Below are 526,429 nucleotides of genomic sequence, written 5' to 3' on the forward strand. Positions count from 1 at the left end.
TGCATGCAGCAGCTGAATTTACTGTATATATTTATGAAAGGCCCAGACGTTGCACTCTCTAATGGTTAGTCAAACCAATGAGGTGCCAGGCCACACCCCCTCTGCAGACTGGCCACAGCCCGAAACATGGGCCCCTACCACTGCATTCTCCCGGTGGGCCCTACATGCCCAAGTCCAACCCTGCTGCTTGGCTAAAGGGCCCTACACACTGGCAGATAAAACAGAACAATATGATCGTTCTCGTTCATAAATGAACGAGAAGTCGTTCATATCGTTCTGTGTGTAGGCACCAATGATTAACTATGCGCGGCCCCGCGCTCGTTAATCGTTGGTGCCCCGTCGCTTATGCATGCAGGCCAATATGGACGAAATTGTTCATATTAGCAGAGGTTCTCAAACTCGGTCCTCGGGAGCCCACACAGTGCATGTTTTGCAGGTAACCCAGCAGGTGCACAGGTGTATTAATTACTCACTGACACATTTTAAAAGGTCCACAGATGGAGCTAATTATTTCACTTGCGATTCTGTGAGGAGACCTGTAAAACATGCACTGTGTGGGCCCCCGAGGACCGAGTTTGAGAACCTCTGATATTAGCCTGCAGTGCTATGGAGCCGGGTGACGAGTGGAGTAAAGAAACTTCACTCCCCCCGTCACCTCCCCCCCCGCCGCCGGGTCGCCCGTATCCGCCGTTGGGCAGCTCGGCGGCGGATCGGTATGTGTATAGGGCCCTTAAGTCTCCTCTGTAAATCCACCTGCCTCATCAGCGCTGTGATTTTACAGTCACTTAAGTATTCTACATGTCATTTTAGACAGTGTTAGTTAAGAACAAGTGTGCTTCTGCCTGAACATTTAGTACAAGTGTTTTGAGATATACATCCAGTATCTACTGTGCATTGTTATATCTGTGTAAACATATATTTATATGTGATTTTACTTGTCCAGTGCAGTTTTAATGTTTGTCTGAATTAATTTCTGTATTGTAACTGTGACTGAGTGTGCCTTTAGCTGCTGTGTGGTTTTCATTAGTGTATCGAACCTATTGCTCTCACTGTATTCTGTACCCTGGGGGGCTAGGTGCGTCAGGGTGTCATACATAGTGTTACACAGTGTATACTATTATTTAGTGTGTTTTACTGTGATTTTCAGTCACATACTGCTTTAATCCTCTATTTGTGTCACATAACATAAGGTGGTTATTTGCAGGTATTGTTTTTGTCTGGCTATTTTGTACTGTTTAGCTCTGCGGCTACATCTACTATCATGTCTGCCACGCAGGGCGGGAAATCCGCAGACGCTTCAGCATCATGCAGGGCATGCACCACGGATTTACCTGAGGTAGAAGTTATAACTGATGGTTTGTGTACTGGGAGCCATACATCTCCCAGTCAGCCTGCAGCTCCTGTAGTCACTCAGGAGCCACCTTGGCAAGCGTTCTCCAGTATGTTGCATACACTGGTGTCACGTCTTACACTCCCTGTGGGACCTCCTGTGCCATTGCAATCACAGATTGTCCCTGTAGTTAATCCACCCTGGGCAGACGCTCTGTATACCCAGATAGAACAATTAAATCAATCTTTGGTGGTACAAAAGCCTACCTCACGCCCCGCTGGGGTCAAGAGGTCGTCTAAGCGGGCCACTTCCTCCTCACAATCCACAAACATTTCAGATAATTCTTCTGATGAGGATGGGGAATATACTGATCCATCAGACACCGAATCAGTTGCTTCTAATGAGGAACCTACAACTAAGGTTAATGTCCCTGACCTAGTGGAGGCTATTAAGCTGATTCTACAAACTGATGATGAGGTAGATCCGACTACTGTGTCTAAGAAACCGGATAAGTTTAAACGTCAGAAGGTTGCTAAAGTAGTCTTACCGCATTCTGAACATTTAATTTACATACGTCAGGAATCCTGGTCTTCTCTGGGAAATAAATTCTCCCCGTCTAAAAAGATTCTAGCTCATTATCCTATCCCTGCTGAGTTGAGTAACAAATGGGAAAATCCACCGCCGGTAGACTCTCATGTCACCCGTCTTGTATTGTCATCTACTCTGCCTGTCACCACTGTCACCTCACTGAAGGAGCCGACGGATAAGCGTGTGGAGGGATGGATAAGCGTGTGGAGGGATGCCTGAAGTCTATTTACTCCCTTACCGGGGCTGTCCATAGACCCACTATAGCAGCCTCCTGGGCCGCTAAAGGAATTGAAGCATGGGTTCAGGCATTGGAGGAAGAGCTACCTCAGGATATGTCTGACACTGCTAGACAATATCTGACTCATATTACCACCGCCTCCCACTATATTCAGGAGGCGTCCTCGGAGGCAGGTGTTATGACGGCCAAGGCATCTACCATGTCTATACTGGCTCACTGTATTCTGTGGGGTGGACTTGGACTCCAAAAAGACCCTGGAGGTGCTCCCTTTTAAGGTAGACATCCTCTATGGGGAGGATCTAAACAAAATTGGGAATGACTTGGCGTCTGCCAAGACTACGTTTCTCCCAAGTACTAATCCTTCTGCTCCGAAGGCTAAGAGTACCTCTTTTCGTTCCATTCGTCCTCCAGGAAAAGCGAAGGGTCAGACGTACCTGAGATAGGCTCCTACTTCCAAAGCCACTATGCCCAAATCTAAACAATCCTGGGTTGCCCGTCAGCCTGCTTCCAAACAGGGCAAGCCCGCTGCATGATGGGGATCCCCACGGTGGGAGGCCGACTTCTACAATTCACCTAGGTCTGGTTAAAGACCACTTCAGACGCATGGGTGCAAGAAGTTGTCTCTCACGGGTGCGTAGTCTCTTTCAAGAGACGTCCCCCTCGCCAGTACTTCATGATGGTTCTTCCTTCGGATCCATTAAAAACGCAGGCTCTACACCTGGTTGTAGGATTCCTCCTGGACACAGGAGTGGTAGTACCGGTACCTCTGTCCCAGATAAGCAGAGGATACTAATCGACTCTGTTTCTAGTCCCAAAACCCAACGGGTTCTTCTGGCCTATACTCAATCTCAAATCTTTGAACAATTTTGTGAGAGTGTCCAAATTCCATATGGAAACCCTGCGCTCTATTGTGCTGGCCATGGAACCCGAGGACTATATGGTATCCCTGGATATACAGGATGCTTACCTGCATATATCTATTGCCATTTCGCATCAGCAATATCTGCGGTTTGCTATTGGCAACCTACATTATCAATTCCAGCCTCTGCAATTTGGATTAGCCGCAGCCCCTCGGATTTTCGCCAAGGTCATGGCTGTGATGACGACTCTTCTCTGCCGTCAAGATATTGGGATCCTGCCATATCTGTACGACTTGCTGATCCTGGCGAACTCCTAAGAGGTTCTCCTCTGTCATCTGGAACTGACGGTACAATTCCTGCAAGCCCACGGGTGGCTCATTAACTGGAAGAAGTCCTCGCTGGTCGCTGCTCGGAGCAAGGTGCACCTGGGGACACTGCTGGACACACACAGCCAAAGACTGTTTCTGTCTCCCTAGAAAGTCCTGAAACTTCAGGACAGGATCAGATGCTTCCTTTCTCGCCCACGAGTGTCGATTCACTCGGCAATGCAAGTACTAGGCCTCGTGGTGTCGGCTTTCAACATGGTAGAGTACGCACAATTTCATTCCCGCCCTCTGCAGAGGTTGATCCTTTCGAAGAGGGACGGCCTGCCTCATCGGATCAGGTCTCAAATGATCTCCTTGACTCCGGAGGTCTGTCTGTCACTGAGCTGGTGGCTACAGGACCGACAGCTGAGCAGGGGCCATCCCTTCTGGATCCCCAACTGGGTCCTCCTGACTACGGGCGCCAGTTTGCGGGGTTGGGGTGCGGTGCTGGAGCAGCACTCTCTCCAGGGCCGGTGGACCAGGGACAAACTCTCTCCTCCCGATAAACATTCTGTAATTGCCTACAGTGTTCAATGCCTTGACTCTTGCCCTGCCTCTGATACAGAACAAGCCTGTTCAAGTACAATCAGACAACACCACCACGGTGACATACATAAATCATCAAGGCAGCACTCAAAGCCGCATGGCAATGTTGGAAGTGTCAAAAATCCTTCATTGGGTGGAACGCCATCTGCCAGCAATATCGGCAGTGTTCATTCCCGGAGTCCTCAACTGGGAAGCGGACTTCCTCAGTCGTCAGGACGTTCACGTCGGAGAATGGGGTCTTCATCCGAACGTCTTTCAACTCCTAGTGGACAAGTGTGGCCTACCAGATGTGGACCTGATGGCGTCTCGTCACAATCACAAGGTTCCGGTCTTCGGAGCAAGGACAAGGGATCCTCAAGCAGCGCTCGTGGATGCACTGGCAATTCCATGGAACTTTCAGCTGCCATACGAGTTCCCTCCAGTGTCACTTCTGCCCAGAGTAATAAGGAAGTTCAAGCAAGAAGGTGGAATCCTACTTCTGATTGCTCCCTCGTGGCCCAAACGGTATTGATTCTCAGACCTTCAGGGTCTCTCGATAGAGCATCCCCTTCAACTTACACAGCACCCAGATCTCCTCATTCAGGGCCCTTGTGTATATCAGGATTTAGCCCGGTTGGCTTTGATGACGTGGCTCTTGAAGCTTCTGTCTTGAGGGCCAAAGGATTTTCTTTGACGGTCATTCAAACCATGTTGTAGGCCCAGAAACCGGCTTCTGCTCGGATATACCATAGGGTCTGGAATTCTTACTGTGCTTGGTGCGCATCTAACAGTTATGATGCTTACAAGTTTAGTACGACCAAACTTTTGGCCTTTCCACAACAGGGCCTGGACTTGGGCCTTCGTCTGGCCTCCCTCAAGGGTCATATTTCTGCCTTGTCGGTTTGGTTCCAGAGAAAAATTGCGACCTTACCTGATATGCATACGTTCACTCAGGGTGTGTTGCGGATTCAACCTCCTTATGTCCCGCCTGTGGCTCCTTGGGACTTGTCGTGGTTCTGGAGGCGTTGCAAGGGTCTCCGTTTGAGCCTCTTGAATCTGCAGACCTTAAGTGGCTTTCTCTTAGTGTTTCTGCTGGCTATTGCCTCTGCTAGACGGTTGTCGGATTTGGGTGCCTTGACTTGTAGGTCACCATATCTGATTTTTCACCGTAATCGGGCGGTTCTTAGAACATGTCCCGGGTATTTACCTAAGGTGGTGTCTTCTTTCCACCTTAATCAGGAGATTGTGGTTCCGGCCTTTGCCTCTCCTGAATTGTCTTCCAAAGAGCGGTCTTTGGATGTGGTATGGCCTCTCCGTATCTATGTGAAGAGAACTGCTTCCCTTCGGAAGTCTGATTCTCTCTTTGTACTGTTTGGTTTTCACAAACGTGGCTGGCCTGCTCACAAGCAGACCCTGGCCAGATGAATTAGAATGGTGATTGAACATGCTTATGTATAGGCTGGCCTTCCAGCTCCTGCTACCATTAAGGGCCATTCTACTCGGTCTGTTGGACCTTCTTGCGCGGCCCGCCGTGGTGCGACCCTTGAACAATTGTGCAAGACGGCTATGTGGTCTTCAGTGAACACGTTCATAAGGTTCTATGCCTTCGATATTTTCACCTCCCAGGATGCTTCCTTTGGACGCCGGGTTCTTGTGCCCGCTACAGTGCGTCCCCTCCCATAAGGAACTGCTTTAGGACATCCCCAATGTCATTCCCTGTGGAGCCCAGTTTACCCCGCAGCAGAAAATAAGATTTATAGTAAGAACTTACCGTAGTTAAATCTCTTTCTGCGAGGTACACTGGGCTCCACAGGGCGCCCACCCTGACGCACTTAGCTTCTTTGGGTTGGTAAGGCATTAGCCGCTGACACTTCTCCTGTCGTGAGAATGTGGTGTATGTGGCTACTAACTGTTGTCGTCTCTTTTCCTGCTACTGCATTGGACTGGTTAACAAAAACTGAGCTTCTGTGCACAAGGCGGGGTTATAGAGGAGGCGGCGCTATGCATTCTGGTAACAGTCAAAGCTTTAAGCCTGTTGGTGCTTCGGGTCAAGATCCTACTCTACACCCCAATGTCATTCCCTGTGGGGCCCAGTGTACCTCGCAGAAAGAGATTTAACAACGGTAAGTTCTTGCCATAAATCTAATTTTAATACTGTGCATTGCTCTTTGCTTACTTCAATAAATTGTAACTTACAAACAAACATGGACAAACTACCACACAAATCATCATTATTGTAAAATGACGTATTTTCCCAAAGTTGTCCAGATAGAATGACGGTGATGTATGAAGCTATTTGTTCATCTTTACTAGAGGTGTGCTGGTTTGGGTTTACTCGGTTCTTTTCACCAAAGAAAATCTCATTGGCTATCCAAAACACATGAGAGCTGATAGCCAATAAGATGAAATTTTTATAAGCTCAGAGTAAATCCAAACCAGCATTTCAATTTATGTCTTCATCGCTATGTGGTCCAACTGACCCCCCCCCCCACCCCCCTCCACCCCAGGTGGGACAGTAGGGCAGTCCGATAAAAATGTGACTGTCCTGCGAAAATTGGGACAGGTGGGAGGTATAAGCATTGAGCTACTGCGCACTTAGATGTTGCTCTCACAATCTCACTGTAATACAAGGTAAGTATTTAAGTGAAAATGATTTGTGCACATGTTAGGGACAAGCTGCACTATTGATTAATTGGCTTTAGCAAATCACAACAGACAAGTCAGACTGTTCTACAAAGGACAGGTCTTATGGACATAGGGGGTCATTGCGAGTTGATCGCACTTAGCAACTTTTTGCTGCCCGTGCGATCATCTAGACACCGCCTATGGGGGAGTGTATTTCTGCATAGCAGGGCTGCGATCACTTGTGCAGCCCTGCTGTGCTAAAAAAGATTCCTGCAAAAGAAGACCAGGGTAAGAGTTACCCTGTGCGATCGATCCAGCGATACAGGTCCCAGGATTGACGTCAGACATCCGCCCTCCAAACGCGTGGACACGCCTGCGTTGGATTCACCACTCCCAGAAAATGGTGAGTATCCGCCCCGGAACGCCTCCCAATTGTCAATCTTCTTGCGATCGCGCTACCGATCACTTTCTTCTTTCTTCTGGTTATTGCCCGGCAATGATGCGCATTGCGAGCACCGCAAAGCTGCAGTTCCGACCCGTTCGCACCAGACCAGCAGCGTGCGAATGGGTCGGAATGACCCCCATAGGGCCTGATTCAGCATGGATTGCAGCAGCAAAATCTTTCTCTAATGGGCAAAACCATGTGTACTACAGGTGGGGCAGATGTAACATGTGCAGAGAGAGTTAGATTTGGGTGGGGTGTGTTCAAACTAAAATCTAAATTGCAGTGTACAAAAAAAGCAGCCAGTATTTACCCTGCACAGAAACAATATAACCCACCCAAATCTAACTCTCTCTGCACATGTTATATCTGCCCCACCTGAAGTGCACATTAGAGAAAGATTTTGCTGCTGTGATCGATGCTGAATCAGACTCAGTCCCATACTGTGGTATCACTGCGGACTGATTAACACTTTGCGGCAGTCTCAGGGGTCAATTTATAAAGTTGTGAAAAGCCCAATATCATTTGTGACCTATTCATGAAGCAAGTTACCGCAGAGCATACTTGCCAACTTTCTGGCTTTCCCCTAAGGGCCCTACAGGTTAGTTGCGCAGGGGCCCCCACAGACCTTTATTCTGTTACACCCCGGAGTTGGCAGGTGTCTAAGTGGTTGGAAGAGGTATCACAGATGTTCGTGGGCTAGGTGATGCACCCTTTTCCAAGTACCTTGTTCATTGTATCTGGTGCAGAGAGGTAGGATAGATTGATACGCAACAGTGATTCAACGACAGCAATCTCCAACAGGATGTTTCTTTATGAGGCCGCAAAGACCTCTGGATGAAAGCTGGCATACTTAGATGGTTATATGGCAAGAATTAGATAATCACAATAATGAAAATGGAAGAAAACGATTACAAAATTACGAAGATTAAAAGGAAATCAAATTTAGCTACAGCTCACAATACACTGGAACATTCAATAATTCAGTGGTTTCAATCGAAATAATCACAAATATATGTGGAGCAACACTTGAATTGCTCCGTCAAGGTCCATCTAGTGGCTGCCAGCACGCAAAAAAAACCCACTTGAATTGCCCCCAAAGAGGTGAGGAGCAGCGTTACCCTTTTATTATATTGGATGTATGTGAGAAACTGATGGACAGAGTCAGAACATTAGCTTTTCTGAAGATGAATGGAGGCCACTACGCAGGTTTCAGCCTAAGCATATAGGAAATTACTGTACCAAGGGCCTGAACTTTTTTGCTGTCACTCCTGAGCCCCTTAGCAGCTGCACTTACTGGAGTGTTTGATGCACATTTATAAGGGTGCTAATACATACAGAATTAATCTGCAAGTCTGTGATAATGGATCTATTACACACAAGGTAGAATTCAAATATTATCGCACCCTCTATCTCCCATCTAAAGTGTCGGGAGATAGAGGGGTGATATTCAAATGCCCCCCGTTATCGTGCTGATCACGCAAATTAGAGTCAGGTTTAGGCACGCAAAGCACCTAAACCCGACTAAAGTAATAGGCGCAATTGTGATAAGACTAGTTTGGGTGCCCAAACTGATCTTTTTATGTGCATTTCAGATCATTACCACCGGGGGTAAGTGAGTTGAAATAAAATTGTCGTGCCCGTAGGCGGTAACATTAGAATGCTGCCAGCGGATGCCGATCGCTGACAAGGTTACCGGCTGCATTAAACACTCTTTCGGAGTACACACTGTAGGGGGGGTAACTTAGGTAAAATAAAGCCAGTTTGTGCAAGGGCATCCAAATTGCCTCTTTTTCCTGCCAGTATACATATGTACTGTCTGACATGCCTACTTGGATGCTGTCACTCATATAATCCTCCACCATTCTTTCAATGGTGACAGAATCATATGCAGTGACAGTAGACATGTCAGTCATCGTTGGCAGGTCCTTCAGTCTGGACCAGATGTCAGCTTTCACTTCCTTGCAGCCCCAGTGGCGGGAGAAATTGAAGGAGGAGCTGTTGACTGGTCACGTTCCGCTTGAGTTGACAATTTACTCACCAGCAGGTGTTTGCACCTCTGCAGACTTGTGTCTGCCGGAAAGAGAGATACAACGTAGGCTTTAAACCTAGGATCGAGCATGGTGGCCAAAATGTAGTGCTCTGATTTTAACAGATTGACCACCCTTGAATCCTGGCAAAGCGAATCAAGGGCTCCATCCACAAGTCCCACATGCCTAGCGGAATCGCTCCGTCTTAGCTCCTCCTTCAATTTATCCAGCTGCTTCTGCAAAAGCCTGATGAGGGGAATGACCTGACTCAAGCTGGCAGTGTCTGAACTGACTTCACAAGTGGCAAGTTCAAAGGGTTGGAGAACCTTGCACAAGACAGAAATCATTCTCCACTGCGCTTGAGTCAGGTGCATTCCCCCTCCTTTGCCTATATCGTAGGTGGATGTATAGGCTTTAATGGCCTTTTGCTGCTCCTCCATCCTCTGAAGAAAAGCATATAGAGTGTTGAATTCTACCTCGTTATCACCTCTTGCTTCAGTTGATGGCGGGGCAGGTTCAGGAGTGTTTGCTGTCGCTCCAGTCTTCGGCACGCGGTGGCAGAATGTCGAAAGTGGCCCGCAAATGTTTGAGCCACCGACAGCATCTCCTGTACGCCCCTGTAATTTTAATAAAAATTCTGCACCACCAAATTAATTGTATGTGCAAAACATGGGACGTGCTGGAATTTGCCCAGATGTAATGCATGCACAATGGGGGTAATTCCAAGTTGATTGCAGTAGGAATTTTGTTAGCAATTGGGCAAAACCATGTGCACTGCAGGGGAGGCAGATTTAACATGTGCAGAGAGAGTTAGATTTCGGTGTGGTGAGTTCAATCTGAAATCTAAATTGCAGTGTAAAAATAAAGCAGACAGTATTTACCCTGCACAGAAACAAAATAACCCACCCAAATCTTACTCTCTCTGCACATGATATATCTGCCCCCCCCTGCACTGCACATGGTTTTGCCCAACTGCTAAAAAATTTCCTGCTGCGATCAACTTGGAATTACACCCAATATTGGTGGCGTTGTCCGATATCACAAATCCCCAGGAGAGTCCAATGTGGGTAAGCCATTCTGCGATGATGTTCCTCAGTTTTCGTAAGAGGTTGTCAGCTGTGTGCCTCTTACGGAAAGCTGTGATACATAGCGCTGCCTGCCTAGGAACGAGTTGGCGTTTGCGAGATGCTGCTACTGTTGCCGCTGCTGCTGTTGTTGCTGCGGGAGGCCACACATCTACCCAGTGGGCTGTTACAGTCATATAGTCCTTAGTCTGCCCTGTTCCACTTGTCCACATGTCCGTGGTTAAGTGGACACTGGATACAACCGCATTTTGTAGGACACTGGTGACTCTTTTTCTGACGTCTTTGTACATTCTCGGTATCGCCTGCCTAGAGAAGTGGAACCTAGATGGGATTTGATACCGGGGACACACTATCTCCATCAATTCTCTAAGTCCCACTGAACTAATGGCGAATACCGGACGCACGTCTAACACCAACATAAGTGTCAAGGCCTCAGTTATCCGCTTTGCAACAGGATGACTGCTGTCATATTTCATCTTCCTCACAAATGACTGTTGGACAGTAAATTGCTTACTGGAAGTAGCACAAGTGGTCTTCCGACTTCCCCTCTGGGATGACTATCTACTCCCAGCAGCGGCAGCAACAGCAGGCGTACTACTCAAGGATCCTCCAGAGGAATCCCGGTTAGGAGAGGACTCCTCAGTCTTGACAGTGACATGGCCCGCAGTACTACTGACGTTACTGACTGAGGAGGAAGTTGACGTTGAAGGAGTTGGTGGTGTGGCTTGCAGGAGCTTGGGTACCAGATGAAGAAGGGATTTAGGTGTCAGTGGACTGCTTACGCTCTTACCCAAAGTTTCACAACTTGATGCTGACTTATAATGAATGCGCTGCAGGTGACATATAAGGGAGGATGTTCCTAGATGGTTAACATCCTTACCCCTACTTATTACAGATTGACAGAGGCAACACTCGGCTTGACACCTGTTGTCCGGATTTGTGGAGAAATAATTCCACACCGAAGAGGTGGCTTTTTTGGTAGTTTGCCAAGGCATCACAATGGGCTTCTTCATCCCACGGAACAGGTGTCTCCCCCGGTGCCTGACTTAAACAAACCACATCAACATCAGAATCCTCATCGTCAACTTCCTCCTCAGCGCCAGCAACACCCATATCCTCATCCTGGTGTACTTTAACAGTGACATCTTCAATTTCAATATCAGGAACTGGACTGTGGGTGCTCCTTCCAGCACTTGCAGGGGGCGTGCAAATGGTGGAAGGAGCCATCTCTTCCCATCCAGTGTTGGGAAGGTCAGGCATCGCAACCGCCGACACACTTGGACTCTCCTTGGGGATTTGTGATACCATCTCAGAACGCACAGTTCTTTTCTGTGCTTTTTCCAGCTTAACTCTTTTAATTTTTCTAGTGGGAGGATGAGGGCTTCCATCGTCATGTGAAGCTGAACCACTAGTCATGAACATAGGCCAGGGCCTCAGTCGTTCCTTGTCACTCCGTGTCATAAATGGCATATTGGCAAGCTTACGTTTCTCCTCGGACCATTTAAATTTATTTTTTTGGGTCTTTTTACTGAACTTTGGCTTTTTGGATTTTACATGCCCTCTACTATCACATTGGGCATCTACGTTGATGGCATTTCATCGTCTATGTCATGGCTAGTGGCAGCAGCTTCAGCACTAGGAGGAAGTGGTTCTTGATCTTTCCCTATTTTATCCTCCAAATTTTGGCTGAGGGCCAGGACACTAATGATGGCTGATGGCCAGGACACTACCACTGGTCTAATGTAGCACAACACAGCAACACTGTAAGGGACGTTGTTGTTGTTATTATTATACGGCAGCAGTGGACATATAGCAGCAGCGTACACCACTGTGACTGCCTGGTCACTGGAATGACTGATGGCCAGGACACTACCACTGGTCTGATGCAGGACAACACAGCACCACTGGACTGCACTGGACATATGGCACCTAATTGGATACCCACCGTAGCGTTTGATTTTGAGGGGTGTACTACGATTGTCCGGCTGTCGGGATGCATAACTGATACGCGGGTACTGCGCGTGTGCACTACTGCAGCCCCAAGGAGAATGTGGACTGATGTGGCCCAAACGGACTTAACTCTGATGCATCCCAAGCTGAATCAGGCTCCTAGTTCCTAGAACATAAGACCTGTCCCCTACCTTATTATTTATCATCTCGGCATAGTGTCTACACAACACAAAGTGGGCCATTAAAGTTTCATACTGTACTTCCACATCGCTGAATCCTTATGCCAGTGAGCGGGGTCAGGGGAGTGCTCGGAGTATAGAAGGGTGCAAGCAGGGCCAGTGCTAGGGTGTTCGGCGCCCTCCTGCAAACTATACATTTGCGCCCTCCCATACTTTACAAAGGTGCCCAGAGCAGTAGCGCCACTTATACGTAATGCCCATAGCAGTAGCACACCTTATATGTAATGCCCATAGTAGTAGTGCCCCATATACGTAATACACATAGTAGTAGTGCCCCTTATATATAATTGCCCATAGTAGTAGCGCTCCTTATTACTAATGCCCATAGTAGTAGCGCTCAATGCTGCAAGTAGAAAAAATAACTCAGTGGTACTGTGTACGAACGCGCCAAAAATGGGTGTGGCCACATGCCACATGGGGCGAGGCTAATGAAAAAGGGGGCGTGATACACATATGGGGGGGCCAGATACACATATGCCCCCAATAGTGCCAGATACACATGCCCCCACAGCGCCAGATACACATATGCCCCACAGTGCCAGATACACAAATGCTCCCACCCACAGTGCCATATATGCCCCCACCCACAGTACCAGATATGCAAATGCCCCCGCAGTACCAGATACTGTATGACCCAACAGTGCCAGATATGTTCCTACAGTGCCAGATACACAAATGCCCCCACAGTGCCAGAAACACATATGTCCCACAGTGCCAGATACACAAATGCCCCCACCCACAGTGCCAGATATGCCCCCATCCACAGTACCAGATACGCAAATGCCCCCACAGTGCCAGATATGCTCCCACAATGCATATCGCCCTGCTCCTCATTTGAGATTCATGTTGCCGCCGGACTCCAGAGACCGGACTGAGCAGTGAGGGGTAGAAGAAGCGCTCGCTGCGCTCTCTTCCCCTCACACATCTACGGTATATACAAAATAGATGGTATACAAGATGGGGAGGGAGATATCTCTGTAGCCTATGACGTAATTGCAGATATTTATAAAAGTCTTGCATAGGTAAAGCGTACTGTGACTGGAGATGAGAGAAGGAGGCTAGGCCCTCTGGCAGCAGTATATCCACCAGCAAGGAAAGACCACCCCTAGTCCATGGCTCTATACCAAGTTTAGGGATCAAATTAACAACACCCAGCAGGGATAAGTTAGGAGAGGGCAATGGGGGTCATTCCGAGTTGATCGTAGCTGTGTAAACTCAGACATGCGGGGGGACGCCCAACACAGGGCTAGCCCGCCCCGCATGTCTGTGCCCCCCCCCCCCCTGCACAAATACAAAAGCATCGCACAGCGGCGATGCCTTTGTATTTGAGAAGTAACTCCCGGACAGCGCAGCTCCTGCGGCTGGCTGGGAGTCACTCGTCGCTCCCGCTGGCCGCAGCAACTGCGTGACCGTTCACGCAGCTGCCGCGGCCCGCCCCAACGGTCTGGACACGCCTGCGTTGGCCGGACCGCTCCCCCTAAATGGCGGCTAAACGCCGCCGTTCAGCCCCCTCCCGCCTAGCGACGGCCTCTGTCTTAGAGGCGATCGCTAGGCAATGGTGACTGCCATGCGCCGGCGCACACTGCGGCGCATGCGCAGTTCCAACCCGATCGCACGGCTACGAAGAAGTGCAGCGTGCGATCGGGTCGGAATGACCCCAATGTCAGCTCATCATTAGTAGTTCCTAACGCATGCCAGGCCGAAACTGTAGCTTGGACTGCCTTAGGAGAGAACCTAGAGGTTTAAAAAGAACTGGGGAACCACAGTAGATCAGGTAGGATGTATGGGAATACAAACGTTTTCTCAGCAAGAACCCAAGGTTTCGGGACTCATCAACAAACAGGTCTCTAGCTTGGCTCAATAAACAGGCAAATTGATACTTCTCCAAATCACTGAAGGCTACTCCACCTTTCAACTTAGGAATGGATAGAGTACTCCTCGCAATGTAAGGGTCCCCCCCCCCACCCCCCCTCCAAATGTAATTCGCCACAATCTTATAAAATTTATGCATAACAATTTAGGGATTAATCTAGGTGTAGTGCGGAATAATTAAAGCCACTTATGTAGCAAGACCATTTTAGCTGCTGCAACCCTACCCATCCAAGAAATTCCAAAGTACATCCAGTCCTTAGAGGTTGGGGCTGAAATGCCGGCAGGTGGGATGCCAGCAGTCAGAATACTGACCATGGCATCCTGCTGTTTAGAATCCTGAGGGTCGGGAAGCATTTACTCCTCACCACCTTACACCCTAACCCTCCCTTACTGCAGCCTAAACCCAACCTCCCCCTGCCCTCCCCCCCAGAACCTAACCCTAACCCTCCCTTACTGCAGCCTAAACCCAACCTCCCCCTGCCCTCCCCCCCAGAACCTAACCCTAACCCTCCCTTACTGCAGCCTAAACCCAACCTCCCCCTGCCCTCCCCCCCAGAACCTAACCCTCCCTTACTGCAGCCTAAACCCAACCTCCCCCTGCCCTCCCCCCCAGAACCTAACCCTAACCCTCCCTTACTGCAGCCTAAACCCAACCTCCCCCTGCCCCCCCCCCAGAACCTAACCCTAACCCTCCCTTACTGCAGCCTAAACCCAACCTCCCCCTGCCCTCCCCCCCAGAACCTAACCCTGACCCTCCCTTACTGCAGCCTAAACCCAACCTCCCCCTGCCCCCCCCCCAGAACCTAACCCTAACTCTCCCCAGTGATGCCTAAACCTAAACTCCCCTGCCTGCAGCCTAAACCTAACTACCCGCAGCCTAACCACTGGCGTATCTATAATGGGCGCAGTGTGTGGTGCACACGGGTCCCTGGATCCAGAGGGGGCCTACACCGCACACACTGCACCCATTTCTTTTATGCTTACCTCTCTGGTGTCCGTGTGTGGGCCCCCTCCTCTTCCGAATCCTGTAGCCAGTGCTAGAGACTCTGGCACAGTGCCAGAGTGTATAACACATCGCAAGTCTCTGGAAAAATGGCCACCGTGCCATTTTTTCGGAGACTTGCGCATGCGCTCTACACTCTGGCACTGTGCCAAAGTCTCTCTAGTGCTCAGATCGCTAACAGCGCTGCCGGCTACAGGAGAGGAGGGGGCCCACACACGGAGACTGCACACAGTCCCCTCCTCTCTTGATACGCCGCTGAGCCTAACCCTCCCTTGGGGTGCCTAAACCTAACCCCCTCATTCTGCAGCCTAACCTTCCACCCTTAGTGCTGAAACCTAAAACTTCCTGATGGTGCCTAACCCTAACCCCCCCTTCCCGCAGCCTGATCCTCAAACACATGCCACTGGGTAGGAGACAGGGGTGGTCAGGAGATGCTGGGCTTCAAAAAGGAGGGAAGCTGCAAGTGAAAGTAATTAAAGCAGATTATTAACAAGTGCCGCCAACAGCGCCCCCTACCCTGCAGCGCCATGAGCGGTTGCACTCTTCACACACACCTACGGACGTGCTTCAACAAACTCGACAGCTCCTGTGTGACTAGCTAATCCATCTCTGGTGTCCGTCATTTTGACGGGCTTTTAACAGTTAACACTGTGCATACAAACACATGACCTATCACATGACCAAACCAATAGAGAACAGCATTATGATCTGTCAAGAATATAAAAAGTGTGTACTGTGTATAAGCAACCAATATCAATTATTAATAACAATAACAGTTTACTCTTCACTTTGGATTTGTGGGGTGGGGGGGTGCACACTTGGCGATAAAGTAAATTACGTCGTTCATTTTGCCTTCCTGAGTGATGTTGTTTACCATATCGACCAGTGTGTATGCTGCCCAACGATGAGCAATGGCCAGCCCAGCGGGTTGTTAACGACCCCCGCTGTCAGCCGTGCATGCAGCTCAATTTGGACTGTCATCCAATAACGGCATGCAAGACCCGGCCACAACGTGATGTCACTGAGCGACAGTATCTGACTGGGGCCAGAAGGGCCCACCGGGGAAATACAGTGGTAGGGGCCTATGCTTAAGGATGTGGCTAGGCAATAGTGGAGGTGTGGCCAACCACCACAGAGGCCCACCTAACCGTAAGAGAGTGCATGGCCTGGGCCCATAGTCCTGTATAAGGTAACATGTATAAAGTATAATTAAAGTGCACTAGCATACAGCCTGGAACCTAATCCCTAAAGGAGGAGGTGGACCCACAAGCAGTGGGGCCCACCGGTGGTTTTCCCTGTTCCCCTGTGGGCCAGTCCGACCTTGCTGAGCGATATTGTTTGCCTATCGCTCAGTGTGTATGCACTGCCGACAACCGCCCCATCAGGAAAGGGAACACACTAGGCGACGTCGCTCATAGAGCACATCGCCTAGTGTGTACCCACCCCTACACTGATTTTTAGGTGTTCATTTGGATTACTCGCACAGACTGTTGAAATGTTGATTGAAAAGGTGTAACACACTGCTGAGCGTACATACATTCTTTATATAATCGCATAGACTGGCCTCCACTGGTTTGTGTCCCCATCATGACTGGCCTCCACTGGTTTGTGTTCCCAGCATGACTGGCCTCCACTGGTTTGTGTTCCCATCATGACTGGCCTCCACTGGTTTGTGTTCCCATCATGACTGGCCTCCACTGGTTTGTGTTCCCATCATGACTGGCCTCCACTGGTTTGTGTTCCCATCATGACTGGCCCTCACTGGTTTGTGTCCCCATCATGACTGGCCTCCACTGGTTTGTGTGCCCATCATGACTGGCCTCCACTGGTTTGTGTCCCCATCATGACTGGTCCTCACTGGTTTGTGTCCCCATCATGACTGGCCTCCACTGGTTTGTATCCCCATCATGACTGGCCTCCACTGGTTTGTGTCCCCATCATTTATTTTCTATTGTTTAATTTCTACTGGTATTTTCATCAGCGATGGAGAAATAAAAATAAAAAACACACTGCCATATAACTATTCAATGTAACTACTACAGCTCGGTGCCTCTGTGGGCAGTTTTTTGCTAAAAGTGATACAAATGTATGATACATGTCACAATGTCGCAGGATTAGTCCATAGAAGAGGAACTTAGGGCCTAATTCTGAGTTGATCGCAGCAGCAAATTTGTTAGCAGTTGGGCAAAGCCATGGTGGCCATTCCGAGTTGATCGCTAGCTGCATTCGTTCACTGTGCAGTGATGAGGCAAAAAAACCCAGCACTTCTGCGCATGCGTATGCGGCGCAATGTGCACGCGCGACGTACTATTACAACGATCTATGTAGTTTCACACAGGGTCTAGGGAAGCTTTTCAGGAAGTGGGCGTTTCTGGGTGTCAACTGACCGTTTTCAGGGAGTGTTCGGAAAAACGCAGGCGTGCCAGGAAAAACGCAGGCATGGCTGGGCGAACGCAGGGCGTGTTTGTGATGTCAAAACAGGAACTGAACAGTCTGAAGTGATCGCAAGCGCTGAGTAGGTTTTGAGCTACTCAGAAACTGCACAAAATAACTTTGTAGCCGCTCTGCGATCCTTTCGTTCGCACTTCTGCTAAGCTAAAATACACTCCCAGTGGGCGGCGGCATAGCGTTTGCACGGCTGCTAAAAACTGCTAGCGAGCCATCAACTCGGAATGACCCCCAATGTGCACTGCAGGGGGGGGGGGCAGATATAACATGTGCAGAGGGAGTTAGATTTGGGTGGGGTGTATTCAAACTGAAATCTAAATTGCAGTGTATAAATAAAGCAGCCAGTATTTACTCTGCACAGAAACAATATAACCCACCCAAATCTAACTCTCTCTGCACATGTTATATCTGCCACACCTGCAGTGCACATGGGCCCTCATTCCGAGTTGATCGCTCGTTAGCTGCTTTTAGCAGCAGTGCAAACGCTAGGCCGCCGCCCTCTGGGAGTGTATCTTAGCTTAGCAGAAGTGCAACCGAAAGGATCGCAGAGCGACTACCAAAAATAATTGTGCAGTTTCAGAGTAGCTGCAGACCTACTCCTTCCTTGCGATCACTTCAGACTGTTTAGTTCCTGTTTTGACGTCACCAGTTACCACCCAGAAACACCCACTTCCTGTCAATCACTCAACGATCAGCAGTGCGACTGAAAAGCGTTGCCAGACCTTGTGTAAAACTACATCGGCTTTTGTAAAAGTACGTCGCGCGTGCACAGTGCGCACTATACGCATGCGCATAAGTGCCGATTTTTAGCCTGATCGCTGCGCTGCGAACGACGGCAGCTAGCGATCAACTCGGAATGACCCCCATGGTTTTGCCCAATTGCTAACAAACTTGCTGCTGTGATCAACTCAGAATTATCCCCTTGACTCCATGAGGGCTTTATGTGTATACTTGCAGCCATATGTGAGCGCACACTAGTATCTTAGAATGAAGTAGCATGAAGTATATCATAACTGACACTTATTGAACAATGGCCCTCATTCAGATCTCATCGCTGTGCTGCAAATTACACTGTCCTGCGATCACATAGTCGCCGACCAGGGGAAGGGAAAATTTGTCCCGTGCAAGTGTGCGATTGCATGTGTACGCTGTGCGAAAATTCCCCTCAGTCAGTGGACAGCTGCAAATCCGTTCTCATCACACTCACCATTGAATGATTTTTCTCTGACGTCCTAAGTGGATGCTGGGGACTCCGTCAGGACCATGGGGAATAGCGGCTCCGCAGGAGACAGGGCACAAAAGTAAAAGCTTTAGGATCAGGTGGTGTGCACTGGCTCCTCCCCCTATGACCCTCCTCCAAGCCTCAGTTAGATTTTTGTGCCCGGCCGAGAAGGGTGCAATCTAGGTGGCTCTCCTAAAGAGCTGCTTAGAGTAAAAGTTTTGTTAGGTTTCTTATTTTCAGTGAGTCCTGCTGGCAACAGGCTCACTGCTACGAGGGACTTAGGGGAGAAGAAGTGAACTCACCTGCGTGCAGGATGGATTGGCTTCTTAGGCTACTGGACACCATTCACTGGCGTGCGCAGCACATTTTATTAGGGGGTGCACCGTCGGAGGGGTGTGTCTAGCACCGCCTTTTGACCGTGTCTAGCACCATCTATTGATGGTCAACGCATATAAAATATCCACCTTTGTACCAAGCCTAATAAAGCAGATACATTGTCAGATATTGTGGTGTGCACCAAACAAACACCCCTGATGGCACTCACTGCAATTGCACTGCTCCCCCTCAGCCTATTCTGCCACCCCTCTCTTTCCTCTGCAAGCTGCAGCAGCTTACTTACAAGTCAGCCACTCACTGTCACTGACAGTCGCAGACTAGTACTGCTGCTGCTGGAAAAAACGAGTGACGTGTCAATGCTGCTGCCGACCGCCTGCCAGTATTGAATTTGTCTTCCTAAGAGGAATGCTGGCTGCATGCTGCTCCTCATCAGTGGCTGGCGTTGGCATAACATAGAAGGAGAGAGGTGGGCATGTGGCGGGTGGGCATGCGAGCAGCATGACATAATCACGTCACATAACGCTGTTTTTGTACATGGAGGTGGAGATGGGAATTTGAAAGCCGGTGTCAGTGGCACCCTTGATTAACCCAGGCGTCCAGTCAGTAATGCAGTCCTGACAGGGTGCAGCACAGAGGGGACAGTAATCAGCCTGCTCTGCGATCGCTGCATCAGGCATGTGAGATAGGGGTGCCAGACATTAGGGGGTGCCTGTGCGCACCAGGCACCCCCCCTGCGCACACCTATGACACCATTAGCTCCAGAGGGAGTCGGAACACAGGTCTCACCCTGGGGTTCGTCCCGGAGCCGCGCCGCCGACCCCTTTGCAGATGCCGAAAAGTGAAGAGGTCCAGAAACCGGCGGCAGAAGACTTTTCAGTCTTCATAAGGTAGCGCACAGCACTGCAGCTGTGCGCCATTGTTGTCAGCACACTTCATAGCAGCGGTCACTGAGGGTGCAGGGCGCTGGGGGGGCGCCCTGGGCAGCAATGATAGTACCTTATTCTGGCTAAAAATACATCACATATAGCCTCTGGGGGCTATATGGATGTATTTAACCCCTGCCAGGTCTCAGAAAAACGGGAGAAGAAGCCCGCCGAAAAGGGGGCGGGGCCTATTCTCCTCCGCACACAGCGCCATTTTCCCTCACAGAAATGCTGGTGGGAAGGCTCCCATGCTCTCCCCTGCACTGCACTACAGAAACAGGGTTAAAACAGAGAGGGGGGGCACTGATTTGGCGATATGACTATATATATATTAAAATGCTATAAGGGAAAAACACTTATATAAAGGTTGTCCCTGTATAATTATAGCGTTTTTGGTGTGTGCTGGCAAACTCTCCCTCTGTCTCCCCAAAGGGCTAGTGGGGTCCTGTCCTCTATCAGAGCATTCCCTGTGTGTGTGCTGTGTGTCGGTACGTGTGTGTCGACATGTATGAGGACGATGTTGGTGAGGAGGCGGAGCAATTGCCTGTAATGGTGATGTCACTCTCTAGGGAGTCGACACCGGAATGGATGGCTTATTCAAGGAATTACGTGATAATGTCAACAGAGACGGCCGGCAAACAAAAAGTACCTGTCCAGACGTCTCAAACACTGTCAGGGGCTTTAAAAAGCCCATTTACCTCAGTCGGTCGACAGACACAGACACGGACACTGATTTCAGTGTCGACGGTGAAGAAACAAACGTATTTTCCTTTAGGGCCACACGTTACTTGTTAAGGGCAATGAAGGAGGTGTTACATATTTCTGATACTACAAGTACCACAAAAAAGGGTATTATGTGGGGTGTGAAAAAACTACCTGTAGTTTTTCCTGAATCAGATAAATTAAATGAAGTGTGTGATGATGCGTGGGTTTCCCCCGATAGAAAATTATTGGCGGTATACCCTTTCCCGCCAGAAATTAGGGCGCGTTGGGAAACACCCCTTAGGGTGGATAAGGCGCTCACACGCTTATCAAAACAAGTGGCGGTACCGTCTCCAGATAGGGCCGTCCTCAAGGAGCCAGCTGATAGGAGGCTGGAAAATATCCTAAGAAGTATATACACACATACTGGTGTTATACTGCGACCAGCGATCGCCTCAGCCTGGATGTGCAGAGCTGGGATGGCTTGGTCGGATTCCCTGACTAAAAATATTGATACCCTTGACAGGGACAGTATTTTATTGACTATAGAGCATTTAAAGGATGCATTTCTATATATGCGAGATGCACAGAGGGATATTTGCACTCTGGCATCAAGAGTAAGTGCGATGTCCATATCTGCCAAAAGATGTTTATGGACACGACAGTGGTCAGGTGATGCAGATTCCAAACGGCACAAAGATGTATTGCCGTATAAAGGGGAGGAGTTATTTGGGGTCGGTCCATCGGACCTGGTGGCCACGGCAACTGCTGGAAAATCCACCGTTTTTACCCTAAGTCACATCTATGCAGAAAAAGACACCGTCTTTTCAGCCTCAGTCCTTTCGTCCCCATAAGAGTCATATCTGCCCAGGGATAGAGGAAAGGGAAGAAGACTGCAGCAGGCAGCCCATTCCCAGGAACAGAAGCCTTCCACCGCTTCTGCCAAGTTCTCAGCATGACGCTGGGGCCGTACAGGACCCCTGGATCCTACAAGTAGTATCCCAGGGGTACAGATTGGAAAGTCGAGACGTTTCCCCCTCGCAGGTTCCTGAAGTCTGCTTTACCAACGTCTCCCTCCGACAGGGAGGCAGTATTGGAAATAATTCACAAGCTGTATTCCCAGCAGGTGATAATCAAAGTATCCCTCCTACAACAAGGAAAGGGGTATTATTCCACACTATATTGTGGTACTGAAACCAGAAGGCTCGGTGAGACCTATTCTAAATCTGAAATATTTGAACACTTACAAAGGTTCAAATCAAGATGGAGTCACTCAGAGCAGTGATAGCGAACCAGGAAGAAGGGGACTATATGGTGTCCCGGGACATCAGGGATGCTTACCTCCATGTCCCAATTTGCCCTTCTCACCAAGGGTATCTCAGGTTCGTGGTACAGAACTGTCACTATCAGTTTCAGACGCTGCCGTTTGGATTGTCCACGGCACCCCGGGTCTTTACCAAGGTAATGGCCGAAATGATGATTCTTCTTCAAAGAAAATGGACGACCTCCTGATAAGAGCAAGGTCCAGAGAACAGTTGGAGGTCGGAGTAGCACTATCTCATGTAGTTCTACGACAGCACGGGTGGATTCTAAATATTCCAAAACCGCAGTTGTTTCCGACGACACGTCTGCTGTTCCTAGGGATGATTCTGGACACAGTCCAGAAAAAGGTGTTTCTCCCGGAGGAGAAAGCCTGGGAGTTATCCGAGCTAGTCAGGAACCTCCTAAAACCAGGAAAAGTGTCAGTGCATCATTGCACAAGAGTCCTGGGAAAAATGGTGGCTTATTACGAAGCGATTCCATTCGGCAGATTCCACGCAAGAACTTTTCAGTGGGATCTGCTGGACAAATGGTCCGGATCGCATCTTCAGATGCATCAGCGGATAACCCTATCTCCAAGGACAAGGGTGTCTCTCCTGTGGTGGTTACAGAGTGCTCATCTTCTAGAGGGCCGCTGATTCGGCATTCAGGATTGGATGCTGGTGACCACGGAGGCCAGCCTGAGAGGCTGGGGAGCAGTCACACAGGGAAAAAATTTCCAGGGAGTGTGATCAAGTCTGGAGACTTTACTCCACATAAATATACTGGAGCTAAGGGCAATTTATAATGCTCTAAGCTTAGCAAGACCTCTGCTTCAAGGTCAGCCGGTATTGATCCAGTGGGACAACATCACGGCAGTCGCCCACGTAAACAGGGCGGCACAAGAAGCAGGAGGGCAATGGCAAAAACTGCAAGGATTTTTCGCTGGGCGGAAAATCATGTGATAGCACTGTCAGCAGTGTTCATTCCGGGAGTGGACAACTGGGAAGCAGACTTCCTCAGCAGGCACGACCTCCACCCGGGAGAGTGGGGACTTCATCGGGAAGTCTTCCACATGATTGTGAACCGTTGGGAAAGACCAAAGGTGGACATGATGGCGTCCCGCCTGAACAAAAAACTGGACAGGTATTGCGCCAGGTCAAGAGACCCTCAGGCAATAGCTGTGGACGTTCTGGTAACACCGTGGGTGTACCAGTCGGTGTATGTGTTCCCTCCTCTGCTTCTCATACCTAAGGTACTGAGAATTATAAGACGTAGAGGAGTAAGAACTATACTCGTGGCTCCGGATTGGCCAAGAAGGACTTGGTACCCGGAACTTCAAGAGATGCTCACAGAGGACTCATGGCCTCTGCCGCTAAGAAGGGACTTGCTTCAGCAAGTACCATGTCTGTTCCAAGACTTACCGCGGCTGCGTTTGACGGCATGGCGGTTGAACGCCGGATCCTAAGGGAAAAAGGCATTCCGGAAGAGGTCATTCCTACCCTGGTCAAAGCCAGGAAGGAGGTGACCGCACAACGTTATCACCACATGTGGCGAAAATATGTTGCGTGGTGTGAGGCCAGGAAGGCCCCATGAAGAAATTTCAACTCGGTCGATTCCTGCATTTCCTGCAAACAGGAGTGTCTATGGGCCTCAAATTGGGGTCCATTAAGGTTCAAATTTCGGCCCTGTCGATTTTCTTCCAGAAAGAATTGGCTTCAGTTCCTGAAGTACAGAAGTTTGTCAAGGGAGTACTGCATATACAACCCCCTTTTGTGCCTCCAGTGGCACTGTGGGATCTCAACGTAGTTCTGGGATTCCTCAAATCACATTGGTTTAAACCGTTCAAATCTGTGGATTTGAAATATCTCACATGGAAAGTGACCATGATATTGGCCCTGGCCTCGGCCAGGCGAGTGTCAGAATTGGCGGCTTTGTCTCACAAAAGCCCATATCTGATTGTCCATTCGGACAGGGCAGAGCTGCGGACTCGTCCCCAGTTTCTCCCTAAGGTGGTGTCAGCGTTTCACCTGAACCAGCTTATTGTGGTACCTGCGGCTACTAGGGACTTGGAGGACTCCAAGTTGCTAGATGTTGTCAGGGCCCTGAAAATATAGGTTTCCAGGACGGCTGGAGTCAGGAAAACTGACTTGCTGTTATCCTGTAGGCACCCAACAAACTGGGTGCTCTTGCTTCTAAGCAGACGATTGCTAGTTGGATGTGTAGTACAATTCAGCTTGCACATTCTGTGGCAGGCCTGCCACAGCCAAAATATGTAAATGCCCATTCCACAAGGAAGGTGGGCTCATCTTGGGCGGCTGCCCGAGGGGTCTCGGCTTTACAACTTTGCCGAGCTGCTACTTGGTCAGGGGCACACCCTGGCTGAGGAGGACCTGGAGTTCTCTCACTCGGTGCTGCAGAGTCATCCGCACTCTCCCGCCCGTTTGGGAGCTTTGGTATAATCCCCATGGTCCTGACGGAGTCCCCAGCATCCACTTAGGACGTCAGAGAAAATAAGAATTTACTTACCGATAATTCTATTTCTCGTAGTCCGTAGTGGATGCTGGGCGCCCATCCCAAGTGCGGATTGTCTGCAATACTTGTACATAGTTATTGTTACAAAAATCGGGTTATTATTGTTGTGAGCCATCTTTTCAGAGGCTCCGCTGTTATCATGCTGTTAACTGGGTTCAGATCACAGGTTGTACAGTGTGATTGGTGTGGCTGGTATGAGTCTTACCCGGGATTCAAAATCCTTCCTTATTGTGTACGCTCGTCCGGGCACAGTATCCTAACTGAGGCTTGGAGGAGGGTCATAGGGGGAGGAGCCAGTGCACACCACCTGATCCTAAAGCTTTTACTTTTGTGCCCTGTCTCCTGCGGAGCCGCTATTCCCCATGGTCCTGACGGAGTCCCCAGCATCCACTACGGACTACGAGAAATAGAATTATCGGTAAGTAAATTCTTATTTTCTATACTGTGTAGTGTGTGCAGTGTTTGCGTAGCTCAGGACTTACTCCTACAGTGCGATCCAAACAGGCTGATCGGGGGCCGGAGCTGACATCACACACCTGCCTAGAAAATGCTTGGGCACGCCTGCGTTTTTCCGAACACGCCCTGAAAACGGCCAGTTACCACCCACAAACGTCCTCTGTCTGTCAATTACCTTGCAAACAGCCCTGTGATCTAAATTTTCTCACCATCCTGTCGCTGTTTAGTGACGCACAAGCGCATTGTGGTGCATACACACGCGCAGTAGTTCAAAAATTGCCCTCTGTGCAAAAACACACTGCAGCGATCAGATCTGAATTGGGCCCAATATCTCTCATAGAAATACATTTTTGTGTTCTAGTGCCATTTCCAATAGAAGTAGGCCAATGGTTCCCAAACTTTTTGAAATCACGGCGCCCTAGAGTATCAGCTTTTGTTTCTTGGCACCGCTAGGCCAAAAGTGTCTTATTGCAATATTTAGAAAGAAATATTAAATTCAATATTAGTTGTGCTTATATGTCATCCTTAGGTTCAATTATGTGGTGAGGGAAAGATCTGCTTCTATTTCTCCTCATAGTTTATGACTTGCAGCCACCAGCACTGGTTTTGTTTATTACATTGACCATAAGTTATTTGAATTGGTCCTGGACCACCAATCCAAGGCTCCCCTGCAAGTGTCCTGAGACACCCCAGGGTGCCACGGCACACAGTTTGAGAGCCACTGGAGTAGGCAATTCAATTAAATATATTGTGGTAATGTAACTCACAATCTGCCTGTGGTAATAATCTAAGGAAGTTATAATTACATTATCAATACATTTACAAAGTTTAATGTTATATAAGACCTACCCTGTCTTATCTATATAGAAATTACTCCTAATAGTACATACATCTATTTAGTCTAAAACCCCATACGCGCACGCAGGGGGGGTTTCTGAGTACCTGGAAACCCCCCCTTTGCGCCGATGTATTGGCTCAGATGACCAATGTAACTGGCCTATGCTGCATGCTTAGAACCCTCCACCCTCGCCAGGCCGATCGATGCTGCTGCCGCGCTGATGTTTTTAGATGCAGCCACAGCGCTGCCATCGGGTCTACAGACAGGGATCGTGGCAGGGGTTGTCACAGAGGTACCGCGTTCAGGGAAGCTGCTGTACCGCATACAGTAGCTCCTTGGCTACAGCGCAGCGACGGACAAAAGGTGAGGAGGGAGGTGCGGTGGCGTACACGGTGGGTTGAACCTGGTCTCTGTCTCTCACTGGGCGCAGGTCAACCGCTGCCGTTATTGAAGTTGTCGGCAGCCTGGTGTGGCATCAACCTTTTTGTTAAGGTGCCACAGATGGCTGTGGCAGAGAGCGGGGGAAGGGCGCACCAGCATTGGGGAAGGGTGGTTTAAGCTGAGAGAGGAGGCAGGGGGGCTGCACCCGTGAGTGGGGAAGGAAGGTCTGTCTATGAAGTGGAGGGAGGCATCTACGAGCAGAGTCCGACATCGGGGGTGGAGGGAGGCATCCACGAGTGGGGTAGGGGGGTTCGCCACGAGTGGGAGAGGGGTGCAGCAGTGAGTTGGGGAGGAGCAGCAGCCCACCACTGCCGATCGGATCATTGTTTGACAAAGTAGCAGCACAGTGATTACACCTCTGAGCTCCTCAGCTGTACCTGTCCTGTGGCCAGCCAATTAGGTAGCACCATGTGTCTGAGCAAGCTAGTGTAATGAATTTATCACAACAGGAAGTCTACACTCTGTACATGAAACAGTAAGTAACCACTAATAAGACATGGTGTAGAATATTAGAAAATAAGGTGGGTACACAGTGCAAAATAGGGGGCACAAGTTGGTTGTACATAGTGTAGAATAGGTGGAGATAACCCAAACCTCACCCTGGCCATAGCCTCTAGTCCCTGGTACCCTATACATGGTGCCCTACCCGAAACCACTAGACTAACCCCAATGCCCTAGTCCTTGAACCAAACCGCTAAACCAACCCAATGAAGCAACCCTGATGCCCTGTCCCCAATGCCTTAGCCCCTAAACCAAACACTTAATCTGGCCCAGGCCACTGTACCAAGCCTAATACCCTACCCCTAATGCCCTCACCCAAACCCCTACTAGCTCTAATACCCAAAACACTAGCCTAGACCCCTAAACTGTCCCTAATACCCTAACCTAAACCACTAAACCAACCCTAATAGCCTAACCCAGAAGAAAATCAATGTGTAAGTTCGATACGGCAGTGGCACTCACGGGACTTGAAAATCTACGTTTCGGTAATTTAACACCGTCTTCAGGGTCCTGAAGACGGTATTAAATTACTGAAACTTAGATTATTTCACCTGTGACCGCTGTATCCTGAGTCTTTATTTCTGATTTTCAAGTCCCGTGAGTGCCACTGCCTTATCAAACTGTCTATCAGGTTCACTGACCTGTTTGGAGGCACCTGGGCACTGTCTGCTTTAGGAGGGAGTGCCGGCACCTTATTTATATATATATATATATATATACATACACACGGGGGAAACCCCCCATGAAATTCTGCGTTTCCCCCTGAACCCCTAACCGGTATATATGATTATTGGGGAGATTACTGTATATTTATGGCTACTCAGTACTAACTGAGCCTTGGTGAATGAAATAAATGAAAGTCCTTATAACCTGTACCCACAGCCCATAAATACAAAAATATTCTTTTTGGGTAATAGTCATTATGAGGTAAGTGACACCAATACAGCTATATCTGGCTTAACTTTATTGCATATACAATCAATGAGGAATATTATCCCCTCCATGAGGCAATTGTGGGTTTGGACTTCGCACGTCTCAACAATTTTTGGATAGGAGCATGACAAGACAGCTAACATACTATAACATATGTGAATTAGGCACTAAAAAACAAGTCGATTTATAATTATTCCATATTCAATAGGCATACTAGGCAACGCATAATAAGACACCATTTGGATGATAACATGTGGGCACCAATTTTAAACTTTATTACACAATCTTTATTTTTAATTTTCACTTTCATGTATGTTAAGTCTTTTGCACTGTAATATTCACAAAGACATAAATAAATATCACAATATTTTATTGAGCAATAAAGTAAAAGCGAAGTCTTAATTATTCCGGGAAAATGAAAGGCGCAGGGAGCAATAGACTCTACATGTATGACCATAATTATAGGGGCGACCTTTATTACATGAATGCTACATTTATTCTATATTTCTCTAACGTCCTAAGTGGATGCTGGGGACTCCGTAAGGACCATGGGGAAAGCGGCTCCGCAGGAGACTGGGCACATCTAAAGAAAGCTTTAGGACTATGTGGTGTGCACTGGCTCCTCCCCCTATGACCCTCCTCCAAGCCTCTGTTAGATCTCTGTGCCCGAACGAGAAGGGTGCACACTAGGGGCTCTCCTGAGCTTCTTAGTGAAAGTTTTAGTTTAGGTTTTTTATTTTCAGTGAGACCTGCTGGCAACAGGCTCACTGCATCGAGGGACTAAGGGGAGAAGAAGCGAACTCACCTGCGTGCAGAGTGGATTGGGCTTCTTAGGCTACTGGACATTAGCTCCAGAGGGACGATCACAGGCCCAGCCTGGATGGGTCCCAGAGCCGCGCCGCCGGCCCCCTTACAGAGCCAGAAGGCAGAAGAGGTCCGGAAAATCGGCGGCAGAAGACGTCCTGTCTTCAACAAGGTAGCGCACAGCACTGCAGCTGTGCACCATTGCTCTCAGCACACTTCACACTCCGGTCACTGAGGGTGCAGGGCGCTGGGGGGGAGCGCCCTGAGACGCAATAATAAACACCTTGGATGGCAAAAGAATGCATCACATATAGCTCCTGGGCTATATGGATGCATTTAACCCCTGCCAAAATACATAGAAAAACGGGAGATAAGGCCGCCGATAAGGGGGCGGAGCCTATCTCCTCAGCACACTGGCGCCATTTTCCCTCACAGCTCCGTTGGAGGGAAGCTCCCTGTCTCTCCCCTGCAGTCACTACACTACAGAAAGGGTTAAAAAAGAGAGGGGGGGCACTAATTACGCGCAGTATTAAATAAAACAGCAGCTATAAGGGGAAAAACACTTATATAAGGTTATCCCTGTATATATATAGCGCTCTGGTGTGTGCTGGCAAACTCTCCCTCTGTCTCCCCAAAGGGCTAGTGGGGTCCTGTCCTCTATCAGAGCATTCCCTGTGTGTGTGCTGTATGTCGGTACATTTGTGTCGACATGTATGAGGAGAAAAATGATGTGGAGACGGAGCAGATTGCCTGTAATAGTGATGTCACCCCCTAGGGGGTCGACACCTGAGTGGATGAACTGTTGGAAGGAATTACATGACAGTGTCAGCTCTGTATAAAAGACAGTGGTTGACATGAGACAGCCGGCTACTCAGCTTGGGCCTGTCCAGACGTCTCATAGGCCGTCAGGGGCTCTAAAGCGCCCGTTACCTCAGATGGCAGTTATAGACGCCGACACGGATACTGACTCCAGTGTCGACGGTGAAGAGACAAATGTGACTTCCAGTAGGGCCACACGTTACATGATTGAGGCAATGAAAAATGTTTTACACATTTCTGATAATACGAGTACCACCAAAAAGGGGTATTATGTTCGGTGAGGAAAAACTACCTGTAGTTTTCCTGAATCTGAGAAATTAAATGAGGTGTGTGATGATGCGTGGTTTTCCCCCGATAACAACTGATAATTTCTAAAATGTTATTGGCATTATATCCTTTCCCGCCAGAGGTTAGGGTGCGTTGGGAAACACCCCCTAGGGGGGATAAAGCGCTCACACGCTTGTAAGGGCTCTACCCTCTCCTGAGATGGCCGCCCTTAAGGATCCTGCTGATAGAAAGCAGGAGGGTATCCTAAAATGTATTTACACACATACTGGTGTTATACTGCGACCAGCAATCGCCTCAGCCTGGATGTGCAGTGCTGGGTTGGCGTGGTCAGATTCCCTGACTGAAAATATTGATACCCTAGATAGGGACAGTATATTATTGCCTATAGAGCATTTAAAAGATGCATTTCTATATATGCGTGATGCACAGCGGAATATTTGCCGACTGGCATCAAGTCTAAGTGCGTTGTTCATTTCTACCAGTAGAGGGTTATGGACACGTCAGTGGTCAGGTGATGCGTATTCCAAACGGCATTTGGAAGTATTGCCTTATTAAAGGGAGGAGTTATTTGGGGTCGGTCTTTCAGACCTGGTGGCCACGGCAACAGCTGGGAAATCCACGTTTGTACCTCAGGTCGCCTCTCAACATGAGAAGACGCCGTATTATCAGGCGCAGTCTTTTCGTGGACAAGCGGGCAAAAGATTCCTCATTTCTGCCCCGTGACAGAGGGAGAGGAAAAAGGCTGCAGAAATTCCCAGGAACAGAAACCCTCTCCCGCCTCTGCCAAGCCCTCAGTATGACGCTGGGGCCTTACAAGCAGAATCAGGCACGGTGGGGGGCCCGTCTCAATGAATTTCAGCGCGCAGTGGGCTCACTCGCAAGTAGACCCCTGGATCCTTCAGGTGATATCTCAGGGGTACAAATTAGAATTCGAGACGTCTCCCCCTCGCCGTTTCCTAAAGTCGGCTTTACCAATGTCTCCTTCTGACATGGAGACTGTTTTGGAAGCCATTCACAAGCTGTATTCCCAGCAGGTGATAACAAGGTACCCCTCCTGCAACAGGGAACGGGGTATTATTCCACACTGTTGTGGTACCGAAGCCGGACGGCTCGGTGAGACCGATTCTAAATCTAAAATCTTTGAACACTTACATACAGAGGTTCAAATTCAAGATTGAGTCACTCAGAGCAGTGATTGCGAACCTGGAAGAAGGGGACTACATGATGTCTCGGGACATCAAGGATGCTTACCTTCATGTCAAAATTTACCCTTCTCATCAAGGGTACCTCAGGTTTATGGTACAGAACTGTCACTATCAGTTCAGACGCTGCCGTATGGATGGTCCACGGCACCCCGGGTCTTTACCAAGGTAATGGCCGAAATGATGATATTCCTTCGAAGGAAGGCAATTTTAGTTATCCTTTACTTGGACGATTCCCTGATAAGGGTAAGATCCAGGGAACAGTTGGAGGTCGGTGTAGCACTATTTCAGGTAGTGTTGCGGCAGCACGATTGGATTCTCAATATTCCAAAATCGCAGCTGGTTCCGACGACTTGTCTTCTGTTCCTAGGGATGATCCTGGACACAGTCCAGAAAAAGGCTTTTCTCCCGGAGGAGAAAGCCAGGGAGTTATCCGAGCTAGTCAGGAACCTCCTAAAACCGAGCCAAGTCTCAGTGCATCAATGCACAAGGGTTCTGGGTAAAATGGTGGCTTCCTACGAAGCAATCCCATTCGGCAGATTCCACGCAAGAACTTTCCAGTGGGACCTGCTGGACAAATGGTCCGGGTCGCATCTTCAGATGCATCAGCGGATAACCCTGTCACCAAGGACAAGGGTGTCCCTCCTGTGGTGGTTGCAGAGTGCTCATCTTCTAGAGGGCCGCAGATTCGGCATTCAGGACTGGGTCCTGGTGACCACGGATGCCAGCCTGCGAGGCTGGGGAGCAGTCACACAGGGAAGGAATATCCAAGGCTTATGGTCAAGTCTGGAGACATCACTTCACATAAATATCCTGAAGCTAAGGGCCATTTACAATGCTCTAAGCTTAGCAAGACCTCTGCTTCAAGGTCAGCCGGTGTTGATCCAGTCGGACAACATCACGGCAGTCACCCACGTAAACAGACAGGGTGGCACAAGAAGCAGGAGGGCAATGGCAGAAGCTGCAAGGATTCTTCGCTGGGCGGAAAATCATGTGATAGCACTGTCAGCAGTATTCATTCCGGGAGTGGACAACTGGGAAGCAGACTGCCTCAGCACGACCTCCACCCGGGAGAGTGGGGACTTCACCCAGAAGTCTTCCACATGATTATAAACCGTTGGGAAAAACTCGACAGGTATTGCGCCAGGTCAAGGGACCCTCAGGCAATAGCTGTAGACGTTCTGGTAACACCGTGGGTGTACCAGTCAGTGTATGTGTTCCCTCCTCTGCCTCTCATACCCAAGGTACTGAGATTGATAAGATGGAGAGGAGTAAGCACTATATTCGTGGCTCCGGATTGGCCAAGAAGGACTTGGTAACCGGAACTTCAAGAGATGCTCACGGAGGATCCGTGGCCTCTACCTCTAAGAAGGGACCTGCTCCAGCAAGGACCCTGTCTGTTCCAAGACTTACCGCGGCTGCGTTTGACGGCATGGCGGTTGAACGCCGGATCCGGAAAAGGCATTCCGGATGAAGTCATCCCTATCCTGATCAAAGCCAGGAAGGATGTAACCGCAAAACATTATCACCGCATTTGGCGAAAATATGTTGCGTGGTGCGAGGCCAGTAAGGCCCGACGGAGGAAATTCAACTGAGTCGTTTCCTACATTTCCTGCAAACAGGAGTGTCTATGGGCCTGAAATTGGGGTCCATTAAGGTTCAAATTTCGGCCCTGTCAATTTTCTTCCAAAAAGAACTAGCTTCAGTTCCTGAAGTTCAGACGTTTGTAAAAGGGGTACTGCATATACAGCCTCCTTTTGTGCCTTCAGTGGCACTTTGGGATCTCAATGTAGTTTTTGGGTTCCAAAAGTCACATGGGTTTGAACCACTTAAATCTGTGGAGTTAAAATATCTCACATGGAATGTGGTCATGCTGTTGGCCCTGGCCTGGGCCAGGCGCGTGTCAGAATTGGCGGCTTTATCCTGTAAAAGCCCTTATCTGATTTTCCATTCGGACAGGGCGGAATTGAGGACTCGTCCTCAGTTTCTCCCTAAGGTGGTTTCAGCGTTTCACCTGAACCAACCTATTGTGGTGCCTGCGGCTACTAGGGACTTGGAGGACTCCAAGTTGCTAGACGCTGTCAGGGCCCTGAAAATATATGTTTCCAGGACGGCTGGAGTCAGGAAAACTGACTCGCTGTTTATCCTGTATGCACCCAACAAGCTGGGTGCTCCTGCTTCTAAGCAGACTATTGCTCGTTGGATTTGTAGTACAATTCAGCTTGCACTTTCGGTGGCAGGCCTGCCACAGCTAAAAATCTGTAAATGCCCACTCCACAAGGAAGGTGGGCTCATCTTGGGCGGCTGCCCGAGGGGTCTCGGCTCTACAACTTTGCCGAGCAGCTACTTGGTCAGGAGCAAATACGTTTGTAAAATTCTACAAAATTGATACCCTGGCTGAGGAGGACCTGGAGTTCTCTCATTTGGTGCTGCAGAGTCATCCGCACTCTCCCGCCCGTTTGGGAGCTTTGGTATAATCCCCATGGTCCTTACGGAGTCCCCAGCATCCACTTAGGACGTTAGAGAAAATAAGAATTTACTTACCGATAATTCTATTTCTCGTAGTCCGTAGTGGATGCTGGGCGCCCATCCCAAGTGCGGATTGTCTGCAATACTGGTACATAGTTATTGTTACCAAAAAATCGGGTTATTGCTGTAGTGAGCCATCTTTTCTAGAGGCTCCTCTGTTATCATGCTGTTAACTGGGTTCAGATCACAAGTTATACGGTGTGATTGGTGTGGCTGGTATGAGTCTTACCCGGGATTCAAAATCCTTCCTTATTGTGTACGCTCGTCCGGGCACAGTATCCTAACTGAGGCTTGGAGGAGGGTCATAGGGGGAGGAGCCAGTGCACACCACATAGTCCTAAAGCTTTCTTTAGATGTGCCCAGTCTCCTGCGGAGCCGCTTTCCCCATGGTCCTTACGGAGTCCCCAGCATCCACTACGGACTACGAGAAATAGAATTATCGGTAAGTAAATTCTTATTATAAACATTATATACAACAGTTATAGAGATGCCCAATACACATATAAGCTAACAATACCACTATGACAATGATAGTTGTGTGCAGGCTGCAGCCCTGGTCACGGACAAGTAGTGTCTGTGATGTCACAATGCAGCCCTGGTCAGGGAAAAGTAGTGTCCGTGATGTCACAATGCAGCCCTGGTCAGGGACTAGAGTCTATGATGTCACAATTGTGTCATAACCTCATATCCACTTGGATGTTACTCAGACAGAGCAGTTGCTTTGCTGACATCAGTGGAGGAGGTTCATCACTGCTGTTAAGCTAATAGTTTAGTTAAGTTTATAGTTTAGTTGTTTTCATTATTTTAGTAATAAGTTTTAATATTAGTAATAAGTATTATATAAGTGTTAAGACAGGGGCCTAGCCCCTGTACAGTGACCGGAGATGTCCGGATTTTCATTGAAGAAGCTGATCTCCACCATTTGCTTCAAACCGTTGGCGAACTGGATCACCTCCAAAGTGGCCTTTCACCCTCCAGAGCCAACGTACACGCTGCAGGAGACGGAGGCCTCACAGGCCCATGACCTACCTCCTGTATGCAAACTACACCTGTCAGAGAGTGCTAACTGGCCATACTCCCAGCAGATACTGGATGAGATGGAGACTTTCTACTGTACCACCAAGCATGGTAACAGACTGAGCTGCATGTACATCCGCTGCGCCCCTGGGAGCCGGTACACCATACTTTACTCCCATGCCAATGCTTGTGACCTAGGCGAGATGTGCAGCAGCTACTATGACCTCGGCTCAAAGATCGGATGCAATATTTTCTCATATGATTACTCAGGCTACGGGGCGAGCAGCGGCAAGCCGAGCGAGGAGAACTTATACGCTGACATCGAGGCAGCCTGGCACGCCCTGAGGACCCGGTATGTTTGGTTGTCCTGGGTCACATATATGTTTATTTACTACATAGGGGAGTGTATATGCTGTGTATTGTGCTCCTGTTAGTCTGTATACTCCACTCATCACATGAACTGATTAGATAAAGGTAACTGATATATTGGGGTTTGCCTATATAGAGACAGTGGGTTTTGTCCAGCCCTAAAATAAAAGGTAAATACAGTCACACCAGGAGCACAATTTGCAGTAACACAATGTGTACAAGCACTGGAAATATACCACAATATGTGCTTTGCTAGACTATTGTAATAAGATGTGTAGGTTACTTAGGGTCTGACACCGGTTTAGGGTCTCAGACAAATATACAATATTGTTTTCCTCATTGTAAAGTAAACACATTTGTCATTAAGCAGAAACTATGTCCAAAGTAGCTGTAGGTCAGTTGTGGCTTCTGCCAAGACCTGTATTTCTGCCATATTTTCCTCTCCTCACTTGCCATGTTATATTACTAGTCATTCAGTCTCACAGGAAACACTATAGCTTCCTACCACCTGATCACACATAGAGCCTGCCCCATTTTGTTTCTGTGTTCCATTTTGTTGGTTATTAAGCTGGGCTGGACAAATCCCAGGGACCAGGTAACCACCTGTATGAAACACATTGCTGATGGCACCCAAAGCTTAGGATATTTCCTTCCAATGTGACTGGGTGCACCCCTACCCTAGCTCCTTAGTGGTCCTAGCTGGCTGTAACTAGGTAAATGTGCATAACCTATGTAGTCCTGTTCCACGCGTACACTGTCTATCACTCATATAAGTGATCCGTGTGTTTAGTTCAGATATAACGCCGTTATATAGAAGTTATTCATAAGGAACTACAATAGTAGTGATGTCATTAGATTTTTCTAAATCTTCTGCTTTATCTCTACAGATATGGAGTCCCGGCTGAGAAGATCGTTCTGTATGGGCAGAGCATTGGGACGGCAGCTGCAGTGGACCTTGCCACCCGCTATAAATGCGCTGCAGTAATCCTACACTCACCGCTCATGTCAGGGTTACGGGTCTTTTCTCCTAACATACAGAGGACCTGCTGCTGTGACCCCTTTCCCAGGTAAGACAATGCTGTGCTTTTATAATAAGTTGTTTGTTACCTGTGGAATTTAGTACTGCATAATAGAAACAAGTTTAAGGGGTCTATTTACTAACCCTTGGATGGAGATAAAGTCATTGGAGATAAAGTACCAGCCAATTGGCTGGGAATAGTGGTCTGCGGTCAGGATTCCAACCACTGTCATTTTACCGGCTGTCAAGATTCCGGCATCGGTCCTCTGAACACCGGGATCCCGACAGTCGTTATATTACCTGCATCCCCCTTTTACATGTGTAATAGCTCCATGCTGTTTCTGTTGTATAATTCCATTGTACTTTGTCCTTTGCAGCATCAACAAAATCTCTAAGGTGACCTGTCCGGTGCTCATCATTCATGGCACAGAAGATGAGATTGTGGACTTTAGCCACGGGCTGGGATTGTATGAGCGTTGCCCAAACACAGTGATGCCACTCTGGGTGAAAGGAGGTGGGCACAATGATTTAGAGACTTTCAAGCAATATATAAAGAGACTCCAGTATTTCTTCTACAAGGAGCTGCCCACATTCTGAAGCTCCGACCATCGAGCATACCACTCTCTGCAGGATTTAAAGGGCCAGCACGCCAAAAATGAGACGTCACATTGACACCATAAGTTAAACACCTATAAAAGGACGTCCATGGGAGCACTCCTGTGCCAGAGAGCTCCCAATTGTCATCATGGAGTTTGTATATTCTCCGCGTGCTGGCGTGGGTTTCCTCCGGGTACTCCGGTTTCCTCCCACAATTCAAAAATATACCGTTGGGTTATTGTTCCCAACTAAAAATTAAACAACAATTAACCCTAATGTGTGTGTTCATGTACATTTGTTTAGGGCAGCCTAGAAGGGCCAAGTGGTTCTTTTAAAAAAAAAAAAAAAAAATTATTATGTATTTTTTGGGATTTTCAAGAAAAAACAAATATCAAGAGATCCATAAGTATTTGCCATCAATATCAGCACCATTTTGCAGTGCCGTAACTAGGCATTTTAGCGCTGTGTGCAAGAAAAGACATTGGCGCCCCCCACCCATGTAAGACAGGGGCAGTGCGCGCCGTAGGCGCGCAAAAATATATTGGGGCATGGCTTCATGGGGAAGGGGCGTGGCCACAAAATAATAGCAATTCATACTATGGTGCACAGTAGTCTCCATTATTCAATTATGCTGCACAGTAGCGCCACTACACCAGGTAGAGCGACTTTTACACATTACAGCAGACAGTGTCCCCCTTTTTACACATTACAGCAGAAAGTCCCCCTTTTTACACATTACAGCAGACAGTCCTCCTTTTTACACATTACAGCAGACAGTCCCCCTTTTTACACATTACGGCAGACAGCGTCCCCTTTTTTACACATTACGGCAGACAGCGTCCCCTTTTTTACACATTACGGCAGACAGCGTCCCCTTTTTACACATTACGGCAGACAGCGTCCCCTTTTTTACACATGACGACAGACAGCATCCCCCTTTTTACACATTACAGCAGACAGCATCCCCTTTTTTAACATTACGGCAGACAGCGTCCCCTTTTTACACATCACAGCAGACAGCGTCCCCGTTTTTACACATTACGGCAGACGGTGTCCCCCTTTATACACATTGTGGTAGCCAGTCCCCCTTTTACACATTACGGCAGCCATTCCCCCTTTTTACACATTGCGGCAGCCAGTCCCCCTTTTTACACATTACGGCAGCCAGTCCCCCTTTTTACACATTGCGGCAGCCAGTCCCCCTTTTTACACATTACGGCAGCCAGTCCCCCTTTTTACACATTGCGTCAGCCAGTCCCCCTTTTTACACATTGCGGCAGCTAGGCCCCCTTTTTACACATTATGGCAGACGGTGTCCCTCTGAGAGAGAGAGAGAGAGAGAGAGAGAGAGACATACTTGCCAGGCTCCTCGTGCAGCTCCCTCGGTGCAGGCATCGGAGAAGGAGGAGGAGGGAGGGGGACTGGAGCCGCAGCAGCGCTATTTCATTGGTAGTAAGCGCCGCTGCGGCTCCAGTCCCCCTCACTCCTTCTCCGCTGCCCGGCGCTGTAGCTCTCCTCCCCAGTGCGGCGGCGGCGCACGGCGCAGACTTCAGAGGCGGCATGTAATGAGTCAATTTTACTCATTACATGCCGCTGGCCATGCGCCCTCAGGGCAACTACGCTGTGTGCCAAGCCCACTTGGCACACACGTAGTTACGGCCCTGCCATTTCGTAAACAACAGAAACATAAATACAAAGACAACTAGGGTAAGAGGATCAGCCAGGGTCACACGTCTTATTTATATGGGTGGAAGTGATAAAACAATGAGCATTGGGGGTTATTCAGAGATGGATGCAGATCTTCATACCGCAGCAAGATCTGCATCCATCTACTCACATGCTGGGGGCCACCAAGCACAGGGCAAGGCCGCCCAGCATGTGTGTGGTGCCACCCCACTATGCAGTCTTAATTAAATAGCAAAGGCATCGATTTGAGGTTGACCCATGCCTGCAAAGACTGGCTGCACTGGCAGGCGTGGCTACATTTGTATGTATTTAAGTGGCTGTGTGTATTTATATGTGGCTGTGTGTGTATTTATATGTGGCTTTGTATATGTATATATACATATATATAGTGTGTGTGTATGCTATAGGTGATTGTGTGTGTGTGTGTGTGTGTGTGTGTGTGTGTGTGCTTTATATGAATATATGTGTCTGTGTGTATATGTATATATGCCAATCCGACTTTTAAAAAAAGTCGTATTGGCATGTCAAAAAACGGGACAAAAGTAGGAGAAAACACCTGCACATTGAATAAGGAACTGTCGGATCCTCTCCATCGGACAGTAATGGAATATACCCCATAGGTGACTAAGCCAAATAGGTGCTGGCACATAGTATAGTTGCATATTATGCATAGTAATTTATCTATATATATATATATATATATATATATAAATGCGAAAACCCTTACTTACTCACTCACTGACTCATCACTAATTCTCTTAGGTACCGCAGGGCTCAGTACTCGGGCCATTGCTGTTTAATATATTCATTAATGACCTAGGTGAGGGACTGGAAAGCACAGTGTCAATTTTTGCAGATGACACTAAATTATGTAGAATAATTAATTCAGACAAGGATGTTGAGTCTCTACAGAATGACTTAACTAGACTGGAGGCCTGGGCAGACAAATGGGGAATGAGGTTCAATATAGACAAATGGAAAGTGATGCACCTTGGGACTAAGAACAATTAGGCAGCTTATAAACTAAATGGGGAAAATGTAGGGATAACGGTAGTTGAAAAGGATCTCGGTGTGCTCATTGATAATAAACTTGGTAGCAGTTTGCAATGTCAAAATGCAGCAGCAAAGGCTAATAAGGTGTTATCATGTATAAAACGGGGTATGCAGACAAGGGATGAGAGTGTAATCCTGCCGCAGTATAAATCATTGGTGAGACCACACCTGGAATATTGTGTACAGTTTTAGGCACCATATTATAAAAAAGATATCTTGGAACTCGAAAGGGTTCAGAGGAGAGCCACCAAACTGGTTAAGGGGTTAGAGGCATTGGACTATGAGGAAAGACTTAAAAGGCTTGATATGTTCACACTGGAAAAGAGGCGACTGAGAGGGGACATCATTACTATTTATAAATACATTAAGGAACAATACAAGGATCTATCAAACGATTTGTTTACCAAAAAAACACTACATAGGACACGCGGACACCCACTGAGGTTAGAGGAGAAAAAATTCCATACCCAATGGAGAAAAGGATTCTTCACAGTAAGAGCAGTAAGGATTTTGAATTCTCTTCCAGAGAAAGTAGTAATGGTGGACACAATCAATAAGTTTAAATATGGATTAGATAAATTCCTAGCTGAAAAAAATATCCAGGGATACAGCATTTAATTAATATTTTAAAAAAAATAAAATGAAAAAAAAAATTATGTAATGTACAATAGGTTGAACTCGATGGACATTTGTCTTTTTTCAACCTCAACAACTATGTAACTATGATATGTTACGAAGCTGAAATGTAACATAGGTAGTCTTCAGGTGGGAAATAGGAAAACTATGTAATTAGAATTTAAATAAACCTCTCCTAAGGGGGTGAAAATAAGATTTTACTTACCGGTAAATCTATTTCTCGTAGTCCGTAGTGGATGCTGGGGACTCCGTAAGGAGCATGGGGAATAGACGGGCTCCGCAGGAGACAAGGGCACTTCAAGAAAGAATTTAGATTCTGGTGTGCTCTGGCTCCTCCCTCTATGTCCCTGCCCCAGACCCCAGCTAGAGAAACTGTGCCCGGAAGAGCTGACAGTACAAGGAAAGGATTTTGGTAATCCAGGGCAAGATACATACCAGCCACACCAATCACACCGTATAACTTGTGATAAACTTACCCAGTCAACAGTATGAACAACAACAGAGCATCAGTTCAACTCTGATGCAACAATAACATAGCCCTTATTTCAGCAATAACTATATACAAGTATTGCAGAAGAAGTCCGCACTTGGGACGGGCGCCCCGCATCCACTACGGACTACGAGAAATAGATTTACCGGTAAGTAAAATCTTATTTTTTATAACGTCCTAGTGGATGCTGGGGACTCCGTAAGGACCATGGGGATTATACCAAAGCTCCCAAAATGGGCGGGAGAGTGCGGATGACTCTGCAGCACCGATTGAGAAAACAACAGGTCCTCATCAGCCATGGTATCAAACTTGTAGAACTTTGCAAAAGTGTTTGAACCTGACCAAATAGCAGCTCGGCATAGTTGTAATGCCGAGACCCCTCGGGCAGCCGCCCAAGAAGAGCCCACCTTCCTAGTGGAATGGGCTTTAACTGATTTTGGCAGCGGCAATCCAGCCGCAGAATGAGCCTGCTGAATCGTGTTACCGATCCAGCGAGCAATAGTTTGCTTTGAAGCAGAAGCACCCAGCTTGTTGGATGCATACAGGATAAACAGCGACTCCGTTTTCCTAACTCTAGCCATTCTGGCTACATAAACCTTCAAAGCCCTGACCCCATCCAGTAACTCGGAATCCTCCAAGTCACGAGTAGCCACAGGCACCACAATAGGTTGGTTCATATGAAAAGATGACACCACTTTTGGCAGAAATTGTGGACAGGTCCGCAATTCTGCTCTATCCATATGGAAAACTAGATAGGGGCTTTTATGTGACAAAGCCGCTAATTCTGACACACGCCTAGCCGAAGTCCAGGCTAATAGCATGACCACCTTCCACGTGAGATATTTTAACTCCTCCGTTTTAAGTGGTTCAAACCAGTGTGATTTCAGGAAACTTAACACCATGTTAAGATCCCAAGGTGCCACTGGAGGCACAAAAGGAGGCTGAATATGCAGCACTCCCATTACAAACGTCTGAACTTCTGGTAGAGAAGCCAACTCTTTTTGCAAGAAAATGGATAGGGCCGAAATCTGGACCTTAATGGAGCCCAATTTTAGGCCCAAATTCACTCCTGACTGTAGGAAGTGAAGGAAACGGTCCAGCTGGAATACCTCTGTAGGATCATTCCTGGCCTCACCCAAGAAACATATTTTCGCCATATACGGTTATAAAGTTTAGCTGTCACGTCCTTTCTAGCCTTTATCCGCGTAGGAATGACCTCGTCCGGAATGCCCTTTTCTGCTAGGATCCGGGGTTCAACCGCCATGCCGTCAAACGCAGCCGCAATAAGATTTGGAACAGACAGGGCCCCTGTTGCAACAGGTCCTGTCTTAGAGGAAGAGGCCACGGGTCCTCTGTGAGCATTTCTCGCAGATTTGGATACCAGGTCCTTCGTGGCCAATCTGGAACAATGAGGATTGTTCTCACTCCTCCTTTTCTTATTATCCTCTATGAGAGGAAGAGGAGGAAATACATAGACCGACTGGAACACCCACGGTGTCACCAGGGCGTCTACCGCTATTGCTTGAGAGTCTCTTGACCTGGCGCAATACTAGTTTTTTGTTGAGGCGGGATGCCATCATGTTCACCTGTGGCAGTTCCCACCGATATGTGATCTGTGTGAAGACTTTCTGATGAAGTCCCCACTCTCCCGGGTGGAGGTCGTGTCTGTTGAGGAAGTCTGCTTCCCAGTTGTCCACTCCCGGGATGAACACTGGTGACAGAGCTTACGTGATTCTCCACCCAGCGAAGAATTCTGGTGGCTTCTGCCCCCGCCACTCTGCTCCTTGTGCCGCCTTGGCGGTTCACCTGAGCCACTGCGGTGATGTTGTCTGACTGAATCAGAACCGGTTGGTCGCGAAGCAAGTGCTCCGCTTGACGTAGGGCATTGTATACGGCCCTTAGTTCCAGGATGTTGATGTGAAGGCAAGTCTCTTGACTTGACCACAGACCTTGGAAATTTCTTCCCTGTGTGACTGCTCCCCACCCTCGGAGGCTAGCGTCCGTGGTCACCAGGACCCAGTCCTGAATTCCGAATCTGCGTCCCTCTAGAAGGTGAGAACTCTGCAGCCACCACTGGAGTGACATCCTGGCCCTGGGGGACAGGGTGATTAACCGATGCATCTGAAGATGTGATCCGGACCACTTGTCCAGTAAGTCCCATTGGAAGGTCCTCTCATGGAACCTGCCGAAGGGAATGGCCTCGTATGATGCCACCATCCTTCCCAGGACTCGAGTGCAGTGATGCACTGACACCTGTTTTGTTTTTGTTTTTTGAAATTCTTTATTTGTACGTGGTCAGGCACATAGAGAAGACATTACAGGAGTACATGGGACAGACGGACAACATAGCCAGCGTCCAGAATAGACCACAAATTTTCAAATAAACAACAGGGTTAATCGGTGTAGAAAGAACAATAGAGTTTGAACATGGGGTTCGAGGGGGCGGAGGGAGGGAGGAGGAGAGGAACAGGGGAGGGGGGGAACCACAGTAGCGTCTGTACATAATATATATCGTGAGAACAACAAGATCAGAATAAGGGGAGGTAGGGGAATCAGGAAGGAGGCGAGAACAGACAAGACAAAGGAAGAAGAGAAGATAGAGAAAGAGAGGAGGTAGGAGAAAGAGGTATGCCGGAAAGAGGGATGGTAGGAGGTGCCCATGGGTCTACGGAGAGGGCCAGAAGCAGGAGGAGGGGTATGGCTAACTACGTTCGGCGGCGAACCAGGGGGCCCAGACCTGCTCGAAGATGTGGCCCCGGTCATGGAGGTAGTATGGGATCTTTTCCATTGAGGCGATGTGCCAAATTTTAGTTTTAGGGGACAGTAGGGAAGGTGGGGAGGGGCTCTTCCAGTTAAGGGCGATCAGTGATTTTGCTGCCGTCAGAATGTGTGAGGTCAGCTTTTGGGAGAATTTATTGAGGAGCGGGGGGGGGGGGGGGGATAACACAGTAAGGAGATCCAAGGATCTGTCAGCACAGGGGATTCTAGGAGCGAGTTGAGGAGGGAGTGGACTAGGTCCCAGAAGGGCACGATGACCGGGCAGGTCCACCATATGTGGAGCATAGTGCCTCTAGCCCCACAGTTCCTCCAGCAAGCCGGAGAGGAAGACGGGAAAAATTTGTTAAGGCGGTCGGGAGTGTAGTACCAGCGGTAGTAAACTTTGTAGGCCGTTTCCTTAAAAGCGGTGGCAATGGAACATTTAGCAATCCCTAGTCTCATGTCCTCCCAGTCTTCAGTTTCTGGTGGGGGCCCGAGGTGCCGTTCCCATGCGAGTTCATGGGGCCGGGAAAGGGGAAGGGAGGATTCTAATAGGAGAGAGTAAAGTTGGGAGATTATGCCTTTGGAGGAATGGGAGTTGATACATAGGCTTTCAAAGGGAGTGAGGGCACGAAGTAAGGCGGTGGGGGGAGAGAGCTTAGAAAATGGCGTATTTGTAGGAATTGAAAGGGATTAAGTGGTTGTGAGGGGGTTTTCTGTTGGAGATCAGGTAGGGACAACCATTGGCCCCGATCGGCAAAGTTGATTGGGAATTTGAGGCCCAGTGTTATCCACGTCCGGGACCTCGTAATCGAGAGTCCTGAGGGAAACATGGGATTTTGCCAGATGGGGGTCAAGGGTGAGGGTGTAGTAGTGAGACCCCTCTTCAGAGAGAGGGTGTCCCAGGTTTTAAGGTTGAATTTAATGGTGGGGAGAAGTTTAGAGGTTGGGGTCGGGAGGCGGAGGAGAGGCCCCATAAGGGGGTCAGGTCTGGGATGCCAATGAAGGCTGCCTCGATGTCTAACCAGGATACCGATCCTGGAGGAGCATATGAAGTGACAATGTGGGATAGATGGGAGGCTAGGTAGTAAAGTTTGACATCGGGAAGACCTCTGCCTCCCGCGGAGGTTGGTCTTTTCAGAGTGTTGGCAGCAATGCGGGGAGGTCTGTGGTTCCAAATAAAGCGTACAAGGGCTCGTTGGATAGTGCGGAGAAAGGAGGCCGGGACCGCCACTGGGAGGGTCTGAAAAAGATAGAGCCATTTGGGGATTATGGTCATTTTAACTGCTATGATCCTGCCCAGCCACAAGATGAAGAGACTGTTCCAAGAGGTCAGGTCGGCAAGTGTGTTGGCAAGGAGGGGTGGGAAGTTTTCCCGAAAGAGGGAGTCGTAACGAGGGGTTAGGTATATCCCTAAGTATTTAATCTTCGTGGGCTTGCCATTTAAAATTAAAGTTGGCGCGAAGGGACTCAGCCTCATGTTGGGGGATATGGAGTATCATGGCCTCAGATTTGGAGTAGTTGATCTTGTATCCTGATATAAGGCTATAGGCTTGTAGAACTGAGAATAGGTTTGGGAGTGAGATGAGAGGCTGGGTAATGGAAAGTAGAATGTCATCTGCGAAGAGGGAGATTTTAGGATCTGTGGGGCCTACCTGTATTCCGTGTATATCCGGATGTGCTCTAATTTGAGAGGCAAGGGGTTCTATGATGAGGGCAAATATTAAGGGGGAGAGGGGGCAGCCCTGACGTGTGCCATTGGAAATACTAAGTGGGGCAGATGGGATACCATTGATTAGGACGGTGGCAGTGGGGGTGGAGTATAATGCTAGGATGCTAGTGAGAAAGCCACCGGACAGGCCATAGGCCTCCAAGGCGGGTCTCAGAAATCCCCAGGAGATCCGGTCAAATGCTTTTTTGGCATCTAAGGAGAGCATGATAGTGGGGGATCTCCTGGAGTTCGAGATATGTATAAGGTCAATAGTACGTCTGGTGTTGTCTCTCGCCTGGCGGCCCGGGATAAATCCCACTTGGTCGTAGTGAACAAGGGAAGGGAGGTATGGGTTAAGGCGGTTGGCCAGGATCTTAGCAAAGATTTTCAGGTCTAAGTTCAGGAGAGATATGGGGCGATAGCTAGCGCAGTTAAGGGGATCCTTACCTTCTTTGGGGATCACCACAATTCTAGCCTCTAGCATCTCAGGGGGAAAAGGGTCGCCATGGACAATCCTATTGAACAGGGAGTGAAGGTGGGGGAGAGGAGGGCAGAAATTTTTTTGTAGTAGAGAGCCGTGAACCCGTCCGGGCCCGGAGATTTGCCAATTTTTTGCATGAGTATTAAATTACTGAAACTTAGATTATTTCACCTGTGACCGCTGTATCCTGAGTCTTTATTTCTGATTTTCAAGTCCCATGAGTGCCACTGCCTTATCAAACTGTCTATCAGGTTCACTGACCTGTTTGGAGGCACCTGGGCACTGTCTGCTTTAGGAGGGAGTGCCGGCACCTTATTTATATATATATATATATATATATATATATATATATATATACATACACACGGGGGAAACCCCCCATGAAAATCCTGCGTTTCCCCCTGAACCCCTAACCGGTATATATGATTATTGGGGAGATTACTGTATATTTATGGCTACTCAGTACTAACTGAGCCTTGGTGAATTAAATAAATGAAAGTCTTTATAACCTGTACCCACAGCCCATAAATACAAAAATATTATTTTTGGGTAATAGTCATTATGAGGTAAGTGACACCAATACAGCTATATCTGGCTTAACTTTATTGCATATACAATCAATGAGGAATATTATCCCCTCCATGAGGCAATTGTGGGTTTGGACTTCGCACGTCTCAACAATTTTTGGATAGGAGCATGACAAGACAGCTAACATACTATAACATATGTGAATTAGGCACTAAAAAACAAGTCGATTTATAATTATTCCATATTCAATAGGCATACTAGGCAACGCATAATAAGACACCATTTGGATGATAACATGTGGGCACCAATTTTAAACTTTATTACACAATCTTTATTTTTAATTTTCACTTTCATGTATGTTAAGTCTTTTGCACTGTAATATTCACAAAGACATAAATAAATATCACAATATTTTATTGAGCAATAAAGTAAAAGCGAAGTCTTAATTATTCCGGGAAAATGAAAGGCGCAGGGAGCAATAGACTCTACATGTATGACCATAATTATAGGGGCGACCTTTATTACATGAATGCTACATTTATTCTATATATAAACATTATATACAACAGTTATAGAGATGCCCAATACACATATAAGCTAATAATACCACTATGACAATGATAGTTGTGTGCAGGCTGCAGCCCTGGTCAGGGACAAGTAGTGTCTGTGATGTCACAATGCAGCCCTGGTCAGGGAAAAGTAGTGTCCGTGATGTCACAATGCAGCCCTGGTCAGGGACTAGAGTCTATGATGTCACAATTGTGTCATAACCTCATATCCACTTGGATGTTACTCAGACAGAGCAGTTGCTTTGCTGACATCAGTGGAGGAGGTTCATCACTGCTGTTAAGCTAATAGTTTAGTTAAGTTTATAGTTTAGTTGTTTTCATTATTTTAGTAATAAGTTTTAATATTAGTAATAAGTATTATATAAGTGTTAAGACAGGGGCCTAGCCCCTGTACAGTGACCGGAGATGTCCGGATTTTCATTAAAGAAGCTGATCTCCACCATTTCCTGCAAACCGTTGGCGAACTGGATCACCTCCAAAGTGGCCTTTCACCCTCCAGAGCCAACGTACACGCTGCAGGAGACGGAGGCCTCACAGGCCCATGACCTTCCTCCTGTATGCAAACTACACCTGTCAGAGAGTGCTAACTGGCCATACTCCCAGCAGATACTGGATGAGATGGAGACTTTCTACTGTACCACCAAGCATGGTAACAGACTGAGCTGCATGTACATCCGCTGCGCCCCTGGGAGCCGGTACACCATACTTTACTCCCATGCCAATGCTTGTGACCTAGGCGAGATGTGCAGCAGCTACTACGACCTCGGCTCAAAGATCGGATGCAATATTTTCTCATATGATTACTCAGGCTACGGGGCGAGCAGCGGCAAGCCGAGCGAGGAGAACTTATACGCTGACATCGAGGCAGCCTGGCACGCCCTGAGGACCCGGTATGTATGGTTGGGGTATATGGGTGTCCTGGGTCACATATATGTTTATTTACTACATAGGGGAGTGTATATGCTGTGTATTGTGCTCCTGTTAGTCTGTATACTCCACTCATCACATGAACTGATTAGATAAAGGTAACTGATATATTGGGGTTTGCCTATATAGAGACAGTGGGTTTTGTCCAGCCCTAAAATAAAAGGTAAATACAGTCACACCAGGAGCACAATTTGCAGTAACACAATGTGTAAAGCACTGGAAATATACCACAATATGTGCTTTGCTAGACTATTGTAATAAGATGTGTAGGTTACTTAGGGTCTGACACCGGTTTAGGGTCTCAGACAAATATACAATATTGTTTTCCTCATTGTAAAGTAAACACACTGGTCATTAAGCAGAAACTATGTCCAAAGTAGCTGTAGGTCAGTTGTGGCTTCTGCCAAGACCTGTATTTCTGCCATATTTTCCTCTCCTCACTTGCCATGTTATATTACTAGTCATTCAGTCTCACAGGAAACACTATAGCTTCCTACCACCTGATCACACATAGAGCCTGCCCCATTTTGTTTCTGTGTTCCATTTTGTTGGTTACTAAGCTGGGCTGGACAATTCCCAGGGACCAGGTAAAACCACCTGTATATAACACAGTGCTGCTGGCACCCAAAGTTTAGGGTGTTTCCTCCTGATGTGACTGGACACACCCCTACCCTAGCTCCTTAGTGGTCCTAGTTGGCTGTAACTAGGTAAATGTGCATAACCTATGTAGTCCTGTTCCACGTGTACACTGTCTATCACTCATATAAGTGATCCGTGTGTTTAGTTCAGATATAACACCGTTATATAGAAGTTATTCATAAGGAACTACAATAGTAGTGATGTCATTAGATTTTATTACATTTTCCTGCTTTATCTCTACAGATATGGAGTCCCGGCTGAGAAGATCGTTCTGTATGGGCAGAGCATTGGGACGGCAGCTGCAGTGGACCTTGCCACCCGCTATAAATGCGCTGCAGTAATCCTACACTCACCGCTCATGTCAGGGTTACGGGTCTTTTCTCCTAACATACAGAGGACCTGCTGCTGTGACCCCTTTCCCAGGTAAGACAATGCTGTGCTTTTATAATAAGTTGTTTGTTACCTGTGGAATTTAGTACTGCATAATAGAAACAAGTTTAAGGGGTCTATTTACTAACCCTTGGATGGAGATAAAGTCATTGGAGATAAAGTACCAGCCAATTGACTGGGAATAATGGTCTGCGGTCAGGATTCCAACCACTGTCATTTTACCGGCTGTCAAGATTCCGGCATCGGTCCTCTGAACACCGGGATCCCGACAGTCGTTATATTACCTGCATCCCCCTTTTACATGTGTAATAGCTCCATGCTGTTTCTGTTGTATAATTCCATTGTACTTTGTCCTTTGCAGCATCAACAAAATCTCTAAGGTGACCTGTCCGGTGCTCATCATTCATGGCACAGAAGATGAGATTGTGGACTTTAGCCACGGGCTGGGATTATATGAGCGTTGCCCAAACACAGTGATGCCACTCTGGGTGAAAGGAGGTGGGCACAATGATTTAGAGACTTTCAAGCAATATATAAAGAGACTCCAGTATTTCTTCTACAAGGAGCTGCCCACATTCTGAAGCTCCGACCATCGAGCATACCACTCTCTGCAGGATTTAAAGGGCCAGCACGCCAAAAATGAGACTTCACATTGACACCATAAGTTAAACACCTATAAAAGGACGTCCATGGGAGCACTCCTGTGCCAGAGAGCTCCCAATTGTCATCATGGAGTTTGTATATTCTCCGCGTGCTGGCGTGGGTTTCCTCCGGGTACTCCGGTTTCCTCCCACAATTCAAAAATATACCGTTGGGTTATTGTTCCCAACTAAAAATTAAACAACAATTAACCCTAATGTGTGTGTTCATGTACATTTGTTTAGGGCAGCCTAGAAGGGCCAAGTGGTTCTTTTAAAAAAAAAAAATTATGTATTTTTTGGGATTTTCAAGAAAAAACAAATATCAAGAGATCCATAAGTATTTGCCATCAATATCAGCACCATTTTGCAGTGCCGTAACTAGGCATTTTAGCGCTGTGTGCAAGAAAAGACATTGGCGCCCCCCACCCATGTAAGACAGGGGCAGTGCGCGCCGTAGGCGCGCAAAAATATATTGGGGCATGGCTTCATGGGGAAGGGGCGTGGCCACAAAATAATAGCAATTCATACTACGGTGCACAGTAGTCTCCATTATTCAATTATGCTGCACAGTAGCGCCACTACACCAGGTAAAGCGACTTTTACACATTACAGCAGACAGTGTCCCCCTTTTTACACATTACAGCAGAAAGTCCCCCTTTTTACACATTACAGCAGACAGTCCTCCTTTTTACACATTACAGCAGACAGTCCCCCTTTTTACACATTACGGCAGACAGCGTCCCCTTTTTTACACATTACGGCAGACAGCGTCCCCTTTTTTACACATGACGACAGACAGCATCCCCTTTTTTACACATTACAGCAGACAGCATCCCCTTTTTTAACATTACGGCAGACAGCGTCCCCTTTTTACACATCACTGCAGACAGCGTCCCCTTTTTTACACATGACGACAGACAGCATCCCCTTTTTTACACATTACAGCAGACAGCATCCCCTTTTTTAACATTACGGCAGACAGCGTCCCCTTTTTACACATCACTGCAGACAGCGTCCCCGTTTTTACACATTACGGCAGACGGTGTCCCCCTTTATACACATTGTGGTAGCCAGTCCCCCTTTTACACATTACGGCAACCATTCCCCCTTTTTACACATTGCGGCAGCCAGTCCCCCTTTTTACACATTACGGCAGCCAGTCCCCCTTTTTACACATTGCGGCAGCCAGGCCCCCTTTTTACACATTATGGCAGACGGTGTCCCTCTGAGAGAGAGAGAGAGAGAGAGAGACATACTTGCCATCTCCCCGCTGGCAGTCAGGCTCCTCGTGCAGCTCCCTCGGTGCAGGCATTGGAGAAGGAGGAGGAGGGAGGGGGACTGGAGCCGCAGCAGCGCTATTTCATTGGTAGTAAGCGCCGCTGCGGCTCCAGTCCCCCTCACTCCTTCTCCGCTGCCCGGCGCTGTAGCTCTCCTCCCCAGTGCGGCGGCGGCGCACGGCGCAGACTTCAGAGGCGGCATGTAATGAGTCAATTTTACTCATTACATGCCGCTGGCCATGCGCCCTCAGGGCAACTACGCTGTGTGCCAAGCCCACTTGGCACACACGTAGTTACGGCCCTGCCATTTCGTAAACAACAGAAACATAAATACAAAGACAACTAGGGTAAGAGGATCAGCCAGGGTCACACGTCTTATTTATATGGGTGGAAGTGATAAAACAATGAGCATTGGGGGTTATTCAGAGATGGACGCAGATCTTCATACCGCAGCAAGATCTGCATCCATCTGTCAGGAATCGTCTCACCAGACTGGCATCCGTCCGCCGCTGCGGACTCCGTCCTGGCTCCCTGCGGTCACCTGTCACCTATGCCCCTGCCATGGGACATCATCTGGATCCTGGGGGTACTCCTGAACCAGCAGGCGTGTGCGCGCCGCGTCCTCGCTAGGCCGCGGCGTGGGCGCCGCCATGACAGTCTCCAAACAAGCTAGTATGCTGCGGCCAATCCGGTGCGTGGCCGCACCCACTTTTCCTTCTTCCATCCAATCCCTGCACACCATGGGGTATATAGGAGGCTACAGTTTCACCTCACAGGCATCCTGGACTTTGTGTCATTCTGACAACCTGCATGAAAGGATCAGCTCCTGTCTCTCCTGAGTTCCTGCTAGAACTTATACTCCTGGTGATTCTGCTTACTCCCGTGGAACTTCAAGGCTCAGCAATACCAGCAACCTGCATTGGGCTTCACACTAATCACCACCTTGTGTGCTTCAGCCTGCGGTTGAAGACTAAACTCCAGGTGTGTCCATTCCTCCACCTGTGACACAGCTTGCTGCTGCCAGTGCCTGATCACCTGCACTGTGAGTTGGTCTCCTGCTAATGCTCAGGTTTGCAATACTTCATCTGCCTTAGTTCTCTGTTTTAAACCCTGCTCTGGTTCCCACACCGGAATCATTCCATTGACTTTCATTCCGTTGTTTATATTCTGGATATGATTTCTCAATTCATCCATCACCCATTGCCATAGACTTTTGTTATCATTTCAAGTATTGACTTTTCATCTGTTATTATTTCTGCTGCATTTCTGTTATACTTTCTGCTGAATAAATACCATTGCGCTCATGCGCAAGAACGTGTTACAACCTCCTCGTCTCTTTCCTCCTACCTCCACTGACCCACTAGCGCCCCCTCCGGGGACACAGACCAAACACAATCTGACAGTAAGTCCAGGATCGATGGACTCGGATGGTGGACGGAGTGTGGGGTCAGAGGCCTTGCAAAATCTGGTCTCCCGTCTGGATGGTCAAGAGGTTGCGCAGCAGCAGATGCTTCACTTTCTACAAGGGATGTCCTCCCGATTGGATACACTGCAGCAGTCCCTGCCAAGTGTACTCTCACCTACTGTTACCCCAGCACCTGCCAGTGCTGTAAGTTCTTCTGTGTCGGCTGCATCAGCTCCAGTGTCACGTCTGCACCTGCCCGTGCCGAGCAAATATGATGGCAGTCCTAAATCATGTCGCGGGTTCCTAAACCAGTGCGAAATACAGTTTGAGTTATTGCCACATAACTTTCCTACACCAAGGTCCAAGGTTGCCTACATCATTTCCTTACTCTCTGGATCTGCTCTGAATTGGGTGTCCCCCCTGTGGGAACGTGCTGATCCCCTGATCAGTAACTACTCTGACTTCGTGTCAACCTTTAGACGGATCTTTGACGAGCCCGGTCGTGCAACATCAGCTTCGGCAGACCTGATCCAGATTCGTCAAGGTAACCGAAGCATGGGACAATATGTCATCCAGTTCCAGACGTTGGCTGCAGAGGTCCAATGGAACAACCAAGCTCTGGTAGCAACCTTCTGGCACGGACTTTCGGATCGGATCAAGGATGAACTGGCAACCCGTGACATTCCTGCTCAACTGTCTGACTTGATCTCCCTGTGTATAAAGCTGGACTCTCGCATCCGCGAACGCAATAATGAACGCGCTCGGAGTGAGTCTCGCAGAGTAAGGTTCATACCTCCTGTACAGTTTCAGCCTTCTTCTTCTTCTGACGAGCCTATGCAGGTAAATAGGTCCCGCCTAACTCCTGAGGAACGGGCAAGAAGAATACGAGAGAGGCTCTGCCTATACTGTGCTGCTGCGGGTCATCAAATTAACTCCTGCACAATGCGTTCGGGAAACGCCAGGTCCTGACTTGTATGGAAGGAGTCAAGTTGGGATCATTCTGTCAAGCTCCTTCTCAACAGGATCTCATTCTTCCAGTGACGCTAGAAACTTCTGCTGGGCTCCAGTCTGCGTCAGCATTAGTGGACTGCGGTGCTGCAGGAAATTTTATCACCCAAGCTGCGGTAAACAAATTCTGCCTGTCTACCTGTGAACTGTCTTGTCCTGTTTACATTACTGCTGTGGATGGTAGTAGAATCACCAAAGGGAACATTTCACATCAAACTACCCCAGTGGTTCTGGGAGTTGGATTTCTCCATTCAGAAATTATCAAGTTCCTGGTCATTCCTCAAGCCACCCAGGAGATTGTCTTGGGCATGCCTTGGCTCCAGCTACATAACCCACAGTTCGACTGGACAACGTTGCAGCTTACCTCATGGGGTTCACACTGTCATCATTCCTGCTTAGCCCAAGTGTGTCCTCTTAAGTCCACCGAAGTGAAGTCACAGCCAAGTCTCCCAGCAGTCTATCAAGACTTCGCAGACGTCTTCTGCGAAAAGGCTGCTGATATCCTGCCGCCCCATAGGGAATGGGATTGTCCCATTGATCTCCTTCCTGGCAAGAAGCCACCCAGGGGGCGCACCTATCCTTTGTCTGTTCCTGAAACAGAGGCGATGAGCAACTACATTAAAGAGAATCTTCAGAAAGGATTCATCCGTCCGTCATCGTCACCCGCTGGCGCAGGTTTCTTCTTTGTCAAAAAGAAGGATGGAGGACTGCGTCCATGCATTGACTATCGGGGTCTCAACGACATTACTGTCAAGAATAGTTATCCTTTACCACTCATTACCGAACTGTTTGATAGAGTTAAGGGGGCTCGCATCTTCACCAAATTAGATCTCCGCGGTGCCTATAACCTCATCAGAATCCGGAGTGGTGACGAGTGGAAGACAGCCTTCAACACTCGAGATGGCCATTATGAATACCTGGTAATGCCATTTGGGTTGAGTAATGCTCCAGCGGTATTCCAACACTTCGTGAACGAGATTTTTCGTGATGTCCTGTATAAGTACCTTGTTGTTTACTTAGATGATATTCTTATCTTTTCTCAAGACCTTCCATCTCATCGCCTACAAGTCTGTGAAGTTCTCCGACGTCTTCGTGAGAACCGTCTCTACGGGAAGTTATCCAAATGCACCTTCGAAGTTCCCTCTATACCCTTCCTGGGGTATATAATTTCCGGATCGGATCTTCAGATGGACCCGGCAAAATTGGAAGCCATTGCCAATTGGTCCATTCCAAACTCCCTCAAGTCTATCCAGCGATTCCTGGGTTTTGCCAACTATTATAGAAAATTTATTCGAGGATTCTCCACTCTCATCGCTCCTATTACCAACCTGACTCGGAAAGGGGCAGATCATTCCAACTGGTCAGAAGAAGCCTTGGCAGCCTTCCGGAAGATCAAGCTAGCCTTTATGTCTGCTCCAGTGCTGTCACAGCCAGATGTCAACAGGCCGTTCGAGTTGGAGGTAGATGCCTCTAATGTTGGGGTTGGAGCTGTTCTCTCCCAGAAGGGATCTGATGGGAAAGTCCACCCTTGTGGATTCTACTCTCGCAAGTTTCTACCTGCAGAAGCTAACTACTCCGTGGGAGATCAAGAGTTATTGGCAATCAAATTGGCTCTCGAGGAATGGAGATATCTCCTAGAAGGGGCCAAACATCCGTTTAACATCTTCACGGATCATAAGAACCTGCTATACCTAAAAGCAGCTCAGTGCCTTAACCCCCGCCAGTCTAGGTGGGCTATGTTTTTCTCACGTTTTAATTTCAGGCTTCATTTCCGCCCAGGTTCACAGAATGTGAAAGCCGACGCATTATCCCGGTCCATGGAATCAGAAGAGGGAACATCTGACTCTGTGCCACATTCCATCCTGAGTCCCGTGGTTTTCGCTACCTCTCAAGTCTCTCCAGCTCCACCTCCGGGTAAGACTTTTGTTTCCCCAGAACTCCGTCCCAAGTTGCTAGCTTGGGCCCACCAATCCAAGTTTACTGGTCATCCTGGTGTCCTGAAGACATTCAAGTTCCTTTCTGCCTCATATTGGTGGCCAAAGATGAAAGTGGACATCCAGGATTTCGTGGCATCCTGTCCAAAATGTGTGCAGCACAAGACTCCTCGTCAGTCTCCAGCAGGTCAGTTGCAACCCTTATCAGTCCCTACTCGTCCTTGGTCTCATCTATCAATGGACTTTATTACTGATCTTCCACCTTCTCAGGGACATAACACTATTTGGGTTGTAGTGGATAGATTTTCCAAGATGGCTCATTTCGTTCCTCTCCAAGGTCTCCCTTCTGCCCCGAAACTAGCCCAGATCTTCCTACAGGAGATCTTCCGTTTACACGGGTTACCCTCCGAAATAATATCTGATCGGGGGGTACAGTTTGTTGCTAGGTTTTGGAGGGCCCTCTGTTCTGCCATGCAGATAAAATTGAAATTCTCGTCTTCATACCACCCTCAGACGAATGGGCAGACAGAGAGAGTCAATCAGGAACTAGAGACTTTCCTACGGCTATATGTGACATCCTCCCAGGATGATTGGTTTAATCTGCTCCCATGGGCCGAGTTTGCCCATAACTTTCGTTACCACACTGCTACAGACACGACACCCTTCTTTGCAGTCTATGGGCAACATCCCCGAGTACCTGAGTTTCAAGAACTTCCTCACATAGATGTTCCTGCTGCCACTACCGCTCTGACCCAGTTTTCCTCCATTTGGAAAAGAATCCACATTTCTCTCAAGAAAGCCTCCAGTCGTTACAAGGTCTATGCCGACCGTAAGAGACGTGCGGTTCCCCATTTGAAACCGGGGGACAGGGTTTGGTTATCAACCCGCAACCTTCGTCTCAGGGTTCCATCCATGAAGTTCGCACCACGCTTCATTGGTCCTTACCCTATTGAGAGTGTCATCAACCCAGTGGCTTACAAGTTAAAGTTACCACCTACACTTCGTATTCCTAATGCCTTTCACATCTCTCTCCTCAGACCTCTAGTCCTAAACCGCTTCCAGAATACTCTTCCAGCAGGTCCCAAGGTTCGAACTCAGCGGGGCGTGGAATTTGAGATCAGCAAGATTCTGGACTCTCGTTGCCGGTATGGACGTCTTCAGTACCTGGTCGATTGGTTCGGTTATGGCCCAGAGGAGAGAAGCTGGGTGAATTCATCTGATGTCCATGCTCCTAGGTTGGTCCGTGTTTTCCACAGCACTCATCCCTCCAAACCACGTGGGTGTTCGGTGTCCACCCCTAAAGGAGGGGGTACTGTCAGGAATCGTCTCACCAGACTGGCATCCGTCCGCCGCTGCGGACTCCGTCCTGGCTCCCTGCGGTCACCTGTCACCTATGCCCCTGCCATGGGACATCATCTGGATCCTGGGGGTACTCCTGAACCAGCAGGCGTGTGCGCGCCGCGTCCTCGCTAGGCCGCGGCGTGGGCGCCGCCATGACAGTCTCCAAACAAGCTAGTATGCTGCGGCCAATCCGGTGCGTGGCCGCACCCACTTTTCCTTCTTCCATCCAATCCCTGCACACCATGGGGTATATAGGAGGCTACAGTTTCACCTCACAGGCATCCTGGACTTTGTGTCATTCTGACAACCTGCATGAAAGGATCAGCTCCTGTCTCTCCTGAGTTCCTGCTAGAACTTATACTCCTGGTGATTCTGCTTACTCCCGTGGAACTTCAAGGCTCAGCAATACCAGCAACCTGCATTGGGCTTCACACTAATCACCACCTTGTGTGCTTCAGCCTGCGGTTGAAGACTAAACTCCAGGTGTGTCCATTCCTCCACCTGTGACACAGCTTGCTGCTGCCAGTGCCTGATCACCTGCACTGTGAGTTGGTCTCCTGCTAATGCTCAGGTTTGCAATACTTCATCTGCCTTAGTTCTCTGTTTTAAACCCTGCTCTGGTTCCCACACCGGAATCATTCCATTGACTTTCATTCCGTTGTTTATATTCTGGATATGATTTCTCAATTCATCCATCACCCATTGCCATAGACTTTTGTTATCATTTCAAGTATTGACTTTTCATCTGTTATTATTTCTGCTGCATTTCTGTTATACTTTCTGCTGAATAAATACCATTGCGCTCATGCGCAAGAACGTGTTACAACCTCCTCGTCTCTTTCCTCCTACCTCCACTGACCCACTAGCGCCCCCTCCGGGGACACAGACCAAACACAATCTGACACCATCTACTCACATGCTGGGGGCCACCAAGCACAGGGCAAGGCCGCCCAGCATGTGTGTGGTGCCACCCCACTATGCAGTCTTAATTAAATAGCAAAGGCATCGATTTGAGGTTGACCCATGCCTGCAAAGACTGGCTGCACTGGCAGGCGTGGCTACATTTGTATGTATATAAGTGGCTGTGTGTATTTATATGTGGCTGTGTGTGTATTTATATGTGGCTTTGTATATGTATATATACATATATATATATAGTGTGTGTGTGTATGCTATAGGTGATTGTGTGTGTGTGTGTGTGTGTGTGTGTGTGTGTGTGTGTGTGTGTGTGTGCTTTATATGAATATATGTGTCTGTGTGTATATGTATATATGCCAATCCGACTTTTAAAAAAAGTCGTATTGGCATGTCAAAAAACGGGACAAAAGTAGGAGAAAACACCTGCACATTGAATAAGGAACTGTCGGATCCTCTCCATCGGACAGTAATGGAATATACCCCATAGGTGACTAAGCCAAATAGGTGCTGGCACATAGTATAGTTGCATATTATGCATAGTAATTTATCTATATATATATATATATATATATATAAATGCGAAAACCCTTACTTACTCACTCACTGACTCATCACTAATTCTCTTAGGTACCGCAGGGCTCAGTACTCGGGCCATTGCTGTTTAATATATTCATTAATGACCTAGGTGAGGGACTGGAAAGCACAGTGTCAATTTTTGCAGATGACACTAAATTATGTAGAATAATTAATTCAGACAAGGATGTTGAGTCTCTACAGAATGACTTAACTAGACTGGAGGCCTGGGCAGACAAATGGGGAATGAGGTTCAATATAGACAAATGGAAAGTGATGCACCTTGGGACTAAGAACAATTAGGCAGCTTATAAACTAAATGGGGAAAATGTAGGGATAACGGTAGTTGAAAAGGATCTCGGTGTGCTCATCGATAATAAACTTGGTAGCAGTTTGCAATGTCAAAATGCAGCAGCAAAGGCTAATAAGGTGTTATCATGTATAAAACGGGGTATGCAGACAAGGGATGAGAGTGTAATCCTGCCGCAGTATAAATCATTGGTGAGACCACACCTGGAATATTGTGTACAGTTTTGGGCACCAAACTATAAAAAAGATATCTTGGAACTCGAAAGGGTTCAGAGGAGAGCCACCAAACTGGTTAAGGGGTTAGAGGCATTGGACTATGAGGAAAGACTTAAAAGGCTTGATATGTTCACACTGGAAAAGAGGCGACTGAGAGGGGACATCATTACTATTTATAAATACATTAAGGGACAATACAAGGATCTATCAAACGATTTGTTTACCAAAAAAACACTACATAGGACACGCGGACACCCACTGAGGTTAGAGGAGAAAAAATTCCATACCCAATGGAGAAAAGGATTCTTCACAGTAAGAGCAGTAAGGATTTGGAATTCTCTTCCAGAGAAAGTAGTAATGGTGGACACAATCAATAAGTTTAAATATGGATTAGATACATTCCTAGCTGAAAAAAATATCCAGGGATACAGCATTTAATTAATATAAAAAAAAAAATAAATGAAAAAAAAAATTATGTAATGTACAATAGGTTGAACTCGATGGACATTTGTCTTTTTTCAACCTCAACAACTATGTAACTATGATATGTTAGGAAGCTGAAATGTAACATAGGTAGTCTTCAGGTGGGAAATAGGAAAACTATGTAATTAGAATTTAAATAAACCTCTCCTAAGGGGGTGAAAATAAGATTTTACTTACCGGTAAATCTATTTCTCGTAGTCCGTAGTGGATGCTGGGGACTCCGTAAGGAGCATGGGGAATAGACGGGCTCCGCAGGAGACAAGGGCACTTCAAGAAAGAATTTAGATTCTGGTGTGCTCTGGCTCCTCCCTCTATGTCCCTGCCCCAGACCCCAGCTAGAGAAACTGTGCCCGGAAGAGCTGACAGTACAAGGAAAGGATTTTGGTAATCCAGGGCAAGATACATACCAGCCACACCAATCACACCGTATAACTTGTGATAAACTTACCCAGTCAACAGTATGAACAACAACAGAGCATCAGTTCAACCCTGATGCAACAATAACATAGCCCTTATTGCAGCAATAACTATATACAAGTATTGCAGAAGAAGTCCGCACTTGGGACGGGCGCCCAGCATCCACTACGGACTACGAGAAATAGATTTACCGGTAAGTAAAATCTTATTTTTTATAACGTCCTAGTGGATGCTGGGGACTCCGTAAGGACCATGGGGATTATACCAAAGCTCCCAAAATGGGCGGGACAGTGCGGATGACTCTGCAGCACCGATTGAGAAAACAACAGGTCCTCATCTGCCATGGTATCAAACTTGTAGAACTTTGCAAAAGTGTTTGAACCTGACCAAATAGCAGCTCGGCATAGTTGTAATGCCGAGACCCCTCGGGCAGCCGCCCAAGAAGAGCCCACCTTCCTAGTTGAATGGGCTTTAACTGATTTTGGCAGCGGCAATCCAGCCGCAGAATGAGCCTGCTGAATCGTGTTACCGATCCAGCGAGCAATAGTTTGCTTTGAAGCAGAAGCACCCAGCTTGTTGGATGCATACAGGATAAACAGCGACTCCGTTTTCCTAACTCTAGCCGTTCTGGCTACATAAACCTTCAAAGCCCTGACCCCATCCAGTAACTCGGAATCCTCCAAGTCACGAGTAGCCACAGGCACCACAATAGGTTGGTTCATATGAAAAGATGACACCACTTTTGGCAGAAATTGTGGACAGGTCCGCAATTCTGCTCTATCCATATGGAAAACTAGATAGGGGCTTTTATGTGACAAAGCCGCTAATTCTGACACACGCCTAGCCGAAGTCCAGGCTAATAGCATGACCACCTTCCACGTGAGATATTTTAACTCCTCCGTTTTAAGTGGTTCAAACCAGTGTGATTTCAGGAAACTTAACACCATGTTAAGATCCCAAGGTGCCACTGGAGGCACAAAAGGAGGCTGAATATGCAGCACTCCCTTTACAAATGTCTGAACTTCTGGTAGAGAAGCCAACTCTTTTTGCAAGAAAATGGATAGGGCCGAAATCTGGACCTTAATGGAGCCCAATTTTAGGCCCAAATTCACTCCTGACTGTAGGAAGTGAAGGAAACGGTCCAGCTGGAATACCTCTGTAGGATCATTCCTGGCCTCACCCAAGAAACATATTTTCGCCATATACGGTTATAAAGTTTAGCTGTCACGTCCTTTCTAGCCTTTATCCGCGTAGGAATGACCTCGTCCGGAATGCCCTTTTCTGCTAGGACCCGGGGTTCAACCGCCATGCCGTCAAACGCAGCCGCAATAAGACTTGGAACAGACAGGGCCCCTGTTGCAACAGGTCCTGTCTTAGAGGAAGAGGCCACGGGTCCTCTGTGAGCATTTCTCGCAGATTTGGATACCAGGTCCTTCGTGGCCAATCTGGAACAATGAGGATTGTTCTCACTCCTCCTTTTCTTATTATCCTCTATGAGAGGAAGAGGAGGAAATACATAGACCGACTGGAACACCCACGGTGTCACCAGGGCGTCTACCGCTATTGCTTGAGAGTCTCTTGACCTGGCGCAATACTAGTTTTTTGTTGAGGCGGGATGCCATCATGTTCACCTGTGGCAGTTCCCACCGATATGTGATCTGTGTGAAGACTTTCTGATGAAGTCCCCACTCTCCCGGGTGGAGGTCGTGTCTGTTGAGGAAGTCTGCTTCCCAGTTGTCCACTCCCGGGATGAACACTGGTGACAGAGCTTACGTGATTCTCCGCCCAGCGAAGAATTCTGGTGGCTTCTGCCCCCGCCACTCTGCTCCTTGTGCCGCCTTGGCGGTTCACCTGAGCCACTGCGGTGATGTTGTCTGACTGAATCAGAACCGGTTGGTCGCGAAGCAAGTGCTCCGCTTGACGTATGGCATTGTATACGGCCCTTAGTTCCAGGATGTTGATGTGAAGGCAAGTCTCTTGACTTGACCACAGACCTTGGAAATTTCTTCCCTGTGTGACTGCTCCCCACCCTCGGAGGCTAGCGTCCGTGGTCACCAGGACCCAGTCCTGAATTCCGAATCTGCGTCCCTCTAGAAGGTGAGAACTCTGCAGCCACCACAGGAGTGACACTCTGGCCCTGGGGGACAGGGTGATTAACCGATGCATCTGAAGATGTGATCCGGACCACTTGTCCAGTAAGTCCCATTGGAAGGTCCTCTCATGGAACCTGTCAAAGGGAATGGCCTCGTATGATGCCACCATCCTTCCCAGGACTCGAGTGCAGTGATGCACTGACACCTGTTTTGTTTTTGTTTTTTGAAATTCTTTATTTGTACGTGGTCATGCACATAGAGAAGACATTACAGGAGTACATGGGACAGACGGACAACATAGCCAGCGTCCAGAATAGACCACACATTTTCAAATAAACAACAGGGTTAATCGGTGTAGAAAGAACAATAGAGTTCGAACATGGGGTTCGAGGGGGCGGAGGGAGGGAGGAGGAGAGGAACAGGGGAGGGGGGGAACCACAGTAGCGTCTGTACATAATATATATCGTGAGAACAACAAGATCAGAATAAGGGGAGGGAGGGGAATCAGGAAGGAGGCGAGAACAGACAAGACAAAGGAAGAAGAGAAGATAGAGAAAGAGAGGAGGTAGGAGAAAGAGGTATGCCAGAGAGAGGGATGGTAGGAGGTGCCCATGGGTCTACGGAGAGGGCCAGGAGCAGGAGGAGGGGTATGGCTAACTACGTTCGGCGGCGAACCAGGGGGCCCAGACCTGCTCGAAGATGTGGCCCCGGTCGTGGAGGTAGTATGGGATCTTTTCCATTGAGGCGATATGCCAAATTTTAGTTTTAGGGGACAGTAGGGAAGGTGGGGAGAGGCTCTTCCAGTTAAGGGCGATCAGTGATTTTGCTGCCGTTAGAATGTGTGAGGTCAGCTTTTGGGAGAATTTACTGAGGAGCGGGGGAGGGGGGGGGATAACACAGTAAGGAGATCCAAGGATCTTTTTAGCACAGGGGATTCTAGGAGCGAGTTGAGGAGGGAGTGGACTAGGTCCCAGAAGGGCACGATGACCGGGCAGGTCCACCATATGTGGAGCATAGTGCCTCTAGCCCCACAGTTCCTCCAGCAAGCCGGAGAGGAAGACGGGAAAAATTTGTTAAGGCGGTCGGGAGTGTAGTACCAGTGGTAGTAAACTTTGTAGGCCGTTTCCTTAAAAGCGGTGGCAATGGAACATTTAGTAATCCCTAGTCTCATGTCCTCCCAGTCTTCAGTTTCTGGTGGGTGCCCGAGGTCCCGTTCCCATGCGAGTTCATGGGGCCGGGAAAGGGGAAGGGAGGATTCTAATAGGAGAGAGTAAAGTTGGGAGATTATGCCTTTGGAGGAATGGGAGTTGATACATAGGCTTTCAAAGGGAGTGACGGCACGAAGTAAGGTGGTGGGGGGAGAGAGCTTAGAAAATGGCGTATTTGTAGGAATTGAAAGGGATTAAGTGGTTGTGAGGGGGTTTTCTGTTGGAGATCAGGTAGGGATAACCATTGGCCCCGATCGGCAAAGTTGATTGGGAATTTGAGGCCCAGTGTTATCCACGTCCGGGACCTCGTAATCGAGAGTCCTGAGGGAAACATGGGATTTTGCCAGATGGGGGTCAAGGGTGAGGGTGTAGTAGTGAGACCCCTCTTCAGAGAGAGGGTGTCCCAGGTTTTAAGGTTGAATTTAATGGTGGGGAGAAGTTTAGAGGTTGGGGTCGGGAGGCGGAGGAGAGGCCCCATAAGGGGGTCAGGTCTGGGATGCCAATGAAGGCTGCCTCGATGTCTAACCAGGATACCGATCCTGGAGGAGCATATGAAGTGACAATGTGGGATAGATGGGAGGCTAGGTAGTAAAGTTTGACATCGGGAAGACCTCTGCCTCCCGCGGAGGTTGGTCTTTTCAGAGTGTTGGCAGCAATGCGGGGAGGTCTGTGGTTCCAAATATTGCGTACAAGGGCTCGTTGGATAGTGCGGAGAAAGGAGGCCGGGACCGCCACTGGGAGGGTCTGAAAAAGATAGAGCCATTTGGGGATTATGGTCATTTTAACTGCTATGATCCTGCCCAGCCACGAGATGAAGAGACTGTTCCAAGAGGTCAGGTCGGCAAGTGTGTTGGCAAGGAGGGGTGGGAAGTTTTCCCGAAAGATGGAGTCGTAACGAGGGGTTAGGTATATCCCTAAGTATTTAATCTTCGTGGGCTGCCATTTAAAATTAAAGTTGGCGCGAAGGGACTCAGCCTCATGTTGGGGGATATGGAGTATCATGGCCTCAGATTTGGAGTAGTTAATCTTGTATCCTGATATAAGGCTATAGGCTTGTAGAACTGAGAATAGGTTTGGGAGTGAGATGAGAGGCTGGGTAATGGAAAGTAGAATGTCATCTGCGAAGAGGAAGATTTTAGGATCTGTGGGGCCTACCTGTATTCCGTGTATATCCGGATGTGCTCTAATTTGAGAGGCAAGGGGTTCTATGATGAGGGCAAATATTAAGGGGGAGAGGGGGCAGCCCTGACGTGTGCCATTGGAAATACTAAGTGGGGCAGATGGGATACCATTGATTAGGACGGTGGCAGTGGGGGTGGACTATAATGCTAGGATGCTAGTGAGAAAGCCACCGGACAGGCCATAGGCCTCCAAGGCGGGTCTCAGAAATCCCCAGGAGATCCGGTCAAATGCTTTTTCGGCATCTAAGGAGAGCATGATAGTGGGGGATCTCCTGGAGTTCGAGATATGTATAAGGTCAATAGCACGTCTGGTGTTGTCGCTCGCCTGGCGGCCCGGGATAAATCCCACTTGGTCGTAGTGAACAAGGGAAGGGAGGTATGGGTTAAGGCGGTTGGCCAGGATCTTAGCAAAGATTTTCAGGTCTAAGTTCAGGAGAGATATGGGGCGATAGCTAGCGCAGTTAAGGGGATCCTTACCTTCTTTGGGGATCACCACAATTCTAGCCTCTAGCATCTTAGGGGGAAAAGGGTCGCCATGGCAATCCTATTGAACAGGGAGTGAAGGTGGGGGGAGAGGAGGGCAGAAATTTTTTTGTAGTAGAGAGCCGTGAACCCGTCCGGGCCTGGAGATTTGCCAATTTTTTGCATGAGTATAGTCTGGGTGATTTCTTCCACTGTAATCTTACTGTTAAGAAGGTCCATGGCGTCCTGGGGCAGTCTGGGTAATTTAGAAGCAGAGAGAAAATGGGAGATAAGGTCGGATTGGGGATGGGGGGGAAAGCCCGTGGGGGGGGGGGGGGGGCGGGAGATTGTATAGGTCCGCGTAGTAGGATTGGAAGGCGGCTCTAATGGCAATGGGGTCCTGAACAAGTTGATTGAGAGAATTTCTGATAGTAACAATGTTAGTTTTGGCTCTCATGGAGCGGAGTCGTGCCGCCAGGATCTTGTCCGCCTTGTCACCCATCTCGTAAAAGGATTGGCGAAGCCACTTAAGACGCTTGGCCACCCGTGTAGTGAGAAGGAGATCAAGTTCCGCCTTGATAGTACGAAGTTTGGACAAGACCGTCTGGTCGGAGGACGCCTTATGTTGGGTCTCAAGTGCGTGGAGTTTAATGGAGAGCTTATTGTATTGGGAGAGGGATTGCTTTTTAGCTTTTGAGGCTAGGCTGATGAGGAGTCCTCGAAGGACAGCCTTGTGTGCCAGCCAGAGGGTGGACCTGGAGATATCGGGGGAATCATGTAGGGTGAAGTAATCTGAGATCTTGTCCTGAAGATGGGACCTTATCTCGGGGTTGTGAAGGAGGGAGTCGTTGAGGCGCCATGTCATGGGGCGAGGACGGGAAACCAGACCTGCTAGGTCGCAGGAGATGGGGGCGTGGTCGGACCAAATTAGTGGGTGAATATGGGCATCGCGGAGATTCAAGGCAAGGTCATGACTGAGCAGGACCATATCAATGCGGGAGTAGGAGTTATGAGGGGCAGAGTAAAAGGTATAATCGTGGGCAGAGGAATCTTTTATCCTCCAGGAGTCGTAGAGGAGTTGAGATCGCATGAGACGGAAAAGGGATCTAGAGCGGAGGGAGTCCGATGGGGAGGGAGTAAGGGAGGAGGTAGAGCGATCTATCTGTGGGTTCAGGACGGAATTAAAAACCCCTGCAAGTATGAGGTCGCCCTGACGGACTCGAGTAAGGAGATTATCTAACCTTGTAAAGAACCGTTCCTGTCGTTGGTTAGGGGCGTAAACGTTAACCAGGGTACACAGGTTGTTATTGAGTTTCCCCACCAGGACAAGGAATCGGCCGTCTTTGTCGGTATAAGAGTCTAGGAGTTCAAAGGTGAGGTGGCGGGCAAATAAAATCGCTACTCCCCGCTTTTTGGCTAAGTGGTCGCAGGCATGAAAGGAAACGGGGTATGGCTTACATTGTAGGGTAGGGTGGGAGTAACGCACGAAGTGAGTCTCCTGTAGGAAGATCAGATCGCCCCTATGGTGTTTAAGGGAAGCAAAGAGCTTACCTCTCTTTTGAGGGCTATTCAGGCCCTTCACGTTATGAGAGAGTACCCGGAGACCCATGGGCAAGTAACAGCGAGGTAGGCAGGTTAGAAAGAGCGGAGGTGGTTGAAGGTGGAGAGGGGGGAGAGGGAGACCGAACGGAGTTATATGAGGCAAGAGAGAGTGTGGTCAGAGGGGGGGGGGAGGGGAAGAAGACCGGGAGGGGTGGGAGGGTGGTTGGTCGTCTGGCAGTAGTGGCCAGGACCGGTGGAGCTGACAAGGGGAAGGCGTACTAGGTGTCGGGGGAGCACCTAGGTCAGCGGTAGGGCACGAAGCCCTGTGGGGGCGCGGCATGGGGCCCAGAACGCGGATCACGAGCCGCTCGGGAAAGGGCAGGAGGCAAGCCTCCCCTGGAGGTACCTGAGGGGGAAAGCTGGATAGAAGACAGGAAGAGAAGATAGCAGGAGCGCCATCCCCAAGGGGCAAAGGAGAGGGCGGGGGGGGGGGGGGAGATGGAAAGGAATAGATCAGGTTTCAGTATGGTAACATAGCAGCAGGGTAACATTGGATATTTAGACATTTAAGCATTAAAACTTTTAAACTTTTAAACAGGGGGCAACAACAAAGCAGTTGTAAAGCAACTAAGGGGTCACGAGATCAGGTTACAGGGAACCTAAGGTAACGCAGCTCCCCTGATGGGGGAATGCGACCAGGAATGATCGCCCCAATTCTGTGTAGGAAGCATTAACGTAGAGAGCTAAAAGTTCATCAGGGAACTGGAGGTGGAGCCTGGGGGGCCGCAGAGGACGGCACCGTGAACCACTCAGAGCGAGGAGATTGGAGTGAGTCCCGCTGTGTCCGTGGTGGGTGGCGTTGAGTATGAGCATCTTGGTCGGCGGCGGGGATGCCCAACCTGGAGAGGAGCGTTTGGGCCTCAGGTTGATCTCTGGCCGTGAGGAGCTTCCCTTGATGCCACACCAGGATACGGAAAGGGAAACCCCAGCGGTACTTCACGTTGTGACGGGAGAGCAGGGAAGTGATGGGTTTGAAGTCCCTGCGTTTAGCTAGAGTGAGCGGAGATAAGTCCTGAAAAATCTGAAGCGGGGTGTTTTGGAAAGTCACAGACCCCAGCCGTCGGGCCTCCCTCATGACGGCCTCCTTCGCAGTGAAATAATGTAGTCGGAGAATGACATCTCTGGGCTGGGAGGAGTCCTGAGAGTGAGGCCGCAGGGCTCGATGCGCTCGGTCCAGGAGATGTTCCTCAGGGGTGTCAGGCGACAGGTGTGCGAAGAGGCGTTTGAGGTAGAGATCAAGATGAGTCGGCTCGACCTCCTCGTGGATACTCCGGATCCTCAGGTTATTTCTCCTTGCCCTATTGTCCTGGTCCTCATGCTCCTCCCGGAGGTGGGCAACATCTTGGCGGAGTTGATGAAAATCGGTCTCGACCGTTTGTTGGAATGACACCACCTCCTCCACTCTTCGTTCAAGTTGGTCGGTTCTGGAGCCGATGTCGGCAATATCGGATTTCAGGGAGTGTAGAGCCTGGACTGAGGACTTGATGTCCCGCATCTCCCTGAGGAGGGAGAGAAAGTCCATGCGGGTGAGGGGTGTGAGATTGTCATCCTCGGGAGGGGGGGGGGGGGTGAGATCGTCATCCCTGGGAGGGCCCGGGATTATCAGGCCTGTTCGTGGCTGGGGTGCTTTTTTTGGTTAGGAATGGTGTGAGGTCGGACCCCTGAGATTTTTTGTTGCCCCTGGTCATCTTGAGGGCATGGGGGAGTGGGTGGGAAGCAGGCTGGGCCTCAGAGGAGGGGACCACCACTGGGAGACTAGGCTAAGGGAGCGGCTCACCTCATCGAAGGGGGGATCCCCGGGGCGCACGTCCTCCGCGTCCCCCTCCGGATCCCGAGATCCAAGATGGCCGCCGCCACCGGGACTCCGGGCCGCCCGCACCCGCATCTAGCCGGGCTCTCCTTCCTCCTGCAGTGCCGCCGACCTCAGCAGCCAGGCGAGGGGGTCCGGCCGCGGGGGTCCAGGACAGGGGCCCTCAGCAGTCTCCTCAGGGTCTCCAGGGGCAGACGCCCCTCGCGGTAAGCAGCGCCGGTCCAAAATCGAGGCCCCGGCTTCAGGTGGGTGGGCAGGCCGCAATCCGCAGAAGCCGGTATACCGGCTTCCCGACTCCGCAGCACAAGTCCACCACTGTGAGGGGGCCTCGTTGGTGCAGTGGCTGAGGTTATGGTGCTTTTAGGGAACAGGGGGAGGAAAACAGGGAAAAATTCTCCTCAGGGATTGCGGAGCTCCCTGTTCGTGGGGTTCACTACGGCTGGCCGGCGGTCGGGCTCCCGGCGACCAGCATACCGGCGCCGGGAGGCCGACCGCCGGCTTACCAACAGTGTGGCGAGCGCAAATGAGCCCCTTGCGGGCTCGCTGCGCTCGCCACGCTACGGGCACGGTGGCGTGCTACGCGCGCCACACTATTTTATTCTCCCTCTATGGGGGTCGTGGACCCCCACGAGGGAAAATAAGTGTCGGTATGCCGGCTGTCGGGCTCCCGGCGCCGGTATACTGAGCGCCGGGAGCCCAACCGCCGGCATACAGAAGACCACCCCTGTTCGTGCTGCCACTCTAGTCAGCCTCCAGGCCACGCCCCCACCTGTTTTGGTATTAATAAATTCCTGACCAGTGTCATGAGCTCCTGAGCTCTCTCTATCGGGAGATAAACCCTTTTCTGGTCTGTGTCTAGGATCATGCCTAGGAAAGGCAGATGAGCCGCAGGAACCAACTGCGACTGTGGAATATATAGAATCCAGCCGTGTTGCCGTTACACTTCCAGAGAAAGTGATACGCTGTTCAGCAACTGCTCTCTTGATCTCGCTTTTATGAGGAGATCGTCCAAGTACGGGATAATTGTGACACCTTGCTTCCGCAGGAGCACTATCATTTCCGCCATTACCTTTGTGAATATTCTCAGGGCCGTGGAGAGACCAAACGGCAACGTCTGAAATTGGTAATGACAATCCTGTACCGCAATTCTGAGGTACGCCTGATGAGGTGGATAAATGGGGACATGAAGGTATGCATCCTTTATGTCCAGAGACACCTTAAAATCTCCCCCGTTCAGGCTTGCGATGACCGCTCTTAGCGATTCCATCTTGAACTTGAACCTTTTCAGGTATATGTTCAGGGATTTTAAATTCAATATGGGTCTGACCGAACCGTCCGGTTTCGGGACTACAACATGGTCGAATAATAACCCCCTCCTTGTTGAAGGAGGGGACCTTGACCACCACCTGTTGAAGATACAATTTGTGAATTGCAGTTAACACTATTTTCCTCTTGTGGGGGGAAGCCGGCATGGCCGTCAGTGAGGGGGCATCTCCTCAAAGTCCAGCTTGTATCCCTGAGACACAATATCTATTGCCCAGGGATCCAACAGGGTGTGAACCCACTTGTGGCTGAAATTACGAAGACGTGCCCCCGCCGGGCCTAGCTCCGCCTGTGGAGCCCCAGCGACATGCGGTGGATTTTGTAGAGGCTGGTGAGGACTTCTGTTCCTGGGAACTAGCTGTGTTGTGCAGCTTCTTTCCTCTGCCCCTGCCTCTGGCAAGAAAGGACGCACCTCGGACTTTCTTGTTTCTTTGTTTCCGAAAGGCTGCATTTGATAATGCTGTGCTTTCCTAGGCTGTGCAGGAATATAAGGCAAGAGATCAGAATTACCAGCTATAGCTGTAGAGACCAGGTCCGAGATCCCTTCTCCACACAATCCTCAGCCTTCCATATGCCTCTTAAGTCGGCATCACCTGTCCATTGCATATTCTACAGGACACGTCAAGCAGAAATCGACATAGCGTTGACTCTAGAACCCAGTAGACTAATGTCTCTTTGGGCATGTTTAATATATATATCTCTTTGGGCATGTTTAATATATATTAAACATCCTAGTGACATTTGGTGGACCCGTTCATTCCAAGTAAAGCATTCGTTACCTCTAAACCCAATAAATAAAGACACGGAGACTTGAATTTGGCAGAAAAATTGCTAGCTATTTATTTGACCCTAACCATAGCAAACCTGTAAATGAAAACTTTGTTAAGATGCCGATACAGCCGGCATATGGTGGCAGCAAAAAGAACGGCTCTACTAACCTAAATTAACCGTAAAATACTAAAAATTCGAAACCATCCTAATTTTACTACAACTATCAAAAACCGGTAATAGGTGACAACTCCACCCCCACAGTGACTACCCACCGCTCCTGGGTGCCCTGCCGCTGCCTTCCCGGACGGGTGGTCAAGCGGCCAATAAGTCGATGGAGGTGAGTGCACCTAAACCAAATCAAACTGTAAATCACTACAGCTTACCATACAACCACCAACTGCCGTTCTTTTCCGCCAATAAATAGCCAACGATAAAACCAGCCAACAATTTCATGCCAAGGCACTCCGTGCCAGAAACCTTTACCAACAGGGCGGGAGGGCGGGAAGGCAATTTCACCAACAAGAGAGAGACAAGATGTCTGTCCTTCCCTATATATACTAACCCTCCCCTTTTCCCAAAGGGCTGTACTTTCCTTCCAGCTAGGTCCACCCCTCACAAGATGTTTAACTCATTCCTTTCCTATGCTGTCAATTCTCTCTCCTAAACATCCTAGTGACATTTGGTGGACCCGTTCATTCCAAGTAAAGCATTCGTTACCTCTAAACCCAATAAATAAAGACACGGAGACTTGAATTTGGCAGAAAAATTGCTAGCTATTTATTTGACCCTAACCATAGCAAACCTGTAAATGAAAACTTTGTTAAGATGCCGATACAGCCGGCATATGGTGGCAGCAAAAAGAACGGCTCTACTAACCTAAATTAACCGTAAAATACTAAAAATTCGAAACCATCCTAATTTTACTACAACTATCAAAAACCGGTAATAGGTGACAACTCCACCCCCACAGTGACTACCCACCGCTCCTGGGTGCCCTGCCGCTGCCTTCCCGGACGGGTGGTCAAGCGGCCAATAAGTCGATGGAGGTGAGTGCACCTAAACCAAATCAAACTGTAAATCACTACAGCTTACCATACAACCACCAACTGCCGTTCTTTTCCGCCAACAGCGAAAGACTCCTTCCCAGAGTCTTCGCACCGCCACCATAACCTCACCCTAACTCCAGCAACACTAGGAACAGATCCTCCAGGAAAAAACATCATCCCCTCATCGGATAGATGCACACCATCAGGCCGAAAAAGGTGACTTTGTCTCTGAACCGCATCCTAGGGTGGCGAACCACTTGGCCTCCGTGGGACAACCCACTTCGCCACCGCCCCATTCACCTTTTGCCTGGCCTCCTCAATTTCGCGACCGTCCGTCACACCTTGCCAACTCAACCTTGGCACCATCAAGAAGAACACCAATATATACAAGTGGTCCATTCCCCTTCTGCGTGGCCTCCTCAATTTCGCGACCGTCCGCCACACCTTGCCAACTCAACCTTGGCACCATCAAGGAGAACACCAATATACAACTGGTCCACTGCTGCGGCCAAAATTGCCAGATCCTGTATCATGGCCCACCGCATCTCCAAAGAAGTCCTCTTCCCCAGGTCGTTGCCACCTAAATGTTCAACCAACACCCTAGGGCTAACATGCTTGCTGGCCTGACTCACTAGTCAACTTCTCCACTCCGTCCACATCATCCCTTGCCAACCAAGCCAACTAACTTCTCGAGCCCTAGGAAACATCTGTGCCCCCTGCGAGGCCAAAACTGGGCGGCCCAATACACATAAGAGTGGCCAACCACCAAAATAGGCAAGTCATCTTCCAACCAACCTGAAGAGGAGGAAAAGGGGTAAAAGTGGTTACTAATCATCTATACCATTGTTTAATTTACTGTATTAACCTGAAGGATCTGCCAAAAAGAAAAATTTTGCTGTCGTAAATTGCAGCAGTCTCGGCCTAGCCGATCTGCACGAGCAATCAGCCAATTTGAAGCCTAACATGAACACACAAATGGGAAAGATGAAAATAACAAATAAAAAGGGGGGGGGGGGGGGGAAGGGGTAAAACATGTAATAACTCAGCTGGAGGTGAAAGCATAAAGACCTGCTGAGGGACTCTGATTAAAAAAGATTAGCCGAATTGTGGATTAGAATTCAGTCCGTCAAGTCAGGCAAAAAATTGCAAAATAACTCCAGACCCCCGCTGCCGGCTCATGCCAGCAACGGCGAGTAGCTAATCCCTGAGTAGGATAAAAAGGGGGGAGACAAACTAACGCACAACACCATAACGTACTGAACTGTAATAACATGATTAAACGACTGGAATTGACACACAAGTACGTGCGAGCTAACATCTCATGCAACGGGGCGCATATACTGTCTGTAACTTGACGACTTCCATCGCCCCACCGCCTGGATCTCAGCCATGTAAAATCCCGTCGCCGCAGCCAACGTCGCAGCCCCTATGCGGAAGGAATGCGTCCCGAACGCAGCGGGTGGAAGGCCCAAGCTCGCAAGACAGCGACCCAGCATCCCATGAAATAGATACTTCGTCACCGGCAGCCCGTCATAGTGCAGCGGCTATGACCCCCGACCGTCGGGTCGTACTGCCTACTATTGCACTGCCAACCTCACTGGGCAAATGCTCTCCTCAAGAGCCGGAACCAAGGTGACCCATTGACCTCTCCCCACTTGGTCCGTCTTAGAGCGCCGCAATCCGCAAAGCAAGGACTTCTCACCCACCACCACGTACCGACCAGCATGCGCGAATCTGCTCGCTTAGAAGGCGCTACCAGTTCCGAAACCCTAAAAGCCCCGTGGTAAGCCATTGAGCACGCCAAAATGAAGAACAACCGCAATTCGAAACATGGACGACTCGACACCTGTAACCGCCCCGATGACATCCAGCAACAAGGCCGCCTCACTGGGCATCCTCCTGTCAGGCGGCGTCTGCGCGACTCGCGCCCATCCTTTCATCGCCTTCAACAGAATCCCGCTCTTAGCCACGTAGGGGACGCCCTTTATTCTGCTGAAAACGAAATCCTGGCTAAGTACCGGGATACCACCGCTCTGGACCTACCCGAAACATACAGCTGCCAAATAAAAGAAAGCATCCTCCGATGCCCGCTCTTACCTTGCTGAACTCGTCCTTAAACAAACTCCTCCTACTCACCCCAAGCTTGCGGCTTAAGCGTGGCTGGCGCGACTGACCGCAACGCAAGACCCTCCAATCCGTCCCGATCACCTCCCAACATAACCGGGAAACTGAACACCATGTTCGTCGGCCTCCGGTGCCAACAGACAAACACTTTCCCACTGCCCTCGTGACAGAGCGTTGGAAATTCCGTTATCCAGCCCAGGCACATGCTGCGCGCGGAACCACACGTTCCGACGTAGGCCTGCCAACGGCAAATGCCCCAGCACCCGCAGAAACTACCAGCGACTTCGCCTCTGACTATTTATCGCATGCGCCACTGCCGGATTGTCACATCTAACCAAGATGCTGCGATGAGCCAGCCGATCGCCCCATACCTCCAGCGCCACGATAATGGGGAAAAGCTCCAGCAGCAAAAGGTCCTTCGTTAAACCTTCTCGATGCCATTCCGCCAGCCACGGAGGCCGCGCACCAAAATCCCTCCAGATAGCAATCGAATCCAGAGGCACCCGTTGCCTTGGTGAACAGCTGCAACCTAGCGCTGCCTACTAAAGGGGCCTGCCATATACACGCCCCGTTGAAGTCCTCCAGGAACGAGGCCCATACGGCCAAATCCCTCTTAATCTCTGAGGACAATTGCACGAAACGGGTGGTCTGGCACACCCCGCAGTAGCCTTTTCTAGCTTCCGGCAGAAAACCCTCGGCCATCGGGATTACGCGACAAGCAAAGTTCACCATGCCCAGCAAGGACTGCGCCTGCCGCAGTGTGACCTTACGCGACCCCTCAAACCAGCAACTAGCGTCGCGGAGCTTCACCCCTTGCTCCGAGGCTGCCGACACGATCCTGCCACTGTGTCAATCTCCATCTCCAAAAAAAAAAAAAAGAACAAACAGGAGGCCGGGCCCTCTGTTTTATCCTCGGCCACAGGAAAGCCGAAGTTGAAAAACCGCGCTCGGATGCTGAAGAGCAAGTCACCGCACTGTAAGGAATATGCCGGACCCGCGCACCGTAAGTCATCGAGGTAATGGGCAACCCCCTGACCCCCCGACGACGACTGCACGCACCAATGTAAAACGTACTAAACCGCTCGAAAACTGAGCATGAAACGAAACAACCATCGGCAGACCTTTGTCAATGAAATACTCCGCCCCAATCCGGCAACCCGTAAAACGGAGGTTCAACTGGGCCCGCACCTCACTTCGCTCGCAACAGGCAAGCGAACCAAACGAACACCGGGCTCCCGCCCTAGGCCTGTCTCGGGTAAGTTTGCTTACCCCGGGCCCCTTGACGCCTGCCCTTGAAACAAGAGGAGGCTGGGTGGGATCCGCCACATTGCAAGCACGAGTGGCGAAAACGACGCTGCTTGCCGAAGGCATAGGCCGCGTTGTTAAACGCGAAACATTTCCTTGATGCGACGGCTTGCCCCCCTGCACGGCGGCCGACCTACCTGGCTTGGCCCATCCGCCGTCTGCGCCGGACCCCAGGGCAGGCGACCCTGCGCGGTGCCCGTCCGCCTCCGCGTTCCGTGGCTCCTTAGCCTGTTGCGAAGCCAGAGTGACCTCGAGCCAGACTTCCACGTCCTTACACCCAAAGTCCATGACTTGCAACCCGTCCTGCTTCTCCCTGAATTCCTGGACATATCGACGCCACTCGGAGCCCGAAGATGTGCGCTGCATGCCGTGTATGAGATGCAGGTACCGAACTATGTTCATGCACTCGTCCGGTCTATCCTCCAGGTAACAAGCTGCGAAGACCCCGCTGCCCTTCATTGCTGCCGCCGCCCTATACTCCCTCTTCGCATCCTTTGCCAAAACAAACACAAACAACAAAATCCCCGTAAATCTTCCTACGGCAGCTATCCCTCAGCCCACGCATAACTGCCGTGTAGTCGCAGCGAACAACCCCGGGGAAATCACGGCGTTTCTTAGCCCTGCGAGCTTCCTCGCTCAGCCGTCTGCGCATCCTCCGCCTCTTCTGCCGTCCCCCCGCCCTCTTGGCGAATTTCGTCGCACGCTTCTTTGCCCCAGTCGTACTACTAACGTCAGACGCCGGCGACGACAGAGCAGCCGAAGAGGAGGAAGAAGCAGAACTACGAGGACTAGAGCTCGTGTAGGAGTCCGATACCGACCGTACCACCTCACCTGCTATCGCCGACTGCCCCGACACGGTATCCTTCGGCGTGGCAAAACCGACGTCGTCTTCTTCGGACTCCGCCATCTCCTCTTCACCGCGATCCCCTGCAGCAGAGAAAGGAGCGAAGGACCCAGAAGGCACTCGCGGCGTATGCCGAGCAACTCGTGAGGAGGGCGTCTCTGCCGCGCATCCCTGCCCGACCCGTCCGGGACAATGATCCAGGTCCGCGTCGCCCGCCCAGAGCTCCCCGCAGGCGCGGGCAACCCGCTGCGCCGCCCGCACACCAGACGCACCTGCCACTGCCGGCGTGCTAGAGCTTGCAGCTACCCCCGGGGAGGCAGCCGTGGCCAGCGGCCCCAAGGCCGCCACCACCGTGGCCAATGCCGACGCCAGCGTTCCGGAGGGTCCTGACCGCCCCAAAAACCCGGCGCCGGATACCGAGGGAACCCCAGAGGGGGCCCGCGCGCGCCTACCCGCAGGACGCCCGACAAACGGAACCTGGGACCCCGACGCCTGCCGTCCTGTCTGCCTTGGAGGGGAAAAGGGGTGCGCCCCTGAACGATGGCGAACCCATCCCCCCCCAAACTTCGCCTCTATCGGAGGGCTGGCAGTAGGTGCCCTCGCTTCCTGAAACTACACTCGCCCTCTCCCCCCGCAACCGGAGCCACTCCGCCCGCTGGGAGGGAGCTGCGGCGAGACCGGTTAGCGGCCGCAGCAGCCCTGCGGCCACTAACCCGTTCCCTGTCCCCCCACAAGCCGCTGGATTCCTGCTCTTGGGTAGTGACCTGAGGGGACAGAGAGACGTGCGGCGCTGCTGCGCGCGCACGAGCGCGAACGGCACCACCGTCGTGAGCACGGGCTCGCGCGCACCTCATGCGCGCGCCCCGACTCTTTGCACCGCTAAATCCTCCTTGAAATACTCCGCCCCCCACTTATATCAGCTGCCCGCCCACACAGCCCTCTTGGGTACTGCCTCATGCTTGCTTTTTTTTTTTTTTTTAATTTTATAAACAAACTCCTCAACATGCGGGGGGGGGGGGGGGGCTGCCTCCCCTCCCTCCCCCGCCCCCCGCCGGACTCCGGCTGCAGGGAAGCGAGTTGGGGAGACAGGGAGGCTGGCGGCGCCGCTGCGCGCACTCGTGCGCGAACGGTGCCGCCGGAAGCGAGCATGGGTGCGCGCGCCTCTCGTGCGCGCGACCCGCCGCTTCACCGCCCGCGAGCTCCCGGCTGCATGCACTGTTGAACCGCCGCGCGAGGCCCAGTGACAGACCTCGCGCGGCTCTCAGCCGTCTCCCGCCTGGCCCCTCCACACTGCGAGAGGGACATAAAGGGAGCCGAGAGCGGCGCCACCGACGGGCGCATGCGCGCGCCAGCGAACGCCCCACACCTCATATGCCGCGCTCGGAGGTGAGGGCTGTGCCCTCCCACCTCCGGGCGGCCAGCCCGAACCTCCGGCCTACCACCCGAGCCTGTGGAGGCCCCAGGGGACGGGGCCCCGTCCCTCAGGCCATCCACCCCTTCCCCGGGCCCAGCCCCACCGCCAGGTGCGCGGTGCCGGGCCGGGATCCTGGCGGAACGACGAGGGCGGGCTGTATGGGCAAGAGAAGGCTGAGGTGATCTAAAGGAGAATCACCTTGAAATGCAGGGGAGAGCTCGCAGTCTTATTATATATATATATATTAAATGGGAAACTCCATCACAAATGTGAAGCCTGCTATGCAGCACTCACCCACACCAATAAGGCAATTTCACCAACAAGAGAGAGACAAGATGTCTGTCCTTCCCTATATATACTAACCCTCCCCTTTTCCCAAAGGGCTGTACTTTCCTTCCAGCTAGGTCCACCCCTCACAAGATGTTTAACTCATTCCTTTCCTATGCTGTCAATTCTCTCTCCTTATCTGTGTCCAGGGCGCGTAAAAAAAGAAAAAGGTAATGAAACTTAACACATCCCTTGTCAAATGGGTATACGATGTCTTCTCCAGGTTATGCAGGCCTATGAGTCCTTTCGTTCAGGTGAATCTTCTCGTTATAAATGGCTCCCAGTTCATGTCAAAATGGAGAGAAATAAGAGAGAAAAAAAATGTGTAGCACCGTTTACAACAGCTAGAATCGAGAATTCCACACAATGAAATACGTGTTTACAGTACCCCATGTGGTGTGAGATTCAGGCACGCTTAATTACGTGAACCTAACCTGAGGGGATTGGTGAAAAAAACTAGCAATAAAGATACCTTTACGGGAACCCACTTACTTGTTTCTGTGTGAGTGGGGTACGCCCTTAAAAACTTTCATTGTGTGGAATTCTCGATTCTAGCTGTTGTAAACGGTGCTACACATTTTTTTTCTCTCTTATTTCTCTCCATTTTGACATGAACTGGGAGCCATTTATAACGAGAAGATTCACCTGAACGAAAGGACTCATAGGCCTGCATAACCTGGAGAAGACATCGTATACCCATTTGACAAGGGATGTGTTAAGTTTCATTACCTTTTTCTTTTTTTACGCGCCCTGGACACAGATAAATACCAACACTTGCTTCTTCTATATATTGTTTTGGTAAAATCGGTGATTTTTACATAGGTATTTTGTTAGTGGACGGGCTGCTGTGCGCCAAACTTGTAGACCCTCCCTATTTTCTCTTTTTTTTTCTATGTTTAATATATATATCTATCTTAAGACAGCATCTTTAATATATATATATATGGGCATGTTTAATATATCTATCTATCTTAAGACAGCATCTTTAATATATATATATCAATATATATATATACAATATATATACATACATGTATATATATACATGCTAGGGTCTTAATCTCTGCTGATAAGGTACCTGTCCACGCTGCTACAGCGCTATAAACCTATGCCGACACAATCGCCGGTCTGAGTAGTGTACCAGAATGTGCACGCTATCTGCAGGATCCCTGAGGATAGCTGTTAAATCAGGGCTACCTTTTGGGCAAACGTGACACCCTAGGGGAAGATTCCCATCATATCCTGGCCCTAGTAGGGAAAGGATACTCCCTGAGAATTCTTTGTGGGAAACTGCAGTCTCTTGTCTGGAGATTCCCGCTCTTTTTCATCATGAGAGGAGGGAAATTTACCTCAGCTTTCTTTCCCTTACACATGTGTACCCTTGTGTCAGGGACAGATGAGTCATCAGTGATATGCAAATCATCTTTATTACAATAATCATATATTGAATACTTTCCTGCCCTTTTGGCTGTAACTTTGCATTATCGTAGTCGACACTGGAGTCAGACCCTATGTCGATATCAGTGTCTATTATTTTGGATAGTGAGCATTGAGAGACTCTGAAGGTCTCTGCGACATAGGGACAGACATGGGTAGATTCCCTGTCTGTTCTCTAATCTTTTGTGCAATAAATTCACCTTAGCACTTAATTACACATATCAAAACAGGTGTCGTCGTTGTCGATGGAGACACCCCTCACACATACATTTGCTCCATCTCCTCCTTAGGGGAGCCTTTTACCTCAGACATGTCGACACACACGTACCGACACACCACACACTCAGGGAATTCTCATCTGAAGACAATTCCCCCACAAGGCCCTTTGGAGAGACAGAGAGAGAGTATGCCAGCACACACCCCAGCGCTATTAACACAGGAATAACACAGTAACTTAATGTTAACCCAGTAGCAGCTGTTTATATTGATTTTTGCACCTAATTATGTGCCCCCCTCTCTTTTTACCCTCTTCTACCGTGTATCTGCAGGGGAGAGGCTGGGGAGTTTCCTCTCAGCGGTGCTGTGGAGAAAAAACATGGCGCTGGTGAGTGCTGAGGAAGAAGCCCCGCCCCCTCGACGGCGGGCTTCTGTCCCGCTTAAAAATACATTTACTTGGCAGGGGCTCATACATATATACAGTGCCCAACTGTATATATGCTAAACTTTTACCAAAGAGGTCTGAATTGCTGCCCAGGGCACCCCCCCCCCCCCCTGTGCCCTGCACCCTTACAGTGACCGGAGTATGTGAGGTGTGTGTGGGAGCAATGGTGCACAGCTGCAGTGCTGTGCGCTACCTCAGTGAAGACTGGAGTCTTCTGCCGCTGATTTCGAAGTCTTCTTGCTTCTTATGCTCACTCGGCTTCTGTCTTCCGGCTCTGCGAGGGGGACGGCTGCGCGGCTCTGGGATCGGATGACGAGGGTGAGATCCTGTGTACGATCCCTCTGGAGCTAATGGTGTCCAGTAGCCTAAGAAGCAGGACCTATCTTCAGAGAGTAGGGCTGCTTCTCTCCCCTCAGTCCCACAATGCAGGGAGTATGTTGCCAGCAGAGCTCCCTGAAAATAAAAAACCTAACAAAATACTTTCTTACAGCAAGCTCAGGAGAGCTCACTGAACAGCTCCCAGCTCGTCCGGGCACAGATTCAAACTAGCTGGGGTCTGGGGGAGGGATATAGAGGGAGGAGCCAGAGCACACCAGAATCTAAATTCTTTCTTAAAGTGCCCACGTCTCCTGCAGAGCCCGTCTATTCCCCATGGTCCTTACAGAGTCCTCAGCATCCACTAGGACGTTAGAGAAAAGGTGGTTGACATAATGACGTTCTTACCGATGTGTGGCTTGCGTTGCGTGAACGATAACGCCCAAACGAACAATCGGATCAAAAATTCTACACACTGGAGGTGCAATCCAAATTAATAGACTACAAAAATGGTCCTGTCACTTTTTACCGTATCCTCTACGGGTACTCATCTGGTAACGTCAAGAACCATGTATTAATATTTACTTACATTAAGACGTCTCAAATTTACAACTCTAAAGATTTACCAAATTTTTAAAACTCATTTATATTTACAACCGTGAAAATCAGAAACTCCCCGTGAGAACAACGGGTAGAACAGCTAGTGGTCATGGTGCTAGGTATATGCAGCATGTGTGAACTATTTAAGGTGGCCGCTACTGGAAGTGCACGCCAAACCAAAAGTGGCATTAAAATAAGATTTTACTTACCGATAAATCTATTTCTCGTAGTCCGTAGTGGATGCTGGGGACTCCGTCAGGACCAAGGGGGATATAGCGGCTCCACAGGAGACAGGGCACAATAATAAAAGCTTTAGGATCAGGTGGTGTGCACTGGCTCCTCCCCCTATGACCCTCCTCCAAGCCTCAGTTAGGATACTGTGCCCGGACGAGCGTGCATAATAAGGAAGGATATTGAATCCCGGGTAAGACTCATACCAGCCACACCAATCACACCGTACAACCTGTGATCTGAACCCAGTTAACAGTATGATAACAACGAAGGAGCCTCTGAAAAGATGGCTCACAACAAGAATAACCCGATTTTTGTAACAATAACTATGTACAAGTATTGCAGACAATCCGCACTTGGGATGGGCGCCCAGCATCCACTACGGACTACGAGAAATAGATTTATCGGTAAGTAAAATCTTATTTTCTCTGACGTCCTAGTGGATGCTGGGGACTCCGTCAGGACCATGGGGATTATACCAAAGCTCCCAAACGGGCGGGAGAGTGCGGATGACCCTGCAGCACCGAATGAGAGAACTCCATGTCCTCCTCAGCCAGGGTATCAAATTTGTAGAATTTAGCAAACGTGTTTTCCCCTGACCAAGTAACTGCTCGGCAAAGTTGTAAAGCCGAGACCCCTCGGGCAGTCGCCCAAGATGAGCCCCCTTCCTTTTGGAATGGGCTTTTACCGATTTTGGCTGTGGCAGGCCTGCCACAGAATGTGTAAACTGAATTGTATTACAAATCCAGCGAGCAATCGTCTGCTTAGAAGCAGGAGCACCCATCTTGTTGGGTGCATACAGGCTAAACAACGAGTCAGATTTTCTGACTCCAGCCTTCCTGGAAACATATTTTTCAGGGCCCTGACAACGTCAAGTAACTTGGAGTCCTCCAAGTCCCTAGTACCCGCAGGTACCACAATAGGTTGGTTCATGTGAAAAACAGAAAACACCTTAAGGAGAAATTGAGGACGAGTCCTCAATTCTGCCCTGTCAGAATGAAAAATTAAGTAAGGGCTTTATATATGATAAAGCCGCCAATTCTGACACACGCCTGGCTGAAGCCAGGGCTAATAGCATCGTCACCTTCCATGTGAGATATTTTAAGTCCACAGTGGTGAGTGGTTCAAACCAATGTGACTTTAGGAAACTCAAAACAACATTGAGATCCCAAGGTGCCACTGGGGCACAAAAGGAGGCTGTATATGCAGTACCCCTTTTACAAACATCTGAACGTCAGGCACTAAAGCCAGTTCTTTCTGGAAGAAATTCGACAGGGCCGAAATTTGAACCTTAATGGACCCTAATTTTAGGCCCATAGACAGTCCTGTTTTCAGGAAATGTAGGAAACGACCCAGTTGGAATTCCTCTGTAGGGGCCTTCTTGGCCTCACACCACGCAACATATCTTCGCCAAATGCGGTGAAAATGTTTTGCGGTTACATCCTTCCTGTCTTCGACCAGGGTAGGGATGACTTCATCTGGAATGCCCTTTCAGGATCCGGCGTTCAACCGCCATGCCGTCAAACGCGGCCGCGGTAAGTCTTGGAACAGACAAGGCCCCTGCTGGAGCAGGTCCTTTCTTAAAGGTAGAGGCCACGGGTCTTCCGTGAACATCTCTTGAAGTTTCGGGTACCAAGTCCTTCTTGGCCAATCCGGAACCACGAGTATCATTCTTACTCATCTCCCTCTTATGATTCTCAGTACTTTTTGTATGAGAGGCATAGGAGGGAACACATACTCTGACTGGTACATCCACAGTGTTACCAGAGCGTCCACCGCTATTGCCTGAGGGTCCCTTGACCTGGCGCAATATCTAGTTTTTTGTTCAGGCGGGACGCCATCATGTCCACCTTTGGTTTTTCACAACGGTTTACAATCATGTGGAAGACTTCCCGATGAAGTCCCCACTCTCCCGGGTGGGGGTCATGCCTGCTGAGGAAGTCTGCTTCCCAGTTTTCCACTCCCGGAATGAACACTGCTGAGAGTGTTATCACATGATTTTTCGCCCAGCGAAGAATCCTTGCAGTTTTTGCCATTTCCCTCCTGCTTCTTGTGCCGCCCTGTCTGTTTACGTGGGCGACTGCCGTGATGTTGTCCCACTGGATCAATACCGGCTGACCTTGAAGCAGAGGTCTTGCTAAGCTTAGAGCATTGTAAATTGCCCTTAGCTCCAGTATATTTATGTGGAGAGAAGTCTCCAGACTCGATCACACTCTCTGGAAATTTTTTCCTTGTGTGACTGCTCCCCAGCCACTCAGGCTGGCATCCGTGGTCACCAGGACCCAGTCCTGAATGCCGAATCTGCGGCCCTTTCATAGATGAGCACTCTGCAGCCACCGCAGAAGAAACACCCTTGTCCTTGGAGACAGGGTTATCCGCTGATGCATCTGAAGATGCGATCCGGACCATTTTTCCAGCAGATCCCACGTAAAGGTTCTTGCGTGAAATCTACCGAATGCGATCGCTTTGTAAGAAACCACCATTTTTCACAGGATCCTTGTGCAATGATGCACTGATACTTTTCCTGGTTTTAGGAGGTTCCTGACTAGCTCGGATAACTCCCTGGCTTTCTTCTCCGGGAGAAAACATCCTTTTCTGGACTGTGTCCAGAATCATCCCTAGGAACAGTAGACGTGTCGTCGGAAAAAACTGCGATTTTGGAATATTTAGAATCCACTCGTGCTGTCGTAGAACTACTTAAGATAGTGCTACTCCGACCTCCAACTGTTCTCTGGACCTTGCCCTTATCAGGAAAGCGTCCATATTTCTTTTAAGAAGAATCATCATTTCGGCCATTACCTTGGTAAAGACCCGGGGTGCCGTGGACAATCCAAACGGCAGCGTCTGAACTGATAGTGACAGTTCTGTACCACGAACCTGAGGTACCCTTGGTGAGAAGGGCAAATTTGGACATGTAGGTAAGCGTCCCTGATATCCAGTGACACCATATCGTCACCTTCTTCCTGGTTCGCTATCACTGCTCTGAGTGACTCCATCTTGATTTGAACGCTTGTATGTAAGTGTTCAAATATTTCAGATCTCACCTAGCCGTCTGGCTTCAGTACCACAATATAGTGTGGAATAATACCCCTTCCCTTGTTGTAGAAGGGGTACTTTGATTATCACCTGCTGGGAATACAGCCTGTGAATTGTTCCCAATACTGCCTCCCTGTCGGAGGGAGACGTTGGTAAAGCAGACTTCAGGAACTTGTGAGGGGGAGACGTCTCGAATTTCCAATGTACACCTGGGATACTACGTGTAGGATCCAGGAGTCCACTTGTGAGTGAGCCCACTGCGTGCTGAAACTCTTGAGATGACCCCCTACCGCACCTGAGTCCGCTTGTACGGCCCCAGTGTCATGCTGCGGACTTGGCAGAAGCTGTGGAGGGCTTCTGTTCCTGGGAATGGGCTGCCTGCTGCAGTCTTCTTCCCTTTCCTCTACCCCTGGGCAGATATGACTGGCCCTTTTGCCCGCCTGCCCTTATGGGGACGAAAGGACTGAGACTGAAAAGACTGTGTCCTTTTCTGCTGAGATGTGACTTGGGGTAACAAAAGGTGGATTTTTCAGCTTTTGCCATGGCCACCAGGTCCGATGGACCGCCCCTTTATACGGCAATACTTCCATGTGCCGTCTGGAATCTGCATCACCTGACCACTGTCGTCTGGCAGATATGGACATCACATTTACTCTTGATGCCAGAATGCAAATATCCCTCTGCGCATCTCGCATATATAGAAATGCATCCTTAAAATGCTCTATAGTCAATAAAATCTTGTCCCTGTCAAGGGTATCAATATTTTCAGTCAGGAAATCCGACCAAGCCCCCTCAGCGCTGCACATCCAGGCTGAGGCGATTGCTGGTCGTAGTATAACACCAGTATATGTGTATATACTTTTAGGATATTTTTCAGCTTCCTATCAGCTGGCTCCTTGAGGGCTGCCGTATCTGGAGACGGTAACGCCACTTGTTTTTATAAGCGTGTGAGCGCCTTATTCACCCTAAGGTGTGTTTCCCAACTCGCCCTAACTTCTGGCGGGAAAGGGTATACCGACAATAATTTTCTATCGGAGGAAACCCACGTATCATCACACACTTCATTTAATTTATCTGATTCAGGAAAAACTACAAGTAGTTTATTCACACCCTACATAATACCCTTATTTGTGGTACTTGTAGTATCAGAAATATGTAACACCTCCTTCATTGCCCTTAACATGAAACGTGTGGCCCTAAAGGAAAATACGTTTGTTTCTTCACCGTCGACACTGGAGTCAGTGTCCGTGTCTGTGTCTGTGTCGACCGACTGAGGTAAATGGGCGTTTTTACAAGCCCCTGACGGTGTCTGAGACGCCTGGACAGGTACTAATTTGTTTGCCGGCCGTCTCATGTCGTCAACCGACCTTACAGCGTGTTGACATTATCACGTAATTCCTAAATAAGCCATCCATTCCAGTGTCGACTCCCTAGAGAGTGACATCACCAATACAGGCAATTTGCTCCGCCTCCTCACCAACATCGTCCTCCTACATGTCGACACACACGTACCGACACACAGCACACACACAGGGAATGCTCTGACAGAGGACAGGACCCCACTAGCCCTTTGGGGAGACAGAGGGAGAGTTTGCCAGCACACACCAAAAACGCTATAATTATACAGGGACAACCCCTTATACAAGTGTTTTCCCTTATAGCATTTTTATATATGTAATCATATCGCCAAATAAGTGCCCCCCCCCTCTCTGTTTTAACCCTGTTTCTGTAGTGCAGTGCAGGGGAGAGCCTGGGAGCCTTCCTCACAGCAGAGCTGAGCAGGAAAATGGCGCCGTGTGCTGAGGAGAATAGGCCCCGCCCCCTTTTCGGCGGGCTCTTCTCCCGGAGTTTGTGAGATCTGGCAGGGGTTAAATACATCCATATAGCCTCAAGGGCTATATGTGATGTATTTTAGCCATAAAAAGGTATTATACATTGCTGCCCAGGGCGCCCCCCCAGCGCCCTGCACCCTCAGTGACAGTTGGTGACTGTTGGTGAAGTGTGCTGACAACAATGGCGCACAGCTGCAGTGCTGTGCGCTACCTTATGAAGACTGAAAGTCTTCTGCCGCCTGTTTCTGGACCTCTGGACCTCTTCAACTTTGGCATCTGCAAGGGGGGTCGGCGGCACGGCTCCGGGACGAACCCCAGGGTGAGACCTGTGTTCCGACTCCCTCTGGAGCTAATGGTGTCCAGTAGCCTAAGAAGCAAATCCATCCTGCACGCAGGTGAGTTTTCTTCTCTCCCCTAAGTCCCTCGTAGCAGTGAGCCTGTTGCCAGCAGGACTCACTGAAAATAAAAAACCTAACTTAAACTTTTATTCTAAGCAGCTCAGGAGAGCCACCTAGATTGCACCCTTCTCGTCGGGCACAAAAATCTAACTGAGGCTTGGAGGAGGGTCATAGGGGGAGGAGCCAGTGCACACCACCTGATCCTAAAGCTTTTATTATTGTGTCCTGTCTCCTGCGGAGCCGCTATATCCCCCTTGGTCCTGACGGAGTCCCCAGCATCCACTAGGACGTCAGAGAAACACACTTATTATTACTACTGTTAAAGTAAAAACAATAGAGCTCCATGTGTAGCAGTTAGCCAGTTAGTGAACTTGTTATTAGTGCTGTGTTTGCTGTCTTAAGTTATTTGTTAAAGATTCCAAACTGGAAGTGTGGCATGCACCGCACTCACAAGAAGTGTGGCAATAGGGACATGGGTTGGCACCAGAAGTGGGGCAGTGGTGTGTGTCTGAGACTGGAAGTGTGGCATGCACCGCACTCACAGGAAGTGTGGCAATAGGGACATGGGTTGGCGCCAGAAGTGGGGCAGTGGTGTGTGTCTGAGATTGGAAGTGTAGCACGCGGGATCCGGTCTGAAGATCGACAGTGTCTAGGTCGACAATGTGTAGGTCGACCACTATAGGTCGACAGTCACTAGGTCGACATGGATGGAAGGTCGACAGGGTTTCTAGGTCGACATGTGCTAGGTCGACAGGTCTAAAGGTCGACATGAGTTTTTCATTTTTTATTTTTTTTCATACTTAACGATCCATGTGGACTACGATTGGAACGGTAAAGTGTGCCGAGCGAAGCGAAGGCACCATGCCCGAAGCATGGCGAGCGAAGCGAGCCATGCGAGGGGACGCGGTGCACTAATTTGGGGTCCCGGTCACTTTACGAAGAAAACAACACCAAAAAAAAACAAAAACCTCATGTCGACCTTTAGACCTGTCGACCTAGCACATGTCGACCTAGAAACTAGAGATGAGCGCCTGAAATTTTTCGGGTTTTGTGTTTTGGTTTTGGGTTCGGTTCCGCGGCCGTGTTTTGGGTTCGAACGCGTTTTGGCAAAACCTCACCGAATTTTTTTTGTCGGATTCGGGTGTGTTTTGGATTCGGGTGTTTTTTTCAAAAAACACTAAAAAACAGCTTAAATCATAGAATTTGGGGGTCATTTTGATCCCAAAGTATTATTAACCTCAAAAACCATAATTTACACTCATTTTCAGTCTATTCTGAATACCTCACACCTCACAATATTATTTTTAGTCCTAAAATTTGCACCGAGGTCGCTGTGTGAGTAAGATAAGCGACCCTAGTGGCCGACACAAACACCGGGCCCATCTAGGAGTGGCACTGCAGTGTCACGCAGGATGTCCCTTCCAAAAAACCCTCCCCAAACAGCACATGACGCAAAGAAAAAAAGAGGCGCAATGAGGTAGCTGTGTGAGTAAGATTAGCGACCCTAGTGGCCGACACAAACACCGGGCCCATCTAGGAGTGGCACTGCAGTGTCACGCAGGATGTCCCTTCCAAAAAACCCTCCCCAAACAGCACATGACGCAAAGAAAAAAAGAGGCGCAATGAGGTAGCTGACTGTGTGAGTAAGATTAGCGACCCTAGTGGCCGACACAAACACCGGGCCCATCTAGGAGTGGCACTGCAGTGTCACGCAGGATGTCCCTTCCAAAAAACCCTCCCCAATCAGCACATGATGCAAAGAAAAAGAAAAGAAAAAAGAGGTGCAAGATGGAATTGTCCTTGGGCCCTCCCACCCACCCTTATGTTGTATAAACAAAACAGGACATGCACACTTTAACCAACCCATCATTTCAGTGACAGGGTCTGCCACACGACTGTGACTGATATGACGGGTTGGTTTGGACCCCCCCCAAAAAAGAAGCAATTAATCTCTCCTTGCACAAACTGGCTCTACAGAGGCAAGATGTCCACCTCATCTTCACCCTCCGATATATCACCGTGTACATCCCCCTCCTCACAGATTATCAATTCGTCCCCACTGGAATCCACCATCTCAGCTCCCTGTGTACTTTGTGGAGGCAATTGCTGCTGGTCAATGTCTCCGCGGAGGAATTGATTATAATTCATTTTAATGAACATCATCTTCTCCACATTTTCTGGATGTAACCTCGTACGCCGATTGCTGACAAGGTGAGCGGCGGCACTAAACACTCTTTCGGAGTACACACTTGTGGGAGGGCAACTTAGGTAGAATAAAGCCAGTTTGTGCAAGGGCCTCCAAATTGCCTCTTTTTCCTGCCAGTATAAGTACGGACTGTGTGACGTGCCTACTTGGATGCGGTCACTCATATAATCCTCCACCATTCTATCAATGTTGAGAGAATCATATGCAGTGACAGTAGACGACATGTCCGTAATCGTTGTCAGGTCCTTCAGTCCGGACCAGATGTCAGCATCAGCAGTCGCTCCAGACTGCCCTGCATCACCGCCAGCGGGTGGGCTCGGAATTCTGAGCTTTTTCCTCGCACCCCCAGTTGCGGGAGAATGTGAAGGAGGAGATGTTGACAGGTCGCGTTCCGCTTGACTTGACAATTTTGTCACCAGCAGGTCTTTCAACCCCAGCAGACCTGTGTCTGCCGGAAAGAGAGATCCAAGGTAGGCTTTAAATCTAGGATCGAGCACGGTGGCCAAAATGTAGTGCTCTGATTTCAACAGATTGACCACCCGTGAATCCTTGTTAAGCGAATTAAGGGCTGCATCCACAAGTCCCACATGCCTAGCGGAATCGCTCCCTTTTAGCTCCTTCTTCAATGCCTCCAGCTTCTTCTGCAAAAGCCTGATGAGGGGAATGACCTGACTCAGGCTGGCAGTGTCTGAACTGACTTCACGTGTGGCAAGTTCAAAGGGCATCAGAACCTTGCACAACGTTGAAATCATTCTCCACTGCACTTGAGACAGGTGCATTCCACCTACTATATCGTGCTCAATTGTATAGGCTTGAATGGCCTTTTGCTGCTCCTCCAACCTCTGAAGCATATAGAGGGTTGAATTCCACCTCGTTACCACTTCTTGCTTCAGATGATGGCAGGGCAGGTTCAGTAGTTTTTGGTGGTGCTCCAGTCTTCTGTACGTGGTGCCTGTACGCCGAAAGTGTCCCGCAATTTTTCTGGCCACCGACAGCATCTCTTGCACGCCCCTGTCGTTTTTTAAAAAATTCTGCACCACCAAATTCAAGGTATGTGCAAAACATGGGACGTGCTGGAATTTGCCCATATTTAATGCACACACAATATTGCTGGCGTTGTCCGATGCCACAAATCCACAGGAGAGTCCAATTGGGGTAAGCCATTCCGCGATGATCTTCCTCAGTTGCCGTAAGAGGTTTTCAGCTGTGTGCGTATTCTGGAAAGCGGTGATACAAAGCGTAGCCTGCCTAGGAAAGAGTTGGCGTTTGCGAGATGCTGCTACTGGTGCCGCCGCTGCTGTTCTTGCGGCGGGAGTCCATACATCTACCCAGTGGGCTGTCACAGTCATATAGTCCTGACCCTGCCCTGCTCCACTTGTCCACATGTCCGTGGTTAAGTGGACATTGGGTACAGCTGCATTTTTTAGGACACTGGTGAGTCTTTTTCTGAGGTCTGTGTACATTTTCGGTATCGCCTGCCTAGAGAAATGGAACCTAGATGGTATTTGGTACCGGGGACACAGTACCTCCAACAAGTCTCTAGTTGGCTCTGCAGTAATGATGGATACCGGAACCACGTTTCTCACCACCCAGGATGCCAAGGCCTCAGTTATCCGCTTTGCAGTAGGATGACTGCTGTGATATTTCATCTTCCTCGCAAAGGACTGTTGAACAGTCAATTGCTTACTGGAAGTAGTACAAGTGGGCTTACGACTTCCCCTCTGGGATGACCATCGACTCCCAGCGGCAACAACAGCAGCGCCAGCAGCAGTAGGCGTTACACGCAAGGATGCATCGGAGGAATCCCAGGCAGGAGAGGACTCGTCAGAATTGCCAGTGACATGGCCTGCAGGACTATTGGCATTCCTGGGGAAGGAGGAAATTGACACTGAGGGAGTTGGTGGGGTGGTTTGCGTGAGCTTGGTTACAAGAGGAAGGGATTTACTGGTCAGTGGACTGCTTCCGCTGTCACCCAAAGTTTTTGAACTTGTCACTGACTTATTATGAATGCGCTGCAGGTGACGTATAAGGGAGGATGTTCCGAGGTGGTTAACGTCCTTACCCCTACTTATTACAGCTTGACAAAGGGAACACACGGCTTGACACCTGTTGTCCGCATTTCTGGTGAAATACCTCCACACCGAAGAGCTGATTTTTTTGGTATTTTCACCTGGCATGTCAACGGCCATATTCCTCCCACGGACAACAGGTGTCTCCCCGGGTGCCTGACTTAAACAAACCACCTCACCATCAGAATCCTCCTGGTCAATTTCCTCCCCAGCGCCAGCAACACCCATATCCTCCTCATCCTGGTGTACTTCAACACTGACATCTTCAATCTGACTATCAGGAACTGGACTGCGGGTGCTCCTTCCAGCACTTGCAGGGGGCGTGCAAATGGTGGAAGGCGCATGCTCTTCACGTCCAGTGTTGGGAAGGTCAGGCATCGCAACCGACACAATTGGACTCTCCTTGTGGATTTGGGATTTCGAAGAATGCACAGTTCTTTGCTGTGCTGCTTTTGCCAGCTTGAGTCTTTTCATTTTTCTAGCGAGAGGCTGAGTGCTTCCATCCTCATGTGAAGCTGAACCACTAGCCATGAACATAGGCCAGGGCCTCAGCCGTTCCTTGCCACTCCGTGTGGTAAATGGCATATTGGCAAGTTTACGCTTCTCCTCCGACAATTTTATTTTAGGTTTTGGAGTCCTTTTTTTACTGATATTTGGTGTTTTGGATTTGACATGCTCTGTACTATGACATTGGGCATCGGCCTTGGCAGACGACGTTGCTGGCATTTCATCGTCTCGGCCATGACTAGTGGCAGCAGCTTCAGCACGAGGTGGAAGTGGATCTTGATCTTTCCCTAATTTTGGAACCTCAACATTTTTGTTCTCCATATTTTAATAGGCACAACTAAAAGGCACCTCAGGTAAACAATGGAGATGGATGGATTGGATACTAGTATACAATTATGGACGGGCTGCCGAGTGCCGACACAGAGGTAGCCACAGCCGTGAACTACCGCACTGTACTGTGTCTGCTGCTAATATATAGACTGGTTGATAAAGAGATAGTATACTCGTAACTAGTATGTATGTATAAAGAAAGAAAAAAAAACCACGGTTAGGTGGTATATACAATTATGGACGGGCTGCCGAGTGCCGACACAGAGGTAGCCACAGCCGTGAACTACCGCACTGTACTGTGTCTGCTGCTAATATATAGACTGGTTGATAAAGAGATAGTATACTCGTAACTAGTATGTATGTATAAAGAAAGAAAAAAAAACCACGGTTAGGTGGTATATACAATTATGGACGGGCTGCCGAGTGCCGACACAGAGGTAGCCACAGCCGTGAACTACCGCACTGTACTGTGTCTGCTGCTAATATAGACTGGTTGATAAAGAGATAGTATACTCGTAACTAGTATGTATGTATAAAGAAAGAAAAAAAAACCACGGTTAGGTGGTATATACAATTATGGACGGGCTGCCGAGTGCCGACACAGAGGTAGCCACAGCCGTGAACTACCGCACTGTACTGTGTCTGCTGCTAATATATAGACTGGTTGATAAAGAGATAGTATACTCGTAACTAGTATGTATGTATAAAGAAAGAAAAAAAAACCACGGTTAGGTGGTATATACAATTATGGACGGGCTGCCGAGTGCCGACACAGAGGTAGCCACAGCCGTGAACTACCGCACTGTACTGTGTCTGCTGCTAATATAGACTGGTTGATAAAGAGATAGTATACTCGTAACTAGTATGTATGTATAAAGAAAGAAAAAAAAACCACGGTTAGGTGGTATATACAATTATGGACGGGCTGCCGAGTGCCGACACAGAGGTAGCCACAGCCGTGAACTACCGCACTGTACTGTGTCTGCTGCTAATATATAGACTGGTTGATAAAGAGATAGTATACTCGTAACTAGTATGTATGTATAAAGAAAGAAAAAAAAACCACGGTTAGGTGGTATATACAATTATGGACGGGCTGCCGAGTGCCGACACAGAGGTAGCCACAGCCGTGAACTACCGCACTGTACTGTGTCTGCTGCTAATATAGACTGGTTGATAAAGAGATAGTATACTCGTAACTAGTATGTATGTATAAAGAAAGAAAAAAAAACCACGGTTAGGTGGTATATACAATTATGGACGGGCTGCCGAGTGCCGACACAGAGGTAGCCACAGCCGTGAACTACCGCACTGTACTGTGTCTGCTGCTAATATATAGACTGGTTGATAAAGAGATAGTATACTCGTAACTAGTATGTATGTATAAAGAAAGAAAAAAAAACCACGGTTAGGTGGTATATACAATTATGGACGGGCTGCCGAGTGCCGACACAGAGGTAGCCACAGCCGTGAACTACCGCACTGTACTGTGTCTGCTGCTAATATATAGACTGGTTGATAAAGAGATAGTATACTCGTAACTAGTATGTATGTATAAAGAAAGAAAAAAAAACCACGGTTAGGTGGTATATACAATTATGGACGGGCTGCCGAGTGCCGACACAGAGGTAGCCACAGCTGTGAACTACCGCACTGTACTGTGTCTGCTGCTAATATATAGACTGGTTGATAAAGAGATAGTATACTCGTAACTAGTATGTATGTATAAAGAAAGAAAAAAAAACCACGGTTAGGTGGTATATACAATTATGGACGGGCTGCCGAGTGCCGACACAGAGGTAGCCACAGCCGTGAACTACCGCACTGTACTGTGTCTGCTGCTAATATAGACTGGTTGATAAAGAGATAGTATACTCGTAACTAGTATGTATGTATAAAGAAAGAAAAAAAAACCACGGTTAGGTGGTATATACAATTATGGACGGGCTGCCGAGTGCCGACACAGAGGTAGCCACAGCCGTGAACTACCGCACTGTACTGTGTCTGCTGCTAATATAGACTGGTTGATAAAGAGATAGTATACTACTAATATTATATATACTGGTGGTCAGGTCACTGGTCACTAGTCACACTGGCAGTGGCACTCCTGCAGCAAAAGTGTGCACTGTTTAATTTTAATATAATATTATGTACTCCTGGCTCCTGCTATAACCTATAACTGGCACTGCAGTAGTGCTCCCCAGTCTCCCCCACAATTATAAGCTGTGTGAGCTGAGCAGTCAGACAGATATATAATATATATAGATGATGCAGCACACTGGCCTGAGCCTGAGCAGTGCACACAGATATGGTATGTGACTGACTGAGTCACTGTGTGTATCGCTTTTTTCAGGCAGAGAACGGATATATTAAATAAACTGCACTGTGTGTCTGGTGGTCACTCACTATATAATATATTATGTACTCCTGGCTCCTGCTATAACCTATAACTGGCACTGCAGTAGTGCTCCCCAGTCTCCCCCACAATTATAAGCTGTGTGAGCTGAGCAGTCAGACAGATATATATAATATTATATATAGATAATAGATGATGCAGCACACTGGCCTGAGCCTGAGCAGTGCACACAGATATGGTATGTGACTGAGTCACTGTGTGCTGTGTATCGCTTTTTTCAGGCAGAGAACGGATTATAAATAAAACTGGTGGTCACTATCAGCAAAACTCTGCACTGTACTGAGTACTCCTAATGCTCCCCAAAATTAGTAAATCAAGTGTCTCTCTAATCTATTCTAAACGGAGAGGACGCCAGCCACGTCCTCTCCCTATCAATCTCAATGCACGTGTGAAAATGGCGGCGACGCGCGGCTCCTTATATAGAATCCGAGTCTCGCGATAGAATCCGAGCCTCGCGAGAATCCGACAGCGTCATGATGACGTTCGGGCGCGCTCGGGTTAACCGAGCAAGGCGGGAAGATCCGAGTCGCTCGGACCCGTGAAAAAAAACATGAAGTTCTGGCGGGTTCGGATTCAGAGAAACCGAACCCGCTCATCTCTACTAGAAACCCTGTCGACCTTCCATCCATGTCGACCTAGTGACTGTCAACCTATAGTGGTTGACCTAAACATTGTCGACCTAGACACTGTCGATTTGATGAACCACACCCGTAGCACACACCCCACTCACAGGAAACGTAAATACACTAACAGATTGGAGGCTTCTTCTCAATGCCGGCTGACAGGGCTGGATTAAGTGTTGTGGGGGCCCCAAGGCAACAAACCTGTGAGGACCCCTACCAATAAAATTGTCAAAATGATATACTAGCAATGTTTTTAAAAAGTATAAAATGTGTAAAATACTCTGCAGCTGCGTAAGTAATCCATAAAAGCAAGCATTTGTTCTATAATCAATTCATAGGAGAATATGTATTATAATCATGGATCCACCGCAATTATTAACACTCCATTTTACGATTTATTTATATTGAATGGAAATACCCCTGCTTTGTATGTAGGGAAACCCGCAGAGTCTCTGCAAGTGATAACTGCTCTCCCTGTGCGTCATGCGCAAAGTGACAGGTTCTGGAATCGGGGCTGGTGCCAGATGGAGGCTGCGAGAGGGGAATTGGAAGATCTCTCTCCCGCTACCATGCCTCCATAGGCTTAAAGCACCCTAATCTAAGAACCATATGCTAACGTTCACATATGTGTGTTATACATAATGTGGATGTGGGAAATATTACTCGTAGCATGTAAGAATATGGAAGACCAATTTTGTCCCTTAATGACTTCTCTTATGTGCCCCATACATTACATAGTGATTTGGAGCAATATCCACTGCTAAACTCTCAGCCAGCCTCTGGTCACTGATTGCTAGTCTTGTGTGACTGACTGCAGTCACCTGGTCTGTGCAGCTATGAGCTCATCTCTGCAGTATACAGCTCAGCCTCACAATCTGCTGCCATCATATTATACTTACTGGATGAGCAGACGCTCAGAGAGTGATTTCACTCCTAGCAGAACCGAAAACAGAAGCACTTCCGCACCTGGTATAAACCTGAGGAAAGCCCTATATACCAAAGGGCTACTCCTGGCGGTAAAATGTTTATCACCACGAAAAAAGCCAAGTGTGTAATGCTGAATAATAGTGAATAACATTGTTTATCTCATTCAGTGGCAAAACTCCTGGAGGCAATGAAGCATTGGTCTCAGGGCACAAGCTGTCAAGTGGTGCACAGATAAATCCACTTGTAACCGCTTCCTGGGCTCTGCTGTTCACTGCTTTGCAGGCAACAGTTATAGACGGATCTATCTATCGCTTGCTGGTGGCTGCCTGATAATAAAGTTATTTTGTAGGGACACAGCGCACATAGTGTCATAACGTCACTCCACACTGCCGACTCAGATGGGTTGCGGTGCAGCTACGAAGAGGAGACTGGTCAGTTAGGAGACACAGGAGGGAAGTGTCTGTGGGCTACAGCCGGAGGGATGCGAGGGGTACTATGGGTAAAAGGAGGAGGTAGTGTGATGCTCTGGGAAATATTCTGCTGGGAAACCTTGGGTACTGGCGTTTACAGTATGTGGATGCTACTTTGACATGTACCACCTTCCTAAACATTGTTGCAGACCAAGTACACCTGTTCATGGCAATGGTACTCCGTTATGGCAGTGGGCTCTTCCAGGAGATTAATGCACTCTGCCACACTGCAACATTGCTTAGGAATGTTTGCGGAAGATGTGTTAGGGTCTCCTGCCCTGTGCTGCCACGTCGTCATGGCAACCGGGAGACAAGTGCTAGTGGAGTAACCTGAGCGCAGCTGATACTCCGGTTCGGGTCTTTTGCTGTGCAGTGGTTATAGGCTCTGTGCATGGCAGGGGATCCGGTGCTGGTTTTTGTGCTCACAGTCTGTGAGGTCTGAGTGGGGCGTGGACAGCACCTGCTTTATAAGGCCTCTTTTCAGGGTAAGCAGATGCTGCTGAATCTTTGTTGGTTAGTCAGTTCATGAACGTTAGCCAGTACTGTGTAGCTTTGTATTTGTTTGTTGCTTACTGCAAATAGGCCTGGGAATTTGGTATTACACTCTGCCAATCCAGACCTAGCAGTAAGACTGGAGTCAGTCGTTTAGCTTGCTGGGGTTCTGTTACTACTCTGTGAACTTAGCAAGTTTGCGGCTGTATTCTAAGACTTGCCTGTCTAATCCTGTCTCACTGTGCTAGGTGTCAGGGGTCAGTTTAGTGGCAGTAAGCTAAAACCTGTGCACTGCAAGTGAGAATTAGGATTGTGGAGATTCTCCTTGTGTCTATCATTCCATCTCTGACCAAGGAGTTTACTGCCACACCCGTTGGTAACCCTTTAGGGTTTTGCTGTTGCCCTTAGCAACAGCATTTCGGGTACTCTACGTATTAAAACACAACATCTTGCTTTTTCCATCTTAGCAGTTCTAATACAAGGGAGATACCCAGTTCCTTAGCCTCTGGGCTTCTCTGTTCACTTTGTGTGTATTTTGTTACCCTATCACCTTCTGTGTACGTTATGTCATATCCCCCAGTTTGTCTGTGAGTCCATCTGTTTTGCATAACAGTTCAAACACCAGTACATTCCTGCAGACACTGGAGTGCATAACAGTTCTGACACCAGTACTTTCCTGCTGGCACTGGTGTGCATAACATATTCAGCAGCCTAATACTCCTGTTGAAATTTTGTGGGAATATGGAGCATACCCCTCAAAATACGTTGCAACAGGTGGTCGATCAGGTGCAGGTCCTGACTCGACAATTTAATGATTTGTCCATTAAAATGCACACCTCCCAGGCTGCTGGCGGAGCTCCCGCAACAGCAGCACCTGCAGGGGTTAAGGAGCCGAAAGTAAATCTCCCGGATCGTTTTTCTGGAGATCGCTCGCAGTTCTTTTGTTTCAAGGAGAGCTGCAAGCTATACTTCCGGCTTAGGCCTCAGTCTTCTGGGTCGGAGATTCAGCGGGTGGGCATAGTGATTTCCTTGCTACAAGGAGACCCACAGGTCTGGGCATATGGGTTGCAGCCTGACTGTCCGTCGCTTAAAAGTGTTGATGCTTTTTTTACGGCACTGGGCATGTTGTATGATGACCCTGACAAGACGGCCTCAGCCGAGGCTCAGATTTCGATCCTTAAGCAAGGGCGAAGGCCAGTTGAGGTTTACTGTACGGAGTTTCGGAGGTTGGCCCATGATACCCAGTGGAATGACCCAGCCCTGAGACACCAGTACCGAAGAGGTCTTTCTAACCAGATAAAGGACCAACTGGTACAATATCCCTTGCCTGATAGCTTGGATCAGCTCATGCAGTTATCCATCCGGGTGGATAGACGGCTGAGAGAGCGTAGGCTTGAAAGGGAGACTGAGATTTCCTTCCTTCCCAAGGGAACCTCAGACTCTGAGGAATTTTCTGAGGAGCCTATGCAGATTGGGGCTACCCGCCTCTCCTCGCGTGAGAAGACGCGGAGGAGACAGCAGGGGTTGTGTTTGTACTGTGGGAATAAAGGTCATGTGGTAGTATCATGCCCAGAAAAGCCGGAAAACTTCAGGGCCTGAGGGTGATGGGAAATATCCTGTCAGGCCAGAAGTCAGAATTTCCCAAGAAGACTTTTATCATTCCGGTGACCTTGAAGATCCTCGGTCAAACTGTCAAGACTGAGGCCTTTGTGGACAGTGGGGCCGACGGGGTTTTTATGGACCGCCAATTCGCCCTGAAACACTCTGTTCCCTTAGTACCCTTGGCATCGGAAATTGAGATTTGTGGGTTAAACGGGGAACCATTATCCCAAGGTAAAATTACCTCTTGCACTAGCCAGATTTCTTTGTTTATTGGAGCCACACACTCTGAAAAATTGTCCTTTTATGTGACTGTCTGTACTTTTGCCCCATTGGTGTTGGGGTTACCCTGGTTAAGGGCCCACAATCCTCAATTTGACTGGGTCTCTGGGGAGATTCTTAGTTGGGGTACTGATTGTTTCAGGAGTTGCTTGAGCCTTCCAGTCAGGCTCTCGCAGCTAAGTTTGCCAGGATTGCCAGGGTGTTATGCAGATTTTGCGGACGTGTTCTCCAAAAAAGTTGCAGAGGTACTACCTCCCCATCGCCCCTATGACTGTGCCATTGATTTGTTGCCAAATGCTAAGCTTCCCAAGAGCAGGTTGTACTCCCTGTCACGTCCTGAGACTCAGGCTATGGCAGAGTACATTCAGGAGAACTTGGCTAAGGGATTTATCAGACCTTCACAGTCTCCAGTTGGGTCGGGGTTCTTCTTCGTGGGTAAAAAGGACGGTTCGTTGCGACCCTGCATCGACTTCAGGGAATTGAACCGTATCACGATTAAAAACTCATACCCACTGCCTCTCATTTCGGTCTTGTTTGACCAGCTTCGTACTGCCACCATTTTTTCTAAGATTGACCTACGCGGTGCGTACAATCTAATCCGAATAAGAGAGGGGGATGAATGGAAGACTGCCTTTAATACCCACTCAGGGCATTATGAATATTTGGTGATGCCTTTTGGGCTCTGTAATGCCCCGGCAGTCTTCCAGGATTTCATGAATGATGTGCTCAGGGAATATTTGGATAGATTCTTAGTTGTATACTTAGATGACATCCTAATCTTCTCCCATTCCCTGGAGGAACATCGGAAGCATGTACGCTTAGTCCTCCAGAAACTCAGAGACCACCGGCTTGGGGCGAAGCTGGAGAAGTGCGAATTTGAAGTTCAGCAAATCGCATTTCTAGGATATATTATCTCCCCAGAAGGTTTCCAAATGGAGGGTTCCAAGGTACAGGCAGTCCTGGATTGGGTGCAGCCCACTAGTTTGAAGGCGCTTCAGCGTTTCCTGGGCTTTGCGAATTTTTATAGACGATTTATCGCTGGATTTTCGTCTATAGTGGCGCCCTTGGTGGCACTCACTAAGAAAGGGGCGGATGTTGCTCACTGGTCTTGTGAGGCTAAAGCGGCTTTTGCCCGTCTCAAAAGGGCATTTGTTTCGGCCAAGGTGCTGCGACACCCAGATCCAGAGCGTCCTTTTGTGGTGGAGGTGGATGCCTCTGAGATGGGTATTGGGGCAGTGCTTTCTCAGATGGGAGTGTCTGATAATCGCCTTCATCCCTGTGCTTACTTTTCCCATAAATTTTCGCCTGCCGAGATGAATTATGACGTGGGTAACCGGGAATTGTTGGCTATTAAGGATGCACTCGAGGAGTGGAGACACTGGCTTGAGGGGGCTAAGTTTGTGGTCTCAATTCTCACTGACCATAAGAATCTGGCATATTTAGAGTCAGCGAAGCGTCTCAATGCCAGGCAGGCACGATGGGCTTTGTTTTTTGCTCGCTTTAATTTTTTGATAACATATCGCCCTGGGTCAAAAAACATCAAGGCTGATGCGCTCTCGCGGAGTTTTGCTCCAATCCAGGAGACCACCGAGGAGCCGTTGCCCATTGTTTCCCCATCATGTATTAAAGTGGGCATTACCCAGGACCTCTTATCATTAGTCCTTAGAGCACAGGAGCAGGCTCCTCCAGACCTTCCGGTAGGTCTTTTGTTTGTGCCTCCTAGGTTAAGACAGCGAGTGTTCCTGGAATTCCATGCCAAGAAGTCGGCAGGTCACCCGGGTATTGCCAGAACTCGGGAGTTGCTATCTAGGGCGGTGTGGTGGCCCTCGGTGGCTAAGGATGTGGATCAGTGGGTTCGGGCATGTGACATCTGTGCCCGAAATAAGACTCCTAGAGGGGTTCCTGTTGGCCCATTACATCCACTCTCTATCCCATCTAAGCCATGGACCCACATTTCAATGGATTTTGTGGTGGACTTGCCCAAATCCTCGGGGATGACAGCCATCTGGGTTGTCGTTGACAGGTTTTCGAAGATGGCGCACTTCATTCCACTGGTTGGGCTGCCATCAGCCAGACGCCTGTCTGAATTATTTATGCTGCATGTTGTGCGTCTCCACGGGTTGCCACTTGATGTGGTCTCTGACCGCGGATCCCAGTTTGTGGCCAAATTCTGGAGGGCATTTTGTTCCGATCTCCAGATTTCTGTCAGCTTGTCGTCAGGCTACCATCCGCAGTCTAATGGGCAGACTGAAAGGGTGAACCAGTCCTTGGAGCAGTTCCTCAGGTGTTATGTCTCCAAGTGTCAGACTGACTGGGTTGCTCATCTGTCCATGGCGGAGTTTGCCTATAACAACGCGGCTCACTCTGCTACAGGGATCTCTCCCTTCCTTTGTGTGTATGGGCATCATCCTAAGGCCAATTCTTTTGACCCCGTGGACTCCACGCCTGGTGGTTCCTCTGTGGTTTCGGTCCTTAGAGGTATTTGGCGGAAAGTGAAGAAAGCCCTTGTGTCTGTGTCATTAGTGACCAAAAGGGTTTTTATAAGCGGAAAAGACCCTGCAGCTTCAAATTAGGAGACTTCGTCTGGTTGTCTACCAAGAATTTGAAGTTGAGACAGCCATCTCATAAGTTAGGGCCCCGGTTCATCGGCCCTTATAAGATCACCAGGGTTATCAATCCGGTGGCATTTCAGTTAGATCTGCCCCGTTCTTTGGGTATCAATAAAACATTTCATTGTTCCCTTTTAAAACGGGCGATTAGTAATCCTTCTACCAGTGGAAGACCTTCCCCTCTTCTGATACGTGGCCAGAGGGAGTTTGTTGTTGAAAGGATTCTTGACTCCAAGGTGGTTCGGGGTCGGCTGTCATTTTTGGTGCACTGGAAGGGGTATGGCCCGGAGGAGCGGTCGTGGGTGCGCAGTTGTGATCTTCATGCCCCCAGACTGATACGCTCTTTCTTCTCGCAGTTCCCCGATAAACCCGGTGGTAGGGGTTCTTTGACCCCTCGTCAGAGGGGGGGTACTGTTAGGGTCTCCTGCCCTGTGCTGCCACGTCGTCATGGCAACCGGGAGACAAGTGCTAGTGGAGTAACCTGAGCGCAGCTGATACTCCGGTTCGGGTCTTTTGCTGTGCAGTGGTTATAGGCTCTGTGCACGGCAGGGGATCCGGTGCTGGTTTTTGTGCTCACAGTCTGTGAGGTCTGAGTGGGGCGTGGACAGCACCTGCTTTATAAGGCCTCTTTTCAGGGTAAGCAGATGCTGCTGAATCTTTGTTGGTTAGTCAGTTCATGAACGTTAGCCAGTACTGTGTAGCTTTGTATTTGTTTGTTGCTTACTGCAAATAGGCCTGGGAATTTGGTATTACACTCTGCCAATCCAGACCTAGCAGTAAGACTGGAGTCAGTCGTTTAGCTTGCTGGGGTTCTGTTACTACTCTGTGAACTTAGCAAGTTTGCGGCTGTATTCTAAGACTTGCCTGTCTAATCCTGTCTCACTGTGCTAGGTGTCAGGGGTCAGTTTAGTGGCAGTAAGCTAAAACCTGTGCACTGCAAGTGAGAATTAGGATTGTGGAGATTCTCCTTGTGTCTATCATTCCATCTCTGACCAAGGAGTTTACTGCCACACCCGTTGGTAACCCTTTAGGGTTTTGCTGTTGCCCTTAGCAACAGCATTTCGGGTACTCTACGTATTAAAACACAACATCTTGCTTTTTCCATCTTAGCAGTTCTAATACAAGGGAGATACCCAGTTCCTTAGCCTCTGGGCTTCTCTGTTCACTTTGTGTGTATTTTGTTACCCTATCACCTTCTGTGTACGTTATGTCATATCCCCCAGTTTGTCTGTGAGTCCATCTGTTTTGCATAACAGTTCAAACACCAGTACATTCCTGCAGACACTGGAGTGCATAACAGTTCTGACACCAGTACTTTCCTGCTGGCACTGGTGTGCATAACAAGATGAAACAGAGATCAAGGTGTTGACTTGGACTCCAGATTCTGTAGATCTCAATCCAATTACATATGTAGGCTGTGATAGAAACAGAAATCCAAGCCATGGAGGCCCCACTTCACAACTTACAGGATGCAAAGGACCTGTTTCGGTCTGGAAGAGTATTCCCGGGTTGCGTAAAAAGGAGCTCATCGAGTGCCTTATAAAATAACTCGGGAACACCCTTTCAGACCACAGCGTGTCCAGCTCAGACCTTGGAAAAACCATGGTAATGACCAGGACTTTAGGCCCAGTTTACATAAAACGAGTTGGCCCCTCACACCAACACGCGACCTGGGAACGTCCTGGGTCCTTGCCTCTGTGTGAAAGGGGTATAATAGGTGGAGATTTCCTGGAATTGACAATGTGGATAAGAACTATAGCCTGTATAGAATTGTCCTTTGATTAGTGGTGTCCTGGGACAAAAGCAATCTGGTCATAGTGGATCAAGGAGAGACGTACTACTTAGTAAGTGGAAAGTGCTTGGCTCATATATTTGCTAATATCTTGATATTGCTATGAAGAAGACAGATTGGCACAGCTATGTGGGTTTCTGCTTTGCTTGTTCATTGATTTTATTCTGGCCTACAAAATTTCTCTGGAGAGGGGCTCACTCTGAAGGACTTTATTAAAGAGAGAGTGCAGATGGGGTAGTATGATAAATCATAAATGTTTTATAGTAGTGGAGAAGACATACTGTATGGACCTGGAGATTTGTCTGATTTCTGTTCTGTCAAAGGCAGATTCATCTAAAGATTGTCCAGATAGGTTAGGTAAATAGGCCTAATCTAGAAATTAATCTCATAAAAAAGCAGTTATATTGGATGGGCTGATGTAGTTAAAGTCTTAAGCTGCCCATACACCAAAAGATTTATCTTCCAATCTGTCTGGTTGGACCGAAAATCTGGTAATGAATGGGAGCAAATGACATGGATGGGCGCAAATTACAGTTGTCCATTTCAAATGGTCAACTGTTATTTGCTACCATCCATTACCAGATTTTCGTTCCAACCAGCCAGATTGCAAGATAAATCTTTAGGTACATGGGCACCTTAAGAGTGTGAATGTCCATTTAAATTATTGGAACTGTATGTGTCCGTAACTTTGAACAGCTACTTTGTAGCCAGAGCTGGATTAACGGCAGGGTGGAAAGAGTGGTTGTCCCCGGGCCCCCACACACTGTCCTCACAACTGCAAAAACCATAGGAGTAGGAGTACAGCTTTTTCCTGTCTCCTCTCCGTCCTCCTCGACAGCTGAGACGTTCCATTACAGCTGCGGCCGCCGAGGAGCTTCACTCACTGCAGTGTGAAGTCTCGCGAGATTTGACATTATCTGACGAGACTTCACACTGCTGTGAGTGAAGCTCCTCGGCGGCCGCAGCAGTAAAGGAACAGCTCAGCTGCCGAGGAGGATGGAGAAGAGACAGGAAAATGCTGTACTCCTATTCCAATGTTTTTTTTGCAGTTTTGAGGACACTGTGTGTGGGCCCCACAAATTTGTTGCCAGGGGACCCTCACAGACCTTAATCCGGGCCTGTTTGTATCTGTTCAAATTTACGGACACATACCAGTTACAATAATTTTTGGAAAAATAAGACATGCTTTGAAGGTGCGTAAAAAAAGACGAGGCGATCCCTACAGAAACCATGCGCCGTGGCATATTTTTAATTTCCCGCTTGCAGTTGGCTTCCCCCCATAGTGTGGCCCATTGCAACCAATCAGATTATGTCTATAATGTTTGAGTATTTAACAGAGAAAGTGTTACTAGAATATGATTGATTGCCGTGGGCAATACCACTTTTTATTTTTAGAAGTTGTAGTAAATCTACCCCTTGATGATGCAGCTATTTCTTCAGTAAATATGTCAGGATTCAGCGGAAGCTCTATAAAACCTTCTAAAAAGGCGAAGGGGAGGTGTGGCTCACAGCAACCAATAAGGCTCTAGGGGGGTCATTCCGAGTTGATCGTAGTTGTGCTACTCAGACATGCGGGGGGACGTCCAGCACAGGGCTAGTCCGCCCCGCATGTCAGTGCCGCCCCCCCCCCCCCCCCCCCCGCACAAATACAATAGCATCGCATAGAGGCGAAGCCTTTGTATTTGAGGAGTAACTCACGGCCAGCACAGCTCCTGCGGCTGGCCGGGAGTTGCTCGTCGCAGGCGTGGCCCCCCAACGCAGGTGTGGCCCCCCAAAGGTCCGGCCACGCCTGCATTGGCCAGACCGCTCCCCCTAAATGGCGGCTTAACGTCGCCGTTCAGCCCTCTCCCGCCTAGTGAACGCCTCTGTCATGCGCAGTTCTGACCCGATCGCTGCGCTGTGACAAACTGCAGCGAGCGATCAGGTCGGAATGATCCCCAAGGTAGCATTTATCTAGTATAATCTAGAAAATTATAGAATCTGATTGGCTGGAGGATAAGCAAGACAGATTATATGATGGCGGGTATAATGGAAGTGGAGGTCTTTATAAGTATTACATCATAATAGCAATGACAATAATGCCCACCACTCATCAAATTAGCTCAGCGCTACAATATGTACTAAACAAATCACTCTGATGCTTACGTATGTCTATGAATTACTGCTACATGTGATAAATGAACTGACTGAAATCAACTCACACTTTATTATAAGTAAAGACAGATAAACCCGATATACTTGGGTCCGCTATGTCATCAAGCAATACTATAGGACCTACTCCTCCAGTCATTGCTGTAATAATACTTGGTACTGGCAACAGTCCACCGCCAAAGTAAGGGACGATGAGTAAGAGAGGGGCAACTATTAGAGATGTGCGGTGGCCACTTTTTGGATGCTCCTCGCAGCACTTGCAGGGGACGTGCAAATGGTGGTAGGAGCCTCCTCTTCCCATACAGTGTTGTGAAAGTCAGGCCTAGACATTGCAACCGTGGACAGTGCCAGCACCCCTGTATTTTCACAACACCCTTGTAATTTTACAGCATACAAGACAAGGCCAGTGTAGATTTATTTTCACTGCACCCCTGTATTTTTACAGCATGCAGGACCAGTGTACTTTTATTTTAACAACAGTACCCCTGAATTTTTACAGCATACAGGGCCAGTGTACATTTATTTTCACTGCACCCCTGAATTTTTACAGCATACAAGACAGGGCCAGTGTACAATTATTTTCACTGCACCCCTGAATTTTTACAGCATACAAGACAGGGCCAGTGTACATTGATTTTCACTGCACCCTAGAATTATTACAGCATACAAGACAGAGCCAGTGTACATTTATTCTCACTGCACCCCTGAATTTTTACAGCATACATGGCCAGTGTACAGTTATTTTCATTGCACCCCAGAATTTTTACAGCATACAAGACAGGGCGAGTGTACATTGATTTTTCTGCACCCCTGAATTTTTACAGCCATTATAATGTTATTTTAACAGCAGCACCCCCTATATTTGTACAGCATACAGGAGCAGTGTGCTTTTCATTATTAACAATTGCACCCCTGAATTTTTACAGCATACAGGGCCAGTGTAATGTTATTTTAACACCAGCACCCCTATATTTTTACAGCATACAGGACCAGTGTGTTTTTAATTTTTAACAACTGCACCCCTGAATTTTTACAGCATACAGGCCAGTATAATGTTATTTTAACAGCAGCACCCCTATATTTTTACAGCATACAGGAGCAGTGTGCTTTTAATTTTTTACAACTGCACCCCTGAATTTTTACAGCATACAGGGCCAGTGTAATGTTATTTTAACAGCCGCACCCCTATATTTTATAGCATACAGGAGCAGTGGGCTTTTAATTTTTAATAACTGCACCCCTGCATTTTTAGAGCATACAGGGCCAGTGTAATGTTATTTTAACAGCAGCACCCCTATATTTTACAGCATACAGGAGCAGTGTGCTTTTAATTTTTAACAACTGCACCCTTGAATTTGTACAGCATACATGGCCAGTGTAATGTTATTTTAACAGCAGCACAGCTATATTTTACTGCATACAGGAGGACAGCTACACCCATGTACAGCTGCAGCAGCATGAAACACCAGTGACAGCCAGGACAGCACCCCTAACACAGCACAGGTACACCACAGTGACTACAGCAACACCCCTACAGAGCACACACTAACCCCACCCAACGCCACCACCCACAAAGAGTCTGTCTCTCTCACCCTTCAATTCCGGAGTGAAAATGGCAGTGACGTGCGGCTGTTTATATGGAATTCAAAGCCTGCGAGAATCCGACAGTGGGATGATGACGTTTTGCCTCGTTCTGGTTCCGAGTCTGGCGGGAAGTCCCGAGCTGGACTCAGATCTGGACTCAGAACGGGATGTTTGGGGAGGTTCGGCTCTCTGTGAACCGAACCCGCTCATCTCTAGTAACAATGAGCAGCTGTTTTAACGACTGAAGTGGGGTTATGTAAATTGGAGGGTGTATAACTATGCATATTATGTAAATGATATATCATAGTCAGGCTACAAAGCAGAGTCCCTAATCAAAGCTTAGTCATATCTGATGAGAAGTAGAGAAAATTAGTCTTAGCTGGAGACAGTATGAAAAGCTAAGATGTAGTGATGAGCGGGTTCGGTTCCTCGGAATCAGAACCCCCCCGAACTTCAACCATTTTACATGGTTCCGAGGCAGACTCGGATCCTCCCGCCTTGCTCGGTTAACCCGAGCGCGCCCGAACGTCATCATCCCGCTGTCGGAGTCTTGCGAGATTCGCATTCTATATAAGGAGCCACGCGTCGCCGCCATTTTCACTCGTGCATTGGAGATGATAGAGAGGACGTGCAGCGTTCTCTCAGTTTCTGTGTTCAGTGTGCTGCAAATATCTGTGCTCAGTGTGCTGCAAATATCTGTGCTCAGTGTGCTTGCAAATATCTATGCTCAGTGTGCTGAAAATATCTATGTTCTCTGCCTGAAAAACGCTCCATATCTGTGCTGCATTGTAGTATATAGTAGGAGGAGGAGGACAGTGCAGAATTTTGCTGACCAGTGACCACCGGTATTATATAGCAGTACGGTACAGTAGTCCACTGCTCTACCTACCTCTGTGTCGTCAAGTATACTGTCCATCAATACCTGTGGTGCATTTTAGTTGTGCGCAGTATATATAGTAGGAGGACAGTGCAGAATTTTGCTGACCACCAGTATATAATATATAGCAGTACGGTACAGTAGTCCACTGCTCTACCTACCTCTGTGTCGTCAAGTATACTATCCATCCATACCTTTGCTGCATTTTAGTTGTGCGCAGTATATATAGTAGGAGGACAGTGCAGAATTTTGCTGACCACCAGTATATAATATATAGCAGTACGATACAGTAGTCCACTGCTCTACCTACCTCTGTGTCGTCAAGTATACTATCCATCCATACCTGTGGTGCATTTTAGTTGTGCGCAGTATATATAGTAGGATGACAGTGCAGAATTTTGCTGACCACCAGTATATAATATACAGCAATACGGTACAGTAGTCCACTGCTGTACCTACCTCTGTGTTGTCAAGTATACTATTCATCCATACCTGTGGTGCATTTTAGTTGTGCGCAGTATATATAGTAGGATGACAGTGCAGAATTTTGCTGACCACCAGTATATAATATACAGCAGTACGGTACAGTAGTCCACTGCTGTACCTACCTCTGTGTCGTCAAGTATACTATCCACCCATACCTGTGCTGCATTTTAGTTGTGCGCAGTATGTATATAGTAGGAGGACAGTGCAGAATTTTGCTGACCACCAGTATATAATATATAGCAGTACGGTACAGTAGTCCACTGCTCTACCTACCTCTGTGTCGTCAAGTATACTATCCATCCATACCTGTGGTGCATTTTAGTTGTGCGCAGTATATATAGTAGGAGCACAGTGAAGAATTTTGCTGACCACCAGTATATAATATACAGCAGTACGGTACAGTAGTCCACTGCTCTACCTACCTCTGTGTCGTCAAGTATACTATCCACCCATACCTGTGCTGCATTTTAGTTGTGCGCAGTATGTATATAGTAGGATGACAGTGCAGAATTTTGCTGACCACCAGTATATAATATACAGCAATACGGTACAGTAGTCCACTGCTCTACCTACCTCTGTGTCGTCAAGTATACTATCCATCCATACCTGTGGTGCATTTTAGTTGTGCGCAGTATATATAGTAGGATGACAGTGCAGAATTTTGCTGACCACCAGTATATAATATACAGCAGTACGGTACAGTAGTCCACTGCTGTACCTACCTCTGTGTCGTCAAGTATACTATCCACCCATACCTGTGCTGCATTTTAGTTGTGCGCAGTATGTATATAGTAGGAGGACAGTGCAGAATTTTGCTGACCACCAGTATATAATATATAGCAGTACGGTACAGTAGTCCACTTCTCTACCTACCTCTGTGTCGTCAAGTATACTATCCATCCATACCTGTGGTGCATTTTAGTTGTGCGCAGTATATATAGTAGGAGCACAGTGAAGAATTTTGCTGACCACCAGTATATAATATACAGCAGTACGGTACAGTAGTCCACTGCTCTACCTACCTCTGTGTCATCAAGTATACTATCCATCCATACCTGTGGTGCATTTTAGTTGTGCGCAGTATATATAGTAGGAAGACAGTGCAGAATTTTGCTGACCACCAGTATATAATATATAGCAGTACAGTACAGTAGGCCACTGCTCTACCTACCTCTGTGTCGTCAAATATACTATGCATCCATACCTGTGCTGCATTTTAGTTGTGCGCAGTATATAGTAGGAGGGGACAGTGCAGAATGTTGCTGTGACCACCAGTATATATATAGCAGTACGGTACAGTAGGCCACTGCTCTACCTCTGTGTCGTCAAGTATACTATGCATCCATACCTGTGCTGCATTTTAGTTGTGCGCAGTATATAGTAGGAGGGGACAGTGCAGAATGTTGCTTTCAACACCAATATATAATATATAGCAGTACGGTACAGTAGTCCACTGCTCTACCTCTGTGTCATCAAGTATACTATTCATCCATACCTGTGCTGCATTTTAGTTGTGCGCAGTATATAGTAGGAGGGGACAGTGCAAAATGTTGCTGTGACCACCAGTATATATATAGCAGTACGGTACAGTAGTCCACTGCTCTACCTCTGTGTCGTCAAGTATACTATGCATCCATACCTGTGCTGCATTTTAGTTGTGCACAGTATATAGTAGGAGGGGACAGTGCAGAATGTTGCTGTGACCACCAGTATATATTAGAGATGTGCACCGGAAATTTTTCGGGTTTTGTGTTTTGGTTTTGGGTTTGGTTCCGCGGCCGTGTTTTGGGTTCGACCGTGTTTTGGCAAAACCTCACCGATTTTTTTTTGTCGGATTCGGGTGTTTTTTTCAAAAAACACTAAAAAACAGCTTAAATCATAGAATTTGGGGGTCATTTTGATCCCAAAGTATTATTAACCTCAAAAACCATAATTTCCACTCATTTTCAGTCTATTCTGAATACCTCACACCTCACAATATTATTTTTAGTCCTAAAATTTGCACAGAGGTCGCTGGATGACTAAGCTAAGTGACCCTAGTGGCCGACACAAACACCTGGCCCATCTAGGAGTGGCACTGCAGTGTCACGCAGGATGTCCCTTCCAAAAAACCCTCCCCAAACAGCACATGACGCAAAAAAAAAAGAGGCGCAATGAGGTAGCTGTGTGAGTAAGCTAAGCGACCCTAGTGGCCGACACAAACACCGGGCCCATCTAGGAGTGGCACTGCAGTGTCACGCAGGATGTCCCTTCCAAAAAACCCTCCCCAAACAGCACATGACGCAAAGAAAAAAAGAGGCGCAATGAGGTAGCTGTGTGAGTAAGATAAGCGACCCTAGTGGCCGACACAAACACCGGGCCCATCTAGGAGTGGCACTGCAGTGTCACGCAGGATGTCCCTTCCAAAAAACCCTCCCCAAACAGCACATGACGCAAAGAAAAAAAGAGGCGCAATGAGGTAGCTGTGTGAGTAAGATAAGCGACCCTAGTGGCCGACACAAACACCGGGCCCATCTAGGAGTGGCACTGCAGTGTCACGCAGGATGGCCCTTCCAAAAAACCCTCCCCAAACAGCACATGACGCAAAGAAAAAAAGAGGCGCAATGAGGTAGCTGTGTGAGTAAGATAAGCGACCCTAGTGGCCGACACAAACACCTGGCCCATCTAGGAGTGGCACTGCAGTGTCACGCAGGATGTCCCTTCCAAAAAACCCTCCCCAAACAGCACATGACGCAAAGAAAAAAAGAGGCGCAATGAGGTAGCTGTGTGAGTAAGATAAGCGACCCTAGTGGCCGACACAAACACCGGGCCCATCTAGGAGTGGCACTGCAGTGGCACGCAGGATGGCCCTTCCAAAAAACCCTCCCCAAACAGCACATGACGCAAAAAATTAAATTAAGAAAAATTAATTAATTAATTAAATTAAGAAAAATTAAAGAAAAAAGAGGTGCAAGATGGAATTGTCCTTGGGCCCTCCCACCCACCCTTATGTTGTATAAACAGGACATGCACACTTTAACCAACCCATCATTTCAGTGACAGGGTCTGCCACACGACTGTGACTGAAATGACGGGTTGGTTTGGACCCCCACCAAAAAAGAAGCAATTAATCGCTCCTTGCACAAACTGGCTCTACAGAGGCACGATCTCCACCTCATCATCATCCTCCGATATATCACCGTGTACATCCCCCTCCTCACAGATTATCAATTCGTCCCCACTGGAATCCACCATCTCAGCTCCCTGTGTACTTTGTGGAGGCAATTGCTGCTGGTGAATGTCTCCACGGAGGAATTGATTATAATTCATTTTAATGAACATCATCTTCTCCACATTTTCTGGATGTAACCTCGTACGCCGATTGCTGACAAGGTGAGCGGCGGCACTAAACACTCTTTCGGAGTACACACTTGTGGGAGGGCAACTTAGGTAGAATAAAGCCAGTTTGTGCAAGGGCCTCCAAATTGCCTCTTTTTCCTGCCAGTATAAGTACGGACTGTGTGACGTGCCTACTTGGATGCGGTCACTCATATAATCCTCCACCATTCTTTCAATGGTGAGAGAATCATATGCAGTGACAGTAGACGACATGTCCGTAATCGTTGTCAGGTCCTTCAGTCCGGACCAGATGTCAGCATCAGCAGTCGCTCCAGACTGCCCTGCATCACCGCCAGCGGGTGGGCTCGGAATTCTGAGCCTTTTCCTCGCACCCCCAGTTGCGGGAGAATGTGAAGGAGGAGATGTTGACAGGTCGCGTTCCGCTTGACTTGACAATTTTGTCACCAGCAGGTCTTTGAACCCCAGCAGACTTGTGTCTGCCGGAAAGAGAGATCCAAGGTAGGCTTTAAATCTAGGATCGAGCACGGTGGCCAAAATGTAGTGCTCTGATTTCAACAGATTGACCACCCGTGAATCCTTGTTAAGCGAATTAAGGGCTCCATCCACAAGTCCCACATACCTAGCGGAATCGCTCCGTGTTAGCTCCTCCTTCAATGTCTTCAGCTTCTTCTGCAAAAGCCTGATGAGGGGAATGACCTGACTCAGGCTGGCAGTGTCTGAACTGACTTCACGTGTGGCAAGTTCAAAGGGCATCAGAACCTTGCACAATGTTGAAATCATTCTCCACTGCGCTTGAGACAGGTGCATTCCACCTCCTATATCGTGCTCAATTGTATAGGCTTGAATGGCCTTTTGCTGCTCCTCCAACCTCTGAAGCATATAGAGGGTTGAATTCCACCTCGTTACCACTTCTTGCTTCAGATGATGGCAGGGCAGGTTCAGTTGTTTTTGGTGGTGCTCCAGTCTTCTGTACGTGGTGCCTGTACGCCGAAAGTGTCCCGCAATTCTTCTGGCCACCGACAGCATCTCTTGCACGCCCCTGTCGTTTTTAAAAAAATTCTGCACCACCAAATTCAAGGTATGTGCAAAACATGGGACGTGCTGGAATTTGCCCATATTTAATGCACACACAATATTGCTGGCGTTGTCCGATGCCACAAATCCACAGGAGAGTCCAATTGGGGTAAGCCATTCCGCGATGATCTTCCTCAGTTGCCGTAAGAGGTTTTCAGCTGTGTGCGTATTCTGGAAAGCGGTGATACAAAGCGTAGCCTGCCTAGGAAAGAGTTGGCGTTTGCGAGATGCTGCTACTGGTGCCGCCGCTGCTGTTCTTGCGGCGGGAGTCCATACATCTACCCAGTGGGCTGTCACAGTCATATAGTCCTGACCCTGCCCTGCTCCACTTGTCCACATGTCCGTGGTTAAGTGGACATTGGGTACAACTGCATTTTTTAGGACACTGGTGAGTCTTTTTCTGACGTTCGTGTACATTATCGGTATCGCCTGCCTAGAGAAGTGGAACCTAGATGGTATTTGGTAACGGGGGCACACTACCTCAAGAAATTGTCTAGTTCCCTGTGAACTAACGGAGGATACCGGACGCACGTCTAACACCAACATAGTTGTCAAGGCCTCAGTTATCCGCTTTGCAGCAGGATGATTGCTGTGATATTTCATCTTCCTCGCAAAGGACTGTTGGACAGTCAATTGCTTACTGGAAGTAGTACAAGTGGGCTTACGACTTCCCCTCTGGGATGACCATCGACTCCCAGCAGCAACAACAGCAGCGCCAGCAGCAGTAGGCGTTACACGCAAGGATGCATCGGAGGAATCCCAGGCAGGAGAGGAATCGTCAGAATTGCCAGTGACATGGCCTGCAGGACTATTGGCATTCCTGGGGAAGGAGGAAATTGACACTGAGGGAGTTGGTGGGGTGGTTTGCGTGAGCTTGGTTACAAGAGGAAGGGATTTACTGGTCAGTGGACTGCTTCCGCTGTCACCCAAAGTTTTTGAACTTGTCACTGACTTATTATGAATGCGCTGCAGGTGACGTATAAGGGAGGATGTTCTGAGGTGGTTAACGTCCTTACCCCTACTTATTACAGCTTGACAAAGGCAACACACGGCTTGACAAATGTTGTCCGCATTTCTGGTGAAATACTTCCACACCGAAGAGCTGATTTTTTTGGTATTTTGACCAGGCATGTCAATGGCCCTATTCCTCCCACGGACAACAGGTGTCTCCCCGGGTGCCTGACTTAAACAAACCACCTCACCGTCAGAATCCTCCTGGTCAATTTCCTCCCCAGCGCCAGCAACACCCATATCCTCCTCATCCTGGTGTACTTCAACACTGACATCTTCAATCTGACTATCAGGAACTGGACTGCGGGTGCTCCTTCCAGCACTTGCAGGGGGCGTGCAAATGGTGGAAGGCGCATGCTCTTCACGTCCAGTGTTGGGAAGGTCAGGCATCGCAACCGACACAATTGGAGTCGGACTCTCCTTGTGGATTTGGGATTTCGAAGAACGCACAGTTCTTTGCGGTGCTTTTGCCAGCTTGAGTCTTTTCATTTTTCTAGCGAGAGGCTGAGTGCTTCCATCCTCATGTGAAGCTGAACCACTAGCCATGAACATAGGCCAGGGCCTCAGCCGTTCCTTGCCACTCCGTGTGGTAAATGGCATATTGGCAAGTTTACGCTTCTCCTCCGACAATTTGATTTTAGATTTTGGAGTCCTTTTTTTACTGATATTTGGTGTTTTGGATTTTACATGCTCTGTACTATGACATTGGGCATCGGCCTTGGCAGACGACGTTGCTGGCATTTCATCGTCTCGGCCATGACTAGTGGCAGCAGCTTCAGCACGAGGTGGAAGTGGATCTTGATCTTTCCCTAATTTTGGAACCTCAACATTTTTGTTCTCCATATTTTAATAGGCACAACTAAAAGGCACCTCAGGTAAACAATGGAGATGGATGGATACTAGTATACTTATGGATGGACTGCCGAGTGCCGACACAGAGGTAGCTACAGCCGTGGACTACCGTACTGTGTCTGCTGCTAATATAGACTGGATGATAATGAGATGAAATCAATATAATATCACTAGTACTGCAGCCGGACAGGTATGTATATTTATTATGTAATGACTGATGACGGACCTGCTGGACACTGTCAGCTCAGCAGCACCGCAGACTGCTACAGTAAGCTACTATACTATAGTAGTATGTACAAAGAAGAAAGAAAAAAAAAAACCACGGGGAGGTGGTATACAATTATGGATGGACTGCCGAGTGCCGACACAGAGGTAGCTACAGCCGTGGACTAACGTACTGTGTCTGCTGCTAATATAGACTGGATGATAATGAGATGAAATCAATATATATGTATATATAATATCACTAGTACTGCAGCCGGACAGGTATATATATTTATTATGTAATGACTGATGACGGACCTGCTGGACACTGTCAGCTCAGCAGCACCGCAGACTGCTACAGTAAGCTACTATACTATAGTAGTATGTACAAAGAAGAAAGAAAAAAAAAAACCACGGGGAGGTGGTATACAATTATGGATGGACTGCCGAGTGCCGACACAGAGGTAGCTACAGCCGTGGACTAACGTACTGTGTCTGCTGCTAATATAGACTGGATGATAATGAGATGAAATCAATATATATGTATATATAATATCACTAGTACTGCAGCCGGACAGGTATATATATTTATTATGTAATGACTGATGACGGACCTGCTGGACACTGTCAGCTCAGCAGCACCGCAGACTGCTACAGTAAGCTACTATACTATAGTAGTATGTACAAAGAAGAAAGAAAAAAAAAAACACGGGGAGGTGGTATACAATTATGGATGGACTGCCGAGTGCCGACACAGAGGTAGCTACAGCCGTGGACTAACGTACTGTGTCTGCTGCTAATATAGACTGGATGATAATGAGATGAAATCAATATATATGTATATATAATATCAATAGTACTGCAGCCGGACAGGTATATATATTTATTATGTAATGACTGATGACGGACCTGCTGGACACTGTCAGCTCAGCAGCACCGCAGACTGCTACAGTAAGCTACTATACTATAGTAGTATGTACAAAGAAGAAAGAAAAAAAAAAAACCACTGGGAGGTGGTATACAATTATGGATGGACTGCCGAGTGCCGACACAGAGGTAGCTACAGCCGTGGACTAACGTACTGTGTCTGCTGCTAATATAGACTGGATGATAATGAGATGAAATCAATATATATGTATATATAGTATCACTAGTACTGCAGCCGGACAGGTATATATATTTATTATGTAATGACTGATGACGGACCTGCTGGACACTGTCAGCTCAGCAGCACCGCAGACTGCTACAGTAAGCTACTATACTATAGTAGTATGTACAAAGAAGAAAGAAAAAAAAAAACCACGGGGAGGTGGTATACAATTATGGATGGACTGCCGAGTGCCGACACAGAGGTAGCTACAGCCGTGGACTAACGTACTGTGTCTGCTGCTAATATAGACTGGATGATAATGAGATGAAATCAATATATATGTATATATAATATCACTAGTACTGCAGCCGGACAGGTATATATATTTATTATGTAATGACTGATGACGGACCTGCTGGACACTGTCAGCTCAGCAGCACCGCAGACTGCTACAGTAAGCTACTATACTATAGTAGTATGTACAAAGAAGAAAAAAAAAAAAAAAACCACGGGGAGGTGGTATACAATTATGGATGGACTGCCGAGTGCCGACACAGAGGTAGCTACAGCCGTGGACTAACGTACTGTGTCTGCTGCTAATATAGACTGGATGATAATGAGATGAAATCAATATATATGTATATATAGTATCACTAGTACTGCAGCCGGACAGGTATATATATTTATTATGTAATGACTGATGACGGACCTGCTGGACACTGTCAGCTCAGCAGCACCGCAGACTGCTACAGTAAGCTACTATACTATAGTAGTATGTACAAAGAAGAAAGAAAAAAAAAAAACCACGGGGAGGTGGTATACAATTATGGATGGACTGCCGAGTGCCGACACAGAGGTAGCTACAGCCGTGGACTAACGTACTGTGTCTGCTGCTAATATAGACTGGATGATAATGAGATGAAATCAATATATATGTATATATAATATCACTAGTACTGCAGCCGGACAGGTATATATATTTATTATGTAATGACTGATGACGGACCTGCTGGACACTGTCAGCTCAGCAGCACCGCAGACTGCTACAGTAAGCTACTATAGTAGTATGTATAAAGAAGAATGAAAAAAAAAAAAAACCACGGGTAGGTGGTATACAATATTATATATATATATATATATATATATATTATATACAATTATATATATATATATATATATATATATTAAACTGGTGGTGGTGATTGATTATTAAACTGGTGGTCAGGTCACTGGTCACACTATCAGCAACTTGCAAGTAGTACTCCTAAGCAGACAATCACAAAATATATTATACTGGTCTGGTGGTCAGTGTGGTCACAATGGCAGTGTGGCACTGACTCTGGCAGCAAAAGTGTGCACTGTACGTTATATGTACTCCTGAGTCCTGCTCTCAGACTCTAACTGCTCCCCACTGTCAGTGTCTCCCCCACAAGTCAGATAATTAATACAGTCACACTATCTAATCTATATCACTTCAGCAAGTAGTAGTAGTATAGTAGTACTCCTCCTAATAATGCTCCCCAAAATTACTACTACTGTGTCTCTCTCTACTGTCTCACTCTCTTCTCTAAACGGAGAGGACGCCAGCCACGTCCTCTCCCTATGAATCTCAATGCACGTGTGAAAATGGCGGCGACGCGCGGCTCCTTATATAGAATCCGAGTCTCGCGATAGAATCCGAGCCTCGCGAGAATCCGACAGCGGGATGATGACGTTCGGGCGCGCTCGGGTTAACCGAGCAAGGCGGGAAGATCCGAGTCGCTCGGACCCGTGTAAAAAAACATGAAGTTCGGGCGGGTTCGGTTTCCGAGGAACCGAACCCGCTCATCTCTAGTATATATATAGCAGTACGGTACAGTAGTCCACTGCTCTACCTCTATGTCGTCAAGTATACTACAAAAGTTCAGTAAAATGACCCAAAAATCAAAATTAAAAGCGTCTGATGAGAAGCGTAAACTTGCCAATATGCCATTTACGACACGGAGTGGCAAGGAACGGCTGAGGCCCTGGCCTATGTTCATGGCTAGTGGTTCAGATTCACATGAGGATGGAAGCACTCATCCTCTCGCTAGAAAACTGCAGTGCCACTCCTAGTTGGGCCAGGTGTTTGTGTCGGCCACTTGGGTCGCTTAGCTTAGCCACACAGCTACCTCATTGCACCTCTTTTTTTCTTTGCATCATGTGCTATTTGGGGACTATTTTTTAAATCTGCCATCCTGTCTGACACTGCAGTGCCACTCCTAGATGGGCCAGGTGTTTGTGTCGGCCACTTGCGTGTCTTAGCTTAGTCACACAGCTACCTCATTGCACCTCTTTTTTTCTTTGCATCATGTGCTGTTTGGGGACTATTTTTTAAATCTGCCATCCTGTCTGACACTGCAGTGCCACTCCTAGATGGGCCAGGTGTTTTTGTCGGCCACTTGGGTCACACAGCTACCTCATTGCACTTCTTTTTTTCTTTGCATCATGTGCTGTTTGGGGACTATTTTTTAAATCTGCCATCCTGTCTGACACTGCAGTGCCACTCCTACATGGGCCAGGTGTTTGTGTCGGCCACTTGCTTAGCTTAGCCATTCAGCGACCTCGGTGCAAATTTTAGGACTAAAAATAATATTGTGAGGTGTTCAGAATAGACTGGAATGAGTGGAAATTATGGTTATTGAGGTTAGTAATACTATAGGAACAAAATTACCCCCAAATTCTATGATTTAAGCTGTTTTTTGGGGGGTTTTGAAAAAAAACACCCGAATCCAAAACACACCCGAATCCGACAAAAAATTTTCAGGGAGGTTTTGCCAAAACGCGTCCGAATCCAAAACACGGCCGTGGAACCGAATCCAAAACCAAAACACAAAACCCGAAAAATTTCCAGTGCACATCACTACTTAGATACATCTAGTGCTAAGTACATAGTGTGAGGGATCAGTACTATATGCCACATATAATACATTATTCTAGAGCTATATCTGGTGCTAAAAATAATATACTAATCCATATTTAGTTCTGAAGCCCTGGATCCCCATCTAGTGCCTATTTTTGAAAATTGTGTCCTCTCAGACACTGGGGGTAATTCCAAGTTGATCGCAGCAGGAAATTTTTTAGCAGTTGGGCAAAACCATGTGCACTGCAGTGGAGGCAAATATAACATGTGCATGGAGAGTTAGATTTGGGTGGGTTATTTTGTTTCTGTGCAGGGTAAATACTGTCTGCTTTATTTTTACACTGCAAGTTAGATTGCAGATTGAACACACCACACCCAAATCTAACTCTCTCTGCACATGTTATATCTGCCCCCCCTGCAGTGCACATGGTTTTGCCCAACTGCTAAAAAATTTCCTGCTGCGATCAACTCAGAATTACCCCCACTGAGTAAATACTTATGGGCAGGATGTATCATAGCCTGAAATACGGTAAAACCCCTGCAGTTTACAGAGGTTTACCGCAATACATATGGATCGCCATATGTATTTGAAAGGTGTGCCGCATATGTCGGAGATATCTACTGCCGGCCCGAGGAACAACAAGCCCCATAGAATTTTATGGGGCTGTAATTTGCCCATATGTATCAAGCTTCGGAAAGCGTAACTTTCCATGGGCTTGTGCCCAATAGGCAATGCTATCTGTAGATGGTGTTGTCTGTAGAAGCCTATGGGCTTATTATTACAAGCAGTGCCAGTGAGGGATCTGGGCTTGCACATACACTGGCTGCGTTCGCCCATTAGGACTCCCGGGTCATAAACTCTGAAGTCTTCTCATCATTGGGATGGCTCTATATCTGAAGAACTTCTCCAGAGTATTCATGCATACTGGTGTTAAAAAATGTCAGTATGCATGCAATACGGGCAGGATGTATTGAAAAAAAATTGCGATACATGCAGGGCCGGATTAAGGGGCTAATTCAGGTTGGATTGCAGTGTGCAATCCAACCTGAATTTTAGCTGAAAAGATGCGGGCGCATGCGCAGCACCCGTTCTGCGCATGCACCTGCATTTCCTGCGGGGGGCCGTAGAAAATGCATTCGCCTCTGCCTGTCAATCAGGCAGAGGCGGTCGCAGGGTGAGGGGAGGGGGCGGGAAACGCTCCGTTTCCAGTGAGGAGACGGAGCGTTGCAAGTGTGGAGCTGGTTGAACAGTGGGCAGTGCGGCACGAACCAGGGCGTGTCTAAGATGTGATCGTGGCGGCTGCGTGACGTCACATGCAGCCGCCGTGATGGGTAAGATGGCACTGTGTCTCCTGCGGGCGCAGCTAAGCTGCGCCGGCAGGAAAACGAGTTTTATGGTAAGAACTTACCGTTGTTAAAACTCTTTCTGCTAGGTACACTGGGCTCCACAAGGATGGACAATGGGGTGTAGAGTAGGATCTTGATCCGAGGCACCAACAGGCTCAAAGCTTTGACTGTTCCCAGAATGCACAGCGCCGCCTCCTCTATAACCCCGCCTCCCTGCACAGGAGCTCAGTTTTTAGTTAACCAGCCCAATGCACTAGCAGGAAAAGAGACGACAACGGTTAGTAGCCACATACACCACACGCTCCCGACAGGAGAAGTGTCAGCGGCTAATGCCATACCAACCCAAAGAAGCTAAGTGCATCAGGGTGGGCGCCTTGTGGAGCCCAGTGTACCTCGCAGAAAGAGTTTTAACAACGGTAAGTTCTTACCATAAAACTCGTTTTCTGCTGCGGGGTACACTGGGCTCCACAAGGATGGACAATGGGGATGTCCTAAAGCAGTTCCTTATGGGAGGGTATGCACTGTAGCGGGCACAAGAACCCGGCGTCCAAAGGAAGCATCCTGGGAAGCGGCAGTATCGAAGGCATAAAACCTTATGAACGTGTTCACGGAGGACCACGTAGCCGCCTTGCACAATTGGTCAAGGGTCGCACCACGTCGGGCCGCCCAAGAAGGTCCAACAGACCGAGTAGAATGGGCCTTAATGTGAGCAGGAGCTGACAGACCAGCCTTCAAATAAGCATGTGCAATCACCATTCTAATCCACCTGGCCAGGGTCTGCTTGTGAGCAGGCCAGCCACGTTTGTGAAATCCAAACAAAACAAAGAGAGAATTAGATTTTCAAATAGAAGCAGTTCTCTTCACATAGATACGGACAGCCCGTTCCACATCCAAAGACCGCTCTTTGGAAGACAAGTCAGGAGAGACAAAGGCCGGAACCACAATCTCCTGATTAAGGTGGAACGAGTAAACCACCTTCGGTAAATAACCGGGACGAGTCCGTAGTACCGCCCGATCACGGGGAAAAATCAGATATGGGGAACTACAGGAAAGGGCACCCAAATCCGACACTCTTCTAGCAGAGGTAATAGCCAGCAAGAACACCACCTTAAGGGAAAGCAACTTAAGATCAGCTGAACCAAGTGGTTCAAACGGAGGCTCCTGCCACGCCTCCCAAACCACTGACAAGTCCCAAGGAGCCACCGGCGGGACATAGGGAGGCTGGATACTCAATACGCTCTGAGTGAAAGTATGAACATCAGGTAAAGTCGCAATTTTTCTCTGAAACCACACCGACAAGGCAGAAATATGAACCTTGAGGGAGGCCAGACGCAGGCCTAAATCCAGGCCCTGCTGCAGAAAAGCCAAAAGTTTGGCTGTACTAAACTTGAAAGCGTCATAATTGTTAGATGCGCACCAAAGTAAGAATGCCAGACCCTATGGTAAATCCGGGCAGACGCCGGTTTCCGGGCCCACAACATAGTTTTAATGACTTCCTCAGAAAAACCCTTAGCCCTCAAGACAGAAGCTTCAAGAGTCACGCCGTCAAAGACAGCTGGGCTAGGTCCTGGTAGACACAGGGGCCCTGAACGAGGAGGTCTGGGCGTTGTGGAAGTAGAATTGGACTCTCTGACGATAGGCCCTGCAGGTCTGAGAACCAGTGCCGTCTGGGCCACGCTGGAGCTATGAGAAGCAGAATTCCTTTTTCTTGCTTGAACGTCTGAATTACCCTGGGCAGGAGTGACACCGGAGGGAACACGTACGGCAGCCGAAAACCTCCACGGCACCGCCAGCGCATTCACGAATGCTGCTTGAGGATCCCTTGTCCTTGATCCGAAGACCGGAACCTTGTGATTGTGTCGAGACGCCATCAGATCTACGTCTGGAAGACCCCACTTTTCCACTAGGAGTTGAAACACTACTGGATGGAGGCCCCACTCGCCGGCATGCACGTCCTGACGACTGAGAAAGTCCGCTTCCCAATTCAGGACTCCCGGAATGAAGATTGCCGATATTGCCGGTAGATGGCGTTCCGCCCAATGTAGAATCCGTGAGACTTCCTTCATTGCCAGACGGCTTCGAGTGCCGCCTTGATGATTTATGTAAGCCACTGTGGTGGCGTTGTCCGACTGCACTTGAACAGGACGGTTGTGAATTAAATGCTGGGCTAGGTTCAATGCATTGAAGACCGCCCGCAATTCCAGAATGTTGATTGAGAGGAGGGACTCCTCCTTGGTCCACTGACCCTGAAGGGAGTGTTGCTCCAGCACCGCGCCCCAACCTCTTAGACTGGCATCTGTCGTCAACAGAACCCAGTTGGATATCCAGAAGGGACGGCCTCTGCACAATTGCTGGTCCTGGAGCCACCAGAGCAGCGTCAGATGGACCTCCGGAGTCAAAGAGATCATTTGAGACCTGATCCGGTGAGGCAGGCCGTCCCACTTGGCTAGAATCAGCCTCTGGAGGGGCCGAGAATGGTATACTCACCATGTCGAATGCTGATACCATGAGGCCCAGCACCTTCATTGCCGAATGTATCGACACTTGCGGACTAGAACGGAAGCAACGAATCCTGTCCTGAAGCTTCAGGACTTTCTCCTGGCACAAGAACAACCTCTGGTTGTGAGTGTTCAATAGCGCTCCCAGATGCACCATGCCCTGAGCAGGGATCAGGGAGGATTTCTTCCAGTTGATGAGCCACCCGTGGGCTTGTAGAAACTGGACCGTCATATCCAGAGGACGTAGGAGAAGTTCTGAGGAATTTGCCAGGATTAACAAGTCATCCAGAGTACCACCGTCATCACCGCTATAACTTTGGTGAAGACTCGCGGAGCCGTTGTTAAACCAAAAGGTAACGCCCGAAACTAGTAATGGAGGTTGCCAATAGCAAACCTCAGGTATTGCTGATGTGACGCTGCTATAGGAATATGCAGGTAAGCATCCTGTATGTCCAGGGAGACCATGTAGTCCCCAGGTTCCAAAGCCAGAACTATAGAGCGAAGGGTTTCCATACGGAACTTGGAAACTTTCACAAACTTGTTCAATGCCTTGAGGTTGAGAATGGGCCGGGAGGACCCATTCGGTTTCGGGACTAGAAACAGCGGAGAATAGTACTCCTGGCCCCTCTGCGCAAGAGGCACCTGTACTACGACTCCTGTATCCAGGAGGGTCTGTACCACCGAATGCAGAGTGTTTGCCTTTGTCTGGTCCGATGGGACGTCTGTCCGGCAAAATCGATGAGGGGGTCGGTTTTTGAAGGCTATGGCATAACCTCGAGTGACGACTTCCCGTACCCAGGCATCTGAAGTGGTTTTCAACCATTCCTGGGTATACCCTAGAAGCCGGCCCCCCACCCTGGGATCCCCCAGGGGGAGGCCCGCCCCATCATGCAGCAGGCTTATCGGCCTTGGAAGCTGGCTGACAGGGCCGCCCAGGCTCTTTTTGGCTTTGGCTTACCAGGTTTGGAAGTGCGGGCCTGCTTGTTGTACGCCTGACCTTTTGCTTTACCTGAAGGACGAAAGGGGCGAAAGGAAGTACCTTTAGCCTTCAAAACAGAAGGTGCGGTACTTGGCAGACAGGCAGTTTTGGCAGTAGCCAAGTCAGCCACTATCTTATTTAAGTCCTCCCCAAACAGAATATCTCCCTTGAAAGGGAGTACCTCCAGGGTTTTTCTAGAGTCCAGATCCACAGACCAGGATCTCAGCCACAATATCCGGCGAGCCAGTGTAAAACCCCACTGGTACTAGGTATGCAACAACCGCAGTCACTGTATATAGTGCATCACACTTGCTCTTCCCCGGCTAGTCATGGGTTCAGGCACAGATACCAGAGGGTCCCCTGAATAATCAGGTGTTTAATTACAGGTGCATTGTGGGAGTGGACTACAGGTGTCGGTGCAGCGCATAAAGAATTGGGCGCCAGGCCATCTCATAAACAGAATAAAGTTTATTTTAACATCAAACAGGGATATTGCAGGGATAACTTGTGAACACTCCTCCAGCACAAAGCATAACAGTTACAGTGGATCACATATCAGGGCACCTCCTCCAGCGCATCACATAGTCGCAGCGGCATATATATATGGCGAACATCAGTACGTACCAGGGCATTCTGTGACCAGTAGTGCTACACACATCAGGTTACCGTCTCTCTCTCTTTTACATAGCGAGGATTCTTGTCCATGGGGGGCTTCTAATCACGCCGCGTGGCTTTCCGACCACTTCACCCAGATACCTCTTGAGACTCACACCTTTAGCACACTTTTCTCCTGGCATCACCCTTTCACTGGAGTACTGAAAACTGCTGCTCTCACACTGCGATGTCTCCCTCTGTCAGCTGCCTTGCTGTGGCTGGCATCTCTCCCCACCAAAACATGTGGGGAGCCCTCACTGGGGCTACATCTTTCTGGCTAATCCACCACACTTCTGATAGCTAATACACGTGCTTCTCCTGCTAACACTTCCTGCTTCTGGGCTGCAAAGACAACACACACTACTCACTGTCTCCTCACTGTCTGCTCACTGGTCACTGCTGCTGCAGGACAACCTTTTTTATAACCTTGCATTCCCAGGGACACATTCCATCTGGGATTTCCCGCTCTGAGTTTTCCCGCTCTGAGTTGCAAATGGGTGAGTCATGCCCTTTGCATTTTTTAGACTGATCTGTATTGCTGTGAGCTGGGCTGTTAACTCCTTCTGTGCTGCAAGCTGTAGGCTGCTGGCTCAGTTCTATATTACACAGCCATGCTGGCACCTGTAGTGCCACAGTTGATTTGTGCTTGCAGTTCCAGGGTATTACATCCAGGGTTTTTCTAGAGTCCAGATCCACAGACATGGATCTCAGCCACAATATCCGGCGAGCCAGGACTGACGTAGTAGAGGCCTTGACTGCTAGGATACCGGCATCAGAAGCCGCCTCTTTAATATAGTGAGAAGCTGTGATAATATATGACAAGCATTGTCTAGCATGGTCAGAGATTTCAGCTTCTAACTCCAAGTCCCATGCTTCAATAGCCTCTGCAGCCCATGTTGCTGCAATAGTGGGCCTTTGTGCAGCACCCGTGAGGGTGTAACTCGCTTTAAGACAACCCTCCACACGTTTATTCTGCTGATTAGCAGAATTTACTATACAACCTGAATTAGCCCCTATGGCTGGATGGGGCCCAGGGCAACAAAGGTGTGGGGGCCCCGAACACACACACTACCTGAAGGTCACAGAGCAGCAGCCTGGCCAAGGACAGCGTGCCAGTGCGGCTTTCACTCGGTGTCTCGCAGGATTTCCCTTCACTATCCGACAAGACTGTACACACAGATCCTCGACGACCGCTGTTCATGAACAGCTCAGCCACCGGAGGAATAGTGCTCTGACTGAAAAAGCAGTTTGTGGTGCTAGGGTGTTTGGCACCCCCTTGCAAAGTATTAATTTGCACCCTCCCTCCCATACTTTATGAAGGGATGCTGCGCGCCGAAAATAAAGGGTGTGGTCGCACAAGGAAGGGGTGTGGCCATACAATAGTACCCCCATTACAAATTATGCCACAGTAGCACAACCTTATTCACATTACACCGTGCGTAGTGCCCCTAATTCATATTACACCACATAGTAGTGCCCCTTATTCATGTTATGCTACACCGTAGTAATCCTTAATGACATTACGCCACACAGTAATACCCCTTATATATGTTACGCCACACAGTAGTAGCACCTCTTATACACAATTCCCACAGTAGTAGTGCCCCATATACACATAATGCCCACAGTAATGCCGCTTATACATTATGTCACCCAGACACAGCATAGGCGGTTCCAGAAGAGATTGATTGGGGGCGGGGTGGGGGGGGGGGGAGTTTAGTGGTAAGGGAGATGCTTTGCCGAAAGAACCTTTCTCATCAGGCTCTGGGCTACGTTATCATCTACTAGAAACAGAAAACCTATGGCGAGTGAAGTGACAGAGGAGCATATGCAAGGTGACATTGGGATATATACATGGGATAACAGTTGTACATATACACGGGTGACAGGGTGACATACACAGGGGTGATAGTGACATACACATGGTGCCAGAGGCAGAGCCGGCCCTAACCAATATGATGCCCTAGGCAAGATTTTGGCTGGTGCCCCCTAGCACCGCCGCTTGTTCCGCTACTGACCCTGCACCCATTTCCCAGCACCATCACCACTCACCCATAGCCGTCCTCATTTTGGTGCTCCTACTCCCTATACTTTAAATAGGAACAGCACACACATTTGGTGCACAGCCCAAAAAAAGGTGTGTTCTTGCTGGGAAGGGGCATGGCCATGCAAGTTTACTCGCATTATATTATGCGATAGTGTCCCTTATTCATGTTACATCCCACAGTAGTACCACTTTACCTTATATAAGTTACTCCTCACAGTAGTGCCCCTTATTCACATTATATCACAAGGAATTGCTCCTTATTCACATTATACCACACCATATTGCTCTCTATTCACATTAGACCACACAGCAGTAACCTTTCTATACGGTATGCCATACAGTAGAGCACCTTATACACATAATGCCACACATTAGTAATGCATTTATACACATACCACACAGTAATACCCCTTACACATTATTAATGTCCTTATAAACATAATGCGCCTTATACATTATGCCAGCCATTATTAATGTCCTTATACACATAATGTCCCTTACACATATGCCACACATTATTAATGCCCTTATACACATCATTACACACATAATGTCCCTTATACATATGCCACTCATTATTAGTGAACTTATACACATAATGACACCAACAGTGCCCCTTACACATATGCTGCACATTGGTAATGCATTATGTATGTCATATTATTATACACATGACATACATAATGCCCCTTACACATATGCCCCTTACACATATGCCAAACACTACTGCACAACCAACCCACCTGGACACTGCACTCTCATGGCCGCTAACACTGTGACCTCTGCCTCAGCTTGGATACAGATGTGTCCTCATACATCTTTCCTCAATATACCATGCAGCAGGAGATGCCTGGCGTGAGTCAGCTGGCAGCTCTGCTAATGACGGGCACCTGTTTTGATGAACATGCATATTATTTGCATTACTATGTGAATAGGACACACAAGCAGCTTCTGCTGATTAAAATGACATGCGGCATGCCTATATTCTGCGTGCGACTGTGTCTGTAACTGGATACGAAATGCTACATTACAGTGATTTCCAGGAATACACTGTAATGTATAATTTCGTATGCAGATACAGCCGCAGTCACACACAGAATATAGGCATGCCATATATAATTTTAATCAGCAGAAGCTGCTTGTGCCCCATGGCATACGAAATGTCCTAAGCATTTTCCTAGTTTGCCTATGCCTAGGGCCAGCTCTGGTCAGAGGGGTAGCATAGGGCAGCAGACGGTCATATACTGTATGTGGGGTGTCAGAGGAAGATACCTACACAGGGTGACAAGTACATCTACCCAGGGTCGCCATCAGAAATTCTGGGGCCCGGGATTCGCAAAATAGGCAGGACCCCCCCCGAAAAATAATACACAAACATACATACAGAGCCGTCCCTAACCAATATGATGCCCTAGGCAAGATTTTAGCTGGTGCCCCCTAGCACCACCGCTGGTTCCGCCTCTGACCTTGCACCTCTTTCCCAGCACCATCACCCCTCACCCATAGCAGTCCTTATTTTGGTGTTTGTACCCCCTATATTTTAAATAGGAACAGTTCGCACATTTGGCGCACAGCCCAAAAAGGGGTGTGTTTTTGCTGGCAAGGGGCATGGCCACACAATAGTAACCTCAATTCCAATTACGCCACACAGTACTGCAACTTTATTCACATTTTATCATGCAATAGTGTCCATAATTCATATTACATCCCACAGTAGTATCACTTTACTATATAAATGTTACTCCTCACCAGGGCCGAAACTAGGAGTTTTGTCACCCGGGGCGAGACATTAACTTGACCCCCCCCCCCCCCTTCCCCAGCATTCAACTGTGAGTATATATATATATATATATATATATATATATATATCATAAATTCCATAAGGGCAAAGGGGATAGCTATACATTTTCACACTTTTTTTATTTTTCAGTTTTTTTTAATTTGGGCTACAGATGAAGAAAAAAAAAGAATAACTCACACATTGATACATAAAATCACACCCCTAAACACATACACGCACACATACATTCACTTACATACATACGTACATATAATCACACACCTGTATAAATACATATGGGTCGGGGCTGTTTCGCCGACAGTCAGCACCCGACACTGGTATCCCAGCCGTGAAATGGTGCCGGCGGGGTGGGGTGGGGGGCGAGTGCAACGACGGTTCTATTCTCACAGGTTCTACTCCCTCGACACACGTTCTATTCCCATCCTATGGGTGTCGTGGACACCCACGAGTGGGAATAGTCCCTGTTAGTCGGCATGCCGACTGTCGGGATGTTCAGGGGGCGGGATGTAGGTGCTGGTATTGTGACCGGTGGTCAGGAGACATAACTACATCCCATACATATATAGTGACACATATACATACAGTGACACACGAGCACCCATATACCTATTCACATACAGTCGCACACATTCATACACACATTGTATATAGTAGTCACACACACATACACTGCCCCTTCCTTAAGTCATACTCACTATTTAGGCTGTGCTGCTGCTCTCTTCTCCTCCTCCTCTCTCCCAAGCTGAGGGCTGGCTGGCATGACACTGTGTACAGTGCAGTTTAGCCCCGCCCCCTTTTCGGACCACCGGGTGCTTCTTTTCCAGTGCAGCACTGCAATGCACTGGCAGGGAGGGAGTGGAGGGGGTAACTTGTCCCCTGTGCCCACTCTTAATCCTGCTCTGCCGATCACATGCTGCAAAGATAAAACTGAAAGTAAACTACAGCTCCTGGCAGCAAGGGCTGCTGGGAGATGTAGTTTATTTTCAGTTTCAGCGATGCGGTGTGCTCGGCTTCATAGACAGCAAGGTAGCGTCTAGTTTTTCCCACCTAGGCGGCACTGGCTCTAAGTCAGAGAATGCTGCCGCATAGGGAGGGGGCGTTAGGGGGGGACTGAAGTGTCAGTCTCGGCGCCCTCTCCAATGCGGCGCCCAGGTCACATGCCCCCCCCCCCCCTAGTTTCGGCCGTGTCCTCACAGTAGAGCCCCTTATTCACATTACATCACACTGAATTGCTCATTATTCCCATTACACCACACCCTATTGCTCTTTATTCACATTAGACGACACAGTACTGCCCTTTCTATACGCAACGCCACATAGTAGAGCACCTTATACACATAATGCCACACATTAGTAATGCATTTATACACATATTTCCACACAGTAATGCCCTTAACACATATGAGAGACATTATTAATGTCCTTATAAACACAATGTGCCTTACACATTATGACAACCTTTATTAATGCCCTTTTACACATAATGTCCGTTACACATATGCCGTACATTATTAATGCCCTTATACACATAATGACACACAGAGTGCCCGTTACACATATGTTGCACATTATTAATGCATTTTTACGTGACACACATAATGTCCTTACACATATGCCGAACACTACTGCACAACCAACCCACTCACATCATGCACACAGCACTCACACTGCCACTAACACTGTGACCTCAGCCTCTGCTTGGATACAGATGTGTCCTCATAAATCTTGCCTCAATGCTAACGTTGGGCACCTTTTTTTTATGAAAATGCATCTTATTTGCATTGCTATGTGGCTAGGATGTACAAGCAGCTTCTGTTGATAAAGCTGATATGCAGCATGCCTATATACTGTGTGAGACTGTGGCTGTATCTGCATATGAAATGCTACACACAGAATACAGGCATGCCGCATATCATTTTAATCAGCAGAAGAAATAGAGTTATACGTGTGAGCGCACATGTGTTGAGAAATGTGGTTAATTAGGCTGCTGGTTTGATAATAAAAAATATTTTTATTAATATAAAAAACAGACTAAATAAACATTTACAGAATAAAAAACCATCACAATGGAAATCGCAGAATGGATTTATGCATATATCCTCGCTATGGCAAATTGGACTTTATATAATTAGTATTATCCAATTTATTGAATAGTTTATGTATATCACTGGTTTCGCTATTCCTAACCTCACTTCCCTCTTTAAAGATGGGATCTTGTATATACCTATTTCTCCTTTCTAACCTTTCGGTTAGACACCTCAAAGTGGTCATTTTATCAAACAAGCAGCCACACAACCAGAAATCCCCCTAGTAAGGAGAAACCTTAATAACAAAAAACAATATACAATGGGCGCTAGTTTGTTATACTGTCAAAGTACAATACTTGATTGCTGCTCACACAAGGAGGATCTGGATGTCTTCCTAAATAAAGAGACACTGCACCTAAGAAATAGAGTTATACGTGTGAGCGCACATGTGTTGAGAAATGTCGTTAATTAGGCTGCTGGTTTGATAATAAAAAATCTTTTTATTAATATAAAAAACAGACTAAATAAACATTTACAGAATAAAAAACCATCACAATGGAAATCGCAGAATGGATTTATGCATATATCCCCGCTATGGCCAATTGGACTTTATATAATTAGTATTATGCATGCATGCCTATAGAATTAATTGGTTAGTTAGAACAAATCAAGGTCCTTAGATACAGTCTTGATCGTTTGTAGCTGTTTGGTCCCTCCAGGGGATTTTTTATGGTGGTGTTTATATTTAGTTGATTAGAAAAAAAGAACCAAAAAAATGTCCCTTAATATATATTGATGGCACAGTCCATTTAAATGTAACAGCTTTCCTCAGGTGATATTGTATAATGCCAGTTTATAGTGGTTAAGTGTGATGCTGATAGATTTTGTAATCAGTCAGTCCCCCGTCGTGACACTCATATGGGCAATGCTTACCCTCCCACTCTGCGGCGGTTCTCGTGTCTGCGGCTGGGCTGAATCACACTATAGGCATAGACTTTGTCCAGCTGAACGGTGGCACGCTCCAAGCGTGTAGTGTGGCAGGGAGCGCTCGGCCGCGTGCCGCGGCTTCCGGGTTAGGCGGGGCTTCCGGCTTCCGATGCGCTCCACCTGCGTTCCACTTGACGTCTTTGAGTCACCTGACGCGTTTCTCCGCCTTTTGTGGGTGGCGGTTTCTTCAGAGGTTTGAAGATCTCAAAGCACAGTCTCTATTTATCCCCCTCAGGGATTTTTTCATTGGTCACAGAATTAATGATCGTTACTGATGACGTCTGTATCATCCTTCTCAGGGATACCCTGATTAGACCAGCTGTTTCTAATCATTTACACCACTTATATGCATAAATCATGTGAATGATATATAAAAAATGCACATATGTTTCTTTTAAAAAAGACAAATATAATTTAAATATAAACATAATCTCTCATGACCACAATGAGGTGTTATAACATGCAAATAATACTTGCTCATACATATATATTTAGTTAAGACTCAAATAGCAAAGAGCTATTGTTTAAAAACTCTAATTGGTAATTAAGAAGAAATGGTATTAATACCCGATTAATTAATGGGATATACGCCTCGAACCAATTTGGTTCCTGGTCTATAACCCCATGTATAAGGAAAAAAAGGAATATATAATATAAACACTTATATGGAGACACATGGGTATATATCAAATACATATATAGATAAAAAAATATATGTGAAAATATTTCTAATATAGAAATCTGCTGAGAGGATAGTTACATATATGGAGATCTATATTATAAATACATATACGGCACTAGATCTATTCGTATAATGTATGGTATAGAGTAACCCATTTGTTTATATAGAGAACTAACCATTTTTTTATATTATTATTTTATTATTATTATTGACCGCCCTTTCTGGTTTTGCCCCAGAGAGTGGCATTATCTATAACAGTTAATATATTATGTGTATGGAATCAGTATGGAACAAACGATACCTGAATTGTAAATTATAAAGACTGCATTATAAACAAACAAACAAACATAGCAAAGGGCTTGTTAGCCCAATATTTATACTCGCAGGGCTCTAGAGAATAAATCTCACAAAAAAGATCTCATCAGAGGAAATCATTTATCCCTTCTTATTATTAGATGTTATTAAGTTCTATATTTTCATTAAGACCCTGGGGTTCCAGGGTCTTTAAACGGAAGATCCAATAGGCTTCTCTTTTACACAGGGCATTGAATCTACCACCTCCCCTTTTTGTTAACCCAATCTGTTCAAGAGCTTTTAAACGGATGTTGGAGATTTTTCCCTGTTCACACTGATTTGTATGTCTAGATACGCTATGTAGATTGCTTTTGACTATAATGTTTCTTCTATGTTCAAGAAACCGTACCTTCAGCTTTCTGATGGTGCGTCCTACATATTGATACCCACAGCCACACTCGACAAGATAGACTACATAGGTGGATTCACAGCTCAAGAAACATTCTATATCAAAGGATTCTCCCGTCACCCTTGATTTAAATGTCTTGTTACACGAATTAACATTCAGGCAAGTAAGACATTTGGTTCTGGCGCACCTGAAGAAACCCTTGGGTTTCTCACGCAATCTATCTAGAGGATTTATATTTGGTGATTCTAGCACCTTACTATTCCTCTGAGTTTTTTTCTTTCTATCAGGGTTAAACATACTTGGTGCTAATTTTACCTGTAATGTCTCCGATTTCTTATATACAGTTCTGATGTTTTTACCTATTACGGGTTCTAACAGAGGATCTATCAATAGGAGTGGGGTATTTTTCTTTATTATTTGATTGATCTTAGTGGCATGTGTGTTATACTGTGTTACAAAAATGCATTTTTCTTTAAAGGTACCTCCCTTTTGTGTTTTTTTGTTGTTGCTTTTTGAGGGATTTTTTGGTCAGAAGACTATTTTGATCTTGTTTCTCTACATCTTTCAATGCTTTTTGGAGAATATGGTCTGGGTAGCCTGTTGTTCAAAGGATGAGTGTACCTTCATTACCTGTTCTTGATATCTATAATCTCTCGAGCAATTTCTTTTCACTCTTAGAAATTGGCTCTTTGGAATGTTATCTCGCCAGGCCTTAAGGTGACTGCTACTATATTTCAGAAAGTTATTAGTGTCGACCGGTTTAAAATAGGTCTCTGTATGGAGGTTCTCGCCATCGGACAGTAGAGCAATATCCAGGAATGTGATAAAGTGAGGGTCGCACGTGTGGGTAAATTTTAATCCATATGTGTTCATGTTCAAATGTGATAAAAATGATGTTATAGAATTACTGTCCCCATCCCAAATAAAAAAGAAATCATCTATGTATCTGCCATAGAGGACCAGGCTCCGCCCGAGGTCCGCCCCCCAAATGAGCTCCTCCTCCAGGGCCCCCATATAGAGGTTGGCGTAACTCGGGGCGAACCTAGTCCCCATGGCAGTCCCCCGTGACTGTAAATAATATTTGTGATTAAACGTAAAATAATTATGCTCCAAAATAAATTTTATGGATGTCACCACCAGAGTCTTTAAATTGTCATCAACCGATTCATCTTTTTTCAAGATATCGGTTATGACTTGTAGTCCTTTCTCATGTGGTATATTAGAGTAGAGGGATTCTACATCACATGTTAGAAAATAGTATGTATTTTTCCACCTGAGTGTTTTCAACATGTTTAAAAATTGCGTGGTGTCCTTGATGTATGATTTTAGTTGTACTACATATCCCTGGAGGTGAGCATCCACAAAGTGCGACAAATTAGAAGTGATTGATCCTATACCAGAAATGATTGGGCGCCCCGGGGGTGAAGTGAGTGACTTGTGCAATTTGGGCAAATGATAATAAACCGGAGTGATGGGATAAGGTGTAAACAGAAATTGCCATGTGTCCCTGGATATTGCTCCCCTGTCCAATGCCTCATCCAACAAAACCTGTAGTTCACCTTGAAATTTTTCGGTGGGGTTAGAGGACAAGACCTTATAGAAGAGAATGTTATTCAACTGTCTATTTGCCTCCTTAATATAGTCTGCTGTATCCTGCAGTACTACCCCACCCCCTTTATCTGCCATTTTAATGGTAAGATTTTCATCAGCCATTAAGATTTTCAGAGCTTTCCGTTCGTCATGGGATAGGTTATCTTTTAAGGGTTCTTTTTCTGCGGTCTCACATAATTTCCTAAAGTCCTCCATGGTTATATTATAAAAACCCTCTATGGAAGGACCCCTAAACTGTAAAGGATAAAAGTCTGATTTCTTTTTGAAGACTCTATCATTTTCTTGAACTTTATCAATATTAAATAGCTGAATGGTTCCATTGTTTGTGCTCTCCAGTCCTAACTCTTCCAGAATATTTAATGCACCCTTATCCTCCTCGTCCAAAACTATAGGCATTAAATCCTCCCCACTAGTCAACTTTTTTAATTCTTTAGTTGCAAAATAGCGTTTACGGCATAAGTTCCTTGTGAACCTATTAAGGTCAACAAACAATCCAAATAGATTTGGTTTTTTTGCAGGGGCATATTTCAGTCCTTTGCTAAGTAGCTGTGTTTCTGCTGTAGTTAATTCTCTGGAGGATAAGTTAAAAATTCCCTTATTGTTTACACTTTTCTTTGACTTTTTTCTTTTTTGTTGTAATCGTCCTCCCCTACATCCTCTGAATCTCTTTCCCTTCCTCTTATCATATAGTTGGTGTTCAGTCTGTTGGTATAATTGTGTTTCATTGGGTTTATCTCTAAAAAATGGTTTTGTTCATCATCTTTACATTTAGATTTGGCCCCTCTTCTTTCAAGGGTTTCAGGTGAATGATCTACCCTACTTTGTTTGTCATACTTACAATTATCCCAATGATGTAATGGTTTTTTGGGTTTGGCCCCTCCCTTTTCAATAGTTTCCGGTGAAAAATCCTCCCTATTTAGACATTCATACCTGTTTTGATGTACAAAACCTCTCGGATCTTTCTGGGGGGTATTGGGCTGAGGGAGTCTTTTACCAGTTGTAATCCATCTATTTTGTTTGCTTATTGATCTATTACGTATATTACTGTTCCATCTCTTATTAGAGCGTTCTCTATACGATTGTCTGTTTTGGGATCTAGAATAATCCCCTTTTTCCTATTATAAGTCCTCACTGAATCTGTCTCGTAATCTCCTCTATCTCTCTCAAGTTTTTGATCTTTTGACTGTATTACTGTCTTCTCATATGCCTCTATCTTGTTATTCACCCGCTGATCTCTTTCCCTATATTCAGCGGTATTTTCAAATGGTTTTAAGAGTTCCTGGATTTTTTCTATTTCCAATTGTATATTCTTAACCTTGGTGGTTCTATATTCGACCAGAAGCTCCATAAGATTAAAGGAGCATTTATCCAGTATATTATTCCAGTTATCCAGGAACTCTTTATCATCCTTAAAGGAGGCCGATTTGAAAATACGTAGACCCCTGGGAATAAATTGATTCTTGATATATTTCTGAAGGGTCTGCTGATCCCACCAGTGTCTAGTCTCAGCCATACAGAGTGTTTACAATTTATTGAATAGTTTATGTATATCACTGGTTTCGCTATTCCTAACCTCACTTCCCTCTTTAAAGATGGGATCTTGTATATACCTATTTCTCCTTTCTAACCTTTCGGTTAGACACCTCAAAGTGGTCATTTTATCAAACAAGCAGCCACACAACCAGAAATCCCCCTAGTAAGGAGAAACCTTAATAAAAAAAACAATATACAATGGGCGCTAGTTTGTTATACTGTCAAAGTACAATATTTGATTGCTGCTCACACAAGGAGGATCTGGATGTCCTCCTAAATAAAGAGACACTGCACCTAAGAAATAGAGTTATACTTGTGAGCGCATATGTGTTGAGAAATGTGGTTAATTAGGCTGCTGGTTTGATAATAAAAAATCTTTTTATTAATATAAAAAACAGACTAAATAAACATTTACAGAATAAAAAACCATCACAATGGAAATCGCAGAATGGATTTATGCATATATCCCCGCTATGGCCAATTGGACTTTATATAATTAGTATTATGCATGCATGCCTATAGAATTAATTGGTTAGTTAGAACAAATCAAGGTCCTTAGATACAGTCTTGATCGTTTGTAGCTGTTTAGTCCCTCCAGGGGATTTTTTTATGGTGGTGTTTATATTTAGTTGATTAGAAAAAAGAACCAAAAAAATGTCCCTTAATATATATTGATGGCACAGTCCATTTAAATGTAACAGCTTTCCTCAGGTGATATTGTATAATGCCAGTTTATACTGGTTAAGTGTGATGCTGATAGATTTTGTAATCAGTCAGTCCCCCGTCGTGACACTCATATGGGCAATGCTTACCCTCCCACTCTGCGGCGGTTCTCTTGTCTGCGGCTGGGCTGAATCACACTATAGGCATAGACTTTGTCCAGCTGTCCAGTGTCCAGCTGTCCAGTGTGGCACACTCCAAGCGTGTAGTGTGGCAGGGAGCGCTCGGCCGCGTGCCGCGGCTTCCGGGTTAGGCGGGGCTTCTGGCTTCCGGCTTCCGATGCGCTCCACCTGCGTTCCACTTGACGTCTTTGAGTCACCTGACGCGTTTCTCTGCCTTTTGTGGGTGGCGGTTTCTTCAGAGGTTTGAAGATCTCAAAGCACAGTCTCTATTTATCCCCCTCAGGGATTTTTTCATTGGTCACAGAATTAATGATCGTTACTGATGACGTCTGTATCATCCTTCTCAGGGATACCCTGATTAGACCAGCTGTTTCGAATAATTTACACCACTTATATGCATAAATCATGTGAATGATATATAAAAAATGCACATATGTTTCTTTTAAAAAAGACAAATATAATATAAACATAATCTCTCATGACCACAATGAGGTGTTATAACATGCAAATAATACTTGCTCATACATATATATTTAGTTAAGACTCAAATAGCAAAGAGCTATTGTTTAAAAACTCTAATTGGTAATTAAGAAGAAATGGTATTAATACCCGATTAATTAATGGGATATACGCCTCGAACCAATTTGGTTCCTGGTGTATAACCCCATGTATAAGGAAAAAAAGGAATATATAATATAAACATTTATATGGAGACACATGGGTATATATCAAATACATATATAGATAAAAAATATATGTGTAAATATTTCTAATATAGAAATCTGCTGAGAGGATAGTTACATATATGGAGATCTATATTATAAATACATATACGGCACTAGATCTATTCGTATAATGTATGGTATAGAGTAACCCATTTGTTTATATAGAGAACTAACCATTTTTTTATATTATTATTTTATTATTATTATTGACCGCCCTTTCTGGTTTTGCCCCAGAGATTGGCATTATCTATAACAGTTAATATATTATGTGTATGGAATCAGTATGGAACAAACGATACCTGAATTGTAAATTATAAAGACTGCATTATAAACAAACAAACATAGCAAAGGGTTTGTTAGCCCAATATTTATACTCGCAGGGCTCTAGAGAATAAATCTCACAAAAAAGATCTCACCAGAGGAAATCATTTATCCCTTCTTATTATTAGATGTTATTAAGTTCTATATTTTCATTAAGACCCTGGGGTTCCAGGGTCTTTAAACTGAAGATCCAATAGGCTTCTCTTCTACACAGGGCATTGAATCTATCACCTCCCCTTTTTGTTAACCCAATCTGTTCAAGAGCTTTTAAACGGATGTTGGAGTTTTTCCCTGTTCACACTGATTTGTATGTCTAGATACGCTATGTAGATTGCTTTTGTTTATAATGTTTCTTCTATGTTCAAGAAACCGTACCTTCAGCTTTCTGATGGTGCGTCCTACATATTGATACCCACAGCCACACACGACAAGATAGACTACATAGGTGGATTCACAGCTCAAGAAACCCTCTATATCAAAGGATTCTCCCGTCACCCTTGATTTAAATGTCTTGTTACACGAATTAACATTCAGGCAAGTAAGACATTTGGTTCTGGCGCACCTGAAGAAACCCTTGGGTTTCTCGCGCAATCTATCTAGAGGATTTATATTTGGTGATTCTAGCACCTTACTATTCCTCTGAGTTTTTTTCTTTCTATCAGGGTTAAACATACTTGGTGCTAATTTTACCTGTAATGTCTCTGATTTATTATATACAGTTCTGATGTTTTTACCTATTACGGGTTCTAACAGAGGATCTATCAATAGGAGTGGGGTATTTTTCTTTATTATTTGATTGATCTTAGTGGCATGTGTGTTATACTGTGTTACAAAAATGCATTTTTCTTTAACGGTACCTCCCTTTTGTGTTTTTTGTTGTTGCTTTTTGAGGGATTTTTTGGTCAGAAGACTATTTCGATCTTGTTTCTCTACATCTTTCAATGCTTTTTGGAGAATATGGTCTGGGTAGCCCTGTTGTTCAAAGGATGAGTGTACCTTCATTACCTGTTCTTGATATCTATAATCTCTCGAGCAATTTCTTTTCACTCTTAGAAATTAGCTCTTTGGAATGTTATCTCGCCAGGCCTTAAGGTGACTGCTACTATATTTCAGAAAGTTATTAGTGTCGACCGGTTTAAAATAGGTCTCTGTATGGATGTTCTCGCCATCGGACAGTAGAGCAATATCCAGGAATGTGATAAAGTGAGGGTCGCACGTGTGGGTAAATTTTAATCCATATGTGTTCGTGTTCAAATGTGATAAAAATGATGTTATAGAATTACTGTCCCCATCCCAAATAAAAAATAAATCATCTATGTATCTGCCATAGAGGACCAGGCTCCCCCCGAGGTCCGCCCCCCAAATGAGCTTCTCCTCCAGGGCCCCCATATAGAGGTTGGGGTAACTCGGGGCGAACCTAGTCCCCATGGCAGTCCCCCGTGACTGTAAATAATATTTGTGATTAAACATAAAATAATTATGTTCCAAAATAAATGTTATGGATGTCACCACCAGGGTCTTTAAATTGTCATCAACCGATTCATCTTTTTTCAAGATATCGGTTATGACTTGTAGTCCTTTCTCATGTGGTATATTAGAGTAGAGGGATTCTACATCACATGTTAGAAAATAGTATGTATTTTTCCACCTGAGTGTTTTCAACATGTTTAAAAATTGCGTGGTGTCCTTGATCTATGATTTTAGTTGTACTACATATCCCTGGAGGTGAGCATCCACAAAGTGCGACAAATTAGAAGTGATTGATCCTATACCAGAAATGTTTGGGCACCCCGGGGGTGAAGTGAGTGACTTGTGCAATTTGGGCAAATGATAATAAACCGGAGTGATGGGATAAGGTGTAAACAGAAATTGCCATGTGTCCCTGGATATTGCTCCCCTGTCCAATGCCTCATCCAACAAAACCTTTAGTTCACCTTGAAATTTTTCGGTGGGGTTAGAGGACAAGACCTTATAGAAGAGAATGTTATTCAACTGTCTATTTGCCTCCTTGATATAGTCTGCTGTATCCTGCAGTACTACCCCACCCCCTTTATCTGCCATTTTAATGGTAAGATTTTCATCAGCCATTAAGATTTTCAGAGCTTTCCGTTCGTCATGGGATAGGTTATCTTTTGAGGGTTCTTTTTCTGCGGTCTCACATAATTTCCTAAAGTCCTCCATGGTTATATTATAAAAACCCTCTATGGAAGGACCCCTAAACTGTAAAGGATAAAAGTCTGATTTCTTTTTGAAGACTCTATCATTTTCTTGAACTTTATCAATATTAAATAGCTGAATGGTTCCATTGTTTGTGCTCTCCAGTCCTAACTCTTCCAGAATATTTAATGCACCCTTATCCTCCTCGTCCAAAACTATAGGCATTAAATCCTCCCCACTAGTCAACTTTTTTAATTTTTTAGTTGCAAAATAGCGTTTACGGCATAAGTTCCTTGTGAACCTATTAAGGTCAACAAACAATCCAAATAGATTTGGTTTTTTTGCAGGGGCATATTTCAGTCCTTTGCTAAGTAGCTGTGTTTCTGCTGCAGTTAATTCTCTGGAGGATAAGTTAAAAATTCCCTTATTGTTTACACTTTTCTTTGACTTTTTTCTTTTTTGTTGTAATCGTCCTCCCCTACATCCTCTGAATCTCTTTCCCTTCCTCTTTTCATATAGTTGGTGTTCAGTCTGTTGGTATAATTGTGTTTCATTGGGCTTATCTCTAAAAAATGGTTTTGTTCATCATCTTTACATTTAGATTTGGCCCCTCTTCTTTCAAGGGTTTCAGGTGAATGATCTACCCTACTTTGTTTGTCATACTTACAATTATCCCAATGATGTAATGGTTTTTTGGGTTTGGCCCCTCCCTTTTCAATAGTTTCCGGTGAAAAATCCTCCCTATTTAGACATTCATACCTGTTTTGATGTACAAAACCTCTCGGATCTTTCTGGGGGGTATTGGGCTGAGGGAGTCTTTTACCAGTTGTAATCCATCTATTTTGTTTGCTTCTTGATCTATTACGTATATTACTGTTCCATCTCTTATTAGAGCGTTCTCTATATGATTGTCTGTTTTGGGATCTAGAATAATCCCCTCTTTTCCTATTATAAGTCCTCACTGAATCTGTCTCGTAATCTCCTCTATCTCTCTCAAGTTTTTGATCTTTTGACTGTATTACTGTCTTCTCATATGCCTCTATCTTGTTATTCACAGCTGATCTCTTTCCCTATATTCAGCGGTATTTTCAAATGGTTTTAAGAGTTCCTGGATTTTTTCTATTTCCAATTGTATATTCTTAACCTTGGTGGTTCTATATTCGACCAGAAGCTCCATAAGATTAAAGGGGCATTTATCCAGTATATTATTCCAGTTATCCAGGAACTCTTTATCATCCTTAAAGGAGGCCGATTTGAAAATACGTAGACCCCTGGGAATAAATTGATTCTTGATATATTTCTGAAGGGTCTGCTGATCCCACCAGTGTCTAGTCTCAGCCATACAGAGTGTTTACAATTTATTGAATAGTTTATGTATATCACTGGTTTCGCTATTCCTAACCTCACTTCCCTCTTTAAAGATGGGATCTTGTATATACCTATTTCTCCTTTCTAACCTTTCGGTTAGACACCTCAAAGTGGTCATTTTATCAAACAAGCAGCCACACAACCAGAAATCCCCCTAGTAAGGAGAAACCTTAATAAAAAAAACAATATACAATGGGCGCTAGTTTGTTATACTGTCAAAGTACAATATTTGATTGCTGCTCACACAAGGAGGATCTGGATGTCCTCCTAAATAAAGAGACACTGCACCTAAGAAATAGAGTTATACGTGTGAGCGCACATGTGTTGAGAAATGTGGTTAATTAGGCTGCTGGTTTGATAATAAAAAATCTTTTTATTAATATAAAAAACAGACTAAATAAACATTTACAGAATAAAAAACCATCACAATGGAAATCGCAGAATGGATTTATGCATATATCCCCGCTATGGCCAATTGGACTTTATATAATTAGTATTATGCATGCATGGCTATAGAATTAATTGGTTAGTTAGAACAAATCAAGGTCCTTAGATACAGTCTTGATCGTTTGTAGCTGTTTGGTCCCTCCAGGGGATTTTTTTATGGTGGTGTTTATATTTAGTTGATTAGAAAAAAGAACCAAAAAAATGTCCCTTAATATATATTGATGGCACAGTCCATTTAAATGTAACAGCTTTCCTCAGGTGATATTGTATAATGCCAGTTTATACTGGTTAAGTGTGATGCTGATAGATTTTGTAATCAGTCAGTCCCCCGTCGTGACACTCATATGGGCAATGCTTACCCTCCCACTCTGCGGCGGTTCTCATGTCTGCGGCTGGGCTGAATCACACTATAGGCATAGACTTTGTCCAGCTGAGCGGTGGCACGCTCCAAGCGTGTAGTGTGGCAGGGAGCGCTCGGCCGCGTGCCGCGGCTTCCGGGTTAGGCGGGGCTTCTGGCTTCCGGCTTCCGATGCGCTCCACCTGCGTTCCACTTGACGTCTTTGAGTCACTGACGCGTTTCTCCGCCTTTTGTGAATGGCGGTTTCTTCAGAGGTTTGAAGATCTCAAAGCACAGTCTCTATTTATCCCCCTCAGGGATTTTTTCATTGGTCACAGAATTAATGATCGTTACTGATGACGTCTGTATCATCCTTCTCAGGGATACCCTGATTAGACCAGCTGTTTCTAATAATTTACACCACTTATATGCATAAATCATGTGAATGATATATAAAAAATGCACATATGTTTCTTTTAAAAAAGACAAATATAATATAAACATAATCTCTCATGACCACAATGAGGTGTTATAACATGCAAATAATACTTGCTCATACATATATATTTAGTTAAGACTCAAATAGCAAAGAGCTATTGTTTAAAAACTCTAATTGGTAATTAAGAAGAAATGGTATTAATACCCAATTAATTAATGGGATATACGCCTCGAACCAATTTGGTTCCTGGTGTATAACCCCATGTATAAGGAAAAAAAGGAATATATAATATAAACATTTATATGGAGACACATGGGTATATATCAAATACATATATAGATAAAAAATATATGTGTAAATATTTCTAATATAGAAATCTGCTGAGAGGATAGTTACATATATGGAGATCTATATTATAAATACATATACGGCACTAGAGCTATTCGTATAATGTATGGTATAGAGTAACCCATTTGTTTATATCGAGAACTAACCATTTTTTTATATTATTATTTTATTATTATTATTATTGACCGCCCTTTCTGGTTTTGCCCCAGAGAGTGGCATTATCTATAACAGTTAATATATTATGTGTATGGAATCAGTATGGAACAAACGATACCTGAATTGTAAATTATAAAGACTGCATGATAAACAAACAAACATAGCAAAGGGTTTGTTAGCCCAATATTTATACTCGCAGGGCTCTAGAGAATAAATCTCACAAAAAAGATCTCATCAGAGGAAATCATTTATCCCTTCTTATTATTAGATGTTATTAAGTTCTATATTTTCATTAAGACCCTGGGGTTCCAGGGTCTTTAAACGGAAGATCCAATAGGCTTCTCTTCTACACAGGGCATTGAATCTATCACCTCCCCTTTTTGTTAACCCAATCTGTTCAAGAGCTTTTAAACGGATGTTGGAGTTTTTCCCTGTTCACACTGATTTGTATGTCTAGATACGCTATGTAGATTGCTTTTGTTTATAATGTTTCTTCTATGTTCAAGAAATCGTACCTTCAGCTTTCTGATGGTGCGTCCTACATATTGATACCCACAGCCACACTCGACAAGATAGACTACATAGGTGGATTCACAGCTCAAGAAACCCTCTATATCAAAGGATTCTCCCATCACCCTTGATTTAAATGTCTTGTTACATGAATTAACATTCAGGCAAGTAAGACATTTGGTTCTGGCGCACCTGAAGAAACCCTTGGGTTTCTCACGCAATCTATCTAGAGGATTTATATTTGGTGATTCTAGCACCTTACTATTCCTCTGAGTTTTTTTCTTTCTATCAGGGTTAAACATACTTGGTGCTAATTTTACCTGTAATGTCTCTGATTTCTTATATACAGTTCTGATGTTTTTACCTATTACGGGTTCTAACAGAGGATCTATCAATAGGAGTGGGGTATTTTTCTTTATTATTTGATTGATCTTAGTGGCATGTGTGTTATACTGTGTTACAAAAATGCATTTTTCTTTAACGGTACCTCCCTTTTGTGTTTTTTGTTGTTGCTTTTTGAGGGATTTTTTGGTCAGAAGACTATTTCGATCTTGTTTCTCTACATCTTTCAATGCTTTTTGGAGAATATGGTCTGGGTAGCCCTGTTGTTCAAAGGATGAGTGTACCTTCATTACCTGTTCTTGATATCTATAATCTCTCGAGCAATTTCTTTTCACTCTTAGAAATTGGCTCTTTGGAATGTTATCTCGCCAGGCCTTAAGGTGACTGCTACTATATTTCAGAAAGTTATTAGTGTCGACCGGTTTAAAATAGGTCTCTGTATGGATGTTCTCACCATCGGACAGTAGAGCAATATCCAGGAATGTGATAAAGTGAGGGTCGCACGTGTGGGTAAATTTTAATCCATATGTGTTCGTGTTCAAATGTGATAAAAATGATGTTATAGAATTACTGTCCCCATCCCAAATAAAAAATAAATCATCTATGTATCTGCCATAGAGGACCAGGCTCCCCCCGAGGTCCGCCCCCCAAATGAGCTCCTCCTCCAGGGCCCCCATATAGAGGTTGGCGTAACTCGGGGCGAACCTAGTCCCCATGGCAGTCCCCCGTGACTGTAAATAATATTTGTGATTAAACATAAAATAATTATGTTCCAAAATAAATGTTATGGATGTCACCACCAGGGTCTTTAAATTGTCATCAACCGATTCATCTTTTTTCAAGATATCGGTTATGACTTGTAGTCCTTTCTCATGTGGTATATTAGAGTAGAGGGATTCTACATCACATGTTAGAAAATAGTATGTATTTTTCCACCTGAGTGTTTTCAACATGTTTAAAAATTGCGTGGTGTCCTTGATGTATGATTTTAGTTGTACTACATATCCCTGGAGGTGAGCAACCACAAAGTGCGACAAATTAGAAGTGATTGATCCTATACCAGAAATGATTGGGCACCCCGGGGGTGAAGTGAGTGACTTGTGCAATTTGGGCAAATGATAATAAACCGGAGTGATGGGATAAGGTGTAAACAGAAATTGCCATGTGTCCCTGGATATTGCTCCCCTGTCCAATGCCTCATCCAACAAAACCTTTAGTTCACCTTGAAATTTTTCGGTGGGGTTAGAGGACAAGACCTTATAGAAGAGAATGTTATTCAACTGTCTATTTGCCTCCTTAATATAGTCTGCTGTATCCTGCAGTACTACCCCACCCCCTTTATCTGCCATTTTAATGGTAAGATTTTCATCAGCCATTAAGATTTTCAGAGCTTTCCGTTCGTCATGGGATAGGTTATCTTTTAAGGGTTCTTTTTCTGCGGTCTCACATAATTTCCTAAAGTCCTCCATGGTTATATTATAAAAACCCTCTATGGAAGGACCCCTAAACTGTAAAGGATAAAAGTCTGATTTATTTTTGAAGACTCTATCATTTTCTTGAACTTTATCAATATTAAATAGCTGAATGGTTCCATTGTTTGTGCTCTCCAGTCCTAACTCTTCCAGAATATTTAATGCACCCTTATCCTCCTCGTCCAAAACTATAGGCATTAAATCCTCCCCACTAGTCAACTTTTTTAATTTTTTAGTTGCAAAATAGCGTTTACGGCATAAGTTCCTTGTGAACCTATTAAGGTCAACAAACAATCCAAATAGATTTGGTTTTTTTGCAGGGGCATATTTCAGTCCTTTGCTAAGTAGCTGTGTTTCTGCTGCAGTTAATTCTCTGGAGGATAAGTTAAAAATTCCCTTATTGTTTACACTTTTCTTTGACTTTTTTCTTTTTTGTTGTAATCGTCCTCCCCTACATCCTCTGAATCTCTTTCCCTTCCTCTTTTCATATAGTTGGTGTTCAGTCTGTTGGTATAATTGTGTTTCATTGGGCTTATCTCTAAAAAATGGTTTTGTTCATCATCTTTACATTTAGATTTGGCCCCTCTTCTTTCAAGGGTTTCAGGTGAATGATCTACCCTACTTTGTTTGTCATACTTACAATTATCCCAATGATGTAATGGTTTTTTGGGTTTGGCCCCTCCCTTTTCAATAGTTTCCGGTGAAAAATCCTCCCTATTTAGACATTCATACCTGTTTTGATGTACAAAACCTCTCGGATCTTTCTGGGGGGTATTGGGCTGAGGGAGTCTTTTACCAGTTGTAATCCATCTATTTTGTTTGCTTCTTGATCTATTACGTATATTACTGTTCCATCTCTTATTAGAGCGTTCTCTATATGATTGTCTGTTTTGGGATCTAGAATAATCCCCTCTTTTCCTATTATAAGTCCTCACTGAATCTGTCTCGTAATCTCCTCTATCTCTCTCAAGTTTTTGATCTTTTGACTGTATTACTGTCTTCTCATATGCCTCTATCTTGTTATTCACAGCTGATCTCTTTCCCTATATTCAGCGGTATTTTCAAATGGTTTTAAGAGTTCCTGGATTTTTTCTATTTCCAATTGTATATTCTTAACCTTGGTGGTTCTATATTCGACCAGAAGCTCCATAAGATTAAAGGGGCATTTATCCAGTATATTATTCCAGTTATCCAGGAACTCTTTATCATCCTTAAAGGAGGCCGATTTGAAAATACGTAGACCCCTGGGAATAAATTGATTCTTGATATATTTCTGAAGGGTCTGCTGATCCCACCAGTGTCTAGTCTCAGCCATACAGAGTGTTTACAATTTATTGAATAGTTTATGTATATCACTGGTTTCGCTATTCCTAACCTCACTTCCCTCTTTAAAGATGGGATCTTGTATATACCTATTTCTCCTTTCTAACCTTTCGGTTAGACACCTCAAAGTGGTCATTTTATCAAACAAGCAGCCACACAACCAGAAATCCCCCTAGTAAGGAGAAACCTTAATAAAAAAAACAATATACAATGGGCGCTAGTTTGTTATACTGTCAAAGTACAATATTTGATTGCTGCTCACACAAGGAGGATCTGGATGTCCTCCTAAATAAAGAGACACTGCACCTAAGAAATAGAGTTATACGTGTGAGCGCACATGTGTTGAGAAATGTGGTTAATTAGGCTGCTGGTTTGATAATAAAAAATCTTTTTATTAATATAAAAAACAGACTAAATAAACATTTACAGAATAAAAAACCATCACAATGGAAATCGCAGAATGGATTTATGCATATATCCCCGCTATGGCCAATTGGACTTTATATAATTAGTATTATGCATGCATGGCTATAGAATTAATTGGTTAGTTAGAACAAATCAAGGTCCTTAGATACAGTCTTGATCGTTTGTAGCTGTTTGGTCCCTCCAGGGGATTTTTTTATGGTGGTGTTTATATTTAGTTGATTAGAAAAAAGAACCAAAAAAATGTCCCTTAATATATATTGATGGCACAGTCCATTTAAATGTAACAGCTTTCCTCAGGTGATATTGTATAATGCCAGTTTATACTGGTTAAGTGTGATGCTGATAGATTTTGTAATCAGTCAGTCCCCCGTCGTGACACTCATATGGGCAATGCTTACCCTCCCACTCTGCGGCGGTTCTCATGTCTGCGGCTGGGCTGAATCACACTATAGGCATAGACTTTGTCCAGCTGAGCGGTGGCACGCTCCAAGCGTGTAGTGTGGCAGGGAGCGCTCGGCCGCGTGCCGCGGCTTCCGGGTTAGGCGGGGCTTCTGGCTTCCGGCTTCCGATGCGCTCCACCTGCGTTCCACTTGACGTCTTTGAGTCACTGACGCGTTTCTCCGCCTTTTGTGAATGGCGGTTTCTTCAGAGGTTTGAAGATCTCAAAGCACAGTCTCTATTTATCCCCCTCAGGGATTTTTTCATTGGTCACAGAATTAATGATCGTTACTGATGACGTCTGTATCATCCTTCTCAGGGATACCCTGATTAGACCAGCTGTTTCTAATAATTTACACCACTTATATGCATAAATCATGTGAATGATATATAAAAAATGCACATATGTTTCTTTTAAAAAAGACAAATATAATATAAACATAATCTCTCATGACCACAATGAGGTGTTATAACATGCAAATAATACTTGCTCATACATATATATTTAGTTAAGACTCAAATAGCAAAGAGCTATTGTTTAAAAACTCTAATTGGTAATTAAGAAGAAATGGTATTAATACCCAATTAATTAATGGGATATACGCCTCGAACCAATTTGGTTCCTGGTGTATAACCCCATGTATAAGGAAAAAAAGGAATATATAATATAAACATTTATATGGAGACACATGGGTATATATCAAATACATATATAGATAAAAAATATATGTGTAAATATTTCTAATATAGAAATCTGCTGAGAGGATAGTTACATATATGGAGATCTATATTATAAATACATATACGGCACTAGAGCTATTCGTATAATGTATGGTATAGAGTAACCCATTTGTTTATATCGAGAACTAACCATTTTTTTATATTATTATTTTATTATTATTATTATTGACCGCCCTTTCTGGTTTTGCCCCAGAGAGTGGCATTATCTATAACAGTTAATATATTATGTGTATGGAATCAGTATGGAACAAACGATACCTGAATTGTAAATTATAAAGACTGCATGATAAACAAACAAACATAGCAAAGGGTTTGTTAGCCCAATATTTATACTCGCAGGGCTCTAGAGAATAAATCTCACAAAAAAGATCTCATCAGAGGAAATCATTTATCCCTTCTTATTATTAGATGTTATTAAGTTCTATATTTTCATTAAGACCCTGGGGTTCCAGGGTCTTTAAACGGAAGATCCAATAGGCTTCTCTTCTACACAGGGCATTGAATCTATCACCTCCCCTTTTTGTTAACCCAATCTGTTCAAGAGCTTTTAAACGGATGTTGGAGTTTTTCCCTGTTCACACTGATTTGTATGTCTAGATACGCTATGTAGATTGCTTTTGTTTATAATGTTTCTTCTATGTTCAAGAAATCGTACCTTCAGCTTTCTGATGGTGCGTCCTACATATTGATACCCACAGCCACACTCGACAAGATAGACTACATAGGTGGATTCACAGCTCAAGAAACCCTCTATATCAAAGGATTCTCCCATCACCCTTGATTTAAATGTCTTGTTACATGAATTAACATTCAGGCAAGTAAGACATTTGGTTCTGGCGCACCTGAAGAAACCCTTGGGTTTCTCACGCAATCTATCTAGAGGATTTATATTTGGTGATTCTAGCACCTTACTATTCCTCTGAGTTTTTTTCTTTCTATCAGGGTTAAACATACTTGGTGCTAATTTTACCTGTAATGTCTCTGATTTCTTATATACAGTTCTGATGTTTTTACCTATTACGGGTTCTAACAGAGGATCTATCAATAGGAGTGGGGTATTTTTCTTTATTATTTGATTGATCTTAGTGGCATGTGTGTTATACTGTGTTACAAAAATGCATTTTTCTTTAACGGTACCTCCCTTTTGTGTTTTTTGTTGTTGCTTTTTGAGGGATTTTTTGGTCAGAAGACTATTTCGATCTTGTTTCTCTACATCTTTCAATGCTTTTTGGAGAATATGGTCTGGGTAGCCCTGTTGTTCAAAGGATGAGTGTACCTTCATTACCTGTTCTTGATATCTATAATCTCTCGAGCAATTTCTTTTCACTCTTAGAAATTGGCTCTTTGGAATGTTATCTCGCCAGGCCTTAAGGTGACTGCTACTATATTTCAGAAAGTTATTAGTGTCGACCGGTTTAAAATAGGTCTCTGTATGGATGTTCTCACCATCGGACAGTAGAGCAATATCCAGGAATGTGATAAAGTGAGGGTCGCACGTGTGGGTAAATTTTAATCCATATGTGTTCGTGTTCAAATGTGATAAAAATGATGTTATAGAATTACTGTCCCCATCCCAAATAAAAAATAAATCATCTATGTATCTGCCATAGAGGACCAGGCTCCCCCCGAGGTCCGCCCCCCAAATGAGCTCCTCCTCCAGGGCCCCCATATAGAGGTTGGCGTAACTCGGGGCGAACCTAGTCCCCATGGCAGTCCCCCGTGACTGTAAATAATATTTGTGATTAAACATAAAATAATTATGTTCCAAAATAAATGTTATGGATGTCACCACCAGGGTCTTTAAATTGTCATCAACCGATTCATCTTTTTTCAAGATATCGGTTATGACTTGTAGTCCTTTCTCATGTGGTATATTAGAGTAGAGGGATTCTACATCACATGTTAGAAAATAGTATGTATTTTTCCACCTGAGTGTTTTCAACATGTTTAAAAATTGCGTGGTGTCCTTGATGTATGATTTTAGTTGTACTACATATCCCTGGAGGTGAGCAACCACAAAGTGCGACAAATTAGAAGTGATTGATCCTATACCAGAAATGATTGGGCACCCCGGGGGTGAAGTGAGTGACTTGTGCAATTTGGGCAAATGATAATAAACCGGAGTGATGGGATAAGGTGTAAACAGAAATTGCCATGTGTCCCTGGATATTGCTCCCCTGTCCAATGCCTCATCCAACAAAACCTTTAGTTCACCTTGAAATTTTTCGGTGGGGTTAGAGGACAAGACCTTATAGAAGAGAATGTTATTCAACTGTCTATTTGCCTCCTTAATATAGTCTGCTGTATCCTGCAGTACTACCCCACCCCCTTTATCTGCCATTTTAATGGTAAGATTTTCATCAGCCATTAAGATTTTCAGAGCTTTCCGTTCGTCATGGGATAGGTTATCTTTTAAGGGTTCTTTTTCTGCGGTCTCACATAATTTCCTAAAGTCCTCCATGGTTATATTATAAAAACCCTCTATGGAAGGACCCCTAAACTGTAAAGGATAAAAGTCTGATTTATTTTTGAAGACTCTATCATTTTCTTGAACTTTATCAATATTAAATAGCTGAATGGTTCCATTGTTTGTGCTCTCCAGTCCTAACTCTTCCAGAATATTTAATGCACCCTTATCCTCCTCGTCCAAAACTATAGGCATTAAATCCTCCCCACTAGTCAACTTTTTTAATTTTTTAGTTGCAAAATAGCGTTTACGGCATAAGTTCCTTGTGAACCTATTAAGGTCAACAAACAATCCAAATAGATTTGGTTTTTTTGCAGGGGCATATTTCAGTCCTTTGCTAAGTAGCTGTGTTTCTGCTGTAGTTAATTCTCTGGAGGATAAGTTAAAAATTCCCTTATTGTTTACACTTTTCTTTGACTTTTTTCTTTTTTGTTGTAATCGTCCTCCCCTACATCCTCTGAATCTCTTTCCCTTCCTCTTTTCATATAGTTGGTGTTCAGTCTGTTGGTATAATTGTGTTTCATTGGGCTTATCTCTAAAAAATGGTTTTGTTCATCATCTTTACATTTAGATTTGGCCCCTCTTCTTTCAAGGGTTTCAGGTGAATGATCTACCCTACTTTGTTTGTCATACTTACAATTATCCCAATGACGTAATGGTTTTTTGGGTTTGGCCCCTCCCTTTTCAATAGTTTCCGGTGAAAAATCCTCCCTATTTAGACATTCATACCTGTTTTGATGTACAAAACCTCTCGGATCTTTCTGGGGGGTATTGGGCTGAGGGAGTCTTTTACCAGTTGTAATCCATCTATTTTGTTTGCTTCTTGATCTATTACGTATATTACTGTTCCATCTCTTATTAGAGCGTTCTCTATACGATTGTCTGTTTTGGGATCTAGAATAATCCCCTCTTTTCCTATTATAAGTCCTCACTGAATCTGTCTCGTAATCTCCTCTATCTCTCTCAAGTTTTTGATCTTTTGACTGTATTACTGTCTTCTCATATGCCTCTATCTTGTTATTCACCCGCTGATCTCTTTCCCTATATTCAGCGGTATTTTCAAATGGTTTTAAGAGTTCCTGGATTTTTTCTATTTCCAATTGTATATTCTTAACCTTGGTGGTTCTATATTCGACCAGAAGCTCCATAAGATTAAAGGAGCATTTATCCAGTATATTATTCCAGTTATCCAGGTACTCTTTATCATCCTTAAAGGAGGCCGATTTGAAAATACGTAGACCCCTGGAAATAAATTGATTCTTGATATATTTCTGAAGGGTCTGCTGATCCCACCAGTGTCTAGTCTCAGCCATACAGAGTGTTTACAATTTATTGAATAGTTTATGTATATCACTGGTTTCGCTATTCCTAACCTCACTTCCCTCTTTAAAGATGGGATCTTGTATATACCTATTTCTCCTTTCTAACCTTTCGGTTAGACACCTCAAAGTGGTCATTTTATCAAACAAGCAGCCACACAACCAGAAATCCCCCTAGTAAGGAGAAACCTTAATAAAAAAAACAATATACAATGGGCGCTAGTTTGTTATACTGTCAAAGTACAATATTTGATTGCTGCTCACACAAGGAGGATCTGGATGTCTTCCTAAATAAAGAGACACTGCACCTAAGAAATAGAGTTATACGTGTGAGCGCACATGTGTTGAGAAATGTGGTTAATTAGGCTGCTGGTTTGATAATAAAAAATCTTTTTATTAATATAAAAAACAGACTAAATAAACATTTACAGAATAAAAAACCATCACAATGGAAATCGCAGAATGGATTTATGCATATATCCCCGCTATGGCCAATTGGACTTTATATAATTAGTATTATGCATGCATGGCTATAGAATTAATTGGTTAGTTAGAACAAATCAAGGTCCTTAGATACAGTCTTGATCGTTTGTAGCTGTTTGGTCCCTCCAGGGGATTTTTTTATGGTGGTGTTTATATTTAGTTGATTAGAAAAAAGAACCAAAAAAATGTCCCTTAATATATATTGATGGCACAGTCCATTTAAATGTAACAGCTTTCCTCAGGTGATATTGTATAATGCCAGTTTATACTGGTTAAGTGTGATGCTGATAGATTTTGTAATCAGTCAGTCCCCCGTCGTGACACTCATATGGGCAATGCTTACCCTCCCACTCTGCGACGGTTCTCGTGTCTGCGGCTGGGCTGAATCACACTATAGGCATAGACTTTGTCCAGCTGAGCGGTGGCACGCTCCAAGCGTGTAGTGTGGCAGGGAGCGCTCGGCCGCGTGCCGCGGCTTCCGGGTTAGGCAGGGCTTCTGGCTTCCGGCTTCCGATGCGCTCCACCTGCGTTCCACTTGACGTCTTTGAGTCACCTGACGCGTTTCTCCGCCTTTTGTGGGTGGCGGTTTCTTCAGAGGTTTGAAGATCTCAAAGCACAGTCTCTATTTATCCCCCTCAGGGATTTTTTCATTGGTCACAGAATTAATGATCGTTACTGATGACGTCTGTATCATCCTTCTCAGGGATACCCTGATTAGACCAGCTGTTTCTAATCATTTACACCACTTATATGCATAAATCATGTGAATGATATATAAAAAATGCACATATGTTTCTTTTAAAAAAGACAAATATAATATAAACATAATCTCTCATGACCACAATGAGGTGTTATAACATGCAAATAATACTTGCTCATACATATATATTTAGTTAAGACTCAAATAGCAAAGAGCTATTGTTTAAAAACTCTAATTGGTAATTAAGAACAAATGGTATTAATACCCGATTAATTAATGGGATATACGCATCGAACCAATTTGGTTCCTGGTGTATAACCCCATGTATAAGGAAAAAAAGGAATATATAATATAAACATTTATATGGAGACACATGGGTATATATCAAATACATATATAGATAAAAAATATATGTGTAAATATTTCTAATATAGAAATCTGCTGAGAGGATAGTTACATATATGGAGATCTATATTATAAATACATATACGTCACTAGATCTATTCGTATAATGTATGGTATAGAGTAACCCATTTGTTTATATAGAGAACTAACCATTTTTTTTATATTATTATTTTATTATTATTATTGACCGCCCTTTCTGGTTTTGCCCCAGAGAGTGGCATTATCTATAACAGTTAATATATTATGTGTATGGAATCAGTATGGAACAAACGATACCTGAATTGTAAATTATAAAGACTGCATTATAAACAAACAAACATAGCAAAGGGGTTTGTTAGCCCAATATTTATACTCGCAGGGCTCTAGAGAATAAATCTCACAAAAAAGATCTCATAAGAGGAAATCATTTATCCCTTCTTATTATTAGATGTTATTAAGTTCTATATTTTCATTAAGACCCTGGGGTTCCAGGGTCTTTAAACGGAAGATCCAATAGGCTTCTCTTCTACACAGGGCATTGAATCTATCACCTCCCCTTTTTGTTAACCAAATCTGTTCAAGAGCTTTTAAACGGATGTTGGAGTTTTTCCCTGTTCACACTGATTTGTATGTCTAGATACGCTATGTAGATTGCTTTTGTTTATAATGTTTCTTCTATGTTCAAGAAATCGTACCTTCAGCTTTTTGATGGTGCGTCCTACATATTGATACCCACAGCCACACACGACAAGATAGACTACATAGGTGGATTCACAGCTCAAGAAACCCTCTATATCAAAGGATTCTCCCGTCACCCTTGATTTAAATGTCTTGTTACACGAATTAACATTCAGGCAAGTAAGACATTTGGTTCTGGCGCACCTGAAGAAACCCTTGGGTTTCTCACGCAATCTATCTAGAGGATTTATATTTGGTGATTCTAGCACCTTACTATTCCTCTGAGTTTTTTTCTTTCTATCAGGGTTAAACATACTTGGTGCTAATTTTACCTGTAATGTCTCTGATTTCTTATATACAGTTCTGATGTTTTTACCTATTACGGGTTCTAACAGAGGATCTATCAATAGGAGTGGGGTATTTTTCTTTATTATTTGATTGATCTTAGTGGCATGTGTGTTATACTGTGTTACAAAAATGCATTTTTCTTTAAAGGTACCTCCCTTTTGTGTTTTTTGTTGTTGCTTTTTGAGGGATTTTTTGGTCAGAAGACTATTTTGATCTTGTTTCTCTACATCTTTCAATGCTTTTTGGAGAATATGGTCTGGGTAGCCCTGTTGTTCAAAGGATGAGTGTACCTTCATTACCTGTTCTTGATATCTATAATCTCTCGAGCAATTTCTTTTCACTCTTATAAATTGGCTCTTTGGAATGTTATCTCGCCAGGCCTTAAGGTGACTGCTACTATATTTCAGAAAGTTATTAGTGTCGACCGGTTTAAAATAGGTCTCTGTATGGATGTTCTCGCCATCGGACAGTAGAGCAATATCCAGGAATGTGATAAAGTGAGGGTCGCACGTGTGGGTAAATTTTAATCCATATGTGTTCGTGTTCAAATGTGATAAAAATGACGTTATAGAATTACTGTCCCCATCCCAAATAAAAAATAAATCATCTATGTATCTGCCATAGAGGACCAGGCTCCCCCCGAGGTCCGCCCCCCAAATGAGCTCCTCCTCCAGGGCCCCCATATAGAGGTTGGCGTAACTCGGGGCGAACCTAGTCCCCATGGCTGTCCCCCGTGACTGTAAATAATATTTGTGATTAAACATAAAATAATTATGTTCCAAAATAAATGTTATGGATGTCACCACCAGGGTCTTTAAATTGTCATCAACCGATTCATATTTTTTCAAGATATCGGTTATGACTTGTAGTCCTTTCTCATGTGGTATATTAGAGTAGAGGGATTCTACATCACATGTTAGAAAATAGTATGCATTTTTCCACCTGAGTGTTTTCAACATGTTTAAAAATTGCGTGGTGTCCTTGATGTATGATTTTAGTTGTACTACATATCCCTGGTGGTGAGCATCCACAAAGTGCGACAAATTAGAAGTGATTGATCCTATACCAGAAATGATTGGGCACCCCGGGGGTGAAGTGAGTGACTTGTGCAATTTGGGCAAATGATAATAAACCGGAGTGATGGGATAAGGTGTAAACAGAAATTGCCATGTGTCCCTGGATATTGCTCCCCTGTCCAATGCCTCATCCAACAAAACCTTTAGTTCACCTTGAAATTTTTCGGTGGGGTTAGAGGACAAGACCTTATAGAAGAGAATGTTATTCAACTGTCTATTTGCCTCCTTAATATAGTCTGCTGTATCCTGCAGTACTACCCCACCCCCTTTATCTGCCATTTTAATGGTAAGATTTTCATCAGCCATTAAGATTTTCAGAGCTTTCCGTTCGTCATGGGATAGGTTATCTTTTAAGGGTTCTTTTTCTGCGGTCTCACATAATTTCCTAAAGTCCTCCATGGTTATATTATAAAAACCCTCTATGGAAGGACCCCTAAACTGTAAAGGATAAAAGTCTGATTTATTTTTGAAGACTCTATCATTTTCTTGAACTTTATCAATATTAAATAGCTGAATGGTTCCATTGTTTGTGCTCTCCAGTCCTAACTCTTCCAGAATATTTAATGCACCCTTATCCTCCTCGTCCAAAACTATAGGCATTAAATCCTCCCCACTAGTCAACTTTTTTAATTTTTTAGTTGCAAAATAGCGTTTACGGCATAAGTTCCTTGTGAACCTATTAAGGTCAACAAACAATCCAAATAGATTTGTTTTTTTTGCAGGGGCATATTTCAGTCCTTTGCTAAGTAGCTGTGTTTCTGCTGTAGTTAATTCTCTGGAGGATAAGTTAAAAATTCCCTTATTGTTTACACTTTTCTTTGACTTTTTTCTTTTTTGTTGTAATCGTCCTCCCCTACATCCTCTGAATCTCTTTCCCTTCCTCTTTTCATATAGTTGGTGTTCAGTCTGTTGGTATAATTGTGTTTCATTGGGCTTATCTCTAAAAAATGGTTTTGTTCATCATCTTTACATTTAGATTTGGCCCCTCTTCTTTCAAGGGTTTCAGGTGAATGATCTACCCTACTTTGTTTGTCATACTTACAATTATCCCAATGATGTAATGGTTTTTTGGGTTTGGCCCCTCCTTTTTCAATAGTTTCCGGTGAAAAATCCTCCCTATTTAGACATTCATACCTGTTTTGATGTACAAAACCTCTCTGATCTTTCTGGGGGTATTGGGCTGAGGGAGTCTTTTACCAGTTGTAATCCATCTATTTTGTTTGCTTCTTGATCTATTACGTATATTATTGTTCCATCTCTTATTAGAGCGTTCTCTATACGATTGTCTGTTTTGGGATCTAGAATAATCCCCTCTTTTCCTATTATAAATCCTCACTGAATCTGTCTCGTAATCTCCTCTATCTCTCTCAAGTTTTTGATCTTTTGACTGTATTACTGTCTTCTCATATGCCTCTATCTTGTTATTCACCCGCTGATCTCTTTCCCTATATTCAGCGGTATTTTCAAATGGTTTTAAGAGTTCCTAGATTTTTTCTATTTCCAATTGTATATTCTTAACCTTGGTGGTTCTATATTCGACCAGAAGCTCCATAAGATTAAAGGAGCATTTATCCAGTATATTATTCCAGTTATCCAGGAACTCTTTATCATCCTTAAAGGAGGCCGATTTGAAAATACGTAGACCCCTGGGAATAAATTGATTCTTGATATATTTCTGAAGGGTCTGCTGATCCCACCAGTGTCTAGTCTCAGCCATACAGAGTGTTTACAATTTATTGAATAGTTTATGTATATCACTGGTTTCGCTATTCCTAACCTCACTTCCCTCTTTAAAGATGGGATCTTGTATATACCTATTTCTCCTTTCTAACCTTTCGGTTAGACACCTCAAAGTGGTCATTTTATCAAACAAGCAGCCACACAACCAGAAATCCCCCTAGTAAGGAGAAACCTTAATAAAAAAAACAATATACAATGGGCGCTAGTTTGTTATACTGTCAAAGTACAATATTTGATTGCTGCTCACACAAGGAGGATCTGGATGTCTTCCTAAATAAAGAGACACTGCACCTAAGAAATAGAGTTATACGTGTGAGCGCACATGTGTTGAGAAATGTGGTTAATTAGGCTGCTGGTTTGATAATAAAAAAATCTTTTTATTAATATAAAAAACAGACTAAATAAACATTTACGGAATAAAAAACCATCACAATGGAAATCGCAGAATGGATTTATGCATATATCCCCGCTATGGCCAATTGGACTTTATATAATTAGTATTATGCATGCATGGCTATAGAATTAATTGGTTAGTTAGAACAAATCAAGGTCCTTAGATACAGTCTTGATCGTTTGTAGCTGTTTGGTCCCTCCAGGGGATTTTTTATGGTGGTGTTTATATTTAGTTGATTAGAAAAAAGAACCAAAAAAATGTCCCTTAATATATATTGATGGCACAGTCCATTTAAATGTAACAGCTTTCCTCAGGTGATATTGTATAATGCCAGTTTATACTGGTTAAGTGTGATGCTGATAGATTTTGTAATCAGTCAGTCCCCCGTCGTGACACTCATATGGGCAATGCTTACCCTCCCACTCTGCGACGGTTCTCGTGTCTGCGGCTGGGCTGAATCACACTATAGGCATAGACTTTGTCCCGCTGAGCGGTGGCACGCTCCAAGCGTGTAGTGTGGCAGGGAGCGCTCGGCCGCGTGCCGCGGCTTCCGGGTTAGGCAGGGCTTCTGGCTTCCGGCTTCCGATGCGCTCCACCTGCGTTCCACTTGACGTCTTTGAGTCAACTGACGCATTTCTCCGCCTTTTGTGGGTGGCGGTTTCTTCAGAGGTTTGAAGATCTCAAAGCACAGTCTCTATTTATCCCCCTCAGGGATTTTTTCATTGGTCACAGAATTAATGATCGTTACTGATGACGTCTGTATCATCCTTCTCAGGGATACCCTGATTAGACCAGCTGTTTCTAATCATTTACACCACTTATATGCATAAATCATGTGAATGATATATAAAAAATGCACATGTTTCCTTTAAAAAAGACAAATATAATATAAATATAATCTCTCATGACCACAATGAGGTGTTATAACATGCAAATAATACTTGCTCATACATATATATTTAGTTAAGACTCAAATAGCAAAGAGCTATTGTTTAAAAACTCTAATTGGTAATTAAGAACAAATGGTATTAATACCCGATTAATTAATGGGATATACGCATCGAACCAATTTGGTTCCTGGTGTATAACCCCATGTATAAGGAAAAAAAGGAATATATAATATAAACATTTATATGGAGACACATGGGTATATATCAAATACATATATAGATAAAAAATATATGTGTAAATATTTCTAATATAGAAATCTGCTGAGAGGATAGTTACATATATGGAGATCTATATTATAAATACATATACGTCACTAGATCTATTCGTATAATGTATGGTATAGAGTAACCCATTTGTTTATATAGAGAACTAACCATTTTTTAATATTATTATTTTATTATTATTATTGACCGCCCTTTCTGGTTTTGCCCCAGAGAGTGGCATTATCTATAACAGTTAATATATTGGAGGTCATTCCGAGTTGTTCGCTCGCAAAGCGATTTTTGCAGAGTTGCTCACGCTAAGCCGCCGCCTACTGGGAGTGAATCTTAGCATCTTAAAAATGCGAACGATGTATTCGCAATATTGCGATTACACACCTCGTAGCAGTTTCTGAGTAGCTTCAGACTTACTCGGCATCTGCGATCAGTTCAGTGCTTGTCGTTTCTGGTTTGACGTCACAAACACACCCAGCGTTCGCCCAGACACTCCTCCGTTTCTCCGGCCACTCCTGCGTTTTTTCTGGAAACTGTAGCGTTTTTTCCCACACGCCCATAAAACGGCCTGTTTCCGCCCAGTAACACCCATTTCCTGTCAATCACATTACGATCGCCAGAACGATGAAAAAGCCATGAGTAAAATTACTAAGTGCATAGCAAATTTACTTGGCGCAGTCGCAGTGCGAACATTGCGCATGCGCATTAAGCGGAAAATCGCTGCGATGCGAAGATTTTTACCGAGCGAACAACTCGGAATGAGGGCCATTATGTGTATGGAATCAGTATGGAACAAACGATACCTGAATTGTAAATTATAAAGACTGCATTATAAACAAACAAACATAGCAAAGGGGTTTGTTAGCCCAATATTTATACTCGCAGGGCTCTAGAGGATAAATCTCACAAAAAAGATCTCATCAGAGGAAATCATTTATCCCTTCTTATTATTAGATGTTATTAAGTTCTATATTTTCATTAAGACCCTGGGGTTCCAGGGTCTTTAAACGGAAGATCCAATAGGCTTCTCTTCTACACAGGGCATTGAATCTATCACCTCCCCTTTTTGTTAACCCAATCTGTTCAAGAGCTTTTAAACGAATGTTGGAGTTTTTCCCTGTTCACACTGATTTGTATGTCTAGATACGCTATGTAGATTGCTTTTGTTTATAATGTTTCTTCTATGTTCAAGAAATCGTACCTTCAGCTTTCTGATGGTGCGTCCTACATATTGATACCCACAGCCACACACGACAAGATAGACTACATAGGTGGATTCACAGCTCAAGAAACCCTCTATATCAAAGGATTCTCCCGTCACCCTTGATTTAAATGTCTTGTTACACGAATTAACATTCAGGCAAGTAAGACATTTTGTTCTGGCGCACCTGAAGAAACCCTTGGGTTTCTCACGCAATCTATCTAGAGGATTTATATTTGGTGATTCTAGCACCTTACTATTCCTCTGAGTTTTTTTCTTTCTATCAGGGTTAAACATACTTGGTGCTAATTTTACCTGTAATGTCTCTGATTTCTTATATACAGTTCTGATGTTTTTACCTATTACGGGTTCTAACAGAGGATCTATCAATAGGAGTGGGGTATTTTTCTTTATTATTTGATTGATCTTAGTGGCATGTGTGTTATACTGTGTTACAAAAATGCATTTTTCTTTAACGGTACCTCCCTTTTGTGTTTTTTGTTGTTGCTTTTTGAGGGATTTTTTGGTCAGAAGACTATTTCGATCTTGTTTCTCTACATCTTTCAATGCTTTTTGGAGAATATGGTCTGGGTAGCCCTGTTGTTCAAAGGATGAGTGTACCTTCATTACCTGTTCTTGATATCTATAATCTCTCGAGCAATTTCTTTTCACTCTTAGAAATTGGCTCTTTGGAATGTTATCTCGCCAGGCCTTAAGGTGACTGCTACTATATTTCAGAAAGTTATTAGTGTCGACCGGTTTAAAATAGGTCTCTGTATGGATGTTCTCGCCATCGGACAGTAGAGCAATATCCAGGAATGTGATAAAGTGAGGGTCGCACGTGTGGGTAAATTTTAATCCATATGTGTTCGTGTTCAAATGTGATAAAAATGATGTTATAGAATTACTGTCCCCATCCCAAATAAAAAATAAATCATCTATGTATCTGCCATAGAGGACCAGGCTCCCCCCGAGGTCCGCCCCCCAAATGAGCTCCTCCTCAAGGACCCCCATATAGAGGTTGGCGTAACTCGGGGCGAACCTAGTCCCCATGGCAGTCCCCCGTGACTGTAAATAATATTTGTGATTAAACATAAAATAATTATTAAATAGCTGAATGGTTCCATTGTTTGTGCTCTCCAGTCCTAACTCTTCCAGAATATTTAATGCACCCTTATCCTCCTCGTCCAAAACTATAGGCATTAAATCCTCCCCACTAGTCAACTTTTTTAATTTTTTAGTTGCAAAATAGCGTTTACGGCATAAGTTCCTTGTGAACCTATTAAGGTCAACAAACAATCCAAATAGATTTGTTTTTTTGGCAGGGGCATATTTCAGTCCTTTGCTAAGTAGCTGTGTTTCTGCTGTAGTTAATTCTCTGGAGGATAAGTTAAAAATTCCCTTATTGTTTACACTTTTCTTTGACTTTTTTCTTTTTTGTTGTAATCGTCCTCCCCTACATCCTCTGAATCTCTTTCCCTTCCTCTTTTCATATAGTTGGTGTTCAGTCTGTTGGTATAATTGTGTTTCATTGGGCTTATCTCTAAAAAATGGTTTTGTTCATCATCTTTACATTTAGATTTGGCCCCTCTTCTTTCAAGGGTTTCAGGTGAATGATCTACCCTACTTTGTTTGTCATACTTACAATTATCCCAATGATGTAATGGTTTTTTGGGTTTGGCCCCTCCTTTTTCAATAGTTTCCGGTGAAAAATCCTCCCTATTTAGACATTCATACCTGTTTTGATGTACAAAACCTCTCGGATCTTTCTGGGGGTATTGGGCTGAGGGAGTCTTTTACCAGTTGTAATCCATCTATTTTGTTTGCTTCTTGATCTATTACGTATATTACTGTTCCATCTCTTATTAGAGCGTTCTCTATACGATTGTCTGTTTTGGGATCTAGAATAATCCCCTCTTTTCCTATTATAAGTCCTCACTGAATCTGTTTCGTAATCTCCTCTATCTCTCTCAAGTTTTTGATCTTTTGACTGTATTACTGTCTTCTCATATGCCTCTATCTTGTTATTCACCCGCTGATCTCTTTCCCTATATTCAGCGGTATTTTCAAATGGTTTTAAGAGTTCCTGGATTTTTTCTATTTCCAATTGTATATTCTTAACCTTGGTGGTTCTATATTCGACCAGAAGCTCCATAAGATTAAAGGAGCATTTATCCAGTATATTATTCCAGTTATCCAGGAACTCTTTATCATCCTTAAAGGAGGCCGATTTGAAAATACGTAGACCCCTGGGAATAAATTGATTCTTGATATATTTCTGAAGGGTCTGCTGATCCCACCAGTGTCTAGTCTCAGCCATACAGAGTGTTTCCAATTTATTGAATAGTTTATGTAAATCACTGGTTTCGCTATTCCTAACCTCACTTCCCTCTTTAAAGATGGGATCTTGTATATACCTATTTCTCCTTTCTAACCTTTCGGTTAGACACCTCAAAGTGGTCATTTTATCAAACAAGCAGCCACACAACCAGAAATCCCCCTAGTAAGGAGAAACGTTAATAAAAAAAACAATATACAATGGGCGCTAGTTTGTTATACTGTCAAAGTACAATATTTGATTGCTCCTAAATAAAGAGACACTGCACCTAAGAAATAGAGTTATACGTGTGAGCGCACATGTGTTGAGAAATGTGGTTAATTAGGCTGCTGGTTTGATAATAAAAAATCTTTTTATTAATATAAAAAACAGACTAAATAAACATTTACAGAATAAAAAACCATCACAATGGAAATCGCAGAATGGATTTATGCATATATCCCCGCTATGGCCAATTGGACTTTATATAATTAGTATTATGCATGCATGGCTATAGAATTAATTGGTTAGTTAGAACAAATCAAGGTCCTTATAGGCCCTACACACTTGGCGATATTCTGAAAGATATGAACGATCTCGTTCATAAATGAACGAGAACTCGTTCATATCTTTCAGTGTGGAGACTTAAGCGATGAACGATGCGCGTCCCCGCGCTCGTTCATCGCTGGTCTCCCGTCGGCTGTACATGCAGGCCAATATGGACGATCTCGTCCATATTTGCCTGCACTTCAATGCAGCCGGGTGACGGGGGGAGTGAAGAAACTTCACTCCCCCCGTCACTGCCCCCCGCCGCCGGGTTGCTCGTCGGCCGTATCGGCCGTCGGGCACCTCGGCGGCGCATCGCCGAGTGTGTAGGGCCCCTTAGATACAGTCTTGATCGTTTGTAGCTGTTTGGTCCCTCCAGGGGATTTTTTATGGTGGTGTTTATATTTAGTTGATTAGAAAAAAGAACCAAAAAAATGTCCCTTAATATATATTGATGGCACAGTCCATTTAAATGTAACAGCTTTCCTCAGGTGATATTGTATAATGCCAGTTTATACTGGTTAAGTGTGATGCTGATAGATTTTGTAATCAGTCAGTCCCCCGTCGTGACACTCATATGGGCAATGCTTACCTTCCCACTCTGCGACGGTTCTCGTGTCTGCGGCTGGGCTGAATCACACTATAGGCATAGACTTTGTCCCGCTGAGCGGTGGCACGCTCCAAGCGTGTAGTGTGGCAGGGAGCGCTCCAGCCATAGATACATGATACATCTTACCCCTATGAGCCATACCTAACATCAGTTGTTAAAAATGTAACCATGCCTCATGCCAAGAGCCATACTGTAGCTGGTGCGACTATAAATATGAGCCATAGCTGGTGCCAACCATAGAAATAGCATCCTATAGTATGTGGTGGAAAGATGAGACATGTGACTTATTTTTGCAGAGTGTTAGGACTGCAAGTTTATTTGATGTATTCATGCCGGCCATATGGATTGCTGCAGCCTTATTCCATGCTGTTTAGCACTGCAGGCGCAGCCGTTAGCTACGCCTCTGTTCCTGGTGATTATTTCCACCTGTGCTGGAGCCTTATTAGGCTATTTCATTGAGCAATCTGTGCAGTTCATTGATACTGCACATCTGTATAACTTATTGGGGGGGAATTAAATTGTTTAGGGTGTCTAATTTTCCAGTCTAATCGGGACTGTTTAGATACCCAAACAATTGTCAGAATTCAATGGCTAAACCCATCTAAAGTGCAGAGTTTACACACATTTTTTCTTGCACCTCAGGAGGCTGTGAGAAAAAAAGTGTCCTCCATGGCTAATGCAGCCCGATCGGCAGAACAAATGAATTGCTGCTGTTGGGCGCCATCTAGTGGCAGCTGCGAAAAGTACAATTGAATCCCCCCCTCTGCACTGATCTGAATGTTTATCCCTGCGTTTGGTTCCCATATTTGTTCTTAATTCTCGACTTCTGTGCTGTCCTTGGCTTTTTTTTGTTTTTGTTCTTCTATGTCTTCTGCACAGGTTCCAATGTACAGATAGACAATATCTAGATCAGAGGTTCTCAGACTCAGTCCTCGGGGGCCCACACAGTGCATGTTTTGCAGGTCTCCTCACAGAATCGCAAGTGAAATAATTAGCTCCACCTGTGGACCTTTTAAAATGTGTCAGTGAGTAATTAATACACCTGTACACTTGCTGGGTTACCTGCAAAACATGCACTGTGTGGTCTCCCGAGGACCGAGTTTGAGAACCTCTGATCTAGATAGACAGTCAATATGGTCGACATGTTCGAAAGGTCAACATGACAATGGTCGATACACAATTTTTTTTTACGGTTTTTACATATTTTTCAGATGGGGTCGACCTAATGACTGTCTATCTAATTATTCTAGATCTTCTATATCACACCTATTCTGCACACCCCTGACTTTGGCCTGTCTTTGCATTATGCATTTTGTTTGCTGCCAGCCCTGACCAAGCCTGCTCCTTGGAATTGTTTTTGATCTGTTATAGCCACAGATATCCTCCATCCTGTTACTTCCTTGTTCCTATTCTAAGGGCATATTTATCACAATCCACATTTTTTTTATGTGATAAATATTTATGAAATGTTGGTTCTATAATGGCACTAAAACAGGAAGCATACAGGTAGGTATATATTTAAGTCTGTGAACACACGTTAAAAACACCCAATCATTTAGAGTGATAACGCCCTAAAGTGAAGCAAGTCTCTTAGGGGTCTATTTATTAACATTATTTTTACTAAAATAATGTGAAAAGGGGTGTTTTCACACCCTTTTCACATTATTTTATTATCACCTGAATGTATTAAAGCGCATTTGGAGCAGTTTTCATGAAAAACTGCTCCAAACCCTTTAATTCACTTTTTTTTTTGTAACCCACATCTCATTCCCCATACTTATAATGGGAAATGCGATGTGGCCCCATTTACTAAAAAAAAAAAAAAAAAAGTGAAAAAATACCGCAATGTGCCCTGTGATAATCTCGCCAGCTCAGACTGGCGAGTTCACAGGGCAGCACTGCGATGTGCACCCTTTTGCCCAGCTTTCTCTGCCCCTGCTAGAGAAGCTGAGCGGGGACCCAGCAGAGTGATCAGCTATGTGTGTCTGATGCTAGCTGAAAATGTTCGCTGCGATTAAGTGAAAAAGCGGCAGTTCTGCGCATGCGTTTGCAGCGCAGCGTGCACGCGCGACGTACATTCACAACGGCCGATGTATTTTTACGCCAGGTATAGTGAAGCTTTTCAGTCGCAATGGCAGCCGCAGAGTGATTGACATGAAGGGGGCGTTTCTGGGTGTCAACTGACCGTTTTCAGGGAGTGGTGGAAAAAATGCAGGCGTGCCAGGAAAAACACAGGCATGGATGGCCGAACGCAGGTTGTGTTTGTGACGTCAAATCCGGAACTGAATGGTCTGAACTGATCGCAAGTGCTGAGTAGGTCTGCAGCTACTCTGAAACTGCAGAATTTTTTTTTGTAGCCGCTCTGCGATCCTTTCGTTTGCACTTCTGCTATGCTAAAATACACTCCCAGTGGGCGGCGGCTTAGCGTTTGCACGGCTGCTAAAAACTGCTAGCAAGCGATCAACTCGGAATGACCCCCAGAGTCCAAAGACTAGCTTACTCTGGGGCTACAGTCAGTGTGTTGTGTAGTGCAGTCACTGTGTATGTAGTAGAGAATAGAGAGGGTCATTGGCCAGTGCTGCACTCCCTGCACCTATGGTAGCTACACCCTGTATATAACATATGTAATTGTGACAGAGAAGGTGGCCCCTCTCAGCACTGGGCCCCATAGCAGCTGCACTCCTCGCACCTATGGTAGCTACACCCTTGTATATAACACGCGATCACATGTGCAGCCGAGCAGTACAAAAAGATTTTGTGCAGTTTCTGAGTAGCCCAGGACTTACTCAGTCGCTACGATCACTTCAACCTGTCTGGGACCGGAATTCACGTCAGACACCCGCCCTGCAAACGCTTGGGAACACCTGCGTTTTTCCAATCACTCCCAGAAAATGGTCAGTTGACACAGTCAATCTCCTTGCGATCGCCCATGCGAATGGATTCTTTGCACAAACCCATCGCAGAGCAACGAACCGCTTTGTACCTGTGCGACGTGCCTGCACATTGCGGTGCATACGCATGCGCAGTTCTGACCTGATGGCAGCGCTGCAAAAAATGCTAGCGAGTGATCAGGTCTGAATTAGGCCCTATAAACACTGTTATGTGCACATTAAGTGGTATAAATGAAAATGTATGGAACATGAGTAATTAACATGAATTAAATACAAATCATCACATTATAATGAAGTCTAGTGCACCAAGGACCTCCTAGACCAGTGGTTTCCAAACTTTTTTGAATCACGGCGCCCTAGAATATCAGAATTTTTTTCACGGCACCCCTAGGCCAAAAATTTCTTATTGAGAAAAGTAGAAAGAAATATTACATTAAGTAGCTCACGTTTATATGTCATCCTTAGGGTCAGTTATCTGGTGAGGGACAAGATTTGCTTCTGTTTGACCACATATTTTATGACTGGCAACCACCAGCACTTGTTTTGCCTATTATATTGACAATGAATAATTTGAATTGGTCCTGGACCACCAACCCAGGGCACCCCTGCAAGTGTCCCGAGGCACCCCAGGGAGCCACGGCACACAGTTTGGGAACCTCTGTCCTAGACAGATCCGCACATGACATTCCACCATGCACTGGGCTCAGCCACCTAGCATCCCTGGAACTTGTTAAAAAAAAATGTTGCCAAGTATGACAGTCACATATCAAAGTAACTCCAAGTGTATCTACTATATAAAAGCGAAAATCCGTCATTCTGTCTTTCTATACAAATCCACAGTTTACAAGCGACGATTGTGAAATTTTACATATGAGCATAATAAAACACGGCGGAGGCAACTAAAACAATTAGAAATCCCTGACACCCCAAGGGGGCAGACAGCAGCACAAAGTATATCAGGAGACAGCATAACTCCGGAATTGCTGGAGCAATGTACTCAAAACTTGGTACACATATGCCTTACAATCTGGGAACAAACACGGTGGGAAGGCAGCAGCACTGAGTATTTCAGCAGACAGCATAACTCTGGAATGCCTGCAGCAATTTACAACAAACTTGGTACACATATGACTTTCACTGTGGAAACAAACACTGTGGGGGTCAGACACCCCTAGCGCCCCTAGGGGTGGGACAGCAGCACAGAGTATGTCAGCAGACAGCATAACTGTGGAAGGCCTAGAGCAATTTACACCAAACTTGGTTCACATATGACTTGCAAGCTGGGAACAAACACTGCGGGGGTAAGACACCCCTATCGCCCCTAGGGGTGAGGCAGCAGTACAGAGTTTTTCAGCAGTCAGCATAACTCTGGAATGCCTGGAGCAATTTACATCAAATTTGCTACACATATGACTTACACTCTGGGAACAAACACTGTGGAGATAACACACCACTAGCACCCCTAGGGGTGGGCCAGCAGCACACTCTATATCAGGACATGCATGATTTCTCAATTCTCAGTGATGACAGGGCTGCATGTGACAGGGCCAGTGACATGATGTGAAGAGGGGAATGGAGGCAGCAGGAAGCCACAGACTGAGAGTTGTATAGTGGGAAGAGCAGGGTCCATTGGGGACCAAAAAGGGGTGCGGCCACTGCACAAAGTACATCAGGGAAACAAGATATGCCTATATACTAGATCTCCAATCAATGTAAATTAACAAACTATCATTCTAATTAGTAATGAGCGGGTTCAGTTCCTCGGAATCCGAACCCCCCAGAACTTCACCCATTTTACACGGTTCCGAGGCAGACTCGGATCCTCCCGCCTTACTTGGTTAACCCGAGCGCTCCCGAACGTCATCATCCCGCTGTCGGATTCTCGCGAGATTCGTATTCTATATAAGGAGCCGCGCGTCGCCGCCATTTTCACTCATGCATTGGAGATGATAGGGAGAGGACGTGCAGCGTTCTCTCAGTTTCTGTGTTCAGTGTGCTGCAAATATCTGTGCTCAGTGTGCTGCAAATATCTGTGCTCAGTGTGCTGCAAATATCTGTGCTTAGTGTGCTGCAAATATCTGTGCTCAGTGTGCTGCAAATATCTGTGCTTAGTGTGCTGCAAATATCTGTGCTCAGTGTGCTGCAAATATCTGTGCTCAGTGTGCTGCAAATATCTGTGCTCAGTGTGCTGCAAATATCTGTGCTCAGTGTGCTTGCAAATATCTGTGCTCAGTGTGCTGAAAATATCTACGTTCTCTGCCTGAAAAACGCTCCATATCTGTGCTGCATTGTAGTATATAGTAGGAGGACAGTGCAGAATTTTGCTGACCAGTGACCACCAGTATATAATATATAGTAGCACGGTACAGTAGTCCACTGCTCTACCTACCTCTGTGTCATCAAGTATACTGTCCATCCATACCTGTGCTGCATTTTAGTTGTGTGCAGTATATAGTAGGAGGGGATAGTGCAGAATGTTGCTGTGACCACCAGTATATATATAGCAGTACGGTACAGTAGTCCACTGCTCTACCTCTGTGTCGTCAAGTATACTACAAAAGTTCAGTAAAATGACCTCATTGCACCTCTTTTTTTCTTTGCATCATGTGCTGTTTGGGGACTATTTTTAAATCTGCCATCCTGTCTGACACTGCAGTGCCACTCCTAGATGGGCCAGGTGTTTGTGTCGGCCACTTGAGTCGCTTAGCTTAGCCATCCAGCGACCTTGGTGCGCCTCTTTTTTTCTTTGCATCATGTGCTGTTTGGGGACTATTTTTTTAAGTACCATCCTGTCTGACACTGCAGTGCCACTCCTAGATGGGCCAGGTGTTTGTATCGGCTACTTGGGTCGCTTAGCTTAGTCACACAGCTACCTCATTGCATCTCTTTTTTTCTTTGCATCATGTGCTGTTTGGGGACTATTTTTTAAATCTGCAATCCTGTCTGACACTGCAGTGCCACTCCTAGATGGGCCAGGTGTTTGTATCGGCCACTTGGGTCGCGTAGCTTAGTCACACAGCTACCTCATTGCACCTCTTTTTTTCTTTGCATCATGTGCTGTTTGGGAACTATTTTTTAAATCTGCCATCCTGTCTGACTCTGCAGTGCCACTCCTAGATGGGCCAGGTGTTTGTGTTGGCCACTTGGGTCCCTTAGCTTAGTCACACAGCTACCTCATTGCACCTCTTTTTTCTTTGCATCATGTGCTGTTTGGGGACTATTTTTTAAATCTGCCATCCTGTCTGACACTGCAGTGCCACTCCTAGATGGGCAAGGTGTTTGTGTCGGCCACTTGGGTCGCTTAGCTTAGCCATCGAGCGACCTCGGTGCAAATTTTAGGACTAAATATAATATTGTGAGGTGTGAGGTGTTCAGAATAGACTGGAAATGAGTGGAAATTATGGTTATTGTGGTTAATAATACTATGGGATCAAAATGACCCCCAAATTCTATGATTTAAGCTGTTTTTGAGGGTTTTTTGTAAAAAAAACACCCGAATCCGACAAAAAAATTTGAGGGAGGTTTTGCCAAAACGCGTCCGAATCCAAAACACAGCCGCGGAACCGAATCCAAAACCAAAACACAAACCCGAAAAATTTCCGGTGCACATCACTAATTCTAATTTACCATCCTCATCCCGTACCAAAGCACGGGTATTCAGCTATCTACAATGTTATTTATACTGTCTGTTTAATATTTACATTTATTTTTGTAAATAGACATTCAGAAAATCCGGGGCAACGCTGAGCACTCCAGCTAGTATAAACTAAATCATTTGTCACAGTTGCAATATTCTGGGCATATTGGAAGTCTCGCAACAGAACATTTATAGATGGAGTTTAAGATCATACATGTTAACATTCAACAATATGCCCTCTTATGGAGTCTATGTAAGTCATTAGCAAAACCAAATGCTCCGTCTACATACAGTACAGCGCAGGCACAAGGTCATCAAGCAATAAGTGATATGCCGGCCAGACTCTTATACCTGAGTTTCCTTTTGATGCTTGATCCAAATAATGTATCACTAACAATGACATTACTGTGAAGTGAAGGAGAAATGATTAGGATGGTCACCTGTAACACACATGCAATGTTTCTGTGACATGGAAAAACAATGGAAGAAATGTTATGGAGTCACCTTCATTGTTGTCCTAGTTGATAGGATCACCAGAAGAGTAGCTTTGGGTGGAGTGTCATGAGATGAAATGAAAAAAAAAGAAGTTATTTACTCTCCAGGTTCCGTTCTCAGCAGTCCGGCTGTCGGTACAATGTTGCCACAGGGCACAGCCACGCTCACTGCCCACTCAACCTCTTTCCAACACGCCCAGCGGGTGTGAATAAGTCGAGTGGATGTCATTACCTAATACCTATTCCCTGCGAATGTCACCTTGCGGGCCCGCCTTACAGTTTTATATAGGTTGGTATTGAATAATACATTTCTAGTGCACCACAAAAAAGACAACTCTTATTTCTTCTCCTCTTTATACGCTCATGGGTTACACAGGTTCTGTGGCTGATTAAACCAGGTGAAATGCAGACTTGAGGTCAGCCAGCCACAGAAACTGTATAATTTGCACATTTTCTGGTTTAATGGGATAGTATAGATAGTATAGCTCTCTCTCTCTCTCTCTCTCTCTCTCTCTCCCTCTCTCTATATATATATATATATATATATATATATACGCACACACACACACACACACACACACACACACACACACACACACACACACACACACACACACACACACACACACACACACACACACACACACACACACACACACACACATATATTACGGAAAATTATTAATTCAGTCTCTTAGATAAAGAGCTTTATTTCCTTATAAAATATAAGCAGTGATTTAGTCTAGAAATTCCTGTCACTTATGTTTTCCCTTTACCTATATATTGAGGCACTCTGTACAACATTGGTGGTCATTCCGAGTTGTTCACCCGTTGCCGTTTTTTGCATCGGAGCGATTTGGTAGAAAATGCGCATGCGCATGGTACGCAGCACGCATGCGTTAAGTAGTTTAACACAAAACTTTGGAGATTTACAGAAGGTCGAGCTACGTTTTTTCAACGCTCGAGTGATCGTAGTGTGATTAACAGGAAAGGGGTGTTTCTGGGTGGAAACTGGCCGTTTTCAGGGAGTGTGCTAAAAAACGCAGGCGTGCCAGGTAAAAACGCAGTGGCTGGAGAAATGGGGGAGTGGTTGGCCGAACGCAGGGCGTGTTTGTGACATTAAACCAGGAACTAAACGGACCGAGGTGATCGCAATCAAGGAGTAGGTCTGGAGCTACTCAGAAACTGCAAGGAATTATTTAGTAGCAGTTCTGCTAATCTTTCGTTCGCTATTCTGCTAAGCTAAGATACACTCCCAGAGGGCGGCGGCCTAGCGTGTGCAATGCTGCTAAAAGCAGCTAGCGAGCGAACAACTCGGAATGAGGGCCATTGCCTTATACTTCATTTTCTACACTAGTCTCATTTTTTTTAAACTAGAAACTCATGTATATCTGTTGTAATTGATGTAGAAAATGCATATGTAAGATAGCTGTAACTCTGAAGCTTTGCTGATGGTTACTGTGATGTCACACCTAGCTTGTGACATCACTAGCCCGTGGCATCACAATGCTTCTTCCTGTAACATTCTATCTACAGCTGCTGACGTTTCCAGTTTCCATGCAGGAAGACAGGTAGGAGGAGGTGAGTCCTACATAGCAGGGTATAATGGAGAGGGGTAAGGAAGACAGAGTGCAGTATAGTCCGCTGAAAGGCAAGACAAGATAGACAGAGCAGGGAATACAGGTACAAGGACACATAAATAGGAGAAGCGCCGGAAGGAACAACATATTTAGGAATTAAAATGTAGCATAACAAGAATAAAGAGGGCAGTATAGAGGATTAGCAGCACACATACAGGGGATGCAGATAACCTGGGTCTCTATGAGGCAGGATTGTGGCTTTGGGATGAAAAAGTTAATAAAATAGATAAATGGGATATTGATAACTTTGAAAGTATCTTGTTTGGGTTAAGGAAAATTGGGAAACTGGTTGACTCATGGACATTTTATTGTACTTAAACTACGGTAGTACTATGCTTAATGATAGTCTTTTGTGTTTTTTAGATCATCTGACAAATAGATTTGCAGAGTGTCGGGTAACCGGCAAAGAGATCTGCAAAGTGTCAGTAGAAGACGACGGGGGGGGTCGCAGAGGTAGCAACGACTGGAGTATAACATGCAGGAGGTAAGTTACCACACTCTCTCTGCACATGTTACATCTGCCCCACCTGCAGTGCACAGTGTATGATACTAACACCCCTTTTCCACCTACTGAGCACGGGTCGCAGCCAGGAGCCTGACATGGGTGCTACCCGGCTGCGGCCCGTGCTCAGCCCCCTTTCCCACTGCGCTCACCAACCCGGCATATAGCCAGGTTGGTGATACTGCTAGTGACGCGGTAGGGTGACGCTGCTCGTGACGTGGCAGGGGCGGCGCTGGGAGATCACATTCCCATGATCATTCCCGTGTCCTACCCAGGTAGTTACCTGGGTAGGATTCACGGGTCACTTGATCTGGGTTTTTGCGGGGGCACTCTTTTCCACTAGCAAAAACACAGGTAAATGCACGCCCCCATGCATTTACCCATGTTTTTTTAGCTAGTGGAAAAGAGGTATAACATGATCCTAGAAGATAAAACCTGGAGCAGATAACTTGGGTCTTGGGTTGGAGAAAGGATCTTGGGTTTTGGATAAAAAGTCAATAAAATAGATAAATTGCAAATTAATAAAATTAAAAGTACGTAACAAAATGTAGTAGTATAATTATACACATAGTATGTCTGACCAAGAAATTCTGGTTATTTAGATCATCATTTGGCAAAGTTCTGGCAAAGAGATTTGCAGAGTGTCGGGTGACCAGCAAAGAGATCTGCAAAGTGTCAGTTGAAGACGACGGGAGGGGTCGCAGAGGAATTAGTGACTGGAGAATAGCATGCAGGAGGTAATTTACCATACTTGTGTAATTGTGTGTGTGGTGGGGGGTATTGAGAGCACAGTACAAAACATAGGGTCTATGGTGGGGGAGAGCGGACAATACAAAACATGCAGAAGGGGGCAACTTGGCGTAGCACATACAGATGGTGTGGGGGCGCAATACAAAAACATAGAAATTGTGGCGTACTCTATAGGACATATAGAGGAAGGACATACACTTTTGGGGGTTGTGAGATGTAGTACATACCGTAATACAGAAAAACAGGAAGGGTGGGGAGAGCATGATACAGAACATACAGTTCGGGGGAAGAACAATACAGATCGGGGGAGATAGTGAAATGGATGACATTTACAGTATATCAATGAACTGGGGGCAGGTGTACAAAGCCTGGGAGAGTGATAAAGTGGAGAGAGATAAACTAACAACCAATCAGCTCCTAGTTGTCATTTTTCTAACACAGCCTGTAACATGGCAGTTATGAGCTGATTGGCTGGTACTTTACCTCTCTCCACTTTATCACTCTGCAGGGCTTAATACATCCCCCATAGAATAACCAAATGATGAAATGGTACAGAATGGTATAAATGATGTGAATTGGAGCTGTAACAAGTGACTGTTTCCCTATATTTACATATTATAAAGGTGACATAGTCCTTTCCCTAGAGTCCTTCTCCTTACCGCTCAGGGGGCCTGACTCAGATGCGGACGCAGAGCTGCTGTTGCACCAAGTGGCTCAATGCTTTTTCACTGTGCATGCATGTAAGCTGCACTGCGCACGAAATGAAATCAAGCTCACATAGAGGATCCCATCGCAAAGTGATTGACAGGAAGTCAGCGTTTGAGGTGTTAACAGGGGTGGCTAACTGTATACAGGCATGTCAGGTCCGTTCAAACGCCGTTCCATGTGCATGCATAAATACCCATTGCGACCTGTGTTGCTGCTGGAGAGCCCCCTGTGTCTAGGAGACTTGTTCAGCCTACGACTGCTCAGACTCACGATGCAATTGTGAACGGCAAGATTGCAGCAGCGATTGCTTCAACGACCACAACTGAATCAGGCTCACAATTACACCATTATATTTTACTATTTTATCACATTTAACAACTTAGGGGTCAGTTTAATTAGGTGCGAGTTTGTCTTACAACAGCCGCACTTTCCGGTAGCCCCATAGGCTGAATCTGGCCACAAAGGGTGTGAGTTTGGACGCTGTTGAAACGTCGCAGCAATGGTTACTCGTACCTAATTGGATTGACCCCTAAATGTTAGCAATTTATAGCTTTTATTATTTACTGGTCAAATTTATTTTCTGAAGGTACCCACTAATTACTATAAGAGAGACTTATCCCCCCAATGTGTGTATTGTATAAAAAAAATGGGCCCTTAGTGAGAATTGTCCTTATTTTAGGCATTTTCCATGTCCTCAGTAGTTATAGTAACATATTTTCATAGAGAGATCTTTCTCTCTACACAACCACACCACTGTTTGCAGTTTGTCTGTCTGCTTGTTCATCCACTAACAATGATTTTTCATCTCTTCCTCTTCGTCTACATGCAGTGGGTGATCCCTGAATAGCTGCCCTGGGAGGAGAGCTGCGGACACATGCATTACCTATTAGGAGATGCCGGCTGTCGGGTTTACGGCAGTCAGAATACTGACACTGGGATACCGACACTCTTCAGAATCCCGACGTTGGAACTCCGAATGGGCAAGGATACCGATGCCCGTATTCCCACGATCATAGGTTTAGGGCTGGGCAAGGGGGGTTAGGTTTAGGCATCAGGCACGGGGAGGAGGGGGGTGGTTAGGCTGCGGGGGTAGGGATGGTTAGGTTTACGCATCAGGTGGGGGGGTTAGGTTTAGGCGTCAGGTGAGGGGTTAGGGTTAGGCTGCAGGTGGGGGGAGGTTAGGGTCAGGCTGTGGATAGGGAGGTTAGGCTGCGTGGTAAGGGAGGGTTAGGTTTAGGCATCAGGCGGGAGGGTTAGGTTTAGGCATCAGGGGTTAAGTTTTAGCTGCAGGTGGGGGGAGCTTATACTTAGGTACCCCTGGGGGTGATTAGGCTGTGGGGGAGGGAGGGTTAAGTTTAGGCGTGGGGATTAGATTTAGGCATCAGGCAGGGGGGTTAAGTTTAGGCTGTGGGTGGCAGGAGGTTAGAGTTAGGCTGTGGGTAGGGTGGGTTAGGGTTAGGAACCCCAGGGAGTGGTTAGGCTGTGAGGGAGGGAGCGTTAGATTTAGGAAGCAGTGATGGAGGTTAGGATTAGGCACCTCCGTGGGAGGGTTAGGCACAAAGGGGGAGGTTAGGGTTAGACTGCGGACAGTCAGGGTTAGGGGGGTTGGGAGAGGGTTAGGCATCAGGCAGAGGGGTTAGGGTTAGGCTGCGGGTGGGGTGGATAGGGTTAGGCTGCAGGTAGGGTGGATTAGGAACCCCCAGGGGTGGTTAGGCTGCCGGGGAGGATAGGGTTAGGTTTAGGCATCAGGTGGGGAGATTAGGTTTAGGCATCAGGCGGGGGGTTAGGTGTAGGCTGTGGGTGGGGGAAGGTTATGCTTAGGCAGCAGGTAGGGTTGGTTAGGGTTAGGCACCTCCAGGGGTAGTTAGGCTGCGGGTAAGGGAGGGTTAGGTTTAGCCAGCAAGGACGGAGGCTAGGATTAGGCACCTCCGCGGGAGGGTTAGGCAAAAAGGGGGAATGTTAGGTTTAGACTGCAGACAGGCAGGGTTAGGGGGGTGGGGAGAGGGGAGAACACCCCTTACTCACCCCTGTCGGTCTTTTCTGTACTGGGATCCTGGCATCGGTATGACAACCACCGGGGATCCCATGCGCTGGGATAGCATACTGACCCCTCTATTAGTACACCTCTTAATGCCCAGAGGGAAGGGTGATCCTGAGGCCATGGTTCTCCAGAGGTTTCCCCCCAAGGGGATTTTCCTCTCCTCAGTGCTGAAGGATGACTCTTTGTGAGTCCAGAGGTGTAGCTTTTATTCCATAATGAGTACCAATCTCATGCCCATCCCTGCAATGTATAAGAAGTAAAATAATTGCTTTACTTCTGGGTTTAGACCCCGACTGCGCTAGCTCACATGTGCAATCGTCAGACTGCGTATGTGAGAGCAGACAGTAATGCAGAGGGATCCCAAGGATCCTTCTTCTGGGAATTATTGCATAATGTAACCCACAGGCTACAAAAGCCATTTAGAAATGGCATTAGCTGCCGGGCCAAGCTCAGAAATGTTTTGCATTCTGGAGCTTGGTGAGTTTCACAGTTTACCATCTGCCATAGAAACTTTTGGTGGCTGCTTTTGTGCTCAAAATAGGAGGAACGCAATAGATATCTTAAATATCCATTGCAGTCCCCAACACATACATTCAGGGGCTGGTTAATATTTGTGGGCAGCCCCCAAAACTGACTGTTTTTGGAATGTCCGCAAATATTATTTATTAAATATTCCGCTTAATAAACTTTTTATATTTTAACATAAACTAAAAAATGTTTTATGTATTCATTGACTGAGTCTCCCGTCTTTAAAGAATGCTAATTTCACAGGGTCCGCAAATTATTACTGATATGACTGTTACTCTACTGCCCTACTGGTGCTCCTGGCCTGCTGTATAGCAGCCAGACAACGAGTTTTATGGTAAGAACTTACCTTTGTTAAAACTCTTTCTGCGAGGTACACTGGGCTCCACAACGATTGGACAATGGGGTGTAGATTGGGCTCTTGATCCGAGGCACCAACAGACTCAATGCTTTGACTGTGCCCAGAATGCGCAGTGCCGCCTCCTATATCACCCCACTTCCCAGCACAAGAGCTCAGTTTTTAGTTAACCAGCCCAATGCAGTAGCAGGAAAAGAGACGACAACGGTTAGTAGCCACATACACCACACTCTCACGACAGGAGAAGTGTCAGCGGCTAATGCCATACCAACCCAAAGAAGCTAAGTGCGTCAGGGTGGGCGCCTTGTGGAGCCCAGTGTACCTCGCAAAAAGAGTTTTAACAAAGGTAAGTTCTTACCATAAAACTCGTTTTCTGCTGCGGGGTACACTGGGCTCCACAAGGATTGGACAATGGGGATGTCCTAAAGCAGTTCCTTATGGGAGGGGATGCACTGTAGCGAGCACAAGAACCTGGCATCCAAAGGAAGCATCCTGGGAAGCGACAGTATCGAAGGCATAGAACCTTATGAACGTGTTCCCTGAGGACCACGTAGCCGCCTTGCACAATTGATCAAGGGTCGCACCACGTTGAGCCGCCCAAGAAGGTCCAACAGACCGAGTAGAATGGGCCTTAATGTGATCAGGAGCAGAGAGACCAGCCTTCACATAAGTATGTGCAATCACCATTCTAATCCATCTGGCCAGAGTTTTATTGTGAGCAGGCCAGCCACGTTTGTGAAATCCAAACAAAACAAAGAGAGAATCAGATTTTCGAATAGAAGCAGTTCTCTTCACATAGATACGGAGAGCCCGTACGACAACCAAAGACCGCTCTTTGGGAGACAAATCAGGAGAGACAAAGCCGGAACTACAATCTCCTGATTAAGGTGGAACGAAGAAACCACCTTAGGTAAATATCCGGAACGAGTCCTAAGAACCGCCCTGTCACGGTGAAAAATCAGATATGGGGAACTACAAGACAAGGCACCCAGATCCGACACTCTTCTAGCAGAGGCAATAGCCAGCAAGAACACCACCTTAAGGGAAAGCCATTTAAGGTCAGCTGAACCCAGAGGTTCAAATGGAGGCTCCTGCAACGCCTCCAAAACCACCGACAAGTCCCAAGGAGCCACAGGTGGGACATAGGGACAACACACCCTGAGTGAAAGTATGAACATCAGGTAAAGTCGCAATTTTTCTCTGAAACCACACCGACAAGGCAGAAATATGAACCTTGAGGGAGGCCAGATGCAGGCCTAAATCTAGGCCTTGCTGCAGAAAAGCCAAAAGTTTGGCTGTACTAAACTTGGAAGCATCATAATTGTTAGATGCGCACCAAACAAAGTAGGAATGCCAGACCCTATGATAAATCCGAGCAGAAGCCGGTTTCCGGGCCTGCAACATAGTTTTAATGACCCCTTCAGAAAACCCTTTAGCCCTCAAGACGGAAGCTTCAAGAGCCACGCCGTCAAAGATAGCCGGGCTAGGTCCTGGTAGACACAGGGGCCCTGAACGAGGAGGTCTGGGCATTCTGGAATTACAATTGGACGCTCTGACGATAGGCCCTGTAGGTCTGAGAACCAGTGCCGTCTGGGCCACGCTGGAGCTATGAGAAGCAGATTTCCTTTTTCTTGCTTGAACTTTCGAATTACCCTGGGCAGGAGTGACACTGGAGGGAACACGTACGGCAGCCGAAACCTCCACGGCACCGCCAGCGCATCCACGAATGCTGCTTGAGGATCCCTTGTCCTTGCTCCGTAGACCGGAACCTTGTGATTGTGTCGAGACGCCATCAGATCTACGTCTGGAAGACCCCACTTTTCCACTAGGAGTTGAAACACTTCTGGTTGGAGGCCCCATTGGCCGGCATGCACGTCCTGACGGCTGAGAAAGTCTGCTTCCCAATTCAGGACTCCCGGAATGAATATTGCCGATATGGCCGGTAGATGGCGTTCCGCCCAACGTAGAATCCGTGAGACTTCCTTCATTGCCAAACGGCTTCGAGTGCTGCCTTGATGATTTATGTAAGCCACTGTGGTGGCGTTGTCCGACTGTACTTGAACAGGACGGTTCTGAATTAAATGCTGGGCCAGGTTCAACGCATTGAAGACCGCCCGCAATTCCAGAATGTTGATCGAGAGGAGAGATTCCTCCTTGGTCCACCACCCCTGAAGGGAGTGTTGCTCCAGCACTGAGCCCCAACCTCTTAGACTGGCATCTGTCGTCAACAGGACCCAGTTGGATATCCAGAAGGGACGACCCCTGCACAATTGTTGGCCCCGGAGCCACCAGTGTAGCGACAGACGGACCTCCGGAGTCAAGAAGATCATTTGAGATCTGATCCGGTGAGGCAGGCCGTCCCACTTGGCTAGAATCAGCCTCTGGAGGGGGCGAGAATGGAATTGAGCATACTCCACCATGTCGAATGCTGATACCATGAGGGCCAGCACCTGCATTGCCGAATGTATCGACACTTGCGGACGAGAAAGGAAGCAACGAATCCTGTCCTGAATCTTCAGGACTTTCTCCTGAGACAAGAACAACCTCTGGTTGTGAGTGTCCAACAATGCTCCCAGGTGCACCATGCTCTGAGCAGGGACCAGGGAGGATTTCTTCCAGTTGATGAGCCACCCGTGGGCTTGTAGAAACTGGACCGTCATATCCAGATGACGCAGGAGAAGATCTGGGTAATTTGCCAGGATTAACAAGTCGTCCAGATACGGTAGTATCCTGACCCCTTGACGGAGGAGTACCACCGTCATCACCGCCATAACTTTGGTGAAGACTCGCGAAGCCGTTGTTAAACCAAAAGGTAACGCCCGAAACTGGTAATGTAGGTTGCCAATAGCGAACCTCAGGTATTGTTGATGTGACACTGCTATAGGAATATGCAAGTAAGCATCCTGTATGTCCAGGAAGACCATGTAGTCCCCAGGTTCCAAGGCCAGAACTATAGAGCGAAGGGTTTCCATACGGAACTTGGAAACCTTCACAAACCTGTTCAATGCCTTGAGGTTGAGAATGGGCCGGGAGGACCCATTCGGTTTCGGGACTAGAAACAGCGGAGAATAGTACCCCCGGCCCCTCTGAGCAAGAGGCACCTGTACTACGACTCCTGTATCCAGGAGGGTCTGTACCACCGAGTGTAGAGTTTTTGCCTTTGTCTGGTCCAAAGGGACGTCTGTCTGGCAAAATTGATGAGGGGGTCGGTATTTGAAGGCTATGGCGTAACCTCGAGTAACGACTTCCCGTACCCAGGCATCTGAAGTGGTCTTCAACCATTCCTGGGTATACCCTAGAAGCCGGCACCCCACCCTGGGATCCGCCAGGGGGAGGCCCGCCCCGTCATGCGGCAGGCTTATTGGTCTTGGCAGCTGGCTGACGGGCAGCCCAGGCTCTTTTGGGCTTCGGCTTACCAGGTTTGGAAGTGCGGGCCTGCTTATGGTACGCCTGACCTTTTGCTTTACCTGAAGGATGAAAGGGGCGAAAGGACGTACCTTTAGCCTTCGACACAGAAGGAGCGGTATTAGGCAGACAGGCAGTTTTGGCAGTAGCCAAGTCAGCCACAATCTTATTTAAGTCCTCCCCAAACAGAATATCTCCCTTGAAAGGGAGTACCTCCAGGGTTTTTCTAGAGTCCAGATCCACACATCAGGATCTCAGCCACAATATTCGGCGAGCCAGGACTGATGTAGTAGAGGCCTTGGCTGCTAGGATACTGGCATCAGAAGCCGCCTCTCTAATATATCGAGAAGCTGTGACAATATATGACAAGCATTGTCTAGCATGCTCAGAAGAGATTTCAGCTTCTAACTCCAAGGCCCATGCATTAATAGCCTCTGCAGCCCATGTAGCTGCAATAATGGGCCTTTGTGCAGCACCCGTGAGGGTGTAAATCGCTTTTAGACAACCCTCCACACGTTTATCCGTAGGCTCTTTTAGAGACGTGACGGTAGTGACAGGTAGAGCTGAGGAAACCACCATCCTAGCCACATGTGAGTCTACAGGAGGAGGCGTTTCCCAATTTTTAGACAGCTCTGGCGCGAGGGGATAGCGAGCCAGCATCTTCTTTTGAGGCACAAACTTCGTACCCGGGTTTTCCCAGGGTTCCTGACGTATATCCACTAGGTGGTCAGAGTGATGTAAAACTTGCTTAACCACCTTCTGACGCTTGAACCTATCTGGTTTCTTAGGAGGGACGGATGGCTCGGGATCATCCGTAATCTGCAGAATTAACTTAATAGCCTCCAAAAGATCAGGAACATCCACATGTGACTACCCTCCCTATCAGCCGTATCATGGTGGTCATTCCGAGTTGTTCGCTCGGTAAATTTCTTCGCATCGCAGCGATCCGCTTAGTGTGCATGCGCATTGTTCGCACTGCGACTGCGCCAAGTAAATTTGCTATGCAGTTAGGAATTTTACTCACGTTTTTTTCATCGTTCTGGTGATCGTAATGTGATTGACAGGAAGTGGGTGTTTCTGGGCGGAAACAGGCCGTTTTATGGGTGTGTGTGAAAAAACGCTACCGTTTCTGGGAAAAACGCGGGAGTGGCTGGAGAAACGGAGGAGTGTCTGGGCGAACGCTGGGTGTGTTTGTGACGTCAAACCAGGAATGACAAGCACTGAACTGATCGCAGATGCCGAGTAAGTTTGAAGCTACTCAGAAACTGCTAAGAGGTGTGTAATCGCAATTTTGAGAATCTTTCGTTCGCAATTTTAAGATGCTAAGACTCACTCCCAGTAGGCGGCGGCTTAGCGTGTGTAAAGCTGCTAAAAACAGCTTGCGAGCGAACAACTCGGAATGACCCCCTTGAGTCAGAACCTGAGGGGTCAGTATATGTGCCGTCTTCATCAGACAAGGTGTCAGTGACAGCAGTGGATTGTGAGGAGATAAGCACTCGCTTAGAGGACCTGTTGGACTTAGGCGAGCGTTGGTCAGACATTTTAGCAGTCAAAGACTGGTTCAACTTCTTTAATTGATCAGATAAATCGTCCGCCCACGGCGGGTTAGCTGCAGGGACCACATATGGTTGTACCGGCATTGGGGGTCCCATAGGGGGAGTTAGTTTGTGAACTAGCGTATGCAGAAGTGTGGAAAAAGCGGCCCACGGTGGGTCAGTATGTGCCTCCGTTGCCACAGTCCCACTGGGGGGCAAGGAGCCCCCAGAACCAGAGCCCACAGCTGCTATATTCTCCTCATATGGCCCCGTGGCGTCAGCAACACCGGCAGTGTATTCAGCCCCAGAACCGTTACCCTCAGAAGCAGACATGATATAACTTGCAGTATGAGGTTAACACAGTACAATTATCAGCAGCACTATACCTCTGAACCCAAACCCCTGCGCAGTGTAGTCAGCACTAGAAGAGATAAAGGAGAGATATGGTGAATAAATCACAGAGAAAAATACGTAATACAGTATATCTTTGTGAAAATCCTATATTAGATAACACCTGACGCACCAAGCCCCCTCAGGTTATGGAATATAGGGATAGCAGGTTGAGTGAAAGACACGAAATGGACACCACTCAGCTATCAAATGCACACACAGAAAGTCACAGTTTGTACAATGCAGAGGTTATTACTGACAATAAAACTGCACTGGACTAGCTTACACAGCTATATAACAATAGATATAACAGTACACAGTAAGAACTGGATGTATATCACAGGGTAATTGTACTATAAAACCCTAAGTGCACTCTTTATTAACTATCACTGTCTAAAAAGGCAGGTAGAATACTTAAGTGTCATGTAAAGGCACAGCGCTGACAACCAGGCGGCTTTACATAGGAGGATTTGCCCAAGCAGTCCCAGGAACAATGAGCTGAGGGATAATGGCGCCGCAGACACTGACAGGGAGTGAGGAAAAGACAGATATGCAGCTCCAGGGCGGGAACACTTGCTAGAAATGGCGCCCTGGGGCTGGGGGAGGGGCTTCAGGTCTAAGCCTTATCCCCTCTGCTGGCAAAACCACCAGGTACTGTGGGCGATATAAGAATTGGTTTAGAGAGAAAACCTGACCTGCGCCCATGCCCTGGTGATCTAGTGGGATCGCCTGTACTGCCACAGTGTCCACCGCCATCGCGCGTGGCCCGCCTCCCACTGACCGCGCCGGATCGCGATAAAGACCGGGTCCCACTTACCACCTCCTGAAGCGCGGCTACGCGATCCTGGAGAGCCCCAGCCGTGTGTGTCTAACGTGAAGAAAACCGGAATCTCCGCTGTAGGTACCCGGCAACCAGGGCTCGGGAGTGTACAGCGCCGCTGGGGAGAGCTGGAGCTGCAGCAGTGAATGTCACAAGACATTTACCACCGCTGCTGCCCTTGAAGTCTTCACTTTTTACCTCATAAAAAGCTTTTCTTAGGGCTGCTTGGAGCAGCCCTTCTGTTAAGTGCCTGCTTACTGCAGCACCAACTTACAAAACTGAGCTCCTGTGCTGGGAGGCGGGGTGATATAGGAGGCGGCGCTGTGCATTCTGGGAACAGTCAAAACTTTGAGCGTGTTGGTGCCTCGGATCAAGATCCTACTCTACACCCCATTGTCCAATCCTTGTGGAGCCCAGTGTACCCTGCAGTAGAAATACATTTTATATACAGCACTCTTGGGGAGATGTATCAAGCCTTGGAGAGAGATACAGTGCAGATGTCCAAACCACCCAATCATCTTCTGTCCCTTATCTAGCACAGTACATGAAATGATATCTGTAGAAGCTTCATTTGATTTGGGCAAATACTCAACTTTATCTCTCTCCATGGCTTGATACATCTCCCGGAAAATATTATGTATTCCTTTCACTTAATTAATAAGTTAAATTAATTAATTAATTGTCTTGGAAACAGGGTAAGAAATTCACAGTATAAGATAATGTTATAAAGGCTTGTCAATACCTCCTGGTACATTTACATAGATTTATCATTCACATTTTCTCCATGCCAGACAGGGATGGATTGGGAACGTAAAGTGGCCCTGGAAATATATGAAAAGTGGCCTCATGTAGGTTGGAGTAAGTCAGCTAAAAGCGGGGCCCACAAAACTGTTAGCATTACCCACAGTGGTAGTAAGCAAGGCTAATGCAGCATGGTAGGCAGTCACAGCACCAGCAGGAGGATCATGTCACAGGAGGTGGAGACCACACCAGTAGCTGAGGCATTACACTGGTAGGCAGTCACAGCACCAGCAGGAGGATCATGTCACAGGAGGTGGAGATCACACCAGTAGATGAGGCATTGCACTGGTAGGCAGTCACAGCACCAACAGGAGGATCCTGTCACAGGAGGTGGAGATCACACCAGTAGGTGGGGCATTGTACTGGTAGGCAGTCACAGCACCAACAGGAGGATCATGTCACAGGAGGTGGAGATCACACCCAGAGCCGGCCTTAGGCATAGGCAAACTAGGCAAATGCCTAGGGCATTTGGTATGCTTAGGGGCACCAGCAGCTTCTGCTGATTAAAATGATATGCGGCATGCCTATATTGTGTGTGTAACTGTGGCTGTATCTGCATACGAAATGCTATATTGCAGTGTATTCCTGGAAATCACTATAATGTAGCATTTCGTATGCAGATACAGCCGCAGTCACACACAGAATATAGGCATGCTGCATATCATTTTAATCAGCAGAAGCTGCATGTGCATCCTAGCCACATAGTAATTAAAATAAGATGCATTTTTATAAACAAAACGCGCCCGGCGTTAGCAGAGCTGCCAGCTGACTCATGCCAGGCATCTCCTGCAGAACTAGCGGCGGTTCTAGGGGGCACCAGCCAAAATCTTGCCTAGGGCATCATATTGGTTAAGGCCGGCTCTGATCACACCAGTAGCTGAAGCATTGCACTGGTAGGCAGTCACAGCACCAACAGGAGGATCCTGTCACAGGAGGTGGAGATCACACCAGTAGGTGGGGCATTGCACTGGTAGGCAGTCACAGCACCAACAGGAGGATCCTGTCACAGGAGGTGGAGATCACACCAGTGGGTGAGGCATTGCACTGGTAGGCAGTCACAGCACCAGCAGGAGGATCATGTCACAGGAGGTGGAGATCACACCAGTAGGTGGGGCATTGTACTGGTAGGCAGTCACAGCACCAGCAGGAGGATCATGTCACAGGAGGTGGAGATCACACCAGTAGGTGGGGCATTGCACTGGTAGGCAGTCACAGCACCAACAGGAGGATCCTGTCACAGGAGGTGGAGATCACACCAGTAGGTGGGGCATTGCACTGGTAGGCAGTCACAGCACCAACAGGAGGATCCTGTCACAGGAGGTGGAGATCACACCAGTGGGTGAGGAATTGCACTGGTAGGCAGTCACAGCACCAGCAGGAGGATCATGTCACAGGAGGTGGAGATCACACCAGTAGGTGGGGCATTGCACTGGTAGGTAGTCACAGCACCAACAGGAGGATCCTGTCACAGGAGGTGGAGATCACACCAGTGGGTGAGGCATTGCACTGGTAGGCAGTCACAGCACCAGCAGTAGGATCATGTCACAGGAGGTGGAGATCACACCAGTAGGTGGGGCATTGTACTGGTAGGCAGTCACAGCACCAGCAGGAGGATCATGTCACAGGAGGTGGAGATCACACCAGTAGGTGGGGCATTGTACTGGTAGGCAGTCACAGCACCAACAGGAGGATCATGTCACAGGAGGTGGAGATCACACCAGTAGCTGAGGCATTGCACTGGTAGGCAGTCACAGCACCAGCAGGAGGATTGTGTCACAGAAGGTGGAGACCACACCAGTAGCTGAGGAATTGTACTGGTAGGCAGTCACAGCACCAACAGGAGGATTGTGTCACAGGAGGTGGAGATCACACCAGTAGCTGAGGCATTGCACTGGTAGGCAGTCACAGCACCAGCAGGAGGATCGTGTCACAGGAGGTGGAGATCACACCAGTAGGTGGGGCATTGCACTGGTAGGCAGTCACAGTACCTATGGTAGCTACACCCCTATATATAACACATGTAACTGTGACAGGGAAGGTGGCCTCTCTCAGCTCTGGGCCCCATAGTAGCTGCCAGGGGCGGAGTGGGATCGAACACCAGGCCGGAAATTTATGGAAACAGCCCTAATGAGGGCAGAGTCTGTTGAGGGGGAAGGGCCTGTCAAGAAGGCGGGGTCACTCCTCAGAGGTCCTGATTTTGAGATAGACACAGTTGGGGCCTCCTTTGCTTTACGTTATGCTATTGCTTACCTGTGACTGTGGCCCTCATTCTGAGTTGATCGCTCACCAACTACTTTTAGCAGCTGTGCAAATGCATTATCGCCACCCACGGGGGAGTGTATTTTCGCTTTGCAAGTGTGCGATCGCATGTGCAGCCGAGCGTCATAAACACATTTTGTGCAAAACAAGACCAGCCTTGTAGTTACTTATCCTGTGCGATGATTCTAGCGACGGAGGTCCCGGAATTGACGTCAGACACCCGCCCTGCAAACGCCTGGACATGCCAGCGTTTTCCCAAACACTCCCAGAAAACGGTCAGTTGCCACCCACAAACGCCCTCTTCCTGTCAATCTCCTTGCGATCGGCTGTGCGAATGGATTTGTCGCTAAAAGCATTGCACAACAACAATGCTCTTTGTACCTATATGATGCACGTGCGCATTGCGGCGCATATGCATGCAGTTTTGCCGTGTTTTTTACCTGATTGCAGCGCTGCGAAAATCAGCTGCGAGCTATCAACTCGGAATGACCCCCTTTATGCATATGCTGCTACAATACCCTTCCCTGATGCACATCTGTACGTCTGAATATTCAAGGACTGATATGCCCACTTTCTGTGTCTACTGACACTGCAGTCATGCCTTAAATTTACTACTGATTTTATTGATTTTTCCTTCTACAAACCCCTTTTTTTAACCTTATATGTTTCAAAGTACAGGGAGGGGGAACACACACTACATACAGCACAGTGCAGGGAGAGAGCACACACTACATACAGTACAGTACAGGGAGGGAGCACACACACTACATACAGCACAGTACATGGAGGAGGAGCACACACTACATACAGCACAGTACAGGGAGGGAGCACACACTACATACAGCACAGTACAGGGAGAGGGAGCACACACTACATACAGCACAGTACAGGGAGGGAGCACACACTACATACAGCACAGTACAGGGAGGGGGAGCACACACTACATACATCACAGTACAGGGAGGGAGCACACACTACATACAGCACAGTACAGGGAGGGAGCACACACCACATACAGCACAGTACAGGGAGGGAGCACACACTACATACAGCACAGTACAGGGAGGGAGCACACACTACATACAGCACAGTACAGGGAGGGAGCACACACTACATACAGCACAGTACAGGGAGGGAGCACACACTACATACAGCACAGTATAGGGAGGGGGAGCACACACTACATACAGCACAGTACAGGGAGGGAGCACACACTACATACAGCACAGTACAGGGAGGGAGCACACACTACATACAGCACAGTACAGGGAGGGAGCACACACACTACATACAGCACAGTACAGGGAGGGGGAGCACACACTACATACAGCACAGTACAGGGAGGGAGCACACAGTACATACAGCACAGTACAGGGAGGGAGCACACACTACATACAGCACAGTACAGGGAGGGAGCACACACACTACATACAGCACAGTACAGGGAGGAAGCACACACTACATACAGCACAGTACAGGGAGGGAGCACACACTACATACAGCACAGTACAGGGAGGGAGCACACACTACATACAGCACAGTACAGGGAGGAGAAGCACACACTACATACAGCACAGTACAGGGAGGGAGCACACACTACATACAGCACAGTACAGGGAGGGAGCACACACTACATACATCACAGTACAGGGAGGGAGCACACACTACATACAGCACAGTACAGGGAGGGAGCACACACTACATACATCACAGTACAGGGAGGGAGCACACACTACATACAGCACAGTACAGGGAGGGAGCACACACTACATACAGCACAGTACAGGGAGGGAGCACACACTACATACAGCACAGTACAGGGAGGGAGCACACACTACATACAGCACAGTACAGGGAGGGAGCACACACTACATACAGCACAGTACAGGGAGGGAGCACATACTACATACAGCACAGTACAGGGAGGAGGAGCACACACTACATACAGCACAGTACAGGGAGGGAGCACACACTACATACAGCACAGTACAGGGAGGGAGCACACACTACATACATCACAGTACAGGGAGGGAGCACACACTACATACAGCACAGTACAGGGAGGGAGCACACACTACATACAGCACAGTACAGGGAGGGAGCACACACTACATACAGCACAGTACAGGGAGGAGGAGCACACACTACATACAGCACAGTACAGGGAGGGAGCACACACTACATACAGCACAGTACAGGGAGGGAGCACACACTACATACAGCACAGTACAGGGAGGGAGCACACACTACATACAGCACAGTACAGGGAGGGAGCACACACAAGTAGTGAAACACAGACACAGGGGACCAGCGCCGCAGAATCTGTCACAGTGGCCAATCCGCCCGATTACATACATAGCCACCATATTACATACATAGCCACCACATTATTACATGAAAAGCACCACATTATACAAATAGCACTGCATTACACGTATAGCACCACATTACACGTATAGCACTACATTACATGTATAGCACTACAAGTATAGCACTGCATTACACATATAGCACCACATTACAGGTATAGCACCGCACTAAACGTATAGCACCGCATTATATGACTAGCACCACATTACACACATAGCCACCGCATTACATACGTAGCCACCTCATTACATTCGTAGACACCACATAAATAGGCCCATCATCATGGACAGACATTGGACAGCTATAGGGCTGAAGAACGTTGCATTAGAGATTGTCCCACGGCTGGCTATGAGTGCTGCCTGGTCAGCTGGCATCCTGAGAACAAGGTACATCCTGCTCCTGTCCAGTCCCCAAACCATACACTGTGACCGGGGACGCCCTAACCCTTACACCATCATGATAATGCAAATAATGTAATTAAAAATAACCTCTCTGCCGGGTCCCCTTCAGTGCTCAGTCGCTGCTCTGGCCAGTTCAGTGAGAGTGTGGGAGCTGGGGTGGCAGCGGGTGTAGTGAACCCGGCTCCGACCGTCACTTTGCTGCTGCTCCTGGGCCAGGCACGTTGAAGAGACCTTTGGCCGGGGGCCAGGGAGAGCATGCTGCTGGGCTGGTTAACTTTCTCAAGGTCCCCCATTGGTAGAACAGCTTCACCACTTTTCATGGCTAGTGGCACCTGGAATTGCCCGCTAGCCTAACTTCTGGATTGCATTTCATTGAACCACAAGTACTGGAAGCAATGTGAGCCAGCCCAGCCTGAGTGTGAATCGGCCTGGCTGAGGGGGATATGGGACCAGCCCATCGGAATCTGGGCCAATCCGCCCCTGTTGGCCACCATCGATGGTGATGTCGGTACTTTACACCAATGTCAGGAAACCATTGATGGTTTGAACAATCTATATAGGAATCAGTACTGTGGGACACGGGAATGCAGCAGACCAATAAGGGAAGTGGCAGGGCTAAGCCATGTGAGTCAGGGGTGGAGCTATGCACTGCACGCCATGCAATGGGGGAATGGAAAAACCATCTGTCATCGATGAAAACCATCCCAAATGGATATAGCATAAACAGTACTATATGCAGCTGATTACTAGGTGTTTATTCGGGTTTGTATAATTTACCAGTGGCCGTGATCCCGGTGGTAAGGAGACCAGTCGGAATACTGGCAATGAGCACAGCGAGTCCCCTCGCGGGCTCACTGCGCTCACCGCGCACCTAGCCTGGTGGCTCGCCACACTATTATATTCGCACTCAAGTTCAATTTCAGTTTATTGTGATCAGCCAAAACAAATTGACAGACGAAATTTCAGTAGTACATAGCACCGAGTAGCAGGCAACACAGTCATAGCATACAAAAAAAAACCTCATAAAAATAATACATTCATACATTTAACATCCTTTCTGCAAATGGAATAAAACTGTTCCTAAAACGACTAGTACGTGCTGGCAGAGTTCAAAACCTCTTTCGGGACGGAAGTTCGACAAAAAACTCATTAAAAGGATGACCACTTCCTGATAAAATGCTTCTGACTTTACTTAAGGCCCTACGCCTATACAGCTCATCAGAGGTAGGCAGCGGCATACCAATGATTTTACTAGCGGTTCTTCTAATCTGCTCTAATGTCTATGTCACTATTCCATAACTAAGGATGCTCTCAATCGAGCACCTATTAAAGTTTACCATGGTCTGCGCATCAACACCTGCAGCTCTTAAATGTCGCAGGAAAAAAGTTGTTGTTGAGCTTTTTTAACTGTCAACTGCAAGTGCGCCAACCATGTCAAGCATGACGAGATCTGAATGCCCAAGAAGCGGAATGAAGCAACCATTTCCACTGCTCAATCACCAATAAACACTGGCAGTTTCTGCTACGGCCCTTTTCTAAAATCCACAATTAGTTCTTTAGTCTTCCCACTATGTAAAAATAAATGATTTTCACTACTCCACAGAGGCGGAACTACAGCCAGTGAAACCAGTGCGTTGCACTGGGGCCCGCCTCTGTCCAGGGGCCCAAAGCATGTAATGAGTCAAAACTGACTAATTACATGTCGCTGTGTGCTGCGGCCAATCGCTGCCCGCAGCACACAGCCGCCCGGAGAGGAGAGGAGCGCAATGCAGCGGCACGGGGGGAGAAGGAGAAGGAGGGATGTGGAGGAGGGAGCCGCAGCAGCGCTTTGTTACTGGTTGAGGCGCTGCTGCTGCTGTCCCTCTGCTTCACTATAGGTTGTCTTCCGAGAACAGTCTATAGTGAAGTAGAGGGGCAGCAGCAGCAGCGCCTCCACCAATAACACAGCGCTGCTGCGGCTCCCTCCTCCACCTTCTCTCCTGCCCGGGAATCGTCAGAAGCTGCACCGAGGAGCCTGAGCCCAGAGCCGGCCCTAGCCAATTTGATGCCCTAGGCAAAATTTTGTCTGGTGCCCCCTAGCTCCGCCGCTAGTTCTGCATCTGTACCTGCAATACTCAGGTAGTGGGGCCCACCGGGTGGTTACCCTGTGGGCCAGTTCAACTCTGCACAATGCCACACAGTAATGACCATAATACATATAATTCCACACAGTAAAGGAACCTTACACATATGCCCCACATTAGTAATGCCCATAATACACATAATGCCACACAGTAATGCACCTTACACATATGCCCCACATTAGTAATGCCCAATACACATATACTGCCACACTTGCTGGTTATACAAAAAGATCAGTATCAAACATGTAGAAACTGTCCATTCTCTTCACTATTCAGTGTGTTTGCTGGTGTCTGTTACTCCCGTTAACTGCATGCCCTTTACTTTATACTGTGGGAGCTAAATGCTCTGCCCTCCAGTCTGATGTGTCCGAAAGTCACGCTGCACTGATGTTTAGAAATAGCACAACGCAACTTACTGACCACGTTACAGTGCTAGATGGCAGGGGAATTTTACTGTATGGACTGACTAGGAAATAAAGTGTGGGGAGAACACTGCCCATGTTATGTCCCTGCAGACACCTGGCATTTGCACAGGGATAAGGGACACTCACAGGATGGCAGGGTCCCCCTCCACCATGTGCACAAGCAGTATAGGTGATGTCAGGTTTCTGTGAAGCAGTCTTCCAAAATACACATGTGTTATCATAAGAAGCCATCCAGTAATAACCTTATATAGTCAGTAAAAATGTCACAGGTCCAGGAATTGCATTTACTGGGCTTCTGCTGTCTGTCTGAGGTCTCACAAGTCAGGGGCATCCAAGCATGTCGGAGGAAGTTTAAGGCACAGTGTGCATTTTTTTTGACAAATGTAAACAGCAGTGTATACAAGTACTGATTGACTACATTTGGAAAGTAACAGTTAGTTTGCGGACTGTCCCTCTCAGCATGAGATACTGCAGGGACATGCTTGGGTGCCCCTAGACATGCTTGAATGCCCTAGGCAAATGCCTAGCCTGCCTATAGCTAAGGCCGGCTCTGCCTGAGCCAGCGGAGAGGGTAAGTATAATTCATTCTTTCTTTCTTTCTTTTTCTTTCTTTCTTTCTTTCTTTCTTTCTTTCTTTCTTTCTTTCTTTCTTTCGACTGTCTGCCGTAATGTGTAAAAATGGGGAATCTGCCTGCCGCAATGTGTAAAAATGGGGTATCTGCCTGCCGCAATGTGTAAAAAGGGGGAATCTGCCTGCCGCAATGTGTAAAAATGGGGTATCTGCCTGCCGCAATGTGTAAAAAGGGGGAATCTGCCTGCCGCAATGTGTAAAAATGGGGTATCTGCTTGCCGCAATGTGTAAAAATGGGGTATCTGCCTGCCGCAATGTGTAAAAAGGGGGAATCTGCCTGCCGCCATGTATAAAAATGGAGAATCTGCCTGCAGCAATGTGTAAAAATGGGGTATCTGCCTGCCGCAATGTGGAAAAAGGGGAATCTGCCTGATGTAATGTGTAAAAAGGGGGAATCTTTGCCGTAATGTGTAAAAAGGGGGAATCTTTGCCGCAATGTGTAACAAGGGGGAATCTGCCTGACGTGATGTGTAAAAAGGGGGAATCTGCCTGCCGTAATGTGTAAAATGGGGGACGCTGTCTGCCGTAATGTGTAACAAGGGCACGCTGTCTGCCGTAATGTGTAAAAAGGGGATGCTGTCTGCCGTTATGTGTAAAAAGGGCACGCTGTCTGCCGTTATGTGTAAAAAGTGTACGCTGTCTGCCGCTATGTTTAACAAGGGCACGCTGTCTGCCGTTATGTGTAAAAAGTGTACGCTGTCTGCCGCTATGTGTAACAAGGGCACGCTGTCTGCCGCTATGTGTAAAAAGGGGACGCTGTCTGCCGTTATGTGTAAAAAGTGCACGCTGTCTGCCGTAATGTGTAAAAAGGGGGACGCTGTCTGTCGTAATGTGTAAAAATGGGACGCTGTCTGCCGTAATGTGTAAAAAGAGGAATCTGTCCGCCGTAAGGTGTAAAAGGGTCTCTACCTGGTGTAGTGGTGCTACTGTGCGGCGTAATTTGAACAATGGAGACTACTGTGCACCGTTTTATGAATTGGTATTATTTTGTGGCCACACCCCTTCCCCACGAAGCCACGCCACTATGTATTTTTGCGCGCGCCCACGGCGCGCACTGCTCCTGTTTTGCATGCAGGGGTGGGGCTCCGATGCCATTTCTTGCACACAGTGCTAAAATGACTAGTTACGGCACTGTTGCTAGGTATCCATCTCTCTGGCCCTGAGCAGGTCCCCCTCACCAGATCCTCTCCAGGGGTGAGGGGGTGGACTTGGATGGGATGGGGTGGGGGGAGGAGGGGAAGCATTTGGTCGCACCTGGGCCCACCGCTCGCTAGTTCCGCCACTACTGCTCCAACCAACTAATTTCACAACTTCCGTCCTATAAGCTGACTCATCATTACCATCAATTAACTAGAGATGTGCACTTGAAATTTTTCGGGTTTTGTATTTTGGTTTTGGGTTCGGTTCCGCGGCCGTGTTTTGGGTTCGACCGCGTTTTGGCAAAACCTCACCGAATTTTTTTTGTCGGATTCGGGTGTGTTTTGGATTCGGGTGTTTTTTTCAAAAAACCCTAAAAAACAGCTTAAATCATAGAATTTGGGGGTCATTTTGATCCCAAAGTATTATTAACCTCAAAAACCATAATTTCCACTCATTTTCAGTCTATTCTGAACACCTCACACCTCACAATATTATTTTTAGTCCTAAAATTTGCACCGAGGTCGCTGGATGACTAAGCTAAGCGACCCAAGTGGCCGACACAAACACCTGGCCCATCTAGGAGTGGCACTGCAGTGTCACGCAGGATGGCCCTTCCAAAAAACACTCCCCAAACAGCAGCACATGACGCAAAGAAAAAATGAGGCGCAATGAGGTAGCTGTGTGAGTAAGCTAAGCGACCCTAGTGGCCGACACAAACACCTGGCCCATCTAGGAGTGGCACTGCAGTGTCACGCAGGATGGCCCTTCCAAAAAACACTCCCCAAACAGCAGCACATGACGCAAAGAAAAAATGAGGCGCAATGAGGTAGCTGTGTGAGTAAGCTAAGCGACCCTAGTGGCCGACACAAACACCTGGCCCATCTAGGAGTGGCACTGCAGTGTCACGCAGGATGGCCCTTCCAAAAAACACTCCCCAAACAGCACATGACGCAAAGAAAAAAAGAGGCGCAATGAGGTAGCTGTGTGAGTAAGCTAAGCGACCCTAGTGGCCGACACAAACACCTGGCCCATCTAGGAGTGGCACTGCAGTGTCACGCAGGATGGCCCTTCCAAAAAACACTCCCCAAACAGCACATGACGCAAAGAAAAAAAGAGGCGCAATGAGGTAGCTGTGTGAGTAAGCTAAGCGACCCTAGTGGCCGACACAAACACCTGGCCCATCTAGGAGTGGCACTGCAGTGTCACGCAGGATGGCCCTTCCAAAAAACACTCCCCAAACAGCACATGACGCAAAGAAAAAAAGAGGAGCAATGAGGTAGCTGTGTGAGTAAGCTAAGCGACCCTAGTGGCCGACACAAACACCTGGCCCATCTAGGAGTGGCACTGCAGTGTCACGCAGGATGGCCCTTCCAAAAAACACTCCCCAAACAGCACATGACGCAAAGAAAAAAAGAGGCGCAATGAGGTAGCTGTGTGAGTAAGCTAAGCGACCCTAGTGGCCGACACAAACACCTGGCCCATCTAGGAGTGGCACTGCAGTGTCACGCAGGATGGCCCTTCCAAAAAACACTCCCCAAACAGCACATGACGCAAAGAAAAAAAGAGGCGCAATGAGGTAGCTGTGTGAGTAAGCTAAGCGACCCTAGTGGCCGACACAAACACCTGGCCCATCTAGGAGTGGCACTGCAGTGTCACGCAGGATGGCCCTTCCAAAAAACACTCCCCAAACAGCACATGACGCAAAGAAAAATGAAAGAAAAAAGAGGTGCAAGATGGAATTGTCCTTGGGCCCTCCCACCCACCCTTATGTTGTATAAACAGGACATGCACACTTTAACCAACCCATCATTTCAGTGACAGGGTCTGCCACACGACTGTGACTGAAATGACGGGTTGGTTTGGACCCCCACCAAAAAAGAAGCAATTACTCTCTCCTTGCACAAACTGGCTCTACAGAGGCAAGATGTCCACCTCATCATCATCCTCCGATATATCACCGTGTACATCCCCCTCCTCACAGATTATCAATTCGTCCCCACTGGAATCCACCATCTCAGCTCCCTGTGTACTTTGTGGAGGCAATTGCTGCTGGTCAATGTCTCCACGGAGGAATTGATTATAATTCATTTTAATGAACATCATCTTCTCCACATTTTCTGGAAGTAACCTCGTACGCCGATTGCTGACAAGGTGAGCGGCGGCACTAAACACTCTTTCGGAGTACACACTTGTGGGAGGGCAACTTAGGTAGAATAAAGCCAGTTTGTGCAAGGGCCTCCAAATTGCCTCTTTTTCCTGCCAGTATAAGTACGGACTGTCTGACGTGCCTACTTGGATGCGGTCACTCATATAATCCTCCACCATTCTTTCAATGGGGAGAGAATCATATGCAGTGCCAGTAGACGACATGTCCGTAATCGTTGGCAGGTCCTTCAGTCCGGACCAGATGTCAGCATCAGCAGTCGCTCCAGACTGCCCTGCATCACCGCCAGCGGGTGGGCTCGGAATTCTGAGCCTTTTCCTCGCACCCCCAGTTGCGGGAGAATGTGAAGGAGGAGATGTTGACAGGTCGCGTTCCGCTTGACTTGACAATTTTCTCACCAGCAGGTCTTTGAACCCCAGCAGACTTGTGTCTGCCGGAAAGAGAGATCCAAGGTAGGTTTTAAATCTAGGATCGAGCACGGTGGCCAAAATGTAGTGCTCTGATTTCAACAGATTGACCACCCGTGAATCCTTGTTAAGCGAATTAAGGGCTCCATCCACAAGTCCCACATGCCTAGCGGAATCGCTCTGTGTTAGCTCCTCCTTCAATGTCTCCAGCTTCTTCTGCAAAAGCCTGATGAGGGGAATGACCTGACTCAGGCTGGCAGTGTCTGAACTGACTTCACGTGTGGCAAGTTCAAAGGTCAGCAGAACCTTGCATAACGTTGAAATCATTCTCCACTGCGCTTGAGACAGGTGCATTCCACCTCCTATATCGTGCTCAATTGTATAGGCTTGAATGGCCTTTTGCTGCTCCTCCAACCTCTGAAGCATATATAGGGTTGAATTCCACCTCGTTACCACTTCTTGCTTCAGATGATGGCAGGGCAGGTTCAGGCGTTTTTGGTGGTGCTCCAGTCTTCTGTACGTGGTGCCTGTACGCCAAAAGTGTCCCGCAATTCTTCTGGCCACCGACAGCATCTCTTGCACGCCCCTCTCGTTTTTTAAATAATTCTGCACCACCAAATTCAAGGTATGTGCAAAACATGGGACGTGCTGGAATTTGCCCATATTTAATGCACACACAATATTGCTGGCGTTGTCCGATGCCACAAATCCACAGGAGAGTCCAATTGGGGTAAGCCATTCCGCGATGATCTTCCTCAGTTGCCGTAAGAGGTTTTCAGCTGTGTGCGTATTCTGGAAACCGGTGATACAAAGCGTAGCCTGCCTAGGAAAGAGTTGGCGTTTGCGAGATGCTGCTACTGGTGCCACCGCTGCTGTTCTTGCGGCGGGAGTCCATACATCTACCCAGTGGGCTGTCACAGTCATATAGTCCTGACCCTGCCCTGCTCCACTTGTCCACATGTCCGTGGTTAAGTGGACATTGGGTACAGCTGCATTTTTTAGGACACTGGTGAGTCTTTTTCTGAGGTCTGTGTACATTTTCGGTATCGCCTGCCTAGAGAAATGGAACCTAGATGGTATTTGGTACCGGGGACACAGTACCTCCAACAAGTCTCTAGTTGGCTCTGCAGTAATGATGGATACCGGAACCACGTTTATCACCACCCAGGATGCCAAGGCCTCAGTTATCCGCTTTGCAGCAGGATGACTGCTGTGATATTTCATCTTCCTCGCAAAGGACTGTTGGACAGTCAATTGCTTGGTGGAAGTAGTAAAAGTGGTCTTACGACTTCCCCTCTGGGATGACCATCGACTCCCAGCAGCAACAACAGCAGCGCCAGCAGCAGTAGGCGTTACACGCAAGGATGCATCGGAGGAATCCCAGGCAGGAGAGGACTCGTCAGAATTGCCAGTGACATGGCCTGCAGGACTATTGGCATTCCTGGGGAAGGAGGAAATTGACACTGAGGGAGTTGGTGGGGTGGTTTGCGTGAGCTTGGTTACAAGAGGAAGGGATTTACTGGTCAGTGGACTGCTTCGGCTGTCGCCCAAAGTTTTTGAACTTGTCACTGACTTATTATGAATGCGCTGCAGGTGACGTATAAGGGAGGATGTTCCGAGGTGGTTAACGTCCTTACCCCTACTTATTACAGCTTGACAAAGGCAACACACGGCTTGACAAATGTTGTCCGCATTTCTGTTGAAATACTTCCACACCGAAGAGCTGATTTTTTTGGTATTTTCACCAGGCATGTTAATGGCCCTATTCCTCCCACGGACAACAGGTGTCTCCCCGGGTGCCTGACTTAAACAAACCACCTCACCATCAGAATCCTCCTTGTCAATTTCCTCCCCAGCGCCAGCAACACCCATATCCTCCTCATCCTGGGGGACTTCAACACTGACATCTTCAATCTGACTATCAGGAACTGGACTGCGGGTGCTCCTTCCAGCACTTGCAGGGGGCGTGCAAATGGTGGAAGGCGCATGCTCTTCACGTCCAGTGTTGGGAAGGTCAGGCATCGCAACCGACACAATTGGACTCTCCTTGTGGATTTGGGATTTCGAAGAACGCACAGTTCTTTGCTGTGCTTTTGCCAGCTTGAGTCTTTTCTTTTTTCTAGCGAGAGGCTGAGTGCTTCCATCCTCATGTGAAGCTGAACCACTAGCCATGAACATAGGCCAGGGCCTCAGCCGTTCCTTGCCACTCCGTGTGGTAAATGGCATATTGGCAAGTTTACGCTTCTCCTCCGACAATTTTATTTTAGATTTTTGAGTCCTTTTTTTACTGATATTTGGTGTTTTGGATTTTACATGCTCTGTACTATGACATTGGGCATCGGCCTTGGCAGACGACGTTGCTGGCATTTCATCGTCTCGGCCATGACTAGTGGCAGCAGCTTCAGCACGAGGTGGAAGCCGATCTTGATCTTTCCCTATTTTTGGAACCTCAACATTTTTGTTCTCCATATTTTAATAGGCACAACTAAAAGGCACCTCAGGTAAACAATGGAGATGGATGGATACTAGTATACTTATGGATGGACGAGCGACTGCCGACACAGAGGTAGCTACAGCCGTGGACTACCGTACTGTGTCTGCTGCTAATATAGACTGGATGATAATGAGATAAAAATAAAATATATATATATATATCACACTAGTACTGCAGCTGGACAGGTATATATATATTATGTAATGACGGACCTGCTGGACATTGTCTGTCAGCACTGCAGACTCCTAAAGTAAGCTACTAGTATCAAGAAGATAGAAAAAAAAACCACGGGTAGGTGGTATACAATTATGGATGGACCAGCGACTGCCGACACAGAGGTAGCTACAGCCGTGGACTACCGTACTGTGTCTGCTGCTAATATAGACTGGATGATAATGAGATAAAAATAAAATATATATATATATCACACTAGTACTGCAGCCGGACAGGTATATATATATTATGTAATGACGGACCTGCTGGACACTGTCTGTCAGCACTGCAGACTCCTAAAGTAAGCTACTAGTATCAAGAAGATAGAAAAAAAAACCACGGGTAGGTGGTATACAATTATGGATGGACCAGCGACTGCCGACACAGAGGTAGCTACAGCCGTGGACTACCGTACTGTGTCTGCTGCTAATATAGACTGGATGATAATGAGATAAAAATAATATATATATATATATATATCACACTAGTACTGCAGCCGGACAGGTATATATATATTATGTAATGACGGACCTGCTGGACACTGTCTGTCAGCACTGCAGACTCCTAAAGTAAGCTACTAGTATCAAGAAGATAGAAAAAAAAACCACGGGTAGGTGGTATACAATTATGGATGGACCAGCGACTGCCGACACAGAGGTAGCTACAGCCGTGGACTACCGTACTGTGTCTGCTGCTAATATAGACTGGATGATAATGAGATAAAAATAAAATATATATATATATCACACTAGTACTGCAGCCGGACAGGTATATATATATTATGTAATGACGAACCTGCTGGACACTGTCTGTCAGCACTGCAGACTCCTAAAGTAAGCTACAAGTATCAAGAAGATAGAAAAAAAAACCACGGGTAGGTGGTATACAATTATGGATGGACGAGCGACTGCCGACACAGAGGTAGCTACAGCTGTGGACTACCGTACTGTGTCTGCTGCTAATATAGACTGGATGATAATGAGATAAAAATAAAATATATATATATATCACACTAGTACTGCAGCCGGACAGGTATATATATATTATGTAATGACGGACCTGCTGGACACTGTCTGTCAGCACTGCAGACTCCTAAAGTAAGCTACTAGTATCAAGAAGATAGAAAAAAAAACCACGGGTAGGTGGTATACAATTATGGATGGACCAGCGACTGCCGACACAGAGGTAGCTACAGCCGTGGACTACCGTACTGTGTCTGCTGCTAATATAGACTGGATGATAATGAGATAAAATTAAAATATATATATATATCACACTAGTACTGCAGCCGGACAGGTATATATATTATGTAATGACGGACCTGCTGGACACTGTCTTCAGAATGCGTTTATAAAAACACCACACGACGAGTGTTTAACTTTTTAAGGCAGACAATCACAATATACTGGTGGTCAGTAGACAATCACAATATACTGGTGGTCAGTGGTCAGTCACACTGGCAGTGGCACTCTGGCAGCAAAAGTGTGCACTGTACTTAAAATATGTACTCCTGCTATAACTGCTCCCCAGTCTCCCCCACAATTAAGCTGTGTGAGCAGTGAGCACTCAGCACAGTCAGATAATGATATACAGTATTACATATGATTCAGCACACTGGGCTGAGCACAGATATGGTATGTGACTGTGTATCGTTTTTTTTTCAGGCAGAGAACGGATTAATTAAACTGGTGGTGGTCACTGGTCACTGGTCACACTATCAGCAAGTAGTACTCCGTCCTAAGCAGACAATCACAATATACTGGTGGTCAGTGTGGTCACTGGTCAGTCACACTGGCAGTGTGGCACTCTGGCAGCAAAAGTGTGCACTGTACTTAAAATATATTATTTATTTATGTACTCCTGCTCTAACTGCTCCCCAGTCTCCCCCACAATTAAGCTGTGTGAGCAGTGAGCACTCAGCACAGTCAGATATACAGTATTACATATGATGATGCAGCACACTGAGGCTGAGCACAGATATGGTATGTGACTGTGTCACACTGTGTATCATTTTTTTTCAGGCAGAGAACGGATTAATTAAACTGGTGGTCAATGGTCACACTATCAGCAAGTAGTAGTACTCCAGTCCTAATATGCTCCCCAAAATTAGTAAATACCAAATAGTGTCTCTAACTCTCTACTCTCTTCTCTATAAACGGAGAGGACGCCAGCCACGTCCTCTCCCTATCAATCTCAATGCACGTGTGAAAATGGCGGCGACGCGCGGCTCCTTATATAGAATCCGAGTCTCGCGATAGAATCCGAGCCTCGCGAGAATCCGACAGCGGGATGATGACGTTCGGGCGCGCTCGGGTTAGCCGAGCAAGGCGGGAAGGTTCGAACCTGCCTCGGACCCGTGTAAAAAGGCTGAAGTTCGGGGGGGTTCGGTTTCCGAGAAACCGAACCCGCTCATCACTACAATTAACCCTACTACAGCAATGTCATCTGCAAATTTGATCACTTTAAATAGATGCATCTGCTGACACACAGTCATGGGTAAACATCGAGTATAGAAAAGGGCTAAGAACACAGCCCTGACGTACACCTGTATTTGTCAACACCTCCCCGGACCTAACACTACCCATTTTAACCATCTGTGGGCGATTTGTCAAAAATGATAAAATCCAATTACAAGTAAAACTATCAAGGCCTAACACAGATCATTTATTTGTCAAAGACACAGGAATCACTGTGTTAAAGGCTGAACTAAAATCGAAAAATAAAATCCTAACATAGGCATTTCTCTTTTCCAAATGGGACAGAGTAAAGTGCAACAATGTAATAATTGCGTCATCAGTGCAACGGTTCCGTCTATAAGCCAATTGAAACGGGTCAAACTCGGCTGAAAAAAAAGATTTAATGTGGCTCAATACTAGTCTCTCAAAATATTTAATTATGAGGGACGTTAATGCTATAGGCCGGTAGTCATTAAAACATTTAGCTGACCCTTTCTTAGGGACTGGGACAATACTTGTTAACTTCAAACTCCTTGGCACTACACAGTGCATGAGTGACAAGTTGAACAAGACCGTTAATATTCCACTCAGTTGCTCCGCACATCCATGAAGGACCCTCCCCTGAATGCCATCAGGTCCCGCTGACTTGCCCGGATTTACCCGGCACAAACAATTTAGCACAGCGCCTTCTTCAAGCAACAAGGGAGATTCCCCCTCTCAAAGGATCTGCGGCAACTGGGGTAAACTGTTATTTTCTTCAAATCTACAATAAAACAAATTTAAATCATCCGCCAGTGAGTTACTAACCTCCACATGGTCGGCCTTTTTAACTTTGCACCCAGTCACTTCATATATCAACTGCCACAAGCCCCTATGATTCTTATTCAAACTACTAAGATCTTCAATCTTTTTTGAATAACTAATTTTTGCTCTTTTAATGCCCAAACGGAGTTGGACCCGGGCCAATCTCAAAGCGGCCTGATCGCCAGCTTTGAAAGCTCTATCCCTGGCTTTAAGCTGGGCACGGACCTCCCTATTTAACCAAGGTTTCTCATTAGAAAAAGTTTTAATTTTTTCCCTCACTGTGACACTCTCCGTGCATGTACTTATGTAGCAGGAGATCAAAGATGCAAGTAAATCTATATCAATTGAATCATTGATCACACACTCTTCAATGAACAGTTCCCTATTTGTAAATTCCAATATATCCTGCAACCTCGTCATTGCTCCCTCTGGCCAGATTGTAAAGGCCCGTACACACTGGCCGCTATATATTGGCCGTTCTCTTGAACGGCCGATATATCGCGGGTCCGTCGGCCAGTGTGTACGGCTGATACGTCTGTGAACTCCGTCATTCACAGACGTATCGCGTCGGCCCCGCAGCACAGCCGACGGCCAATATATCTACCGATATATTGGCGCGTCGCTGTGTGTGTACGGCGGTCTGCCGACCGCCCGTACACATGCTGCGGTGGCCGGCGGTGATTGACAGCTGAACTGGGCGGGCGTGTGTAAACGCCCGCCCAGTTCATGTTGTCAGTCCCCGACAGATCGGGCAGTGTGTATGCTCAACACACTGCCCGATCCGTCCATAGATATATCTGCCGATCAATTGATCGGCAGATATATCTTTCCAGTGTGTACCCACCTTAACTATTTTAATCACAGGCTTCACTCTCTTAACCTGGGGTTTATAAATTGGCCTTAAAAAATAGATACAAGTGATCGGAGTTGCCGACATGAGGACAAGCAAAGGTCCCATAAGCTAAGTTTAAATTAGAAAGCGTGGCCTACCAACCGAGTTGGAATACCGGGCTTGACCTGGGATTCCAACCACCAGCATTTCCCCTGCTGGCGGGATTCCGGCATCCGTATCCTGAACGGTGGGATCCAGGTAGCCGGAAAATTAACTGCATCCTGTTTATTCATTCATAGTCTGACCCTGTAACTGCAAATTTGCAGATGAATCTACAGGGGTACATTTCACTCAAATACAGTAGTCCCGACTTTCTGTGTAAGCCACCAGGTCCCTAGCTTCCAAGCTGGTTGTGTCGAAAGCATCAACAGCATCGCCAATAAGAATGAATAGAAGGGAAAAAAAAAGAACTACAGTTCCCGTGATCCTCCGCGGTGGCCTGCGGCTAAGGCTGCGCTGTCATTACCCACTCGCGCCCTCTGCCGGCACAAGATGCTCATTGCACTTTAAATCCCCCTGGATGCGCTTGAGCTGGCAGTTTGGGGAAGCGCTAGGAGCAGAGCCAGAGCAGGAGGAGAAGCAGGACCGGCGAGATCTCAGGGGTCCTGCACATCCAGCTACGACAGTCACCGGGGAAAAGGTGCCAGAGGCTTGTACCCAGACTGACACAGCCAGGAGGCAGCCTGCAAGATGGGCAACCGAGGGATGGAAGAGCTGATTCCGCTGGTAAACCGCCTCCAGGATGCCTTCTCAGCCATCGGACAGAATGCCAACCTAGATCTGCCCCAGATCGCTGTCGTTGGGGGTCAGAGCGCTGGGAAGAGCTCTGTCCTGGAGAATTTCGTCGGCAGGTAAGCGGAGGCAGCCCTGGCTTGTGTGCACCATTCATTGCAATGCAGACTGGATTAGGGAAGCAGATTTATATGGAGCAGGGCTATTGTGTCCTAGAGGTCCCTGGTGCCATGTCTCTAGCCACACAGTCCATAGCTGCCCTTTAGCAGGACAATGAATAATGCATAGCTGCAGTAAGTGACACCCTTGGTTATTTATTCACCTTGAGCCATATGACAGAGAGCAGGATTATGGCAGTGGTTTCCTATATTCATCTAGAAACACATCTTATTCTTCTGCTCCTCTTTCCTGTCATTGGCTGTTTGCTATTGTGTTTTATACATATAGATTATAATATAAAGCATCATAATATATATTTTATCCAAGGGGTTAATGTGCAGAATGGATGGGGGGGTTAGAGGGAAAAATGGAGGAGGTCCTGAGGAATACAGTACAGTATGTCACTCCTGCAATGGAGGAGAAGGGAGGGGGCGATAACCAAACCAATGTCATCTGTTTACAGTGCATGTATGGAGCATCTCCTGCACCCAGTCCCTTTCCTACCATAGTAAATGCACATACAGAATATACAGGGGGTGGCACATACAGAATATACAGGGGGTGGCACATACAGAATATACAGGGGGTGGCACATACAGAATATACAGGGGGTGGCACATACAGAATATACAGGGGGTGGCACATACAGAATATACAGGGGGTGGCACATACAGAATATACAGGGGGGTGGGGGGGTCACTGTACTATTGCAGGGATGAAGAATTCTGAAATGACTACTTACCTGGTATACCAGAAATTCACCAGTATATGTGTCTGTGAGTAGGCTTATATACAGAAATACACAATACTATTACACACAAATACGATAGATAGATAGATAGATAGATAGATAGATAGATAGATAGATAGATAGATAGATAGATAGATAGATGGATAGAGGGATTGAATGAATGGATGTACTTGCTGCTATCCCTGTCTATAATTGCTGGTTACTCATTATTGCACATATTGTGTGATGGGGATGTGAACACTCTGTGTCATGTGTGCTAACATACATAAGGATGTGTGTCCTGGATGTGCCGTCAAGGTGACACAGGGTTGTGCAGGCTCCATCACTGTCCATTTTGTGACATGCACACAAGTATTCCTGGATGATGAAGGACGGTTACACATTCGCCAGCAAGCATTGTCTCATGGTACGGCAGGATATGTCACAGCGTTTGTAGGCAGACAGTGTAACATACAATCAGTACAGTCAGGCTCGCACAGGGATGGAGGATGCAATTCCTGGGTGTACTGTATCTTGGCTTGCAGAGGGTTTAGCAGAGCATTGACGGGTTAAATGGGATTATACACTGTGAAGGTGCAGGCTCTGGGGATCTGACAGAATAGAGCTGATACCAGCTGGTGCCTGCACAATATTCCTGTGTCACAGATTGTGCGTGGTAGTGTGTGTGAGATGTGTCTATAACCACACCATGTGTGTCCTGTGTAAGGGAACACTTCAGCAATGTATCTATCTATCTATCTATCTATCTATCTATCTATCTATCTATCTATCTATCTATCTCATATGATATCTATCTATATCATATCTGTCTATCTATCTATCTATCTATCTATCTATCTATCTATCTATCTATCTATCTATCTATCTATCTATCTATCTATCTCATTGATATCTATCTATATCATATCTATCTGTCTATCTATCTATCTATCTATCTATCTATCTATCTATCTATCTATCTATCTCATATGATATCTATCTATATCATGTCTGTCTATCTGTCTATCTATCTATCTATCTATCTATCTATCTATCTATCTATCTATCTATCTATCTATCTATCTATCTCATTGATATCTATCTATATCATATCTATCTATCTATCTATCTATCTATCTATCTATCTATCTATCTATCTCATATGATATCTATCTATATCATATCTGTCTGTCTGTCTGTCTATCTATCTATCTATCTATCTATCTATCTATCTATCTATCTATCTATCTATCTATATCATATCTATCTGTCTATCTATCTATCTATCTATCTATCTATCTATCTATCTATCTATCTATCTCATATGATATCTATCTTTCTCTGACGTCCTAAGTGGATGCTGGGACTCCGTAAGGACCATGGGGAATAGCGGCTCCGCAGGAGACTGGGCACAACTAAAGAAAGCTTTAGGACTACCTGGTGTGCACTGGCTCCTCCCACTATGACCCTCCTCCAGACCTCAGTTAGAATCTTGTGCCCGGCTGAGCTGGATGCACATTAGGGGCTCTCCTGAGCTCCTAGAAAAGAAAGTATATTTTAGGTTTTTTATTTTCAGTGAGATCTGCTGGCAACAGACTCACTGCTACGAGGGACTAAGGGGAGAAGAAGCGAACCTACCTGACTGGAGATAGTTTGGGCTTCTTAGGCTACTGGACACCATTAGCTCCAGAGAGATCGAACACAGGACCCGACCTCGATCGTTCGGTCCCGGAGCCGCGCCGCCGTCCCCCTTACAGAGCCAGAAGCATGAAGATGGTCCTGGAAACCGGCGGCAGAAGACTTCGGTCTTCAACAAGGTAGCGCACAGCACTGCAGCTGTGCGCCATTGCTCCTCATGCACACCTCACACTCCGGTCACTGATGGGTGCAGGGCGCTGGGGGGCGGGGCGCCCTGAGCAGCAATATGAATACCTTGGCTAGCAAAAAATCACAATATATAGTCCCAGAGGCTATATATGTGATAAATACCCCTGCCAGAATACATGAAAAAAGCGGGAGAAAAGTCAGCCGAAAAAGGGGCGGGGCTATCTCCCTCAGCACACTGGCGCCATTTTTTCTTCACAGTGCAGCTGGAAGACAGCTCCCCAGGCTCTCCCCTGTAGTTTTCAGGCTCAAAGGGTTAAAAAGAGAGGAGGGGCACTAAATTTAGGCGCAATATGTGTATACAAGCAGCTATTGGGGGAAAAATCACTCAGTTATAGTATTAATCCCTGCATTATATAGCGCTCTGGTGTGTGCTGGCATACTCTCTCTCTGTCTCCCCAAAGGACTTTGTGGGGTCCTGTCCTCAGTCAGAGCATTCCCTGTGTGTGTGCGGTGTGTCGGTACGGCTGTGTCGACATGTTGGATGAAGGTTACGTGGAGGCGGAGCAGAGGCCGATAAATGGGATGTCGCCCCCTGTGGGGCCGACATCAGAGTGGATGGATAGGTGGAAGGTATTAACCGACAATGTCAACTCCTTACATAAAAGGCTAGATGACGTAACAGCTGTGGGACAGCCGGCTTCTCAGCCCGCGCCTGCCCAGGCGTCTCAAAGGCCATCAGGGGCTCCAAAAAAAAAACGCCCGTTACCTCAGATGGCAGACACAGATGTCGACACGGAGTCTGACTCCAGTGTCGACGAGATTGAGACATATACACAATCCACTAGGAACATCCGTTGCATGATCTCGGCAATGAAAAATGTGTTACACATTTCTGACATGAACCCAAGTACCACATAAAAGGGGTTTTATGTTTGGGGAGAAAAAGCAGCCAGTGTTTTGTTCCCCCATCAGATGAGTGAATGAAGTGTGTAAAGAAGCGTGGGTTCCCCGATAAGAAACTGGTAATTTCTAAAAAGTTACTGATGGCGTACCCTTTCCCGCCAGAGGATAGGTCACGTTGGGAGATATCCCCTAGGGTGGATAAGGCGCTCACACGTTTGTCAAAAAAGGTGGCACTGCCGTCTTAGGATACGGCCACTTTGAAGGAGCCTGCTGATAAAAAGCAGGAGGCTATCCTGAAGTCTGTATATACACACTCAGGTACTATACTGAGACCTGCAATTGCCTCAGCATGAATAGTGCTGCTGCAGCGTGGTCTGATACCCTGTCAGATAATATTAATACCCTAGACAGAGATAATATTTTGCTAACATAGAGCATATTAAAGACGTTGTCTTATATATGAGGGATGCACAGAGGGATATTTGCCGTCTGGCATCCAGAATTAAGGCAATGTCCATTCTGCCAGGAGGGTATTAGAGACCCGGCAGTGGACAGGTGATGCTGACTTTAAAAGGCACATGGAGATTCTGCCTTATAAGGGTGAGGAATTGTTTGGGGATGGTCTCTGGGACCTCGTATCCACAGCAACAGCTGGGAAGAAATTTTTTTACCTCAGGTTTCCTCACAGCCTAAGAAAGCACCGTATTTTCAGGTACAGTCCTTTCGGCTTCAGAAAAGCAAGCGGATCAAAGGCGCTTCCTTTCTGCACAGAGACAAGGGAAGAAGGAAAAAGCTGCACCAGACAGCCAGTTCCCAGGATCAAAAATCTTCCCCCGCTTCCTCTGAGTCCACCGCATGACGCTGGGGCTCCACAGGTGGAGACAAGTGCGGTGGGGGGCGCGTCTCGGGAACTTCAGGGACCAGTGGGCTTGCCCACAGGTGGATCCCTAGGTTCTGCAAGTAGTATCACAGGGATACAAGCTGGAGTTCGAGGCGACTCCCCCTCGCCGTTACCTCACATCAGCCTTGCCTGCTGCCCTCGGAGAAAGGGAGATAGTACTGGCGGCAATTCACAAGCTGTACTTCCAGCAGGTGAAATCAAGGGACCCCTCCTTCAACAAGGCCGGGGTTACTATTCCAAAATGTTTGTGGTACCGAAACCAGCCGGATCGGTGAGACCCATTCTAAAATTGAAATCCTTGAACACTTATATACGAAGGTTCAAGTTCAAAATGGAATCGCTCAGGGCGATTATTGCAAGCCTGGAGAATTTCATGGTATCACCGGACATCAAGGATGCTTACCTGCATGTCCCTATTTACCCTCCTCACCAGGAGTACCTCAAAATTGTGGTACAGGATTGTCATTACCAATTCCAGACGTTGCCGTTGGTCTGTCCCCGGCACCGAGGGTATTTACCAAGGTAATGGCCGAAATAATTATCCCGTACTTGGACGATCTCCTTATAAAGACGAGGTCCAGGGAGCAGTTGTTCGTCGGAGTAGCACTATCTCGGGAAGTGCTACAACAGCACGGCTGGATTCTGAATATTCCAAAGTCGCAGCTGGTTCCTACGACGCGTCTACTGTTCCTGGGTATGGTTCTGGACACAGAACAGGAAAAAGGGTTTCTCCCGGAGGAGAAGGCCAAGGAGTTGTCATCTCTAGTCAGAGACCTCCTAATACAAATACAGGTGTCGGTGCATCAATGCACGCGAGCCCTGGGAAAGATGGTAGCTTCTTACGAAGAAATTCCATTCGGCAGGTTCCATGCAAGGATCTTCCAGTGGGATCTGTTGGACAAGTGGTCCGGGTCGCATCTTCAGATGCATCGGCGGATAACCCTGTCTCCAAGGGCCAGGGTGTCGCTGTTGTGGTGGCTGCAGAGTGTTCATCTTCGAGAGGGCCGCAGATTCGGCATACAGGACTGGGTCCTGGTGACCACGGATGCCAGCCTTCGAGGCTGGGGGGCAGTCACACAGGGAAGAAGCTTCCAAGGACTATGGAAAAGTCAGGAGACTTCCCTACACATAAATATTCTGGAACTAAGGCCCATTTACAATGCCCTAAGTCAGGCTAGACCCCTGCTTCAACACCGGCCGGTGCTGATCCAGTCAGACATCACGGCGGTCGCTCATGTAAACCGACAGGGCGGCACAAGAAGCAGGATGGCGATGGCAGAAGCCACAAGGATTCTCCGATGGGCGGAAAATCATGTGTTAGCACTGTCAGCAGTGTTCATTCCCGGAGTGGACAACTGGGAAGCAGACTTTCTCAGCAGACACGACCTCCACCCGGGAGAGTGGGGACTTCATCCAGAAGTCTTCCAAATGATTGTACACCGTTGGGAAAGGCCACAGGTGGACATGATGGCGTCCCGCCTCAACAAAAAGCTAAAAAGATATTGCGCCAGGTCAAGGGACCCTCAGGCGATAGCTGTGGACGCTCTGGTAACACCGTGGGTGTACCAGTCGGTGTATGTGTTCCCTTCTCTGCCTCTCATACCCAGGGTAATGAGAATAATAAGAAGGAGAGGAGTAAGAACTATACTCATTGTTCCGGATTGGCCAAGAAGAGCTTGGTACCCAGAACTCCAAGAAATGATCTCAGTTGACCCATGGCCTCTGCCGCTAAAACAAGACCTGCTGCAGCAGGGGGCCTGTCTGTTCCAAGACGTACCGCGGCTGTGTTTGACAGCATGGCGGTTGAACGCCGGATCCTGAAGGAAAAGGGCATTCCGGAGGAAGTTATCCCTACGCTAATTAAAGCTAGGAAAGAAGTGAACGCAAACCATTATCACCGCATATGGCGGAAATATGTTGCATGCTGTGAGGCCAGGAAGGCCCCAACGGAGGAATTTCAGCTAGGTCGATTTCTGCACTTCCTACAGTCAGGGGTGACTATGGGCCTAAAATTGGGTTCCATTAAGGTCCATATTTCGGCTCTATCGATTTTCTTTTAAAATTGAACTGGCTTCACTGCCTGAAGTTCAGACTTTTGTTAAGGGAGTGCTGCATAGTCAGCCCCCGTTTGTGCCTCCAGTGGCACCTTGGGATCTCAACGTGGTGTTGGATTTCCTGAAGTCGCATTGGGTTGAGCCACTTAAATCCGTGGAGCTAAAATACCTCACGTGGAAAGTGGTCATGCTGTTGGCCTTGGCGTCGACCAGGCGTGTATCAGAATTGGCGGCTTTGTCATGCAAAAGCCCTTATCTGATTTTTTATATGGATAAGGCGGAATTGAGGACTCGTTCCCAATTCCTTCCTAAGGTGGTATCAGTTTTTCATGTGAACCAACCTATTGTGGTGCCTGCGGCTACTTGGGACTTGGAGGATTCCAAGTTACTGGACGTAGTCAGGGCCCTGAAAAATATATGTTACCAGGACGGCTGGAGTCAGGAAAACTGACTCGCTATTTATCCTGTATGCACCCAACAAGCTGGGTGCTCCTGCTTCTAAGCAGACTATTGCTCGCTGGATCTGTAGCACGATTCAACTTGCACATTCTGCGGCTGGACTGCCGCACCCTAAATCTGTAAAAGCCCATTCCACGAGGAAAGTGGGCTCTTCTTGGGCGGCTGCCCGAGGGGTCTCGGCTTTACAAATTTGCCGAGCTGTTACTTGGTCGGGTTCAAACATTTTTGCAAGAGTCTACAAGTTTGATACCCTGGCTGAGGAGGACCTAGAGTTTGCTCATTCGGTGCTGCAGAGTCATCCGCACTCTCCCGCCCGTTTGGGAGCTTTGGTATAATCCCCATGGTCCTTACGGAGTCCCAGCATCCACTTAGGACGTCAGAGAAAATAAGATTTTACTCACCGGTAAATCTATTTATCGTAGTCCGTAGTGGATGCTGGGCGCCCATCCCAAGTGCGGATTGTCTGCAATACTTGTATATAGTTATTGCCTAACTAAAGGGTTATTGTTGAGCCATCTGTTGAGAGGCTCAGTTATATTTCATACTGTTAACTGGGTATAGTATCACGAGTTATACGGTGTGATTGGTGTGGCTGGTATGAGTCTTACCCGGGATTCAAAATCCTTCCTTATTGTGTCAGCTCTTCCGGGCACTGTATCCTAACTGAGGTCTGGAGGAGGGTCATAGTGGGAGGAGCCAGTGCACACCAGGTAGTCCTAAAGCTTTCTTTAGTTGTGCCCAGTCTCCTGCGGAGCCGCTATTCCCCATGGTCCTTACGGAGTCCCAGCATCCACTTAGGACTACGAGAAATAGATTTACCGGTGAGTAAAATCTTATTATATCATATCTATCTATCTATCTATCTATCTATCTATCTATCTATCTATCTATCTATCTATCTCATATGATATCTATCTATATCATATCTATCTGTCTATCTATCTATCTATCTATCTATCTATCTATCTATCTATCTATCTATCTATCTATATCATATCTATCTATCTATCTATCTATCTATCTATCTATCTATCTATCTATCTATCTATCTATCTATCTATCTCATATGATATCTATCTATATCATATCTATCTGTCTATCTATCTATCTATCTATCTATCTATCTATCTATCTATCTATCTATCTATCTCATATGATATCTATCTATATCATATCTATCTGTCTATCTATCTATCTATCTATCTATCTATCTATATCATATCTATCTGTCTATCTATCTATCTATCTATCTATCTATCTATCTATCTATCTATCTATCTATCTATCTATCTCATATGATATCTATCTATATCATATCTGTCTGTCTATCTATCTATCTATCTATCTATCTATCTATCTATCTATCTATCTATCTATCTATCTATCTATCTAATGCGCCCTACACACTGGGCGATAATACTGAAAGATATGAACGATCTCGTTCATTAATGAATGAGATACCGTTCATATCCTTCAGTGTGGAGGCAGCAACGATGAACGATGCGCGGCCCCGAGCTCGATCATCGTTGGTGCCCCGTCGCTTGTGCATGCAGGCCAATATGGACGATCTCGTCCATATTTGCCTGCACTGCTATGGAGCCGGGTGACGGGGGGAGTGAAGAAACGTAATTTCCCACGTCACTGCCCCCCCCCCCCCCCCCGCCGGGTCGCCCGTCGACTGTATCCGCCGCTGGGCAGCTCGGCGGCGGATCGCAAGTGTGTAGGTCCCATACTTCATATCTATTTATCTATCTGTCTATTTATCTATCTATCTGGGGGTAGTATGAGTGGCCGGCGACCGGGACCCTGAGGGCCCACATACCGGTGCCTGGATCCCGACCGCCGGCATACCGACAGCTGGGCGAGCACTTATGAGACCCTTGCAGGCTCGCTGCGCTCTCCACGCTGCTGGCGCGGTGGCGCGCTATGCGCGCAACACTATTTATTCTCCCTCCCGGGGGGTCGTGGCCCCCCAAGAGGTAGAATATGTGTTGGCGGTCGGGATCCCGGCGCATGTGTGATGGTCGCCGGGATCCCGGCTGGCGGCCTACTGAAGACCACCCATCTATCTATCTATCTATCTATCTATCTATCTATCTATCTATCTATCTATCTATCTATCTATCTATCTATCTATCTATCTATCTATCTATCTGTTTTAAGATTTCATTGGCCATTCTAGCCTCTAGGCTACGTATCGCATAATTTACCAGGAGAGGGATCCCCAAAATTCCCCCTTCTGTAATAGCCACTCGCTCCTGTGCAGTAGGATTTGCAGCATTAAGTAAAGTGATCACTGAGGGATCATCTGCAGATCTGTAATACATTTCAAAGCAAAACTCCAGGTTACGACCCTATATTAAAATGATCTGGATAATGTCAACATTATCTATATTTCATCATGTATTAAGCAGCTCATGAACAGGTCTGTGCTGCGTGTTGTGCTCTGAGTCTCATGCGTATCAGGGACACGTGTCAGTGTGTGTATTTGTAGGTGGTGATAGCACTGAATTGTGTCACAGTGTAGTAGGATACACTGCTCACAGATATGTACAATGGTTGGTCCAAAATATCTCTTCCAGGAAGCCACTGTGCCAGGATGTCTGTAGATAGAGCGGGCCCTGGGGACCCTGCCGTGTGCACAAGACTAAAAACGACTAAAAATCGAGGAGCTTAACATTAGTGAATACCATACACATACAAGTGCACATCAGAACACCATATTACTATGTACAGATGTCTACTTAGATGGGTGCTGTGTCCTTGGTATCACAGTATTCTTAATGCATACCCTCCAACTGTACCTTTTTTGGCAGGTACAGTACCTTTTTTTTATGGTCTGTACCGATTTTTGGCTCTCCAAACTTACATTAAAAGTATAGGAAAAGGGGCGTGGCCCTTTAACAGTGGCCACGCCCCCTTTTCTTATTTGTACCGATTTTTATGTGTAAAATGTTGGAGGGTATGTTAATGTTTTGAAGAAAGTGCCGACATGTTACACAGCACTGTACTTTTAGCCTAGGGTATAATACAAGCAAATGATGTACAATGACATGAAGCAGAAGTTACAAATGGCCTTGACTATGTGAGCTTGGGATGTAATAGGTTTGGGAAACCAGGCATACATAAGGTGACAGAATAACAATTCCTTAGAATGATCAGTTGTTTGTTGTATGATGTAATGTTGATTTATCTGCAGCATGAAACATTATGGTGGGTTCCTACAGCCATATGGGTGACTGTTCTCAGCCAGTTAGGAACATCCGACAGATCATGGGGTACATTTACTAAAGGTTCTAAAAATGAAAAGTGGTGATGTTGCCTATAGCAACCAATCAGATTCTGTCTATCATTTCTCTATTGTATCCTAGAAAATGATAGACAGAATCTGTTTGGTTGCTATGGGCAACAGCACCACTTTCCATTTTTAGAATCTTTAGTAAATTCACCCCTAGGTCTGTCTTACCTCCAGCCTTACACATTGCTAGAACCCATTCTGTCTTATGGTATCCCATACAGTGTCGGACTGGGGTATGAAGGGCCCACCGATGTACTAAGCGGAAAATGCGGTAAACCCCCTGTTTACCGCATTTTCCTGATGTACTATCCCCCGGCCGCCAGGTCAGCGCCGCGGCGGGGTACGCCAGCTTTAGCTGGCGATAGTCCATAGAAGCCTATGGGCTTCTCTCCGCGGCGCTGTGTGAGGGATCCGATCTCCCAGCAAGCCCTGCGGCCGCCCCCGTCACCCCGCGCATGCGCAGACTGACTTCTGGGGCCGAATCCCGGAAGTCAGGCTGCCGCTGTGCATCGCGGAGGACAGCTCTTATCGGAAGAGCTGTCCTCCGCAATGCTGATCGCATATGTTAGTACATATGCGATCAGCATCGTACATCCCGCCCACTGACTCGTGTCGACCCGGCAATATGCCGGGTCGATACTGGGTTATTTGTGCGGTGTGAAAGGGGTAAAAGTGACTGTGCAGGCAGTTATGGGACATGGCAGCAGCTCTGCTAGCTGGGATTCCTGAGCCCTGCTCCGGCCTCTTCTGGTGGGGTTATGAGGGCCACATGGTAACTGCTGTGCGGTGTTCGGGTATGGATACTGGGGAATGCAGTGCAGGTGAATCTCTCCCCGGGGTAAGAGTGGCTTAGTGAGGGGATACAAGGCTGTATATATGTTAGTTAAAAAATATTGCAATCACTTGTTAAGATTGTCAGCTTAACAAATTATTGCAATATTTTGGAACTAACATTCCCTGAATTCAGATGAATTACAGTTTGAGGTGTTAATATTAGGTGAGTGCTGAATTTGTATGATTTATATATAGATATATATATATAGGGCCCCCAGAGATATCACTGTACCGGGCCCCAAGATTTCTGTTGCCGTCCCTGATCCTAGAGAACCGTTATCCTATGTAACACTGTGGGGGGAAATCTATAAATCTGGGGCATAACCTGTCCCAAGGTCATGCTGACTACTTACATTTCATAGGCGACTTTGGTTCGTGTAGCTACGCCATCTTGTGGCTGCTGACGCGCACTGCACGTGAATCCCCCCCCCCCCCCCCGCCCCAAGGAGGTGACGAGCAATTTTTATTATATAGGATTATTTTTTATCTTGCAAAGAAGCAACATTAATGCCTACCCTTAAGTTTGTATGTCTGTTTAAATAGTCATACAGCAATAGCGATGACTACTTTTCCTTTAATTACAATGTACTTTTTTGTAAAGCAGTTTCTAGTGAATAAAATGTTGGAGGTATTTAAAAAAAAAAAACTTTATTAGAATGAGTTATGTGGCGTGATGTAATGGCGTCCAAGATGTCCGATTTCGGATGTTTTTTTAAAGGGGTAATCACTTACAAGGCATGGACTGAGTTACAGTTATGTATTTTTCTGAACACAAAGGGACTGATGTTGAGCAAATAAAAAAAAAAATGCCAGTAACTGTGTACCTGGACAAAGCATGCTGGAATGCAAGGGGGGCAAACACATTTATTGTTTTGCATGCAGGGTAAATAGCGACTGCTTTTACATGTAGCCCACACATTTTTTTTATACTGCAATTTAGATCTGAGTTAAGACACGCCCCTCTCACATCTATCTCTCTCTGCACCTGTTACATCTGCCCCCCTGCAGTGCTGCATGATTTTGCTATGATGCACAGTTTTTGCTTTGCTCCTACCTCAGAATCAGCCCCACCATGATGTGGCTTTGCTCTGCTCATCTCTATTATCTCATAGCATTGCATTTCCATTGCCATGCTCCGCAAATAGATGTAGCTGTGTGAGGGAATATTAAGGTACAGAATATATATATTTCCATGTAGCAATACTATTGTAGAAATATAACTATAAAGGTAAAACACACAGGCAGCCAGCTATGCGGCTCTGTCTGTGCAGCACTGAGGGGAGAAGATGAGGACATTCACTAGGAACAGTTGTTGATCACCTAAAGCCATGTGGCTGTGCAATGTAACGCAGCGAGAATGCGCACAGACAATACAAGCACCTCTTACTGTTTGTTCTCAGTCTATACTCCATACTACATGTTCCTTGTGTCTCCCGAACACTCGTTTTACTCAGTGAGCAGTGAGAGTCAGCCCTAGGGCCCGAAGCTCCTTTCCATCCTGCGTACTTGTTATAGCTGGATGCGGTCACAATACCGAACGCCAGGATCTTGAACGCTGAATAGCCCACTGGTTGGCATGCCGACCAACAGGGACTATTCCCACTCGAATAAAACCTGTGGCGAGCGCAGCAAGCCTGCAGGGGGCCTCATTGCACACGCCCCCCCCCCCCTTGTGATTTTACACAGTCTGAACAGGATTTTAACACATATGCATCATAAAAGAATTCTAATGGCTCAATTTGATTGGTTCTTATGTGTGTGTGAGTTTATCCTATGGACATAGGGTCTAATTCAGACCTGATCGCTGTTGTGCATACCTCCTAATTGTTATTTCAGGGAGTGGAACCCACAAAGGGGGTGGGGCATTGAGAAAAGGGGTAGAGCTTCGATGCACACCTGGGACTGTGCCTAGCACTCCCTGAGATGCTGGGCTGCCCATAGGCTCTCCCGACACTGTGAATGGATGCCGTGTTCACTCACTGCTTATGCAGAGCAGCAGTGTATGTGCTCCTTCAAACCCCCACCACTGCGGCCCGCGGCTGAGACAGCGGGACAGTCCTAGAAAAACAGGACTGTCCCTATGAATACGGTACAGGTGGGAGATATGGAAATGTAGCATATGATCAGTGTGTAACATGTGAGGCCCGCTAATGTATGGTTGTGGGGTGGGGTGATGGGGGGGGGGGGGGGGGGAATTGTGTAGGAGTCCCCAGTATTTCCAGAACCAGTACAAAGGCTCTTACTAGCAGGGGGTAATGCCACAGTCAGAGGACACAGAAGCATCCATCCCCCCAACTAGTCACCCCAGCCTTGGGATTCCTCGGAAAGTAATAAAGGGGACCCCCTCCTGTGGGTCTCCTGATGGTGTAGCATTACCCTGGCTGTGGCATTAACCCCCACTAGAAAGAGCCTGAAACTGGTCCTAGAAATACGGGGGACTCCTACGCAATCTCCACCCCCACCCCTCTTTCTCGCCTCTTTCTCGAGGACCAGCTCAATAGTCCGGTGCTGTTTCATTGAAACATGGGGGACCCTCTTGCCGTTTTCCCCCCATATTTCCTGAACCAGGACTGGCTCACAGCCCGGACCTAGTTATGTTTTTTTTTTGGATGCCATTTTTTTCTTAAATTAACCCTTTAATTCACTTAAAACACAAATGTCTGCACAGATCTCACTGTTAGTGCAGAGGTCAGCAAATGCGGTCCTCAAGGCACCCTAATGGTCTAGCTCAGGAGCGGCCAGACTTTTGGAGTCGGTGATCTACTGTGAAAGCTAAAAAGCTTTTGTGATCTACCTAGGAAGAATAATAGCGCGCGCCATAGTCGCACGCGCAAAAAAGTGGGCGTGGCATAACAAAAAGTGGGCGTGGCATAACAAAAAGTGGGCGTGGTATAACTAAAAAAAGGGACGTAGCCTTGCTGCGCAGAGTGTAATGACTGCCTCACACGAAATAACACATTGGCCCCCACAGGTAAAAACCTCAAACACATGCCCCCACAGTGCCAGATACACATGCCCCCACAGTGCCATGGGCCCACAGTGCCAGATATGCCCCCACAGTGCCAGATACAGATATGCCCCCACAGTGCCATGTGCCCACAGTGCCAGATATGCCCCCACAGTGCCAGATACACATGCCCCCACAGTGCCATGTGCCCACAGTGCCAGATATGCCCCCAGTGTCAGATACAGATATGCCCCCACAGTGCCAGATATGCCCCCACAGTGCCAGATATGCCCCCACAGTGCCATGTGCCCGCAGAGCCAGATATGCCCCCAGTGCCACATATGCCCCCACAGTGCCAGATATGCCCCCACAGTGCCAGATTACAGATATACCCCACAGCGCCAGATTACAGATATGCCCCCACAGTGCCATGTGCCCGCAGTGCCACATATGACCCCACAGTGCCAGATATGCCCCCACAGTGCCAGATATGCCCCCACAGTGCCAGATATGCCCCCACAGTGCCAGATACAGATATGCCCCACAGCGCCAGATTACAGATATGCCCCCACAGTGCCAGATACAGATATGCCCCCACAGCGCCAGATTACAGATATGCCCCCACAGTGCCACATATGACCCCACAGTGCCACATATGACCCCACAGTGCCAGATATGCCCCCACAGTGCCAGATTACAGATATGCCCCCACAGCAGCAGATTACAGATATGCCCCCACAGTGCCATGTGCCCGCAGAGCCAGATATGACCCCACAGTGCCATGTGCTCAGTGCCAGATATGCCCTCAGTGCCATGTGCCCACAGTGCCAGATATGCCCCCACAGTGCCAGATATGCCCCACAGTGCCATGTGCCCGCAGAGCCAGATATGCCCCCAGTGCCACATATGCCCCCACAGTGCCAGATATGCCCCCACAGTGCCATGTGCCCAGTGCCAGATATGCCCTCAGTGCCATGTGCCCACAGTGCCAGATATGCCCCCACAGTGCCAGATATGCCCCACAGTGCCATGTGCCCGCAGAGCCAGATATGCCCCCAGTGCCACATATGACCCCACAGTGCCACATATGCCCCCACAGTGCCAGATATGCCCCCACTGAGCTATGTGCCCCCACAGTGCCAGATATGCCCCCATAGAAGAGCTCACCGTGCTGTGTGTGGAGAGCGCAGCGCAGCGCGCGCTTCTCCTGTCTGCCGCTCTGCCTCCTCAGTCTGATCTCCGGCGGTGACGGCAGCGTGTATGGCTCAAATCAGGTGCCGGTCCGCGAGCTCTCATTGGCTAACGAACCGGCATCTGATTTGAGCTATACACTCGGCCGTCACTGCCGCAGACCAGACTGAGGAGGCAGAGCGGCAGGCAGGAGAGGCTTCGGGTGGCTGGGCGGCGGATCGCGATCGACTGGTCGCATGTCCGCGATCGACCAGTCGATCGCGATCGACTGTTTGGCCACCCCTGGTCTAGCTGTTAGGTATATCCATGGCAGCATGGATGGTGTAATGGTTAGCATTAGTGCTTCACAGCACTGAGGTCATGACTTCTGTGGCCTGTGGAGTCTGTATATTCTCCCCGTGCCTGTCTGGGTTTCGTCCGGGAACTCCGGCTTCCTCCCACAATCCAAAAATTTACTGGTAGGTTAATTGGCTACAAACAAAACGTAACCCTAGTGCGAATATGTGTGTGTACGTGTGGTAGGGAATATAGATTGCACTGGGTTAGGGACTGATGTGAAAGGCCAAATAATCTCTGTAAAGCGCTATGGAATATATGTGCGCTATATAAATAACTGATAATCATGTTTAAATCAAATTGACTGAGGTACTAATTAAGTCAGCTGTGGCCAAGCATGGATATACTTAAAAAATGGACAGTTATGGTGTCCTGAGATTGGCGCCGAATCCTGTGTGTTACGGTGACCCCCGGTGCTGTAAAGTGCGCTGCTGCTTTGCAGCGTCACTTTACTGCACCGGGGTCGCATTGCAGCACGTGGGGGACCCGGCGCCTGACAACGCTCACCGTAGCACCAATCCCCGGCTCCCTGGACAGGTAAGTATGGTTTTTTTTTTAATTACTTTTTCTTTTTCTTTTTACACTCTAATCAGCTTGTGTGTCCATCAGACACATATAGCTGATCACTGGAGCCGGGTCCCGCTCAGCTTTCTCTGCCAGGGGAAATGCCTCCCTATCGCAGTCCTGCCCTGTGAACTCGCCAGCCTGAGCTGGCGAGATTATCACAGGGCACACTGCGGTATTTTTTCACATTTTTTTTTTAGTAAATCTGGTCAGATCACATTTCCCATTATAAGTATGGGGAATGCGATGTGGCTTACTAAAAAAAAGTGAATTAAAGGGTTTGGTGCAGTTTTTCATGAAAACTGCTCCAAATGCTCTTTAATATATTCAGGTGATACTAAAGTAATGGGAAAAGGGTGTGAAAACTCCCTTTTTCACATTATTTTAGTAAAAATAATGTTAATAAATAGACCCCTAAATGAGCTTTAATCCAGGGGTGGACGCTACTGCGTCTGTTGGCAGAATCGCGGGAGACGTAATATGCAAATACTAGCCCACTTTCTGTGTCTGCGAGCGCTGTAACACCGCTGGTGATTCTTGACACGCCACCATCACGCTCACCGTCGACACTTGCGCCTGCCCTGCTGCAGGTAACATTTCTCCTCCTGAACATGGCCTCTCTGAATCGGCTATGGGACTGAAAACACAATCGCTTTCTCATGACACACTGTAACACGTGATGGATTTTGTATTGACTTCAGGCCCCATCCAAGCCACCACCCAGAAACGGCCATTACTTTGCCACTCGATGTCTGATTCCATCTGACCCGATTGCAGTAGCACCTCTGTGCGTGCACTCAGGGTAACGCTTGTGCTTTAAGGGTTTTCTGAATATTTTGCACAATCTCAGTGGCAAGTAATTGCTCAGTTACGTGTTAATTGACATTATTTGCGCACAACTCAGACTTGGGACCTTAATGCACTCTGGCAGTCGCACAGTTAATCCTTTTATTCCCCTGTGCGGTCACAAGGGGGTGTAATATGTTGATTATTAAACCCTTGGTCTCCCCCTCCCTGCTTATTTAATTCTCGAGGTGCAAGGCAATATGAGTCACCAGTTTATACGGCAGTGATATGCAAACTATAATTGCTTTGTCGAAATACTTATGATCAATGATAATATAGTACTACATTGGATTTAGGAACTACTGATACACATGGCTGGCATTAAATATATGGTAATGACTAATTCAAATCCATTCCCTTAGCTTCTAGTTATGGCTACTGCTTTAATTTTTCCTGTTTTCATTTTTTCGGCACAGAGAAATAAATCTAGTTATGTACATTGCGGCATCCTCTGCGTCTCCCCACAGGTGTATTTGCCAGCCTTCCTCCAAGCGTCATTGGCCCTCATTCCGACCTGATCGCTAGCAGGCTACTTTTAGCACTGCTGCGATCAGGTAGTCGTCGCCTACAGGGGAGGGGGGATTCGCTGTGCAGGGCTGCGCTCGCTTGTGCAGAAAGTTTTTGCAGTCTCTGCACAGCTCAGGACTTACCCGCTGCGATCATCTGGAGCTGACGTCAGGATCCCTTCCTGGAAACGGCTGGGCACCCCTGCGTTCGGACGGACACTCCCTGAAAACGGTCAGTTGACGCCTCCGGCTGGCCTCTTCCTGTCAATCTTCTTGCGGTTGCTGGTGCGATCGATTTCTTTGTTAGTTCTGTTGATCCCTGGCGATGGCCGTCGCCAGAGAGCGACGCGCCTGCGCATTGTGACCCATGCGCAGGCGCACTACAGACCTGATCGCACCGCTGCGAAAAACGGCAGCGTGCGGTCAGGTCAGAATGACCCCCCCCTTGTTTGCACGTGCCTATGGGCCATTTATCAACTAGGTTTCATCTCACGATATTCTGCTCAGAGTGGAAAAGACATGCACGTTAGCTTACACAAAATACGGTTATGAAACAAAGGGACAGAAGTTCCATGGTAAACCAAAATACTATAGTTTATTTTTTCTTTAACTACCCCCTGTATCTAATGTTAAGTTGAAAGTATTTCTGTCTTTCTTTCTCATCGATGTTTGAATTCAGTCACGCTCAGGGGGAGATGTATCAAACCTTTGAGAGAGAGAACGTGGAGAGGAGAGAGATAAAGGGGTCTATTTACTAAGCATTGGAGAGAGATAAACTTCCAACCAGTCAGCTCCTAGCGGTCATTTTTGCAAACACACCCTGTTACATGGCAGTTCAGAACTCATTGTCTGTGACTTTATCTTTCTTCACTTTATCTCTCTCCAAGGCTTAGTAAATAGGCCCCAAAGTACCATCCTATCAGCTTCTAACTGCCATTTTCCAAACACAGCATGTAAAGGGGTCTATTTACTAAGCTTTGGCGATAGATAAAGTATCAACCAATCAGCTCCTGTCATTTTTCAAACACTGCCTGTAACATGGCAGCTAGGAGTTGATTGGCTGGTACTTTATCTCCGTCCACTTCACCTTTCTGCAATGCTTAGTACATAGACCCCTATGTATTATTATCAGATAAGTGGGAAAAACGCTAAAAGCAGAGGAAATCCCTGTACATACCGCTTCTTATTATGTACTATTGGATATTTCCTGCTGTTCTGCTCGGTGTAGTATGGTATGCCGGCGGCCGGGCTCCCGGCGACCAGCATACCGGCGCCGGGAGCCCGACCGCCGGCATACCGACAGTGTGGCGAGCGCAAAGGAGCCCCTTGCGGGCTCACTGCGCTCGCCACGCTGCAGGCACGGTGCACGCTATTTATTCTCCCTCCAGGGGGGTTGTGGACCCCCATGAGGGAGAATAGCTGTTGGTATGCCGGGTGTCGGTATACTGTGCGCCGGGATCCCGACAATCGGCATACTGTGATTTTTTTGTTCTGCCGCAGTCTTCTATGGCAGCGCTAAGTGTCACAGTTGTTACTTACGAGGTCTGCTTACTTACCGGCTCCTGTTTTCTCCAGTGCTGGAATTGCGTCCCCTTGCTGGCATTATTTGTTTCCTCCTCGTGCGGCGGTGCGGCAGAAGAGTGGTCATGTCATGTGATGGAGGTGAAAGTTCACCAGTCATCATTTAAGGCAATTTTTATCGGTGGACAGGTTTCACGCATGCACAGAAACCGTCCAGATGCGAAAAAAGAATTAAAGCAATATCCACTGTGAGGGTGAGTTTTCAGTCACCCTCTTCAGTGGGTCTACTCCAGGCATGTCCGAACTCCGGCCCTCCAGCTGTTGTGAAACTACATATCCCAGCATGCCCTGACACAGTTTTGCTGTCAGAGTATGCTAAAGCTGTGTCAGGGCATGCTGGGATGTGTAGTTTCTCAAGAGCTGGAGTGCCGCAGTTTGGACATGCCTGGTCTACTCATATTAATAATTGCGGTAGGCCGTTCCTGCATCCTGACTGTAAATGATGAAGCAGGGCCTGCGTTTTCGCAATGTTTAGTATGTAGAGTCGTAGACCCCTTTATCTCTCTCCACCTTTTCTCCAGTGTTTGATACATCTCCCCCTCAGTATTGCTTTGTTTATCTGTCTGATGTTTTTTACTTTTTTCCACATTGGTACCCCTTCTGCTCTACATTCTAGTATGGAAAATAGGTACAGGTATCTACCTAACCTGCTGACGGTTCGGTGGCCATGTTAGTTTCGCCCTGATCAATCAAGTAGTTGAAACTGACTAGTCTGGTGATATAATTTCCACTTGCTGAGTCTGAGTGACTGGATGTGAGGGTGCGCAGGAAGTGCCGACTGATAATTTTCCACCACTTCCAGTCCAAGTAAATGTTGATCAAGATGGCTGGTTGTATTGTGTCCTTACACACAGCAATTCGGGGTCACTTCTATGTGTAGTTGACCATGCAAGTTGTTGGGTTTACATGCACGTTAGGCCTTGCCCATAATATAAATTCCATACTTGAAATGTACAATTTTTTTATTGATAATTATGATTTTAAAGATAACTTTCAGCTTTACTTCTTCCATATTTTCCATTGTATTTTGTAATTAATTATGTATAGTATAAAATATTTATTAGTTTCAACTTTACAGTGTATTTAAAAATGACTTGATGGAGACTGTGCAACGGTTATTCTCCTGGAATGTCTGGGAGACTTCCGAATCTTGGGTGGCTCTGCCAGACGGGCAAAAGATTGGACAAGTCTCCCGGAGGCCGCTGGTGGACCTGCCGTGGCTGCCTACTTCCCAAGTAAAGGGAGAGGTCTGAACGGCCAATGAATCACATCATCATAGTCCAGCCCCCGCTTTACAATGCCGGTAATTGCAATCATGCCTCCTCACCAACCACTTGGCTAAGCCACGCCCCCGACATTGCCAACCTGGCTTCAACCTCCCGGGATGGCAGAAAGTTGACAACTATGCTTTACTGTTGTTATTTACTAAGAGGGCCACTGCAGAGTCAGTTTTGCAAATGCATATTGTGCATCTTTGCAGTTTGCTTGCTCCAGAGCCAAGTGCACTCCATTACGGGCGATGCCGAGCCATTCGCAAATCCACTGTGTCTCAAGGGGCAATTTGAGTTTAAATGGTGCATTAGTACATAGTGTTAAGGGCCCTACACACTTGCCGATTATACTGAGCGATATGAACGATCTCGTTCATTAATGAACGAGATATCGTTCATATCGCTCAGTGTGTAGGCACCAACGATGAATGACGCACGGCCCTCAAGCCAATATGTATAATCTCGTCCATATTAGCATGCAGGGCTATGGGGCCGGGTGATATCAGGGAGTGAAGCAACTTCACTCCCCTCGTCACCCAGGTTCCCCACCCGGGTCGCCCGTTGACCGTCAGGCACCTCGGCCATTGTGTAGGGGGCCCTTAAGTTTAGGGAGGGTGTATTGATGTAATTGCCGTCTATGTAAAGTTGTGCCTACACAAACACACCTGTTTTCAGACAGATTTTTCGCACCATTGATTGGAGCTGTTATAATCTCCTCCCTTATATCTTAGCTTTCAGTTAAATAAAATGGACGTCTTAATTTTACTCCCTGTCCTTTTCATCTTTTTCCATCGTCATCTTTCACATTCAGCTCTTTTTCTCCCACTTTTAGATGCAGCACCCGCAATGTGACATTTATCTGTAATGACAGTCTCGCAGCCCTTTCTCCACTTTGCTGACTTGTTTCCATGGGAACGGATGATTTTTACTCCCCCATCACTTTCTGGGAAGGCAATAAGAGTCCTTAGGACCCAGCCCAGCCATTTTATTGGCTGCAAGGCACTCGTGTCTGATACATGGGATATTTTCTTTACGGGGGTTGGGTGGTGGAAGCAAATCCTGGTCCCTTGGTTGCTTAATATCTTGTATATAGCATTTTGTTCTCACCATAATCCTTGTACAGTACAAAACACACATTCCTACAATTTGGAGTCCTTTTACTGATACAGATAATATTTTTGGTATTAACAACGGGATAATGGCACACAAGAGCTTTATTCAAACTGTTATAATACTACTGTATGATTATTGACCCATTGTTAGCCGGGTTGCTGGACAGTACGGCCACAGTTGCACGGTTCCCCTAATTCCCTCGCTCTGCCCTGTCCGCAAAATTTCCCGTCCTCCCTCCACAGCACTGGGAGCTGTTGGGAGTGGGGCGCTTGCCGGATCTGACTGCGCATTATAGAGACAGGCAGGGGCGGATTGGCCATAGGGCTCACCAGGGAGATTCCTTGTAGGCCGACATGTCTGTAGGGCTTGTTTTGTCATGTCATGTTGTCATGTGGCTCCACCCCCCACATGACAGGCAGCCCATCACACTCTGCCATCCAGTGATGGTGCCATGGCTACACAGTATGTTATACCTCTTGTGCTGCCCATGTTGGGCCACTTCTACAAAAAACAATCCGTCCCTGGTCTCAGACACAATTGCAGCAAAAGACGCAAGGAAGGCCGCAGTTGCGTACAGTCAGGACCTATGAGGAGGGATCCTGCTTCTCTCAACAGACCCCGCCCAGTCATCAGACTGCACCCCTATTAGGGCTGCTTCTATAAATTTCCCGGGCTGGTTTTCCATCCCAATCCGTCCCTGGAGACAGGACAAACTATCCATGTCACCGTAGTTAAGAGGTAATATCCTGTACTTTGACACTGATTAATAATTCATGCTTTTACTTTTGCGTTCGGTCCAGTGTTTGCCATTGCCAAAGGTGGCGATATTTGATGCCCTTTTCGGGCTGAGTAGCCGGATAATTTCTGGCTTACTCTTGAGCCTGGTAGATCAATCGGATGATTGCACACACCGGCCTTTAATCTTACCTCCCAACATTAGGGTGATTCTAAAACATGACGGGGAGCATGGGCTGCAAGCTGGGAGTGTGACTGCCTCATAGTGGTAGAAAAGTGCAATTTATTTTATGCCCCTCCTGCCTCTGCTGTGTGAGTAAGTGCAGTATCTCCTAATGCTGGGTACACACTAGTTGATATATCTGCAGATGTAACTATGGACGGACCGGGCAGTGTGTTGAGCATACACACTGCCCGATCCGTCGGGGCGGGCGTTTACATATGCCTGCCCAGTTCAGGTGTTAATCACCGCCGGCTGGTGCAGCATGTGTACGGGTGGTCAGACACACACAGCGATGCACCAATATATCGGTAGATAGGGATGTAGTTATGATCCCGGCCGTTGGGATTCCGGCGGTCAGAATACCGACGCCGGGATCCCAGCCGACAGAATGATGGCAGCTGCGTCACGGCTTTTCCCACTCGTGGTTGTCCACGACACCCATAGGGTGGGAATAGAACCTGTGGCGAACGCAGTGAGCCACTGAGCCCGCAAGGGGCTTTGCTGCGCTCGCCCCCCTGCCGGCATTCTGGCGGCCGGGATCCCAGCGTCGGTATTCTGACCATTGGGATTCCGACCGCCGGGATCATATACCCAGCGCGGTAGATATATTGGTAATCGGCTGTGCTGCATGGCCGACGCGATATGTCTGTGAACGACAGCATTCACAGACATATCGTTCTTACACACTGGCCGACGGACCCGCGATATATCGGCCGTTCAATAGAATGGCCATATATCGGCCAGTGTGTACCCAGCATTACTCACACAAATTAGTACGTCAGGAGAGTATCCCTAAATTGGGACTCTAGTGCTGAATTGAGAAAGGTTGGAAGGTATTTATGATGTCCTACTTTTCTAATGTCAAATAATTGATTTGCTACAATGGATCAGAAGTCACCGGGAAAATGCAGAAGCAGTCATTTTCCCGTAGATTTGGGCATGTGCAGTAGAGAAGTCGCCGGCAATATGGCGCTGGTGCCAACTTTTTGGAGAAATGCTTATAGAACTACAGATGTGGAGTGGTAACACTAGTCCTAGTGTTTACGTTTAATATTTTAGGCACAGTCAATACAATAAATGTCATGTGACAGAGGCTGAATCATGCATGTGACTATAGCCTAAAACATGTTTATCTCAACGGTTTACATTTTTGCAGGGCAGAATAATTAAAACTAATAAACTAGGGCTTTTGTGGTCTTGTGGGTTCTCTGTGTTCTCACCTTCCATCAAGTGACATTGCAGCTGGAGGTGTTTATATTACTGACGGTATTGAGAGACAAAAAAAGGAAAAAGAAAAGATGCTGCGATTCCCTTTAGAAAACCCACATGATGTTCTGCTGGCTGTGCTAGAGATAAATCATATCAGTTGTGTTCACTTATATTTCATTAGCAATCTCTATATATAGTGCGAAAGCCCTCACTCACTCACTCACTGACTCATCACTAAGGGGTCTATTTACTAAAGGGCCGTACAGACTGGGAGATGTGGAGGGAGATGTGTGCTGAGTGGTCTAGCACGGACCGCTCAGCACACATCTCTCCCCCCGCTCAGCACAGCGCAATGGGGGTAATTCCGAGTTGATCGCAGCATCAAATTTGTTAGCAGTTGGGTAAAACCATGTGCACTGCAGGGGGGGCAGATATAACATTTGCAGAGAGAGTTAGATTTGGGTGGGTTATTTTGTTTCTGTGCAGGGTAAATACTGGCTGCTTTATTTTTACACTGCAATTTAGATTTCAGTTGGAACACACCACACCCAAATCTATCTCTCTCTGCAAATGTTATATCTGCCACACCTGCAGTGCAAATGGTTTTGCCCAACTGCTAACAAATTTGATGCTGCTATCAACTCGGAATTACCCCCAATGTGTGCTGAACGAGGTGGGACGGACGGACGGGGCGCTCATTTCTGCTAGATTGTGCCTGCATGCAGGTCAATCTAGCATCGGCGATAGCGATGCGCGGGAACGCACATCGCTGTCACCAGCACCCCTACACACGGAGCGATGTGTTTCTAATTTCTAAGCAATCTAGTCAGATTGATTAGAAATTAGGTGAACATCGCTCCGTGTGTACCCCCCTTAAGCCTTGGATGGAGATAAAGTGCATGAAGATAAAGTACTAGTCAATCAACTCCTAACTGTCATTTTTTCAAACCGAGCCTGTAACATGACAGTTAGGAGATGATTGGCTGGTACTTTATCTCCATCCAAGGCTTAGTAAATAGACCCCGTTTCTTACTTCCCGATATGTTAGGAAGCTGAAATTTTACATAGGTAGTCTTCAGGTGGGAAAAAGGAAAACTATGTAATTAGAATTTTAATAAACCTCCCCTAAGGGGATGAAAAGGGGGTTGACATAATGACGTCATTACTGATGCGTGGCTTGCGTTGCGTAAACGATAACGCCCAAACGGACAATCGGACCAAAATTTGGATTGCACCTCCAGTGTGTAGAGTTTCATAAACTACAAAAATGGTCCTGTCACTTTTTAATGTATCTGCTACGGGTGCTCATCTGGTAACGCCAAGAACCATGGATTAATATTTACTTACATTAAGACGTCTCAAATTAACAGCTCTATAGGTTTACCAAATTGTTAACACTCATTTATATTTACAACCATGAATATCAGAAACTCCTGTGCGAAGAATGAGTAGAACAGCTAGTCATAAATAAGATGATTGCAGGTTGGTAATGTAAATTCTCAGGTTCTGGAAAAATGACCAAACTAGAGTCACTCCGTCCTGATGGATGCGTACTCACAGGCCCTGGGACTGTTTCGCCATACTCGCCTACATATGCTGTTTCCTCTCTGAAATAAGCTTGGAGAGGTGATGTTGGTAGGTGGAGATTGGGGCGGGGCTGGACTAGATGCATCATTAAGCCCCGAAGTTAGTAAATATTGTGCCATTAGGCCCTGCCCCCTCCTTGGTGACCGCAAATCTCCTGATTCTGCCCACTTTACTTGGAAGTGGGCTGGATGTGGGTGGAGTGCCCTTTCTTCCAGGGGGTACAGGAGTTTTCCAGTAAAATTGGTTGTCTCCCTCAGGCTCCAAGAGAGTAGACAAGTATGTGTTTAGCTCTCCCCCTGCACACCACACCACTAGCCGGGAAGTGGCATACAGTAATAATGGTTGTGGATATGGACTCCTATTATCTATGTTTAAATCCTATGTAATAAAAGGCTAATGCTGCTCCTTACCTCTATGGGGGGAATTCAAGTGTTTTGCTCACCAGCGGTCACTAGATGGTGCCCCACGGAGCAATTCAAGTGTTGCTTTGTAAGGGTGCCTACAGCCCCGGCGCTGACACTACTGTTCTGTTGTCCTGTCATTTTGACAGGCTGGTAACTAGTGTAAATATAAGTGATAAGTCATGTAATTCAGGCCATGCTCAATGCAGTAGCTGCAGCGTTATCCCTGATTGTTTGGTCCAGAAACAACTGTAATTAATGTGCAATGATAACCCAATCAAAATAAAATGGATCACAATCAAATGGATCACTATCAGATTCAAACTGATTGGAATCGATAGTCTCAGACGTGGTTGAAAGATGGCAGCATGGGTAATGTTAATCCTAAATGCTTGGCCCTCCAGGTGCTGTCAGTTTTGCTAAAAAGGCATGCTAAAACTGAGGCAGGGTATGCTAGGATGTGTAGTTCCACAGCAGCTGGAGGGCTGCAGGTTGAAGACACATGAATTAATAGGTTTAGCTTGCAATACCATGGCTAGCCACATGGTTTGCTGATGAGTTGTTTTACAAATCTGACGTCACCATGAGGACCCAGTGCTAGATGGCCATGCCAGGTTCCCATCATAACTTGGAGATCACCAGAGTGGGGCTCTTCTGCTATGGTGAAAATCACCATCACCTGTTGGCTCTGCAAGGATGGGGAGAAGGGGTAATTAATAAGGCTGTGAACCCTAGAGTTACAACTGAAGGCTGGTACTCACTAGAGCAGTGGTTCTCAAACTCGATCCTCAGGACCCCACACGGTTCACGTTTTCCATGTCACCAAGCAGCTGCACTGTGTATCACCAACTGTCACATTTCAAAAATCTACAGGTGACCTGCAAAACATGAACCGTGTGGGGTCCTGAGGACCGAGTTTGAGAACCTGTGCACTAGACGATATGCTCCATGAGCAATATCGTCAGTGTTTGCCCTTGAACTCCTGGGCAAACAACATAGTGCATACACACTGAACGATATCGCTAACGATATCATTCAGTTACGTCATCCCGACACAACCCCGAACATGCAGTTTCTGGTGATATCGTCAGATTGACCTGCATGTTCGGGCGATAGGCGGTATCGTTAACGACCCGTGGGACCGCGCATTACACTAGAGTATTATAGTAATGATGTGGCGTTATCATCCAAATCATTAAAAAAAAATGTCCAGTGTGTACGGGGCTTTACAGTAGCTTTCCTAATAATCTTTTTCTGAGGGGAATGAGCAGCACACAGCTGACATCTTTGAACACAGCCTGTAACATGACAGTTAGGAGCTGATTGGCTGGTACTTTATCTCCGTCCGCTTTATCTCTCTCCAAGGCTTAGTTCATGGGGGAGAGTTATCAACGCTTGGAGAGAGCGTAAACAGAGAGAAAGTACCTTCCAAACAGCTCCTGTCATTTGTCAAAGACAGCTTGTAACATGACAGGAGCTAAATGGCTGGTACCTTATCTCTCTCCATATTATCTCTCTCCAAGCTTTGATAAATCTCTCCCATAGACCTCAAAGGGGAGAGAGATAAAGTATCAACCAATCAGCTCCTAACTAGGCTCATAGTGCTCATAGTTGAAAGGGTCACATTACTGGTGTAAATACTCACTTACATGTTAATTCAGTGGGAGTGGAAGAACCCACATCTCACCAAAAGAAAAGAAATTCCTTTGTTTGGAGCACTCTTTTAAACATTCAATGTGAATTGAAATGAGAAATTGAATAAATTAATACTTAACTTTTATTATTCCTTACTTTTTTTTTAGTAAGGAATAATAAAAGTTAAGTATTAATTTATTCAATTTCTCATTTCAATTCACATTGAATGTTTAAAAGAGTGCTCCAAACAAAGGAATTTCTTTTCTTTTGGTGAGATGTGGGTTCTTCCACTCCCACTGAATTAACATGTATCTGGTACATATTCCTAGGAGCACCTCCAACGTTAAAATAGCCGCTGATGCGGGTTTAATGGTTTTTTTTGTTTAGTTGGTTTCTGTTATTGAATTAATTAATTATATTTAGTCTGGTGCAGGATAAATTTTGTTTTGTCTTGTAAATACTCACTTGACAGGGGTGAGGGCTAAACTTTGTATCATAGGCTGTTCCTCCACACATCAAAATCCCAAGGAAAATTTCAATAAATAATTGGGATCTATTAATTTTTTTGAGACCTTACCCGACCAATTTTGAAAAATCAACTCCGTAAACTAAATGCACTACCGAAGAGTCAGTATATGGAGCAGAACAGAACTTGTATTGTAAAAAAGCTGTGGCTGCTACATTGTAGCACTTAGTGTACGGATTCAGAGACTCAAGGTGGGTACACACTGGTAGATATATCTGCCGATCAATTGATCGGCAGATATATCTATGGACGGATCGGGCAGTGTGTTGAGCATACACACTGCCCGATCCATCGGGGACTGACGTCATGAACTGGGCGGGCGTGTACACACGCCCGCCCAGTTCAGCTGTCAATCACCGACGACTGCCGCAGCATGTGTACGGGATGTGCTGCGGGGCCGACGCGATACGTCTGTGAACGACGGAGTTCACAGACGTATCGGCCGTACACACTGGCCGACGGATCCGCGATATATCGGCAGTTCAAGAGAACGGCCGATATATCGGCCAGTGTGTACCCACCTTTAGTCACACACAGATGTACAAGTGTCATATCAGATTAATCAGCTCCTTGTGCGTCGTAGTCGCATTGCATTGAGAATAAGATGCATTTTTGGCAGGATGGAAGCAATAGAGACGCCCAACGTAAGAAGATTCTCACGTGACCTGACATGGTGAGAGAGTTTGTTTTGCATGACTAGAGGGCTTGTCCAGCATCATTTAGAACTACCAACGCCGGGATCCCGATCGCTGACAATGCCGCCAGCCGGAATCCCGCCTAATGGGCTATTCCCACTCGTGGGCGTTCATGACACCTACAGGGGGAGATTCCAATGTTTGTAAAGTCAGTTGGGAGTCTGTTTTTTCCTATCTAATAGACAGAAAAAACAGACACCCAACCGACTTTTCAAACATTTGAATTCCACCCATTGAATGGGAATAGAATCTGTGGAGAGCGCAGCGAGCTACTGAGACCGCAAGTGGACTCTTTGTGCTCCCCCCGCTGCCGGCGGTAAATTATACTGATCCCCTACACACATGTGACCCCATGCCACCCACACCCCCTCATATACCCCTGATGACACCTGAACCCATTATATTGATATGACACCCCATGACTAATATCCTTACATTGGGACTGGATAAATAAGATACTCTCAGACACAGGGGGTAATTCAGAGTTGATAGCAGCAGCAAATTTGTTAGAAGTTGGGCAAAACCATGTGCACTGCAAGGGGGGGCAGATATAACGTACAGAGAGAGTCAGATTTGGGTGGGTTATTTTGTTTCTGTGCAGGGTAAATACTGGCTGCTTTATTTTTACACTGCAATTTAGATTTCAGTTTGAACACACCCCACCCAAATCTAACTCTCTCTGCACATGTTACATCTGCCCCCCCTGCAGTGCACATGGGGGGTCATTCAGACCTGATCGCTCGCTAGCTAGTTTTTGCAGTCCTGCGATCAGATAGTCGCCGCCCACCGGGGAGTGTATTTTAGTTGTGGAAGTGTGTGATCGCATGTGCAGCCAAGAGGTACAACAAAACTTTGTGCAGTTTCTGCGTTGCCCAGAACTTACTCAGCTGCTGCGATCACTTCAGCCTGTCCAGGACCGGAATTGACGTCAGACACCCGCCCTGCAAAAGCTTGGACACACCTATGCTTTTCCAACCACTCCCAGAAAACGGTCAGTTGCCACCCACAAATGCCTTCTACCTGTCAATCTCCTTGCGATCGGCTGTGCGAATGGATTCTTCGTCAAACCCATTGCACACCAACGATCCGCTTTGCACCCGTGCAACGCGCCTGCGCATTGCGGTGCATACGCATGCGCAGTTGTGACCTGATCGCAGCGCTGCAAAAAACGCTTGCGAGCGATCAGGTCTGAATGACCCCCATGGATTTGCCCAACTGCTAAAACATTTGCTGCAGCGATCAACTCTGAAATAGGCCCACAGTCTCTTGCATGAATTATTAGGTCCCCACTGCCTTCTGTAATCATTTAGATGCTGCAGCGAACACACGGGCACTGATGTGACTACATAAAGGGCAGAGAAGTGGTGATAGGGTCTCTGCTGAATAATAAAGAGGATTGATGCATATTTTAGGCAGAGTAAGATTGAACCAAATAAGGCATGGCATATAGCTTCTTTCTCACAATCAGTATTTGCCCTAAGTGCTCTATTTATAAAGCTGTGAAAACCCCTTTGTCATCTATGACCTGCAATAAAGAGCATTTTCACAGCATTGCGCTGTCCAGGAAGCGGATTTCCGCAGAGCTTTCGTTCATTTCGCTTCCCCACACACAAGTATGGGGAAAGCGTTCCGGCAACAATTTATAAAACCAGGATAAGTTCCGATGATCGCATTATTTGCAAGAATCCGGGCCCTTTTCCTTGTGTGCCTTTACTCCTCTTACCTAACCTGTCTTCTATTCAATACTGCCTCGACGACATCATATCGCCCTGGATTTTTTTGCCACCCTGCTACTTATTTCAGTGTCGCCTGATGATGCAGCTATGTTTATATACCCTGTACTTGTCCTATATTGTCTTGAATTGTGAGTGACTGTATTCTTGTTTTCTTATTTGTGTAAATAATCTGTGACTGGGCGCTGCAGATCCCTTGTGGCGCCATATAAATAAAGGATAATAATAATAACATCTCTGGATGGTGTTGGAGGAGGAAAGCTGAGAAGTTTGTCCTCCTGCTTCCTATGCGACCGGGATAGTCTGCACCAGCAGGTGTGATCATGACGACAAGGTGAACGGGGCATGGTCCTAATTTTTTTTTTTTAATTCAACAATTTTTATTAGATTTTTTATAGAAATACAAGAACAGGGAAGACCTTCATGATACAGACATACCAAAAACCGGAGAGAAACCGGTATAGTTACAATAATCCATCGTAACGTGCTTTTAAGCCACATCAGTGAAATCACAGATACATAGTCGGTAATTGTAGGCTTGAGTAAGAGGTAAAGGATAAACAATCTTAACCTACATGAGGTCTAGGAAATGATGAAGACATTACCGACGTGCGTCTCAGCATAAGAAATCATCATATACCTAAGGCTAAGCATACAATTCTACCTGAGGATTCACAGGACATCAGTATACCCGAGAGGTCAGTAAAGAAGACAGACAGGAGGGGAGGGGGGAACAAATGGGGAAAACAATACAAGTATAATCATATCATGAATGAGTAGCGGCCAGAGAAGTCCTAAGTAAAAATATTAAAGAAGTAATTCAGGCATGGTTAGCCATTCTAACCAAAGAGAAGGTTCAGGACCCATATGGCATCAGACTAAACATACAGCATGGGGTATTAAAATAAATATAATTGCATTTCCTAAGAAAACAGCAGGAGGTCCCAAAGGAACAGTACATGGGCCTAGGTTGTCAAGAGGTCCTATCGATTTGTCTATATAGATACCACGTTGTGGTCTCAAAAAGTTTATAGATGAACGACTGTACATCCGGGTCTAGAGTATCAATATACTTCTCCCTCTTCTTGGCAAACCGGGCATGGTCCTAATTAATTGTTTTTGTTTAAGAGATATTTTTAATTTTGTCAGGTTTCCGATCTATCTCCCACGCATGTCTCCTGAGCTAGGTTCTGGTTCTTTTGATAGTAGGTTAGGCGCAGCACGAAGGTACATCAGGGTTGACATGACATTTGCTACTGCACATGCATGCACCTTCTAAATTAAAAAAACAAAGCCCTTTGATTAAATTAAGCTTACGTCATAAAACAAGCAGCTTTTCGCAGTGTTGCACTGAACAGCAAATTCACAATACAGCTCTGATCAAATTAAGCATTCCACTTTTTCATTTCTAGATCACTGAATCTGGAAAATGCTGTAAGCAACACAATATTGTGTGGTATATAGAATTACTTATGGACACGCGATGCTCAGTGGTGACCAGTTTATATTGAGCTCCATTGCGTCATCTTGCCTGCATCATCAAAATCGTACATGCATGGTCCAGTGGTTCAATGGGGGGGGGGGGTCTACACAACGTTGGGACCTTAGCCAAACCTCCTAGAGTAATGGGAGGTCTCCTCCATTATTCTGGGAGTCCACCAAACATTCCATTTTAATCAGAATGATCCCACGTGCTGATAAAGTGATACCTCTTTCATACTAAAATAGCGGGTCACTGAACATGGGTTTCAAGCCGTGTGACAGTGGCTTGAAACCAATTCACACTGCAGGCTGGTCCCGGTTATTGCCAGGGCTTCTTGTCTGCCAGCACCTGAAAATTACCTTATCTCCAAGTGCTGGTCAGCCGGCTCACCATAGGGTGTTAACGGGACACCATAGGGTGTTAACGGGTTATTGCCAGCGCTTCTCCTCTGCTAGCACCTGAAAATGACCTTATCTCCAAGCGCAGGTCAGCCAGCTCGTCATAGGGTGTTAACGGGTTGGATGGTCCAGGATACACGTTCACACTTCTCTGTAACCCAGGTCCTTCCCGTGTTCAACCCTGCAAGATATCAAGGTAACGGGACCCAAGTTATTTTTTGAAGACCCTTTCACACTGAGCTTCGTCCTGGGTTAACCCCACAATAACGCGGGTCAAAGCGGCGGTGTGAAAGGTGTATAAAGAGTCAAACAAAATCCAAATTGGCGGGGAATTTCCTTTTGGTTAAATTGATTAAAAAAGTCAAAATAGGGGGGCGTGGCCTGACTGGAGAGACGACTGGAAGCAGAGAACTAATCCTCCTGCTTTCCTATCAGAAAATCACCACAAGCAACAATAATAATTACCCCCAAACTAACCTCATTATCTGTACTGAGGCTCAGGGTGTCGGTGTATCTGGTCGCGGAGCCGAGAGACCGTTTCTGCGGTCTCTGCAGGTTGTGGCCTACACTAGACGCCAGAGCCGCGGCCTAAATTTCAACAGCTGCCCGCCGGGAAGCTCCGGGAGACGGACGCGGTCGCCGGGATTACCCGCGGCCGTGAAAACACCTTGGGGAACCCTACGACCTGCTGGGGACCTGGAAGTTACCCCCCCCCCCACCACCTGCACCATATCAGAAGACCGGCGAAGCAGGAGACGAGACCCGGCGCTCAGAGAAGGAGAGAGCCGGAGAGCCGTGGAGACGCACTTCCGGTGCTGCACTAGCACGGGTCTCCCTCGGCGTACACTGAAGTACCACTCAGCAGGGGATAACCTCCCTGCACCTCACTCCCCATTACCCTGGGCACTAATACATACACCAGTGGTGAGACACAGGGAGGACCTGAAGAAAAGGGGATATGCCTATATAATAAATATCTGTACACTCACTTATATATAAACAAGCACAGAGCCACAACAGATCTAGCATATCCTCACTCCCCCCACTCCTTACAAATTGATATACTCTGGATGTCATCTTATTGAAACGGACCACAAGATTCAATACTATTTCTCCAGTCCACAGCCACAAAGTGAATTACATCTTCACCCCCCCCTCCCCATCGCCGAGTGTGTGGGTGGTGAGTGAGATATAATCAATACCTACTAATTTATATCCAATTGGCGTCCTCACACGGTGATGCCGCAGGCCGGATCGCCGCTGTGATTGAAATACTACACTACCAACATTATTACGCCCTCTAAATCTCGCTGCCACCACATATATTGGCGATAATAACCTTCTACCTGGTAGATGCAAATACATCTTCCTGTCAACTGGACGTAATACAAACCCCCTCAGTCATCCGCTGATGGAAACATTTCACAGTATAATGTGAATTTACACCGGCCATAACCGTAATGTAGATCTCTTCTCATTTTTATAACCAACGACAACCCATATCACTCGTCCGACCCTCATGAGCTCATAACTACTGGTATGGACAAATACCTAAGATCTTCTACACCGAAACCCCAAAGAGGCAGGAGTGAAGAGAAACGTGGAGAATCAGACACCACCTCACTGCTTCCGTCCCACCATCCTATCGGCCCAGATAGGACAGTTGATTCATTGCCTGCCATGGCACCAAAGGCTCCCCCCGCTCCTCCCTCCTATTCGGACATAGTCAAGGCAATTAAAGAGACTGTAGAACCCTTGTTACAAACTCAAGCAGATAAATTTATGTCTGCACTATCAGACCTAAAATCAGAGCTCGGCTCTATGTCCCGAAGAATTTCGGTAAACGAGAACAGGATCGGAGTTAACTTCAAAGAAATTGAAGATCTTAAAGAACAAGTAGTATCTCTAACAACTACACGTCAACATATGATGATGAAGATAGACGATCTAGAAAATCGTTCGAGACGTAACAACCTGAGAATTGTGGGTCTCAAGGAATCACTAAAGGGACCGGATCTTCTGAAATTCCTCCTCTCTGACTTACCAGACCTCTTAGGTATCCCCGAGGAACTCTCGTCGCTGGAAATTGAACGAGCCCATAGACTGGGCCCCCCACGGGACTCTAACCAGTCTAGACCCCGTCCAGTAATCTTCAAATGCTTAAATTTCAGACACAAAGAATTGATATGGTCTGCGGCCCGAAGCAAAGGTTCACTCCAGTGGGATGGCCAACGGCTGTTCCTTTTTCAGGACTACTCCGCTGAAGTCTCTAGAGCTAGAAGAGAAATGTCTCCAATATGCTCTCAGCTTGTGAAAAATGGTATCCGATTTGCTCTTCTCTACCCCGCGCGGCTGCGCGTTTTCACCCCACAAGGCCCGAAAGATTTCACATCGGTAGATTCAGCTAAAGATTTTATGACGGAACTGAGCAGATCCACACGGTCACCTCCGGCCTCAACACCATCTTCTCCAAGCAAGACAGTCGATAATACCTGAAACCTGATCCTGGGACTCGATGCAAGTACCTATACTAATTGATATGGTTAATTGTTCTGCTTTATCAAAAAGTAATTTGGGTTCCGCTCCTATTATGACCAACTAGAAAGACATTTACTTTCTATTCGGGTCATAGGGACGATCCCTTGAGATTATTATCTTCAGAAAACCTGTTGGTTATTATGTTATACTATATTTCTACATTGCGGTGGCTCCATGTTGAAAGCTGCCACTGATGTCTACTGATGTAGACGTTTGTATATGTTATTTTTCTCTTTATTTTTATCTTTACTTCTCTTTCTTCTCCCTAGATTCCTTCACTTTCCTCTATGATACCACTTGTTTGCAGATACTTAACTGGTGGGGGTGGAGGATGTGTACCTTTAAGATAATCTGGATTACTTGTATAATGATATTTCCTACCATAAGACCTCTTACTATACTTCTATATTCTCCCAATGAGGTAATAGATGTCACAACTTAATATAATATCATGGAATGTTAGGGGTATTAACTCTCCTATTAAACGGAGACGTATCATTACCTATTTAAATAAGACAAAAGCTGACGTCTCCATGCTCCAGGAGACACATTTGACCCCTCCTGAACATGCTAAACTTACTATGCTTAGACAAGAAGTTGTGGCGTCCTCTTCATTTTCATCTAAAGCAAGGGGGGTCGTTATTCTTATCCGTAAAGGAGTGTCATTTGACATACACCATCAGATTATCGACCCTCAGGGAAGATATATAGTATTAGATATCACCTTGGAGGGTACCAGACTAACATTATGCAATATTTATGCCCCGGCTGTCTACGACAAATCATTTTACCTGGAGATAACGAATATCCTTCGCCCATATTCACATACCTCTCTTATAGTTGGAGGAGATATGAATATGGTATCCTCCTTGATATTGGATAGGAAAGGTGCCTCATCTCAGAGAACCCGATTACCCAAAATCAACCTTGAATACATCTCCACACAGTTGGGACTGATAGATATATGGCGCCTTCATAATCCTGTAGAACTGGAATATACTTACTACTCTTCAACCCATAATTCCTTCTCACGTATAGATTACTTCCTAGTCTCCACTGATCTGTCACCCAGGATCACTGAGACAGCTATTAAACCTATAACCGTCTCAGACCATGCCCCTATCTCACTAGTGCTACAAGGTAGACACACTCTGGGTTCTAACTCACAATGGAGATTCCCTGCTAAGATGGCCGCCTCCCCAGACTTTAAAACTATGTTGGTGAACTCCTGGGACTCTTATGTCCTCAATAACTCTGAACATATATCTGATCCTGCCTTATTTTGGCAGACTGCTAAAGCGGTTCTAAGAGGAGATATAATTGCGTACATGACAAAATATAAACGAGACCAAGATGCCACATATAGAGCGACACAATCTGCACTCACTTCCTCATTCCAGACCTTTAAATCCTCACCTACGACAGCTAACAAACAGAAATATAGAGACGCTAAGACCCAATTTGACCATACTCTGACACATATGGATAATAGATTCCTTATAGCAGGTAAAAACAAGCTCTTTCAATATGGAGATAAACCGAGCAGAATGCTTTCTAACTTACTTAAAACTGACAAAGGACCCCAATATGTGACAGCATTGAGAGATTCGACCTCAGCAATACAGACCGAAGGGAAGGCGGTCACTGACATCTTCTACTCCTTCTTTAGCGATCTATACTCTCATAGTAATATCGACCAACCTACCAAAACATCTTTTTGGGACACACTACAGTTACCCCAGATTTCCCCAGAACAATCAGAATCCCTTACGGCCCCTATTACTGTCAATGAAGTGATGGAGGCTATTAAAGCCCTTAAGACACTGAAAACACCAGGCCCCGACGGTTTGTCCGGGGAATTCTTTAAAATACTCTCACCTAAAATAGTAGATTCTTTAACAACATTTTTCAATTCCATATTTTCCAGTCTTACTATCCCACATTACTTTAACTCAGCTTTGATCCGAGTGATACCCAAACCTGGCAAAGACCCACTCCTCCCTTCTTCCTATCGCCCTATCTCCTTACTTAATGTAGATTACAAATTATTTACTAAGCTATTAGCAGACCGACTAAAATTTATACTGCCTGACATAATCCACAGCGATCAAACCGGTTTTATCTCAGGCAGACACTCGGTGACCAATATTCGTAAAGTTCTAACAGTTTTACAATCCCTGAAGGAAGTTGAAACGAGTGACCCTGCCTTCCTATTATCATTAGATGCGGAAAAGGCATTCGACTTGGTGACGTGGGATCACCTATTTGAGACACTCCGACGCTTTGGATTCTCAGACCAGTTTGTGGCCATTATACAAATCATTTATCACAATGCATCTACACAAGTTTTCACAAACCGATATTTATCTCAGCCCCTTACGATTCATAGGGGGACTAGACAGGGTTGCCCTTTGTCCCCTTTACTATTCGCAGCAGCATTAGAACCCCTGGCGGTAACACTGAGACACTTACCAACCTTCTCAGGAATATCAGTGGGGAAAAAGGAAGTTAAACTTGGATTATTTGCAGATGATATGATTTTATTTGTTTCCAAACCACGCACTTCGATACCCGCCATTTTTGACACCATACAACGCTTTAGTACCTTCGCTGGTTACCGCATAAATACACATAAATCCGAACTACTCCCTTTGACTAACATAAAGGACCCTCTTCTGTATTCTGACTTCTCTTCCCAATTCACGCTGACCCCCACTAAGCTTAAATACTTAGGTATCTATATTCCCTCGGTACTCTCCCAATTATATCTATTCAATTACACACCTATTATCCAACAAATCAAAGCACGGTTAGATTCTTGGAAAGACCTCAAACTTTCTCTGCTGGGGAGAATAGTAGTGATAAAAGCTATTATCTTCCCAAAATTAGCCTACCTACTCCAGATGCTACCCATCACGATCAATAAGCAAGACACCATACTCTGTTCGCAAATTTTTTCAAAATTTATTTGGAAAAACTCAAAACCACGCATGCCCAAAGCCCGAACTTATATTAATAAACGAAAAGGCGGACTGAGTATGCCCAATATAATGATGTTTGCTAGATCAGCACTATTTAAGTTTGCCTCAGATTGGCTCATACAATCAGACACATACACGAATCTGGAGTTAGAAGAGGAATTATTCTCTCCTTACTCACCCGCAGCATTGCTTCACACACCAAAGGCCAAACTACCTCAGGAAGCTAAGACTAATATCTTGTTTTGGGACACTTATAGGGCCTGGACCTCCACCCATAAACTATTTGGTACTGAACCATATGAGTCACCATACATACCCTTATGGGGAAACCCCAACTTCCCCTCCTCATTAGACAACCGTCACTTCTACACATGGAAATGTAAGGGGATACACACTATTAGAGATGTTTTTGACCCTGGTGGACAACTGCTCTCCTTCTCGCAACTGCGAGACAAATTCTCTTTACCCCACTCTAACTTTTTCATGTTTCTCCAAACTCGCCATTATATCAATTCTCTCAATGACCCCTTAGGTAAAATGACCTCTACCCGAACAGTTCTCGACACCCTCCTATTCTGCAGACAAAACCCCTTCAAAATCCGATATCTTTACAATGACATGGTTGAAGTGTCGGCCCCCTCTTGGTCCCCTCTCTCTGATTCCTGGAGACGGGAACTCCCAGGGGCGCCTGACATGGGTGAGACCTCCATGAACATCGACCGAGTTCTCAAGGCCTTAAAGTCCGCTAAACTACAAGAAATACACCTAAGGGTAGTAAACAGGATGTATATATCCCCCTCCCAAAGACAGCACTTCCGCCCGGATGAGTCGGGCAAATGCCCTAAATGTGGAATAAACGGGGCTTCCCTGACACACAATCTTTGGTCATGTGGGAAAATTAAACGTTTCTGGTGTAAGATTCTCCAATACTTATCCCGACTACTCAAAGTAAATCTCCCTGCCCTGGTGGCCCCACTGCTGTATGCTGACTTTACACCCTGGTTATCACAGTTAGATCTTACCCCGATGATCCCTCTACTGACGGTGATGGTCACGGTAGCAAAACAAGTGATACTGAGGCACTGGATATATAAAACTGCCCCATCAGTAGGTGAATGGGAGTCCGCTTTATTGGATGTACTGTTTAGTGAGAGAAAAATAGCTACCTTCCAAATTGAAAATGGAGTTGTACTTTTTCATAAAAAATGGGGAACATATATTGAAAGTCTACCCTTAGACAGACGTGAATGCATTTGGAGGGTATTCCGAGACACAACATGGTATTGGACTAACAGGATAGCGGGAACTATAAGTTGATCTCAAATCCCTTAAAGATAGAACTACTGAGTGGACCCCACTTATACTTATACTATAGATCCTCCAGAAAAGTTATACTGCACACGACAATGTTCACCCCAAAACCAGGATCCCACATCCGAATCCAGACTGCGATTATGACTAACCCCCCCCTCCATCCACCCCCCCCCCCCCCTGACAATCTATACACTATTTGTTTATAGTATCTCTGCAATATTTCTTTCTCTTTATTTTCCATCTCTATCCTTTCCTTTCCTGTCTTCCTTTCTTACTAACAGCTGTGATGTTTAGTGTACATTTTATGTATCTTATCTGACGTTGGAGATGGGGTTACACCCCGGTGAATTATATCTCCTAATATTGAGTTAGACAGCTGAGTAGAAATTACTCTAAGTGAAATGTTTTTGTTTTCCCTTCTCTCTTTCTACAAAAAAAAAACAACAAAAACCCTGTACAGCCTCAATTTTCTCTACGTTTATTCTTATTGTACTTGATTGTTCGGGTCACTGTTGAATATTCTTGTAACTCGACCCTGATAACTTATGTTGTGACTCTATGGCTGTCTAATAAAGAAATTTATAAAAAAAAAAAAAAAAAAAGTCAAAATAAATAACAAAATACTCAAATGATGTTCATCATACATATGTATTCAACTCCTCAACGGTCTGTAAGCACATTCCTACTCCAGTATGTTACGCTGAAGATGAGAACATTGTGACAATGACTGGTATTATTAATTACACACTTTACCATTGTTGTGTAAAAAATATATATCTACTGTATATATACGAATCGTGTCACAGATGCTGGGTGTGCGTCACGTCACTGGTAATAGTATGAACCACTGCATTTGCTAAGCTCAACTTGCTTTGGTGTTATTTACAAAAATCTAGAGCAATGACAGATTGAGGCTCAGGCCATGTACTTACAGTGATAATGACATGGAACAGAAATGCCACCACAATCCTGCACACCGCAACGTACGCAAGGTGTATCCTCCTTCAGGGGCGAACTGTACTGTGTGTTCTGCTCTTTACACAATGAGTTGCCGTTTCCATGTGTAGTTTCTAAAAATAAGGATTAGAAATAATGACTGGTTACTGACAGAGTAGTAATGGGGTGGACGGCAGTGTGATGGTATGAAGAGGAAGTGGGGAAGGACCTGATTGGCCCAGAAACAAACGACAGATAAATGAGAGGATTCATTATCATATTATTAAAGGATAGATTATTAAGAGACTAATAAAATGGAGGCGATTGCTTTGTTATATGATGAGTTGCAAGGGGTCTATTATTATTTTTATTAATTACCAGTTATTTATATAGCGCACACATATTCCACAGCGCTTTGCAGAGAATATTTGCCCATTCACATCAGTCCTTAGCCAAATGGAGCTTAAAATCTATATACATGCATACTCATTCATGCTAGGGTTAATTTTGTTGGGGGCGTCAATTAACCTACCAGTATATTTTTGGATTGTGGGAATAAACCCACGCAAGCATAAGGAAAATATACAAACTCTTCACAGGGCCATAGGGGGATGCGGTCATGTGATCGGCGCTCGGGATCCCAGTGGTCACCATGCGACGCCGGAATCTCGAGCGCTCAAAAATGCCGGCAGTCAGAATGCTTAGCCACAGGGACTATTCCCACTTGTAGGTGTCCAAGACACACATAGAGTGGGAATACAACCTGTGGCGAGCCACTGAGCCTCCTGCGTGGCGAGCACAACAAGCCTGCAAGGGGCTTTGTTGTGCTGCTGAGATCCTGGTGTTGGTATGCTGACCGCCGGGATCCCGGCAGCCGGCAACTTGGCCATAGTGTGAATCAAACCCATGACCTCAGTGATGTGAGGCAGTAATACTAACCATTACACTGTCCGTGCTTGGTCATTCTTAAAAGTTTCATTGCTTCTTCTGGGCTAGTTTATATTCCCGTTGTAGTGTTAGACGAATTTTAAAAAGGGTAAAATGCGTCGCTCCTTCCACTATGCTATGAAATGTTCTGACAGTTGGTTAGTGCTACTACAGATAATAAGGGACGGCGACATGTAGCTGGATAGTAATATGTTGAACTACACTGACATCCGTCAAACTAGGATTGCAAAACCTCAGTGTAAAAATGTAGTTTCAGCAATCTTGTCAGATTTACGTAAATAAATAATTTGTCATAAATATAAATTTGGCTTATAAAACATAGCTCAGGATTGATTCGACAAACGCTGAGATCTGGTTTTAAACAGGGTCTTCCAAGGGTGTCATTATAGAAAAAAATAAAAAGAAGAGATGAGCAAAGTGTAGACAAAATATTGTCATGCAGTGCTCTTTGGGGGTCATTCCGACCCGTTCGCACGCAGCGGTTTTTCGCTGCGGTGCGAATGGGTGCGGAATGCGCTTGCGCGGTGGGCGACGTTGCCCGGCGACAGGGGTCGCCGGGTTACATCGCGCCTACCGACGGAAGCGGTCGCAGCGGCGACCACTAAGAAGATTAACAGTAAGGAGGCGTGGATGGGCGGATCCGGACCGTTGGAGAGCGTTTTCGGGGAGTGGTGAGTAAAACGCAGGCGTATCCAGGACAACGGAGGGGGGAGGTGTGACGTCAAAGCCGGGCCTATCATAACTGGATCCATCGCACAGGGTAAGTATGTCTAGGGCTGCTCTACTTCTGCTTGAATTTTTTTTAGCTTAGCAGGGCTGCACAAGCGATTGCAGCCCTGCTAAGCTAAAATACACTCCCCCATAGGCGTGGACTATTGATCGCAGCAGCAGCTAAAAGTTGCTGGCTGCGATCAGATCGGAATGACCACCTTTGCTCTTCCCGAGAACTCCCATGGAACTCCATTATATTGTAGTGAGAGCTGTCAGTCAGGAATGCTGCAGGCAGCATTGTAATTGATGCAGAGAAGTGAAGACGTGTCGGCAAGTGTGTGTACAGGCCCATTAACTTACATGCAGTTTGGGTCTATCAGCATTTTGGTTTGTTTTCCGCACTATGAAAGTGCTCCAATATTAAACAGAGACTCATTCTATGGCACAAAGGGGGTCATTCAGACCTGATCGCACGCTATGATTTTTTGCTGTGCTGCGATCAGGTCAGAAATGCGCATGCGTATGCACCACAATGCACAGGCGCGTCGCACGGCTACAAAGCGAATCATTGCTGGGCGATGGATTGTACAAAGAATCCATTCGCACAGCCGATCGCACAGTGATTGACAGGAAGAAGTCGTTTCTGGGTGTCAACTGACCGTTTTCAGGGAGTAGTAGGAAAAACGCAGGCGTGTCCAAGCGTGTCTGACGTCAATTCCAGGCCAGAACAGGCTGAAGTGATCACAGCGGCTGAGTAAGTTCTGAACTACTCAAACACTGCACAAAACTTTTTTGTAGTGCTCGTCTGCACATGCGATCGCACACTTGCAAAGCTAAAATACACTCACCTATATGCGGCGACTATCTGATCGCAGCACTGCAAAAAATAGCTAGTCAGCGATCAAGTCTGAATGACCCCCAAAGAGTGTAGTAGACCACGGGAGGCATTTGATATGCCGGCTGTTGGGATCCCGGCGCTCACCATACCGGCGCCAGGATCCCGACAGCCGGCATACCGACAACTATTCTCCCTCTTGGGGTGTCCATGACACCCCTGGACAGAGAATAAATAGCGTGGCGAGCACAGCGAGCCCACAAGGGGCTCTTCTGCACTCACCCTGCTGCCTGCATGCCGGCGGTCGGGATCCCGGCACCGGTATGCTGGGCGCCGGGATCCCAAGCGCCGGCATAATGTACTAGACCCATAGACCACAGTGGGCAAACTGTGTTTTAAATATTTTTCCAAGCCCCAGATGAACCTTTATGGCAATGATTCCGAGCTGCATGCTGCAGCATTTGAGTGTGAGTATTTTGTTGTAGTCGCGTCTGCGGCGTTACACTAATGCCACAACAAAGCTCTTCGGATGCCTGCGCATTACAAATTGTTAGTGGGTTTTCACACAAAAAATCGCCTTATCGATTGGCCTTGTCTGCATCTCTGACTTGTCTGCATCTCTGTTTCACTGCCCCCTCCTCACATACTTATATGGTAGCAGCTAGATCCTCTTCAGTTTCCATGGGAAGTACCATCTGACCATTGACGGCAGGGGAAAGAGCAAGGTCGCTAGCAGTTTCACTATCCATGTCACCATCTATTCCATTTAGTAACCTGGTGGCTAGCGAACCATACTCCTCCCCCCTCTTGTCGCGGGTCAGATGGTATTTCCCATGCTTCACTACAGTTTACAGAAGAGCATATAGACTCAACCATACTTACATGTCTCACTCCCCCCTCCTGATATACTTACATGTCTCACTCCCCCCTCCTGATATACTTACATGTCTCACTCCCCCCTCCTGATATACTTACATGTCTCACTCCCCCCTCCTGATATACTTACATGTCTCACTCCCCCTTCCTGATATACTTACATGTCTCACTCCCCCTTCCTGATATACTTACATGTCTCACTCCCCCCTCCTGATATACTTACATGTCTCACTCCCCCCTCCTGATATACTTACATGTCTCACTCCCCCCTCCTGATATACTTACATGTCTCACTCCCCCCTCCTGATATACTTACATGTCTCACTCCCCCTTCCTGATATACTTACATGTCTCACTCCCCCTTCCTGATATACTTATATGTCTCACTCCCCCTCCTATTATACTTATATGTCTCACTCCCCCCTCCTGATATACTTATATGTCTCACTCCCCCCTCCTGATATACTTATATGTCTCACTCCCCCTCCTGATATACTTATATGTCTCACTCCCCCTTCCTGATATACTTATATGTCTCACTCCCCCTCCTATTATACTTATATGTCTCACTCCCCCCTCCTGATATACTTATATGTCTCACTCCCCCCTCCTGATATACTTATATGTCTCACTCCCCCTCCTGATATACTTACATGTCTCACTCCCCCTTCCTGATATACTTACATGTCTCACTCCCCCTTCCTGATATACTTATATGTCTCACTCCCCCTCCTATTATACTTATATGTCTCACTCCCCCCTCCTGATATACTTATATGTCTCACTCCCCCCTCCTGATATACTTATATGTCTCACTCCCCCTCCTGATATACTTATATGTCTCACTCCCCCTTCCTGATATACTTATATGTCTCACTCCCCCTCCTATTATACTTATATGTCTCACTCCCCCTCCTGATATACTTATATGTCTCACTCCCCCCTCCTGATATACTTACATGTCTCACTCCCCCTCCTATTATACTTATATGTCTCACTCCCCCTTCCTGATATACTTATATGTCTCACTCCCCCCTCCCGATATACTTATATGTCTCACTCCCCCCTCCTGATATACTTATATGTCTCACTCCCCCCTCCTGATATACTTATATGTCTCACTCCCCCTCCTGATATACTTACATGTCTCACTCCCCCTTCCTGATATACTTATATGTCTCACTCCCCCTCCTATTATACTTATATGTCTCACTCCCCCCTCCTGATATACTTATATGTCTCACTCCCCCCTCCTGATATACTTACATGTCTCACTCCCCCCTCCTGATATACTTACATGTCTCACTCCCCCCTCCTGATATACTTATATGTCTCACTCCCCCTCCTGATATACTTATATGTCTCACTCCCCCCTCCTGATATACTTACATGTCTCACTCCCCCCTCCTGATATACTTACATGTGTCACTCCCCCTCCTGATATACTTATATGTCTCACTCCCCCTCCTGATATACTTATATGTCTCACTCCCCCCTCCTGATATACTTATATGTCTCACTCCCCCTTCCTGATATACTTATATGTCTCACTCCCCCTTCCTGATATACTTATATGTCTCACTCCCCCTTCCTGATATACTTATATGTCTCACTCCCCCTCCTGATATACTTATATGTCTCACTCCCCCTCCTATTATACTTATATGTCTCACTCCCCCCTCCTGATATACTTACATGTGTCACTCCCCCTCCTATTATACTTATATGTCTCACTCCCCCCTCCTGATATACTTATATGTCTCACTCCCCCTTCCTGATATACTTATATGTCTCACTCCCCCTCCTATTATACTTATATGTCTCACTCCCCCCTCCTGATATACTTATATGTCTCACTCCCCCCTCCTGATATACTTATATGTCTCACTCCCCCTCCTGATATACTTACATGTCTCACTCCCCCTTCCTGATATACTTACATGTCTCACTCCCCCTTCCTGATATACTTATATGTCTCACTCCCCCTCCTATTATACTTATATGTCTCACTCCCCCCTCCTGATATACTTATATGTCTCACTCCCCCCTCCTGATATACTTATATGTCTCACTCCCCCTCCTGATATACTTATATGTCTCACTCCCCCTTCCTGATATACTTATATGTCTCACTCCCCCTCCTATTATACTTATATGTCTCACTCCCCCTCCTGATATACTTATATGTCTCACTCCCCCCTCCTGATATACTTACATGTCTCACTCCCCCTCCTATTATACTTATATGTCTCACTCCCCCTTCCTGATATACTTATATGTCTCACTCCCCCCTCCCGATATACTTATATGTCTCACTCCCCCCTCCTGATATACTTATATGTCTCACTCCCCCCTCCTGATATACTTATATGTCTCACTCCCCCTCCTGATATACTTACATGTCTCACTCCCCCTTCCTGATATACTTATATGTCTCACTCCCCCTCCTATTATACTTATATGTCTCACTCCCCCCTCCTGATATACTTATATGTCTCACTCCCCCCTCCTGATATACTTACATGTCTCACTCCCCCCTCCTGATATACTTACATGTCTCACTCCCCCCTCCTGATATACTTATATGTCTCACTCCCCCTCCTGATATACTTATATGTCTCACTCCCCCCTCCTGATATACTTACATGTCTCACTCCCCCCTCCTGATATACTTACATGTGTCACTCCCCCTCCTGATATACTTATATGTCTCACTCCCCCTCCTGATATACTTATATGTCTCACTCCCCCCTCCTGATATACTTATATGTCTCACTCCCCCTTCCTGATATACTTATATGTCTCACTCCCCCTTCCTGATATACTTATATGTCTCACTCCCCCTTCCTGATATACTTATATGTCTCACTCCCCCTCCTGATATACTTATGTCTCACTCCCCCTCCTATTATACTTATATGTCTCACTCCCCCCTCCTGATATACTTACATGTGTCACTCCCCCTCCTATTATACTTATATGTCTCACTCCCCCCTCCTGATATACTTATATGTCTCACTCCCCCTTCCTGATATACTTATATGTCTCACTCCCCCTCCTATTATACTTATATGTCTCACTCCCCCCTCCTGATATACTTATATGTCTCACTCCCCCCTCCTGATATACTTACATGTCTCACTCCCCCTTCCTGATATACTTATATGTCTCACTCCCCCTCCTGATATACTTATATGTCTCACTCCCCCTCCTATTATACTTATATGTCTCACTCCCCCCTCCTGATATACTTACATGTGTCACTCCCCCCTCCTGATATACTTACATGTGTCCCTCCCCCTCCTATTATACTTATATGTCTCACTCCCCCCTCCTGATATACTTATATGTCTCACTCCCCCTTCCTGATATACTTATATGTCTCACTCCCCCTCCTATTATACTTATATGTCTCACTCCCCCCTCCTGATATACTTATATGTCTCACTCCCCCCTCCTGATATACTTATATGTCTCACTCCCCCTCCTGATATACTTACATGTCTCACTCCCCCTTCCTGATATACTTACATGTCTCACTCCCCCCTCCTGATATACTTACATGTGTCACTCCCCCTCCTATTATACTTATATGTCTCACTCCCCCCTCCTGATATACTTATATGTCTCACTCCCCCCTCCTGATATACTTATATGTCTCACTCCCCCCTCCTGATATACTTATATGTCTCACTCCCCCTTCCTGATATACTTACATGTCTCACTCCCCCCTCCTGATATACTTATATGTCTCACTCCCCCCTCCTGATATACTTATATGTCTCACTCCCCCTCCTGATATACTTACATGTCTCACTCCCCCTTCCTGATATACTTACATGTCTCACTCCCCCCTCCTGATATACTTACATGTGTCACTCCCCCTCCTATTATACTTATATGTCTCACTCCCCCCTCCTGATATACTTATATGTCTCACTCCCCCCTCCTGATATACTTATATGTCTCACTCCCCCCTCCTGATATACTTATATGTCTCACTCCCCCTTCCTGATATACTTACATGTCTCACTCCCCCCTCCTGATATACTTATATGTCTCACTCCCCCTTCCTGATATACTTACATGTCTCACTCCCCCTTCCTGATATACTTACATGTCTCACTCCCCCCTCCTGATATACTTATATGTCTCACTCCCCCTCCTGATATACTTACATGTCTCACTCCCCCTTCCTGATATACTTACATGTCTCACTCCCCCTCCTGATATACTTATATGTCTCACTCCCCCTTCCTGATATACTTATATGTCTCACTCCCCCTCCTATTATACTTATATGTCTCACTCCCCCCTCCTGATATACTTATATGTCTCACTCCCCCTCCTGATATACTTATATGTCTCACTCCCCCCTCCTGATATACTTATATGTCTCACTCCCCCCTCCTGATATACTTATATGTCTCACTCCCCCCTCCTGATATACTTATATGTCTCACTCCCCCCTCCTGATATACTTACATGTCTCACTCCCCCCTCCTGATATACTTATATGTCTCACTCCCCCCTCCTGATATACTTATATGTCTCACTCCCCCCTCCTGATATACTTACATGTCTCACTCCCCCCTCCTGATATACTTATATGTCTCACTCCCCCTCCTATTATACTTATATGTCTCACTCCCCCCTCCTGATATACTTATATGTCTCACTCCCCCCTCCTGATATACTTACATGTCTCACTCCCCCCTCCTGATATACTTATATGTCTCACTCCCCCTTCCTGATATACTTACATGTCTCACTCCCCCTTCCTGATATACTTATATGTCTCACTCCCCCCTCCTGATATACTTATATGTCTCACTCCCCCCTCCTGATATACTTATATGTCTCACTCCCCCCTCCTGATATACTTATATGTCTCACTCCCCCTCCTGATATACTTATATGTCTCACTCCCCCCTCCTGATATACTTATATGTCTCACTCCCCCTCCTGATATACTTATATGTCTCACTCCCCCCTCCTGATATACTTATATGTCTCACTCCCCCTCCTATTATACTTATATGTCTCACTCCCCCTCCTGATATACTTATATGTCTCACTCCCCCCTCCTGATATACTTACATGTCTCACTCCCCCCTCCTGATATACTTCTATGTATCATTGCCTCCTCACAGTGATGCTAGGGGACACACCACAATGCCAGCTCCTCCTCAGTGACAGGAGCTGGATGTTGCATTATGACATTACGTGCAACACTCGGCTCCTATCACAGTGTACGAGCCAGCACTGCAGACAGACATTCTCCAGGGGCACGCCAGCATCTCCGGGACCCCAGAAGTGATGAAAACAGGGACCAGTCCGTGTAGCCACACCCCTTCCGGCAAGATCATGCTCCTTCCCATGACGTCACAGGGTGGGTGTCACCAAACTTAGTCCTCCCTCAATATATAGTTATGTGTCTCACTGCGTCCTCATTATATACTTATATGTCTCACAGCCCTCTCTTGACAAAATTAGAATTCTCACTGCGCCGTCAAGACATCATTATGGGGTCTATTTACTAAGCCTTGGATGGAAATAAAGTTGACGGAGGTAAAGTACCAGCCAATCAGCTCCTAAATGCCATGTTACAGGCTGTGTTTGAAAAATGACAGGAAATGATTGGCTGGTACTTTATCTCCATCCAAGGCTTAGTAAATAGACCCCTATGTCTCAATACCCCTCACAACATAACTGCATGTCTTACTGTCCCTTCATGATATAAATATATATCACTTCTCCTCATTACATAATATCATGTCTCACTGCCCCATGGCCGTATCAAGGGCCAAATAGGCCTGGAGGTGAAAATGATCAAATCCCTATTGTTAGAAGCGGAGGAGCTGCGACCAGGTGGAGCTGCCTTTAGCTTTTGATAGTTGATAACAATTGATTTGCCACTGAAGGTTCGATGGTTTTGCCATAGATGTTGGAGATCTAATAGTTGTCCACCATTGATGGCTGCCTTTTATGGGGCACAGAATTTAGTCCCGCCTCCCATGTCACATCATTAAGCTCCAACCTGAAACCTGATTGGGCCACAACAGGGGTGGCTAACAGTCAGTGCAAGCTGTTGATGGTTTAATGCCATCAATGTTAATCACTGATGGGGCCATCAATGGCTAACCCACTGATGATCATCCCTATTGACCACTGCTGTGTAGGTGTGTCTCCCCAAATTAGTAAAAGTAGAAGAACTGCATAATTGTGTGAGTAAAATAGAAGTAAAATTTTAAGATTTATGGGCGACCGTGCAACCAGCTGGGTGACTGGTCATCATTGCACTGTCATGATTGTGGGTATATTGTTATGTGGAGGCCTGGGGCTGAGTCCCACCTGCTCCTTATTCTGGCTTGCCCCCTTATGGTATTACTACTTGTCTCACTGCCCCATCATGATATAACTAGGGGGGTCATTCCGACCCATTCGCACGCAGCGCTTCTTCGCTGCGGTGCAAACGGGTTGGGACTGCGTGTTTGGAGGGCGGATGTCTGACGTCAATCCCGGGACCTTCATCGCTGGATCCGTCGCACAGCATAGTAGGTCAGACCCTGGTCTTGTTTTGCAGGAAACTTTTTTAGCATAGCAGGGCTGCACAAGTGATCGCAGCCCTGCTATGCTAAAATACACTCCCCCATAGGCGGCGGCAAGTTGATCGCACGATCAGCAAAAAGTTGCTACGTGCGATCAACTCGGAATGAGGGCCTATATGTCACAATGCCCCCTGATTACATAAATGGAATTCACATTGCCCTCTTATGACATAACTACTGTACATGTCTCTCTTTTTTACGCATAAGTACATGTCTCTCTGCCTCCTCATGATATAATATGTCTATTTTCAAATATACCTGAGAATTAAGCACATTCTGGAAACCAATACAACATTCACATTGCTGCGTGATATTACATGTATACTGGGAAAACGTAGGGGTGTATTTAATAAAGTACGGGTTTTTAGAAGCGGAGATTTTGCCCATAGCAATCACTTAGATTCTACTTTTAATTTATACTGTATATCACCTTCTAGAAGATAATAGCTACATGCTGATTGGTTGAAATGGGCAACATCTCCACCTCTAAAACTTCACACTTCAGTATGTATACACCTTATTTTCAGTGGAATCACTCACACCTTATTTTAAGTGGCATCACTCAAACTTTCATTTGAAGGCCCATTTGTCTTTAATAGTATATGTGGTTAGGAAACTTATATAAATGAAAAAATTCTCCATATTTCTGCAAATTGAAATTTGGTAAATGTATGTCTTTGTTTTGTAATTTGTTTATATTGTGCCACCATACTCTGAACCTTATAGGATTCAAGGAAATTGTGTGAAAGGCTTTACTAGATTTGCCTTTACTAGATTTGGTGATTAGAAAATCATCCTGTAAATTGCAAAAAAAAATCATACATTTTTTAAAATATTTCTCTGCAAAAGGACTTTAAGTAGATTTATTTATTTTATTAACATTTATGTAAAGAATACCAGCATGCTCCAAAGCTTCTGTAATTCAAAGCACTTGTGAAAAGTTTTCATAATTTAAATATCTGAGTTCAGCTGGCAGCAAAATTCGACTCTGGTGGGACTCAAACCCACAACCTTAGAATGTCAACGTTACTCTAGAAGCCCAATGCGCTATCCATTGCACCACAGAGACAACTGTTATCACAGTAGGCTTACCAACAATATGTGGAAAGTGTGAATGTTTGGAAATAAATACAGAAATTTTTCCTAAAATTTAACATAAGCTAAGAGTAAATTTACTAAGAATAGTGTTTGGTTGAGATGCAACGTGCTGGGCATCGTGTGTTATGTGCGAGTTTTTCAAGATCAAATTACAGATTTACTGAGAATTGTATTTCACTGAATCAATGGTCCATGCTTTGGTCATGTGTGAGTTTTAGTTGTACTGGATCTAAACCAATTTACCTGCCTGTGAAGCTGTGTGTTGTGCAGAAGCCTGTGATCTGTGCAGTGCTTCTTCGTATTACATTGTAATTAAATGGTAACAAAAAAAATATATAAAAAATAATGCTTCCCAGGCGAGGGATTCCTCTGGAAGTGAGGACCCCCAAATAAAGGGGTCAACCCTCCCAAGTATACCCCAGGCCTGGGCTGAAGTCCTCTTGGGTGTTGGGTGCGAGGTTGATTGTGTAAAAATAGAATCAAATATTGTCCATTACAGTTGGGACTATGGGTCCCAGCAAGTCTGCCCCGCATACCAGCACTTGGAAAACCACAAGTGCCAGCATCCCTGGGCAGTAAGGGCCCACTGGCACCCGTAGTCCCATTGTAAAGAAATATTTAACCCACAATACACACATACCAAATATGTTAGTCCTTTATCTCATACTCACTACATACTTACCCCTGCTTCATGGCGTAGGTCAATCCTCTTCTCCAGTAGTCATCCAGGAGCCCCCCCAAAAAAACATATCCCAAACCAAGTGGACACACATGTACAGTAAGTACATGCTGTACATACTGTACTTCCCCGGAGAATGATGTTTCCAACATGATTTCCTGCACAAGAGATGATTGGCTAAAGAGTCACTCTTCTCTCAGCCAATCAGCAGGCGCTACCATAGAATTTGCCATATTTTTCATTCTTTTCTACCTGACAAGACCCAGATGATGTTATACCTTCGCCACCTATGTTGAAAGCTCATACACAAATACAGATTTTTTTTTTTTTTTTACAGTGTCACATATGGGAAATTTTTACTCATTTTCATGGAATGGCCTAAAAGTCAATTTTCCAAGGTAGCAAAATTGCTGTAAATGACTGGAAGAAAATAGAAATATTTATCCCAAATCTCTAATTAATGGCCCAGAGATTTTTAATGATTTACATCTTTTTTAAAGAAGACGAATTCACCAGAAATGTCAGAAATCTGAACATTCTGCAGGTGTAAGGTATATTCCAAATTAGCCTATATTTTATTGTATTTTCATGCTCACGGAGTTCCATGCAACATTATTTGCCTTTTCATCTCGTTAATAGTGATTTGCTGCTAGGGTCCTAATAAAATACACCCAAAAAACAAACAATAATTACAACAGTACACACAAAATAAAATTTTCCATAGATTAATGTCAGTGCTAAAGCCCAGATCTCCCACATCATGTGTCAAATAAATTGCATTTACTAGATTTGGCGATTAGGAAATCCTACTATAAATTGAAAGAAAAAAAAACATTTTGTATCTATATTTCTGCAAATATACATTTAGTGGATTGATTTATTAACATTTATGTGGTAAAAGCATACTCCAAAATTATAGGAAGTCATGGTTCTTACGATTATAAATGCTAGATTTTAACTGACAAGCATACTCGGCTATGGTGGGACTTGCACCTACAACCTTTGAATGTCTATGTTAGTCCATTGTACTGTGCATAGCATCACATATGCAACTGCTGTTCTGGTTATGTTATCAACAATGTGTGGAAGGTGTGAAAGCTACTGTCTCTCAAACTTTGATGTCTGCAATTTTTTGGTCCCTGATTGGTCCTTGTGACTGTGAGTGACTGCACTGATTAAGGGTCATTTTGGGGAAAAAGTAAATTTTCCAACCTTTTTATAAATCAAAATTGCTATAAATGACCCAGGAGAATTTTTTTTTAATTTTTTAATCTCTAATCTATGGCACAACAATTTGAATGATTTCCAGCTATTTCAAATAAATTATTTCATCAGTAATGTTCAAACATACTGGAGAAGCTCCATTTCTTTCAATGTTCTCATTCATGTTAGTGAATGCACTACAACAGACCTGGCCAACCTGTGGCTCTCCAGCTTTTGTAAAACTACAAGTCCCATCATGCCGTGCCACAGTTTTGCTATTAGGGAATGCTGAAAACTGTGGCAGGGCATGCTGGGATTTGTAGTTTCACAACATCTGGAGAACCATAGGTTGGCCAGGCCTGCAGTACAGGGAGAAATTTGGCTGAAATGAAAAAGTGCATTGCAATAAATAACCAGACATTTGAATGAGCTGCAGGTGTCAGATCTATTTAGATCCACCTTGCATTGTTTTGTCTTTTGTTATTAGCCCATATGGGGTTGGGTATGCATGACCGGCGGTCAGGAGACCACCGGTCACCATACCGACGCCGGTATCCTGGCCGCAGAATGCTGGGGAGGGGAGGGGGGGACCAGCGAAACAGGCCCCTTGTGAGCTCACTGCGCTTGCCAAGCAGCGGGAACGGTGGCTCACTGCATTCGCCAGAGGTTCTATTCCCACTCTATGGGTGTCGTGGAATAGTCCCTGTTGGTCGGCATGTCGACCGTTGGGATTGTGGGCGGACGGGATCCTGGGGTCGGTATTGTGACCGGCGGTCACATAACTATATCCCCCCATATGGCTAGTAATACGAACTCAGTAGAAGCTTTTCTCTAACGTCCTAAGTGGATGCTGGGGACTCCGTAAGGACCATGGGGAATAGCGGCTCCGCAGGAGACTGGGCACATCTAAAGAAAGCTTTAGGACTATCTGGTGTGCACTGGCTCCTCCCCCTATGACCCTCCTCCAAGCCTCAGTTAGATCTCTGTGCCCGAACGAGAAGGGTGCACACTAGGGGCTCTCCTGAGCTTCTTAGTGAAAGTTTTAGTTTAGGTTTTTTATTTTCAGTGAGACCTGCTGGCAACAGGCTCACTGCATCGAGGGACTAAGGGGAGAAGAAGCGAACTCACCTGCGTGCAGAGTGGATTGGGCTTCTTAGGCTACTGGACATTAGCTCCAGAGGGACGATCACAGGCCCAGCCATGGATGGGTCCCAGAGCCGCGCCGCCGGCCCCCTTACAGAGCCAGAAGACAGAAGAGGTCCGGAAAATCGGCGGCAGAAGACATCCTGTCTTCACCAAGGTAGCGCACAGCACTGCAGCTGTGCGCCATTGCTCCTCAGCACACTTCACACTTCGGTCACTGAGGGTGCAGGGCGCTAGGGGGGGGCGCCCTGAGCAGCAATAAAAACACCTTGGCTGGCGAAAATACATCACATATAGCCCCCAGGGCTATATGGATGAATTTTAACCCCTGCCAGAATCCATAAAAAAGCAGGAGAAAAGTCCGCGAAAAAGGGGCGGAGCCTATCTCCTCAGCACACTGGCGCCATTTTCCCTCACAGCTCCGTTGGAGGGAAACTCCCCTGGCTCTCCCCTGCAGTCACTACACTACAGAAAGGGTTAAAAAAGAGAGGGGGGCACTAATTAGGCGCAGTATTAACAATACAGCAGCTATAAGGGGAAAAACACTTATATAAGGTTATCCCTGTATATATATAGCGCTTTGGTGTGTGCTGGCAAACTCTCCCTCTGTCTCCCCAAAGGGCTAGTGGGGTCCTGTCCTCTATCAGAGCATTCCCTGTGTGTGTGCTGTATGTCGGTACGTTTGTGTCGACATGTATGAGGAGAAAAATGATGTGGAGACGGAGCAGATTGCCTGTAATAGTGATGTCACCCCCTAGGGGGTCGACACCTGAGTGGATGAACTGTTGGAAGGAATTACGTGACAGTGTCAGCTCTGTATAAAAGACAGTGGTTGACATGAGACAGCCGGCTACTCAGCTTGTGCCTTTCCAGACGTCTCATAGGCCGTCAGGGGCTCTAAAGCGCCCGTTACCTCAGATGGCAGATATAGACGCCGACACGGATACTGACTCCAGTGTCGACGGTGAAGAGACAAATGTGACTTCCAGTAGGGCCACACGTTACATGATTGAGGCAATGAAAAATGTTTTACACATTTCTGATAATACGAGTACCACCAAAAAGGGGTATTATGTTTGGTGAGGAAAAACTACCTGTAGTTTTCCTGAATCTGAGAAATTAAATGAGGTGTGTGATGATGCGTGGTTTTCCCCCGATAACAACTGATAATTTCTAAAATGTTATTGGCATTATATCCTTTCCCCCTAGGGTGGATAAAGCGCTCACACGCTTGTAAGGGCTCTACCCTCTCCTGAGATGGATCCTGCTGATAGAAAGCAGGAGGGTATCCTAAAATGTATTTACACACATACTGGTGTTATACTGCGACCAGCAATCGCCTCAGCCTGGATGTGCAGTGCTGGGTTGGCGTGGTCGGATTCCCTGACTGAAAATATTGATACCCTAGATAGGGACAGTATATTTTTGCCTATAGAGCATTTAAAAGATGCATTTCTATATATGCGTGATGCACAGCGGAATATTTGCCGACTGGCATCAAGTCTAAGTGCGTTGTCCATTTCTACCAGTAGAGGGTTATGGACACGTCAGTGGTCAGGTGATGCGTATTCCAAACGGCATTTGGAAGTATTGCCTTAATAAGGGGAGGAGTTATTTGGGGTCGGTCTTTCAGACCTGGTGGCCACGGCAACAGCTGGGAAATCCACGTTTGTACCCCAGGTCGCCTCTCAACATGAGAAGACGCCGTATTATCAGGCGCAGTCTTTTCGTGGACAAGCGGGCAAAATGTTCCTCATTTCTGCCCCGTGACAGAGGGAGAGGAAAAAGGCTGCAGAAATCAGCCAGTTCCCAGGAACAGAAACCCTCTCCCGCCTCTGCCAAGCCCTCAGTATGACGCTGGGGCTTTACAAGCAGAATCAGGCACGGTGGGGGGCCCGTCTCAATGAATTTCAGCGCGCAGTGGGCTCACTCGCAAGTAGACCCCTGGATCCTTCAGGTGATATCTCAGGGGTACAAATTAGAATTCGAGACGTCTCCCCCTCGCCGTTTTCCTAAAGTCGGTTTTACCGATGTCTCCTTCTGACAGGGAGACAGTTTTGGAAGCCATTCACAAGCTGTATTCCCAGCAGGTGATAATCAAGGTACCCCTCCTGCAACAGGGAACGGGGTATTATTCCACACTGTTGTGGTACCGAAGCCGGACGGCTCGGTGAGACCGATTCTAAATCTAAAATCTTTGAACACTTACATACAGAGGTTCAAATTCAAGATTGAGTCACTCAGAGCAGTGATTGCGAACCTGGAAGAAGGGGACTACATGATGTCTCGGGACATCAAGGATGCTTACCTTCATGTCAAAATTTACCCTTCTCACCAAGGGTACCTCAGGTTTATGGTACAGAACTGTCACTATCAGTTCAGACGCTGCCGTATGGATGGTCCACGGCACCCCGGGTCTTTACCAAGGTAATGGCCGAAATGATGATATTCCTTCGAAGGAAGGGAATTTTAGTTATCCCTTACTTGGACGATTCCCTGATAAGGGTAAGATCCAGGGAACAGTTGGAGGTCGGTGTAGCACTATCTCAGGTAGTGTTGCGGCAGCACGATTGGATTCTCAATATTCCAAAATCGCAGCTGGTTCCGACGACTTGTCTTCTATTCCTAGGGATGATCCTGGACACAGTCCAGAAAAAGGTGTTTCTCCCGGAGGGGAAAGACAGGGAGTTATCCGAGCTAGTCAGGAACCTCCTAAAACCGAGCCAAGTCTCAGTGCATCAATGCACAAGGGTTCTGGGTAAAATGGTGGCTTCCTACGAAGCAATCCCATTCGGCAGATTCCACGCAAGAACTTTCCAGTGGGACCTGCTGGACAAATGGTCCGGGTCGCATCTTCAGATGCATCAGCGGATAACCCTGTCACCAAGGACAAGGGTGTCCCTCCTGTGGTGGTTGCAGAGTGCTCATCTTCTAGAGGGCCGCAGATTCGGCATTCAGGACTGGGTCCTGGTGACCACGGATGCCAGCCTGCGAGGCTGGGGAGCAGTCACACAGGGAAGGAATATCCAGGGCTTATGGTCAAGCCTGGAGACATCACTTCACATAAATATCCTGAAGCTAAGGGCCATTTACAATGCTCTAAGCTTAGCAAGACCTCTGCTTCAAGGTCAGCCGGTGTTGATCCAGTCGGACAACATCACGGCAGTCACCCACGTAAACAGACAGGGTGGCACAAGAAGCAGGAGGGCAATGGCAGAAGCTGCAAGGATTCTTCGCTGGGCGGAAAATCATGTGATAGCACTGTCAGCAGTATTCATTCCGGGAGTGGACAACTGGGAAGCAGACTTCCTCAGCACAACCTCCACCCGGGAGAGTGGGGACTTCACCCAGAAGTCTTCCACATGATTATAAACCGTTGTGAAAAACTCGACAGGTATTGCGCCAGGTCAAGGGACCCTCAGGCAATAGCTGTAGACGCTCTGGTAACACCGTGGGTGTACCAGTCAGTGTATGTGTTCCCTCCTCTGCCTCTCATACCCAAGGTACTGAGATTGATAAGATGGAGAGGAGTAAGCACTATATTCGTGGCTCCGGATTGGCCAAGAAGGACTTGGTAACCGGAACTTCAAGAGATGCTCACGGAGGATCCGTGGCCTCTACCTCTAAGAAGGGACCTGCTCCAACAAGGACCCTGTCTGTTCCAAGACTTACCGCGGCTGCGTTTGACGGCATGGCGGTTGAACGCCGGATCCTGAAGGAAAAAAGGCATTCCGGATGAAGTCATCCCTATCCTGATCAAAGCCAGGAAGGATGTAACCGCAAAACATTATCACCGCATTTGGCGAAAATATGTTGCGTGGTGCGAGGCCAGTAAGGCCCGACGGAGGAAATTCAACTGGGTCGATTCCTACATTTCCTGCAAACAGGAGTGTCTATGGGCCTGAAATTGGGGTCCATTAAGGTTCAAATTTCGGCCCTGTCAATTTTCTTCCAAAAAGAACTAGCTTCAGTCCCTGAAGTTCAGACGTTTGTAAAAGGGGTACTGCATATACAGCCTCATTTTGTGCCTCCAGTGGCACTTTGGGATCTCAATGTAGTTTTTTGGGTTCCAAAAGTCACATTGGTTTGAACCACTTAAATCTGTGGAGTTAAAATATCTCACATGGAAAGTGGTCATGCTGTTGGCCCTGGCCTGGGCCAGGCGCGTGTCAGAATTGGCGGCTTTATCCTGTAAAAGCCCTTATCTGATTTTCCATTCGGACAGGGCGAAATTGAGGACTCGTCCTCAGTTTCTCCCTAAGGTGGTTTCAGCGTTTCACCTGAACCAACCTATTGTGGTGCCTGCGGCTACTAGGGACTTGGAGGACTCCAAGTTGCTAGACGTTGTCAGGGCCCTGAAAATATATGTTTCCAGGACGGCTGGAGTCAGAAAATCTGACTCGCTGTTTATCCTGTATGCACCCAACAAGCTGGGTGCTCCTGCTTCTAAGCAGACTATTGCTCGTTGGATTTGTAGTACAATTCAGCTTGCACATTCTGTGGCAGGCCTGCCACAGCCAAAAATCTGTAAATGCCCACTCCACAAGGAAGGTGGGCTCATCTTGGGCGGCTACCCGAGGGGTCTCGGCTTTACAACTTTGCCGAGCAGCTACTTGGTCAGGAGCAAATACGTTTGTAAAATTCTACAAAATTGATACCCTGGCTGAGGAGGACCTGGAGTTCTCTCAATTGGTGCTGCAGAGTCATCCGCACTCTCCCGCCCGTTTGGGAGCTTTGGTATAATCCCCATGGTCCTTACGGAGTCCCCAGCATCCACTTAGGACGTTAGAGAAAATAAGAATTTACTTACCGATAATTCTATTTCTCGTAGTCCGTAGTGGATGCTGGGCGCCCATCCCAAGTGCGGATTGTCTGCAATACTGGTACATAGTTATTGTTACCAAAAAATCGGGTTATTGCTGTAGTGAGCCATCTTTTCTAGAGGCTCCTCTGTTATCATGCTGTTAACTGGGTTCAGATCACAAGTTGTACAGTGTGATTGGTGTGGCTGGTATGAGTCTTACCCGGGATTCAAAATCCTTCCTTATTGTGTACGCTCGTCCGGGCACAGTATCCTAACTGAGGCTTGGAGGAGGGTCATAGGGGGAGGAGCCAGTGCACACCAGATAGTCCTAAAGCTTTCTTTAGATGTGCCCAGTCTCCTGCGGAGCCGCTATTCCCCATGGTCCTTACGGAGTCCCCAGCATCCACTACGGACTACGAGAAATAGAATTATCGGTAAGTAAATTCTTATTTTTACACACATTTCAATTCACTCAATAATTTTAATAGCATTATAATGCTTCCGTGGCTACAAAATGTAAACGAATTTGCGCATTCATTTCCCTGTCTTTATTTTACTAATCTTGAGTTTCTGAAAACTGGTACATACTTATCCTATTTAAATCTGTGAATACAATGATTTTGCAATGTCTGGTGCTTTGTTTTGTAGGTTTGGAAAACTGTAGCCTTATAGGATGATTTTCCCTAAAGATTGTAAACTTTCGAGCAGGAGCTTCCTACCTCTATGTCTGTCTATTGTTACCCAGTTTTGTGTTATCACAGGATGCAGTCAATTTACCTCCAATCAAAATCCCGATGGTCGAAATCCCGACAGCAATTGACCGACGGTCAAAATCCCAACTATGTCAAAATCCCGACATGGACAAAATACCGACATTTAAAATACAGACAAGGTTAAAATACCGACATGTAAAATGCAGACAGCTCAAAATGTCGACATGAGTTTTTCATGATTTTTTCATTGAAACCGACTTGTTCATACTTTACCATCCCAGTGGACCTGGAGGGGGAATATAATAGTGAGCCGAGTGCAGCGAGGCACCGTGCCCAAGGCATGGCGAGCGCAGCAAGCCATGCGAGGGGACGCGGTATACTTATATGGTGCCCATGTCGACCTATGTCGACATACACACAAAAACAATGAAAAAGCATGTCCGTATTTTGACCTGTCGGCATTTTGACCTTGTCTGTATTTTAAATGTCGGCATTTTGTCCATGTCTGGATTTTGACCTTGTCGGGATTTTGACCGTCGGTCAATTGCTGTTGGGATTTCGACCGTCGGTATTTTGATTGGTGGTATTTCATACCGATCCCGTTATCACTGTTGTTCCAATTTTAAAGCATAATGGAATATGCTGCGTTATATAAGAATCTGGTAATAAATATTAAATAAATCAATAAATAGTAATGATTTGCCTTTAATAAATTCACTGATTAGAATATTTACCTGTAAATCAGAAAATAAAAATCTGCAAATTGACCTTTAATAGATATATTTGATTAATATGCATTTGTATAACATCAGCATATACCAAATCCTTTGGGATTCAAGGACATCTCATGAAAACTTTTAGATTGATTTGCCTAATCATTTATTTATTTTTCTGAAAATTAACTTTTAGCAGGTTTATTTATTTTATTATCATTTATTTAGTCCCAGCATATATCTTAACCTTTGGGGTTCAAAGACATCTTATGAAAGGATTTAAGTTGATTTGTTTTGCAAATTAGTTTTTATAGGAAATCAGCCTATAAATTGCAAAAACAAAATTCTGCAAATGTACCTTTTTGTAGATTTTTTTTATTTTTATCATGTGTCTATGAAATGCTAATATACTCCATCCAAAATTTAAAAGGGCAGTGCTTTTGGTAGAAAAACACAGCAAGTAAAAACATTGCCCTTTTAAATTTCAGGAATAAACATGATTGTGAGTGCCAGGTTTTACAACCTGACGTAAAGTAAATAAACGCCAACGTTTTTGCAATGCAGATCTTGCGTGAGAGTCAAACATATTTAAAATGTTTGAGTTTGAGTGACAACAAAATTCGACTCTGGCGGGACTCGAACCCACAACCTTTGAATAGCTACAGTACATTATCTCTAGAAGTCCAATGCGCTATCCATTGCGCCACAGAGCCAACTGCTAAGTTAGGCTTGTTACCAACACTGTGTGCAAAGTCTGAATGTTTGGAAATACTCTTAGAAAACTTTGTTATACTTTGTTAGTAACAAAGTAAGGGTATGCTGTCACTCAAACTGTGACATCTACAATGATTTTGAAAACTGGCTTGTCCCTGCAAATATAAGCAACTGTACAGATTAGGGGGAATTTTGTAAATGTAAGTTTTCCAATATGTTTTTTAGTGATCAAAAGTGCTATAAATGACCAGGGTGAAAAAATTACACACTTGTCCTAAATCTCTAATTTATGACACTGCAATTTTAATTAATTACTGTTGATTTAAAAAACAAAACAAAAAAAAAGAAGCTAAAAAGAAGCTTCAATTCCTTTCAATGCTCCCAATCATTTCAATGTAGAAATTCCATTAAATTGAATAGTTGCATTAAAATGATAAGACAGTTCAGTGTGCAAATTTTTCCATTTTCAACCGAATGGGCTAGTTATAGAATAATCAGACAGAACATGCTGCAATGTCAGATTTATTTTAAGTGACCCTGCTTTTTTTGTGTTTTCTTGTTTCTGGATATCCCTACAGTATTATTTGCCTTTTTGTTCCATAATAGTTATTTTTGTAGGTTCCTGGGGCACTCTGGGAACCTAGAAACACACCCAAACAAATATCCATGATCCTTTGGAATACATCTGACACCTGTGTCATGGTATCCAAATGTCAGTTTTCCTTTGCTAGCCTGTTTGACTGGTAATGGAAAACTACATAAAAGAAGCTTTTAACTTTCGTTTGAGTTTTCCCATTAAAGAATCTCTTGGTTATATACTTATCTCATAGAGGTCTGTGAATAGAATGAAGCCTGCTGCTTTTCTGTGTTGGTTTGTAAAACAGCTGCGTTATAGGAAGTCTTTAATAGACTCTGTGATTAAGAAATTGACCCATAAATTTTGATCAATTTTTCTGCGTAATTTTTTTGTTATTCACAGGACGATTTCTATATTTCTGCAAATAAACCTTTAGTAGATTTTTGCTTAAAACTGAAGTGAAAACAAAACTCGACTCTGGTGGGACTTGAACCCACAGCCTTTGAATGTCTACAATACCTCTAGAAGCCCAATGCGCTATTCATTGCGCCACAGAGCCAACTGCTATGCCTGGCGTGTTACCAACAATATGTGGAATATGTGAAAGTTTGGAAATAAATTCCGAAAGTTTTTCTAAAATTTGTTACCAAAAAATAAGATTCTGCTGTCACTCAAACGTTGATGTTTACAATTATATTAAACTCTGATTGTTTGTAGCAACTATAATGGATTCTCGTAAAAGTAAAATTCTAATTTATCAAAATTACTGAAAATGATTGAGAAAAATATAAATCTTTACCCCACATTTACTAGTTGTGGCCCACCAATTTGTAATGATTTGTATCTTTTTTTAAAGATGAGGAATTCACCGGAAATGTCAGATATTTGAACATGCTGCAGGTGTCAGGCTATCCATTGCGCCACAGAGCCGATTGCTGGTATTGGCGTGCTACCAACGCTGTATGCAAAATTTGATCATTTTGGAATAAAAAATGCTTTTTTCAAATATTTTAGTAACAAAATAAGATTCCGCTGTCACTTAAAATGTAAAAACTTTAATATCTACAGTTTTCTGATTGTTCCTGCTGGTACGTTGTTAGAGCTGCAGAACCCTTGTGGCACCATATAAATAAAGGATAATAGTAATAATAATAATAATAATAATAATAATAATGATAATATTGTACAGATTAGGGGGGGATTCAATCAGCTGCAGTAATTTATCCAACAGGAGTTATTCATTTTGCCGCAAAAGCTGGCACCCATCTGGGACTTTTTTCACCTGCCCGAGTGAGGTGGAATAAAATCCTGATATCAGCACCATTTTCGTGGATCCGATGTATTTTCATCCAAAAACTGAAAAATATTTTGGGGGGCAAAAAATGGAAAATAATAGAATTGTGCAAAACAAAATTTTAGAAAAATCTGAAAAAAAGAAATACTCCAAAAAAACTCCAGTTTTTCAATTGATCAAAACTGCTATGACCAGGGAAAATTGGAAATATTTGTACCAAATCTCCCATTTATGATAAAGCAATTTTTACTATAATGATTTACTATAAGTCACCCATATGTTTTATTATTATGCAAACTAGAACCATAACCTAGAAATAATGACACGTACAACTGTATAGATTGGAAAAAATGGAGGTCACAGCCAAATTTATTACATTTGAATCAGAATTGTTAATCACCGGTGGCGAAAAAAGCAGTACCAACTCGGCCATGGCTTAAAACTTTTGAATCTTTAAATAAATGGGGCGGAGTTTCCGCCCCTTGCGCAATCCGTCCTGGGTAGAACCATCTCCCCTTAATTAGCACAGTGCTGGTCCCTCCTTAAGATGGTGACCTGGTCCTCCCCTGAGGTAGTGACCGACTCGCCTTTCTCAAAGGGGAAATGCTAGCCAAGCTCTGCTGCGCTAAATTGAGCCGCCGAATAGCACTGCTTTCCGCCCGCTGCGCCTCGCACTTGCTGGAATAATTATAGCTTATTATTCCAACGATAAAAAACTTTCAAAGCACAATTAAAAAACACAATTTTACGAATTTAACTTGCTGGGTGGGTGGGTGGGATCACAAAATGGCAAGAGGAATTTGAAATCCTCTGCCAGCACTTAAATAAACTAATCTAACCCGCCTACCTAACTACTCCCTATTGGATAATGTTTGATTGACATACATCAACAACCTATTAGAAAATATCAACACAAAACCAGATCCAACTAGCTTAGCTACATAACAAACAGGGTGCTTATATTCACTCTATCCTATACAGTCTCTCGTTCTTTTTAAGTCACCCATATGTTTTATTATTATGCAAACTAGAACCATAACCTAGAAATAATGACACGTACAACTGTTAAACATCTTAGTGATATTTGGTGGACCCCTTTCTTTGAAAGTAAAGCATTCATAACCTAGAACCAGAAATAACGACACGGAGACTTGAATTTTGGCAGAAAATTGCTAGCTATTTATTTGTCCCTATCCATTAGGAAACCTGTAATAAAGAAATTAATTTAATATGCCGCTCCAGCCGGCATATGGTGGCGGCCCAAAAGAACGGCTCAATTAACCTAAATTAACCTTAAATAACTAACCCTATAAATTTACTAAAACTTATCATAAACCGGTAATAGGTGACAACTCAACCCCCACAGTGACTACCCACCGCTCCTGGGTGCCCTGCCGCTGCCTTCCCGGACGGGTGGTCAAGCGGCCATAAGTCGATGGAGGTGAGTGCACCTAAACCACAACAAACTGTAAAACACTACAGTTTTCCCTACAATACAAAACTGCCGTTCTTTTCCGCCAATAAATAGCCAACGATAACCAGCCAACAACTTAACGCCAAAGCACCACGTGCCAGAATTTCCTACAACCAGGGCGGGAGGGTGGGAAAGCAAATCCACCAAGAGAACTAAGATGGCCTCACCTTCCCTATATATATCAAACCCTCCTCCTAAAGAAGGCTGTACTTTCCGAACAGCTAGGTCCACCCCTCCCCAGATGTTTAACTCTTTCCTTTCCTATGCAGTCAATACTCTCTCCATAGATTGGAAAAAATGGAGGTCACAGCCAAATTTATTAAATTTGAATCAGAATTATTAATCACCGGTGGCGAAAAAAGCAGTGCCAACTCGGCCATGGCTTAAAACTTTTGAATCTTTAAATAAATGGGGCGGAGTTTCCGCCCCTTGCGCAATCCGTCCTGGGTAGAACCATCTCCCCTTAATTAGCACAGTGCTGGTCCCTCCTTAAGATGGTGACCTGGTCCTCCCCTAAGGTAGTGACCGACTCACCTTTCTCAAAGGGGAAATGCTAGCCAAGCTCTGCTGCGCTAAATTGAGCCGCCGAATAGCACTGCTTTCCGCTACATTCGAAGACTCCAGACTACGAAACCGCCACCAACCGCCTACCTTCAAAATTCATTTAAACCTTTCAATAATGCTGTGACAAACAATTCCAAACCAGCCTCAGATAAATGCACTCCATCTAATCTGTACAATTCTACCCTCTCGTAACGCAAATCTGGATGCTTAACCACTTTCCCCTTTAAACTAATAACAAATCTGGAGGTTGCGGCATTGAGCTTCCTTCTTACTTTATCTAACGCCGCTCCCCCTTGGGTGCCCCTCCAAAATCTACGCGGTACTACTTCTGACCACACCACCTTAACCAACGGCCAATGTTCCGCAATTATTTGAAAATCTTTCTTTATGTTGTTAATTAACTCTATACCCTTACAAGTACCTAAATCATTGCCTCCTAAATGTATCAACAAGCAATCAGGGGCACCCCAATTCTTTTCGCAATCCCAGAGCACACTCAATAAATTGCTCCATCTCATTCCCCGTAGACCTATCCACCTCACTTTAAAATGGAACGACTTAGATGCCTTGTGCCTGCTGGCCCAATAGACATATGAATGACCCACAATCCACACCCGGCTTGACAATGTCAAAAAACCTGCAGAAAAAACAGCAAAACAAATAACATTTTATTTAAATTATGATTCAACAACCTTTTAAAACAGGGAGGGATAAAACTTAGTTATTTCGGCGACCCAGATGGAGGTGAACGACACCAAACCTCAAAAATTTTTGTGAGGGAAAAGGTGAAAAGAACTCCAATCCCCCTTTAACGGCGGGTAGCTTATGGCCCTGGGTTTCCTAAATAACAAACTCGCAGGATGCCTCTATTAATGCAACTTATCCCCTCTAACATAGCGCTTGTCAGCATCTGACTTCCACCTTCCCAACCTCTTAATCTCTTCCTTGGAAGAGCCTGCCGCTGCTGCGCAAGTCGCTGCTCCTATCCTGAAAGAATGCGTCCCGTAATGCTCTAATGGAAGGCCCAATGCTATTAAACACTTATTAAAAATACTTGTGAATTGAAATTTAGATAAAGGATTCCGATCTCTATGTACCAACCACTGATCACCCCCTTTCGGACGAATTTGTCCGTAGGCCTCAGCTAATCTTGCTGGGCAGATGCTCGGCTCCAAATGCATAGGAACAGAAATCCATTTACCCCTTCCCAACTGATCCGTTTTGGACCGGTGTATCTTGATAAGAAGCTTATCGCTCCTAACCACTACATTACTCAACAATATACCCGTATCAACTGTACCCTTGTTTTTTGCAACTAGTTCACCTACTCTTAAGGCACCAAAAAAGGCCACTGCAAATGCCAAACTAAAAAGGTTAACCTCGAACTCTCCTATCGCAATACCCGAAACAGCAATAATTAGATCTCTCAAAAGCTCGATGTCAATTGGCCTACGCTCATCTCTTATATTTGCCTGCTCTTTAGACCACCCCTTCATCGCCTTTGATAACATAAAAGATTTAGTTGGGTCGATCAACCCCTCTAAACGTGAAAAATACGAAATTCCTGCTAAAGCTCCCGACATAGCCGCTTTAGAACGACCCTTTTCATGTCCTAACCATACAAACGCTAACCTAGCATCCTGTACACTCTTACCACTACCTTCCGAATTCATGTACGCCTGCCAATCATTCCATGCTGCAGAATACGATCTCAACGTCCCAGGTGCCAATGCCTTCAATGCTAACGCTTTCATGCCGGTTTGAGGATCTGCCATACAAATTCAGGACATGACAAACCCTCCAATCTAGCCGCTGGAGCTAATGCTCTAAATCTATCCCATTGAAAACGGGACAAAGCATCCGCTATCTCGTTCCTCACCCCAGGCACATGCCTAGCACTTAACTCTATATTCTTCTGCATACACCTAAGGGTTAAATGCCTTAACAACTTCAATGCATGAGAACATGAAGACTTTTGATTGTTGATCGCTTGAACTACCCCTAGATTATCGCACCAAAACAAAAGCCTTTGATTACCGAGCTTATAGCCCCAGATCTCAACCGCGACAATGATTGGAAAAAGCTCAAGTAGAAGCATGTTATTAGTAAGCCCTTTCACACGCCATTCTTCAGGCCAAGCTTCCGCACACCATTCACCTTCAAAATATGCACCGAAGCCTAGGGACCCTGATGCATCTGTGAAAAATTGTAAATCTCTGTTGTTTACTTCTTCTTGCAGCCAAATACAAACCCCATTAAAATCTCTCAAAAATTCTAACCAAACCTTACAATCTTCTTTCAACTCCGATAAAATGCGTATAAAATGGTGCGATTTCTTAACCCCTGCAGTGGCTCTTTCTAACCTACGACTAAAAACCCTTCCCATCGGAATGACCCTACAAGAAAAATTTAATAACCCCAGAAGTGATTGGACCTGTTTCAGAGTCATCTTTTTTGCAGAAATAAAATTCTCCAATAAACTCCTTAAACCATTCACTTTTTCCGCTGGCAATCTACAAAGGCCTGCTTCAGTATCAATTTCTATACCCAGATAAGACAAACGGGTCACAGGCCCCTCTGTTTTTTCCTTAGCTACAGGTACACCCATTACTGAAAAAAGAGCTTGAACCGAAAACAGCAATTCATGACATGCCGAGCTACTCGCAGGGCCTGCTAACAAGAAATCATCCAAATAATGAGCGACTCCTGTCTGACCTGTGCCGGCCTTTACACACCACTGTAAAAATTAACTAAAACATTCAAAGTAAGAACACGAAATTGAACAGCCCATCGGCAAACACCTGTCCACATAAAATTGACCTTCAAGCTTGAAACCCGTGTATTTAAATGAATCAGGATGTAGCGGCAACAATCTAAAAGCCGATTCTATATCCACTTTTGCTAACATAGCTCCTACACCAAAACCTTGAACCATAGCAACGGCTTCCTCAAAAGACTGATACTTAACGCTACACAAAGAAGGGTCCAGAGCCTCGTTTATTGAGCCTCCCTCCGGATAGGAAAGGTGCTGAATTATCCGAAATTTACCCGGCTCCTTCTTTGGAACTACCCCCAATGGTGAAACACAAAAATCAGCTAAAGGCGGACTTTTAAAAGGTCCACACATACGCCCCAAACTAACTTCAGCAGCAATTTTGGCTCTTACTATTTCTGGATAATCTCTAGCTGATTTAAGATTCCTTCTGGCTAAAACTAATACTGGCCTAACTATTGGCAATTTAAAACCGAACTTAAAACCTTGCAGCAAAAATGCCGCCTCCTCCCTGAGAGGATAGCGGCCCAACCATCGCTCTAAAACTACTACATCTACTGGGGACTCCGCTTTACCTATTAGCGGCCCTCTGCTCCCCTCTACCCTCTGATTGAGTTGCGGGCCTGCTGCAATCTTTTGCTGCGTGACCTCCGCCACACAGCATGCAGATATGTCTATATCTACATGTTGTTCCCTACTGCATTGCGCGTTATTGAACGCGTAACATTTTCCTCTTCCTGCTGTGTTAAAGCCTGGTCTAAACTGAAAGGGCTGTCTACGACCCATCGACTCCGCGAAAGACCTATTACAATGAGTTACCTCCAACCATACCTCTACATCTTTAAAATCTAAACTTAGCAATTTCTGACCGTCTTGCTTCTTCCTAAATAATTCATCGTACTGACGCCAAACATTATGCCTAGCCGTCAGAAACATATTATGTATAAGATGCAGATATTTAATTACGTTAAGAAACTCTGATGGACGAGATTCTATATAACAAGCCGCAAAATATACATCCCCGTAAGCCAATTGGGATAACTCCTCCTTGCCTCTTCTGCAACCGGCCCCCCGGCCTTTGCTGTATCTAGAGCCTTTTTAGCGTCGTGTGTAATTGCGAACATATCTACGAAGCGTCCTTTCTTTATACGCTCCCTCACCTTAGACCTTACTCCCCTCAATATTGCCGTATTTGCACAATGCACACTATCGCCTGACGCATCTGGAGCCGAACTGCCCGCCAAACTGCGCCCTCCCTTTGAACCCTTACGCCTTCCCCTAAGATGCTGAACGAATGTCCGCATAAATTTACGCGGATTCTCCAGCGAGCTAGACGTATCCGATGATTCGTCAGAATGCGAAGATTTTGCGCTAAGCTGAATTTCTGTAATTATCTTACCAGCTCCTGATGTAGAAGGACCTTCGCCTGCGTCTCCTGCGACCTCCTGTCCCACGTTGTGCGACGCGCCCGCCGCAGCTTGACTTGATGATTGTTGATCCTGCGAAATCCCAACGACTGCTGGCGAATCTAACGAAGCTGTGTGAGATGTTAACACCTGCGGACTCATTAAAACAGCGTTACTTCCTGCTTGACCCACCCCGTCTGACCCATCGGCTGCTACCGACGGTGCCCGCGCTTGAGATTGCATGTTTGGCTGACTCTCTGACTGCCTTGGTGATGGGGTCTAGCTGGTGGAGGAACTTGGGGCAGAGGCGGCAGCCCTATCTGATGAACACCCATAAACTGATTAGGCGCAGGCTGCAACCAATGCCCATATTGAGGGCCTGCCTGCGGGGGGCTCGAAAACTGCATTAACTGCGGAAAAGCAAACGGCTGATATAAATGACTTAACTGCTGGTTATATTGAGGGTTAAAGAAATGCTGTTGCCTTGCTAAAGGCAGATGCGCGACATTTTGCTGGGACCCTTGACTGAAATACGGGGACCATGACCCTTGCTGGGGTTGAAAATTACCACTTGCCTGCAAATTAACTTGATGGGAAAAAGGGGGAGGGGGGGATTGCAATCAATCCCCTTGTCCTATCTAAACCTGCCACTGCAGGTCCTGGGGAACTCCTTATACCCCCTGCTGCCCCCCCCCCCCCCCACATTCATGATATTATTATTTTCACCCCCTATGGGAGAGGCTAATATGCTGCCTCTCCCTTGGGGCTCTAATGGTTGTCCGCCCGTCCCTGCATCTGCGCTCCCCTCCCCAGCTCCTAAAGCTGTGGGAGAGGGGCTAACGGCCGCCGGGTCTGCCGCCATGGAAATGGGGGCGGGGCTTGCAGCAGCGGGTGCCGATGCACCGGACCCGCTGCTTAATACTGGGGATGGCCGGCGGGGTGTGCTCGCAGGGCTGGCTGTCGCTCCCGACAGCCAGGCCCGCAGCACTGAAGGAGACGGAGAGGGAGGCGGGTGACTCGTCACCGCTACCTCCGTCCGGGCCGCGCGAGCGCTGGGAGCCGCGCGAGCGCTGGGAGCCGCGTGACCGGCTCCCCTTACAGTGAAACGCCGCGCTCCCCTCACCGCCGGAGAGGCAGCGGCGGCAGAAAGAGGTCTGGATACCTCAACCAAGCGGCGGGGAGGGGGCGCACTGCGGCGGGGGCGAGGCATATTAATATCCTTGAGAGACTTAGTGGCAGCAGAAATCCTACTCAAGCCTAACTCCCAAAATCACCTCACAAATTTTACTTTTACTAAATACACTTCAAATATATAAGCCACCAGAATAATATATGATTTAACTAAGTTAATTGTAATACCATTATGAAGGAATAAACAATTAAACAGTTTATGAAACACCTGTGGAGTGATACCGAATACTTTACCAGCCCCAGGGATCACAAAATGGCAAGAGGAATTTGAAATCCTCTGCCAGCACTTAAATAAACTAATCTAACCCGCCTACCTAACTACTCCCTATTGGATAATGTTTGATTGACATACATCAACAACCTATTAGAAAATATCAACACAAAACCAGATCCAACTAGCTTAGCTACATAACAAACAGGGTGCTTATATTCACTCTATCCTATACAGTCTCTCGTTCTTTTTAAAGTTAATTTAAAGAAAAATGTGTTTTCTAGAAATGTTTCAGCATTTTGAAGAAGCTCCCATTCCTTTGAATGTTCTCATTCATTTCAATATATACGCTACAGTTAGAAATGTAATTGAAATGAATACGTGCATTAAAATTAATTTAAAATCTCAGATTCTTCCACTATTAACCAAATGGGTTAGTTATATAGAATAATCAAGATCAGTATGAAATGCCTACAATTAAAATCCCGACAGTCAAAATCCCCATAACAATTGATCGACGGTCAAAATCCCGACAAGGTCAAAATACCAGCATTTAAAATGTCGACAGGTCAAAAAGTCGACAAGAGGATATTATTGTTTTTTGGTGTGTATGTTGACATAGGTTGACATGGACACCGTATAAGTGTACCACGTCCCCTTGCATGGCGAGCGCTTCGGGCACGGTGCCTCGCTGCGCTCGGCACACTATTATATTCCCCCTCCAGGTCCGCTGGGATGGTAAAGTATGAACAAGTCGGTTTCAGTAAAAAACTCATGAAAAACTCATATTGACTTTTTTTTACCTGTCGACATTTTAAACGTCTGTATTATGACCTTGTCTATTTTAAATGTCGGTATTTTGACAATGTCGGTCAATGGTTGTCGGTATTTTGACCGTCGGGATGTTGATTGTAGGTAAATTGACCGCATCCCGAATAATCATACATTTGAACATGCGGGAAGTTATCAGGATCCAGACTCTTGGGATGCCGGCACTTATAATACCGACAGCAGCATCCTGGCTCTCAGGATCTCAACACCTAGTAGGTAAGTAATCCCCTAACCCTCCTTTTCTGCAGCCTGACCCTAACCCTCCCACCCCTTCCCAGTGGTGCCTAACCTTAACTCTCCCCTCCCCGCAGACTAAACCTAACCCTCCCTCCTCCACAGCCTAAACCTAACCCTCGAACACCCACAACCTAACCCTCCCTGGGGGTGCCTAACCCTAAGTCCCCCTCCCCGCAATCTAAATCTAACCCCCTCCTCCCCGCAGCATAAACTTAATCTCCTCCCTCTGCTTGTTCCTTTGCTGCCTCGGCAAACCCTCATTCGGGAACCCAGTGGACAGGATCCCGGCTCTGGGATAGTGGTCAATGTCGGGATCCCAGTGCCAGCATTCCTAGTACTGTCTGTATTCCGGCATTCATATTTAAACTATTGGGATCCCGACCACCGGGATCCTGGCCGGATCCCGAACATGCTGCAGGAGTCAGATTTATTTTAATTGATCATGCATTTTTTTGTGTTCTCGTGTTCCTTGGCTTTCCTACAACATTATTTGTCTTTTAATTCCATCAAAAGCAGTTTGTAGGTTACTGCTGGGGCACTTTGGGAACATGAAACACCCAAAGAATATGCTAGACCAGTTAGAATACATATGACACCTCTATCTTGGTGTCCAAGGGGTATATTCAGTTGAAGTCGGATCCATTCCGACATTCATTTGTTGAATGGATCCGACCTGGGCTATTCAATGACATCTCAATTCATCTTTTAAAAAAGTCGAATTGAGATGCGGGAGGGGAGACGGGCGAGAGCCGCGGGCAGACGGGGGAGAGCAGTGCTACAGCAGCAGCTATATAGCCACTGCTGTAGTGCTGCTCTCCCCCGTCTGCCCGCGGCTCCCCCCCCCCCAGTCTCTCTTCCACTCCCCGTCCCTCCTCTCTCAGTCCCTGCATCACAGCCGCCGCTCACGGCAGTGTCCACCCGGCTCCAGCAAGCGAGGTCTCACTTGCTGGAGCCGGGTGGATGCTGCTGTGAGCGGCGGCTGTGACAAACTCCAGCGCTGCTTATCCCGTCCCCGCCACGGCTCTCCACGTCTCTGGCGCTGCTCTCCCCTTCTCACTTCGACTTTTTTTAAAGTCGAATTGAGATGGTCGAAAAGGGGGCCAAAACCTGTCGGTTTTGGCCCTGTTTTCGACACAAGCACGTGGATCGGCAGCTATTCCGCCGATCCACGAGCTTTTCGACAAGTCGAATTCATTGCCTTGTCGAAAAATTTGGGGTTATATTGAATAGGTCGGAACCCCTTCCGACCTAAAAAAGTCAAAAACTGCCGTCTTTTCGACAGATGGCAGCTTTCGACTTCAATTGAATATACCGCCAAATGTCAGAGTTTACATTTGCTTGCCCGTTTGTCTAGTGATGGAAAACTCCATAGAAGTAGCTTTTAACTTTCATTTGAGTTTTCCCATTATTTTCAGTAGGGTTAGTAAAACATGAATGGAAACATCTAAGCTCTAAGGGTTTATTTACTAAGGTTTGGGTTATAAAACCTGGCACTTCTGATCGTGTTTATGGCCAAAATATAAAAGGGAAATGCTTCTACTAGCTGTGTTTTGGTAGCAAATTAATTGCCCTTTTCAAATTCGGACATATGATCGGAAGCGCCGGGTTTTAAAAACTGACGTTTAGTAAATAAAACCCCAAATGTCAGAGTTTCCTTTGCTAGTCCGTTTAGCAAGAAGTGTATCGAGCTTTTCATTTGCATTTCAGTTCTTCCATTCATTTCAGTGGGGATAGTAGAACATCCGCGGAAGCAGCATTGAAATGAATGAGCCAATTTATTATGAATGAGCCAATTTATTTCAATACATATACATTTGAGTTGTTTACTGTCCATATCCCTGGCTTTCAGTTCATCTTGAATATTTGAAACCGATGAAAACATTTTATGGTGTAGTGATAGAACTGACAGCGTGATGACTGGCAGCCCATGAGTAGAGGACATACAGGATTCAGCTTGCCACCATACAGTTGCAATGACTCCAATAGTAAGTGCTGTAGATTTTTCTGCTGACCGCGGTGATTGCTTTGCGCAGGGACTTTTTCTTTGCTGTAGCAGTGTGTTAATGACAATTCCCCTGCCCCAGTCTTGATCTCTCTTTTTCTGTCCTCTAATCCGGATTTACCTTAAAGGTACAGAGTGATATTATGTACAATAAGATTAGTTTACCAGATAGCCAGGGATTATACTGTCATGGTTCCATTCCTCATCTTTGTAAGTTCATAGGTTAAAGGGAACAGTGCCTTCCCCGGGGTACCAAGTTACTAGACAGGGCTGGTTGCTTTTGTGCCCTTTATTTTAATATAGCATTGTGACTTACCATACATCAAGGTATAGAATTCTAACTCACCGCACATCACCGTACACTGTATAACATGTTAGCCAACCGTACTCTGCTGTATAGCTTACCACTCTGTCTCGTCTCCTACTTACCTCTCTGGCAGTGTAGTGTTGTGCCAGAGGTGGTGGCAGTAGGCTGATGTGGGGAGCAGTGCATAGTGACCTGCGGACAAACTCTGCTGCTCTTATCTCACATCTATGCTGGGAATAGTGTCCTGCCAATAGGGATGTCCTTCCCTGACCTTGCAGCGAGGGGCGCCCGCAGACCTTGCCCCCAGGTGCCCTGGCTGATGCCCCGCCCCCTGACTGGAGGTATTTCCATCATGGGAGGTTTGCCTCAGGAAAGAATGTAGAACTGGGACTAGATTCCGTTGGATTTTATTGTGGTAGAAGCTTATTTAATTGCTATGGGCAACTTTGCCACTCTTTTCACTGCTTGATACATCAACTCCAGTTTTTATTACCGTCATCTAGGTATATCTGGGTGGACACTGCACACATGACACTCATCTTTTTGTTTCCTGACTGGCAGCCAAGACACAATGAATAATTAAGGAGAGTGTACTTAGACAAGGCTCCGGTACGAGCGGAGGGACACACATGATCCAGGGGTATTGATTAGGTTGCAGATGGATAAGATCTATATCTATCTACATATATATATATATATCTGTGTGTGTGTGTGTGTGTGTGTGTTTGTGTGATCATAACACTACATGCATTACATTTGGACGCAGAACTATTTAAGTTGTCACTGTCAGCAACCAGGCGTGGTGGATTACCTCTGAACTGTTAAATGGCATTATCAATAAAAAAAATGTTGTTCTCCATTGCAAAAGAACAGCTACATATAACCATTTTAATAGTTAAAATATTTTTTTCTTTAAAAAAAATGGCCTGGGATTGGCCTCCCTAATCACTGATCCCTGTGAAATAAAATATAAAAGATTGAAAACGTCATGTGATCTTCTATCTCCCCTGTGTCCTTCATAGAGTCAGTAGTTCTTTACTATGTTCCTAGGGGGTAATTCTGAGTTGATCGCAGCAGGATTTTTGTATGCAGTTGGGCAAAACCATGTGCACTGCAGGGGAGGCAGATATAACATGTGCAGAGAGAGTTAGATTTGGGTGTGGTGAGTTCAATCTGCAATCTAAATTGCGGTGTAAAAATAAAGCAGCCAGTATTTAACTTGCATAGAAACAAAATAACCCACCCAAATCTAACTCTCTCTGCAAATGTTATATCTGCCCCCCCTGCAGTGCACATGGTTTTGCCCAACTGCTAAAAAATTTCCTGCTGCGATCAACTTGGAATTACCCCCCTAATTCATACCCCTTTCAGACCACGTAAGGCGTGTCGCACCCGGAAGCAGTACATGGGTGCTTCCAGGGTGCGACACGCCTAAGCCCCAATTTGCCGCTGTCCCCAACCCGGGTTGGTGATGTCAGCAGTGACATCGGCAGGGGCTGAGCTTGGAGATCACATGATCTCCAAATGCCGCCTGTCCCTATAGTGTGAAGGGGAAATGGGTTGCATCGACCCAGCTTCCCGTTCACACATCACAGTGAGCCGGGGTTGAACACCCTGCTCGCTACGAGTTCAAATACCACCCGGATTATTTCAGCTGGTCCCTTTAATAACCCGTATTCAAAGCTGGCGGTCTGAAAGGGGTATCAGTAAAGATTGCAATAGCAAAGCTGCAAATGCAATTCTTTGCAATGCAAATGCAGGACGAGGTGCATACCACCTCCTTTCTGCATATGCAGTCGCATCTGTGATGTACATTGCGAGCATCTGCGACGGCAGGCTGAGTAAGCCTGAGCTTACTGAGGCTTGTCTCCGCAGTGCAGTCTGCAAGGCCAAGGAATCTGCGCACGCAACGCTGCCCCCGTTTTCCCAAACGCCAGACCTCCCTCCGAACGCCTCTGCCTGTCAATCAGGCAGAGGTGTTCGCATCCACGCCATGTGATCGCCGGACCTGTTCTGCACATGTGCAGAATGGGTCCTGCGCGTGTGCAGTTTCCTGACCATAGGGAAACTGCAGTAAGGATCGCATAATCAATCCTTACTGAATTAGGCCCTATGAGAGTTATTTTTACTTAAAAAAAAAGTGTCATTTTTTGTATCTGTAAATTGATCTTCTGTAAGTTGTGATACAGACACCACAACCTTGCGATACACTGTGCAGTGACATTACCTTGTGCATGAGAGTACAGCATATACAATTACATTACAGGGATACAGAAGGGTACTGCAGGGGCATAGTGTGAAAAGTGCAGCTACAACAGAATACACGTCAGCTATGGGGTGTCTGATAGCCCTGGATTTAGGACAAGGTGACTGCAAACAGTGCTTAGCAGAGAAGATAAGGGGAGATGTGTCAAAGCTTTGATAGAGATAAAGGTGGTCATTCCGAGTTGTTCGCTCGTTGCCGTTTTTCGTAACGCAGCGATTAGGTGGAAAGGTATGCAGCGCGCATGTGCTAAGTACTTTCACACAAAACTTTGTAAATTTACACAAGCTCGAGCAACGTTTTTTCATCGCTCGAGTGATCATAGTGTGATTGACAGGAAGTGGGTGTTTCTGGGCAGAAACTGTCCGTTTTCAGGGAGTGTGCTAAAAAACGCAGGTGTGCCAGGTAAAAACGCAGGCGTGGCTGCAGAAACGGGGGAGTGGCTGGCCGAACGCAGGGCGTGTTTGTGACGTCAAACCAGGAACTAAACGGACTGAGGTGATCGCAATCTAGGAGTAGGTCTGGAGCTACTCAGAAACTGCAAGGAATTATTTAATAGCAGTTCTGCTAACCTTTCGTTCGCACTTCTGCTATGCTAAGATACACTCCCAGAGGGCGGTGGCCTAGTGTGTGCAATGCTGCTAAAAGCAGCTAGCGAGCGAACAACTTGGAATGAGGGCCAAAGTATGAACCAGTCAGCTTCTCTCTGTCATTCAGTGACATTTAGAAGTTGATTGGTTGGCATTTTATCTCTCCCCACTTTATATCTCTCCAATATTTGATACAGCTCCCCCTATAGATGGTAGAATGTGTGTGATACTGTGAAATATTTCCCTTACCATCTTTTTTTTTGTAATTTCAGGGATTTCCTGCCCCGTGGATCTGGAATTGTCACCCGCAGACCACTTGTCCTGCAGCTGGTGAACAGCCCTACAGGTGAGGCAACTAAGACCTAGAAAAGGATTTAACCAGCGGCGGCTCATTACTTGTCTGGCCGGGGATTCTGAAGCACTCTACTCCCTGTTCTCCCAGTGATTGATGGCTGATGTCACTGGGAGGAGGGGTTTATGTCTGGCAGCAGTGGGTTTAGGTCCGGGGGTGGGGCTTAACTCTGGTGCTGCTAAACATCCTAGCTTCTAGGGACTGCATCAGCAGCAGCCTATTGAAGCCAGATAGGGCTGACATTATAGCATGGGAGGGCTTTCCCATGGGATGCGCTCTCTCTGCTATCGCAGCTCAACCGGCAGTTTCAGGGAAAGAAAAAAGTTGAGAGTCTGCATTCAGCAGAGAACCCAGACTTGAGTGAAGATGTGGCCCCTGTCGTGAAGGTAATAAGTTATCTCAACCATAGTAGCCACGTGCTTTATCTGACGTTTAAGGGCAGAAAGAGACAGAGTGGGAATAGTTTTCCATTTGAGGGCCACCAGGGATTTGGCCACCGACAGGATGTGCTTGAGTAACCAAGTTTCCTTTGTTACCGGAAATTCCAGGGGAGAGTTCAAGAGACTATGAACCGAATCCCAAAGGAGGATAATATTCGGGCATATCCACCAGATGTGTAGCATAGTGCCCCTTATGAGACGAGGAGGGGTACGTTTTGTTAAGTCTCGCAAGAGTGTTGTACCAACAGTAGTACATTTTATATGAGCTTTCTCTAATTTTAGTAGAGATTAAGCATTTAGCAATCCCCTGTCTCACATCTTCCCACATCTCTTCACCCGGGGGTGGGGGTCCAAGATCCTTTCTCATTCTGCCTCATAAAATCTTGGGGAGGGGAGGCCCACGTCAAGGAAGATAGAATAAACTCGGTAGATCAAGCCCTTGGTTAAGGGGTTATATTTACAAAGGTATTCAAAGGGTGAAAGATCCCCGAGTACCGAGGCAGGGGGCAAGGAGCGTAGGAAATTACAGATTTGGAAGAACTCAAAGGTGCTGAGATGGAAACCCCTGTTGAAGTCCCGGCACGGATATCCATTGACCTTGTTTGGAAAAATCTATGGGGAATCTAAGGCCGGCTTTGAACCAAGTATGTGCTTGTGCAATGGACGACCCATCATTCCACCATTCCTTCATCAAATTTACCTCAGACAGACATTACTCTGTTCCCAGAAGACCCTGCCTCAGTATCACTGCACAGTCCTCCCACAAGAGCTGTCACAGACTCATACCTTTCACATCTCTCATAAAATAATAACCAACATAATACAGAAAAATGTAATACTGAGCTATGTCGATGTTAGTCATAAAACTGCTAGTCATGTATAAGAGTGACAGAAGTCACCTCAGGTTCCGAGACCTATATAAAAGCACTTGACCCGCGGCTTTGTACTTTTATACGGTCATGGTACTCCTCAGTGACTCTTAATTGTCTGACGGTTAATGCTAACCATACCTTGGGGGTCATTCCGAGTTGTTCGCTCGTTATTTTTTTTCCGCAACGGAGCGATTAGTCGCGAATGCGCATGCGCAATGTCCGCAGTGTGACTGCGCCAAGTAAATTTGCTATGCAGTTAGGTATTTTACTCACGGCATTACGAGGTTTTTTCTTCGTTCTGGTGATCGTAATGTGATTGACAGGAAGTGGGTGTTTCTGGGCGGAAACTGGCCGTTTTATGGGTGTGTGCGAAAAAACGCTACCGTTTCTGGGAAAAACGCGGGAGTGGCTGGAGAAACGGAGTAGTGTCTGGGCGAACGCTGGGTGTGTTTGTGACGTCAAACCAGGAATGACAAGCACTGAACTGATCGCAGATGCCGAGTAAATTTGAAGCTACTCAGAAACTGCTAAGAAGTGTGTAATCGCAATTTTGAGAATCTTTCGTTCGCAATTTTAAGAAGCTAAGATTCACTCCCAGTAGGCGGCAGCTTAGCGTGTGCAAAGCTGCTAAAAGCAGCTTGCGAGCGAACAACTCGGAATGAGGGCCCTTGTTATGCATTATACCATATTCTTCGTCAATGACGTTGATTAGTGTTTCGTTTCTTATAGCCAAGTATATTAAGTTGTGTTTTATGGCATTAATCATCTGGAAACCTTCCATTATGATCACTTATTCACTAAGCCCAGCTAAGAGTAACTGTTTTCACAGTGCTTACGTGTCGTCCTACCATGATACTATCATATATATATATATATATATATATATATATGATACCATCATACTATCTTATCAAGCTTCCCTCTCCTGCATAGTATACATGGGGTAGATATATTATACTGGCACTTATTGTGTCAGTAGAGCTCTTCCTGCCATACCTGTTTACCGAGGCAAGGCAGGAAGCACTAGCGATGATATATATTAACATCTCACGTGCTGGAGTGGAGCCTTGCTAGACCCCCTTCCCCCCCACAGTGCTTTAGACTAGTGCTGATGTGCTGTGTCTCCCCTTTCCGGCTGGATCCAGTGCTCGTGAGTTCTCACATGCAGCCCAAAACCTTGCAGCTGCAGCAATGGTCAATGGGGGTCATTCAGATCTGATCGCTGCTGTGCGTTTTCGCACAGTGGACTATCAGGTCCTAACTGAGCACGCGTGTACACCGCAATGCACCCGTGCGTCGGACAACATCAACGGGCATCGTCCGATGGTGCGAAAAATCCGACCGCACGGGCGTTCGCAAGGTGATAGGAAGAGGTCATTTGTAGTTGGCAACTGAGTGTTTACAGGGAGTGTCCAGAAATACGCAAGCGCGCCCAAGCATTTTCAGGGAGGGTGTCTGACATCAGCTCCGGCGCCGGAGATTAAAATGCCCCCCCCCTTCCCCCAAACGGCACATTAAAAATCAAATATATGCGCGCCCCAAAAAGTTGTGTGGTCTCACTACCTGGTTTTGCACCCTGCTCCCCTAGCATTAAAAAAAATAAATGAAAAAAAATAATCTCATCACAGGGTCGGGGACGACCAATTATGGAGTGTACATAAATCACAGAGGGGGAGGGCAAACATGGTGTGCACATAAATATCATGGGAGGAGGGGGAAATGATGCAGTGCTCCTAAATCGTGTGGGGGGGGGGGGGGATAGTAGGATTCATTTAAATCAAAGAGGGGGACGTACGGGGGCTGGGCACACATACCGTGCACTGATACCACTTCTCTCTCATACCGATGCTTCATTCATCTACCCCACAGTAAGGTCTTTCCTGATCAAGTTATGTGTCTTGGAAGATAATGTACAGGATATATTATTGTAGTCAACTCTTTCTACTTTGTACTGAATTGTTCATGTAATTACGAATATAAGAAACACAATGTCTGGTGTCTCGTCAGTTGTCTACTACCTTCCTCTTTCTGTTACTTGATAGTTTTTGTTATTCTGCTGTGGAACTTGACCATATTTTTTTAAGTGAAGCTAGATTTTACATTTCAGAAATTAGAAACATACCAAATCCTTGATTCAGTTCGTTGTTCAGGTCAAATAAAGTAATTGTTCATCTGACTTCATGGCCAGCTCCGAACTGAATCCAGGATGTGACGTATATGAAATGTGCCCCATAATCCCTTGGTGCGTCCATATTTGTTTCCTGACAGTGCCCGCCACTACACTCAATAGTCTAAGCCTATAGGCATCAGGGTAACACTGGTTGTTGGACCTCAGCCAAATGTTCTAATGGTGGCAATCAGTATACTGCCCTGTGTTGACTTGTGCCCCTATATCCTGTACTGTGCTCCTTTATACTGATGTTACAGATTATACCGCCCTTTGATGTCCAATGCTACAGCTCCATGATGACTTGTGACCGCATATTCTGTGTTATGTTACTTTATATTATAAAGATATAACATTCTGTCTAGGATATACAGTGCCCATGTCCAAAAGATGGTGGGTAGCCGTCTGCCTTCTCAGCTAGACTGCGCAAGCAGAGGACTACCCTTATCATGCAAGCGCTCCGCTGCTGAGTGAAGCGTTCGCATGTTGGGGTGAGGGCGGCATACGGGGTGGACTCGCCCTGTGTTGGGCGTCCCCATACATGCTAGTGTAAAGGGTTGTAGTTGTGCGATTTTACGCACAACTACAACCCATGCTGAATTAGGCCCAAAATGAGCACAGTGAATTTCAGGCCTAATTCAGCATGGATCGCTATTCAGAGAAATTGCAGTTGTCTGCGAGTAGAAGGCGCCGCCCCGACAGGAACATTTTTTGCGATTTATCTGAATATCTAAATTAGGCCCATAATCCATTTTGGGTAACACATTTTGCTTGTTACATAACTCAGCTGTGTAAGGTACCAAGTGAGGCAGCCATTTTGGGTACACTACATAGGCTACCCTGGGTGGAATAGGCAGTGCCTAGAAGAGATTACACAAAATGGGAAAACTGAAGCGTACTAAAGCTAGAAACAGAGCCCTGACATAACAATCAGCACCAAGTATTTTTCTTCTCATTCATGGGTGTATCAGGTGAGGCAGCCATCTTGGGCACACTACAAAGGATATAATGTGTGATATAAACCATACAAGACTAAGACATATACGGGTGACTAAAACGTGTGTAATATGATACACCCTGAATGGATAGAACCACATGTTGTGCAGTTAGCAGAAGTATAACATTCAGGAGGTGGGGGTAGATAAAAAAAAACAACAACTACAAAAGCATAATACAGCAGTATTAAAACAATGGGGACAGCACTATAAAACTATTGTGTATATGTATATGGCAGTAGGTGTTCTGCACCTCTGCAGGCTGTCCACTCATTTGTATACTATGCTTCTGTTATTTGTGTTAGCTCAGATCAATGTATGTATCTCCACTTGTAGCTTTTCTCTACTGATGTGCCTATGTATTACAGAATATGGGGAGTTCTTGCAATGTAAGGGGAAGAAGTTCACAGACTTTGAGGAGATCCGAATGGAAATCGAAGCTGAAACTGATCGGCTCACCGGAACAAACAAGGGCATTTCTCCTGTGCCAATTAACCTTCGGGTCTATTCTCCAAATGGTGAGTCTACCAATCTGTGGGCCAAACCACCAAGAAATATGGGGCTAGAGTATCAATAGCCAAAAAGCTTAAAGGCTCGCTGACAGCTTTGGCCCCATATCACGGTGCAGCTGAATATTGCTTGTTTGTGATGGTATAGGATTTATTAGCATGAGGATAAAAATCTTATCTGTCTCCAGAGTAAGGGGCCTAGTGATACACTGGGGGGTATTCAAATAGCGGCAAAATCGCTGGAATTTACTGTGATTGCCATTTTCACCATTTTTTTTAGTCTTTTTTGCGGCGAAAATTTACTTTTCGCGGGTTTGTGCGCTCCCGCGATTCACCATATAAGAGTATAAAACTTTATTATTGGTTATAATAAAAGTATTTCTGGTACTTAAACTGGGTCAAATGGCTGTTATTTAAAAATGTAAAAAAATTATAGAAAGTTATTTTTTTTCAGCAAAATAAGTGCTAAAATTGAAAACTTGGGGTACATAAAAATGGGTATAAGTATATATTTGGTCATTTTAGGGGACTTTAACTTAAAAAAAAAGAAGTGAAAACAGAACGATTACTCCCAACTGCAAGTCTACAAACATTTGTCCCACGCATAAAGCACCCCAATATACCTGTCCCATACCTTGTGCCCCAATTTCCATCATTTTGTACTTTTTCACCCCAAGGGCGGGATGTACTAATGTACATCGCCGCCCATCGCCGCCCTGCGCCACGATGCTGATCGCATATGTACTAACATATGCGATCAGTATTGCGGAGGACAGCTCTTCCGATAAGAGCTGTCCTCCGCGATGCGCAGCGGCAGCCTGACTTCCGGGATTCGGCCCCAGGTGACGGGGGCGGCCGCAGGGCATGCTGGGAGGGATCCGATCGGATCCCTCACACAGCGCCGCGAAGAGAAGCCCATAGGCTTCTATGGACGTACGCCAGCTAAAGCTGGCGTACCCCGCCGCGGCGCTGTCCTGCCGGCCGGGGGTTAGTACATCAGGAAAATGCGGTAAACAGGGAGTTTACCGCATTTTCCGCTTAGTACATCCCGCCCCAAATATGACATGTCCTTATTGGCCAATTAAAAATAATGAAAAACTTCTAAGTGCCTAATTAGTCAGCCAGGAGGTTGTCCCAGGGGTTCAGAACCAAATCCCAACATTTTTAACTTAAAATAGGGATTTTCCCCAAGTTTATCACCTGCTCACAGTTGGTGAATTAAAATTTGAGGTAAAATGTTTGCAAAAATGTTTTCAAAGACAATTGAATAGACGTTTAGCAAATGTACCTCGATTTGCGGTAAGTTCACGTTGTTTTCTGGTTGTTATCAGACTTCGGTGTTCCCCAGCAAGTAGTACATGCCCTGTTATATAGTTTGACAATGGCTCAGTGGCCACAGGTGGCATAAGATATACTTGTCAGACACACAAAGTGCGAGCGGCCATTTTGTGGTGCTGTTCCAACCCCAGCCTCCACTGTGTTCAATGTAAGCATAAAATATAACCTTTCTTATTTCATATCTCCTCTCCAGTGCTTAATCTGACTCTGGTTGACCTTCCGGGTATTACCAAAATCGCAGTGGGTGACCAGCCAGCCGATATTGAGTTTCAGATCCGTGACATGCTGATGCAATTTGTTATGAAGGAGCACTGCCTAATTCTCGCCGTATCTCCAGCTAACACTGATCTGGCAAACTCTGATGCCTTGAAAATTGCCAAAGAAGTGGATCCTCAAGGTTTGTCCAAGCAATCGGCATTGCATGAGTTGCGTCCATCTTAATTGCTCATACTGTATGTTACTTTCATTATATATGCTCGTTTTCCATTGTGTCACTTATAACCAATATGAGCATGTATGTATTAATTCTGTGTGTGTGTGTGTATATATATATATATATATATATATATATAAAAATATATATATATATATATAAAGAAATGATCCGGCGGCACTCACGGCAAGAAAGACACAAAGCAGCTCCAATAAGCCAACGTTTCAATGTTATTTCATCAACATTTTCATCAGGGCATAATACAATACACTGATAAAGCCTACTGATATATCCTATATTAAACACGCTAAAAGGTTAAGAGACTCAGTACGCTATTGGAGTATGTGGTACCGTAAGGGTACGCACTTAGCGTAGCGGACGCTTAGCCGTGGACGAGACGCACGAGCGGCACGTTCGCTCACGGCTTAATGCGTAGAGGCAAGCACGCTATAGGCTGCCGACTAACGTAACGATACGCTATCAGCGTAGCGGACGCTCGAGACCACGAGGAGATCACAAGCGGCGCTGACGCTCGCAGAGTTAAACCTTTATAACTATACCATAAATAATGTACTTATACTGTAAACCTTTGTGCAGTGTTAGGGTGTAAATGCAACACAGTGTAACCTTGTTAGTTTAAAAGCTGTATGAGCGTATGTGACGCTCTGAGAACACTTAGCAATATAATAAACACTCAAATACCGGTCTAAGGGTCTAACACCTTTTAAGGGAGAGAATGAACGTTCAATTGCAAAAGAATACACATTACAACTTATACACTACCAAACTAACATAAAATACCTAACCGAATTACTACACGTTAAAATACAATAGCGGCACAATTACATTTAAGGGGAAAGAGAGAGAAAAATGGCTTACAACAAAATAGGAGATAAATATGGTTGCAGAGAACTTACGCACAAGGGGAAACAATCGCATGCGCCTTTCTGGATATCCAGCTCCCGATTATCAGTGATGAGAACCGTTGAGAAGAGTAGAGTGCTGGCCCAGGTCGGCTTGTCTTTATATACACTTACACACAGTACAGTACAATGGTCCCTACATTCTTATTGTTCATTGGACACAGGAATCCGTCTCCGCATTATAACAAAAGGTCATAGGTTGGTTCATACAGGTGGGCTGTGACTATTTTAAACTGCTCAAGTGGGAGGGAAACTCAGGTTTCCCGCCGCATGGGTAATAAACTGCAAATATAGCAAATGTCCATAAACTTCTTATGGCCATAACTATACGCATGAGCGATTAATCCGTTTCTAACCAACACCGGAATATTGCTAATTTAATACTCTTCCGATGGATACTAAACACCACTGTGTCACCCCTGTCTGACCCTTCGTATCAAACAAAGAGGGATCTCCTTGTCTCTGAACATACTACATTAACTAAACTTTCAGATTCTATCAAAGGGACCATAATCTACAAAATACATTATATGACTAAAATATGTAACGATCGAGTCGCCCGCTAGACGCACACAAACTCTACCGTAAATGCGCATATCGTGCGCCTGCGAGTGCACGCGACTGCGAGTATACGCACGCACGGGAGGGCTCATGCACGTGCAGCGGGCATACGCATGAGGTGCATATATGGCAATGTGCAGCGTGATATTTTTCTGACTTTGACAGTCCACCCTTTGGCAGTCACCAATAACTGCCACTTCCTAAACAGTTCAAAAAGAGAAAAATATATGTCATGTAAAAATACATTTCTATGATTGGGTAAGGGAGAAGAGAAGAAGGTGGAAAAAAAAAAGGTATGACCTAGTGAGATAGTAGAAGCATGTATGTATGAGTCCATGTTTGAGGGGTCATGTATCATCGTGCCGTACGTGTTTTAAATCAAACTTCGAGGTATTGCGAAGTATACATTTGAATTCCTTCTTATCCCGTATTACGGGCCTGTGGATGGGCTGTCAAACTTTACCGAGCTCTTTTCGGTTTTTGGTTGCAACAAAATGGGGGAGCACATTTTAGTTGATGATACATGAATGGGGGGAATATGTGGGTGCTGATATCTGTGCCTATATTCCCTATCGACTATGTGTGTCATTACCTGAGGGTTGTAGAGGTGAAGATAAGAAGCAATTATGGTAAATGCAGTCGTAAACTATGTGAGTTTAATATACATTTGTTGATTGAAGTCTTGTCTGGTGTCTTGTCTTGATGTACATGTTGACTGTAGTCTCTTTGGGCTTTTGCCAAAATGCGAGCAAAAGCTTTCTCAATGTCCATAGACTTACAAAAGTGTTGGGCTATCGTAAAATTTTAAAATTGCTAGGGATATTGGGGGTCTATGGCATTGTCCATCAATGGTCTGTGTAAAAGGTTGTCAAATTCTTCTTCCAAGCGGATGTCTTTGTACCTTGGAGGAAAACAAAGGAGAAACGGGTGAAAGAAACGGACCGTGGAATCACATTTTCATCACAACATTGTCTCAATGGTTGGGTCGTAAATCAAATCAGTCGTTGTTATTACAGTATCTTCACTTCTTAAACTCATCACTCGGGCGCTACGTTTACACTTTGTTAAAACCCGAACGCATCTAAATATCAGACCGACCAATATGATGACACCCAGAATACACAAAAGAAATTTCCCTACATCCATGATAATACCTTGGGCCCATTCTCCTAAACCAGAGAACCAATTTCGTAGGTTCAACCATGACACCCAACCGGTCAGCTCATTACCCACAGCGGCAAGGGTGAGATTGTGTTTCCTTCGGAACTCCCATTTTAATTGCAAAATGTCATCCATCTTTTGGTCTATGACCTCAGCTGGGTCCTCTGTGCTGTTTGTTATATACGTGCAGCACTTTATTCCATACTGAGTCGCTAGGGTAACACAATACCCGCCTGTCACAGCCGTGAGATAATTGAGAATCATCCTATGCTGAACCAGTTCTGTTTTGTAGGCTTGTAACTCTCTCCCAGTATACCTGAATGTGTCATCATACATTTCAGTGATATTGTCTAATAAATTTGCAAGCGCAGATATATATTTATAATTTATCACTCCTCTGGCGGTACGAGTGATATCTAACGCGATTAGGAATTGAATCCCGGTGGATTCATGGATCAGGTCAGAGGCCGGATGCTCTGTTCTTTCTATCAGGTGCCGTTTAACGATGTGTTCGTAATGAGTGTGAGTATAAGGAGCTTGGGCACTGCGATGAATATCCTTCATTTTAGTGTGGGATAAAGTCATTACCTCAGGCAGTACTTTTCCAATATAACATAACCCTTCTGAGTTTGGGGCAAGCCACTTATACGCCTTCCTCCCGCATATGAAGTATGCATCATCGGGGAGAACATATGGGACGGAGTAGGACATTACCATATTACAAATTTTCCATATGAAATCTCCTAACCCTAATTCTCCCATCTGTTTAGTACACGTATCTGTTTGTACGACATGTGCACAGTATCCTGGTGATACTTCTCCAACTCGCATGATCCTACTTCCTAAGGTGTACCTATACCGAAAGAATTTCCTATGGTCGGCTATCTGGCGTATAAGTTCTGTGTCTATGGGCAATCTGTCGGCTCTATGTGAGAATGTCATGGTTTGATTACTCCATCACACTTCCCAACTTCCCGGCTTTCGGGGATTGGAAATGTTAAAACACACTAAGGACCTATCCACATGATATTGGTGGAGCTTCAAACTAGGAGGACTAGAGATATTAAACCTCTTGTCCACCGGCCTCCCACCACTTAACTCAAGTACCTCCCCTATCGTTAAAGGAAATGGTACTAGTCCTGACTTGCTGTGACCTTGAGGTACTTGAGAGCATACCCAACAGTCTGTTTGATTTAACACCTTACCCACTAATGAGTGATAGTCACCCAATGGATGCCGGTCCATGTTAATGTTAAAACTGGACTGACATTTCTTGATGCACCCATCCTCAACTAAGTTATCACAATGCCTACAGATGCAATTCTCTTTAGCTAACAATCCTTTACAATGTTTACGAATAACATGGCTGCTAGATCGTTTTCCGGTACTCGCCTTTGCTCGGTGATTGTGTTGTTATTGGAAATTTACACCTCCGTCTCAGTCATCAGAAACCCATTCTGGATCCTTTCTCGACCTCACTGGTACTCTCACCGAAACAGACTGCTCTGGTCAACATCATGGTCAACAGGAAAATCCATATCACAGTCTCTTGGGGCAAGTCCATCTTACAGGAGGAGAAAAGGAGAAATTTGTAATGGGGGTACAGAAAAACAGTTTGAGGGGGAGAGAAACTTGTTACGATAATTAGTTCTCTAGTCTTGTTGTTCTTCTTGTTCTGCTGTCATCTCAAAGATGCTGTCTCTCAGTCTTCTAATCATTCTGGTGATACAATATTTCTTCTAGCTCAGCGCTCTTTCTGTAAGGAGAATAAATCTTGCATTACCATTTGTCCAACTAATGTGTGACATACCATCTGTAACGTTATGAGACCATGAGAAAGAAGAGAGAGAGAGAAAAAAAAACAACAAGAGAGAGAGAACCGTTCATATATATATGCATCACATAAATCAACCCTAAACAACAACAGAAAAAAAAACATTTTTCAAACATTTTTCAGGAGAGAAAAAAAAAATTGTCAGATCTTCCGTTCATCATCAGGCTGTCACATCTACATGTCCTATGATATCCTTGCGCAGTCCCTTCCACCAGCATTTCCATACTCCACCCTTTGTATCTGGCCAGGATACATTGATGCGGGTAGGTCATGCTGGGGTTTTGGTAGACTTCTGCAAAGACCAAGTAGCTATGTAATGTTTGAGTCCTGCCGATGACCGTCAGAGATGGGGAAAAAAAAAACATTTTACAGATACATTACAAATTTTACCCGGTCATTCCTGTGTCTTCAAGGAATGACCTCCCAATTTATTAACAATAACCTCAGGCTTACCATCAGTCCTAATGATCACCTTTCCTGACTACATGTTACAGGTGCGGCCCAAAACTCCTTCCTATGTGATCCCTGATTACAATTTGGTGTGTCATAACTCTGTTCGTGTTTCTGTCTAGGGGGTCTGATTTTATGTGGGTTGTTACAGTTGTTGGCATAATGCCCTTCTCTTTTACAAAGATAACAAACCCTTGGCTTCCTCCATGTGCCAGCGGCCTGGGGTTTTGGTTGATTTGATGCCTCCTCTACTGCTTGGATGCTCATCACCATCAACCGCTCTCCCTGTGCTTCCCTGGTTCTTTGACTATTATGGTCATGTCGTTGTCTAGGGGGTGTATATACCTTGTGTGTGTTTTTAGACCTACAATCTCGTGCAACATGACCTTCCCTTAAGCAATTGTAACACCTTCTTACTTTTGACCTATTCACAGGGGTTTGTGGCTTGCTTTTGATGTTCCGGTCATGATTAATAGCGGACTCTTTCAAATCGGCCACTGAGATATCTCTCCAGTTAGGTAGAGAGGCTTGTATATTCGTTCTTAATACTTTCTTTAAACCACTTATTAACACATAAACTGCTACTTTCCTGTAGTGTACATTTGTCTTAATATCTTCTATACCAGTGTATCTAGCCATTTCCTGCAGTGCCCGATGAAAGTAATTAGAAGTGATTTCCCCCTCTCTTTGTCTTATGGAGAAGATTTCTTCCCATTCCACAATGGATGGGAAATATACTTCCAACTGTCGGTTGATCTGCTTAATACATTCCTGATTGTGTTCCTCCGTACAAGGTACCTCTGTGTCTAATTTACAATCAGCAATAAATTTCGCAGGGTCAACACTGGAGGGCAAACATGCCCTCAGCACTGTCCGCCAATCTTTGTTGGTGGGTTCTGTGGAGTTTCCTAGTTCTTTAATAAATCTCTGACATGAAGCTAGATCTTCCCTAGGATCAGGGGATTCAGACATGATTGATCTCAATTCTGTCCGGGACCAGGGACGGCGCATTGCACTGTCTTTGACGGGAATGACTCCCTGATCGTCAGTCTTCCCATTGGGGACTGTGATCACCCTGGCAGGGCTAAGTTCAATTACATCATCTTGTGTTGGTTCTTCTTTATGAGGTACATTTGTTTGTGCGTGATATATAACACCGTACGTACCTGTGGACACGACCTCACCTGACCCTCCGTTAGGGGGTTTGATTATTGCCTCTACCGATTTGGTCGCGTCCACCTGGATGTCTTGTAGGATGGCTACTGGAAACGGTGCCGACATTGTGCTGGTTTCACTTTCTCGCTGGTAATCCTGAGGGGAGTTTAACATGGGGTGCAACTTGCACAGGTTAACATTTGTAATTTTGACACTTTCATTTTTATAAACATTATTACATTTGTTACTTTCAGTCTTAATACAGTTACTAAGTGCATTTTTATCGTACACCATCGTGCCATTCTCTGCAGCCATAATCCTCTCCATTGCCATGTCTCTCTTCCCAAGATGAGAGTCAGATATGTAAGTTAAATTTCTTTGCATTTCACTTTCCTGTTGCCACAATTTTAAATAGTCATAATGTCTAATACGCCTTTTTGAAGATTTAATCAGGCAAACTCTTCTCCTTAAATTCTGTAATACTTCTGGGTTAAAACTACCTACCCGGGGAAACTTTTCCCCGTCATGCACAGTCATCCTTTCCCATTCATTGCACAACATTTCTGTGTGATGACCATATTTCTCACACATGATATACCTTGCCGACCCGATTGGTCGGTTTACCAAATCAACCTGAACCTCGGTTGATCGCCCCTTACCTGAACAACTGGCCCCCATCTTTGCAGGTGCTGCTTTCACTACCTCTGACTTCAAATCAGGGTCTTCGGCAACCCTTACAAAAACCAAGATGCTTGGGGTAAGGCTGCGGTGGGGGTTTTGCTTCGAAGTCCGCCCACTTAACTCCCGCCCACGCTGGCCAATACGGCGACCAAAGTTCCCAGAGGTTCCGTACCCAACCTAGGGCACCTAAGTACGTCTACTTGCTCGGGCGTGTGGGAGTGTCTTACCCTCCCCAGCAAGTATCAGTCGCTGGAATGTCCCTGAGTGATCAGGCTACTTCCCTTAAAATAAAAAAAAATTACACAAATCACGTTAACAATGTGCAAGTAGCGTTCTTCTGAATTCAAGACACGCTAATGCACACAATCACATGCGGTACAATCGTATCTGCACACAAGCAACTAATCTTATGTGCGGAACGATCAGTGGAATCGAAAATTTCGGCTGCGAATTCCTTCAGCAATGAGCTTCTTTGGCCTATATGGGTCTCGCACCAACCCTCTTTGGTTGTGCTCTCTACTTCTAGTCTGCTGTACCTGAACCTCCTGGTCCTTGACCTCCTGGTCTGTTATGTACAGCAGACTCTACTGCTCATTAATATGTCGAGACTAACAAGGGACGCCTCCCAAGCCACCCCGCGCTATCACTCTCGCTGGTGTACCTCTTTCTACTGGCCTATGGTTCCCACTTCCGTAATAAAAGAGAAATCTTATATATACACACTCTTACATTCGAACACTCTTATTTCTGTACAGAATTCCTTTCATTCAGTAATAGTCTAACCCAGAAGAATTGCAACAGAGAAAGTCTTTTTTTTTTTTTCTTTTAACTTTAAACTTTTGGATTTGAGATAGATTTGTGTTATTTTCGCGTTACTTCCTTATCGCCTATTAAAACAATACTATCGTGTGGTTTGTATTATGTGGGCGTATCCGTACGCTCCGTTGCGTAATATACGCTCCGTGCGTCGACCCTTGCGTTGCGTACGCCCTGCCCTTGTAAGGACACGTGTACGCAGACCAAGTACGTCCACAGTAACACACTACACGTTTATCAATGTGAATGATCTTTAACAGTAATCATTCACTGAACACCACCCAAATCTCCCTTGTATTTCTAGGCGAGACTGTGTGCGTGCCTTTTACAATTATTCCCTTAAATATTACTTTTTATCTTTTAACTATTAATAACAACAAATGTCTCAGCATGTTATCACTAGTGTGTGGCAATCAGGAGAATGAGGTACAGACAAATAATACTAAACAAGAAATACAGGTGTGTGTGCTTATGCGTTCGTTCGCAAAACAGAAACTAAACAGGTTTTAAAAGACAATAACGTACTGTTCCTACCTTCCGGTTCCGGATTCCTTCAGCACTCCTTACTAAGCGAAGCAGACGCTTATCTGGTCAGCACTACGAGGAATATTACCTCCCGCCCTTTGCTGACCGATAATGTCTGCTGAAATTACCTAGTGCAGATATGTGAAGAGCGGGCGAGTCCCCAATTGATAAAGCCTACTGATATATCCTATATTAAACACGCTAAAGGTTAAGAGACTCAGTACGCTATTGGAGTATGTGGTACCGTAAGGGTACGCACTTAGCGTAGCGGACGCTTAGCCGTGGACGAGACGCACGAGACGCACGTTCGCTCACGGCTTAATGCGTAGAGGCAAGCACGCTATAGGCTGCCGACTAACGTAACGATACGCTATCAGCGTAGCGGACGCTCGAGACCACGAGGAGATCACAAGCGGCGCTGACGCTCACAGAGTTAAACCTTTATAACTATACCATAAATATTGTACTTATACTGTAAACCTTTGTGCAGTGTTAGGGTGTAAATGCAACACAGTGTAACCTTGTTAGTTTAAAAGCTGTATGAGCGTATGTGACGCTCTGAGAACACTTAGCAATATAATAAACACTCAAATACCGGTCTAAGGGTCTAACACCTTTTAAGGGAGAGAATGAACGTTCAATTGCAAAAGAATACACATTACAACTTATACACTACCAAACTAACATAAAATACCTAACCGAATTACTACACGTTAAAATACAATAGCGGCACAATTACATTTAAGGGGAAAGAGAGAGAAAAATGGCTTACAACAAAATAGGAGATAAATATGGTTGCAGAGAACTTACGCACAAGGGGAAACAATCGCATGCGCCTTTCTGGATATCCAGCTCCCGATTATCAGTGATGAGAACCGTTGAGAAGAGTAGAGTGCTGGCCCAGGTCGGCTTGTCTTTATATACACTTACACACAGTACAGTACAATGGTCCCTACATTCTTATTGTTCATTGGACACAGGAATCCGTCTCCGCATTATAACAAAAGGTCATAGGTTGGTTCATACAGGTGGGCTGTGACTATTTCAAACTGCTCAAGTGGGAGGGAAACTCAGGTTTCCCGCCGCATGGGTAATAAACTGCAAATATAGCAAATGTCCATAAACTTCTTATGGCCATAACTATACGCACGAGCGATTAATCCGTTTCTAACCAACACCGGAATATTGCTAATTTAATACTCTTCCGATGGATACTAAACACCACTGTGTCACCCCTGTCTGACCCTTCGTATCAAACAAAGAGGGATCTCCTTGTCTCTGAACATACTACATTAACTAAACTTTCAGATTCTATCAAAGGGACCATAATCTACAAAATACATTATATGACTAAAATATGTAACGATCGAGTCGCTCGCTAGACGCACACAAACTCTACCGTAAATGCGCATATCGTGCGCCTGCGAGTGCACGCGACTGCGAGTATACGCACGCACGGGAGGGCTCATGCACGTGCAGCGGGCACACGCATGAGGTGCATATATGGCAATGTGCAGCGTGATATTTTTCTGACTTTGACAACACATAAATCACATACCTTTATACCTCCACTGATCCGTCCATGTCTCCCGCCGTCCGCGCGCCACGCTCAATGAGATTACGTCATCACGCTGCACCCGGACACCAGCAGTACGGAGGGACCAGAGCACCACAATTGTACAAAGTGCAAAGTGCTAAATCACAAAAACGAAAAAAAGAAACATTAAAATTACACATATCCAAAAGGTAACAATGTAGCGTCCTGCCTGCAACAGTGTAATACTATAGTAACAATATGAAAGCACACTGCCAAAGAACTTTCACAGGCAATTACACATTTAAGATAATATCTACAACAATGACCAACAGATACTAATGAAACCAAAGTACATCTCCCTTAACTATATAGGTATAACCCTATTGCCCTATAAAAAGCATGATAATCCTAACTGCTCGTTTAAACCACGGGGGGACAATGTATCCAGTAGAAAAATCCACTTAGATTCTGCTTGCAATAACCGAAGACCACGATCGCCCCCCCCCCCCCCGTTTTAGCGGGGAGATGTGGTCAATTATACGATGGCGTAAGGTCGCTAGAGAGTGTCGGGCTTCAACAAAGTGTCTGGGGACTGGTAAATCACTCTTCCCTGACAATAAGGCGGCCCTTATCGATGAACGGTGATTAGCCATACGTTCTTTAAACGTACTTTCAGTTTTGCCCACGTAGTGAAGACCACATGGGCAACTGAGAAGGTAAATGACAAATTTCGTGCTGCAAGTGACTTCTATGTCGAATATTAAATATTTTTCCGGTGTAAGGGTGATGGAATGTAGCGCCTGCAATCATGTGGCTGCACGTAGTGCAGCCAAGGCATTTGAAGCAGCCCTTGCGCTGCTGATTCAAAAAAGACTTGCTTTGTATATCCACTGGAGGTGAAAATTGTAAATCCGATTTAACCACATAATCGCGGATATTTCTACCTCTCTTGTAGGCAGGCATTATTCGTTGATCACGTAAACTGGAGAGAGCGGGGTCAGATTGAATGACCGGCCAGAATGCTTTAGTAACCTTGTTGATTCTAGTACTAGCAGTATTATATTTATTAACCCAAACAAATTTAGAATGACTTTTCCTAATTGAAGGGATCAGAGATTCAGATCTAGGAATTTTGAGTACCCGATTCTTGGTACGTACCAACTCTCTAGGACAGTATCCCCTATTCTTAAACTTGTTAACCATGTCATCAAGAGCTTTCTCTACCTCTGTCTCATCACTAATGATTCTACGAACTCGAAGCATCTGGGAAAATGGAAGGCCTCTCTTCAGAGGTTCTGGGTGATGGCTGGTAGCTAGCAGAATGTTATTTCTGTCTGTAGGTTTACAAAACAACTGAGTTTGAATCTGATTATCAATGAGACTAATTTCGACATCTAAAAAATTAACACTAGATGTACTGATGGTATAAGTGAATTTTACTGGCGAATCAGTTTCATTATGTACATTAATCAAAGACTCCAGTTGCTCCTTTGAGCCCATCCAAAAGAGCAACAAGTCGTCAATGTATCTAAGATACAGTAATACATTCGACTTAACCTCATCTTTTGAAAAAAATAAATCTTCCTCTACGCCAAACATAAAACAATTGGCGAGGGACGGAGACACATTGCTCCCCATGGCACAGCCCTGACGCTGTACATAATAGGCGTTGTTAAACGTAAAATAGTTGCGTTCCAACGTGAGACGCAATAAGCGAACAAACAGTTCAACACTTGGCCCTTTGTACAAGGGATGATTGTCAATCACCGATTGTACAGCAGTTAGGCCATCGCCATGGGGAAAGCAAGTATAAAGGCTCTTAACGTTACTAACAAACAACCTGGGGGAACCGTTGGAATTTCTGCCAGTCTAATCAAGAGTGAAGTAGTATCCTTTAAATAATGATCATGAGTCTGGACACATGGTTGTAAGAAAAAATCAAGATACATAGAGATTTTTTGAAATAATGATCCCCTTGCAGAAATGATGGGACGTGCTGGAGGGGCATATCTATCTTTATGTATCTTGGGAATTGAATACAACAGTGGTGTAATAGGATAAGTAACCATTAAAGCATCACACACATCGGCCGACATATCACCATCAAGAACAGCTCTATGCAAAATAGCATCTAATTCCTTCTTATATGTCGACGTGGGGTCAGATTTCAGAATGACATAGGTGGAGCGGTCACTAAGTTGACGATTAAGTTCAAATACATAGTCTGCTGTATTTTGCACGACTATGGCTCCACCCTTGTCTGCCGGTCTGAACACCACGTCATCATATTTGCTAAGAGATAACAACGCCTGCCATTCGTCCTTAGATAAATTGCTAAACTGATCTTTAGAGGGAGTAGACATGCTATCAATACTCATGTCTAACGTACGACAAAAGGACTTAATGGCTGCATTAGACGAACATGGATCAAACACCGATTTCTTATGCAGAGAGCTGGGTAATGGATCATTAATCTCAGTCACTTTTGCAGATGAATTAAAATATTCTTTAAGACGTAACTGTCTGCTTAATTTGTAACGTTCAATTTTCCATTCAAACGGTTCAAACCGCTGTGTAGGGACAAAGTTCAAACTTCTAGACAGTACCTTATTTTCACTAGGGGTAAGAACACGATCTGAAATATTAATGATCAGTTCCTCTTCTGTACTGGAGGACGTCCTCCGCCACGACCTTTGGTTTTGGCCCCCCCTCCTCGTGTACCTCCGCTTGGGTCGGATATTTGGGCTCTTGTCCGAACCCCTAAAGGGTGACGACCAGAGATGTTCCCACGCTCATTTTCACTAGCCGAAGCCGTGCCATCAGTTGATGTATCAGTGTCAAATTGGCCTCTATTGTATCGGTTGGGCATACGTTTCCTGGGGGCCCTTGAGTAGGGGGTGGTGCCTGATATCCAGGGATATACCTGTTTCTTGGCGTAGTCTTGATTAACTTTCTCCAATTTAAGGCGTTTGTATTGCACTAGGTCTTTACGATATTTGTCGACCTGTGTCGATAGCTGTTCAAGCCAATTGGAAGTAGTATCAGCCAATAACGTTTGTTTGTGGGTGGTTTCATACTCATCAATTTGGGACCTGATAGTAGTTAACTCCTTGACCTCCTCTATTACCAACAGGATGAGGTCATAGGAACATTTGTTCAGGATGGCTATCCATTTCTTACAGAAAGTGGCATTAAGCCTGCCAATAGTTGGAATGTTCTTTATCCGGAACCCACGTGGTATTTTGCCCTCCCGGTGATAATCAGACAGTGTCACCCCGTGATAATAATAATCTTGTTCACGCTTTTTGAGCTTCAATAGCTCCCTATATAGATTGATGTTTTCAATATTCCCCCCAGTTACTGATAAATTGTCTTTAAAGCGGATATTAACAGCATCGTTGTCCGAATAACTGAAAGTCTCTCCTGGGGTCAAATCAAACCCTGCTAATAGTGCATCTGCATCAGTGTCGGCAACTGTCGACATAACTTGGCAGGAACAGGGCAACCCACAATGCTGGTATGTGTAGCAAATGTCCCACGTGCACACCCAAACTGTGATCCCAGTGTGCAAATAAAAGATGCTGTAGCAAGCACCTAATACAACCTGATGCCAGTAGAATACAACGGAGGGTGCCTTCAAAGAACGGTTTATCCGAGGATCAATCGTTTGTATACAAAAGCAGTCAAGCGGCACTCCTTCCCAAATTAGACACGCCGTAACAGCCGGTACCTTCCATAAAGAACCTTGCACGGTTCCCCACACATGTAAAGAAATGATCCGGCGGCACTCACGGCAAGAAAGACACAAAGCAGCTCCAATAAGCCAACGTTTCAATGTTATTTCATCAACATTTTCATCAGGGCATAATACAATACACATAAATCACATACCTTTATACCTCCACTGATCCGTCCATGTCTCCCGCCGTCCGCGCGCCACGCTCAATGAGATTACGTCATCACGCTGCGCCCGGACACCAGCAGTACGGAGGGACCAGAGCACCACAATTGTACAAAGTGCAAAGTGCTAAATCGAATATTAAATTTTTTTTCGGTGTAAGGGTGATGGAATGTAGCGCCTGCAATCATGTGGCTGCACTGTCGCTACATTGTTACCTTTTGGATATGTGTAATTTTAATGTTTGTTTTTTTCGTTTTTGTGATTTAGCACTTTGCACTTTGTACAATTGTGGTGCTCTGGTCCCTCCGTACTGCTGGTGTCCGGGCGCAGCGTGATGACGTAATCTCATTGAGCGTGGCGCGCGGACGGCGGGAGACATGGACGGATCAGTGGAGGTATAAAGGTATGTGATTTATGTGTATTGTATTATGCTCTGATGAAAATGTTGATGAAATAACATTGAAACGTTGGCTTATTGGAGCTGCTTTGTGTCTTTCTTGCCGTGAGTGCCGCCGGATAATTTCTTTACATGTGTGGGGAACCGTGCAAGGTTCTTTATGGAAGGTACCGGCTGTTACGGCGTGTCTAATTTGGGAAGGAGTGCCGCTTGACTGCTTTTATATATATATATATATATATATATATATATATACATACCTGTAGAGGGACATGGGAGTGCATGTGCGTTTATGCATTTTTATATGTTGTTCTCCATCAGCTTAATGCTTAGCATAGATCCCCTTTCAGTTCTGAGAACACTGTGCATGGAGTGGGCCCCAAAACTAGTATATAATGCCTTTCATTTTTTTACGCAGGACAACGCACAATTGGTGTTATAACTAAGCTAGACCTGATGGATGAAGGGACCGATGCCAGAGATGTCTTGGAAAATAAACTGTTACCCCTGAGAAGAGGTGAGAACCCACTACAAATGCCTTACCAAGGGAACCATGCATCTTTAAGCTCTTGCAGAATTATGGGGGAGATGTACTAAGCAGTGATAAAAGTGGAGAAGTGAGCCAGTGGAGAAGTTGCCCATGGCAACCAATCAGTATTGACGTAACATTTATAATTTGCATACTATAAAAGTATACAGAGCAGCTGATTGGTTGCCATGGGCACTAGCTCACTTCTCCACTTTTATCACTGCTTAGTACATGTCCCCCTATGTCTCCTGTTAGCTAACTTGCAATGGGATCAGAGTGAAAAAAATGTAAATAATTCATATCTGAGGAGACAAGTTACCCATATCTGGGGTGGGTTGTAATGAAGTCCAAGTTTGGAGGACTTAAAGTGGCGCATCGTTCATCGCTGGTGCCTCCACACTGAAAGATATGAACGGTATCTCATTCAATAATGAACGAGATCATTCATTTCTTTCAGTATTATCGCCCAGTGTGTAGGGCGCATTAAGCTATACGCCCATGGACATGCCCACAAGATAGAACAGTTCTTTTTTTTAAAACAATTTTCTTTCATTTGTCCAGAAGCAAAATTAAAATACAATGGTAATCACAGTACCCGCAAAATATAATTGTACAAACATGAAAGAGAAAATAATAGATGAATAAAACAAGGAAGACAGTTATGTGTGATCGCATTGTGTAAGCCAGAGCTCACACCACAAAACACCCATTTCACAGTGTCACAGCAACGCGGCCTAGCGTGCGCTCAGATATCCCAACGCAGGTGGGCAGTCGTGACGTGGGTTTGACTCAGGCTGCCACCACACAGAGTATTGGAATAGCACTCTTGCCATCACCAGACACTTAAATCACACTTTAAAATGAGCCTCTCCAGGTACGTGAATTCATAGAGCACAGGGATAACGCTGAATCATTTTTAGGCTTTATTGAGAAAATATCTCCAGGGTTAAGTTACAAATAAAAACAGGTAAATAATCAAGACATAAGGCTGGATGTAAAAGGGTGCGATTTTTTAGGTGTCTAAAAAATCGCACCAAATCGCACGTTTGTAATTTGCTATTTTTGACCAAAGATCGCAAATATAATAGGGTGCGAATTTTAAGGTTAAAACGAAATTTGCATGTGATTATTTCTGGTTTTCAGTAAAGGAAACATACGATTTTTAGTAATAAAAACATGTGAATTTTAGGTCATGTTTTTATAACTTACTCAGAAGCATGCACAGATCACTAAAATCCGTGCATGCTTCTGTCTGTAAAAGTAAAGAAAGTGGTTAAAAAAAAAAAATGATGTGCAGGTCCCCCCCCAAGAGCATTACCAGCCTCGGGCTCTTTCAGCCGGTCCTGGTTGCAAAATTACAGGTGGAAAATTGATTGGGGGGCTCCCCGTATTTAAACAACCAGCACCAGACTCTTGGACCGGTCCTGGTTCCAAAAATATGGGGGACAAAAGAAGTAGGAGTTCTCCGTATATTTTAAACGAGGGAGGTGAAGCCGCAGCCGGGGGACACTTTTATATAGGTCCCTGCGGCCAAAGCATCACTCTCCCCAACTAGTCACCCCTGGCCGGGGTTCCCTGGGGGAGTGAGGACCCCTAAAATAAAGCCTCCCCCCCTCCAGGCACCCAAGGGCCAGAGATAAAGCCCAAGGCTGTCTCCCCCATCCCTGGGCGGTGGATAGAGGGCTGATAGCCTTTAAAAGTGTAAAAAATAGAATATTGTCTTTTGCTGTGGAACTACAAGTCCCAGCAAGCGCCCCCGCATGCTTGTACTTGGAGAACCAAGTACCTGTAGTTCTACAACAAAAGAAATATAATAATAATAAACACACACACACACCTTGACAGTAAAACTTTAATAAAACATACGTGTACACTCACACTCACATACATACACACACTTACACATACTTACCTAAATCCAACTTAGCCATTCACGTCCACTTGTCTCGTATCATCCACGATCGCTGTAAATAAAAATAAAATACTCACCTACCCCATGTGTCTAGTCCTTTTCTTTCCAGTAGGCATGCAGGGGTTAAAAAAAATAAAACACAAAAATCCCGGACTCTCGAACTAAAGGGGATCAATGTTTACACATGGATCCCCTTTACGCGAATGGCGGGACCACCCATGACTCCTGTCACTTCAGGAAACACCAGCCAATCAGGGAGCGCCATGTCATAGTGCTCTCCTGATTGGCTGGCGGGTCCAGGCCTGTCAGTCATGCGGAGCCCATAGTGTATAATGGAGGAGCGCACTCGAGGGACCGTTTTTTTTGCGTTTTATTTTTTTGTCCTGCAGTACTGGCACCACGCATTTACCTGGGGGGAAGTTTTAGCTGCTGGTGCGGGCGCTGAGTGCCATACACCCAGTCTACCTGCAGTAGCTGTGGCCAATCAGGACCCACCTTGGGCAGCGTTCTCAAGTATGCTGAATACACTTGTGACACGTCTTGCGCCCCCTGTGGGACCTCCTGTGCCATTGCAGCCACATATTGCCCCTGTAGTTAATCCGCCCTGAACGGATACTCTGTCTACCCAATTACAACAATTAAATCAATCTTTGGTTAGACAAAAGTCTACTCCACGCCCCTCTGGGGCCAAGGGGTCATCTAAATGGATCGTTTCTTCCTCACAGTCCACTAATATTTCGGATAATTCTTCTGGTGAGAATGGGGAATATACTGATCCGTCAGACACTGATACAGTTGCTTCTGATGAGGAATCTGCAACCCAGGTTGATGTTCCTGACCTGGTGGCGGCTATTAAGTTAATTTTTCAAATAGATGATGACATTGAGCCTACTACTGCTTCTAAGAAACCTGATAAGTTTAAACGTCAGAAGGTTGCTAAGGTAGTCTTACCACATTCTGACCACTTAATTGACATACGTCAGGATTCCTGGTCGTCGCCAGGAAATACATTTTCCCTGTCTAAAATTATGTTAGCTTGTTATCCTATCCCTGCGGAGTTGAGTGGGAAACTCCACTGGCAGTGGACTCTCATGTCGCCCGTCTTGTGGTGTCATCTACTCTGCCTGTCACCTCACTGAAGGAACCGACGGATAAGCGAGTGGAGGGATGCCTGAAGTCTATTTACTCCCTTAGTGGCGTTGTACATAGACCTACTATGGCAGCTTCATGTGCTGCGAAAGGCATTGAAGCATGGGTTCAGGCAATTGAGGAGGAGCTGCCTCAGGATTTTTCTGACACTGCCAGACAATATCTGTCTTATATTACCACTGTATTCAGGAGGCGGCCTTTGATGTAGGTGTAATGGCATCCAAGGCGTCTACTACGTCCATCCTGGCTAGTCGAACTATGTGGTTGAGGTCCTGGAAGGTGGACCTGGACTCCAAAAAGACCTTGGAGGTTCTCCCTTTTAAGGGATACATCCTATTTGGGGAGGATCTGAACAAGATTGTAACTGACTTGGCTACTGCCAAGACTGCGTGTCTCCAAAATACTTATCCTTCTGTGCAGAAGGCTAAGAGTACCACCTTTCGTTTCTTTGGACCTCCAGAAAAAGCAAAGGGTCAGGTGTATCCTCGACAGGCTTGTGCTTCCAAAACCACTAAACCTAAATCGAAACAATCCTGGGCCGCCCGTCAGCCTGCTTCCAAACAAGACAAGCCTGCTGCATGACGGGGCGGGCCTCCCTCTGGGGGACCCCAGGGTGGAGACTGACTTGTGCAGTTCGCCCAGGCCTGGTTAAAGACCACTTTGGATGCCTGGGTGCGGGAAGTTGTCTCTCACGGGTACGTAATCTCTTTCAAGAGACGTCCCCCTCGCCAGATTTGCACAGCGGTTATCCCTGCGGATCTGTTGAATGCGCAAGCTCTACACTTGGTTGTATAAACCCTCCTGGATACAGGAGTGGTGGTGCCGGTACCCCTGTCTCAGAGAGGCAGGGGATACTATTCGACCCTGTTTCTAGTTCCGAAGCCAAATGTGTCCTTCTGGTCTATACTCAACCTCAAATCATTGAACAGGTTTGTGAGAGTATCCAAATTCCGTATGGAAACTCTTGGCTCTATAAGGCTGGCAATGGAACCCGAAGACTATATGGTATCCCTGGACATACAGGATGCTTACCTGCACATACCTATTGCCATGTCGCATCGGCAATATCTGCGGTTTGCTATTGGCAACCTACATTATCAATTCCAGGCACTGCCTTTTGGATTGGCCACGACCCCTCGGATCTTCACCAAGGTCATGGCTGTGATGATGGCTCTGCTCCGCCGTCGGGGAATCAGGATCCTGCCGTATCTAGACGACTTGCTGATCCGGGCGAACTCCCAAGAGATTCTCCTCAGTCATCTGGAACTGATGGTCCAATTCCTACAAGCCCATGGGTGGCTCATCAACTGGAAAACGTCCTCGCTGGTCCCTGCTCGGAGCATGGTGCACCTGGGGGCACTCCTGGACACACACAACCAACGATTCTTTTTGTCTCCAGAGAAAGTCCTGAAACTTCAGGACAGGATCAGATGTTTCCTCTCTCGCCCAAGAGTGTCGATACACTCAGCGATGCAAGTACTAGGCCTCATAGTGTCGGTTTTTGACATGGTAGAGTACGCTCAATTTCATTCTCGCCCTCTGCAGAGGTTAATCCTTTCCAAGTGGGACGTCCTACCTCATCGGATCAGGTCTCAAATTATCTCCTTGACTCCGGAGGTTCATCTGTCACTGAGCTGGTGGCTACAGGACCAAGAGTAGAGCAGGGGCCGTCCCTTCTGGATCGCCAACTGGGTCCTCCTGACAACGGATGCCATTCTGCAGGTTTGGGGTGCGGTGTTGGAGCAACACTCTCCAGGGGCGGTGGACCAGGGAGGAATCTTTCCTCCCAATAAACATTCTGGAATTGAGGGCATTGTTCAATGCGTTGACACTGGCCCTGCCTCTAGTACATAACAGACCTGTTCAAGTACAATCAGACAACGCCACCATGGTGGCGTACATAAATCAAGGCGGCACTCGAAGCCGCATGGCAATGCTGGAAGTATCAAAGATCCTCCGTTGGGCGGAACGCCATCTGCCAGCAATTTTCCAGTCCTCAACTGGGAAGCGCATTTCCTCAGTCGTCAGGACGTTCACCCCGGAGAGTGGAGTCTTCATCCGGAAGTCTTCAACTCCTAGTGCACAAGTGGGGCCTACCAGATGTAGACCTGATGGTGTCTCGACACAATCACAAGGTTCCGGTCTTCGGATCAAGGACAAAGGATCCTCAAGCAGCGTTCATGGACGCATTGGCAATTCCATGGAACTTTTGGCTGCCATACGTCTTTCTTCCAGTGTCACTCCTGCCCAGGGTACTGCGGAAGTACAAGCAAGAAAGAGGAATATTACTTCTAGTGGCTCCAGCGTGGCCCAGATGGCATTGGTTCTCAGACCGGCATGGTCTCTCGATAGAGCGTCCTCTTCTACTTACTTAACGCCCAGACCTCCTCGTTCAGGGCCCTTGTGTCTACCCGGACCTGGCCAGACTGGCTTTGACAGCGTGGCTCTTGAAGCTTCACTCCTGAGGGCCAAGGCGGGTTATTCAAACTATGTCGAAAGCCCATAAACCGGCTTCTGCATGGATTTATCATAGGGTCTGGAATTCTTACTTCACCTGGTGTGCTGGTAAGAAGTATGATGTATATACTTTCAAAACTTTCAGACTTTTGACTTTTCTGCAAAAGGGCCTGGACTTAGGCCTTCGTCTGGCCTCCCTCAAGGTTCATATTTCTGCCTTGTCGGTGTGGTTTCAGAAAAAAATTGCATCTCTTACTGCCGTTCATACTTTCACTCGGGGTGTTATACGGATTCAGCCTCCCTATGTCCTTCCTGTGGATCCATAGGCTCTGTCTGTTGTTTTGAATGCCCTACAAGAGTCTCCATTTGAACCTCTTGAGTCTGTGGACCTTAAATACCTTACACTTAAGGTCGTGTTTCTGCTGGTTATTTCCTCTGCTAGGAGGGTGTCAGACTTAGGCGCTTTGTCCTGTCGTCCACCCTTTCTGATTTCTCTGACGTCCTAGTGGATGCTGGGACTCCGTAAGGACCATGGGGAATAGCGGCTCCGCAGGAGACAGGGCACAAGAATAAAAGCTTTAGGATCAGGTGGTGTGCACTGGCTCCTCCCCCTATGACCCTCCTCCAAGCCTCAGTTAGATTTTTGTGCCCGAACGAGAAGGGTGCATGCTAGGTGGCTCTCCTGAGCTGCTTAGAATAAAAGTGTATTTTAGGTTTTTTATTTTCAGTGAGTCCTGCTGGCAACAGGCTCACTGCATCGTGGGACTAAGGGGAGAAGAAACGGACTCACCTGCGTGCAGAGTGGATTGGGTTTCTTAGGCTACTGGACATTAGCTCCAGAGGGACGATCACAGGTTCAGCCTGGATGGGTCCCGGAGCCGCGCCGCCGGCCCCCTTACAGAGCCAGAAGAGCGAAGAGGTCCGGTGAAATCGGCGGCAGAAGACGATCCTGTCTTCAGACTAAGGTAGCGCACAGCACCGCAGCTGTGCGCCATTGCTCTCAGCACACTTCACACTCCGGTCACTGAGGGTGCAGGGCGCTGGGGGGGAGCGCTCTGAGACGCAATATAACAGATGATACCTTAGGTTGGCAAAAGAATACATCACATATAGCTCTTGGGCTATATGGATGTATTTTAACCCCTGCCATTTTTACAGAAAAGAGCGGGAGATAAGGACGTCGTGAAGGGGCGGAGCCTATCTCCTCAGCACACAAGCGCCATTTTCCCTCACAGCTCCGCTGGAAGGACGGCTCCCTGACTCTCCCCTGCAGACTTGCTACAGAATCAGGGTAAAAAAGAGAAGGGGGGGCACTATTGGCAGCTAAAAATTATATAAACAGCAGCTATAAGGGAATAACACTTATATAAGGTTATTCCTGTATATATATATAGCGCTTGGTGTGTGCTGGCAGACTCTCCCTCTGTCTCTCCAAAGGGCTTGTGGGGTCCTGTCCTCTATCAGAGCATTCCCGGTGTGTGTGCTGTGTGTCGGTACGTGTGTGTCGACATGTATGAGGAGGAAAATGATGTGGAGGCGGAGCAATTGCCTGGGTTAGTGATGTCACCCCCTAGGGAGTCGACACCTGACTGGATGATCGTATTTAAAGAATTAAGTGATAATGTCAGCACTTTGCAAAGAACGGTTGATGACATGAGACAGCCGGCAAATCAATTAGTGCCTGTCCAGGCGTCTCAGACACCGTCAGGGGCCCTAAAACGCCCGTTACCTCAGTGGGTCGACACAGACCCAGACACAGATACTGAGTCTAGTGTCGACGGTGAGGAGACAAACGTAATGTCCAGTAGGGCCACACGTTACATGATCACGGCAATAAAGGAGGCATTGAACATTTCTGACACTACAAGTACCACAAAGAAGGGTATTATGTGGGGTGTGAAAAAACTACCAATAGTTTTCCCTGAGTCAGATGAGTTAAATGAGGTGTGTGAAAAAGCGTGGGTTTCCCCCGAAAAAAAACCTGCTAATTTCTAAAAAATTATTGGCACTATATCCTTTCCCGTCAGAGGTTAGGACGCGTTGGGAAACACCCCCTAGGGTAGATAAGGCGCTCACACGTTTATCTAAACAAGTAGCGTTACCGTCTCCTGATACGGCCACCCTCAAAGAACCAGCAGATAGAAGGCTGGAAAATATTCTTAAAAGTATATACACACATACTGGTGTTATACTGCGACCAGCAATCGCTTCAGCCTGGATGTGCAGTGCTGGAGTCGCGTGGTCGGATTCCCTGACTGAAAATATTGATACCCTGGATAGGGACAATATACTGTTAACTATAGAGCATTTGAAGGATGCATTACTATATATGCGTGATGCACAGAGGGATATTTGCACCCTGGCATCAAGAGTAAGTGCTATGTCCATTTCTGCCAGAAGAGCGTTATGGACGCGACAGTGGTCAGGCGATGCGGATTCCAAACGACATATGGAAGTATTGCCGTATAAAGGGGAGGAGTTATTTGGGGCTGGTCTATCGGACCTGGTGGCCACGGCAACGGCTGGAAAATCCACCTTTTTACCCCAGGTCACTTCACATCAGCAGAAAAAGACACCGTCTTTTCAAACTCAGTCCTTTCGTTCCCATAAGTACAAGCGAGCTAAAGGCCATTCCTTCCTGCCCCGGGGCAGAGGAAGGGGAAAAAGACTGCACCATGCAGCCGCTTCCCAGGAGCAGAAGCCCTCCCCTGCTTCTGCCAAGTCTTCAGCATGACGCTGGGGCTTTACAAGCAGACTCAGACATGGTGGGGGCCCGTCTCAAGAATTTCAACGCGCAGTGGGCTCACTCGCAAGTGGACCCCTGGATTCTACAGGTAGTATCGCAGGGGTACAAACTGGAATTCGAGGCGTTTCCCCCTCGCCGGTTCCTGAAGTCTGCTCTACCAAAGTCTCCCTCCGACAGGGAGGCAGTTTTGGAAGCCATTCACAAGCTGTATTCCCAGCAGGTGATAATCAAGGTACCCCTCCTACAACAGGGAAAGGGGTATTATTCCACGCTGTTTGTGGTACCGAAGCCGGACGGCTCGGTGAGACCAATTTTAAATCTGAAATCCTTGAACACTTATATAAAGAGGTTCAAATTCAAGATGGAATCACTCAGAGCGGTGATAGCAAACCTGGAAGAAGGGGACTATATGGTGTCTCTGGACATCAAGGATGCTTATCTCCACGTCCCAATCTACCCGTCTCACCAAGGGTACCTCAGGTTTGTAGTACAAGACTGTCATTATCAGTTTCAGACGCTGCCGTTTGGGTTGTCCACGGCACCTCGGGTCTTTACCAAGGTAATGGCCGAAATGATGATTCTTCTTCGAAGAAAAGGCATCTTAATTATCCCTTACTTGGACGATCTCCTGATAAGGGCAAGGTCCAGGGAACAGTTAGAAGTCGGAGTAGCACTATCTCAGGTAGTGTTACGTCAGCACGGGTGGATCCTAAATATTCCAAAATCGCAGCTGATTCCAACGACACGTCTACTGTTCCTAGGAATGATTCTGGACACAGTCCAGAAAAAGGTGTTTCTCCCGGAGGAGAAGGCCAGGGAGTTATCCGAGCTAGTCAGGAACCTCCTAAAACCAGGCCAGGTGTCAGTGCATCAGTGCACGAGGGTCCTGGGAAAAATGGTGGCTTCTTACGAAGCGATTCCATTCGGAAGATTCCATGCAAGAACTTTTCAGTGGGATCTACTGGACACATGGTCCGGATCGCATCTTCAGATGCATCAGCGGATAACCCTGTCGCCAAGGACAAGGGTGTCTCTTCTGTGGTGGCTGCAGAGTGCTCATCTTCTAGAGGGCCGCAGATTTGGCATTCAGGATTGGATCCTGGTGACCACGGATGCAAGCCTGAGAGGCTGGGGAGCAGTCACACAGGGAAGAAATTTCCAGGGCTTGTGGTCAAGCATGGAAGCATCTCTTCATATAAACATTCTGGAACTAAGGGCCATTTACAATGCCCTAAGTCAAGCGAAACCCCTGCTTCAGGGTCAGGCGGTATTGATCCAATCGGACAACATCACGTCAGTCGCCCACGTAAACAGACAGGGCGGCACGAGAAGCAGGAGGGCAATGGCAGAAGCTGCAAGGATTCTTCGCTGGGCGGAAAATCATGTGATAGCACTGTCAGCAGTGTTCATTCCGGGAGTGGACAACTGGGAAGCAGACTTCCTCAGCAGACACGACCTCCACCCGGGAGAGTGGGGACTTCACCCAGAAGTCTTCCACCTGATAGTAAACCGTTGGGAAGAACCAAAGGTGGACATGATGGCGTCCCGTCTAAACAAAAAACTAGACAGATATTGCGCCAGGTCAAGGGACCCTCAGGCAATAGCGGTGGACGCCCTGGTAACGCCGTGGGTGTACCAGTCAGTGTATGTGTTCCCTCCTCTGCCTCTCATACCAAAGGTACTGAGAATCATAAGAAGGAGAGGAGTAAGAACTATACTCGTGGTTCCGGATTGGCCAAGAAGGACTTGGTACCCGGAACTTCAAGAGATGCTCACGGACGATCCGTGGCCTCTACCTCTGAGAAAAGACCTGCTCCAGCAGGGGCCTTGTCTGTTCCAAGACTTACCGCGGCTGCGTTTGACGGCATGGCGGTTGAACGCCGGATCCTGAGGGAAAAAGGCATTCCAGATGAAGTCATCCCTACCCTGGTCAAGGCCAGGAAGGACGTAACCGCAAAACATTATCACCGCATTTGGCGAAAATATGTTGCGTGGTGTGAGGCCAAGAAGGCCCCTACAGAGGAATTTCAACTGGGTCGTTTCCTCCATTTCCTACAAACAGGACTATCTATGGGCCTAAAATTAGGGTCCATTAAGGTTCAAATTTCGGCCCTGTCGATTTTCTTCCAGAAAGAACTGGCTTCAATGCCTGAAGTTCAGACATTTGTAAAAGGGGTACTGCATATACAGCCTCCTTTTGTGCCTCCAGTGGCACCTTGGGATCTCAATGTTGTGTTGAGTTTTCTAAAGTCACATTCGTTTGAACCACTCACCACTGTGGACTTCAAATATCTCACATGGAAGGTGACGATGCTGTTAGCCCTGGCTTCAGCCAGGCGTGTGTCAGAATTGGCGGCTTTATCATATAAAAGTCCTAGGGCAGAATTGAGGACTCGTCCTCAATTTCTACCTAAGGTGGTTTCTGCATTTCACATGAACCAACCTATCGTGGTACCTGCGGCTACTAGGGACTTGGAGGACTCCAAGTTGCTTGACGTTGTCAGGGCCCTGAAAATATATGTTTCCAGGACGGCTGGAGTCAGAAAATCTGACTCGCTGTTTATCCTGTATGCACCCAACAAGCTGGGTGCTCCTGCTTCTAAGCAGACGATTGCTCGTTGGATTTGTAGTACAATTCAGCTTGCACATTCTGTGGCAGGCCTGCCACAGCCAAAATCGGTGAAAGCCCATTCCACAAGGAAAGTGGGCTCATCTTGGGCGGCTGCCCGAGGGGTCTCGGCTTTACAACTTTGCCGAGCAGCTACTTGGTCAGGGGCAAACACGTTTGCGAAATTCTACAAATTTGATACCCTGGCTGAGGAGGACCTGGAGTTCTCTCATTCGGTGCTGCAGAGTCATCCGCACTCTCCCGCCCGTTTGGGAGCTTTGGTATAATCCCCATGGTCCTTATGGAGTCCCAGCATCCACTAGGACGTCAGAGAAAATAAGATTTTACTTACCGATAAATCTATTTCTCGTAGTCCGTAGTGGATGCTGGGCGCCCATCCCAAGTGCGGATTGTCTGCAATACTTGTATATAGTTATTGTTACAAAAATTCGGGTTATTATTGTTGTGAGCCATCTTTTCAGAGGCTCCTTTTCGTTTTATCATACTGTTAACTGGGTTCAAATCACAAGTTGTACGGTGTGATTGGTGTGGCTGGTATGAGTCTTACCCGGGATTCAATATCCTTCCTTATTATGTGCGCTCGTCCGGGCACAGTATCCTAACTGAGGCTTGGAGGAGGGTCATAGGGGGAGGAGCCAGTGCACACCACCTGATCCTAAAGCTTTTATTCTTGTGCCCTGTCTCCTGCGGAGCCGCTATTCCCCATGGTCCTTACGGAGTCCCAGCATCCACTACGGACTACGAGAAATAGATTTATCGGTAAGTAAAATCTTATTTTTTCACCGTGACCGGGCAGTTTTTAGAACTCGCCCTTGTTATCTGCCTAAGGTGGTGTCATCTTTTCATCTTAACCAAAAGATTGTGGTTCCGGCATTTCTCCCTTCTGGTTTGTCCTCCAAAGAGCAGCCTTTGGATGTGGTACGGGCTCTCCGTATTTACGTAGAGAGGACTGCCTCCCTCAGGACCCTTTTTGTACTTTTTGGTTTTCACAAACGAGGCTGGCCTGAGAATAAGCAAGCCTTGGCCAGATGGATTAGAATGGTGATTGCACAAGCCTATACGCAGGCTGGTCTCCCAGCTCCTGCTGCTATCAAAGCCCATTCTACTCGGTCTGTTGGACCTTCTTGGGCGGCCCGCCGAGGCGCGTCCACTGAAATATTGTGCAAGGCGGCTACGTGGTCCTCTGTGAACACATTCATCAGTTCTATGCCTTTGATACTGCCACCTCCCAGGATGCTTCCTTTGGACGCCGGGTTCTTGTGTCCGCTACAGTGTGTCCCCTCCCATAAGGAACTGCTTTAGGACATCCCCGATGTTATTCCCTGTGGAATACCAGTGTACCCCGCTGTAGTAAAGGAGATTTTTAGTAGACTTACCATAGTTAAATCTCTTTCTGCGGGGTACACTGGATTCCACAGGGCGCCCACCCTGACGCACTTAGCTTCTTTGGGTTTGTATGGCATTAGCCGTTGGTACCTTCTCCTGTTGTGAGAATGTGATTCTATATGACTAACATCTACCTGCCTGCTACTGAATTTGACTGGTTAACGCAACTGAGCTCCAGTGCCTGGAGGCGGGGTTATAGAGGAGGCGGTGCAATGCATCCTGGGAACAGTCAAAGCTTTAGCCTGTTGGTGCCTCGGATCAAGATCCAACTCTGCACCCCAATGTTATTCACTGTGGATCCAGTGTACCTTGCAGAAAGAGATTTAACTATGGTAAGTCTTACCATAAATCTCCTTATCTCTCTTGCTTAAGAAATGTATTCTGGCTATCCAGGAAGTGGGGCAGATGGCTTAATAGTTATATATTTTGGTAGGTTATTGGATCCCCCAAGCTGGATAGTGTTTTATGGCAGGAAAAGCTGAATGAAAGACCAACAAGCTGACCTTCTTACAGCCTGCTTGTCTGTGTCCAACGGCTTGAACAAGGGCCCCTTACGGTGAATTATTTCCAAGAAAGTTTAGCCTTCAAAAGATACCTAGTTGACACCTCGCCACTTGGTTCAACAATGCCAGATTATTACTCATAGGACCGTGAGCACAGTTTTCCCTGGACACACAGAATGCATACAGCGAGAACACGTTACTTTGAGGAATCACTGTATCCCATGGTGACGGTGACATACAGAAAGATAGATCCAACAGATATCCGTCTGACTAGGACGGAGATGCGCAGAGTTTGCGTCTAAGCATGCGCTGTATGCTAAAACTCGCCTTTTGCGCCCATGAAAAAAGATCTGTCCGGCGGAATCAGCCCCTCAGCGAGCACTCTGACAGTCGCTACTGATTTGTAATAGATTCATTGATTTCACAACATACATTACAGAACTCATTTGAAAAGAGCTTAAAAAGATTTTATAGCACACAGAGCAATTTTTGTCACACAAAGGCCCCCATTTAACAACTGGAAACTCGTTTTTGGAGTTAAATGGGACCAATCGCTATTTAACAAGGCTAATAGAGCTGCTAATTAGCAGCGCTATTGGCCTTTCATATTCCCCATACTGCGGCCATTTAAACTGTATTTAAGAACGAGCGCTATTTCTGAAATAGCGCTCGCTTACCTGAAATGGCCTTGTCTGCTCTGGGCAGACGTTAAGACACCACTGCAGCGGAGTTCGTCCTGCGCTCCGGCTCCCCACTCCCGCAGCAATCCCGGCATGCATCACGCCTGCCGGGTTGCCATAGAGACAGGAAGCCTGAGGAGTGGTCACCTTGTCGGGAAATTACTACCACGCATGTGCCGGGAATTAGCATAAACCGGTGCATGCACCGGGAATTAGCATAAACCAGTAAGAAGCCAATCCGGGGGAAACAGTTAATTCGTCAGTGCTGATGCAGTGTAGACATCAGCGCTGACAAGGCAAATAACGCTACTGCTTGCCATGGGATAGGCTCTTCTTGACTAGATGAGCATGAAACCACTATACCACGGCGAGTGAAAACGGTATTTAGCACTTCACTTTTAGCTGCTTGTTAAATGGGGGCCATAATCTTATTTTGTTACCACCAAAAAGTTATTTGGTTGCAAAAAATCTGTTCTAAAACCAAAAGATGGATTTTGTTTTGTGAAGTCTTTTTTTTTGTCTGGTAAAATGTTTGTAGCAAAGATAGACATTATTTGTGGCACAACAACCAATTACATCCGGCTTAACTGGTAACTGTGTGGACACAGGTGCTCATGTAGCGTTGGACCTACTTCTGCTTTATTTGCCTATAATACAGATTGTCGTACATGTGCGTGCGAACGATAATAATACAAAAGGTGCTCGGGCGCTGAATTATTATTCTCTTCTTTTACATAATAAATTGTGATACCATATATTAGAAACATTCTCACAAATTGTTGTTTTACTGATCTAATCCAGCGCAGCCTCACCTCTGGTTTTTGGTTTATACTGTCGTACATGTGCTCCAGATAAATGTACGTGTACATCATTATTCAGATTTTTGTTTTTGCATTTTAATCTTATGACATTTCAAACTCATTACAAGTGGAGACAAGAAACAGGGTAGAGGATGGACGGGCAAGTATAGGCCGAGTACAGTAAGAGCAGGCTGTGTAACTGCAGCTAAGGTAGAACTGGACACCAACGTATATTGGGGGTCATTCCGAGTTGTTCGCTCGCAAGCTGCTTTTAGCAGCTTTGCACACGCTAAGCCACCGCCTACTGGGAGTGAATCTTAGCTTATCAAAATTGCGAACGAAAGATTCGCAATATTGCGAAAAGACTTCTCTGTGCAGTTTCTGAGTAGCTCCAGACTTACTCTTCCAGTGCGATCAGTTCAGTGCTTGTCGTTCCTGGTTTGACGTCACAAACACACCCAGCGTTCGCCCAGACACTCCTCCGTTTCTCCAGCCACTCCCGCGTTTTTCCCAGAAACGGTAGCGTTTTTTCACACACTCCCATAAAACGGCCAGTTTTCCGCGCAGAAACACCCACTTCCTGTCAATCACATTACGATCACCAGAACGAAGAAAAAACCTCGTAATGCCGTGAGTAAAATACCTAACTGCATAGCAAATTTACTTGGCGCAATCGCACTGCGGACATTGCGCATGCGCATTAGCGACTAATCGCTCCGTTGCGAGAAAAAAATAACGAGCGAACAACTCGGAATGACCCCCATTATGCGGGTATCTGACGGACTAATGACATTTTGACATCCCTTTCTGATTGACAAACCATGCCTTGTAAATGAATGCCCCTTTAAAAAATCCTGCATCCCACACCTCCAGCAAACTCTGAACCTATTACATATGCCCCGTTTATTGTAAATCACTCCCTTAGAAGTGCAGGTATCTATGGGAGTCATTCCGAGTTGTTCGCTAGCTGCACTCGTTCGCTGTGCAGTGATGAGGCAAAAAAACGGCACTTCTGCGCATGCGTACGCGGCGCAATGCGCACGCACGACGCACTTTTACAACGAACGATGTAGTTTCACACAGGGTCTAGCGATGCATTTCAGTCGCACTGGTGGCCGCAGAGTGATTGACATGAAGTGGGCGTTTCTGGGTGTCAACTGGCCGTTTTCAGGGAGTGTTCGCAAAAACGCAGGCATGCCAGGAAAAACGCAGGCGTGGCTGGGCGAACACAGGGCGTGTTTGTGACGTCAAAACTGGAACTGAACAGTCTGAAGTGATCGCAAGCGCTGAGTAGGTCTGAAGCTACTCTGAAACTGCACAAAATTATTCTGTAGCCGCTCTGCGATCCTTTCATTCGCACTTCTGCTAAGCTAAAATACACTCCCAGTGGGCGGCGGCATAGCGTTTGCACAGCTGCTAAAAACTGCTAGCGAGCCATCAACTCGGAATGACCCCAAATGTGCAGACATGGGTGCCCTGCTGTACGTGTACTACACAAGACTCATTGACCATGTACCCCACAGGATATGTCGGTGTGGTAAACAGGAGCCAGAAGGACATTGATGGTAAGAAGGATATCCAAGCTGCGCTAGCAGCAGAGCGGAAGTTTTTCCTGTCTCACCCATCTTACCGTCATCTTGCTGACCGCATGGGGACTCCATATTTACAGAAGGTCCTCAATCAGGTAATTCATATTTCCCAGTTGACAATTAGATCATTTTCTTTATATATTTTTAAATGTAAACTTTTTTTTTGAATGTGTTTTATATGGTTTCTAACCAACCCTGCTTGTGAACTGTCGGTTTCCCTAAACATGTAAAAATTAGATTCTTTAAATTGTAGTCATCTGTTAAATGGTTAAAAAAAATCTAATAAAAATAATTACTCAAAAATAATGTTATTTGTGATGTTAAAGTTACAAGATCCCCTCTCACATATATAAAACCAGGGTTATAGTTATTGAAAATCGACAAGAAATCGATATAAAAATCGTTCAACATTGACAGGGTTTCACATGATCAAACTTTCATATTTACTTAAAATCGTTTTTGGACAATTTTTGATTGTGGTTTTTTTTTTGATTGATGTCGATGTTGGTCGATTTTTAGGTCTAAAGTCAGTGAGTTCCATTCAAAATCCACTGCAAATAGACATAAAAACCAATTAAAAATCAACCAAAAATCAATATTCATCTATTTATTTTATTATTATTATTATTATTATTATTATTATTTTAAGTCTAAAGTCAGCCAGTTATTGTCAGTTCCATTCAAAATTGAGTGCAAATAGACATAAAAATTGACCAAAAATGGACTACCACTCCTTGCCGATTTTCTATTGGACAAAACATACCACACGCAAGAGCTGTAGTGGTTGCTCTAATTCAGGCTTGCGTACATCTCCGATGGTGGAATGCCTGTGATGGTTTATTTACATCTCCGATGGTGGAATGCCTGTGATGGTTTGTTTACATCTCCGATGGTGGAATGCCTGTGATGGTTTGTTTACATCTCCGATGGTGGAATGCCTGTGATGGTTTGTTTACATCTCCGATGGTGGAATGCCTGTGATGGTTTGTTTACATCTCCGATGGTAGGGTGCCTGCGCAATGCCCCCTGAGTAATTTGATTCATTGATGGACACTATGCGGATTGCAGCTGCAATTGTGCAAGCTGAGGATGTGCAAAATGATACAAAAACCCAGCAGCCCTGAAAAGTACAGAGACGCCCACTGGAGCCATCGCAAAGACGCAGCATCTGCATACACATTCGCAGCACACACGCGGATCCTTTGATAATCGGCAGCTCGAGTAAATAACCGGCCGCACAGCATTGCAACCAGAACAGAGATGCCCAAACTTGGCCGTAACAGGCCCGCATTCAATAACCACAAATGGTGTCTGTCAGTCACTCTGCATGAAGGTAAGCGCTGCAAGCGGCATGGCTATTATGCTTTGGCGCAAACGCAGTGCAAAGCATCTGTATGCACAATTTACCAATAATTGCTCAATTGCAAAAACATCGGCATAGTATCTGTCATTCCGACTTTCATAGGCATAATTTAGGCAATAGAATGTGTTAGAACTGAAAAACGCCTATCATTTATTAGTCTATTATTTGGTTGATTTTTAGTCGATTTTCGGACAGTTTTACAAATCAACTGGTAGTAAATCTCTGATTTGCATTAAATTACCCTTTTAAACACCAGTGTTTTTCCGATGTTCATTTGTGGTTGATCTTACCTTTAGTAAAACTCCAATATGCAAAATCGATAAACAAAACAAAACAAAACAAAAAAAGTCCAAAAATAAGTGGAAACACGAAATCAATCTTTAGTAAATATGCCCCCAAATGCTGGATGGTCTTTTCAGAATTTTCTGTAACCTGCTGTTGGATTGGCAACGGTAAATCACCTTCACACCCCCTTCCGCTGACAAACACTCCAACGTAGAAGAAGATACAGAGGATGGAATAATCCCCACATTTCATTCGGTTACACTCAACTTTATCAAAGACAAATAAATCAAATAAAAAACATTGCCACAGAAGACTCTCAGGGGGGTATCCAATTACCCGTGGTCAATGAAAAAGGCCTCTACTTAGATACCGCAATAATGACCATCTGGCTGTTTTGATTGGCCGAAAACGGATCGGGGCTAATTGGATACCCCCCTCAGTACACATACTATATCATCAGCAAAGTGTATCAACAGTACAGAAAGTACAGAATAAACTGGAAATACAAAGGGTCACCACTGGCTCAGTGGTAACGGGCAGCAACTTGTTATGCACCTACACCACAATATCCCCATGATGTTAGAGGGATAAACCAGCAAGCCAGCATTTAGACAAAGGCAAGGTCATGACTGTGGACCTGATTTAAAGATGGACACAAATGTCGTCGCAGTAGCGATTCCGTGCGCAGCAACTGTAAGAAAGTATACAAATGTCGCAGCCTTCGGGATTTGTATTGAGACGCCCACTGGTGATGTCTGGTATCCGCCACTTGTGTACGTAGACGCAACCAACCATCAGATGCAGTTCAGTTGATAATCAACCTTCTCAGTATCCACGGTCAAGCAGTAAGGCTGTCAGGAGTAAGGTGCCAGAACCATTTTAACTGCCTACGGATTGCATTGCAGACTGAAACGCGCCTCAGAAATGGACGCAGCACACTTGCGTTTGAGTGGCCTTTCCCACATTGCAGCCCACAGACCCTCCCTGACTGTCACTTTGTTAATATATCTTCACTGCGCCTGCCATCGAAGAAGGTGCGCAGTGTAACTGAGACTCATGCGCAGTGGGAAAAAAATTGCTCCACATTGTACAACATCGACATTGCATCTATTTCTAAATGTGTGTTAGTGACTGGTGTGCCCAGATCACTGCGATAAGCTAAAATGACTGATACTTCTTGTCTTTCTCTCATGTCAGACAGCATCTCAGGAACGATGTGGGTGGTAAAGAGGAGAGCGATGGCCCCACGGTCCCACCATTCTGTTATCAGTTAACTACTATGGGCCTAATCCAGACCTGATCGCAACAGCAAACTTTTTCACTAATGGGCAAAACCATGTGCAGTGCAGGTGGGGCAGATGTAACATGTGCAGAGAGAGTTAGCTTTGGGTGGGGTGTGTTCAAACTGAAATCTAAATTGCAGTGTAAAGATAAAGCAGCCAGTATTTACCCTGCACAGAAACAAAATAACCCACGCACATCTAACTCTCTCTGCACATGTTATATCTACCCCACCTGCAGTGCACATGGTTTTGCCTGTTAGAGAAAGAATTTACTTTTGCGATCAGGTCTGAATTAGGCCCTATATACATTCCACGGATTGAGTGGTATTAAACCCGAGTACCTTATGAAGCAGTCAGTGTTTCCTTGTAGAATACCTTTACATATTATCCGGTAGACCAAATTATCGCTAGGGTGTAGGAGACTTCGTCTGCAGCACATGTTAGCAACATCTGTCCCCTTTTATACATCATCCATTCTCTGTGCAGGGGAACTGTTACCGGCCTCTAATATCTTCTAATGAGAATTGTATTAGCTGCATTCAGTAAATATAGAGCTATGGATTTGTTTCATTTTAAGGAAGGGAAAATTGACAAATAGCCTGTGGAATCTCTGATTGTAGCAAGCCTAGGAGGAAAAATGAAAGACAAATTCCAATCACACCAGATATTTAATTGTATCAGGCCCCTCCCATATGCCCAACTAGCAGAGCAAGAGTCCTAGGTAGCAGGGGATATTTACTCCCCAGTGCTTATGGTTCAGTCTTGGCCACTGAAACTATTAAGTAGCTGGTTGGGATATTGCAGCCATCATCCAATCAACTGCTTTCATCATGAGAATATCAGTGCAGGTGAGGTGTTCAGGATCATGAACCACACAGAGGTACTTGGGTGGGAGTATATCCCACACAGAGAGGGTCACTTTCTTCCATTTTCCACCAGTCCTATATTTGACCGAGTTATATTACCGGGAATAGGCCATTTAAGCTCTGCTGTCAGAGGCTATGCCCCTATAGCTGAACAATGGAAACATTCCTGTCACCTACACATAATGGAGGCAGCCATTTTGTGCATAACCAAATGTTCAGCCTATCAATTCACTGGGAGCTAGCTTCATCACTGTGTGCTTATAGGCGACTGGTACACCTTAAAGAGTTTAAAAGGTGCTTTAGATAACACTATATATGTCAGTTTTGCAAAATGGGACGTTGATTTAGAAAACTATAAGACAAAATATCACTAAATGAGATCTGAACATGTTTCTCATAGACACGTCACACAGCAAATGGGAGGTGGATATATACTGCTTAGTATATATAGTAGGAGCAGATTCTGCTATAGTAGTGATGTATGACTTATCTTCCTACAGCAACTGACCAATCACATCCGGGACACCCTGCCGGGGCTGAGGAATAAGCTGCAGAGCCAGCTCCTCTCCATTGAGAAGGAAGTGGAAGAGTACAAACATTTTCGCCCAGATGACCCAGCTCGTAAAACTAAGGCTCTGCTCCAGTGAGTGGTGATCACATGATTATCTCCTCCATTTTGTAGACCATCCAGTTTTCAGGACATTTCACCCCTGTCAGCATACTTGCTTACATCAATACAAGCAGTGCGTGGAACAAAGTAAAGGTCACTTAAAAGGTTTTACATTTTTGGACCCTTTCTTTTGATAATGTACCTTCCATGTTGCTATGCATTCCTCGTACCCAGGAATCCAAAAATGGCAGCCGTAGGTCTCAGAAAGAGAAGCAATGAGCTTCGAGCACAAGCGATGGGCTACCCTACACGGGATGGGAGTGAGTAAGAATTGCGTCACCACCATGGACTCATGGATGTACGGATGGTGTAATGGTTAGCATTACTGCCTCATGAGTTCATGGGCTTGATTCTCACCGTGGCCGTGTTGAGTTTGCATATTCTCCCTGTGCTTGGGTGGGTTTCCTCTGGGTACTCCATTTCCTACCACAATCCAAAAATATACTGGTCTCCCAACAAAAAAATAACCCTAGTGTGTACATGTAGTTATGGCAGGCTAAGTGGGCCAAGTGGTTCTTATTTGACATCAAATGATATGTTTCTATAATAGCAGTACCAGAAAATCCCATCAGTCCTATTCATTAGACGCCTCTCTTTATAATAGTTGAATTGCAAGGATGGGATTGATCCTTTGAGTTTAGTGCTTCAAATAAGGGTCAGTGTAGGTTTTAGGGGTGCAGATACATGGCGGGAGCATAATGAGAAGAGAATGGGTCACTTAAATGTGGGCAACCCCATTACTGAGCTTTACTTTGTTGTTCCTTTTACTGCTTCCATCAATTTTAACCATCAATAACGGTAGTTGTTCCATGTTTGTTTTTCCTTTTTTAAATTTCAAAATGTTTGTTGCCAATGGGCAACTCTGAAAGGCTGATTCACCTTCGAATTACTGTTCTTTACTGGCTAGTATACAATACATAATTTTGCAACTTTTTATTAAATGCATTGTTTTTCCTTCCTAGGTCCCATCAAGGGATGCGGTCAATTTACCTACAATCAAAATCCCGACTGTCAAAATACCAACAACCATTGACCGAAGGTCAAAATCCCGACATGGTCAAAATCCCAACATTTAAAATGTTGACAGGTCAAAATGTCGACATGAGTTTTTCATGATTTTTTTCATTGAAACTGACTTGTTCACACTTTACCATCCCAGTGGAGCTGGAGGGGGAGTATAACAGTGTGCCAGAACCACTGTAAGCGCAGCGAGCCAAGCAAGGGGACGCGGTGCACTTGTACGGTGTCCATGTTGACCTATGTCGACATACACACCAAAAAACAATGAAAAACTAGTGTCGACTTTTTGACCTGTCGATGTTTTAAATGTAGTATTTTGACCTTGTCGGTATTTTAAATGTCGGGATTTTGACTTTGTCGGGATTTTGACCGTCGGTCAAGTGTTGTCGGTATTTTGACCGTCTGGATTTTAATTGTAGGTATTTCATACTAAACCGCCCATCAATGCTCTTGTCAAACAGAACTGGCCATAGCCAGGGGCAAAAACAGTAATCAGATTCACGGCTAAGTAGTAGCTTAGAAAGCTAGAAGACGCCATGTATTTAATAGTGACTGTTGCAGGAAAATGTGTACAAATCAATACATTATATTGTTGTCTGGAGCCAGTGAACCAATTTTACTCAGTGAGATTATTTTTTTCACAATATCAGACTCCAGGTTTAGTCTCATTGCAATAATTAGTGGGATAAAAACCTATAATTGTTTAGGTGCAGTCATTGAAGGTTCATTACTAATAAAGAATTATCAAGAGAGTGTTAGTCCTCCGTTTTCTCCTACAAAACACGATTTTGGTTAGGTCCTATTACAGGCCTGTAGGCCCTTGATACATGCTCAGTAGTGGTTACTTTGAGCAGCTGTGTAGCTTATATTTATTGTAATGTCTCCTGGTGGGGCAGATGTAACATGTGCAGAGAGATTTAGATTTGGGTGGGTTATATCGTTTCTGTGCAGGGTAAATACTGGCTGCTTTATTTTTACACTGCAATTTAGATTTCATTTTGAACACACCCCACCCAAATCTAATCTCTCTGCACATGTTATATCTGCCCCCCCCCTGCAGTGCACATGGTTTTGCCCATTTGTGTGCTTTTTTTGCTTTGCCTACAAACCTGAATCAGTAGAGCCTAATGACACTGGATTTGGAATAAATGTGATCCTATTCAGCTGTTCATTAAGAACAAAAAGTTGACTATAAAGAGGGCAATTCAGTTCATGCAAAATGCTGCTGTAACAGTCACGCAAAGGTATATAGGGGGTTATTCAGACCTGATCACTGTTGTGCGAATTCGCAAGCCGGGCAATTATCGATCGACTGAGCATGCGTACGGATCGCAGTACACATGCGCAAGGCCAAACAGTGAAAAAATCCAGCGACTTTTCTCTGACGTCCTAGTGGATGCTGGGAACTCCGTAAGGACCATGGGGAATAGACGGGCTCCGCAGGAGACTGGGCACTCTAAAGAAAAGATTAGGTACTATCTGGTGTGCACTGGCTCCTCCCTCTATGCCCCTCCTCCAGACCTCAGTTAGAATCTGTGCCCGGCCAGAGCTGGGTGCTCCTAGTGGGCTCTCCTGAGCTTACTAGAAAAGAAAGTATTTGTTAGGTTTTTTATTTTCAGTGAGATCTGCTGGCAACAGACTGACTGCTACGTGGGACTGAGGGGAGAGAAGCAAACCTACCTGCGTGCAGCTAGCTTGTGCTTCTAAGGCTACTGGACACCATTAGCTCCAGAGGGTTCGAACACAGGGCCTGACCTCGATCGTCCGTTCCCGGAGCCGCGCCGCCGTCCCCCTTGCAGAGCCAGAAGACAGAAGAAGCGACGAAATCGGCGGCTGAAGACTCCTGTCTTCATTAAGGTAGCGCACAGCACTGCAGCTGTGCGCCATTGCTCCCACAGCACACCACACACTCCGGTCACTGTTGGGTGCAGGGCGCTGGGGGGGGCGGGCGCCCTGGGCAGCAATTAGATTACCTTTTGGCACAAAATGCACATAATACAGTTTATAAAACTGTATATGTGCAAAAATCCCCGCCATTAATATTATCAAAATGCGGGAGAAGCTGAGGGGGCGGGGCCTTCTTCCTCAGCACACCAGCGCCATTTTCTCTTCACAGTTTCGCTGGAAGGACGCTCCCCAGGCTCTCCCTTGCAGTATCCATTACAACAAGGGTAAAAAGAGAGGGGGGGGGGGGCACATAAATTTAGGCGCAATTGTGATAATAAGCAGCTATTGGGAAAAATCACTCTTTTTAGTGTAAATCCCTGTGTTATATAGCGCTGTGGTGTGTGCTGGCATACTCTCTCTCTGTCTCCCCAAAGGACTTTGTGGGGTCCTGTCCTCAGTCAGAGCATTCCCTGTGTGTGTGCGGTGTGTCGGTACGGCTGTGTCGACATGTTTGATGAGGAGGGTTACGTGGAGGCGGAGCAAGGGCAGATAAGTGTGGTGTCGCCCCCGACGGGGCCGACACCGGATTGGATGGATATGTGGAAGGTTTTAACCGACAGTGTTGACTCCTTACATAAAAGGTTCGATGACGCAGCAGCCTTGGGACAGCCGGGATCTCAGCCCGCGCCTGCCCAGGCGTCTCAGAGGCCATCAGGGGCTCATAAACGCCCGCTAGCTCAGATGGTAGACACAGATGTCGACACGGAGTCTGACTCCAGTGTAGAGAAAGATGAGACAAATGCACAGTCTACAAAAGCCATCCGATGCATGATTACTGCAATGAAAAATGTATTGACCCGGTTACTACCAAGAAGGGTATTATGTTTGGGGAGAAAAAGCAGCCAGTGACTTTTCCCCCATCTGATGAATTAAATGAATTGTGTGAGGAAGCGTGGAGTTCCCCCGATAAGAAACTAGTGATTTCTAAGAGGTTACTGATGGCGTACCCTTTCCCGCCAACGGACAGGTTACGTTGGGAAACATCCCCAAGGCGCTCACACGCTTATCAAAAAAGGTGGCACTGCCGTCTCAGGATACGGCCGCCTTAAAGGAGCCTGCGGATAGAAAGCAGGAAGCTATCCTGAAGTCTGTGTATACACACTCAGGTACTATACTGAGACCTGCTATTGCTTCAGCATGGATGTGTAGTGCTGCAGCCGCATGGTCTGATTCCCTGTCAGACAACATTGATTCCCTCGACAGGGATACTATTTTGCTAACCATAGAACATATAAAAGACGTCGTCTTATATATGCGGGATGCACAGAGGGACATTTGCCTGCTGGCATCTAGAATTAATGCGATGTCCATTTCTGCCAGGAGAGTATTATGGACTCGGCAGTGGACAGGTGATGCTGATTCTAAAAGACACATGGAGGTGTTGCCTTATACGGGTGAGGAATTGTTTGGGGACGGTCTCTCGGACCTCGTATCCACGGCAACAGCCGGGAAGTCAACTTTTTTACCTCAGGTTCCCTCACAGCCTAAGAAAGCACCGTATTATCATGTACAGTCCTTTCGGCCTCAGAAAGGCAAGCGGATCAGAGGCGCATCCTTTCTGCCCAGAGGCAGGGGTAGAGGAAAGAAGCTGCACCAGGTAGCCAGTTCCCAGGAACAAAAATCCTCCCCCGCTTCCTCTAAGTCCACCGCATGACGCTGGGGCTCCACAGGCGGAGCCAGGTGCGGTGGGGGCGCGTCTCCGAAACTTCAGCAACCAGTGGGTTCGCTCACAAGTGGATCTCTGGGCTGTACAAATTGTATCTCAGGGATACAAGCTGGAGTTCGAGGCGACTCCCCCTCGCCGTTACCTCAAATCAGCCTTACCAGCTGCTCCCAGGGAAAGGGAGGTAGTATTGGCGGCAATTCACAAGCTGTACCTCCAGCAGGTGATAATCAAGGTTCCCCTCCTTCAACAGGGACGGGGTTACTATTCCACAATGTTTGTGGTACCGAAACCAGACGGTTCTGTAAGTCCCATTCTGAATTTAAAATCCTTGAACACTTATATAAGGAAGTTCAAGTTCAAAATGGAATCGCTCGGTTATTGCAAGCCTGGAAGAGGGGGATTTTATGGTGTCGCTGGACATCAAGGATGCTTACTTGCATGTCCCCGTTTACCCACCTCACCAGGAGTACCTCAGGTTTGTGGTACAGGATTGTCATTACCAATTCCAGACGTTGCCGTTTGGTCTGTCCACGGCACCAAGAGTATTTACCAAGGTAATGGCCGAAATGATGATACTCCTTCGGAAGAAGGGAGTTATAATTATCCCGTACTTGGACGATCTCCTTATAAAGGCGAGGTCCAGAGAGCAGTTGTTAGTCAGCGTAGCACTTTCTCGGGAAGTGTTGCAACAGCACGGCTGGATTCTGAATATCCCAAAGTCGCAGCTGATTCCTGCAACGCGTCTGCTCTTCCTGGGCATGATTCTGGACACAGAACAGAAGAAGGTGTTTCTCCCGGTGAAGAAGCCCCAGGAATTGTCATCTCTGGTCAGGGACCTCCTGAAACCAAAACAGGTGTCGGCGCATCACTGCACGCGAGTCCTGGGAAAGATGGTGGCTTCTTACGAAGCAATTCCCTTCGGCAGGTTCCATGCAAGGATCTTTCAGTGGGATCTGTTAGACAAATGGTCCGGATCGCATCTTCAGATGCATCGGTTGATCACCCTGTCCCCAAGGGCCAGGGTGTCTCTGCTGTGGTGGCTGCAGAGTGCTCATCTTCTCGAGGGCCGCAGATTCGGCATTCAGGACTGGGTCCTGGTGACCACGGACGCAAGCCTCCGAGGATGGGGGGCAGTCACTCAGGGAAGGAACTTCCAAGGACAGTGCTCAAGTCAGTAAATATACTGGAACTAAGGGCCATTTACAACGCCCTGAGTCAAGCAGAGCCCCTGCTTCAAAACCAACCGGTGCTGATTCAATCAGACAACATCACGGCGGTCGCCCATGTAAACCGACAGGGCGGCACAAGAAGCAGGATGGCGATGGCAGAAGCCACAAGGATTCTCCGATGGGTGGAAAATCACGTGCTAGCACTGTCAGCAGTGTTCATTCCGGGAGTGGACAACTGGGAAGCAGACTTCCTCAGCAGGCACGACCTCCACCCGGGAGAGTGGGGACTTCATCCAGAAGTCTTCAAGCAGATTGTAAACCGTTGGGAACGGCCACAGGTGGACATGATGGCGTCCCGCCTCAACAAAAAGCTAAAAAATGATTGCGCCAGGTCAAGGGACCCTCAGGCGATAGCTGTGGACGCACTAGTAACACCGTGGGTGTACCAGTCGGTTTATGTGTTCCCTCCTCTTCCTCTCATACCCAAGGTACTGAGGATAGTAAGAAAGAGAGGAGTAAGAACTGTACTCATCGTTCCGGATTGGCCAAGAAGAACTTGGTACCCAGAACTACAAGAAATGATCTCAGAGGACCCATGGCCTCTGCCTCTCAGACAGGACCTGTTGCAACAGGGGCCCTGTCTGTTCCAAGACTTACCGCGGCTGCGTTTGACGGCATGGCGGTTGAACGCCGGATCCTAACGGAAAAGGGCATTCCAGATGAAGTGATTCCTACGCTGATAAAGGCTAGGAAAGATGTGACAGCACAACATTATCACCGTATATGGCGAAAATATGTTGCTTGGTGTGAGGCCAGAAAGGCCCCTACAGAGGAATTCCAGCTGGGTCGATTCCTGCACTTCCTACAGTCAGGAGTGACTATGGGCTTAAAATTAGGATCCATAAAGGTCCAGATTTCGGCCCTATCTATTTTCTTTCAAAAAGAACTGGCTTCACTGCCTGAAGTTCAGACGTTTGTTAAGGGAGTGCTGCATATTCAGCCCCCTTTTGTGCCTCCAGTGGCACCTTGGGATCTTAACGTTGTGTTGGATTTCCTGAAATCCCACTGGTTTGAGCCACTTAAGACCGTGGAGCTAAAATATCTCACGTGGAAAGTGGTCATGCTATTGGCCTTAGCTTTGGCTAGGCGTGTGTCAGAATTGGCGGCTTTGTCGTGTAAAAGCCCTTATCTGATCTTCCATATGGACAGGGCAGAATTGAGGACTCGTCCCCAATTTCTCCCTAAGGTGGTATCAGCGTTTCATTTAAACCAACCTATTGTGGTGCCTGCGGCTACTCGGGACTTGGAGGACTCCAAGTTACTAGATGTAGTCAGGGCTTTGAAAATCTATGTAGCCAGGACGGCTGGAGTCAGGAAAACTGACTCGCTGTTTATCCTGCATGCACCCAACAAGCTGGGTACTCCTGCTTCAAAGCAAACTATTGCGCGCTGGATCTGTAACACGATTCAGCAAGCTCATTCTGCGGCAGGATTGCCGCATCCTAAATCGGTAAAAGCCCATTCCACAAGGAAGGTGGGCTCTTCTTGGGCGGCTGCCCGAGGGGTCTCGGCTTTACAGCTTTGCCGAGCTGCTACTTCGTCGGGTTCAAACACATTTGCTAAGTTCTACAAGTTTGATACCCTGGCTGAGGAGGACCTTGCTTTTGCTCATTCGGTGCTGCAGAGTCATCCGCACTCTCCCGCCCGTTTGGGAGCTTTGGTATAATCCCCATGGTCCTTACGGAGTTCCCAGCATCCACTAGGACGTCAGAGAAAATAAGAATTTACTCACCGGTAATTCTATTTCTCGTAGTCCGTAGTGGATGCTGGGCGCCCGTCCCAAGTGCGGACTCTCTGCAATACATGTATATAGTTATTGCTTAACTAAAGGGTTATTGTTATGAGCCATCTGTTACTGAGTCTCAGTTGTTGTTCATACTGTTAACTGGGTATGGTTATCACGAGTTGTACGGTGTGATTGGTGTGGCTGGTATGAGTCTTACCCTGGATTCCAAATCCTTTCCTTGTTGTGTCAGCTCTTCCGGGCACAGTTTCCTTAACTGAGGTCTGGAGGAGGGGCATAGAGGGAGGAGCCAGTGCACACCAGATAGTACCTAATCTTTTCTTTAGAGTGCCCAGTCTCCTGCGGAGCCCGTCTATTCCCCATGGTCCTTACGGAGTTCCCAGCATCCACTACGGACTACGAGAAATAGAATTACCTGTGAGTAAATTCTTATTTTTTGATCGCTAGCCGTTCGCAAGTTCATTGACAGGAAGCCGGCTTTGGGGGTGGTAACTGGCCATATTCTGGGAGTGTCAGGAAAAACGAGGGCGTGGCCAAGTGTTTTCAGGGAGGGTGTGTGATGTCAGCTCCGGGCCCGATCAGCCTGATTCTATCGCACTGTAGGAGTAGGTCCTAGGCTGCGCACAGACTGGAAAAATCATTCGATGGTGAGTGAGTTTGCAGCTGACCGGTGATCGCCGAGATTTTCGCAAGGCGTATGCAGACTTGTGGGTGGCGGCTATCTGATCGCAGTCCTCTGCAAATTCGCAGAGGATCGTTCAGGTCTGAATGACCCCCATAGTGACAATATCTTTGCTTATTTTTGCTTGCACTCCATAGAGGTGTGCAGGAAAATGAGCAAAGATTTCTGACCATATTAAGTGCCTAAGTCAGATCTGATCGCAGCAGCAAATTTGTTAGCTACTGGGCACTGCAGGGTTGAGGGGGGCAGATATAACATGTGCAGAGAGAGTTAGATTTGGGTTGTTTTTATTGTTTCTGTGCAGGGTAAATACTGGCTGCTTTATTTTATACTGCAATTTAGATTTCAGTTTGAACACACCCCACCCAAATCTAACTCTCTCTGCACATGTTACATCTGCCCCCCCTGCAGTGCACATGGGGGGTCATTCCGAGTTGTTCGCTCGGTAAATTTCTTCGCATCGCAGCGATTTTCCGCTTAGTACGCATGCGCAATGTTCGCACTGCGACTGCGCCAAGTAAATTTGCTATACAGTTAGGTATTTTACTCACGGCTTTTTCTTCGTTGAGGCGATCGGAGTGTGATTGACAGGAAGTGGGTGTTTCTGGGCGGAAACAGGCCGTTTTATGGGCGTGAGGGAAAAAACGCTACCGTTTCTGGGAAAAACGCGGGAGTGGCTGGAGAAACGGAGGAGTGTCTGAGCGAACGCTGGGTGTGTTTATGACGTCAAACCAGGAACGACAAGCACTGAACTGATCGCAGATGCCGAGTAAGGTTGAAGCTACTCAGAAACTGCTAAGAGGTGTGTAATCGCAATATTGAGAATTCTTTCGTTCGCAATTTTACTATGCTAAGATTCACTCCCAGTAGGCGGCGGCTTAGCGTGTGTAAAGCTGCTAAAAGCAGCTTGCGAGCAAACAACTCGGAATGAGGGCCATGGTTTTGCCCATTAGCTAACAAATTTGTTGCTGCGATCAGATCTGAATTAGGCCCTAAATGGTGATAAGTGCATCCAACACGGCAGTGATGTCCTGCAGCACATCGCACCAAACAGAATTACCTGACGGAATGTTATCAAAATGAAACCTGCTTAAATGAGCAAGTATATTGAGTAAACATTTATATTTTTTTGTGTTTATTATTTGATGCGTCCTTTATATAAATGAGAATGGTATAGGTCATGGTCATTGTTTTTACCATTGTGATCGCTAAAAATAGGGTAGCCTTCTGCTGGCGCAGCCTGGCTGCGACTGCAGGAGGCCCGCCACCATCTTTGTGATCATATCGGCCCCCATTTTCATTACGCCACCACTGACACGCTCTGTCTCCGCCTAGGAAATGGAGTGTTGCCGCCCCCTCCCGCCCCGCAAACGTCTCTGCCTGATTGACAGACAGAGGCGCTCGCATTTACTGCGTGGTGCCTGCAGTAAATACGGGTGCATGCGCAGAATGGGCCCTGCGTATGCGCCCGCATCCTCTTTGTAATTTTTGCGGTTGGATCGCGTTTTGCAATCTAACCTGAATATGGGCCCCATTGTACACAGAGCTGACCACTTGGCAATCAGGTTAAATCACATGATCTATAGGCGTAAAGGCCCATATAGACGGGCCGACGCAGGAGAGATGTGTGCTGAGCGAACTGCTCAGCACACATCTCTCCCGCCGCTCAGCACAGCGCGATCTGTGCTGAGCGTGCGGGGGGAGACGGGGGGGCCGCTCACTTCACCCAGCAGGTGAAGTGAGCTACCCGCTAGATTGGCCTGCATGCAGGCCAATCTAGCAGCAGTGATAGTGATGCGCGGGGCTGCGCATCGCTATCGCTGTTAGGGCTACACACGGAGCGATCTTGCTGAAAATCTAAGCAATCTAGTCAGATTGCTTAGATTATCGCTCCGTGTGTACCCCCCTTAAAACTAGAATACAATTCAATATCAGTTAGCTGGGCCAGTAAGCGAATTCATCAGGGTCTATATGTAACTGCTGCTATTTCTTCTGCCATCGCTACTTGTCATTTGTTTGCCCGCAATCCTTGTTCCCGATAACCACCATTATTCTCCTCTTCAGAATGGTGCAGCAGTTTGCTTTTGACTTTGAAAAACGTATTGAAGGTTCCGGGGACCAGATTGATACTTATGAGCTGTCTGGGGGTGCACGGATTAATCGAATCTTCCATGAACGCTTTCCCTTTGAACTGGTGAAGGTACAGCTTAATAGTTTCTGTTATTCTCTGTAATTTCATTCACCAACATCCAAAACTGACATCCATGTGTGTATTCAGCATCGATTTACCCAAGTAGCATATTTGTGATTGGTTCCACAATTGCAATCAGCCCATTCCATTGACCCAGACTGTTGTGGTTGTAATAGGTCCAGGACATTCAGGTGCTGTCATATGTGCTGTGCGTATGTTCTTATGGGGAAAAATAAACCTAACATAAATCCTCAGTTATTTTGATTTAAACCTCTGTGCTAAAGCCTGGATATCATGAAAACCTGCACTGTTAGTGTGCCTTGAGGACAGAGGTTGGGAATGCCTGGTATATACCATCTGGCAATGACTACTGAATGCTTTCTTTCTGTCATATCCTAAGGTTATGAAGACAATGGATATTGGGGGTAATTCCAAGTTGATCGCAGCAGGAATTTTGTTAGCAGTGAGGCAAAACCATGTGCACTGCAGGGGAGGCAGATATAACATGTGCAGAGAGAGTTAGATTTGGGTGTGGTGTGTTCAATCTGCAATCTAATTTGCAGTGTAAAAATAAAGCAGCCAGTATTTACCCTGCACAGAAACAATATAACCCACCCAAATCTAAATCTCTCTGCAAATGTTATATCTGCCCCCCCTGCAGTGCACATGGTTTTGCCCAACTGCTAACAAAATTCCTGCTGCGATCAACTTGGAATTACCCCCATTATGTACATAAATATGAGCGCTCTCCAAATATCACGCTTAACACATGCAACACCAAAGTGTAACATAGAAAAGCAAAAATACTGATTCACCATAAAAAACAAGGGTCCTCTCAGACTCCTTTAAGACAGATATGACCAAAAGATTGTGTGGATTCCTCCTTTACAAGGTTATTCTTTCTCTGACGTCCTAGTGGATGCTGGGAACTCCGTAAGGACCATGGGGGAATAGACGGGCTCCGCAGGAGACTGGGCACTCTAAAAGAAAGATTAGGTACTATCTGGTGTGCACTGGCTCCTCCCTCTATGCCCCTCCTCCAGACCTCAGTTAGAATCTGTGCCCGGCCAGAGCTGGATGCACCTAGTGGGCTCTCCTGAGCTTGCTAGAAAGAAAGTATTTGTTAGGTTTTTTATTTTCAGTGAGATCTGCTGGCAACAGACTCACTGCTACGTGGGACTGAGGGGAGAGAAGCAAACCTACCTGCTTGCAGCTAGCTTGTGCTTCTTAGGCTACTGGACACCATTAGCTCCAGAGGGTTCGAACACAGGGCCTGACCTCGATCGTCCGTTCCCGGAGCCGCGCCGCCATCCCCCTTGCAGAGCCAGAAGACAGAAGAAGGAGATAAAATCGGCGGCAGAAGACTCTGGTCTTCATTAAGGTAGCGCACAGCACTGCAGCTGTGCGCCATTGCTCCCACTGCACACCACACACTCCGGTCACTGTATGGTGCAGGGCGCTGAGGGGGCGCCCTGGGCAGCAATAAGTATACCTTTTGGCAATATAAACACATAATACAGTCTGGAAAACTGTATATGTGTAAAACCCCCGCCATTTTTAGTCAGAAACAGGACAGAAGCCCGCCGCTGAGGGGGCCGGGCCTTCTTCCTCAGCACACCAGCGCCATTTTCTCTTCACAGCTCCGCTGGAAGGAAGCTCCCCAGGCTCTCCCCGGCAGTATCCTGGTACACAAAGGGTGAAAAGAGAGGGGGGGGGGCACATAAATTTAGGCGCAAAATTTGTATATACAGCAGCTTCTGGGTAAACACTGAGTTGTAGTGTAATCCCTGAGTTATATAGCGCTGGGGTGTGTGCTGGCATACTCTCTCTCTGTCTCTCCAAAGGGCCTTGTAGGGGAACTGTCCTCAAATAGAGCATACCCTGTGTGTGTGGTGTGTCGGTACGCGTGTGTCGACATGTCTGAGGTAAAAGGCTCCTCTAAGGAGGTGATAGAGCGGATATGTGTGTGAGAGGGTGTCTCCATCGACAACGCCGACACCTGTTTGGATATGTGTAAGTGCTAAGGTGAATTTATTGCACAAAAGGTTAGGGAACAGACAGGAAATCTACCCATGTCTGTCCCTATGTCACAGAGACCTTCAGAGTCTCTCAATGCTCACTATCCATAATAACAAACACTGGTATCGACATGGAGTTTAACTCCACTGTCGACTACGATAATGCAAAGTTACAGCCAAGATGGCTATAAGGTATTCAATATATGATTATTGAAATAATAGATGATTTGCATATCACTGATGACTCATCTGTCCCTGACACGAGAGTACACATGTTTAAGGGGAAGAATGCTGAGGTAAATTTCCCTCCTCTCATGAGGAAAAAGAGCGGGAATCTCCAGACAAGAGACGGCAGCTTCCCACAAGAGAATTCTCAGGCTGTATCCTTTCCCCACTAGGGCCAGGATATGTTGAGAATCTTCCCCTGGGGTGTCCTGTTTGCACAGACGGTAGCACTTGCTATTCTCAGGGATCCTGCAGATAGCGTGCACATTCTAGTATACTACCCAGACCGGCGATTGTGTAGGCATGGGTTTATAGCGCTGTGGCAGCGTGGACAGGTACCTTATCAGCAGAGATGAGACCCTAGTATGCAATATAAATATATTAAAGATGCTGTCTTAAGTGATAGATATATAGTTATAAAGCATGCCCAAAGAGACATGAGTATACTGGGTCCTAGAGTCAAAGCTATGTCGATCTCTGCTTGACGTGTCCTGTAGAATATGCATTGGACAGATGATGCCGACTTAAGAGGCATATGGAAGGCTGAGGATTGTGTGGAGAAGGGTTCTCGGGCCTGGTCTCCACAGCTATAGCTGGTAATTCTTCTAGTTTGCCTTATATTCCTGCACAGCCTAAGAAAGCACGACATTATTAAATGCAGCCTTTCGTATAAAGAAACAAAGTCTGAGGGGTGTCCTTTCTTGTCAGAGCCGGGCAGCTAGTTCCCAGGAACAGAAGTCCTCCCCGGCCCCTACAAAAATCCACCAATGTCGCTGAGGCTCCACAGGCGGAGCTAGGCCCGGTGGGGACACGCCTTCGTAAGTTCAGCCACAAGTGGGTTCACTCCCTGTTCGATCCCTGGGCAATAGATATTGTGTCTCAGGGATACAAGCTGGACTGTTAGAAGATGCCCCCTCACCGACGGCCCTGTGGGCTTCCCCCCAAGAGAGGGAGCCAGTGTTATCTGCAATTCACAAATTGTATCTTTAACAGGTGGTGGTCAAGGGTCCCCTCCTTCAACAAGAGGGTGTTATTATTAGACCATGTTGTAATCCCGAAACCAGACGGTTCGGTCAGACCCATATTGAATTAAAAATCCCTGAACATATACCTGAGAAGGTTCAAGTTCAAGATGGAATCGCTAAGAGCGGTCAGTGCAAGCCTAAAAAGCGGGAGACTTTATTGTGAATCGGGACATAAGGGATGCATACCTTCAGGTCCCCATTTATCCACCTCATTAGGCGTACCTCAGAATTGCGGTACGGGATTGTCATTACCAATTTCAGATGTTGCCGTTTGGTCTCTCCACGGCCCCGAGAATATTCACCATGGTAATGGCGGATATGATTGTGCTCCTGCGGAAGCAAGGTGTCACTATTATCACGTACTTGGACGATCTCCTCATAAAAGCGAGATCAAGAGAGCAGTTGCTGAACAGCGTATCACTTTCTCTGGAAGTGTAACGGCAACACGGCTGGATTCTATATATTCCAAAGTCGCAGTTGGTTCCTACAGCTCATCTGCCTCTCCTAGGCACGATCCTAGACACAGACCAGAAAAGGGTTATCTCCCGATAGAGAGAGCTCAGGAGCTCATGACACTGGTCAGGAATCTATTAAAACCAAAACAGGTGTCAGTGCATCACTGCACTCGAGTCCTGGGAAGGATGGTGGCATCATACGAGGCCATCCCCTTAGGCAGGTTCCATGCGAGGACCTTCCAATGGGACTTACTGGACAAGTGGTCCGGATCACCTCTTCAGATGCATCGGTTAATCACCCTATCCCCCAGGGCCAGGGTGTCTCTCCTGTTGTGGCTGCAGAGTGCTCACCTTCTCGAGGGCCGCAGATTCGGCATTCAGGACTGGATCCTGGTGACCACGGATGCAAGCCTCCGAGGGTGGGGGGCAGTTACACAGGGAAGAAATTTCCAAGGTCTGTGGTCAAGTCAACTGACTTGCCTTCACATCAATATCCTGGAACTAAGGGCCATATACAACGCCCTAAGTCAAGCGGAGATCCTGCTTCGCGACCAACCGGTTCTGATCCAGTCAGACCGCAGGGGTTCATGTAAACCGCCAAGGCGGCACAAGGAGCAGGGTGGCGAGGGTAGAAGCCACCAGAATTCTTCGCTGGGCGGAGAATCAAGTAAGCGCACTGTCAGCAGTGTTCGTTCCGGGAGTGGACATCTGGGAAGCTGACTTCCTCAGCAGGCACGACCTCCACCCGGGAAAGTGGGGACTTCATCAGGAAGTCTTCACGCAGTTTGCAAATTGATGGGAACTGCCTAAGGTGGACTAGATGGCGTCACACCTCAATAAAAAGCTAAAAAAGGTTTTACGCCGGGTCAAGGGACCCTCAGGTGATAGCTGAGAATTGTAATAAAAGGAGGAGTGAAAACAATATTCTTTGCTCCGAATTGGCCAAGAAGGACTCGGTACCCGGAGCTGCAGGAAATGCTCTCAGAGGACTCAGGGCTTCTGCCTCTCAGACAGGACATGTTGCAACAGGGGCCCTGTCTGTTCCAAAATTTACCGCGGCTGCATTTGACGGCATGGCGGTTGAACGCCGGATCCTAGCGGAAAAGGGCATTCCGGATGCAGTTATTCCTACGCTGATAAAGGCTAGGAAAGACGTGACAGCAAGACTTTTTCACTGTATATGGCGAAAATAGGTTGCTTGGTGTGAGGCCGGGAAGGCTCTACAGAGGAATTCCAGCGGGGTCGATTCCTGCACTTCCTACTGTCAGGAGTGACTATGGGCCTAAAATTAGGATCCATAAAGGTCAAGATTTCGGCCCTATACATTTTCTCTAAAAATGAACTGGCTTCACTGCCTGAAGTTCAGACGTTGTTCCGGGGGTGCTGCATATTCAGCCTCCTTTTGTGCCACCGGTGGCACCATGGGATCTTAACGTTGTGTTGGATTTCCTGAAATCCCACTGGTTTGAGCCACTTAAGACCATGGAGCTAAAATATCTCACGTGGAAAGTGGTCATGCTATTGGCCTTAGCTTCGGCTAGGCGTGTGTCAGTATTGGCGGTTTTGTCATGTAAAAACCCTTATCTGATCTTCCATATGGACAGGGCAGAATTGAGGACTCGTCCCCAATTTCTTCCTAGGGTGGTATCATCGTTTCATTTGAACCGGCCTATTGTGGTGCCTGCGGCTACTAGGGACTTGGAGGATTCCAAGCTGCTGGACGTAGTCCGGGCTTTGAAAATGTATGTTTCCAGAAAGGCGGGAGTCAGAAAGTCTGACTCGCTGTTTATTCTGTATGCAGCCAACAAGGTTGGCGCTCCTGCTTCGAAGCAGACTATTGTTCGCTGGATCTATAGCACGATTCAGCTGGTTCACTCTGCGGCTGGATTGCCGCATCCAAAATGGTGAAAGCCCATTCCACAAGGAAGGTGGGCACTTCTTGGGCGGCTGCCCGAGGGGTCTCGGCTTTACAACTTTGCCGAGCTGCTACTTGGTCGGGGTCAAACAAGTTTGCTAAGTTCTACAAGTTTGATACCCTGGCTGAAGAGGACCTTGAGTTTGCTCATGCGGTGCTGCAGAGTCATCCGCACTCTCCCGCCCGTTTGGGAGCTTTGGTATAATCCCCATGGTCCTTACGGAGTTCCCAGCATCCACTAGGACGTCAGAGAAAATAAGAATTTACTCACCGGTAATTCTATTTCTCGTAGTCCGTAGTGGATGCTGGGCGCCCGTCCCAAGTGCGGACTCTCTGCAATACATGTATATAGTTATTGCTTAACTAAAGGGTTATTGTTATGAGCCATCTGTTACTGAGGCTCAGTTGTTGTTCATACTGTTAACTGGGTATGGTTATCACAAGTTGTACGGTGTGATTGGTGTGGCTGGTATGAGTCTTACCTTGGATTCCAAATCCTTTCCTTGTTGTGTCAGCTCTTCCGGGCACAGTTTCCTTAACTGAGGTCTGGAGGAGGGGCATAGAGGGAGGAGCCAGTGCACACCAGATAGTACCTAATCTTTCTTTTAAGAGTGCCCAGTCTCCTGCGGAGCCCGTCTATTCCCCATGGTCCTTACGGAGTTCCCAGCATCCACTACGGACTACGAGAAATAGAATTACCGGTGAGTAAATTCTTATTTTTTCAGCTAGTCAGGTGAGATCTGCAGATGCTTTTAGTCAACCTGAAAGATAACGTGTCTCTTTTCCCTCATGTAATTGGGGATAACTGGAGACACTTAAAAAATGCCAGACATAGGGTGGGATTCAAATGTTTGAAAAGTGGGTTGGGTGTCTGTTTTTTCCTGTCAATTAGATAGGAAAAAACAGACTCCCAACTGACTTTTCAAACATTTGAATCTCCCCCATAGTGTAGCAATCCTTGGAAACATTTAATACTACAGATTGCACTTACAAGAAACATGAATTAAAACAGCATATCACAATATTCTCTATAGGACATACCAGCATTGGTATATCACCCTGGGGCCACAGATGGTCTCTCAGTGGGTAGGTTCCAAGCTCCGGATGCCCAGTTCCACACAGGAAAACAGCTCCCCGCAGTGATAAGCAAGTACTGGAATATACAGATATAAGAACGTGAGCCATGCTTAACGCGTTTCAGACGCGTTTCAGGCTTCTGATGAAGGACTAACCAGTCTGAAGCGCGTTCAGCGTGGCGCACGTGCTGTGTGGAACTGGGTGTCCGGAGCTTGGAACCTACCCACTGAGAGACCATCTGTGGCCCCAGGGTGATATACCAATGCTGTTATGTCCTATGGAGAATATGGTGATATGCTGTTTTAATTCATGTTTCTTGTAAGTGCAATCTGTAGTATTAAATGTTTCCATTTTAAAGGATTGCTACACTATGTCTGGCATTTTTTAAGTGTCTCGAGTTATCCCCAATCACATGAGGGAAAAGAGACACGTTATCTTTCAGGCTGACTAAAAGTATCTGAAGATCTCACCTGACTAGCTGAAAGAGAATAACCTTGTAAAGGAGGAATCCACACAATCTTTTGGTCATATCTGTCTTAAAGGAGTCTGATAGGACCCTTGTTTTTCATGGCGAATCAGTATTTTGCTTTTATGTGTTACACTTTGGTGTTGCATGTGTTAAACGTGGTATTTGGAGAGCGCTCATATTTATGTACATAATGGGGCCAATTCAGTAAGGATAGCAAATTCTGCTAATCAGCAGAATTTGCTATCCTTTTGCACGCATGCTGGGGGCCGCCCAGCACTGGGCAATGCCGCCCAGCATGCTGACCAGTGCCTCCCCCTCTCCTACAAGCAGAAATTGCGATTGCCTCACAATTTCTGTTTGTCAGCAGAAACTAAGGTTGACTCCTGCAGGCGCAGCTTAGCTGCGGCCGCAGGAGTCCCAGCGCCATCTTACCTGTCGTGGCGGCTGCGCGTGATGTCGCGCAGCCGCCACGGCTGCGCCCCCGACACGCCCCCATTCGCGCCGCAAAGCCCACCGTTCGGGTTGCCCCCCCCCCCCCCCCGCAACGCTCCGTTTCCTCCCTGAAAACGGAGTGTTGCCGCCCCCCTCCCACCCCGCAACTGCCTCTGCCTGATTGACAGGCAGAGGCGACCGCATTTTCTGCGGCCCCCTGCATGCGCATGCGCAGTAGGGCCCACATGCGCCCGCGGCACCCCCGCAACAATTCCGGCCGGATCGCGATTTGCGATCCAACCTGAATTAGCTCCATAATATCCATTGTCTTCATTTGTCTTTAAGTGTTCCTAAGATGTACACTTATTTGTACATGTTGTAGCTGCACTCCAAGTTTTATTGCGCATTTTTCTAAAGGTTCTTCTATCGATTTATATCCTATGGTTATGAAAATAATCAAATATGCCCAATGATATAAATGCATGGCTATGAAACACAGGAAGATATAGGTGGATTAGGTCAAAGTAGCAGGATAGCGCATACAAATGAATTAATGAAAGTCATGTAAACAGAAGATTCCTTTAATACACATACTGGGGGTTATGCAGATGTGGTTGAAGTAGCTATCACTTCCTAGGAAGCAGCAGTATACCATACCTCCCAACAAAACCCTCTCCAGGAGGGACACAATGCTTTGCTCCTGGACTTTTCTCTTAAATTATGATTGTTGGCAACTGTGTTGAACAGGTTAATGGATAAGAAAGATGTTTCAGCACAGGTAATCATAAATGAAGAAGGAAGTCCAGGAGCAGAGCATTCCGTCCCTGTTGGGAGGTATGTGATAGCGCTGTGTGGTGCTGCAGCAGGAGGCGTCTATTACAAGCAGACGGCAACTGCTGCAGTAGTGATCCGACCTGCGTCCTAGGACACAGCATTGGATCTCTCACTCACCATCGGGCGGCTTGCGGCACCCATGAGGATGCGCAAGCCGCCCATCACAGAGATCAGGAAATCTCTGTCCAATGACAGGGATCTCTGGCATTATCCCTCTCTCTAAATGGCGGTGACACGCCTCCATTTTGACAAATGGAGGCCATCGCCACCCCCCAAATGGCATCAAACTATCAATCACTGACAGTCTGATGGCGGACTGTGTGCTACGTAGCAGCACGAATGGGTCCTGCGCATGCGCAAAGTACCGATAATCAGTGCTTTGCGCTTCACATCACAACTCCAACCGGACCTGAATGAAGTCCAGTCCCTCTTGCCGTACAGAATAATGGTTGGCTGGACAGCTGGAAATCAGAACTTGTATAAAATATTGGCCATTATAGTTATGTATTGGTTTTTGAGCATATTCTTCTAGTTATCATTGCCATATATTCCGTAACAAACCACTAATAGACTTCCATTGAATGCAGATGGAGTTTGACGAGAAGGATCTGAGAAGAGAGATCAGCTACGCCATCAAGAACATTCATGGCATCAGGCATGTATAGCATGAGAAATGGTGGCATGGAGTGTATTCATACCGTTGCGCTCTGCTTCCCAGTACCACTCTTCCCTATAGGACCTCATTAACCCCACTGATGCCTGTTAAGAACTTCCTCCTCGTGATGCCTCACCCTTCTTAGAACCATAGGCGCAGACACTGGGAGAATAAGGCAGCAATCTGACTTTTGCACAAAGCACTCACGCATTTCACAGTGACTTCTCAACCACGCATTTCACATATTATAATTGCAGTAAAACATACATTTTTTCAGATTTATTAACAATATTTTACATTTGAGACAAGCATGTGAGAACCGAGCCATTGTAAACAATAATACGCCTTCCTATGACAAAATTGGGGGACACTTATAAAATCTACTCCACAGGTTTACTGTGAAGAATAGTGAACTGACAATGGTAGAACATAAGCTACACATTCTATAAAAGAGGGGGTTAGCTGAAAATGTTCTTAAACATGTCTTAAATTTATTTAAAAAAAAGTTAACACCATGTTCCCTGTTCTACTAACAAGTCTTAAAAATGTAAAATGTTTTTCCTTTTTGTCATTTTTGTATACTTTCAAAAAATCTTTTATTTTAGTTCTTTGTCCTGTATTATAAAAGGCTAAAGATGCTCCTCACCTCCATGGGGGGAATTCAAGTGTTTTGTGCGCCGGCGGCCACTAGATTGTATCCTATGGATCAATTCAAGTGTAGCTCTGTTTGGGTGCGCACAGCCGCCGACACTGACATTACTGTTATGTTGTTCTGTCATGTTGACGGGCTGGTAACTAGTTATTATATAATTCCTTACTTTTTACTATGGAGAGGTGATTTGGTCATGAAAAAAACAATTAAACAAAAATGGTCAACACAACCTCCATAAAACGTATATGTTACAGTTGGGTAAATAAAACTATACGCACTCTTTAATCGGCAACATGATAAGACAAGGATTATCCTAAAGATCGGTCTAGTAAAACATTTGCATTGCCAACCCCTTTCATAGAATATTTCCCTAATGCAGGGGTGTTTTTGCAAAGAGGGACAGATTTGGTGAGGTGAAAATGTGTGGGGGCCGACCAGATACACAAATGCCCCCAGCAGTGCTGTCAGATACACAAATGCCCCCAGTGCTGCCAGATACACAAATGCCCCCAGTGCCAGATACACATTATATGCCCCCAGCAGTGCTGCCAGATACACATTATATGCCCCCACAGTGCTGCCAGATACACATTATATGCCCCCAGCAGTGCTGCCTGATACACAAATGCCCCCACAGTGCAGCCAGATACACATTATATGCCCTCAGCAGTGCTACCAGATACACATTATATGCCCCCAGCAGTGCTGCCTGATACACAAATGCCCCCACAGTGCAGCCAGATACACATTATATGCCCTCAGCAGTGCTGCCAGATACACATTATATGCTCCCAGCAGTGTTGCCAGATACACAAATGCCCCCACAGTGCTGCCAGATACACATTATATGCCCTCACAGTACTGCCAGATACACATTATATGCCCCCACAGTGCTGCCAGATACACAAATACCCCCACAGTGCTGCCAGATACACATTATATGCCCTCACAGTGCTGCCAGATACACATTATATGCCCCCAACAGTGCTGCCAGATACACATTATATTTATTTATTATTTATTACCAGTTATTTATGTAGCGCACACATATTGGGCAGCGCTTTACAGAGAATATTTGGCCATTCACACCAGTCCCTGCCCCAGTGGAGCTTACAATCTATATTCCCTACCACATGCACATACACACATTCACACTACGGGAGGCAATTAACCTACCAGTATATTTTTGGATTGTGGGAGGAAACCGGAGTACCCAGAGGAAACCCACACAAGTACGGGAAGAATATACAAACTCCACACAGTTAGGGCCATGGTGGGAATTGAACCCATGACCTCAGTGCTGTAAGGCAGCAATGCTAACCATTACACCATTCGTACTGCCCATATGCCCCCACAGTGCTGTCAGATACACATTATATGCCCCCAGCAGTGCTGCCAGATACACATTATATACCCCCAGCAGTGCTGCAAGATACACATTATATGCCCCCACAGTGCTGCCAGATACACATTATATGCCCCCACAGTGCTGCCAGCTACACATTATATGTCCCCAGCAGTGCTGCCAGATACATATTATATGCCCCCAGCAGGGCTGCCAGATACACAAATGCCCCCAGCAATGCTGCCAGATACACAAATGCCCCCATTGCTGCCAGATACACAAATGCCCCCAGTGCCAGATACACATATGCCCATGCCAGATACACAAATGCCCCCAGCAGTGCTGCCAGATACACATTATATTACCCCAGCAGTGTTGCCAGATACACAAATGCCCCCACAGTGCTGCCAGATACACATTATATGCCCCCACAGTGCTGCCAGATAAATATTATATGCCCCCAGCAGTGCTGCCAGATACATATTATATGCGCCCAGCAGTGATGCCAAATACACATTATATGCCCCCACAGTACTGCCAGATACACATTATATGTCCCCAGCAGTGCTGCCAGGTACATAATATATGCCCCCAGCAGTGCTGCCAGATACACAAATGCCCCCAGCAGTGCTGCCAGATACACAAATGCCCCCAGTGCTGCCAGATACACAAATGCCCCCAGTGCCAGATACACATATGCCCATGCAGATACACAAATGCCCCCACAGTGCTGCCAGATACACATTATATGCCCCCAGCAGTGCTGCCATATACACATTATATTACCCCAGCAGTGTTACCAGATACACAAATGTCCCTACAGTGCTGCCAGATACACATTATATGCCCCCACAGTGCTGCCAGATAAATATTATATGCCCCCAGCAGTGCTGCCAGATACACATTATATGCCCCCAGCAGTGCTGCCAGATACACATTATATTACCCCAGCAGTGTTGCCAGATACACAAATGCCCCCACAGTGCTGCCAGATACACATTATATGCCCCCACAGTGCTGCCAGATAAATATTATATGCCCCCAGTAGTGCTGCCAGATACACATTATATGCCCCCAGCAGTGATGCCAGATACACATTATATGCCCCCACAGTACTGCCAGATACACATTATATGTCCCCAGCAGTGCTGCCAGAAACATAATATATGCCCCCAGCAGTGCTGCCAGATACACAAATGCCCCCAGCAGTGCTGCCAGATACACAAATGCCCCCAGTGCTGCCAGATACACAAATGCCCCCAGTGCCAGATACACATATGCCCATGCAGATACACAAATGCCCCCACAGTGCTGCCAGATACACATTATATGCCCCCAGCAGTGCTGCCATATACACATTATATTACCCCAGGAGTGTTGCCAGATACACAAATGCCACCACAGTGCTGCCAGATACACATTATATGCCCCCACAGTGCTGCCAGATAAATATTATATGCCCCCAGTAGTGCTGCCAGATACACATTATATGCCCCCAGCAGTGATGCCAGATACACATTATATGCCCCCACAGTACTGCCAGATACACATTATATGTCCCCAGCAGTGCTGCCAGATACATAATATATGCCCCCAGCAGTGCTGCCAGATACACAAATGCCCCCAGCAGTGCTGCCAGATACACAAATGCCCCCAGTGCTGCCAGATACACAAATGCCCCCCCAGTGTTGGATACACATATGCCCATGCCAGATACACAAATGCCCCCACAGTGCTGCCAGATACACATTATATACCCCCAGCAGTGCTGCCAGATACACATTATATTACCCCAGCAGTGTTGCCAGATACACAAATGCCCCCACAGTGCTGCCAGATACACATTATATGCCCCCACAGTGCTGCCAGATAAATATTATATGTCCCCAGCAGTGCTGCCAGATACACATTATATGCCCCCAGCAGTGATGCCAGATACACATTATTTGCCCCCACAGTACTGCCAGATACACATTATATGCCCCCAGCAGTGCTGCCAGATACTCAAATGCCCCCACACTGCTGCCAGATATACATTATATTCCCCCAGCAGTGCTGCCAGATACACATTATATGCCCCCAGCAGTGCTGCCAGATACACATTATATGCCCCCAGCAGTGCAGCCAGATACACATTGGAGAACTACTTACAAGTGAAAATGCTTCAGCCCAGAACACCTATGAGGGGGTGAAGCACTGAACTTATTGAGACCACTGGTCACTGCACAAGATGGCCACCGTGATGATCCTCCCTGGTGCCTCCTTTTATAGATTTATACACACTGGAGGTTTGTCTCCGCGGGAGAAGCAACCCCAGCCCTCCTGTCTCACCAGATCATCAGCAGACCAGCCTATAGTCTGCACGCAGAGGAGGGGAAGATAGCTGTCAGTCACCATGTAGCGTGGCTGACATCAACGGGCCGGGAATGTCAGAGCGGCGGGGTGCGGCGTTCTGCAAAGGCAGTGTGCCTGAGAGCTGAGGGCTGCACAGAGGCTGTGGACCGGTGGAAATGTGAGCACGGGCCGCAATTGGCCCCCGGGTTATACTTTGGACATGCCTGCCCTAATGTAACACCTAGGAGGGGATCACTGATTGGTAAATGAGGGAGAACAAAATTCCAAGACAGGAACTAACTGTATAGGGTTGAAAGCAAAATTGGTAGCCAGCCAGGAGTTGATGAAAACATATAATGGACACACAAAGCAGACAAGGCTAAGGCAGGAAAAACACATGGATCCGGAACAGAAAAGATCCGACAGCCAAACCACTACTGGAGATCCGGGGTCCCGGTATCTGTATGTTTTTAGATTTATAGCATCTGTCTTTTGCCTCAGGTCTGTCCTTGGTTACTAAGTTTTCACCTGGTTTGGAACTATAGGAAGGAAAGTTGTTGGTGACTGGGGCAAGAGAGGGCCACAAGAGAAGTGTTCCCACAAATGATAAACCAGGCCTTGTAGCACATGGTGTAGTAATTGTGGAATCATGGTGGTAAATTTACTAAGATGGGAGTTCTATTTAAGGTGGGATGTTGCCCATAGCAACCAATCAGATTCTACTTCTCATTTATCTTGCACCTTCTAGAAGATGATACCTGGAATCTGATTGGTTGCTATGGGCAATATCCCATCTTAAATAGAACTCCCATCTTAGCAAATTTACCCCATGGAGTGCTGGGTAGAGGTATTGTCGATATGAGGAGCACTGGCTGAAGTGATTGTAGGTTTGCAGAGTGCTGGGTGAAGTGACTATAGTTTTGTAGATTGTTGGGGAAGCGATTCATGGAGTGCTGGGTGGAGTGATTGTAGATTTGTGGAGCGCCAGGTGGAGTCTTTGGAAACATTTGATTGGAGCAATTGTGGATTTGTGAAACACTGGGTGAAATTATTGTGGATTTCTGTAGCAATGGGTGAAGTGATTTTGAGAGTTGGGGGAAAAGATTCCTGGAGCGCTGTCTGGGGTGATCACTGCGTACAGTGATTATTATTATTTTAATTTATAAGGTGCCACAAGGGTTCTGCAGCACCGTGCAAGGGGATAAAACTGACAAACGGATAGAGTGCTGGGCAAGGCCCCAGCGTTACAAGACGGGGGCGCGGCATGCGATTATTTACCCAAAATGTCAGTGATGGAGACACTAAGACAAAAGCAGAGTAAGCACAAATACAAAAGATCCAGAATAGGGTTGGGCACAAAAACAAACCACAAACTGTTCCAGCAACCTCCAATGTACTAACAGACTCATGGAGTTTACTGGGAGCGCACTAAAGCTGGGTTTCATTACGACAGAGACCGTAGATACAGAATAGGAAAACACTAAAAACACTAAGAGAACAGCGAGAGAGCTACAGGCAGGCCTTGCTCCATTCGCTGCCCTAGAACCAAGCTCTCTATAACAGATATTCTGCGTTCAGTGTCAGCAAAAATAATATGCTTGTTATTTCATAGTGAAAGCAAACATGTGGTTGGTAAGGGCAACATCCCTTTGTCTACACAATTACCTATGAACATATTTTATAAGTGTCCCCCACTGTTTATAATGTTCCATTTGTGTCTCCCCTTAGCTAGAATTTATCTCCGTAATTTAGTGCTAGAATATTATGGGGCAGATGTATTAAGCCTGGAGAAGTGATAAGGCAGTGATAAGTGGAAGGTGATAACGCACCAGCCAATCAGCTCCTAATTGTAAATGTACACATTGGAGCTGATTGGCTGGTGCGTTATCACCTTGCACTTATCACTGCTTTATCACTTCCCCTGGCTTAATACATCTGCCCATATTTAACTAATATATTTCAGTATTCTTAAAATCCAGGTCAAGAATTGTCTTCCGCACATTATACAGTGTTATCACTGTACTAGTACCTGTAATGTACTCAAACTGCCTTGTGGCTACCAGTGGCATTTCCTCATTTAGCCAGAATGTTAACCTTTCAAGCTCATCACATTGTCACTGGTGGGTAATGCTAATTCTCCTTATTACCTGCCTCACTTTTGTCGGGTGTTTAGAACTGGGCTCTTCACACCTGACATGGCTTTCGAAACCATCGTCAAGACGCAAGTGAAGAAGATCAAAGAGCCGTGCTTGAAATGTGTGGACATGGTGATTTCCGAACTAATTGGTACCGTTAGACAATGCACCAAGAAGGTAACCCTTCTGGATTCAGACCTGGGCTGTGCACCAGCTCCAGAATGTTTGATGTCCCCAGCCTCAGCATGAACTGGGGATGCAGCCAATCAGAAACCCGGTAGCCTAGTGTGTCACAAGCTTCTGCCATCTGATTGGCTGAGTCCCGTCTATCTTAGTATGCTCCCTGCAGCAGAGACTTCATTATTTTACCAGTGCATGGCCTGAGTATCACCAAGACACTATCATAGAGCCACCAGGATTGTGAGAATGCGTGAATTATGTATGTGACTAATCTGTAGAGTTAGGGTGTTCATATCAGATTATTGATTGGGCACATTTTATCAAGCTTTCTAAAAGAGTAGAAAAGTGGACAAGCAGATAAGTTGCCCACTGCAAATAATCACATTTTAGCTAGAATTTTTCAAGTACATTCTGTAAAATGATAGGTAGACGTTTATTGGTTGTTATGGTCAACATATACACTCATTAGAATACTTGATACATCTCCCCCTATGTTACCCTGATTAGTGAATCTCGTCCTTTAATTTTGAATTGTTCCAGGAGGGAGCTCAGTAAGAGCAAGTGATCCAACAACAGTAAACGCACAATATAGCACAACGTCTTCGTAGTCCATTTTTTAGAACATCCTTCTTGACTATTTAAGCTGTGCCCAGAAAAGGGGCCCACGTCTATTTCCCTTCATTACTTGTCATTACATTCAAAGTAATTAACGCATTTCTCTATCTTCCTGTATCTTATCTCCAACACTCTTCTCTTTCCTTTTCCTCCTCTGATGGTGCTCAATGTTTGTCTTTAGCTGGCCACAGCCATGGCCCAGTGTTATCACATGTATGGCCAAACGTGTAGAAGATCGTGTTGCTGGGCACTCAGGCTTAATGTGACCAGCATTAGCTAACAATGTACACAGTAATACACTGGTATCAGCAACAAAATATCTAGTTCACTAAACTCTATCTTTTATTCTCTATGATCGCAATCCCAAGTACCGGTAAAAAAATAAAAGGATGTTTGCGTTTAGAGAGTGAAAATAATAATATATATATATTTTGTCATTTTTAGGGGCGTATGATGTAGTTTTCTCTATCGTCCTAAGTGGATGCTGGGGTTCCTGAAAGGACCATGGGGAATAGCGGCTCCGCAGGAGACAGGGCACAAAAGTAAAGCTTTTACAGGTCAGGTGGTGTGTACTGGCTCCTCCCCCCATGACCCTCCTCCAGACTCCAGTTAGATTTTTGTGCCCGGCCGAGAAGGGTGCAATTCTAGGTGGCTCTCATAAAGAGCTGCTTAGAGAGTTTAGCTTAGGTTTTTTATTTTACAGTGATTCCTGCTGGCAACAGGATCACTGCAACGAGGGACAGAGGGGAGAAGAAGTGAACTCACCTGCGTGCAGGATGGATTGGCTTCTTGGCTACTGGACATGAAGCTCCAGAGGGACGATCACAGGTACAGCCTGGATGGTCACCGGAGCCACGCCGCCGGCCCCCTCACAGATGCTGAAGCAAGAAGAGGTCCAGAATCGGCGGCTGAAGACTCCTGCAGTCTTCTTAAGGTAGCGCACAGCACTGCAGCTGTGCGCCATTTTCCTCTCAGCACACTTCACACGGCAGTCACTGAGGGTGCAGGGCGCTGGGGGGGGGGCGCCCTGGGAGGCAAATGAAAACCTTTAAAAAGGCTAAAAATACCTCACATATAGCCCCAGAGGCTATATGGAGATATTTACCCCTGCCTAAATGTACTAAATAGCGGGAGACGAGCCCGCCGAAAAAGGGGCGGGGCCTATCTCCTCAGCACACGGCGCCATTTTCTGTCACAGCTCCGCTGGTCAGGAAGGCTCCCAGGTCTCTCCCCTGCACTGCACTACAGAAACAGGGTATAACAGAGAGGGGGGGCAAAATAAATGGCAATATATTAATATAAAAGCAGCTATAAGGGAGCACTTAATCATAAGGCTATCCCTGTCATATATAGCGCTTTTTGGTGTGTGCTGGCAGACTCTCCCTCTGTCTCCCCAAAGGGCTAGTGGGTCCTGTCTTCGTATAGAGCATTCCCTGTGTGTCTGCTGTGTGTCGGTACGTGTGTGTCGACATGTATGAGGACGTTATTGGTGTGGAGGCGGAGCAATTGCCAAATATGAGGATGTCACCTCCTAGGGGGTCGACACCAGAATGGATGCCTTTATTTGTGGAATTACGGGATAGCGTCAACTCGCTTAAGCAGTCGTTTGCCGACATGAGGCGGCCGGACACTCAATTAGTGCCTGTCCAGGCGCCTCAAACACCGTCAGGGGCTGTAAAACGCCCCTTGCCTCAGTCGGTCGACACAGACCCAGACACAGGCACTGATTCCGGTGGTGAAGGTGACGAATCAACCGTATTTTCCAGTAGGGCCACACGTTATATGATTTTGGCAATAAAGGAGATGTTACATTTAGCTGATACTACAGGTACCACTAAACAGGGTATTATGTGGGGTGTGAAAAAACTACCAGTAGTTTTTACCGAATCAGAAGAATTAAATGACGTGTGTGATGAAGCGTGGGGTGCCCCGATAAAAAACTGCTAATTTCAAAGAAGTTATTGGCTTTATACCCTTTCCCGCCAGAGGTTAGGGAGCGCTGGGAAACACCTCCTAGGGTGGACAAAGCGCTAACACGCTTATCAAAACAAGTGGCGTTACCCTCTCCTGAGACGGCCGCACTTAAAGATCCATCAGATAGGAGGATGGAAAATATCCAAAAAGGTATATACACACATGCAGGTGTTATACTACGACCAGCTATTGCGACTGCCTGGATGTGCAGTGCTGGGGTAGTTTGGTCAGAGTCCCTGATAGAAAATATTGATACCCTGGACAGGGACAATATTTTACTGTCGTTAGAACAAATAAAGGATGCATTTCTTTATATGCGTGATGCACAGAGAGATATCTGCACACTGGCATCACGGGTAAGTGCTATGTCCATTTCGGCCAGAAGAGCTTTATGGACACGACAGTGGACAGGCGATGCGTAGAGGAGTTATTTGGGGTCGGTCTATCGGATTTGGTGGCCACGGCTACGGCCGGGAAATCCACTTTTCTACCTCAAGTCACTCCCCAACAGAAAAAGGCACCGACCTTTCAACCGCAGCCCTTTCGTTCCTTTAAAAATAAGAGAGCAAAGGGCTATTCATATCTGCCACGAGGCAGAGGACGAGGGAAGAGACAGCAACAGGCAGCTCCTTCCCAGGAACAGAAGCCCTCCCCGGCTTCTACAAAAGCCTCAGCATGACGCTGGGGCTTCGCAAGCGGACTCGGGGGCGGTAGGCGGTCGTCTCAAGAATTACAGCGCGCAGTGGGCTCACTCGCAGGTAAATCCCTGGATCCTGCAGATAATATCTCAGGGGTACAGGTTGAAATTAGAGACAGAGCCACCTCGCCGTTTCCTGAAGTCTGCTTTACCAACGTCCCCCTCAGAAAGGGAGACGGTTTTGGAAGCCATTCACAAGCTGTATTCTCAGCAGGTGATAGTCAAGGTACCTCTTCTACAACAAGGGAAGGGGTATTATTCCACTCTTTTTGTGGTACCGAAGCCGGATGGCTCGGTAAGGCCTATTCTAAATCTGAAGTCCTTGAACCTGTACATAAAGAAGTTCAAGTTCAAGATGGAGTCACTCAGAGCAGTGATAGCGAACCTGGAAGAAGGGGACTTTATGGTATCCTTGGACATCAAGGATGCGTATCTCCACGTTCCAATTACCCCTCACACCAGGGGTACCTCAGGTTCGTTGTACAAAACTGTCACTATCAGTTTCAGACGCTGCCGTTTGGTTTGTCCACGGCACCTCGGGTCTTTACAAAGGTAATGGCCGAGATAATATTTCTTCTTCGAAGAAAAGGCGTATTAATTATCCCATACTTGGACGATCTCCTAATAAGGGCAAGGTCCAGAGAACAGCTAGAGATGGGTTTAGCACTATCTCAAGAGGTGCTAAAGCAGCACGGATGGATTCTGAATATTCCAAAATCCCAATTAATGCCGACAACTCGTCTGCTGTTCCTGGGGATGATTCTGGACACAGTTCAGAAAAAGGTTTTTCTTCCCGAAGAAAAAGCCAAGGAGTTATCTGACCTGGTCAGGAACCTCCTAAAACCAGGAAAGGTGTCTGTACATCAATGCACAAGAGTCCTGGGAAAAAATGGTAGCTTCTTACGAAGCAATCCCTTTCGGCAGATTCCATGCAAAGGGATCTGTTGGACAAATGGTCAGGGTCGCATCTTCAGATGCACCTGCGGATAACCCTGTCGCCGAGGACAAGGGTATCCCTTCTGTGGTGGTTGCAGGAGGCTCATCTATTGGAGGGCCGCAGATTCGGCATGCAGGATTGGATCCTGGTGACCACGGATGCCAGCCTGAGAGGCTGGGGAGCAGTCACACAGGGAAGAAATTTCCAGGGAGTGTGGTCGAGCCTGAAAAAGTCTCTTCACATAAGCATTCTGGTACTAAGAGCAATCTACAATGCTCTAAGCCAGGCGGAACCTCTGCTTCAAGGAAGACCGGTGTTGATCCAGTCGGACAACATCACGGCAGTCGCCCATGTAAACAGACAGGGCGGCACAAGAAGCAGGAGGGCAATGGCAGAAGCTGCCAGGATCCTTCGCTGGGCGGAGAATCACGTGATAGCACTGTCAGCAGTATTCATCCCGGGCGTGGACAACTGGGAAGCAGACTTCCTCAGCAGACACGACCTTCACCCGGGAGAGTGGGGACTTCATCCAGAAGTTTTCCACATGCTATTAAACCGTTGGGTAAAACCAATGGTGGACATGATGGCGTCTCGCCTCAACAAAACACTGGACAGGTATTGCGCCAGGTCAAGAGATCCGCAGGCAATAGCTGTGGACGCGCTGGTAACACCTTGGGTGTACCAGTCGGTATATGTGTTTCCTCCTCTGCCTCTCATACCAAAGGTATTGAGGATTATACGGCAAAGAGGAGTAAGACTAGTGGCTCCGGATTGGCCAAGAAGGACTTGGTACCCGGAACTTCAAGAGATGGTCACGGACGATCCGTGGCCTCTACTTCTGAGAAGGGACCTGCTTCAGCAGGGTCCTTGTCTTTTTCAAGACTTACCGCGGCTGCGTTTGACGGCATGGCGTTTGAATGCCAGATCCTAAAAGGAAAAGGCATTCCAGAAGAAGTCATTCCTACCTTGATAAAGGCAAGGAAGGAAGTCACCGCGAAGCATTATCGCCGTATTTGGCGAAAATATGTTGCGTGGTGCGAGCAGCGGAGTGCTCCGATGGAGGAATTTCAACTGGGTCGTTTTCCTACATTTCCTGCAATCAGGATTGTCTATGGGTCTCAAATTGGGATCTATTAAGGTTCAAATTTCGGCCCTATCAATATTCTTCCAAAAAGAATTGGCCTCAGTCCCTGAGGTCCAGATTTTTATCAAAGGAGTACTGCATATACAGCCTCCTGTGGTGCCTAAGGTGGCACCGTGGGATCTAAATGTAGTTTTAGATTTCCTCAAATCCAATTGGTTTGAACCACTAAAGAATGTGGATTTGAAATATCTCACATGGAAAGTGACTATGTTACTGGCCCTGGCTTCGGCCGGGAGAGTATCTGAACTGGCGGTTTTGTTTTATAAAAGCCCTTATTTAATTTTCCATTCGACATAGGGCAGAGCTGCGGACGCGTCCGCATTTTCTCCCTAAGGTGGTATCAGCGTTTCACCTGAACCAGCCTATTGTAGTGCCTGCGGCTACTGACGACTTGAAGGACTCCAAGTTGTTGGACGTTGTCAGAGCCTTAAAAATATACATTTAAAGGACGACTGGAGTCAGAAAATCTGACTCGCTGTTTATACTGTATGCACCCAACAAGTTGGGTGCACCTGCTTCTAAGCAGTCGATTGCTCGTTGGATTTGTAACAAAATTCAACTTGTACATTCTGTGGCAGGCCTGCCACAGCCTAAATCTGTTAAGGCCCATTCCGCAAGGAAGGTGGGCTCATCTTGGGCGGCTGCCCGAGGGGTCTCGGCATTACAACTCTGCCGAGCAGCTACGTGGTCAGGGGAGAACACGTTTGTAAATTTTTACAAATTTGATACCCTGGCAAAGGAGGACCTGGAGTTCTCTCATTCGGTGCTGCAGAGTCATCCGCACTCTCCCGCCCGTTTGGGAGCTTTGGTATAATCCCCATGGTCCTTTCAGGAACCCCAGCATCCACTTAGGACGATAGAGAAAATAAGAATTTACTTACCGATAATTCTATTTCTCGGAGTCCGTAGTGGATGCTGGGCGCCCATCCCAAGTGCGGATTATCTGCAATACTTGTACATAGTTATTGTTAACTAATTCGGGTTATTGTTTAGGAAGCCATCTTTCAGAGGCTCCTCTGTTATCATACTGTTAACTGGGTTTAGATCACAAGTTGTACGGTGTGATTGGTGTGGCTGGTATGAGTCTTACCCGGGATTCAAAATCCTCCCTTATTGTGTACGCTCGTCCGGGCACAGTACCTAACTGGAGTCTGGAGGAGGGTCATGGGGGGAGGAGCCAGTACACACCACCTGACCTGTAAAAGCTTTACTTTTGTGCCCTGTCTCCTGCGGAGCCGCTATTCCCCATGGTCCTTTCAGGAACCCCAGCATCCACTACGGACTCCGAGAAATAGAATTATCGGTAAGTAAATTCTTATTTTACAGCCTCTGCAGTGCATTTTAGGTTTATCGTTAGATGCAGGATGTAGTTGCTAAGTAACTGGGTTCTCTCCGCCTCCATTGTGTCATAGTCCCTAAATTGTGTACAAAGGATTAAGATATGTCTGCCTTATCCCCCAGTGTTTGGCCCTATGGCTCCTAATGAAGGGTTAGGTTAACAGAGAGCTATTTACTCTCTACCCACAGTCCATTTCCTCATATCATTGTTGCCCACCAGCTATCTGCCCCTTCTTTCCTTACCCTAGTAGTGCCCAGACTTTCATTTTTGCCTCATGTACTTCTCTTTTTTTTTCACTCTCTTTCCTACTGTGTCTATCTTTTACTTTCCATGTTTGCTGTCTCTTCTTTGTATCTAACTCATCCTGATTCTCTGGCATCTCGCCTGTCTTATCTCCCTAACCTTCCTCTTGTCTACTCCTTATCTTATGTCTCTCTCTGTCCCTTTCCTCATCCAATGGCCCTTCCTTCTCTTCTTATATCTCATCTGCTCTGTCTATCCTCCCTCTTGTCTTGATGTATGTCCCAACCCCGCTGGGGTTCACCTTTGATTGTGCAGGACCGGACTCTTTACGCCTGACCTCGCTTTTGAAGCCATTGTGAAAAAGCAGGTGCAGAAGCTGAAGGAGCCGAATCTGAAGTGTGTGGATATGGTAGTTAATGAGCTGACCTCCACCATCCGAAAGTGTAGCGAAAAGGTAAACCAGCTCGGGGAAGGGCACATACCACAGTTCAGTCGGCTACTCTTACAGCATACATACACATACAGTATATGAGGCAGGAGGCTGCACTCTGACCCTTGGCCAGAGTGGTCTGCAACACAGGACTATGCAATTGTATCGAAGGGAATCTGTGAGCAACCACATTAAGTAAAAATCTATGTTATTGACTGCCCTGTTTTACGATGTCCACACATAAAGTGATTAGACAGCTAGTTTTGTCATTGTATACCAAACTGTCGGCAGATGCGACCATAAATGAAGGGCAAGTCCAATCAACATTAGTATGTGTGCTGTCATCAGCCAACGGCACGAATTGGTCATCCCCGGTGCCAAATGTATATCCAAAATGAACACAGATTATATGAATCACAGTGCACACTGGTGTATTGCTGTAAAAGCCACACAGACTGTTACCTGGTGCAGGTGTGAGATATAACCCCTTCCTGGATCTACAGTGAGTGTCAGCGACAAGAGGAAAGAACTCAGTCAGATTATGGCGTCTATTGATGTAAGATAAACAGCATAATGTTTTGGAGATGTGGCCTTTTCCCTCACAATTATTAGTGTAGGCCAGTGGTTCCCAAACTGTTTGAGTTACGGCACCCTAGAGTATCATAATGCTTTTCACAGCACCCCTAGGCCAAAAGTTTATTATTGAGAAATTGTAAATTGTGTTTATATGCAATCCTTAGGTTTAATTGTGTGGTGAGGGACAAGATTTGCTTCCGTTTGTCCACATAGTTTATGAATGGCAGCAACCAGCACTGGTTTTGCCTATTACATTGACCATAAATAATTTGAATTGGTCCTGGGTCACCAACCCGGGGCGAGTATCCCGAGGCACCCCAGGGTGCCACGGCACACCGTTTGAGAACCACTGGTGTAGGCTATAACTATAACAGCAACAATGTCTTATAAAGACAGAAATAGCCAACCTTTTGAATATTAATGTATACCAGACACCCAATTCACTATGGATGCAGCCATTTTGTCTGCAGAAATATTATTTACTATATTAGACACAACCTGGTAGAAACTAATGATATCACTAGTGAGGCAAGAGGCACTCAGTTTTGTCTCTAGCAAATTGATAAATTGCTTCCCATGAATATTAGTTGAGGCCACAAAATGTCTGCCTCCAGCATATGTGGCATTAGATACATATTAAATATACAGTGAAGAGGCATGAAACAATACTTACAGTACAGTATTATTTATTTTACCGCCATTTTACTTTATATTACCTCACACTACTTAGTAATTCTTTGAGAATCCCATGTTAATGGTAATGAACATTTTAACACTTTTTACTTATTAAAATTCCACTTATAGAGTGATAAGACATCAGAAACTGAAATAATCATTACATCATTACAAAACAAATTGTAATTTCTCTTAAAACAAGCACATAATTCATATATGTAGTGGTATGAATTTTAAATAAAAATATTAATAATCCCAAAAACTCTATAAAGTATGTTTACATTTTAATGTAGTCATCCTGTATTGTGCTGTAGCACTAACTGAGATGAATTGTGGGATATGTATAACAACTTTTACACAAGTAACTGTGGAATTGAGATGCTGTAACCCATAACAACCAGTTTAGTGAGGAAAATGTCTATATGGTTGTTATAACAGTTATGCACTAGTTCCCCCATAGGGGAAATCTGAGAGTTAATGGAACGTGTAAAACAGATTATTGATCCTTATGGTAACGTAAGATCGGTACACATAGGCATTAGATACAGAAAACTAAGTTATGTTTTTTATATTACTCTTACAGCATAGCAGTATAATACACAAGTAATATTGGGATGCGGTTAAGATGTCGGCTGTTGGGATCCCGGGAGTCAGAATCCCAACGCCGGCCTTCCGACACATGTCAGAATGTCGACGCTGGAATCCCGACAGGTTCAGGAGACCGATGCCGGAATCTCAACAGCCGGCATCCTGACCGTAGGTATAGCGGGCGAGTCAGGGTTTGGGGTCGGGGTTGGGGGTGGAGAATTTAGGTGTAGGAGCCACCTGGGGGTTTAGGTTTATGCTGCAGGGGTGGTGGTGGTGGAATAGGTTAGGGTTAGGATGCGGGGAGGAGGGTTTACGGTTAGGCACCACCGGGGGGGAGGTTAGGTTTAAGCACTAAGGGGGTGAGAGTTAGACTGCGAGAAGGAAGGGTTAGGTGGTAGGGGAGAGGGGGTAACATACTTACCTCGCCCCTGACGGGATTGATTCCGGCAACGGTATTGTGACCTCCTGCATCCATCCGCCAGGAAAACATACTGAACCCGTAATAATAATAATAATAATAATAATAATAATAATAATAATAATAATAATAATATATGTTTTTATAATGAATTATGATTTCATCACATATAATTGGTAAATTCTGATGTCATCACTTCAGTATTTTATAGGAAAACGTCAATATGCTTATTGTAAGATATTTTGGATATTAGAAGTAATCTTGGATGTCTGTGGCCTGTATGGAAGCATGTCCTTTCATACAGGTTACAGAACTCCTCTGTCACTTTTAATCACCATATAATTTATAGTAGTTAGTACATGATCCCATGTATAATTTATGGTAGCTTGAACCCAAATGTCAGTATTGTTGATTTCATGATCACTGCTATATAAACATACCAGATAAAGACAGAGGGGACGGGCAGGACTAGTCATTGGGGGGAGGAGATAAAGTGGAGGTTGCCCATAGTAACTGTCATTTTATAGACTGTGCAATATAAATGATGCAACTTCTCCACTTTATCTCTGTCTAAGGTTTGATACATCTCCCCTTGGATGTACAATAAAAAAACCAGCGGGCGGGTAATACTAACAAACAGTTCAACAGTGATCTCTTAATGCAAGTCGACAAGATTCATTTGCTGATGGTTTGTGAGAGCCTCAGCCCATATTAATCTCCTTCTCACATTACTGATGTATAAAGTCAGGATGGAACCAACATAAAAATAAGGCAACTTCATTCTTATTAGATATCTACCAAGAGGGTTAAAATTGATCTTTTAAATCTTTGCAATTGATATTTTCTTTGTATTCTCACCTATTTGCTGCCCCCTTAAACATGATGCCAAGCTCCAAACAGGGCGTAGCACTGGATAGGAGGGACATAAATTGGGTCACCCACCCTCATGTTGTGTTAGCAGGTCTAGCAGGGCAGGGAGGCTGTGTGCACCTGATGTGTGAGAGAATACTGATCTGATTCATATTCATGGTGGCTCCGCTCATCCTAAATCACAGGGACAGGCGCAGACAATGCTATCAGTATCCTACGTTACCAGGAACATCACTGTGTGCTGATAACACATCTCAGCCTAAATGTCTCACTTTATGGTGGGGTTATAGGATCAGCTGATTGATTGGGGAGGGGGGATGTTCCCAAGAGGCATCTTGCATTCATGGCATTGCATTTACCTTAAAGACCAAATACACACACACATATGGCAGCTGTGTTCAGGGGCAAACTCACATTGTGTCATTCATTGCGTAGCTGATCCTATTGCAGCCTGGAGATTTTGCATAGGTTCGTATGAGCAACATTAAGTATCAAAACGCCATCTACCATCTATACAAATGGTAAAATGTAGAAAGCATACAGCACACAATGATTTATGTTAATGTATTGTCTATTTGAAAAAAATAAATAAAATAAATAAATAAATATATATATATATATATATATATATATATTTATTTATATATGGTATATGTTTGTCTGCGCCTTTCCCTGAAATAAATAAAAGTGTCTTGGTGCAGGAAGAATCTCATTCTTGATTGTCCTCTATGTATCCATGTTTCTATGTAGTGCTGGTCATTTGTACATGGAGAGTGGTTCTCAGACCCCATTACTTTCCAAGAAAATGCCATTTAATAAATCTGATTTTCGAACCATCATATCAGACATACAGTAGTTTAATGTCAGTCACAAATTGAATGGCAGACACTGAGGCAGTCAGTTATTTCCAGAATCAAATAGGTGTAGTTGACACCCCTGAATACAGCATATATCTTTGTATCCTCCCCGCCCAGCCTTCACAATGGTTTGGTCCACAGCCTCCAATTCCTGGACCACCTCCATTCTGGATTTATAAACCACGACTAGTAGTACAGTTGGGAAACAAGGTACGGTAGGGAAACAGAGGCTTACAACAAGGTACGGCAGGGAAACACAGGCCTACAACAAGATTCGGTAGGGAAACACAGGCCTATAACAAAGTACGGTAGGGAAACGCAGGCCTACAACAAGGTACGGCAGGGAAACACAGGCCTACAACAAGGTACTGTAGGGAAACACAGGCCTACAACAAGGTACGGCAGGGAAACACAGGCCTTCAACAAGGTACTGTAGGGAAACACAGGCCTACAACAAGGTACGGCAGGGAAACACAGGCCTACATCTCTGTCTAACTTGATAAATGTGGTGCAACACAGACTTTTAAACCTTAAAGATAGTGAATTCTGAAGACTCTGAGGAGGCAATTAAATTAGCGGTTCAGCAGTTTTGCTCCGTTCAGGAACGGCACAATGTGACTGGCAACATCACTAGTTTTTCCCCGTACCCACAGAGGCACAAATAGACCTCTAAATGCTGAAAAATTGTGCTTCTGAAATCTGATTGAGTGTTACTGCTTACAGCCTTGCTAGTATAATCATGATGATAATGTCGGCAAAATCAGAATTAAATGGCAATTTCTTATCAATGTGTGATAATTGTGCATGGACCACACACTGTTCTCCAATCTAATTTTGCATGACCCTTCTGATAATCATACTGTTTGGTTTTTGTTGTTGTACAAGTGCATTGATACATGTGAGAATGCATTTACTCACATTTACTAATAATATTCTTTACATAGATCTGAATGACATCACTGCAACACTGAATGTAAATTTAGTTTATTATTTCAGCTTAACCTACAGAGACCCTCTGCTCTCTAAACAAAGCCGTAATGGTGAATTTCACATAAAAGAATAATATGCTCATTTGACTGTTGTAAAAAAAAAAAGATTTTCCTTGTCACTAAACATGACAGGATAACAATATCTACCGCTTAATTAAAAAAAAATCCCACAAAAGTTATTATGTGCTTTATGACAATTTCAGTGTTGCACCGTTGTTGGGTAATTAATGTCTGGTTTACATGGCTGGTTTCTGGTTATGAGGACAAACAGAAATAGAAAACACAAAGGACGTATAGAATTAGTAAAAATGGACAGTTTTAAAACTTCATGACTTTTATAAAAATTTGCCAAGAGGTCATTTAAACAAATAATTAGAAGTACCTTTTGTTATTTATGTTGTATGCCTTAAACACCATGGGGTATATTTACTATAAGTTGATTTGGGTCGATGTTTGGTTAATTTTTTATTTATTTATTTTTTTATCGGTTTTGTGTTTCAGGGTCTAAATCAAACTTTTACTAATGGATAATATTTGACATCCTTTAAAAAAAAAGTCAAAATTCATTTATTAGTAAATATGGCATTTTAGGGGTATATTTACTAAAAGTCAGTCTGGGTGGATTTTTGGTTGATGTTTGGTGGATTTTGTATTTCAGGGTCTAAATTCCACATTTACTAAGATGATTATTTTTTTTAATTTAACGATGTCAAAAATCATCTATTAGTAAATGTGTGATTTAGACCCTTGAACGCAAAATAGATAAAAAATCTACAATACATCGACCAAAATTGACTAATAAAGATACCCCCAAATTTCAAAAATTTCAAAGCTCTAAAAAAAAATAAAAAAATATTGTTTTCAAAAATTTAGATTTAATTATACAGGGTGGCCCAAAAGTAGGTAAAAATATATATTTATATTATGTTTATATTATATTATTTATATATTTATATTACTATATTTATACTGTATTTACACCACATCGTGTATTTCTTTGCTCTTCACTCAGATTCCCTGCCATCATTCCAATTCTGCAACAAAAAAACAAAGAATGCTGTATACCTACTTTTGGTCCACGTGCCAGACTACAATTTCATTGTCATTGACAGTTTGAGCAGGATGATGGGGAACCAGTTTATTTAGTGCCAGCATTGTCTAATTTGGGGATTCCCACTGGAATTGTAAACATCAGTGAAGAATCTTGCAGTATTCCCGTAAGGAAATCTATGCGGGATATCCTTACTGCTGCTCTATATTCCCAATTTTGTGTCCTGGCTTCCCCTTAAGGAAACAGGAAGACGTGTTGCCAAGCCAACGTAGTAATCTATGCACACAGGCCAGACAATTGTGGCAGATGTGTGATAAGACAAATGTCCCAACGCTGTTATAAGAGACCATTTGGGATTAGTAAGCTCTATAGACCCCATACATATATATATAACAGCACTGGTTCCCTCACTGGGGCCATAAAATGTAGTTCCCAGACCCCAGTGTAATTTCCATGTCTTGGGATTCAGTCCTACCTATTTGAATAAAGGGAATACTCGTACCAAAAGATCTAGTTATAGATGGTGAGCCTAGTAGAATAAGGCTGTGACCAGGGGCGGACTGATCCACAGGGGCACAGAGGAAACTGACGGTGGGCCCCACTGCCTGAGGGCCCAGCCCCTTCTCTAGGGGTCAGGTTCCATACTGTGCATTCGAATACAATATGCATTAGTTACCTTATTCTGCACAGGACTATGGTATATTTTCTAGTGCATTGCTGTTATTGATCTGGTACATTATCATGCATGCACTAGCAGTATTTACTATGTATATATTTATCAAGGTGCCCAGACCATACACTCTCTAATGATAAGCCAAGTCTCTGTGGTGACTGGCCACGCCCCTAAGCATGGGCCCCTACCATTGTATCCCCCCTGTGGGCCATTCACGCCCCAGCCCGACACTGGCTGTGACTGCTGCAGAAATTGGTAGCTGCTGAGTTCCTATTCATGGCGGCAACTTAAAAATGGCTTACTATGGTAATTTTACATTTTCCTTAATGGAATCCCATCCCATTTTCCTCTGAAATTCACAGCTAATTGAATCTGCCTCAATTTATATTATTTTATGGGACCACTATGACAGCTATTGACCAATATAGCGTTTTTGTGAATAATTTCAGATTTATTGTAAATCCAAACTCCTAATATATGTAATTAATTTAGTATATGGTCAGTCATTTTAATTCCATGGTGACAACCTGCATTCTGTATGAGAGCCTTTGTCCCACAGAGATCTACACTTTCTTCCACAGCTGAGCCAGTATCCCCATCTACGGGAAGAGATGGAAAGAATTGTCACCACTCACATCCGGGAGAGAGAGGGGCGCACAAAAGACCAGGTCAGAACATGCTAGATGTATTAAAGTTTCTGTATGCTGAAGGTACCTTTATCTTTGTAAGTTTTACTTTGTGAAAGCAGTCAATCACTTATGGTGGGTACACACTGATAGATATATCTGCAGATCAATTGATCTGCAGATATATCTATGGACGGATCGGGCAGTGTCCTGTGCATACACACTGCTCGATCCGTCTGGGACTGCAGTCATGAACTGGGCGGGCGTGTACACACGCCCGCCCAGTTCAGCTGTCAGTCACTGTCGGCTGCCGCAGCATGTGTGCGGGCGGCTGGCTGGTCGCCCGTATACACACAGTGGTGCGCCAATATATCGGTAGATATATTGCCCGTCGGCTGTGCTGCAGGGCCAACGCGATATGTCTGTGAACAATGGAGTTCACAGATATATCGCCCGTACACAATGATCGAGGGACCCGCGATATATCGGTCGTTCAATAGAACGGCCGATGTATCGGCCAGTGTGTATGGGCCTTTAGAGTTCTCTTTATAAAGGAAACACTGTTGCTATTACAGCCCACAGGTTATTTACTTATGTGTGGCTTCTGCCTAAGCTTTAGGCCCAGACTTAACATTAAAGTTGACAAGAATGGAACCCAAACTTAAATTGGCCTCATAACAGGCATACGTGAAAATGAGCTAAACCATTACCTAGATACATCAATGTCAGTGTAATCCATATAATGTGTTTGTTAAAATCATCTTTACATTTTACTGGTTTACCCAGTTAAGCACTTCTGTTCCCAACGTGTCTGCCTCCACCATCGGTAGACTGGGCATGCACTGCACCATATATACGCATCCTGATGGAGAATAGGAGAACGGATGATGCTATCCACGCGTGCCGGATCACTCTGGGGCAAATGTATTAAGCCTGGAGAAGTGATAAAGAAGTGGAAGGTGATAATGCACCAGTCAATCAGCTCCTAACTGTAAAGGGTTTGAAAAATGACAGTTAGGAGCTGACTGGCTGGTGCCATATCACCTTCCACTTATCACTGCTTTATCACTTTTCCAGGCTTAATACATCTGCCCTTCTGTCTGTAAAATGGGCATTTGGGTGGCTATCTTGCGAAGACATGGAAAGGATCAATCTCAGATCAGTGTTGTGGGTGTGTAGCCAGATTCACACTGCAACCATATACATGCAGATGGACGGATATCTGGCTGCTACGGACGTCTGTACTTGCAGTCGCTTTAGTTATTCTCATTTATATAGAGCGCGCATATTTTGCAGTTCTTTACAGAGAGCCATTCACATCAGGCCCTGCCCCAGTGGAGCTTACAATCTTGTCACATACAAACACTAGGGTTATTTTTGTTGTTGCTAGCTAATTAACCCACCAGTGTATTTTTGGATTGTGGGAGGAAACCAGAGTACCCGTAGGAAACCCACCACGCAAGTTCAAGGAGAATATACAAACTGCGCACAGTTAGGGCCATAGTAGGAATCAAACCAAAGACCTTATTGCTGTGAGGCAGTACTGCTAACCATTATACCATCCGTGCTGCCCAATTTATGTCTAACTCAGGATCAGGCTGTATACAGTATGTGTAGCTGGGTTCATACACCCTTCCTTTACAGAAACAAGTAGCAAGGGCCCTTCTTTTTGGTAACACTCCCTTGTACCTCAAGGTACAGTAGCTGCTGCAGGGGCTGTCAAAACACCTGGAAGCTGACGCACCAAATGAAATGACAAGCCGTCGCCTGATTGCAAGATGGTAAGATGTGCCGTGGCCAGTAAATCAGGTGTCACAACATTTCTACCAGTGTATGGGCACACGTGGCTTTCTCCTCCAGTAGTCCCTTCACGAGTTAGATCTCGGGAAACCTGCATTGTGCAGACTAGTCATTAAGGAATCACTTGCATAGTTAATGTTCCATCATAAGCATTATTAGAGATGCAGCTATTTCTGCTATAACCAGACACCGCACAGTCTAAAGACTAACAGGGTTCTTTGGAACAGTCTCATAACAAGTGCTGTTGTGTCCCACAGGTTATGCTGCTGATCGACATAGAACTGGCTTACATGAACACAAACCATGAAGATTTTATTGGCTTCGCCAAGTAAGTGGTTATTGTGCAACATCTACAACACAGGAATAAATATACCTATATCATTTAGAAATTTCAATCACTTTCACATTTGTGACCACAATAACATTTTACCATTGTTTGAAAATATGCTATGTACTATGTTTTACTCTTCAGTGATTGGATTAGGGCAAGCAGACGTTACTACCTAGGGTCACTATACTGAGTGATGACGCTACTTGCTGCTCTCCATGTTATATAGCTGTGTCTTATATTTTCCCAGTGTCCAGTCTACAGATCTCTACTGCCCTGCTCCCCAGAATAAGCATATGTACCAATATAACAGAAAGACAGATATTGACTGATGGATTAAAAATGTCAATATAACATTTATTGCTACTGCCGTTTTAAAATCATCGGTCAAGCCACCAATAATCGGTGGCTTTGAATACCCACGTTTTAGTAAATATATCCCGTAGTCACGTTTATAGTATTTAGCAAATTTTTGTTACTGTATATCTCACATTTGAAATAACTAAGAAGGTTCCATCAAATCAGTAGGCCCTATGGAATTTATTTCGTTTTGAGGATAAAGACTTTGCAAAATTTTGCTTCTAGTTTGAATGATAAATAATTATTTTATATTTGGAACTGAGGACTCTTTACTAGGGGGGAGGGATTACTGGGTCAACCAGAATTAGGTCAACAGTCAATAGGTCAATCCCATGTGGTCGACATGCAACAGGTCAACATGTAAAAGGTAGATAGTACAAAAGGTAAACAGGGTCAACAAGTAGACATGGAAATGGTCGACACAAAAAAAGGTTGACTTTTTGGGGGGGTCATTTGCTATGTTAAACCACATGTGGCCCCAACTAGTGTACCGCTTTGCTCGCCACACTTTTGGCAAAGGTTACTATTCCCAATTGTAATCCACGTTGATTAAAAGTGATGGAAAAGTTTAAATTTTTTTTATTAAACTTGTCAACCATATGTGCGTCGACCATCGTCATGTAGACAGGCCATTTGAACTTGTCAACCTTTTGTAGCTGTCGACCTTAAGCACTGTCGACCTTGTACATGTTGACCTTTTGACTATGTAAACCTTTTGTACCGGTCAACAAAATGCATGTCGACCATATGGGTTTCACCTATTGACTGTCAACCTATTTACTGTTGATGTATCATCTGGATCCCTTAGTTAGGGACGATGGTACTTGGGGATGATGTATCAAGCAGTAAATAGAGGGGAGAAGAGGACCAGTGGAGGAGTTGCCCGTAGCAACCACTCAGCATCTTCCTACGATTTTATAGAATGTACTTGATAAATGTTACTTCAAGATGATTGGTTTCCATGGGCAACTTCTCCACTGGCTCATTTCTCCACTAGTTTCACTGCTTGATGCATCAGCCCCATAATTACTTGGTTTTGTTTAGTTAGTTATCATAAACTATTCAAATATACAAGTGATAGATGTTGGAGGTTATTTGCTGGCATGATCCAGGGAACCAGTCCCCAAGCAGAGCTTATAGACACCATTGGAACTTACTTTCATTAGTCTGCACTGGACTGATCAAGGCTAATTGCTGCCTGTTTGCTACAGGAAATAGCACAATACAACTGGGCACCTATATGAGTTAATAACTTCTAGATTGTCCTAGAAATGATACAAGGGCCATGGCTAGGTTGAAGAATGCACAGGCCACAAAGGGTCTGTAGAGGCAGGTGACTAGTTCATATGCTCTTCATTGTAGTGCGCAGCAGAGGAGCAGCCAAATGAACAAGAAGAAAGCATCTGGAAACCAGGTTAGTACGATGTGTGCATCCATATCTGGATATATCAGAGCTTCTGCAGAGACACTAACTGTTCCTCACTATCAATTGGTACCTTGGTGTAGGCTGAACTCCCAGTGTCAGTGCTACTATGCTAGGTTAGCACGGATGTAAAGGAAAGAACCCAGTCACTATTTGTTCTCCTCTGAACAGTCCCAGAATGAACACAGGGGGGCCGGGTGCAGGTGCCCAGGGGCCCACACACACAGGCACCAGACTAGTCCATGAGGAATCAAGGCGCAGGTTGCGATAAATGTCAGTAACAGTGGGGATGCATAATGTGAACAGGGAGCACTGTGGGGCATAATGTGAACTGATACAGTACAGTGTGTTCCACATATTTCTAGTTCTGGGACTCAGTGGCGTAACTATAAAATAGGCGTCCCCCACCCCCATTCAGAAAGTTTTAGATGCTCTCCATGGTACCTGCTTATTGTCAGGTATCCCTCCCCTTCCGACCGCCGAGGGTCTACGGTTCTGTTGCACCTGCCCCCATTAAAAATGTCCCTTCCAAAATGGCCTCTGCCTCTAGCATCCTTTATAACGGTCACCTCTGAGGTGGTGGCCATTTTGGGAGGGACATGTTCCATGGGGACAGGTGCGATGGGACTGCAGACAAGTATCTGTAGGTCCAGGCAGTGGAGTAGCAACAGCCCCTGCAGGCCCCCAGCTCCCACAAGCCACCCAGCGCCTCCAAGCCACAGCACGAGCTATTGCTACGCCACTTGTGCGACTATTCACTCATTTCAAACTGATCTGAATTGCAATTGAATTTCACCAGTTTGAAATCTCTGAACATAATTGCATTAAATTTTGATATGTATCCTGATAGAAATTTGCTGTTCAAAATTTGTGGCTTGCATACCTAATATTCAGTGTTCATGCTGAGCCATGGGGCCCTAGGCAACAAACTTCCTCTCTCAGTTTAAACCATACTTAGAGGCACCTTCAGTGGCCACCAAACCCTAGGCGGGAGTCTAACTTGCCTAATGGTTCATCCAGGTCTGTGATCGCGTTTACCGTTTCAGGTATGACATTCACGCTAAACTTAATATTAGTAATAGTATTTTTGAATATCATTTGCATAATATTTTAAAATAATACAATTTCTCTGACGTCCTAGTGGATGCTGGGAACTCCGTAAGGACCATGGGGAATAGCGGCTCCGCAGGAGACTGGGCACAAAAGTAAAGCTTTAGGACTACCTGGTGTGCACTGGCTCCTCCCCCCATGACCCTCCTCCAAACCTCAGTTAGATTTTTGTGCCCGGCCGAGAAGGGTGCATTCTAGGAGGCTCTCCTGAGTTTCTTAGTAAAAGTTTAGTTTTAGGTTTTTTATTTTCAGTGAGACCTGCTGGCAACAGGCTCACTGCATCGAGGGACTAAGGGGAGAAGAAGCGAACCTGCCTGCTTGCAGCCAGCTTGGGCTTCTTGGCTACTGGACACCATTAGCTCCAGACGGACCGAACACAGGCCCAGCCTCGGAGTCCGGTCCCATAGCCGCGCCGCCGGCCCCCTTACAGAGCCAGAAGCAAGAAGAGGTCCGGAAAATCGGCGGCAGAAGACATCAGTCTTCACCAAGGTAGCGCACAGCACTGCAGCTGTGCGCCATTGCTCCTCAGGCACACTTCACACTCCGGTCACTGAGGGTGCAGGGCGCTGGGGGGGGCGCCCTGAGCAGCAATAGAAACACCTTGGCTGGCGAAAATACATCACATATAACCCCCAGGGCTATATGGATGTATTTTAACCCCTGCCAGAATACAGCAAAAAGCGGGAGAAAAGTCCGCCGAGAAGGGGGCGGAGCCTATCTCCTCAGCACACAGGCGCCATTTTCCCTCACAGCTTCGCTGGAAGGACGTCTCCCTGACTCTCCCCTGCAGTCCTGCACTACAGAAAAGGGTAAAACAAGAGAGGGGGGCACTAATTAGGCGCAGTATAAATAAAACAGCAGCTATAAGGGGAAAAACACTTCTATAAGGTTATCCCTGTATATATATATAGCGCTCTGGTGTGTGCTGGCATACTCTCCCTCTGTCTCCCCAAAGGGCTAGTGGGGTCCTGTCCTCTATCAGAGCATTCCCTGTGTGTGTGCTGTGTGTCGGTACGATTGTGTCGACATGTATGAGGAGGAAAATGGTGTGGAGGCGGAGCAATTGCCTGTAATGGAGATGTCACCCCCTAGGGAGTCGACACCTGAGTGGCTGAGCTTCTGGAAGGAATTACGTGACAGTGTCAGCTCTTTACAAAAGACGGTTGATGACATGAGACAGCCGGCTACTCAGCTCGTGCCTGTCTAGGCGTCTCAAAAGCCATCAGGGGCTCTAAAACGCCCGTTACCTCAGATGGCAGATACAGACGCCGACACGGATACTGACTCCAGTGTCGACGATGAAGAGACGAATGTGACTTCCAGTAGGGCAACACGTTACATGATTGATGCTATGAAAAATGTTTTACATGTTTCTGATAATACAAGTACCACTAAAAAGGGTATTATGTTTGGTGAGAAAAAACTGCCTGTAGTTTTTCCTGCATCTGAGGAATTAAATGAAGTGTGTGATGAAGCGTGGGTTTCCCCCGATAAAAAACTGATAATTCCTAAAAGGTTATTAGCATCATACCCCTTCCCGCCAGAGGATAGGGCACGTTGGGAAACACCCCCTAAGGTGGATAAAGCGCTCACACGTTTGTCAAAACAGGTGGCACTACCGTCTCCTGATATGGCCGCCCTTAAGGAACCTGCTGACAGAAAGCAGGAGAATATCCTAAAATGTATATACACTCACACGGGTGTTATACTGCGACCAGCAATCGCCTCAGCCTGGATGTGCAGTGCTGGGGTGGCTTGGTCGGATTCCCTGACTGACAATATTGATACCCTAGATAGGGACAGTATATTACTGACTATAGAGCATTTGAAAGATGCATTTCTATATATACGTGATGCACAGAGGGATATTTGCCGACTGGCATCAAGAGTAAGTGCGCTGTCCATTTCTGCCAGAAGAGGGTTATGGACGAGGCAGTGGTCAGGTGATGCTGATTCCAAAAGGCATATGGAAGTATTGCCTTACAAAGGGGAGGCGTTATTTGGGGTAGGTCTATCAGATCTGGTGGCCACGGCAACTGCTGGGAAATCCACATTTTTACCCCAGGTAGCCTCTCAACATAAGAAGACGCCGTATTATCAGGCGCAGTCCTTTCGGCCCCATAAGGGCAAGCGGGCAAAAGGCTCCTCATTTCTGCCCCGTGGCAGAGGGAGAGGAAAAAGGCTGCAGCAAACAGCCAGTTCCCAGGAACAGAAGCCCTCTCCCGTTTTCTGCCAAGTCCTCAGCATGACGCTGGGGCTTTACAAGCGGACTCAGGCACTCCCCTAAAGTCTGCTTTACCGACGTCTCCCTCCGACAGGGAGGCGGTATTGGAAGCCATTCACAAGCTGTATTCCCAGCAGGTGATAATCAAGATACCCCTCCTGCAACAGGGACAGGGGTATTATTCCACGCTGTTTGTGGTACCGAAGCCGGACGGCTCGGTGAGACCTATTTTAAATCTGAAATCCTTGAACACTTACATACACAGGTTCAAATTCAAGATGGAGTCACTCAGAGCGGTGATTGCGAACTTGGAAGAAGGGGATTATATGGTGTCTTTGGACATCAAGGAGGCTTACCTCCATGTCCCAATTTACCCTTCTCACCAAGGATACCTCAGGTTTGTGGTACAGAACTGTCACTATCAGTTTCAGACGCTGCCGTTTGGTTTGTCCACGGCACCCCGGGTCTTTACCAAGGTAATGGCCGAAATGATGATACTCCTTCGAAGGAAGGGAGTTTTAGTTATCCCGTACTTGGACGATCTCCTGATAAGGGCAAGATCCAGGGAACAATTGGTAGTCGGGGTAGCACTATCTCAAGTAGTGTTGCGGCAGCACGGTTGGATTCTCAATATTCCAAAATCGTAGCTGATCCCGACGACACGTCTTCTATTCCTAGGGATGATCCTGGACACAGTCCAGAAAAAGGTGTTTCTCCCGGAGGTGAAAGCCAGGGAGTTATCCGAACTAGTCAGAAACCTCCTAAAACCAGGCCAAGTGTCAGTGCATCAATGCACAAGGGTCCTGGGAAAAATGGTGGCTTCCTACGAAGCAATCCCTTTCGGCAGATTCCACGCAAGAACTTTCCAGTGGGACCTGCTGGACAAATGGTCCGGATCGCATATTCAGATGCATCAGCGGATAACCCTGTCACCAAAGACAAGGGTGTCTCTCCTGTGGTGGTTGCAGAGTGCTCATCTTCTAGAGGGCCGCAGATTCGGCATTCAGGACTGGGTCCTGGTGACCACGGATGCCAGCCTGCGAGGCTGGGGAGCAGTCACACAGGGAAGAAATTTCCAGGGCTTGTGGTCAAGCCTGGAGACATCACTACACATAAATATCCTGGAGCTGAGTGCCATTTACAATGCCCTAAGCCAAGCAAGACCTCTGATTCAAGGTCAGCCGGTGCTGATCCAGTCGGACAACATCACGGCAGTCGCCCACGTGAACAGACAGGGCGGCACAAGAAGCAGGAGGGCAATGGCAGAAGCTGCAAGGATTGTTCGCTGTGCGGAAAATCATGTGATAGCACTGTCAGCAGTGTTCATTCCGGGAGTGGACAACTGGGAAGCAGACTTCCTCAGCAGGCACGACCTCCACCCGGGAGAGTGGGGACTTCACCCAGAAGTCTTCCACATGATTGTAAACCGTTGGAAAAAAACCAAAGGTGGACATGATGGCGTCCCGCCTCAACAAAAAATTGGACAGGTATTGCGCCAGGTCAAGGGACCCTCAGGCAATAGCTGTGGACGCTCTGGTAACACCATGGGTGTACCAGTCAGTGTATGTGTTTCCCTCCTCTGCCTCTCATACCCAAGGTACTGAGAATTATAAGACGGAGAGGAGTAAGAACTATACTCGTGGCTCCGGATTGGCCAAGAAGGACTTGGTACCCGGAACTTCAAGAGATGCTCACAGAGGACCCGTGGCCTCTACCTCTAAGAAGGGACCTGCTCCAGCAAGGACCCTGTCTGTTCCAAGACTTACCGCGGCTGCGTTTGACGGCATGGCGGTTGAACGCCGGATCCTGAAAAAAGGCATTCCGGAAGAAGTCATTCCTACCCTGATCAAAGCCAGGAAGGATGTGACCGCAAAGCATTATCACCGCATTTGGCGGAAATATGTTGCGTGGTGCGAGGCCAGGAAGGCCCCAAAGGAGGAATTTCAACTGGGTCGATTCCTGCATTTCCTGCAAACAGGAGTGTCTATGGGCCTAAAATTAGGATCCATTAAGGTTCAGATTTCGGCCCTGTCGATTTTCTTCCAGAAAGAACTGGCTTCAGTTCCTGAAGTTCAGACGTTTGTCAAGGGGGTGCTGCATATACAGCCTCCTTTTGTGCCTCCAGTGGCACCTTGGGATCTCAATGTAGTTTTGGGGTTCCTAAAATCACATTGGTTTGAACCGCTTAAATCTGTGGATTTGAAATATCTCACATGGAAAGTGGTCATGCTGTTGGCCCTGGCTTCGGCCAGGCGCATGTCAGAATTGGCGGCTTTATCTTATAAAAGCCCTTACCTGATTTTTCATACGGACAGGGCAGAATTGAGGACTCGTCCACAATTTCTCCCTAAGGTGGTTTTCAGCGTTTCACCTGAACCAGCCTATTGTGGTACCTGCGGCTACTAGGGACTTGGAGGACTCCAAGTTGCTGGACGTTGTCAGGGCCCTGAAAATATATGTTTCCAGGACGGCTGGAGTCAGAAAATCTGACTCCCTGTTTATCCTGTATGCACCCAACAAGCTGGGTGCTCCTGCTTCTAAGCAGACTATTGCTCGTTGGATTTGTAGTACAATTCAGCTTGCACATTCTGTGGCAGGCCTGCCACAGCCAAAATCTGTAAAAGCCCATTCCACAAGGAAGGTGGGCTCATCTTGGGCGGCTGCCCGAGGGGTCTCGGCTTTACAACTTTGCCGAGCAGCTACTTGGTCAGGGGCAAACACGTTTGCTAAATTCTACAAATTTGATACCCTGTGTCACGAACCGGTCTCTCACCTTTGCGGGTTCTGGGGTTCATCCGTTGCCAGTGCGGTTGCTCGCGGTGCTGTGCGCCCGTGTGGGGACACGGCGTGATCAATGGCACAGGTAATGCAGAGTCTGGGAACTGTGAGTGCGGGGACCAAATGGCCTAAGGCACTGCGGTGTGTCTGCTGTATAGGAGGTGGCCATGTTGGAGACCAAATAGCTAATACTGAGCACTTGTGAAAACACCTGTGGGCAGGTGTAAGCCAATCCCGTGCTTGTGCTGCCTTTAAGTAGGCTGGGATTATGTCACTCTGGGCCAGTGCTTTGTTGTATCAAAGCTGTGCTCTAGCTCTGAACTCTCTCCGTGCATTCCTGTGTGATTCCTGTGGTCCAGATATCGCCTCCGTTCCCAGAGGTCCGTTTTGCAGCCTTCACTGCCAAAGATCTACCGGCTCTCCATTGTGCTATCAGTCAATTGCACACCTATTGGAAATACTTGGATTCCCAGTGTCCTGCATGAGGTTACCTTGTCTGTCTGCCTATCATACAAAGTTTGGAGGATTCCAATTCCCTCAGCTGTTCGTTTGTTCAACTCTGCATTTATCCCATTCATCACCTTGCCATCTACTACAGTTTCACAGTGATCTCCGGAACCCGCAAGTAACCCAATTCAGTACTTTTTCTATGTTGTCATTACAAGGATAATTCTTCACAGTCTCTCAGTTAACTCTTAAAACTCCATTGCAAATTCTTACAGTCAATTCTCCATGTCTGCATTAACCAGTTAAACACAATCTACAGTTCAGCATCAAAGCCTGTTTATATTTGGACAATTCAACATTTATTCTTCAGCTTGTTTTTGCATATGTTTCCATGAACATTTCTTTTATTTATTTCTGAGTTTTCTCTTGCATATTATTTCTGTCATTCCTGCAATACTTCAGTATAATGATGATTAACAACTAGTCATTTAACTCCTTACTGAATTGTTACTTTAATAAATATATGAAACGGAACTTCCTTCGTCCTCCCTGTTTTCTTCATACCCCAGCACCTACACCTGTGGTTGGCTCCAGGTTAACGGATTCACAAAAACACCCGGACCTGACAGTAAGCACTGGCCACATGGATCCGTCAAGTGACCAATTCGCAGGAGGCGGTGCTACGTCAAATATCCTTTCCCGTCTGGAAAACCAGGAGTCTATACAGACACAAATAGTGCAGTTTATGCAAACTATGGCAGACCGTTTAGAGACTCTTCATACAGCAATTAAAACGTCTCAAGTCCAGATTCCAACTCCGGTAGTCCCAGTTACCACTACAGCTTCTCCTGTGATGCTGCCTACGTCCCGCTTGCAGTTACCCTCTCCGAGTAAGTTTGACGGAACTCCAAAACTTTGCAGGGGATTCCTGAATCAATGCGAGATCCAGTTCGAACTGATGTCCGCCAGTTTCCCATCAGCTCGTTCTAAAGTCGCATATATTATTGCCCTCCTCTCCGGTCAGGCTCTGGAGTGGGCATCACCATTATGGGAGAGAGGTGATCCTATCCTCTCTAATTACAAAGAGTTTGTATCTTCTTTCCGGAGAATCTTTGACGAACCCGGCAGGACCACCTCAGCATCTTTGGAGATTCTCCGTCTACGTCAAGGTTTACGTCCTGTCAATCAATATATTGTTCAGTTTCGCACGTTGTCTTCAGAGTTAAACTGGAATGAGGAGGCCCTGATCGCCGCGTTTTGGAATGGACTTTCTGAGAGAATCAAGGACGATTTAACTATCCGGGATGTGCCAACTAAACTGGATGAATTGATTTCTCTCTGTAACAAACTTGACCTACGCTACAGGGAGCGATGTTTAGAGAAATCCAGGGCAGAGCGATCCAGTCCACGTTATCATCCTAGGCCTCGACAAGATTCTTCATCACAGTCTCCGGTAACGACAGACGAACCTATGCAGATTGGGCGCTCTCGCCTCACAGAAGAGGAACGACTTCGTCGTCGACAGGGTAACCTCTGCATGTACTGTGGGTCCTCTGAACACTTAGTTAAATTCTGCAAACTCCGACCGGGAAACTCTCGCTCCTAGCTTATTCAAGAGAGGTTAAGCTAGGAGTTACTCTAGAATCACGTTCTGGGAAAGAGCCGACCTTGTCTATTCAATTAGAAGTTCCAAGTTCTACAGTGAAAGTTTCAGCTCTCCTAGATTCTGGGGCAGCCGAGAACTTCATCTCCTCAGCCTTTGTCATGCGGTCTAAAGTTCAAACCATGCCTCTGGAAGCAGCAGTTGCCGTTACAGCAGTGGATGGAAGTCGAATTCCAGATGGTATAATTACTCATCGAACCGTATGTCTCAAGATGAAAGTTGGTGTGCTCCATTCCGAATACCTCTCCTTCTACGTGATTCCCAAAGCCTCTCAAGATGTGATACTTGGTTTACCTTGGCTGCAGAAACATAACCCTCAACTTAATTGGCAAACCATGGAAGTCCTTTCATGGGGTAAATCTTGTACCAAGGACTGTTTAGCCTCAATTGTACCTCTCCGGTCAATCAGCCTTCCCGACCTACCTCCGGTGTATCAATCCTTTGCGGATGTTTTCAGTAAACAAGCAGCAGACTCTCTACCTCCTCATCGCGAATGGGACTGCCCAATTGTCCTGGTTCCGGGTAAAACACCTCCTAGGGGACGAATTTATCCGCTATCCATCCCAGAGACGCAAGCTATGTCTGATTATATACAAGAAAATCTAACCAAAGGATTTATCAGACCATCTTCTTCACCTGCAGGAGCCGGATTCTTTTTCGTTAAGAAGAAGGACGGTGGGTTACGACCATGCATAGATTACCGTGGACTCAATGAGATCACTGTGAAAAACAAGTATCCATTACCCGTAATTCCAGAATTATTTGACCGGGTAAAAGGAGCTACTGTGTTTACTAAACTGGATCTCCGAGGGGCCTACAATTTAATCCGCATCCGAGAAGGGGACGAGTGGAAGACTGCTTTTAATACCCGGGATGGGCATTACGAATACCTTGTAATGCCTTTCGGTCTTTGTAATGCACCTGCAGTTTTTCAAAGCTATGTGAATGAACTTTTTCGTGATCTTCTCTACAAGTGTCTAGTAGTGTACCTGGATGATATCCTAATATTCTCTAGGGATATAAAGTCTCACCGTCACCAAGTTAAAGAGGTACTGACACGTCTGAGAAAAAATCAACTTTATTGTAAGTTAGAGAAGTGCACTTTTGAAGTATCTTCCATACCGTTCCTTGGTTACATCATTTCTGGATCAGAGCTATGTATGGATCCCGGTAAGGTACAAGCTATCCGAGATTGGTCCACTCCTACAACTCTCAAGGGGATTCAGCGATTTCTCGGCTTTGCTAATTTCTATAGGAGATTCATTAAGAATTATTCCACGTTAGCTGCTCCCATCACAGCCCTAACTCGTAAGGGAGCAAATCCTACGAACTGGTCTTCAGAAGCAATCAAAGCCTTCTCTGATTTAAAGCAAGCCTTTGTGTCAGCCCCCATTCTTCGACAGCCTGATCTGAATCGTCCCTTTCTACTAGAGGTGGATGCATCTACAGAAGCAGTAGGAGCTGTGTTGTCACAAGTCTTTGAAGATGAAAAAGTCCATCCCTGCGGATATTTCTCCCGTAAGTTCCTCCCGGCAGAACGTAATTATGCAATCGGTGAGCAAGAGTTACTTGCCATCAAGTTGGCATTTGAGGAGTGGAGATACCTTCTAGAAGGAGCTCAACATCGCATTACAGTTTATACTGATCATAAGAATCTTCTGTATCTGCAGTCAGCTCAGTGTTTGAATCCACGACAAGCTCGATGGGCGCTTTTCTTCTCACGATTTGATTTCAAACTCACCTATCGTCCAGGGTCTCAGAACAAAAAGGCAGATGCCCTTTCCCGGTCCTTTGCTTCTTCTGAATTAAATGATGCTACCACGAATCAAGCCATTGTGAATCCTAGGTCCTTTTTAATGACTCGAACCTCTCCAGTTCCTCCGCCTGGCAAGACCTTTGTCGCCACAAGTCTTCGAAAACGGCTGCTTACCTGGGCTCACTCCTCTTCCTTCATGGGTCATCCTGGGGTTCTAAAGACTCTCAAGTTTATTCAACAGTCTTATTGGTGGCCACGTCTCAAAGCCGATGTCCAAGAGTTTATAGCAGCATGTCCTAAATGTGCCCAACATAAGAGTCCAAGAAGTTCTCCACCAGGTTTGTTACATCCACTATCCATACCCAAACAACCATGGACTCATATCTCAATGGATTTCGTGACCGATCTACCTCCATCAAAAGGGCGAAATACCATTTGGGTGATAGTGGATCGATTTTCGAAAATGGCACATTTCATTCCATTAACTGGGTTACCATCAGCCCCTTTACTAGCCAGATTGTTCATCTCTGAAATCTTCAAGTTGCATGGCCTTCCTCGAGAAATTGTTTCTGATCGGGGAACACAGTTTGTGGCCAAGTTTTGGAGGTCGCTTTGTTCATCTTTAAATGTCAAGTTGAACTTTTCTTCTGCATATCATCCTCAGACAGATGGACAAACTGAGAGAGTCAACCAAGACCTTGAAACATTTCTCCGGCTATATATATCGTCCTCTCAGGATGACTGGGTTGACTACCTTCCATTGGCAGAATTTGCTCATAATAATCTCTTCCATTCATCTTCAGAATCTACGCCCTTTTATATTAACTTCGGCTTTCATCCTCGTGTGCCAGAGTTTCATCCATTGCCAGCCCTAGAGGTCCCAGCAGCAGATCAAGAGCTTCAACGTCTATCTAGCATCTGGAGTTGTGTACGTAAGTCCTTGGTCAAAACTTCCGCTCGTTATAAATCTTTTGCAGATAGAAAACGTAAAGCTGTACCGAATTACAAAGTGGGAGACCAAGTTTGGATTTCTACGCGCAATCTCAAGTTCAAAGTTCCTTCTAAGAAATTTGCTCCCAGGTTTATTGGTCCATTTCCCATTGTAAAGGTACTCAACCCTGTGTCATACAAAGTCAAGCTGCCACCGTCTTTGAGAATTCCTAACGCCTTTCATACATCTTTACTGAAGCCTTTGATTCTCAATAAGTTCCGTACTACCCAGTCCAAATCTCCTAAAGTTCACTCTTTGCAGAACGAGGAATTTGAAGTTAAAGAGATTGTGGACTCACGTTCCCGATATGGACGTTTACAGTTTCTGGTCGACTGGAAGGGTTACGGCCCGGAGGAGAGATCCTGGGTTTTCTCTGAAGATGTTCATGCTCCAAGACTGGTACAGAAATACTTCTCCAAAAATCCTGACAAGGTTCAAAGGTGTTCGGAGACCACCCGTAGAGGAGGGGGTACTGTCACGAACCGGTCTCTCACCTTTGCGGGTTCTGGGGTTCATCCGTTGCCAGTGCGGTTGCTCGCGGTGCTGTGCGCCCGTGTGGGGACACGGCGTGATCAATGGCACAGGTAATGCAGAGTCTGGGAACTGTGAGTGCGGGGACCAAATGGCCTAAGGCACTGCGGTGTGTCTGCTGTATAGGAGGTGGCCATGTTGGAGACCAAATAGCTAATACTGAGCACTTGTGAAAACACCTGTGGGCAGGTGTAAGCCAATCCCGTGCTTGTGCTGCCTTTAAGTAGGCTGGGATTATGTCACTCTGGGCCAGTGCTTTGTTGTATCAAAGCTGTGCTCTAGCTCTGAACTCTCTCCGTGCATTCCTGTGTGATTCCTGTGGTCCAGATATCGCCTCCGTTCCCAGAGGTCCGTTTTGCAGCCTTCACTGCCAAAGATCTACCGGCTCTCCATTGTGCTATCAGTCAATTGCACACCTATTGGAAATACTTGGATTCCCAGTGTCCTGCATGAGGTTACCTTGTCTGTCTGCCTATCATACAAAGTTTGGAGGATTCCAATTCCCTCAGCTGTTCGTTTGTTCAACTCTGCATTTAACCCATTCATCACCTTGCCATCTACTACAGTTTCACAGTGATCTCCGGAACCCGCAAGTAACCCAATTCAGTACTTTTTCTATGTTGTCATTACAAGGATAATTCTTCACAGTCTCTCAGTTAACTCTTAAAACTCCATTGCAAATTCTTACAGTCAATTCTCCATGTCTGCATTAACCAGTTAAACACAATCTACAGTTCAGCATCAAAGCCTGTTTATATTTGGACAATTCAACATTTATTCTTCAGCTTGTTTTTGCATATGTTTCCATGAACATTTCTTTTATTTATTTCTGAGTTTTCTCTTGCATATTATTTCTGTCATTCCTGCAATACTTCAGTATAATGATGATTAACAACTAGTCATTTAACTCCTTACTGAATTGTTACTTTAATAAATATATGAAACGGAACTTCCTTCGTCCTCCCTGTTTTCTTCATACCCCAGCACCTACACCTGTGGTTGGCTCCAGGTTAACGGATTCACAAAAACACCCGGACCTGACACCCTGGCTGAGGACGACCTGGAGTTCTCTCATTCGGTGCTGCAGAGTCATCCGCACTCTCCCGCCCGTTTGAGAGCTTTGGTATAATCCCCATGGTCCTTACGGAGTTCCCAGCATCCACTAGGACGTCAGAGAAAATAAGAATTTACTTACCGATAATTCTATTTCTCGTAGTCCGTAGTGGATGCTGGGTGCCCATCCCAAGTGCGGATTGTCTGCAATACTTGTACATAGTTATTGTTAACTAAATCGGGTTATTGTTGTTGTTAGCCATCTTTCCAGAGGCTCCTCTGTTATCATGCTGTTAACTGGGTTCAGATCACAAGTTGTACGGTGTGATTGGTGTGGCTGGTATGAGTCTTACCCGGGATTCAAAATCCTTCCTTATTGTGTACGCTCGTCCAGGCACAGTATCCTAACTGAGGTTTGGAGGAGGGTCATGGGGGGAGGAGCCAGTGCACACCAGGTAGTCCTAAAGCTTTACTTTTGTGCCCAGTCTCCTGCGGAGCCGCTATTCCCCATGGTCCTTACGGAGTTCCCAGCATCCACTACGGACTACGAGAAATAGAATTATCGGTAAGTAAATTCTTATTTTTTTTTACTATTTCTGTTCTAACAGTGAACTCTACAGAGTTCGAAGTCCACACTTCTACGCATTTTGCTGATAATCTAAAAAAACAACTTCCAACAGTTAATACGTATCATTTTAGACTTGTACGTGTGCAAAATGGATCAACCATGGTTGAAGTGGTTCAATCTAGAATTCTAGAAATCCCATAAAAGTTTAGAATCTTTGTACTGTTTTGACTACCTACTTTGTGACTGGTTTGGGCATATCTGTGCAGAAGCAGAGCCTGAATAAATAGACTCCACAGGGCCCTAGGCAGCTCACTGTTTTGGGTCTTCTTTCATATATTTGTCAAAAAAGAATGTAAATTAAATGGTTAAACTGTTGTAAACTATTGTAATGCTTACGTATATGAGCAGCAATTCACATTTGCAGCTATATTGTTTCCCATAAAATTAATACATATTCTTAGGCTATGGGGACCATATTTCTGAGATGGATTACCCCAATTCCCCGTTCTGCAGTTGTCCGGGAATCAGGGAAATTCAACATGTTGGAAAACATCGATTTGCCAATCCCGACCAAAAAAATTATTGGGATTGGTGAGTCCGAGATTTGTAAATTGCTGTTTTCCCCCAATCTACAGGCGTTTCGACAATCATTAATGGGCGTCGGTTTTGATCGCCGATCACTATTGGGGAACTGCGGAACTGATGTAGAGCCTGCATTAGGGTACCCAGGTTTTCTACGCAATAAATACAGACCTGGAACATGTGTTCTCTCAGTCCATTACATCCGATGTTGTTCTCCATTTTATATAGATTTAATATCCAGAATTTTCTATATTGCTAGTGTCCAGTTTAAAGATCTCTAGTGCCTTTCATTAATATATGGGGGTAAATGTATTAGTCTGCGTTCCCGGCGAGTCTGCCCAATGTTATAAAGGGGCAATCATTTAAAAGACAAAACCAACATGTAGTCCCTAGATACCATTGCTACTATATGTGTATGACTAGTGTTAGTTTGGGGAACATTGGGGGTCATTCCGAGTTGTTCGCTCGTTGCCGATTTTCGCTATGCTGCGATTTGTTGCAAAATGCGCATGCGCAAGGCACGCATGGCGCATGCGCTTAGTTATTTAACTAAAAACTTAGTAGATTTGCTGTGGATCCTGCAGCGCTTTTCAGTCGCACTGCTGATCGGTGACTGATTGACAGGAAAGGGGCGTTTCTGGTTGGTAACTGAGCGTTTTCCGGGAGTGTGCTAAAAAACGCAGGCGTGCCAGGTAAAAATGCGGGAGTGTCTGGAGAAACGGGGGAGTGGCTGGCCGAACGCAGGGCGTGTTTGTGACGTCAAACCAGGAAGTAAACGGACTGAGCTGATCGCAATCTGTGAGTAGGTCTGGAGCTACTCAGAAACTGCAAGGAATTATTTATTAGCAGTTCTGCTAATCTTTCGTTCGCTATTCTGCTAAGCTAAGATACACTCCCAGAGGGCGGCGGCCTAGCGTGTGCAATGCTGCTAAAAGCAGCTAGCGAGCGAACAACTCGGAATGAGGGCCATTATCAAGTTCCATATTTCCACTGGTAAAATATGATCTGATCTGGGAAAATTGTGGCACATGGGACCTGCTCCTTAGTTTGTGCTGAATAGAATATAATGTATTACATGTTATCATTCAATTCTAGAGTGCAGAAATATCCCATCTATGTACAGAGCAGCACATATATTCCATTCTTTTACCATAAATTGGAAGTAATTTGTGCATAGTCGCCCTGTGACGTGCATAAGGGGGAGATGTATCAAACCTTCGCTAGATTGGGGAAGTGGACAAGTTGCTCATAGCAGCTACCTATTCTTTTATAGAATGGACACGATAAATGGTAGTTATAAACTGATGGTTACTATGGGCAACATGTTCACTTCTCCACTCTAGTGAAGGTTTGATACATCTCCCCCTTACGCTTGTAATGTTTACCCCTGGAAATATTGGCCCTCATTCCGAGTTGTTCGCTCGCAAGCTACTTTTAGCAGCATTGCACACGCTAAGCCGCCGCCTACTGGGAGTGAATCTTAGCTTAGCAAAATTGCGAATGAAAGATTCTCTAAATTGCGAATAGAAATTTCTTTGCAGTTTCTGAGTAGCTCGATACTTACTCTGCCACTGCGATCAGTTCAGTCAGTTTCGTTCCTGGTTTGACGTCACAAACACACCCAGCGTTCGCCCAGACACTCCCCCGTTTCTCCTGCCACTCCCGTGTTTTTCCCAGAAACGGCAGCGTTTTTTCACACACACCCATAAAACGGCCAGTTTCCGCCCAGAAACACCCACTTCCTGTCAATCACACTCCGATCACCAGAACGATGAAAATACCTCGTAATGTTGTGAGTAAAATACCAAACTTCTTAGCAAATTTACTTGGCGCAACCGCAGTGCGAACATTGCGCATGCGCAATTAGCGGAAAATCGCTGCGATGCAAAGAAAATTACCGAGCGAACAACTCGGAATGAGGGCCATTATTCCATAACTCTGACCCTGGTTTTTTATCATTCATCAGTTGCCCAGTACTATTCCTGTTTCTCTTGCTGGATACAATTCCCGGGATCTGTTTGTATCCTGTATGATCTACATGTTAAGTTAGATGGTATCCGGACTCTGGGTCGACAGCACTTAGGTCGACGCCTATTGGTCGACAGTGACTAGGTCGACACCAGAAATAGGTCGGAGCGGCCATTAGGTCGACATGGAAAAAGGTCGACATGAGTTTTAAAAAAAAAATTTACTTGTTACTTTACGATCTACGTGGACTACAATTGGGAACGGTAACCTTGCTGAAGCATGCACGGGGACATGGTGCCCGTCACTTTACGCAGAAAACGACACCAAAAAAACATAAAAAACTCATGTCGACCTTGTTCACGTCTACCTAATGGCCGCGTCGACCTGTTTCCTGTGTCGACATACTCACTGTCGACCAATAGGCGTCGACTAATGTGTGTCGATTCTAGACACTGTCGACCCTGAGTCCCATACCCAAGTTAGATATCCACCCAAAGTTAATGTTTACTGTTCGTGGACAGTTCAGTTATCTGCATAGTGCGAGTACGATCCCCGTAGAACGACGTAGATCAGAATAATAATAAGTACAGCTGGTCTGAACAACTGCTTCTCCTGCTTGACGGCCAGTGTTATCGTGACCTGGTTCTGGTTTGACATTTATTTATTTGCTGCCATCTGTGATGTAATACAGTAAAGTCCCATTCGGATCATATCACCCGGCTGGCACAGATTTAGCTGGTTGGTTGCAGTGTCAGGCTGTCCATGGCATTAATCTACTGTGCAACATCTTGGAGCGCAGGCATGGCAAGTGTGCCTATATGTGTGTGTGAGGTGAGAATGTGCCGGACTGGCATGTCATGCACGGGGCTGTGGGTACTGCAGCAACTCATAGTCGGTTCTGCACCTGCGCTGCTAGTAATGTATATCCCTCTTCTTCTGCTCCTGTCTCTCCTCTCCACTCCGCTGCTGTTGCTATGGTTACCCTGTGCAGGATGAGATCCTGGTGAGTAGTCAGGCAGCGGCTGATGGCATGAGACAGGGACTGTGCATCAGGGCAGACATTTGCACGCCTCTCCGCATCCGCACACACACACAGCCTGCCGCAGTACTCTGCTGTAATCACTGCAGTGCCCTCACAAAGCACCAGGAGACTCGGAGAACCTGACATTCCATGAGATGTAAAATGAATTGCTAAATGTGGCTCATGTAATACACCAACAACAATAGTGAGAAAATAACACTTCTGTTTTCTCCAGTAAAGTGAATCAACAGCTGGAGAGATACAGACTGACTGTAGGGCTATTCTAACTGCATAATAAAAAATAAATAAATACATAAATATATATTTATATAGTCAATTTATTATATTCAAAAGGTGATGTATTACAAGCACCACTGACTAAACATTTGCAAAATAGGCACAGATCTCATTAAGGAGGGTGCTCTTATTGCACCCCCCCCCCCTCAAACAATGCACAGAACCCCCGATGCACTGTCTCTTCGCGCTCAGTCCCCCCTTCCCTGTGTGTCCTCATATCCTTTCCTCCTGTTCCTTTCCTGCTATTACTGATATTTGTGAGAGTTACGCTCCAGACCTTGATCAGCATCCACAGAACAAAGACAATTTACAACTGGCCCAGGTCATAAGTCTGACGTTATAACTTTTCTCAGGGACTTTTTAAAATGAGAAAACTATAGATCTGGACCTAGTAGTAATAGTTTGAAAGTGAACGTAATAATAATTTTAATAATAATAATGATAATAATAGTATGAAGTCTGTATTATTGTACTGTGCTCTTTTTGCTCCGTCCTTAATACAAATATGTTCAAAATAATAATAATAATAATAATAATAATAATAATAATAATAATAATAATAATAATGACATAAAGATGAAGAAGTCATGTTAGTAAATATGTAGGCACTGTACTGTAGATATGAATTAGTTTTAGACATTTCCCACTGTGACTTCATACTGCAGCCCAGATTTATCAAACCTTGAGAGTGATAAATTGCAAGGTGATAAAGTACCAACCAATCAGCTCCTAGCTGTAATTTATCAAACTGGGGGGCAGATGTATTAAGCCTGGAGAAGTGATAAAGCAGTGATAAGTGGAAGGTGATTACGTACTAGTCAGTCAGCTCCTAACTGTAATTTTTCAAACTCGTAATGATTGGCTGGTGCGTTATCACCTTCCACTTATCACTGCTTTATCACTTCTCCAGGCTTAATACATCCGCCCCACGGTCTGTAACATGGCAGCTAGAAGCTGATTGGTTGGTACTTTATCACCATGCAATTTATCACTCTCCAATGCTTGATAAATCTGTGAAAACAGTCTGACAAAATGACTTCCAAATCTATTAATAAAATGATGACAGATATACGGTTAACTTTAAATACCGTATTCAATTGAATGTTGAGAGGATAGTTAGCAAATTGGTGACTGAAAATTTATATTAGTTTAGCTATTTTTGATTCAGAATTAGAGGAGTGACTAGTAGTTGTGAGGTAAACAAAATACTGCATTGCAGCAAGATGCATAGACAAGAAAGAGAGTCTAATTTCTTGTAATGTTTCCAGCTGCTGGTAAATATTTTATATTTATCCATGTTAATATGGAGAATCCTAGCGGATTAGGATTAAATATCGGGCCCTCTTGCATGAAGAGATAGATTGCAGTATAAAGCTATAGAAGGTCTGGAGTTGAATATCTCACAGACTGCAATTCCATCCATCAGCTTTGCTGGAAATGAGTATCATTCAGATTACTGTTGTGAGATCTCCGATTTACTGTTTAGTGACAACGCAGAATCATACAGTATGTGTGTTGCCTCTTCTAGCAGAGAGGGTGTTTGCATTTCATCACTCGGCTTGGCCTGGCTATATATAAACAAGATGGCCGATGTTTTGCTGCTGTGTGATGGGTTTGCACTTTTTTTTCCCGTCTGATGTGTGTGCATGCGTTTCCTAATCATGGCTGTTCATGTTCCTGCATGCAAACAGTGTAATGACTCCATCATCACTCATGCCTAGCTTTTCCTTATGTGGTATCATAATAGTGTGATGTTAACTACGATGGAGCCAATGGCCCATTTTACCTCTCTTTTCTACCATATGGTTAAATGTAATTGTCTGATACATATGTGCAACGAGACACATAGTTACCAAAAATAGGCAATAGATTCGCAATGGTTATCTTCAGACCACAGCTAAAATACTGAAATTATGCAGAAATAAGTAATTTCAGTCAGTAATTTATCCATAGACACATCTTAATGAGAGAAAATAGTTCTCAAACTATGCCTTTTTTTGGTTTGTTTTTAAATTGCTACTGTCCCGAATACATAAACATGACAAACTTGTTTTAACGCTAACAGTGAAACAAAATGGTGGCCTATACTGATATGGCGAGAGAGGAGATCATTTTACGGACATAAATAATAATAATAATAATAAAAGAAGACTACTTTCTTAACAAACTACTATCTATTTTCTGTGCTGATGTGAATTGTTTTGTTTCAGCTGTGTTTATATAATTCTTTATTGTTGTTTTTTTGCAGTTTTAAATATTCAGCTTTGTTTCCCTCACATGTGCAATGCATGCAGGGTGTTTTTAAAGCTTGACAGAGATTCTCCATAACCCACAATCCTCTATAACATCCAATATGAGGAAACACTGAAGGCAGGCCTGCCTTTATACTAGTAACAAGATCACCTTTTGTTGAACAGGTTATCCGGAAGGGCTGGCTGACCATCAACAACATTGGTATAATGAAAGGAGGCTCAAAGGAGTACTGGTTTGTCCTAACTGCAGAGAACCTATCCTGGTACAAAGATGATGAGGTATGTGCTTCCAGACTTTATATTTGCATTACATATATTATATATAATAATATATTATGTGTGTATTACATTTTGTGTGGGGAAAAAATAATTTTACTTTTGTATCAGAGAAAAACAATTAGCCATAAAGACACCGATATATGAACAAGGCCATAACTATAGTGGTTGCAGGGGGTGCCATTGCTATTGGGTCCAGAAGCTTAGGTGGCCCACCACTTGGGCCTACCTCCAGGGGAGGATTGACTTGCGTAGATAGTGGTTAAGTTCCCACTGGGCCGGTCCATTTTCCCCTTTGCAGTGCTGGTGTAGCCTGCCTACCGGCCTGGACTGGTTCATGCATCTGCCCCGGCTGGATGCCGCACTTACGGGATTTGTTTTCTGCACTGTTGAACACAAAGTGGAAGTTGTCTTTGACTGCCAGATAGCGGGCACTTCCAGGTGCTGTTAAGGTGGGTACACACTTGGCGATGTGCTCTATGAGCGACGTCGCCTAGTGCGTTCCCTTCCCTGCTGGGGCAGTCGGTGGCAGTGCGTACACACTGAGCGATATGTAGACGATATCGCTCAGGCCGGGCAGTGCATGCTGGTTTTTGGATGACAGTCCAAATTGAGCTGCATGCACAGCCAACAGCGAGGGTCGTTAACGACCCGTGGGGCCGCACATCGCTCATCAGCGGCAGCTTACACACCTAGCAATAAAGTAAACAACGTTGCTCTGGAAGGGTCAAAATGAGCGACATCGTTTAATTTATCTCTATGTGTGTAACCACCTTTAGCCAGGAGAAGCGACATAGCGCATGAATCAGGAGTCTGCCAGCAGACCCTTAGGAGGTCATTCAGATCTGATCGCTGGGCTGTGTTTTTTGCTGTCCTGCGTTCAGATAGTCGCCGCCTACAGTGGGAGTGTATTTTCGCCGTGCAAGTGTGCGATGCTATGTGTACGCTGAGCTGCTAAAAGGGGTAATTCAGAGTTGATCGCGGCAGCAAATTTGTTAGCAGTTGGGCAGAACCATGTGCACTGCAGGGGGGGCAGATATAACATGTGCAGAGAGAGAGAGATTTGGGTGGGGTGTGTTTAAACTGAAATTTAAATTGCAGTGTAAAAATAAAGCAGCCAGTATTTACCCTGCACAGAAACAATATATCCCACCCAAATCTAACTCTCTCTGCACATGTTATATTTGCCCCACCTGCAGTGCACATGGTTTTGCCCAACTGCTAACAAATTTGATGCTGCGATCAACTCTGAATTACCCCCAAAATTCTGTGTGTGCAGTCTCTGCGCAGCCCAGGACTTACTCTTCTAGTGCGAATGAATCAGGCTGATGGGGGCCGGAGCTGACGTCAAACACCCTCCCTGAAAACGCTTGGGCACGCCTACGTTTTCCCGAACACTCCCAGTAAACGGTCAGTTACCACCCACGAACGGCTTCCTCCTGTCAATCACCTTGTGTGTGAACGCCCATGCGAACGGATTTCTCGCACCATCCCGTCGCTGACCAGCGATACACGTTGTTGTTGTCCGATGCACGTGCGCATTGCAGTGCATGCACTGTTATGACTTGATCGCCAGCTGTGTGAAAACAGCAGCACAGCAGCGATCAGAGCTGACTGACCTCCTTAACCAGCTGCCATACCAGTTAATGACCTGGTGGAGCCCTGTGATGTACTTTCAAGGTAAACTTGATCTGCTGCTTTTAGGTTCCTATGATTAAGCGGTTTGTGAGCTGCACATTAGGGCGGTAATTCTGAGTTGATCGCAGCAGGAAATTTTTTAGCAGTTGGGCAAAACCATGTGCACTGCAGGGGAGGCAGATATAACATGTGCAGAGAGAGTTAGATTTGGGTGTGGTGAGTTCAATCTGCAATCTAAATTGCAGGTATAATATAGATGTGAAGTGCTGTGTTCTTTTGATATCAATCACAAGGAATCCGTGGGTGATTTAAATATTCCCTACCTCACTGAATACACAGTGCTACCTTATACATTCATATTACTGAGGTGAAATTATTGGGAGCATTCACTGGTGTCTGGTGATAAAACGCTGAAGCTCTTTAACAAACATACGAAGTGTATAATGAAAGATCTCATAATATAATGTGTGGCTTTTAATGACATCAAAGGTAAGGGGGTTGGTGCTATTATAACCACATTGGGGGTCATTCCGAGTTGATCGCTTGCTACGGATTTTCACAGCGCAGCGATCATGGCAGAACGGGGCTAATCTGCGCATGCGTATGCACCGCAATGCGCAGGCGCATCATACGAGTACACAGCGGTTTGTTACCCAGCGATGGTTTCTACAACGATTCCATTCGCACGGGCGTTCGCAAGGAGAGTGACAGGAAGAAGGCGTTTCTGGGTGTCAGCTGACCGTTTTCTGGGAATGGTTGGAGAAACGCAGGCGTTTTCAAGGCGGGTGACTGACACCAATTCCGGACACGAACAGGCTGAAGTGATCGCAGCGGCTGAGTAAGTCCAGATCTACTCAGAAACTGCACAAAATGTTTTTGCAGAGCTCGGCTGCAAATCTGTTCGCATGCTTGCAAAGCGAAAATACACTCCCCCGTGGGCGGCGACTATACGTTTTCAGGCTGCTAAAAGTAGCTAGTGAGCGATCAACTCGGAATGAGGGCCATTGTCTGATACTTTGCCACCTATATATTTACAGTGCCACTTATATAATTTTGATAAACACTGACCTCTAGTCATCCACACATGGATAATGCTAATAAATTAATTAATTAGACCTTGTAACATACTGAATGTGCAGCTGTTCATTTGCATTGCATCTGAAGTGCAGTGTGCGTTTTGATATTAGGCATACTGTGTATTATCTGTAGATAATTAAAGGATCCGGTACTGAATGTACAGCGCTACCTCATATAACTATACTATTGAATCATAACCGTGAAAGGTATCTATTGGAGATATAGCGCTCAGAGTTACTAGATGGCATATATCAAATCTCACTATAGATTATTATTTACCTGCAAATATAGAGGTTTGGTGTCATGATTATGAACAACTAGGGGGTACATTTACTAAGGTGGGAGTTTATTAGAACTGGTGATGTTGCCCATAGCAACAAATCAGATTCTATCTATTCTTCTAGAAGCAGCCAGATAAATGTTACGTAGAATCTGTTTGGTTTCTATGAGCAACATCACCGGTTCTAAAAAATGTACCCTATGTTAGATAAGCCACATATGACTGGAGCACTAACTGTGAGTTTCCTGAAAAGATCACTGGGGACTAGCTCTGATCTTTATAATACACATCAGGGTCCGAGCAATGCAGTGCGAGTCAGCCGGAGCTCCGAGATTCCGGCTGAACTCGTATGTTTTATTTTTTTTTAAAGCGGCAATCATTTACAAGGCAAAACAAGGTTGGCTTTGCCTTGTAAATGATTGCCGCTTTAAAAAAAACATATACGTTTGGCCGGAATCTCAGAGCTCCGACCATATCGTACTGCATTACATCCGGCCCATAAGGTCTAATGATGGAGGTATTGTGAGAGACCCCATATTCCATCTGAGGTGTAGGGTTATTTTGTGTAAGCATACTATTAATGTGACACTATATAAAATACTGCAAAAATGATGCTGACATTTATGGGTCATATTGTGAAACATCTTCCTGTTGTAAGTTTGATAGCTAATCTTCCAGTTGTAAGTTTGATAGCACATCTACGATCACAATCCCTGACATGCGGGGGGGGGGGGGGGGGGGGGCGCCCAGCACAGGACTAGTCCGCCCTGCATGTCAAGTCCTACAAACCTCCCCCCCCCTCCTCCGGGCGGTGATGCCATCCGCCGTTTTTTGGGTCGCAGCGGCTGCGTGTGATGTCACGCAGCTGCCGCAGCCCTTCCCAGCAACGCTCCGGACATGCCTGCGTTGTCTGGACCACGCCTCCCGAGCGGTGATAAAATGCCGCTTGCACGCCCCTTCCAGACCTGTGACCAGGCAGAGCCGATCGATGCCATTGCAGTGATCGGGTCTGAATTAGGCCCATTATCTATTATAATTAAAACTGATAACACTAATATTTTTGGCTAATAATATACCTCATAGGTCTGGTGGATAATTTCAACTATTTTCATATCTGAGGTACATTATAAGGGCTATTCAGCTGCATTGATTTAGCGCAGGCCCAGGTGTCTGTGTGTGTGAGTGACAGCAAATAGTTGTACTGCATGCTATACTCTATATTTGTGGTTACAGAATGATACAGTTGTAACAGTGCTGATCTGTTTCTATAAACACTGCTTAGAAAGTATTGATGTCATTACAGTGGATTTCTTTTATTTCTCTTACGTCCTAGAGGATGCTGGGGTCCATATTAGTACCATGGGGTATAGACGGGTCCACCAGGAGCCATTGGCACTTTAAGAGTTTAACAGTGTGGTCTGGCTCCTCCCTCTATGCCCCTCCTACCAGACTCAGTTTAGAAAATGTGCCTGGCGGAGCCGGTCACAGCTAGGGGAGCTCTGCAGAGCTTCTTTAGAAAAGTTTATTTTAGAGTTTGATATTTTACAGGGAGGCTGCTGCCAACAGCCTCCCTGCATCGAGGGACTAAGGGGGGGAGCAGTGTCCGCCCTGCGGGGTCTGAGCCACTGTCTCCGCTGTGTCAAAGTCAGAAAAATATCTCTATACACACTGCCATATTTGCACCTCATACACGTCCGCGCTGCGCATGCGTACGCTCTCCCGTGCGTGCGCATACTCACAGTCGCGGGCACCCGCAGGCGCACGGTATGCGTATTTACGGTAGAGTTTATGTGATCGTAGCGTGCGACTCAATCGTTACATATTTTAACTATATAATGTATTTTGTAGATCATGGTCCCTTTGATAGATTCTGAAAGTTTAGTTAATATAGCATGTTCCTGGACAGAGGGATCCCTCTTTGCATTGTACGAAGGGTCTAACAGGAGTCATACAGTGGTGTTTAGTACCCATCGGAAGAGTATTTAATTAGCAATATTCCGGTGTTGGTTTGGAGCGGATTAATCGCTCGTGCGAATAGTTATGGACATAAGAAGTTTATGTCCATTTACTATTATTTGCTCTTACTTAGCCATGCGGCGGGAAACCCAGTATCCCACCCACCTGAGCTGTTGGAAATCGTCACAGCCCACCTGTATGAATCAACCTATGACCTTTTGTTATAGTGCGAAGCCGAATTCCTGTGTCCAATGAACAATGAGATTGTAGGGACCATTGAATTGTATTGTGTGTGGGGCATAAATAGACAAGCCGATCACATCCAGCTCACTCTTCAACGGTTATCATTGCTGAAAATCGGGAGCTGGATGTCCAGAGGCGCATGCGATCGTTTCCCCTTGTGCGTAAGTGTTTCTCCGCAACCATATTGTTCTTACTGTTATTGTGGGCCATTTCTCTCTCTCTCTCTTCTCCTCTTTCTCTCTTATTTTCCCTTAAAACATAATTGTATTGTATTGTATTTCCTGTGTAGTTATCTGGTTAGGTAGTCTATGTTATATTGTAGTGTATGACTTGTATTGTGTTAATTCTTTTGCAAGTATATCATTCATAATATATATATAAGGCGTTGGACCCTAAACCCAGGTATCTGTGTATTTCTTATAGTGTTTAGTATTCTCAGAGCGTCGGTGACGCTCGAACAGCATTTGAGTTAATAAGGTTACACTAGGTTGCATCTACACCCTATTTCTACACTGAGGTTTTACTGCATAATATACTGTTTATGGTTTAGATATAAAGGTTTAACATTGTGAGCGTCAGCGCCGCTGGTGATCTCCTCGTGGTCCCGAGCGTCCGCTACGCTATAGCGAATCATTACGTTAGACGGCAGCCAATAGCGTGCCTGCCTGTGATCTCTTGGCGGTGAGCGAACGTGACGCTTGAGCGTCTCGACTACGGCTAAGCGATTGCTACGCAACGAGCGTACCCTTACGGTACTCCATACGTGAATAGCGTACAGTGTTCTTAGACCTCATAAAGGGTTTTATATAAGATAAATATTTAGCTTTATCAATTGGCGGCTCGCCCGTCCTTCACATATCTGCACTAGGTAATTTCAGCAGACATTATCCAGCAGCAAAGGGCGGGAGGTCATATTCCTCGTAGTGCTGTTTGGATAAGCGTCTGCTTCGCTTAGTAAAGGGTGCTGAAGGAATCCGGGACCGGAGGTAAGAACAAAACGATAGTGTCTTTTTAAAACTGTTTTTCTCTAACGTCCTAAGTGGATGCTGGGGACTCCGTCAGGACCATGGGGAATAGCGGCTCCGCAGGAGACAGGGACAGGGCACAAAAATAAAGCTTTAGGATTAGGTGGTGTGTACTGGCTCCTCCCCCTATGACCCTCCTCCAAGCCTCAGTTAGGTTTTTGTGCCCGTCCGAGCAGGGTGCAATCTAGGTGGCTCTCCTAAAGAGCTGCTTAGAAAAAGTTTTTAGGTTTTTTATTTTCAGTGAGTCCTGCTGGCAACAGGCTCACTGCATCGAGGGACTTAGGGGAGAGAATTTCAACTCACTTGCGTGCAGGATGGATTGGATTCTTAGGCTACTGGACACCATTAGCTCCAGAGGGAGTCGGAACACAGGTCTCACCCTGGGGTTCGTCCCGGAGCCGCACCGCCGACCCCCCTTACAGATGCTGAAGATTGAAGGTCCGGAAACAGGCGGCAGAAGGCTCTTCAGTCTTCATGAAGGTAGCGCACAGCACTGCAGCTGTGCGCCATTGTTGTCACACACTTCACACCAAGCGGTCACGGAGGGTGCAGGGCGCTGCTGGGGGCGCCCTGGGCAGCAATATTTAATACCTTTATGGCAAAAGAATACATCACATATAGCCATTGAGGCTATATGTATGTATTTAACCCATGCCAGATATCTAAAACTCCGGGAGAAAAGCCCGCCGAAATAGGGGGCGGGGCTTATTCTCCTCAGCACACAGCGCCATTTTCCTGCTCAGCTCCGCTGTGAGGAAGGCTCCCAGGACTCTCCCCTGCACTGCACTACAGAAACAGGGTAAAACAGAGAGGGGGGGCATTTTTTGGCGATATTTTGATATATTTAAGCTGCTATAAGGAACAACACTTATATAAGGTTGTTCCCATATATATTATAGCGCTTGGGTGTGTGCTGGCAAACTCTCCCTCTGTCTCCCCAAAGGGCTAGTGGGGTCCTGTCTTCGATAAGAGCATTCCCTGTGTGTCTGCTGTGTGTCGGTACGTGTGTGTCGACATGTATGAGGACGATGTTGGTGTGGAGGCAGAGCAATTGCCGATAATGGTGATGTCACCCCCCAGGGAGTCGACACCGGAATGGATGGCTTTGTTTATGGAATTACGTGATAATGTCAGCACATTACAAAAATCAGTTGACGACATGAGACGGCCGGCAAACCAGTTAGTACCTGCCCAGGCGTCTCAGACACCGTCAGGGGCTGTAAAGCGCCCTTTACCTCAGTCGGTCGACACAGACCCAGACACAGACACTGAATCTAGTGTCGACGGTGATGAAACAAACGTATTTTCAAGTAGGGCCACACGTTATATGATCACGGCAATGAAGGAGGCTTTGCATATCTCTGATACTGCAAGTACCACAAAAAGGGGTATTATGTGGGGGGTGAAAAAAACTACCTGTAGTTTTTCCTGAATCAGAGGAATTAAATGATGTATGTGATGAAGCGTGGGTTAACCCAGATAGAAAAGTGCTAATTTCAAAAAAGTTATTAGCATTATACCCTTTCCCGCCAGAGGTTAGGGCGCGCTGGGAAACACCCCCTAGGGTGGATAAGGCGCTCACACGCTTATCAAAACAAGTGGCGTTACCGTCTCCTGATACGGCCGCCCTCAGGGATCCAGCTGATAGGAGACTGGAAACTACCCTAAAAGGTATATACACACATACTGGTGTTATACTGCGACCAGCCATCGCCTCAGCCTGGATGTTGTCAGGGAATCCAACCAGTGCTGGGGTCGTCTGGTTGGATTCCCTGACTGAAAATATTGATACCCTGGATAGGGACAGTATTTTATTGACTATAGAGCAATTAAAGGATGCTTTCCTTTATATGCGAGATGCTCAGAGAGATATTTGCACTCTGGCATCGAGAGTAAATGCGATGTCCATATCTGCCAGAAGGAGTTTATGGACGCGACAGTGGTCAGGTGATGCGGATTCCAAACGACATATGGAAGTATTGCCGTATAAAGGGGAGGAATTATTTGGCGTCGGTCTATCGGATCTGGTGGCCACGGCAACTGCCGGAAAATCCACCTTTTTACCTCAGACCCCCTCCCAACAGAAAAAGACACCGTCTTTTCAGCCGCAGTCCTTTCGGTCCTATAAGAACAAGCGGACAAAAGGACAGTCATATCTGCCTCGGGGCAGAGGAAGGGGTAAGAGAGGGCAGCAAGCAGCCCCTGCCCAGGAACAGAAGCCCTCTCAGGGTTCTGCAAAGCCCTCAGCATGACGCTGGGGCCTTACAAGCGGACTCAGGAGCGGTGGGGGGTCGACTCAAGAATTTCAGCGCACAGTGGGCTTGCTCACAGGTGGACCCCTGGATCCTGCAGGTAGTATCTCAGGGTTACAGGTTGGAATTCGAGAAGTCTCCCCCTCGCAGGTTCCTAAAGTCTGCTTTGCCAACGTCTCCCTCAGACAGGGCGACGGTATTGGAAGCCATTCACAAGCTGTTTTCTCAGCAGGTGATAGTCAAGGTACCCCTCCTACAACAGGGAAAGGGGTATTACTCCACGCTATTTGTGGTACCGAAGCCGGACGGCTCGGTAAGACCTATTCTAAATCTGAAATCTTTGAACCTGTACATACAAAAATTCAAGTTCAAGATGGAGTCACTCAGAGCAGTGATAGCGAATCTGGAAGAAGGGGACTTTATGTTGTCCCTGGACATAAAGGATGCTTACCTGCATGTCCCAATTTGCCCTTCACATCAAGGGTACCTCAGGTTCGTGGTGCAAAACTGTCATTATCAGTTTCAGACGCTGCCGTTTGGATTGTCCACGGCACCTCGGGTCTTTACCAAGGTAATGGCCGAAATGATGATTCTTCTGCGAAGAAGAGGCGTATTAATTATCCCTTACTTGGACGATCTCCTGATAAGGGCAAGGTCCAGAGAACAGCTGGAGGACGGAGTAGCACTAACCCGACTAGTGCTGCAACAACACGGGTGGATTCTGAATTTTCCAAAATCTCAGTTGACCCCGACGACACGTCTGCTGTTCCTGGGAATGATTCTGGACACGGTTCAGAAAAAGGTGTTTCTTCCGGAGGAGAAAGCCAGGGAGTTATCCGAACTTGTCAGGAACCTCCTAAAACCAGGGAAAGTGTCTGTGCATCAATGCACAAGAGTCCTGGGAAAGATGGTGGCTTCTTACGAAGCCCACGCACGAACTTTTCAGTGGCATCTGCTGGACAAATGGTCCGGATCACATCTGCAGATGCATCAGCGGATAACCTTATCGCCACGGACAAGGGTGTCTCTTCTGTGGTGGTTGCAGAGTGCTCATCTGTTAGAGGGCCGCAGATTCGGCATACAGGACTGGGTCCTGGTGACCACGGATGCCAGTCTGAGAGGCTGGGGAGCGGTCACACAGGGAAGAAACTTCCAGGGAGTATGGTCAAGCCTGGAGATGTCTCTTCACATAAATATACTGGAGCTAAGAGCGATTTACAATGCTCTAAGTCTGGCAAAACCCCTGCTTCAGGGTCAGCCGGTGTTGATCCAGTCGGACAACATCACGGCAGTCGCCCACGTAAACAGACAGGGCGGCACAAGAAGCAGGACAGCAATGGCAGAAGCTGCAAGGATTCTTCGCTGGGCGGAAGATCATGTGATAGCACTGTCAGCAGTATTCATTCCGGGAGTGGACAACTGGGAAGCAGACTTCCTCAGCAGACACGATCTACACCCGGGAGAGTGGGGACTTCATCCAGAAGTCTTCCACATGATTGTGAACCGTTGGGAAAAACCAATGGTGGATATGATGGCGTCCCGCCTCAACAAAAAACTGGACAGGTATTGCGCCAAGTCAAGAGACCCTCAGGCAATAGCTGTGGACGCTCTGGTAACACCGTGGGTGTTCCAGTCAGTGTATGTGTTCCCTCCTCTGCCTCTCATACCAAAAGTACTGAGAATTATACGGCAAAAGGGAGTAAGAACGATACTAGTGGCTCCGGATTGGCCAAGAAGAACTTGGTACCCGGAACTTCAAGAGATGCTCACGGAGGATCCGTGGCCTCTACCTCTAAGACGGGACCTGCTTCAGCAGGGACCGTGTCTATTCCAAGACTTACCGCGGCTGCGTTTAACGGCATGGCGGTTGAACGCCGAATTCTAAGGGAAAAAGGCATTCCGGAAGAGGTCATTCCTACACTGGTAAAAGCCAGGAAGGAGGTGACTGCACAACATTATCACCGCATTTGGAGAAAATATGTTGCGTGGTGTGAGGCCAGGAAGGCCCCCACGGAGGAATTTCAACTGGGTCGATTCCTACATTTCCTGCAAACAGGATTGTCTATGGGCCTCAAATTGGGGTCCATTAAGGTTCAAATTTCGGCCCTGTCGATTTTCTTCCAGAAAGAATTGGCTTCAGTTCCTGAAGTCCAGACTTTTGTAAAAGGAGTACTACATATACAGCCCCGGTTGTGCCCCCAGTGGCACCGTGGGATCTTAATGTAGTCTTGGATTTTCTCAAATCCCATTGGTTTGAGCCGCTCAAATCGGTGGAGTTGAAGTATCTTACATGGAAAGTAACCATGCTACTGGCCCTGGCTTCAGCCAGGAGAGTATCAGAATTGGCGGCTTTATCATATAAGAGCCCATATCTGATTTTCCATACGGACAGGGCAGAACTGCGGACGTGTCCTCATTTTCTGCCTAAGGTGGTGTCAGCGTTTCACCTGAACCAGCCTATTGTGGTGCCTGCGGCTACTAACGATTTGGAGGATTCCAAGTTGTTGGACGTGGTCCGGGCATTGAAAATATATATTTCAAGAACGGCGGGAGTCAGAAAGTCTGACTCACTGTTTATATTGTATGCACCCAACAAGATGGGTGCTCCTGCTTCTAAGCAGACGATTGCTCGTTGGATTTGTAGCACAATTCAACTTGCACATTCTGTGGCAGGCTTGCCACAACCTAAATCTGTCAAGGCCCATTCCACAAGGAAAGTGGGCTCATCCTGGGCGGCTGCCCGGGGGGTCTCGGCATTACAACTCTGCCGAGCTGCTACTTGGTCAGGGGCAAACACGTTTGCAAAATTCTACAAATTTGATACCCTGGCTGAGGAGGACCTTGAGTTCTCTCATTCGGTGCTGCAGAGTCATCCGCACTCTCCCGCCCGTTTGGGAGCTTTGGTATAATCCCCATGGTCCTGACGGAGTCCCCAGCATCCACTTAGGACGTTAGAGAAAATAAGAATTTACTTACCGATAATTCTATTTCTCGTAGTCCGTAGTGGATGCTGGGCGCCCATCCCAAGTGCGGATTGTCTGCAATACTTGTACATAGTTATTGTTACAAACAAATTCGGGTTGTTATTGTTGTGAGCCGTCTGTTCAGAGGCTCCTACGTTTGTCATACTGTTAACTGGGTTCAGATCACAAGTTATACGGTGTGATTGGTGTGGCTGGTATGAGTCTTACCCGGGATTCAATATCCTTCCTTATTGTGTACGCTCGTCCGGGCACAGTATCCTAACTGAGGCTTGGAGGAGGGTCATAGGGGGAGGAGCCAGTACACACCACCTAATCCTAAAGCTTTATTTTTGTGCCCTGTCCCTGTCTCCTGCGGAGCCGCTATTCCCCATGGTCCTGACGGAGTCCCCAGCATCCACTACGGACTACGTGAAATAGAATTATCGGTAAGTAAATTCTTATTATTTCTGTCTTGCATACACACGCACGCATATCTGCATTTCTTTTCATTCGTGTATTTTCATATATCACTCTCCTGTTTGCCATTGTATAATTGATAAACGTACTAAGAGAGATTTGCCGCTATTTCATAGTTAAAGAGTAAAGGTAATACAGTTAAGGTATAGAAATACACACAGCTCTACCTAAAGGTAAAAGGAGAGATTGGTGTGGTGTGCGGTAGATGATCGAGGATCATCTACATTGATAAAACGTGTTAGTTGTGTTACGGTGGACAAAGACTGGTGTACACGTGTCTCTAACAAAGGGAGACTCGCGTACGCAAAGGCCGACGCACGCAGCGTAAATTACGCAACGGAGCGTCTGGGTACGCCCACGTAACTTAAGTCACACGATGGTGTTGATTTTTAAATAGCGCAACAGGCGATAAATAGCGCAACAGGCGATAAGTAGCGCAAATCTATTTTAAATTCGAAATTTAAATTAATAGATCCTTCTCCTAATTTGTAACACATCTGGTCTAAAGAGAAATTTCTGCGCAGAAATAGAAATAGAAACAAAAAGTGTATATGTGGTGAGTGAGTGTGTTTTTACAATTTTGAGGATTGAACCAAAAGAAATCATCGAGTTCTCGTGAAGGTACATACGTGTAAGTGACATGCACGGTGGCTAGGGAGGCATCCTTGGTTAAACAAAAAATTTGAGCATTAGAGTATAGCAGACCAGGAGGTCATACTGTAGCAGACCAGGAGGTCTAGGTACAGCAGACAAGGAAGTCCGCTATAGAGTCCACAGGCACAACACCAAAAAAAAAAAAGGGTTGGTGCAACACCCATATAGGCCATACAAGCTCTTGCTGAAGGAATTCGCAGCCGCAATTTTCGATTCCGCTGGTCGCTCCGTACATAAGATTAGTTGCTTATGTGCTGAACGATTGTACCGCACGTAATTGTGTGCATTAGTAAACCTGACCGGTACTATTTGTGTACGAAGGTCATAAACGCTATTTGTACATTCTAACGTGATTTGTGTAATTTTTTATTTTTTCAAAAAGGGAAGTTCGCTGGTCACTCAGGAACTATCTGACAACCACACCTTTACTGGAAAGGGTTAATGCTCTGCGGATCACACTCACATGTTCCAGTAAACAAAGGTTAATAGGGGCCCTGGGTCGAGTACGCCAGCACTATATCAGTGTGATCAGGTCGTATTGGTCGGCGTGGGCGAGTGAGTGAGGTGCTCGGTAAACTTCACCGTCAACCTATTGTGAATATCTTGGTTTTTTGTAAGGTTCCGTAACACCTGCAAATTATGGGGGCCAGTTGTTCAGGAAGGGGGCGATCAACCTCGGTTCGGGTTGATTCTATAAACCGACCAGTCGGGTCGGCAAGGTACGTAATGTGTGAAAAGTACGGAAGTCACACAGAAGCTTTATGTGATGAATGGGAGAGAATGACAGTACATGACGGGGAGAAATTCCCAAGAGTAGGTAGCTTCAGCGCAGAAGTGTTAACGAATTTAAGGAGAAGGATATGTCTCATTAAATCAGCAAAGAGACGAATCAAGCATTATGATTATTTGCAGTTGTGGCAACAGGAGGGTGACATACAGAGAGGATTGGCTCAGGCGGCGGGATCTGGCTCGATCAGGAAACTGATAGCCACGGCCCCACCGCCACCATACATATCAGGAGAGAAATTGGTTGCGGAGAATGACGCACTAAGGTGTAACAAACAAACACTTAGCAACTGTGTAAATGTTAAAGATAATGTTAACCAATTAACCAATGCAAGTATTAACCCGTGCAAGTTGTACCTTGTTTTGAACTTTCCCCAGGAGTGTGATCAAGAGGACGAATCGGCAACAATATCAGCGCTCTCTCTAGCAGCCACCATATCAGAAACAACAGTAGGCACGGCCCAACCCATAAGATTAGTAACAAAGCCCCCTAGCGGAGGGACAGGTGAGGTCGTATCAACGGGTAAGTACGGCACCATACACTATGCTGAAACTATTTCACCACAAACTGCAGAATCTACACAGAATGATGTTGTTAGAATTAATCCTGTTAAGGTAATAGTAGTGCCAAATGGGAAAACGGACACTTCAGGAGTCACTCCTGTTAGGAACATCGCCATGTATAGCCCGTTTACCCTAATGGAATTAAGGACCATAGTGTCTGAATTCTCTGACCCTAGAAAAGATTTAGTTGCTAGCCAAAAATACATCAGAGACCTAGGAAACACTTTAGAGCCCAATAATAAAGATTGGCAAGTACTGCTAAGAGCTTGTTTACCCTCCAATGTCGACGCAACTCAATTTTTAGCTGACTGTGGATTAGATCAGGATGTACCTCTTACAGATGTGTACAACAAAGATAATGTAAAAAGAATAAGCTTACAGTTAAAGGAGTATTTCCCAGCGGTAGTTAAATGGAACAAGATATTCTCCATTAAACAAAAGGAGTCAGAAACAGCTGCAGAGTATTTTCACAGAGCATTATCAGAGATGGCAAAATACACAGGCATAGAGGACATTAAAACAAACATAAACCATCGAGAAGTAGCAGTATCGGTACTGATGGATGGTTTAAAAGAGTCATTAAAGACTAGGGTACAGACCACACAACCATGTTGGCGAGGTCTGTCTGTGGCTACTTTGAGAGAGGCTGCTATTGATCACGACCGGAATATCACCAGACACAGGGAGTCACAAGGTGATAAGTTAATGTCAGTAAGTATACAGGCCCTGACCACAAAACAGCCTGTGTTAATATCACCAAACCCTGTGGGTAAGTCAAATGTGGTAACATGTTATTTTTGTCACAAACAAGGACACTTTGCACGAGACTGTAGATCGAGAAATGTACAAAAATCTTATCAACCCCCTAGACAACGACACGACACACGACATTGGGATCAGGGTCCACAGAGACGGAGTTATGAGCCACATACAGGGGAAACAAAAAGATACCCCCCGAACAGAGACTGGCACGCCTCTGGTAGTTCCCAGCTAACTCCCTCACAAGTAGTTGCTGCCAGCGGGATTCAGGGAGGTCACCATACCCAATAGGGGTGTGGCCATACCTGTAATCTGCAGCCAGTAAAATTGATTGCAAGCCTTGGAAGTGAACCCGAAGTTGCAATTAATGTAACTGGTAAATCATTAAACTTTCTTGTAGATACGGGGGCGGCCAAATCAGTGATAAATTCGACAGTGGGCATGAGAACCACTGGTAGGACAATTCCAGCCATGGGAGTAACAGGAGTAGTCCAGCATTACCCTGTTAGCAAACCAGCCGAGATTACAATAGGGCCTTTACATACCAAGCATTCCTTTTTGCTGGCTGCATCGGCACCGACTAATCTCCTGGGAAGAGACTTACTGTGTAAAATGGGGTGCGTCATTTATTGTACTCCTGAAGGTGTATTCTTGGACATACCTGAGAATCACGCTCAGGAAGTGCGAGACATGTTAGACTCCCCATCAAAATTAATGTCACATACTATTATGACAAATAGGACTCCCTCCCAAGTAGAAGAAATGACATCTCAGATACCAGAGTCACTTTGGACTAAAGATGGAAAGGACACTGGATTAATGGCAAACGTAGCTCCGGTAGTTGTACAAGTAAAAGATGGTAGGATAGCTCCAAAAAATCCCACAGTACCCTCTGAAGCCAGAGGTGGAGTTAGGAGTTTACCCAGTAATAGAGCGCTTGCTACAACAGGGCATTCTGGTAAGAACGTCCAGCACTGCCAATAGTCCCATCTTCCCTGTGAAAAAGAGTGGGGGGAGGGGTTACCGGCTAGTGCAGGATCTAAGGGGGATTAACAAAATAGTTGAGAGTCAGTTCCCCGTAGTGCCAAATCCAGCTGTCATCCTAATGCAAATCCCTCCCACTGCGAAATTTTTCACTGTTATTGACCTCTGCTCCGCTTTCTTTTCGGTACCTCTGCACCCTGACAGCCAATATTTGTTTGCATTTACATACAGAGGAGTCCAATACACATGGACTCGATTACCACAAGGATTCATAGATAGTCCAAGTATATTTTCCCAGGCTTTGCATGATTGTTTACAGTCTTTCCAACCAGAGAGTGGATCAGTATTAATACAGTACGTGGATGATCTACTACTGTGTTCTGATTCATTGGAAGCATCCCTGAAGGATACGAAACAGCTCCTGTTTCATCTTTCAGACACAGGACACAAGGTTTCCAAAGACAAGTTGCAATTATGCCAAACTAAGGTAAAATATTTGGGACACTGTCTAACACAAGGACTGAGACACCTGACCGCTGATAGAATTCAAGCAATTAGAGACATGACTCTGCCACAAACCCAGCAACAGATCAGAACGTTTTTAGAAATGTGTGGGTATTGCCGTAACTGGATCCCAGGATTTTCCATTCTAGCGTTACCTTTGCAGGAGATGGTCTCCTCAAACAAACCTGATCGGATTTCGCATACAGACGAGTCTGAGACGGCATTTGAGAGACTTAAACAGTGCCTAACGCAGGCACCAGCATTAGGTATGCCAGACTATGGGAAACCCTTTGAGCTGTACGGAACAGAAAGTGCTGGTTGCGCGGCAGGCGTACTAACCCAAAAGCACGGTGATGCCAGCAGGCCAGTAGCATATTACAGCGCTCAGCTAGACACGGTAGCGCGATCCCTCCCCACATGCTTGCGAAGCGTTGCTGCGATAGCATTGCTAGTAACGAAAAGCGAAGATGTAGTGCTAGGTCACAACCTCACAATTCATACACCACATGCAGTGTCAGCCTTGCTGAATTCTGCCCAAACCAGGCACGTCTCATCAGCGCGGTTTACAAGATGGGAATTGGCACTAATGGCCCCCGTAAACATCACCATAAGGAGATGCAGTGCATTAAATCCTGCAACATATCTCCCAGGTGTGCCTGGACAGGCACAAAGGGTGGAGGATGAGAGTGGTGGGGAAGGAGGATTTAATACAAAGGAAGACACACATGATTGTATGGAATATTTGACCCAAAATTTTACCGCAAGGCCTGACATCAGTGACAACCCACTGGAAGATGTAGAACTTACGTTCTACACGGACGGTAGTTGTCATAGACAGTCAGACTCGGGAGACTTGTGTACTGGATACGCAGTCGTAGATGACCAAGGCACCATAGAAGCGGAACCGCTAGGCCCACCTCACTCAGCCCAGGTTGCTGAACTGGTCGCCCTAACCAGAGCATGCGAATTGGCTAAGGGCAAATCAGCCAATATCTACACCGACTCTAGATACGCATTCGGGGTAGTCCATGATTTCGGAGCCCTATGGCGCCTCAGAATTTCATGACGGCAGCTGGTACACCGATAGCGCATGCAGCTCACATAAAAAGGCTTCTAACAGCGATACAGGAACCCGACAGAGTGGCTGTTATCAAATGTAAAGCACACACATATAGCCAAGACCCAGTATCACTTGGTAACAGCCGAGCAGACGAAGCTGCTAAGTTAGCAGCTGGTACCCCCAGACAGACAGACACCACACAACTGATGGTATTTAATACCATCAACACACAGAAGTTGTGTGAGATGCAAAATTTGTGTTCCACACAGGAAAAGGCAGTCCGGAAGGCAAAAGGATATGGCCAGGAGTCCTCAGGACTCTGGACGGATGGACACGGTAAACCAGTGGCCCCCAGAGCATACCTTCCATGTTTAGCTGAGGCAGCTCACGGGCTGACTCATCTGGGCAAGGAAGGGATGTGCAAGTTGGTAAGAGCATATTGGTGTGCCCCAGGATTTTCATCTCATGCGAGTAAAAGAGCAATGTCATGCCTTACCTGTTTGAGAAAGAACATCGGAAAGGCAATACCTACAGAACCATCTCATATCCCACCTGCCGGCGGCCCTTTCCAGGTAATACAGATTGACTTTATTCAATTACCCCCTTGTCGAAATTTGAAATATGTACTTGTTTGTATAGATGTTTTCTCAAATTGGGTCGAAGCATTTCCGGCGGCCACAAATACCGCTATGTTTACTGCTAAGAAAATTGTGCAGGAATTTGTATGTAGATACGGTATCCCTAGAATAATTGAGAGCGATAGGGGTACCCATTTTACAGGTGATGTCTTTCAAGGAATGTGTAAGTTGATGGGAATTGATAGCAAGCTGCACACTCCATACCGTCCACAGGCGAGTGCGAAAGTGGAAAGAGTGAACAGCACTATTAAAAATAAACTGAGTAAAGTGATGGCAGAGACAGGATTGACATGGCCAGAAGCTTTACCCATTGTACTGTACAGCATCAGAACCACTCCCAGGTCCCCTCTTAATCTGTCTCCCTTTGAAATCTTGTTTGGTCGACAACCGCATGTTATGATTAACCCTCAGGATGATTTGAAGTGTAACAATGAAGTGACTGTAAAATACTTGATTAACATGAGTAAACAGTTAAGGAATCAAAATGATAATCTGAAGTTGGTGATTCCTGATTTACCAGATAGTAATTGTCATGACATTGAACCTGGGGATTATGTAATGATACGGAATTTTCTACGCTCAGGTTGCCTTATTGACAGATGGGAAGGACCATACCAGGTCTTATTGACTAGCACTACAGCATTGAAGGTTGCTGAGAGAGAGACTTGGGTTCATCCGTCCCACTGTAAGAAGGTTGCTGATCCAGAGAGGTCCCGTGATAAGGAACAGACGGTAGAGGTTGTATCACTGGAGTGTCTGTTCCAGGAGGATTGAGGCGGCACCTGAGCATTGAAAATCACAAGACCAAAAGCAGTTGTCGATCCCCTGTTCCCTTTTATTGTTTTTCTCCAACTTCCCATCCCGTCTCCCTCAAATTATTTTTTTCCCCCCTTCTCATTCTTCTCCGTTTCCTCCTACAAGATGGACTTGCCCCAAGAGACAGTGATCCGGATTTCCTGTTGACCATAATGTTGACCAGAGCAGTCTGTTCCGGCGAGAGTACCATGGAGGTCGAGAGAGGTTCTGGAATGGGTTCTGATGATAAAGATGGAGGCGTAATTTTCCAAGAACAACTTAACCAACAAGTAAAGGCGAGTATCAGAAAACGATCCGATAGCATTGACAATAGAAGGAATTGTGAAGGATTGTTAGCTGAAGAAAACTGTATCTGTAGGCTCTGTGACAACGTAGTGGAGGATGGGTGCATTAAGAAATGCCAATCCAGTTTTAATATCCATATGGACCGGCATCCATTGAGTGACTATCACTCCTTAGTGGGTAGTGTGTTAAATAAAACAGATTGTTGGGTATGCTCTCAAGTACCTCAAGGTCATAGCAAATCAGGGCTAGTACCATTTCCTTTAACGTTAGGGGAGGTACTTGAGTTAAGTGGTGGGAGACCGGTGGACAGGAGGTTTAATATCTCCAGCCCTCCTAGTTTGAAGCTCCACCAATACCATGTGGATAGGTCCCTATTATGTTTTAACATCTCCAATCCCCGAAAGCCAGGAAATTGGGAAGTATCATGGAGTAACCAAACCATGACCTTTTCGCATAGAGCAGATAGAATGCCTACAGATACAGAGCTTATACGCCACATAGCCAGTAGAGGAAAATCTTTCCGATATAGGTATACCTTAGGAAATAGGATTACGAGAGTTGGAGAGGTATCACCAGGATACTGTGCACATATCGTACAACCTGATACGTGTACTAAGCAGATGGAAGAATTAGGGTTAGGAGATTTCACATGGAAGGTGTGTAATATGGTTATGTCCTACTCCGTCCCATATGTTCTCCCCGATGATGCATATTTCATATGCGGGAGAAAGGCGTATAAGTGGCTTGCCCCAAACTCTGAAGGATTGTGTTATATTGGAAAAGTACTGCCTGAAGTAATGACTGTATCACATGACAAAATGAAAGACATACACCGTGTTGCCCAAACTCCTTATACTCACACCCATTACGAGCACGTAGTTAAACGGCACCTGATAGAAAGAACAGAGCATCCGGCCTCTGACATGATCCATGAATCCACCGGGATTCAGTTTCTAATCGCGTTAGACATCACTCGCACCGCCAGAGGAGTGTTGAATTATAAATACATATCTGCGCTTGCAAATTTGTTAGATAATATCACTGAAATGTATGATGACACGTCTAGGTATACTGGAAGAGAACTTCAAGCTTATAAAACAGAACTGGTACAGCATAGAATGGTTCTTAATTACCTCACAGCAGTAACAGGCGGATATTGTGTCACACTGGCAACACAATACGGCGTGAAATGTTGCACATATATTACGAATAGCACCGAGGACCCGGTCGAGGTCATAGACCAAAAGATGGACGATATTCTCCAACTGAAGTGGGAATTTCGCAGGAGACACAATCTCACTCTCGCTGCTGTAGGTAATGAGCTGACTGGTTGGGTGTCATGGTTGAACCCACGAAATTGGTTCTCTGGTTTAGGAGACTGGGCTCAAGGAGTCATAATGGATGTTGGGAAGTTTCTTCTATGTATCTTAGGTGTTGTCATATCAATTGGTTTGATATTTAGATGCGGTCAGGCTTTAATGAAGTGCAATCGTCGTACTAGGGTAATGAGTCTGAGGAGTGAGGAAACTGTAATTCCAATGGATTTGATTTATGACCCAAATGTAGAAACAATGATGTGATGAAAATGCGATTTCTACGGTCCGTTTCTTTCACCTGTTTTTCCGTTTCCTCCAAGGTAAAAAGACCCACTTGGACGAGGAATTTGATGAGCCGATATACAGACAACAGATGGATTAAAGAAGAAGCTTTGACAACCTGATACACAGATTTTTGATGAACTTTGCCATAGATCCCCAGTTTCCCTAGAAATTTTAAAATTACGCTAGCCCAACACTTTTGTAAATCTATGGACATTGACAAAGCTTTTGCTCGCACCTTATGGGCAAAAGCACAAAGAAGACTGCATTCAACAGACACCGAACAAGACTTCAACCGACAAATGTTCATTTACCTGACATAGAATACCACTGCATTTACCGTAATTATGTATTTTCTTCATCTCTACAACCTTCAGGTAATTACACACATAGTATAGGGAATACAGGCACAGATATCAGCAATCACATAATCCCCCATTCATGTATCATCAACTAAAATGTGCTCCCCCATTTTGTTACAACCAAAAGCCGAAAAGAGCTCGGTAAAGTTTGACAGCCCATCCACAGACCCGTACCACGGGATAAGAAGGAATTCAAATGTATACTTCGCAATGCCTCGAAGCTTGATGTACAACACGTACGGCACGATGATACATGACCCCCCCAAACATGGATTCATACACACATGCTTCTACTATCTCACTAGGTCATACCCTCTTCACACCTTCTCCACTCTCCTCCCTTACCCAACCATGGAAATGTATTAACCCCTGACATATATTTTTCTCTTTTTGAAATGTTTTAGAAGGTGGCAGTTATTGTTGACTGCCAAAGGGTGGACTGTCAAAGTCAGAAAAATATCTCTATACACACTGCCATATTTGCACCTCATACACGTCCGCGCTGCGCATGCGTACGCTCTCCCGTGCGTGCGCATACTCACAGTCGCGGGCACCCGCAGGCGCACGGTATGCGTATTTACGGTAGAGTTTATGTGATCGTAGCGTGCGACTCAATCGTTACATATTTTAACTATATAATGTATTTTGTAGATCATGGTCCCTTTGATAGATTCTGAAAGTTTAGTTAATATAGCATGTTCCTGGACAGAGGGATCCCTCTTTGTATTGTACGAAGGGTCTAACAGGAGTCATACAGTGGTGTTTAGTACCCATCGGAAGAGTATTTAATTAGCAATATTCCGGTGTTGGTTTGGAGCGGATTAATCGCTCGTGCGAATAGTTATGGACATAAGAAGTTTATGTCCATTTACTATTATTTGCTCTTACTTAGCCATGCGGCGGGAAACCCAGTATCCCACCCACCTGAGCTGTTGGAAATCGTCACAGCCCACCTGTATGAATCAACCTATGACCTTTTGTAATAGTGCGAAGCCGAATTCCTGTGTCCAATGAACAATGAGATTGTAGGGACCATTGAATTGTATTGTGTGTGGGGCATAAATAGACAAGCCGATCACATCCAGCTCACTCTTCAACGGTTATCATTGCTGAAAATCGGGAGCTGGATGTCCAGAGGCGCATGTGATCGTTTCCCCTTGTGCGTAAGTGTTTCTCCGCAACCATATTGTTCTTACTGTTATTGTGGGCCATTTCTCTCTCTCTCTCTTCTCCTCTTTCTCTCTTATTTTCCCTTAAAACATAATTGTATTGTATTGTATTTCCTGTGTAGTTATCTGGTTAGGTAGTCTATGTTATATTGTAGTGTATGACTTGTATTGTGTTAATTCTTTTGCAAGTATATCATTCATAATATATATATATTAGGCGTTGGACCCTAAACCCAGGTATCTGTGTATTTCTTATAGTGTTTAGTATTCTCAGAGCGTCGGTGACGCTCGAACAGCATTTGAGTTAATAAGGTTACACTAGGTGGCATCTACACCCTATTTCTACACTAAGGTTTTACTGCATAATATACTGTTTATGGTTTAGATATAAAGGTTTAACATTGTGAGCGTCAGCGCCGCTGGTGATCTCCTCGTGGTCCAGAGCGTCCGCTACGCTATAGCGAATCATTACGTTAGACGGCAGCCAATAGCGTGCCTGCCTGTGATCTCTTGGCCGTGAGCGAACGTGACGCTTGAGCGTCTCGACTACGGCTAAGCGATTGCTACGCAACGAGCGTACCCTTACGGTACTCCATACGTGAATAGCGTACAGTGTTCTTAGACCTCATAAAGGGTTTTATATAAGATAAATATTTAGCTTTATCAGCTGACTGGACACTGAGCTTCAGAGGGGATAGATCGCTCCCCGCCGCAGGGGAACGCTTTACCCTAGCAGCATGCCGCCACCCCCTTACAGAGCTGAAGTGTGGCGAGTGAGTCATCGGCTCCCTAACAAGCAGGGAGCCGATGTGAAGATGGCGGCTACAGGGTAGGAGCGCAGTACTAACTGCGCTCCGGGGGGGGGGGGAATCAGCGGTACTTGGTGCGGCGCTGTGAGGGGCGCTCTGAGCCAGCGCCTTAACCCTAAACTGACCAGAAAGCCTGTCTCGGGGTCCGCGGATCTCAGCCAGCACAAAATCCTCAGGCCAGTGTAATCTTGGAAGAGCGGGAAGACAGCGCCATTAAGGTGGCGAAGCTTCTCAGAGTGGACCCAGCAGCGTTTAGCGCCATTTTCTCATACGTCCTAGAGGATGCTGGGGTCCACGTCAGTACCATGGGGTATAGACGGTTCCGCAGGAGCCATGGGCACTTTAAGACTTTTCAAGGGTGTGAATTGGCTCCTCCCTCTATGCCCCTCCTCCAGACCTCAGTTTAGAAAATGTGCCCAGGCAGACTGGATGCACTCCAGGGGAGCTCTACTGAGTTTCTCTGAAAGACTTTTGTTAGGTTTTTTATTTTCAGGGAGGACTGCTGGCAACAGTCTCCCTGCTTCGTGGGACTTAGGGGGCAGAAGTAGGAACCAACTTCCTGAATAGTTTCATGGCTCTGCTTCTGGCTGACAGGACACCATTAGCTCCTGAAGGGTACTGCACGCTAGCTGCGCCTATGTGCTCACTCCCACAGCCCGCCGTCACCCCCCTTACAGAGCCAGAAATCAGAAGACAGGTGAGTGTAAGAAGAAAAGAATCTTCAGACATCGTGACGGCTGAAAGGTACCGCGCAGTGGGCGGAAACGCTGCGCGCCATGCTACCCATCACACACAGGCACTGCAGGGTGCAGTGCGCGGGTGGGGGGGGGTGGTGGTGCCCTGGGCAGCATGAAACCTACCAAAACTGGCAAAAATAAGGGGCATAAGATGCTGGGGCACAGTCCTACCCCCGCCAGTATAAATATTAGTTTGGAAAAATCTGAGGGGAAATGCGCCATTACGGGGGCGGGGCTTCTTCCTCAGTCAGCAGGCACACTGCTCAGCGCCATTTTCTCTCCTTCCAGGCTGCAGAGAAGAACGCTGGTCCTCCTCCACTGCTGAACTAAGTATCATGGTGCTAAACAGGGGGGGGGCACAGTGAAATCTGGTGCTATACATACATATATATATAATATATTGTGTGATTATAAAAGCGCTGCAGGTCTGTGGGCAATTTGTGTTTCACAGACATTTTATTGCTGGCGCTGGGTTGTGAACTGGCAAATCTTATCTGTGTCCTTCTGACAGATTTTACTGTGGGTCTGTCCCCTATAAGTCCCGGAGTGTCTGTGGTGTGGTTGTGCACGTGTGTGACATGTCTGAGGCAGGGAGCTCTTCCCCTGAGGGAGCCATTTTAGGGACACAGGGGTATATTTACTAAGCTCCCGATTTTGACCGAGATGCCGTTTTTTCTTCAAAGTGTCATCTCGGTCAATCTCGGTCATTTACTAAACACTAATCACGGCAGTGATGAGGGCATTCGTAATTTTTTTCTAGTTCAGGTAAAAAATTACGAATGAATACACCATCGGTCAAATTACGCCTGTTTAAGTATGAATCTCGGTCATTTACTAAGAAGTGCAAAGCAAAAAAACCCAAAACACTGCCGTGAAAAATTACAATTCGTAAAAAAGTCCTAAAAAAAAACAGACCTGCTTTTTTTATTCGTGATTTGAGATGCATGCAGGGATCCATGAGATCCGTGCATGTATATCAGTGGGAAGGGGTTGGAAAGTGCTTTTTTTTGCCAAAAAAAATTGCGTGGGGTCCCCCCTCCTAAGCATAACCAGCCTCGGGCTCTTTGAGCCGATCCTGGTTGCAGAAATATGGGAAAAAAAATGACAGGGGTTCCCCCATATTTAAGCAACCAGCATCGGGCTCTGCGCCTGGTCCTGGTCCCAAAAATACGGGGGACAAAAAGAGTAGGGGTCCCCCGTATTTTTAAAACCAGCACCGGGCTCCACTAGCTGGACAGATAATGCCACAGCCGGGGGTCACTTTTATATAGTGCCCTGCGGCCGTGGCATCAAAAATCCAACTAGTCAACCCTGGCCGGGGTACCCTGGGGGAGTGGGGACCCCTTCAATCAAGGGGTCCCCCCCCCCCAGCCACCCAAGGGCCAGGGGTGAAGCCCGAGGCTGTCCCCCCCCCATCCAATGGGCTGCGGATGGGAGGGCTGATAGCCTTTGTTGTAAAATAAAAGATATTGTTTTTAGTAGCAGTACTACAAGTCCCAGCAAGCCTCCCCCGCATGCTTGTACTTGGAGAACCACAAGTACCAGCATGCGGCGGAAAAACGGGCCCGCTGGTACCTGTAGTACTACCACTAAAAAAATACCCAAAAAAACACAAGACACACACACCGTGAAAGTATAATTTTATTACATACATACACACATACATACATACTTACCTTATGTTCCCACGCAGGTCGGTCCTCTTCTCCAGTAGAATCCAAGGGGTACCTGTTGAAGAAATTCTACTCACCAGATCCAGTGGTCCAGGCTCCTCGGCAAATCCAGGGATAATCCACGTACTTGAATAAAACAAAAAAACGGTTGCCCGACCACGAACTGAAAGGTGACCCATGTTTGCACATGGGTCACCTTTCCACGAATGCCAGAAACCCACTTTGCCTTCTGGCTAAGTGGGTTTCTTCAGCCAATCAGGGAGTGCCACGTTGTAGCACTCTCCTGATCAGCTGTGTGCTCCTGTCCTCACTGACAGGCGGCACACGGCAGTGTTACAATGTAGCGCCTATGCGCTACATTGTAACCAATGATGGGAACTTTCTGCTCAGCGGTGACGTCACTTTAGGTCAACCGCAGGGCAGAAAGTTCCCATCATTGGTTACAATGTAGCGCATAGGCGCTACATTGTAACACTGCCGTGTGCCGCCTGTCAGTGAGGACAGGAGCACACAGCTGATCAGGAGAGTGCTACAACGTGGCACTCCCTGATTGGCTGAAGAAACCCACTTAGCCAGAAGGCAAAGTGGGTTTCTGGCATTCGTGGAAAGGTGACCCATGTGCAAACATGGGTCACCTTTCAGTTCGTGGTCGGGCAACCGTTTTTTTGTTTTATTCAAGTACGTGGATTATCCCTGGATTTGCCGAGGAGCCTGGACCACTGGATCTGGTGAGTAGAATTTCTTCAACAGGTACCCCTTGGATTCTACTGGAGAAGAGGACCGACCTGCGTGGGAACATAAGGTAAGTATGTATGTATGTGTGTATGTATGTAATAAAATTATACTTTCACGGTGTGTGTGTCTTGTGTTTTTTTGGGTATTTTTTTAGTGGTAGTACTACAGGTACCAGCGGGCCCGTTTTTCCGCCGCATGCTGGTACTTGTGGTTCTCCAAGTACAAGCATGCGGGGGAGGCTTGCTGGGACTTGTAGTACTGCTACTAAAAACAATATCTTTTATTTTACAACAAAGGCTATCAGCCCTCCCATCCGCAGCCCATTGGATGGGGGGGGACAGCCTCGGGCTTCACCCCTGGCCCTTGGGTGGCTGGGGGGGGGGGACCCCTTGATTGAAGGGGTCCCCACTCCCCCAGGGTACCCCGGCCAGGGTTGACTAGTTGGATTTTTGATGCCACGGCCGCAGGGCACTATATAAAAGTGACCCCCGGCTGTGGCATTATCTGTCCAGCTAGTGGAGCCCGGTGCTGGTTTTAAAAATACGGGGGACCCCTACTCTTTTTGTCCCCCGTATTTTTGGGACCAGGACCAGGCGCAGAGCCCGATGCTGGTTGCTTAAATATGGGGGAACCCCTGTCATTTTTTTTCCCATATTTCTGCAACCAGGATCGGCTCAAAGAGCCCGAGGCTGGTTATGCTTAGGAGGGGGGACCCCACGCAATTTTTTTTAGGATTTTACTTTGTTTAATTTAAAAAAAAAAAAAAATACGAACCCCAGCACGGATCACACAGATCCGGCCGAGATTGATTGTAAAAAAAAACGGCAGTGTTTTGCTAATCACTGCCGTCAAATTAGGTAAAAAAACACGAATGACATCGACATCGGAAGCAAAGAAAAATACGAATACGACAGCTTAGTAAATTAGTCGTAATCAATTCAAAAAGTTGCAGTTTTACACTGCCGATGTCATTCGTGATTGAACTTTGACCTATTTTCGGAAATTACGAATCTTAGTAAATATACCCCACAGAGTTGTAATGTGGTGGCGTTGCCGACACACCATGAGCCTGATTGGGTGAAAGAATTACGTGATAGTGTGAATCATATCAGTAAGAGATTAGATAAGTCTGAGTCTCATGCAGAATGCTGGAGAAAATCAGTGGAAGATGTGATTTTTAGTGGTTCTGCTTTTTCATCCGCAGGCGACCCCTCTGGGTCACATAAGAGACCATTTGCACAAATAGTACAAACTGATACCGACACGGACTCTGATTCCTGTGTCGACACTAGTGATTCCAGGGGAATAGATCCTAAATTGGCAAAAAGCATTCAATACATGATTGTTGCTATAAGGGAGGTTTTGGAAGTTCCGGAAGCCCCTCCTGTACCTCAGGAGAAGGCTTATTTTTTTAAAGAAAAGAAAATTAATGTAACTTTCCCTCCCTCTCACGAACTAAATACTCTCTTTGAGGGAATTTGGGCAAACCCTGAAAAGAAATTTCAGATTCCCAAAAGGATTCAGGTTGCTTATCCTTTCCCGGCAGAGGACAGGAAAAGGTGGGAGTCACCCCCAGTTTTAGACAATGCCCTGACACGGTTAACAAAAAAAGTGATTCTCCCTGCACCTGGGACGGCTTCACTAAAGGAGCCGGCAGACCACAAGTTGGAGACTACATTAAAATATATTTATGTGGCCGATGTTACACTGCTCAGGCCCACCATTGCTTGCGCATGGGTGAGTAGTGCTATCGAAAAAAATGGTCAGATAACTTGTCATCTGAAATTGACACGATAGATAGAGATGAGATACTCCTAAAGTTAGGTCATATCAAAGACGCTGCTGCATACATGCTAGTGGCCATGAAGGATATTGGGCTTTTAGGTTCAAAAGCCGCTACCATGGCAGTCTCGGCTCGGAGGGCGTTGTGGATTCGCCAGTGGAATGCTGATGCAGATTCCAAAAGAAATATGGAGGCTCTCCCGTATAAAGGTGAGGCCTTGTTTGGAGATGGGCTGGATGCGTTGGTCTCTGCGGCTACCACAGGTAAGTCGACTTTCTTGTCTTATGCTCCAGCACCGACAAAAAAGACACATCACTCTCAGATGCAGTCCTTTCGGCCCAATAAATACAAAAAGGCCAAAGGTTCCCCCTTCTTTGCAGGTAGAGGGAGAGGACGAGGAAAAAAGTCTGCAGCGTCTCCCGGATCGCAGGAGCAGAAGTCCACCCCTGCTTCTGCCAAATCTGCAGCATGATGCTGGGGCTCCCTTGCGGGAGTCCACTCGGGTGGGAGCACGTCTGAAACTTTTCAGTCAGATCTGGGCCCAATCTGGCCTGGACCCATGGGTTTTGCAAATAGTGTCCCATGGATACCAGCTGGAGTTTCAAGACGTCCCCCAATGCCGATTTTTCAAATCAACCTTACCAGACAGAGAAGTAGTAAAGGCTGCAATTCAAAAATTATGTCAGGATCAAGTCATTGTCCTGGTACCCTTGTCACAGCAGGGAGGAGGTTTTTATTCAAGCCTCTTCGTAGTTCCGAAGCCGGACGGCTCGGTCAGACCAATTCTGAACCTAAAATCTCTCAATCTTTACCTGAAAAGTTTCAAGTTCAAGATGGAATCTCTGAGGGCAGTGATTTCCAGTCTGGAGGAAGGAGATGTCATGGTGTCGGTAGACATAAAAGATGCCTACTTATATGTTCCCATTTATCCTCCACATCAGGCTTATCTGAGGTTCGCGATACAGGATTGCCATTACCAGTTCCAGACGTTGCCGTTCGGACTCTCCACGGCACCGAGGGTGTTCACCAAGGTGATGGCAGAGATGATGGTACTCCTTCGACAACAAGGAGTCAATATAATTTCTTACCTGGACGATCTCCTGATAAAAGCGAGATCCAAGGAACGGTCAGTGCTCCAACAACACGGTTGGATTTTGAATTTTCCAAAGTCGCAGTTGGAACCAACGACAAGATTGTCTTTTCTGGGGATGATACTGGACACAGAAGTTCAGAGGGTATTTCTTCCAGTGGAAAAGCTATGGAGGTCCAGAAAATGGTCAAACAAGTTTTGAATCCGACGAGAGTGTCGATACATCAATGTATTCAATTGTTGGGAAAGATGTTAGCGGCCTACGAGGCCATACAGTTTGGCAGATTCCATGCTAGAGTTTTCCAGTGGGATTTGTTGGACAAGTTGTCCGGATCCCACCTACACCAGAGGATAATCCTGTCCTCCAAAGCCAGGATTTCACTCCTGTGTGTTAGGTGCCGCGGTCCGCGGCGCCGCTCGGTCTGCTTCCGGGCGACGCTCACGGCCGCCGCACCTTCCTCGCTGCCCGCCCGGCGCCTAGCAACGCCAGGACGCCGTGCGTACTGTAGCCGCCGGGTCCCTGGCAACGCTAGGACGCCGGGCGTCCTCAGCCGCCGGGTCCATGGCAACGGGGACGCCATTGGCGGACCGCGTTCCCCGTTGCCAGATAAGACTGATTAGTTGTTCGTGCAGCAGGGCAGCTGCACGACAACTATTAATTAGGGTCTGGGGGCTGGTCTTGCTGGCCCTCCTGTCATTGGCCAGCAGGGCCTTTTTATGGGAGCCAGCACACTGCAGCCTCGCCAGTGATAGCTTCCTGTACGCTGTTCCTGCCTTGCAAAGTTTGTTCCTGGTCTGCTGTATCTGGTCGATCCTGCTCCCTGTGCTCCTGAGTCCTGGAGTTCTGAAGCCGGTCCTGGGAATCCTTCCAGTCCAAGTGAACCTGTTGCAGTCATCTGGGGGTTCTTGCTGATTGGGGTTCTCTCCCGGTTCCGTGAGTAACGGCTTCTACCGCGTGTTGCGGCCTAGGCCGCTCAATCCTAGCGTTTGTTTTGTACTGGTGTTTTTGCGGAGGTTTACGCTTTTCACTGTCCTCCCCAATACACGACGGTGCCGTGTGGGGTGTGGACAGTGATATCTTTTGTTGTTCTTTTCCTTTGGCGGCGTGCCGCACATACATTTAGTTTTAGGGTAGTTAGTAGCCCCTAGCCTTCTGTTTGCTTTAGTTAGAGGTCCGCTTGTTATTATCCTGTCTCGGTTCACGCCTTGTCTCACTCTAAGACCTGGGGGCATTGGAGTTGGGCAGACCTAATCCGCCCTTCAAACGCGGCTGCCATGGGCCCAAGAAACCATAGTCATGCAGGCGTGAACTGACCACACGGGTGAAACAATGGAGGTAGGGTGCTAGGGGCTATTTCCATACCACACCTTATTTCAGCGTCACGTCCTGGTGCTCTGGACTCACTACGCAACATCTCTCCTGTTCTGAGCACCAGGAACCTAACACTGTGGTGGCTGCACAGTTCTCACCTATTAGAGGGACACAGATTCGGGATTCAGGACTGGGTCCTAGTAACCACGGATGCAAGTCTCCAAGGCTGGGGAGCAGTCACACAGGGAAGAAGCTTCCAGGGAAAATGGTCAAGTCAGGAATCCTGTCTTCACATAAACGTTCTTAAATTGAGAGCCATTTACAACGGCCTTCTACAAGCGGTGCATCTTCTACAAGATCAGCCAGTGCAGATCCAGTCGTACAATGTAACAGCAGTGACGTACATAAACCTTCAGGGCGGAACGAAAAGCAGAGCGGCAATGGCAGAGGTGACAAAGATCCTCCTCTGGGCAGAAAGACATGCAAGAGCTCTGTCAGCAATTTTCATTCCAGGAGTGGACAACTGGGAAGCAGACTTCCTCAGCAGACACGATCTCCATCCAGGAGAGTGGGGCCTCCACCAAGAAGTCTTCGCAGAGGTGACAAATCTTTGGGGAGTTCCTCAAGTAGACATGATGGCATCTCGTCTCAACAAGAAGCTTCAGAGATATTGTTCCAAGTCGAGAGACCCTCAAGCAGTAGCAGTGGATGCACTGGTGACCCAGTGGGTGTTTCGGTCGGTATATGTCCTCCCTCCTCTTCCACTAATACCAAAAGTTCTCAAAATAATAAGAAGAACAAGGGTTCAAGCAATCCTTATTGCCCCAGACTGGCCAAGGAGGGCTTGGTATCCAGATCTTCAGAAGTTGCTCTTGGAAGATCCTCGGCCTCTTCCTCCTCGCGAGGACCTGCTGTAGCAGGGGCCATGCGTGTATCAAGACTTACCGCGGCTACGTTTGACGTTATGGCTGTTGAGCGCCGGATCCTAGCCCGAAAGGGGATTCCCAAGGAAGTCATTCCCACTCTTGTTCAGGCCAGGAAAGGAGTAACGTCTAAACATTACCACCGTATTTGGAGAAAATATGTGTCTTGGTGTGAATCCAAGAAGGCTCCGAAGGAAGAGTTTCAGTTGGGACATTTTCTCCATTTTCTACAGGCAGGTGTGGATGCGGGCTTAAGATTGGGTTCAATCAAGGTTCAGATTTCGGCCTTGTCAGTTTTCTTTCAAAAACAATTGGCCTCCTTTCCAGAAGTTCAGACGTTCGTGAAAGGGGTGCTGCACATCCAACCTCCATTTGTGCCTCTGGTGGCACCATGGGACCTTAATGTAGTGTTGCAATTCCTTCAATTGGATTGGTTTGAACCTCTACAGGAGATAGAATTGAAGTTTCTCACTTGGAAAGTGGTCATGCTATTGGCCTTGGCATCCGCAAGGCGGGTATCTGAGTTGGGGGCCTTGTCCTATAAGAGCCCTTACCTGATCTTCCATGAAGATAGGGCAGAGTTGAGAACTCGCCAACAATTTCTTCCGAAGGTGGTTTCATCTTTCCATATAAACCAGCCTATTGTGGTGCCAGTAGCTGCTGACACCTTCACTGCGTCAAAGTCTCTTGATGTGGTTAGAGCTTTGAAAATTTATGTCGCAAGAACAGCTAGGATTCGGAAAACAGAAGCTCTGTTTATCCTGTATGCTCCCAACAAGATTGGGTGTCCTGCTTCTAAGCAGACCATTGCGCGCTGGATCAGAGGGACGATTCAGCACGCTCATTCCACGGCAGGATTGCTGATACCGAAATCGTTAAATGGCCAGTCTACTAGAAAGGTGAGCTCATCCTGGACGGCTGCCCGGGTGATCTCGGCGTTACAACTTTGCCGAGCAGCTACTTGGTCAGGGGCAAACACGTTTGCAAAGTTTTACAAGTTTGACACCTTGGCCGATGAGGACCTCAAGTTTGGTCAATCGGGGCTGCAGGGTCATCCGCACTCTCCCGCCCGTACTGGAGCTTTGGTATAACCCCATGGTACTGAAGTGGACCCCAGCATCCTCTAGGACGTATGAGAAAATGGGATTTTAATACCTACCCGTAAATCCTTTTCTCCTAGTCCGTAGAGGATGCTGGGCACCCGACCCAGTGCGTTCTTTACCTGCAGTTGTTAGTTTGTTGTTACACGAGTATTGTGTTACAATTATTTTCACGCTGCCAGTGGAAGAGCAGTCCCTTCAGAGCACCTCCAGCTATCTGTACGGTACCAGGGGGTTGTAGAAGGGAGGGGAGGCTTTGTAATGACTGTGTCACCTATTAAGGGACACAGTCAGCGCTGGTTAAGGGTCTGTCTCCCCATACCTATATAGCGCTGTGTGTGGGTTGGCTCCAATCTCTGTGTCTCTCTGCCATTCTTGGGGGGGAAACTCTGTCTGCCCTGTACCCTGTGTGTATGTGGGGTGTACAAGCAAACATGTCTGGAGACTCTGTCTCATATGCTGCAGAGGATTTATCTTCTCAGGAAGATCCCATCCCATGTAATCAGGATTGCACTGTTGTAGAGCAGATCCCAACTAGAGAACCGGAGTGGTTAGCCTCTCTTAGGGGGGCTATTTCTCAGATTTCTGAAAGGGTTGCAAGGACTGAGCATGGTCAGGCTCTGCTTGGGGAGGCGCTGGATGCGTGGATTGCCACGGCTACCGCGTGTAAGTCTCCTTTTCTCTCCTCAGCTGCACCGGCTCCGAAGAAGTTTTTTACTCCCAACACGTCACAGTCCTTTCGGCCCACTAGACCTAGAAAGAACAAGCCCTCTCACACCTTCTTTAGAGGTGGTCGTGCCAAATCCAAAAAGTCTGCTCCCGCAGGTTCCCAGGACCAGAAGCCTGCTTCTGGTACCTCAAAGTCCTCAGGATGACGGTGGACCGGAAAGCCTGGAGGAAGGTTAGGTGGGAGCAAGACTCCGGCATTTCAGCCACGTCTGGGTGTCGTCTGGCCTGGAGCCCTGTATACAGTATATTGTGTCCCGGGGGTACAGGCTGGAGTTTCAAACTCTCCCACCTCACAGATTCTTCAAATCAGGCTTGCCGGCTTTGCAGGCAGACAGAGCTATTCTACTGGACGCTATCCGAAAATTGATAGTGTCCGAGATAATTGTTCCAGTTCCACCTCTTCAGTTGATCAAAGGTTACTATTCGAACCTTTTTGTGGTTCCGAAGCCGGATGGTTCAGTAAGGCCAATTCTGAACTTGAAATCTTTGGACCCTTATCTCAGGACTTCAAATTCAAGATGGAGTCTCTGAGGGCAGTTATCTCAGGACTGACGGAGGGGGAGTTCCTGGTGTCCCCGGACACCAAGGATGCGTACCTCCACATTCCCATTTGGTCTCCGCATCAGGCTTATCTCAGGTTTGCACTGTTAGACGATCACTATCATTTTCAGGCATTGCTGTTTGGTCTCTCCACGGCACCGAGGGTCTTCGCCAAAGTGATGGCAGAGATGATGGTTCTTCTCCGCAAGCAGGGGGTGAACATAATTCCATATCTGGACGATCTGCTGATCAAGGCATCGTCCAAGGAGAAGTTGTTAAGATCCATTGCTCTCACGACGCATCTGCTCAAGGACCACGGTTGGATTCTGAACCTTCCAAAGTCTCATCTGGAGCCGACAAGGAGGCTGTCTTTCCTGGGGATGATCCTCGACACGGAGGGCAGAGGGTGTTTCTACCGGTGGAGAAAGCGTTGGTGATTCAAACCATGGTCCGGGATGTCTTGAAGCCTGCTAGGGTGTCGGTTCATCAGTGCATCCACCTTCTGGGGAAGATGGTTGCCTCCTACGAGGCTCTGCAGTACGGAAGGTTTCATGCTCGATCCTTTCAACTGGATCTCTTGGACCAGTGGTCGGGATCTAACCTACACATGCACCAGAGGATACGTCTGTCTCCGAAAGCCAGGATTTCGCTCCTCTGGTGGCTACAACTACCACACCTGGAGGGCCGAAGGTTCGTAGTTCAGGGCTGGATCCTTCTAACCACGGATGCAAGTCTAAGAGGTTGGGGAGCAGTCACTCAAGGGGAGACCTTCCAAGGAAGGTGGTCGAGTCAGGAGTCCCTTCTTCCGATAAACATCCTGGAGCTAAGAGCCGTATACAATGGTCTTCTTCAAGCAGCACACCTTCTACAGGATCGGGCTGTTCAGGTGCAGTCGGACAACGTGACCACTGTGGCCTACATAAACCCACAAGGTGGAACGAAGAGCAGGGCTGCAATGTCAGAGGTGACAAAAATCCTCTTCTGGGCAGAAAGGCACGCTGTAGCAATGTCAGCAATCTTCATTCCGGGAGTAGACAACTGGGAAGCGGACTTCCTCAACAAACACGATCTCCATCCAGGAGAGTGGGGCCTCCTCCCGGAGGTGTTCGAGGAGGTAACCGGTTGGTTGGGGGTTCCTCACATAGACATGATGGCCTCCCGCCTCAACACTAGTAAACGCCGTGGGTGTTCACGTCAGGGTGTATTCCCTCCACTTTCTCTAATTCCAAGAGTTCTACAACTTGTAAAAAGAACAAAATTTCTGGCAATCCTCATTGCTCCAGACTAACCAAGGAGGGCTTGGTACGCAGATCTGCTGGATCTACTGCTGGAAGATCCAAGGCCCCTACCTCTTCGGGAGGATCTTCTACTACAGGGGCCGTTCGCTTATCAAGACTTACCACGGCTACGTTTGACGGCATGGCGGTTGAGCGCCAGATCTTAGCTTGGAAGGGTATTCCGAGCGAGGTTATTCCTACCCTGATACAGGCTAGGAAAGGGGTAACGTCTAAACATTGCCATTGAATTTGGAAAAAATATATGTCTTGGTGTGAATCCAAGAAATTTCCTGCGGTAGAGTTTCAATTTGGACGTTTTCTCCTTTTCCTGCAAGCAGGTGTGGATATGGGCCTGAGATTGGGCTCCATCAAGGTCCAGATCTCAGCTTTGTCCATTTTCTTCCAGAAACAATTGGCTGTCCTCTCTGAGGTTCAGACCTTTTTGAAAGGGGTTCTGCACATCCAGCCTCCCTTTGTGGCGCCAATGGCACCCTGGGATCTTAACGTGGTATTGCATTTCCTGCAATCGGATTGGTTTGAACCTCTACAGGAGGCTGAAATCACGTTTCTCATGTGGAAGGCGGTAACTTTGTTGGCCTTGGCTTCGGCTCGACGTGTGTCGGAATTGGGGGTTTTGTCGTGTAAAAGTCCCTATCTGGTCTTCCATGAAGATAGGGCGGAACTCAGGACTCGTCAACAGTTCCTTCCTAAGGTTGTGTCGGCTTTTCATATCAACCAACCTATTGTGTTGCCAGTGGCTACTGACTCCTCAATTGCTTCAAAGGCCTTGGATGTTGTGAGTACTTTGAAGATTTATGTGAAGAGGACGGCATGTCACAGAAGATCTGACTCTCTGTTTGTCCTCTATGATCCCAAGAAAATTGGGTGTCCTGCTTCAAAGCAGTCGATTTCCCACTGGATCAGGTTCACCATCCAGCATGCAAATTCTACGGCAGGATTGCCGTGTTCAAAATCTATTAAGGCTCACTCTACTCGTAAGGTAGGTTCTTCCTGAAATGAAAAAAATGTGAAAAACTTATGTCGGCCTTTTTCCTTGTCAACGTACATGTCGACCTAATGACCATGTCGACCTTTTACCATGTCTACCTAGTGCATGTCGACCAAACGTGGTCGACCTAATGTATGTCGACCTAACTCATGTCGACCTAATGACCAACGTCCTTATGGGAGGGCATACCCATGGTAATCCAAAAGTTGGCTCGAGGTACCGCAAGTTTTTTTTTTAAGCTCGCTAAACATCATGCCCAATTGAATTCCCCCAACAGTATTGGGAGGTAAGGAAACTAAATAAATTTGTTTGCAGCAGTATAAACCCCGGCACACATGTAACATAACATAATGCATTGTGCAGTACTTTTTCCCCCATCAGAAATAACCCCCGGTGTCTGGTAGATCAGTTCTTGGAAGATGTTGTAAATAGAAACCTTGCGGCTGACTTATATGTGTTACCATTATTTGTATTTTTGCAACAGAAAACCTCCTGGAATACATACGTGTTATCGGCAGCCGGGATCCTGACAGCGGGGTCTCGGCCAGCAGTATGCCGACACCGGGGCCGAGCGTTAGAAAGCCCCTTGCTGGCTTGCTGCGCTCGCCATGCTGCGGGCACGGTGGCTTGCTGCGCTCTCCACAGGTTATTTTCACCCTCTATGGGTGTCGTGGACACCCAGCGAGAGAGGAATGCCTGTGGCGCTGGTATTCCGGCGTCAGCATTGTGACCACCGGGATCCCAACAGGCGGTCTCGTGATTGCCTCCCAACCTTCCAACCCTGTATAAGCTAACATAAATAGCTAGGGTTTTATAATATCCTATCTATCTATCTATCTATCTATCTATCTATCTATCTATCTATCTATCTATCTATCTATCTATCTATCTATCTATCTATCGTCAGGATGTTACAGATGTATTTGTGTTGTCAATAGTATTATCTTTTACTTGTGATTTACACTATGTCACAGTTTAAGCTGCTTCAGCTCAGAGGGAGAGTCTGGAAATCTGCTGACACACATTATATATTCTTGTAACTGCTCTGCCGCAATTACTCCCAGATGGAACAGCTGGATTTCACCCTTGTGGAATTTCCTCTCTGACCTCACTGCATATAGCTGTCCTTAGAACCCCCCTCTACACCCACCAGCGTATAAACCTGGGATGCACCAAGGGCAGTTTTTTTTTATTTTTCTCTTTTGCCCATTGTTCTCCAACTAGGGCAGAATCACAGCCAATAAGGGGAAACACTGACTGCTATACTAGAAGTGGTGTTGCTTTTACTCCACACATGCACACTCTTGGCAAGATGTGATGCAAATATATTCCTTCCTCTTGGCAGGATGCCACTACTTCCACTTGTGTCCTCGTTTTGTTTATGAGAGGTATAATAAAAAACTACTAGAGCAAATATCGTACAAACACAAGCATCAAATTATTCTAGAATAAATATCTATTTTCATGGAGCAGACTAGAGGAAGCCGAGGCAGTGGAGGAAAGCAGGAAGAGAAGGCATCTTCCCCGCATTCCTCCATTTCTACAAGCAAGAAAACATATAACGCCATCCAAAAATGAGAGAATCTCCTCTTCTCTATATACATTTCACCTGGCGGTAACCCTCATTACGTCTTCTGTGACAGCAGAGAAGCGTGTTTTCTCCGGACTTTTCACTGCACTTAAATATGAAGCTAATATGCAGGAGATACAGGCCGGGATGTTATAATGGCGGCGGCTGAACTTGGCCGTTTTTTTAAAGGGGCGATTATTTGCAAGGCACGGTTTAGCCTTAGACTGCCCCTTTAAAAAAAACGTCCGAGTTCAGCCGGCATCTCGCAAGGCCTCTGAACTTGGACTTCATTACATCCCGCAACAGTATGCAATGATTGCGTTTACTAAATAGACCAGTGTCCATCCATGGTGGAAACAGCACACATGTACTACTCACCAAGAGGCTGATGATGAGCTTCTATGCTTTTGCGTCCAAATTTGGCTTCGTAAAATGTGTTCACTAAAAAAACAAAACAAAAAAAAAACGCAATTGGATATATATGTGATGTTTTGTGCAGGTCGGCATCAGTAGTATATGCGACAAGTTTTGTGTCAGATGTTCATGAAATACACTTACAACCAGTTTTTACCCTGACATAGGGCCTAATTCAGAACTGATTGCAGCAGCAACATTGTTCTCTAATGGACAAATCCATGTGCAGTGCAGGTGGGGCAGATGTAACATGTGCAGAGTTAGATTTGGGTGGGTTATTTTGTTTCTGTGCAGGGTAAATACTGGCTGCTTTTTTTTTTGCACTGCAATTTAGATTTCAGTTTGAACACACCCCACCTAAATCTAACTCTCTCTGCACATGTTACATCTGCCCCACCTGCACTGCACATGATTTTGTCCGTTTGAGAACAATTTTGCTGCTGCGATCAGGTCTGAATTAGGCCCTTAATGTTAGCATTGCCAAAATAGGGACAATGGGTTTTCCTGTTCAACCTTACTCTAAATCTAACCCTGATCTAAACCCTTTCTTTAACCTAATTTCAACCTAACCCTAATCTTTATGGCTGCTCCCTCCAGAATTAAACACTCTGTACATAATACTACATATCAGCATTCTGAATGTTGACACACTGGGGTATATTTACTAAAATTCGTATTTTTCCGAATGAGGTTAAAGTTCAAACACGAATGACATCGAAAGTGTAAATTTGCAACTTTTTGAATTTATTACGACTAATTTACTAAGCTGTCGTATTCTGCATTTTCGTATTTACCGATGTCGATGTCATTCGTATTTTTTGGCAGTGTTTTACGGGAGTGAATTGTAAAACACTGCCGACTTTAACACAATGAATCTCGGCCGGATCTGTGAGATCCGTGCTGGGCTTCATTGTGCACCTTTCGTAAAAAAAAAAAAAATTTGTTAATTTTTTTTTTTTTAAATGCGTGGGGTCCCCCCTCCTAAGCAAAACCAGCCTTGGGCTCTTTGAGCCGGTCCTGGTTGAAAAAATATGGGAAAAAAAGTGACAGGGTTTCCCCCATATTTAAGCAACCAGCACCGGGCTCTGCGCCTGGTCCTGGTTCCAAAAATACGGGGGACAAAAAGCGTAGGGGTCCCCCGTATTTTTGAAACCAGCACCGGGCTCCACTAGCCAGATACATGATGCCACAGCCGGGGGACACTTTTATATTGGTCCCTGCGGCCCTGGCATTACATACCCAACTAGTCACCCCTGGCCGGGGTACCCTGGAGGAGTGGGGACCCCTTCAATCAAGGGGTCCCCTCCTCCAGCCACCCAAGGGCCAGGGGTGAAGCCCGAGGCTGTCCCCCCCCATCCAAGGGCGGCGGATGGGGGGCTGATAGCCTTTTTGTCAAAATTTGAATATTGTTTTTAGTAGCAGTACTACAAGTCCCAGCAAGCCTCCCCCACAAGCTGGTACTTGGAGAACCACAAGTACCAGCATGCGGAGGAAAACCGGGCCCGCTGGTACCTATAGTACTACTACTAAAAAAATACCCCAATAAAAACAGGAGACACACACCTTGAAAGTAAAAGTTTATTACATACATCCACACCTCCAAACATACATACTTAACCTATGTTCACACGAGGGTCGGTCCTCTTCTCCATGTAGAATATATGGGGTACCTGTTCAGTGATCGCAAAAACGCGGCATAGCGCGTATTTTACCCAATATGAAGGTCCAGGGACTCACTTTTTCTGAATGGGTGGGTCCCCGGGGACGCGCTCCACTGGGATTGGCTGGAGGTGTAATGATTGATTTCTACCTTGTCCGGCTGCAGAGAGAACTAAATATGTGGAGAAGGAGCCTCTTGGTCAAGGGAGACATCAATCATTACACCTCTAGCCAATCTGAGTGGAGCGGGGACCAGGGACACACCCATTCAGAAAAAATGTATTTGACTCTTCCCTGCTTCCCGGGCGCTCTGGCCGCGACAGTGAGTGACCGTCTGTGAGTGTGTATTCATAACCCAGCAGCTACCAGCCTGTTCAGTGCTGGCGCTGCTGCAGTTCTGATCGGCTGACGCGCTGTTTTAGATATGAATCACATGGAGGAGGGGGGGCCACGCACCTCTGAAGTCCTGCATGCTTCAGTAAGCGCAGCGGGGATGGGGTTGGGGAGTATGTTCCAGGCGCACACCGCACAGGAGGATCTGGCAGTGAAGGAGGGAAAGGGTGGCTACAGTGCACTACCGCACGTCAGTGCTAGTGTCCGCACGTCAGTGCTAGTGTTCGCATCCCCTAGCAAAGTCCGTCCTTGATCCTCTCTATGTAATCCATCACGAAGCTCTCATTGTACACACTCCCTTACCACCCGGGATTTATGGAGATCAGCGGCAGCCTCTGCTTGATTTATTAGGCTGTGCTGTGAACGGAGCTCGGAGGTGGTGGGGGAGGGCCGCAGTGTCCATACAGTTATTACTGTGTGCAGCCAGCTCCCAGCATAGGACAGGGCTAGGCACAAGCCAGGAGTGAGGGCTGCTCTGAACATTCAGCTCATGGAGCCCAAGAGGCTGAGCTGCAGGGAGACATGTAATAGTAGCCAGTAGCAACAGCAGGTTGGATCCTGTCCCCTCTCCCTGGCCATATTACACCATCTCTAGCCTGCACATCAAGTAGTGGGAGTCTGAGGTGGTGGCTGCAATGTGTAAGTGATCCTCTACCTGGCGCAATGTGTATAACGTGCTGTACCTGGCACATTGGGGTCGATTCTATTCGGCAACTAATGAATAGCGCCGGGAATTAGCTCCCGACGCTATTCAATTCAGCAACTAGTTACGTCGGCGATGGCCCGTTCTCGCCGACAAAACAGGTTGAATTGTCGGGAGAACGAGCATTCTCCGACTTAACTCCCCGGCGCGAGGCTGATTCCCGACAGAATCAGCCTCGCGCCGGCCGCGAGGCAGCACTTTTGTCGGGTTTCTCTTCTCATCCCCCGGGGATGAGAGAAGAAATCCCGACAATTGCAGGTAATTAGTTGCTGAATTGAATAGCGTCGGGAGCTAATTCCCGGCGCTATTCATTAGTTGCCGAATAGAATCGACCCCATTGTGTGTAACGTGCTCTACCTGGCGCATTGTGTGTAACGTGCTCTACCTGGCGCATTGTGTGTAACGTGCTCTACCTGGCGCATTGTGTGTAACGTGCTCTACCTGGCGCAATGTGTGTAACGTGCTCTATCTGGCGCAATGTGTGTAACGTGCTCTATCTGGCGCAATGTGTGTAACGTGCTCAATCTGGCGCAATGTGTGTAACGTGCTCTATCTGGCGCAATGTGTGTAACGTGCTCTATCTGGCGCAATGTGTGTAACGTGCTCTATCTGGCGCAATGTGTGTAACGTGCTCTATCTGGTGCAATCTGTATAACGCTCTATCTGGCGCAATGTGTGTTACGTGCTCTATCTGGCGCAATGTGTGTAACGTGCTCTATCTGGTGCAATCTGTATAACGCTCTATCTGGTGCAATGTGTGTAACGTGCTCTATCTGGTGCAATCTGTATTACATGCTCTATCTGGCGCAATGTGTGTAACGTGCTCTACCTGTCGCATTGTGTATGATGTGTTCTATCTGGAGCAATATGTATAACGTGCACTAACTGGCGCAGTGTGTATAGGAGGTTCTACTTGGTGCAATGTGTATAAGCGGCACTACTGTGTGGCGTAATGTGAATTGGCACTATTATGTGGCCACGCCCCTAAATTTTTGCAACTGCCTATATGCTGGGGTCTTGGAGGTGGGGCAGCAATTCACTTTCTGCCAAAGGGCACCAAAATGTCTAGTTACAGCTCTGGTGCAGGGTGTCCTGCATGCTACACAACCCAGCTGCATTGTCACCCCAACCCCCCCCCCAATGGGACCCAGAAAAGGACCGGTTGGACCCCAATTTGTAAAAGTGAGGGGTCCCTGGGACCCACTTTTTAGGGGGCTCAGCGCGATCACTGCCTGTTGGAAAAATTATACTCACATAATCCAGTGTAGATCGGTCCTCTTCTGTTCTATTTGTAATCCACGTACTTTGCAAAATAAAAAAACGGACACCCGACCACGCACTGAAAGGGGCCCCATGTTTTCACATGGGACCCCTTTCCCCGACTGCCAGGAACCCCCCCTGACTTCTGTCTAAGAGGGTTCCTTCAGCCAATCAGGGAGCACCACGTCGTGGCACCCTCCTGATTGGCTGTGTGCTCCTGTAGTGTCTGTCAGGCAGCACACGGCAGTGATACAATGTAGCGCCTATGCGCTCCATTGTAACCAATGGTGGGAACTTTGAGGTCAGCGGTGAGGTTACTTTCGGTCAACCGCTGACCACAAAGTTCCCACCATTGGTTACAATGGAGCGCATAGGCGCTACATTGTATCACTGCCGTGTGCTGCCTGACAGACACTACATGGGGCCCCTTTCAGTGCGTGGTCGGGTGTCCGTTTTTTTATTTTGCAAAGTACGTGGATTACAAATAGAACAGAAGAGGACCGAACTACACTGGATTATGTGAGTATAATTTTTCCAACAGGTACCCCATGGATTCTACATGGAGAAGAGGACCGACCCTCGTGTGAACATAGGTAAGTATGTATGTTTGGAGGTGTGGATGTATGTAATAAACTTTTACTTTCAAGGTGTGTGTCTCCTGTTTTTATTGGGGTATTTTTTTAGTAGTAGTGCTACAGGTACCAGCGGGCCCGGTTTTCCTCCGCATACTGGTACTTGTGGTTCTCCAAGTACCAGCTTGTGGGGGAGGCTTGCTGGGACTTGTAGTACTGCTACTAAAAACAATATTCAAATTTTGACAAAAAGGCTATCAGCCCCCCATCCGCCGCCCTTGGATGGGGGGGACAGCCTCGGGCTTCACCCCTGGCCCTTGGGTGGCTGGAGGGGGGGGGACCCCTTGATTGAAGGGGTCCCCACTCCTCCAGGGTACCCCGGCCAGGGGTGACTAGTTGGGTATGTAATGCCAGGGCCGCAGGGACCAATATAAAAGTGTCCCCCGGCTGTGGCATTATGTATCTGGCTAGTGGAGCCCGGTGCTGGTTTCAGAAATACGGGGGACCCCTACGCTTTTTGTCCCCCGTATTTTTGGAACCAGGACCAGGCGCAGAGCCCGATGCTGGTTGCTTAAATATGGGGGAACCCCTGTCACTTTTTCCCCCATATTTTTTCAACCAGGACAGGCTCAAAGAGCCCGAGGCTGGTTTTGCTTAGGAGGGGGGACCCTACGCATTTTTTTCCAACAAATTTAACACTTTCCCACCCCTTCCCACTGATAAACATGCACGGATCTCATCCGTGCATGCCTATCAGAACACGGTAAAAAAAAGCAGGTCTGTTTTATTTTAGCACTTTTTTACGATTTGTATTTTTTCACGGCAGTGTTTGGCTATTGCCGGCAGTGTTTGTGAATTACACTTTTTAGTAAATTACCGAGTTCTACCAAATTACAGGCGTATTTGACCGATGGTGTATTCATTCGTAATTTATTTCTTTGAGTTACAAAAAAATACGAATGCCCTCATCACTGCCGTGATTTGAGTTTAGTAAATTCCCGAGATGACACTTTGAAGAAAAAACACCATCTCGGTCAAAATCGGGACCTTAGTAAATATACCCCACTGACTGCATACCCGTATCGACAACAGGTTGACTATAATAACACTGAGGGTAATGGAAAAGGAAATAACTGCAAATGAATGTGTAATTCATTGCTTAAAATCAGTATATCCGTACAGTCACTGCTTATAGGAGTTTACAGCAATACCTGGAGACTTGCCACTAGCAATAATTGGAAACTCATGCTATGCTAAAAACTGCCCACTGAGTTTTCCATATGTCTCCGCTGCTCTGGGGTCAGATTTCACTCTCATGCAATTTTATTTTTTTTGTTGTTGCTGCTCGTCTGCAGTAGTGAAACTACAGCTCTATGGGGGTAATTTAGAGTTGATCGCAGCAGCAAATTTTTTTAGCAGTTGAGCAAAACCATGTGCACTGCAGGTGTGGCAGATATAACATTTGCAGAGAGGGTTAGATTTGGGTGGGTTATATTGTTTCTGCGCAGGGTAAATACTGGCTGATTTATTTTTACGTTGCAATTTAGATTTCAGTTTGAACACACCCCACCCAAATCTACTCTCCCTGCACATGTAACATCTGCCCCCCCCTGCAGTGTATATGGTTTTGCCCAACTGCTAACAAATTTGCTGCTGCGATCAACTCTGAATTAGGCCCTATATGTGTGCATGTATGCAGCATTAACGAAATATAAACAAGTGCACAGCATGACGGAAGCCACAGATTGCTGTCATCAGAGCCGGCTGTTGAGGTGACACACACTTTGGAACGTAACTGTACAGGCACGGTCAACAGGCCTACCTACACCTTCTGCCAGCGTAGCAAATTAGAGTTATCAAAAGCTTTTCCCGTTAAAATCAGTATAATCTTTGATACTAAAGTGTCTTTGTATTTGTTTAATACGTATTGAAATAAAGTTTTTTTTTTTTTTTTAATCTTCAAATGGAACAACTTTATTATGCAGTTTACAAAATTGATATACAATAACATGCAAGAAAATTCCTGCTAGGAGCAATAAGGAACATAATTTACAAAGAACATCTTCACGCCTACCCGACACCTACTCACAGAGGAGGCGGACATTCTGTAGACTGAATCAATAGCGGAGAACTAGTTAACTAGTACCTAGAAAAATCATTGGGCGGAAATAATAGAGCAGTGTTTCAGTCTCTAGCACTCTGTCAGACGACAGGCGCAGATTCTAGGCTGGAACTCTCAGAGAAGTCAGAGTAGTAAAAAAAAACCTGTACAAACAGCCAGTCTGCCAAAATCTCCATAACCTGAGAAGTCCGCATGGAAATAGTGGATAATTACCTTCCGGACTAATTTAGCTGTTGTCTGGTCACTAGCCGATTTGTGACTCATGTGTTTTTGGAATGTGGATTCAAGATGGTGGCACTGCTGATGATGACTCCATCCGATGGTAGGGACTGTGTGGACTCGGGCTTTCATTACCGGAATGATTGTGAGATAGTCAATGGAACCTGCCCTTTTATGCGTTCAAATGTCAATACAAGATATTATGTTGTGAGCAGAGCTCCAAGAGGTGGACATTGTACACCTTTGCATTTGTTCCTCGGGGGTGTGGTCAGAATACCGGCTGTCGGGATCCCGGCAGTCAAAATACTGATTCCGGAATCCCGGCACCCTTTAGAATCCTGACGCCTGAACTCTGAAAGGACCAGGAAGACTGACACCGGAATCCTGACAGCCGGCATCCCGGCCGCAAGTATAGCTGGCGGGTTAGGTTTAGTGCCAGGGGAGGGAGGGTTAGGTTTAGGCGCCAGACGGGAGGTCAGGGTTAGGCTGCGGGGAGGTAGGTTAGGTTGCAGGAAGGGAGGGTTAGGCACCCCCGGTGGGGTGTTAGGGTCAGGCTGCGGGGGAGGGAGGGTTAGATTTGGGCAGCGGGGATGCAGACTTAGGTTTAGGCACCTCCGGGGGGTGGTTAGGGTCAGGCACTAAGGGGTAGGTTTGGTATAGGCTGCAGGAACAGAGGGATAGGGATAGGGGGGTAGGGGAGAGGGGAGAACACTCCACACTCACCCCTGTTAGTCTTTAAATCATCATGATCCCGGCGTCTGTATTATGACAGCCAGGATCATGTGCACAAGCAATTCATACTGGACCCCCTCGTGCGGAAAGCAGAGACTTTTTGGCTCATATAAGACGATTTCATTTTTACAGCTAGCAGAAATGAATGGGTGTTTGGTATAGAGGGGTTAAGGAGCAGCCTGGCGGCCCTGCATGATGTGCCCATGCCTCCTATAACTCTGTCCAAAGTCGGGATGGACAGTCGTAGGCAATGCATTGATAATCTATACTGATGCGGAATTGGCACATGCAAATCAAATAAGGACGATAATCATGGGAACAATATCGATATTATGTTATTGATAGTCTGAGCATGCACAGTTCCAGACAGGACACAGCCACTTCTTTTATTCCACAGATGGCGCTGCACATATTTTGGGGGCTAAGTTTTTTCTCCTCAAATGATGAAGCCATTACTTCACTGCACAGAAGCCAATAGAGAGCGAGTGCGGATATGCACAAAGATTATATTACTAGTATATGCATGACATTTATATACACTAAGGCTGGATACACACCTGACGATATGCACCTGAGGGATGCAGCTAATATCCCGGCAGTCAGAATACCGACACCGGTATTCCAACCGCCGAGAATGCCGACAGGTGCGCCAGTGCTTTTCCCACTCGTGGGTGTCCACGACACTCATAGAATGGGAATAAAACCTGTGGCGAGCGCGGCAAGCCACTGAGCCTGCAGCGTGGCGAGCACGCAAGGGGTTTTCTATCACTCACACCGGTGCCGGCATTCTATCGGCCCGGGATCTCAGTGTCGGTATGCTGACCGCCGGGAACCCATACCCAACGCACACCCGATATATTGTCCGATCCGGCGAATCGGACGATATATCGTTCACATCGTCCAGTGTGTATTCAGTATACAGTATCGTTAACGATGCACGCTTTCAGGGGTCATTAACGAGGTACAATATCTTTAGTTTTCAACTTGAAATCTAAAGATATTGTACAAGACGGAATGCACCCGGATGTGGGTGCATGCCGTCACTGACGAGAAGCAAACAATATCGTTTAGTGTGTATGAACGATATAGTTTTTTGGGGGATCTTTCATGATGTCACATATAATGTGACATCGCCAAGTGTGTACCAAGCCTAAGAGTGATTGTGGGGTTTACGTGGTACTATACTGCAGCAACACATTGCCCATTATAGTCAATGTACTCATCTATGCTAGATCTAAGCTGTTCTCTACCTCTGTGCTATGGATTACCGCAAACTTGTACTCTGGCCCTTATTCAGCATGGATCTCATTTGTAAAGCTGCGTGCAGGCAGCTTTTTCCTTAAATGTGCAGCTTTTTAGCTGGCACTGTTATTTTGGGGGTCGTTCCGAGTTGATCGCTAGCTGAAAATGTTCGCTGCGTAGCGATGATGCAAAAAAAACGGCACTTCTGCACATGCGTATGCGGCGCAATGCGCACGCGCGACGTACTTTCACAACGGCCGATGTATTTTTACACAAGGTCTAGCGAAGCTTTTCAGTCGCACTGCTGGCTGCAGAGTGATTGACAGGAAGAGGGCGTTTCTGGGTGTCAACTGACCGTTTTCAGGGAGTGTTCGTAAAAATGCAGGCGTGCCAGGAAAAACGCAGGCGTGGCTGGGCGAACGCAGGGCGTGTTTGTGACGTCAAATCCGGAACTGAACAGTCTGAAGTGTTCGCAAACTAGGAGTAGGTCTGGAGCTACTCTGAAACTACACAATTTTTTTTTGTAGTCGCTGTGCGATCCTTTGTTCGCACTTCTGCTAAGCTAAAATACACTTCCAGAGGGCGGCGGCTTAGCGGTGGCACGGCTGCTAAAAACAGCTAGCGAGCGATCAACTCGGAATGACCCCCTTTGTCTCTTAAGACTATTGAGATGTGTTCATTGTGATCCTATGGTATTTATAGATAGATTGATAGATACACACAATTCCATAAATACACAATTGGAAAAGAAATATAGAAAAATTGCTATTTTTGCAATAGACAGTTTTATTCATGTGACTGACCTTAAAAACACTATTGGAAGACTTGCAGTTCTGTGCTCACTTTTGGATCTGTGCCCTTGTTGATAATGAAGCTCTTTGTCGCCGCCAACAGGAGAAAGAAAAGAAGTACATGCTTCCTCTGGATAACCTGAAACTGAGGGATATTGAAAAGGGATTTATGTCCAGCAAACATATCTTCGCCCTCTTCAACACCGAACAAAGGTAGGTGTAAGCTGGACAATATTAATACATTACTGGACATTGTATGTGTTGTTTCCTGTATTAGGGTAACAAGCTAAAGGTTGTCAGTTTCAGTTGCCACTTGTGCAACGTCCATGTTAACCAAGGACACTTCGCATTTATAACAGCATTCTGCCTAATAGCAGACACCTGTCTTGGGTTCTGTGATGCTTGCAGGAATGTTTACAAGGACTACCGTCAGCTGGAGTTGGCCTGTGAGACCCAAGAGGAGGTGGATAGCTGGAAGGCCTCATTCCTGCGTGCTGGTGTTTACCCGGAGAGGGTTATGGTACGTACAAAGATATCTGCATAATTATGGAACTTGTTATGCTATGTCAGTGTTGTCCATTGTTTGTCCCCTTTTCTTTTCATAGAGGTTTCAAGGACATCACCTCATATAAGCATTGCTATTATTGAGAATAAGCCTCTTACTTTGGGGGAAATGTATCAAAATGTGGAGAGAGCTAAAGTAGTACCCAATCAGCTCCTGCCATTTTATAGACTGTGTTTGAAAAATGACAGTAAAAAGCTGATTGGTTGGTACTTTATCTCTCTCAAAGGTTTGATACCTCTCCCCCTTTATGTCAAGACAGTGGTCAAACTATTGATTGAAACACAGAGGCAGTTCAACTGTATGGTACCTATGGCCTACTTGGCTCCTCCCTGGACTTTAACATATACTGTGATATTTTAATATGCTTTGCAGTATTTTCATGTAACTTATCCCCACGAATGGGAATATACAGTACTTTGAGACTAGTATATTTCCCAACAAAGCCAAGGGTACCCCCTCCCACCCTTGTTCTGAGTTATTCTGGGCACAAGGCTCATCAGCCTTGGAACACACCTCTGAGGGGACATTTTGTGGTGCCTTAATTCTTTAGGCCCTTGGTTGTTCCTCACCAATCTCCACACTCTGCTAACTTGTTTTATTTGATAAAACTGAGGCCCAGGATCCCTCCTTAACCACTAACTTTGGTGTTTTTCTATTTTGTCCCCTTTTGTGTATTTTATTTTATTCTGTTGTGGCTCAAACTGACCTCAAAGGACAAGGATAAAGTAAGTTGTGCAATCATCTCCAGGGGGGAGTCTTCTTCAGCTTCTTTAACAACCTCACTTTCCTTTCTTTTCCTCCCATGAGAGGCCCCTTGTGGCCCAAGCTGGATTTTTTTCAGGGGGGGCTACTGTCTTCCCTCGCCGTCCTCGTCATTTTTTTTTATCCTTAGTTTCGTCTTATCTCCGAGTCTGGTCAGAACTTTTAATTTGGGGTCTCCCTCATTTTCTCTCCTGGTTCTCCCAAACTATCTCCATTAACATTCTGTTTATTTTGCATGCATGACACGAGACATTGAACCGGACCAGCCCAGTTAGAGCCTGAAGATCGATCTAATCTATTGTCCACCAAAGTCCTTCTACTGCACATATTTATTAGCTGAGCTTCCCCCAAACTATGTAGGTCACCAAAAGAGGAGTGTTGTCCAGTGGGTAAAATAATAATGATATATAAAACATCTCTTGAACAATATATGTACCTCAGAGAACATTATGTAAAAAAAAACTATTAGATATTTGCTTCATCTGATCTTTTCCACCGAATTTTAGTTGATGTGATAAATGACTTGTTAAATTTCTTATATGCCCACTGGTTCCCTGGCTCTTTCGGTTCAGTGTCGGCAACAAAACTATGTACCATGGACGCCATTTTGAAGAAGCCTGCTTTCGCCCATGCTCAGTACTGTCTCTCCATCTTTGTTCCCTTTGTTCTCCAGTCTAGCGAGTCAGAGGAGAATGGCTCGGACAGCTTCATGCATTCTATGGACCCTCAATTGGAGCGACAAGTGGAGACCATCCGTAATCTGGTAGATTCCTACATGGGCATTGTCAACAAGACCATCCGGGACCTAATGCCCAAAACTATAATGCATCTCATGATCAATAATGTAAGTGGCTAACTATGACAAACATTTTGGGATGGTTCTTTGCAGTGTATTTATTATTAATATAAAAACATTAAGAATGTTCATTTAATAAACCTGGCGGCCAGTCCTGCAACCTATTCTCCCCAGGAACCTCTGTCTTCTAGCTAGGCTCTCCCTGGCAGAAAACTCTCTGGTACAGTTATGGGCATCCTCCTTCCTTAATTGATTGCTTTTGTCTGTCCGAGTGTGTTAACAACTCCACCAAAGTAATGGTTACCTGGACGACAGAAACACAAGTTGGCTTCTGCCGTATGGCAATTATTAATATAATACAATTATATTAATAATATAATTATTAGAATATAATATTAAAGCATATGTTTAAGGATTGTTTTGAACTGTAATAATGGTTCCTCTGGAAACAGGAAAATCCAGATATAGGGCCTGTTTCTGAGTCAGAGCCAAGTGCGGATTGATCCCACGGATATCTGCAAACTGCGCATATGCTGTAGACATCAATCACAGATTGCGCATACTCCATACCATGCATACGGGCACTGATGGGGAATGAATGTGCGTGAATTGGATGTCTCTTCAAGGCAATTGGGTGGTATACATATGGACACACGGAGCAGATCAGTCACGAAAGTATATGCTCACTTCCTTACTCATTTGGAGGGAGCTCAAGTAGACATGGGGCCTGTTTCTGGCGGATCTTTTGCACCTAGTATGGGGTGGGTGTAAGTCCCGATAATGACTGTGGGCAGAAAAACAGTGGGCAGCCGGGCGACCATCCATACGTACATGGGCCAATAAACGGCATTAGCATAAAGCAGCAAGCAGGCTACAGCAGCGGAAGTGCAGACGCTTCTGACTCAGAATCAAGCACATGATACCCATAATGCACCTTTGCAATATTCATCACAGTGGTCACCACCACGACAGCCACAATACAAGCAGTGGAATCTGATGGTCAAAATCCTGACAAATTTTGGTGAGTAATCTAACCCTAACCGTCCCATACTGCAGCCTAATCCTAACCATCTCTTCCCACAGCCTAACCCTAACCCTCTCTCGATGCCTAACCCTAACCGTCCCCTTCCACAGCTTAACCCTAACCGTCTTCCTTTGGCAGCCTAACCCTCCCCTCCCTCCCGCAGCCTAACCCACCCCTCCCCTCCTGCAGCCTAACCCTCCCCTCCGTCACGCAGCCTAACCCTAACCATTCCCTCCCACAGACTAACCCTAACTCTCAACCTAACTTTAATACCTTCGGGTTTCGTCTGTATTTTGACCGTTGGGATTCCGCAGCTGGTAATGTGACATCCTTTGCAGAAAGCATTGCCTTTCTCCTGATCTGAATTATCAGTGACATTTGCTCAGCGATGCCCCCTACCTGCAAATAGAATATTGATTCTTTCTCTACTTCTTCTCAGACAAAGGAGTTCATTCACTCAGAGCTCCTGGCCAACCTGTACTCATGCAGTGACCAGAACACTTTGATGGAGGAGTCTTTGGAACAGGCACAGCACAGGGATGAGATGCTGCGCATGTATCATGCCCTGAAGGAGGCCTTAAATATTATTGGGGACATCAACACAACGACTACCAGTACTCCTATGCCTCCACCCGTGGATGACTCATGGCTACAAGTGCAGGGTGTACCAACAGGTCGCAGGTAAGCAGAAAGGAACTTTAATGACAATATTGTTGAAGTGAGCTGAAGAACAGACAGGTGACAACCAAGATGGTGATAAAAATTATGTTTGCTGACTTGTACAATGGACATAAGCTAATAAAGGCCAAATGGTTTTAGGCTGTGATATCTAATTACGTGTTGTAATTCAGGTCTCCCCAATCAAGCCCTACTCCACAGAGGAGAGCGCCTGCTGTACCACCAGCCAGACCTAGCTCACGAGGACCAGCGCCAGGCCCTCCGCCACCTGGTACAACACTTGGGAGTGCACCACCAGTTCCCTCCAGACCTGGGGCTTCCCCAGACCCATTTGGTCCTCCTCCCCAGATTCCCTCTAGGCCTAACCGTGCCCCTCCTGGTGTCCCAAGGTGAGTTTGTCTGATGCAAGATTAAATACTCAGAGGTACAAAGTATATTATAGCCTTAATATAACATGTATCATGCAATGGAGATTTGTGTTATGTCTAAATTATTAGAACAATATTATCAGTTATCAAAGAATATTCAGTGTCATCTAATAATCCAGGATTTAGGACTGAAAAGGACATTTAGTCCTGCTTAGGGGTGGCCATCAACCACTGATGTTCGACAGCAAGTGCAAAACCTATGGTGTGTTTTGTTTTTTAATCTGTTAATGTAAACCATCAATGGTCTACTGACTTTAAGTCTGTGAATGTAAACCATCGATGGTCTACTGTGTCTAAAACCCATTGACCACCGATGGTAGATTCATCGATGGACATCACTAGTCCAGCATAAAAACTGAAGAAGCTAAAGAAATTTGGAGCCATTCCGTTCCTTTGTCACTTCACTATGAACATGTTTTTGTTTTGGTATCAACATTTTATTATTCACTACAATTATCTCCTGTAAAATTCCATCAAATCGCCCTTAAATAAGTAAATATAAACTCCTATGGAAGCCGTCTATTCAAGCTATGCAGGTGGAATATCCCACATCTCTATTATTGATCTCTGAACAGAAAGGACAACCTGATGTTCCACGCACAGTCTTCCTAATGACAAAATCATATTGTGACTTTTTTTATATTCATCGTAGCTATACTGATTAAGAAGAGTGCCGGACTGGGGCATAAAGGACCCACCGGGGGAATGCAGCCATAGGGGCCCATTCTTAAAGATTGTGGCCAGCCACCACAGAGGCTGTGCCAACCATTAGCTGCAGACAACATAATTACTACGTTCCCTTGACCCATATCTATGTTAACCCAAACTCTAAATTTGATTGATAGGAGAGTTGATCTTGGTGTAGTTTCTATAGAAACAAAGAAAGCACCCATGTTCATCCATGTTCCTGCTCTATCGGGTAACTGGCCCTCTAGTAGAGTAACAATGTATAATGCAAGTGCACAGTCTGGAACCTGACATTAAAGGAGTGATTAGGGCCCACTGGGCATTTCCCCTGTGCTGCTTTGAGCAAGTCCGACCCTGGTTTTAGACCTAAAATAAAACTAGGGTTTATCAATAGTCATGGGTGGTGTCTCATCTATCAGAGATGAAAGCCCATTCCTGATTGGCTGGCAGTGTCTTTTTTAATACCTTAACATTCTACGTTGTGCTTTTTGTTAAAACGTTTCACAAACTGCTAAATCTAATTATAATATAGTTTTCAAGTATCTCCAAATTTTCTTAGGCTGATAGAATTTATTTCTTAAAATACTGATCTCCTTAAATCTTGGATTATTAGTAATTTGTGAGTACTGGATTAAAAAACAAACTCTCATGTGAATTTTTGCCTTTACACTAAATATTGTTTCTCTTGGGTGCTGGCATACAGCGGTTTTGAAGGTACTAAATATTCTTGTACTGTGACATTACATTAATTGGGGAACCCTAGAACAAGTATTGCCATGTGGATGGGAAACAGCATTTCCCATTGCATGGATCTACAGGAGCCTTTAGCAAATAAAGCCCTTCGTTTTCCAATACCTCCAATAGTGACTGCTTTGCATACCCTGCTTGTAGAGGAATAAGAAGTTAATGAATTATCAATTCTGCCTAACTCACCTCTTCCAATGATTAGTAATGACACAATTGTCAAGAATTAAAAACGTTACTAGACCTAGAATACAAATTTATAGTTGGAGAAAAGATTTTTGCAACATTAACAAAAATGTAAAAGTAAAACAAGTTAAATCATGGCCAAAGTGAAAGTATTCTTGCCACCTACACAGTGGGGGCAGCCATGTTGTGCACAGAAACCGTATACCTGAGATGATATACTGTGTACCTGGGACATAACGGAAACATTCAGTGATATGACAGACTGAATGCTCTTTCATCCCACAAAATGGCTGCCTTCATTGTGTGCAAACAGGGACACTGTAGCCGAGTGCAAGCTACTGCTGTGTAACTCCCAACCTTTATTTATAGATCTGTGAATGCTATTAGTATCTACTTTATATAAAGCCATTTGTATTTAAGTTTGTATGGTTCCCTAAGAGGTGTAATCAGAGCCAGGGCTGTAAAATCATGTCCTTGGTATTAAGGTCAGATATTTCTCTTAATTATTCTCCATGTTTCCTGGAAAATGATGACCCAGAGAGCAGTATGAAGCTCTATCACAAGTGGGGGTCATTTCTAACTCTTAGCCCAACAAAATCTTGACTAGATTCATAGTTTAATAAGGGGGGGAGTACTTTGTATTTCATTATTAGGGAGCATTTTGTCCCTAATAAATAGGGAGCATTTTGTGTTGATCATTTAGCTCATTCCCACATCTCCAGATTTACCATTCATCTTTGTCCAGAACTGCATGCTGCTGCATTGCTTACCATAATACTCTGTCCGCACCATGTCATCCATGCTCTTTCCTTAGTCCATCCTCCACTTCCCAATGGCTTGCACCCTTACCCATTGTATACTATGATGTCTCTATTCTATATACCACTCCCTTTCCTCTTCCTGTCCCTCCCCTCACCGCCAACGTTTACGAGACGAGCAGGCTGTAGCAACCTGGAATATGGTTATTCCATCGTGCAGTGTTTCCTTTCTTATCAGAATTATCATAAAAATAATATTTCTAAGGCTGGTGTAACAAGAGCTGTTTTGAATTTCCAAATTACTAAAATGACACAATCTTTAAACATTTGTGTAGTAACACACACGGCTGCCATCAGGGGGTTTTGGATGATTCCATTGTATGAATTCTGAACCAGTCAGGGGGCCCAGACTGATCAGTGGGGCCCCTTCCCACCACTGGGCCCTGGGTCTTCAGGGGGAATGGGGGGGTGGTCGAGGGGTGTGTGACCTGACCACTCCTCCTGCATCATGTTATTATTACTAGGTATTTGCAACAAAGGTAGCCATTTTTGCCACTATCGGCCCCCGACTGATCTCCCATAACACATTACATTGACTGCTTTCCGTCATGCAATAGTACATAGCCTAAGCATCAGGCAAAAAAGCCACATTCAAAAGCCCCAGTGTGCATTACACTACGTGTACTCAAGTCCATCTGATCAAGTTAGACATAGGTAACCAGGAGACAGCCGCATTTATTTATTATGGCTTCTTATCAACAGTAATTTTAATACCTCTATAGAAGCTACATCCAGTCGAAATAAGTTTTAGGGGTTTTCACGTCAGTGATATATGAGGAATGTAAAACTGTCTTAAATCCGTAAGAGAGCATAAGTCACAACCCACACAGGAAGCAATTTGTCAGCGTAGCCAATAGTTCAGCTATCGCTTAACTAATATCCAGTAGATGCGGACACTCAGGGGTGTTTTATCAATGGAGTGGGCCTGTGTGCAAGAGTAGCGATTAGGCTTCCCCCTATGTGACAAGGAATGGTGGGGGAACATATATGACCAATGCCCTCTCCATTTTCCCTTTACACATAGGCCCAGATTTAGCAAGCTTTGCAGAGTAATAAATTGCACAGTGATAAAGTACCAGCCAACCAGCTTCTGTCACTTTCAAACAGTCTGTAACATGGCATTTAGGAGCTGGTTGGTTGGTACTTTACCACCGTGCAATTTATCACTCTCCAAGGCTTGATAAATCTGGGTCATAGTCTGCCATCACCATTCAATAGTCCTCTTTCCCCCATCTAGTCCTAACATTAAATTAGCAGTTCCCAATTACATTATTAGCCCCTACAATGTTTATTAGTAGCCCACATCAACCCCACATTACATAAATCCCCCCCCACCAAACATGGCCCCTACTTTGAAAACAAAAAGAAACCCCACGTGCTAATACATTAAATGAACAACTCTAATAGATACACCCCCCCAAACAGCCACACTCACTGCTTTACATGAATATCCTCCATTACATTTATATCCTGAATAGTGTCTGCTACATTAATACCAATCACATTATAACATTACATGAATAGCCCCCACCAGCTCCACCATTACACTAATAGCAATGCAATATATAATCTTAATGTCTCTAACGTCCTAAGTGGATGCTGGGGACTCCGTAAGGACCATGGGGATTAGCGGCTCCGCAGGAGACTGGGCACAACTATAAAGAAAGCTTTTAGACTACTGGTGTGCACTGGCTCCTCCCACTAAGACCCTCCTCCAGACCTCAGTTAGATTCTTGTGCCCGGCTGAGCTGGATGCACACTAGGGGCTCTCCTGAGCACCTAGAAAGAAAGAATATTTAGGTTTTTTATTTTCAGTGAGATCTGCTGGCAACAGACTCACTGCAACGAGGGACTAAGGGGAGAAGAAGTGAACCTACCTAACAGGTGGTAGTTTGGGCTTCTTAGGCTACTGGACACCATTAGCTCCAGAGGGATCGACCGCAGGACCCGACCTTGGTGTTCGTTCCCGGAGCCGCGCCGCCGTCCCCCTTACAGAGCCAGAAGCACGAAGAAGGTCCGGAAAATCGGCGGCAGAAGACTTCGGTCTTCACCAAGGTAGCGCACAGCACTGCAGCTGTGCGCCATTGCTCCTCATGTACACCTCACACTTCGGTCACTGATGGGTGCAGGGCGCTGGGGGGGGCGCCCTGAGGTCAATAAATAACACCTTGGCTGGCAAAATATACATCATATATAGTCCCAGAGGCTATATAGATGTAAAATTACCCCTGCCAGTATTACAGAAAAAGCGGGAGAAAGTCCGCCGAAAAGGGGGCGGGGCTTCTCCCTCAGCACACTGGCGCCATTTTTCCCTCACAGTTCCGCTGGAAGGAAGCTCCCTGGCTCTCCCCTGCAGTCTAAGAATACTACAGAAGGGTAAAAAAGAGAGGGGGGGGCACTAAATTTAGGCGCAGTATAGATATTATATATATGTAATATATATAAAAAAGCAGCTATAGGGAAAACACTCATTGATAGTGGGATCCCAGTGTTATATAGCGCTCTGGTGTGTGCTGGCATACTCTCTCTCTGTCTCCCCAAAAGGCTTTGTGGGGTCCTGTCCTCTGTCAGAGCATTCCCTGTGTGTTTGCGGTGTGTCGGTACGGCTGTGTCGACATGTTTTGATGAGGAGGCTTATGTGGAGGCGGAGCAGATGCCTGTAAATGTGATGTCACCCCCTGCGGGGTCGACACCTGAGTGGATGGTGCTGTGGAAGGAATTACGTGATAGTGTCGACTCCTTACACAAAAGGTTTGACGACATACCTAATGTGGGACAGCCGGCTTCTCAGCCTGTGCCTGCCCAGGCGTCTCAAAAACCATCAGGGGCTCTAAAACGCCCGCTACCTCAGATGGTTGACACAGATGTCGACACGGATACTGACTCCAGTGTCGACGACGAAGAGACTAATGTAACTTCCAGTAGGGCCACACGTTACATGATTGAGGCAATGAAAAATGTGTTGCACATTTCTGATGTTACCCCCGGTACCACAAAAAAGGGTATAATGTTTGGAGAGAAAAAACTACCAGTAGCTTCTCCTCCGTCTGAAGAGTTAAATGAAGTGTGTGAAGAAGCATGGGCTTCCCCTGATAAAAAGATGGTAATTTCTAAGAGGTTACTAATGGCGTACCCTTTCCCGCCAGAGGATAGGTCACGCTGGGAAACATCCCCTAGGGTGGATAAAGCGCTCACACGCTAGTCAAAGAAGGTGGCACTACCGTCTCCGGATACGGCCGCCCTGAAGGAATCTGCTGATAGAAAGTAGGAGGCTATCCTGAAATCTATATATACACACACAGGTGTGATACTGAGACCGGCTATAGCTTCAGCCTGGATGTGCAGCGCTGCTGCTGCGTGGTCAGATTCCCTGTCAGAAAATATAGATACCCTAGACAGGGACACTATTTTGCTAAACGTAGATCATATAAAAGACGCACTTTTATACATGAGGGATGCACAGAGGGATATTTGCCGGCTGGCATCCAAAATTAGTGCAATGTCCATTTCTGCCAGGAGAGGGTTATGGACTCGCCAGTGGACAGGTGATGCAGATTCCAAACAACACATGGAAGTTCTGCCTTATAAGGGTGAGGAATTGTTCGGGGATGGTCTCTCGGACCTCGTTTCCACAGCAACAGCTGGGAAGTCTACATTTTTACCCCATGTTCCCTCACAACCAAAGAAAGCACCGTATTATCAGGTACAGTCCTTTCGGCCCAATAGGGGCAAGCGGGTTAAAGGCGCGTCCTTTCTGCCCAGAGGCAGAGGTAGAGGGAAAAAGCTGCAGCATACAGCCAGTTCCCAGGAGCAAAAGTCCTCCCCCGCTTCCTCTAAGTCCACAGCATGACGCTGGGGCTCCATAGGCGGAGCCAGGTACGGTGGGGGCCCGTCTCAAAAATTTCAGCAATCAGTGGGCTCGCTCACGGGTGGATCCCTGGATCCTTCAAGTAGTATCTCAGGGGTACAAACTGGAATTCGAGACATCTCCCCCCCGCCGTTTCCTCAAATCTGCCTTGCCAACCACTCCCTCAGGCAGGGAGGCAGTGTTACAGGCAATTCAAAAGCTGTATTCACAACAAGTGATAGTAAAGGTGCCCCTACTTCAACAAGGAAGGGGTTACTATTCCACAATGTTTGTGGTACCGAAACCGGACGGTTCGGTGAGACCCATTTTAAATTTGAAATCCTTGAACACATATATAAAAAAATTCAAGTTCAAGATGGAATCGCTCAGGGCGGTTATTGCAAGCCTGGACGAGGGAGATTACATGGTATCGCTGGACATCAAGGATGCTTACCTACATGTCCCCATTTACCATCCTCACCAGGAGTACCTCAGGTTTGTGGTACAAGATTGTCATTACCAATTTCAGACGTTGCCGTTCGGTCTCTCCACGGCTCCGAGGGTCTTTACCAAGGTAATGGCGGAAATGATGATACTCCTTCGAAGGAAGGGAGTTTTAATTATCCCGTACTTGGACGATCTCCTGATAAAGGCGAGGTCCAGAGAGCAGTTGTTGATAGGGGTAGCACTATCTCGGGAAGTGCTACAACAGCACGGCTGGATTCGAAACATTCCAAAGTCACAGCTGGTCCCTACGACACGCCTGCTGTTCCTAGGGATGGTTCTGGATACAGAACAGAGAAAAGTGTTTCTCCCGGAGGAAAAGGCCAAGGAGCTGTCATCTCTAGTCAGAGGCCTCTTAAAACCAAAACAGGTGTCGGTGCATCATTGCACGCGGATCCTGGGAAAGATGGTAGCTTCCTACGAAGCGATTCCATTCGGCAGGTTTCATGCAAGAACCTTTCAGTGGGACCTGTTGGACAAGTGGTCCGGATCGCATCTTCAGATGCATCGTCTGATAACCTTGTCTCCGAGGACAAGGGTGTCTCTGCTGTGGTGGCTGCAGAGTGCTCATCTTCAAGAGGGCCGCAGATTCGGCATACAGGACTGGGTCCTGGTGACCACGGATGCCAGCCTTCGAGGCTGGGGAGCAGTCACACAGGGAAGAAACTTCCAAGGACTATGGGCAAGTCAGGAGACTTCCCTACACATAAATATTCTGGAACTAAGGGCCATTTACAATGCCCTAAGTCAGGCAAAACCCCTGCTTCAAAACCAGCCGGTACTGATCCAGTCAGACAACATCACGGTGGTCGCCCATGTAAATCGACAGGGCGGCACGAGAAGCAGGACGGCGATGGCAGAAGCCACAAGGATTCTCCGATGGGCGGAAAATCACGTGTTAGCACTGTCAGCAGTGTTCATTCCGGGAGTGGACAACTGGGAAGCAGACTTCCTCAGCAGGCACGACCTCCACCCGGGAGAGTGGGGACTTCATCCAGAAGTCTTTCAAATGATTGTAAACCAGTGGGAAAAACCACAGGTGGACATGATGGCGTCCCGCCTCAACAAAAAGCTAGAAAAATATTGCGCCAGGTCGAGAGACCCGCAGGCGATAGCTGTGGACGCTCTGGTAACACCGGGGTTGTACCGATCGGTTTATGTGTTCCCTCCTCTTCCTCTCATACCAAAGGTACTGAGGATAATAAGGAGAAGAGGAGTAAGAACTATACTCATTGTTCCGGATTGGCCAAGAAGAGCGTGGTATCCGGAACTTCAAGAAATGATGTCTGAGGACCCATGGCCTCTACCGCTCAGACAGGACCTGCTGCAGCAGGTGCCCTGTCTGTTCCAAGACTTACCGCGGCTGCGTTTGACGGCATGGCGGTTGAACACCGGATCCTGAAGGAAAAGGGCATTCCGGAGGAAGTCATTCCTACGCTGATAAAAGCTAGGAAAGAAGTAACCGCAAACCATTATCACCGCATATGGCGAAAATATGTTGCGTGGTGTGAGGCCAGGAAGGCCCCAACGGAAGAATTTCAGCTGGGCCGGTTCCTGCACTTCCTACAGTCAGGGGTGACTATGGGCCTTAAATTGGGTTCCATTAAGGTCCAGATTTCGGCTCTATCGATTTTCTTCCAGAGAGAATTGGCTTCACTACCTGAAGTTCAGACTTTTGTTAAGGGAGTGCTGCATATTCAGCCCCCTTTTGTGCCTCCAGTGGCACCTTGGGATCTCAACGTGGTGTTGGATTTCCTAAAGTCACATTGGTTTGAGCCACTGAAAACCGTGGATTTGAAATATCTCACGTGGAAAGTGGTCATGTTGTTGGCCTTGGCTTCGGCCAGGCGTGTTTCAGAATTGGCGGCTTTGTCATGTAAAAGCCCTTATCTGATTTTCCATATGGATAGGGCAGAATTGAGGACTCGTCCCCAGTTTCTCCCCAAAGTGGTATCAGCTTTTCATCTGAACCAACCTATCGTGGTGCCTGCGGCTACAAATGACTTGGAGGCTTCCAAGTTGTTGGATGTAGTCAGGGCCCTAAAAATTTATGTTTCCAGGACAGCTGGAGTCAGGAAGACTGACTCGCTCTTTATCCTGTATGTGCCCAACAAGTTGGGTGCACCTGCTTCTAAGCAGACTATCGCTCGCTGGATCTGTAGTACGATTCAGCTTGCACATTCTGCGGCTGGACTGCCGCATCCTAAATCAGTGAAAGCCCATTCCACGAGGAAAGTGGGCTCTTCTTGGGCGGCTGCCCGAGGGGTCTCGGCTCTTCAACTTTGCCGAGCTGCTACTTGGTCAGGGGCAAACATGTTTGCAAAATTCTTCAAATTTGATACCCTGGCTGAGGAGGACCTTCTCTCATTCGGTGCTGCAGAGTCATCCGCACTCTCCCGCCCGTTTGGGAGCTTTGGTATAATCCCCATGGTCCTTACGGAGTCCCCAGCATCCACTTAGGACGTTAGAGAAAATAAGAATTTACTCACCGGTAATTCTATTTCTCATAGTCCGTAGTGGATGCTGGGCGCCCATCCCAAGTGCGGATTGTCTGCAATACTTGTATATAGTTATTGCTTAACTAAAGGGTTATTGTTGAGCTATCTGTTGAGAGGCTCAGTTGTTATCATGCTGTTAACTGGGTATTGTATCACGAGTTATACGGTGTGATTGGTGTGGCTGGTATGAGTCTAACCCGGGATTCAAAATCCTTCCTAATTGTGTCAGCTCTTCCGGGCACAGTATCCTAACTGAGGTCTGGAGGAGGGTCTTAGTGGGAGGAGCCAGTGCACACCAGTAGTCTAAAAGCTTTCTTTATAGTTGTGCCCAGTCTCCTGCGGAGCCGCTATTCCCCATGGTCCTTACGGAGTCCCCAGCATCCACTACGGACTATGAGAAATAGAATTACCGGTGAGTAAATTCTTATTATAAACTTAATGGTCCTCACAAGAATAATATCATCTTAATAACCCTCACAAGCATGCTTTATATGATATTAATACACTATCACAAACACATTTCATTATAATTATGCACAGATAACATTACATGAATATCACACATTGGGGGGTATTCAAATGTTTGAAAAGTCGGTTGGGTGTCTGTTTTTTCTTTTCTGTCTATTAGATAGGAAAAAACACACCCAACTGACTTTTCAAACAATTGAATACCCCCCATTAAGACCACAAATATATGGGCCTTTGTTCACCGCATACCCTGCACGGATGGTGGAGACAACTCTGCAGACACTTCATGGCTAAATATTAATGAAGCACTGGTTTCTAGTGACTTTATAGGCGGCTTTTGCATTAATTACTCGTTCAGCTCACAGATTGTTTGACTACACTGTGCATAACTGGTACACCTAAAGTTCCAGTAAAGGTAGTGAAAACTATATACATTTTTGTGTCTGTTCTTGTTCTCCCTCCTCCCCTTCTCTTGTGTATAGAATGAGATTCATGATCCACCCCTAGATTCATCAATGACATCACAGTGACATCACCTGGTCTTGACTGCTCACGTCTAAACTGTCAGTGTTTGCAACGCCCCCTTGACCAATGTCAAACTTAGGGGCAGATGTATTAACCTGGAGAAGGCATAAGGAAGTGATAAACCAGCGATATGTGCAAGGTGATAACACACCAGCCAATCAGCTCCAATATGTAAATTAACAGTTAGGAGCTGATTGGCTGGTGCATTTATCACCTTGCACTTATCACTTCCTTACGCCTTCTCCAGGCTTAATACATCTGCCCCAGTATTACTTCATATTTACTTTGCTGGGGACCTGGTACGGCGACACTGTTTATGTTATTAGTTGTTAGGAATCTGTGTAAGGATATGTTACCAATGTAATAAAAATAAACCCTATAGTACAAAGTTTCCTATACTCAGTTCTTAAGGCAACCTAACTGTCTAGGTTTAAGGATAGCCGTACTTGAGCTCAGGTAATTTAATAAGTACTTCAGTAATTTTCTGTGCTAAAGCCTGGATAACAACGGCGCGGTGTGTCTACATCTCCGTTCAGCCCTTGCGCCTTTCAGCACCCCCAAGACACCCAGCAGCCCCCTACGCAGTAAGAAGATGGAAGGGAGATCACCAGGAGCTGCAGAGACCCCCGGAACGGTGAGTATAATTTTTGTAAATTTTTTCATGCAACCATTTATTTTATTTTATTGGATACCATGAGTATCGGGAGTGCGCATACCACGGTAATCCAAAATTGGGCACGAGATTAGCAAGGTTTTTTTACCTCGCTCCTAACTGGATTCCCCCCACAATGTAACTATACAGACTATTGTATGAGCAAGATACAGTTTATTCAATTAGTGGCAAAACAGTAAATAACATTTGTCAGCATAAATCTTATACAGATTGAGTATCCCATATCCAAATATTCCGAAATACGGAATATTCCGAAATACGGACTTTTTTGAGTGAGATTGAGATAGTGAAACCTTTGTTTTTTGATGGCTCAGTGTACACAAACTTTGTTTAATACTCAAAGTTATTAAAAATATTGTATTAAATGACCTTCAGGCTGTGTGTATAAGGTGTATATGAAACATAAATGAATTGTGTGACTGTACACACACTTTGTTTAATGCAAAAAGTTATTAAAAATATTGGCTAAAATGACCTTCAGGCTGTGTGTATAAGCTGTATATGTAACATAAATGCATTCTGTGCTTAGATTTAGGTCCCATCACCATGATATCTCATTATGGTATGCAATTATTCCAAAATACGGAAAAATCCGATATCCAAAATTCCTCTGGTCCCAAGCATTTTGGATAAGGGATACTCAACCTGTATTAAAAAATCACTCTTAATTTGCTGATTAGCATGTGATGAACCTCTGGACAGATTATCAATCCAGTCTCAGTGGCACAGCCACAGTAAATGTTTAATAATTGTAGTCAGTCCAGCATCTATAAGTATATTCAGGCGATAAATGGTATTGTAACTAAACTCATTGCCCCTTTAAAAATAAACTCATTGCCCCTTTAACAAAATGTTCTCCAATTATTATGGGGCTGGCGATTATGCTGTTAAAAGCAAGCAGATAGTAGCCGATTTGATACCACATAACCTGAACTCTCTGGAGCAGCAAACAGGAGAGGTTGGATATGCGTTACCGCCAGTCAGGAGGCCGCCGGTCACCATACCGACGCCGGAACCTCAGCTTGCAGATGCCCGGCGGGGGGTGTGTGTGTGTGTGTGTGTGTGTGTGTGTGTGTGTGTGTGTCATGCGGGCTATCTATGGGTGTCGTGGACGCCGACGAGGGAATAGTCCCTGTTAGTCGGCATGCTGACTGTCGGCACTGTAAGGGGGAGGATTCCGGTATCGGTATTGTAAGGAGACTGGTCACATAACTGCCTCCGAACAGGAGACTGAGGAGACCGATCACGTAACTGCCTCCCAACAGGAAACCCGGGGGAAGATGTACTAAATCCTTGGACAGTAATAATAGGATTTTGGTTACCTACCGGTACATCCTTTTCTCGTAGTCCGTAGAGGATGCTGGGGTCCACATTAGTACCATGGGGTATAGACAGGTCCACCAGGAGCCATTGGCACTTTAAGAGTTTGAGAGTGTGGGCTGTCTCCTCCCTCTGTGCCCCTCCTACCAGACTCAGTGTAGAAACTGTGCCAGAGGAGACGGACATCTTCGAGAGAAGGATTATACACAGATAGTGGTGAGATTCATACCAGCTCACACATACAAGGCACGTCAAGCCAACGTAGCTTGAGCACTTAGCAACTGCTGAAACATTACTTATCAAGTAACAATTCAGTACTCAACTAAAACGAAGTTGTACTAAACCAAATAATGTGTGCAGGAAAACGAAACGCTGGGCGGGCGCCCAGCATCCTCTACGCTACGGACTACGAGAAAAGGATTTACCAGTGGGTAACCAAAATCTTATTTTCTCTTACGTCCTAGAGGATGCTGGGGTCCACATTAGTACCATGGGGATGTACCAAAGCTCCCAGAACGGGAGGGAGAGCGCGGAAGCTCCAGCAGAACTGACTGACTGAACTTCAGATCATCAGAGGCCAAATTATTGAACTTGTAAAACTTTGCAAACGTGTTCGACCCAGACCAAGTAGCAGCTCGGCAAAGTTGCACTGCCGAGACACCTTGGGCAGCCGCCCTGGAAGACCTGACCTTACGAGTAGAGTGGGTCTTAACAGATTTTGGACACAGCAGTCCTGCCGTAGAATAAGCGTGCTGAATAGTGAACCTAATCCAGCGAGAAATAGTCTGCTTAGAAGCAGGACACCCAATTTTCTTGGGATCATATAGGACAAACAGAGAGTCTGACTTTCTGTGATGAGAAGTTCTCGTCACATATATCTTCAGAGCCCTTACAACATCCAAGGACTTTGATGTAATTGAGGAGTCAGTAGCCACTGGCACCACAATAGGTTGGTTGATATGAAATGCTGACACAACCTTTGGAAGAAACTGCTGACGTGTCCAGAGCTCAGCTCTATCTTCGTAGAAGATCAAGTAAGGCTTTTACAGGATAAAGCCCCCAACTCGGACACGCGTCTAGCAGAAGTCAAGGCCAACAACGTGACTGCCTTTCATGTAAGAAATTTGACCTCAACCTCCTGTAGAGGCTGAAATCAATCCGACTGGAGAAACTGCAACACCACGTTAAGGTCCCAAGGCGCCATAGTAGGCGGTACAAAGGGAGGTTGGATGTGCAGAACTCCCTTCAAAAAGGTTTCAACCTTAGGGAGGGCAGCCAATTGTTTCTGTAAGAAAATGGATAGGGCCGAAATCTGGACCGTTACAGATCCTAACCTCGGGCCCATACCCACACCTGCTTGCAGGAAGAGGAGAAAACGTCAGAGTTGAAACTCCACCGCAGGAAACTTCTTGGATTCACACCAAGAGACATATTTCTTCCAAATACGATGGTAATGTTTAGACGTTACCCCTTTCCTAGCCTTTATGAGGGTAGGAATGTCCTTCTTCGGAATGCCCTTCCGAGCAAGTATCATGCGCTCAACTTCCATGCCATCAAATGTAGCCGCGGTAAGTCTTGATAGGCGAATGGCCCCTGTTGCAGCAGGTCCTCCCGAAGAGAAAGAGGCCTCGGATCTTCTTGCAGTAGATTCAGAAGGTCCGCGTACCAAGTCCTTCTTGGCCAGTCTGGGGCAATGAGGATCGCTTGGATCCTTGTTCTCCTTATGAGATTTAGGATTCTTGGGATGAGTGGGAGTGGTGGAAACACGTACACTGACCGGAACACCCTCGGAGACACCAGGGCATCCACTACCACTGCCTGTGGGTCCCTCGACCTGGAACAATAACGCTGAAGCTTCTTGTTGAGACGAGTGGCCATCTTGTCTATTTGGGGTAATCCCCAAAGATGTGTTATTTCCTTGAACACCTCCGGATGGATACCCCACTTCCCTGGATGTATTTCGTGTCTGCTGAGGAAGTCTGCCTCCCAGTTGTCTACTCCCAGAATGAAGATGGCTGATAGTGCCAACGCGTGCTTCTCTGTCCAGAGGAGTATTCTTGTCCCCTCTGACATTGCCGCTCTGCTCTTCGTTCCGCCTTGTCAGCGGTTTATGTAAGCTACTGTTGTTAAGTTGTCCGACTGCACTTGAATGGCCCGATTTCTTAGAAGAGGGGCCGCCTGAAGAAGACTGTTGTAGACGGCTCTTAGTTCCAGGATGTTGATGGGCAGGCCGGCTTCTAGGCTTAACTACCATTCTTGGAAGGTTTCTCCTTGAGTGACTGCTCCCCAGCCCTGAAGGCTCGCATCCGTGGTTAGAAGGACCCAGTCCTGAATCCCGAACCTGCGGCCCTCCAGAAGGTGAAGCAATTGGAGCCACCAGAGGAGTGAAATTCTGGCCTTTGGCGACAGATGAATTCTCCGGTGCACGTGGAGATGAAATCCTGACCACTTGTCCAGGAGATCCAGTTGGAAGGTCCGAGCGTGGAACCTCCCATACTGGAGAGCCTCGTAAGAGGCCACCATCTTTCCCAGTAGGCGAATGCATTGATGAACCGATACCCGGGCTGGCTTCAGGACATCCCGGGCCATAGCTTGTATCACCAACAGCTTTTCCTGCGGAAGAAACACCCTTCTGCACTTCCGTATCCAGGATCATTCCCAGAAAGGACAACCTCTGGGTTTTTTCCAAATGTGACTTTGGAAGGTTCAGAATCCAACCATGACTCCTGAGGAGGCGTGTTGTGAGAACAATGGACTGTAGCAGCTTCTCCTTGGACGATGCCTTTATCAGCAGATCGTCCAGATATGGAATGATGTTCACACCCTGTTTGCGGAGGAGAACCATCATTTCTGCCATCACCTTGGTAAACACCCTTGGTGCTGTGGAGAGGCCGAATGGCAGGGCCTGGAACTGGAAATGACAGTCCAGCAATGCGAAACGGAGATAAGCCTGATGCGGCAGCCATATCGGAGTGTGGAGGTACACATCCTTGATATCCAGTGATACTAGGACCTGATATCACCACCCTGAGAGACTCCATCTTGAACTTGAACTCCTTTAGAAAGGGGTTCAATGATTTTAGGTTCAGAATGGGCCTGACCGAAACATCCGGTTTCAGTACCATGAAAAGGTTTGAATAGTAACCTTTGTTCTGCATGTGAGGTGGTACTGGCACAATGACCCGTTCCTCCACCAGGTTTTGGACAGCGTCTTGTAGTACAGTGCTGTCTGCCAACAGAGTTGGTAAGCCTGATTTGAAAAAGCGATGAGGAGGGAGACTTTGAAATTCAAGCCTATATTCCTGGGATACAATATCTATCTCCCAGGGATCCAGGCCGGACGATACCCAGACCTGACTGAAGTGTCTGAGTCTCGCTCCCACTGGCCCCACCTGCAGACCGTGCAGTCCACCGTCATGTGGAGGACTTTGGCGTACCTGAAGCAGGCTTTTGTCCCTGGGAACCTGCAGCTGCAAGTTTCTTGGACTTAACTCGACCTCCCCTAAAGAAGGTATTGGACATTCTGGCCTTTCTAGGCTTGTTAGGCCGAAAGGACTGCGTTGCAGATGAAGAGAAGGATTTCTTCGGAGCAGGTGCTGCTGAGGGAAGAAATGGAGACTTACCCGCTGTAGCCGTAGATATCAACGCATCTAGAGCTTCCCCAAAGAGAGCCTGACTTGTATAGGGTAGAGACTCCACACTTTATCTGGATTCAGCGTCGGCCGACCACTGGCGCAGCCACAGTCCACGACGAGCTGAAACAGACATGGAAGATATTCCCTCAGCCATGGAACCCAGGTCTTTCATGGATTCTACCATAAAACCTGCTGAATCATGTATATTGCGTAAATATAATGCAACATCATCCCTATCCATCGTATCCAAATCCTCAAGGTAGCCGACCACTTTACTATTGCCTTTGCAATCCATGCTGTAGCAATAGTGGGACGTAATATGGCCCCTGAAGCAGTGTACATTGATTTAAGCATGTTATCAATTTTCCTATCAGCCGGCTCCTTTAAGGCGGTAGATCCTGGAACAGGCAAAACCACCTTTGAGAGTCTGGACACAGATGCGTCAACAATCGGCGGGTTTTCCCATTTTTCCTATCCTCCTCTGGGAATAGAAACGCCACCTGGACCCTTTTAGGGACCTGGAATTTTTTTCTCAGGGTTTACCCATGCTTTTTCAAATATAGCATTCAATTCCTTTGATGCAGGGAAGGTTAGCGAGGCTTTTTTTCAGTGAAAAAAGCCACCCCAAACTGCTCAGGTGTGGTATCATTAACATTCAACACATCCCTGATAGCCTCTATCAACAATTGCACCCCCTTTGCAAGAGATGCGGACCCCCACAACACATCCCTATCACCGTCTGCGGTGTCAGAATCGGTATCCATGTCGTCTTGTGTGACATGCACAAGCGCACGATGTGGGGGTATATAGCGGGGCGTCCTGAGGTACCAGAAACCGGCCATACTGCCATAGAGCTCTGTAATACCTGGGTTGCAGATTCATTACTTGCAACCCTGTCAGATATCTGAGAAATCCAAGATTTGATAGAGGAAAACCACTCAGGTTCCCTTGCTGGTATCTGTGCTAAACCAGTGCTATTCTGATTGGAATGGGATCATCCTGGGAGGATAAATCCTCTGCAGCATATGACACAGTGTCCCTGGACATAGCTAAAGGAGACCACCAAACACTCCACACACACACACAGGTGGGGGCAGACAGAGTTTCCCCCCCAAGAATGGCAAGAGAGACACAGAGATTGGAGCCAACCCACACACAGCGCTTTTAGCAAAAGGAGACCCCTTGTCAACGCTGACTGTGCACCTTAATAGGACACACAGTCTTATTACAGCCTCCCCTCCCTTCTACAACCCCCTGGTACCGTGTACAGATAGCTGGAGTTGCTGTGGAGGGACCTGTTCTTCCTCTCAGCGCTGTGCAGGCAGAAAAATGGTGCTGAAACACTGCTGGTTCCGCTCTGAGGAGAAGCTCCGCCCCATTAATGGCGCTATCTTCCCGCTCTTCATTGATTATACTGGCCTGAGGAATTAGTGCTGGCTGAGATCCGAGGATCCCGACAGGCTTCTGGACCAGTGTAGGGGGTAAGCGCTGGCCCAGGGCACCCCTCACAGCGCGGCACCATGTACCACTGAGCCTTCCCAGGAGCGCAATTAATACTGCTCTCCCTTCCCGCTGCCGCCATCTTCACACCGGCCCCCCATTTGCTAGGGGGTCGGTGTCTCACTCACCACTTCTTCAGCTCTGTAAGGGTTGGCGGCATGCTGCTGGGGCGAGCGGTCCCTTGTGGCGTAGAACGATCAGACCCCTCAGAGCTCAGTGTCCAGTCAGCGGAGACAGTGGCTCAGACCCCACAGGGCAGACACTGCTCCCCCCCTTAGTCCCTCGCTGCAGGGAGGCTGTTGCCAGCAGCCTTCTGTAAAATAAAAAACTTTACTAGAAAAGCTCTGTAGATCTCCCCTAGCTGTGACCCGCTCCTCCGGGCACATTTTCTAAACTGAGTCTGGTAGGAGGGGCATAGAGGGAGGAGCCAGCCCACACTCTCAAACTCTTAAAGTGCCAATGGCTCCTGGTGGACCTGTCTATACCCCATGGTACTAATGTGGACCCCAGCATCCTCTAGGAGATAAGAGAAATCTTGGAGAGATATAAAGTACCAACTGTCACACTCTGCGTAAGTTGGGGTTTCCGACAACCGAATTTTGCCTGAAGGGACAGCTACCTGTGAGGAGAGTAAACGAGGTGGCTGAATATAATTCCTCCTCATGGGGTGGAAGCCAAACTAAGTGTTACCGTTGGCCGAGGGGCATAAAGAAAAGGAGGACTTCGTAGGAAGATAACTGTAGTCTTAATGAATAATCAGGTTGTACACGAATATTGGAGAAATAGAAGAAACTTGAAGAATTAAAGTCTATGGTTAAATGACTTGAAGAGTGTAGCTGAAGAACTCCAGTAAAGAAGAACTGAAGACTGTGTTTTATGATTAAAAGATGAGGCTGAAGAACTTGGACTTTGAAGAAATGAAGACTGTGGTTTGTGATTGAAAGACAAGGCTGAAGAACTTGCTCTTTGAAGAAATGAAGACTGGTTTGTGATTGAAAGTCGAGGCTGAAGAACTTGGACTTTGAAGACCTGGACCTCCTCTACGACCTGTGACCCTGTGAGCGCTTCCACAAGTGGCAACGGACTTAGAAAGCAGGACTGCAGCAACGTTTATGTAACCGATAGATGTGAGCAACCAGGACCAGGGAACCAGAAGTAACCTGGGAGCACAGAGCTGGAGAACCTTTCACAAGGAGGTAACTTGAAGCAGTGGCACTCTCCCTCTGAGCCAGCCCCCTTTTGTAAGGGGAGAACACAGAGGTTGGCTGGACACAGATTGGGAACTTCATTGGTAATACTCTGGTCTCCAACATGGCTGCCCCCAGCACAGGATACATACTTAGCTGTTAGCACACAGCTTTACCCAGCTTCTGTCTCTGACACACTATACTGTGCCACCACTAGAGGACCTTACCGCAGCAATCCCCGCCGCAGCGCCCGGCTCTCCAGACCCTCGTCCCCCGGCCCTTGGCAGCCGCACATCCGTCCAGGAGGACCCGCCGCCGCAGCCACGCCAACCAGCGGGACGGTAACCCACGGGAGCACCCGCCGGAGGAAAGGCTCCAGAGCCTGACACCAACCAATCAGCTCCTGTCATTTTCCAAACACAGCCTGTAACATGACAGTTAGTAGCTGATTGGCTGGTACTTTATCTCTCTCCACTTTATTACTTTCCAAGTCTTAGTACAACTCTCCCCAAGTGCGGTGTTAGTAAGTGACCAGCGGGAGTCCGCAGCCTGAATGGAAAGCAAAGCCAGAATCTGGTGCTAGGCTTGCATACAGTTTGACTTGACCCACTGCTGGGAGCATAGCAGAAGCTAATTGAGTGCAGGCTGAATCTGCCGTGGAAAAGCTGTTGTACAGTCCTTGTCCCATCAGGGTGCACCTGGGAAGGAAAGCTGTAGCCGGAAGGGGATACTCCGAAGGTTTGACAACCTGGCAGGGCTGAATGTAACTTGTCCGTCTTAGTTTAGAAGTAAGCAGCAAGTGTCCGTATGGTATTACTGATAAAATCAGGGGTGGTCAACTACGCATTTCAAAGCTACCTGCGCGTTCGTCAAAGCCTTGAAACCTTGAGTGTTAGGCTGCCTTGAGGACTAAGGGGGACATTTACTAAGCAGTGATAAGAGCGGAGAAGTGAGCCAGTGGAGAAGTTGCCCATGGCAACCAATCGGCACTGAAGTAACATCTATAATTTGCATACTATAAAATTATACAGAGCTGCTGATTGGTTGATGGGGCAACTTCTCCACTGGCTCACTCCTCCGCTCTTATCACTGCTTAGTAAATGTCCCCCATAGTTTGGGAAACACTGCTACAGTGAATAAGAAATGACACTCACTGATGAAATGATTACTCTAACAATAGTCCACGCCAAATAAAATTGTATTGTTAATAGAAACTTCTGAGTCTTGTCATTGGTTGAAGGGGTGTGCTAATACTGACATGTATCAACAGAGCATCAAGAACTAACCAAGTTTTACAGTTCTTGGCAGAAGAACTATCAGTCACTGTGTCGCTCATTCTTCAGACAGCGGCAGCTTTGCATAGAGACTGACCAAGCTGCCTTACTATAGAGATGTGCGAGTACAGATATACTGCCGCCAGTTGTAGTACAGTATATATCCTCCATCTCCTATAGTCCCATTCATGTCACAGCAGAATAGGGCTTGGCAGGATTCCTCATCAGGGGGGTAGTTTATCAAACCTTCTAAAGCGGACGTGTATTGGTGTTCCCATAGTAAGCAAGCAGATTGTAGCTATCACTTCACAGAATATGAATCTGATTGGTTGCTATGGGCACCACATCCAATTTTCTGATTTTGAAGGTTTTATCTACCCCCGTGACAATTCATGGCTTCGTATCTGTGGCAGTGATTATATGTACATGTTGAAATGCATGTGCTATATATTGATACAGCATGACTATACATGATATGTATATTTAGTCATGTATGCGAACTGCTCAGATAACATTGACACGCATCATAGGTACATACAGTGGCGCCGAGAGAAGGGGGAGAGGGTACAAATTACCTGGGCCCAGGTCTGATAGAGGGGCCCAGTGGGAACCCAGGTCCATGCCTCCTTTAATTAGGCCATGCCCCCTGAAAAGTGCTTGGGCCCAGCAAGGCTCTCTACTGCCCTGGCTGGGAGGCATTCCATGCTCCTGTGAGTGCCATGCCCCAAAGAGGAGTGGTCATGACCTCAGTATGCTGTGGTCACACCCCCTTCAGTGGGGGCAGGAGGGCCCAGGAAGTTGTTGTACCGGGGCCCAGGATTTCTCTTGGCAGCCCTTGGTACATAATAGAAATATGTTCCCCAGAGCTAGACTGGCTTGAATTTCACTATATTATAGATGTTCCACTACAGAGGTATACAACATGGAAGATCCACCCCGTGGACAGACTTAACGGTTCATGGTCACCCACAGGTGCTTTCCCAAGGTGGTGGTGGCGGCAGGATGATAGCTTCTGATCCTCACTCTTGACAACCATACATATCTTTGTGTCTCTTACACAGATGTTTGTGTGGATATGCATGTAGTCAAACTGTGGCAATATATATATAAGCTTGTATGTATATGTTTCACGGTCAGCCATGGTTTTGTGTATGCATACATGCCACTTACATACTTCTGATTGTGGCTGCTCTTAGCCTCTGACTTCATGTTATTTTTCAGAATAACTATCAGTGACCCATGAGGAACACTCGTCACGGTATGTCACACATTTCCAGTCATGTGACCTGTGTGCCTCCTGTTACCTAGTCATGTGATCTCCATGTGTGTAACGCACATGTTCCCACCCATCTGCTATCTCTTGCCCTGTTGCCAGGCAGTTTTTTTGTTGTTGTTTTTTAGCATCAATTCTTTTACCACCTTCAGGTCTAGATCAAGTTCTTTGTAATGGATGATGATGAAGGAACCGGATTGGAAGCTAGCCACCTGAAACACTCAGCTTATTGACCCAAAATTTATATTGGACAGGACAGTCATAAGTGAGGTTTCCTGTTTCCAGAGCCTTTATGTCTTGATATTGCTCTTAGCAACCAATGAGATTCTAGCTATTATTTTATAGAATGTACCAGATAAATGATAGCTAAAATCTGATTGGTTGCTATAGGCAATGCCTCCACTTGTCCTCTTTTGAAGGTTTGATAGATTTCCCCTATAATCTCTTCTAAATTATGGGTCGGATCTTACATATGAAACGCCATGTTATTAAGGGTGGATACCCATGATCCTTTAATTATAAATCATAAACTACCAACTAATAATGACAAGTCATACACCAATTCTAGAATAATAATTGTTATTACACTTATTTAGTAGCCATTCCGAACAAAAATAGCAGTGAAAAAACACTGCTAATTAGTATCAGAATATACGCTGCAATGTAACATAGAGTAAATTTAAGGTGCTTAGCATAATTCTGTCCAAAAATATGGGTCCACCAACCGCGACCTGGCGATCTCATCTGGTAGGTCCCTAATAATAAAGTTCAAGTCCAAGGCACGGGACACCCCCCGCAGGCCAGCGCAATCCAACTGCCCCAAGACATCACACTAATGAGAGGTTTAAGTGTTAAAGTGTGTTTTGAGAGTTCTACATAGGTGAGAGGTAATCACTAGAGTGTCAAAAAGTGTTACACTGGCAAATAAAAACAATTTAAGTACTAAGAAAGTGCTAGATTATTATAGACAATATGATGCCCCAAAGCGGCCAGGCCAAACTAACCCAGGGGACCTTACCCCCTGAACTCATCCCTAAAACTGAATAATTGTATACATTTATTCAGGACTTACCTTTCATATTGCCTTCTCAATATATAGTCTGTAAATGCCAGAGATCTATGGGCTCGTTTCAATTCGATGACAGTTGAATAGTGCCGAGAATTAGCTCCCAAAGCTATTCAATACAGTGCAGTGGTAAGTCAGAGAATGCCTATTCTCCCGGACTAAACAGGTTGTTTCGTTGGAAGAACGGCATTCTCCGATTTAAGTGGCTGGCCTGACACTGTTTCTGCCGCGCTATGGGCATAAATCAGCAGCGTACCAGCACTTTTATCGGATTTCTGCTCGCACCCCTCTGGGGGTGCGAGAAGAATTCCCGTCGTTGGGTGTCACATGGCGCTGTATTGAATAGTCCTGGGAGCTAATTCCTAGCGCTATTCAACTGTCTTCGAATTGAATCGTGCCCCATGCTTCTAAATGATGTGTCGGATCTGACATATTAAACACCATGTTATTTAGGGTGGATACCAATGGTCCTTTAATTGCAAATCATAAACTACCAATTAATAAAGATTAATCATACATGAATTCTATAACAATAATAATTCTTATTATTCTTATTTAGTAGCCATCCTCAATTCCATATCCATTTCTATAAACAATAAATAACCTAACTAGATAGAAAGTACATTGTTCATTTTACCCGAGTCATGGATTACAATGCTAAGGGGTATATTCAATTAAAGTCGGATCCATTCCGACATGAATTTGTTGGAATGGATCCGACAGGACCTATTCAGTGAACGGATTTGGCTGTTCCTGACCATCTCAATCCGGTGCTGAGGGAGGGAGAGCAGCGGGGACACGGGGGAGAGCTAGCTGCACAGAAACTCATTACTTGCCAGACTTTATACACTGCGGATAGACGACTGCGGAGAGACGGGGGAGAGCAGCATAGCCAGAGGATGGGGGACCTCGCTTGCTGGAGCCGGGTGGATGCTGCCGTGATCTTTCCCCCATCTCTCCACAGTCGTCTCCCAGCAGTGTATAATGTCTGGCAAGTAATGAGTTTCTGTGCATCTAGCATGGACGAGAAGTGTATGATGCTGTAGCCGCTGCTGTCCCTCGTCTCCCCGTTGCTCTCCACCGTCTCCCCGCTAATCTCCACCGTCTCCTCCTCTCAGCACCCTTATCTCCATCCGACTTTTTTTAAAGTCGGATTAAGATGGTCAGAAACGGGGCCGAAACCTGTCTGATTTGGCCCATTTTCCTAAAGAAGCATGCAGATCGGCAGCTATTCCGCCGATCCACGTGCTTTCCGACAAGTCGAATTCCCCGACTTGTCGGCTAAAAAAGCCGGGGACTGAATAGGTCGGGACCCTTTCCGACCTGAAAAAGTCGAAAACTGCCGTCTTTCCGACAAAACGGCAGTTTCGACAGCAATTGAATATACCCCTAAATCCCAATATATATGGGACTCGGGCTAAAAAGGTTTAGAACCCCTAAATTGTGTAAACCACTATATGTCCTGTCTACATAATTGGCCATATAAACCAATGACTAACCACAGGCTTCTAATCAGATCCCATTCCAGAGCTAAATATTGTGTGTAACTGAGGCATTGTGAGGACAGCTGCAGTAGAACCCTCTGATACCTCACCCCAGACTCTCTTTCCCTCAATCCCAGACTAACGTTGCCTACTGTTTCCTATACACCTCCACCCCTCTGTAACAGCGTTTTCCTAACTCTTGGTTCCAGTGAAATAATCATCTTCTTATGTTTTATTATGCAGTTAAACCAATATAATATATTGGGAAAGGTCAGGACTAGGTTGTTATCTCACTGGTGGTTTGAGCTGAATGATGCCTCATCTTTACACCCCTGACCGATCCCTTGCTTCCCCCTGTTCTATATTACTGTATGCGCTCCCTTCTCCATCCCTTCCAGATTTGTCACTCTCCATCTCCTTTTCATTGCATTTTGGTATCGGTGTGCTCTGCTTGCTGTGGATATAACAATCGTGCCTGGCAACTCGGACTGGTTGTATTGTATGTCACCTTTTCACTGCTACCACATGTTTCTGACCGGTTGACCATTACCGTCTAACCCTCCCTCACACTCGCCATACCTTTCTCCACTCATTCATTCTTACCAGAACGTCCCTTCTCCCATGTACCCACCTCCATACTCTCTCAAAGTTAGCACCCCTCTCCGCCTGTCATATTACCATCTGGTCATCTTCCTCCAGACCCTTCTCATAAAACATGATGCCGCATGCCATTGTATGACTAACAGTCGTAGTATTGTGACCTTGCTGTGTCTGCTTCTTGTTCTGCACACACAGTCAGCCCTCCTAAACCTGGCACGGATAGAGCATGGTGACTTGGGAGTCTCATTCAAACACGAGCCACAAATTTATATTGTTGTGAGGCTCATGAAATAGTAGCCATCACTGCTGGCTGTAGGCCACCTCTCTGCTTTTTATATATTGTCCACGGCAGCACTTTAATGGTAAAATGTGCTTGATAGTCATAAACTCAAAAGTGGCGTACATAGGATTCTCTGAAACTAAAACTAGACCCATTCACAGAGGTGTTTTTACAATATTTATGTTTTTGCACCATTTCTACTGTATTAAGAAGTAGTAACGTAGAAGGTGAAGGTGGCATGTTTATGTTACAGCCACATTCTATAAAAATGGTCTTTTTACAGTAATAAAGTTTTTTGAAGATAAATTTCCAGCAAGTCTTCTTTGAGAGAAAACATTCACTAGTGACATTAAAGCAGTGATAAGTGGAAGGTGATAACGTACCAGCCAATCAGCTACTAACTGTCAATTTACATATTGGAGCTGATTGGCTGGTGCATTATCACTTTGCACTTATCACTGCTTTATCACTTCTCCAGGCTTAATACATCTGCCCCAGATTCTTAAAGTTGTCAATTTTAATGTAATTACCTCAGAACTAGGTGGTAGATGTATTTTACCTGGAGAAGTGATAAAGCAGTGATAAGGGCAAGGTGATAACGCACCAGCCAATCAGCTCCAATATGTAAATTTACAGTTAGGAGCTGATTGGCTGGTGTGTTATTGCCTTGCACTTATCACTGCTTTATCATTTCTCCAGGCTTAATACATCTGCCCCAATGTCATTTACCACAATAACCGTGCAACTGTTGTAACTCTAATTAGGAATTAGGTATCGCCTATAAATTAATTTGATGATGTTTCTTTAAGACCAAGGGAGAGATATATCAAACCCTCTAAAGAAGCTGCCTGTAGTAGCAAATCTGATTCTAGCTAATATATAGAATGTACTAGATAAATGCTAGCTAGAATTCAATTAGTTGCCATGGGAAACGCCTCCATTTGTCCTGTTTTAAAGGTTTGATACATTCCTCCCACAATTCTTAGGGGGTATCCAATTAGCTCCGATCTGTTTTTTGGTTGATAAAAATGGCCGATGGTCATTATCACGGTATCCTATTACAGGCTGTCTTCATTGGACGAAAAAAGACCCACGACTATGCAATAACACATGGGATTGAGGATGAGTCCCGATCCCATGTGTTATCGCGGCTTCGGCAGCCCGCTTATCGCGGCTTATGCTTTGGGTGCCTGAGGCTAAGTGCCAGCATTGTGGGGAGTGGCGCGCTGCATCAGGGCTAATAGGATAGCCCCTGGTGACACAATTACCCGCTGTAAATAATTGGATACCCCCCTTAGAGTGACAATTTATAGTTTCATAATCTGGTGTTATAAAGTTAGCTTTTGTCATCTATACCTTTAAAACTTATTTTTCTTTATTTGATGGTATGGTAAACAGTCATTGATTATTTGGCTTATGTAAAATGCAAAACAAGGTGGTAACTTTGCAACGCCCATGATACCCATCATATTAATACTTTGTGATGGACAGAGAGTCTCCAAATTAATCTGTTTAGTTTATGAGTATTTTAAATAATTTTCCTCTCAACGCCACTTTTGAGAACTTCCTACTGAGTTTAAGGGCTTGTTACCTTACTTATTGAACCACCCTCATAGCTGTAAGATTTATGTTCCAGTCTTAAGTGCAGGCTTAAAAAATTTCGTAACCCCCGACAACCATTTTACTGCATTACACAATATCTAAAATCATATTCTTCTCCGTCAAATTATTTGTTGGGCCTTTACATTGTTTACAGTAGATGTAATGTCCAAAATATACACAGCCTTGTATATAACACCATGTTACGCCAGCTGACAGGGGGTGGGGCTGACTGACTCAGGTCATGAATTATGCTAATCATGCTTCTGTGTTCTCTTGTCTATTTTTTTGTTATTTTTTTTTTTCACTCAGCAGGAAGGCTCCCGCTTCACCTACACGACCCACCATTATCCGACCTGCCGACCCGTCCCTCTTAGATTAATATTTGGAGACCTGGCTGCCGAACACAGCTTTCTCCCCTACCCCCTTCTCCCAATTCCCCATCACACCTTCCAGGCATGGTGAAAACGTCCCCTCTACTTCACTGTGTTGTAAACACTGGCTCAGTGTTACTATGTATTGTATTGTACAGATGTGTCGTTTTTGTCCCTTTCCGCTGCGCATTGTGATGTTGAAACACCTGCAATGTCTGGTTGATATATATATTTTTTTCTACATTTCTTTTTTTTTTAAATTATATTCTTGCTTTCTTCCCAATGCCACTGCACATTGTTCCATCAGCTTATGGAATTAATTTACCTCATTGTGTCTCCTTATGTTCTGTTGTAAACTTTTTTTTTTTTTTAGAGGATGCAAATAAAAACGTTTAATTAATAGACAAAAGCTGGTAAAGAAGAAGTCTGTATTCCATCCTCCCTCTGGGCCTAATTCTGAGTTGATCGCAGCAGCAAATTTGTTAGCAGTTGGGTAAAACCATGTGTACTGCAGGGGGGACAGATATAACATGTGCAGAGAGAGTTAGATTTGGGTGGGGTGTGTTCACACTGAAATCTAAATTGCAGTGTAAAAATAAAGCAGCCAGTATTTACCCTGCACAGAAAAGAAATAACCCACCCAAATCTAACTCTCTCTGCACATGTTATATCTGCCCCCCCTGCAGGGCACATAGGGGGTAATTCCAAGTTGATCGCAGCAGGATTTTTTTTAGCAATTGGGCAAAACTATGTGCACTGCAGGGGAGGCAGATATAACATGTGCAGAGAGAGTTAGATTTGGGTGTGGTGTGTTCAATCTGCAATTAATTTGCAGTGTAAAAATAAAGCAGCCAGTATTTACCCTGCACAGAAACAATATAACCCAACCAAATCTAACTCTCTGTGCACGTTATATCTGCCTCCCCTGCAGTGCACATGGTTTTGCCCAATTGCTAACAAAAATCCTGCTGCGATCAACTTGGAATTACCCCCATGGTTTTGCCCAATTGCTAACAAACTTGCTGCTGCGATCAACTCAGAATTATCCTCCCTGTCTTTCAATTTTCTATTTGTCCCTTTGAAAGGAATTGTTGATTTTCATGCTTCTTCTGCCCTCTTGTGGTTTGTTTGCAGATTGCATCCTCTTTCTCTGGCAGAGAGAATCTACCGTAATTCCTTACTCTCACCAGTATATTAAATAGGGCTGTGGGGTCATCACTGACAATGTTTCTTAAAAGGTTATGTAATTATGAGATACAAGAGACAGATTCCCTCCACTCATAGTTTAAAAAAACCTAAACAATCTAATATTTAAACATTAGTGTACTGTGTTAGTGCGATCATTAAGCAGCATCTTTTAACAGTGGGCTACAAACATGCATAATCTAAAAGCATCCAAAAACAAGTGCCAGAAGGGTTAATGATGTATCGTTCTGTGGACGAGGAAACCGCCCTGGCAGTGTAAGGGATAGATAATAATAATACTTTTTCTCCCGACAACAGATAGGTCGAGGTAAATTATAGAATATAAAACTCCACGGTTCAGAATAAACAGATACATTCCCCTGCCAGCTTGTAGGCACTAGTGATGAGCGGATTCGGTTTTACTCGGTTTTACTCGGTTCTCAAAACCGAATCTTATTGGCTATCCAAAACACGTGACATCAGTGAGCCAATAAGATTCGGTTTTGAGAACCGAGTAAAACCGAGTAAAACCGAATCCGCTCATCACTAGTAGGCACTGCACATCTTATTTTCATTTTAAGCAATCCAAAGGTAACTGGGAAATGGCCTTAAAAAAATAAAGATAGAATAGGTGTAAGTTCCAACAAAATGTTCATAGATAGGGGATAGTGCAATCACTACACTAAGAGGGAGATGTATCAAAGCTTGGAAACATATAAACTGAAAAGAGATTAAGGGGCGGATCTATTAAGCCTGGAGAAGTGATAAAGCAGTGATAAGTGCAAGGTGATAACGCACCAGCCAATCAGATCCAATATGTAAATTAACAGTTAGGGGCTGATTGGCTGGTGTGTTATCACCTTCCACTTATCACTGCTTTATCACTTCTCCAGGCTTAATACATCTGCTAAGTACCAACCAATCGGCTTGCTTGGAACTTTGGGGCAGATGTATTAACCTGGAGAAGGCATAAGGAAGTGATAAACCAGTGATAAGTGCAAGATGATAATGCACCAGCAGGTCAGCTCCTAACTGTCAATTTGCATATTGGAGCTGATTGGCTGGTGCTTTTATTACCTTGCACATATCACTGGTTTATCACTTCCTTATGCCTTCTCCAGGTTAATACATCTGCCCCTTTATCTCTCGCCAAGGTTTGATAAAGCATCCCGTATATGAGTAACAGTTATTATTAATTATTATTAACAGTTTCTTATACAGCGCAGCAAATTCCGTTGCGCTTTACAATTGGAAATAACAATGATATAAAAAAACTGGGTAATAACAAACAGTCATAGAGGTAGGACGGCCTTGCTCACAAGCTTACAATCTATAGGGAAATAACAGTTTCACTTTTTCTTAAAATACTTGGGCATTTATGCAAAAAGGGCCTTACTATGTGCTGCAACGGATAACAGGGTGTGTGGGGCAGCAAAAAAATTATAAAAATGAAGGGAAACGCTGGCCACACTTTCTGTACTGGATTACGTATACACTTTCTGTACCGGATTACGTATACAGTTTCTGTACCGGATTACGTATACAGTTTCTGTACTGGATTACGTATACAGTTTCTGTACTGGATTACGTATACAGTTTCTGTACCGGATTACGTATACAGTTTCTGTACCGGATTACGTATACATTTTCTGTACTGGAATACGTATACAGTTTCTGTGCATGATTACATCCTTTCTGTACCTGATTGTAGTAAGTCTCTATCTTGCTTGGGTTAAATAAGCCACAGAAGTAAATAATGTATATGGCAGTGATTACAGGGAAACGTTGGCAACCAACGTGTTAAGCATGAGCAGCTCTGCAGAACATTGCAATGCAGCAAGCCCGAGGAGTGGATGTCTTTACAGCACTCCTCAAGCTTACTATACTAAGCTTTTCCTGAAGCTTGAAGGTAGAGCCACAGTCAGGGCTAAAGTCACAGTTAGTGCAGGGTTTACGGAGGGCGCCATCTCCTGGTTACTGCATAACAACACACTGAAGAGTTCCTGGTACAGTAGTTCCCATCAGACTGAACTTTGCCTGTTATCAATGTGATCTCTGACTGACTTTGTTTTTACCACTCTTTTTTTCTCCTCTCTTTGTCTCTTTCTGTGACTGCGATCAGAGCCACGCGAGTCAGCCCCTCAAGGCCAGAGAGTCCTAAGTCTCACTATGACCTGTAAGCCTTTTTGGGCTCAGACTGTTGCCTGCTTCCTAGCTGTTCTGTCTTGGAGTGTGTGACACTTACCACACTGTCTGTTCTGTTGTACAATGGTCGTGCTACACGCATATCAAATGTAATTGTTGATATGAATAATAATTTAAAAAAAATACAATCATGTTGCATTAAAAGATAATGACACCTTTATAGCTGAGCTTCTGAAAACGTACTCCCACTCCGCTAGCTCCCACTTTCCGAAATGATTGGGGTTCATTGGCTAGGACCCCCTCCTTTGCACCGTGGGGCATTACTCAATTCGGTTGCCACAATGGAGGGCTATGAGCTGATCCTCATATTTGTAATGTCTAGTGCTTTCGTCATGGTGCCAATTCAGGCCAATGCCAATCGTGGTGGCAGCACTAATAGTGCAATGCTGGATGCTTACATATTATTAACCTCATGCGGCGCAATGAGCAGGTCAGGAGACGCAGTAGGGGACCCTCCTCATTCAGGTAAGTGGGAGAAATGGTGAAAGTGGAGAGTAACGTTTCATAGTATCTAATATAGAGGTGGAATTAGCCTTTAAGGAACTTATCATGTCTGTGGTAGTTGCATATCCTTATATACATATACTATAAATAATTCTAAATACAAATATATATATATATATATACATATATGAGATCTCAAATATACACCTTTAAGATGTGTAAGCCATTGTGCTTCCATGTGAATTTTAGTATATGGTAGGACAAAGGGTAATGACTTGATGTCTGTCATTTGGCAGCTGGGTCTGTATCTCTGCATGTAAAGGAGCATCGTTCGGGGAAGAAGTTCTTGGCGCTGGTGTTTAGCTGTGATAACTGTCAGAGCGTTGAATAAAATATGTTTCTGTAAGAAAAAAAATTGTCTCATTTTATTTACTAATAAAGTTTTATCAGATTTTTTTTAATGAATTGTGATTGGGGTCAGTCAAGCTGTTCAGCTATCATTAATTACACATAAAGCTAGGTACACACTGTCAGATTTTTTGGGTTGTCCCAACAATCGGGGCAATTTTTCACCAAATTGAACGCTCCATTATCTGAGCTACACACTAAGCAATTTTTTTTTAAAGTAGCTGATTTTCTGCCACACCACACTGAATTTACATGTGTCCGCCCACAATGAGGATGACATAGTCGTGGAAGATCGTGGGTGGGAAATATGGTCAGATTATTCAAAATGCCCACACATTGCAGGATATTGGGAGATTGTGGCCGAGATTGTTGCTCCTGACCAACCAAGCTGATTTCGCAACGATCGTGTTTGTAGGCAAGATTTTTCTGATTTATCTGTGAAATGTCAAAACGATCGTTCGTACACACTATATGAGAAATCAAGACATTGCCTCGATTATTGGAACATTGGTACAATTATTGTATGATGTGTACCTAGTATTTCTCTGACGTCCTAAGTGGATGCTGGGACTCCGTAAGGGCCATGGGGAATAGCGGCTCCGCAGGAGACTGGGCACAACTAAAGAAAGCTTTAGGACTACCTGGTGTGCACTGGCTCCTCCCACTATGACCCTCCTCCAGACCTCAGTTAGAATCTTGTGCCCGGCTGAGCTGGATGCACACTAGGGGCTCTCCTGAGCTCCTAGAAAGAAAGTATATTTTAGGTTTTTTATTTTACAGTGAGATCTGCTGGCAACAGACTCACTGCAGCGAGGGACTAAGGGGAGAAGAAGCGAACCTACCTAACTGGTGGTAGCTTGGGCTTCTTAGGCTACTGGATACCATTAGCTCCAGAGGGATCGACCACAGGACCCGACCTCGATGTTCGGTCCCGGAGCCGCGCCGCCGGCCCCCTTACAGAGCCAGAAGCAAGAAGTGTTCCGGAAAATCGGCGGCAGAAGACTTCTGTCTTCAACAAGGTAGCGCACAGCACTGCAGCTGTGCGCCATTGCTCCTCATGCACACCTCACACTCCGGTCACTGATGGGTGCAGGGCGCTGGAGGGGGGCGCCCTGAGGGCAATATAATACACCTTGGCTGGCAAATCACCACAATATATAGTCCCAGGGCTATATATGTGATAAATTACCCCTGCCAGAATCCATGAAAAAAGCGGGAGAAAAGTCAGCCGAAAAAGGGCGGGGCTATCTCCCTCAGCACACTGGCGCCATTTTTTCTTCACAGTGCAGCTGGAAGACAGCTCCCCAGGCTCTCCCCTGTAGTTTTCAGGCTCAAAGGGTTAAAAAGAGAGGGGGGGCACTAAATTTAGGCGCAATATGTGTATACAAGCAGCTATTGGGGGAAAAATCACTCAGTTATAGTGTTAATCCCTGCATTATATAGCGCTCTGGTGTGTGCTGGCATACTCTCTCTCTGTCTCCCCAAAGGACTTTGTGGGGTCCTGTCCTCAGTCAGAGCATTCCCTGTGTGTGTGCGGTGTGTCGGTACGGCTGTGTCGACATGTTGGATGAGGACGGTTACGTGGAGGCGGAGCAGAGGCCGATAAATAGGATGTCGCCCCCTGTGGGGCCGACACCAGAGTGGATGGATAGGTGGAAGGTATTAACCGACAAAGTCAACTCCTTACATAAAAGGCTGGATGATGAAACAGCTGTGGGAGAGCCGGCTTCTCAGCCCGCGCCTGCCCAGGCGTCTCAAAGGCCATCAGGGGCTCAAAAAAACGCCCGTTACCTCAGATGGCAGACACAGATGTCGACACGGAGTCTGACTCCAGTGTCAACGAGGTTGAGACATATACACAATCCACTAGGAACATCCGTTGCATGATCTCGGCAATGAAAAATGTGTTACACATTTCTGACATGAACCCGAGTACCACATAAAAGGGGTTTTATGTTTAGGGAGAAAAAGCAGCCAGTGTTTTGTTCCCCCATCAGATGAGTGAATAAAGTGTGTAAAGAGCGTGGGTTCCCCCGATAAGATAATGGTAATTTCTAAAAAGTTACTGCTGGCGTACCCTTTCCCGCCAGAGGATAGGTCACGTTGGGAGATATCCCCTAGGGTTGATAAGGCGCTCACACGTTTGTCAAAAAAGGTGGCACTGCCGTCTTGGGATACGGCCACTTTGAAGGAGCCTGCTGATAAAAAGCAGGAGGCTATCCTGAAGTCTGTATATACACACTCAGGTACTATACTGAGACCTGCAATTGCCTCAGCATAAATAGTGCTGCTGCAGCGTGGTCTGATACCCTGTCAGATAATATTAATACCCTAGACAGGGATAATATTTTGCTAACATAGAGCATATTAAAGACGTCGTCTTATATATGAGGGATGCACAGAGGGATATTTGCCGGCTGGCATCCAGAATTAATGCAATGTCCATTCTGCCAGGAGGGTATTAGAGACCCGGCAGTGTACAGGTGATGCTGCCTTTAAAAGGCACATGGAGATTCTGCCTTATAAGGGTGAGGAATTGTTTGGGGATGGTCTCTGGGACCTCGTATCCACAGCAACAGCTGGGAAGAAATTTTTTTACCTCAGGTTTCCTCACAGCCTAAGAAAGCACCGTATTTTCAGGTACAGTCCTTTCGGCTTCAGAAAAGCAAGCGTGTCAAAGGCGCTTCCTTTCTGCACAGAGACAAGGGAAGAAGGAAAAAGCTGCACCAGACAGCCAGTTCCCAGGATCAAAAATCTTCCCCCGCTTCCTCTGAATCCACCGCATGACGCTGGGGCTCCACAGGTGGAGACAGGTGCGGTGGGGGCGTGTCTCGGGAACTTCAGGGACCAGTGGGCTTGCCCACAGGTGGATCCCTAGGTTCTGCAAGTAGTATCACAGGGATACAAGCTGGAGTTCGAGGCGACTCCCCCTCGCCATTACCTCACATCAGCCTTGCCTGCTGCCCTCGGAGAAAGGGAGGTAGTACTGGCGGCAATTCACACAGCAGGTGAAATCAAGGTACCCCTCCTTCAACAAGGCCGGGGTTACTATATCCAAAATGTTTGTGGTACCGAAATCAGACGGTTTCATGGTATCACTGGACATCAAGGATGCTTACCTGCATGTCCCTATTTACCCTCCTCACCAGGAGTACCTCAAAATTGTGGTACAGGAGTGTCATTACCAATTCCTGACGTTGCCGTTGGTCTGTCCCCGGCACCGAGGGTATTTACCAAGGTAATGGCCGAAATAATTATCCCGTACTTGGACGATCTCCTTATAAAGGCGAGGTCCAGGGAGCAGTTGTTCGTCGGAGTAGCACTATCTCGGGAAGTGCTACAACAGCACGGCTGGATTCTGAATATTCCAAAGTCGCAGCTGGTTCCTACGACGCGTTTACTGTTCCTGGGTATGGTTCTGGACACAGAACAGGATAAAAAGGGTTTCTCCCGGAGGAGAAGTCCAAGGAGTTGTCGTCTCTAGACAGAGACCTCCTAATACAAATACAGGTGTCGGTGCATCAATGCACGCGAGCCCTGGGAAAGATGGTAGCTTCTTACGAAGAAATTCCATTCGCCAGGTCCCATGCAAGGATATTCCAGTGGGATCTGTTGGACAAGTGGTCCGGGTCGCATCTTCAGATGCATCGTCTGATAACCCTGTCTCCAAGGGCCAGGGTGTCGCTGTTGTGGTGGCTGCAGAGTGCTCATCTTCTAGAGGGCCGCAGATTCGGCATACAGGACTGGGTCCTGGTGACCACGGATGCCGGCCTTCGAGGCTGGGGGGCAGTCACACAGGGAAGAAACTTCCAAGGACTATGGACAAGTCAGGAGACTTCCCTACACAAAAATATTCTGGAACTAAGGGCCATTTACAATGCCCTAAGTCAGGCTAGACCCTGCTTCAACACCGGCCGGTGCTGATCCAGTCAGACAACATCACGGCGGTCGCTCATGTAAACCAACAGGGCGGCACAAGAAGCAGGATGGCGATGGCAGAAGCCACAAGGATTCTCCGATGGGCGGAAAATCATGTGTTAGCACTGTCAGCAGTGTTCATTCCCGGAGTGGACAACTGGGAAGCAGACTTTCTCAGCAGACACGACCTCCACCCGGGAGAGTGGGGACTTCATCCAGAAGTCTTCCAAATGATGGTACACCGTTGGGAAAGGCCACAGGTGGACATGATGGCATTCCGCCTCAACAAAAAGCTAAAAAGATATTGCGCCAGGTCAAGGCACCCTCAGGCGATAGCTGTGGACGCTCTGGTAACACCGTGGGTGTACCAGTCGGTGTATGTGTTCCCTTCTCTGCCTCTCATACCCAGGGTAATGAGAATAATAAGGAGAGGAGTAAGAACTATACTCATTGTTCCGGATTGGCCAAGAAGAGCTTGGTACCCAGAACTCCAAGAAATGATCTCAGAGGACCCATGGCCTCTGCCGCTCAGACAGGACCTGCTGCAGCAGGGGGCCTGTCTGTTCCAAGACGTACCGCGGCTGCGTTTGACGGCATGGCGGTTGAACGCCGGATCCTGAAGGAAAAGGGCATTCCGGAGGAAGTTATCCCTACGCTAATTAAAGCTAGGAAAGAAGTGAACGCAAACCATTATCACCGCATATGGCGGAAATATGTTGCGTGCTGTGAGGCCAGGAAGGCCCCAACGGAGGAATTTCAGCTAGGTCGATTTCTGCTCTTCCTACAGTCAGGGGTGACTATGGGCCTAAAATTGGGTTCCATTAAGGTCCAGATTTCGGCTCTATCGATTTTCTTCCAAAATAGAACTGACTTCACTGCCTGAAGTTCAGACTTTTGTTAAGGGAGTGCTGCATAGTCAGCCCCCGTTTGTGCCTCCAGTGGCACCGTGGGATCTCAACGTGGTGTTGGATTTCCTGAAGTCGCATTGGGTTGAGCCACTTAAATCCGTGGAGCTAAAATACCTCACGTGGAAAGTGGTCATGCTGTTGGCCTTGGCGTCGGCCAGGCGTGTATCAGAATTAGCGGCTCTATCATACAAAGGCCCTTATCTAATTTTTTTATATGGATAGGTCTGAATTGAGGACTCGTTCCCAATTCCTTCCTAAGGTGGTATCAGTTTTTCATGTGAACTAACCTATTGTGGTGCCTGCGGCTACTTGGGACTTGGAGGATTCCAAGTTACTGGACGTAGTCAGGGCCCTGAAAAATATATGTTTCCAGGACGGCTGGAGTCAGGAAAACTGACTCGCTATTTATCCTGTATGCACCCAACAAGCTGGGTGCTCCTGCTTCTAAGCAGACTATTGCTCGCTGGATCTGTAGCACGATTCAACTTGCACATTCTGCGGCTGGACTGCCGCACCCTAGATCTGTAAAAGCCCATTCCACGAGGAAAGGGGGCTCTTCTTGGGCGGCTGCCCGAGGGGTCTCGGCTTTACAAATTTGCCGAGCTGTTACTTGGTCGGGTTCAAACACTTTTGCAAGAGTCTACAAGTTTGATACCCTGGCTGAGGAGGACCTAGAGTTTGCTCATTCGGTGCTGCAGAGTCATCCACACTCTCCCGCCCGTTTGGGAGCTTTGGTATAATCCCCATGGTCCTTACGGAGTCCCAGCATCCACTTAGGACGTCAGAGAAAATAAGATTTTACTCACCGGTAAATCTATTTCTCGTAGTCCGTAGTGGATGCTGGGCGCCCATCCCAAGTGCGGATTGTCTGCAATGTTTGTATATAGTTATTGCCTAACTAAAGGGTTATTGTTGAGCCATCTGTTGAGAGGCTCAGTTATATTTCATACTGTTAACTGGGTATAGTATCACGAGTTATACGGTGTGATTGGTGTGGCTGGTATGAGTCTTACCCGGGATTCAAAATTCTTCCTTATTGTGTCAGCTCTTCCGGGCACAGTATCCTAACTGAGGTCTGGAGGAGGGTCATAGTGGGAGGAGCCAGTGCACACCAGGTAGTCCTAAAGCTTTCTTTAGTTGTGCCCAGTCTCCTGCGGAGCCGCTATTCCCCATGGTCCTTACGGAGTCCCAGCATCCACTACGGACTACGAGAAATAGATTTACCGGTGAGTAAAATCTTATTATTTCATGCCGTTTCCCTAGTGTCAGTATTTTAAGAGTTGATGCTGCAGTTCTCTTTGAAGTAATCTGCCCCTTAGGGGGACATGTACTAAGCAGTAATAAAAGTGGAGAAGTGAGCCAGTGGAGAAGTTGCCAATGGCAACCAATCAACATTGACTTAACATTTATAATTTGCATAATATAATATACAGAGCAGCTGATTTGTTGCTATGGGCAACTTCTCTACTGGCTCACTTCTCCAATTTTATCACTGCTTAGTACATGTCCCCCTTAGAACCAGTGGAGGCATGCATACTGTAGGATGGAACACAGTCCATCAATTTAACAGGTCCTAGTGATATCCATCACATACACCAGGAGCATTCAAAATGCAGCCCTCCAGCTGCTGGTGAACTACATATGCCAGCATGCCCTGCCAGTTTTAGCATGCCAATGGATGTGTTGTTGCACAGTAGCTGGGGGACTGCATGGTAAATACCCATGATATACATTGTCTGGTAATGCAAACAACAAAAACGTTTACTGCCCTCTTAAGGGGGGTATACACGGGAGAGATGTGTGCTGAGCGAACCGCTCAGCACACATCTCTCCCGCCGCTCAGCACAGCGCGATGTGTGCTGAGCGATGCGGGGGGAGGACGGGGGACCCAGCGGGTGAAATGAGCGACCTGCTAGACTCGCCTGCATGCAGGGGGACGGCATCACTTGCAAAGGGGGTGCAGTTGATGATTGAAGCCGTACGGGATGTGTTGCACATTTCTGACACAACTCCTGAGCAGGTTGAGGAGTCCTTTTTCACGGACAGTAAAAAAGCCCCTCTCACCTTCCCAGCATCTAAGGAATTAAATGCTATATTTGAAAAAGCCTGGGAAAATCCGGAGAAAAAATTCCAGATCCCTAAGAGGGTCTTGGTTGCTTTTCCCTTCCCAGAGGAAGATAGAAAGAAGTGGGAGTCTCCTCCGATAGTTGACGCCTCTGTCTCCAGGCTGTCAAAACAGGTGGTTTTACCAGTCCCGGGATCTACCGCGTTAAAGGCATCGGCAGATTGCAAGGTGGATGCTACGCTCAAATCCATATACACAGCCTCAGGGGCTATACTGCGGCCTACTATTGCTTGCGCATGGATTTCTAAAGCAATAGCCAGGTGGTCAATCACTCTGCAGGAGGATTTGACTACGATGGATAAAGGTGACGTTGATTTATTTTTATGTAATATTCAGGATTATGCAGGGTTCCTGGTAGATTCCATGAAGGACCTGGGTTCCATGGCTGCGTGGATCTCCTCCATGTCCGTCTCGGCTCGCAGGGGTCTCTTGCTGAGCCAGTGGTCTGCGGATGCGGAATCCAGGAAAAGTGTGGAGGGCCTACCCTATACAGGTCATTCTCTCTTTGGGGAGGCGCTGGATGCGTGGATTGCCACGGCTACCGCAGGTAAGTCTACTTTTCTCCCCTCAGCTGCTCTGGCTACGAAGAAGCCTTTTACACCAGCCACGTCACAGTCCTTTCGGCCCGTGAGGCCTAGAAAGAACAAGCCTTCTCACACCTTCAGAGGTGGTCATGCTAAAGGGAAAAAGCCTGCTCCCATAGGTTCCCAAGACCAGAAGCCTGCTTCTGGTACCTCAAAGTCCTCCACATGACGGACAGCACAGCCTGGAGGAAGGTCAGGTGGGAGCAAGACTCCGGCATTTCAGCCACGTCTGGATGCTGTCTGGCCTGGACCCTTGGGTACAGGATATAGTGTCCAGGGGGTACCGGCTGGAGTTTCAAACTCTCCCACCTCACCGTTTCTTCAAATCAGGCTTGCCAGCTCTGCCGGCAGACAGAACAATTCTTCTGGAAGCTATTCGAAAATTGGTAGTGTCCGAGGTCATTGTTCCAGTTCCGCCTCATCAGTGGAACAAGGGTTACTATTCGAACCTTTTCGTGGTACGGAAGCTGGATGGTTCGTTACGGCCAATTCTGAATTTAAAATCTTTGAACCCTTATCTCAGGGAGTTCAAATTCAAGATGGAGTCTCTGAGAGCTGTCATCTCAGGACTGACGGAGGGGGAGTTCCTGGTGTCCCTGGACATCAAGGATGCGTACCTCCACCTTCTTATTTGAACGCCGCATCAGGCATATCTCAGGTTTGCAGATGATCACTATCAGTTTCAGGCACTGCCGTTCGGCCTCTCCACAGCACCGAGGGTCTTTACCAAGGTGAATGCAGAGATGATGGTTCTCCTCCGCATGCAAGGGGTGAACATAATTCCATATCTGGATGATCTCCTGATCAAGGCGTCGTCCAGGGAGAAGTTGGTAAGGTCCATTACTCTCACGACACAACTGCTCAAGGAGCACGGTTGGATCCTGAACCTTCCAAAGTCTCATCTGGAGCCGACAAGGAGGCTGTCTTTCCTGGGGATGATCCTAGACACGGAGGTGCAGAGGGTGTTTCTACCAGTGGAGAAAGCATTGGTGATTCAAACAATGGTCCGGGATGTCTTGAAGCCTACCCGGGTATCGATTCATCTGTGTATCCACCTTCTGGGGAAGATGGTTGCCTCCTACGAGGCTCTACAGTACGGAAGGGTTCATGCTCGATTCTTTCATTTGGATCTCTTGGACCAGTGGTCGGGATCTCACCTACATATGCACCAGAGAATACGTCTATCACCGATAGCCAGGATTTCGCTCCTCTGGTGGCTACAACTACCACACCTTCTGGAAGGCCGAAGGTTCGGAGTTCAGGACTGGATCCTTCTAACCACAGATGCAAGTCTAAGAGGTTGGGGAGCAGTCGCTCAGGGGGAAACCTTCCAAGGAATCCCTTCTCCCAATACACATCCTGGAGCTAAGATCCGTGTACAACGGCCTTCTGCAAGCAGCACACCTTCTACAGGATCGGGCTGTTCAGGTGCAGTCGGACAACGTGACCACAGTAGCCTACATAAACCGACAAAGCGGAACGAAGAGCAGGGCTGCAATGTCAGAGGTGTCAAGAATCCTCTGGGCAGAAAGACATGCGGTGAGGATGTCAGCAATCTTCATTCTGGGAGTAGACAACTGGGAAGCAGACTTCCTCAGCAGACACGATCTCCATTCAGGGGAGTGGGGCCTCCACCCGGAGGTATTCGAGGAGGTAACCGGTTGGTGGGGGGTTCCTCACATAGATATGATGGCCTCCCATCTCAACAAGAAGCTGCGGAGGTACTGTTCCAGGTCGAGAGACCCGCAGGCAGTGGCAGTGGACGCACTGGTAACACCGTGGGTGTTCACTTCAGTGTATGTGTTCCCTCCACTTCCTCTGATACCAAAAGCTCTTCAACTGGTAAGAAGAACAAAGGTTCTGGCAATCCTCATTGCTCCGGACTGGCCAAGGAGGGCTTGGTACGCGGATCTGCTGGATCATCTGCTGGAAGATCCAAGGCCCTTACCTCTTCGGGAGGATCTGCTATTGCAGGGGCCGTTCGCTTATCAAGACTTACCACGGCTACGTTTGACGGCATGGCGGTTGAACGCCAGATCTTAGCTCAGAAGGGTATCCTGAGTGAGGTCATTCCTACCCTGATACAGGCTAGAAAGGGGGTAACGTCTAAACATTACCATCGAATTTGGAAAAAATATGTTTCTTGGTGTGAATCCAAGAAATTTCCTGTGGTGGAGTTTCAACTTGGACGTTTTCTCCTTTTCCTGCAAGCAGGTGTGGATATGGGCCTGAGATTGGGCTCCATCAAGGTCCAGATCTCAGCTTTGTCCATTTTCTTCCAAAAACAACTGTCTGTCCTCCCTGAGGTTCAGACCTTTTTGAAAGGGGTTCTGCATATCCAGCCTCCCTTTGTGGCGCCAACGGCACCCTGGGATCTTAATGTGGTGTTGCAGTTCCTGCAATCAGCTTGGTTTGAGCCTCTATAGGAGGCTGACATCAAGTTTCTCACGTGGAAGGCGGTCACTTTGTTGGCCTTGGCTTCGGCTCGACGTGTGTCGGAATTGGGGGCTTTGTCTTGTAAAAGTCCCTATCTTCCATGATAATAGGGCGGAACTGAGGACTCGTCCGCAGTTCCTTCCCAAGGTTGTATCAGCTTTTCATATCAACCAACCTATTGTGGTGCCAGTGGCTACTGACTCCGCTATTGCTTCAAAGGCTTTGGATGTTGTGAGGGCTTTGAAAATGTATGTGAAGAGTATGGCTCGTCATAGAAAATCTGACTCTGTTTGTCCTCTATGATCCCAAGAAAATTGGGTGTCCTGCTTCTAAGCAGTCGATTTCACGCTGGATCAGGTTCACCATCCAGCATGCATACTCTACGGCAGGATTGCCGTGTCTAAAATCTGTATAAGTCCACTCTACTTGTAAGCTGGGCTCTTCCTGGGCGACTGCCCATGGTGTCTCGGCTGTACAGCTTTGCCGAGCAGCTACTTGGTCGGGGTCGAACACGTTTTCTAAGTTCGATACTTTGGCCTCTGATGACCTCGTTTGGTCAAGCAGGCTTGCAGGAGCCTCCGCGCTCTCCCTCCCGTTCTGGGAGCTTTGGTACATCCCCATGGTACTAATATGGACCCCAGCATCCTCTAGGATGTAAGAGAAAATAGGATATTAATTACCTACTGGTAAATCCTTTTCTCGTAGTCCGTAGAGGATGCTGGGCGCCCGCCCAGCGCTTAATTTTCCTGCATTAGTTTTATAATTCAGTGCTGCCTGGTTCCTAGGTAAGTTCTGCGTTATTTACTGTTTCAGTACTGTTTCAGCTGTTGCTGAGTTTTCTGGCACGTTAGCCGGATTTGCTTGTTGTGTGAGCTGGTATGAATCTCGCCACTATCTGTGTATTTCCTTCTCTCGAAGTATGTCGTCTCCTCGGGCACAGTTTCTAGACTGAGTCTGGTAGGAGGGGCATAGAGGGAGGAGCCAGCCCACACTATTAAACTCTTAAAGTGCCAATGGCTCCTGGTGGACCCGTCTATACCCCATGGTACTAATATGGACTCCAGCATCCTCTACGTACTACGAGAAAAGGATTTACCGGTAGGTAATTAAAATCCTATTTTCCCAGTATCTCAACAGGATTTACAGTACAGGAATACTCCAAGTCAACAGCACAAAAATTAGAAATACATTTACCTGTATCTGAGCAATTTAGGATTTATTGATTTTTGCAATAGGTGGTTATAATCCTGTAAATCATCTAATTTATTCCAGTTAAGAACTAACAGTGAAACATATTTAAATGAGTATCCAGCTTTATGAATGCAGTTCCACTATTCATAGTCATTCAAATGAAAATATAGATTTTACGTCTTGACCTTTACTTGTAAATGAAGCCCATTTGCATATCCTTCTGGATAAAGCTATCAGTGATTTAGGGCCTAATTCAGACCTGATCGCTGTGCTGTAAACTGTCCTGCGATTAGATAGTCGCTGCCCAGGGGGAGTGAAAATTTGCCCCGTGTAAGTGTACAATTTCAGGTGTACGTTGTGCGAAACATCCCCTCAGTCAGTGGACAGTTGCAAAACCGTTCGCATCACACTCACCATCGAATGTTTTCCCCATTCTGTGCAGTGTGCGTGTAGCCCAGGACCTACTCCTCCAGTACGCAGAAATCAGGCTGATCGGGGTCGGAGCTGACATCACACACCCTCCCTGAAAACGCTTTATAACGCCTGTTTTGTTCCTGACACTCCCGGAAAATGGGCAGTTACCACCCCGAAATGTCCTCTTCCTGTCAATCACCTTGCGAACGCCCTTGCGATCTAAATTTTCGCATCATCCTGTCGCTGTTTAGTGACGCGCGTGCGCATTGTGGTGCATATGCATGCACAGTAGTTCGATAATCGCCCTCTGTACGAAAACGCACAGCAGTGATCAGGTCTGAATCGCGCCCTTTGATGAAGAAATCCTCTCTTTTTTCTCCATCTCAATAGAGATGATTGCCAGGGATGAAAGTCTGTTTTCTGTTTGATAATCCAGAAAACACATCCACATGCCTAGCTAACTTCTCATTTTCCTCAGCAAAAGCATGTAATAGCTCCACATTGTTGCCATGATTAAAAGAGCTTGCACTCTCATCGTTTCCACAAAATGCTGTTTGGCTAGGAAACAAGTGGCATTAATAAGGGGTTTTAAAATTTCCCGGTTAGCATTATGCATGCTGATATTTAATCTCCGCTGTTCATTCAAAGCCAGATTTATTCTTGAGATTCCAAACGTTTTTAAAGTAAATTGGCTTTGAATATGAATTGCTGACTTTTCAGGTTTGTTGAGGCTCCTAGGTAGAGTTTTCAAGTCACAAAATCCAGTGTTAGTCCAAACATTGTCGATGATGGTGGACAGAAGGCAGGGCAAGGAGTAAAGGCGATTCCTCGTAGCACAGCCACACATCCAGTCTTTTTGTTGGTGCTGTACCACTCCACTTGGAATGTCTGTGTAATTTTCTTCTGTCCTGCCATTTGAAGTAGACCCTTAAACTCAGACATTGGTCTTCCATTAATTATCACTCCCCTTTTTGCCTGAAAGTCCAACTTGGAAAACTGTTAAAGGTTAGATATGAGGTCGTTTTCCATTTTTGCTAGCGTAGGAAACTTTATACAAACTAGCTTGTAGTCAGCTATCACTTACTGGAGGGAAATTAAAGGATGTTGTAATTCCAGAAATGTAATCGTCAGATAATGTCATATACACCACAACAACAATAATAATTCTAGCAGAATGAAAATGATGCAGTGGAAGCTAGTCTGATTATATGGGGTCTGTGTTCTGGGTTCGACTTACCCTGTTAGATGTGTCATCCAGATGCCCCAAGTTAATAGCCTGATGTTCCGGCCCCTCTGGGTATAATAAAGATGTGCAGCGGGCATTTTTCGGGTTTTGTGTTTTGGTTTTGGATTCGGACGCGTTTTGGCAAAACCACCCTTTCGAATTTTTGTCGGATTTGGATTCGGGTGTTTTTAATCAAAAAACCCTCAAAAACAGCTTAACTCATAGAATTTAGAGGTAATTTTGATCCTATAGTATTATTAACCTCAATAACCAAAATTTCCACTCATTTCCAGTCTATTCTGAATACCTCACACCTCACAATATTATTTTTAGTCCTAAAATTTGCACCGAGGTCGCTGGATGACTAAGCTAAGCAACCAAAGTGGGTGGCACAAACACCTGGCCCATCTAGGAGTGGCACTGCAGTGTCAGACAGGATGGCACTTAAAAAAATAGTCCCCAAACAGCACATGATGCAAAGATAAATAAAAAAAAGAGGTGCAAGATGGAATTGTCCTTGGGCCCTCCCACCCACCCTTATGTTGTATAAACAGGACATGCACACTTTAACAAACCCATCATTTCAGCGACAGGGTCTTCCACACGACTGTGGCTGAAATGACTGGTTGGTTTGGGCCCCCACCAAAAAAGAAGCAATCAATCTCTCCTTGCACAAACTGGCACTACAGAGGCAAGATGTCCACCTCATTCTCATCCCCCGATTCCTCACCCCTTTCACTGTGTACATCCTCCTCCTCACAGAGTATTAATTTGTCCCCACTGGAATCCACCATCACAGGTCCCTGTGTACTTTCTGGAGGCAATTGCTGGTAAATGTCTCCACGGAGGAATTTATTATAATTCATTTTGCTGAACATCATCTTCTCCACATTTTCTGGAAGTAAACTCCTATGCCGATCGCTGACAAGGTGATCGGCTGCACTAAACACTCTTTCGGAGTACACACTGGAGGGGGGACAACTTAGGTAAAATAAAGCCAGTTTGTGCAAGGGCCTCCAAATTGCCTATTTTTCCTGCCAGTATACGTACGGACTGTCTGACATGCCTACTTGGATGCTGTCACTCACATAATCCTCCACCATTCTTTCAATGGTGACAGAATCATATGCAGTGACATTAGACGACATGTCAGTAATCGTTGGCAGGTCCTTCAGTCTGGACAAGATGTCAACACTTGCTCCTGACTGCCCTGCATCACCACCAATGGGTGGTTTTGGAAATTTTATCCTTTTCCTGACAGCTGCAGTGGTGGTAGAAAATGAAGGTGGAGCTGTTGGTGGGTCACGTTCCGCTTGACTTGACAATTGTTTCACCAGCAGGTCTTTGAACATCTGCAGACTTGTGTCTGCCGGAAAGAGAGATACTACGTAGGCTTTAAACCTAGGATCGAGCACGGTGGCCAAAATGTAGTACTCTGATTTCAACAGATTGACCACCTGTGAATCCTGGTTAAGCGAATGAAGGGCTCCATCCACAAGTCCCACATGCCTAGCGGAATTGCTCCATTTTAGCTTCTCCTTCAATCTCTCAAGCTGCTCCTGCAAAAGCCTGATGAGGGGAATGACCTGACTTAGGCTGGCAGTGTCTGAACTGACTTCACGTGTGGCAAGTTCAAAGGGTTGGAGAACCTTGCACAACATGGAAATCATTCTCCACTGCGCTTGAGTCAGGTGCATTCCCCCTCCTTTGTCTATATCGTAGGCAGATGTATAGGCTTGAATTGCCTTTTGCTGCTCCTCCATCCTCTGAAGCATATAGAGGGTTGAATTCCACCTCGTTACCACCTCTTGCTTCAGCTGATGGCAGGGCATGTTCAGGAGTGTTTGCTGGTGCTCCAGTCTTTGGCACGCGTTGGCTGAATGCCGAAAGTGGCCCGCAATTCTTCGGGCCACCGACAGCATCTCCTGCATGCCCCTGTAGTTTTTAAAAAAATTATGCACCACCAAATTAATTGTATGTGCAAAACATGGGACGTGCTGGAATTTGCCCACATGTAATGCACGCACAATATGGTGGCATTGTCCGATATCACAAATCCCCAAGAGAGTCCAATTGCGGTAAGCCAATCTGCGATGATGTTCCTCAGTTTCCGTAAGAGGTTTATCAGCTGTGTGCCTCTTATGGAAAGCGGTGATACAAAGCGTAGCCTGCCTAGGAACGAGTTGGCGTTTGCGAGATGCTGCTACTGGTGCCACCGCTGTTGTTGCTGCGGGAGGCAATACATCTACCCAGTGGGCTGTCACAGTCATATAGTCCTTAGTCTGCCCTGCTCCACTTGTCCACATGTCCGTGGTTAAGTGGACAGTGGGTACAACTGCATTTTTTAGGACACTGGTGACTCTTTTTCTGATGTCTGTGTACATTCTCGGTATCGCCTGCCTAGAGAAGTGGAACCTAGATGGGATTTGGTACCGGGGGCACATTACCTCAAGCAATTCTCTAAGTCCCTGTGAACTAATGGTGGATACCGGACGCACGTCTAACACCAACATAGTTGTCAAGGCCTAAGTTAACTGCTTTGCAACAGGATAACTGCTGTGATATTTCATCTTCCTCGCAAAAGACTGTTGGACAGTCAATTGCTTACTGGAAGTAGTACAAGTGGTCTTCCGACTTCCCCTCTGGGATGACGATCGACTCCCAGCAGCAACAACAGCAGCGCCAGCAGCAACAGCAGCAGTAGGCGTTACACTCAAGGATCCATCGGAGGAATCCCAGTTAGGAGAGGACTCGTCAGACTTGCCAGTGACATGGCCTGCAGGACTATTGGCGTCCTGTCTAAGGAGGAAATTGACATTGAGGGAGTTGGTGGGGTGGTTTGCAGGAGCTTGGGTACAAGAGGAAGAAGGGATTTAGTTGTCAGTGGACTGCTTCCGCTGTCACCCAAAGTTTTTGAACTTGTCAATGACTTCTGATGAATGCGCTCCAGGTGACGTATAAGGGAGGATGTTCCTAGGTGGTTAACGTCCTTACCCCTACTTATTACAGCTTGACAAAGGCAACACACGGCTTGACACCAGTTGTTCGCATTTCTGTTGAAATAATTCCACACCAAAGAGGTGATTTTTTTGGGTATTTTGACCAGGCATGTCAATGGCCTTATTCATCCCACGGACAACAGGTGTCTCCCCAGGTGCCTGACTTAAACAAACCACCTCACCATCAGAATCCTCGTCAATTTCCTCCTCAGCGCCAGCAACATCCATATCCTCATCCTGGTGTACTTCAACAGTGACATCTTCAATTTGAATATCAGGAACTGGGTTGTGGGTGCTCCTTCCAGCACTTGCAGGGGGCATGCAAATGCTGGAAGGAACCACCTCTTCCCATCCAGTGTTGGGAAGGTCAGGCATCGCACCCGCCGACACATTTGGACTCTCCTTGGGGATTTGTGATTTAGAACGCACAATTCTTTGCTGTGCTTTTACCAGCTAAACTCTTTTCATTTTTCTAGCGGGAGGATGAGTGCTTCCATCCTCATGTGAAGCTGAACCACTAGCCATGAACATAGGCCAGGGCCTCAGCCATTCCTTGCCACTCCGCGTCGTAAATGGCATATTGGTAAGTTTACGCTTCTCCTCAGACGATTTTAATTTAGATTTTTGGGTCAATTTACTGGACTTTTGCTTTTTGGATTTCACATGCTCTCTACTATGACATTGGGCATTGGCCTTGGCAGATGACGTTGATGGCATTTCATCGTCTCTGCCATGACTAGTGGCAGCAGCTTCAGAACTAGGTGGAAGTGGATCTTGATCTTTCCCTATTTTACCCTCACATTTTTGTTCTCCATTTTTTTAATGTGTGGAATTATATGCCAGTAATATATCTGGAATTAGACGGCGGTAATGTCTGGAATTAGATACCACTAGATAGATACCAGATACCACTGTGACTGGAATGATGATGGCCTATGCACAGGGACAGGACACTATCACAGCACCCTACAGCAGCAAGATGCAGCACAAGACACTGGACTATTAGTAATGTACTGTAGTATACTGAGCACCACAATGCAGCACAAGATAATGAGCAGTGATACTGAGCACTGATGAGGATAATACTGAGAACTGACACTGAGCAGCAAGATGCAGCTCTGGATTATTAGTAATGCACTGTAGTATACTGAGCACCACAATGTAGCACAAGACAATGAGCAGTGATACTGAGCACTGATGAGGATAATACTGAGAACTGACACTGAGCAGCAAGATGCAGCACTGGACTATTAGTAATGTACTGTAGTATACTGAGCACCAGAATGCAGCACAAGATAATGAGCAGTGATACTGAGCACTGATGAGGATAATACTGAGAACTGACACTGAGCAGCAAGATGCAGCTCTGGATTATTAGTAATGCTCTGTAGTATACCGAGCACCACAATGTAGCACAAGACAATGAGCAGTGATACTGAGCACTGATGAGGATAATACTGAGAACTGACAATGAGCAGCAAGATGCAGCACTGGACTATTAGTAATGTACTGTAGTATACTGAGCACCAGAATGCAGCACAAGATAATGAGCAGTGATACTGAGCACTGATGAGGATAATACTGAGAACTGACACTGAGCAGCAAGATGCAGCTCTGGATTATTAGTAATGCACTGTAGTATACTGAGCACCACAATGTAGCACAAGACAATGAGCAGTGATACTGAGCACTGATGAGGATAATACTGAGAACTGACACTGAGCAGCAAGATGCAGCACTGGACTATTAGTAATGTACTGTAGTATACTGAGCACCACAATGCAGCACAAGACAATGAGCAGTGATACTGAGCACTGATGAGGATAATACTGAGAACTGACACTGAGCAGCGAGATGCAGCACTGGACTATTAGTAATGTACTGTAGTATACTGAGCACCACAATGCAGCACAAGACAATGAGCAGTGATACTGAGCAGTGATGAGGATAATACTGAGAACTGACACTGAGCAGCAAGATGCAGCACTGGACTATTAGTAATGTACTGTAGTATACTGAGCACCACAATGCAGCACAAGACAATGAGCAGTGATACTGAGCACTGATGAGGAAACTAGAACTGACACTGAGCAGCAAGATGCAGCACTGGACTATTAGTAATGTACTGTAGTATACTGAGCACAATGCAGCACAAGACAATGAGCAGTGATACTGAGCACTGATGAGGATACTAGAACTGAGCAGCAAGATGCAGCACTGGACTATTAGTAATGTGCTGTTGTATACTGAGCACCACAATGCAGCACAAGACAATGAGCAGTGATACTGAGCACTGATGAGGATACTACTGAGAACTGACACTGAGCAGGAGAGACACACTACTAGTATTACTGAGCAGCAATAAGTAAGCACGGATACTGAGCACTGATATTGAGATTTCCACTGAGAGAACGTAGCCACGTCCTCTCTGCTCTATCTACAATGCACAAGTGAAAATGGTGGCGACGCGTGGCTCTTTATATGGAATCCGAATCTCGCGAGAATCCGACAGCAATATAATGACGTTTTCCCTCGTTCGGGTTTTCCGAGTCAGGCGGGAACAACCGAGCCTGCCTCGGACCCGTGTAAACCACGTGGAGTTCGGGGGGGGGGAGGGGGGGGTTTGTTCGGTTCTCAGATAACCGAACCCACTTACCTCTAATGTATATAGATTTATAAATACAATATAACAGGATCCATGGGCATAAACTGTGTTATCAACAGATAAGAGACCAGGTATGTAAGCAAGTAACTGTGAACATGCAGGATACCAGAGTGCTGGGAGAATGCAGGCCAGCTACTCTGTTACTTGTAGTTACCATGAGTAGACCATTAGTGAAGAGCTGGGACAAAGCAGGTCAGCTATGCAGTATAGCAGGGTACTGGGAGAATGCAGGTCAGCTATACAGGTTACCTGAGTACTGGGAGAATTCAGGCCAGCTATACAGGATAGCAGAGTACTGGGAGAATGCAGGCCAGCTACTCAATAGTCCATTAACAATGAGCTGAGAGAATGCAGGTCAGCTATGCAGGATAGCAGATTACTGGAAGAATGCAGGTCATCTATGCAGGTTACTTGAGTACTGGGAGAATGCAGTCCAGCTACTCAGTAGTCTATTAACAATGAGCTGAGAGAATGCAGGTCAGCTATGCAGGATAGCAGAGTACTGGAAGAATGCAGGTCAGCTATGCAGGTTACCTGAGTACTGGGAGAATGCAGGCCAGCTACTCAGTAGTCCATTAACGATGAGCTGAGAGAATGCAGGTTACCTGAGTACTGGGAGAATGTAGGCCAGCTACTCAGTAGTCCATTAATGATGAGCTGAGAGAATGCAGGTCAGCTATGCAGGTTACCTGAGTATTGGGAGAATGCAGGCCAGCTACTCAGTAGTGCATTAACGATGAGCTGAGAGAATGCAGGTCAGCTATGCCAGATAGCAGAGTACTTGGAGAATGCAGGTCACCTATGCAGGTTACCTGAGTACTGAGAGAATGCAGACCAGCTACTCAGTAGTCCATTAACGATGAGCTGAGAGAATGCAGGTTACCTGAGTACTGGGAAAATGTAGGTCAGCTATGCAGGTTACCTGAGTACTAGGAGAATGCAGGCCAGCTACTCAGTAGTCCATTAACAATGAGCTGAGAGAATGCAGGTTAAAGACTCCTTAACAAGAAGAACAGGCGCTTATGAGATTACTGCACCAAGCATCTGCCACAAAACAGTAGGGTCACACCTGTGTTACACAAAAAAACAAGAAATATTTTGGCAGCGCTACTAATGAAGTGATTGGAATGAAACAATTTTAAATAGCATAACAATTTATTAAAAAACCATAGAATTAATAGATTTTAGCAATTAATCTCCTCACAATTTATAAAAATAAATTAAAATACATTCACCACATTCAGTATTATTCTGTAAACAATTGGGTCACTTGGTGTCTGTTCCTGTACGGTATGCCCAGATATGTCCACTAATCTCATAGAGGTATGATTATGTTAGCACAGTTCGGTTATTTGGATAGTTACCGGTCACCACTTTAGAGGTGGAAAGGCTTCCATACATGAGAGTCCATGTTAGATTTGAAATGTCCTGATTTGTGTTGGTGAGTGCTGGAAAAGTCCTCTGGTTGCTGCACAGCAAATTGGTAGTGGATCCGGGATTGGTTCAGACACACGCTGGTGATCTCCAAGACTGAAGTGGTGTGAAACAGGACCCCCCTGTTTCACACCACTTCAGTCTTGGAGATCACCAGCGTGTGTCTGAACCAATCCCGGATCCACTACCAATTTGCTGTGCAGCAACCAGAGGACTTTTCCAGCACTCACCAACACAAATCAGGACATTTCAAATCTAACATGGACTCTCATGTATGGAAGCCTTTCCACCTCTAAAGTGGTGACCGGTAACTATCCAAATAACCGAACTGTGCTAACATAATCATACCTCTATGAGATTAGTGGACATATCTGGGCATACCGTACAGGAACAGACACCAAGTGACCCAATTGTTTACAGAATAATACTGAATGTGGTGAATGTATTTTAATTTATTTTTATAAATTGTGAGGAGATTAATTGCTAAAATCTATTAATTCTATGGTTTTTTAATAAATTGTTATGCTATTTAAAATTGTTTCATTCCAATCACTTCATCAGTAGCGCTGCCAAAATATTTCTTGTTTTTTTGAGAGAATGCAGGTTACCTGAGTACTGGGAAATTGCAGGCCAGCTACTCGGTAGTCCATTAACGATGAGCTGAGAGAATGCAGGTCAGCTATGCAGGTTACCTAAGTACTGGGAGAATGCAGGCCAGCTTTTCAGTAGTCCATTAACTATGAGCTGAGAGATTGCAGCCTCAAAGGTAGACTTGATGAACTGGCATAGGAGTGCTTGTGAGCAGGGGATAAATAGCAGCTACCCAGGTGCAACCACGGATGCACATAACTAGGTAATCAACCCTGCAAGGTCACAGAGTGGAAACTGCTAGACAGACCAGGAGGCAGAGAGTGACACCTAGAGGCAGAAAGGAGATATGGCATGGATCATGACATAGAGGTTCTTTGTTAGTCTCCAGCTGGTACTCTTCCACGGTTTTCAGCTTCCACTTAGCACCAGTGTTGGCGTTGACATCACACTTAAAGAATAAATGGGATTTACTGGCTGCATTTAGCATACAGTCCTCAGGCATTCCCTGTGACTCACATATATCTGACGTGATCGTACTCGTAGTACCCTGGGTAGAGCGGCCAGCCAAGGTGACGCTCAGCCACAATGCAGCAGAGAGACCACATGTCTAGCTTTTCACTGAAAAGCAATCCCAAAAGAATCTCCAGAGCTCTGTAAAAACATCCCTGTATATAAGGCTCTTTCACGTGTCTGACCTCAGTCAGAATGCTAGAAGATGCAAAATCTATTAATTTTACCCTAAACGGGTATTTTTCTTGGTTTACAAGCATGATGTTGTCTAGCTTTAGGTCTTTGTGGATAATGGAGTAGGCTTCCAGAACTTGAGTTGGGATTGTCCGTATGTGTCTGACCGGAATTGGAGCAAATGCAGTCTCCTTCTGGTAGTCATACAAGCTTTGGTGAAGAAGCTCAAAAACCAAATTGTCATGAACTGAGTACAATGTTACGAACTGAGTACCTGGAACTCTGAGGAATGGGTGACAACTGGGGAGTTCCAGTACTCATGAGTGAAGCTATGGCCAGTTATGAATGACTGCAGCAATGCCTATTCTAACCCTGACTTCGTTACTCCTCCTAGTGGTCAGATGGTGCCTGCAGAGCTAGACTTCTGCCTTTAGCAGCCGCGTTTGAATGGGCGAATTAGGTAACAAGGCACCAACCGAGACTGCGAGTGAGTAAGGGGAAAGCTAATGAAAACCTGCAAGACTACCAATGGGAAAGAATACAAACTGCAGGGGCAGTGATACAGAGAATGTAATAATCATAAAGCACTGAGTTCCTAAATATCTAGACAGAGCAAAGCGAAGCATAAGCAATACAAACACTTAGCTGCAAGAGACCACCAGATTCCAAACTAGGCTAAACAGAGCAAGACAAGGCAGGAACAACAGAAGCTGTCTGATACTTCTTCCAGGCAAGGTCTCACATGAACAATCAGGAACTCAGGTTATAAGGGAAATGTGCTTCACACTCTTTCAGGACAGAACACACAGGATTCAGACTGGACCAGGAACTCCAAACCATGCAATGTCTCCATCTGCAGAAGTCCAAGACAACACTCCACAGGACAGGGACCAGGCATAAGCGCATACAGGAGCAAAAACCTATCACCGGCTACAGATGCAGGACAAGCTGGGTAATAAGGAAGCATACCCCAATCAGGATGGCTGGAAGCTAGGCACAAGGTAATGGCCTAATTACTGACAAGTGAGACAGCACAGGCCCATGCAAGAGGCACACTGCAGTTACACAGGCATAATGACCTAATAATCTGACAGGTGAGACTGCACACATAGGAAACAGGCTGCAGTTACACAGACTCACCAAAGGCGGCCAACAACAGTACTCTAAACAAGTACATGAGAAATCCTGGCATGCAAACAGAAATATAACATAAAATACATGAACAAAATGCAAACAGAAATGAACCACTGCTGTGGCTCATAACAGTAACCCCCCTTGAGGGTGGACTTTGGACACCCCATAAAAGCCAAGGGGAATTGAAAAAACAGAAGTATAACATAAAATACATAAACAGAATGCAAACAGGAATGAGCCACTGCAGCGGCTCATAACAGTACTCCCCTTGAGGAGGGTTCAAAGGACCCCAATATCCAGGGTCTCCAAAACAAGGGATACATTAACAAAAACCTGACATGCTGGTACAAACAATGGCAGGAAGACAGAAACAAGCTGTGGCTACAGCTTGTAACAGTGCTCCCCCCATGATGGTGGCCACTGAACACAAGACAAGAACTTTTTTGTTTTTTAAAACAAACAAGTCAAGAGTCAGCAAATATTTCTTTTTCCTTTTCTTCTTTTTCCCCTGTGCACACTTGGAGATACCAGGAAAGAAAGAAATCACTGGCTCAAAAAAGTCTTCAAAAAAATATAGTTCGAGGAAGCAGATGATTCTTCCCTTACCTATTAGAATGCCGAGGCACATAAGAAATCTCATCCGTTTCGGAATCTGAGAACAGACCATAAATTGGTTCCATTCCCCTAGGTATTGAAACTTTAGGAGAATTCCTGTAGGGAGAAGACAGGAAAGCACATCCTGCAGCAATGGCTATAGGCTCTGATTTTTGTGCTGACTGGCTGGAGTGCTTCACTGTGACAAAGTCACTAAAGACTTTACTCGAGGCTGTGACTTTCCAAACCCCACCAGGGGCTGTGGCCTTCGTAAACCCCTCTGGGGCAGTAGCCTTCGGGAACCCCTCTAGGGCAGTAGCCTTTCGGAACCTCTCTGGGGCAGTAGCCTTCGGGAACCCCTCTGGGGCAGTAGCCTTTGGGAACCCCTCTGGGGCAGTGGCCTTCGGAAACCACTCTGGGGCAGTGGCCTTCGAGTCTCTTCCTGGGGTCGGCACCTCGGACCCCCTCGCTGAGACTGGACTGTCAGACCCCCTTGCTGGGACCAGTCCGTCAGACCCCCTTGCTGGGACCTGACCGTCAGACCTTCTCGCTGGGACCAGACCCACTCGCTGGGACTGGACCATCGAACCCCCTCGCTGGGACTGGACCGTCGGACCCCCTCTCTGGGACCGGACCGTATGACCCCCTCTCTGGGACCGGACTGTCAGACCCCCTTTCTGGGACCGGACCGTCGGACCCCCTCTCTTGGACTGGACCGTTGGACCCCCTGTCTGGGACCGGACCGTCAGAACCCCTCTCTGGGACCAGACCACCAGACCCCCTCTCTGGGACTGGACCATCAGACCCCCTGTCTGGGACCAGACCGTCGGTCCCCCTCTCTAAGACCGGACCGTCGGACCCTCTCTCTGGGACCGGACCGTCGGACCCCCTCTCTGGGACAGGACCGTCGGAGCCCCTCTCTGGGACCGTACCGTCGGACTCCCTATCTGGGACTGGACCATCGGACTCCCTCTCTGGGACCAGACAATTGGACTCCCTCTCGGGGACTGGACCATTGGTCTCCCTCTTTTGGACTATGACCTTTGAGACTTCTCCCGGGGGTTATGGCCTCCGGGACCTTTGCTGAGGCTGTGACCTTCAGAACCTTCACTGAAGTTATGCCTCTTGAGTCTTTTCCTGGGGAAGCGACCTCTATAACCCCTCTTGAGCTGTGTCTCTCGAGACCCCACCTTGGGATACTGCTTCAAAGACCCCTTCTGGGGTAATGCTTCTCGAGTTCCCTCCTGGAGCTGTGGCTTTAGATACCCTTTCTGGGGTTGCGCCTTTCAAGTCCCCACCTGGGGTAACAGCTTCTGAGTTCCCCTCTGGGACTGACACCTGAGCTATAATATCCCATAAAACAAAATGTGTGAAAACATGTGGCGCTATCGTAACCAAAAGCACCCACACTTAGCAATAGGGAGAATTGCTTACACCAGAATGGAAAAGACGTACTGAAATCTTTCCAATTTTAAAACATATTGATAGTCCCTACAATAGATACAAAAATCAATGGTGCAATAAAAGATGATATCCTGTAAAGAAAGTTCTTTTATTGGTTCCACTCACATAGAAAGGCATCCTCATGTGAAATGTACTTCATTCACCAGGAGAGATATTCATCAGGCACTGGAAACTTAAAAAAAGTATATGTTGCAATACTGACTTGATAAAAGACAAATGTAATAACTAAATGCACTCAGATACAGTATAACAATCCCTATGCATCCAGATTGAAAAGGCCAGGTGAATGGTCCAAAACACGGGTAATGAGGAACAAAACACTATGGCAGACAGGGGTACCCAGGTCACACAGCAATCCAACTCCAAGCGGCAAATGTCCAAATGCTTGAACGCCTTTTCGGTCTCTCGACCATCATCAGAATCTCAATCGCCACAAAACCGTTGAAGCTCCTGTTCAAAAATGATGCTCCGAAATCAACTTCTGTCACCTTAGTGATACATTTTGGGATGGTACCTAAAGTTTAAAGCAGAAATTGGGGCAATTTTGAAATTTTCATTTTTGACTAAATTCGATAGGTCCAGGACTTAGGGAATTTCTCATATGCCACAAAACGGTTGAAGCTGCTATTCAAAAATCATGCTCCGAAATCAACTTCTGTCACCTTAATGATACATTTTGGGATGGTACTTAAAGTTTAAAGCAGAAATTGGGGCACTTTTGAAATTTTCATCTTTGACGAAAATCAACAGGCCCGGGGCTTAGGGAATTTCTCATACACCACAAACGGTTGAAGCTCCTGTTTAAAAATTATGCTCCGAAATCAACTTCTGTCACCTTAGTGATACATTTTGGGAAAGTACCTAAAGTTTAAAGCAGAAATTGTGGCACTTTTGAAATTTTCATTTTTGACCAAAATCGACAGGTCCAGGTCTTAGGGAATTTCTCATATGCCACAAAATGGTTGAAGCTCCTGTTCAAAAATTACGCTCCAAAATAACTTCTGTCACCTTAATGATACATTTTGGGATAGTACCTAAAGTTTAAAGCAGAAATTGGGGCACTTTTGAAATTTTCATTTTTGACCAAAATTGACAGGCCCGGGGCTTAGGGAATTTCTCATACACCACAAACGGTTGAAGCTCCACAAACGGTTGAAGCTCCTGTTTAAAAATTATGCTCAGAAATCAACTTCTGTCACCTTAGTGATACATTTTGGGATGGTACCTAAAGTTTAAAGCAGAAATTGAGACACTTTTGAAATTTTCATTTTTGACCAAAAGAGACAGGTCCAGGTCTTAGGGAATTTCTCATTTGCCACAAAATGGTTGAAGCTCCTGTTCAAAAATTATGCTCCAAAATAACTTCTGTCACCTTAATGATACATTTTGGGATAGTACCTAAAGTTTAAAGCAGAAATTGGGGCACTTTTGAAATTTTCATTTTTGACCAAAATTGACAGGTCCGGGGTTTAGGGAATTTCTCATATGCCACAAAACGGTTGAAGCTCCTGTTCAAAAATGATGCCCCGAAATCAACTTCTGTCACCTTAGTGATACATTTTGGGATAGTACCTAAAGTTTAAAGCAGAAATTGGGGCACTTTTGAAATTTTCATTTTTGATAAAAATCGACAGGTCCGGGGCTTAGGGAATTTCTCATATGCCACAAAACGGTTGAAGCTCCTGTTCAAAAATGATGCTCCGAAATCAACTTCTTTCACCTTAGTGATACATTTTGGGATGGTACCTAAAGTTTAAAGCAGAAATTGGGGCACTTTTGAAATTTTCATTTTTGACCAAAATCGACAGGTCCAGGGCTTAGGGAATTTCTCATATGCCACAAAACGGTTGAAGCTCCTGTTCAAAAATAATGCACCGAAATCAACTTCTGTCACCTTAGTGATACATTTTGGGATAGTACCTAAAGTTTAAAGCAGAAATTGGGGCACTTTTGAAATTTTCATTTTTGACCAAAATCGACAGGTCCGGGGCTTAGGGAATTTCTCATATGTCACAAAACGGTTGAAGCTCCTGTTCAAAAATGATGCCCCGAAATCAACTTATTTCACCTTAGTGATACATTTTGGGATAGTACCTAAAGTTTAAAGCAGAAATTGGGGCACTTTTGAAATTTTCATTTTTGACCAAAATCGACAGGTCCGGGGCTTAGGGAATTTCTCATATGCCACAAAACAATTGAAGCTCCTCTTCAAAAATTAGGCTCCGAAATCAACTTCTGTTACCTTAGTGATACATTTTGGGATAGTACCTAAAGTTTAAAGCAGAAATTGGGGCACTATTGAAATTTTCATTTTTGATCAAAATCGAACGGTCTGGGGCTTAGGGAATTTCTCCTATGTCACAAAATGGTTGAAGCTCCTGTTCAAAAATTATGCTCCGAAATCAACTTCTGTCACCTTAGTGATACATTTTGGGATAGTACCTAAAGTTTAAAGCAGAAATTGGGGCACTTTTGAAATTTTCATTTTTGACCAAAATCGACAGGTCCGGGGCCTAGGGAATTTCTCATATGCCACAAAACGGTTGAAGCTCCTGTTCAAAAATAATGCACCAAAATCACCTTCTGTCACTTTAGTGATACATTTTGGGATAGTACCTAAAGTTAAAGCAGAAATTGGGGCACTTTTGAAATTTTCATTTTTGACCAAAATCGACAGGTCCGGGGCTTAGGGAATTTCTCATATGACACAAAACGGTTGAAGCTCCTGTTCAAAAATAATGCACCGAAATCAACTTCTGTCACCTTAGTGATACATTTTGGGATAGTACCAAAAGTTTAAAGCAGAAATTGGGGCACTTTTGAAACTTTCATTTTTGACCAAAATCGACAGGTCCGGGGCTTAGGGAATTTCTCATATGCCACAAAACGGTTGAAGCTCCTGTTCAAAAATTAGGCTCCGAAATCAACTTCTGTTACCTTAGTGATACATTTTGGGATAGTACCTAAAGTTTAAAGCAGAAATTGGGGCACTTTTGAAATTTTCATTTTTGACCAAAATCGACAGGTCCGGGGTTTAGGGAATTTCTCATATGCCACAAAACGGTTGAAGCTCCTGTTCAAAAATTATGCCCCGAAATCAACTTATTTCACCTTAGTGATACATTTTGGGATAGTACCTAAAGTTTAAAGCAGAAATTGGGGCACTTTTGAAATTTTCATTTTTGATCAAAATCGACAGGTCCGGGGCTTAGGGAATTTCTCATATGCCACAAAACGGTTGAAGCTCCTGTTCAAAAATTATGCTCCGAAATCAACTTCTGTCACCTTAGTGATACATTTTGGGATGGTACCTAAAGTTTAAAGCAGAAATTGGGGCACTTTTGAAATTTTCATTTTTGACCAAAATCGACAGGTCCTGGGCTTAGGGAATTTCTCATATGCCGCAAAACAATTGAAGCTCCTCTTCAAAAATTATGCTCCGAAATCAACTTCTGTTACCTTAGTGATACATTTTGGGATAGTATCTAAAGTTTACAGCAGAAATTGGGGCACTTTCGAAATTTTCATTTTTGACCAAAATCGACAGGTCCGGGGCTTAGGGAATTTCTCATATGCCACAAAACAATTGAAGCTCCTCTTCAAAAATTATGCTCCGAAATCAACTTCTGTTACCTTAGTGATACATTTTGGGATAGTACCTAAAGTTTAAAGCAGAAATTGGGGCACTTTTGAAATTTTCATTTCTGACCAAAATCGACAGGTCCGGGGCTTAGGGAATTTCTCATATGCCACAAAACGGTTGAAGCTCCTGTTCAAAAATAATGCACCGAAATCAACTTCTGTCACCTTAGTGATACATTTTGGGATAGTACCTAAAGTTTAAAGCAGAAATTGGGGCACTTTTGAAATTTTCATTTTTGACCAAAATCGACAGGTCCGTGCCTTAGGGAATTTCTCATATGCCACAAAACGGTTGAAGCTCCTGTTCAAAAATTATGCTCCGAAATCAACTTCTGTTACCTTAGTGATACATTTTGGGATAGTACCTAAAGTTTAAAGCAGAAATTGGGGCACTTTTGAAATTTTCATTTTTGACCAAAATCGACAGGTCCAGGGCTTAGGGAATTTCTCATATGCCACAAAACGGTTGAAGCTCCTGTTTAAAAATAATGCACCGAAATCAACTTCTGTCACCTTAGTGATACATTTTGGGATAGTACCTAAAGTTTAAAGCAGAAATTGGGGCACTTTTGAAATTTTCATTTTTGACCAAAATCAACAGGTCCGGGGCATAGGGAATTTCTCATATGCCACAAAACGGATGAAGCTCCTGTTCAAAAATTATGCTCCGAAATCAACTTCTGTTACCTTAGTGATACATTTTGGGATAGTACCTAAAGTTTAAAGCAGAAATTGGGGCACTTTTGAAATTTTCATTTTTGACCAAACTTGACAGGTCCGGGGCTTAGGGAATTTCTCATATGCCACAAAACGGTTGAAGCTCCTGTTCAAAAATGATGCTCCGAAATCAACTTCTGTTACCTTAGTGATACATTTTGGGATAGTACCTAAAGTTTAAAGCAGAAATTGGGGCACTTTTGAAATTTTCATTTTTGACCAAAATTGACAGGTCCGGGGTTTAGGGAATTTCTCATATGCCACAAAACGGTTGAAGCTCCTGTTCAAAAATGATGCCCCGAAATCAACTTCTGTCACCTTAGTGATACATTTTGGGATAGTACCTAAAGTTTAAAGCAGAAATTGGGGCACTTTTGAAATTTTCATTTTTGACCAAAATCGACAGGTCCGGGGCTTAGGGAATTTCTCATATGTCACAAAACGGTTGAAGCTCCTGTTCAAAAATGATGCCCCGAAATCAACTTATTTCACCTTAGTGATACATTTTGGGATAGTACCTAAAGTTTAAAGAAGAAATTGGGGCACTTTTGAAATTTTCATTTTTGACCAAAATCGAAAGGTCCAGGGCTTAGGGAATTTCTCATATGCCACAAAACGGTTGAAGCTCTTGTTTAAAAATAATGCACCGAAATCAACTTCTCTCACCTTAGTGATACATTTTGGGATAGTACCTAAAGTTTAAAGCAGAAATTGGGGCACTTTTGAAATTTTCATTTTTGACCAAAATCGACAGGTCCGGGGCTTAGGGAATTTTTCTTATATGCCACAAAACGGTTGAAGCTCCTGTTTAAAAATAATGCACCGAAATCAACTTCTGTCACCTTAGTGATACATTTTGGGATAGTACCTAAAGTTTAAAGCAGAAATTGGGGCACTTTTGAAATTTTCATTTTTGACCAAAATCGACAGGTCCGGGGCTTAGGGAATTTCTCATATGCCACAAAACGGTTGAAGCTCCTGTTCAAAAATAATGCACCGAAATCAACTTCTGTCACCTTAGTGATACATTTTGGGATAGTACCTAAAGTTTAAAGCAGAAATTGGGGCACTTTTGAAATTTTCATTTTTGACCAAAATCGACAGGTCCGGGGCTTAGGGAATTTCTCATATGCCACAAAACAATTGAAGCTCCTCTTCAAAAATTATGCTCCGAAATCAACTTCTGTTACCTTAGTGATACATTTTGGGATAGTACCTAAAGTTTAAAGCAGAAATTGGGGAACTTTTGAAATTTTCATTTTTGACCAAAATCGACAGGTTCGGGGTTTAGGGAATTTCTCATATGCCACAAAACGGTTGAAGCTCCTGTTCAAAAATTATGCCCCGAAATCAACTTATTTCACCTTAGTGATACATTTTGGGATAGTACCTAAAGTTTAAAGCAGAAATTGGGGCACTTTTGAAATTTAAATTTTTGATCAAAATCGACAGGTCCGGGGCTTAGGGAATTTCTCATATGCCACAAAACGGTTGAAGTTCCTGTTCAAAAATTATGCTCCGAAATCAACTTCTGTTACCTTAGTGATACATTTTGGGATAGTACCTAAAGTTTAAAGCAGAAATTGGGGCACTATTGAAATTTTCATTTTTGACCAAAATCGACAGGTCCGTGGCTTAGGGAATTTCTCATATGCCACAAAACGGTTGAAGCTCCTGTTCAAAAATGATGCCCCGAAATCAACTTATTTCACCTTAGTGATACATTTTGGGATAGTACCTAAAGTTTAAAGCAGAAATTGGGGCACTTTTGAAATTTTCATTTTTGACCAAAATCGACAGGTCCGGGGCTTAGGGAATTTCTCATATGCCACAAAACGGTTGAAGCTCCTGTTCAAAAATGATGCCCCGAAATCAACTTATTTCACCTTAGTGATACATTTTGGGATAGTACCTAAAGTTTAAAGCAGAAATTGGGGCACTTTTGAAATTTTCATTTTTGACCAAAATCGACAGGTCCGGGGCTTAGGGAATTTCTCATATGCCACAAAACGGTTGAAGCTCCTGTTCAAAAATAATGCACCGAAATCAACTTCTGTCACCTTAGTGATACATTTTGGGATAGTACCTAAAGTTTAAAGCAGAAATTGGGGCACTTTTGAAATTTTCATTTTTGACCAAAATCGACAGGTCCGGGGCTTAGGGAATTTCTCATATGCCACAAAACAATTGAAGCTCCTCTTCAAAAATTATGCTCCGAAATCAACTTCTGTTACCTTAGTGATACATTTTGGGATAGTACCTAAAGTTTACAGCAGAAATTGGGGCACTTTCGAAATTTTCATTTTTGACCAAAATCGACAGGTCCGGGGCTTAGGGAATTTCTCATATGCCACAAAACAATTGAAGCTCCTCTTCAAAAATTATGCTCCGAAATCAACTTCTGTTACCTTAGTGATACATTTTGGGATAGTACCTAAAGTTTAAAGCAGAAATTGGGGCACTTTTGAAATTTTCATTTCTGACCAAAATCGACAGGTCCGGGGCTTAGGGAATTTCTCATATGCCACAAAACGGTTGAAGCTCCTGTTCAAAAATAATGCACCGAAATCAACTTCTGTCACCTTAGTGATACATTTTGGGATAGTACCTAAAGTTTAAAGCAGAAATTGGGGCACTTTTGAAATTTTCATTTTTGACCAAAATCGACAGGTCCGTGCCTTAGGGAATTTCTCATATGCCACAAAACGGTTGAAGCTCCTGTTCAAAAATTATGCTCTGAAATCAACTTCTGTTACCTTAGTGATACATTTTGGGATAGTACCTAAAGTTTAAAGCAGAAATTGGGGCACTTTTGAAATTTTCATTTTTGACCAAAATCGACAGGTCCGGGGCTTAGGGAATTTCTCATATGCCACAAAACGGTTGAAGCTCCTGTTTAAAAATAATGCACCGAAATCAACTTCTGTCACCTTAGTGATACATTTTGGGATAGTACCTAAAGTTTAAAGCAGAAATTGGGGCACTTTTGAAATTTTCATTTTTGACCAAAATCAACAGGTCCAGGGCATAGGGAATTTCTCATATGCCACAAAACGGATGAAGCTCCTGTTCAAAAATTATGCTCCGAAATCAACTTCTGTTACCTTAGTGATACATTTTGGGATAGTACCTAAAAGTTTAAAGCAGAAATTGGGGCGCTTTTGAAATTTTCATTTTTGACCAAACTTGACAGGTCCGGGGCTTAGGGAATTTCTCATATGCCACAAAACGGTTGAAGCTCCTGTTCAAAAATGATGCTCCGAAATCAACTTCTGTTACCTTAGTGATACATTTTGGGATAGTACCTAAAGTTTAAAGCAGAAATTGGGGCACTTTTGAAATTTTCATTTTTGACCAAAATTGACAGGTCCGGGGTTTAGGGAATTTCTCATATGCCACAAAACGGTTGAAGCTCCTGTTCAAAAATGATGCCCCGAAATCAACTTCTGTCACCTTAGTGATACATTTTGGGATAGTACCTAAAGTTTAAAGCAGAAATTGGGGCACTTTTGAAATTTTCATTTTTGACCAAAATCGACAGGTCCGGGGCTTAGGGAATTTCTCATATGTCACAAAACGGTTGAAGCTCCTGTTCAAAAATGATGCCCCGAAATCAACTTATTTCACCTTAGTGATACATTTTGGGATAGTACCTAAAGTTTAAAGCAGAAATTGGGGCACTTTTGAAATTTTCATTTTTGACCAAAATCGACAGGTCCGGGGCTTAGGGAATTTCTCATATGCCACAAAACGGTTGAAGCTCCTGTTCAAAAATGATGCCCCGAAATCAACTTATTTCACCTTAGTGATACATTTTGGGATAGTACCTAAAGTTTAAAGCAGAAATTGGGGCACTTTTGAAATTTTCATTTTTGACCAAAATCGACAGGTCCGTGCCTTAGGGAATTTCTCATATGCCACAAAACGGTTGAAGCTCCTGTTCAAAAATTATGCTCTGAAATCAACTTCTGTTACCTTAGTGATACATTTTGGGATAGTACCTAAAGTTTAAAGCAGAAATTGGGGCACTTTTGAAATTTTCATTTTTGACCAAAATCGACAGGTCCGGGGCTTAGGGAATTTCTCATATGCCACAAAACGGTTGAAGCTCCTGTTTAAAAATAATGCACCGAAATCAACTTCTGTCACCTTAGTGATACATTTTGGGATAGTACCTAAAGTTTAAAGCAGAAATTGGGGCACTTTTGAAATTTTCATTTTTGACCAAAATCAACAGGTCCAGGGCATAGGGAATTTCTCATATGCCACAAAACGGATGAAGCTCCTGTTCAAAAATTATGCTCCGAAATCAACTTCTGTTACCTTAGTGATACATTTTGGGATAGTACCTAAAAGTTTAAAGCAGAAATTGGGGCGCTTTTGAAATTTTCATTTTTGACCAAACTTGACAGGTCCGGGGCTTAGGGAATTTCTCATATGCCACAAAACGGTTGAAGCTCCTGTTCAAAAATGATGCTCCGAAATCAACTTCTGTTACCTTAGTGATACATTTTGGGATAGTACCTAAAGTTTAAAGCAGAAATTGGGGCACTTTTGAAATTTTCATTTTAGACCAAAATTGACAGGTCCGGGGTTTAGGGAATGTCTCATATGCCACAAAACGGTTGAAGCTCCTGTTCAAAAATGATGCCCCGAAATCAACTTCTGTCACCTTAGTGATACATTTTGGGATAGTACCTAAAGTTTAAAGCAGAAATTGGGGCACTTTTGAAATTTTCATTTTTGACCAAAATCGACAGGTCCGGGGCTTAGGGAATTTCTCATATGTCACAAAACGGTTGAAGCTCCTGTTCAAAAATGATGCCCCGAAATCAACTTATTTCACCTTAGTGATACATTTTGGGATAGTACCTAAAGTTTAAAGCAGAAATTGGGGCACTTTTGAAATTTTCATTTTTGACCAAAATCGACAGGTCCGGGGCTTAGGGAATTTCTCATATGCCACAAAACGGTTGAAGCTCCTGTTCAAAAATGATGCCCCGAAATCAACTTATTTCACCTTAGTGATACATTTTGGGATAGTACCTAAAGTTTAAAGCAGAAATTGGGGCACTTTTGAAATTTTCATTTTTGACCAAAATCGACAGGTCCGTGCCTTAGGGAATTTCTCATATGCCACAAAACGGTTGAAGCTCCTGTTCAAAAATTATGCTCTGAAATCAACTTCTGTTACCTTAGTGATACATTTTGGGATAGTACCTAAAGTTTAAAGCAGAAATTGGGGCACTTTTGAAATTTTCATTTTTGACCAAAATCGACAGGTCCGGGGCTTAGGGAATTTCTCATATGCCACAAAACGGTTGAAGCTCCTGTTTAAAAATAATGCACCGAAATCAACTTCTGTCACCTTAGTGATACATTTTGGGATAGTACCTAAAGTTTAAAGCAGAAATTGGGGCACTTTTGAAATTTTCATTTTTGACCAAAATCAACAGGTCCAGGGCATAGGGAATTTCTCATATGCCACAAAACGGATGAAGCTCCTGTTCAAAAATTATGCTCCGAAATCAACTTCTGTTACCTTAGTGATACATTTTGGGATAGTACCTAAAAGTTTAAAGCAGAAATTGGGGCGCTTTTGAAATTTTCATTTTTGACCAAACTTGACAGGTCCGGGGCTTAGGGAATTTCTCATATGCCACAAAACGGTTGAAGCTCCTGTTCAAAAATGATGCTCCGAAATCAACTTCTGTTACCTTAGTGATACATTTTGGGATAGTACCTAAAGTTTAAAGCAGAAATTGGGGCACTTTTGAAATTTTCATTTTTGACCAAAATTGACAGGTCCGTGGTTTAGGGAATTTCTCATATGCCACAAAACGGTTGAAGCTCCTGTTCAAAAATGATGCCCCGAAATCAACTTCTGTCACCTTAGTGATACATTTTGGGATAGTACCTAAAGTTTAAAGCAGAAATTGGGGCACTTTTGAAATTTTCATTTTTGACCAAAATCGACAGGTCCGGGGCTTAGGGAATTTCTCATATGTCACAAAACGGTTGAAGCTCCTGTTCAAAAATGATGCCCCGAAATCAACTTATTTCACCTTAGTGATACATTTTGGGATAGTACCTAAAGTTTAAAGAAGAAATTGGGGCACTTTTGACATTTTCATTTTTGACCAAAATCGAAAGGTCCAGGGCTTAGGGAATTTCTCATATGCCACAAAACGGTTGAAGCTCTTGTTTAAAAATAATGCACCGAAATCAACTTCTCTCACCTTAGTGATACATTTTGGGATAGTACCTAAAGTTTAAAGCAGAAATTGGGGCACTTTTGAAATTTTCATTTTTGACCAAAATCGACAGGTCCGGGGCTTAGGGAATTTTTCTTATATGCCACAAAACGGTTGCAGCTCCTGTTTAAAAATAATGCACCGAAATCAACTTCTGTCACCTTAGTGATACATTTTGGGATAGTACCTAAAGTTTAAAGCAGAAATTGGGGCACTTTTGAAATTTTCATTTTTGACCAAAATCGACAGGTCCGGGGCTTAGGGAATTTCTCATATGCCACAAAACAATTGAAGCTCCTCTTCAAAAATTATGCTCCGAAATCAACTTCTGTTACCTTAGTGATACATTTTGGGATAGTACCTAAAGTTTAAAGCAGAAATTGGGGCACTATAGAAATTTTCATTTTTGACCAAAATCGAACGGTCTGGGGCTTAGGGAATTTCTCCTATGTCACAAAATGGTTGAAGCTCCTGTTCAAAAATTATGCTCCGAAATCAACTTCTGTCACCTTAGTGATACATTTTGGGATGATACCTAAAGTTTAAAGCAGAAATTGGGGCACTTTTGAAATTTTCATTTTTGACCAAAATCGACAGGTCCAGGGCTTAGGGAATTTCTCATATGCCACAAAACGGTTGAAGCTCCTGTTCAAAAATAATGCACCAAAATCACCTTCTGTCACCTTAGTGATACATTTTGGGATAGTACCTAAAGTTTAAAGCAGAAATGGGGCACTTTTGAAATTTTCATTTTTGACCAAAATCGACAGGTCCGGGGCTTAGGGAATTTCTCATATGACACAAAACGGTTGAAGCTCCTGTTCAAAAATAATGCACCGAAATCAACTTCTGTCACCTTAGTGATACATTTTGGGATAGTACCTAAAGTTTAAAGCAGAAATTGGGGCACTTTTGAAATTTTCATTTTTGACCAAAATCGACAGGTCCGGGGCTTAGGGAATTTCTCATATGCCACAAAACGGTTGAAGCTCCTGTTCAAAAATTATGCTCCGAAATCAACTTCTGTTACCTTAGTGATACATTTTGGGATAGTACCTAAAGTTTAAAGCAGAAATTGGGGCACTTTTGAAATTTTAATTTTTGACCAAAATCGACAGGTCCGGGGTTTAGGGAATTTCTCATATGCCACAAAACGGTTGAAGCTCCTGTTCAAAAATTATGCCCCGAAATCAACTTATTTCACCTTAGTGATACATTTTGGGATAGTACCTAAAGTTTAAAGCAGAAATTGGGGCACTTTTGAAATTTTAATTTTTGATCAAAATCGACAGGTCCGGGGCTTAGGGAATTTCTCATATGCCACAAAACGGTTGAAGTTCCTGTTCAAAAATTATGCTCCGAAATCAACTTCTGTTACCTTAGTGATACATTTTGGGATAGTACCTAAAGTTTAAAGCAGAAATTGGGGCACTATTGAAATTTCCATTTTTGACCAAAATCGACAGGTCCGTGGCTTAGGGAATTTCTCATATGCCACAAAACGGTTGAAGCTCCTGTTCAAAAATGATGCCCCGAAATCAACTTATTTCACCTTAGTGATACATTTTGGGATAGTACCTAAAGTTTAAAGCAGAAATTGGGGCACTTTTGAAATTTTCATTTTTGACCAAAATCGACAGGTCCGGGGCTTAGGGAATTTCTCATATGCCACAAAACGGTTGAAGCTCCTGTTCAAAAATGATGCCCCGAAATCAACTTATTTCACCTTAGTGATACATTTTGGGATAGTACCTAAAGTTTAAAGCAGAAATTGGGGCACTTTTGAAATTTTCATTTTTGACCAAAATCGACAGGTCCGGGGCTTAGGGAATTTCTCATATGCCACAAAACAATTGAAGCTCCTCTTCAAAAATTATGCTCCGAAATCAACTTCTGTTACCTTAGTGATACATTTTGGGATAGTACCTAAAGTTTAAAGCAGAAATTGGGGCACTATAGAAATTTTCATTTTTGACCAAAATCGAACGGTCTGGGGCTTAGGGAATTTCTCCTATGTCACAAAATGGTTGAAGCTCCTGTTCAAAAATTATGCTCCGAAATCAACTTCTGTCACCTTAGTGATACATTTTGGGATGATACCTAAAGTTTAAAGCAGAAATTGGGGCACTTTTGAAATTTTCATTTTTGACCAAAATCGACAGGTCCAGGGCTTAGGGAATTTCTCATATGCCACAAAACGGTTGAAGCTCCTGTTCAAAAATAATGCACCAAAATCACCTTCTGTCACCTTAGTGATACATTTTGGGATAGTACCTAAAGTTTAAAGCAGAAATGGGGCACTTTTGAAATTTTCATTTTTGACCAAAATCGACAGGTCCGGGGCTTAGGGAATTTCTCATATGACACAAAACGGTTGAAGCTCCTGTTCAAAAATAATGCACCGAAATCAACTTCTGTCACCTTAGTGATACATTTTGGGATAGTACCTAAAGTTTAAAGCAGAAATTGGGGCACTTTTGAAATTTTCATTTTTGACCAAAATCGACAGGTCCGGGGCTTAGGGAATTTCTCATATGCCACAAAACGGTTGAAGCTCCTGTTCAAAAATTATGCTCCGAAATCAACTTCTGTTACCTTAGTGATACATTTTGGGATAGTACCTAAAGTTTAAAGCAGAAATTGGGGCACTTTTGAAATTTTAATTTTTGACCAAAATCGACAGGTCCGGGGTTTAGGGAATTTCTCATATGCCACAAAACGGTTGAAGCTCCTGTTCAAAAATTATGCCCCGAAATCAACTTATTTCACCTTAGTGATACATTTTGGGATAGTACCTAAAGTTTAAAGCAGAAATTGGGGCACTTTTGAAATTTTAATTTTTGATCAAAATCGACAGGTCCGGGGCTTAGGGAATTTCTCATATGCCACAAAACGGTTGAAGTTCCTGTTCAAAAATTATGCTCCGAAATCAACTTCTGTTACCTTAGTGATACATTTTGGGATAGTACCTAAAGTTTAAAGCAGAAATTGGGGCACTATTGAAATTTTCATTTTTGACCAAAATCGACAGGTCCGTGGCTTAGGGAATTTCTCATATGCCACAAAACGGTTGAAGCTCCTGTTCAAAAATGATGCCCCGAAATCAACTTATTTCACCTTAGTGATACATTTTGGGATAGTACCTAAAGTTTAAAGCAGAAATTGGGGCACTTTTGAAATTTTCATTTTTGACCAAAATCGACAGGTCCGGGGCTTAGGGAATTTCTCATATGCCACAAAACGGTTGAAGCTCCTGTTCAAAAATGATGCCCCGAAATCAACTTATTTCACCTTAGTGATACATTTTGGGATAGTACCTAAAGTTTAAAGCAGAAATTGGGGCACTTTTGAAATTTTCATTTTTGACCAAAATCGACAGGTCCGGGGCTTAGGGAATTTCTCATATGCCACAAAACGGTTGAAGCTCCTGTTCAAAAATAATGCACCGAAATCAACTTCTGTCACCTTAGTGATACATTTTGGGATAGTACCTAAAGTTTAAAGCAGAAATTGGGGCACTTTTGAAATTTTCATTTTTGACCAAAATCAACAGGTCCGGGGCATAGGGAATTTCTCATATGCCACAAAACGGATGAAGCTCCTGTTCAAAAATTATGCTCCGAAATCAACTTCTGTTACCTTAGTGATACATTTTGGGATAGTACCTAAAGTGTAAAGCAGAAATTGGGGCACTTTTGAAATTTTCATTTTTGACCAAACTTGACAGGTCCGGGGTTTAGGGAATTTCTCATATGCCACAAAACGGTTGAAGCTCCTGTTCAAAAATGATGCCCCGAAATCAACTTCTGTCACCTTAGTGATACATTTTGGGATAGTACCTAAAGTTTAAAGAAGAAATTGGGGCACTTTTGAAATTTTCATTTTTGACCAAAATCGACAGGTCCGGGGCTTAGGGAATTTCTCATATGTCACAAAACGGTTGAAGCTCCTGTTCAAAAATGATGCCCCGAAATCAACTTATTTCACCTTAGTGATACATTTTGGGATAGTACCTAAAGTTTAAAGAAGAAATTGGGGCACTTTTGAAATTTTCATTTTTGACCAAAATCGAAAGGTCCAGGGCTTAGGGAATTTCTCATATGCCACAAAACGGTTGAAGCTCTTGTTTAAAAATAATGCACCGAAATCAACTTCTCTCACCTTAGTGATACATTTTGGGATAGTACCTAAAGTTTAAAGCAGAAATTGGGGCACTTTTGAAATTTTCATTTTTGACCAAAATCGACAGGTCCGGGGCTTAGGGAATTTTTCTTATATGCCACAAAACGGTTGAAGCTCCTGTTTAAAAATAATGCACCGAAATCAACTTCTGTCACCTTAGTGATACATTTTGGGATAGTACCTAAAGTTTAAAGCAGAAATTGGGGCACTTTTGAAATTTTCATTTTTGACCAAAATCGACAGGTCCGGGGCTTAGGGAATTTCTCATATGCCACAAAACGGTTGAAGCTCCTGTTTAAAAATAATGCACCGAAATCAACTTCTGTCACCTTAGTGATACATTTTGGGATAGTACCTAAAGTTTAAAGCAGAAATTGGGGCACTTTTGAAATTTTCATTTTTGACCAAAATCGACAGGTCCGGGGCTTAGGGAATTTCTCATATGCCACAAAACGGTTGAAGCTCCTGTTCAAAAATGATGCCCCGAAATCAACTTCTGTCACCTTAGTGATACATTTTGGGATAGTACCTAAAGTTTAAAGCAGAAATTGGGGCACTTTTGAAATTTTCATTTTTGACCAAAATCGACAGGTCCGGGGCTTAGGGAATTTCTCATATGCCACAAAACGGTTGAAGCTCCTGTTCAAAAATAATGCACCGAAATCAACTTCTGTCACCTTAGTGATACATTTTGGGATAGTACCTAAAGTTTAAAGCAGAAATTGGGGCACTTTCGAAATTTTCATTTTTGACCAAAATCGACAGGTCCGGGGCTTAGGGAATTTCTCATATGCCACAAAACAATTGAAGCTCCTCTTCAAAAATTATGCTCCGAAATCAACTTCTGTTACCTTAGTGATACATTTTGGGATAGTACCTAAAGTTTACAGCAGAAATTGGGGCACTTTCGAAATTTTCATTTTTGACCAAAATCGACAGGTCCGGGGCTTAGGGAATTTCTCATATGTCACAAAACGGTTGAAGCTCCTGTTCAAAAATGATGCTCCGAAATCAACTTATTTCACCTTAGTGATACATTTTGGGATAGTACCTAAAGTTTAAAGAAGAAATTGGGGCACTTTTGAAATTTTCATTTTTGACCAAAATCGAAAGGTCCAGGGCTTAGGGAATTTCTCATATGCCACAAAACGGTTGAAGCTCTTGTTTAAAAATAATGCACCGAAATCAACTTCTCTCACCTTAGTGATACATTTTGGGATAGTACCTAAAGTTTAAAGCAGAAATTGGGGCACTTTTGAAATTTTCATTTTTGACCAAAATCGACAGGTCCGGGGCTTAGGGAATTTTTCTTATATGCCACAAAACGGTTGAAGCTCCTGTTTAAAAATAATGCACCGAAATCAACTTCTGTCACCTTAGTGATACATTTTGGGATAGTACCTAAAGTTTAAAGCAGAAATTGGGGCACTTTTGAAATTTTCATTTTTGACCAAAATCGACAGGTCCGGGGCTTAGGGAATTTCTCATATGCCACAAAACGGTTGAAGCTCCTCTTCAAAAATAATGCACCGAAATCAACTTCTGTCACCTTAGTGATACATTTTGGGATAGTACCTAAAGTTTAAAGCAGAAATTGGGGCACTTTTGAAATTTTCATTTTTGACCAAAATCGACAGGTCCGGGGCTTAGGGAATTTCTCATATGCCACAAAACAATTGAAGCTCCTCTTCAAAAATTATGCTCCGAAATCAACTTCTGTTACCTTAGTGATACATTTTGGGATAGTACCTAAAGTTTAAAGCAGAAATTGGGGCACTATTGAAATTTTCATTTTTGACCAAAATCGAACGGTCTGGGGCTTAGGGAATTTCTCCTATGTCACAAAATGGTTGAAGCTCCTGTTCAAAAATTATGCTCCGAAATCAACTTCTGTCACCTTAGTGATACATTTTGGGATGATACCTAAAGTTTAAAGCAGAAATTGGGGCACTTTTGAAATTTTCATTTTTGACCAAAATCGACAGGTCCAGGGCTTAGGGAATTTCTCATATGCCACAAAACGGTTGAAGCTCCTGTTCAAAAATAATGCACCAAAATCACCTTCTGTCACCTTAGTGATACATTTTGGGATAGTACCTAAAGTTTAAAGCAGAAATTGGGGCACTTTTGAAATTTTCATTTTTGACCAAAATCGACAGGTCCGGGGCTTAGGGAATTTCTCATATGACACAAAACGGTTGAAGCTCCTGTTCAAAAATAATGCACCGAAATCAACTTCTGTCACCTTAGTGATACATTTTGGGATAGTACCTAAAGTTTAAAGCAGAAATTGGGGAACTTTTGAAATTTTCATTTTTGACCAAAATCGACAGGTTCGGGGTTTAGGGAATTTCTCATATGCCACAAAACGGTTGAAGCTCCTGTTCAAAAATTATGCCCCGAAATCAACTTATTTCACCTTAGTGATACATTTTGGGATAGTACCTAAAGTTTAAAGCAGAAATTGGGGCACTTTTGAAATTTTAATTTTTGATCAAAATCGACAGGTCCGGGGCTTAGGGAATTTCTCATATGCCACAAAACGGTTGAAGTTCCTGTTCAAAAATTATGCTCCGAAATCAACTTCTGTTACCTTAGTGATACATTTTGGGATAGTACCTAAAGTTTAAAGCAGAAATTGGGGCACTATTGAAATTTTCATTTTTGACCAAAATCGACAGGTCCGTGGCTTAGGGAATTTCTCATATGCCACAAAACGGTTGAAGCTCCTGTTCAAAAATGATGCCCCGAAATCAACTTATTTCACCTTAGTGATACATTTTGGGATAGTACCTAAAGTTTAAAGCAGAAATTGGGGCACTTTTGAAATTTTCATTTTTGACCAAAATCGACAGGTCCGGGGCTTAGGGAATTTCTCATATGCCACAAAACGGTTGAAGCTCCTGTTCAAAAATGATGCCCCGAAATCAACTTATTTCACCTTAGTGATACATTTTGGGATAGTACCTAAAGTTTAAAGCAGAAATTGGGGCACTTTTGAAATTTTCATTTTTGACCAAAATCGACAGGTCCGGGGCTTAGGGAATTTCTCATATGCCACAAAACGGTTGAAGCTCCTGTTCAAAAATAATGCACCGAAATCAACTTCTGTCACCTTAGTGATACATTTTGGGATAGTACCTAAAGTTTAAAGCAGAAATTGGGGCACTTTCGAAATTTTCATTTTTGACCAAAATCGACAGGTCCGGGGCTTAGGGAATTTCTCATATGCCACAAAACAATTGAAGCTCCTCTTCAAAAATTATGCTCCGAAATCAACTTCTGTTACCTTAGTGATACATTTTGGGATAGTACCTAAAGTTTACAGCAGAAATTGGGGCACTTTCGAAATTTTCATTTTTGACCAAAATCGACAGGTCCGGGGCTTAGGGAATTTCTCATATGCCACAAAACAATTGAAGCTCCTCTTCAAAAATTATGCTCCGAAATCAACTTCTGTTACCTTAGTGATACATTTTGGGATAGTACCTAAAGTTTAAAGCAGAAATTGGGGCACTTTTGAAATTTTCATTTCTGACCAAAATCGACAGGTCCGGGGCTTAGGGAATTTCTCATATGCCACAAAACGGTTGAAGCTCCTGTTCAAAAATAATGCACCGAAATCAACTTCTGTCACCTTAGTGATACATTTTGGGATAGTACCTAAAGTTTAAAGCAGAAATTGGGGCACTTTTGAAATTTTCATTTTTGACCAAAATCGACAGGTCCGTGCCTTAGGGAATTTCTCATATGCCACAAAACGGTTGAAGCTCCTGTTCAAAAATTATGCTCTGAAATCAACTTCTGTTACCTTAGTGATACATTTTGGGATAGTACCTAAAGTTTAAAGCAGAAATTGGGGCACTTTTGAAATTTTCATTTTTGACCAAAATCGACAGGTCCGGGGCTTAGGGAATTTCTCATATGCCACAAAACGGTTGAAGCTCCTGTTTAAAAATAATGCACCGAAATCAACTTCTGTCACCTTAGTGATACATTTTGGGATAGTACCTAAAGTTTAAAGCAGAAATTGGGGCACTTTTGAAATTTTCATTTTTGACCAAAATCAACAGGTCCAGGGCATAGGGAATTTCTCATATGCCACAAAACGGATGAAGCTCCTGTTCAAAAATTATGCTCCGAAATCAACTTCTGTTACCTTAGTGATACATTTTGGGATAGTACCTAAAGTTTAAAGCAGAAATTGGGGCGCTTTTGAAATTTTCATTTTTGAGCAAACTTGACAGGTCCGGGGCTTAGGGAATTTCTCATATGCCACAAAACGGTTGAAGCTCCTGTTCAAAAATGATGCTCCGAAATCAACTTCTGTTACCTTAGTGATACATTTTGGGATAGTACCTAAAGTTTAAAGCAGAAATTGGGGCACTTTTGAAATTTTCATTTTTGACCAAAATTGACAGGTCCGGGGTTTAGGGAATTTCTCATATGCCACAAAACGGTTGAAGCTCCTGTTCAAAAATGATGCCCCGAAATCAACTTCTGTCACCTTAGTGATACATTTTGGGATAGTACCTAAAGTTTAAAGCAGAAATTGGGGCACTTTTGAAATTTTCATTTTTGACCAAAATCGACAGGTCCGGGGCTTAGGGAATTTCTCATATGTCACAAAACGGTTGAAGCTCCTGTTCAAAAATGATGCCCCGAAATCAACTTATTTCACCTTAGTGATACATTTTGGGATAGTACCTAAAGTTTAAAGCAGAAATTGGGGCACTTTTGAAATTTTCATTTTTGACCAAAATCGACAGGTCCGGGGCTTAGGGAATTTCTCATATGCCACAAAACGGTTGAAGCTCCTGTTTAAAAATAATGCACCGAAATCAACTTCTGTCACCTTAGTGATACATTTTGGGATAGTACCTAAAGTTTAAAGCAGAAATTGGGGCACTTTTGAAATTTTCATTTTTGACCAAAATCGACAGGTCCGGGGCTTAGGGAATTTCTCATATGCCACAAAACGGTTGAAGCTCCTGTTCAAAAATGATGCCCCGAAATCAACTTCTGTCACCTTAGTGATACATTTTGGGATAGTACCTAAAGTTTAAAGCAGAAATTGGGGCACTTTTGAAATTTTCATTTTTGACCAAAATCGACAGGTCCGGGGCTTAGGGAATTTCTCATATGCCACAAAACGGTTGAAGCTCCTGTTCAAAAATAATGCACCGAAATCAACTTCTGTCACCTTAGTGATACATTTTGGGATAGTACCTAAAGTTTAAAGCAGAAATTGGGGCACTTTCGAAATTTTCATTTTTGACCAAAATCGACAGGTCCGGGGCTTAGGGAATTTCTCATATGCCACAAAACAATTGAAGCTCCTCTTCAAAAATTATGCTCCGAAATCAACTTCTGTTACCTTAGTGATACATTTTGGGATAGTACCTAAAGTTTACAGCAGAAATTGGGGCACTTTCGAAATTTTCATTTTTGACCAAAATCGACAGGTCCGGGGCTTAGGGAATTTCTCATATGCCACAAAACAATTGAAGCTCCTCTTCAAAAATTATGCTCCGAAATCAACTTCTGTTACCTTAGTGATACATTTTGGGATAGTACCTAAAGTTTAAAGCAGAAATTGGGGCACTTTTGAAATTTTCATTTCTGACCAAAATCGACAGGTCCGGGGCTTAGGGAATTTCTCATATGCCACAAAACGGTTGAAGCTCCTGTTCAAAAATGATGCCCCGAAATCAACTTCTGTCACCTTAGTGATACATTTTGGGATAGTACCTAAAGTTTAAAGCAGAAATTGGGGCACTTTTGAAATTTTCATTTTTGACCAAAATCGACAGGTCCGGGGCTTAGGGAATTTCTCATATGTCACAAAACGGTTGAAGCTCCTGTTCAAAAATGATGCTCCGAAATCAACTTATTTCACCTTAGTGATACATTTTGGGATAGTACCTAAAGTTTAAAGAAGAAATTGGGGCACTTTTGAAATTTTCATTTTTGACCAAAATCGAAAGGTCCAGGGCTTAGGGAATTTCTCATATGCCACAAAACGGTTGAAGCTCTTGTTTAAAAATAATGCACCGAAATCAACTTCTCTCACCTTAGTGATACATTTTGGGATAGTACCTAAAGTTTAAAGCAGAAATTGGGGCACTTTTGAAATTTTCATTTTTGACCAAAATCGACAGGTCCGGGGCTTAGGGAATTTTTCTTATATGCCACAAAACGGTTGAAGCTCCTGTTTAAAAATAATGCACCAAATCAACTTCTGTCACCTTAGTGATACATTTTGGGATAGTACCTAAAGTTTAAAGCAGAAATTGGGGCACTTTTGAAATTTTCATTTTTGACCAAAATCGACAGGTCCGGGGCTTAGGGAATTTCTCATATGCCACAAAACGGTTGAAGCTCCTCTTCAAAAATAATGCACCGAAATCAACTTCTGTCACCTTAGTGATACATTTTGGGATAGTACCTAAAGTTTAAAGCAGAAATTGGGGCACTTTTGAAATTTTCATTTTTGACCAAAATCGACAGGTCCGGGGCTTAGGGAATTTCTCATATGCCACAAAACAATTGAAGCTCCTCTTCAAAAATTATGCTCCGAAATCAACTTCTGTTACCTTAGTGATACATTTTGGGATAGTACCTAAAGTTTAAAGCAGAAATTGGGGCACTATTGAAATTTTCATTTTTGACCAAAATCGAACGGTCTGGGGCTTAGGGAATTTCTCCTATGTCACAAAATGGTTGAAGCTCCTGTTCAAAAATTATGCTCCGAAATCAACTTCTGTCACCTTAGTGATACATTTTGGGATGATACCTAAAGTTTAAAGCAGAAATTGGGGCACTTTTGAAATTTTCATTTTTGACCAAAATCGACAGGTCCAGGGCTTAGGGAATTTCTCATATGCCACAAAACGGTTGAAGCTCCTGTTCAAAAATAATGCACCAAAATCACCTTCTGTCACCTTAGTGATACATTTTGGGATAGTACCTAAAGTTTAAAGCAGAAATTGGGGCACTTTTGAAATTTTCATTTTTGACCAAAATCGACAGGTCCGGGGCTTAGGGAATTTCTCATATGACACAAAACGGTTGAAGCTCCTGTTCAAAAATAATGCACCGAAATCAACTTCTGTCACCTTAGTGATACATTTTGGGATAGTACCTAAAGTTTAAAGCAGAAATTGGGGAACTTTTGAAATTTTCATTTTTGACCAAAATCGACAGGTTCGGGGTTTAGGGAATTTCTCATATGCCACAAAACGGTTGAAGCTCCTGTTCAAAAATTATGCCCCGAAATCAACTTATTTCACCTTAGTGATACATTTTGGGATAGTACCTAAAGTTTAAAGCAGAAATTGGGGCACTTTTGAAATTTTAATTTTTGATCAAAATCGACAGGTCCGGGGCTTAGGGAATTTCTCATATGCCACAAAACGGTTGAAGTTCCTGTTCAAAAATTATGCTCCGAAATCAACTTCTGTTACCTTAGTGATACATTTTGGGATAGTACCTAAAGTTTAAAGCAGAAATTGGGGCACTATTGAAATTTTCATTTTTGACCAAAATCGACAGGTCCGTGGCTTAGGGAATTTCTCATATGCCACAAAACGGTTGAAGCTCCTGTTCAAAAATGATGCCCCGAAATCAACTTATTTCACCTTAGTGATACATTTTGGGATAGTACCTAAAGTTTAAAGCAGAAATTGGGGCACTTTTGAAATTTTCATTTTTGACCAAAATCGACAGGTCCGGGGCTTAGGGAATTTCTCATATGCCACAAAACGGTTGAAGCTCCTGTTCAAAAATGATGCCCCGAAATCAACTTATTTCACCTTAGTGATACATTTTGGGATAGTACCTAAAGTTTAAAGCAGAAATTGGGGCACTTTTGAAATTTTCATTTTTGACCAAAATCGACAGGTCCGGGGCTTAGGGAATTTCTCATATGCCACAAAACGGTTGAAGCTCCTGTTCAAAAATAATGCACCGAAATCAACTTCTGTCACCTTAGTGATACATTTTGGGATAGTACCTAAAGTTTAAAGCAGAAATTGGGGCACTTTCGAAATTTTCATTTTTGACCAAAATCGACAGGTCCGGGGCTTAGGGAATTTCTCATATGCCACAAAACAATTGAAGCTCCTCTTCAAAAATTATGCTCCGAAATCAACTTCTGTTACCTTAGTGATACATTTTGGGATAGTACCTAAAGTTTACAGCAGAAATTGGGGCACTTTCAAAATTTTCATTTTTGACCAAAATCGACAGGTCCGGGGCTTAGGGAATTTCTCATATGCCACAAAACAATTGAAGCTCCTCTTCAAAAATTATGCTCCGAAATCAACTTCTGTTACCTTAGTGATACATTTTGGGATAGTACCTAAAGTTTAAAGCAGAAATTGGGGCACTTTTGAAATTTTCATTTCTGACCAAAATCGACAGGTCCGGGGCTTAGGGAATTTCTCATATGCCACAAAACGGTTGAAGCTCCTGTTCAAAAATAATGCACCGAAATCAACTTCTGTCACCTTAGTGATACATTTTGGGATAGTACCTAAAGTTTAAAGCAGAAATTGGGGCACTTTTGAAATTTTCATTTTTGACCAAAATCGACAGGTCCGTGCCTTAGGGAATTTCTCATATGCCACAAAACGGTTGAAGCTCCTGTTCAAAAATTATGCTCTGAAATCAACTTCTGTTACCTTAGTGATACATTTTGGGATAGTACCTAAAGTTTAAAGCAGAAATTGGGGCACTTTTGAAATTTTCATTTTTGACCAAAATCGACAGGTCCGGGGCTTAGGGAATTTCTCATATGCCACAAAACGGTTGAAGCTCCTGTTTAAAAATAATGCACCGAAATCAACTTCTGTCACCTTAGTGATACATTTTGGGATAGTACCTAAAGTTTAAAGCAGAAATTGGGGCACTTTTGAAATTTTCATTTTTGACCAAAATCAACAGGTCCAGGGCATAGGGAATTTCTCATATGCCACAAAACGGATGAAGCTCCTGTTCAAAAATTATGCTCCGAAATCAACTTCTGTTACCTTAGTGATACATTTTGGGATAGTACCTAAAGTTTAAAGCAGAAATTGGGGCGCTTTTGAAATTTTCATTTTTGAGCAAACTTGACAGGTCCGGGGCTTAGGGAATTTCTCATATGCCACAAAACGGTTGAAGCTCCTGTTCAAAAATGATGCTCCGAAATCAACTTCTGTTACCTTAGTGATACATTTTGGGATAGTACCTAAAGTTTAAAGCAGAAATTGGGGCACTTTTGAAATTTTCATTTTTGACCAAAATTGACAGGTCCGGGGTTTAGGGAATTTCTCATATGCCACAAAACGGTTGAAGCTCCTGTTCAAAAATGATGCCCCGAAATCAACTTCTGTCACCTTAGTGATACATTTTGGGATAGTACCTAAAGTTTAAAGCAGAAATTGGGGCACTTTTGAAATTTTCATTTTTGACCAAAATCGACAGGTCCGGGGCTTAGGGAATTTCTCATATGTCACAAAACGGTTGAAGCTCCTGTTCAAAAATGATGCCCCGAAATCAACTTATTTCACCTTAGTGATACATTTTGGGATAGTACCTAAAGTTTAAAGCAGAAATTGGGGCACTTTTGAAATTTTCATTTTTGACCAAAATCGACAGGTCCGGGGCTTAGGGAATTTCTCATATGCCACAAAACGGTTGAAGCTCCTGTTTAAAAATAATGCACCGAAATCAACTTCTGTCACCTTAGTGATACATTTTGGGATAGTACCTAAAGTTTAAAGCAGAAATTGGGGCACTTTTGAAATTTTCATTTTTGACCAAAATCGACAGGTCCGGGGCTTAGGGAATTTCTCATATGCCACAAAACGGTTGAAGCTCCTGTTCAAAAATGATGCCCCGAAATCAACTTCTGTCATCTTAGTGATACATTTTGGGATAGTACCTAAAGTTTAAAGCAGAAATTGGGGCACTTTTGAAATTTTCATTTTTGACCAAAATCGACAGGTCCGGGGCTTAGGGAATTTCTCATATGCCACAAAACGGTTGAAGCTCCTGTTCAAAAATAATGCACCGAAATCAACTTCTGTCACCTTAGTGATACATTTTGGGATAGTACCTAAAGTTTAAAGCAGAAATTGGGGCACTTTCGAAATTTTCATTTTTGACCAAAATCGACAGGTCCGGGGCTTAGGGAATTTCTCATATGCCACAAAACAATTGAAGCTCCTCTTCAAAAATTATGCTCCGAAATCAACTTCTGTTACCTTAGTGATACATTTTGGGATAGTACCTAAAGTTTACAGCAGAAATTGGGGCACTTTCGAAATTTTCATTTTTGACCAAAATCGACAGGTCCGGGGCTTAGGGAATTTCTCATATGCCACAAAACAATTGAAGCTCCTCTTCAAAAATTATGCTCCGAAATCAACTTCTGTTACCTTAGTGATACATTTTGGGATAGTACCTAAAGTTTAAAGCAGAAATTGGGGCACTTTTGAAATTTTCATTTCTGACCAAAATCGACAGGTCCGGGGCTTAGGGAATTTCTCATATGCCACAAAACGGTTGAAGCTCCTGTTCAAAAATGATGCCCCGAAATCAACTTCTGTCACCTTAGTGATACATTTTGGGATAGTACCTAAAGTTTAAAGCAGAAATTGGGGCACTTTTGAAATTTTCATTTTTGACCAAAATCGACAGGTCCGGGGCTTAGGGAATTTCTCATATGTCACAAAACGGTTGAAGCTCCTGTTCAAAAATGATGCTCCGAAATCAACTTATTTCACCTTAGTGATACATTTTGGGATAGTACCTAAAGTTTAAAGAAGAAATTGGGGCACTTTTGAAATTTTCATTTTTGACCAAAATCGAAAGGTCCAGGGCTTAGGGAATTTCTCATATGCCACAAAACGGTTGAAGCTCTTGTTTAAAAATAATGCACCGAAATCAACTTCTCTCACCTTAGTGATACATTTTGGGATAGTACCTAAAGTTTAAAGCAGAAATTGGGGCACTTTTGAAATTTTCATTTTTGACCAAAATCGACAGGTCCGGGGCTTAGGGAATTTTTCTTATATGCCACAAAACGGTTGAAGCTCCTGTTTAAAAATAATGCACCAAATCAACTTCTGTCACCTTAGTGATACATTTTGGGATAGTACCTAAAGTTTAAAGCAGAAATTGGGGCACTTTTGAAATTTTCATTTTTGACCAAAATCGACAGGTCCGGGGCTTAGGGAATTTCTCATATGCCACAAAACGGTTGAAGCTCCTCTTCAAAAATAATGCACCGAAATCAACTTCTGTCACCTTAGTGATACATTTTGGGATAGTACCTAAAGTTTAAAGCAGAAATTGGGGCACTTTTGAAATTTTCATTTTTGACCAAAATCGACAGGTCCGGGGCTTAGGGAATTTCTCATATGCCACAAAACAATTGAAGCTCCTCTTCAAAAATTATGCTCCGAAATCAACTTCTGTTACCTTAGTGATACATTTTGGGATAGTACCTAAAGTTTAAAGCAGAAATTGGGGCACTATTGAAATTTTCATTTTTGACCAAAATCGAACGGTCTGGGGCTTAGGGAATTTCTCCTATGTCACAAAATGGTTGAAGCTCCTGTTCAAAAATTATGCTCCGAAATCAACTTCTGTCACCTTAGTGATACATTTTGGGATGATACCTAAAGTTTAAAGCAGAAATTGGGGCACTTTTGAAATTTTCATTTTTGACCAAAATCGACAGGTCCAGGGCTTAGGGAATTTCTCATATGCCACAAAACGGTTGAAGCTCCTGTTCAAAAATAATGCACCAAAATCACCTTCTGTCACCTTAGTGATACATTTTGGGATAGTACCTAAAGTTTAAAGCAGAAATTGGGGCACTTTTGAAATTTTCATTTTTGACCAAAATCGACAGGTCCGGGGCTTAGGGAATTTCTCATATGACACAAAACGGTTGAAGCTCCTGTTCAAAAATAATGCACCGAAATCAACTTCTGTCACCTTAGTGATACATTTTGGGATAGTACCTAAAGTTTAAAGCAGAAATTGGGGAACTTTTGAAATTTTCATTTTTGACCAAAATCGACAGGTTCGGGGTTTAGGGAATTTCTCATATGCCACAAAACGGTTGAAGCTCCTGTTCAAAAATTATGCCCCGAAATCAACTTATTTCACCTTAGTGATACATTTTGGGATAGTACCTAAAGTTTAAAGCAGAAATTGGGGCACTTTTGAAATTTTAATTTTTGATCAAAATCGACAGGTCCGGGGCTTAGGGAATTTCTCATATGCCACAAAACGGTTGAAGTTCCTGTTCAAAAATTATGCTCCGAAATCAACTTCTGTTACCTTAGTGATACATTTTGGGATAGTACCTAAAGTTTAAAGCAGAAATTGGGGCACTATTGAAATTTTCATTTTTGACCAAAATCGACAGGTCCGTGGCTTAGGGAATTTCTCATATGCCACAAAACGGTTGAAGCTCCTGTTCAAAAATGATGCCCCGAAATCAACTTATTTCACCTTAGTGATACATTTTGGGATAGTACCTAAAGTTTAAAGCAGAAATTGGGGCACTTTTGAAATTTTCATTTTTGACCAAAATCGACAGGTCCGGGGCTTAGGGAATTTCTCATATGCCACAAAATGGTTGAAGCTCCTGTTCAAAAATGATGCCCCGAAATCAACTTATTTCACCTTAGTGATACATTTTGGGATAGTACCTAAAGTTTAAAGCAGAAATTGGGGCACTTTTGAAATTTTCATTTTTGACCAAAATCGACAGGTCCGGGGCTTAGGGAATTTCTCATATGCCACAAAACGGTTGAAGCTCCTGTTCAAAAATAATGCACCGAAATCAACTTCTGTCACCTTAGTGATACATTTTGGGATAGTACCTAAAGTTTAAAGCAGAAATTGGGGCACTTTCGAAATTTTCATTTTTGACCAAAATCGACAGGTCCGGGGCTTAGGGAATTTCTCATATGCCACAAAACAATTGAAGCTCCTCTTCAAAAATTATGCTCCGAAATCAACTTCTGTTACCTTAGTGATACATTTTGGGATAGTACCTAAAGTTTACAGCAGAAATTGGGGCACTTTCGAAATTTTCATTTTTGACCAAAATCGACAGGTCCGGGGCTTAGGGAATTTCTCATATGCCACAAAACAATTGAAGCTCCTCTTCAAAAATTATGCTCCGAAATCAACTTCTGTTACCTTAGTGATACATTTTGGGATAGTACCTAAAGTTTAAAGCAGAAATTGGGGCACTTTTGAAATTTTCATTTCTGACCAAAATCGACAGGTCCGGGGCTTAGGGAATTTCTCATATGCCACAAAACGGTTGAAGCTCCTGTTCAAAAATAATGCACCGAAATCAACTTCTGTCACCTTAGTGATACATTTTGGGATAGTACCTAAAGTTTAAAGCAGAAATTGGGGCACTTTTGAAATTTTCATTTTTGACCAAAATCGACAGGTCCGTGCCTTAGGGAATTTCTCATATGCCACAAAACGGTTGAAGCTCCTGTTCAAAAATTATGCTCTGAAATCAACTTCTGTTACCTTAGTGATACATTTTGGGATAGTACCTAAAGTTTAAAGCAGAAATTGGGGCACTTTTGAAATTTTCATTTTTGACCAAAATCGACAGGTCCGGGGCTTAGGGAATTTCTCATATGCCACAAAACGGTTGAAGCTCCTGTTTAAAAATAATGCACCGAAATCAACTTCTGTCACCTTAGTGATACATTTTGGGATAGTACCTAAAGTTTAAAGCAGAAATTGGGGCACTTTTGAAATTTTCATTTTTGACCAAAATCAACAGGTCCAGGGCATAGGGAATTTCTCATATGCCACAAAACGGATGAAGCTCCTGTTCAAAAATTATGCTCCGAAATCAACTTCTGTTACCTTAGTGATACATTTTGGGATAGTACCTAAAGTTTAAAGCAGAAATTGGGGCGCTTTTGAAATTTTCATTTTTGACCAAACTTGACAGCTCCGGGGCTTAGGGAATTTCTCATATGCCACAAAACGGTTGAAGCTCCTGTTCAAAAATGATGCTCCGAAATCAACTTCTGTTACCTTAGTGATACATTTTGGGATAGTACCTAAAGTTTAAAGCAGAAATTGGGGCACTTTTGAAATTTTCATTTTTGACCAAAATTGACAGGTCCGGGGTTTAGGGAATTTCTCATATGCCACAAAACGGTTGAAGCTCCTGTTCAAAAATGATGCCCCGAAATCAACTTCTGTCACCTTAGTGATACATTTTGGGATAGTACCTAAAGTTTAAAGCAGAAATTGGGGCACTTTTGAAATTTTCATTTTTGACCAAAATCGACAGGTCCGGGGCTTAGGGAATTTCTCATATGTCACAAAACGGTTGAAGCTCCTGTTCAAAAATGATGCCCCGAAATCAACTTATTTCACCTTAGTGATACATTTTGGGATAGTACCTAAAGTTTAAAGAAGAAATTGGGGCACTTTTGAAATTTTCATTTTTGACCAAAATCGAAAGGTCCAGGGCTTAGGGAATTTCTCATATGCCACAAAACGGTTGAAGCTCTTGTTTAAAAATAATGCACCGAAATCAACTTCTCTCACCTTAGTGATACATTTTGGGATAGTACCTAAAGTTTAAAGCAGAAATTGGGGCACTTTTGAAATTTTCATTTTTGACCAAAATCGACAGGTCCGGGGCTTAGGGAATTTTTCTTATATGCCACAAAACGGTTGCAGCTCCTGTTTAAAAATAATGCACCGAAATCAACTTCTGTCACCTTAGTGATACATTTTGGGATAGTACCTAAAGTTTAAAGCAGAAATTGGGGCACTTTTGAAATTTTCATTTTTGACCAAAATCGACAGGTCCGGGGCTTAGGGAATTTCTCATATGCCACAAAACAATTGAAGCTCCTCTTCAAAAATTATGCTCCGAAATCAACTTCTGTTACCTTAGTGATACATTTTGGGATAGTACCTAAAGTTTAAAGCAGAAATTGGGGCACTATTGAAATTTTCATTTTTGACCAAAATCGAACGGTCTGGGGCTTAGGGAATTTCTCCTATGTCACAAAATGGTTGAAGCTCCTGTTCAAAAATTATGCTCCGAAATCAACTTCTGTCACCTTAGTGATACATTTTGGGATGATACATAAAGTTTAAAGCAGAAATTGGGGCACTTTTGAAATTTTCATTTTTGACCAAAATCGACAGGTCCAGGGCTTAGGGAATTTCTCATATGCCACAAAACGGTTGAAGCTCCTGTTCAAAAATAATGCACCAAAATCACCTTCTGTCACCTTAGTGATACATTTTGGGATAGTACCTAAAGTTTAAAGCAGAAATTGGGGCACTTTTGAAATTTTCATTTTTGACCAAAATCGACAGGTCCGGGGCTTAGGGAATTTCTCATATGACACAAAACGGTTGAAGCTCCTGTTCAAAAATAATGCACCGAAATCAACTTCTGTCACCTTAGTGATACATTTTGGGATAGTACCTAAAGTTTAAAGCAGAAATTGGGGCACTTTTGAAATTTTAATTTTTGATCAAAATCGACAGGTCCGGGGCTTAGGGAATTTCTCATATGCCACAAAACGGTTGAAGTTCCTGTTCAAAAATTATGCTCCGAAATCAACTTCTGTTACCTTAGTGATACATTTTGGGATAGTACCTAAAGTTTAAAGCAGAAATTGGGGCACTATTGAAATTTTCATTTTTGACCAAAATCGACAGGTCCGTGGCTTAGGGAATTTCTCATATGCCACAAAACGGTTGAAGCTCCTGTTCAAAAATGATGCCCCGAAATCAACTTATTTCACCTTAGTGATACATTTTGGGATAGTACCTAAAGTTTAAAGCAGAAATTGGGGCACTTTTGAAATTTTCATTTTTGACCAAAATCGACAGGTCCGGGGCTTAGGGAATTTCTCATATGCCACAAAACGGTTGAAGCTCCTGTTCAAAAATGATGCCCCGAAATCAACTTATTTCACCTTAGTGATACATTTTGGGATAGTACCTAAAGTTTAAAGCAGAAATTGGGGCACTTTTGAAATTTTCATTTTTGACCAAAATCGACAGGTCCGGGGCTTAGGGAATTTCTCATATGCCACAAAACGGTTGAAGCTCCTGTTCAAAAATAATGCACCGAAATCAACTTCTGTCACCTTAGTGATACATTTTGGGATAGTACCTAAAGTTTAAAGCAGAAATTGGGGCACTTTTGAAATTTTCATTTTTGACCAAAATCAACAGGTCCGGGGCATAGGGAATTTCTCATATGCCACAAAACGGATGAAGCTCCTGTTCAAAAATTATGCTCCGAAATCAACTTCTGTTACCTTAGTGATACATTTTGGGATAGTACCTAAAGTTTAAAGCAGAAATTGGGGCACTTTTGAAATTTTCATTTTTGACCAAACTTGACAGGTCCGGGGCTTAGGGAATTTCTCATATGCCACAAAACGGTTGAAGCTCCTGTTCAAAAATGATGCTCCGAAATCAACTTCTGTTACCTTAGTGATACATTTTGGGATAGTACCTAAAGTTTAAAGCAGAAATTGGGGCACTTTTGAAATTTTCATTTTTGACCAAACTTGACAGGTCCGGGGTTTAGGGAATTTCTCATATGCCACAAAACGGTTGAAGCTCCTGTTCAAAAATGATGCCCCGAAATCAACTTCTGTCACCTTAGTGATACATTTTGGGATAGTACCTAAAGTTTAAAGCAGAAATTGGGGCACTTTTGAAATTTTCATTTTTGACCAAAATCGACAGGTCCGGGGCTTAGGGAATTTCTCATATGTCACAAAACGGTTGAAGCTCCTGTTCAAAAATGATGCCCCGAAATCAACTTATTTCACCTTAGTGATACATTTTGGGATAGTACCTAAAGTTTAAAGAAGAAATTGGGGCACTTTTGAAATTTTCATTTTTGACCAAAATCGAAAGGTCCAGGGCTTAGGGAATTTCTCATATGCCACAAAACGGTTGAAGCTCTTGTTTAAAAATAATGCACCGAAATCAACTTCTGTCACCTTAGTGATACATTTTGGGATAGTACCTAAAGTTTAAAGCAGAAATTGGGGCACTTTTGAAATTTTCATTTTTGACCAAAATCGACAGGTCCGGGGCTTAGGGAATTTCTCATATGCCACAAAACGGTTGAAGCTCCTGTTCAAAAATGATGCCCCGAAATCAACTTCTGTCACCTTAGTGATACATTTTGGGATAGTACCTAAAGTTTAAAGCAGAAATTGGGGCACTTTTGAAATTTTCATTTTTGACCAAAATCGACAGGTCCGGGGCTTAGGGAATTTCTCATATGCCACAAAACGGTTGAAGCTCCTGTTCAAAAATGATGCCCCGAAATCAACTTATTTCACCTTAGTGATACATTTTGGGATAGTACCTAAAGTTTAAAGCAGAAATTGGGGCACTTTTGAAATTTTCATTTTTGACCAAAATCGACAGGTCCGGGGCTTAGGGAATTTCTCATATGCCACAAAACGGTTGAAGCTCCTGTTCAAAAATAATGCACCGAAATCAACTTCTGTCACCTTAGAGATACATTTTGGGATAGTACCTAAAGTTTAAAGCAGAAATTGGGGCACTTTCGAAATTTTCATTTTTGACCAAAATCGACAGGTCCGGGGCTTAGGGAATTTCTCATATGCCACAAAACAATTGAAGCTCCTCTTCAAAAATTATGCTCCGAAATCAACTTCTGTTACCTTAGTGATACATTTTGGGATAGTACCTAAAGTTTACAGCAGAAATTGGGGCACTTTCGAAATTTTCATTTTTGACCAAAATCGACAGGTCCGGGGCTTAGGGAATTTCTCATATGCCACAAAACAATTGAAGCTCCTCTTCAAAAATTATGCTCCGAAATCAACTTCTGTTACCTTAGTGATACATTTTGGGATAGTACCTAAAGTTTAAAGCAGAAATTGGGGCACTTTTGAAATTTTCATTTCTGACCAAAATCGACAGGTCCGGGGCTTAGGGAATTTCTCATATGCCACAAAACGGTTGAAGCTCCTGTTCAAAAATAATGCACCGAAATCAACTTCTGTCACCTTAGCAGAGCCGGCCTTAGGCATAGGCAAACTAGGCAATTGCCTAGGGCATTTGGTATGCTTAGGGGCACCAGCAGCTTCTGCTGATTAAAATGATATGCGGCATGCCTATATTCTGTGTGTGACTGCGGCTGTATCTGCATATGAAATGCTATGTTACAGTGTATTCCTGAAAATCACTGTACTACAGCATTTCTTATGCAGATACAGCCACAGTCGCACACAGCTTATAGGCATGCCACATATCATTTTAATCAGCAGAAGCTGCTTGTGCATCCTAGCCACATAGTAATGCAAATAATATGATGCATTTTCATAAACAAAGAGGCGCCCGACGTTAGCAGAGCTGCCAGCTGACTCATGCCAGGCATCTCCTGCAGAACCAGTGGCGGTGCTAGGGGGCACCAGCCAAGATCTTGCCTAGGGCATCATATTGGTTAGGGCCGGCTCTGCACCTTAGTGATACATTTTGGGATAGTACCTAAAGTTTAAAGCAGAAATTGGGGCACTTTTGAAATTTTCATTTTTGACCAAAATCAACAGGTCCGGGGCATAGGGAATTTCTCATATGCCACAAAACGGATGAAGCTCCTGTTCAAAAATTATGCTCCGAAATCAACTTCTGTTACCTTAGTGATACATTTTGGGATAGTACCTAAAGTTTAAAGCAGAAATTGGGGCACTTTTGAAATTTTCATTTTTGACCAAACTTGACAGGTCCGGGGCTTAGGGAATTTCTCATATGCCACAAAACGGTTGAAGCTCCTGTTCAAAAATGATGCTCCGAAATCAACTTCTGTTACCTTAGTGATACATTTTGGGATAGTACCTAAAGTTTAAAGCAGAAATAGGGGCACTTTTGAAATTTTCATTTTTGACCAAAATTGACAGGTCCGGGGTTTAGGGAATTTCTCATATGCCACAAAACGGTTGAAGCTCCTGTTCAAAAATGATGCCCCGAAATCAACTTCTGTCACCTTAGTGATACATTTTGGGATAGTACCTAAAGTTTAAAGCAGAAATTGGGGCACTTTTGAAATTTTCATTTTTGACCAAAATCGACAGGTCCGGAGCTTAGGGAATTTCTCATATGTCACAAAACGGTTGAAGCTCCTGTTCAAAAATGATGCTCCGAAATCAACTTATTTCACCTTAGTGATACATTTTGGGATAGTACCTAAAGTTTAAAGAAGAAATTGGGGCACTTTTGAAATTTTCATTTTTGACCAAAATCGAAAGGTCCAGGGCTTAGGGAATTTCTCATATGCCACAAAACGGTTGAAGCTCTTGTTTAAAAATAATGCACCGAAATCAACTTCTCTCACCTTAGTGATACATTTTGGGATAGTACCTAAAGTTTAAAGCAGAAATTGGGGCACTTTTGAAATTTTCATTTTTGACCAAAATCGACAGGTCCGGGGCTTAGGGAATTTTTCTTATATGCCACAAAACGGTTGAAGCTCCTGTTTAAAAATAATGCACCGAAATCAACTTCTGTCACCTTAGTGATACATTTTGGGATAGTACCTAAAGTTTAAAGCAGAAATTGGGGCACTTTTGAAATTTTCATTTTTGACCAAAATCGACAGGTCCGGGGCTTAGGGAATTTCTCATATGCCACAAAACGGTTGAAGCTCCTGTTCAAAAATAATGCACCGAAATCAACTTCTGTCACCTTAGTGATACATTTTGGGATAGTACCTAAAGTTTAAAGCAGAAATTGGGGCACTATTGAAATTTTCATTTTTGACCAAAATCGAACGGTCTGGGGCTTAGGGAATTTCTCCTATGTCACAAAATGGTTGAAGCTCCTGTTCAAAAATTATGCTCCGAAATCAACTTCTGTCACCTTAGTGATACATTTTGGGATGATACCTAAAGTTTAAAGCAGAAATTGGGGCACTTTTGAAATTTTCATTTTTGACCAAAATCGACAGGTCCAGGGCTTAGGGAATTTATCATATGCCACAAAACGGTTGAAGCTCCTGTTCAAAAATAATGCACCAAAATCACCTTCTGTCACCTTAGTGATACATTTTGGGATAGTACCTAAAGTTTAAAGCAGAAATTGGGGCACTTTTAAAATTTTCATTTTTGACCAAAATCGACAGGTCCGGGGCTTAGGGAATTTCTCATATGCCACAAAACGGTTGAAGTTCCTGTTCAAAAATTATGCTCCGAAATCAACTTCTGTTACCTTAGTGATACATTTTGGGATAGTACCTAAAGTTTAAAGCAGAAATTGGGGCACTTTTGAAATTTTCATTTTTGACCAAAATCGACAGGTCCGTGGCTTAGGGAATTTCTCATATGCCACAAAA

General features: G+C 45.5%; 3 protein-coding genes and 2 non-coding genes across 13 annotated transcripts; 3 read left to right on the forward strand and 2 right to left on the reverse strand.

Moving 5' to 3' along the window:
* The first annotated feature begins 33,945 nt into the window (after positions 1-33,945).
* LOC134947496 (alpha/beta hydrolase domain-containing protein 17C-like) lies at positions 33,946-36,705 on the forward strand. Its single transcript, XM_063935564.1, has 3 exons — positions 33,946-34,797; positions 35,702-35,881; positions 36,210-36,705. The coding sequence occupies exons 1-3, from the start codon at positions 34,313-34,315 to the stop codon at positions 36,427-36,429; spliced, it is 885 nt and encodes a 294-aa protein (XP_063791634.1). The 5' UTR covers positions 33,946-34,312; the 3' UTR covers positions 36,430-36,705.
* A 9,830-nt stretch (positions 36,706-46,535) lies between these two features.
* Positions 46,536-49,153, forward strand: LOC134948558 (alpha/beta hydrolase domain-containing protein 17C-like). The gene is made up of 3 exons (XM_063936605.1): positions 46,536-47,230; positions 48,150-48,329; positions 48,658-49,153. The coding sequence occupies exons 1-3, from the start codon at positions 46,746-46,748 to the stop codon at positions 48,875-48,877; spliced, it is 885 nt and encodes a 294-aa protein (XP_063792675.1). The 5' UTR covers positions 46,536-46,745; the 3' UTR covers positions 48,878-49,153.
* Positions 49,154-201,182: 152,029 nt separating this feature from the next.
* On the forward strand, positions 201,183-466,917 carry DNM1 (dynamin 1). 9 transcript variants are annotated; one of them, XM_063936611.1, is made up of 21 exons: positions 201,184-201,526; positions 278,362-278,435; positions 283,284-283,433; positions 284,956-285,159; positions 299,555-299,653; positions 315,451-315,611; positions 319,814-319,956; positions 330,336-330,471; positions 339,500-339,567; positions 353,478-353,616; positions 360,871-360,957; positions 362,973-363,043; positions 364,766-364,817; positions 384,233-384,346; positions 431,931-432,040; positions 432,236-432,347; positions 433,828-433,998; positions 435,414-435,655; positions 435,826-436,041; positions 457,168-457,204; positions 465,930-466,917. In XM_063936611.1, exons 1-20 carry the CDS (start codon positions 201,366-201,368, stop codon positions 457,187-457,189), a joined length of 2,532 nt encoding a protein of 843 aa, XP_063792681.1. In that variant the 5' UTR covers positions 201,184-201,365; the 3' UTR covers positions 457,190-457,204; positions 465,930-466,917. The 9 variants fall into 9 exon arrangements, with proteins under 9 accessions (XP_063792677.1, XP_063792676.1, XP_063792678.1 ...); XM_063936610.1 differs by lacking the exon at positions 465,930-466,917 and adding an exon at positions 462,564-462,652; XM_063936612.1 differs by lacking the exon at positions 465,930-466,917 and adding an exon at positions 462,561-462,580.
* TRNAR-UCU (transfer RNA arginine (anticodon UCU)) lies at positions 262,277-262,368 on the reverse strand. The gene is given in 2 exon segments: positions 262,277-262,312; positions 262,332-262,368. It is a non-coding gene; the product is annotated as a tRNA-Arg (tRNA).
* On the reverse strand, positions 263,419-263,505 carry TRNAR-UCU (transfer RNA arginine (anticodon UCU)). Its single transcript is given in 2 exon segments — positions 263,419-263,454; positions 263,469-263,505. It is a non-coding gene; the product is annotated as a tRNA-Arg (tRNA).
* Positions 466,918-526,429: the final 59,512 nt, after the last annotated feature.

Source organism: Pseudophryne corroboree, chromosome 8 (assembly GCF_028390025.1).
Source record: "Pseudophryne corroboree isolate aPseCor3 chromosome 8, aPseCor3.hap2, whole genome shotgun sequence".
Lineage (NCBI taxonomy): Eukaryota > Metazoa > Chordata > Amphibia > Anura > Myobatrachidae > Pseudophryne > Pseudophryne corroboree.

Bases quoted from the DNA above. Each gene is read 5' to 3' on its own strand.
- LOC134947496 (XM_063935564.1), top strand. From the start codon at position 34,313: ATGTCCGGATTTTCATTGAAGAAGCTGATCTCCACCATTTGCTTCAAA. The intron at 34,798-35,701 runs GTATGTTTGGTT...TTATCTCTACAG, and splicing joins TGGCACGCCCTGAGGACCCG to ATATGGAGTCCCGGCTGAGA. The intron at 35,882-36,209 runs GTAAGACAATGC...TGTCCTTTGCAG, and splicing joins TGCTGTGACCCCTTTCCCAG to CATCAACAAAATCTCTAAGG.
- LOC134948558 (XM_063936605.1), top strand. From the start codon at position 46,746: ATGTCCGGATTTTCATTAAAGAAGCTGATCTCCACCATTTCCTGCAAA. The intron at 47,231-48,149 runs GTATGTATGGTT...TTATCTCTACAG, and splicing joins TGGCACGCCCTGAGGACCCG to ATATGGAGTCCCGGCTGAGA. The intron at 48,330-48,657 runs GTAAGACAATGC...TGTCCTTTGCAG, and splicing joins TGCTGTGACCCCTTTCCCAG to CATCAACAAAATCTCTAAGG.
- DNM1 (XM_063936607.1), top strand. From the start codon at position 201,366: ATGGGCAACCGAGGGATGGAAGAGCTGATTCCGCTGGTAAACCGCCTC. The intron at 285,160-299,554 runs GTTTGTCCAAGC...TTTTTTACGCAG, and splicing joins CAAAGAAGTGGATCCTCAAG to GACAACGCACAATTGGTGTT. The intron at 363,044-364,765 runs GTAAGTGGTTAT...TCTTCATTGTAG, and splicing joins GATTTTATTGGCTTCGCCAA to TGCGCAGCAGAGGAGCAGCC.